A 576,716-nucleotide genomic window follows, 5' to 3' on the forward strand; every position below is an offset into this window, starting at 1 on the left:
TTCAGATAGCAGACAGTTTCAGAACCCCAGCATGACTCAATCTGAATAAGACATCCCCCAGGCATATCATAATTAACTTCACTAAAGTTAACATGAAGGAGAAAATTCTGAAAGCAGCCAGACATAAGAAATCCATTATCTACAAAGGGAAGAATATTAGAATGACTGCAGATCTCTCTGCTGAAACTTTTCAAGCCAGAAGAGGGTGGTCATCAACTTTTAATCTCCTAAAGCAAAATAACTTTCAACCCCAGATCCTGTATCCAGCTAAACTGAGTTTCATTTATGATGGAGAAATTAAATACTTTAATGACATTCATATGTTGAAGAAATTTGTCATAAACAAACCAGCTCTTCAGGATATTCAGACCTATCCTCCATAATGACTAGCCCAATTCTCTACCACAAGAGTAAACTCACTCAGAAACTTTTGATCAAACTCCAACTTCCACAGTGGTGAAAGGATTAAAAATGTCCACTGGACTTTCGAAAAACTCGCTACCCAAAATTTTACCAGACTTATCAATATCTCCATTAATGTGAATGGCTTAAACTGTCCTCTAAAGAGGCACAGGTTAGCTGACTGGATACAAAAACTCAGGCCAGATATTTGCTGCATACAAGAGTCACATCTTACCTTAAAAGATAAATAAAGACTCAGGATGAAAGGATGGTCATCCATATTTCAGGCAAATGGTAATCAGAAAAAAGCAGGTGTTGCAGTTCTATTTGCAGACACAGTAGGCTTTAAACCGTCAAAAGTAAGTATGGATAAGAATGGTCACTTCATATTTGTTAAGGGTAATACTCAATATGATGAGATTTCAATTATTAATATTCATGCACCCAACCAGAATGCACCGCAATTTATAAGAGAAACTCTAACAGACATGAGCAACTTGATTTCCTCCAGCTCCATAATAGTCGGAGATTTCAACACTCCTTTGGCAGTGTTGGATAGAGCCTCCAATAAGAAGCCGAGCAAAGAAATTTTAGATTTAAACCTAACCATCCAACATTTGGATTTCGCAGACATTTACAGAACATTTCATCCCCAAAAAACTGAATACACATACTTCTCATCAGCCCATGGAACATACTCCAAAATCGATCACATCTTAGGTCACAAGTCTAACCTCAGTAAATTTAAAGGAATAGAAATTATTCCTTGCGTCTTCTCGGACCACCATGGAATAAAAGTTGAACTCAGTAACAACAGAAATCTGCATACTCATACAAAAACATGGAAATTAAATAACCTTATGCTGAATGATAGCTGGGTCAGAGATGAGATTAAGAAGGAAACTGCCAAATTTTTGGAACAAAACAACAAAGAAGACACGAATTATCAGAAACTCTGGGATACCGCAAAAGCAGTCCGAAGAGGGAAATTTATAGCACTGCAAGCCTTCCTCAAGAGAACGGAAAGAGAGGAACTTAACAACTTAAAAAATGGGACATCTCAAGCAACTGGAAAAGGAAGAACATTCCAACCCCAAACCCAGTAGAAGAAAAGAAATAACCAAAATTAGAGCAGAATTAAATGAAATTGAAAACAAACAAACAGATCAATAAATCAAAAATTTGGTTTTTTGAAAAGGTCAATAAAATATATAAACCTTTGGCTAACCTAACCAGGAAAAAAAGAGTAAAATCTCTAATCTCATCAATCAGAAATGACAAAGACGAAATAACAACAGACTCCTCAGAAATTCAAAAAATCCTTAATGAATATTACAAGAAACTTTATTCTCAGAAATATGAAAATCTGAAGGAAATTGACCAATAGTTGGAAGCACATCACCTTCCAAGACTTAGCCAGAATCAAGTGGAAATGTTGAACAGGCCAATATCAAGTTCTGAAATAGCATCAACCATACAAAACCTCCCTAAAAAGAAAAGCCCAGGACCAGATGGCTTCACGTTAGAATTCTACCAAACCTTTAAAGAGGAACTAGTACCTATATTACTCAACCTGTTCCAAAATGTAGAAAAAAAATAAAAAATAAAAAAATAAAGGGGCGGCGCCTGTGGCTCAAGGAGTAGGGCGCTGGTCCCATATGCAGAAGGTGGTGGATTCAAACCTAGCCCCGGCCAAAATAAAAAAAAATAGTATTTGACTTGCTGATTCTAAAACAAAAACGAGAAATTAAAAAGATCTAGTTTTAGAAGGAAATTAACTTACAAGTACACATTTTTGTTAGAAAGGTGTAGGATATAACTAAATATCTTGACTTTTGTGCGCATGTAGTAGAATCATTTTGCCACTTATTAATAGGACACTTTGGAGAAGAAAACACTAAGGACACAGATGGGTATAGCACAACTTAACCATTTCAACACGGATAATCAAGTATTTCCAGTCCTTCCCACAGCTGACAGACTGACAATTGGATTTGTGGAGCAGTGACCTAATTCAGTCACTCAGAGAGTTAAAAAGCACAAACATGTCACAACGTAGACAAAAATAGGAAAATGGCAGAATGTAAAATACAATCATGAGAAAAGGAAGGGGAACAGAGGGACCCCAAGTCTAGCACCTCAATTTTATAGGTAGGAAATGGAGGTGTGAAGAAATGGGAGCTTGTCTTTGACCACACAATCACTCAGCTGGAATTCAGACATTTCAGCAAGGAGCCCAGTGGCCCAAGGATCCCTGGGCTCATAATGATGAATTCAGTGTTAACCTGCCCCAAGGACAGAGCCTCTGGGCATCAATCATTACTTCTTCCGGAGCACACCTGGCTGCTCTGTTGACAGGGTGCTGCCTTCAGTAATTATTTTTTTTAATTATACCCATTATTTCTACTAAACTTATAGAAAACTTTTTGCTCTTTTTTTTAAAACAATGTTTTTTAATAGGTTTTCAATTCAAAAGAACATTTAATTATAAATCAACAAATTATAGTTGCTTGTATTTACAGAGTACAAAGTGACTTTATGATATATGTTTATAATATGGGATGATTAAATCAATCTAGTTAAGATCCATCACCTCTAATACTTAACTTTTTGTGTGTGTGTGTGGTGTGTGAACCTTTGAAATTTGCTCTCTGGGCTGGGCACGGTGGCTCTCACCTTTAATCCTAGCACTATGGGAGGCCCAGGTGGGAGGATCTTTTGAGCAAGACCCCATCTCTACTAAAAGTAGAAAAACTATCCAGGTTTGGTGGAGGCCTATGGTTTCTGCTTCTTGGGAGGCTGAGGCAGAAGGATCACTTGAACCCAGGAGTCTGAGGTTGCTATGAGCTATGATGATGCCATGGCCATCTATCCAGGGCAACAGAGTGAGACTATGTCTCAAAAAAAAAAAAAGAAAGAAAGAAAAGGAAAGAAAAGAAAAAGAAAAAATGTGCTCTCTGAACAATTTTGAAATATAAAATACAGTATTATTATCTATTGTCACCATGCTGTACAATGTATCTGTAAAAAACACAAAGAAATGTTCTCTTTGAATAACTTTCTATGATTATGTCTTAAAATAGAACATTGCACACTGTAATGTTAATGTGTTTCTTTGTAACTGGCCTTTTTTTTTTTTTTGAGACAGAGCCTCACTATGTGGCCCTCAATAGAATGCTGTGGCATCACAGCTCACAGCAACCTCGAACTCTTGGGCGTAAGCAATTCTCTTGCCTCAGCCTCCCAAGTAGCTGGAACTACTGGCTCCCACCACAACACCCAGCTATTTTTTTGTTGCTGTTGTCATTGTTGTTTAGCAGACCCGGGCCGGGCTTGAATCTGCTAGCCTGTGTCTATGTGGCCAGTGCCCTACTCACTGAGCTATGGGCACTGCCCTGTAACTGGCTTTTATCAAATACAGGTATTATATCATGAGTGCTCCCAGTGCAGCAGCTTTAATGCCTCACTGTTTTCCAGGATAGAACCTTGTCTATTTCGATCCTTTTTTTTTTTTAACTAGAAAAATGTTTTATTGTACAGTGGCTGACACCTGTAATCCTAGCACTCTGGAAGGTCACGGCATGTGGGTTGCTTGAGCTCAGGAGTTCCAGAACAGCCTGAGCAAGAGTGAGACATCCCATCTCTACTAAAACTAGACAAATTATCTGGCCATTGTGGTGGGTACCTGTAGTCCCAGCTACCTACGAGGCTTAGGCAGGAGGATCACTTGAACCCAGGAGTTTGAGGTTGCTATGAGCTAGGCTGAGGCCATGGCACTTTAGCCTGGACAACAGATTGAGACTCTGTGCCCCCCTAAAAAAATTTAAAAAATTTTTAGACAACCCTAAAATGCTAAAATTGTTCCTCTTTATGTCCTCAGCCTTTAATGCCATGATGGTATACAGTAGGAACTTAATAAAATACGTGTTGATTGAATTAATTAGTAGACTACATCATACTTCAACTTAGCCTTCATTGTGGCACATTGAGATCGATTTTGATTCCAGTTTTTTCACAATTACAAATAATGCTGCAATGAACATTCTGTGATGAATCTTTGTACCTACGCCTTATTGTTGCCTTGTGCTAAATTCCTAGAAGTGGAATTACTACATCAAAGCCTGTGGATACATGTTGCCCTTCAGGAAAATTGTTCAATCCCTCATTCTCTTGCCAACTTTCTTTCTCCCCCCACCCCCACCCTTTTTTTAAACAATGAAGATATTTTTCTCTTGGGAACTGAAGTTAGTGCTGGCAAAACATTTTAAAAGCACTTCCCCCATTCTGACTGAATAAAAACAGCTTTTGAACACTCTACGTCTGTATTATTTTAAATCATACTAGTGATTTATCTAGAGGTGAAAGGTTACTGAAGCCATTGCTAAATCACTTGGACTTGTTCTGCCCTGTAAGTTTAATAAAGGTAAACATGTGATTTCTGCTTGAGAGAGAGCAAGTGAGCCAAGATGAGCTGTCACAGGACCTAGTCAGACCAAGTGACTGGGAGACAAGAAGAAACTGTGGCCTTGGCCTGGCGTGGTGGCTCACACCTGTAATCCTAGCACTCTGGGAGGCAGGTGGATTGCTTGAGCTCACGAGGTGGAGACCAACTGGAGCAAGAGTGAGACCTCATCTCTAAAAATAGCCGGGTGTTATAGCGGGCGCCTGTAGTCCCAGCTACTTGGCAGGCTAAGGCAAGAGGATCATTTGAGCCTAACAGTTTGAGATTGCTGTGAGCTATGATGCCATGGTACTCTGCCCAGGGCAAGAGAGTGAGACTCTGCCTCAAAGAGGAGGAGAGGAGAGGAGGGGAGGGAAGGGGAGGGGAGAGGAGGGGAGAGGAGGGGAGGGGAGAGGAGAGGAGGGGAGGGGAGAGGATGGGAGGGGAGGGGAGGGGAGAGGAGGGGAGGGGAGGGGAGAGGAGAGGAGGGGAGAGGACGGGAGGGGAGGGGAGGGGAGAGGAGGGGAGGGGAGGGGAGAGGAAGGGAAGGGAGGGGAGAGGAGAGGAGAGTTGTGGCCTTGGAGACCTGTAGCCATCAGAAGAAATGGCATAAGTGCTCACCTGAAGAACAATGTGGGAGCATTTTAAAAGCATAGTGCAAGGTGGGGAGGAGGGGAAATACATGTTTGTTTGTTTGTTTGTTTGTTTTGCAGTTTTTTGGCCAGGGCCAGGCTTGAACCCGCCACCCCAGTATATGGGGCTGGTGCCCTACTCCTTGAGCCACAGGTGCCGCCGGGAAATACACATTTTTTCAAACATATGAACAGTAAAATCATGCACATTTAACACACCAGAATGGCTGCCTGTGTGGGAGGAAAGAAGTGATCTGTGGGGATAAATGTGAGAGGGACAGTATCAGGCCAGTGTTGCTGCTAAGGTGACACAAACTAAGGACGATGAGTAACCTGAGTCCGCAAGAAGAGTCACAGACAAGACGGAAGGAAGGGAGGGAGGGAGGAGAGAAGGACAGAAGGAAGGATGGAAGGACAGAAGGAAGGGAGAAAGAGAGAGCAGGTGGAAGGGAGGGAGGGAGGAAGGAAAAGAAAGGCAAAGGAAGGAGAAAAAGACAGGAAGGAAGGAGGGAAGAAAGTGGAGAAGGAAAGAAGGGAGGAGAAAGGAAGGAATGGTGGACAGTGGGACCCCCTGAGCCCTGAAAGCCCTAACTAAGGCCTTGGAGTCCTTCTCCTCTTCTGGGCCTCAGCTGTACCCTGATAGGGGGCGACTAATTTCTAGGGTTCCAGCCATATCATGCTGTGATTCCAAAGCACAAGCAGGGCATGAACACTGTGGCCTAGTCTTAAGTGTAAATATAGGTGTAGTGTTTCTCCGGTACACCCTGACAAATACTCCCCCCCAGAAAATACTGATTTTTAAAATAAACCGTGTGCTTTATGTAAGAAGTCCTTTCCGCATAGACTTTCATAATATTATAAGCAGATGTGCGTCATTTATTAAATTTACAAACAGCAAAGTCTCATAATGATGGACCTCCCCATGACAGCCGGCTATTCTTTGGCAGAATTCCAGCAGGAAATTTTCTGGTGTTCACTATTCTTCTTTCCTTTTGGAACCACATGGTATCAGACAATGTTTGAATTTATTTAAATACGCCCCCATGTCTTCAGTTCATTGTCTTATTTCAAAGGACTGTGCTCCTATAAATCATATGTAATGCCTGAGATCCTGACCAAAAAATTCAAGAAAAAAAAAAAATCAGGCACAGATACTTCTGGCTATCAAAGGAAAGCAGACAGCAGAAAGGAAATGATACCGTGTAATGAAAGTTAAGCGTTCATCATTTGAAAGGTTTATCTTAACACGAGGGGCTACAATGTAGTCAGTCGGTTTTAAAGTGTGTAAGTTTTAATTCTGAATGAATCTATTAAACATGATACCCCTCTCTCACAAGAGCAACACCAAGGTCAAGGTGGTAGAACGTGCAGAGAGCTAGGGGCTGCCTAAAAGCAGTCTCCCCCTTCATTACAGACGAGAACAGCAAGCTTTACCGAAACCGTGACACCGACTATGCTGATGGATCCCAGACCACCACTGCGTCATCAGTTTTATCCTGGTTTTCATTTGAAGGAGGCAGCAGTTCACTCTGGCTTTAGAAGAGCAAGAAGACTGGCCAACTTTTAAATAGTCCGGTGGTCTTAGTTGAGTTTTGTAGGACCCAGTCCCTCCGCCTGGCTGCTGCCAGGATTAGATAGACACGCGAGGAGAGAAGAGCAGAACAAGACACAAGCGGGTCTTAGCGGTGGAGAATGTTTCCTCCGTTCTTGGCTTTGAGAGGGAGACGTGGACTCCGGGAGAAACGCTGTCAGCGTCAGCGTTTGTGGGGACAAGCAGCAGGTCTTCTCCCGAGTGGGCTTCTGCCTCCCCTGCTGCAGCCCCTGGTGACCTTACTTCATTTCTGCCCACCTCGCGTGGGATGGGTGGGCACCTGGGAAGGGACGGGAAGGGGGGAGGGATAGGACCCTGACATGTGCGTGCCGGGGGTTGACCGGGGAATGCTTCCAGGAGCACGCCTGTGAGGGCGTATGGAGAGCAGGTAACAGAGGAAAAGGCTGGATGGCCGGCCTGTCACAGAAGGACCTCAGCCCATCCATCCTAAAGAAAGCTCTGATACAAGGTGGGTCTTCAGAGCCCTCCCGGTCCCCCCCCCCATCCAACGTCAACCAGGTAGTCATTGGATGCTGGCTGTCACCACCACACACACATCCCTCCCTGGGAAAGGGGTGGAGAGGGGCTCAGGTAAGAGCCCTCAAGGAGAGGAGTGGGGGGCGCTCCACGCTTCACTACAGAGTGAAAGATGCGTTTCAGCCCTGAAGTGGCTTATCCTCCAGTTGCTCCAGGAAACAAGATCCGTGCACTGAGTACAGTACAAGGCAGTCCATCCTAGTGTCAGATGGCACCGCTTCTGTGTTCTATAGCTATGGAGACAAATGACAGACGTAGCAGCGGAATTATGAATTACTGGACCCAACCTGCTCAATGTACAAATGAAAATGTTCTGATGTTAAAAGTGAAAGGACACGTTCAAGGTCACATATCTACTATGGAGCCACTAGTAAAACCTAGGTTTCCCAATTCCCAATTCCATGTTCAGTGTCCTTGTTAGTCCCCTGGCCCCATGGGCAGTGATTACTTTTGGCAGGACTGATCTTGAATAGAACCAGGTAAAGTAGAAAGCAGACCACCTCCCCCACACAAATCCTCAATTGTGGAGGAATTAAATTCAAGCCAATAGGTTTGGTTTTAATCTTAAAAATGGGCAAAGTCAAGACACAGGACTAGAAAGATTGCTCCTGTAAGTAATTGTCTGTCTGTGGGAATGTGGGAGGCTGCCATCTCTTCTGAAGGAATGGGCAGTTCCAACTACACTCATTTTGCAGAAATGAGAAATGAATCTGTTCCCCAAAAAATACCAGCAAATACTTGGGTAAGAAACCACCAGACCACACTGGTGGCATCCAGCCTGGCAGGGTTATCTGGTAAACCATACAGTTGTCTCCATGAATGCTCACCTTCTTCCAAATGACTGCATGACTGGTAAGGGGTCTGCTTTTCTTCTAGAACCTTCTGGCTCATTTTCCCCCATTCATATGACTTCTTCAAACATACGGGGGAAAAATCTGGTGCATTAGGGGGGCACAGAAAGGGCAGCTTAAACGGCACTGAATGGAGTCAATATGAGAGGTTGAGTCCCAGTTATTCCTTGTCCATTCCTTCAGTCATTTGTGCAACAGATATTTGCTCATCACCTTCTTTGTAACAGGCACTCTTGTAAGAACTGAGGGCCTGAAGATGAGTTAGACGTGGTCTCTCAGGAATCAAGCCGTCAGGAAGCCTGGTCTGGTGGACAAGACTGATATGTGAATATGAGTGAAGTGTAAGTGCTGTGCTTACAAAACATAGCACACACTTCAGATGCAGGACAGCACCAGACATGTCTGGAGTACAAAGAATTAGGACCACTTATTATTATTATTATTATTTTTTGGCATAACAAGTCGTTTGGCTAGAACTCTACCCATCATTTGTTTATTCATCCAAGAAATTTACTGGGAGATTTCCATGTGCCTAGCACCGTGCGAGATAATGGAAACATATTGAATGACTCAGCACTGTTCCCTGAGAAGTCCTTCATATTGAAGAGTTTTAATTAATTACAACATTTATCTGTTTTGTTTTTTGAAGCATACATGGGGCAAGGGCAGCGCCCAGGCACCCCCATCCATCCCACATCATGACTCATCCCAGATCACTCAGGGAGAATGAGAGTTTGGCTTCTTCCTGATCCCAGTCACTGCGTCTCTTGCTCCAACATCCTAGCTTTGTGCTTTGCCTCTTAACTCTGCTGATGCGGGACACCCTCCCAATCCTTTGCTATATAGTGGCATTCTAGTGGTTCTCCTACTCCATTCTCATTCCCCGGGTATCTGAGAACGAACAAACCAAAATATTCCCTCCTGGATGCTTTTTCCCTCCCCCACAGCTCAATGACAAGTTTGGGTCACTCTGGCCCATTCTAGAAGCAGCTGTTGCCCCACGTCCCTTCAGCGTCTCTGCCTGTTTCCTGTTCTCTGCAGGCAGCATGAAGGTAGCATGTGTGCACACAAGCTTATAAACGTCTTTGACACTTTGGAGTTTTTCTCTTCACAAATAGTTCATTTTCCAGCCCCAAGGCCAATACAGGAGTAAGCTCTTTTGTAGGGAAATGTGGGTGGCTGGGGTGAGACTGCCTCACTAACTCGGCATTGAACAAGGGTGTTATCACATTGTCCCTGTGGAGAGAGATGTTCCCAACATGGGACACTGATGATCACCCTCCACTGCTCTTCCAGTCTCCCCTGAAAACGCAGGTTTTCCCTCCTGGTTTCTTGTTGGGCCATTCGGCCCTGCTGCTACATCCCTCAAGGCCCTGCACCTCCAACACATCCTCTTCTGCCAATCCTTAATTGCCCACTGCTCTCCACCGTCCGGGGAGGCCCTGGGCCCTAGACAGCAGGCCTTGTCATCCCGGTGTTGGCTCTGCCTCTGTTCCTCACTGGTAGATCCTGCACTCATGGCATTTCCTATTAGCCATCATTGGTCAAAGCTTTTCCAGGCATAAAAAGAATGGCAGAAAGAGGGGTCCGGTGGAGTATAAAGCAGTGGTGGGAGGACACAACTCAGAATGGCAGGTGGAGAGCAGTTTGGATCAGCCTTTGCTGCAGGACACAGATGATCCTTGTCCAAGAAGGCACCCTCTGGCCAAGCATGGTACTCGCCTTATGAGCACTGAGAAATGCAGACATTGTCACAGAGCAGTGCAATGGACTATGTTCTGTAATTCTTAAGGTAACATTTCAGAGACAGTGTTATAAGCAATGCTCAGTGGGCCTAGGTATGAGGCCCAGAACCCTCAGTGCTGGTCTCTAGACCAGCAGCATCACTAACACCTGGGTGCTTTTAAAGGCGGAGACTTAGTAAACCTGGATCTTGTGGAGCAGGGACAAGCAATTGAATGAGAAGCCTAGTGAGCCTAGATCCGAAAGCCTCCACTCAGTGAGACACACCTCTCTTTCCTAAAGTAATGTCCAATGCTTAGATTATTAGAAAGAGCCCTATTTTTCCATAGTCACCTTGTGGTTCTGAGCTACATATGAATATATTTTAAAAGATTAAACAAAAAAAACCCTTCAATTTCATAGAAAACCAAAACATTTTTGCAAATAATCTTTCTAAAGTTAGGACAGATGAAATCTGTTTTCCCATTATTTCTGTTTTATCTTTGGGTAGAAACATATTAAACTAATTGAGTTGGTGCTGGAGGTTTTTGTTTTCTTTTCATCTTATTTCAGATTGCATTGGGGAAACATTTATTTATTTATTTTTTGAGACAGCCTCACTCTATTGCCCTGGGTAGAGAGCTATGGTGTCTTAGTTACAGCAACCTCAAACTTTTGGGCTCAAGAGACCCTCTTTTTTTTTTTTTTTTTTTTTAGAGACAGAGTCTCACTGTACCGCCCTCGGGTAGAGTGCCATGACGTCACACGGCTCACAGCAACCTCTATCTCTTGGGTTTGCTTATGCAATTCTCTTGCCTCAGCCTCCCAAGCAGCTGGGACTACAGGCGCCCGCCACAACGCCGGCTATTTTTGTTGTTGTTGTTGCAGTTTGGCTGGGGCTGGGTTTGAACCTGCCACCCTCGGCATACGGGGCTGGCGCCCTACTCACTGAGCCACAATCACTGCCCAATAGACCCTCTTGCCTCAACCTTTCAAGTTGTTGGGACTACAGGCATCTGCCACAATGCCTGGCTAGGTTTTGTTTTTTTTTTTTTTTTTTCTATTTTTAGTAGAGATGGGTTCTTGCTCTTACTCAGGATGGTCTCAAACTCCTCAGCTCAAGCAATCCACTGGCCTCAGCCTCCCAAAGTACTAGGATTACAGGCATGAGCCACCATGCTTTACTTGGGAAAACATTCAAAGAATAATGTTAAGAGCTGCTGCATTAAAAATCACCTCAATGGATTTTCCTTTTTCTTTTCTCCTTAGCTTCCTGCCAACTTACCTTTTGTACATGGCTCTGTGGCATGTAGTGTTAACAGCCTTTGCAAAGGTGGCTTTCAGTAATACTGAAAATAATACTGAGTTTATAAAAATAAAGATAGAATAATGTGAAAATGCCAAAGTCTGCCATATCTCAATGGAATCACCTTTTCAGGCAAATTGAATAAAATCAAAACTTCGTGAACTAAGGGAACTCCAGGAGATGGATCTGATAGGAGTAAAACTATATTTGAAATAATGAGACAAATAATGTACAGGCCAGTTCATCAGAGCGCCTGCTCTGCTACTCATCTTAAAGGGTCCAGGCCATTCTAAGACTGCTCTCAGCAACGGAAGACAGGACGACAGGCCCATATTTATTCTTCTGTGTTTACTGCTGGTTTCAGGAAAAAATGTCTTCTTTTGAAGTTTTCTAAACCCCTGGAGCTTGTAAGTCTGAGTGAAGTGATAAGATGAAAGGAGACCTTTAAAGACCTTTTATCCACAGAATCAATTTGAATATCTGGTGTGGCTTCTCTGGTCTTAAAAGACAGAGGTTGTATTTTATGCAGGATTCTGCCACAACTAAGAGAGAGAGTATCTTGTTCATCATGGGTCCTGGCACCAATTCAGTAAATATTTATTAAATTGATTTTAAAAAATAGGCAGGTGGGCCGGGTGGGTGGGCGCAGTGGCTCATGCCTGTAATCCCAGCACTCTGGGAGGCCAATGTGGGTGGACTACCTGAGCTCAGGAGTTCAAGACCAGCCTGAGCAAGAGCAAGACCCTAATAAAAGGAGAAAAATGAGCCACGCATTTGTGGCAGGTGCTTATAGTTCCAGCTATTCAGGAGGCTGAAGTAAGAGAATGGCTTGAGCCCAGGAGTTTGAGGTTGCTTGTGAGCTATGATGCTACGGCACTGTATGTAGGGCAACAAAGTGAGACTATGTCTCAAAGAAAAAAAAAAAAAGGCAGGTAACAACGTTATGTGCTGGACATAATGTCTTTTGTCTTAGATGTAAACCCATAGCCAACAGTTACCTCCCTAAAGTTATATTAAAAATATCTAAATAATTTACTATATTCAGTTGAACACTTTTAATTATATTAATTAAAACAATTAATGACTTTGACATGATCTAATCATCCTATTTTGTTTAGAATAAATCCATTCCATTTGAGGTAGACCTAGAACAATAATAAATACATTATTTTGAAATCAAAGTTGCTCCACTCCCTAAACAAAATGTTTTAAAAGAGTTTTGTGATATCTACAAATAAGTTAAAAACCTCCAAAGGCAAAGAGACCAATCTAAGTCAACATATTTTAGTGAGAGAGGGGCAATTATTAGATGCGATCACAGATTTAATTTTTTTTAATTTACAGATCTTTCTACAATACTTTGGTATTTCTAAAATATCTTGGTAGAATACTTCATGAAAACATGTTTATATATAATATTTTTTTAAAATCCCACATGACCAGGCGGCGCCTGTGGCTCAAGGAGTAGGGCGCTGGTCCCATATGCCGGAGGTGGCGGGTTCAAACCCAGCCCCGGGCCAAAAATCACAAAAAAAAAAAAAAAAAAAATCCCACTGACCAAAGACACTTAAAGTCACATATTTAATAAAACAATTTAAAGAGTTTTAACTACCCAATATCCTAGTCCCCAAAATGTTTTCTCAAGTCAGCCAGCAAGTAACCAAAAGACAAACCCTTCACCACTCATATTATTTACTCTATGGTAACCATTTAATTTCGGTTAAAGATAAATTCAATTTGGTGAAATAATTATTGGTATTATATTTTTCTAGATAGTATGTTGCTTCAGAGGCATTTAAAGAATCTTCTATATTGCTTGAGCCCAAGAGTCTGAGATTGCTGTAAGTTATGACACCACAGCACTCTGAGGGCGACAAAGTGAGACTCTGTCTTAAAAACAGAACAAAACAAACAAACAAACATACAAACAAAAAGCCTGGCTGGGCAGGGTGGCTCACGCCTGTAATCCTAGCACTCTCAGAGTCCAAGGCAGGTGGATAGCTTGAGCTCAGGAGTTCCAGATCAGCCTGAGCCAAAGTGAGACCCTGTCTCTAAAAAACTAGCTGGGTATTTTGGCAGGTGTCTGTAGTCGCAGCTACTCAGGAGGCTGAGGCAAGAAGATCACTTTTGCCCAGGAGTTTGAGGTTGCTGTGAGCTATGATGCCAGGACAGGCCTCCAAGGGTGAAAAAGACTCTGTCTCAAAAAAAAAAAAGCTTTGTATAGTGTTGGATACACTATAGGAAAATGAAAATTAATCCTGGGTTGGCCACAATAATAATCACTTCCTGAATTTATGTGAACAATTTCCCCTTAAAGAAAAGGACGTTTAAATCTCCATTCTGAGTAGTCAGGAATGAAACGAGACCCCAAGCTTAGAGATAGCTGAAAAGCTAAAATATATCAATTCTTTAAAAATATCAAATATTTGCCTCTCAAATGAAATAAAAAAACTTATGAACTATGTGCTATACTGCAACTCAGATGATATTATTTCTTATAATTATTAGGTAATATTTTTACTTAGAATTTATAATTAGATAAGAGATGGAGAGATTTCTATAAACCCGAAGATAGCAACTGTGAATAGAAGCCTGAATATCCTGTGTTCAGTTCCGGTTCTGAGTGATAGGTAATTTTTAGAAAATGTGGTTCCCACCTCCACCTTGTTCCCAGGAAAGGATACAAACATTTTTGAAAGGGAGAAAAGTCATAAAGTGTTGGTGTACTGTATATTTTAATATGGCACAAAATATTCTCTTATAAATAAAAGTGGAACAAAGTATTTGGTAAAATTTCATTTTGCTCTTCAACATGGAAACACAGTTGGGTTTTCTCAGATGGGAAAATGGAGCAAAGGTGACCAGAGATATACCTGTAACTCTGCAGACAGGCATTTGGGATGCACTTGGGGCAACAGGAGGAGGGGGAGCGATCTCTCAGCGTCTAGCTCTTTAATACCAAGCAACATCTAATTTGGTAATTAGATCTGACTTGTGGAGAAAATGGGGTTTTGTTCCATATGTAGTTAATTCAAGCAAAGTGGACGCTCTCTCTTTGATTTACCTGTTCAAATGTTTCACTCTTGGTTCATAAAAAAGGTATTTATTTTCAGTTATGATCTCCTAGGCAGGAAGTGTGAAATTGCTTAGATGGATGAGTTTTATATCACGTCCTATATACTATAGGATAAACTACCACCACCTTTTCCTCTCCTGGGTAGAGAAAAAGCCCCCAAATGCAATCTTATGATCAGTGTGATTAATACTCTAAATTTAGAGTATTAATGATTTAGAAATAATGATCTCTTCAGGTATAGGGGAAGAGTCTCAATTTCAGAGATGTTACTAAAGGTTACTGGTAAAACCAATTTGACTTCTATTGGGGAAATTTTTGAAAAATACATTGTGAGGAAATAGCAAGGTTAGTTGGTTTTTCTAAAGGAGCAGCAAGTGGCTTTCAAATCATGAGTGGTTAGAGAAACTGGGACACTGTAAAATGAAGTGTCCAAAGTCTATTGGTTTGAAGCCAGGACTAAGGAAAAGAATTCTAGGATTGATGTTCTTTCGCACTGGGGAAAAGGGCTTAATTGATCTCAGACAACCACAGAACAGTGCTAATTGGATTAGCAATGCACAGATATTCAGACACCCGCAACTCACTGCTCTGAATGCCTTAGGATTTAGCTGCTATTTTGAAGATATTAGGTTATTAAGTATGAATGTGAGTTCCATTGTGGAACCAATGCAGCACAGACAGCTTGAAATATCAATGAAATATTTGGGAAGGATGTGGCTAATGAACACACAGTATGTGGATGGTTTGAGAAGTTCCATTCTGGTGATTTTAATCTTGACAATGAGCCACATGGCAACCTGAGACCAAGGTGGATACTGATGAGCTGAAAGCTGCAGTGGAAGCAAATCCATTCCAACCTACTTGTGAATTAGGAGCAAGGTTTGATATTACTATTCCAACAATATTAGACCATTTGAAACAAACCAACAAGGCAAAGAAACTGGGTAGATTAAACAAGCGTCTGAAGAAGAACTGTCTTGACGCTTTTCTTTGCAGCCACGACACAAAAGCAAACCATTTCTACCTTGTATTGTAGAAAAAATGGCTTCTTTTTGACAATTGCAAGTGTTCAGCACTATGGTTGGATAACGATGAAGTGCCAAAACAGAGCCCCCAAATGAATATTCATCAAAAAAAGCTAATGGTGTCTGGTGGTGCAGAGCCGGTGTCATCCACTACAGCTTCATGGAACCTGGTTAATCCATTACAGCAGATGTCTAATGCAACTGATTGGATGACATGATGAGGATGCTTGTGACTAAGCAGCCGAGATTGGTCAATAGACAGGCCAATCCTCTTCCAAGACAACACTGGACCGCATGTCACACAAACAACTTTACTCAAAACTACAAGAAGCTGGACTTGGAAACTCTCTGTCATCCACTGTATTCACCAGACCTTCACCAACTGACTACCATGTCTTCCAGGCTTTGGATCATTTCTTGCAAGGAAAAATGTTTGATTCTCAACAGTTGTTGAAACTCTCTCTAGGCTTCTTCGCTGCTGGTGTACATAGTGCTACTGTTAAGATGACAAAACCGTTGGTAGTTTAGGTGCATACTTTAAGTGTACTACTTCTTGTTTGCGATATAATAAACTTACACTTTTACTGAATTAAACCAATGCTCTAATGCTAGGAGATCATAGCATCCTAAGATTATGCTGCCGCTGTAATAAGAGAGAGAACTTTTTTTTTTGCAGTTTTTGGCTGAGGCCGGGTTTGAACCCGCCACCTCTGGTATATGGGGCTGGCGCCCTATTCCTTTTGAGCCACAGGCGAGAGGGTTAGAGATAACTTTTTTAATATTTCAAGAACTAGCAAAACAGGAGTGAATAAATATGCTATTTTAATGAACAGTTATTTGCTGAGCACTCATGGATGCCAGACTCTCTTTCAGGCACAGGGCCCATGCAGATAAGATTCTTGGCCAGGGGCAGTGGCTCATGCCTGTAATCCTAGCACTCTGAGAGGCTGAGGAGGGCAGATTACTTGAGTTCAGGAGTTTGAGACCTGCTGGAGCAAAATGGAGACCCTGTCCCTACTAAAATAGAAAAACTAGCTGGGCGTGGTGGGAGGTACCTGTAGTCACAGCGACTAGGGAGGCTGAGGTAAGAGGATCACTTGAACATCATTCTCTAACAGTTTGAGGTTGACTCTACCCAGGGGGAGGGAGTGAGACTGTCTCAAAAAACAAAACAAAACAAATCCTTGCTGTTATGGAGCTTACCTTCTAACATTGAATAGCATTTCACTGATAGGTAGGGGAAAAGTGTGGAGATACATTGAGTACGAAAATATCATGAAATCCAGGCTAGAGAGAAAAAAAAACCAATGCTTTTAAGATGCTTGATGGGAGGCAATCCAGCCCTGTGAACTGAGGACTAAGTAAAGAGAAAAAATGACCTTTGTTGCAACCAGTTTTTCCTCTCCCTCTTATAGCATTTGGGCTATAAAAATATGGTTGTTTGGTCAGTCAGTAAACCAGGAACAATTTAGGTGGCATTAATTTAATGAGTTTATTACCAAGCTGTTACAGAAATCAATAAACGTTTACTTTCTATCCCCTGAGGTGGCTTACTGCCACCATTAGTTATTCTGTTGGCTGGGAAAATGTTAAAAAGGTGTGGTGAACAGAAACATTTTATCTGTGCAATTAGAAATAGTTTGTACCCTGGAACTTTTAGGACTTGCTAAAGTTGTGAAGTATTTGGTTCTCTTTGCTTTTTGTTTTGTAGTTTTGTCTTTGTGTTAAATTACTAAGTTGTACTCTATGGGTATAAAGACCTCTGCTGTCACAATACAATTAGGCTTATCACCCTGGATAAGGACATGCCATTGTTCTTACAGAATGTCCGGCCTTCTCCAACGTCCCAGTGGACTATTCCAAATAGTTTCACTTTACAAAACAGACTCAACTCTCCTGTTTATGGTGGAAGCTGTTTCATGCTGAGAAACACTAAAACGTTGTAGTGGCTTTTTGAGCATCTGAAGAGATGTGCTCCTCTTGGAGAGAGGAGTCTATCCTGGTCATTCTGTTAGGAAGGAAAAAATGCCAAGTTTTCTTTTCTTTCTTTCTTTTTTTTTTTTAATTACAAAAGTAATGTGTCCTTTACAGAAAAATCAAATAAAATTAAGCAGAAAAAAAATCACCCATAATTCCACCAATCACTTAAAGATTTGAAAAATCAACCTCCTGGTGTTTATTGGTCCAGTCTTGGGACCATACGGTACATAGTTTTGTGATTTGTCTCTTTGCTCCCTTAAGAACCTCTGCCTTGTTGCATGTCATCCTACAGCATTTATTAACAACTGTGTAAATGTAAGAGGTATATAACTGACTTTATTCAAGAGCATGGTAGTCAGGAGAAAATTTTTATTTTTTTTTATTAATATGATTGGGCGCCCGCTCACCCCTTCAGTCATTCTCTAAATCTCTAAGTGACCTCTGACCAACAGGATTCGGTATCTGCGCGCTGCTCGGGGTAGGATCGCCCGGGCTTCCTGCCGCCCGCATCGCAGAAGGACCTCATTGCCCGCCACGGTCCCGTGTCGGAACCACACCTGGGTTTCCCCCGGGAAGACAATCTGCAGACCCAGAGGCCAAAATCCACGTCCTCCCCTACACTCCCTTTATACAGCAGAGCCTGAGTTCTGGGGAGCCGGGGTCACCTTGCGCCCCTTCTTTCCCCAGCATTTGGGCCGCCGCTTCGCCTTCCCTGGCGGGCCCTCTCCGCATTCCACCGCGGGGCAGAGACCCGCGATGTTCCCAGGAGCGAAGGTGTCGGCCCAGCCCGGTGCTGCGCGCCGCGGAGCCGCGCGGAGCCGCGCGGAGCCGCGCCGTCCCCGAGTGATGACGCGCTTCCTGCCCTCCCGGCGCTCGCGGGCCGTGCGCTCGCGCTCGCCCTCGGCTCTTGTTCCGCGCCCGGAGCCAGCGGCGGCGGCAGCGGCTGTGGCGGCTGCAGGAGCGGAGCGGGCGCCCGGCGCGCGGGGGGAAGCCGGCTACACTCCCGGCAGGCGCTCTGCAATGAGACAGTAAATGCATCCCCCGGTAAGGCGCACGGCTCACTCGGGTTTTTCTCCTCCTCCAGCTGCATGCACGTTGCATGAATTTCTCGTGTCTTTTCCCTCCCTTCTCCAGAAGGAAAATGTGGGTGGTTTTTTCCTCCCTTTTGCTTCTTGCGAGTGATGCCAATGCAGAAAAAACCCGCAAAGCTCCCAGATTTGATGGTCTAGAAGGGCTTTTTGCAGGAAAATAAAGATAAAATGAAATTAATGCACCTGTCTATTGCACATGTATGTTTCACTGCGCTGGACCCGGGCGCTGCGGTTGCAAACAGCCGGTTTGCAAACAGCCTCACAGCCGGCGCCCAAGAGCAGATTCCCGGCCGTGGGCAGCCGGTCCCCTCGGGGGCTCCTGGTGGGTTTCCGGTAACTGGGCTTTGAAAAGCGGCCCCGCCTGCATGGAATGTCCCCTCGACCCTGGCAGGGCCCCCGTGCCAAGAGAGTTGGCGCGGGCGGAGCGGCTTCATTCCAGCACTGGCCGCCCGGACTCCAGCGCCACTTTGCAAAGAAGTCTCCCGCCGAGGCTCGGGGCAAAGACAGCCCGTTGGTGCGGAGTCCCTTCTCCAGTGCCGGACTCTCAGACCTGCCGATCCCACGACTCCCTTGTACTTGGCAATCTCGCCACTGCAAACTGCTGCTGGCTGAGAGATGGGGCCAGCGCCTGGCCAAGAGCGAAGGCAGGATTTGGAGTCAGTGCGGCTGGCTTCCCACTGACCGAGAGGCTCTCTCTCCAAACCCGGCCCTACGCGCTGAAATTTCGCGCCCACTGGGAGCTGGAGAGACCTGGATACTGGCATTTCGGGATCCCTGAGGGGACTGAGGAACGACTTTCGAGGGCGCCATATTTTCACTGGGTCTAGGCTGAGGAGGGGAGGGGGCGAGCAGTGTCTGGGCCCCGGGGCTAGCGCTGCGCCCGGCCAGGGGGGCAAGAGCTGCTGTCGCTGAGAAAGTTTGCGCGCCGAGGTAGAAGCTGAGGCGGCCGCGCAAGGCGCGCAAGGCAGCTGTACTCGCAAGGACGCACTGGCTGCAGCGCGTCGCCAGGCGGGCCCGGCGGGGCGTGGGGCCGAGAGCCGCGGTCCAGGACAACGTGCTCGGCTTGCCGCCTTTCCCTGTCCCGCGGAGACGCAGCGATCAGGCTCTGAGGCACAGGGAACACGCCCCTCTTCCCCGCAGCTACGGCTGTTCAGGCACTCCGCCGGGGCTGTGCGCTTGGCGGCGTCCCGGAGCTGGGCGCCGGGCGTAGAGCGTTTTCCTGGCGCCAGGGCTCGCGTGAGAGCTCTGCGGGGCGCGGGTGCTCACTCTCTGGGGGGAGAGGAGGCCCCCTCGTACCAGTATCGGGGCAACGGCCTGGTTTATGGTCGCCCCGAGGCCGCCTACCAACGTGAGCCTCCAGTCGCCTCCTTGGCTTTGGTGGCGACAGCAGTAGCGCCCGCGGCTGGGTGCTTGGCTCTCGCCCTAATTCCAGCTTGTGGAGACTGGGGAAGGCAGGCGTTTCCAGAAGTTGAGGCTTCAGTGACGGGTGGGGAAACTTAAGATTTTTGCTGCCCGTGAAGAACCAGGATGAATTGGGTGAGCGTCCCAGCGTCTTCTGGTGAAAACCAACCTCGGGTTATTTCCAGAAGATGAGAGAGCAATGAGCTGACTTGTTGGCTTAGTCAAAGACACAATTAAAAGACAGGAGGGTAGGGCTGCTATCCTGTAGAAATGGACCCAGAAATACACGTAAATTGTTCTGGTACTGTAAGTACTACTTACTTTTGCTTAGTATTACCTGGATGTGTTGAATTGTGGCATTCGTCAGGTTGCACACTATCCTCCCTTTTCCAGATCTTGGAGGTGGCGATTTCTCAGAAATTGGGTGGTGAGGATTCTTTGTTTTGAAATGGATTGTGACTCTGCTTTGTGAAGGGGCAGGGAACTTAGTCAGCTGAGTGCAGCAGGAACGTGCCAGGATTTCTCCTTGGTGTGTTACTGAAATGATGTCACAGTATTGAGGCTATGTCAGCACTTCCGGTCTTCACCATTGATTGGAGAGGCTGGAGAAGACCCACAAAACCCAGAAACTCCTTGATGGGGGAAAGAGGGGAAAGGCTCACCTCTCAGAAATGTACCCTGTGAAGTATTAGGCTGCTCATTGCTGCATTCACTTCATTAAGTATCTCCAAAATTGCCTCCTAGGTGGATGTCAGCCATCAGTTTTCAAGGTTCTGTCTTCCTTGAAGGCTTATTTGGGACTCCTATGTAAAAACCAAGGTGGGTGTGACAAATGGCCTAAGATAATGGCAGGAATGCAAAGTTGTTTTTTTTTTTTTTTCTATTGAGCATTAGAATCATGGAAAACATCCAGAACCCAAGATACATTTCTCCAAAATTAGCATAGGTGATGTAGAAAAGAAATCACTTGCAGAAAGGCTCCATCTGGTTTGTAAAGTTTCCAGTCTTGGAGGTGGTATATTAATCACAGAAACATAGGTCACCTCAGATTGGGGAAGCCACTGGCTTCTTTCTGCCTTCGTACTCATTTAAGTTACCAAGGAGATAGCAAAGAGTTACTAGAATCTCTGATTTTGGAATTGATCAAACTACAAAGAGAAAGTGAACTTGAAAAAACTCATCACTCTGGAATGAGTTACTGGGGATTATCTGTACAGGCATAGGCTGTATGTGTGTTTTGAATTTACCTGCAGCTGACTTGTTCAGGACTTTTCAAACACTATTTCCTAGAATATTTTCAAGTTAGGGCTTAGAAGTAGAGATATGTGTGCGTGGGCTATTTTCTAGTCCCAGTTTTTTTTTTTCTTTCTCTAAATTATACAGCTTTCTCCCCTGCTCCCTTACTCTCAGAAATTAGTTCTCAAGAACAGTTAAGTTACAGGTGGTGAACAATGTCAATTTTTGCTGACTATGCTCAGAAAAAACTATACTAATAAAGATGTGTTTATTCATTAGAGTATTATATATCTACACATATGCCACATATATTTTATGTATATGTTAAACATTATATAATAAAAATCAACTTTGAAAAGAGAAGCTTTATTGCAAACCCTCTAATCTTTGTTTCCTAGTTTACTACCTTAATATTTATCTGTGTTTTGCACGTCTCTCAACAAATTGCTTTGTTGCCTCTTGCCTGATTCCTATTATCAATTCATGATCAAAGTTCCTGCATTTTTTTCCTATTAAGATTTTGTAATTTGAAAAGGTTAGAAAACGCCTGTACATTTTGGAAGGGTGCTTATCTGTTTACCAGGCGATGGTGTGTGTTGGTTGTAGTGGTATGTGTGTGGCATGCCCAGACTCTTGGGACCATGACTTGTGATCTCTGAAATTATTGCTCCAGAACTTTTTGAGTCATAAGGTTTTCTTGGAGATGTTGGGTGGTGTTTGGCCAATACAGGAACTACTAAAACAGAGTTAAATAATTCAAAGTTTTTTTTTATTGGGTACAAAAAATTGTAAAGAAGGGAAACCATAATAAGCAGGGCTGGAATTATGGCTTAACATACCCACTGGTGCCTTTTTAATTACAGGACTTTTTCCCCAGAACTTTTTAATCTTATTACTTTTATATTTAATAAGGAGACTAATTAAGGCATAAGCCAAATAGAACTATTACAAATAATGGGGATAAATGGTGGGTATGACCAGATGTTTTGCCTAACGTTCAAAGAGTTAAGGAATCTGAACTGTCAAATTTTCCCCTGCAGACCTTATATTTCCATTTCCAATAAGCAGGAAATTTTGAAAAGGCAAAACAGTTCTGGGCATGGGTGGGTGGGAACAAAAACAGAAACAGACTGCTTAAGGTTGGTCTCTCCAGTGCACTGACCACCCTAACAACTTTGGCTTAGTGGCAGGTGCCACTTGAATGACAGCTGGTGGACAAGGCTGGGTACAGAATGCTTTGGTTGTGAGAATCTATGTGTCACCCAGAGCTATGAATTAGGACTGGGCTCATTTGTCACCTATTTCACAGTGTATTTTCAGAGTCAGTGCCAAGATCATGGTTTTGTTTTTCTCTTAACAATTTCGTTTCAGTTAAACTAATGCTGTTCTGAAAATGTAAAACAAATAATGAACATTTGTATTTCCTTTTTACTCTTTCAGCTACAGTTTCAGCAAACAGAATTCCCCATGTCTGCTTTTCATTTATTTAGCAAATATTTTGAGGATTTAATATGTATTTTATACTAAGAAAATATCCTTTGCCCTTACCCCACACGTTGTTTTCCTAGAAGGTGATATTCTTTTGTACTTTCTGTGTCTACTACAGTGTTCTTCCACCTTTTTTATCTTGCCACACACTTGAACCTATAGTTAAACTTCTGTGGCAGACTTAAATTATGTTGATTCCCCCCCACCAAAAAAAAGAGTAAAAAAAAGAATATACTTACTGGCTTGGTGCCCGTAGCTCAGTGGGTAGGGTGCCAGCCACATGCACCAGAGCTGGTGGGTTCAAACCTGGCCCTGGTCTGCTAACCACAACTACAACAAAAAAAATAGCCAGGTGTTGACAACTACAACAAAAAAAATAGCTGTAAGTCCGAGCTACTCGGGAGGCTGAAGCAAGAGAATCACTTAAGCCCAAGAGTTTGAGGTTGCTGTGAGCTGCAACAGCACAGCACTCTACTGAGGGTGACAAAGTGAGACTGCCTCAAAAAAACAAACAAAAAACAAAGAATACACTTACTGTGTTTTGAACTTCTTTTGAAAATAATTTAATTAATGATCTTTGAAAATTTTCGCGGCACACCTAAGATTCTCTTGTGTGGTACACTGGTTGAAAAAAATCACCAATCTAGTACATGAGGTGGAGTGGGGAATGAGTGTGTGATTGCAACACTACAGAGGTGATGAGGAAAGCTTGTGAACAATCATTTCCCAGAAGAAAAGATGCTAATGGTCAATAAACGGTGAACACTGTTCTTGACCTTGCTAATGGTCAGGGAAATGCAAATTTAAAGAGGTATTAGGGCCAGCATGTTGTGGAGGCTCTTGGTGCCTGTAATCTTAGCACTTTGGGATGCCAAGGTGGGAGGATCCTTTACGCTCAGGAGGTCAAGACCAACCTGAGCAAGAGCAAGACCCCATCTCTACTAAAAATAGAAAAATTAGGTAGACTTTGTGGTGCACACCTCAGCGACTTGGGAGGCTGAAGCAGGAGGATGGCTTGAGCTATGATGATGCCACTGTAGTTTATCCTGGGCAACAGAGCAAGACCCTGTCTCAAAAAACAAAAACCAAAACAAAACCAAAACAAAAAACAAACAACAACAATTAGCTTCTGTTTATACAATTGATACACCTTTGAAAGGTTTATAACATCCTCTGTTAGATGGGGTGGGGGTGAGGGGTGACAGCAACTCTCAGACTGTCTGTAGAAGTGAATTGCTACATCTTTTAGGGAAAGCAGATGGTTTCTGTGAAAGTTTGGAGCATGCACGCCACATGACCCAGCAATCCCACATTTGGAGCCCTGTCTACAGAAATAAAAACATTGGCATGCAAGGATCTGTGTGTGAGGATGTTTATTGTAGGATTTATTGCGGTAAATAAACTAGAAGCAACCTCAATGTCCACTGGAGAAAGACATGGAAGACACACAAAACTTAGATCGTTTCAAATTGGTCCGCAAAGGGGGAGGTCATTAATATTCTCCACATACACCTCTGTTGGTTGTTCACACTCATGGGCTTTTCTATATGAAAACAAATTTTAAAATTATTTGGTTAATGAATCAGAAACTCACCAGAAACCATTTTGGAAACAAAGGCTGGGAAATATGCTTACTGTTTCTGAGGCTTCCTATAGCAGTCTCTTGTCTCCTTGGAAGTTAATTATCTTTACAATCCTGAGATTTCTCAACTTTGAGTAAATACCTTCAGTGTAAAGGATGGCTTCAGGAAAAGGCGTTTACCTCTGCCCCCAGGAGGGTAGTGAAAATGAAAGATCAGGAAAGCACTTACAAGCCCTCTCCTTTGTCCTAACTTTCTCTGATGGAGACCAATGGCTGACCCTGCAGGGGCCGGCTTCTGGCAACTCACCTTCCTGAATATGCAGCAGCATCTCTTTAACTGGGTTTTCTCATTTGAGGTCCGGAGAGGAGCAGGTGTTTGATGGCTGTGGGGCATTTGAACCAGCTCTCTTTCTACTCTTATCTCTGGTTTAGCTGGTTGTTCGACCTGTGCAGTCTTCAACAGCATCTTAAGTGATTTTTGAAATCTCCATAACCTTAAGGAATTCTCATCAATTACAGCTAAAACCAAGCTTTCAAAAGCAATGGAAACTTCTTCCCCCTTTTTGTTATTGTTTTTCACTCCCTTTTGAGACAGGGCCTCACTCTGTTTCCCAGGCTGGAATGCAGTGGCATCATCATAGCTCACTGCAGACTCCTGGGCTCAAGCAATCCTACCACTTCTGCTTTCTGCGTAGCGGGGACTACAGGTGCCCACCACCACCATACCTGGCTACTTTTTACTTTTTGTAGAGATGGGGTCCTGCTATTGCCCCGGGCTGATCTTGAACTCCTCGCCTCAAGCAACTCTCTTGCCTCTTCCTTCTAAAGTGCTAGGATTTTAAGCACAAGTCACCAGGCCTGGCCTCCATCCACATTTTTAAAAGTGTATACTGTGTGACCCTGTGAATCCTGGTGGCAGATCCAGGGACTCTGTAGTAGAAGTCAGGGCTCTGTTACACAATTTGAAAACCATGCTTGAGATTAGATTGGTGGTTCCCAAACTAAAATGCATCAGAATCACTTAGGGGGGCTTGTTAAAACTTAGATTGTAGGGCCTGAGTTTCCAATTCTGTAGATCATGGGTAGCGTCTGATAATTTGCATGTTTTCTTTTTTTTTTTGTAGAGACAGAGTCTCACTGTACCGCCCTCGGGTACAATGCCGTGGCGTCACACGGCTCACAGCAACCTCTAACTCTTGGGCTTACGCGATTCTCTTGCCTCAGCCTCCCGAGCAGCTGGGACTACAGGCGCCCGCCACAACGCCCGGCTATTTTTTTGTTGCCGTTTGGCCGGGGCTGGGTTTGAACCCGCCACCCTCGGCATATAGGGGCCGGTGCCTTACTCACTGAGCTACAGGCGCCGCCCCGATAATTTGCATTTTTAACAAATTCTGGGGAGGGGCTGATCTTGCTGGTCAGGAACCACAGAGGACCCCTGGTTTAGAGGAACTAGCTACCCTTGTTTTGCTGATCTTGTGCTGTTTCCAGCCAGTCCTCCACCCGTTCATGGATGAAAATTAGTCTCAATCAAGGCAAGTTAATTCTACCAGTTTCACCAACCTGTGAAAAATATTCCGGTTACATTAATAATTGTGTGATTCTGTTGTGTTTAGAATGTAATGATTTTTTTTTTTTTTTGAGACAGTCTCATTCCCTCACTCTTGATAGAGTGTCATGGCATCATTATAGCTCACAGCAACCTCCTACTCCTGAGCTCAAGTCATCCTTCTGCCTCAGCCTCCCAGGTAGCTGGGACTACAGGCGCCTGCCAAGACACCTGGCTAGTTTTTCTATTTTTAGTAGAGACAGGGTCTTGCTCTTGTTTAGGCTGGTCTTGAATTCTTGATGTCAAGAGTTAGGATTACAAGGGCTGCACCTGTGGCTCAGTCGGTAGGGCGCCGGCCCCATGTGCCGAGGGTGGTGGGTTCAAACCCAGCCCCGGCCAAACTGCAACCAAAAAATAGCCGGGCGTTGTGGCGGGCACCTGTAGTCCCAGCTATTCGGAAGGCTGAGGCAAGAGAATCGCTTAAGCCCAGGAGTTGGAGGTTGCTGTGAGCTGTGTGAGGCCACGGCACTCTACCGAGGGCCATAAAGTGAGACTCTGTCTCTACAAAAAAAAAAAAAAAAAAAAGAGTTAGGATTACAAGCATGAGTCTCTATGCCTGGCCAATTTAGTGATATATTATAGATCGATGTGTTTCATCAGCAGTGAAAGTCAGAGTTCATCGGTCTTATTCTAAATATTCTATAATGGATTCTCCTTGGAAAGAGATTGATTTCTGTTTTTTTTTTTTCATTGTGCATGCATATTCAAGATTGATGTCATTGATTTCTTTTAATAAAACATTGGCTACATGTGTGGGGTAGTGAGAGTAATATGGTGACCAGATGATATATGTGACTTAAATTGTGTTGTAATCTGATCATGGAGGCATATTATTTTTTAGAGGAAATTAAGTACAATAGCAATTTCACCAAATGTTTATTGCAGTGTCACCAAAGGGGTCAGGTTTCAAATGATAACTTATCAGTGACAGATAGTGCCTGGCTGTCCTGTGGGACCCTCGCACACCTGGATGTCCTTGAGAGGTTTAGATGAACCAGTGCTCAAGAAGGCTCCCCAACAGTCTTCCCTCCTTATTGGTCCCCTAATTCTAAAATTCTTTGGCAGACACTTACTCTGTGCTAGCCACTTAGTTTTAGAGCCTTTTATTTTCTAGTGGTTTCACGTGTCAGTTATAAGCAATGCAGAATTGGTAGTCCTAGTGGGGTTCAGGAAAGAAAGGAAACTGTGAGGGAGATTTTCATTAGGAGATCATGTTTAAGTGAGGCTTTGTAGGACAGGCTGGTCTGCAGTGTTCTCTGACCTGATGGCATGTTGGAGTCACCTGGGGATCCCTCTGTCCTTGGTTTGGGATGGGTTTGGTGGGCGGGTTTTTCAGGTGATTCTAATGTGCAGCTGGCATAGAGGACCACTCCCGTATACTCCTCTGGGTCACCTTGCCTTTAAAGATTTTAGCATCTGGCCCACAGTCCCTCCGCCACCGACCTTTCTGGTGATTCGAACAGCTGCATAGGCTGTTTATCCAACTCCCAACCTCTCCGTGCCCTGACCAGCTCTCTATTAGTTATTTTTTCCTCTGCCCTGCTTCGGCCATCCCTCCCACAGTTGTCTCTAGCCCACTGGTTCTCAGTGGTTTTGTCACTAGGAGAATGAGTGGCAATGTCTAGAGACACTCTTAACTGTCACCACTTGGGGGACAAAGGGGTGCTGTGGCATCTAGTGAGGCCAGGGCTGCTGCTGAATGTCCTACACAACAATGAATTCTGTGGAAACCAAAATGTCACTTGTTCCAAGGTCAAGAACCCTTGCCCTGGCATCTTTGACATTTTTATTTTTAAATTCCCAAGCCACAGGAGAAACATATATCTTTTAATGACCCAAAACAAACACCACTGAAGCAAAAATTTCATAAGACAGTAGCTTCTCTTCCTAGGTGTTATGTATTCTCATGCTTTTTATTCTGTTTGGTTATAAAAAGGTGCTGGTCCTGACCCTCTAAATTGATGTCACTACCCACTAAACTTGAAACCCATCATTTGAAAGACAAGGACCTTGTCTTCCCCAGTAACCGTACCTCCACCAGAATCCAGACAAGGCTTCCAGTCTGAGCCTCTTCTGTTTCTTCTCGTTCCCTCTAGTACCCACTTCCACCTGGCCTTGCCCTTAGGGCCCTTTCTTTGTCACTGTCCACCCCTCTGTTGTCCTCCTCACTCTGTACCTGGCTCAGCTTCTTACATCCTCAGGAAAATCCCACCCGTGGTCAAACCCACCCTCTGCTCACCCTGCTCCAGCTCCAGGCTGATGAACCTTGGCGGGAGCAAACAGCCATCTGCATCACTTCACTTTGATTTGTGACCACAGACCCCAAGGGGACTCGTGACACTTCTGGTCTGTTGTGCTTCTGGACCCACATCACTCTCAGCTGAAGGCCTTGCTTATTTCACTGTGAAGGAAGCAATTAGAAACTGGTTTCCTCATCGTCCAGTGACCCGCTGGCCAGCGCCCTATAACCACCTGTGCGTCGTGACTGTGTGCGTTGGGTGCTGTCTTGGCTGTCATGCAGGTGTCTCCTTCCTACGTCGTCATTTGCACCACTCTGATGGATAATTGTCAGAAACCCACGGTAGTCCCTTCCTTATCTTGAAAAAAGCTGCTGCAGCAGGAAAACACTCTTGACCCTGTGTGCTAGTCAGCTGTTCTCCCATTTCTCTATGCTCCCTTCATAGTGAACATATTTGAAAGAATTATACTCTGACACCACTTCCTCCCCATCCTTCTTTCTTGAACATGCTGTAGTCTTCTTTTTTGCCCCATTCCTTCATTGAAACCAAGTTTCTTAAGGTACCAGCAGTATCCAGGTGCCTAGTCCAGTGGCTGATTCTTTTTTTTTTTTTTTTTTGTGGTTTTTGGCCGGGGCTGGGTTTGAACCCACCACCTCCGGCATATGGGACCGGTGCCCTACTCCTTGAGCCACAGGCGCCACCCCAGTGGCTGATTCTTAGTTGTCATCTTCTGCAGTCCGTCCTACTCCCCCCCCCCCGCCCCATCAGGCATTTCAGTCAGCTCGCTGCTCTCTCTGGGACACTTTCTTCACCTGGCTTCCGTGTCACAACCCTCACCTGGTTCTGCTATTCTCTGGCCTCTCTAGCTTTCCTGATGGATCTTATTTTCCTGGCTTCTGAAAGTTGGAGGGAATTTCTCACCTTTCATTTAGGAATCTGCTCCGTTATCAACCCTTGACAGGTCCCACTGGCATCCCCTGACCCCTGCTTTTAAGCTTCTTCTTGGTTTTCACATCATTTATTATTCCTTGATATTATATACATGACTTAATTGTCTATCTCATGGTATGTAGAATATAAGCTCTAGAAGAAGAAACGATCTCAGCCACTATATCCACCAAGTGCCTAGAACAGTGTCTGGCACATAGTAGGTACTTAACAAAATTCTTTTTCTTTTTTTTGAGACAGGGTGTCACTCTGTCACCTTGGATAAAGTGCCATGGCATTATAACTCATAGCAATGTCAAACGCTTGGGCTCAGGTGATCCTCCTGCCTCAGCCTCTGTAGTAGCTGGGATTACAGGCTCTTGCCCACTACACCAGGCTAGTTTTTCCTATTTTTAGTAGAGATGGATCTTGCACTTGCTCAGGTTGGTCTTGAACTCCTGAGCTCAGGCGATCCCACCTGCTTGGCCTCCCACAGTGCTAGGATTATTGGTGTGAGCCTGGCATCTTTTTTTTTTTTTTTCTTTTTGAGATAGTCTCACTCTGTTGCCCTAGCTAGAGTGCCATGGTGTCAGCCTAGCTCACGGCAAACTCAAACTCCTGGGTTCACATGATTCTCCTGCCTTAACCTCCTGAATAACTGGAACTGTAGGTGCCTGATGTAATACTCAGGTAATTTTTTCTATTTTTAGTAGAGACAGGCTGGTCTTCAACTCCTGAGCTCAAGGGATCCTCCTGTCCCTTCCCACAGTGCTGGGATTACAGGAGTGAGCCTCTGTGCCGGCCCCTCAACAAAATTCTTCATAATTGATGAAAGCAACTTACTGGTTAGAGATTAACCTTGGATGAGGAAAAAGAAATCCGTTTTAGATTTGAGCTGTAGAAGAGCCTAATGTTGAGATGGAAAGGCAGCAGCTCATGGTGCCTTCTTAGATCACGTGCTGAGAGTTAGGGGTTCAAGTGCTGAATGGAGGAGGCACATCCTCGTCACGCACTTGTTGAGTGATAGAAGACACCCGAGGAGGACAGCGGGCCAGGCGAATGGTTGCAACTCCCTCTCTCTGAAGCAGGCACTTAAGCAGTCTACGTGGTAACTTTTGTTGCTGGGTTGGATTGACTTGTGTGAAGTGTTTATCTTTGACCTTCTTGTTCTGGTGACTTGTTTTGGTGAATCACTCATCCCGGAGAGCACTTGATCACCGGGAGAGATGGCTCCCTCTTCTTATAGGAGTTAGAGCTCAGGGAGGGGCCGATTCCTGCAGATGGGTGGAGGCGTTCTGCGCTTCTGTGCGGCTCTCTCAAGCACCCAAGTTAAAGAGCCCTGAGCTTTGCATGTTTAAATTAAAGCTCCTCTCTTTGTGTTTGCATTGCTTCCAGACAGACTGTTTAATTACTTGGCACCTGCATCTAGGCCCTAGTTTGATGTGAGGCTACTTCACAAGTGTGGCCCGAGGTCACGCATGGCAAATCTTTGAAGGGAGCTTGGATTATTCCTGGGTTTGAGAGATTACATTGAGAGCACCCTAAGAGGCTTAATTTTCTCCTTGAAGGGCTCTCTTCTGGGCGCAGCACCTGTCACTCCTGGGCCCTCCCCACCGGGTTAAAAGAGCTCACCCTGTGGGGAGGATGTCAGCTAGCCCAAGATAGTCTGAGGTACAGCCTCAGAGAAGATGGGTTTCATACACCCACCAAGAAAGGGCAGATGTCTTTGTGGGACATCTTAGTGATGGGAGGGAAGTTTATTTTTATCAGTATTTCTTTTTCTAACAAAAGGTGCTCTGAATGGTTCTAGGTTGGCCTCTCCCTTTGACCAGGAGGGAACTGGGGCCAAGAAGGGTGTGACACTTGGCAGAGGTGGCACTGGAACCCACTTTCCTACCCGATCAGGCACCTTTTTCTTTCCGTGGTACATGCTCTTGAACCTTGTCTTTCATTCAGAGTGGTGGTTCCTGGCCCTGGACATGCATTAGAATTGCTTGGGAAGCTTGTAAAAAATGCTGATTCCTAAACTCCACTAACTACCTGTCTGGAACCTTTGAGAAAGGGCTCAGCAGCACAGTGAGGTTTCCAGGAGGGGTTGACCAGAAGGGGGCTGGGGACAGACACCCCGCTGACGCCTGGGCTTGGCGCACCACACAGATGGGACTGCTCTCCAACTCAGGACATCTCACCTGGGTCACAGTTGACTCTTCACTCTCCAACTTGCCCTCCAGTCACTACGATAGACCCTGTAGGGTTCCATTTTAAATGTGTATAGAAAGGGCTTTTTATTTTCTTTGGACAAATTTGATTTTCTGATATTTCCCCAATGTGTTTTGTCCTACTTATGTGAGGATGAAAGCTGCCTTTAGTTTGAGAAAATCACCTCCCTGAGGCCTTTTATGAATCCCTTTGATTAGGGTCTCTAGGTGAGCACTGAGGTGGCTCCAGGGCAGGGTTAGGATTTAACCTGCTCTTAGACAAGCTGGTGGGGAACCACAGTTGCCCTGAGTGCTGCTCTGTTGGTAGGTGACAGGGTGTGAGCTGGCTATGCAGGGATGGACTGTGACAGTTGTCAAGGATGGCAAATCATTTGCTAGTTCTTGGTGATGAACTTGGCTGCTCTGATCTCGTGACAGGTGCTCCATGCTTGACACCACCCCCCGCCCCTCACTTTGCTCTCTGATGAACCTCATAGGAGCTTTTGAATGCACCTGGGGAAGATACTAGAACAAGCCCTGGGGACTCTGAGGAGCACTAGGTGGCCAAGTGTCCCTTACCACAGCGATAGGAGAAGGGCATTTACCTCTTGAGTTGGAAGGTAACAGATTGTATTAGTTTGCTAGGTTGTTGTAATAAATTAGTACCACAGACTGGGTTCTTAAAGAACAAAAATGCATTTTCTCAGTTCTGGAAGAACTGATGTTCAAAAGCAAGGGTTGGTTCCTTCTGAGGACTGTGAAGGGGAGTCTGCTCCTTTCTGCTTTTCTTGTAGATAGCCATCTTCTCCCTGTTTCCGTGTCCAAATTTCCCCTTCTTATAAGGACACTGGTCATACTGGATTAAGGGCCACCCTGATGACCTCATTTCAAATCGATTATCTCCGTAAATAAGTCATGCTCTAGGGGACTAGGAGATAAAACTTCAGCATATCATTTTTCAGGGAGACACAATTCAACCCATATCACAGATTGCCAAACTGACTTTTTCTCAGAATCTGAAGTTGGATGCTTATTAGTGAAGTCACCCTTGTTAGTGAAGTCCCCAGGGACCCTAATCCTTAATTGTGGAATTCTGCACCTGCTGGTTTTATTGATCTGTACTTGGCACTTTACATTTTACTAAGGCCTTGTACATTCATTACCTTCATAACCCTGTGAATTATTTGGCAGGTATTATTTGAGGAAGTTGAGATATAGTAAGGGTTTGGATTCAGAGGTGTCCAACTTGTAACCCCCGGGCTACATGCAGATTATTTGAGGACTGTTTTGCTTAGCTTTGGTGTTGGATATCCTGAAAAGTATGCAGGAACCTTTTCTTTTGCTTATCGGCTTTCATTAGTGTTTGCATATTCAATGTGTGGCCCAAGGCAACTCTTTTTCTTCCAATGTGTGGCAGAAAAGAAAAAAGATTGGACACCCCTAGTGGATACTAGCTAAGGGACCAAGTCCAGATCTTCTACTCCATAACATAGGTTTTACCCTTAACACTAGTAAGTCTCAAACCTTGATAGGCATAAAAGTTTCCTGGGCAACTCATCGAACATACAGATTTTGGAGCAGCGGTTCTCAACCTGTGGTCGCAACCCCCTTTCACAATGAAAATACAGGGTGGCATTTGAAATACATTTCACAATGAAAATGCATTCTCAACCTTAGGACCGTTGAGAACCACTGTTTTGGAGGCTCTGTGGAATACTTCTGAATCAGAAGCTGATGTCGGAATCATCGACTCTATAGTTGTATTGTTTCCCCTGGAGGTTTTGTTGCACTTTGTAAAGTGAGAACCAATGTGCCCTATCATGGACATAATATTTTAGAGGGAAAATGCCACTCCTCCCACCAAGTTCTCATTTGATTTTTTGTCAGCTGGCTTGCATGAGTGACCAGGAGCATCAAAGAAAGGAGCTCACTGGGTTTTTGGGGGGAGAGGGAAGGGATTACAAACCTTAGAGCCAAAGGCCATTGGCTTCTTGTATAGTCCCGTACTGCCATACTGAGGAGCAGGGTCTGAGCTCTTTGGCTGCCCACGTCGTGCTGATCGTCCCTCAGCCACTGGAAAAATAAATCTGGCTTGAACTTCCTGTGCTACACAGATGCACCTTGCACCCCCCTGGGGTGGTGGGGGGGAAATCAATTGAGAGGGTCTGGCAACAAACAAGTCACTTTGTGCTTGATCAAGGCAAAAATAAAACTAGCAAGAGGATAAAGCATTAACAAAATTGTGGTTATTAAGAGTAGTTATTGTTATAAAATGTGTTCATGTTAACTAAACAGTGTTGGAGCACGCACAGTAAAGAAAAATCCCTGGGAGAAATTTTAACACATGGATTCCTGAGCCGCACCCCGTGGATTTTCTTAGCAGGTCCAAAGTGGGACCCAGAAATAGAGCTGCTGGTCAGGGGACCACATTTAGAGAAGGCAACCCAATTTAGTGAGACATTGTGTCACTGTGTCGTTCCTGTGATGACATTACAATGACAGTCTCTTTGAATAAGGAAACTATTTCTTTTTTTTTTTTCTTCAGTTTTTGGCCAGGGCTGGGTTTGAACCCACCACCTCCAGCATATGGGGCCGGTGCCCTGCTCTGTTGAGCCACAGGTGCTGCCCAAGGAAACTATTTCTAAGCCTTGGCCATTATTAGCCTATGGATTATAACCCATACTCAGGACCTATATCTAGGTTATTTCACCGTCTTCACTTTATTCTAGTGATCATATAACAAAATACATATTCTTTTCACTAGGGGTATGTTTCTTAGAATGTGGCCTTTGGATCACCACCGTTGGAATTATCTGGAATTAAGGTTAAGCACGGTAGTCGCCCAGTCCCCAGAGATTCTAATTTGGTAGGCTGTGCGTGGCCCAAGAACTTGTAGTTTTCGTAATTAGAAAATTCTTGGGTACACATATTCTGAAGTTTGAGTGTCACTGAACTAGGTCTTGGAAATCAGTTCTGCTTTATACTAGAAGCCAGTCTGCTTCCCATTTCTGTCTTGTGGTGCTTTTGACCCTCATTCTGCAGCAGAGATGAAATTTTAATAGATAGATTTCTATTTGAATAATCACTCTCCCTCTCATTTTTATATAAGCTCATATAATTCATTTTAAGATCATCTTAAAACAAAAAAAGTTATGTTTTTGCCGAGGCAAATTCCTTTGGTGTATTGATAGTATGTAAAATGTATTAGAGATTTTTGGAGGTAATTCAAGGAGGCTTTGTGGTTTTAAACTGTTCAGGTACTTAAGAATGACCATAGCAGAAATATGTTTATATTCTTGGACTCTGTGTGCATATTTAGAAAATGGGTAAATGCTTTCAGATGGGAAGGGGAGGGTGGGGAGAAGGTACTCTCTCTCTCTCACTAGCAAAGAAGACTCAGTTGTATTGACCAGTACAATAGAGCTTGTATTCTATGCTCCTTATTTTGCAGATGTTTCTGAAGATTGATTATTTCCCCCCCCGGAGAAAAGATGTTTGGTTCTATATTCTTCCTTCTGGCAGAATGGGGACCTTTACTTTTAGAAAGGGGAAGTAAAATTGATTTTGTGTCATTGGGTCACATATGCCCACGTCAGTTTATATAATGCATTCTTGAAAAATTAGAGATAAATAAACGACTTTAAAAATTGCAGCACGATCTGCATGCTTTTGCCAACGTTTATTGAACTGAATACCTAAAAAGGGTAAATTATACTGTACATGATAATACTTTTAAAAAGCTGATTAAGGGTGGCACCTGTGGCTCAGTGAGTAGGGCTCCGGCCCCATAATAGCAAGGGTGGCGGGTTCAAACCTGGCCCCTGCCAAACTTCAATGAAAACTAGCCGGGCGTTGTGGCAGGTGCCTGTGGTCCCAGCTACTTGGGAGGCTGAGGCAAGAGAATCGCCTAAGCCCAAGAGCTGGAGGTTGCTTTGAGCTGTGATGCCACAGCCCTCGACCTGGGGTGACAAAGTGAGGCTCTGTCTCTAAAAAAAAAAAAAAAGAAAAGAAAAAAACCTGATTAAAAACATGTATCAGGGGAACTTGTCACTTTAGCCACATTTTTAAAAAATATTAGTTTGCAAGTAAAGATTGTCCTCCCTGGGATCTTCTGTGTTTCAGACTTGTTTGAAAACTGTCCTGTGATCCCATCCTCATCGCCAAAAAACAAACAAAAAACCCCCAAACTGTCCTGTGTGCATTCTCTCAGTTAGTGCTTAGTGAGGTGGGCCGAGCAGAAGAGCTTCAGGGCTGCTAAGGGTAGACTTGGCTTATCATCCGTAACTCTTAATCATTTCCTTCTCAGAACCACATCTAGGACATGGCAGCTGGTCACAAAAGTCTGGGAGATGTGCTGAGCGTGGCGGGTTCAAACCCAGCCCTGGCCAAACCGTAACAAAAAAATAACCGGGCTTTGTGGTGGCCGCCTGTATTCCCAGCTGCTCGGGAGGCTGAGGCAAGAGAATCCCTAAGCCCGGGAGTTGGAAGTTGCTGTGAGCTGTGATGCCATGGCACTCTACCGAGGGTGACAAAGTGAGACTCTGTCTCTACAAAAAAAAAAAAAGTCTGGGAGATGAATTAAACCATCATACTGATGAAAAAACTGAGGTATAGAGAAACTCAGGGGCTTGTTCAAAAGTGGCAGTAAGGTGGCAGAAGTGGGAGAAGAGGCCTTTCAAATCTTCTGCTTTACAGGTGCCCAGTGCCCATTCACTGTATTCTCTAACTTATGTCTTTTAAGTTTGTGCTTCTTAAGTTGAGGACCTTTTAAACCAGGGTGCACCTGTATGCTTGCTGTCGCTTTGGAAGAAGCCTGTTCTTGTGGAGGAGCCCTGGCTTTGGAGTCATTTATCAACTTGGCAAATATTTGCCTACTGAATACATGGTGGGTATATCCTGGAACAAACCAGACCTGAGCCCTGTCCTCGTGGATAGCACAGCCTGGAAGGATATTTGTGGTAAGAAGCATTAACACAAATCAGAAGAAGGATGAGTGTTGCAAAAGCTCACAGGTATGTTGATGTGGAGCCCACTACACTATGGCCATCATTTCTAGTGTTACTGTGGGCCAGTTACCTGATCTCTGTAAGCCTCAGTGTTCTCATCAGTAGAATGAGTACATCATGCCTGAGTTAGGGAGCCATTGCAAGGATTCAGTAGATGAGGGATGTAAAGCAGACTGTGTGTGTCTCTGGGTACATGGTAGTTAAGTGTAGTTCCTTCTTAGAAAGGGTGAGAATATAGATGTCAATGTTTTTTGTCCTGGTGTTGTATTGGGCCTTGTAGACAACTGCAGGACAGTAGTTTTTTTTTTATTTTCTGTTTTGAGTTTTTTTTTTTTTTTAGACAGTCTTACTCTGTTGCTCAGGCTAGAGTGCTGTGGTGTCAGCCTGGCTCACAGTGACCTCAAACTCTTGGTTTCCAGTGATCCTTCTGCCTCAGCCTCCCAAGTAGCTGGGACCGTAGATGCCCACCACAGTGCCTGGCTAATTTTTTCTATTTTTAGTAGAGACGAGGTCTTGTGCTTATTCAGGCTGGCATCGGACTCTTGAGATGAAGAGATCCTCCAGCCTCCGCCTCCCAGAGTGCTAGGAGGACAGGTCTGAGCTTCCATGTCTGGCCTTTTTGGGGTCATCTTAAGAGCAACGGGGAGATACATTAGAGCAGTAGTTCTCAACTTTCTTAATGCCTCCTAATGCCATGACCCTTTAATACAGCTCCTCATGTTGTGGTGACCTCCAACCATAAAATTATTTTCATTGCTACTTCCTAACTGTAATTTTGCTACAGTTATGAATCATAATGTAAATATCTGATATGCAGGATGTATTTTCTTTGTTACAAAGGGGTCACGACCCATAGGCTGAGAACCACTGTATCAGAGGGTTCTCCTGGTTGGTTTTGCTCGTTGACTAATGAGGTTGAGATTGGAGCAGAGCTTTCTAGTCAGAGATGAGTTATGATTACAGGTGAGCTGGGAGAGTGAGTGATGCCTGTCGTCCTTCCTCAGTCTCTCTAGGGCTGCCAGGACTCAGGCCCTACAGATATAATCATTTTCTAAAAGTGCCAGGACTTAGAAAAGTTTGGGAGATTGTTCCCTTCCTTAAATGTGCTCAGGGTACCTCTCGGATGTGTGGGAGAGGGATGTGGATGAGCTAGTGTTCAGGGTTTCCCACACTTCTCTGAATATAAGACTCACCCGAGTGCTTGTTAAAGTTTTAGCCAGGTGTGCTCTGTTGTATTTAACAGTTAACCTGATGTGAGTCATACTGGGGACCTTTGGGTAACGCTGGCTTAGATGAGAAATCCCTCTGGTCTTGCTATTTAAAGTTCATCTATGGATGAGCAATGATAGTAGCATCACCTGGGAATTTGTTGGCAATGCAGAGTCTTAGGTTTCACCTAGACGTACTAACTCCGAATCTGCAATTTAATGAGATCCTGAGATGAACGTGATTGCATACCAAATTTGGGTAAGAGCTTTTGTAGAGGGCGGGGACACCTGTTGACATTTTAAAGCAGGAATGTGATGGTAAAAAAAAAAAAAAAAGTCTGATAACGTCTGGCTCAAACTGAGAGCTGTGCTTATATCCTTTGACTCTGTGGGTCTCACTGACCCTTAGACTCTACCTGTCCTCCTGTTAATGTTGTGTCTGGAAGAGCGATGTCTGGGCCCAGGAGGGCGTGTTGCCTGGCATGGCTGGGACCACCCAAGTGCATCATAATTCTTGGCGTTCATTAACTCTGTGAGGACATCTTCCTCTTGTCCCTGGGAGAAGACTTAGATACAAATGTCAAAGTCAGCAGCTTTGAGTTTTTGAAGACTTGGGGGTGGGGGTGGGGGTTGGATCATACCCGTGCTGGGTCCCTAAAAAGTTGTTTTATTTCTGTCCAAGGACTGAATCAGATGGAGTACAAGTTTCCTAATGCTCCCCTGCTCTCTTAAATCCTCTTTCTCCAAGCACAATGTCAGAGAAAATGCTCTGCAAGGCACTTGCCAAATGGCTTGAAATAAGCGTCCATGCACATTTCCGAAAAGACAATTAGAAGCTTATTTGAGGAACTAAAGGCCTGCTGTGCTAGACATTAGTCGGAGAGAGCTCATTGCCAATTGGGAAACTCTCCTGGGGACCACTTCTCATCACAGTCCCTGCTTGGAGAAGCTGAGCTAGGAAAGTGGAGAGCCCGCCAGGCTTGGGAGAGCGGAGGAGAGGGAGAAGGGAGTGAGGCGCCTCAGAGAGAAGTGAACAATGCCCATGTCTCCTCCAAGGAGAATCGAAATCTTTGCAGATAAAATCAAGCGGAAAAAGGAAGTCATTATAAATTCATCAACACTTGAATCATATTACTAGTTAGCACTGGTGGCTTAGCCTGGAAGGCTCTTTATAAAACTGAGCTCTAGCAAGGTTAGGGCTCTGCCCAAGGTCACACAGCATATTAGCAGGAGAGCCTGCTCACAATCCAGGGATCTTAGTCTTGTGCACTGCCTCCTGTGCTCTCCTGCTATCTGGACAGAAGATGCTAAGAATGTAAAATTACAGTGATTGGATCCAGATGTGCTGGCCCTAGTCCCACTTTTGAACTAACATAGCGGGTTTTATTTTTTATTTTTTAAAATGAAACAGTATTTTAATCTGATGGATTTATTTGCTATTCCACCTTATGGGTACAAGGGATAAAGGTCAGGAAAGAAAAATCGCAAGCTGGTAAGTATCCTCCTCGTTGGGGAGGCTGCACCAGGCTGTGTTTCTCTTGGCTTCAGGTACCACAGAGAGTGACCTACAGGATGGGAAATCTCTGCACTGTAAGTGGCAGGATGTTTGTGTTCAAAGTTGGAGCATGATTTATATGCTCTGCAGGGACAGATGCATGTTCTTAAAATTAGCTGGATGCAGCGGCCCACACCTGTAAGCTGGCACTTTAAGAGGCTGAGGCAGGTGGATTGGTTGAGGCCAGGAGTTTGAGACCAGCCTGAGCAACATAATGAACCCTCTCTCCCACCCCAATCACGGCAAAAAGTAGAATAATTAACCTGATGTCATGGCACATGTTACAGCCACCATGGAGCAGGGGTCCTAGCTACTCTGGAGGCTGAGATGGGAGGATTGCTTGAGCCCAGGAGCTTGAGGTTATAGTGAACTATGATTGCACCACTGCACTCCAGCCTGGGCAACAGAGCAAGACCTAAAAAAAAGAGAGAGAAAGAATTTTTAAAAATCAAACTATAGGAAGGCTGAAATTTTATAGTGATTTTTTTAGCTTGAGTAGGGGATTGGAAAGGCCTCCAGTGCAGGGGCATGGGGAAGATGTTACCATTTCTGTGATGAAATGCCGGATTGCTTATGTGCAAAATCTGAAGGCTGTGATGTTTCTGTTGCACAGTTTAGCAATATTACACAGTATCTTGGTTAAAAATATTTCAATGTGTATGTCCACTTTATTTTATTTTATTTTTATTTATTTATTTTTTGCAGTTTTTGGCCGGGGCTGGGTTTGAACCCATCATCTCCAGCATATGGGGCCGGCGCCCTACCCCTTTGAGCTACAGGCACCACCCTGTCCACTTTATTTTTATCTCCTAGATTTGAGTTTTGAAGGCAGGAACCAAGCCCTTCATTTCTCTGGCAGTCCAAGGGCATGTTAAATGATTAGAACGTCAGGCCGAAGTGGTCAAGGAAGATTTTGCCTTGGGAAGTTGAACTTGAGCTACACTGAATCTTGGTGTCCTTCTGTGCAGTGTTGGCTATCACCGCCAGGCTGTGACAACTTCTTAATCATATGTCATATTGGTTGAACTCAATGAACTATTGAGTTAAAAATGCATGATTTTAAAAAATATATATAATTTGTTGAGAAATGAAATCCTTTTACATTGTAGGAGAAGCAAGTCAGTGGTGCCTTAGGGTTTGTTTTAAAAAGGGAGGGTGTGATTCCGTGCGTTGATTTCAGTGATGGGACACCAGTGTTCTAGGGGAACTGACTGAGAACCACTAAGTCAGTCCAGGGAGAAGCTAGTCTCCTTCCTTCAGTTAGAGGATGATGTGCTATGTTCAAGTGTGGCCCCGGGACCAGCAGCAGCAGCATCACCCGGGAATTTACTGCACAGATGCTCCAGCGTCACCCTCAACCTACTGAATTGTAATCTCTGGGCTGGGGCTGGGAACCTGTGTTTCAACAGGTTCTCTGGGGTATGGTGATGTTTGAGACTTGTTCTTGTACGGTACTAAGCAGCAAAAGTTGTTTGAGGGCACAGTCTGGTGGGTTGGTTCTCAAAGCATTTCGTGTTGGGTTGGTTTTCGTTCTGATAACACAGGCCAGGTGATGGGGTAAATAAAGTTAAATCTCCATTAGTGCTCAGTAATAATTACTGACAGCCAAGGTCTTGATAGATAGAATTGTCGACCCCACCTCCCAATTTAGCTCAGTCCAAAGCAGACTCTGGTTGTGACCTAAGAAAGAGCATGTTTAAGAACTTTTCCTCTCAAGATGCCTTTGACAGCCACATTTCCATTAGGAATAGACAGAGATGGATGGAGCTTAGGGAGGGAAAGGTGCCTACACTGACTCAGGGCCTTGCAGGGAAACACGTTTCTGCTGAGGAAATACAGCAGGGGTGGGGAGGATGCTGGGATGGGAATGTGTTTTACCTGTGATTCTGCTGGTTGCGTGATAGCAAAAACGTTTGATGAACTTTCTGCTCCTGAAAGGACTTTTTCATTGTAGCAGTTGAACCAGAGTTCTCTGTTGAAGAACCATTTCCTGGCGGAACAAATGTTTTGCAGCTCAAACAAGCTAAATGTTGAGATAGGATTTACTTTTGAGTTTGAGGGGAAAGAGGACGGTTGAAAGTAGTTCATTCAGTTCTTGCTCTGTTCTGGGGAAAGACACCAGCAGAGTGAGACAGGATTCCTGCCTTGATAGGTGGGACCCACAGTCAGGAGCTGGCTACCAGGCTTCCCTGCCACAGTATGTACAAAGGGTGAGCCTGGGGGGCCCTGTGACCACAGGGAGTTAGTTGTTCTTTCCTGAAATTTGTGGTCTGTGCAGTGTGAAGCTGAGAGACTGCCGTAAGCTGTGTTCTGAGATCCAAGTGCCAGCCTTTCTCTGAGAAGTGAGGGTGCCCCTCTGCGTCCAGTATGATAACTCACATAATAAATATACCCTGTTTTAGTTGAAGATGTAATTGGCTTTAAAGTAACTTCAGGGAGGTCAGGTCTGGATGGAGGGTTGGGGCGATTCTAGGAAGAGTGTTTGTGGAAGTATAAACTAAAACCAAAATCTCCTTTCAACTCAGAAAACCTCTCCACAAAGGGAGGAAAGAGAGAACACAATATTATTATTGAGAAAAGCATTAAACCAGGGTGTGATATGTACTGCAGGCAACCTGCTGAAGGGATTGCAGAGAGGGAAAAGAAAGCTTGCTCTTTGAGATCGCCAAGCAGATACAACCCATTATAGTCATGTTTTTTTTTTTTTCTGTAGAGACAGAGTCTCACTTTATGGCCCTCGGTAGAGTGCCGTGGACTCACACAGCTCACAGCAACCTCCAACTCCTGGGCTTAAGCGATTCTCTTGCCTCAGCCTCCTGAGTAGCTGGGACTACAGGCGCCCGCCACAACACCCAGCTATTTTTTGGTTGCAGTTCAGCCGGGGCCGGGTTTGAACCTGCCACCCTCGGTATATGGGGCCGGCGCCTTACTGACTGAGCCACAGGCGCGCCCTATAGTCATGTTTTCAAGATTCAATTGCTTACATGTATGAGATCTTTAAAACCAGAGGTAGGTTTGCCATTTAGAGTCAGGGGACAGTTGAAGGTAGGCCCATCTCCTCCCTGGAATGGAGTGTTATCTTCTGTGATGTTACATTTCAAAGAGGTGGCTCTCAGGTCCTTGTGAAAGAGGCTTATTTAGAATTTGACCTGATACCAGCAGCCCTGTCCCTTTGTTTCCATTGAGGGTGTCTTGCCTATCCGGGAATTCAGGTGGGTGCTTACAGTAAATAATTATCTCCCTTTGCTGGCCTCAGGAGCATCCTTTGAAGAAAGAGGAGTTGGACTAAAGTGATCCCAGGACATGGCAGTTCTATTCCCCTCCCCTTGTCTCCAGCCTGCCACGTCTCTCCCCATGCCCAGAACACCCTGGCCAACCATTGTTGCTGCCTGACTCAGATGTCTTAACAGATCTTCACTGCAGTTAATCAGGTTATAAACCAGCTTTTGGAGCTGCAGTTTTGGAGTGCCTTGGAGATGGCGTTCGGTGTTGGGGCACCCTTTGGTGCTCTCCTAAGGCAGGAAGGCCTCCAGGATAATTCTACATCTGATAGTTCTCTAGTCCTTGCTCCTCCTGTCTGGCTCATTGTGCCTCTGTAAGTTAATTAAATCAATTCATTTGTCTTCCTTCCCAACTTGTTTGCTTCAACACCTTTGTTTCCTCTTTCCCCTCCAGTCAGAATCAGAAGGTGTCTTTATGGTTTTTTATCAGCTTAGGACATGGTAAAGCTTCAGATGCCTCTTAGACCTTTTTGATCATCTTCTGTTTCCATACCCAAAGCAGCTCAGAAAAGTCTTTCACCTTGTCCTTGTTAAGGACTCTCCAAGAAACTTTAAATGACAGTGTTCGTATATAGAAATGTCTTCTGAAGTGTTGCTTCAATTACTTCGTCGCCCTTCAATTGCTGAATCAGAACCTGGTTTTCCCTGCCAGATTCAGCCTTCCTGTGGGAACGTAAGGCTTGGCATCTGGGTTCTGGAAGAACTGAATGGAATTCGTAAGGATGCTTGTCAGTGTAGAGCCAAGAACAGCTCCCAAGAGTGCGTACCCAGGTTGGAGAGATTAAGTACGTTATTTGACTCTGGGCCATGACAGTGCCAGTGGACCAGGAGGTGTGGAAGTGGAACCACTGGAGAAATAATGTGTTCAGTGGGATAAACATGTAAAAACTAGGCCTGTCAGACCTTGCCCTCTCTTTCACCCTTCCCATCCCAACTTTCATATTCAGTCCAGCTATGGTTGTGTAAGCGTTTTGGTTCCGTCCTCTCTGGTTCCCTGCCTCCTGGCCTGTCGTGCATTCTGCCCAGAATTTAAGGGAGAGAGGACACAATATGACTTTTCTTTTCCTTACCCCAGATCCTAATGTGCGTTGGTGAGGAAGCAAGGGTCTCCCTGGGAAATAACCACGGGAGTGTCTAATCTCAAATTCGTTACCTGCTAAATCCACTTTGTGCTACGCCTCCTAGAAGATGGTGGGGACTGAGTGGGAAAGTGGCCTTTGTATCCTGGGTGCAGTGCTTGGCCCACAGTAGGGGCTCTGGGCATCTGTCTCCACTCCCGTTCTCCTGGGGAGTCCTCCACTGTCCTGGTCGTATCTGGCCAACTCTAGCTCGTCCTCAAGACACTATGGTTTGGTATAAAATCTAGAATCAAGCAGGACCACCACCAATCCCTCATGCTTTCGTCCTTTGAGTTGCCCTCATAACTCTGATGATTAGGATAAGAAAGCATTTGATATGGAGCAATTTGGAAAGAAGGAACCTTAGGCCGTCTGATAATGGTCTTCACTGGCCAGAGTGGCTGGTGGAACTGAGGAACTGAATTTCTGATTTTATTTCATTTAAATTTAAAACCAGTGATGGGAAAAGGTCTAAATATGTTTGGCTTGGGTATGTGAATCAGGTTTCTCAGTTATAAATGTGAAACTGAAATCTAGATCAAGCATTTCCGATTGATTGAGGCTGAGATGTGTGCTCTAAATGTAAAATACATACCAGATTCCAAAGCTTTGGCAGTAAAAAAATGTAAATATCTCATTAATTTTTAAAAATATTTTACATGTTGATAATATTTTGGATATATGGAGTTAAATAAAATATATTAGTAAAAGTAGGTAAACTTTGTTTTAAAAGGTAGCTACTAGAAAATTTCAGATCTCACACTTGGCTCCCATTTTTCTATTGGACAGTGTTGCCTTAGACCTTGTCAGTTCTGCAGTTGGCGTGAAGCCCATAAGGAAGCTGCTGGTGCCCTGAGTTCCTGGAGAGACTGATGCTTTCTGGGGTCTTCCTCATTGGTCTGCCTACATTGTGGAGCCCAGCTGGCCACTTACAATACCAAACTGTTGGAGCGTCCTCCGGATCGCATTATAGTACCTGCTGGTGGCAGGTTGGAGAGAGCACCTTTTCCCAGGAAGGCTGCCCTGTGCTAGGAAGAGGTCTGTGTTCTTTATTTCCTGACAACCCCAGGGACTGCCACCAAACTCAAGGCCTTAATTGGCTCTGTGCTTCCATTTGGTAACAGTCTCTCTTTGGAAGGCTGACCTTGCTATAGATTGTAACTAGACATAACCTCAGTAGCAAAATGAGTGTAAGCACAGCCTTAGAGCCCTGACACCTGGGTTTGAATCCTGGTTCTAAAACTGACTCGCTGGGAGACGCTGGATAACTTCCTCACCTGTGACACGGGGATAATGATAGGAACTACCTCAGTGGGTTGTGGTGAGATTACTAAGATGTTGCATTTAGACACATAGCAGCGGGCCTGGCATACAGTAAGTGCTCACTGACTACTGTCCATCAGTCCAAAGATGGCAGTGACTGGGATGGTTGTGGGGAGGCCTACATGCCCCACCTGAGGGCTGCGGATGAAGCTTTTCTTAAGGGAGGCAGCTGGCTTTGGGGGTGGCTGTAGAAAGGAGAGAGGAATGAGAGGCTGAATGGAGACGTCCTCAGGCAGGCTCGGTCCTGCTGTCCTTAAGCCACGTCTGTAGGGAGCCATGAGAGGGTGGACTCTGGGGCAGCAAACTGGAAGAGCCCTTGTCCTCCACCAGTGTGGTCAGCCACTGGGTGTCCTGCAGCAGCACAACTGGCTTCCTGGGAGGAGCCCAGTGTTCTGTGTTTTGACTGCCCATTAGGCCCACCTGGGAGCTTTTAGCCCACACTAGCACCCCAGCTCCACCACAGAGCAGTTGAATCTGAAGTGCCAGGCTGTGGCCCAGGCATCCTGTTTTAAAAGCTCCTCAGGTGATTCAAATGTGCCCCACGGGGATGAGCACCCGCGGGGCGGGCCCACTACAGTGCTGTGAGTGCTTGCCTTGGGTCTTTAATTTCATCTTGCACTCGTGGTGAGTGGTGTCGACTCCTGTGGGAGCCTGTGGAGACAAAGCCTTCTTAGCATGGCGGAGGCTGTGTGGATTTTCATAGGAGAGCGTTAGATTTCACCAGAGATGTTTCCCAAGAGGACTGGAAGAGACTAGTTCAGTTGCCTCAACCTGTTAGTACCATGGCGTGGGGAGTGAATCTTTCTGGTTTGGTGTCTGTCTCTTTCTGTGCATAGGATATCATTATCATGTTCTGTTGTACAAGTGGTGTGAAAACGTTCGCCTAGGATATGTCCCTCTTGCGTTTACTTGCACGTCTCACAAGAGCTGCTGTGCCTGCCTGCCTTCTGCAGGACTCGCTGGAGATGCAGTGCAGCCATCATTGTTCTCGGGGAGTTGCTCAGTTAATGCCCTTGTCATGTGAGGGAAGAACCTACAGTTGCCCCGTGTAATAAGCTATTGTTCATACAGAGCCTTTAGCCTAGATTGTGGTAGAGCTGCAGGGGGGCATCAAAACCACCATCCTTTTATTCTTGGTTTTCATTTTCTCTCTAATATCTCTTGACCTGTTAACCACCTGAACTGGCTGAGAGTGGGGAGAGTTGGCTGTGGGAATTACCTTTCTCTACTGCCTGGAAAGCCTCTACTAAGATATGGCCCATGTATATCTTGCATTTCTGCCTTAAGACCCTGCCTGGGGAAGGAGAAGCTGGTGGCAGGTGTCCTTGAAGTGACTGCTGCTGTCACTCACTCCTTGCGTCCTTTGTGCGAGGCTGATCAGTGCCTGTATCAAGGTTAAAGTAGGGGGAGTACAGCCTGAGATAGTTCCCCATTTCAGCAAATGTTTATTAGGCTCTGCCTCATGTACCTTGGGAGGTACAAGGAACAAAGCCTCCAAGCAGGCCAGATGCCTGCTGCGTGCTGTGACCGGCAGGACTTGGGGTTGGGGTGAGTAGAGGGAATGTGGACAAGAGCTGGTGAGTTCTTACTGATAGTGGGGGCTGAGCCTCACCTGTGGAAATGTGCCTAAATTAACTCCTAGCCAGGGGCCCCGGGGCCATGTGTGCTGGGAGTAGGCTGCTCATTCAGCTCTGCCTTTGTGCTATGGTTTCTGTTTGGTCTCTAGCTTCATGGTATTTTCTTCATCCCTTCAGCAAACAATTTTTTTGGGGGGAGGCCCTGCCTTGTGGAGAGTGCCGGGGACAGAGCAGACCTCAGTGGTGCTCTCTAGGGACTGAGATTGCAGAGCCTGCTGGGCCAAGTGTGATCTGGAAGGCTCTGGGTCAGAATCACTTTCTGTGCTTAAAGGTGGCAGATTCTTTGTCCCCTCCCACCCCACCCCCCCACCGCTCCAGCTACTAAATCTGCATTGTCAACAAACCACGCAGACCTCCCATCTCCATTTATAGCTTCCTGCAAACATTGGAGAAGCTTTAGTTCTGGAGGTGTTGCCATCACCTGAGTGAGAAATAATGGGACTAAGGGTGACAACAAGGCTAGAGGAAGGAGAGGGGACTGGTCCCGGTGAGGCTGGGCCAGCAGAGCTTTTGAGAGTGATAGGAGGAGCCAGGAGGTCCCCCGAGGTCATTGGCTGGTTATCAGAGAGAGGACGGCTTGTGCATGTTGATTTTCAGGTCTTTGCATGACATCCCCTTAGAATTTGTGTTCTTGTCCACAGGCATTAAGAATTAGGGGTCTGAAGGGGAAGGCTGGGATACTGTGTCCCAGGACCTGTGGAAGTTAACAGGTGGGGCCAGCCCAGATGTATGGCCAGGGACATAAAGTTCTGTCTACTTGGGGTTTTCTTACTTTCATCCTCCTTGGCCAAGCATCTAATCCCTTTTGCCTTGTTCTAGTTCTTGTTCTGGGTTAACCTCTGCTTCCTGAGTGACTTACGGTGAGCCCCCAGGTGGGACTTGAAGGTGGCAGGGAGGGGGCAGCAGAGGGGAAAATTGGGGTGAGAGATGGACAGAGCGTGGCCGTGTTCAACTCTGCCAGGCTGGGGGAGGGTGAGAGCCCTGGTGCTCTTGCCCCTCCCCTCCTGCAGCCTCCCAGCCCTGCACGTCCGGAAGTACCTGCTTTGTGGCTGACGTGGAGCCAGCTGCCACTGGTGATTTCAGTTTTATGCGTTCACTTAAGCTTTCTCATCCTTGGCACAATTGACATTTTGAGCTAGATAATTCTTTGGAGGGTGGGGGTGTCATCCTGCGCACTGTAGGATGCTTAGCCAGTCCCTGGCCTCTAGCCACTAGATGCCAGCAGCACCCTCCCTTCTCCAGACCTCACGGAATGTCCCCTGGGAGGCTAATTCCCATTTGGGAACCACTGATCTAAACAATATTGAGTCCTTTCTTAAAATTGTGGGCATGAGGGAGGGGAAGAGCAGTGAATAAACCCCGCCCACTTCCTAGTTGAAACTGAAGTCTGGAGGGAGATGGTCAGGGGAGCGATGGCTGGGAGTGTTGGTGTAATAGGGTGGGTCTGTCTGTCCAGGTGTTCCCTCTGCTGCCTTCTCCAGCCTGGAATCAGATCCAGGTGTTGCTGCTCTGCTGTTCAGGGGCAGCTATTCTGCCTAGCTGTTGCTGTGCTGCCTGTGCTAACTTTTCAAAGAGCAACCTTCCTGCTGCACTCAAACCCGTCTTGGCTCTTTTCCTCATTTCCAAGTCCTACTTCCGATTTCTTCTCCCTCTCTCTCTGCTTTATTTTTTTCCTTTATTAAATCAAAACTGTACATAAATGTGTGTATGGGGTACAATGTGCTGATTTGACATACAGTGTGGAATGCTTACATGTAACTGATTAACATAACCATCTCCTCACTTATTGTGGTAAGACATTTATACTCTGTTCCTAATAGTTTTGACACGTATCATTGCATTATGTACAAATTGAAGTCTGCACAAGCCTTTGGTGCAGTTTCCAAGCATAAATCTGCCCTCCATGCCCCTCAGAAAAGAGTGTCTCCACCAGCAAATCTGGTTGGACCATCCCTTCTGGATCACTACCCTCTTTTGCCCTCCAGCTGATGCCCATGGGATCTGGGTCCCTGGGGACCCCTGCCCTGCCTCACCACTCATGCCCTACAGCTTTCTTTCCCTGGCCATGCCACCTGGCGAGTAAAAGGCAAATTGGATCTTGGCTTTAGGGCCATAGATATCCTATTCCCTCTCTCTGGAATATGAGCTTGCTTCTCAGAAGGTAGGATCCAAATGGTCTGTGTGTGGGGACACAGACATCAGAACCCTCAGCCTCCTGTTCTTAAACATTCATAACTGTCCCCTTCCCTCTCCCCCAGTCCCATCCTAGTGGTCTCAGCTTTCATAGTCCTCTTCCCAAGAAAGGGGAGGGGATTCATTATCTGTTGGAAGGCAAATAAGGTTTAACAGTTCATAAATGTTACCTTTCCTAGGTAGGTTTGCATTTTTTATAGGGAATTTCAGACATTAGGTGGAAGAGTGATGGGAAGAGGGTTGGAGTCATGTGTCACTGTGTGGCTTTAGCTCCAGTGGCAACTAACTGGCAGCTTGAGTCTAGTTAATGTAAACAGTAAAGGTTTACAACTAGAAGCTGCTCTCGTCTGTCTTTATGGATAGGCAGACGTTTCCTTTATTGGTTTCTGTGGTCTGTGTTTAGTGTAGACATAATATTTGTGCCTCTAGAATTTATTTTAAGAACACCAGAGTAGAAGCAGGTTGGTTCTTCCTTAAACCGAGTTCAAGGAAGAAGGCGCATGTGTACAGCCTGACTTGACTGGTTGGCCGTTTTAAAGCCAGTGTCACTCCTTGCCTGGTGTAGGTGGTTGATTTAAGTTTAGCTTTCCATATTCACTGGACAATCTCTTTACATGCTTTCCCACAACTGACTGTGGGGAATGCTTTTAAGAAGAGAACTCTTGTTTCTAAGACTCACTTGCGTCTATTCGTAGATGGCATGCGAAACCTGACAGGTACCTCTGGGAGGGGTGGTTGTGCATTGATGAATGTGCTTCGTGTCCAGTGTTGTGTATTAAGTTAAAAGTGTGAGAATTCTGAGAGTGCCACTATTGTTTCCAGTAGGTAAGATGATGTTGTGTCCTTTGAGTTACTAGTAATATGAATTTAGTGTGTGTTGACTTCTGATCCTAGCTGATCTTCAAGGTTAGAGCCTGTAGGTAGAGCTTTGAAAATGCATGTTTCTGAATGTCGCCCAGACTCACTGAATCAGAGGCACTTGGGGATGGCACATGGAGCCCTATTGAAAGCTTCCCCAGGGAGACTGCTGCTGCAGCCTGCTGGGCTTCTGTCTGAAGACCATCACTGGAACCGTGTGCCAGTTTTGACAGGTCACCACGCTACTTAACACTTGTTGCTCTGGCTTGGAGGTCAGGGTGAGTCCTGGACAGCCTCTCTGGGGATGCCGTGATCTTGTAGTGGCACTATTTTGGGAATGGGTTGGAGAAGATGGCCTGGAAACAGCAAACTGAGGGAGTGATGGTCCTGCCTAAAATATCTGGATGTGCCACACTGGGAAGCCAAGAACATGAACTGATTAACTGGTTTGTGAACCCTCTTGAACCCACCCCTTTAGGTGCTTTGAAAATCTAAAGATGTGTGGTTTATAAGAGGCATGTGTGTTATGGTCTTGGCTAGCCAGCTGTGCGTGCGGTTTTGGGAGAGTGTGGCTTCATTAATAGTATCTCTCCACCTTGCGTGAGACCAATCTTGACTGCCCAGGCTTTAGCTACCTTTTAATTTTTTGGCATGCCAAGTTCATAGGTTAGCAGAGGACATCACTCCATTCAGAGCATCTGATTACCAGTGATTTTTTCAGAGACAGTAGAACAGGTGTCAAACTGCAGCCCGCGGGCCACATGAAGCGGTGTGAATTGTATTTGTTCCCATTTTGTTTTTTACTTCAAAATAAGATATGTGCAGTATGCATAGGAATTTGTTCATAGTTTTTTTTGTTTAAACTATAGTCCGGCCCTCCAACGGTCTGAGGAACAGTGAATTGGCCTCCTGTTTAAAAGGTTTGAGGACGCCTGCCCTAGAGGATAGTATGAAAGTTTTCTTGAGACAACTTGAGATAATCCATTTGGGTTAGTTTTGAGGGTGGAAGCTGGAAGATGCTCTGACTCTCTCTCCTAGTCAAAGGTATCTAGTGTGGTTTGGTCATTTTTATTGTGAATTCCTAAAAATCAGGGACACCAGTATCAGAGATATCAGAAACTTACAGAAGCACACATCACTACATTCTGGAGTAGTTGCACCTGTGTTCAGTTTTTTTGGCAAAGATCATTCATTTAGTCCCATAATTCTGCTGTTTTCCTGAGAAGTATTGTGTCATTTTAGCCCACAAACGACTTACCCAAGGTTACTGGTTGAGATTATGTAATTGATATGGCTATAGAGATTTTCCGAGACCTGGCCCCAATGGATACAAAGGTTTGGATCATATAACTCTAATTCAGTAATAGTCTAAAAAGCTAAGTTACTCTAGTTTTCTTTTGAGCTTTCTGGAATATCTATAAGTATACACTTTCTTCTTATTTTAAAAAATTTCAGATTATTAGGTGGTACACGTTTTGTTTACATATTTTGTTTTTGTGCAGAGTGAGTCAAAGTTATGTGTGCCTTTCACCCAGATAGTGTGCACTATACCTGATAGGTGTGAATCTACCCATCCCCTCCACCCACAGCCTGATTTTTTTTTTTTTCATTGAGAATTACTTCTGTAAATGCAGTTAAACATTGATTGATTCGTGCCAATTTGGTATTGAGAACATGTGTTTGTTCTTCCAGTTTTGTGATGTTTCACTTAGGAGAATGGTCTTTAGTTCTCTCCAGGTTGTCCCAAAAGATGGAGAATGGTCTTCAGTTCTCTCCAGGTCGTCCCAAAAGATACTAGATTGCCGTTTCTTTTTATGGCCGAGCAGTTCTCTGTGGTATGCATAGACCACATTTTATTAATCCCTTCATGTATTGGTGGGCACTTGAGTTGTTTCCATGCCTTTGCAATTGTAAATTGTGCTGCTATAAACACTTGAGTGTCTTTTTTATAAAATTACCTTTTTTCCTTTGGGTATATATCCAGCAGTGGGATTGCGGGATCAGATGGTGGGTCTACTTTTAAGCCCTTCGAGGTATCTTCTTACAACTTTCCATAGGGGTTGTACTAGTTTGCAGTCTCACCAAGAATGAATATGTAAGTATACAAGTTTTAAAAAGGAAAAACTAGGTCTTTGAGTCTGCGTTTCCCTATTCTGAACACTTACTGGACTCCTATTTATTGTAAGCTGGGATTTACTCAAAGGGACAAAATTCCATTCGTTTAATTGACTTTGGAGAACATACCATTGTCTAGAAAGTTAAACCGTCGTTATCTCTTAAGTGAAAGGCTAATTTGTGTGAGTTTGGAAATAGTATGTCTGTTTTATTGGGTCATCTCTGGTCAAATTTAAAACACAGAAAAATTCTAATCAAAACAACTGTAAACGATCATTTCCTGTCCAAATGCTCCCTGCTTAGAGGAATATTGGCCCCAATTAGAACTTTAGCTTTTATTTTCTTTCCTAGGCATTTTTCTTCTCAATTACATTTGATCTGAATTACTTGGGGGTGGCAATTTGTGTCAGGGGGAGATAGCAGTTTTTTGAGTAAATGATTTCCACCACATCATGGGGCATGGTGGCAGCAGGTCTGCAGGAGTTCAGGTGTACTTTGGACAGATCCCATCTCTTCTGTTTGAGACCTAGTCAAATGAATGCCTATTGGCATTTATTGACGCACTGCATTGTACATAAACCTCATGTTGATTATGAGTGAACTATGAATCATGGCTCAATACTTATAGTGGAGCAGTAAGATTGTTAGCGGTAACATTTTCAAGGTAATACAGAGGCTTGAGTAATACATGGTAAATTGCTCAGGACAGTTACTGAGTGAGTGATACTTTAGCTATTGGAGAGATCAGTTTGGTCTGGAAGTCTCAGAGACTTTCTGGAGGAGGTGGGAAAGGTTATAAAGCAGGAAAAGCAAAAACTCTTTCCATCAAGGTGGTGTTAATTTATATTGTCAAACATGAGGGAAGATCCCTTGCTCTGGATTCTCATTGAGGACTAATGACGTTGAGCTGATTTTTGAGTCCCAGGCCCACTGAGTGGGACCGGAGGAGAAATAGCCAGGTAGACATCTTTGCAGGGCTCCCAGAGTTTAAGCAGAAGAATGCACTTGCCAGAGTATCCCTTAGCCTTGGCCTGTTGGGACATAGGCACAGTGTGTGTACATCCTCCTTGGAGAAGGGAGAAACATTTATCTATGTGTAGGTGCATAGGTTAAAGTGAATACTGAAAAAGATCTAGTTCAATAACATTAGGTCAGCCCTAGGGATAAAGACCTAATTAAGGCCCACCATTCTCCTCTACACATTTGTGGAATATAATTTGCACACTGACATATTAAACATGAAACTAGATAATTACATAATTAGGCAATTAAAACATGCCATATCCCCAGGACACCAGAGCAGGTAACTAGAGTGCTTGTGTTTGTTTTCTCAGGGTTCGTGCCTTCAATGACCACATGCAGTCTGACTGTAGGATTTTGAAACCAAATATTGACAAGTAGCTTGTTTGAGTTTGGTGGTTTAAGTTTAGATGTTTAAGGAACCGTTAGAGCGCAGCAAACTTAGATTTGTGCAAGTGCTTTCCATTTGCAAAAATGTTCAGGAGGAAGAAAGGGAAAATTGTATCAGATGTTCCTCAAATACGTAAATACAAATAAATTTCTAAAAAAGGAATACCAGCAACTCATGCATATTTGCTTCTATGCTCCTATTCGCTTTTGGCGTTAATGTTTTCTGGATTTCTTCTGTACTGAATGAAATGTCAGGGACAGGAGTACAGAAGGGGTAAACTTCTCCAGGCCGCAGCCCTGGGCAGGGTCCCAGGCCCATCTCTTGTTGTGGGTCAGTGGGACTTATGGAACATTCCACCAAAGGACGTATTTCCCTTGTAGCTTTGGAATGCAGGTGACAAATTCACTTGTGACATAGAATCATAGCGGGCCTCATCTTGGTATAATGGCAGCTGGGCTATGTTCCCTGTGTTTACCTTTTTTTTTTTTTTTTATTGATTAGATTTTTCATTATAGTCTCTGAATGAACAGGATTACAATCAACAGTAGGAAAATCCTCCATTTGAATGATTGTCTAGGTCTGTCTCTGCGCTGTTATAACAGATTACCTGAGATTGGTAATTTATAAAGAACAGAGACTTACATCTCATAGTTCTGGAGTCTAGAAAGTCTAAAATCAGAGGGCCCGGCATCAGGTGAGAGCCGTGTTGGTGGGTGGGTCCTCATGTGGCAGAAGGGCAAGAGAGCTAACCCACTCCTGCAAGGCCTTTCACAGAGCAGCATTAACCAAGTCGTGAGGTTGGAGCCTTCTTGACCTGAATGCCTCTCACCACTGCTGCATTGGGATTAAGCTTCCAACATGTGAGTTTTGGGGAACATATTCAGGCAAATGTCAATGACTTAGTGTGACAGTGGGAAAAATAACCCTGAGTTAGAAGTTTCTAAGAGTCTAAAGTAGTATTTCTGAACTATAAAAGGCTAAGATTGATTGAATTTTGTAACTTACCCATTGTGCATGAAAAATGGGAAGTTGCCTATCTCTGTCTTATACTTCCAGAAAACTTACATTTTTCACAAGATAAACTCATTTATTCATTTACCTAGCATTTATTGAGGAGTAACCATGACTGTGTTCTAGGTGCCATGCTTTGGTTCCGCTTGTGTAGGGCTGGAAGTACCTGGGGTGCCATATCAAGATGATGGGGTCAAAGAACTTTGCAAACAAGCAGAGACATGCTAATGTGTGTCATGTGATTTTACTTTTAAACATTTTGAGGTTTAGGTTCTCAGAGTTCAAGAACCTGTAGGAGGTGTTCCATTGAGCTTAACAATGTTCTTTGCGGTCTAATAGACATTTAGCTCATTTAAATACTTGTGTTTATAACTAGTACTTGGCCATGACTTATTTAAGGTCCTTTGGTTTGTGCCCTAGAATGCATATTTATGGAATTTTTGTGCTGCTTGTGAAACAGCTGATTCCAGAAGGCCCCTGCACATCCCTGGCCAAGGGGAGAGAAGTGTCTGTGCTCTGTTTTCCTAAGAGCCAGGGAAGGGGAAGCCCTCACCAGGCAGGCTGTAGGGGAGCATTCGCCCAGATGTGTTTGACATCGTTTCTGAAATAGAGCACAGTGTTTATGCCACTTGGTTTCTATTTTCAGATAGTTATGCTGATAGAAGCGTTGGGCTCCAAGTGGAGGGGAGATGTGGTGAGATGTGTCCTCCTAAGGTGAAGGACTGGGTGTTTCCACCTGGTAATGTGAGTTTCAGCTTTAAGGATGACTGAAGTGCTGTTTTCTGGGAAGACGACTACAGCCCTGACAAGGCTCTGGCCTGCACACTTTATTCAGACAGTTCATTAGAGTTGTCACATACATCCTTTGGCCACAGGGACCCAAGGGGACGACCTGAGACAGCAGCCTAAGGCATTTTGCTTTGTAATTTCATGTTACATCTTTATTAAATCAGCTCTGAGGCTTGGTACCCCTCTGGACTGGTCTGTTCCAGCCCTTTAGGAGACTTGATTTCTCTGAAGTTTTTTTTTTTAGTTTATTTTGGATTAACATAAGGGCACATGCCATTAGGCTACATTGTCCATGTTTGTAAGGCATAGTCCCAGTCAGAGTTTGAGCCCCTTACCTGGGAGATATACCCTATACTCCTATGTGGTACCTGATGGGTGGGAACCCATTAAACCCCTCCCCATCCCCTTCCCGAATTTAATTGTGTTTTTCTCTTATGTGGGGCTGTAGTTGTTTGTCTGTCAGTTTCATATTACTATTGAGTACATGAGATGCTTGCTTTTCCATTCTTGAGATACTTTACTAAGGAGAATGTTCTTCAGCTCCATCCATGTTAATACAAAAGACAAAAATCTCCATCTTTCTTTATGGCTGAATAGTATTGCTTGGTACACATATGCCATAGTTTATTAATCCATTCATGGGTTGATGGGCACTTGGGTTGTTTCCACATCTCTGCAGTTGTGAATTGAGCTGCTGTCTGCATTCAAGGGCAAATGTCCTTGTAACAAAATATTTTTTTTCTTCTGGATAGATACCTAGTAATGGGATTACAGGATCAAATGATTCCCTGCAGTTGTAAAGCTTGATAGGTCCTCCTGAGAACCAGAAGACAAATCCCTGTACCAGGCAACTGTCACCAAGGTAGATCTCTGGGGTTTGACCTCTATCTCTAATCTTGGTGTTAGCAAATCTCAGGTATTTGAATTTTATGTTTACTCCTTTTGACCATGGACTGTGTTTGGGTCTGCTTTGGGTCTACTCACAGTTGTGTTTTCTGCTTTTGAGTCAAGGTTGTCACCCACTACCTTTTCCCCTAATTGGCCTTTGTACATAGGGCTCCTGTTCCGGTATAAGGGATTCTTTCTTACCATACCTGCCTTGGTTCCAGCTCTGGTTATTTAAAGCTTGAGTGGCTCAGTCTTCTATCTAGATTCTCTCCTCTCCTGAGTAATTTCAATCTATCCTTCCTCTCTCTCTTTTATATTTTAATTTTCAAAAAGATAAATTTCACATGTAAACATGTGGAAGGGTATGCAGGGAAAAGTGAGTTTCCTCCACCGCCTTCAACTAGAAGCCAAAAGCAACCAATAGGAGGTATTTTGTGTCTATCAAGACGTCTCTGTGTGTGTACATCCACATTCTGACTCCTTTCTCTTTGCCTCCTCTTCCTGCTCCTCACATGAGTAGTGTACTCTCTGTAGTCTATAGCAGGAACTGAGTTCATCAAAGACAATTTGTCTGTAGACTGGGGTGGTGGGAGGATGGTTTTGATCTGCATCTGCAAGCAATCGATTTATTATGATCTCTGTGTAGTCAAACCTCTCTGCTAATGATAACCTGTCTTTGCAGCTGCTCTCCAGAACTAGCCTTCCTGCCTCAGCTCCACCTTAGATCCCTGGGCATTAGATTCTCATAGGAACCACGCAGTCTAGATCCCTCGCACGCACAGTTTACAGCAGGGTTCAAGCTCCTGTGAGAATCTGATGCCGGGAGAAGGGGGAAGAATTCAAGCTCCTGTGAGAATCTGCTGACAGGAGAAGTGGGGAGTAGCTATAAATATAGATGATGCTTCACTTGCCCCCAGGTGGCTCGCCTGCTGTGCAGCTTGGTTGCTAAATGGGCCACAGACTGGTACCTGTCTTCGACCCAGGGGTTGGAGACCACAGCTCCATAGTACATCGTGTGCATACATTTACATACCTTTAAAAAAACCTTAACCATCGTACATTATTTCACATTGGATCTGGCGGTTCAGCCTCCTTCTTTTTTAACAGCAGTATTACATTCCATTGCAGCTCTTAAATGGTTCCATAATGATATTCAGGTCCTTTCTAGACTTTTTACTGCTTTATGCACTGCTGGCGGTGTGTGTTTGTGCATGCCTGCGCTCTTCCCCGTGCAAGTATGAATACATCTGCGGGCGAAATTCCTAAAATGCTTGAGTCACAGCACGTTCATCTTTAATATTGCTAAAAATTGTCCTGCAAAAAAGTTGTATGCATGTTAATTGTCTCACAAACAATGTATGTGAGTACCTGTTCCCCCGAACCCTTACCAACACAGTATTATATTTTCCCAATCTGGTAGGTGAAAATGGGATAGCACTCAGTGTGCATGAGCTCGAGCATCTTGTATATGCTTAAATCATTTGCATTTTTCTGTTCACTCTTTGTGTTCTTTGCTCCTGTATCTGTTGTGGTGTTGCATCTCATTTATTTGCTTTTATGTAGTAGTATGGAAATTCGTGTCTGTCACATGCTGTAAATACGTTCTCCTGTTTAGTCTTTGTTACTAGTTTTTCCACTGCAGGACATTTAATTTTTTTTGTGTAGTCAAGTTTATTAATCTTTTATGAATTTTGGATGTTGTATCATGCTTCAGGATGCCTTTTTTTTGAGATAGAGTCTTACTATGTCGCCCTTGGTAGAGTGCAGCTCACAGCAAATTCTAACTCTTGGGCTTAAGCGATCCTCTTGCCTTAGCCTCTCAGCTGGGACTACAGGCACCCTCCACAATGCCCGGCTATTTTTTTGATTGGACTTGTCATTGTTGTTTGGCAGGCCCAGCTCAGGTTTGAACCCACCAGCTCTGGTGTATGAGCTACAGGCGCCGAGCCCAGGGTGCTGTTTTTGTCTACCTTCTCCACTCTATCAGGATTATGCCTTATTGTTGACACTGATGTCACAGACACATCTTTCTCCTGACTTCCATTGCCGTCTGCATCACAGAGCTCCTGCTAAACTCCTGTTTGACTTATAGTTCTAATGTAGTTGTCTGCCCTGTTTATTCACTCATCCTTTGATCTGTTAGTTCACTGGTTCAGTATTCCTTGTAAGTTACATTGTTAATGGTGGGCAGAGTGGGCATCTGCCCGGATCTCATGGAACCCATTGACAGTGTAGCCAGGCTTCTACTTAGATGGAATTCACTCCAACAGGCATTGACTGTGGGTGACCTGGAGTCCTGCCCTGGTCAGGGAAGGTTCCCTCGAGGGAACCGTGTCTCAGCCTGTAGCCTGGGTGGGAGTTAGCCAGGCTTTTTGAGTGGGTCACAGGGTGTCTGTGGAGAGGGAGGAGGGTGCATTCCATGTTGAGGAATCTGCCTGGGGAAGGGCCTGCAACAGGCAGGAGCTGCTTGTGTTTGAGATACCAGTGAAAGCCGGTGTGGCTGGAGCAAGCCTGTGAGAGGAGCCTCGAGGGGCCTGCAGGAATCAGGTGTTTGGGGGAGTGTCTTCAAGGCCGCGTATGGATTTGGTTGTTTGCTCTGTGATTCTTTGATTCTGTGGTTTTTCTTTTATGTGCATCCTCTAACATGTCAATAGAATCTTTAGCATGTTTGTTTAGCGGACTTTTATCACTTTGGCTTTTTGTTATTTGCACAGTTCTGTTTCATCTCATATTGATTATGAACTGCTTTAGGAAAAATACCATCAAGGTTTTTAAAAGAGCATCTCCCATGATGGCGTACAGACTGCCTAGGGTCTAGGAAGACTGATTCATCCCTGGCAGCAGCAGGAGTTAGGCAGGGGCACAAATGGGTTTCACGTTCAGTCATACCTCCTGGTGCTTGGTTTTGATTGGTAGTGGCTGCTCGGAGCTTTGAGGGGAGAGATCAGGAGGCCAGGTTAGTGTCCGTAGTTCAGAGCACGGCGATGGATCAGAACAGCTGCCATACCACCGAGGTGGGCATTACTGCCATCTTGCCTCCTGTTTGCCATTTGTGACCTTGAACATTAATGAGACAAGAAAGGTGCTCTTTGATCCTGTCCCTAGGTGTCTGTTGGTAGAACGAAACTTGGGCAAAGGTCGTAGGCATAGGACTGTGGCTTTGGGGATACCTGGAGCTATCTTACTGACACGAGCTAATCCTAGCCCCTGCCTAAGGGTACATGTGCCTTTATGTTTTCCCCTGTAAAACCATACTTTCAAAAAGCACCATGATTTGTGCGTTTTTATGTGTCTACCAACTTGGTGCCGTGGCCCCTGCATCCTACTCTATAATTTCCCCCTAAAATCATCAGGGTTAATGCATCTGCAAAAATGTATTGATTACTACAGTTATGAATCATTTATGCTACCACTGGCAGTGCAGCGAATTGATGTACAGGCTTTGGAGTGTCGGAGGAGCACCAGACATTGGTAGACCATCCCCTTTCCCACCCCTGCCTCTGGTGGGAGCTGATGCACCCTGGGCCCCAGCAGCTCAGCGGGGAAGGTAGACATTACAGGGGATGGAGTGGGATGAGCTCAGGGCCAGAAAGCATTCAGAGAATCATGACAGGCCAGCCTGTCAGGTAGTCAAACTTAGTTTCAGGATATCTGGTGGTGAGCTGTTGTTTGCTGCTCCCAAAAGCATGGCATGATCTAAACCAGTAACGGTTACTTCAGAGAAAGCAGAGGGGCACAGGAGTGGCCAGACCACCTCCTTTTTGCACATTTGGAAGGATAAACAGAGGCTATTACACTTTCCTTGTGGAAATATATCCTGTCCTTGTAAGTTGAAGACAACCTTGTCTTACCTGCAAGGTCCTTTCCTAGTCACATTCCATTCAGCCTCATTCCCCTCTGTAAATGGACGCTCAGCTTCACATGCTAAGTTTTTGTTCTTAACATACATCAACGTTTTAACTATTAAGGAGCTGGGGGTCTCCTTGCCTGTGGGCACTTGAAGTATTTCTGATTTGTCTCCTACAGTTGGCACATGTTGTTTACCATGGAGTGGGTGGGAGACGGAAGTTGGGAGTTAGGTGGGGCCAGCATTCAGCATCTTTAGGACCAAGCCTGGGAATAAGGATGATTAGGCTACTGAGCCCGCACAAATCCACTCAACAGTGCTGTAACCAGTAAATGGCACTCTGCGGGATCAGTCCCCCTTGCCCTGCCAAATTCTCTCATGTGTGATGTGCCCAAGCTAGGGCACAGGCACAGGGGATCCTGAGGACCTGGGGAGAGAGGGGTCCCCTGGCTGGCCCTGCACAGTTGGATCCTTCTAGCCACAGCTGTGCCAGCGCTTACTGGACTCACACTTCCTACTCTCTCTTTTCTTTTTCTTTTGTACTTCGGACTTAATAACATAGTTGTGATTAAGATATAGCTGCTTGTAATGTGGTTTTTCTTTATTTTGTACAAACTAATCCAGGCAAAAGACATGGTCTGTACTTGGTTATAAATATGTTTATGCATATGTAATGTAACTGTACAACATAATTTAGGACCCAGGACAGTGAGTGCGTGGCCCAGGTGCAGTCACGTTCTGTCTCGCTACCAGGACAGACACTGCTAGAAGATCATGACGCTTCTCTGCCTTGGAGATTCAGCCCCTGCCGATTGATTAGAATTGCCATGTGTGATGAAACCTGTTAGTCATCCTGGACCCAGATTAATCCACAGACACTGAACATTTGCCCTCTCTTATCTAGTTGTTGTGGGTTGGGTCCATATGCCACTAGCCTCTGGAATCCCCAGAGAGAGAATGAACGTTTATTTCTGGTGAGTGGCCAAAGTCAAAGACTCTGTGATGACAAAGCTTCTGGCTAGGGTTGGACTTCTTCCCTGTGGGTAGGCGTTGTCCTCTGGGAACATTGAGATTTTGGCTTTGGTTCCAGTGAACTGATGATTTTGAAAGTTGGTTTAGGATAAAGTCAGGGGCCATTAGTGAGGGGGTAAGAAGGTATTTGGTGTCTGTCTCTTTCAGCTGTCTCTGAGTTACCCAGGGTTAAAGTTATTCTAGGAACAGAAACTCTGTGCTGGGACAGGAGTTCCCGGTGCAGAGACTGGAGTTTTGACACGGGCGGGATAACCTGGATGGTCTGTTCATTCGCTTATTAGACATGTTTGTGTTTACTCATTCACGGGATGTTCACAGAGAACCCGCGGTGTGCGGGACACTGCGCTGTCTGTTCCCAGTTCAGTCTTAACCTTTATGCCTTTGTGCACCTTTCCCACAGTCTCGTGTATCTTCCTGTCTTTCTCAGCTTGGGCCTCTTGCAAACTTGATTCTTCCCACCCCTCTGAGGGAGTAACTTACATTTTAGCATCCAGTTAGAGTCGAAACATTATTTATGGTGTGATGTGCCTTTTTAAACTCTTCGCATTTAAATTTGAGACAGAGGCCAGACTGTCCTTACCTGTTACGTGACTTTTCCCTCTGCTTGCTGACGTGTGTGGCACAGGTTTCACTCACCGGGGTGAGGCACATCAGGAACGTGGCCAGAGCATGGTCCCGTCTGCAGGTCAGTAAGTACATCCTAGGGCCTGAGCATTTTTCCTGTAACAGACTCCAACCTGAAGGGTAGGGTGGTGTTTGTGCCCAAGGCCAGGGGAGGACAGTGCTGGGTGTCCGCCTCGGCTCTGTCGTTTCCATGGTAACCTCTTTCTTCTCTCTCGACCTTCCATCCCTGTCTTGGCTTTGGCTTCCTCGTCACCACAGCAGGAATTATTGATCCTTTTGCTTTCCCTTATGATTGATCTCTCTTCTGAAATGGCGCTGTCATGCAAAGCAGCATATGCTACAGGTGTCGCATCGTTCATCCCTTCAGAAATTTAGCTCTTTGAGGCTAATTTCAACCATTTTTGTCCCCTCCCTGTGTGTGGCTCAGCAAATATTGAGAGCATGATGAATGATTATTATGGCAAAGACTGTTCCAAAGGATACATTCTATGCAGTGGTTCTCACCCTTCCTAATGCCGCGACCCTTTAATACAGTTCCTCATGTTGTGGTGACCCCCAACCATCAAATTATTTTCATTGCTACTTCATAACTATAATTTTGCTACTGTTATGAATCGTAATGTAAATATCTGATATGCAGGATATGTTTTCTGATGGTCCAGAGGGGTCGCGATCCACAGGTTGAGAACCACTGTGATAAAATAAGCCTATTTCTGTCTTTTAGAAAATTGCCTGTGGAGACCAAGCCAGGTTCTGGGTGTAGGCACGCTGGTGTATAATAGATGGCTTGTCCAATGAGTGCTTTCTCTAGCTCCTGCCCCTTTGAGTTCTTCCCCTGGGATGGCATTTGGTGATGTGTGTGCCGGCGCTGTGTTGCACTGGTGATGGGTCAGATGTTGATGAGTGGACAAGCGTTCCAGTGCAGGTGTGGATGAATTTGCCACAACGCCATGATGTTTCAGCATCAGACCCCTCACGAAGGGAAGCCCTTCCAAAGCCCTGTGCTGATTTGTATTCTTGGAGGGCTTTCTACCGTGTGTGAGCTTCAGGTGGACTCTGCCCTGAATACAAGTAAAAACTCACTATGTTTCTCTTGTGCTCTACTTTCCCCTGGTCACTCAGCACTGCTGACACCAGTTGTTGGAGGGGTCCTCACCCCCAAAGCAATTCTCTGGCAGTCAGTCCTCTCACTCAGTTTTCACTGCATCTTCCTGGAAATAGGATCAGATTCCACAGACTGAGGGTTCAGGCCCTCAGAACTGCCCCCATGTTAGATACCATTCATGGCTGCTGGGGAAGGGAGAGGAGCCAAAGGTTAAATCGATCGCCAGTAACCAGTGCTGTAATCAGTCATGCCTATGTGATGTGCTGTCCATAAAAACACAGGATGGGGTTCATATGAGCTTCCAGACAGCTGAAAAAGTGGGGTGCCTGGAGAGGCCTTGGAAGCTCTATGCTCCTGCCCCCGCACCCCACCTGCACATCTCTTCCATCTGGTGCTTCATCTTTATGCTAAATGGGTAGACGTAAGTGTAGTGTAGTATTTCCCTGGGTTCTGTGAGCTGCTCTAGAAAATTAATTGAACCCAAGGAGGGGTCATGGGGACCCCAATTCATAGCCCATTGGTCAGGAGCGAGCAGGCCTAGGACTTGTGACTGGCATCTGAAGTTGGGGGGCGGGGGGGTGCAGGCTTGTGGGACTGAACCTTCATTCTATGGAATGTGACACTATTTCCAGGTGGATGGTGTCAGGATTGAATTGAATTAGAGCACACCCAGCTGATGTTTGCAGGAGAATCAACTGCAGAATTGCTTGGTTGGTGTGTGCAGAGAAATCCCCACGTTGTGGGGACCAGAGTGTAGTACTGAGTGAAGAGAATAAGAAAAACACTTTATTCCTGGCGCCCCCCCCCATATCTTAGTACCCAGACTCAAAAATCAAATCAAAACAAAAACATTAACAGATTCCTGCAAATTTAGTAGCTTAAAGCAACACAGATTTACTTTTACAGTCTGGAGTTCAGAAGTCAAGGGGTCAGGAGGGCTGTGTTCTTTTTGGAGGCTCAGAGGGGAGAATCCGTTCCCTTGCTTTTCCAGCTTCTGGAGGCCTCCTGCATTCCTTGGTTTGTGGTTTCATCTTCTGTCTTCAGAGCCAGTTCTTGTCGCGTCTTCCTAGTTCCCTCTCTGAACTCTGCTTCCATTGTCACATCTAATTCTCACACTGGCCCTTTTTAAGGACTTTGTGATTACATGGGCACACCTGGCTAATCCAGGTTACTCTCCCTATCTCACTCTCCTTCCCTTGATCTCCTCTCCCTTTGCCATGTAAAGCAACACATTCACAGGTTCTGAGGTATGGACATCAATGGGAGTGTCGTTATTCAGATTACCATAGTTAATCATTTTAATAATTTGTATTCTTTGAAAATCTAATTGAATGAATGCCTTCTGTTACTACTTCTGATAACAGTGTGTGGTTTTCGTCCAGGCCCTTCCTGCATCCTTCCTTAACTTGTTCTAACATAAAACTGAAGCTCTAAAAAAATCCCTATTAACACATTTCTAGTGGACAGGGACTTGTATTGGTAACAGTTCTCCACCTTTGTTATAGTGTTAAAACTCGGGCAATAGGAAACTGTTGTACAGTGAATGAGCTCTTTATTAAAGCTGTAAAGGAGGATTTCTTTTCCTGTTCATTAATTTTTATTCCCTTCCACCTCAAAAGAGACCTATAACTACTGAAATTCCTAAACCCAAAACAAAAAGATTAAGGAGCCCTGGGAAGAGATGAGAGTAGGGTGGGAACGGACCTTCCCCATTCTTCCTGATTTCATCTGCCGATTAGAGAGCAGTTTTCAACCTTTTTTTTTTTTTTTTTTTTTTTTAATCTCATGGCACACTTGAACCTATAGTTAAGCTTCTGTGGCATACTTAAATTATGTTGATTAAAAAAAAAAAGAGTAGGGTAGGCACCTTAGCTCAGTGGTTGGGGTGTTGGCCACATGCACTGAGGCTGGTGGGTTTGAACCCCGCCTGGGCCTGCTAAACAACAATAACAAAAAAAAGCCAGGTGTTGTGGTGGGTACCTATAATCCCAGCTACTTGGAAGGCTGAGGCAAGAGAATCGCTTAAGCCCTGGAGTTTGAGGTTGCTGTGACACCACGGCACTCTACCGAGGGCGACATAGTGACACTCTGTCTCAAAACAAAACAAAAAGTCAAGAAAAAGAACATGCTTTGCTTTGAACTCCTTCAAAAATAATGTAATCAATGATCTTTTAAAATTTTTCGTGGCACAACCGAGATCCTCTCACGGCACACCAGTGTGCTGTGGCACATGAGTTGAAAATCACGTGTCTGTTCAGTACCCATAAAATGGGAATCTGGTTTCTATTAATAGCAGTTGACAGATATTAACAGAACTCACCATCCAGTCAAGAAAACTTTATTGAGCACCTGCTGTTGTGAGCCTTGGAAGGATGTTCACAGTTAGTGGTGTTGGGGAGCGGTTTGAACCTGCAGAGGACTCTGAAAAGGCATGGCCAGAGAGGAGGAAGAAAAGCCAGGGACATGTTGGAGGAAGGTGAAGTTAAAATTCTAGATGCTGCTGGGAGGACAGAGAGGAGGGCTGCGGAATGGTCTCTAATGATGGGAGGTCATTGGTCTCCACAGAGTTGTCGGTTCTGTGGATGGCATGTTCTACTATACTAAGAAATAATTTCCATAAAGAAGCATAACCTTCATCTTGGAGCTCTTGTGAATCCCCAAATGTGTGAATACTCTCATAGTAAACATGTATGATTTACCCCGTAACGTTCAATATGTAGACTTTGAAGATTTTTAATTGGTGAAGATTTTTGAATGGGTCAATATTTCTACTTTTCTAAAGAACCTCTTTGTTTTTACTTAATTTTTATTAAATAATTATACATTTATTAGGTACAATATGATTTGATGATTTGATATACAATGTGGCATGCTTAAATCAAACTAATTAACAGAACCCTCACCTCACTTATTTTTGTGGTAAGACATTTTATAATATACTCTTAGTAGTTTTGAAATGCGCCCTTGCGTTGTTGTGCATTACGTGAGATCCCTCCAAATACCCTCCCTCCATGGGCCCTCCCCCCTCACTTACACATTCATATGAATGATAAAACACAAAGATAGTCCAGAAGCTCTCGACTTTTGTCTCCAGCTCCAACACTACCTGGAGGTTATTAGTAACTAGTTAAGCCAACAGTTCTTACTAGCAGTGTCCTGACTCATAACCTGTCATAACCAATTGTGAGACGTCTTAAAGTAACTTGCTGCTAATTGCTGGTGAAGACGCTAAGCGTTGTGGATGACTTACCTGGAGAAGAGGCAGCAAGGAGCTCTTGGAGTCAGACTGATTCTGCCTTCCCTGCATCCCAGTGTGCTTTACCGAGTGGGGCGGAAGGGGCAGAAACAGCCACCGCTGCTTGGAGGCTCATGCTGGGTGCTGGCAGTGGGGTCCTGTGGCGTGGCCTGTCATCTTCAGCGTTGGCGCATGTGCGTTCGTGGGCTGATGGAGAACGGGTGGGCCTTAGTGATGAACTAAAAGCTCAAAGAACCACTATTTGTGCTTTAATGAAATTGTAATTACTATGTATCATGACCAGAGTTACCAGGAGAGTGCTCAGTATCAGCCGTCCAGGTCAATTTCTGGGTGGGAGAGAATTTTCCAGGGATCAGGGAGGCCTTGCCGCAGGAATTGACCTTCAGGAGTAGAGCTGGTTCTTTTGAAATGCTCAGCAGCACTGCAAGTGAGACTTAGCTTACCCCAGGCCCCAGAGCAGTTCTCCCTACCTGTGGATCTCAATCACCTGTGGGCCTTTAAAGGAGCAGAGACCTACACTTCCACCTTCCAAGGGCTTGATTCTGCATTAGCATGTAACACCCCACCTGCCTCGAAGAAGCCATGCTGTATATGCTGAAGTTGATCCAGAGATCACAATTTTATTACCGGACTCCTTTAGGAGCAGACAGTGATTCACACATGTGATATGTATGTGTGCACACTCTTAAGTGGCCTCAAATAAATGTAGCTCTCTAAGAAGTAAATGCTGAAACTATTAACGTGATGTTCCAGTAAACAGTCAAGCGTCGTATGCACTTGTAAAAACTACAAAACTACAAGTCTTTTCTTGATACTTTTTTTTTGTGTGTGTGTGTGGTTTTTGGCCGGGGCTGGGTTTGAACCTGCCACCTCTGGCATATGGGACCAGCGCCCTACTCCTTGAGCCACAGGCGCCGCCCTCTTGATACTTTTAATATTGAGCTTTGAAGCTTTAAAATCCTAACAAGCAATCTGTAATCTTCTAAGAGTGCTTAACTCCTGTTTAGCTGAGCTTTGGTATTTCTCATCTTTTTGCATTCAGTTCTTTGTACTTGGTATGCCTGTGTCGTGATGTCTATGGTATTCAAATTGCTGGAATGCCCTGTATTCCTTTACCTGTTGGAAAAGCAAGTGGAGCCTGGAATGGTAGAGCTTACTTATATTGCAGAAGGAATACTAGCTAGAGAGTCAGAGGACTTGGGTTCCTATCAGGGTTCTATTATTGTTTGGATTATCCATCTTACATCTACAGGCTTCAGTTTTCTTACATAAAAAAAATGAATGGGAGGGCAGAACCTGTGGCTCAAGGAGTAGGGCACTGGCCCCATATACTGGAGGTGGCGGGTTCAAACCCAACCCTGGCCAAAAAACTGCAAGAAAAAAAAAAAAAAAAGAATGGAAACTTACTTGATCTCTAAGTTTCTTATTTATATCCTAAAACAGATCTTTGGCATTTACCATCATTTTTAACACTTTCAAATTAAATAATTTCTTGAATTTCTGTATGAGGGCTAGACTAAGAGCTGTAGGGAGTTCAAAGACAGGTAAGATGTGCTTAAGGTTATATGTAACTTCACACATCTAAATAGCCTAAGATTAAGTAACGGTTTGGGTCAGACATGGCATAGTTAGCTGGTGGATAAATGGAATAGAATGGCATCTCCCACCTCTTCCCATGCATCATCAACTCTGCAAGAAGGTAATAAGGGTTTCCTTACTAAATGGGTTTCTAGATCAGTTGAGTTTAGAAAATGCTAGGTCAAACAAAATTAAACAGTTTAATCTCCATAATTGTGTGCATAGCTACATAATCTCAGTTCTCCCAGACTTTGTTGTTCAAGTAGTCTTTAATTTTGTTTTTAAACAAGCATGGGCTATTAGCATGCGAGTTGGGAACTTGGTATGAACAATACGTGTTTTAGGAGTTTAAGGTGGGAGAGGCAGCTTCAACCTGGATGGCCAAGGAAGGTTTCACAGGGGGGTGGGGTTCCCTCAGAGTCTGAATTTGCACAGGTGCAGGTGGTGAGGGAGCCTAGGTAAACGGCCGGTGACTGAGTTATCAGGACAGGTGAATAGAGTGGAATGTACAACCCCTGATGCCTCAGAAACTCAGGCTCAGTCTGCTTCCCAGAGATGCTCCTTGAACAGGTTAATCTTTCTCAAGAGTTCTCAATCCCCTGAGGATACAGAGGAGACCAACTCCCACCGTCCCTCCCTCATGGGCCTTTTCATTTTTGCTCTTGTCGTGTCCACTCACAGCAGTGGTTTCTAGACTTAGGCTGCCTGACATGCTAGTCTGAGGGGCTCATAGCGCCAAAATAGAATTTGGCTACTCTGAGTGGGCCAGAACATGGTTTCTAAAGGCTGGCCCTAGAGCTAGCTGCCCTGAAGCAGACTCTTCCAGGTTGAAGTCTGGGGATCTGCAGATTCAGCAAGCCCCAAGACCAAGTTCCTGTTCCCTAGGACAGGAACTTCGAGCAGAGCCAGCCTGCTTGGTTGGGTCCAGTGATCCCACTTTTTGTTAGGTTGTCCAGGCACGGGCGATCTGTGTGCTACAGACTCTAGCACTGAAGAGTGACGGTTCCCAGTTGGGAGGACCTAATTCCATGTAGCTTCCCTCAAACAAGTACATCCCAACGCTTTATAGAATTAGGTAGTGGTTATTGAATTGACTCTCTCATTTGCAAATGTAGTTATAGAAATGCATGATCACATTAGAGTGATCAGGGAGGAAAGAATTAGGCTTGCACTAGGCAAGCTGAATGAGCTCTGCCTAGGTATTCATTCCTTCTGTGTGTTTACTCCCTCCCCCCTGCATCCCCAGTGTCCCCCCAGAGTCCCCTCAATCATGTCTTTCTTTTCCCAAATCCATGTGGAATTACTCATTACAGAGAGATGCCAGGTTGATAGCTTTTGATTAGGGCTAGAATTCCATGGTCAGGGGAGACATTTATGAGTCCTGGTGCAGCTTATTTTTAATCAGAGAGAAATGTTGAGGTTAGTTTGTTTTGAACTGAGAAAGTATTAGAAATAAGCTTTGGTTTTGAGGATAAAATTCAGGGAGAGGGTCTCTAGATTGACCCCTCTATTATCCCAAATCTGAAGCAAGAAATCACTTTTCAAGCCCAAATCAGAACCCAGGTACAGACCTAGTTTAAAATGTTAAAATGCACTAAAGGGGAGAGAGTTAGACGTGAACTGAAACCCAAGATGTGAGAAAGGAATACTTGTCGTTAGTGGCAGGCAGGGCCAGAACACACACTTCTGATGCAGCAATGAAGGTACTGGGAGATCTGTACGGAGGACATTGGGACATCCTAGGAGCTGGGAAATGGGAGTCAGAAAGGGACTTCTGTCCTCCTAAGAGGAGGACAAAAACAGTGGAAACCTGGCAAGTGGTTGCATGTGTTTGATCGACCTAATCCCGTTGGCAGCCGTAAGTACAAGCAGCAGTGAGATTGCAAACTGGAAAGGCCTTACCTGTGAACTGTTTCAGTGTTTTTGGACTTGACACTCAGTTGAACTGCCTTGGGGAGAGCTTGAGCAGGAGTATGAAGAACTTTGGGCATTGTTTAGGGCCCCAGACTGAGCCGCTGAGCCGGACAGAGCTAATAGTGTTTGGCTGTGGGCCGCAGGGAGCCATTGTGAGAGAACTACCCCAGCAAGCTCTGCCCTCAGGGTCGGAGAGTACGGATGGGACGGAAGCTAGTAACCTAGTGACTGAGCAGCCTAAAGGCAGGGACTGAGCTGCCTTACAGCCTTAACCCTCAGGGGCAGAGTGAGACTGGTTTTGGCACACTGGAGCCTCGGGCTGTTGCCCTGGGTAGAGTGTCGTGGCATCACAGCTCATAGCAACTTCAAACTCCTGGGCTTGGTGCTGCCCGGACCTCCATAAGAGCTGTGCTGTGACCCCTGACCCACGACCCGTGCCCTCCAGGCCTCTGCAAGACCTGACCAGGAACTTCGGGAGCCGCACAACCCTGCGTCCTCCCTCTCATACCCTCCCTGCCTCCACACTGGCCCTCTCATCTGGCCAGGGACTCTGGTAGCCGCGTGCTCTCCAGAGCCCTCCCTGACTCTGCGCAGAGCGCTGGAGCCTTGGGCTCTCTGTGCCAAAGATACTGGGCTCCAGGAACTCCCAGAACCATGTGCACCACCTCCCGCCCTGTTGCTGGATTCGGTGTGTCACACGCCGGAGCTGCTTCCACAGCCAGAACTCCCCAGCTGGGGCAGCCCCAGAGGAACTACACAGGGTCGCTCCCTACAAAGATGCCGCTGGGGTATAATCTTGGAGAGACACCGCCCCAACTCTGAGGACAGCCAGAGGCAATGGTGAAAAACAATCATGAGGCGAAATCAACAGAAAAACTCTGGCAATATGAATAATCAGAGTAGATCAATTCCCCCAAGGATCAATGGGGCAGACACAGCACAAGATCCCATGCACAAACAAATAGCTGAGATGTCAGAAATCGAATTCAGAATCTGGATAGCAAATAAGATCGAATTAGAATTCCAAGCAGTAACCCAAAAGATATTTCAAGAATTCAACAAATTCAAAGACCAAATGAACAAAGATTTTGACACATTGAAACAAGAAGTTGTAGCCCTCAAAGATCTGAGAAACACAGTAGAATCCCTCAGTAACAGAATGGAGCAAGCAGAAGAAAGGATTTCTGACATTGAAGACAAAGCTTTCAAATGCTCCCAAACTCTCAAAGAGGAAGAGAAATGGAGGGCAAAAACAGATCACTCTCTCAGAGCTCTGGAATAATTAGAAGAAAACCAATATTCGTCTTATGAGGATCCCCAAAAGCTACAAAATGGCTTCATAAGGCACAGAGTCTTTTCTCCAAGAGATTATGAAGGAGAACTTTCCAGATATGCCAAGAGATTCTGAAATTCAGATAGCCAACAGTTTCAGAACTCCAACACGACTCAACCCAAATAAGACATCCCCCAGACACATCATAATCAATTTCACTAAAGTTAATATGAAGGAGAAAATTCTGAAAGCAGCCACACAAAAGAAAACCATCACCTACAAGGACAAGAATATTACAATAACTGCAGATCTCTCTGCTGAAACCTTTCAAGCTAGAAGAGGATGGTCATCGACTTTTAATCCCCTAAAACAAAATAACTTCCAACCCAGGATCCTGTACCCAGCTAAACTGAGTTTTATTTATGATGGAGAAATTAAATGCTTGAATGACATTCACATGTTGAAGAAATTTGCCATAACTAAACCAGCTCTCCAGGATATTCTCAGACCTATCCTCCAAAAAGACCAGCGTAATCCTCCACCACAAAAGTAAATCCACCCAGAAAATTTTGATCAAATTCCAACTTCCACAGTCACAAAAGGATTAAAAATGTCCACCGGACTCTAGAAAGGCTTATCAATCTTCTCAATTAATGTGAATGATTTAAATTGTCCTCTAAAGAGGCACAGGTTGGCTGACTGGATACGAAAACTCAAGCCACATATCTGCTGCATACAAGAATCGCATCTTACATTAAAAGACAAATATAGACTCAAGGTGAAGGGATGGTCCTCTATACTCCAGGCAAATGGAAAGCAAAGAAAAGCAGGCATTGCCATCCTATTTGCAGACACAATAGGCTTTAAACCAACCAAAATAAGGAAGGATAAGGATGGACACTTCATATTTGTTAAAGGTAATACTCAATATGATGAGATTTCAATTATTAATATTTATGCATCCAACCAGAAAGCACCTCAATTTATAAGAGAATCTCTAACAGACATGAGCAACTTGATTTCCTCCAGTTCCATAATAGTTGGAGATTTTAATACCCCTTTAGCAGTGCTGGATAGATCCTCCAAAAAGAAGCTAAGCAAAGAAATTTTAGATTTAAACTCAACCATTCAACATCTGGACTTAACAGACATCTACAGAACATTTCATCCCAACAAAACTGAATACACAGTCTTCTCATCAGCCCACGGAACATTCTACAAAATCGACCACATCCTAGGCCACAAATCTAACCTCAGCAAATTTAGAAAAATAGAAATTATTCCTTGCATCTTCTCAGACCATCATGGAATAAAAGTTGGACTCGATAACAATAGGAACCTGCACACCCAAACAAAAACATGGAAGCTAAACAACCTTATGCTGAAGGATAGATGGGTTATAGATGAGATTAAGAACGAAATCACCAAATTTTTGGAACAAACCAACAATCAAGACATGAATTACCAGAACCTCTGGGATACTGGCAGTCCTAAGAGGGAAATTTATAGCACTGCAAGCCCTCCTCAAGAAAACGGAAAGAGAGGAAGTTAATAACTTAATGGGACATCTCCAGCAACTGGGGAAGGAAGCACACTCCAACCCCAAACCCAGCAGAAGAAAAGAAATAACCAAAATCAGAGCAGAATTAAATGAAATTGAAAACAAAAGAATTATGCAACAGATCAATAAATCCAAAAGTTGGTTTTTTGAAAAGATCAATAAAATAGATAAACCTTTGGCCAACCTAACCAGGAAAAAAAGAGTAAAATCTCTAATCTCATCAGAAATGACAAAGACGAAATAACAACAGACCCCTCAAAAAATCCTTAACGAACACTACGAGAAACTCTACTGACAGAAATATGAAAATCTGAAAGAAATCGACCAATACCTGTAAGTACGCCACCTACCAAGACTTAGCCAGAATGAAGTGGAAATGTTGAACAGGCCTATATCAAGTTCTGAAATGGCATCAACTATACAAAATCTCCCTAAAAAGAGAAGCCCAGGACCAAATGGCTTTATTTCAGAATGCTACCAAACCTTTAAAGAACTAGTACCTATATTACTAAACCTCTTCCAAAATATAGAAAAAGAAGGAATATTACCCGACACATTCTATGAAGGAAACATCACCTTGATCCCCAAACCAGGGAAAGACCCAACAAGAAAAGAAAATTATAGAACAATATCACTGATGAAGATTAATGCTAAAATACTCAATAAGATCCTAACAGAATCCAGCAACACATCAAAAAAATTATACATCATGACCAAGTGGGATTTATCCCAGGGTCTCAAGGCTGGTTCAATATACAGAAATCTATAAATGTAATTCAGCACATAAACAAAAAATAAGGACCATATGATTCTTTCAATTGATGCAGAAAAAGCTTTTGATAATATCCAGCGTCCCTTCATGATCAGAATACTTTAGAAAATTGGTATAGAAGGGACATTTCTTAAACTGATAGAGGCTATCTACAGTAAACCCACAGCCAATATCATATTGAATGGAGTTAAATTGAAATCATTTCCACTTAGATCAGGAACCAAGCAAGGTTGCACATTGTCTCCATTGCTCTTTAACATTGTAATGGAAGTTTTAGCCATTGCAATTAGGGAAGGAAAGGCGATCAAGGGTATCCACATAGGGTCAGAAGAGATCAAACTTTCACTCTTCGCAGATGATATGATTGTACATCTGGAAAACACTAGGGACTCTACTACAAAGCTTTTAGAAGTGATCAAGGAATACAGCAATGTCTCAGGCTACAGAATCAACACCCACAAATCTGTAGTCTTTATATATACCAACAATAACCAAGCCAAAAAAACAGTCAAGGACTCTATTCTTTTCACAGTAGTGTTAAAGAAGATGAAATAGTTGGGAGTATACCTAACAAAGGACGTGAGAGATCTCTACAAGGAGAACTATGAAACTTTAAGAAAAGAAATAGCTGAAGATGTTAACAAATGGAAAAACATACCATGCTTATTGCTGGGAAGAATCAACATTGTTAAAATGTCTATACTACCCAAAGCAATATATAATTTTAATGCAATTTCTATCAAAGCTCCATTGTCGTTTTTTAAAGATCTTGAGAAAATAATGCTTCGTTTTATATGGAATCAGAAAAATCCTCCAATAGTCAAAACATTACTCAGCAATAAACACACAGCAGGAGGAATCACGCTACCAGACCTGAGACTGTGCTATAAATCAATAGTGATCAAAACAGCATGGTACTGGCAAAAAGTAGATGTCTGGAACACAATAGAGAACCAAGAGATGAATCCAGCTACTTACCGTTATTTGATCTTTGACAAGCCAATTAAAAACATTCAGTGGGGAAAAGATTCCCCAAAGATTACCATATTTAACAAATGGTGCTGGGTGAACTGGCTGGCGATCTGTAAGACTGAAACTGGATTCACACCTTTCACCATTAACTAAGATAGACTCTCACTGGATAAAAGATTTAAACTCAAGACATGAAACTATAAAAATACTTGAAGAAAGTGCAGGGAAAACTCTTGAAGTAATCGGCCTGGGTGAATATTTTATGAGGAGGACTCCCCGGGCAATTGAAGCAGAATCAAAAATACACTACTGGGACCTGATCAAACTAAAAAGCTTCTGCACAGCCAAGAACATAGTAAGTAAAGCAAGCAGACAGCCATTAGAATGGGAGAAAATATTTGCAGGTTATGTCTCTGACAAAGGTTTAATAACCAGAATCCACAGAGAACTCAAACGTATTAGCAAGAAAAGAACAAGTGATCCCATCTCAGGCTGGGCCAGGGACTTGAAGAGAAACTTCTCTAAAGAAGACAGATGCACGATCTACAAACGCATGAAAAAAAGCTCATCATCCTTAATCATCAGAGAAATGCAAATCAAAACTACTTTGAGATGTCACCTAACCCCAGTAAGAGTAGCCCACATAACAAAATCCCAAAACCAGAGATGTTGGCGTGGATGTGGAGAAAAGGGCACAATTCTACACTGCTGGTGGGAATGCAAAATAATACATTCCTTCTGGAAGGATGTTTGGAGAATACTTAGAGACCTAAAAATAGATCTGCCATTCGATCCTATAATTCCTTTACTAGGTTTATACCCAGAAGACCAAAAATCACAATATAACAAAGACATCTGTACCAGAATGTTTATTGCAGCCCAATTCATAATTGCTAAGTCATGGAAGAAGCCCAAGTGCCCATTGACCCACGAATGGACTAGCAAATTGTGGTACATGTATACCATGGAATATTATGCAGCCTTAAAGAAAGATGGAGGCTTTACCTCTTTCATGTTTATATGGATGGAGCTGGAACATATTCTTCTTAGCAAAGTATCTCATGAATGGAAGAAAAAGTATCCAATGTACTCAGCCCTACTATGAAGCTAAATTATAGCTTTCACATGAAGGCTGTAACCCAACTATAGCACAAGACTATGGGGAAAGGGCCAAGGAAGGGGAAGGGAGGGAGGAGGTTAGGGTGGAGGGAGAGTAATGGGTGGGGCCACACCTACGGTGCATCTTAGAATGGGTACAGGTGAAACTTACTAAAGGCAGAATACAAATGTCTACATACAATAACTAAGAAAATGCCATGAAGGCTACATTGAACAGTTTGATAAGAATATTTTAGATTGTATATGAAACCAGCACATTGCACTAATGTACACAGCTCTGATTTAACAATAAAAAAAAATAAATAAAAAATGTTAAAATGCAACTTATTATATTAGCGGACAGCTTTTCTCGTTTTTTCCTTCATTTCTCTAGGGGGCTGCTTTTTCGTTCGGGGGGCAATATTTGCATAATTTTGCAGGGCAACCGACTTCTTATCCCTTTGGCATTCCTTCGTGGTGTCTCAGCTTTGCAGCTTTAGGGGAAAATGAACTTTTGATGTGTAGTAAAAATGATAACTGATTTTAATATAAAATAGTGAATGCTGGTGCATCCTCTTGGCAGCATGAAAAATAACGTGTCAGAGAGCATTCATTTTCAAGACCTGAAATGAAGTGGCTTAAGTGATCAACGGAAGCCTTGACAATATAGCAAGTCTTAAGGGGGGGGGCATATGGAGTGGGGAGTAGTGCCTGGAGGGCCGCTAGCATTGAAGAGTCTCCATGAGCTGCGTTAATGCATAACTCAATCTCTTGTTTCTGGGGGAAGGTGTTAGTCAGAGTTTGGTCCTCACGCTGGAGTGCTATCTTCCTGTTCCTCCTTTCTCTGTTAGGAGCTATGGGACTGGAGTCTGGCTATGCTCGATAGCCCAGAAAGAAGGTGAGCTGGCGGGAGAGCCAAAAGCTTAGAATCCCTGTGTAGCTATCAGCACCACTTGGGTATTAAGAGCCACTGTCCCCTGAGTGCCAAACTCCCCTTTAAAAATAAACAACAGGACCTTGACCAAAATGATGCATAGGAAGAATAAGAGAAAGCTGGGAAGTAGTTACATTCCTAGGCTTAGTTTTTACAATCAAAAATACACAGTTTCATGAATTTCTGTCTTTATTTTTTTGAGATAGAGTCTCACTTTATTGCCCTCGGTAGAGTCCTGTGGCATCACAGCTCACAGCAACCTCAAACTCTTGGGCTTCAGTGATTCTCTTGCCTCCGCCTCCCAAGTAGCTGGGACTACAGGCGCCCACCACAACGCCTGGCTATTTTTTTGTTGTCGTCATTGTTTAGCAGGCCTGTGCCGGGTTTGAACTCACCAGCCTTGGTGTATGTGGCCGGTGCCCTAACCAGCACCGAGCCAATTTCTGTCTTTATTATTTCAAATCACTACTCTCCTCTTGCTTTCTTCTTACAGTTTCTTCCCTGTCCTGGTGGCAAAAGGATTTGGGTTCCTGGTGGAGTCACTGTCACATAGTTAAATTGTGTCTTGCCACTGTCACCCTTTTGCTTTGCAAACCTTCGGTGGCTCCTTCCCAGTTGCCCTTGTACCTGGACCCCCAGCTTACCTTTTTTTTTGGTTTTTGGCCGGGGCTGGGTTTGAACCCGCCACCTCCGGCACATGGGACTGGCGCCCTACTCCTTGAGCCACAGGCACTGCCCCCAGCTTACCTTTTTAACGTCATTTTGTTACTGTTGCCTGCAGAATCTCTGTTGTGGTCAGCCAGCCTCCAGGCTGACCTCTCAGTGGGTCCTTGGAGTCCTCACCTTTGTGTTATTCTCAGAAAAGATCCTTTATCTGAAATGCTCTTCTCCCTACCAACCAGCTGTTAGAAGGCGAGGAGCTGGTGTCTGTCCTGCAGTGGAGCGTGACACGTGAAGCTGAGTGAGGAGGCAAATCCAGAGCTGATGGTGGGTCCAAACCCATGTTCATAGCAGCTTCATTCTTTGGTTAACTTGTGTACAAGTTTAATCTGCATATAAATGCATATTCACCATAGATAATCCCCTATATAGGATATATGGTTGGGTTGGGGATTCACTTTTTTTCACCTAACATTTGTGAATATTCCTCTAAATCATTTGTTATTAAATATCTTCTTTTTTTTTTTAAAGCTCAAATCTGTCCCCCCACCCCCCCTTTTTGAATGTGTGATCTGAGGATCCCTGCCTTCAGAATTCCTTGGAGTTCTTGCTTGAAGATTCCTGAGCCCCACATAGACCCAGGGCAGATTCCAGGAGGGGATTGGGACTGGGATTCTGAGGCCCAGGTGCATCATTTTCCCCACTGGCCCCAGGAGTCCAGTGCGAGGGGCTGGCTGTAGCAATTTAGTAGTCTGGCCAGGTTAGGGCAGGGGTAGACTTGGAAGGACTACTGAGGAGAATCTGGATTCTTAAGAGGAGTTGTCTACACAGCCCTGATTACCATGCTAGGAGCTGAACAGGAGGCATCCTTTCCTGCTACCCTCAACCAGTGAATTGGACCCTTTCCGAGGTTCAAGAAAGAATGCTTTCTAGCCCTTGAGTATGCGTTTTATTTTGTGACTGTGTATGTCAGAGCCATGGCTGATGTTCCCCAAGTCTTATTTTGTGTCACTTTCTAAGGCCTGACCTGCAACTTTAGATCGTGTGTTTATTTGATATGACCCAGAGTGGTGTGTGTAAGTGAGGGGGAGAGGGATTCTTGGGAGAAGGGAGTTGTTCCAGCTGCCGAGATCACCCTGTGGGGCCTTCCTGAGGAGCCTCAGCCTCCCCCAGCCTGCAGACCTCCCTGTGCCCGAGACCATTAGCTTCCTTGCCTCTCAAGTTCTGTTCCTGGAAGGTTTCGAGAGCCTGTTGAGACCTGAGCATGGGATGATGGCAACACGCTTAGGAGAGCTTTCACCGGGGAGAAAGAACAGCGGGTGTGAGAATGCTTCTGCAGGACCCTCCGAGGCCTGCATAGATGAGAACCAGGTGGGTGCACAGAAAGTCCTCCCGAGCCACAAACCCGCTCCTCCCTCTGTCCTGGTCTTCCTTGCGTTGCGTGCGTACCTTGCTGATCTGTTCCTTATAAATTGTGTACCATTCTTAGCAGCAGATACCTAGTCCATGAAGTAAGAGATGAATTAGACACAGGAGAGGGAAAGATCCAGCTGAACTGGAATTGAGAAGGAAATTGGCTGGTTTAAAAAAAGTGGTAAAATATACATAACATACACAGTTCCTTGGCATTAAGTACATTCACAGTGTGCATGTGTCAGCACTGTCCATTTCCAGAACTCTTATCATCTTGCAAACTGAAGCTCTGCACCCATTGCGTGTAACTCCCCATTCTCCCCAGCCCCTGGCAGGCGCCTTTGACTTTGTCTCTATGATTTTGACTACTGAGCTGCCTCAGCTAATTGAAATCATACAGTATTTGTTCTTTTGTGTCTGGCTTATGTTTTAAAGTTTCTATTTGTCTATTTTGATCTCTTTAAGCTCAATAGGTAGAAGACATGGACTTTTATCTCCCATGAGGCAGTCATCCTTCTCTCTCCTGCCCCTCTTCGTCATTGCCCAGAGTGACAGGGCTGGTGTCCTGCTGTAGCTAATCCTCTGTTTGGGGTGAGGTGGCAGCTGGGGGCTCCTGAAGTTCGTTGCTTCCAGCTGTTCTCAGGCCTCAGCTATTTCTCTGGAATGATAGCGAACTAGAGTTGCCAGATAAAATATAGGCTGCCCAGTTGAATTTACAATCTCAGATGAAACAATTTTTTATTTTTTTTGAGACAGTGTCATTTGGTCACCCTTGGTAGGGTGCTGTGGTGTCACAGCTCACAGCAACCTCAAATTCTTGGGCTTAAGTGATTCTCTTGCCTCAGCCTCCCAGTAGCTGGGACTATAGGCGTCCGCCACAATGCCCAGCTGTTTTTTGTCATTGTTGTCATTGTTGTTTAGCAGGCCCTGGCTAGGTTCAAACACACCAGCTCCGGTGCATATGGCCAGTACTCTAACTGCTGAGCTACGGGTGCTGAGCCGATGAATAATATTTTTAGTATAAGTATGTTTCAAAGATGGTATGGAAAGAACTTAACACTGAAGAAATGTTGATGGCATATATCTCAAATTCAAATTTAACTGGATATCTTGTATTTTTTAGTCGTTAAATCTGGGCAGTCCAATGGTGAACACAAAAAAGTAGCTTACCTGTTGGAGACTGTGTAGTTGGCTAGAAAGGTCTTTGGAGTATGGGTGGATTTGATGGTATCTGTGTTGGGGGGGGGGAGGTGTGTGGAGAGAGTGATTTGGGTAGAATTTTAAAAACTTTGGTTAGTCCTAAAAGCGGGGTTGGAAGGTAACTGCGTAAACGCCTGCTGATTGCGTCTCCGTGTAGAATGTACCTGCTGATCTGAATGTGACCTGCACACGGCAGGCGCCAAACGTACATGCTGTTTATTCCAGGGTAGGGGCTGGGATGTACCACTGAGTGCTAGCAGGGGTCCCAGGAGGCCGTGTCTGAGGCAGTCCCCAGAGCCAGCTGCGTGTCCTTCCCTGGCCACGGTTTATGCTGCTGACAGACTGAGCCAGCTGCTGGGAGGTGGTTTTATGTAGTGTGAAGAATTGAAACTTGACACCAAGCTTCCCTCTTGTTCCTTCCCATTAAACTGAAAGTCCATTGTCCTCGAATTTATTCTTTTTGGTGTACTTTGAAGCAGCATTCCAAGTGAGAAATCAACAAAAATTCAGCTGGTGCTGAGCGCCTGCCCTGAGTAAGCCAGGCCAGCAGCGTTGAATCCCTTTTTTCTGTTTTTGTGTGACGGTTGCTTTCCCCCTTCCTCCTTGGATGTAGGTTCCTGTGTCTGGTTTGCTTTCTCCCCAGTGTTTTGGAGGATCGAAAATGATGGTATTCAGATTTTGCAAGCGTTGCAAACCCTTCCTGAAGCTGCTGGTGGGTAGGTGGAAGAAACAGTGTCTGGCGCTGTGCTCCACGGGGCGGGCCCACGCCCAGGTGCCCTGGCCCAGCCTGGCTGCTGTGAGTGCTGCCTGCTGAGAGGGCCTGTGTGGCTCCAAGGAGGAGGGTGCCCACGAAGCTCCCCTTAGAGCAGAGGAAGACATGCTCTATTTGGGGTTTTGAAGCCCTAGTAATTTGTGGCTGAGTTTGGCCTTTTTCTTGCCCTAAGGGACTGTGTGATATTTAATGACTCAACCCTGATTGTACTCCGGATGTTCCCTTTCCACTGATCTCAGTTTAGAGAGTAGTCCTCAAGCAAATGTTTGTGTGGGAAGGGAAAGAGGCAGAAAAGGAAGGAAAAGGGGGGCCTTTGGGACCCCTAGAGTGGGCATCAACTGCTTCCTTCGCGTACCAGCAAAGCCAAGCCCTGACCTTCAGTGCCAAGGGCCTTTAGCTTCCGGGATCCCTGGCAAGGCGTGGCTGGTGATGAGTGGTGCCTGGACTCTGTCTCCTACAGGGCTGCGGGTCCTCTGCTGGATTCTCAGCACTTTGGGGAACCAGGTGGGGGCACCCTTATAGGATATGGGACCATGGGATAAAGGCTCAAGTGCCTTTGAGCAAATGCTTCAAGAAGTTGGATGTGTTAGAACTGGCTCCTGTGCCTGCATCACCCTCACAGGTCTCCCTCCAGCTCATCTCCATAGGACTTTACCTTGACACTGGGGTGTGGCAGGAGGGAGGGCTTTGTTTTAGACACTGGAAAGCTGGTTTCTTCGATTCAGCCCTTTAGAGAAGTGGTTTCTTGGGATAAAGGTCCTAGGAGACAGCTTCCAGGGCATTCTTCCCAAAGCCCTGACTTCCTCTGACGGTGGTGGGGGGAAGAGTGGGAAAAAAAGAGATAGACACCAGGCTTGGCACCCGTAGCCCAGTGGTTAGGGCACCAGCCACATACACCGAAGCTGGTGGGTTCGAGCCCGGCCTGGGCCTGCTGAACAATGACAACGGCAACCAAAACATAGCCGGTGTGGTGGGTGCCTATAGTCCCAGCTACTAGGGAGGCTGAGGTAAGAGAATGGCTGAAGCCAAAGAGTTTGAGGTTGCTGTGAGCTGTGATGCCACAGCTCTCTACTGAGGGTGACATAGTGAGACTCCCCCCCACCCCCCAAATAAAAGTAGACACCAGCATCTCCCACTGCCCAGGTCCCTTAACACAGGTTCATTCTTCACGTCTGCTGGGGAGGGGGCAGTGGCTGACAGAATAAAACTTGAGAAATACTTGACATAGGGGTTGTAATGGGGAGTGCAACTGTGTCTGTTGCTAAGCCCAAGAAATTTTAGCAAAGAAGAGAGAAAAATAACTATTTTTAAAGAAAACCATCTTACTCCATTTACTGCTCTTTTTGGAGAGTCTGTCATAGGCAAAGGATTGTGGCACCTGCTGAGAGAAATACTGAAGCAGTGACACCGGGCTCTGCCTGTGGGAGTGTGTGATCAGGTTGGGGGGATGTCACAGGGACCGCAGTGACTCTGGGCTCTGCCTGTGGGAGTGTGTGATCAGGTTGGGGGGATGTCACAGGGACCGCAGTGACTCTGGGCTCTGCCTGTGGGAGTCTGTGATCAGGTTGGAGGGATGTCACAGGGACCGCAGTGACTCTGGGCTGCAAGTGGGAGTGTGTGATCAGGTGGGGAGGGATGTCACAGGGACCGCAGTGACTCCGGGCTCTGCCTGTGGGAGTGTGTGATCAGGTGGGGAGGGATGTCACAGGGACCGCAGTGACTCCGGGCCTCTGTCTGTGGGAGTGTGTGATCAGGTTGAGGGGATGTTACAGGGACAGCAGTGACTCTGGGCTGCCTGTGGGAGTGTGTGATCAGGTTGGGGGGATGTCACAGGGACCTCGGTGACTCCGGGCTCTGCCTGTGGAAGTGTGTGATCAGGTGGGGAGGGATGTCACAGGGACCGCAGTGACTCCGGGCTCTGCCTGTGGGAGTGTGTGATCAGGTGGGGACGGATGTCACAGGGACCGCAGTGACTCCGGGCTCTGCCTGTGGGAGTGTGTGATCAGGTTGGGGGGATGTCACAGGGACCACAGTGACTCTGGGCTGCCTGTGGGAGTGTGTGATCAGGTTGGGGGGATGTCACAGGGACCGCGGTGACTCTGGGCTGCCTGTGGGAGTGTGTGATCAGGTTGGGCGGATGTCACAGGGACCGCAGTGACTCTGGGCTCTGCCTGTGGGAGTGTGTGATCAGGTGGGGAGGGATGTCACAGGGACCGCAGTGACTCCGGGCTCTGCCTGTGGGAGTGTGTGATCAGGTTGGGGGGATGTCACAGGGACCGCAGTGACTCTGGGCTGCCTGTGGGAGTGTGTGATCAGGTGGGGAGGGATGTCACAGGGACCGCAGTGTCTCTGGGCTCTGCCTGTGGGAGTGTGTGATCAGGTGGGGTGGGATGTCACAGGGACCGCAGTGACTCTGGGCTGCCTGTGGGAGTGTGTGATCAGGTTGGGGGGATGTCACAGGGACCGCAGTGACTCTGGGCTGCCTGTGGGAGTGTGTGATCAGGTTGGGCGGATGTCACAGGGACCGCAGTGACTCCGGGCTCTGCCTGTGGGAGTGTGTGATCAGGTTGGGGGGATGTCACAGGGACCGCAGTGACTCTGGGCTGCCTGTGGGAGTGTGTGATCAGGTGGGGAGGGATGTCTCAGGGACAGCAGTGACTCTGGGCTCTGCCTGTGGGAGTGTGTGATCAGGTGGGGAGGGATGTCACAGGGACCGCAGTGACTCTGGGTTGCCTGTGGGAGTGTGTGATCAGGTTGGGGGGATGTCACAGGGACCGCAGTGACTCTGGGCTGCCTGTGGGAGTGTGTGATCAGGTTGGGGGGATGTCACAGGGACCGCAGTGACTCTGGGCTGCCTGTGGGAGTGTGTGATCAGGTTGGGGGGATGTCACAGGGACCGCAGTGACTCTGGGCTGCCTGTGGGAGTGTGTGATCAGGTGGGGAGGGATGTCACAGGGACCGCAGTGACTCCGGGCTCTGCCTGTGGGAGTGTGTGATCAGGTTGGGGGGATGTCACAGGGACCGCAGTGACTCTGGGCTGCCTGTGGGAGTGTGTGATCAGGTTGGGGGGATGTCACAGGGACCGCGGTGACTCTGGGCTGCCTGTGGGAGTGTGTGATCAGGTTGGGGGGATGTCACAGGGACCGCAGTGACTCTGGGCTCTGCCTGTGGGAGTGTGTGATCAGGTGGGGAGGGATGTCACAGGGACCGCAGTGACTCCGGGCTCTGCCTGTGGGAGTGTGTGATCAGGTTGGGGGGATGTCACAGGGACCGCAGTGACTCTGGGCTGCCTGTGGGAGTGTGTGATCAGGTGGGGAGGGATGTCACAGGGACCGCAGTGTCTCTGGGCTCTGCCTGTGGGAGTGTGTGATCAGGTGGGGTGGGATGTCACAGGGACCGCAGTGACTCTGGGCTGCCTGTGGGAGTGTGTGATCAGGTTGGGGGGATGTCACAGGGACCGCAGTGACTCTGGGCTGCCTGTGGGAGTGTGTGATCAGGTTGGGCGGATGTCACAGGGACCGCAGTGACTCCGGGCTCTGCCTGTGGGAGTGTGTGATCAGGTTGGGGGGATGTCACAGGGACCGCAGTGACTCTGGGCTGCCTGTGGGAGTGTGTGATCAGGTGGGGAGGGATGTCTCAGGGACAGCAGTGACTCTGGGCTCTGCCTGTGGGAGTGTGTGATCAGGTGGGGAGGGATGTCACAGGGACCGCAGTGACTCTGGGTTGCCTGTGGGAGTGTGTGATCAGGTTGGGGGGATGTCACAGGGACCGCAGTGACTCTGGGCTGCCTGTGGGAGTGTGTGATCAGGTTGGGGGGATGTCACAGGGACCGCAGTGACTCTGGGCTGCCTGTGGGAGTGTGTGATCAGGTTGGGGGGATGTCACAGGGACCGCAGTGACTCTGGGCTGCCTGTGGGAGTGTGTGATCAGGTGGGGAGGGATGTCACAGGGACCGCAGTGACTCCGGGCTCTGCCTGTGGGAGTGTGTGATCAGGTTGGGGGGATGTCACAGGGACCGCAGTGACTCTGGGCTGCCTGTGGGAGTGTGTGATCAGGTGGGGAGGGATGTCACAGGGACCGCAGTGTCTCTGGGCTCTGCCTGTGGGAGTGTGTGATCAGGTGGGGTGGGATGTCACAGGGACCGCAGTGACTCTGGGCTGGCTGTGGGAGTGTGTGATCAGGTTGGGGGGATGTCACAGGGACCGCAGTGACTCTGGGCTGCCTGTGGGAGTGTGTGATCAGGTGGGGAGGGATGTCTCAGGGACAGCAGTGACTCTGGGCTCTGCCTGTGGGAGTGTGTGATCAGGTGGGGAGGGATGTCACAGGGACCGCAGTGACTCTGGGTTGCCTGTGGGAGTGTGTGATCAGGTTGGGGGGATGTCACAGGGACCGCAGTGACTCTGGGCTGCCTGTGGGAGTGTGTGATCAGGTTGGGGGGATGTCACAGGGACCGCAGTGACTCTGGGCTGCCTGTGGGAGTGTGTGATCAGGTTGGGGGGATGTCACAGGGACCGCAGTGACTCTGGGCTGCCTGTGGGAGTGTGTGATCAGGTGGGGAGGGATGTCACAGGGACCGCAGTGACTCTGGGCTCTGCCTGTGGGAGTGTGTGATCAGGTGGGGAGGGATGTCACAGGGACCGCAGTGATTCCGGGCTGCCTGTGGGAGTGTGTGATCGGGTTGGAGGGATGTCACAGGGACCGCAGTGACTCTGGGATGCCTTTGGGAGTGTGTGATCAGGTGGGGAGGGATGTCACAGGGACCGCAGTGACTCTGGGCTCTGCTTGTGGGAGTGTGTGATCAGGTGGGGAGGGATGTCACAGGGACTGCAGTGACTCTGGGCTGCCTGTGGGAGTGTGTGATCGGGTTGGAGAGATGTCACAGGGACCGCAGTGACTCTGGGCTGCCTGTGGGAGTGTGTGATCAGGTTGGGGGGATGTCACAGGGACCGCAGTGACTCTGGGCTCTGCCTGTGGGAGTGTGTGATCAGGTGGGGAGGGATGTCACAGGACCGCAGTGACTCTGGGCTCTGCCTGTGGGAGTGTGTGATCAGGTGGGGAGGGATGTCAAGGGACCGCAGTGACTCCGGGCTCTGCCTGTGGGAGTGTGTGATCAGGTGGGGATGTCACAGGGACCGCAGTGACTCCGGGCTCTGCCTGTGGGAGTGTGTGATCAGGTGGGGAGGGATGTCACAGGGACCGCAGTGACTCCAGGCTCTGCCTGTGGGAGTGTGTGATCAGGTTGGGGGGATGTCAGAGGGACCGCAGTGACTCTGGGCTGCCTGTGGGAGTGTGTGATCAGGTGGGGAGGGATGTCACAGGGACCGCAGTGACTCTGGGCTGCCTGTGGGAGTGTGTGATCAGGTGGGGAGGGATGTCACAGGGACCGCAGTGACTCTGGGCTGCCTGTGGGAGTGTGTGATCAGGTTGGGGGGATGTCACAGGGACCGCAGTGACTCTGGGCTCTGCCTGTGGGAGTGTGTGATCAGGTGGGGAGGGATGTCACAGGACCGCAGTGACTCTGGGCTCTGCCTGTGGGAGTGTGTGATCAGGTGGGGAGGGATGTCAAGGGACCGCAGTGACTCCGGGCTCTGCCTGTGGGAGTGTGTGATCAGGTGGGGATGTCACAGGGACCGCAGTGACTCCGGGCTCTGCCTGTGGGAGTGTGTGATCAGGTGGGGAGGGATGTCACAGGGACCGCAGTGACTCCAGGCTCTGCCTGTGGGAGTGTGTGATCAGGTTGGGGGGATGTCAGAGGGACCGCAGTGACTCTGGGCTGCCTGTGGGAGTGTGTGATCAGGTGGGGAGGGATGTCACAGGGACCGCAGTGACTCTGGGCTGCCTGTGGGAGTGTGTGATCAGGTGGGGAGGGATGTCACAGGGACCGCAGTGACTCTGGGCTGCCTGTGGGAGTGTGTGATCAGGTTGGGGGGATGTCACAGGGACCGCAGTGACTCTGGGCTCTGCCTGTGGGAGTGTGTGATCAGCTGGGGAGGGATGTCACAGGGACCGCAGTGACTCTGGGCTGCCTGTGGGAGTGTGTGATCAGGTAGGGGATGTCACAGGGACCGCAGTGACTCCGGGCTCTGCCTGTGGGAGTGTGTGATCAGGTTGGGGGATGTCACAGGGACCGCAGTGACTCTGGGCTGCCTGTGGGAGTGTGTGATCAGGTGGGGAGGCATGTCACAGGGACCGCAGTGACTCTGGGCTCTGCCTGTGGGAGTGTGTGATCAGGTTGAGGGGATGTCACAGGGACCGCAGTGACTCTGGGCTCTGCCTGTGGGAGTGTGTGATCAGGTGGGGAGGGATGTCACAGGGACCGCAGTGACTCTGGGCTCTGCCTGTGGGAGTGTGTGATCAGGTGGGGAGGGATGTCACAAGCACCTAGGGGAGGCTTTCCTGGAGCTGCACGTCTGCCGCACCTTGTGGGTCTGTAAGATGTTGGAAAGCCAATGGGAGAGATGGAATGAACAAAGAGAAGGTGGGAAGGGTTAGGCCCAGGGAAGAAAATCAGGACTGTGGCTCTGCACTGGATGGGGAGTGGTTTCTTTTTTTTCTTTTAAAATAACTGGCCTCGTGTCACTTGTGAAGTGTCCACTGACAAACTTTTAAAAAGAGTAACCTCTGCCTCTTGTCCCTGCTCTGGACTTCTGCAGTTACCCCGCGCCGGAGCACCATTCTGGAAGGCTTCCAACAACTCTTCAGTGGCCAAATCTCTGGGCTCGTTCCCAGGATCCCTGCTTCTGGCTGCCCTTCATGGTTCACTGTTCAGCATCCCCAGTGCCCTCTCTCCTTCCTGCTTCTGAGACTCTGGGTGCCTTGACGTCCTCTTCCAGGATTTCCCCTCTGCCATCCCTCCTGACTTCTGCACGCACCTGCCTTCCTGTTCCAGTCTTGGAGCCAGCACCCCTCCTCATGCCCTGTCACCTGTTCCTGTGCCAGGGTTTGACCTTTGACCCTGGCAAGGAATATCCAGCTGATACCGTGCTTTTCCAGACCAGTGTAGTTGGCACCACTCCTGGGGGGTAGGATTTTGTGTGGTGAGCCCTAGAAACAGAACTGAGATTAGTTCTACAAACACCTATGGACCTTGTGGACACAACCCCCTTGGGAAGAAAAATAGCCGCCCCAGATCATCCAGGGAGTACCTGCTTCCTCTCTAGCCTCCCATTTCCAAGGGCTTCATCTCTTGAAAGCTGTGAGTCAGATCTTAAATATCTAAGAAGGCTAAAACCCTTTTTGTCCTTTTTTATAGTCTTGAACTTCTTATATCCCTTGTCTCTTCCTAGCAATTTGACAAAAAGTGAAAAGCATTTCTCTGGCTTTTCTGAGCCGCAGCCCCAGCCGCAGAGGAGGTGAGGGTGCTCTGGAGCAGTTCCTCCCCACAGTTTAAAATGCAGAGCTGGGCCCCAGGGATTTGTGTGTTCTCTGGGTCTATGTCTGTGCAGGCGACTTTGAATTTGACACCCCTGTCACATAGCCAGTGCCTGGAAACCCTGAAATGATTCCTGGTATTCATAATTCACATCGGGTAGGCTTAGGTGGTATTTATAGCACTCCGAGGACAAGTTATTGCCAGAGGAGGTAGTGACACTTATCAGGGCCCATGGAGGAGACACAGGGCTGAGCAGACTCTTTCTGTGGCTAATTTTAGATTACCAGTGTTGGGGTTGGAATGAGGGCTTATCATATAGTCAGTATACTTTCAGAGGCTCTGATCTTCCTGGGAGACTGCAAGTACAAATGTTTTGTGGCCATTTCTGTACCCTGGGACTTGCAGTCCTGCCCAATGTCTGACTGCCCAGATTCTCCCTGGTCCTGTCCTCTCCTGCTGCCCTCTGGCAGGGAAAAGGGAGTGTAGCGCTCCCGGCTATCCTGACATCGGGTCACAAGCTGTGGGTTTGGGACCCCATGACTCCTCATGCTAATTTTTACAACCTGTGCTAGCTTGGCACACTGTTTAGCTTGCCCATGGCATTGTCTGCTCTTGGGAAAGGGGAATCTCCTTGGGGTATGTGTTACTTTGGGCTGCCATAAGAAAATACAGTGGACTAGGTGGTTTATACAACAGACTTTAATTTTCTTACAGTTCCGGTGGCTGGATGTCTGCTGTCACAGTGCTGGGGTGGCTGAGTTCTGCCCGGGGCTCTCTTCCTGGCCCTCACACAGCTGCTGCTTGCTGTGTCCTCATGTGACAGGCAGAGTGTGCGTGCGCGGCACAGGCAAGCTCTCTGAGGTCTCTTCCTACCCAGGCACTAATGCCATCATGAGGGATCTACTCAGTGATCTAATTATCTCCCAAGGGCCCCCATCTCCAAGGCCATCACATTGGGGTAGGGTCGCAACATATGCATTTTTTTGTGGGGGACAAGTCAGTCCACAGTAGGGTTTCCTGGAGAGTCTTGAGCTGCAGATTCTTTTTTTTTTTTTTTTTTTTTGTGGTTTTTGGCCGGGGCTGGGTTTGAACCTGCCACGTCCGGCATATGGGACCGGCGCCCCACTCCTTGAGCCACAGGCGCCACCTGAGCTGCAGATTCTTTAAGCAGAGGCTGATGACTGCACTGAGGGAGTTGGGCCCCATCTTGCTCTGGGGTCAGGCCTCTGCTGCAGTGAACCAGAGGTATGGGAAATGGAGGGGCAGCGAGTGGCTGGGGTGTGCTAAGTTTTCCACCACTTCCGGGTTCCGCAGCCATGACAGTCTGAGGGACTTGACAAAGGGGAGGAGAGCAGGAATGGGTGTGGGTAGACACATGCCTATGGCTGCATGGGGGCCCACTGGCTGGGGAAGGGGTGCTGGGGGCCAGGTGGAGGGCAAAGCTCCACTCTGCTGGTTGGTATCAGGCATTCCTCTCTTGGGCATCCCACATCCCTCCACTTTGAGCACCTAGAACAAATACTGTGTTTCTTGCGTGTGGGTTGTCATAACTCTAATTACCTTGTATAATCAGCCATGTTTGGAAGATTTGAGATGTTTGGAAGGAACTCTGCCAGAAACGTGGAAAAAGTCCTCCAGTGATAGGGATGTGACAGGTCTGACTGACAATCCCTCACCAACGGTTGTCAGGCCTTGGTGTTGTCCCTTCACTGGGACTTGGAAATTTTCACAAGTTAGCAAGGGAGGCTTTGTTGGCTGGCAGCTCCTGGAGTGGGTCCTCTGTGGCTGTGCACTGGCGTCACTGGTCACAGTGAGTGCTGGCCTGGCGAGCGGGGACAAAGCTTGGTCTTGCGCTGGGCCTTCTTCCAGTTTCTCAGTATGGAGGGGTGGGCCGGGTCACCCTGCCTCTCTCCTGATTCCTTGGAATGGGTTTCAGAAATAGTGTGTTGGAGATCTTTCTAACACTAGGGGCCTGGCTCCCATTCGTCTTTCTGAGCTGGGCCTGGGGAAACATAGACACATTGATTCATCGTCAATAAAGAGATGTATCTGGTTGGTTGCACCTTTGCTAGAACCATTCCTCCTTGCCTACGAGGAAGAGGGGTTCTACTTGAAGATACTCAGTGAGAAACTTGAGGATGATGCAGGGTTCGAGTGGGACTGTGTCATCCACGTGCCCCAACCTACCCAACCAGTGTTTCCTCCCTTCTGCACCCCTCTTCTCCTCTGCCCCCTTCTCTCTGGCGACTAGAAGACCTAAGGTGGGGAGGCCGTAGTGGTTAAACCATTGTCGCAGGGCTCTGAGGTTTACGTGGTGCCAGCTATATTTGGAAAGCAACGGATTCTGAATTAAGTAAAATGGAATTCCATGTATCTGACCTTTCCACCTCACGGGGCACCAATATACATGGGATGACAAAACATGAATGCACTTTGAAAAGGGTGATATATTTTATAAATCAGTAACTCTATGCCTTTCTACTGTTCCTCAAGCCCTGAATATTCTATGACATCAGTTTATAATGGAGAAAAGTTGACTAGAGTTTGAGGTGGGAACATGGGTGTGTGTGTGAATGTGGGTAAACAGACATGCACAGGTGTGCGGGCAGGGCGGGTCTGAAGGTCTGTGTTTTGGGTTGACAGACGGTCATGCAGCCGGCACTCGTCGTCTGGGCCCTAGAGTGCTAAAGAACATGCCAAGGTGTGTTAACTCTGGGCTAGGGCTTTATGGATATCCTGGGGCAGGCTAGGGTTTATTTAATATTATTATTTTTCGTAGACACAGAGACTCACTTTATGGCCCTCGGTAGAGTGCCGTGGCCTCACACAGCTCACAGCAACCTCCAACTCCTGGGCTTAAGCAATTCTCTTGCCTCAGCCTCCCGAGCAGCTGGGACTACAGGCGCCGCCACAACACCTGGCTATTTTTGGTTGCAGTTTGGCCGAGGCCGGGTTTGAACCCGCCACCCTCGGTATATAGGGCCTGCGCCTTAGCGACTGAGCCACAGGCGCCGCCCCTATTATTATTTTTTTTAATCTCTCCTTTCTGTGATTTTGTTTTAGGGGCTTGTTCTTCTGGTCATAGTTGGTTTGGGGCCATTTAGCTGTCCCAAGTTTTAAGTCCTGGACTGAGCCAAGAAGCCATTGCTTTGTTACTTGAGTGTGTGTGTGTGTGTGTGTGTGCACGCGTGCATATGTGCTTGGGTGTCTTTTTCTCCCCCTGCCTCAGAGGACTTTCCCCTGTATGATCAATTTTCACGAAACAATTTAAAAAGAGGAAAATACTAGAAAGAAGCAGCAAATGACCCAGGTTGTTATTTTCTCCCTCTGCCGTGACCCAGGACTCAGGACCTCAGCTCAGTTGTCACTTCAGATGCCTGCCCAGGTGCTGTGCTGGCTTCAGGCGGTTACTTTCCTACCACCTGTTTTCATTTAAAGTTACTAATAATAATCAGGACCCAGGCTTGTCTTTCTGGGATGGCAAAGCAGAAGAGGACAGCAGCAGACAGCTATGTGTCCTGGCAGGTTTCGCCTTTGGGAAGCATTTGATGTGTTCAAACCCCACCTGAGTAACTAGCTACACAGCCCAGCCGGCCAGGTGCAAAGATCAAGTGTTGCATAGCACTCACGCAGGGGCATGCTCAATGTCCCATTCTAGTCCTGTGACAGAAGAGTCTTTATAGCCGGCTCTTTTAAGAAAAAAAAAAAAAAAAAGGATTTTATGTTTCAGACAGTGTTTAATTTGAAAAAAAGTTTTGTTGAAATAGAACAGAGAAAAATACACAAGTAGTAAATGACAACTTGATGAATTTTCACAAACTGGACACGCCTGGCAACCCGCACCTAGCTCAAGAGAGAGAACATGACCAGGACTTCAGAAGTGTCCTGATGACCCTGTGACTGCATCCCCTCCCCTTGGTTAGGATCCTGACTGACGTTTGCCTGTTTTCAAACTTTATATAAACAGACTTAGGAAGTATGTCCTTGTTTCTGGTTGTTTTGGTTCAGCATGTTCAGTAGCTCTGTCTGCACTGTTGTCTGAGTTGTAGGTCTGTCATTCTCCACGTCGTCTGATACTCATTCATATTACCTATATTCTTCCGTATGTGGGTACGCGGCTCTAGATGAGGCTGATGGGAGTACCATCAGCCTTTTAGCTGGGTTTCTACCTAGCCGTAGTGTTTAGGTATGTTTGCTTTGCTCTTCCTGGTGCATTCATTCATTGAGTAAATAGTTTCTGAGTGTCTGATGTGGGCAGAACTCTGTCTCAGGCCCAGTGGTGACAGTAGGACAGGACAAGCAAGGCCCATCGGGGGAGAGGGGCACCGTTTTGTGTGGGTCTCTGAGACTTGAGGAAGAGAGCCCGCCAGCCAGGTAGAAGGCACCCTCCTGCAGGGGAAGTGCGTGTGCAGGAGCGCTGATGGAAACTGCTGCTGGCTCCAGTGGCCTCATCAGCACAGCGAGGTCTGAGTGTTGGCTAGACCCTATCCAAGCTGATGAGGTAATGGCCTGAGACATTTAACATTTCTTTGTAGGAGTCGAGAGGAAGGGCTTTATCTTTTTATGCTTTTTAAACAAACTAAACGATAGAAGAAGGGGCAGCACAGTGGGTTGTTGCACAATGGATTGAACCCCCCAGGAGAGGACCAGATGCTATGCCCCAAGGACTGTGCTCTGTGCTGTCCACAGCTGGCCTCTGGCCTGGGTCTACTGAAAGGCTTGTGGGCTGTCCACTTGAGGGAGTTGGCTGACATGTTGTTAGGGCCATCTGTTTTGGAAACTCCTTGGGTTCCTGGTTTTTAGCCAGTGACTCATCTTCCCTGGACCCTGAGGGTCCAGGTTCTCAGGCTGGGAGTGTGGGAGGCATGTTAGAGCCTCAGGGGTGGAGGGAAGGCTGCTTAGCCTGGGATCCCTGCTTTAGGAGAAGAGTGGAGTGGTGCTGCCCAAAGAATGAGGAGGGATCTTAGAGGAGGAAACGGCTTGGAGGCTATGGGTGTGGCTCTTGCCAGCCAGTCCAGGCCTCCCTTCCAGAACTATCAGATGGAAAGCCAGCTCAGAGTGAGGCTCTGATGGGAATGGAAACCACGTGTGGGCTGCACAGCATCCTCTGATTTCTCCTTTCCCTCTTGCATTGCCTGGTGTCTCATCTTTAATTAAAATGCCCTTGTTAGGAAATTTTCTAGCTCTGGTGCAAATCTGTCCTGACCACAGAGCTGCCACCCCCATGAGGAGGAGGATGTGGAAGGAGACACTAAAACAACTGCAGACTCCCTAGAAGTGGCTGTTGGTCCTGCAGGCTGGCTGAGGGCTGGCTGGAGTACTTACCTTCAGGATGGGCGTGCCTCTAGCCTCTCCTCCAGCCCCATGTCTCTGGCAGCCCTTTTCTGAACTTCAATTGATGTTTTTCTAGTGTTATCTTTTCACCCTCCAATTTTATTAGTAAGAAGATAAAAGCTTCTTCTGTCTTTAATAAACGTCTTGAAACGATCCCTGTCAGGGAGCAAGGCTGCAGCCACCTACTGACTTCCCCTCGCTCTGCCCCCTGCCTCTGATAGCCGAGGAGGAATCGTGTGGTGGACTCCAGTGTTCTTCCATCCACCCTTCAAAAGTCAGACTGCAGTGCCGTTGTTAAATGTATAAGTCTTTATTTCCTCATTTCTTTTTTTCTTTTTGAGACGGTTCACTCTGTTGCCCTGGGTACAGTGCCATGGTATCCTAATAGCTCACAGTAACCTCAGTCTCCTGGGCTCAAGAGATCCTCTTGTCTCAGCCTCCCTAATGGCTGGGACTACAGTCAGCCACCACAATGCTTGGTTAGTTTTTCTATTTTTAGAAGAGATGGAGTTTCACTCTTGCTTAGGCTGGGCTTGAACTTGTGAGCGCAAGCAATCCACCTGCTTCAGCCTCCCAGATGATTTATTTCTTTATTTCACTTCACTTTCCATATTAATTCACACATACAAGCTAAGTTTGATTCTAGGGGGAGTCTAGTTACCAGGAAGGTACCTTTTTTTCCCTTGTCACGTTTTGTTAATGTGACTTGACTATATTCTAAGAGTTAATCTGGCACCTGATATGTAAGATGCAATTAGTTAAAAGTGTTCTTCAGTTTGCTAGGCTACCCAGATACTTTTGTTGCAATTAAATAATTAAAACTTTGGTGTTGTGGGAGGGGGGACTTTTATTCGTGTTCATGTTAGCAGCCAACCATTCCATGGAGCATTCTTGCAATGCTCATTTTAAATGCAAATTCTTTGCACAGTTAGGAGGAAAATGAAATGGTTCTGGCTGCCAGCACTCACTCTGCATTTTTGCCATTCCTCCCGATGGCCAAGGGGAGGGCTCATGACTAAATCCCTCAGCATCTTTATTATGATTTGGGATTTGTACTTGCTGAGTGGAAGCCTTGGCCCCAGGCTGTTAACCCGCTGTTGCCCACTGTCAGCACGTGGGTGCCTGTGTGATTACTTGGAGATTTTCCACTAGTCATTTTAGCCTTTCCTCAAATAGTCTTTGGATATCTTTTCTCATTTGCTTTTTGGATGATGCATGTATTGGGAAACTTGTGGTGTGAGGTTTTTGGTTTTGTTTTGTTTTTTAAGGCAAATGAAACGTACTAAGCCCTTTAACTCTTCTACTTAGCAGCAACATTATGTGCTGTTTCCTTTTAGCCTTGGAAGGTTCCTCTGCTTCCCTCTTCTCTGGGAGAGTCCTCTCACCTTCCCCTCAGCTTTGCGCCCTGTCCCAGCCGCCTGGAGAATCCTTGGCCTCATGCACAAGATAACAGAGACCTGTATGGAGTGGCTGGGGAAGTGGCCTAGTCTCTTCAGCTCTTTCAGAGAGAGGGAATGTGATGATGAGCTTACAGAAGCAGCTGGAAACACATTAATGCCCTCCCCAAGTCAGGCCAGTATACATTCCTTTTCCGGGAAGTGAGAATTTTACTTGTAAAACAGCTCCTGTCATCTGAGGCTGCACGTAGAGGGCTTAGCTCAGCTAAGTTGCTGTCTTCTGTAGAGCTGTGCATGTAGCTGGAGCCAGTAGCGGGCTAGCTAGGTTCTGGGAATGGCAAGGTGGTAGCATATTTTCTCTATCCACAAAACAATGGCTTAATGCTAAGTCTGTCCTCTAAAGCTGGAGTGGTGGCCTGATTTTATGGTTGCTAAGTATTATGAAAACACAAAATCCTTATACATACATTGAATGCAGTTGCAGCCCTGCTGTTTTCTTTTCTTTTTATTTTTTTTTTGTAAATTTGGGTTGTTTTCTTTTCTGGTTGTGCATTTTTGCAAAGAGCATAGAATTGGAAATGAAGTTTCCGTGTTTGTCCGTTAGTTTGTTGCTGGAACAGAACCGTAGGGTTTTAGAGTAGAAAGGAGATCATGGCGTCTAGGAGCTCTCTGCATCTTGTTTCTGTGAACTGGGAGGGCCCTGGAGATGGGCTTGGTGGGTGGTGATATGGAGAAACAAGCTGCTTTCAGCATCACTCCCCTTTCTGGTGGAAATGTGGTAGGACTTGGAGAGAACTGGTGGGTAGTGCCCTATAGTATCAGGGGCATTAATGATGAGAGGCAGTTGATTAAGGGGCAGAGAGCCCCGTTAATGGGAGCAGCCATACCTTTTTAAGCCTTTGAGAGTTGAGGGTTGAACTTAGTTTAGGGCAGTGTTTTTCACCCTTTTTTATCTCACGCACATTTGAGCTATAGTTAAATTTCTGTGGCATACTGATTTTGCTCAAAAAAAAAAGTTAAAAAAAAAAAGGAGATACTTATATTGTGCTTTGAACTTCTTCCAAAAATAATTAATGATCTTTAAAAATTTTCATGGCACACCCTAGGATCCTCTCATGGCATACAGATTGCAAAACCTTTGGAATAGGCCAATGTCTTTGGTGCCTGACAGTGAGCCAGAGACCCAGGAAAGTATCAGAGTATGTCCAGTCCAAGCTGCCTTCAGGGGACTCATAATTTTGCTGTAATCTTCTTTTTGTGAGAGTCTTACTTGGTCACTCTCGGTAGAGTGCTGTGAAATCTTAGCTCACAGCAACTTCAAACTCTTGGGTTCAAGCAAGTCTTTGCCTCAGCCTCCCAAGTAGCTGGGACTATAGGCACCCACCACAACTCCTGGCTATTTTTTTTTTTTTTTTTTTTGAGAATGGGGGGTTTTCTCTGGCTCAGGCTGGTCTCTAACTCATGGGCTCAGGAGATCCACCTGCTTCGGCCTCCCAAGTGCTGAGATTATAGGTGTGAGCCACCTCACCCGGCCTGCTGTAATCTTCTTTCTGGTTCCTGTATTTTAGGGTTTCTCAACCATCAGCTGTATTGGCAATTCGAGCTGGGTGATCCTTTGTGGGAAGGGGCCATCCTGTGTACCATAGAGTGATTAGTGGCATCCCTGGCCCTACGCACTCGATGCCGGTAGCCCACCTGTCCTCTACCCCCTTTCAGGTGTGACAGCCAAAGACGTCTGCAGACACTGCCAAATGTTCCTGAGGGGAATGTTGCTCTTTGTTGAGAACTGTTGCTTTAGATGTGTAATGCCCCTTGGAATTTGTAAAGACAACTTTTATGTTAGCATGGCCCCTTTCCTTTAGTTAAAACATAAAATGCACAGATATAATATTTCGTATTTACCACAACTCTTACAACATAACACTGGCTCAAAGGCCATTTCTAGAAAAGTGGTCAGCACAGCTCTAACTCAACTATGTTGTGTTTCGGATGACAGTTTTCCCTTGAATAGGGTTGATTTTTGGTTCCACTTTTGGTCTTTAATATTTTATTTTAAAACTTTATTTACTTATTTTTTGCGGTTTTTGGCTGGGGCTGGGTTTGAACCCTGCCACCTCCAGCATATGGGGCCAGCGCCCTACTCCAGTGAGCCACAGGCACTGCCCATTTATTTATTTTTTTAGAGACAAAACCTTGCTCCATTATCCAGGCTGGAGTACAGTGGTGTGTTCATAGCTCACTGCAACCTCTAACTCCTGGGCTTGAGCTGGGACTACAGGAGTGCAGCAATGGAACTGGCTTTTTAATTTTTACTTTTGTTTTGGTAGAGACAGGGTCTTGCTATGTTGCCCAGGCTGATCTCAGGCTCCTGCCCTCCAGTGGTCCTCCTGCCTTGGCTTCTCAAAGTGCTGGGATTATGGATGTGAGCCACTGCACCTGGCCAAATTTTCGGTTTTAAATGCTGATGGTACTGGCTCCTTTGACTTGTCTCCATTAATTAACTTGTCTCCAGCTTGTACTTTTAATTTTCGCAAATAGGTATGAAAGGGGACAAAGTGCCCAGTGGGTGGGGAAGAAGTAAATATATTCCCAAGGCCAAGGAGGTTTTGGCACTCTGAAAACTAGTGAAGAATCAGGCCTGAATTTTGTGACGCCTGCATCAAGCTTACAGGATGCCACTCACTAACTAGAACCTAGCTGAATAGAGAGTAGACGTGTAGGCAGATTTTGATGTGGGCTGATGAGTTAAGGGCTGGCTGTGTGTGGGGCCCTGTGAACTAGATGGACGTGAAGGGGCAGAGAGCTCCAGACTAAGATTTGGGAGACCCAGGTTCTATACCCAGGCCTGCTTTTAAGTCTCTTGGTCAAGTCAGTGAACATATTTGGACAATAGGTTACTTGTCTGTAGGAAGAAGAACAGAGACAAAATTCCTGCTTCTCAGACAGCAGTGAAGTGCTGAATGGTGAGTCTGGATGTCTGAAACCAGGAGAAATCTTAGGCATCTTATTGGAGCCTTAATTTTACTCAGGCAATTTGGAAGACAAAAAACAATATTTTAGTATGACAGTGAGCACGTGCGTAGTAATTGCAAAATTTGCATGATGGGAATGTAAGCTAGAACACAGAACTTCTTAAATTAAATGCAAGAAGCTTCAAGCTTGCTGTGAATGGCTTGACCAACCTGGTCAGTACTCAGTGACTTCTGGCCAGAGAGTTGATTGTCCTGAGCTGCCAGATTTCCAAAGTTCCCGCTGCATCCAGACTTTCTGGTTGGAGCAGAAAATACATCTTTGTTGTAGAATTTTTAGTAAATCCACACATCTATCACCAGGGCCTTAGAAAGAATGAACCACAATAATACTAGCCTTTAAAAATCCAGGCACTTTAAGTTTTCCTTCCCTCCTATTGGTGTAAATTGGATAGTTTTTGGCTTCTGTTCTGGAATGTGAGGCCGTAACTGAAGCTGAAAAGAAGACAGGCCTGGTGTTGGTGTGGCACCCTCAGGGTTTAAGCATTGCTATCTGTGAGTTCCCCTAATCTAGGAAACGTGTCAGAAGATGTGGATTTAAACTTCCCTGAAATGCCTGTAACAGAATGATCACCAGGGGTTTTGCACGCAGGGTCCATGTGAAAGTTAAACCACTGACAGCCCCTAACAGCTGGGATTTACTTATCTCCAGAGAGTTAGGATGTTAAGCTACCACTCTATCCAATTTTCTGAAACTTTTTAACATTACAAAGGAGTTCACATTCTTCATGATTCTTTAGAAAATAATGTCAAAGCCTTCAGACAAGGAGACTTACTCCATGCTGCCTGTATTCTTAAGAGAAATAAGGCTGGGGCCTGGCAGGCAAGCAAAAGAACACCAATGAATAAAGAAATTGTCCAGAAAATGGCTGCTGTAACCATTTGTCAACAATTTACCTCCTACAAGACAACCTTGCTATGTGACGTAATAAAGATAATTTATAATGTTTTCATGAAGGCAGGAGTAGGTGGTAGTGGGGTTTTTGTCTTTTCTTGGCATGTAATTGAAACAGCTTGGACTAAATGAAAAACATTTGTGCATTGGAAAAAATATCCCAGAGACTCCTTGACTGGGGTCAAATATTGCTTCCTTATTTAAAGCATGTAAGCAGACTTCTCATCTGAGATTGTTGCCATTTCTGAATGTTCATAAGCACATGCCTTTTCTGACTTAGGGAACAGCCTAAATTCTAGACCATGTAACACAATCAGAAGAGAAAGTATGTGAGTTGATCGTCTCGAAAGAAATAGGGTAGACTTATAAATTCAATTCCTTTTACAGTACTACTTACCCAGAAGCTGTAAAAAAGAGTGTGTCTGTGTGTTTTGAGGTCACAAGTTTTTTTAATTGGCCCCAGAAGAACCCTGGAGTTTGCAGAGAAAGTCTAGTTCTTTAGGAAATAGAGCTTGAATGGATGGACTAATGTGGTTGAATACTTCGTGTTGGTGGGCAAAGAAGAGCTCTCTCTTTGTTCAGGCTGTTCGGGCTGATGGTTTTACTCTAGACCTGGTTCTCTGAGAGCCACCCACAGCATCCTTGAAGTACTAAGGAACAGTACTGAGGTCGTGCCTAATGAAGGAAATACTTCAGGACAGCGTTTTTCAACCTTTTTTATCTCCTGGCACCCTTGAACCTAGAGTTAAACTTCCACAACACACATTGTGTTGATGAGGAAAAAAAAAAGGAAAAAGAAGAACATACTTGTGCTTTGAATCGTTTTTGAAAATAATTTAATTAATGATCTTCAAAAATTTTCTCAGTGCACTTAAGATCCTGTCACGGCACACCACTGTGCTGTGGTGTGCTGGTTGAAAATGACTGGCTTAGACTCTTATCTTTTTATTTGAGGCGGTCTCACTCTGTTGCCCAGCCTAGAGTACTGTGGTGTCATCATAGCCCACAGCAACTTCGTACTCTTTAGGATCAAGTGACCCTCTCGCCTCAACCTCCTGAATAGTTGAGATGACAGATGCCTGCCATGATGCCTGGCTGATTTTTTTCTATTTTTAGTAGGGATGGGGTCTAGTCTTGAACTCCAGAGTTCAAGGGCTCTACTTGCCCCTGGCCTCCTGGAGTGCTAGGATTACAGGCGTAAGCTACCATGCCCTGGCCTAGACTCTTTCATCTCTTGCTGGGAGTTTCCTCTTTTAGCTAAAGTCTGCAGTTTAAAAAGCGAATGCCACATTAGGAGTACAGAACCTGCTCCTCAGTCTGTCACCTTCAAAACTAAAACATCTCACTGGAGAAAGCCTGCCATCTTTCCAGACAAGACTGGCACTGCTCTTGCGTGTGTGTGTTCAAGCACACAAGGCACTTGGAAGGCCCGCATTCTTCTTGATTGACTCAAAACAATAGCTTTACAGGGAAACCACTGCTAGGAGCTCAGGAAAAGTAAAGGCCTGCCAATTTCAGAAGGACAAAGGGCTTCAGCAGCTAACATGGGAACTCAGTGATCTCATGCCCCTTTCCCACTGCGAATGTGTGTAAGTGGGGTCCTTCTCAAATTCTGAGAACTAGGGCTGACACAGTGTTTCCACCCTACGGGACCCATGCCTGAGGATGGCCAAGCCAGGAAACAGATTCCAGAGGTAGCTCTTTGATGTTTAACCCAGACAAGCTGCTGACCCCAGCTCCTCAGCCAGGGAGAGGCTGAAGCTCTCAGTGAGGAGAGAGACCCTGCCTTGTTCTCAGGCATTAGTCACGACATCCAAGGGTTACTTCCTTTCCATTAAGGGCCAGGACTGAAAGTGGAGGCTCGGATAACAGCCCTAGGGACTCACTCCAGGCCCTTCTTGCACCTCCCCTCACAGGGAGGAATATCTCACACACTCTAGACCTCGGGATGCCCCTGCCTCCAGCTGGTGCTGGGTCAGTGGGAACAGCGTGCCCCTCTGAAGGGGTGGGAGGGGTGCAGGAGCGCTGGGCTGCAGTCCACTTCCTTTGTTTATTACACACCTCAGCACCAGGCACTGTACTGAGGTGCTGGAGAGAAAGCAGGGGGTTCCTTTAATGGTCTAAAAGTTGTGGGGACATCTCGCACACATTGTGCTTTTGATATCCTTGGAGAGAAGCTATAGCAAAACGAAATAAGTATTTCCTTAGTCCTAGGAGCCCCTTTATACGCTAAAAGGTGGCAACAAGTAATTCTGGGACAGGACTGTAGGTAGTCCTTGACACATGGGGCTGAAGGATCCTCTAAGTGACCAACACACAAAAGATGACTCTATTTTGCCTGACTGGTGCAGCATTGGGCTCACAGAACAAACACAACATCTTTGCCACACTTACAGGCTGTGCTGTTTGAAAGAAGCTTCAGGTCACATGTTAAGCTGGGCTGTTTTTGAGATAAGCTGTAACCTACATTACTTCCTGCGGTGGGGTGGCCTGGCCCCAGCCCGTGCCCCATATGCTGCTCCGTTTGCAGGGAAGCCCCTTTCATTGTGTTCTAGAATTGCCTGTTCTCTTGTCTCTCTCAACCCAGAGCTGTTGAGGACAAGGACTGGCCTTTCCTGCTAGAGGCCTGGTCCCCAGGAGTTTTATCGTAAGAGAAGGGTGAGGAGGGGGAAAACAGTCTTTTCAGAGGACCTGGCAGGTAACAGAAGTGAACATTTAACATTTTAGAAGGCAGGAGGGAGAGATTGGACCTTTTCCCCAAGAGCCCAGCATATGATTCAGTGATTGCACATTTCAGGTTTGAAAACTCAGGACTGTGATAATGAACACAAGAAAAAAATGGAGTCTTGCCCAGACCAGGTGCATAGCTGGCTTCCTCCATCAATGTCCAACAGTGGCAGAAAGGGGCGACCAGAGCGGGAGGGGCTCCTTTTCTTCCTTCTCCTGCCTTTCTGCCCTGCTCCCTTCCTTCTCCCTCATGCTTGATTTCCCTGCTGTGTGCAGAATGAGGCTCTGGCTGCTCACCGGACGTGAGGCCTCCATACTTAGCCTCTCTCCTGGTTTCCCTAGACTCAGCTCTCATCCCTGCCTTCCCCCCACACCGACCTTACATCATTCAGTCCCAAGGCCTTGAGTCTGGGATTCTCCTCACCCATGTTGGGGACTTTGTCCTAGTCATGCCCTCCCCATGCCATCTGTCTGGCATAAATCTTCCTTTGCCCCACACCAGATCACATCCCCACTAGCCTCCAAGATGATTTCTTGAGTCCTTCCGATCTTCGTCCCACTCATACCAGAGGGTTCTGCCCTGTGTGCCTATCACCCTCCCTAGCATGAGTTCCTGACAGGAGGGAATGTCACCACGTTTACTTTTGCATCCCAGATAGCATCTGACGACACTGCTGCTGGGTGTGAGGTGCACACTCTCCAAAACTAATGGGCTGAAATGTTGTGTGATGACATGGTGTCAAGTTTCGGCTATTGTAACTTAAACAGAAGACAGCTTTATGTGCTAGTGAGATTATGAAAAAATGTCTTTTTTGGATGACATGCTTGTGCTGAAATTATTAAGAAAGGAGTGTGCTTCCCTTATTTGGTCAAGATAATGATGGTGAACATGGGAAGGGCTAGGGATTGAGACACCCTGACCATGTCTCCAGCCTCTGCCTGTTTTTCTGGCCACTGGATGACTTTACTATTCATTGACGAGCTGAATTCTCCTGAGGGACAGTGGAGTAAGGGTGAGGTACCCGGAGGAGAGGTAAGGAGCCCAGGCCTCTGTGTCCAGCTGAGGAAGAGGGTGGCCCGGTGCTGCTCCTAACTGGGCAGCAGTGCCTGGCTCTTTGCTCCTTTCTCAGCTGCAGGGGAGGTCTTAATGAGACTGTTCCTGATAACAGAACATGCCACGGGAAACAGGCCTGCAGGGAGTGCAGGACCAGTGGGTGTGCAGAAACCCGACACTGGCTGTTCCCAGACTGACTGGCAGCATCGAAGGTCAGCATGGCATGAGCCCAGGGTGCTGGACTGTCCCAGGGCGTGGACTTTTTTAAAAAGGAAAATATATTTATAGATGGTCTCCCTGGGGCTAAAACTTCCAACTATTCCTTGTCAGGCCTCACCCCTTGACATATACTGGGCTCACTTCATAGTATCTGAAATCGAGGCTGTCACTACTCTGAGGATAACTCTTAGGGGGTCCCTGTTACTGACACGATCTTCTTTGTTGTTGTTGTGAATGCTCAATTGTGATATACGTAGAGTATGTGATATGTAGGGATAAAGAGTACAGTGAATACCTGTGGGACAACCACCAGATTAAAATACCTTCCCATCTGGGCAGAGGTGACAAGCATCTCAACTTTGTTTTAACTAATCTTTGCTTTTTAAAATTTGCCTACCTATGTATATGTTCCTGAACAACAAGCACTTTTATCATCACCATTATTTTAGCTTTGAAAAGTTGAGTTCCAAGCACAAACCTAGCTTGAAGTGGAGGGAGCCTATTGAAGTGATGAAGTGAAGGATCCTAGTGGAAGCAAATAGTCCTGAGTGTTGCTAGGTGAAGAGTCGTACTTTTCCCCCATAGGTGTGACAAGAAACCAGTTTCCTCACTGGTCCCTGCCCTCCTTTGTGCCTTAGTAAATGGGAGTTGCCATTCACAAAGGCATTTACAAAGGGGTTGTAGAAAGTTAAGGACTCTGTGTCAAATTAAGCAAAGGTCCTTAAAGTGATATATGTGTACAAAGAGGAATTTCAGGGGGCCGGTGGACCCTCTGATGAAACTGAGTGCATAGTTTTCTCCATGTTCTCCTGTTGGGTGAAAGGGTCTATCATATTCTCAGAGGTGTTTCTGACCCCCTCTGCTCCTTTTTTCCTTCAGGAATAAGGAATAATGTGGACATTGTGGCAGGGTGTTTTAAGTGGACCCTGAGACTGTTGAATATTCTTTGAAATATGTTCAGTTTGGGTCTGAGTCTTCATCGCCTGCTTATGGTCGAGAAGGCCTGACTGTCCTGACTGTTGGAAGGGAAATGAGCAGTGTAAGTTACACCGTGGGCTGTCCAGGGTGGACTCCTGGACATGCTGTGGGTGGTCTAGTAGCCTTTGCATTTTCTCTGAACTCTACATCTCCCTCTCTTGACCAAGAGTAATTAGAATGTAAAATTAGAAAAAAAAATTGGAATGGTTGCTCTAGTTTCAAACAAATGACCTCACTAAATTCTACTCTATACAAAAGAAACCCCAACTTTTGCCCTATAAATGATAATGGACCTTTGGGGAAACAGATCCAAATACGCACTTAGTGAGGGTGGGGGCAGATTTGTTAACTGCCTGCTGAAGCTAACTCCCTAGAAATAGAATACAACCATTGTGACACCAACTTAGTAATTATTTCCTAAGAGATAGGGTATTATAATTTAAATTTATAATGACTGACATTGACTTTTTCAAAGTTGACAAGTAAATTTGGCATAAACCTACTTAATGTGAAGTATTTTCAGTACTGTTCCAAAAGTGTTAGGGAATTTTAGAATTTTCACAAGCTGAAGGACACCTGAGGTTTATTGTCACATTTTCCAGGTGAGTTGACTAAAGGTCTGCAAAGTTGTCATCTGAGGTGGCATTGATGTGTCAGGACCAACAGGGACTAGGGGGAAGGGGCAGCTATTTAGAAGATTATGCTTGAATATATTGTATAATTAGATGAAGATTTAATTTTTTTAAAACCTCTGTAATCAGAAGCCTTGTTTCCTAGAGAGTTAGGATTTTGGTCATCCATTTCATGTTCTGAAATGAAACCTTGACAGTAGTTTTAGCCTCACTAACCTTTGAAATGTACTGATTTCTCTGGTCTCTGAGCATTTTCTGATCTCCAGGGTGTGTAAACCTGATGTACGGAAAAGGAACTTTCTTGCTGTTCTTTAGATCTTATAAATTCAGATTTTTTTTCTTTTTTTTTGGTCTTGAGGGTTCCCCTCAAAAATTTTAGATTTTATTCTCCTGCTCAAATATGAGTAGTTCAGAGTTTTCTTAAATTTTGCTTTTAAAGAAAACCAGGAGTTTCCATTTGGCTGGTGCAAGTCTTTCGGGATTAAAGAGATAGAACTAGAGGAAGGGCTAAGATTTCGGAACCACAGGCTGCTTTTGTCTCTTCTCAGGGAAGAGCCAGACAGGATAAGAATAACATTTGTTTAGAAACTGAGTTTTATTAGAAAAGTAATTTATGGGTAAAATTTAAGCTTTATAGACTTGATTCTTTTTGTGGCTCGCCATCACCCGCTGCTGATTTTAGGCAAGGCCTTGTCTTCTGAGTCTTTGCTCTCCTCATCTGTAACAACAGGGGCTTAAGACCTAAGACGAAGGGCCCTTTGCGGCCATGTGCCTGGGCTCTGTGTGGGGAATTTGCAGAGGGGCTGCTGCTGCCGGTGGCCTGGAGACCTTTCCCAACATTGCAGGCAGAGTGCTTGCCAGCTGTGTAGCTGACAGTACCCTGAGACCATTTCCTTTTGTGTAGCATTGTCTTCTCTGCCCTCTTTGTCCTCTGAACCCCATCAGTGTTGTCCAGCCTTGGGAGCCTGTTGCTCGCCTGCTAATGTGGCTGCCTGCACTGACACATGTCATTTGGTCTTCTCTGCCAGTGCACTGCTGCAGGGTAACATCTGGATGAGGCTCCTGGCCCCTCGGATGCTCGGCTGCCCGCAAGTTCCTGGATCCACTTACTGAAAACTGTGAGTAATCTCCAAGTTTCTACTTTGCAAGTAGCTCATGGCATCTTGGGGTTGGAGAGGCTGTGGCCAGCAGTTATGGAGTCCGGCCAGGTCTGGCTGGTGACTCCGTCCCTTTGCAGCCAGCATCCCTCACGCCCAGCTCCAAGAGCCTGGGGGGTGGCAGCTGGGACTCTGGGCAGGGTCCTTCTATCGCCTCCATTGTCAAAGTGTTTGTGGGGCTTCTGACTCTGTTTCCTTGGAGCTGCTTTCTTCCACCACCAGGGCCAAATCTATGAGTCCTGACTCTGTGCTGGTGTCTTGTTTGCTCCCTCTTTTTGACAGTGCGCCAGCCACTCTGGCCTGTAGAGAAGCACCCTCTTTTATGGTGCCAGACGCAGGCGCCATTTCCTTAGCTCCACATCCTCTTCCCTGGTACATAATGCCCTTTAGAGAGGCTGATCTGACTACCTTTTAAAAATTAGTCTCTCCCACCCCTAAGTAGTCATTCATTCTCTCTCTCTCATCCTTGCTGTGTCTTTCTCTGTACTTACAGCAGGGTAGATCTCCTCAGTTGGTGGACTTTCCATTCATTCATCCATCCATCCATTTGACAAATATTTGTTGTGTATATTTTACTATATGTGCCAGCAGCTAAAAGAGTCAGAGTCTGTGCTGTCAAAGAACTTTCAATCTGCAAAGAAGGAAGAGATGTGGCCACACCTGTAATCCTAGCACTCTGGCAGGCTGAGGCAGGTGAATTGCCTGAGCTCAGGAGTTGGAGACCAGGAACCCTGAGCCAGAGTGAGACTCCATCTCCTCAGATAACCGGGCATGTGGGTAGAGTGTTTTGTTTGAAATACTTCTAGAGAGTGTCACCTGGGCATCTTATTAAAAGCCACAGATCCTGATTCAGTAGGTCTTGGTGAGCCTGAGATTCTGCACTTCTCACAAGATCAGGTGATGTGGCTGCTTCACCTGCTTGGAGGAGCCGGGCTCTGAGGTCCTCAGTGCAAATCAGACTAATCCTGGTGTGTGGCCAGGTGAACTGCCTGAGCGGGGTATCTAAGGCCACAGACACCTGCCGCGTTTCGTCAGCCTTGTGGTCTCCTCCAGCTGCGTGAGACTGAATGGGCTGAGGTGTGAGCCCAGCTGGAAAGTGTGGGAACCGATTACCATTACCTGTATCTGTGGGCTTAACCTCGGCAAGATTGTTGCAGGTTGAGGTTTTACCCGCTGAGTCTTCCCTTAAAGCTGCTTTTCAGATTCATGGAGTGAAATCTTATGGGTCCTCTCTGCAGTGTGCATTCTGTGTAGGTCAGCATTTCAGAAAATAGTGTGGGGGAGAGTTTATTTTGAAGAGCAGATTGAATCAGCCGGGCTCACAGGGCACTTGTAGTGGAGTGTTGAACAAAGACCACATTGGAAGCTGTGGGCTGACTTCAGACACCTTAGCAGGTAGAGAGAGGGTCTGGGGGGAGCAGCAGGAGCGGTCCAGGGCACTGATGTCAAGCAGTGAACCAGCCCCGGGGTTGTGCTTTTGAGACAGGCTCAGCGCTGTTGAGCGGCTGCAGTAGACCCACTCAGAAATGTTTAGTTTTCACGAGCAGCTACATTGATTCTTCACCTGAATAGTTAACAGTTCTAACAGTCCTTGAGGGAGTACTTACAGTGTCCTAGGTGTTGGGAAAAATTCGAGGCATATGTCCTTGTAACTTAACCTTCCCAGAAGCCCAGGAGGCAGGTGCAGCTGCTAATTTACAGAGGAAGAGACAGAGGCCGCCACGTCACACAGCAGGAGTGTGTCAGAGTTGGGGTCCAGCCTGGCCAGTTGACCCTCATGGGCCTTGCCTTTTACCTCCTGCATCATGACTAGAAATGGGATTTTACTGCCAGTGGCAAGGTTGAGTTGCTGATTATTTGCAACTCAGGCTGTTTGTTATTTTTTTTTCCTTTTGACCTACCCCTAGCCTAACCCCCAGATACTGCCCTTCCCTGTATGGCAACTTGAAAAAGTTACTTCTGCGGCACTTAGGCCTGTGAGTAGGGGGAGGGAGTTGGACAGTGTGCAGAAACAACAGGGAAGAGAAAAGGTATGTTCATTTGGAGGCAGACCTCTCTCTCAGGATGGTGAGTATGGTGGCAGATCCCATGCTGGGACGCAGTCCTTGGTGGCTACAGTTAGAAGGTAGCAGTCGAGGGGTCAGGGGCTGCTCTGGTGTGTTCCAAAGACCATTTTCTGGCCACTCCGGGATTTCTGCATTAAAGACAATCTCCCCATGACCTCACTCTGTTTGGGGTTATTTGGTCTATTCTGTATCAGATATGTAGTCTAGTTCCTTAAAGTTTTTTTTCCTCCTTTGTTAGGTTCCTCATTTGTTAGTTTCCTGTATATGAGTAGTTCTGGGCTAGGACACACCACTCACCAAATGCAGAATTAGGTTGAACCCACTTTACCAGGCTTTTGTGGCAACACTTGCATTACAATTCTTAGGTTTTAAGCAGTGGCAGACAGGAACCCTGCTATTACTCTTGGGTTAGAAACTGTTACTAACTCCTTGCCTATACCGCCCTTCTGCCATGTGGGGCACCCATCCAGCGGGATGGAATTGGATCTTAAAAGCAGCTCCTATTGCTGCTTTGGACTTGGAGTGTTGAGCTTGCTTTCCCATGCAATCGAGGCTCTGCAGCTGGTGGGAGCTGGATTCAGTCCCAGATCTGTGGTGTGGAAGCCTTATTTGTGCCTGTAGGCATTTGCCTGTGCCTCAGTTTCTCAGCAGACACCAGTGACTAGGACCCTCTGTTCTCTGGGCCTCTTTCCTCAATTGTAAGAAGAGGGAGAGGGTTTTTACTTTGCCGGGTCGTTTTACATCTATGCTCTTAGACTACTGTGTACTTATCCTGGTCACTCATCCTTTGAAGACTAAGGTGTCCCCTCCAGGCTGGGCATGGTGGCTCTTGCTTGTAATCCTAGCACTTGGGGAGGCCAAGGCAGAAGAATCTCTTGAGGCCAGGAGTTCAGGACTAGTGTGGGCAACATAGCAAGACGCCATCTCAAAAAAAAAACAAAACAAAGCAAAAAAAAAACAGGCATGGTTGTAGGCACCTATAGTCCCAGCTACTCAGGAGGCTGAGGCAGGAGGATTATTTGAGTCCAGGAGTTCTAGACTGGAGTGAGCTATGAAAGCACTACTGTACTCTAGCCCAGGCAATTGATCGGGACACTGTTTGTTTGTTTACTTATTTTTTTGAGACAGTCTTACTGTGTCCCTCTTAGTAGAGTGCTGTGGTGTCACAGCTAACTCACAGCAACCTCAGACTCTTGGGTTTAAGCAATTCTCTTGCCTCAGCCTCCCAAGTAGCTGGGACTACAGGTGCCTGCCACCACGGCCGGCTATTTTTTTATTGCAGTTGTCATTGTTGTTTAGCTGGCCCAGGCTGGGTTCAGACCCACCAGCCTCAGTGTATGTAGCTGGCGCCGTAACCACTGTGCTATAGGCGCCAAGCTTATTCATTTATTTTTTTAAATTCTCCTTCCACTTGTGTCTGGCAGATTCTAACTGAGCCGTTTCTCCTCGTCTGAGCAAACTTCTTTGTCTTTAGACAATGAGTCCCTTGAGGACAGGGTTTATGTTTTATGCTTATGTCCCAGGACCTAGCATTGGACTTTGAGCTCAATAAACATTCCTTAAATCAACCCCACAAAGTTATTTTCTTCTTCCATTTGCTCATCTAAAGCCAGCCTGTGTGAGGAATGATGAGCAGCAGGTGCCGCTGAGGAGCACTTGAGCAAACCCAGGCATGGTAGTGGCAGTCCCATTGGTCTCCTGTAAATTCAAGCTTACCAATGAAAACGCTTGGTAGCTGCTTTTCTGCCTTTTGTGGACTTCAGGACTGAAGACTTCTCTGGGGTCTTCAGTTATCTGGGGCCATGGGAGAGAGCAAGTGGAGTGGAAGATACTGGCTAAGTATCTAAAAAGAGTGTGTTCTTTCCTTTAACACAGGTTTTGTTATTTTTTTAAAAAGTCGTCTTTACAGAATTACAAAAATAATTTTATAACCTGTTATCTTTATTTTAAAGAAAGAGAAGGAAAAGGTTATAAAAAGGGATGAAGCTTCTTCACACTGCTGACCCCTGCAGTGTTTCCAGTCTTTGGGGCTCTGTTGCTCGCATGCCTGCAGGTTGCCAGACCTGGGACTACCAGAATCCTGTCATTGTGCCAAGATGCACCTTTTTTTTTTTTTTTTAAATCACAATGTAATGTAAATTTTAGCCTGTTGGGGACAGAGACACAAGCATTGCCCCTTTCTTGTACAGTGGTAAATAGTGTTCAGGCACTTAACTGTTAGCTTCTTCCTGGCTCTGCCTCAAAGCGGGACTCTCAGTCTTTTCCCCTAGTTCAAAGGTCCCAACCCCAGAGCCAGCATTGCTCACAGGGCAACTGGGGTGGGAGGCACAGAGGATTTTGCCTGCAGCTTATGGCTAAATACCCATAAGTAACCCTCATTCCAGCAAACCTGGGAGTTCTAATCCATTTTATTATTTTATTGCCTTGTCTGAAATTGAGTCTATGATGATATCCAATTATAGTTATTTTCCTCATTGGAGACCCTAAGATGTTTTTCTTCATTAAAAACAAACAAACAAACAAAAAAAAATGAAAAAGCGTAATTTCTAATGAAAGGAATGACTTAACTGAGAACTTACAAGGTTTTCTTTTTTCTCTTCCAGGGACCGTCTTCCTTGAGCTTAAAAACTATATGGTTCCCTGAGCATGAAATTATATGGCTAATCCCATATACTTTTTGTGAGAAGGAAAAATGTTTTCAATGTGGTGCCAAGACTTTGTTACATAAAATCCTTATGACCCTTGATGTGTGAGAAAGTTTTTTTTTTTTTTTTTTTTTTTTTTTTTTTGAGACTGAGTCTCACTGTGGCATCACAGTTCACAGAAACCTTAACCTCTTGGGCTTAAGTGATTCTCTTGCCTCAGCCTCCCAAGTAGCTGGGACTACAGGTGCCCTCCACAATGCCCAGCTATTTTTTAGTTGCAGGTGTCATTGTTGTTTAGCTGGCCCGGGGCCCGTTCGAACCTACAGCCTTAGTGTATGTGCCTAGCACTCTACCCACTGAGCTATGGGCTCCACCAATTTCTTACCTATTTTTTACATGAAGAGTTATGTAACCATTTATTCCTCTGTTCCTAGATATCCCCAGGTTTTATTTATTTATTTTTTTAATTACTGCATTGACCATTTTGTAATGCTTTTTTTATTTTATTTTTTTTTTTTGGCCGGGGCTGGGCCTGAACCCACCACCTCCGGCATATGGGACCGGTGCCCTACTCCTTGAGCCACAGGCACCGCCCGTTGTAATGCTTTTTTTAGACAATTGTGGATAGGTCTATAGAATTTCAAGGTCAAAGGATATGCTGCTTTCAAAATTTACCCTTCAAAAGATGATGTATTAACAGTGTACATCATCAACAACCGTGAGGGCCCTTACTAGCACAGAATATTATTAATCTTTAAAATTTTTTGCCATTTTGAAAGCAAAATAAATACGAAAAGTCTTAAATGGTTGTGTCAGATTTGGGAATTCATTGGGTTTCCAACAAAGTCCTTTAATTAGCAGACTCAGAGGCTGCCAGGATGCCCTTCCTGCTCTTGCGGTTGGTTCAGCCTTAGAGGCCTCCTGGGGCACCTCCCTGGAGGCCCCTCCTTTCTGTACCCTCCTGCTTTTGTTATGCCCCCAGGGTGCTTAGTGCTGATAAGTGCTCAGGAGTGACCCTTTCTTGTTCAGGTATGTATGAGGGGGTGAGGCAAGGGTCCAGCAGAGGCTGCTGCTTATCTGGGACATGGCAGCCTCAGCCTGCCTCTTGCCCACTAAGTCACTGGCTAACCCCAGTGGCCCAGGGGTTCTTGCTCAGAGGGACACTCCTTTGCATGCTTGCTGTGGCCCTTCTGGTCCTCTGCAGCCAGCCGGGGCCTCCCAGGTGCACAAACTTACTCTTTGATGTTTATTGGAAGCACATTTCTCCAAGGTAGAGTCACAGCCCTTCTTTGTCATTCATCAGGCATCCATATCAGATCTTGTATTGGGAACGGGTGATGACAGGATGATAAAGCTGATAAAATTCCCTGTGGGTTAATCTTTGCTGACCTGCCCATTCCCACCAGGCCTCTTCCTTCTTTCTGTGTTGTAGCCACTGCCTTGCCTGGTTCATTCCTATACCAAGGAACAGATTCTATTTTGGGCCAGAACCATTGGTAGGGTGAGTTCTTAGTTTATATGGGTTTTTTTCCTTTAAAAGTGATGTTCCCTATCTCTGCATACATGTCCTGGGCAGCCTGCCTGGTGCGGGCCTCACTTTTAAGTAGGTGGAATGCAAATTAACAAAAGCAGTCGCCGTTCTTTTCTTCTGGGTCTGCCTTGGGCAGCCTTGACCTCCTTCCTTGGAGCTGCTCTTGCAGAGGGCACACACTCTCCAGCTGATGGTAGGACAAAAAAGTGGGGGCTCCAAATAGGTTCCTCTCTGAAATAAACCATCTTGACAAAAGCTGCAAGGCTCGGTATGGGCCTTATTAGTGAGACAGCATAGTTGTCGGGACAGTAGCTGTCTCTTCCAGATGGTTTGTTCAATGGAAATATTTCAATGATAAAAATACCCTCAAACTCCCTTCTGTGAGAACAGGGGCAGTCAGTTAAGTAGCTCCCTGCTGTGTAGTAAGAGCAAGTCACCACACCCCTGGTTTACATTTGGCAGTGTGTTCTTCAGCCAGCTGCATGGCTCCCAGGAGGCGAAAGGGCAGTTGTGGGGAGAAGATGTGAGTAGAAATAGTGGGGAGGTGACCCTTGGACAACAGCTGAATTCCCAGGGCTGGGTTTGAGCCTTGCTGCTGTTGCTGCTGCTTGGGCCTGGAATGGTGAGGATGACTCAGATCTGGAAGGTGGCTGTGGTGATCGGCAGGGTCAGAGGAAGGACGGAAGCCTGTCCAAGGTGGGTGTGGTGGCTGTGGAAAGTTTACTGACAAAAAGGATGCAGCCTAGAGAGCCAAACACCAGTGTCTGGGGCCACTGGGCTCTGCCAATGACTTAGTAACTCTGGCAAATTTTATTTTTGTTACTAAAAAAAGCAATGTTATAGCTCTGGTGACAAGATATCATACAAAACAAGGGCAGATGGTACTAAATAGATTCAGCTGACTTGGAAGTCATTCATTTTGGGAATTAATTATCTTTAGAGACCCTCTGGTCCTGGGGCCATGGTTTTTCCAGTAGTGCCCCAGGAGTTTCTGGAAGGTCAAGAGGGGGAACTCTAGGCTCCACTAACCCCACTTCTCAAAAAAGATGTAAACCTACTCACTTCCGATGGACTAGGGCCTGTGTTAGTAACTCAGTGACTTAACACAGTATGTTATGTTACAATTCTGTAGATTAGAAGTCCAATGTGGGTCTCACTGGGCTGGGATCAAAATGTGAGGAGGACTGCGTTTCTTCTGGAGGCTCCAAGGGAAAAATCCATGTCTTTGCCTTTTCTGGCTTCTAGAGGCTACCTACGTTCCTCAGCTGGTGACTCCATTCCTCCATCTTCACATGCAGCTTTGTGGTGTCTCCCTTTGACCCTTCTTTCATCTTCACATCACGCTTTGACCACCCTGGGGGAGAGCTCTGGGACTACCTTGGGCCCACCTGCATGGCCTCACAGTTCTTAACTGGAGCACGTCTACAAAGTGCATTTTGCCATGTACTGTACCCCATCCACAGGTTCTGGAGCTCAGGACATGGGCATCTTCAAGGAACGTTATTCTGCCTACTGCAGAGTCAGACAAGTGTGGTTTACCAGGCTTGCTGGGGGGTGAGTGGCTGAAGCAGGTCCAAGGATCCAGGTCTGCTGCGGGGTCAGGACCTTGGTCCTTTCTGCTGTTTGCTGCACCCCGTGCTGCCTGGGGGAGTGGTCTGTGTCTCAGGCTGCACGCTTCACTGCAGCCACTTTGTCCCTGGATAAGAGGCTGGTGGGTGGAGTGGGAAGAGGAGACATCACTTCCCACAGGAGGCGGGTATGGGGTCGGAGTGAGTGGCTGTGCTGTAAGAGGTCCACCTTGCTGTGGAATCGTCTATGGTGACATTGTCAAGCCGGACTAAGTGAAGTAGGTGGGGACCTTCCGTCTCCTCCCAGAAGCAGCCCTTGGACCTTTCTCTTTGTACCACCTCTCCCTTATTGAAACCAAGCAAGGTCCTTGGCCTGCACTTGGTTTGGCAACCCCACACCTGAAACTCCTGTTCTGCTGTGCTCCTCGCTGTCTCGCTCAGTGTGTTTTAGGTTCCAATTCTTAGGAGATGAGTTTGGGCCCGGTGTCCATTAGTCTTAGGGTAGAAGAGAGGCATAGTCACCTGCTCAGTAGGTCGGAGGATGGTGACAGGTGAGGTTAATGTAAGCAGCCTGGCCATATTCAATAGATGTTACTGTGGAAACGCTTTGTGCTGATTGAATCTGTGTTTTAAAAGACTTCATTGTGAAATAATTTCAAATTTACAGAAAAATTGCAGTGAGAACTATACAGTGTCACCCAAATCCATCAATTATAAATCCTTTACCACGTTTGCTTTATCTTTCTCCATATCATATAGTCTCTTCGGACATATTCGAAAGCTATATACATTGTGCCCCTTTGCCACTAAGTACTTCAGAATGTCCTTTTGAATAAAGGACACTCCTTTCTCTCTCTCTCTCTTTTTTTTTTTTTTTTTTTTTGAGGCAGAGTCTCAAGTTGTTGCGCTGGGTAGAGTGCCCTGGCATCATAGCTCTCACAGCAACCTCCAGCTCTTGGGCTCAAGCTGTCCTCTTGCATCAGTTTCTTGGGTGTCTCGCTTTTGCTCAGGCTGTTCTCAAACTGGTGAGCTCAAGCAATCCACCTGCCTCGGCCTCCCAGAGTGCTAGGATTCAGGTGTGAGCCACCGTGCCCAGCCTGGGCATTCTTTTTTCATAACCACACTCCAATGAGTAAAAACAGGATATATTATGAATGCTATTGTACGGTATATAGTTCATATCCCAATTTTGCCACTTCATACAATAACTTCCTTTACAGCAGTATGCCTGCTGCTCCAGGATTCCTTGCAGGATTATGCAAATTGTGTACTCAGTTATCTGTTTAGTTTCTTTAATCAAGAACAGTCTCTCTGGCTCAGCGCCTGTAGCTCAGTGAGTAGGGCGCTGGCCACATACACCAAAGCTGGTGGGTTCGAGCCTGGCCCGGGGCCTGCTAAACAACAATGACAACTGCAACCGAAAAATAGCCGGGCATTGTGGTGGGCCCCTGTAGTCCCAGCGACTTGGGAGGCTGAGGCAAGAGAATCGCTTAAGCCCAAGAGTTGGAGGTTGCTGTGAGGCCACGACACTCTACTGAGGGCGAGATAGTCTCAAAAAAAAAAAAGAAAAGTTTCTCTGCTTTTCTTTGATGCTCATGACATTGATATTTTGGTAGCAATTTGGGTTTGTGTGATATTTCCTCACTGTTAGATGCCTCACAATGACTTCTATTTTTGTCAGGAATGCTGCATAAGTGAAGTTTTGTATCCTCAGTACATCAGGAGGCATGTGATATCATTTTGCCCCATTATTAGTGACGTTAGTTTCAGTCCCTTGGTTAATATAGTATTGAATTTGCATAATTTAATCTATCTCTTTTAGAGGAGTTGAGCATTTGAAATCAGGCATTCTCCTCCTGTAAAGTTGTATTTGGTTTGCAAGTGCTTTTTGGATATTGGGTTTCCCTAATGTGGGCATCCCGGCTCTCCGCAGGATGTACCCTTCGGTACAGGTAGAAAGGCTAACGTACTCAGCCTATTGTAAGGAATAAATTGCCTGAGATTTGAACAGGACGTTGTCTCTGCCCTTGTGGCAAAGGTGAGATTCATCCCGGAGGTAGAAGCACAGATGCAGTATTCACCGTGCATTCCTTCTGACTGTTTCTGACTATCCTGGCTGCCTAGGGATTCCTAGGACTGGAAAAGATAGATTAGGACGTGGAGAAGTCTCTTCCTAGCATAAATTTGACAGCTCAGGAACTGCTAATGGAGATGGTCCAGGCTAACGGAGATAGTCCAAGAAAATATCACTGCATTTTCTTCCTTGTAGATCTCTTCTGACATTGGCTTGTGGGGCTAATTCATTTGGTTAGCTCGTGTCATGTGTGCATACCAGGCTAGCCAGGCCCACCGTGACTGCTCATTCACCGACTGTGACTCTCAGGACTCAGGATGCTGCCACGTGGGAAGGCTGGGCTGCATAGAGCTCTGGAAGTTTTCAGTGTGATCACAGCCATATCCTAGATCGGTTCCTCTCAAGCTTCTTGTAGTTCAGTGGCTCTCAACCTTCCTAATGCCGTGAACCTTTAATACAGTCCAAAGGGGTCGCGACCCACAGGTTGAGAACTGCTGTTCATTTTATGAACTGTTTTTGTATGGGGCATTTGATGGTGCTGACCTCTGTACCTGCTGTTCCCACTTGTCATTACAAAAGCAAACACAGTGACCACATGTAGTTTCCTCTAGGATTAATAGACACATTTGTACTTTGTAAAAGGAAATAGAATACGTGATCACAAAAAATGTGCACGGTGGACAACTGTAGATCTTGATGATGCATTCCAAAGCTTGGGGATAGTTAGAGCAGTATGACACAGTACCTGGGTTATTGAAGGAGCATAGTTCCTTGTGGGAGTGAATTGGGAACACCTTTTAGGCTAGAAAGGTCAGCAAAGTCTTAACCATGAAGTGGGACTGAGCTGAGCCAGGGAGAGTCGGGTGAGGATGGGATATGTTGGTTCAGCAAGGGGCAGTGGTTGTAGGCTCACGTGTGGTAACAAAAGCTCATCCTTGCAGACCCTCGGCAGGATCCAGTGGGAGTAGCCTGCGAGTGTCACTGCAAAATGGCCAGAATTTGTGAGAACATCTGAGTAATTATTGAATGATTCCCCAGCATTCCCAATTAAAACGTGTATGAAACCAGTCTTCCAAAGTCTGTCTGATGAAACATAAATGGAAAAGTCTTTATAATGTAACATTACTGCTTGAGTGATTATTTTCAGAACACAGTGATCAGCCAAATGGCTTCTAATTGATCTCAAAATATTTACTAAGCCTCTCAGTGTGATAGTCTCTACTGCACTGCTGATTTATCCCCGAAAGACAGTAAGAATATTAATGTTCCAAGGCTAATAAGACCCATGTGCTATGAATGGTTAAAGATATAAACACAAAGTGTGCAACTCCATGATGGACATAATAATGTCCACAGGCCTCCTCACGTCTCTTCTTCACTTGAAGATGCCAAAGGACTATTGTAGTGAGTCTGTGAAGAACCAAATGGGTCCCACATCATGGTCAGGTGCAACTTCTCAAACCTGGTACAAGCATATTGAGTTCCGGTTAATTAAACGATTTATCTCGGAGGCACGCTTCAAAATAACACGGTGTGAGTCTTCAGTCCTTAGAAATATTTCCTGAAACTTTTTACATAGCCATTAGTAACTGAGAACTTATAATTCCTGGGTCCTGACTTTATTTTTTGACACGCTCCTCCTTCCCACCACCCTGCCCCCAGGGCACCAAATACCTTGCTGTGGTACTTTTGAAATATGTCTACAAATCTTTGATTCTCTTTGCTATAAGGAACAGAACCTAAGGAAGGCTCTTCTCCTTGCATGTGGGCTGGACTCAGCAGTGAGTCACTCATGTATAGAATAGAGAGGAAGTGATGGCGTGTGAATACAGAGACAAGTTGTAAAGGTGCTGCGGCTGTCTCCCAAGTTGTGAGGACGCTCAGGCCGCCAGTGGAGAGTGGAGAGTCCTAACCTGTCATTAGCAGCTGTGTGAGTATACAGTCTCAGAAGTGGATCTTCCAGGCTTGGTGAAACCTTCAGATGACCATAGCCCTGCCAGCGACATTCTGGGTGCAGCTAAATGAGAGAGAACCACCTCACTAAGCTGCTCTCAAATTCCTGACTCGCGGAATCTGAGATAATGTTTGTTTTAAGTCACTACATTACGGAGTAATTTGTTGTGCAGCGCCTACAGTAAATAATAGACCTTAGATCGTTAGCAATGATTTTGGCATACTTATAGTCAGACTCATGAGTGTTGGGTCATAATCCATGGGGACGTTACTATTATAAGCATTATTTTGTGGCTTAACTTTTTATAGCAATTGCTAAAGTGATGTATTAACCACCAGCCCCCCTGGTGTTTATTTTAAAGGGACTGTTACTAAGATTAAATTGATTCATGGATTCATTTGTTTTTCATATGTTTTTAAATTTGTTCCGGGCCTTTGTTGATGCTTAGACTTATTTGGGGGGTGGGTTATCTCTGCATGACTTGGGACACATTTGTCCATGTACTCAGAGGAATCGGCAGTGACAACAGACCTTCAGCACATCCCAAAGACAGCTGGAAAAATAAATATGTTTGGGCATATATTCCCAGAGGTGTGGGGCCTGTCCCTGAATTGCAGTAAAAATTATAGGCAGCCTTAGGAAAACTGTATTTGGAGACACTCCGACTTCCCCAAAGAGATGTTCATAATTTAATTCATTATCCTGCATGTTTGGTATTAGCGGAAGCCTCTTGGGATTGTGTGTGTTCTTAATTGTTAAAGATGCCGCTTTCCGGCCCACCCATAGAATTTCTGCACAAGAAAGTTGCTTTGGCCAGGTATACATTAACCACCACCACCACCACCCCCTTTAAAAAACAAACAAAAAAAATTGAGCCCTTTGTGCTTAACATAGAAATAACTTACATGATCTTGCTCGGTCATTACCACCTTAGACTCTTAATAATCTGGCACTTGGAGGCCAGTACCTCAATACCTGTTTTTTGCTAGAGAGGGGAGTCTCTGTCCCTCAGTGGAGAGTGTTTCCTGGGTTCCTTTCCTTGTGAAGGACATTTATTATATAAGTAATACAAGATTACTTATATAATATTTATATAACTCTTCTTTGATTACAAAAATTCTACCATAACAGAATCCACAGAATTCCACAGCAGAAGAATCTTTGTAAAATCTCACATCTCTACTGGTCCTTGGAAGATCGGTCGAGATGGTGGTTTGGAAAGAGTAAAATAGCCTAGGACGAAGATCTGGTCACTCCGAGTTGGTAACATTTCTTGTTTAAGGGGTTGAAGTATTGGGAGGATTGAAAATCCAGAAAAAACGAACTGCATTTTACGCGTGTTCCCTCCCACTGCCTTCGGGGTGCTATGTAGGACATTCGTAGTTGGAGAGCCAGATAATGGGCAATAAATCACGATCTGGGAAGTTGGGTCTCTGAACAGCTGTCAGCCAGCTGCTGTGCTGGAAACTAGGCAAATAGTGGGTGAGTTTTTATCTGATCATCTGAGATTGTGTCTCATCTGTTGAGAATACAGCAGAGCCATATTCTTAGATGATTGTTACACAGGCCTGAGTTCAAATCCTACCTCTTCCCCATGAATGGCTCTGTGACTGTGGGCAGGTTAGGAAGCTTCTGGGTTTCCTCATGTGTTAAATGCTGATGATGTACTCATGCTGAGGATTGTTACAAGGAAGCCCTTAATGGGACCATGCAGCCAGCACATGCCTGGCTCTTGATAGTCACTCAGCGAGTTCCTATCCTCTGCCCCTCTGCCCGCTGTTACGTTGTTATAGTTGCCTATAGTGAGGTTATTATTGGGATATGTCTCCTCTAAGTTTACATTACATAAAGGTCCCCCAAGTCTACACAGCCACTGTCCTTTCACACTTCTCCACCAGAAGCTTGTGGAGCATAGGAAGCTGGTAGGTTAAATCTAATGTCAATAACACTGAATCCCTTTGTCTAAAAGGAGGGAGGATATTGATGATGGGTTTTGGTTTTTTGGTTTTTTAGATCTGTCAAAATTAGGGATGTAGTCTCCCTTTGGGTAGTACTGGGATTATTTTATTCCCAGAAAGACATCTGGGCAGAGGCCAAACAGGAGACAGACCAGTAATCTTCAGATGAACTTTTATCCTCCGGGCTTTCAGTGTCTTCCATTATCTAAATTGTCCTGAGGCCCCTGAGACTGTTTTCCCTCAGAGTTTGGGTGAGCACAGCTGAAGGGGGTGGGGAATTCCCGACAGCCTTCACTCAGGGATGACTTTCCCCAGGCTGAGGCATGGACCCTTGGCAAAATTTAATTACCATCTCTGCTTATGGCTGGACCTCAGCTGGCATGGTCTCTGAGGTTTTAAACAAAAGCGCACACCTCCCCAGCAGTAGATTAGGGAGATGACGATTCAAGCAGGGGATTTGGACATGTTAATTCTCCTTGGAGCAGAGAGCAGATATCTGCCCGGGAAAGGGCTATGCAACCTTATTTAGAAAAATGGCTACACTTTGTTAACCTTTATTCCCTTAAGAAGGAAAAATCGTTACATGGCAGAGGTTCAGGCCCCATGGGGGATTTTCTGGGATCATTCTTCGTTTTAAGTGTCATGTTTCCCCAGATGTGATAAAATTATCAGTAACTTCTAACTTCTCCCTCCCCCACTCTTTTCAGTGGGAAAATGAAATCTTTATCCTTTATTTCTTACATGTCCTAGTGTTACAAGTCAAAGATAAAAGATTTTTTTTTTCTTTTAAATGGATGAGGGAAAAGGCATTCATTTGAAAAGACACTGCTGTGTGCACGCCACTCCCACCATGCCTCAGTTCAGTCCTGGAACGCTGGTTTGCTGATTCAGCTGAGTAGGGACTGGCCAGTTGCATTCAGCCTACTCAGAGCCTCCAAGACTGACTCAGCCATGGAACACTGTTTGCTTCTGTTACTGAGAACTGAATTTTGGGTGAGGGGACCACACCGATGTGGCACTGGAAGATCCAGGGCCAAAGGCAGGTTTTACCTCTGCCAGCTGCATGACTGGGCTCTCTGGACCCTGCGTGTCTTTCCCTGTACTTGAGGTGACACTGTGCAGAGTCTTGCAGGCTCCTGGCTGGGAAACTGATGGACAGGATGTTGTTCATCCTGTTATTTCCAGTCATTTATCTAGTCGTTCATTTCTTTATACAATTACCCTTCTAGGACCCAAGCATAGAGAGATGAACGTGATACATGGTGGCACATGGTAGGAATGGTAAACTGCTGCTTGCCTTTTTTTTTTTTTTTTTCCTTTTTTCCTTAAGTGAGTCCTATATGGTTGAGAAAGCTTTGGCTCTTTCTCCCCAGAGCCTGTCACTAGAGAGGAGGAGCAGAACATGGCCCTGTCTGCTGACCCTGCCTGCGACACTGTGAAACCAATCTTAGGAAAGCCTCTCATGGGAATGGCATTTCCAAGATTAGAGGTCAAGTGAGACTCCTCTGTTGAAAAGTTTTCCTGCCCTCTGTCAGAGCTTACAACTTGGAATGAGAGGGGTAGAAATTGGGAGCAAGAGGAAAGCGGAACAGAATTTGAAGTGTCTTGTTGATTTAAAGAGGGATGTAGGAAAATTTGAAATACTGGTATTTCAACTGGGCCCTGATGTATCACCTATTCCTCCTGGGATAGGTGGAGTAGGTGATAGGGGAAGAGAAGATTAGTACTACTTCCCAGGAGTAATTTCGTGTATAAAAGCCCTGAAGGACCACATTCCACTGATCCCTTTTATTAACAAAATTGTACTTTGCAGCCAGGTGGGGTGTGGCCTTGGAGCCCTTCAGAGGCAGCGCCTGTGGGTAGGGAGCTGCTTAATTGCATGTTGCCTTTCGGCTTCTTTCCAGTCTTTCATTATGGATGACCCCTTATCTGTAATTTCTAGGCCCCCAATTTTTTGTTTCTGTTTTTCTCTTTGCTTTTTATGAAGCTAAACAGATTGTGATTGTGACTGTGATCTAAGTAAGCACTGGCTTTGGAAGGCAATTATAGTGGATGGAAAGGGTCACAGATCCCAGCTTGCTGGCTGTGGCCCCAGGCATCACCGCGGCCAACTTGACCCATCTGGCTAGCTTAGCTGGGCCTCTTCTTCCTGACTGCCTCCCCTCATGCATCTCTGGAAGTGGCTTATCTGTCTTCCTAGGGTGAAGTGTGCCCAGAGAAGACTTACTTGTCTGGAGTTTACAACCCTGGTTACAGTCAGAATCACCTGTACCTTTTAATAAGCAAGTACAAGGAACCCCTTCTCCTACAGATTCAGAGAAGGATTAAAATTCGTGTTGTAAAATTAAAATTTGTAAGAGCCCTGTGTGTGACTAGAATGGCCAGTCAGGAGGGGGGGCTCTAGGGCCTCCTGTCCCTCCTCACCCTTGCTACTCAGTGTGGGCCGTGCCCAGCACTTCTGCATCTCCCGGGACCTGAGCAGGAATGCAGGCTCGCAGGCTCCTGCCCAGCTTCCTGCCCTGGAGGCCCATCGTGTGCCCATTAAGGATGGAGAGGCCCTCCCTGAATATGATCAGTGCTTGACTGTTCCTGGAAATGGAGTATTGACCCTGTCCATTGACACGTTTGGCTTACCAATACCTTTCCTTCTAAGAATCGGGCCAAAATTTGTGTAGATGCAATTTTTTAGGAATTACATTGTGAATCATCTCTTTTGTGGATTGTGACCAATTTTTACTGCTGAGTTGCTTTGCTTTCTGTTGTCCACTACAGGCACAACAATGTGGCTTGTTTAAACAAGCTGGTGACACGAGCCGTGTGCTGTAGGCAAGTCCTAGGATTTGTGTTCCTTGGTTGTAAACATTCTCCTTGCCTCTGTTCCCTGTGTTGGGAGGTGGTGTCTGGTTGTGCCTCCCTCTCCGCAGAGGGAAGCAGTTTCCTCCTCTTAGTGATTGCCCCTTCTATACACGATTGCCAGTGCATTTGCCCCCACGTGTTGGGGTTTTTGTGTTGACATTTCTGACACCCATGGAATGAGGCCTGTTTTTATTCATAGCTGCACTCCTGCACCCCTTAGGGTATACCTAAGATTTAGTAGGGATTCAGTGAACGTTCACTGAGGGAGTGAGTGAACGGGTGTGAGGTGGTGGTGATTGAGAACTCCCAGTGTCCTCTGACTATGGACCAGTCTTTCTCCTTTTCTCCTCATAATACCTGGAGTGGAGGGGGAAAGTCACTTCATTTTCTGTTTGGAACTGTGGTACTTGAATTAAGAAATGTAAGTCTATGAAGGTGAAACACAATCAGGCTAAATGCAGCCAGAGCCCCTTGATTAGATTGTTAGGGTGGCCGTTTAGGTTTGTATTGATTTTTATCGGTACTGCCCTCTGCTCTTCCTGGAACTCCAGCTGTTGCCGCCCCATGGATGCAGGACTCCTGTTTCCATGAAGTGGGAAAAATCCTGTGTCCAGGTCCAGCACTAATTTTGGTTGGTATTTCTTTTTGTGTGTTTGTATTTTTTGAGACAGTCTTGCTCTATTGCTCAGGTTGGAGTACAGTGTTGAACTCCTGGGCTCAAGTGATCCTCCTGAGTAGCTGCCACTACAGGGGTGCACCACCATGCCCAGCTAGCTTTTAAAACATTTTTTGTAGAGATGGGGTCTCTCTGTGTTGCCCAGCCTGACCTCAAACTCCTGGGCTCACTGGGTCCTCCTGCCTTAGCCTCCCAAAGTGCTGGGATTACAGGCATGAGCCACTGTTCTGAAATGGCTTCTCACCCTTCTTCACTAAAGTCATAACCACCTGGCACTGAATTAGCTACACCTTGCCCAGTGATAGAGCCTCATTGCAATATGATTCTTTTTTTCTTGAGGACTTTATGTTGAGAGGCTCTACAGTCAATTTAATATAACTTTAAGGAATTCCTACTTGAGAAGATAAATTTATAGTTGAAACTGTTCAAGAGGAATGATCTGCAGCGCTTGTCTTAAGTTCTTTTTTCTGTGGTGGGGGTTGTAGGTACTTTCCTGTTAAACAGCATCCGGCCTTTCTCTGCTGTTGACCGACCCTGGCCAGTTTTTCATTTGCTATTCTTAAAACTGAGCAAAGGCCGGAGCTTCCTGTCTTAATTGAGAAATATCAAGGATGGAGTTTTATACCTATAAAATATAAGTAAGAATTAGATTTTTTATTTTGACATAAATGTCCTGGTTCTCTACTTGATCAGAACTTGCTTTCTAGGTGTGTTTTGTGTAGGGTTCTTTAGGATTCTGAGAACGGCCCCAAACATTTTGTATAGATTTAGTGCTCAGTACTCTGGAGTTTTACAGCGTTGTTGGCCTCGTGGTGAGCACTCAGTTCCCCTACACTGAACCTACCTGTTTCTCGCCTTCTTCGTCTGCTTGTGATCTAGCTGACGTGCTGGGATCATGCATATGGCCGATAATCAGAGTTCTGAGTCCAGGCAAAAGGACCTGGCTTTCTTAAGGGAGTGTAGTGCTATTGGGACAATCTCTTCCTTTGCCAAAGGATACTTTTTAAAAATATGCTTTGAGGTTGGTTGCTCTGTTCTGGAGAGCAGGGACTACCACGTCTGACCTGGGTCCGAGGATTGATCTCAGGAGTGTGAGGTATATCCAGGTGTCAACTGGTGGGATTTTAGTCCACAAAATTTTTGCTGCTAGGAGATTTTTTTTCCCCCCCTACAGGTTAATTATATCGATGGATAACTAGTTAATCATCATCAATCTGTTAGATTTTTGGGATAGGAGGATCTGTGGAGGATGTGAAAAATTATTAAAGAAGATGTGGTAGAACTATTAAAGAAATTGCCGCCTTCTGAAGGGAGCTGTGTGAGGGTGATTGTTCTTGTTGAAAAGTCACAGTCAGTTGGTAGAATGTGGCAGAGTCTCAGTCATTGATGATTTAAGCGACCAGATGGAGAAGATTGATCCTCGCCATTATACTTACTATGACAGAATTAGATTTGCCATGTGGACTTATAGAAATTTATAGGAATAAATGTGATGACGGGGAAATGTATTTTTTCTAAGGCTGTGTTTATATTTTTAGTCTGTTCTTTCTGCTCCTTGGGATATTACTTATTACAAAACATGGAATAGAGAAATAGCCTGCCTATGGCTTGAAACCAGGCTTCCTAATAAGCAAATGTATTTTGAAATCGTGGAGAGAGGAAGCAGAGCGAACTTGCCACCCAATAAGTGTAGTTTGCCACTCCTTAAATGGTAAAATTTCCTCAAAAATTACAATTCTGATCAGAGTAGGAGGAGTGAATGTCCCAGATGGACGGTGGCCATTGGTGTTTTTTTCCTGTTGAACGTGAATGCAGCAGGGATGTCCTGTCCAGAATAGCTCCGTGGAACTTTAATGGCTGGGGAACAAATATTCATTGTCCCCAACGTGCTCAGTGTATAGGGAGGCATTTTGGCTGGATTCCTTACCGCAAAACAAAAGGACACCTTTGCTGTGGATTGAAAAGTTTAAACTGGGTTCCAGATGGGTCAGGGGGAGTCTGGCCTGCCTTTGGGCTGGTGGTATCCACTCAGAGCTAGGTTTATTGTAGGTTAATCTGAATCCAGGCAAGGGAAGAAAGATTTTGTAAACTACAATTCCTTTAGAAGTGACTGAGAAAGACCCGGATATGTGTTGTGTGAATCTGAAGCCACATCAGTGCCCTCTTGGGTTTGGGCACGATGTGAAATTCCTTCTTGAGGGAGCTCTGTTGGGAAAGGAATTTTTGCCTCAATTGAGTAACTTTTCCCAGCTATTTAATATGCATACTCTTCGGGAGCATTTAAAGATGCAGAAGAATGATCGCATTGTTCAAAGACAATCCACCCAGGCTGCGCTTGGCCTCTCTTCTGAGTGTGCCATAGTCCATATGTCAGCACAGTTCTGTTTGTTTAGAATTTGGTAACCTGAGGAGGCTTGTGGTCTTGCCAGAGCACTTCTGTTCCTCACAAACAGTGCCACTGAAAAACGCATCTTGTGCAAGTTTGGGAGTTTAGAAATACTCTGCTTAAAAATGCAGTGTGCTATGGGGCATGCTATAGACCATCCAGTGAGGACAGGACAAATGGCCTTTCTCAGAAGGCTCAAAGGAACTTGGGACAGGTAAGCCTCCCTCTGTTCATTGTTTAAGAAAAGGAGGGACTTTCATCTCTACCCCTTGCTTCCACTTGGCAGAAGGAAGTGGGTTGGGCCATCTGTTGGCATACTCAAGGCCATACAAGTCCCTTTTGTTCCCCTTCTTCTGGAGCAAGTCACATGTGTCTCTTTGCCTGAATTTCTCAAATGAGCCTCCAGCTGAGGCCAAGGGTAGGACTGGGTGGGTGCCCATGACTGGCCATTGAGGAACCCCCATCCATTTCATCCCTGCTAGATTTGCCACCAAAGGCAGGACCCTCCTGTGGGTTTGCTTGATATCGTTTGTTTTGATTGGCCTTCCACCAATGAAGCCTGCAGTCATCATAAACCAAGGATTAAGGTTTTCCCAAGGCAGAGTTTTTCATTATTCTATCTCTCCCTAAATAGTAAGACCACTTGCTGTGGGGCAGCACATCTGAATTTCAGAAATGACTGACCATCCACACCGAACTTTTGGAAGTTTTTTTTCCAAATTAGGTAGGGTTATACCAGCAGGAATGTAGGGTAGGAGATGATTTCATGCTATGACTAATGACAGCTCACCAATCTTTTCATTTTTTTTTTTTTTATTGTTAAATCATAGCTGTGCACATTAGTGCAGTCAAGGGGTACAATGTGCTGGTTTTATATACAATCTGAAATATTCTCATCAAACTGTTCAACATATCCTTCATGGCATTTTCTTAGTTATTGTATGAAGACATTTGTATTCTGCCTTTAGTAAGTTTCGCCTGTACCCATTCTAAGATGCACCGTAGGTGTGGCCCCACCAATCACCCTCTCTCCCCCTCCCTCTTCCCCTTCCCTCCCCCCTATACTTAGGTTATAACTGGGTTATAGCTTTCATGTGAAAGTCATAAATTAGTTTCATAGTAGGGCTGAGTACATTGGATACTTTTTCTTCCATTCCTGAGATACTTTGCTAAGAATATGTTCCAGCTCCATCCATGTAAACATGAAAGAGGTAAAGTCTCCATCTTTCTTTAAGGCTGCAGAATATTCCATGGTATACATGTACCACAATTTGCTAGTCCATTTGTGGGTTCATGGGCACTTGGGCTCATTTTTTTTTTTTAATGTAATTTTTAAGGATGCAGAAGAATAGAATAAGCTTTGTGACTGACTTTTGAGATGATTATTTCCAAGGTAGAGAACAAATGGCATTATTTCCATGGAGGTCAAATACTAATGCACTGGTTGAAAACCATTTAGGGTGCACTCGGGTGGACACCCCAGTGTCAGTGGTTGGTAGGGAGCACGGCCTGTGCAAAGGCTTCCTGACCTTTTTCTCTTTGTCCTAAGCCTGTGCTGGCCCCAGGGGAGAAAGGGTCACAGGTGGTTTTGCCCTCAAGAATATGCTGTTTTAATGTATGGAATGAAAAGGACTGCTGTAAATTTCCTTACCTGAAAGAAGCTTTACAGAATTTGGGGATTTAATCCCCATGACAAACCTGTCACTTCCTTTGCATTTTCTTTTTAAAACAAAATATGCACTTTTTTTCCCCCCTGGGGAAAGGCACGGAAGCTTGAACTTCACTTGACAGCTTTTCTCAAATGCCTTCAAAACAGGGAGTTGCCAAAAAGCAAAGGCTTGAACTGCTGACTTTCCTTTGAGAGGACATGAGTTTAATTTTTTGGTTTTTAAATTTCCAAGGAGGAAGGATGTTTTTAGGGGACAGCACTAGGCACAGCATCAGCCAGGAGGGTCAGGCTGTGCTACCTGTTGCCCGGTGCCTGGTCCTGGGATAAGTCGCTCTAGGCTCTGGGTGTTGGGTGTACTGTCAGAGCTACGACTGGTGATAAGTGGAGTCGCCTTAAATCACAGATTTCTAGGCAAAAATCAACTGTACTCTTGACTCCAAAGCTGGTTATCACAATTGTATTGATCCATAAAGACTCATGATGTGTTATCTGTTGCTTGGCTATCTGTGGCTCTGGATCCAGGTTTTCAGATGGAATTTGGAAACAGGAACACACAGGCAGGCTGTGAGAACAGGCACTTATGAAAATGCAAGAGAACTTGCATTGTAAAGTTCCCGTGCTAGACGGTCTTGGACCTTGGTTTTCATGTCCTCTCCATCTGCCTCCCTTGTTCTTACAGGTTTAGTAACAACTTTGAGGCTCATCTTTTTCATTTTAGCTGTCACGGAGCCCAGAGACAGGTTGGGGGATAACAATTTTGTGATGCCCAGGAAGTTTGACTTCACAACTCTGTTGGCTGCATTTTCAATCACTACTTTATTAGCTGTCCTCTCTTCTAAGGCCAGGTGTGCTGTACTTCATGGCCTGGCCACTCTGATCCATATCGCCTGGGTTTATGTGGCCTGGTTTTGAATTCTGTTCCTACAGAGTTAAGACTCCCTCTATGGCCATCATTTCTTTTTATAAATTATAAAAGTAATGTGTTCACTGTAGATAACCTTTAAGATGTAGAGAAATAAAAGAGAATAAAAATCACCTACTCAGTGAAACAAATGAACTAACCCTCTTAGGAGCTGGCCCTTAATCCTGTGTCACCGGCAACTAAGATCTGAACTACCTGTCTGTGGACAGCCGGGATCAGCAGTACTTACCTACATCTTTGCGTGTGGTTTGTAATTATTCTGCCCTACACTTGAATCCTCCACTTATTGGAACTTTTAGCACCGACTTCTCTGCTTAACCTAAATGTGCTTTATGTAATACATGGAGAGACTTCTTAAATGATTAGTGACTCACTGCTGCAGTCTCTTAAAGCTTCTTAGGAAAGTGATGCTTTTTTGAGTGGAAAGAAAATCCCAGTGCCTTCCCTGCTTTCCAGCCTGTCCCTTCTGGAAAGTTCCCAGGCATCTTGGTGGCCACGGGTGTACCCTGGGTGTGCCCTTGGCTATGCTCTTTAGCCCTTGAATGGTATGCCTGCCCCATTTTCGCCTCTTCTCCAGCTGTGGCCTTTCTAGAAGGGTTTTTTTCCCCCTTGCTCTGAATTGTTCATCATCTTTTGTTGCTGTTTTCTTTTTCCTCTCTGTGAACCTGTCCGATGTCCTGGAACCTCACTTAGCTTCTGGCAGCAGGTCCTGTAGCTGGGCTCACACGGCTTCTCCGGTTCTTCTCTCCTGAAAGCTCCCTTTGATTCTTAGTTTTTGGTGAGCTGTACAGTATCAAAGATCCAGGCATCTGAGTTAGGGAAAAGATTACCTAGGTTTGGGCTCTGCTTCTTCCCTGCTGCTTGATCTGTGCTTTTTGAGCCTTTATTTTTTCTATCAAGAGAAATCAGTTGCATGTAAGACTTATGAAAGAACTGTGTCAAATTGTAAATTATTTTGCAGATCTGCTGTTTTTCCAGCTGTTCTTCCCTTCTTAACATATAAGGTAGTAGCTCTAGATTTTGTTATTGTTCTTGTTTAATTCTGATAGATCCCTTAAATAAATGGAAAGAGATACCGTGTTTATGGATTGTAAGACTTAATATTGCTCAGATGTCACCTCCCAGAATTGATCTATAGATTAAATACAATCTCATTTAAAATCCCAGAAGGGAAGTATCTGTGTTTTAAGAAATCAATAAGCTGGTTCTAAAATGTGCATGGAAATACAAAGGGCTTACAAGAGCTAAAATGATTTTGGAGAAGAACATAGTTGGAGGGCTTATACTACCTGATTTCAGGCTTTACTATAAGTTACAGAAATCAGGATAGTGTGTTATTGGTATAAGGATAGTCACTTGAGTCCAGAAATAGTGCCACACATACGATCAAGAGGTTTTCATCAAAGGGGGCAAGGTGAGCCAATAAAAATGAGATGAGCTTTTCAACAAGTGATGCTAGAACAGTTAGGTGTCCATGTGGGAAAAAGTGAATCTTGATCCTTACATATACCATATTAAAAATTATTTTGAAATGGATCATAGACTTAAAGTAAAAACTCTGGTGGTTCCAGTAGGCTATTTATTTATTGTAGTCAGCATGAGGGAGGAGCTAGAATGCTAAGAGCTCACAGGGTAACAGGAAGTAGCTGAAGAGTGGGGCTGTGTGAGTGGGAGATGGACACTGCTCTGCTGCTGTCTTTTTTTGAGTAGTAACATTAAAACAAAACACAAAACATGTTCCTTGCTGGCACCTTCAGAACATAGTTTTTGGTTCTCCCATCTTGTTCTCCTTTTCCTTTTATTAGCAACTCTATAGCTCATGCACTAACTCTGGTCTGCATTAATTAAAACCTATTTTGAAATTTACTAGGAAGGGCGGTGCCTGTGGCTCAAGGAGTAGGGTGCTGGCTCCATATACCAGGAGGTGGCAGGTTCAAGCCCGGCCCTGGCCAAAACTGCAAAACAAACAACAACAACAAAAATAAATAAAATTTACTAGGAAATCCTGGGTGTCAAGTTAGTGAGCAAGGAATCCTCCCATTTAGCCAGCATTCTTCCTGTCCTTAGTGTCAGCCCCCTGGAGCCCACCTGCCCTCTAATTGGGGTCGGAGGGTGGGGCCCACAGCTGGTGGGGACAGCCTCACACAGCTCTGTAATTTATCTGGTGGCCCTGGGCTACTTTCAGGACTTCTCAGGACAGTGTAGGCTGTGTGTCCTTTTATGCACAGCACGTTTTATGCACAAGCGTGGGGTAGGTGAGTCTTCAGCCTCCCTCTTCCCCGTGCTCTTGTTAAGGATTGATTTGTGACATCTGTAGGGAGCAAATTAAAGACTTCACAGCTGATATGCAAGGAAGGGTGAAAGAATTCTACCTGAATTTCACCTGCCTCTGGGTGTTGCGGGGGGGTTGTGTGTGTGTGTGTGTGGGGAGAGGAGGGTCCGCCTTTGTGGGTAGCCTGAGCTTGGTTATTGAGGCTAATTACATGATGGCTAAGCCAGTGCCAGGCCTAGGATCATCCCTTCCTTTATTCTATTTATAGAACAGATATCAAGACAACATTTGCTTTTTGGCAGGCATTGCTATAGATGTGGTGAAAACAACTTTGAACAAGGCCTATAAAGATCTCGCCCTCATGGAGTCTACATTCCGGGAGTAAGGGTTTCCTGGGACTTGGCCTCTTGTGTTTTTATCTAAAGCTCAGCCAACTGTGATATCTCCAAGAGGAAAGGACCTCTTTGCCCTCTGAAATCAATTTTGTGTCGCAGGTTCTCAGAGTATGGCAGCGGTTAGAGCATATCATCTGGCGACTGTTTTTGTTAGGGTTTGGGCTACCCTGGGGGAGACTAGACTGTGCCAGAGCAGTTCTGGGTGTGGTGAGGATACTGCCATGGTGCCTTCCAAATGGGAAGTGTCCAGCAAATATTTATTGAGCAAATGGATATCTGCATGAGGTAATCACAGGGTGGTACCACAAACACCGGACTGGATTCCAGCTTTTCAGACTAACATTTTGAATTCCTAGGAACTGCACTGAACCCAGGAGAGATGAGAGCCCTCCTGCTGGGAGACCCTCTGGTTTGTTTCTGGAGCAGTCCTAAATAAAAGCCCTCCCATTGAGGTTGGGAGAGTTTTAACTTGCCAGCGTGTGTGTTTGAAACAAGGGGTATTGTCTTGTGACCTTTCCCTGGGGTCTTGCATACTTTGATATGGCAGAAGCAGGCATTGCTCTGAAGTTATAAATAACTGCGCAGCTTGGGAGTTACACCCTAGGGCCCCCAGTTAGAACAGCTGATTCCACTCTTGTCGTAGAGCAGAAAAACATCTCTTCAAAATCATGTGTGAGCAGAATGGCATTCAAACAGGATATTAATCTTCCCCGAAATTATACCAAGGAAGCGGGTATAATTTACCTTACTCCTCTCCTTTTACTTATTTATTTTTTGCCTAATACTGTATATTTGTTATTTTAGCATATGTAAAATGAATGACAAGATTTTTTTTTGTATTTACTGGTGACAGGCAATTAAATGTCTTCATTTTTTTTTTTTTTAACGTGCAAACACTTGCCGGACTGCAGTTAACTGGTTTAAGATTTAGAAAGGACCTTAAAACCATTTAATATAGTTTTGCCCAAAGATAGGAAGTCGAAAGAAGAAAAATAGGAACAGTATTTTGAAGATCAATTTATTCAGAAAATTGCTTTGTATTAAAAGATTTTGTCTTCTACTTTTTAGGTGTTAAAAAGGTCTGTTTTTAGGGAAATGATGATCTGATGTAGTTTTCTCAAGTACCTTCAAGACAAAGTTGTTTTTTTTTTTTTTTTTTATTGTTGGGGATTCATGGAGGGTACAATAAGCCAGGTTACACTGATTGCAATTGTTAGGTAAAGTCCCTCTTGCTCAAGACAAAGTTTAATCAGCCCAGTTGAAACTCTCAGGGTGGCTCGGTGCCTGTGGCTCAAGCGGCTAAGACGCCAGCCACAAACACCTGAGCTGGCAGGTTCGAGTCCAGCCCGGCCCGCCAAACAACAATGACGGCTGCAACCAAAAAAAAAAAAAAAAGCCGGGCATTGTAGCAAGCTCCTGTAGTCCCAGCTACTTGGGAGGCAGAGGCAGGAGACTCACTTGAGCCCAGGAGTGGGAGGTTGTTGTGAGCTGTGATGCCATGGCACTCTACCCAGGGCGACAGCTTGAGGCTCTGTCTCAAAAAAAAAAAGAAAGAAACTCTCAGGGTGATGCTTGAGTTGCCCTTCTCCCATTTCGGAGTCCCCATCAGGTAATGGTGTTTGCCCTGGGACTGCCCTGTCCCAAGGCTGGTCCTTCTCTGAACAGCTTTGTGTCTGAGGTTGGAGAAGAATTGGTGTTCTGTGGAACTTTCATACTCATAACCGGGCAAGTGCTTGGGAGGCAGAGCATAGGCAGGTGGGGGTAAAACAGGGGTGGGCTTTGGGTCAGCGCTTTGATTTCCGTGGCCAAAGCAGAAATGCCCATGAGCTGGTGTTGGTGCCAAGAGTTAATTACATGGTAATTAAATGCTAAGATGATTGATCAGAGGAATTACATAATTGAAGCATAATAAAATGTGACATGCTTAGTAAGCAATTGAGTTGTCTTCCCAAGGATGTTGGCAGTTCTAGGCAGGAGAAGCTCAGATGTCTTTAGCAAGCTGCTCTTTGCATAGTTTTGCCCTTTTGTCTTCTAAGGAAGATGTATGCGGTGCTAACTTGAAAATAGTCCCACACATTGTACCTGAGAATCATATTCATAGTTGTACATGAAATAGTCTTCATTTTGTAGTACTTTGCATAGTTTTTTTTTGCATCCGGGACATTTACTTCTGTCACTAGTAAAATTTCAAGATGTTCTTTGGTCAAAGATTTTTGGTCTTTTCTATGTGTTAATATATTATTGAGTGGGAAACTGTCTAAGAAGATTAAATTTCCCATAGTAGCTCTCTAAATAAGCTTTAATTGGTATATTTGGTAGAACATACTATTTAATCATGGTGGTAAGTTTAAATATATATTTCCTTGTATGTAAATGAATATTTAAGCCCTATATATCTGTAGTACCCAACCCCTGGGCTGCGGACCAGACTGCTCACCACCACCACCACCACCTGCGCTCTACCTCCTGCTCCCAACCTCCCAGGAAACTGGGTGCCTGGTGCCAAAAAGGTTGTAGGTCTGTGGCCTGGTCTAGGCACTGGGTCATACATTAGGAGGTGAGCAGCAGCTGAGGGAGTGATGCTTCCTTTGTATTTGCAGCTGCTGTTCACTCTCATTGGCATCACCACCTGAGCTCTGCCTCCTGTCCCAGCCTCCCCCGTCTGTGGGAAAATTATCTTCCGTGGAATCAGTCTGTGGGTGCTAAGAAGGCCGGGGGCTGCTGTTATACGTGATTACTGAAGCAAATGTTCTTTTAAAAATAAATGGGAAAGGGCGGCGCCTGTGGCTCAGTCCGTAGGGCGCCGGCCCCATATGCCGAGGGTGGCGGGTTCAAACCCGGCCCCGGCCAAACTGCAACCAAAAAATAGCTGGGCGTTGTGGCGGGCGCCTGTAGTCCCAGCTACTCGGGAGGCTGAGGCAAGAGAATTAATTGCTTAAGCCCAGGAGTTGGAGGTTGCTGTGAGCTGTGTGATGTCATGGGACTCTACCCAGGGCCATAAAGTAAGACTCTGTCTCTACAAAAAAATAAATAAATAAATAAATAAATGGGAAAATTTGAAATAAAGATGACCAAATTTGTTATTAATTGGAGATGAACAGGGAAATAGAATTTATTGATTAAATAAAAGACAATGACTTTGAATAAATGATAAAATGAAGTTTTCATAACTTAGGTGACTATCTCAAATTGATCCTTGAAAATCTGGGTTCCAACTTTGAGCATGAATCTTTAGATAGTACAGTAGACTCCTGTTTCCTTGTTTAGATTTTTCTTCTGTTATACTTTTAGAGCAGTGAAGGTCTGTATGTAGCCGTCGTTTATCCTTTCTGTGAATAGAATATTAATTACTTGTAATTAGTGTTTTTAATTGGGTGTGCTTGTGTGCACATAGGAGGGCAAAAGTGACTTTTTTAGCTTCCTAACACTGTCCAAGGTGGGTCCTATTCTCCACCCCATGTCACAAAGAGACTAAACTACAGGAAACTTAAGTAAACTGCTTAGGATCCTGTCAGCCAGGATTGGGACCAACTCGGTCAGGCTCTAGGATCTGTGATGTTAACTATTATCCTTTATGTCCTATCTGCATATACCAGTCATTCTGACAGTTACAGAGTGAAGTGGTTCGGGATTTTGGCATAGCTCCTTAATAAAAATAGATTGGCTTATTTTCTGTAAAAACGTGGATGGTTTTGGAAAGTGACCCTGTGTCAGTTACAGGTAACAGCATTTGCTACAAGCTATTCCATTGATTGAGCTCTCTTTCTCCTATTTATTTTACAAGTATTTATCCGGTGATAGTAATAAAAACATACCTTGTTGTGCCTTTATTTCCAATACATTTTTACAAAATTTTATTGAATACTTATAAAATATTCTGTACATGTTGGCCACCTGTTTGTAAAATTTTGTAATTAATATTTTGGAAATGCACAGTTAGCTACAATTTCTCATCCCCCCTCCCCCCATGTATGGCAACTTTAGGGGCAACTTTAGGGATACCCTGTACAATGATCAGGGTAGCAGTACTTGGTGTTAATGACATATGAACATGGAAAATACAAGCTTCTGAGGAGTTTGTTAGTCTTTCATGTTTTAAGATATTTCCAAGGTAAGAAGGGCTGATAAGAATATAAGAATTATCCCATTGCATCAAAAATCCAGGGCCTACCCCCAAAAGAATTGGGCCTAGGTCCAAATTGCCAACTATAGGCTTGCGAAAATTTCTTTGAACTCTGCCATATTTTTTTCTTACAAATACTTGGATTTTAGATTCTGCCCATTCTCTAGTGAATTTTATTTAATCTTAAAGTGATAATTTTTCTTCCCGAATGTTAGAGGACAGTTGATTTTCCTGGAAGAGATGACACAAGCATCCCGCAGTCCCCCAACTGCTGCAGACCCTGGGTTAAGGGGGGAGTCCCCTCTTCCCATTCCATTCTACCCCCAGGGAGAGAAGGAGTCCTTTCTGCCCTGACAGAGGGATGTGTGTCTATGGGGGTGTATAGCCATGCTCCTTGGAGCTAACCTCTGAATATTAAGGATTAACCCCACTTTCCTTAATCATTATGGAATTTCTAGAGATTAATATGTCTAACTCAGGATGGAACCATGTGTGTTTAAACCATTCTTTTGAACCAAGGTGGAAAGAGCAAACCTATTTTCTTGGATTTCCTGTCTTAAGTTAAAACAAAAAATAGATCTTTAACGTGCCTTCAGATGGTCTCTTTGGGATGTGTTTCTGAGAAGTTGGTCTCATAACCAAGAGTAGCCCTGGTTGGAATTGCACCTCTTTGGAGAGGGAGGGGACACTGCCTGAAGTGCTTCCTTGTGGGTCCCTGGGTTTCAGTGTTGAATCCTGGTCAGTGCCCTCAGGAATAAGGACCACTCTGCATTGCCCATCTCACCACTGTCCTGGGTGGGGATTAGGAATGGAAAAATCTAAGGTTAGTATAGTTTGGATGACTTTGGGGGGGGGGGCATTTGCCACATGTCAGTTTTTATAGCCCCTCAGTATCTTTCTGAATGGTTTGGATCTCTCATGGCAAGGAAGAATTTTAGTCTTTTATTATTATTATTTTTTTTTTTTTTTGGCTGGGGCTGGGTTTGAAGCTGCCACCTCTGGTATATGGGGTGGCCGCCCTAACTCCTTTGAGCCACAGGTGCTGCCCTAGTCTTTTTTAATTTTTTTCTTTTGAGACATATAGCCCCTCAGTATCTTTCTGTATAGTTTGGGTCTTTCACGGCAATGAAGAATTTTAGTCTTTTATTTTTTTCTTTCGAGACAGTCTTAGTTTGTCAACCTCAAACTCCTGGGCTCAAGCAATTAACTTGCCTTCTGAGTAGCTGGGACTACAGGTGCTCACCACAACGCCCAGCTATTTCTAGAGATGGGATCTTGTTCTTGGTCAGGGTGATTTCGAACTCCTGAGCTCAAGGAATCCACCCACCTTGGCCTCCCAGAATGCTAGGTTTACAAGTGTGAGCCATTATGCCTGGCCCTAAGAATTTTAGTTTTTTAAAAAATTTATTTTTATTTTCTTAGAGACAGGGTCTCACTGTGTGTCGCCCAGGTTGGGATGTAGTGGTGTGATCATAGCTCACTGCAGCATCTGACTCCAGGCTTATGTGATCCTCTTGCCGTCACCTCCCGAGTAGTTGGGACTACAGGTGTATACCACTGCACCTGGCTAAGTTTTTTCTATTTTTAAGAGATGAGATCTTGGCCTCAAGTGATTCTCCAGCCTTGGCCTCCCAAAATGCTGGAATTAGGGATGTGAGCATGTAAAATTCCTAGCCGAATTTCAGTCTTCTAATGGTGAAATGACTGCATTTCACTGAAAGGATGTCATTTCTCAAGCTCTCAAAGTTTGTTGTCTATTCTCTTCGAGGGGCTTATTGTAGGGCCTCTCTTGGTTCAGAAATGTCTCTTAGTGGAAATTTTTTCCCCTTTTGTTTCCTATGCTCCTTTTTCTTCTGTATATTATGTTGATCCTAAGTAGCATGGTAAACTCTAAGAAGGCACTCGAAGTCCTGTAGAAACAAATCATCAGAGTCTTTTCACAAAAAATAGAACACTCTGTCTTGCCCTTTAAGATACTTATGGTACACCTAAAAAAATTTAGATAGTAATTGCTGAAAGACATGATTTTCCCTTCCAGAATGTGTATTTTCTTTCTTTTAACAGGTGGCATTTGAAATTCTGTAATGGTACTGGTTTGGCTGACAAAGCCAATTGTTAAAAATTCTTGGGTTCCCTTTACATTGAACAAAAGCAGAAAAATTAGGGGATATTTGTCTAGATGTAATTGTCCATAGTATGTCTCAGTTTCTTAGAAGGAGAAGCCAGCCCACAAAAGTTCCCCGTGCTGCCCTGCTGGTTTGGGTTGAGGATGTTCCGGACAGCTTGGGGCGTCTCTCTCTGTTGGGTTTGGTAATGTCTGTTTCCCGTTCACCTGCCCTGCAGAACTGAACGCTAGTTAAATCCTGGTTTCTTAAATCCTCCTCTTCCAGCCTGTGTTTCCTCAGTCACAGCGTCACTTCCAGCCTACTTTTCTGACACCCTCATTTGTAGATGGCTTTGGCCGGTGCCCCGGCCTCTAATCTCTCTTCTCCTTCCACGCGTCCAGCCTGGCTCTGCTACGCTACAGTTCCCAAGGCCTGCACCTTGTTCCAGCTGTGCTTCCTACTTCAAAACCCTCCAGGATGCAGCCTTAAAGAAAGATGGAGACTTTACCTCTTTCATGTTTACATGGATGGAGCTGGAACATATTCTTCTTAGTAAAGTGTCTCAAGAATGGAAGAAAAAGTACCCAATGTACTCACCCTTATTATGAAACTAATGTAGGACCTTCCCATGAAAGCTATAACCCAGTTACAACCTAAGAATAGGGAGAAAGAGGAAAGGGAGGGGAGGGAGGGGGATTAATGGGATTACACCTGCAGTGCATCTTACAAGGGTATATGTGAATCCTAGTAAATGTGGAATGTAAAGGTCTTAGCAAAATAACTAAGAAAATGTTACAAAAGCTATGTTAACTAATGTGATGAAAATGTGTCAAACGATCTATGAACCAAGTGTATGGTGCCCCACGATCATACTAATGTACACAGCTATGGTTTAATAAAAATAAATAAAAAAATAATAAAAAAATAAAATATGGCAACCCCAATTGAGATGTGCTATCAGTGAAAAAGATGCTGGATTTCAGAGACTTCGTACAAAACAAAAGTGGATTAATAAGATATCTAAGAAATATTTTTATATTGATTATATGTTGAAATATTATTTTAGATCTATTGAATTAAATTAAAGGTATTAAAATTAAAAAAACAAAAAAACCCTCCAGGATGCTTCATTCCTGAAGGGATGAAATACAAATCTAGCAGGTCATCCTGACTCCTCCTCACGAGGGCGACCCGAGGCCTGCTGTCCTGTCCCCGTCCTCCCCCTGGTAGTCCAGCCAGCGGCCTCAGGCCTGCACCGTGGTTTTGCTTTGCTCCCTGTGCTGTCCCTGTGTTGCCAGCCTCCCAGAGCCTGCCCCAGTGACTCCTCCCTTGTGGACCCTCTGCTGCCTGCTGGGCTGCTTCATGGGAGGTTCTGTCTCACAGGAGCCCCTGGGACGTTGTTTGCAGAGCACTCCTGTCCTTCACTTTGTGTTAGCATGTCCTGCTCTGTGGCTGGTGTTAGGCGTCCTCCCCTTGGGGCAGGGAAGTATAGCTGTGGACTTGAGTTTATTGTGTGCCCTTGGGCAAGTCACTTAATGGCCAGTTAGCCCATCTGTGAAATGGCCCGTCATTCTTCCCCCTAGGGTGATTATGCGAATGAAAATGGAGATGTCACACTGAGGGGCTGAGCAGGGTGTCTGGTGTATTTGCAGCACTCTGTAAATGCTAGTTCCTTTCCAGTCTCGGGTCCAAGCATGGTGTGAAAGAAGCTCTGTGTGAAATTGGTGTTCAGTACATGTTGATGGACGTGCAAACCCTCCCAGGACCTGGAGGCGTTTTGCAGCTACACATTAAGTTGGTGTAAAAGCCTATAACCCTGTCTGTTGGAACTATGAATCTGGCTGTTACACTGATTTCTATCTTTACTAGGAACAGAGAATGTTCCAGATCTCCTCTCTCCACTAACCAAAGCAAAAGAGAGAAAGACAGCACCTTATTAGGGAGTGGCAGACACCCAATATAACCTTTGCTATTCTTGGAAGACTTACCTGTCCACTTTCTTTCTTAATAATGCACGCGGAACTCACTGTACCCTGCCCTTGTCACCGGTCCCTTGGAGCCTACTATTCTAGTGTGCACACACCTCCAGCTTGTTCGTCAGCTTGCGCAATAACTCATTTCCAGAGGGTTGTTACTTGAACAAAACTTTTGAATAGACTGTGAAAGAGATTTTACCTGATTTCGTTATCTCACTAGTATTGTGAAAGCAGTGAAATAGAATTCTGTTAGAAAGGTCAAACATCTGATGCTCTTGAGAAAAATCCTGAATCTCCCTTTAAAAGTATGTACGAGGTGTTTGGAACAAAGTTTGAATGTGGCTTTTTTCTCTCTCAAAGGTCTTTTGTAACTTATATTAGGCAAATGAGCTTGTTTAATTAAGTGTGGTAATTAATTCAGAGAAGTCATTAGCAGGTAAACATAATCTGACCTTCAAGTACTGCAGGAGATATTTTAGCAGTTCCTGGGCCTTGACTTTTCACAGGGGGAAGAAAACAGAAATGTGTCAGTCATTGTGGTGAATTAGTTCAAAACGTGGAAATTAATTTTGTGTCAGGGTGTGATTATAACTGAAGTGTCACAGATTTTGCGAGTCAGAGTTGTGTGTAATCTCTCAGCAGTCCTCACACAAGTATTTGATAGATACCTCTCTAAATAATTGGTTAAATCAGCTCCTGTCTTCATCTCGGAGTGCGGAGTTAAGAAACTGGGGGAAATGAAAACTTCCCTCAAAGAGAGTAAGTATGCAAGAGGCCATTTTTCTCATATGCTTCACCTCCCTCAGGCAGGGTAGAAATGTTAAGTTTGGGACATTTTGTGGAGAGGAGCAGGTGTGGTGCGAAGGCGCAGACCTGGGCTTTAAGAGCACATGAGATTTCAAACTCCCTGTCCAGCTGTTTCTTTATCTGGCTGGAGAAGCTCCAAAAGCTGCTGGAGAAGGTCTAAGGCCCATTCTGATGCTAAGATGATACTTCTGTTTCTCTGATTTTTGTCCTCTTCTGTTTAAATCTCTGTGGTCGATGGCGGTCCTCCGTCATCCCCCAGTATAATTTTAGTCCTCCCCCAAAGCAAATGTTTCATATCTGTTAGCTCAGCCTTATGCTGGTGAGATTCATCCTTGCTGTTTTTGTCACCTGTGTGTTCAGTTGTATTGCTGTACCATAATTCTTTGTGTGAATATACTACACTTCATCCGTTTTATTAACAATGGACATCTGTGTAGTTTCCAGATTTTGCAAAGAGCCAGTGACTTGTGGTCTTGTTTTTTGGCGCGTCTGTGCACAGAATTAAAAACTTTTCCCCCCTTTTCTTCCAGATAACGACAGCAGAGCCAATTATTATTATTATTATTTTTTATTTTGGCCAGGGCTAGGTTTGAACCCACCACCTCTGGCATATGGGACCGGTGCCCTACTCCTTGAGCCACAGGCGCCGCCCCAGAGCCAATTATTTTTCAAGTTCAGGCAAGTCAGTGATGAGTGTTGTCCCTTATGAGGGGGCATTCTGCAGGGTCTGAAGCATTGCTATACAGATATAAGAGATTATTCTTGGGCTCACCCGGGTGGACATGCTACTAATGACTGAGGGATCTGTGTTATAGGGAATACACAAGTGTGGGTTTTGGGTTTTAATTTTATCATTATTTTAAGTGCCCTCTGCTCATGATGGTTTTGTTTTTCAAACATGGGCTTTTTTTTTTCCCCCTTTGCTGTATATGTTTTATACCAGCTGCGCTTGCTGACATGGCTCCTGTATGGAACACGTGCCTCACTGCCAATTAATTCCCCACTCAGCAAGACCCTGGGTAGGGAAGGGCAGCTCCAGCACAACTTCAAGAGAGCTAATCGGGTGCACTGACGAATCCCCGAAACTGAAGATTATTTGACAGCAGGATTGTACTGTGTGGATCATCCATCCAGGCCAACCGTCTCTTTTTGCAGAGGGAGACGTGGGTTTAGAGAGGTCAAGTAACTTGTCGTCTTCTGCCATTGTGCTGCGGCTCCTCTGACAGTGTTTATTGATTGATGGTAAGGCAGTGTGGAAAGAGAGCTTGATGTGCTTGCAACTTATTATTAGCTCTTGGCAATGGGAGCTTTTAAATTCGGTCCAGAATAACATGTGAATTTCTGTTTTTTTTTCCTTTTTCTTTTTTGTAAATGACATTCAGCACCCTTTCTTCCTTGGTTTATGTTCTCAGTGTTTTTATGGGAGTTGTGGGTTTTCTTTGGCCCGAATGACATCACACTGACATCTAGTTAGGAGTTTGTTGCTCTGCCTAAAGAATTCCAAGTGCCACTTGGTTTCTTCTAACCACAAATAAGACTGGATGGTGCTGATAGTGACCTCTAATTATCTCAAGTCTTTTGATTTCCACCTTGGGTGCATGCTTGTTTCCAGACAGCTGCAGCCACTTCTCTTTCCCCCTCCGCTCCTGTCTCTTTCCTTCCCGTGGCTGAAGGCCTCGGTGTCCTTCCGCCTTTGGTACTGTCAGTCTCTGCTCACACAGCTTACTCGCATGGGAGCTCTGGGAGGCAAGTGACCCATCAGACCACCACTCACTTGCCTCATGCTATGTTGTCATTCTTGGTATCTGAGCCTTGCATCATTTTGATGGCAGTAAGGTTTTTGGAGCTGTTTGTGTAAAATTTCAGGTAGGGGTGAGGTAAGTAATTGCACCATAAAGGGGCAGAATTGGTCGTGAGTTGTGTGGCAGAGGTGTAGGTTGGATAGAGAGGCAGGGAACATGGGTTTTCTTGGACCATCTGTGTTGCTCTGGGATGCTATAGATCGGAAGATTCCTATAGATTGGAAGATTCTGCTGATGTGCCTACACCCCCGCCCCAGTCACCACGTGGGCCCTTCCTCGCTATTGTGATTCTGTTGAGGACCAGTGAAAACAGACGAATGTGCTAATAAGACTTCAGTGGAGGGTGGATGTTCTGAAGTCCAGGACAGTGAGAGGGGGCTGCTGATGCAGACACGCCGAGCCCTCTCGCCTTCCCTCCTCCCATCGTGTGCCTCTGCAGTGCCTGCGTTCTGCACCAGGTGGTCCGTTCCTGGCTGGCCATCTTTACTGCTCCTTAGGCTCACCTGTCTCCCTTTGTTCTCATCCTTTTTCTACATACCCTGATCTACTGTTTATAAAAAATTGCAGTAAAGGGTGAGGTATTTGAACGGTGGCTCACGCCTGTAATCCTAACACTGCGAGGCTGAGGTGGGTGGATTCTTTGAGCTCAGGAGTTCAAGACCAGCTTGAGCAAGAGTGAGACTCCCATCTCTACTAAAAAAAAAAAAAAAAAAAAATAGAAAAACTAGCTAGGTGGGCATTGTGGCGGGTGCCTGTAGTCTCAGCTACTCGGGAGGCTGAGGCAAGAGGATTGCTTGAGCCCAGGAGTGGGAGGTCGCTGTGAGCTGTGATGCCACAGCACTCCACCAAGGGTGACAAAGTGAGACTGTCTCAACAACAACAACAAAAAGGTTGGGATATTCCTTCTGTTTGCAATAAAATTGGTGTGTGTGTATATATATATATATATTTTTTTTTTTTTTTTTTTAATGACTGAGTTAAAGTCTTATAGAAACATATAAAAACACCCTAAGCAAAATTGTTTCTGCTTGCTTTCAAATGTGCTGGATGCTGTGCTTGTCTACCCCCACCTCCTTTTGTTGAGCCTGGGGAAAAATGAGGTGACTGCTGTTTTGTAGTAAATCCGAATAACTGTCCCCCCCCCACACACCTTTTAGTTTTGTGCTCTTTTTAAGCAGAAAATAACTTTGTCCTGGAAATTGAGGATTCCACTTACAAGTTGTTTTGTAAAACTCAAAACATACTGTTAATACTATAAGAGAATTGGCTTACCACACTATCCGCTCAGAAAATCAGACTTCCACATTATCTCTTGTAAGGAACGTATTGATTTGATGATACAAAAGTTTACCAGAACCTGTTAGGCAAATCTGTCTCTTTGTTTTCTTTTCTTTTTAATGGAACAATTAGGAGAGACTCTATAGCAGGCTTTTTAAACAGGGGGCCAATTCACTCTCCCTCAGACCGCTGGAGGGCCGGACTATAGTTTAAAAAAAAAAACAAACAAAAAACTATGAACAAATTCCTAGTTTGCACATATCTTATTTTGAAGTAAAAAACAAAACGGGAACAAATACAATTCACACCGCTTCATGTGGCCCGTGGGCCACAGTTTGAGGACCCCTGCTCTACAGCCTTGTCCTAGCTCTGCTATTTACTTAAATGTCCTAGACATATAACTTGAACTTTTTCAGCCTCAGTTTTCTCATCTGAAAAATGGGAGATTGCTATGTGGAATGAGAGTGTATTCAAAGCTTGCACGTACATGAGACCTGACATGTAGTGAACGCTTGTGAAATGTTGGCTGAGAGCCCTCCCTTTTAGTTATTTCTTTTATTTCTTTCTGAGGCAGGAAGGAGCACAGCCTTGGGGGGTAGGTGGGTGGAATGTAGTTTTCAAAGACAGACAGACTTGGGTTTGGATTTTTGGTCACTAGCATGTTAGGTAGATTTTTAACTTTTCTGAGCCCCAGGTTCTTTATTCCACTGAAAATTAAATTCCTATCTGCCTTATCAGAATGTTCTGAAAACTAAATAGGGTAATATTTGCAAAAGTACGGTGTACAGTAGAGAGCCAGTAGCTATTAGTATTGCTTTTGTTTTTAATGTGGAATAGGAATATAATGCTAAAAGACTAGGTGATGATAATCTTTAAGATCCATTGAGTAGTTATACGTGCTACACAGAGTTCTAAGCCTGGCTAGAGATACTAGCTTGTTTACACTTCACAATAATCCTAAGAGGTAGTTACTACTAGAATTCCCATTTTATAGATGTTGAAACTGAGGTACTAAGTGGTTAAGGACCTTGGCCAGAGGGCTGTAAATGGCAGAGTTGGGTGAATTTGGGTCTGTGAGTGGCACCCACGGTAGTGACCAGAGAGCTGGGGCTTTTAAATCAGATTCTTTCTTCCTGATGCTTATTTTTATAGAAAAGGAAGACAGTACCCCAACAGTCATAGTTGGCTGGCTCAGTTGGGTGGGGGTGGTTAAGTATCTCTCATTTACACTGGTAAATGCCTCATAAATATTAATGGGAACCTGGGCCATGTTGATTTTTCTGTTAGCGTTCACACCCTTATTTTAAGCTGTGTCCCTGGTGGCTCATAAATGAGACACTGAGGGAATTCATTTCCTATGCCTTTTCAATTTAAATCATTAGCCGGAGATGATGATAGCATATTAAATGGGCTTACCCTTGGAAGTTTGGTGAACTCTTTGCGAAACGGAGAATTGTGAGCTGCAGACTGTAGTGTTCTCCTATCTTCACAGGCTGATGTGGGTATGCCAGCTGCTAGAATTAGGCCAGAAAGCAAAAGCGATGGTTAAAGGAAAGTGGGTCTCATCAGTTGCACAGGAGGAGGAGTATAATTTGTAGCAGCTAATTTCTGTTGGGTGGCTGAAGACTGTAAAATTGGCTACACAATGGTTAGCGAAGCACATTCTCTGGAAGCGTGTGTGTAATATGCATGTAAAACTGAAGTTGTGTTTCTAGGAAGATACTCCTGAAGCTTTTCAAAAGTCTTTTAGTTAGTGTCTTAAAAAACGTTTGCGCCGAGAGCTGCAGAATGTGTGCCATCTTTCTTTGGGGGTTTGAAGTCTTATCGTTAGTCTTATCCTGTGTGCCCTCCCGATGCTGTGTTCGTTAATTGTCCCCTCTGAAGGGAAATGGCACACGTCCATCTCCTCTGCTGCTTTGAAGAACAAAAAGTTATGCCTTAGGTTTGCAGAAGGCACAGAGCTGAGTGATGCTTACGTGTGTGCTTACCGACTGTGAATACACACAGGCTTACCAACTTCCTTTAAAGGAGCTAAGGGGATAACGCTCATAGTTTCTATCTGTAATGCATAGGGAATATAGAATTATGATTAAGTCTTGTTATTTCTAATCCGTTGGCAATGGGACACTAAGGCAACCTTTTCTTCTCTCTTTTTTTAAATAGCATATCACTCTGTTACCAGTAGAGTGCTGTGGCATCCTAACTCATAGAAACCTCAAACTCTTGGGCTCAAGTGATCCTCTTGCCTCAGCCCACTGAGTTACAGGCACTCACCACACAGCATGGCTATTTTTTGTTCTTTTTTTAGTAGAGGTGGGGGGTCTCATCTCACTCTTGCGCAGGCTGATCTTGAACTCCTGAGCTCAAGCGATCCCCTCGCCTCAGCCTCTCAGGTTGTAAGCCACCTCGCCTGGCTTTTTTTTCTTTTTTTGAAACAGGAAATATAGTTACATTTACATTGGTAAATGCCTCTTAAATACTAATGGTAATCAAGTCAAGTCTTGGCCTGGGCCATGTTGATTTTTCTGTTAGTGTTTACACACTTAGAGATGAAGGAGACGGTTGGAAAGGTGACCACATATGTATTGTTAAGTGGGAAAAAGGCATCAAATTGGAGATTTAGAAGATCAGGTACTGTTGAATTAGTAATTGTGTGCCTGTGTGTCTGTGTCCGTGTGGGAAATTCTGCCTGCAGAGGGAGATTGACTTAAAAAGTAATCTTTGATGGCTATCTTCTCACTCGCACTCAGTTGTTTTCTTAGGGACTTTTAAATTTTTATGTACTTGTTAAATGTTTGAAAATACTGTGTGTGTGTTCAAGTCTTTACATTTTTGGGTGGCGCCTGTGGCTCAAAGGGATAGGGCACCAGTCCCATATGCTGGAGGTGGTGGGTTCAAACCTAGCCTCGGCCAAAAACCACACACACACACACACACACACAAAAAAAAAAGTCTTTACATTTTTGTCCTTGGCTAGTGTGAATGGTTACATGCCCTGATGGCTTGGATGGAAGGAAGGAGAAAGTATTCCATTTTAAGCTTTTACATTATATTTATATATTTTTTTCTTACACCGTCTTTCCTTTGTCCTTCACGTAGATTGACAGGGAAGTGTGTCTGGTGCTTTGACTTCGCGGTTAGAGCTGCTTAAACTGTAAACCTGAAGCATGAAAGGAAAGGTGATTGTCAGAATAGATTTTGGGTGAATTGTAGATTACACGCCACACTTCTCTTTCTTTCCTGTAGCTGAGTTTCTCAAATCTGTGCAGTGGTTTTGAGGAAAACAAAGAATGGTTGATGTGGGAGCCCCGGAGTTGGTTTTGAGCCATTTGGCTCTTTGACACATGGTGGTGGGACCCTCAGGGATCAAAGAAAGCAGAACAGGTTGGGACTGAAATTAGAGGGAAGATACCAAGAAATAAAATAGAGAATCCATGTGAATAAATCCTGTGAATTTTTTTTTTATTTTGGATTTGACAAACTGTACAGTTAGTTGGTTTCTACATTGCATCAGGGGTTGGCTTCTGAAAAAGGTTATAGGCTGTTGGGGTCATTGGTCAAGTTCTCATGAATGAAAGGCAGGTCCTCTTGCCAAGGCACTGGCACAACCACCTTGGGTAGACCTGGATCCTGGCAGCTGGAACGAGTAACGTCCTGCACATCCTGTGGGCTTTCTGAAGTTAACTATTTCTGATGAATTTAGAGGTGAAAAGCTTGTCACGGAGGTTGCTTTTCAGCAGGGGCGGGTATTTCCCTGTGCTTTTTTTTTTTTTTTTTTAAGTAAATTTATGACTTGCCAACCCCTGAGACTTTCTAAGAATGTTCTTCTGTTTGGCAGGTTTCTTTCTGGCTTTTCTGCCTTTCCTGTTGTATTTTTCTTCCCTTGCAGCTGACATTTTGAGGACCGAACAACTCCCAGGTGTCAATTTCAGAGTTCAAAAGCCAGAGAAGAAAATTGCATCTTCTTCTTCTGATGTACAATTAACTTTGACTTTGACAGAGATTCACTCACCAGCTGGGATGTTGAGAGAATGTTATAGGGGATTTGGAAGTTGCCAACAAAGTGGATGGTCTGCCCTGAGCTTGCTTCCACACACGGGCTCCCCCTCCCAACCCCCACAGTTCCATGGCTCTGAGGGCTGAGATAAGTCCTCAAAGGTTATCTACAGTTTAGATGCTAACTCTGGTCCTGCTTTAAATACGTGGTTTTCTCAGACCTGAAGTTTATAAAGTACATCATGGTGTAGCTGTTTCAACAGACCCCTGAAGCTAGAAACAAGGGGAAATAAATTCCAAGGAGAAGGTGCTAAATTGGGCAATTATACTGGGGAAGATCAAGTTTGTGGCTGACATGTGCCTTAACGTCCTCAGTGACGTCTGGACATGTGGTGGTTGTACTTCTCTGCCCATAAAGCCTTGATATAAACACTGTCCACAAATCTGTGCCCCTCACCCAACCTGCGCCAGATTCACAGAAGAGGTTAGAGGAGGGCTTTAATTCCACACCGGTGAATAGCTGCGCGACCTTAGGTAAGCTGTGAGCCATTTTATTAGCAGCTAGCATCTTTAGAGGTGAGCACTATGCTAAGTATAGTACATGTACCTTCACATTTAATCCTCACAAGAACCCTATGAGGTTCAAAGTATGTCTTCTTTCTATGGATGAGAGAAGTGAGGCTGAAGAGTAGGTTGTACTGTTGGGATTCACCCAGGTCTGTACAGCTCCAAAGCTGCTGCTGAAATGAATGATCTGCCTGAAGCTACGTTGTAAATTTGTAATATATAATAATGTGAACTTGTTTGCCCTTAATAATATAGCCTTTTCCATCCTGAAAAGAACGAGACCCCCATCTCTACCAAAAAATAGAAAAATTATGTACACATGGCGGCTTTATTCAGTAGTCCCAGCTTCTCAGGAGGCTGAGGCAGGAGGATCTCTGGAGTCCAGGAGTTCAAGGTTGCAATGAGCTGTGATGACACCACTGTACTCTAGCCCAGGCAACAGAGCAAGACCCTGACTCTCCAAAAAAAAAAAAAAAAATAGATTTATATATATCTTACACAAACATGCGCACATAAATATAGTTTTATATGCATATGTATGCATATATAAGGAAATAAAATTTAGCTGAATCTCTAAGGGAAAAGTTGACAAATCCATTGGCAAAGGGAGAGAATTTAAGGTACAGAATAACTGAGTTGATCTAGTGCACGTGCCTAGAACCACAGCTCCCCTAACTTGGAGAGTACATTCTTTTTTTTTTTTTTTTTTTTTTAATTCTTGCAGTTTTTGGCCCCGACTGGGTTTGAACCCACCACCTCCAGTATATGGGGCCAGGGCCCTACTCCTTGAGCCACAGGTGCCGCCCTGGAGAGCACATTCTTAATCACACATGGCACACTTACGAAAAGTGACATGCATACGCCACAATACTTTTAAAGAGTTTGTCTTACATGGGCCACTCTAACAAAATCGAAACCAATTAAGTAAGAAGTTAAGGACCAAAGGCAAACAAGTTGCACAGTGCTACGGTAGGAGTATGAGGTGTTAATTTCCTTTCTTGTACTTTCTCATAGTGACCCCAGCTGGGAGGAGCTCAGTCTTGGGAGCTGACCTGAAGCAGAGTGGTCTGAGCAAAGTCGCCACCCCAGGGTCACTAGGGTTAGATGCTGCTCCTGTTTCCTTCTGAGGGTCTTGGGGTGGAAAGTGGTTTGACATGGGAACCTCTCTCCCCCTCTTAGGTATTTTGTAAACATCAATCTCAGCCCTTCTACTCCTGTAGACAGAAGAGCCCTGAAAGCCACCTGGGACTCCTGGTGTATGGGAATTCTGCACTGTTCCAGCATTCCTGTGCTCCAATAATGTAGCGTTTTTCAGTGCTGGGAAATAAAAATGTCTTATTGCACCATAAATTAAAATCACTGGCTTCTGCGAAGCTGTGAATAGGAGGAGCTTTGTAAGGGGCGGATTTTATACTCTGTGTTTCTCTGTTAATGTGATTGTTTCCATTCTTAGCGGGTGTTGCGTGTACACGCACGTGCATGTGGAAGCAGTTTGGGCATGGACCTGCCTCATCTGTGGTGCTGGGGCAGTGTGATGTAGAACGAGAAGACCCAGGCTCGGAAGCAAGGAGACCGTGCTCCTGGGACGGAAGCCCATTGTTTCCCCTCCCTGAGCCTCAGACCCCTTCCTTGAAGCAGCCTCAACAGGAATAGATGAAACCGTGTATGTTAAACAGCTATGTGCTTGGCAAATAAGTATCTAATAAATGATACTTGTTGAAATTACCATCACCTACAATTCCATTAATTTGGATTCATAGCTTCAGAGTTCAGAATCAGTTTGGTTGCATTTGTACATGTCATTATATTGCTTGCTTTTATTCATTCATTCTTATAGATGTCTGAGAAACTGCAGTAGGATCTGCAAGTTTAAGTTGGTATCTGCTGTGCGTGAGTCTCCCAAGCGAATGAACAGAGATGAGCTTAGATTCAAAAGATTTGTAAGAACTTTCCTCTTTTCATTTTGCACTCGAGAGGGAAAAGGTCCACAGAATGGAAGTGATTTACCTTAAGTCACAGTTAGTGAAGGACGTGAATAACGTGGTGGTGGTCATCCTCACAGTCGTCATGACAGCTTCTGTGCGCGTGAATTTGTTTTCTGCCGTCATTTTGAGACCAATGATGGAAGCTTAGCGAATGTAGGGCACTTGTCCAAGGTCACGTGGCTCTCTTGCTGTTCCGTCTGGCTGCAGAGCTTACTCCTCCTGTCCAGAGCTCTTTGAGCACTGCCTCTTAGATACATTTAATGTGATTAAAGTTAATTTGCTAAAGCCATCAATGTGTCCTTAGACAAGGTGTTATCTACAAAATGAAGATAATACAAAAATATTCTCAGCTCTCCCTGAAATGTATGTACCAGTGTCTTAAAGATGATTTCAAACCAGCAGGGGATTATCTTGCGCATACAGATTTATGCAACTTGTTTCTACTAGGTCTTACTGAGTATGTTCCCCTGTTTGTTTTTGGAAAAGGGTCATTCATTAGGCCCCTGGGGACGCCCCACCCTGCCTTCTCTAGTCGTATTTTCTCAGGCCATTGGCAGAACTGTCCTTGAGGTCAGTATAATGCCTTTTCTGTGGCAATGTTAGAATTTAGTTTGATCTTTCCCTTGGGTATTAGGAATTAGCGAAAACTTTCTGGTCACCCTTTTCTCATCAATTTTGTTTTCTACACACTGTTCTCTTATATTACCTCTTCAGTGACAAAGTGCCAGATACCTTGCAGAAGATATTTGCTTAGACTTGTGGGCCGTTTTGTCTAGAAGGACCCTCAGGGACCAGGAGAGTTGGTCTCAGGGAGGTGACGTTCCCCCATGTGCTCTTGCTTAGCAGTGCAGGGGAGGCCAGCCAGTGCTGCTGTCATCCCAAACCTCCACACCGCGGCCCTGCCCCTGGTTCAGGCCTCCTTGTCAGCATGCCTCCTCATCAGCATGGCTCCTCACAACCCTGCTGAGGGATTCTGGTGGTCCATTTGTCAGAACCCTTGGCAGGGTGGTGTTGGATCGATACCTGGTGGTGCCAGGGAAATGGCAGCAAGAGAAGCTTTAGTTAGTGGCAGAGGTGGGGCAGGAAGGGATGGTTAGGAGTGGCCAATGATGTGGTTGTTAGATTGCACATTTGTTGTTGTTTTTTTTTGAGACACAGTCTTACTATGTCGCCTTTGGTAGAGTGCTGTGGTGTCACAGCTCACAGCAACCTCAAACTCTTGTGCTCAAGCGATTCTCTTGCCTCAGCCTCCCAAGTAGCTGGGAATACAGGCTCCCACCACAATGCCCAGCTATTTTTTGTTGCAGTTGTCACTGTTGTTTAGAGGCCAAGGCTGGGTTCGAACCTGCCAGTCTCGGTGTATGTGGCTGGTGCTGTAAATGAGCCCTTTTTTTTTAATGTAAGCCATATACTCAGTGAACAAACCCAATAAGCAAAATATTTAATGTAAAAACTTTTACCTCTTTTCTTTCTACTGATGAAAACATGTGAAACATGTATCCATCATCCTTATGCACTCTGACTCATGGCGGGCATCCCTGGGGCCTCCCCTCTGTGTCTCCTCACAGTCCCCTCTGAGGTCCAGTGCAGCCCGTACCAGAATCCAGCCTGGACCTGTGGTTTGGAGTGGCCTGGCCAGTCACAATGGTCTCAGGGACCCTTCTCGGTGGGTCCAGAATTCTCCTCTGACAGGAAGGATCCCTTGGAGGTCTCAGAGGTGTTCCCCTTTCAAACAGAAGCAAGAATTTTATATTCCATGCCTTTTTCAGCTTAAAATGTTGGCTCCCAGATCTCTCCCGGGCCCTGTCCCAAGTGATCTTTATTTCTGTTTAAAAAGTTTGGAAATGATCTGTTTCTATGTAGAGAGAGTTAACGTAAGGGTTACAGGTCCCTGTCCTCAGGAGACTTATCCTGTGTATGTACAGACAGGCCATGAATGACTGCAAATGAAGCCATGGTGCTCTCATAACTGAAGGCTATGTGGGTCTGATAGTAGGTGTGTGCATATTCCAATCCTCAGTCTGTTTTTAGAGTCTGTACACATATGTATTTATTGTGTACACACGAACGTGCATGTGTATCAGAGAGACACAGAATGATGAGCTTCCCTTTCATGCTTGGGAAGGTTGCCTTGAGTAAATTTTTGAGATATAGGCCCTTAGGGTGGGTTGGATCTGGAAATTATAGGAGTAATTCCAGGAGGAGTGTATGGTACTTATAGCTGTGGAGTTGGGGAAACTGTGCCTGTGTTTTGTGCCTGAATCTGAAGTTTTCTTTGGACTCTGCAGAGATGGTTTTAAGTGATGGTCCCGAGTGAGGGTTGGCCTTTGGCAAGATGTACTCTGGTTCCTTGTGCCTTCCCTCGAAGCGTCCTGCCTGTTTGAGTTGGGAACCATATCCTTGTGTTGCTGGGGTTGAGGATGAAATTCCCACTGCCTCTCCACCAGGAACCCAAGGACCTGTGTTGTGATGCTAAAGCAAGCTGTGTTTAATGAAAAGCCCACTGGGCTGACCACCTGCTGTGGGTGGAGGTGTTTGACCAGGGCGTGGGGGTCATTGACCTCTCCTGTTGGTGGCAGTGCCTTATCTCTCATGGGGAAAAATTACCTCATAGTCTCAGGGAAAATAGTGGTAAGTCATTTGCAAAGATGGACACTGCCTCAGGAATTTATACAAAACGTCTGTCACTTCATCCTGAAGCCCAGAAGGTAGACTCACTCTGACATGTTTTATTTTAATGTGGAAGGCATGGAGACTTAATGGCCAAATGATAGTAGGGCTTTAAATTTCAATTTCAGGGTTAGGTTTTTAGCTGGTAGCTCTTATCCACTGCCAGCCTCTTTTTCTCAAGGGGAAAAATGATTTTGGGATTGTAAAAGTATGAGATGATTGTTACTGAAAGTGCTATAAAAGTGGAGGAAAAAAAAGTATTTCTTTGACTCCTATCTCCAGGGGTTATTGTTTTGATAGATTTCCTGCTAGTCTTTCTCTGTGTACTTGAAAGTGTATAATTTTTCCAGGTTATAAAAATAACACATGTGGAAAACATAAAAAATATTTTCAAAATCACTCAATTGTATTACTTTGGGGATAACCACTGTTAACATTGTAGTGCATTTCCTTGAATTTTTTTAATGGATGGATATGTGTATATATTTTCCATTTGGTAAGGTTAGGTTGTTTTTATATCATTTTTATTATGTTCAGCTTTATATTTTCATTTTTCGTATTGAGGATGCTTATGTTACTGAGACTGAAATGTAATTTAAATTGATATTTAATTTGTCAAATGGAGGTATTAAAATTTACGTAACCATTCCCTATATTAGTCATGGTAGGAAATTACCTTAATGTGTTGGTAGCCTCCAAGGACACTATGCTGGAAGTCACGAACAGACAGGCTCACAGACGAAATTAAGATGATTGAACCATTCAATTTTTTTAAGTGGATTGAAGTACAGGATGGGAAACAAAAGGAAAGGAGACAGGGTAGGTTAAAACACTTATGTCCATCAGGGCAGATGGCCCACATTGCTTATATTCCAGCGTGGGTGAGATTCCTATCCTGTCTGTCTGCTGCACACCCTCACCCACGATGAGGCCATGGGGACCTCTGAGAATGAGGAAGGCCACTTGGGAGACCAGAGTGGGGGGAGGGAGGGCACGTGTCTGGCCACAGGTGTGCTTATCCACAGCTCCTTTTGAGGGCCCACAGCTTTGCCTGGTCTGTCTCAGGCAGACAAGTTGGGCTGGAGTGTGGGGTGTCAACAGTGGGCAGCCAGTTGGCAGCCACCACTCACTTCTCCTCCCTACCTGTGTTCAGACACCTGCTCTTCTTCCTTTAGCTACAGCTGGCCGGTCTCCGAGGCTGCTTGCTTGTTTACTTGTACTTGACACATCTTAGGCGCGGTCTGCCCTTTGGTTTTGTCCCCTTGTGTTCTGTAGCAGAACTGAGCATTCTTAAAGCACACATTTCCCTGGTTGTTTCCAACTTTTCACTAATATAGGTAATGCTTTGAGGGACGTCTTAGTACATAAAGCTCCTTCAGTAATTCAAGTTGGATTACCGGAAGAGAAATTACTAGGGCTAAAGTAACATTGTTAAGGCTTTTATCATACACTGTAAAATTACCATTGAAGAGAGATGGGAGAACTCTCACTGCAGCCTTGGACTTGAGAAGTCAGTCTGTCCGGCACCGTCCTGTCTCCAGTCTCTGCCCCCCCTGCTTCTCTTGTTTTTTACTAAGATTTATTTATTTATTTATTTGAATAGGAGGTTGTGGATACGGAGGATGGCAGATATGTGGTGAAAGTAATTATTTCTCTTACCTTCATCTCCCAGGCTCCGGTTTCCTTCCTCACAGGGAACCTTCTTGTGTATGTGTGCGTTTTTAACCACAGATGATAGCACACCACACTTACTCTTCAGCATTTTGCTCTACTTATTGGAGAACTTTGCATATAAAGAAATAAAGAACTGGTTTGGGAGCTTTTGTAATGTGGATACATTACAACTGACTTGCCCAGTCTGTATTGTTGGGTATTTTTTGGTCTCTGATACTTTGTTGTTCATAACGAACATCCATGAACAATTAACATTTTTCATACATGTGAATTTATCAGATAAATTCCTAAAAGATTAGGATCAGTTTTTGGCCAGGGCCAGGTTTGAACCCGCCACCTCTGGCATATGAGGTGCCCGTGCCCTACTACTCCTTTGAGCCATAGGCGTCGCCCTAGACTGTTAAACTTCTTGATCGTTGTGATTCTGACAAATGAAAAAGAGTATCGTATGCGGTTTATTTTGCATTTCTCTTACAAATGGAGTTGAGCATCTTTTCACTTGCTGGTTGATTTGTTGGCTTTTCTAACAATTGTTATACTTTTGCTGGTCTATTTCTTACTTATTTGATGGAGCTCTTAATAGAGTAAGAAAGTTTGTTTTGGTTATGAGTTATTTTTCCTAGTTTATCATTTGTCTTTGGACTTTGTTTATAACATGTATTGCCATCCAGATTTAATAAAAATTAGATCCAGTGATCCCACTTCTGAGTATACCCAAAAGGTTTGAAATTAATACGTCTCAGAGAGGTGTGTCTTCCCATAGTCATGGAGCATTAGTCCCAACAGAGAAGTTATAACATCAAGCAGTGTATCAATCAACAGGAATACAGAAAATGTGGTCTAGAGGTGATGAATATGTTGGATGGTTTAATTAGTCTACATTATATTCATAAATCATAACATCAGTTTTTACCATATAAATATATGTAATTATAATCTGTCAATCTATAATTAAAAATAAAAATCAGTTACAAATTAGATTTAGTTGCCTTTTTTTTTTTTTTTTTTTTTTTGGAGACAGGTCTTGCTCTGTTGTCCAGACTAGAGTGCAGTGGTGTCAGCCTTGCTTATAGCAATCTCAGTCTCCTGGGCTCAGGCCATCCTCCTGCCTCAGTCTCCCAAGAAGCCACCACTGTGCCTGGCTAATTCTTTTTATTTTCAGTAGAGATGAAAGTCTCATGTTTCTTCAGGCTGATCTTAAACTCCTGACTTCAAGCAGTTCTTCCAATTCGGCCTCCCAGAGTGCTAGGGTAACAGACATGAGCTATTTACTGCACCTGGCTGATTTAGATGAATTTATCCAGCTTGTCTTACTTGGCTTCTAATTTTTGTATTGTACTGGGGCCTTCCCTGCTAAACATGAAACATGGGGGATTTCCCCCTCCTCTCCAACACCATTACATATTTAGTTTTCATCCCAGAATCATTTCTCAGGAGTTTGTTTTTAGGTGAAGCCTCAGGCAAGTTTCCTGAAGCCGGTCTATTGGGAACCCCGGCCTTAGAGGAACTGTGGCTGTCCCCCATGGGGTGAGGGATGCAGGTTAACAGCATAGGAAGAAGAGTCTAAGTTACTTCAGATATCATTCACTGGGAATAACGTGAACTTCCTGGAAGCCAAATGAATGTTTATCAGGCCATCAGCTTGTATTTGGCACCTGGACCCTGCCACTGGGCAGCTGCTCTCCAGAGCCTTATAAGACACACTGCATGCCGTCTCTGCTGGCAATCATGGTCCTGTCCTGTGAAGTGGGACCAAGAACAGTCCCTAAAATACAAGACACACTAAATATTTTTTTCTTAGAAAAGTGTTGCTCTGGCTTCATCAGGCAAAATGTGATTTGGTAACAAAAATACACTTGTCTGTTTTCTGTGAATTTGCTGCTGTGGTTGAGTTGAAAGGACCTCAAATGTGTGGGGTTTTATAGCCAGGGTTGCATACCTGCTGTGTGACCTTGGGCAAGGCGCTCAACTTCCCTGATCAGTTCTTCCTCAGAAAAGTGGGAATCACAGCACCTCATGGTTGTCAAGATTAAGTAACGAGTCTGATGATTCTCATGTACCTGTGTCCCTAGGTCAGATGGCCTCAAATGTTGATGTGTGCAATGTTTATGTGTGCAAGAATCCGTGGGGAAAGAGTTGCTAAACATGTGCATTCTTGCATCCGAGAATGTGCGTTTTCGATGTTCTCTGGCCCGTGATCCACCCTTTGAGAACCTTATGTCAGTAGGGTTAGGGAAGGCTGCTGAGGAAGTCTCTTCTGGCTGCCCCATGCCCTGACCCCCTCCCTCAACAGTGATTCATTTGGCCCCAGGGTACATTTAGTTGTAAGAACCCTAATCCAGGATTTAGACCCTCAGGACTGTTGTGGATGTAGGGGCAGGTGGCTCGCTAGTTAGAGACAGACCCCGAGATGATTAGCTCCTTTTTGTTCCAGGAGGAGGAGGAGTATTCTTTCTACCTCATTGGTTACGTAAAGAATTTTACCCCTTGGCTATAAAAAATTGCCAGGAGGGTTACAGTTGTGAAGGTATGTTTTTAGATGTCTTTATGGGGGTTTGCAGACATTAGCACCAGACCTACAGGCTTCCCTGGCACCTTGCCAAAGGCGAGAACTTGATCCTTCTGTCTCGCAGCCTGTGGGCAGCTGTTTAGAAAGGCCCCCTGCAGCCCTGTGAATGGTCATAGTGAGATTGTGGTGTGACTCACACCCCATGTCTGTGGCTTCAAGGCTCAGGTGTCTGGCTGCTGTTTGCTTGTGGTGTGAATCATGGATGTTTGCTGATTATCTTAACGAGAGGTGGTCATTTCGCTCTGGGATGGTATGAACTCCCGGGCTTCCCACATGTTAATGTGGATATTAGTCAGTAGGGATTAAAATACAGATTCTCATTCGGCAGATCCAGAGAGGTCTGCATTTCCAGAAAGCTCCCACGTGGGGACCTTGAGTAGCAAAGGATGAGGCATTTCATTCCATGCTACCTTGTATGACTTTGCTTCCTCAAGTTACCTTGCTTGAGGCTCTTTTTTTCTTTGTATGATAGGGACAGTATGATTGAGTGAGATAATATATATACAGCACTTAGCTGGACAGATGTTAGCCCTCTTCCAACTAGACAACAGTTTATAAGATTAGGAAGAAGTAGAGAACACTAAGATTTGGCTCATTACTAAAATCTGTCGGAGCAGTCCTTTCTGAACAAATCAGGAGGCTTACCAACTGAATAGATTTTTGAAAGTACCAAAGAAAACATTTCAGTATTAAATAAAGCCTATGGTCAAGATGGTTTTCCTGGTAACATGTTTGTTGTTCATCCTGTTCTGAGATCTGCGAGAAGTAGTTACCTACATAAAAACACCGTTGGCTAACAAAATAGCAACGTTCATTTGGTGAGGGAATGGAGGTTTGTGGGAATTGGATTTTCTGATTCCTTGGTTTCATAGTTTGATATGTAGAAGCTGACTTCTAATTTCTTTTTTGGTAACCTCTTTTTTAGGAATAACATTGGTGATTTTGATGGAGGCATGTAAGGATACAGGAAAAAACAAATTCAGTTTCTCCTAATATCCTTCTACAACACACAACATAAAATACTTCTGTGACCTCTGGTCATCAAAATGTGTGGGGACTTTGCCTACTTACCCACAGAGCAATCCTCCTGGAGAGTCTCCAGCAGATACCAGTTGGGTGTCCTCTAATTCAATTAGATTCTGACACTTTCTACCTAGGGATAGCGTAACATCCCACAGGTTGAGGGCTTGGTCCCAGAAGACGGCCCTCCTCCCCCATTTCAGACGCCAGGTGCAAGCATAGGTTATGGCCTGAGCTGCTGGCTGACCAGCTGTAAATCAAGGGTTCCCATGACCCTTTCCTTAGATGGTCCCTTCCAGGGAAAAACTTATGCATGAAAATGATACTCTGGGCAAGGTATAGGGAAAGAGGCGAGGAGCTTCCATCCCCTCCCCAGATTTGCCACCCTCCAGGAAATTCCAGGGGTTCAGCGATCTAAAAGGTCCTAAACATAGTCCTCTTGGGGTTTTATGGAAGCTTTATTATATAGGGGTCGATTGACTAAGTCATTGGCCATTGGTGATCAACTCAAATGATCATCAGTCCCTGAAAGTCCCAACCTTCTCATTAGGGATTGGTCATCTCATCAGCATACAAAAGACATTTATCACTCCCGAATTTTCCAGGGCTTTAAGAGTTACATGTCAGGCCACAGGGAAGATCAAATATATGTATTTGGCAGTATCTAAGTCCATTGCTCATATTCTTTCTATTGCTCTACAAGGAAGGAGATGTGGGTTCTATACCACATCTGTATCTGCCTGTGCCACTTGTGTGCCTGTGACCCTAGGCGAGTCCCACAGCTCCGGACCTCTGCTCTGTGAGGGCTGTGAGGCCAGAGACTCTGCTGCCTCATGGCCGGCTGGGTGTAACTCACAGAGTTGGTGCTACATTGCATCTGTTACGTGGACGAGGGATTGATCAAAGCCCAGGCCTCTTAAATGATAATGTGTATTTGAACCACTCAGGGATCCTGTGAAGACCGATTCTGACCCAGTAGGTCTGAGGTGAGGCCTGAGATTCTGCATTTTTAACCAGTTCTCAGGTGACATCGATGCCTTTCACGTGCCACACTTTGAACACTAAGTGTATGGATGAGATAACCTGTGATTTGTAGAAGTCCTCCTCATTTCTTTTTCAAAGTCAGTTTCGAAATATTAACTCATTCATTAGAACTGGCCAGTAGTCTCGGCTCTGGCCATCTTGACCAAAGGACTGAATGATTCAACTTAGCCACCGGTTTTTATGTTTCTGGCCATTTATTTAGTTCCAGTTTCTTTTTTTTTTTCCTCATTAAAATATTTGGACAAAAAAAACTTTTTTTATTTGGAAATTTTAAGTTTAGTTCCAATTTCTTTAGAACACTGGTCCTTCAGGAGCAGCACCAGCAACATGAGGAGTTGTTAGAAATGCAGATTCTGGGGGACCTGGCCTCCTAAATTGGACACTCCAGGGCAAGGTCTGTAATCTGTGTTATAACTCCAGGGGGTTCTGGTATTTGAGAACCAGGGCTCTGCTTTCAAAGTCATCAGCAGGTTTTGAGGCAATATTACTAGTGGTTATCAAGGTGCCTCTCATACTTGGTTTATAGATTGCCAATATTATGAAGCCAAATGGGAGTCGATAGGAAATAATAAAGATGCTTGGAAACTTGGGTAGATTTTAGTGAACTGGGTGAGTGGAAGGTAGGGGTAGATGTGATTTTACTGTTTGGGGAGCCACATTCACTTGTATAAGTATGTGCTAAGCTCACTTTTGCTGGCTTTCTTCCTATTATTCTATAGGGAATTAGATGTGGCTGCCCACTGGAGCACCAGGAGCGCTTTTAAAATTACTGATGCTCAAACCCCCTAAGATTCTGATGTAGTTGATCTGGGGTGCAGCCTCTGCATCAGGATTTTTAAAAGCTCCCTCAGTGATTCTAGTCTTTCAGCCAAGATTGCGAATTCCTGTATTAAATGAACAGATGGCTTAATTTTTTTCTACGGATGTTTTAAATTTGTTTGGAATTTTTATACAGTAACCTTTGGTGTGTATCTTAACAGTTCTGTGAGTTTCGACAAGTGCACAGGGTCTCATAGCATCAGTTTTCACAATCATACTTTAGGGGTTTGCTCCTTAAAATGACAAACTGAAACATACCCTTCCTTTGATATTTATTATTATCCATTACTGTTATTGTTTGCGTTGTTATTGCCATTTCTGTCTGAAATCTAATATCGTAAAGTAAGTGTAAATTTCCGAACTGTTTCCTGGTCCTTATTTGCTGTGTAGCTTGAAGACCCGCGTCATCAGGGCTGGCTGCACCATAGCGTCACCGGGAAAGTTGTACAACACCCATAAAAGCTGAGGTCTTGGTATTTGTAAAGCTGCCGAGGGATTGGTAAGGGACAGCCAGACCTAAGAACAATTCTCTAAGATTCACCCATAAAACACCTCCAGGTCAAAGGCCAGAGTTTTTGTCAAGTCCCACTTCCCCTCTGGCAGCCATGGGCACTTTTGATATCTTATATTTTCTTCTGTGGCTCCAATGTGGGTGGATTTTTGACAAGCAGGAATTCAAGACAGGAATTACTGGGCGGCGCCTGTGGCTCAGTGAGTAGGGCGCCGGCCCCATATGCCGAGGGTGGCGGGTTCAAACCCAGCCCTGGCCAAACTGCAACAAAAAAATAGCCGGGGGTTGTGGTGGGCGCCTGTAGTCCCAGCTACTCGGGAGGCTGAGGCAAGAGAATCGCTTAAGCCCAAGAGCTGGAGGTTGCTGTGAGCCGTGTGACGCCATGGCACTCTACCCGAGGGCAGTACAGTGAGACTCTGTCTCTACAAAAAAAAAAAAAAAAAAAAAGAAAGGAATTACTAGTGCATGTTTGATTATTGAGGATGGTTAAGGACTGTGAATGCATTTTTGTGTTTTGCCTACCTGCGATGGAATCCTGCCGATCTCCACCCGCGTCTGCTGTCTTTCCTCTGTGGGCTGTTTCAGCAGCACCGCAGCAGTGCAGGTGGTAGTTGTGCTGTCCCTGCGGTGTAACACTGTTTTGGTGATGTCATGGCTTTTGTTGCAGCTTTTTGTGGGGGTGCTGGAAGAGAGGGATGTTCTCTGGTTGGGCTTTGTGAAGTCAGGGGAACACTTTTCTGACTTAACTGTTTCTAAAAATAGATACTGTCATTGAAGTCTTTTAAATTAAAAAAAAATTTTAATTGACTGCCAGGCATGGTGGCCCACGCCTGTAATCCTAGCACTCTGGGAGGCCAAGGCTGGTGGATTGCCTGAGTTCATAAGTTTGAGACCAGCCTGAGCAAGAGCGAGACCTCATCTCTAAAAGTAGGTGGGTATTGTGGCAGGTGCCTGTAGTGTCAGCTCCTTGGGAGGCTGAGGCAAGAGGATCACTTGAGCCCAAGAATTTGATGTTGTTGGGGCGGCACCTGTGGCCCAAAGGAGTAGGGCTCCGGCCCTATATACTGGAGGTGGCAGGTTCAAACCCAGCCCTGGCCAAAAACTGCCCCCCCACCAAAAGAAAAGAATTTGATGTCGCGGTGAGCTATAATGCCACTGCGCTTAACCGAGGGGGACAAAGTGAGACTCTGTTTAAAAAAAATTTTTTTTAGTTGATGCATAAGTATACATAGTTATGGGATACAGAGAGGTGCTTTAGTATGTGTATACGATGTATAATGATCAAATCAGAGTAGTTAACATCTCTCTCACCTCAAACATTTATCCATTTATCGTTTCTGTTGTGAACATTCAAAATGATCTCTTCTAGCTTTTTGAGAATATACAGTAAATTATAGTGAACCAGCTTCACCCTCCAGTGCTGCAGGGGACCAGAGCTCATTCTGTAATTGTAGGTTTTGGGTTTGTTTGTGTTTTTGTAGAGACAGAATCTCATTGTTGCCCAGGCTGTCACTGGTCTCAAACTCTTGCCCTCAAGTGATCCCTTCTTCGGCTTCCCAAAGTGCTTGGATTGGATGTGTGAGCCACCACACGCAGCTTATAATTGTAGTTTTTCAAAGGTATTTTCTAAACAAGTGGTAATCAGGGACCACTTGCACCTCTAGAACTGAAATCTCCTTGATATTCAGGGGTCGGAGTCTGAAGTGTGACTGTCCTCCCTGGAGGGCTCAGCTCCTGGAAGGTGAGGTGATGCTGTGCTTCACAGAGAGTTTCTAAAGTGCTGTAAAGATGATGTTCTTATTCGATGCTCAAAACAAACATTTTATGGATGAGGAACCTGAACTTCAAGGGAAGAAGTTGACTGACTTGCAGGGTCCGCTGGATTGGGCCCCGTCTTCGCATGTTCACTCTGTGGGTAGGTTCATTTAAGAAGCTAGAGGATGGATGAGAAAGTTATGGATAGTTTTAAGGGGGACAGTCTTGCCAACTTCAAATCTGACTAATTGCCTGCTTCTCTACTCTGGGGAATTTTTCAGTCTTAGGAGCCCAGTTGACACATCTAAACAGGGCATCCTTTGCTTGTCATGGTGTTAAGGAATCTCTCAAGTGTCTGGCCCACTTCGTCTGTCACCACGACAATCCTGCTCCTGGGCTCTCCTGAGAGTACCAGCCTTTTGCTTTTAACCATTGTAATGCTACTTTCATTCTTTTAAGAATTTAAGAGTAGCCAGGTGCCTGTAATCCCAGCATTTTGGGAAGCTGAGGCAAGAAAATGCTTGAGGCCAGGAGATTAAGACTAGGCTGGGCTACATAGTGAGACGCTGTCTCTGAAATAAAACAAAACCACTGAGCACAGTGGCATGCTTCTGTGGTCCTAGCTACCCAGGAGGCTCAGGTGGAAGGATCACTCGAGCCCAGGAGTTTGAGGTTATAGTGAGCTAAATAGTGCCTCTGTACTCTAGTCTGTGTGTGACAGAGCAGGGCCCCATCTCAAAAACAAACAACAAAGAGTTTGAGAATAATGTAGTAATGACATTGGATATTAAGCCCCTGTGAGTGCTTCTGTATTCTCGCAGGACTACTGCAAAATATCATCAGTGCTCTGCGGGAGATGCAACATGACTTGTCCACAGGCCTCAGAGCTCCAACTGTTGGATTGGAACTCAGCTTGTCAGATGATTAAATTATTTCTGAGTTACACAGTAGAACCATCATTTTGGGGACATTGACTTAAAGAAGCAAATTTCATCCCTGGCATGTGAGCTTGAGGGGCTCTTTCAAACGTCCTTCCTTCTTGGTTTTAGATTTGGGGTGTTCATTTGATTTCTTCATCTACAGGGTTCAGAAGGTACTTTGTAGGAGGCAAAAAAGAGGTTGATTCTACCTGTAAATTAGAATATTAAATCTTCTTCTCTCACTCTTTTTATATGAGGAAATATATATTTACTTGATGGTCTCACGCTATTTGTGAATCAACCCAGGACTGTTATTCTGAAAAATAATTACAACTTCTAAGAACAAATGGAATGCTTTAAGAAAATCGGGGGGCGGGAGGAATGCATCCCCTTTTGATTTACTCTGGAGAGAGGGTGAGTGTTTTATAACCTGATTACCATAGTAAAATATCTTTATTCTTCAAAGGAACATAAAATGACAACAAATCTTACAGCATAGTAGCCTTACTTCTGGTAGGGACTTTGGGTGTTTCAATGATAATTCGCAAAGATAGAATGCCAGTGGAATCTAAATTGTAGGGCCATCCTCCAAGTAGAAAACCATCGCTTACCTACAGGCAAAGACTTGACAGCTCTCTTGGCCTGTCCCTCTCCAAACTTACTCAGATTATAAGCAGAAGATTTAGGGAGCTTAATGAAATTCCAAGGCAGTGCTGATGGAGTGAGGCATACTTTCTTGTATGCATTTTTGTTTTTATACGTATAAGTTGTGGGAGAGGGAGAGGGTTGTCTTGTTGAATGATACCTGTGTTAAGGTGGAGTGGTGGGTGGGACTGGTGCCTCAACCCACTGGGCTTTGAATGGTCCTTGTGGTGGCAATGGTGACATTTCTAACAAATTTATAACCAAGGGTGACTATGTCCAAAAAAGGATAGCCTCTGTGATCAGGTGGGGGGAAGGTGCACCTTCAGTGGGAGAAGGACTGCTTGAGAGATTTGGGTCTGCAGTCAGAGTCAGACAAAGGCCTGATGGAAGATGTGATGAAAGTCAGCATCACCTCCAAGGGTGTTTGCAGGCGTGTGTAGCTAGTCTGTCAAAGGCCTGAGGCCTGGCATTTGTGGACCTCTGTGTGACTGGAAGGAGGCAGTTGCAGCAGGGAGCGAGGGGTGATGGAGTAACCTAGGGGCTTATTATTTTGGCCAAATGAGTTGGACAATAGCATCTACCTGGCATGGAGCACTTGTTGGGAGAGATTTTAAACATTTAAGGACTACTTCCTGCTATCTCTGCTCTCACTCCACCTTTTCTTTTGCTCGTTTTATTTAGTAAACATTAACTGAAGACCTACCATGTGCTAGGCCCTTTTTAGGTGCTGGACATTTAAGAAACAAGTACAAGTGTATTTTAACTTTAACTGTTTATTTTGCAGATCAGTATAAATACTCTACCATAAACTCAACAAATTCAATGAGCTTACCATTATGTCCCAGGTTTCCATTAAACATAAAATTTAAAGCCAGGTGCTATGTTGCCTACGTATAGTCCCAGTCACTTGGGAGGCTGAGGGGGGAGGATGGCTTGAGCCTAGGAGTTAGAATCCAGCCTGGGTAACATAGCAAGACCCCATCTCTAAAAAAAAGAAAAAAAAGGGCGGCGCCTGTGGCTCAGTCAGTAAGGCCCTGGCCCCGTATACTGAGGGTGACGGGTTCAAGCCCGGCCCCGGCCAAACTGCAACCAAAAAATAGCCGGGCGTTGTGGCGGGCGCCTGTAGTCCCAGCTACTTGGGAGGCTGAGGCAAGAGAATCGCTTAAGCCCAGGAGTTGGAGGTTGCTGTGAGCTGTGTGAGGCCACGGCACTCTACCGAGGGCCATAAAGTGAGACCCTGTCTCTACAAACAAACAAAAAAAAAAAAAGAAAAAAAATTAAAAAATGTTTTTTCTTTTTAAAGACAGAGTCTCATTTTGTTGCCCTTGGTGGAGTGCCATGGTGTCCTAGCTCACAGCAGCCTCAAACTCTCAGGCTCAAGCAGTCCTCTTGCTTCAGCCTCCCAAGTGGATGGGACTACAGGTACCTGCCACAATGCCTGGCTAGTTTTTATGTTTTTAGGAGAGACAGGGGTCTTGCTTTTACTCAGGGTGGTCTCTCAACTCCTGAGCTCAGGCAGTTCACCCACCTTGGCCTCCCAGAGTACTAGGATTATAGGTGTCGCCACCGCACCCAGCCTGAAATTAAAAAATGTTTAAAATGAATAAACATCCCGGCCCTCAAGCACTGCTCCATAAAGTTGTAGGCTGAAGAATCGGTCACAGTAAACTAATGTGGTAGGTGCGCAGATGGAGAGATGTGCCAGGCATTAAGTGAATGCAGCGAGGTGGCACCCCGCAGGCCTGGCTGTGGGACAGGTTATGGCAGGAAGCTTTCTGAAGGAGCCCTAGGCTGGCTGGCTGGGAACTGTGGTGGTTGGTGTTGAAGAGGGAAGACATTCAGACAAAAGGACAGGAGATGAGGAAATGCTTGCAGAAGACCAGGAGCTGGAGTTTGGAACTCCAAGATGTCCAGCATTGTTGGGGTTTTAGACTTGAAAGATATGTGAGTGCCGGAACGTGGCGGCCCTTTTCACCTGGGGTGGCAGTCTGGATTTGATCCTGAAGAACTTTAGGCAGGTAACTCACAGGGTTGGGAATGCATGACCTAGATAGAAAGACGCAGTTCATACACTCAAGGAGAAGGCAAATCACCAAGGAGTTTAGGTGGTAACAGAGCCGAGATCCCGCAGTGTGTCCCGGGGGATTGATTGGGGGTGGGGGTGGGATCTGGAAATGTCATCCTCACTGTTTGGATGTGGCAGCTCAACTCCGCTCTCCCCCCCCCCCCCCCGTGTTTGCAGCAGTCGTTGTTGGTGACAGATCAAAAAGGTGGACTCTGTTCCTACCCAGTTTATGGAAGACTCATGTGCTTCAGGAACCAAGCCATAAATTTGTAAAGTCGAAATTAAGAAGCTAACTCAAATTTTCGCCCAGGCTTGCTGAGATGACTTACATCTGGGGCTGGGGTTGAGGGGCAGTGGTGAGAAATGGGTAGGGCGAGTATAGATTATTCAGCAGTCACCCTGAGCAGATGAGTTTGGGACCTGTGTTATGGTATGTGGTTTCATCGAACTGTTCTCTCTACTTTTGTGCATGTTTAAAATTTTCTGTAATGAAAAACGAGGAAGATAATCAGCTTTGCAAGGTTTTTTGAGACATGAACGAGATGACACAAGTCACAGGAATGTATGGACTGTTCCAAGACAGTGGCCGTGACTGACAGCAACAGTTTTTCAGTTCAGTTTTTTTTTTCAGTTTTCCTTCTCCACTCTGTTATTTCTTGCTTTTGACTTTCTTGGCCCTTTCTCCTATTTCTGCCTTGGAATTTGCCCTGTGGATTTTGGACAGTCTGGCTTTTCTGGTTTTGACCTTGGATCGTGGGCCGAAGGACATACCTGCATCTCTTCTCTGGCTCATATTGTGCAGGGAGCACCATCACCAGTTCCCCCAGCCCAGTGGCCTACCCCGGGGCCAGCCGCACCCGACTGAACCTTATTTGCCCAGGCACATATGTGTGTATGTGCGTGCATGTGTATTAGTTGGTGGGAGTCGGGATGAAACGAGAATGGATCAAAGACAGCACAACTGATTATACCCCTTTAATAAAATAGATGTCTTCTGGAAGTATTTTGTGACAATTAGATTTTTGCTGCATCTTGTTTTTATTTATGGGTGTGCATATGTACCGTAGTAAAGCCTGTGACTCTATGAGCCTGTAGACATTATTTAAAGACATTTATTACAGCTTCAAGGATATCTGTTTCCATTTTAGACTAAGCCTCAATTATCCATGACTGTCAAACCATTTTGCCCGTTGACTTCTGGCTGCTCTGGCTACTTTGCTGTGTTGTGGATTATTTGGAAATGAAATTTAGTAGATGAAAAGATTATTTAAAGGAAACTTGTGGTGAATCCTTTCATAAGAAGCAAAGAAAATATTTATTTAGGACTTGTTAAGTACCAGACATTATGTTTGGCCCTTTCTTGTTCCTCATTAATCTGTAAGAAATCTCTTTGAAGTAAATGTTTTCTCCTTTTTTACTTTTTCAAGGTCACACTCTCCCCTTATCCGACAGGGATATGTTCCAGAACCCACGGCGGATGTCTGAAACTGAGGACAGCTCCAAACCCAGTTGCCACCGGCCAGAACATGCTTCTTTTCGTGTTTTCCACCTGCCTATTTAATGTGTTACCATCTTCCCTAAGCACTTTCCATGCACTGGGGCTGTAACTTTTGCAGTCTGAGATGCAGTAGTAAAACTAGTAGGAATTTCTTTTTTCTTTTTCACAATTTCATGGGTAAAAGATTTATTCTCACCATAGATCTTAGCAACTTTGGTGTGTGATTTTTTTTTCTCTTATTAAGTCAAGAACTTTCATTTAAAGGAAACACTTGATGGCTTCCTCGATGGCTGGCACTTGATTGCCAGCATCAGTACCCTTGTGCACTGGGGCCATTATTAAGTAAAATATGGGTTACTTGAGTCCAGGCACTGTGATACCCAAAGAGTCGATCTGATAACTGAGCCTGCTACCAAGTGACTCACGGGCATGTGGCATCTACACTGTGAATCTGTAGGAGTGATGATTCACATCCCAGGTGTGGGGCAAAGCTGGACAGTGTAAGATTTCCTCATGCTACTCAGAATGCTGTGCAATTGAAAACCTGGGATTTTTGGATTGCCATTCCCTGCAGGCAACTGAAGCCATGGGTGGGGGGAGATGCTGCATGCACTAGAATCCTGTGGGTTTTAAGTAAAAGAAGACCTATCCCAGACTGATCTAAATAGGAGAGAACTTGGTAGGTCTAGTGACTGTGAAGCCCAGTGCTTTAGGTGTGGTTTGATCCCAAGATTTGTGGTGATATTAGGGGTCTGGTCCCATATCCTAGGACTGCCTCTGCTCTGCCTTTCTCTGTATGTAGGTCTCACCCTCAAGCTATCTTCACTCCTGGTGTCAAAACCAGCCTCAGCAGTTTCAGTTCTTACAAATGAGCAACACATCAACCATGGAAAAGCCAGCAGCATTGAGCCAGCATCACAAGAGGGGTCTTCAAATTTGCTGAGAGTGGACTGGTTCAAGTCACGTGTTTGCCTTAAACCAGTCACGGGGGCTGGAGGAGCAGCCGACTGTACTGCGTGGCTCTACCTGGGATGTGACCTGTAGCTGAGTGGTAAAGTCAGCTTCAGAAGTATACATGGCACAGACTGTTGGCTGGATGCTTGAGGGGCCGTCCACAGGCGGCCACTGCAGGGACAGGGCTAGGATATGAGTGTAGTATTCTCTGTAAAAGCGTCTTTTCCTAAAGCAGGACTGAATACTTTCACTGTTGGTGCTGCTCTCAGGGTGCCTTGGGTCTTAGTTTTTTGCATGTCATTGCTCACATCTGATTGTTCAGAAACTCAGTTTTGTCAACTCTAAGGTAAGGGGGTTGGACTCTATTTATTCAGCATATATTTACTGAGTACCTACTATGCCAGGCTCTAGGTTTGGGCTGGAGATACCACTGGGGGTTTATGAACTAGTAGAAGAGATAGGACTCAATTAAATGAGAGACAGATGTAAGATGGAGCTCCAATATGGTCCTGGCCCTGAGTAGGGCCTCGGCAAATAGTTATTGAATTAGTGAAATAATCACAAGTGTGCAGTTTTAAACTGTGTTTATGCTACAGTAGGGAGCCATAGGATCATCTACAGGGAGGGCTATAATGAGTGCGACAAGAGCCCGGGGCAGGGCCTTGGGGAGCGTCCATGTCAGGGACTAGAGCTGGTGTGGAGGGCACTGTGGTCTTTGAGGTCCCTCCTAGCCCTAACAGACTCTGATGTCCTCCTGGCCCCATGATTCCCAGAGTTAATGAGGGGTCCTGCTCTCTCAGAAAGCCCTGAGAGACGTCCCCGTTGTGTTTTGTAAATCATTTAGGTTCTTAGAGTTGGTTGATCTCTACTTGACCAGATTTCAGATCCCTTAAAAATGATGTTCCTTAGAAAAATACTGTGGATGGTTCTTCCCTATAAACGGGTGGGTACCAGATAGTCCAAGGGCAGCGCAGTGCCTCTTCCCTGGTGCCCCTCTCTCCCCGAGCCTGTGATGCTCCTTCCAGCAGACTCCCCTGCATTTGTGGTCTCTGCCTCCCCCAGTGTGTCTGTGTCCTTGACCATCGTTCATGGGTCTTTTTCCAAAAGATTATAAGCAATGGTAACTGGAAAGGAAGGAATGGGGTTGTCTGTGGATTCCTAGAAGGGCTTGCCATCACAGATATACCCAAAAAAACCTGCACAGCATGGACAAGGAAGGATCATAGTTTGCTGAAAAGAACAGACGCTAATTCCATAGCCTTGCAAAGGTTCTGAGTTCAGAAGTGCTTTAAACATTTTTCACATCCTGGAGCATCCATTCCTAGCTTATCTACCTCAGGGCCGTTTTGCATATTCTCTTCTGTTTCTCTTCTGTCTGGTCATCTACCCTTTTTAGGGAAAAACCTTTTAACAGCTAGCTGGAATAGAAAAATGTATTAAAAAAAAATTTCCCTAGCAAGATGCAATGGATGTAAGAAATGGTGTCAGGGTAAGTTCACTTTGTTCTGGTTTTCCTCATTTCTTATCAATGCTAGTGGCCAACAGTGATGGCAGCAATCGCCCTGGACCAGTGCTAAGTTGTGGAGATTTGAGGATGATCCCAGGGGAGGTTGACTTGCATGTTTTGGTCTTTTTTTTAATTGACTTTTGTGTATAGGAAACAGTATATTTCTTTGCTCTTTCTTTCATAAACTTCTTATTTGTAATAATGATTAAGGTACTGAAATAAAAAACATCCACATCTTCTGTGGAAGAGGCTAAAAGGAAAGAGTGAATGGCAGGGAGAGTTAAGTTAAACAGGATAGGAAATATTTCCAGCAAGGCAACATCTTTCTAACCTTCAATTTGTATGGTGTCCCTTACCCAACTCTGATCCTGAGTTTTGTGGCAGGGTTCCAGGGATAGCAGAGCTGCACATCTTTTGCAAATTTGCATATCACTTTTATGCTCAAGAGAATCAATAATGAACAATTGTTCCCTGTTGTTGGACAGAGTCCTGAAATCCATGTTGCTGTGGTGTGCACTGGAGAAACTCCATCATCTCAGAACCGTGTGCGAGCTCACCCTCGCTGGAGCCTTGTTCTGTCAGGGCCTTCAATCACTATTTGTTCAATGGATGCCCAGAATACCAACGCGAAGTTGGGTCAGTGTATGTCCTCTCCTGTCCTCTCATTTATTTCAGTGAGCTTGGAAAGAGGGTCAGGGGTGAACTTGGCTATGTTATGTCTGTGCCTCTCAGCTCTTTGGATTTTGTTTCCTTTCTATACTCGGCTGTTTCTATGAACCACTAGAGCCAGACAGGACATAGGTGGGGCTGCAACATTCTGGAAAACTGGAAACTTGATGAGGTGGGAACAGCTATTTCTGCTTCTTGGGGGAAGAGCAAGTCCTTTGCCTTGACATGGTAAGGTTGGCCTGCCTGGCAAGAGTGTGGGAAGGGTGGTGGACCCTGGTTTCAGTCTTTACTGCTTCTGAAGGAGGGTAGTTCCTGACCTGCTGGTGACAAAAGAAGTTGCTGCAAACCAAGTGCCTTTATGGAAATAGATTTTTGCTGGGGAGTCTTCTTTAAGAAGACGCCAGACGGGTAAGCTGGAGTATGGCTGATCTGCCTCTGTGTCGGGTTCTTGGAGTGGATTGAAAAAAGAGATGGAGATTTTTGTGGTTGCTTGATATGCTTTTTCTCAGACTAAGCAGCAGCTGTTTGGATTCAGCCCTCTGATTTTGCCATATTAATTTCGTATTTCATTTCTCGCCCCATAGTTTTGAACTAATATGTTTTTGAGAGGAGTAGCAGAAAGGGAGGCGGTTCTTAACTGGCTTCTCAGGAGACAGACCGTTTTGTCTGAAGGTTTGTTCTTTCTGTCCAGTTACAAGGACAGGATAGAGGGCCCCTCCTTGTGTGGAGCCAGTGAGAGTTGGAGGTATTTGTGAAGCCGTCTTGGCACAGTGGCCAGTGCAGGCCGAAAGGCAAAACCAGTTTGATCACTGGCCACAGTCTTTTAGAGCACAGAGAGCTTTGAGAACCATCTCCAACAGCCAGATGGCTAGCAACTTTGAGAGCATTTAAAGATGAGAGCCAAGAGGAGAACTAATGTCCCAGTAATGTGACATGCAGCGACCGTGAGAAGGTACGCAATATTTCGCTTGCCAGGCCCTTGATCTGTAATGCTGCAGCTTGTTTTCAAGCCCCTGAAGAAAGTCTGTCACCCTCTTCAAAACCTATTTAGGACCCAGGAAAAGGACAATGTTGATCAGAGAATAAAGAACATAAGGAAGCCGTACTGAAAGACCCAATCCAGACATTTAGTGAAGAAGCTCCTGTTCCTGATGTGGGGAGGCTTAACTGTTGATAAGCTCTCAATCATTATAGGTGTGTATGTCTTAGCAAGGTATTGCTTTATATTCTAGGTCATTCATAATGGTATTTTAAATTTTGTCAGGTTTCATTTCTCTGATTTGTCGAAAAACACATCCAGATGCTATTAATACAGACCCTAAGTGGGTATAAAAATCCTTGTACAGGCAGGGAATTTGTCATGCCACACACACAAAAGGATTAGACCTTGAGTGGCCAGGATGATACCAGTCCTGTGGCTTTACTTGCATCTTTGCTGCTGGTGTGCACAAACTCTCCCACGCGTACATCCCCTTTTCCCTGCTCTTTCCATCTCCAGTGGAAGATGTATGTTCTCATATGACTTATCAATGTGCTCATTATCTCCTGACCATCTCGGTGATGGGCATAGATGCCAACCTCTGTTTATTTCATGTCCCTCATTGAAATCTCATACCCCTGGAGCGCTCTAGAAGGACCTGGAATTACAGCTAAGAAACGGACACGAAAGACTTTGAAGGTTGGAACCTACTGTTCCATGGATGCCTTGGGCTGTGTTTTTCCATGTCTTTCATTCTGGTGTTGTCCCCTGGATGATTTTATGTGATGTTGGGAAGGTCTGGCAGCTTTACTTTCTTAGAACATACTGAGTTAGTCTTCTTCTTCTTTGGAAGGACTTCAGCAGTCTGCAGGTGGGAAAGCAGCCGGCAGAATTTCTGATCCTCACCCAGCTGTTACTGCCAATCTGGTTGTGAAATGTAACAGGACCATGGCCAGCTGTGCAATGTTGAAATATGTGGTATCTGAAACTGCTTTTTGTCTTCTTCATTGCTATGTAAATTAAGAGGAAAGACTGGCAGTGATCAGGAAGTCTAAATCCCATTTTGAATTTGCCTAAATAGGATTTATTGGTTTTCTGTTAATCACAAGACATTCTTCAAGGAGCCATTTACAAACACGTGGAGCTTGCATTCCAGCTTGAGACTGCGCTTGGAAAGGATAACTGAAAGTATGAGATAGGATAGGACATAGACAACAACTAGTATCGATGATCTTCCTCTAGGCTGGAGCTCCGATGAGATAAGAAAGTTTTGTCCTGGATGCCTGCCCTCAGAGGGATTAGGAGTCCAGCCTGAGTGTAGAAGACAAGGCAGGATTTGAATAGTAGAGAGAACAAGGGAAGAACATTGTAGGTGGGGGATGACACATGTGCGTGTGGGAATGGAGGAGGTAAGTTGGGCGGGTATGCAGATTCTTGGAAGAGGTAAGTAAACCCTCTTCCTCATCCTCTGCTTTAGCTCCTTACTGGAACTGAGCATACTCAATTAAGCTGACTTTTACAGAGCAGTGGTTCTCAACCTTCCTAATACTGCGACCCCCAACCATAAAATTCTTTTCATTGCTACTTCATAACTATAATTTTGCTACCATTATGAATTTTAATGTAAATATCTGATATTCAGGATGGTCTTAGGTGACTCCTGTGAAAGGGTTGTTCAACCCCCAAAGGGGTCATGGCCCCCCACAGGTTGAAACCCGTTGATCTAGAGTCTCACTCAAGCCCCAGGCTAGAGTGCTATGGCTTCAGTTTAGTTCACAGCAACCTCAAATTCCTAGGTTCAAGCCATCCTCCTGCCTCAGCCTCTGAATTAGGTAGGACTATAGGCACCTGGCATAATGCCTGGCTCATTTTTCTTTTTCTTTTCTTTTTTTTTTTTTGTAGAGACAGAGTCTCACTTTATGGCCCTCAGTAGAGTGCCATGGCATCACACAGCTCACAGCAACCTCCAACTCCTGGGCTTAAGCTATTCTCTTGCCTCAGCCTCCCGAGTAGCTGGGACTACAGGCGCCTGCCACAACGCCCAGCTATTTTTTGGTTGCAGTTTGGCTGGGGCCGGGTTTGAACCCGCCACCCTCGGTATATGGGGCTGGCACCTTACCGACTGAGCCACAGGCGCCACCCTTCTTTTTCTTTTTCTTTTTTGATACAGAGACTCACTTAATGGCCATGGCATTCTAATAGCTGGTTAATTTTTCTATTTTTAGTAGAGACAGGAATCTCACTCTTGCTCAAGCTGGTCTCAAACTCCTGAGCTCAAGCAAATCCTCCCACCTCTGGGAGTGCTGAGATTATTGGCATGAGCCACTGGGCTGAACCTGAGGTGATATTTAAAATGTGCTTGGTGAAGAGGGTTGGGCAATGGGCAGGTGTTAGAGCAGAGGGAAATGTGATAAATGAATCAAGGTACAGTTATGTTATTTCCAGGAAGCCACAGGTGTTTTTTTATGGCTGCGGCTACAGTTCTTAAGTAACTGGGAGATGGAACGAAAATAAAGATCCCCCATCAGTTCCTGGTCAGTGGATTTGGAATGCGGGATTGCAAGTTCATGTTCACCTCCCTGGCTGTTTCTGATGATGGTGCTTGGAAGAGTGCTGGCCTGGGGAGCAGAGTGTGGGTGTGGGCCTGGGAGGGTGGAGGGAAAGGGCTGTAAGTGTAGGCTGGGTAAGGAAGGAGCAGGATTTGGGGGAGAGGGGCCACAGAGGTTAAGAAAGAATGGAGGGAAGTTTCCAGGTGTGAGTGGTGACCAGGACCCTGCCGGAAGTGAAAGGCATTAGCCAGCAGAGCATGTAATCTCCAACAGAGTATTCTTAAAACAGGAAATAATCTTTGAGGCTTTTTTTTTTTTTAATGTGTTTGAGCCCAATACTCGAAATAATGACCTGACTTTATACACATGCAGGTGAGAATTCAGGTTTCCAGCTCTAAGTGCAATTCTTAGTTTAGTCTGCCTCCCACCTGGGAGTTATTTACCTTGTTTTATTAGCTCAGTGAGTTTGGAATATCCTCAAGTAATTTTGGAGGCTAGTGTACAAATTGTTTGATTCATTATTTAAAAATATGATCAATTCAAGATTGAATAAATGTCTAATACTGAATCCACATGGGTGGGACATTGAAGGTATGTAGAATCTATATAGTTAAGGCTATCTGGGGGGAGCCACTTATATTGGGCCTTTTTTCATAGAATGATTAAGACTTAGCATGATACTTTAATTTTCTTCCTCAAGTAACCGTAAGAACCTTCTCAAAGTGTTCTTGACTTAACTCTGCAAACTGCTGGGTTCTCCAGCTCATAGATGGTCTACTACAGACTACACTTTTTACTTCCTGTGTGTTGATGATTTTTATTTACCTATTGTTAAAACACGAACTAGATTTCAGACTGGCTGCACGCTTGACGTTATTTTGGAGTTACCCGGTCCCTGTAACAAGCTCAGTGGAAATGACTGGAAAAGCCACACTTTTCATTATAGCTCTTCATATCTTCAATTGCATTTCATTCCATTATTCATCAGGTAAGTTTGAAAATAAAGGGCTACAAACAGCGGAGTGTGAGAGCGGCTTCATTCTTGACATTTAAAATTATTTATTGTTTTAGGCATCAGAGTGTGGGTTGATTGAAGGTACAGGAAGGTACACTTTAAGAAAATATTGACATTAGTAGGTCAGGTAGTACCGGATTTCTCAATCTTGCTACTGTTGACTTTTGGAACTAGGTGATTCTTTTGTTGTTGGGAGCTGTCCTGGATACTTTGCAGCATCCTGGTCTCTACCTACTAGACCTAGTTTTAACGATCAACAAATGTCTCCAGATATTACCAAGTGTCCCCTGGGGAACCAAATAGCCCGTGGTTGCCAACCACAGAGAGATAAGGAAGCTTTTTAAGGGTTATATGTCTGTTCTGTTGTTAATCTACTCTTTTGTAACTTTAACTCTTAATATATACAAGTCGATGCCCATTGTTCAAAGAGTCCATATTTGTGCATTTGCCTACTTGGTGAAGTTTGTTTCAAATCATTACTTTGGCTGTCATTTTGGACATGCAGTGAAAAATTTGAATTGATGAATGTGTGCATGCCCAGCTAAGGTAAAACAAGGAAATATCCTGCACTCTTATGCGGAGCTGTAAACAAGCTTTTGCAGTATTTTTAATGCCTTGTTTTTTACATTTTTGTACTTTTTATTGGTGATTTTTTTTTAATTTAAAATGACCCCCAGGTGCAGGGTTGAAGTGTTGACTGCTCTAAGGCTATGATGTGCCATAAGGAGCAAACACAGGTGGTAGATAAGCTTTGTTCGGGCATGAAATATAGTGCTACTGGCCCTGAGTTCAATATTAATGAATTGACAGTGTGTTAACTAAGGTGTCCTTAAACAGAAACACATATAAAACAAGATTATGTATTGATTGGTTGACGAAATATAGTGGCCACAGGCTCACAGGAGCCTAATCCTATTTTTTCCTTAGGAGCAGTGGGTCAGGTTTGCTAATTCAGTGCTCATAGACACTTTATAGAACATAACTAATGCAAATAGTTAGAATTGACTGTACATTTGTTTTTCTAGCCTAAATTTGAAAAGCCTAAACTTTAAAGAGCTCATCTGATATGTGATTACATTAAATTGCTTTTCTTTATAAACAGTAACATATACTATAAAAACTTGTAGAATAAATAATTGCTGAGTCAAAGACATGTCTTTAAAGCTCTTATGTACCTTGTGAAAAGGGTTGTACTGACTTACAGTTCCAGCTTCATTGCGCATTTTCCAGCATTATTTTACATTTTTTCATATTTTTAAAATAATGACAGTTTTGAGACATATGTCTTAGAATTCAGATCACACAGGTAATGTTTAAAATACAACTTAAAAAGTATTTCTCCTTTTAACCTTTTCCCATTTCCTTAAGAGCATTAAGAATTCAGTATATGTCATTTCAAGCTTTTTTAGAAAATGCATATTAACATAAATGTACTTATGCCTGTAATTTAATTAAAAAGAGATTGAATGTTTGCCTAGTATGTATCCTTTGTATTATGCTTTGTTACTACATATAATTTAGGTGGAAAGATACTTCTTTACTTGTAAAATACTTATTAAAATATTTGTCAAGAGAAGTTGCGTAAATGATGTCCTTGTTTATAGTGATTGTTGAATTTTTATGCTGTGTAGTTAACTTATGCTCATCTTTTCATCTAATCTCTTTTTTTGTCTATAGCTAAAGCTACAGAACATAAGTCAAATTCGGTCTCACAATTTTATTATTTTCTATGATGAGGCTTGACAGAGTATTTCAAGAATTCAGTTTGCTGGCGGCGCCCGTAGCTCAGTGGGTAGGGTGCTGGCCACATACATGGAGGCTGGCAGGTTCCTAGCCTGGGCCAGCTAAACAACAATGACAACTGCAACAAAAAATAGCCAGGTGTTGTGGTGGATGTATGTGGTCCCAGCTACTTCGGAGGCTGAGGCAAGAAAATTGCTTAAGCCCAAGAGTTTGAGGTTGCTGTGAGCTGTGACTTTATAGCACTCTACAGAGGGTGACATAGTGAGACTCTGTCTCAAAAAAAAAAAAAAAAGAAAAGAAAAGAATTCAGTTTGCTGATAGAAAAGCAGTTAATGACTAGATGCAATCAGGTAAATGTTATCCAGGATCAGTCAAGATGCTTAATCTAAATGAGTACAACAGATGTTTCTGGAAAGATTATAATGTGAGAGAAACACTTCACTGTCTATGTAACTCTCTGACTGTTGTTCCCTCACTGTGGCAGAAGGAAAGAAGACATTGAGGGTTGGTTTGTGCTCACTCAGATGTGTTTCAGGCAACCGAGGGACCAGTTGGTATGAATAGAATTCCTGTGATCAGATTCCCTTGGTGTACAGTGTGAGGAAGTGAGACCTTATACCAGATGTTGATAGCAGATGTAGAATTTTGATTGAGTTTTAAGGCCTACTTATGTCAGAAAGCTACAGTTTTAAGATGACTTAGACAATAAAAATGCTACTGGGAGAGACTGAAATTGAGAGAGACCAAAATACTAGTTGTATTAGTAGTATACAACTAGGGATGGCCAAACTCAGGAGAATTGCAGATCTTTGAAATAAATGGGGTAAGTTGTTTCTAGGATGATGTGGCAGAGAACTTATAAAGGTTTAGGGTTACTTGTTTACTACTTAGAAGAAAAACATGAAAATTACGACTTTACCAAGGCCAGGAAGATGATTTTCTGGAAAAGAATGGGGAGCCACTGGGTAATGCTGCTGATTGAGCTAAGGGGACAAGCTGCCCAGTGGTCAGGCTTCAATTTCACCTAGTGAGGAGACAGGCCTGGAGCATTGTTAAGGCACACAGGATTCTATTTTCCAGTAGAAAGTATCACTCACACGATAACTTTGCTCCTCACACCCAAATTCAGCGCTCTAGCAAGATTCCAGTAGTTCTTGTAGGTGTGAAGAAAATATAAGGGTTTGGCAGAGATGTGGGTTTTAAAAAGTCTTTTGTGCTGCATTTGCTCTGAAAAATTCACAGAATTTTTGAAGTTTCTAAACTATGCAATTTAGAAAACAAAAACAAAAACAAAAACACCCTTGTTGGTTAGGAATCAGGAAATCTCTTCCCCTGGAGAGTCTGGGTTATTCTTGGGATGACTTTTTTGTTGACTAGTGTAGGCTCTCAGATAATCATCTAGGTCCTAGGGGCACACTCTTTGAAGTGCGCTGTCCTCTTCCAGGAGATCTATGGGAGAGGCACTGAGGAGACTGATTAAAGGAAAATATTTCAGATAGTTGTCTATGTCCCTCTCTTCATTTTATTCCTGAAAAATAGCAAGCAAACATTGTTTTACTCCAATAATTTTTAATTCGAACGTGTTTATGAAAGTGGTTAATTGAAGTGCTCCTTTATAGTAACTTTTTTTTTTTTTTTTTGTGGTTTTTGGCCGGGGCTGGGTTTGAACCCGCCACCTCCGGCATATGGGACTGGCGCACTACTCCTTGAGCCACAGGCGCCGCCCTATAGTAACTTTTTTGAGAAAATATTTTTTGAATATAGCAATAGTATTTGAAGTCTTCACTTGTTATGACAGACTTGAACATTATAGAAAGCTTTAGTACAGGCAATAGATCAGGTTAATCCTGTTCCCCCTCAAGACATTCTTTGTGCATAAGGTCACTTTGGTGCCATCTTTGAACTTTGTTTATAAAATAGAGAAGATGTGTTTGCCACGTATATTAATTTTTATCGTTTGGGTTTTAGAAACATAAACTATATTCTTCGTACTTTTTCTGGTAGTTTTATTATTTTCTAACATTTACGTCTCCTATCCATCTAGAATTTGGTTTTGTATATGGCAGTACTAGAGCTGTAACTTAATTTCTAAATGGATATTTCCTGTCCCAAATATGCTATGACAAATGGTTTGTTCTTTTTGGACTAATTTTAAATGATACCTTTATTATACTACCTGTGTATTTACTTTCTGTACTCTCTAGTCTGTTCTCGTGATAATAGAATGTCCATTTCTTTTTTTTTTTTTTGTAGAGACAGAGTTTCACTTTATGGCCCTCGGTAGAGTGCCGTGGCCTCACACAGCTCACAGCAACCTCCAACTCCTGGGCTTAAGCGATTCTCCTGCCTCAGCCTCCCGAGTAGCTGGGACTACAGGTGCCCACCACAACGCCCGGCTATTTTTTGGTTGCAGTTTGGCCGGGGCCGGGTTTGAACCCACCACCCTCGGTATATGGGGCCGGCACCTTACCGACTGAGCCACAGGCGCCGCCCTAGAATGTCCATTTCTATAAAGATACCACGCTGCTTTTGTTACTGTAGCTTTATAGAATGTTTAGTTTTGTCAAGATATTTCCTTTCATTATTTTTTTATTAAAAAAAAAACATTTTTTTGGACATCCTCAAGTTTTTTTCTCTTCCAGTTCAGCTTTAGGATTAACTTTGTAAGTTGATGTTAGCTTGATTACATTGACTTTATACACTGATTAAGGAATATGGTGTCTTCCTATCTGGGAAATGGTAGTTGTCTTCATTATTTATATCTTTAAACAAGACTGGTTTAGCGTATTTATGGGGAGCTTTATTTCTAGGAGGGTTTTTTTCTTTTCCTCCCCTCCTTCCTTCTGCCTCTCTTGATATTATGAATGAAATTTTTAAAATGCCATTTTCTGAATGGTTACTGCATCTGACCACTTGATTCGAGGCAGATAGGCATTTCATTTACAAATACTCAAGATTTTTACTGCCTCCTTCCTAGTATTTTATTTAATTTTTCTGTCTCGGTCAGAGGGTTAAGTAAAATGTTAACCTGAGTAGCAATAGCAGGCATCCTTGTCTTCTTGTTTTTAATGGGGTACTAGTAATTTATGCTTTGTTTGCTCATTTCCATACGTTACTGATTTACTTTAAAAGGAAATATGTTATTTATTAAGAAGGTATCAAATTACCTATAATCAGGGGAAATATTTCAGTATGTTTTGTTTCCTAAATGATTTGGCAGTGATGTGAGATATGCCAAGGTAAAAAGTTTGTAAATCATTAAGATTCTCGCGCTTGCCTCTTCCCTAAGGAATTCCCAACGTATAGGAGCATGTTGAGGCATCTAAGGACCTCCTGGGCCACAGAACCTCTGAAGAAACCTTAGGAACACCCTTTGAGCAAAGTTGACTAGATGAACTGACTGCTTTGCCTGTCTTTTCTGAAGGAGGGGATGAGTGGAATAGGAGGGTCCAGCCAGTGGCTGTGCCTAGGCGTCTTTACATGCAGAAGTCATGAGTTCTGGAGGCAGATGGAGCCACATTCTCAGTACCCCCTGATAAGAATAAACCGGTAGGGTTGAAATTCAGAAAATCCTTACTAATTGTCAGATCCTAAGGGACTTGGAGGGCTGTGAGGACAGAGTGAATTTAGAGATGTAAAGTACCAGATGCTTAAGGGGAAGAGAATGACGTGCAACGTGTATGAGGTGCTAGCCAGGACTCTGTCACTTGTGTGTGTCTGGGGTCTGTGCCTGTGTTGCTGAAGAGCAGGGCGATAGCCAAAGGCTTGGAATGTAACCTCAAGCCTTATAAATACAGGCAGTCAGGTCGGCACCCGTAGCACAGTGGTTACGGCACTAGCCATGTACACCAAGGGTGGCGGGTTCAAACCCCACCTGGGCCAGCTAAACAACTGCAACCAAAAAAATAGCCGGGCTTTGTGGTGGGCGCCTGTAGTCCCATCTACTTGGGAGGCTGAGGCAAGAGAATCGCTTGAGCCCAAGAGTTTGAGGTTGCTGTGAGCTGTGACGCCACGGCATTGTACTGAGGGCAACATAGTGAGAATTTGTCTCAAAATACATACATACATACATACATACATACATACATACATACATGCAGTCCTGGGTTACAAATGAGATAGGTTCTGTAGGTTTGTTCTTAAGTTGCATTTGTATGTAAGTTGGAACAGGTACATTTACCTGTTACCTGTAACAGCCTTTGTTTGTCAGTGTGAAATGTACACCATTCAGATGTCTGTCACTCAGGGATTTGCTGTAATAGTTTTCATTCACAAGTGCGAGTTGTACCTAAGTCAGATGTTTGTATTTAAGGACTGCCTGTAATCGTTTTTTTTTTTTTTTTTTTTTTTTTTTGCCAGTGATTCTGTTACCTGGGGACACTCTCATTAGGTAAATTCCAGATTACTGTGTGTGACTGAGAGCTGTCAGCCCTAATCCCTTCCAGTGAAGGGTTTTGCAGTGGTGATTCCTGGAGCCCTGTGTGTTCTGCGGAGACATCACAGGGACCTGCAGAGTTGTAGGGCTCTCAGTCTCACTCCCCTGTCTCAACTAGAGCCAGGGGGATTCTGAGGAATATTACATTTGAAGAAAAGACTTTGCTGCTAAAAAGTTTGCAAGCTATCACTGTAATTGATTTACTGATTCACATTGGTGTGGGTAATACCGATCTCACCTAACTGTGGGCATTTTGTTTTCTAACTCAACTGTATTTCTCAAGGAAAACCTTTTTGCAGGCAGGCTTTAAAAACGATTTCCTCATGTTTCTAATGCATTTGGAGTGTGCAAGCGTGTGACCGGGTCCGTTGTGTGCGTGTCGCACTCTGATAAGTGGTGAGCTCCTTAAAGACTGGCTTGTGTCTTGTTTAGTTTTCCATCCCTGCTCCCACCCTTACTCTTGAACACCTATCACTTCTGTTCAGGATATACTTCCTGCGAGGGAAGAAAAATAATGTTTTTCTTCACCCCTCATAGATTGTTCGCTGTGGAACAGACTCTTAAAAAGAGAGGTTAACAGGAGAAAACAAATTTATTAACACATATATTTCATATGTACGTGGTAGATACCCAGGGAATGGGTAGTTTTCACAGAGGCAGCTTTGAGTTCCAGCGTATATAGCATCTGCAACAAAGAACCGTAAATTTTTAGAGAAGTGACAAGACAAAGGGAAAGGCTTTTGAGTCTCTGGATGTGGCAACTTGGGGGAAGGCAGGTGACTGGCAGGAAACTGCGTAGGAAACTATGCTGGGTAGGAAACTATGCTGGGTAGGAAACTCACGTCGATCCCTCTGGTACCATCTCCGGGACCAGAAGCGTCTACCGTTGTCTGTGCTGGTTAATCTTTGCCATCCCTGGTAGAAAAAGGGGCAGGATACTTTTAGTCTTGAAAACACATGTCCTTTTAGGCAAATAAAGGACAGAGCTGTCCTGTATCGATTTTAATTACCCTCAGCACAATAATCCTTCGTATTTGGGGGTAGCTATTCTGGTCTCCTGCATTCCTGATTCACACGCCTGTGAATGAACATCACCTTCTCTTTGTTCATGATGTCCCTGAGAAGACAGGACAGGAGAAGTTGAGAGGGAAGAGTCAGCAGCCCGACTTCCCTGTTGACTTTGAGTGTGCAGGCGAGCCTCTTCTGAGGATTGCTACATTTTACTAGGATCACCAAAAATTGAGGCAAGAGAGCTTGCCAACAAAGCCTCTCCCTGTTCTGCGTGGGCTACAGTCTAAGTAACTGAGGCCAGCGGATGTGGGCCGAGCCCAGAGGAATTGTGGTGAGGAGGGGCCGGGTTTCACTGTGGGATCATCCAGATCATCCTCACCCTTCCTATTCTTCATGGCCAATTTGGGAACCTATTTCTTCTGGCAAATCTGGCCCACAGTGAGCTGTACTCGCTCTTCTTTCGCCAGACCATGTGTATTCTATCACTAGTACTTTCTTAGGCTCATGCTGCCATATTCTGCAACTATCCAGTAAGGGGCTTTGTCTTTCACACTAGCTCTGAGACAGCACTGTTGTCATAGCGCCAAACATATATTGAGTGCTTAAGGCTCTTTGGTGTTACAAACACATTCATATCAGTTTGATAAACGGGAGTTTTCTATCTATCTTTGGAAACAAAGGGTCTTGGAGATCAAAGGAACTGGGCTGAGACATTCAATGTGTTCTTCTGGGCTCCCGTATCTCTTGTCCCTGTTTTGGGGTGTGCTTTATCCTCTTGTTACGCAGATGAACTTACAAGATCATCGTTACTTACCAGTTTGCTCTAGCCCTCTGAGGCTGTCCTAGTATTTGTGACTTCCTAATTGTCCAACCACTCAGCTAGAGTTCCACCAAGTAGACTGGCTCAGTTAGTAGGGAGAATCCCACCAGCCAAAATTGGTTTGTTTGAGTCAGACGACACTGTTATTAAGTCTGGCCTGGGAATGGATTAACTGCCACAGGGTTAGGCTCCAACCTTGCTCAGATGGCCTTTGTAGGGCTAGAAAGGTAGGGCACCCACGGAAGCTCCTTTGGCCTGGGCAGACCACACAACACATCCTACATTGTTCGTATATTTGCAAGATAAAGTGCTCCGTCCTATTTTTCAATTCTAATACTCAAGTATTTCAAAGTGAAATTTTCCTGCGCCCCCTATCTTTGGTTGTAAGAATTACCATCCATTCTGGAGGTGTGTTTTCCAGCTGTCTGAATGACCAGAGCTGCCCTGCTGCTCAGCTGTTCTTTGGGAGTTGGACCCCCACTGAATTGCATAATGAAAGGAGCCAGATAGCATGCCAGGTCAGCACTGCCAGCTGGCAGAGAAGAGAGCAGGTCTGCAGGTGATGGGACTTGGGCACGCCTGCACCCCTTCCTGCTAGCTGAGTGTGCAGAGGTGGCATCAAGGGGCTGCAGTCACAGCCTGGGGAGTGGTCCCTGGTTTGCATGGCTCTTCCCAAAGAGTGAAAACAATTTTCCTTTCCATTGGTACAGAATGTCCCTGCTTCCTGCTCTTCCACTACAAAGGAAGGAAGGGGAAAGAAATCATCATTCTAAAATGAGAAAGAAAGAGAACTAGCCTCATCTAGGGAAGTCAGGGTTCTGGCTGGCCATGCGTTGCAACTTCATCAGACCCACGTGTCATTTCTGAGTGGAGGGAGTAATAGGGTTTACACCTAATCAAGGAAAGGAATTCCAAACAAAAGCTTGGGTGGGGTTTCCTGGGCAGGAGTGTGATATTGTAATAAATGGGAAGCAGAGTTCTGTAGTCCAATCTCTGGTCTGATTACACAAATTATAGCACAGGCCCTGTTTTCAAAGGAATGTAACACACCCCACCTCTGCCCCTCCTGGCCCCTCCTCCGTGGTTGTGTCCGCATTTCCTTGAGCCCTCTACTTAGCAGTTTCATGCTTTTGCCAGAGGAGCTAAGGACCCTATGCGGAATAATTAGGATGCCTTCATTAGGGGCGCTGCCTTGGGGCCATTTACAGGTGAGTTTACTTTATGGTTAAGGTCTTTCAGGGACTCTTCTGCTAAATTCTCCAGCTTCTCCTCTATTAGTAAACAGAAAGTGAATGCAGGAGTCCGACATTCTGGTCACAATTGCAAACATTTCTAAGCACTAATGGGCCAGGTGCTTTCCGTGGGGAAAAGAAAACATTTACATGAAAAATCCCTTTTCTTCCAAAAGGGGTATCATTCTCTGCACTGGTGCCTGGTGGCTGCTGCCGGCCTGAGTGTGCAGACGACTGCTGGCCTCCTTCCCTCCCCGATTCCCTGGGCTCATTTAGCCCACGGAGCCACCCGTGGTTTCTCTGAAGGTTCCCACCCTCTCTGGAGCTCTCTCCTTGCCACTCCCTCTTGTAGTGTCCTTATCCTCTTGTCTCTCCTTTCTTCCCTATCTTCAAATCTCAACATCCTCTGCCTGAGAAGGCTGCCCCTCCTGGGCTGCCCCCAGTGGCTCTGAGCTCCCTCAGAGTGCTCTCTGTGTTCACTTCCTGAGCTCTTTATCTCAGGCAGTGTTAAATGATGCCTTTATTTGTCCTTCCTTTTAAATGGACAAGCTCCTTGGAGCCAGGGACTATCCATCTTCAAATTCCCAATTCCGGCTGTGTAATAGTTACACTCGAATCGTTTGGGGGATATTGTCTCTTTTCTTAAATTATGCATTCTCTTTTTTATTTTTTACTAGAGCCAGTTTATGCCCCTTATCAGATGTACTTCTATCATAGTTTTATTTCGGATCTTAATTTTTTTTTCACTCATGTCATTTTGGTCTGTTCTTACAAACCAAAGAGATGCACATCGAAGCTGCTAATTTGTGCGTGTCTGGTTGCTGGAGATTTGGTTTGTTTTATGTCTTGCTGCCTTGTCTCTGTTTGACTGCAAACTGCGAAGAGTCCAGCGACTGTGCAGCAAGGCATCAGGGACAGTTGCCTGACACCTGCTGTCGGGGGCTGGGTGGCCCTCACTTTCCACTGGGGCTCTGGTATGGTTGGTTACAGTAGAACCATAACGGGTGGCGCCTGTGGCTCAAGGAGTAGGGCGCCGGTCCCATATGCCGGAGGTGGCAGGTTCAAACCTAGCCCCGGCCAAAAACCACACACACACACACACACACACACACACACAGACACACACAGACACATACACACAGAGACACACACACACACACACACACACACACACACAAAAAGAACCATAAGGACAAGATGCAATCACACAGGTGGTGCCTGCCTCTGTGATGCAGGCTCCCACTGCCTTCCTGGCTTTGCCCCTTCCGGCCTTCCTGAGCTGCTCCTATTCTTATTACTTTTCACTCTGCTTTTTGCACCTGCTGGGCCTTATGCCTGGATTGCTGCCCCTCTCCCATTAGGCACAGCATGCAACCTGTCACCCCACCAGAGTCAGCTTCACAGGGCTGAGAAGCCTTCTATGATTCCTTCAGCTTCCCCCACAATTGTCCTTGGTGACAAGGCTTATTTCAGTATGCAAACTGGGACAGTTTTAGAGATGAATGAGAAAGGGGAGATGGAGTTCTGTGAGCACTAGAAAAGGTTGTGTTGGGTTTGCCCTACTCCTACATAGGTATACCATATAATTTTCTCACAGATTTTACTTTTGTATTGTTTTTCCTGCTCACGTTAGTTTTCCTAGGCTTTTCTTTTTTTCTTTTTTTGTGGTTTTTTTTTTTTTGGCCGGGGCTGGGTTTGAACCCGCCACCTCCGGCATATGGGACCGGCGCCCTACTCACTGAGCCACAGGCACCACCCAGTTTTCCTAGGCTTCTGCACTGTCCCCTACCCCTTGACACACATGTACTCAGAAATGCTTATAAATATCCCATTGTTGCCTATGTAATTAGCCCCAAGGAGGAGAGAGATGCATGTCGAAGCTGCTAATTTGTGCGTGTCTGGTTGCTGGAGATTTCACCAGCAGCAAACCCAGACAAGCTGTTAATAAGTGTTAAACACCATGGGGTCTGCATGCTGGGTGACATCCCAGCTAACACGCAGGGGACAAAAATGTTTCCCTTGACATGGCCTTTCTTGATTGCCAAGGGTGAGTAAAGTTCATAAATACCATTTTGAGAAGTGTTTGCAATAGCTTCTTGGTACAGTAAAATTTCACTAGTTTGGGATAATGGAACGTCACCTAATTTAGGGGATTATAGAGAAATTTAAAAACATTAAAGTAATACCTAATAAATTGCACTGAACTGAAAGACGATAGGCCTAAAAGAGTTTTTTGAAATATGATCTGTGACACAAATTTAAGATACCATTGCCCAGTGGAGGGTTTTAGGGGATCTATGCTAATGGATATTTAAGAGCAGCAATTAACATACCACTTCATAATTAAGTACTTCTGGGTTGCTTAAGGGGCATGCTCTGGCAACAGTTGGACCCTTAAATTCCTTACATACCCCAGTGTTAATTTGAAGGAATTTATAACTATTTTGATTACCCTATTTTGTTAGGCAGACCCTTCAACTTCCAACTGTGTAGGTCTAGGATTACCTCCTACTAGGAATTAGCATGGGCCCCATTAAGGGCATCCATCCTTCTGTGTTTCAGATTAGCTAGTATTTCAATGTCTGCTATGTGCAGCAGTGTTCCATCAGCTCTCAAATAGTAATAAAATGTTTTTCCTGCCCTCAAGAAGTTTCCAATCTACTGTGTAAGATAGAGAAACTGTCTTTTGGCCCTGGCAATAGCATTGTCAAAAGCTGGGCTTTGGAGTCAGACAGCTCTGCTGTTTTACTAGTTGTGTGAGTATCATCTTTCACCTCTTAAGCCTCAGTTTCTTCATCTGTGAAATGGGGGGAATGATACCTCTTAGGGTTGTTAGGAAGAAAAGTGAGGAAATGCTCAGATGTCAGTGTTCATTGTTCATCTGGTGTGGCTGCCGCTAATAGGGTAAGGGAATAACCAAGATATAGCTTGACAGGTGTTCCGTTAGGCAGGGGATGTTTTGTATTCCGTGAGAACACCAGTATGAACAGATAACTCCGGGGGGCCATTCAGGACAGAGAGAAGTTGGTGTGTGGGGAAACACTGGAGAGGAGGCTGCATGCGAGCAAGACATTAGTGCTTTTCTATTCATTGATTCCACAAACACTTTTTGAGCATTTATCATATGTCAGAGACTGCCAGGCACTGGGGTCACAGGAATGATGCTAAAAAGACAGAAACCCATGCCCTCTTGGAGCTTGTGTTCAGTGGAAGAGAGGAGTGCATACTCGTGTGTGAAAACACTGAAGTGGAGGGTGTAGGCACAGTCTGCGAAAATGCAGTGATTGAATGAGACCAGAAGTTAGAGTGGTGTGCGGAGTGTAGGTGAAGTGAGTGAGGGGCTGAGGAGGGAAGCTGAAACTCTGGCAATAGTCAGTAGCCATGGAGGCCTCAAATTTTTTTTTTTTTGAGACAGTGTCCTACATCGTGTCCTTGGTAGGGTGCCATGGTGTGATAGCTCACAGCAACCTCAAACTTTCGGACTCAAGCGATCCTCTTGTCTCAGCCTTCTAAGTAGCTAGGACTACAGGCTCCCACCATAGTGCCCAGCTATTTTTAGAGACGGGGTCTCATTCCAGCTCAGGCTGGTCTCACACTCCTGAGCTCGGGCAATCCGCCTCAGCTAGGATTATAGGCGTCAGCCACTGTGCCTGGCTGAGATTATTTAAAAAAATTTTTTTTTCTCTCTTTTAGTTCTAATTGCCTATTAACTATAGACAACATTTAACAAATTAAAAAATGAAAGAAATACAAGTCCCACCACTCAGGAAAAATAACCATTTTGATTCATTTACTTTCAGTATTCCTACCCCTTGGCGTTGGTCAGTTGATTCCTTCAGTTGATATGGTTGTGATCATACTCTAAGTACAATTTTTCCCCCCACTTTCTAGAGAGTAAGCATTTTTTCAAGTTCTCATAAACAGTATTTTTCTGGGCAAGGTAATATCCAATCAAGAGACGGAAACATGACTCGCTTAACCAATCCTTTCAGATCATTGTCTCCAAGTCCTTATTAGCATAAAGAACGGTTAGCATCTTTATATATCAAAGCATGTCTGCTTCCAGGATCATTTCCTGATGTTAAATCTGCAACACTGTGATTACCAGTTCAAGGAATGGATGTTCTCAAAGATGTTTGAAACACATTGTCAGTGTACTTCCTTAAAAGATCTCTGTGTGTTATATATGGGCCATTATGAAAGTTTTGAAATACACAAAAATCAAGAAATGTAAAATCTGTACAGACAGAAAGAAACAAAGCTCTCCTACAATACTGATAAGCCAAGCAAGTTGAAATGATGGACCATGACGCAGCCTGTCTCAAGACGTTCATAGTGGACTAAAGACACTTGGAAGTGTGGTAGGGAGTGGATGTGAGCAGGCTGAGGTTGGAGGGAGTCAGAGCAGTTAGGAGACAGGGTCTCCCCGAGTCCAGTGGCATTTCTGAGAACAAATGATAGGACTTTGCTTGAAGGTGAGGTAGGCAGATTTATGGCCCATGGTGAACTCTGGCTGGGCAAGGAAGAGAAGTCACTTTTAAGGTGCAGATGACTTTGATTTTAGAGCCTCCAAATTCCCTCCTTCCTGTTCCCCCTGTAGTTCCTATATTGTAACTCTGTAACTGCTTAAATGTCACTGACCACTATTGAATGAAATTCTCTGAACCCACGATCCACAACATTAGCCATTTTTATGTACCCAGTTGTTTAATTGAAGTCCATAAAATGTGGGGGTGTTAGGAGAGGAGGCTGGACAGGGTGTGTGGCCCAAGCCAGGAACGTGGCCTTTGCCGTAGTAGGGGGCTGGGGCTGGGGCTGGCTGGGGCTTTTGGGACTGGGTGGCAGAAGGGCAGGGGACAGACAGATCCGCTTCCCCTCCCAGCCTGGGTGAGGCCTAGGCAAGGCAGAGTGCTTCATTTATCTTAGGATCCATGCCAACAGTGGCGGTCTCTTTTTAAATGTAACATGAAACAATTATTTTTAGGTCTAATGAAAGAGGTAGCAATTTAAAGGAAAGGCAGTGAGTGATGAAATCTGCCCTTAGGAGTACTGGAAGCACAGTGTGTGGCCCATAGGAAGTGACCAGTAAATATCAGCCACTGAGGCTGATGATAACATCCTGTCATCTGAGATGTGGAGGTGTTGAAGTGGCCTTTCTCCCTGACCATTTGGGAGGGAGTTGTTTCTCTGGCTTGGGTTCTGCTCCATGACAGATAGGAACACTTTCTCTATTGACCACGCCCCAGAGTTTGTCCATTGGAAAACATCCTGGGCCTGGGCCTGGGCCTGGGCTTTCAGGCCTGGTGGCCTATCTTCCAGCCCTACCTTCCTGAGCTTTCCATGGCTGCTAGAGAAATCACCCAGAGGACACAAAGCTGTATCCTGAACCGGCCATTCTAGAATCCTGTGTCTGGACAACCCTAGCATTAGACCATGCGTTAACTTTCTGGAGCTGCCTTGAGAAATGACCACAACTGATGGCTCACAACAACAGGAATATATTTTCTGTAGTTATGGAGGCCAGAAGTCTAAAGTCACGGTGTTAGCTGGGCCGTGTACTCTCAACAGGCTCTAGGGCAGAGGCCTGCCTTGGCTTTCCAGCTTCTGGTGGCTCCAGATCTTCCCTGCCTTGTGACTACTTCATCCTGCACCCTGCCTCTGTCTCGGTGCGGTCTTCACCCACTCTCTATGTCTCATCTTTTGTTTCTTATGAGGACACTTCTCATGGGATTCAGGGCCCACCTGTGCAATCCAGGATGCTCCCTTCTCAATATCCTTGATTACATCTGCATAGCCCCTTTCTCTAGGCAGGTCACTGTCACAGGTTCCAGGAGTTAAGATTTGGGAATATCGTTGGGAGGCCACTGTTCAACTCTCAGGCCAGAGGTGGGTATGTGCCCTCATGTGAGGACCAAAGTCGATCCCCTCTGATGTCCCTTCATGCCCCAAAGTCACGGACACTTGGCCTGGCCTTCTGGCTCTAGTTCCTCACTTGCCTTTTAGGAGAAACTGGGAGATTAGAAAGCTCCTGCTGGGAGGCAAGTGTTCCTCCAGCACTGGGTGCCCAGCATTGCCTGGACGTCAGGATCACCTTCTTCCGCATGCCCTGGCACCCAGACTTTCTAGAAGAATGATGACCTGACGCTCCCATGGGAGGTTGGTGCAGTCTGAAGTCAGACATCTCTTTGCTTCTTGTGTAAGAAGGTGGACTTAGTCATGGCATTTTGTGACTAAAATTCCATTGTGATGGAATTTTTGTGGTAAACGGGGAGATGGCCTTGAAAACCAGAAGCTTGGTGGCATGTGAGAAATATTGTGACTGTGCCGGGTAGGTGCAGCTGAATCAGTTACCAAAATTGTGTAAACTCTCCCATACCTGAGTGCAAACAGTGTCATTCAAGTGAGAAGCCATGACTGGTCATTGTCAGCTAAAAGGCCATCTCCCCTGCCTTTAAAACAGCGGTTCTCAACCTACGGGTCATGACCCCTTTGGGGGTCGAGCAACCCTTTCACAGGGGTCGCCTAAGACCATCCTGCATATCAGATATTTATATTACAATTCATAGCAAAATTATAGTTATGAAGTTGCAACGAAAATAAATTTATGGTTGGAGGTCACCACTACACGAGGAACTGTGTTAAAGGGTCACGGCATTAGTAAGGCTGAGAACCACAACTACAGTCGATGGAGCAATAACCATGCATGAGTTTCCCCTCGCTGCCTCATTCTGGTCAAAGCTCTGATCAGTTATTTGGGGTAAATGTTCTCTCTCTCCTTCCTTCTCCACTTCCCTGTCCCTTTGTTTTCTTTATGTCAATGCTTTTTTTTCCCCTGCTTTTAGAACTCTCTAGTGTGTTGAAAACATTCACAGGATTGCCCTGTTGATAGGAATGTGTTTCAAAGTGGCTCCATTAAAAAGCTTAGGTGGCCGGGTGCAGTGGCTCACGCCTGTAATCCTGGGACTTGGGAGACTGCGGTGGGTGGATCGCCTGAGCTCACGAGTTTGAGACCCATTTGAGCAAGAGTGAGACCCCATTTCTACGAAATAGCCAGGCATTGTGGCGAGTGCTTGTAGTCCCAGGTACCCAGGAGGCTGAGGTAAGAGAATCACTTGAATCCAAGTTTGAGGTTGCTGTGAGCTAAGATGCTGCAGCACTCAAGGGTGACCAAGTGAGACTGTCTTAAAAAAAAAAAAAAAGCTTAGGCAGTGTTTAGGGCCCGACCTTTTTGGACCACATTCTCCCTTCACCACCCGTGGGGACGGGTGCCAGGCTGCTCCTCGGCTCTGTTCCAAGTGTGTCAACAGCCTGTTGCTCTCTAGTTCACCAAGAGCAGAATAATCTTGGGTAAACATGGCCGTTGGGAAAAAGCAAATATTTGTCTTGGCAGTTGTCTCTCCAGTGTCTGCTCCCTCTTGTGTTACTGGACAGACTAGGAGCTATACCAGAGGGCACGGCGTCAGTCACCCCATCTGGTTAAGAAGTGTTGGTAGGAATAGTGAATACGAGATGTCGAAATGGACGTGTGTCTCTGTCTCTCTCTCCTCGCTGTCTCTCCCTTCCCCACCTTTCCCCTCCTCTGCACAAGTCTGAATATCCCCTTGTTCCTAATTTTAGTCACTTAAGCTAGGCTTCTCAACTTTAGCCTGTTGACATTTTGTGCCAACTTTCTGTCATATAGGGCTGTTCTGGGTGCTGGAGGATGTTTAGCGGAGTCCTTGGCTTCTACCCATAAGACTCCAGCGGCCTCCCTCCCAGTTGCGGCTGTCAGAAATGTCTCCAGACAATGCCAGGTGTTCCCGGGGCAGAGGGGAGGGATCACTCTTGGGCTAAGCTGCTCCTCCCTGGGGTGGAAAGTGCACTGCTGACGGCATGGCTGGAGAAGCTGGCACAGATGTGTGTATATGCACACGCGTGTGTTCCAGGAGCAGCAGTGGGATCTGTTAACCTTAACTCTTATTTCTTAAGTGTCACCTTCCAAGCCAGCCATGGTAAACATGGCCGTGATACGGGTCTCACAGCTGTGAGGGCAGGTGGTGCTGCTCAAATGAATAGTCCTGGCTGCTACCTTTTAGAGCCAGTGTTAGCTGTCTTCTCAGGCTCATTGCCATTCCTCCAGTGGCTTTAAAATGGGCATGCCAGTCACACCGAGGATGCTTGGGAGATGAGTGTGACACCTGGCACCTCGCAGTTGCTTTCTTCCTCAGCCAGCCAGCAAAGCATGACAGAAGTCCCTTGCCCATCATCCCTGTGAGTCTGTCAAACTCACTGCATGTCACCTGGGGGAAGGCGCCGAACTTCGATGTCAAGGTGACAGGCTGTTTGGGTGTATGTAGTTCCTGGACCTTCTCAAGCGTGACTGCACTTTTTTACAGCCAGCTCTTCTTGCTGCTTTTGAAAACTTAAGATTCTGTCCCTGCGGGAACTGTGGATCTACCTTTAAAGCTTGAAGCATTTTTAGCATTTTTTAAAAAAACACTTCCAGAGTTTTCGGTTTGTTGTTATGGTGTCCTGCTTCCACAATTAGGTCAAAACCAAGTACTTTGCCTTTGTGTGTTGCCTTGTATTTGTTCTGTTTTTTCATTTTTTACTGGGAATTGCAAACATCCTCAGAAGTTGAAAGAACAGCGTAGTGAGCCCCATGCACCTCCCAGCTTCAGTGATTATCAATACACAACTCATCTTGTTTTATCTGGAATCCCCATTGCCTGCTCATTGGATTATTTTGAAGTAGGTCCTCGACATCACACCCTTTTGTCTGTATATGTTTCATATTGAGCAACTCTAAAGGGACTCTTGTCTCAAACCATTATTATCCCTACAAAATGAGCCACCACTACACCTGCAGATTCCTTAGTTTTAAGGATCTGTTGCATTTGATTGGGGATGTCTCTTTCATCTGGGGTAGTCTATTCTGAACTATTCCTCATTCAGTCAAAATGTTCAAGGGCAGGACAGGTCCTGGAAATATACTTGATGTCTTTGTGTCTGTTGTGCTGGTATGTGGTGGTGCTGAGCCCTGTGCCCTGACCTGGCAGGGGCCCCATAGATACCTGCTTTTGCCCTGACACTGTGTGCTTTGTTCCTTTTCCAGGTTCTATGCTTGATTCACAGGGCACAGCTTTTTCTCCAGGAAAATGCTCAGCCTTGAATCACCTGACAGCTGTTCCCCACATGTTCTTGGGTGGGCTACTGTCAGCCTCCCTACCCCCTGCTTAGATGAAGCCTTTTAAATCTGCTCTCTGCCAAACTTTTCTATACCAGTATTTGTGGTACCAGCCAGTGATCTGGACATACATGAAAATATGGTACTGATGCTGTAAGCCAGTGTTTTTCAAACTTTATCTCACGGCACGCTGGAACCTATATAGTTAAACTTTCGTAGCACACTTAAATTAGTTGATCAAAAAAAGAATACATTTACTGTGCTGTGAACTTCTTTCAAAAATAAATGAATGCTCTTTAAAATTGTTCGTGGCACACTGGTTGAAAATCACTGCTCTAAGCATTATAGAGCCCAGGCTGAGCTCAGATGGCTGCCTCCAGATGCTGCTATTGCAATCTGCCCTCCTGGTCCCTGCTGTTCCTGTCTGTGGGCCTGGGTAGGCTGTGATCCTCTCATACCCCCACAGGCCCTGGGGTACTGACTTTGTGTCTGATGTGCTGCTGTGTGGGGGGTGCTGAGCCCCGAGCCCTCTTGGGTGCTAGTTCAGTGATGCTAATCTGTGTGCTGGCCCATCACCACCTCCTCCTGCAGGCCCCAGCGTCTGGGCCTGAGAGGGTCCTCTCCATCCTGTGCAGCCTTCCTCTGGCTGTGCCTAGTGTTAACAGTGTTGCTGACCCCAACCATGGGCCTTCCCAGGTCCCAGTTCCCCTCGCATAGCTGGCAGCTGAGGTGTTCTGCGGTCAACCCTTCAATGACTCTGCTGTGCATTGACCATCAACATTGTGAAAGCCTTCCCTTCCAGCCAGAAGCCAGTTTTCTTAACTGCACCTGAGCCAGGCGTGTTTTCCCTAGAAATAGTGCCCCCTTGGGATTTTCTACCCACCCCGATATCCGGCCCCTTACACATATACGTATAACTGCACTTTGACCTCACTGAAACCTCCCTGTCGGGACTTCTCGTCCTGCCCTGGTGGGCACTTCTGCCTTCACCTCCTCCTTTACTCAGCCACCTCTGAGCGGCCGGGCTCCCGGATGCCCTCGCCCGGAGTCTGGAGATTGCAGGTGCAGGGCCGCCTCCACTCTGGGGCTAACCCACCCAGCCTTGGGTACATTATTAGGTTAGTGCTAGCTCACATGATGACCCACTACCTCTGCTTTGCCCATGTGACATCATTTTAGGGGCCCTGGTGTGTACGTACTTGTGTTCCTCTGGTGACATGCAGCCCTTACTCCCTCCTTCTCAGAGCCCGCCTATCAAGTGGATGATAGGCGTTCCTGGGTGCCACCTGCCCTGTTTCCCTCTACTTTCCTCGACTGTGTTCCATTCTGAGGGAAGGGACCTTGGGATGGGAGTATCTGTCCCTTTCCCATCTGCTCCAGAGTCTCCTTTCCCAGGTTTCCTCTTTCTCCTCTGCCCTCTTTTATCCCCTTTCCTTTTAGTCTACAAGTATCCAAATTCCTAAATCTCTGTTTGTCTGTTCTTTTTTTTTTTCACCCTGGGTAGAATGGCATGGCATCATCATAGCTCACAGCAACCTCAAACTTTTGGGCTCAAGAGATCCTCCTATCTCCCCTTCCCAAGTAGTGGGACTACAGGCACCTGCCACAACAGCCTGCTAGTTTCTCTGTTTGGAATAGAGACAGGGATCTCACTCTTGTTTAGGCTGGTCTCGAAATCCAAACTCCTGGGCTCAAGGGATCCACCTGCCTCGGCCTCTCAGAGTGCGACCCACCTTAAGGGCCTTAAAATTCCTAAATCTTTTAACAACCAAGGAACTCTTCCTGGAACCCTGAAGGATATGCATTATTATTCTTTTTTACAGATAGGGGTGCAGAACTTAGAGGGGGATTAGTGCCCAAGCTCTCATACCAGCTGGTTAAAGTTGGAGGCAGGATGGGAGCTCAGCCCTCTGGTCTAAGGCAGAGGAAAAGACACAGCCCTTCAGAGGAGCCCCATCCTAGGCACAGGGTTAGGAGATAGCTTTGAGATTGAACATAGAGCTGAAATGATGGCCAGTGCCAGTCCTTGGAGGCTTTAGGCTGCTTTTAACTCTCAACTTCTTGATATATTAAGTACCATCTGTCTTCCCATCTTGATTTGAATTCTTCAAGGACCGTCACTTCATTTTATTTATTTTTTGTCTCTTAGAACACTTTGTACATAGTTGGTGCTTAATAATAGATTCCTTATCTAGAAATTTTTAGGCTTTAACTTCAACCTGGAAGTCCTTTAAAACACACGATTAATTTCTGTGTGTGTACAATGGACACTTGGCATTTTTTCTTGGTTGAAGTGTAACTGTTCCAAAGGAGGTTTAGTTTGTATGTATTTTTATATTTCTGAAATCAGGACTCCTCAATAATGTTATGTCACAGTGAAGATTGTATGACATGGCATTTTGTAATTGAAGAAATTGACACTGTAGTCATAGATGTAAAAATTTAAGTGTTACAGAACCTAATCCCAGCTTTTTTCCTCCTTAAAATATAGTCTCAGTTCCCCTTCTCCGTTTATCTTGCCACTTGCTATCATTTGTAGAATGTAGAAGGAGATTCTCCAAAAGTGATGAATCTGGAGAGTTGGTCTCACTCAGTACTTCTGAAATCATCTTAAAGTTTAGTATCTTGTTTCAGACTAGAAGGCTTTTGTAAAACTCGATAAAGATCAAATATTTGAAAAAATCATAAGATTCAAGCACATTTAAAAAATCGTTAGAGTCACTCAACATGAATTATGTTATCAAATTGCTATGGAAGTTTCTTTGGAAACTTCTCAGTTGTACTTGTATTGTTGTGGACCAGTTGCAGACTGGTGCACGCAGACCGCCCTTTGGTAGCACTGGGCTAAATAGTGAGTCCATGGAAATTGATGAGCTGTTTTTCTCCCCCCAAAACCCAATTAGTTGGGCTTCTGATCCCTGCTGACTATAAGGAAAACACAGCTGGGAAACATCTCTAAATCCACTAACCTGCAGAGATCAGTCAGTGAAGTCTGTGTGACTCACTTTAGTGTTCAAGTTATGGTTTAATCAGATGTCTATTATTTTACTCATTGAAAACCAATAGAAGGCAGGTGAGTGGCTATTCTCCTGGTTTATAGAGATTGTTCAGCTCTCCCCCTCTTGCCATAGAACTGTAGATTTAAATATTTTCTCATCTGCATAGAGTGAAGTCTCAGTAACCCATGTCATAACAAACTTAATTTTAGCATGTTCTGATTATTTGTGAGATTAAAAATACTGATTAGGAATTGCCTTTTGAATAAGAGTTAAGAATTTTGATTCTCTGTCTAGAGGGCTCTATCTGGTGTTAATGTCAGGTATTTTATGCTCAAAAATAGCTGTGATTATCTTACCAGAACACTTAAATATTTAAATTCTAATTTGAGTTGACAAGAACACTTCAGGGAAGTATACAAAAGAATTTAAAAAAAGTCCAATTGAACTAATTTTCACTTTAGTGTTGTGTTCAAATTATACTGTTAATGGTGAGTTGACATGAGACATGTTTATGCTTTTGTGAAAAGGGATTATACTCAGGAGGAGAATTCTCTCAGAAATATAATACCAAACACATGTAATATTAAATTCTTTATAGCTACGTGCAAAAGGCACATTACTTTATTAAATTGTACTTAACCCAATACATCAAATTACATTTCAAAATATAATTAATATACAAATTAGAAATGAAGTATTTCACATTCTCTTTGGTATTAAGTCTTTGAGAACTGCAACCATATTTTGCCCTAATATATACTGTGCATCCCCATTTTTAGACCAAACTTCTGGTTAAAAGTTTGTGTTAATTTTTTAATTCAAATTCTTGTAATATTTGTGTACTTGGTTTTGGTATTATAAAGAATTTTTAGCATTTTAAAACATTATGTTATGTAATAAAATAATTGCAAAACACAAAAACAAATACAAGGTATAAGAAAGGTTATGTACCTTTTACAGTATTTAGCATCATACAAGGCTGAGAGCTTTGTGTCACTGTCAACATCAGAAGTGTTGACTTTGTCAATTTCTGCATTACCAGTGTCTTCTGAAGAGAATCACAGAAAATTGGGTTTTCAAGTTTGTTGCAAAACAATTGCTTTTGCACTTTTTGGAACAGAGGCTTTCATTGTAAGTTTGTCATAAGGTCAACAAAACAATTACCATATTCCAGGCTATTACTTTGTATATGGATTTTTTATTGCTTTCTAGAGTTATACTTTAATGCATAAGCATAAATAAATGCATTAAAAACATTTATATAGATATGGAATTAGTACCACCCATGTATAATGTGCATTCCTAAAGTATTTATAAAGCTTTTCCAGATAACTAATCAAATAAGTTAGAACAATGTGACAACACTGGCAATTTGATTTATTAGATGCATCCCTTCTAATGTTGCCGTGAGAGAATGTTACTGATGATTCAGGGCTATTTCTGAAGTCTGTATGTTGCTGCTGTCCCCAGTGATGGTGGGACTTATCTTTGACTTATCTGATTACAAATTATGTGGAGGAGGGGGAATAAAGATTTAATATTTCTTTAGATAAAAAAAAAGAATTTGGTTTTGCTCGTTTAAGAGCAATGAAAAAAACGATGGAATGTTGACTGTGTTTGGTGCACAGGACACGGACCTTCATGGAAGCCCTCAGTCTGCATAGCGTCCATCAGCTTTTCACCTTCATTCTTGTTCGTCACTTCTGCTGCTGAGCCTCGCTGTACAAACTTGCACTTTCATTTGCTAATATAAATTTTGTTTTATTTTACCATTTTAGAGACTACTAATGATTAAATGTAGAAGAGGGAACACATGTTTTTATGTGGAGTGTTTAAAAAGATAAATTTATACCATTATCATGTGTTGGTTTTATTAAAAGAGGGATTGGGTAATCTATTAGATTGAATGAGAAACTGTTCACCTGTTGAACTATTTTTTTTTTAAATCCCGACATAGGGTCTTTAATAACAGCTTGTAATTTGTTAAAACGTGAGTTTGGGCTGTTTCTCTATCTCGTTGTCCATGTACACAGTCATTATATTAAAAAAAGAATCTGTTCAAAAAAAATTGGGACAAAAAGGCACAGATTATATATGACAAAATACGATGTACATTATACTCTCTGCGTGTCTTAATTCATGTTGTGTCATTTCACTTGCTTGGTAGCCACATGGGGCTGAGTGGGTCTCATATTGGGCAGCATAAAACCAGAAAGTCACTGCCCAGTTTGAGGTAGATAATTTGCATACTGCTCAAGTTGTTGTTTATTTGAATTATGATTTGGTCTAAAATAATCTTTAAATGATTTTCTGGTTACCTCTGGGGGGTACAGCAGTGAATCTGAAGTCTGGGTAATTGCCCCGTCCCCAAATGCCTCTGGCCAGCTGCATAGGTGATTTTTTAGCAGGGGGGTCCTGCAGGTGGGCTCGTTGTCTCATCCGAGGGGCCGGGAGGGAACACAAGAATTGGTTTTACTTGTTCTGTAGCAACTAAAGAGACCCAAACAGGTCTCTGCAGGCCACTGCTCCATATTTTTTGTTTTTCATTTTAAGGGATTGAAGGGAGAAAAAATTTGAAATTTTTCCAAATAAAAGGGTAACATGGAGGAGACCTGTTCCTGGAGAAGACATTGCTATTGGACTGTAGGTTCAGTAGAACCTTCCATAGTTGACCCTCCCTACATCGACCACCTCCTTACTAATTTTTGTAGACCAGACACGTACCATGTGTACTTGTTAGTACAATAGGCCTAGTTCCTCATGTTGACTACCTCCATATGTTGGCCAATTTGTTATAGTCCCTTGGGTGGTTAACTTATAGAGGTTCTACTGTATTTTACATTTCACCAAGGGTAAGGTGGGACCAAATTATTCTGAGTAGAGATGCTGGTACTGGAATGGCAGATTGAGAACATAAAGGGGAAGTAGAAAGTCCTGTAGGAACCTGAACAGGTGAGCAGGAGTATCAGAGCCCTGTGTCCTGGTTTCTGCCCCTGGGAGCGAGGTCTGGTGGGGAAGTGCTCTGCCTGTTATCATCCAGCCCACTGTGTGCCTCCAGGAATCGTAACTCAGGCCACCTGGGTCTTTCCTGGGTCACCTGTGCCTTACTGTGTGCAACAGGGAACAGAGAGCAACGCAGCTGTGTGTTTATTTGATGAGTATAGGATTGTTTTTCTTTATACGTGAACACAGCTTTATTATGCTTTTGGTAATTAAAAATATTAGTTTCATAAAATATTTATGTTTAAATCATATGATATGTGCATCATGATATACTGTGGTCTATCTTTAGAGAGGAGTGGAGTGAGGTGCAGAGGACTCAGCATGTTAGAGAACAAGGATGTCCCTGACGTTGGGTGAGCTGGTGCCTGGCTCAGTGCTGAGTCCCTGAGTATACCATACCTGTGTAATCTTACAAGCCTGTATGTGGAACAGGTGTTAGAAAGAATACACTGTACTAGCTGCCAAATTATGTAGAGAAACTTACAAAACCCATGAAAATTCCAAGAACTGCAAAAATAGGGGGAACCACAGGGGAAAGAAAGCTTCTTGGCAAAGGGGGAGGGGTTGGGATGACAGCTCAGGGACAGGAAGGAAGTGATGTAAGGCTAAGGAGAATTCATTTTCACAGGACACTGAAAGGAGGAGGAGGTTTCAATGACAAAAGTGCGGTGTGTTGGAATGTGTTTGGTTTTGAATGAAATGTACCACGAAAAACATGCAAAGAATCATTGCCCATGTGAGGAAAGAGGAGATGGATTTAGCGTTTTAAATAAAAGTATCAGTTGGCAACATAGGAAGACCTGATTTCACTTGTTAAGAGACAGTAGGGCAGCAAAATTTGCTTTTGAAAGATGAATTTTGAGAGTTACAGTAGCTGCTAATCGGGGCCAAGTGGTGACAGGTTCATAGTTATTGAAAATGAGCGTCTCTGATTTCCGCATTATGTATACCTGAGCATCTCATTTGGTCTTGATTAGCCAGATCAGCCGCTTGAACGACCCTGTGTCCTTGTTCGCGATATTTTTCTCAGGTTGCCAGGGGCTGGTGGAGATTGCACACTGCACTTCGGTGGTTTTTCTGTCGCTTTTATGTTGCGACATGTTGGCTCCCAGCACCCAGGCAACTGGCCGTGAGGGCTGGAAGGATGTTGCCAGTGTGGGTGTTCATAGGAGCATGTGCTCTAAATAGGATGCCCCTACTTCTCCGGGCTGTTGACTGGGGTGTTCCGTCAGAGACGGCAAGGTTTCCATTGGGAGCAAAAGCAGATGATTCACCAGCAGAAGCCACCTTCTCTGTTCACAACCTTCAGGAGGATCGTATCACGGGAGCAGCAATTCTGGGTTACTGGTACCAAGGAGTAGCCCTCAAGCTAGTGGTCAAGGTGGCCATGAGAATAAAAGTGGGGGAGGATGCACTTGCTGGAGCCTTCCTGTGCAGCCCGTTTAACCCGAGTGCTCTGACATAGGCAGGTAGTCTCTGTGTGGCCAGGAGCACCCAGGATCCTCATTGCAGCTTCCCAGAGTGGAGCCAGCTCTGCTCTTCAGTGGTGGGGTCCCCACGGGGAGTTCCCTGACTTCGCTGCCTGGATGGTATTGACAGTACCTGTCTCCGCTTTTTAAATATTTATTTTTAATGGACTTTATTTTTTTGTACAGCAGTTTTACATTCACAGCAAAGTTGAGTGGAAATGACAGAGAGCCTCCTGCGTAGCTGCTGTCCCCAAACCTGGTTCCCCCAGAATCCCACACCAGAACAGGGCATTTGTTACAGTTGATGAGCCTGTATGGGCGTGTCATTGCCATCTGAAGTCTGTGGTTTACCTGAGGGTCTGTTGTTGGCAGTGCACATTGATGGGTTTTGACAAACGCATGGTGGCATGCAGCCACTGTCACAGTGTCACACAGGGCAGTTTCACCGCCCTAAGCTTCCTCTGTGCTACCTGTTCATCCATTCCTCCCCTGCACCCCGGCAACCACTCATCATCTCGCTGTCTCCGTAGTTGTGCCTTTTCTAGAATGTCACATTGTTGGAATCATGGAGTGTGCAGCCTTTTGGGGTTGGCCTCTTTCAGTGATTTGTTTAATTTTTCCCGTGTCTTCTCATTTCTTTCTAGCCCCGAACAGTGTGTCCCACGGTCTGCGTGTGCCTGCGTGTGCCTGTTTGGCTTCCCCAAGAGAAACGCACAAACTGTTTGGCTTCCCCAAGAGAAACGCACAAACAGTTGACAAAGAACACCTATTGTGTGCATCAGCTCCCGCTGTCTACTCTCTGTGACTTAGTGTTTCCCAGAGGGTCCCACTTGGAATGACGGAGAATAACAGACAGATGTCCTTAGGGGTAGGGAGTGGAGGAGTAATTTACAGAGGGAGTCTATGTTCTATTCTCCAGTTGTGACGCCTCTGAAAGCCTTTGCTGTGGACATGGGAATGAAGGCATAACAGGAAGTGATGTATTTCCCTAATTGCCAATAGGGAGCTTATTGAAAGTCAGCAGGTTTGTGGTGAAAGAGTGAATGATGGTTTAATCCCTGGGACCAAGAGAGGAAAAGGAGGGCTTTAGCGGGGCCCTTGAGGCACCAAGGAAGATGATCAGACAGTCCAATCTCTTTAGCACATGCATGCCCGTGTGTGTGTGTAACACAGTGCACACACACACCGCACCTGGCCCCAGCCTGACCCTGCTGCTGAACCCCAGCCTCTTGAGGCCCCATAGGCTGGCCCTTGTTTCTTGGAGTTATTAATCATACAAGATATATTCGTAAGTTTCTGACATTAAGCACTTAATGTATATAAGGAATCATTGTCTGAGCTGAGGATAGAAATAGGGCAGAAGCCATAGTTCTTGCCCTCTGAAAGCTAGCAGAGTAGTGGGGAATACAGACACTTAAATAGTTTAATTATTATAAATATTATTTCAACATAGTGTTGTAAATAGAGAAATTAAGATGTGTTTGATGAAGTCTCCTTAGAGCAGGTGGAACTTGACAGGCAGGTGGGTGAGGTGTGGAGAGGCCATTTTAGGCATGGAAGAGCAGGCATCAAGGGCCCCTTGGGGGAGTCAGCTCAAGAGGGTGCAGCATGAGGGGCGTCCACACTCAGTGGTGCTGGAGCACAGACTTCTGGGGCAGGTTCAGTGAGAGGTGAGGAAGTGGGCATTGGAGTTCCTGAGAACTTGGCCTTGAATTTATAGAGGCTAAAGACCCAACCCAAATGACTGTCCTGGCTGGTTTATCCTGGAGGGGAATTGGTGAGTAGGTGGGACTGGAGCAGGCTGCTGCAATGGATTGGGATTTAGCCCAACCAGAATTGGGGATTGCCAGATGGGAACACCTGGGCCATTAATTGCTTTGTATGAGGAACGGGGGTGGGGAAGGGTTTAAATAATTTAATTTTCTGGCTTTTATTGTTTTGGTTTGGTTTTGGAGACAGAGTCTTGCTCTGTCACCCTGCCCAGAGTGTAATGGCATTATTATAGCTCCCTGCAACCTTGAACTCATGGGTTCAAGCGATCCAACTGCCTCAGCCTTCTGGGCAGCTGGGACTATGGGTGTCCCATAGCTACAATGCCTGGGTAAGTTTTCTACTTTTTGTGGCGACAGGGTCTTATTCTTTCTCATGCTAGTCTCAAATGCCTGAGCTCAAAGGACCCCCCTACCTTGGCCTCCCAGAGTGCTAGGATTACAGGTGCAAGCCTCTTCATGGGCCTACTTTAATTTTCTGAATATCCAAAGAGGAGTTAGAAACTATTTCCCTGTTCTTTCCTCTCCTGTCTCCTTTAAAAAAAAAAAGAAAAGAAAGAAAAAAAAAACTGCAAAGTTTTTCTACAGTGCATTACCAGATTTTTGTCATAGTGACTTGAGTTTAGCAAAAACATTTAAGTTTGTGTTTATTCATTGGAAGATATCAAAGGTATCAGGGTTATTTCAAACACGTTTAGCATATTTTATTTTATAGAGTTACCTCTTTCTAAAAGATGAATGTGTTTCTTTTTCTTCTCCCAAAGGAGACCTAGGGTATAGCACTGACTAATTGAAATTCCTAGTCATTTGAGTGTTAGTTAATTAGACTTCTGTTGAAAACAATTGGCAGTAATAACGTACTGAATATGGTAGTTGGTCTAGAAACAAAAAGTTTCTTCTTTTATATAAGGAAAAACACTCCCCCGGATGGGAGACTATGGTGGGAATAAAATGGGAAAAAACAAAACTTGGAGAAAAGAGAAAAACCAGGAATTATTTTAGAGTGAGTATTTCGAAGTCAATTTAAAACTTAAGAATGAATACTTTGTCCAGTTTCTAAAACAATGAATTAATGGTACATTTAAGAACAGCTTACTTACAAGAACAGCTCATTCTTACACAGTCCAGTGTTTATGGAGCATCTCATACCCAGCACTGTTTGAGGTTTGGGGACACAGCTTGTGCCAAGTGGAGTCCTGGATCTCATGAAGTCTCCATTATGTGATCCACACACGGTATTGACTAATTGATTTTCATTATAGGTGTTTTTAAAGGTTTTGGAGAAGATGATGAGTTACAGAACAATAAGGAATTTGTGGCATCTCTCAGTTTTTTGGTCATGAGAAGCTTATAAAGATGCAGTGAAGTAAAGTGGCATAATTAGAACACGTCTCTTGCCCTCCTTAGTAAACACATATTTCACATGACTTTGGATTAACATTAATTGCACCATTAACTGATCATTTATTCACATTGTGCTTAGTCATTTAATTGTGAGTGCAGTGGTGCAAAGGGAGCCTTCAACAATTGTTTGCATAAAAACTAATTATAACCTTATTCTCCAAGGTGTCTTGGAGGACACCTGTCCCAAGATGTAGAGCACAAAAAGTAAAGAAATCTGTGCATACAAGAGATGGGAGCTACTTACTCATCATGACCTTGAGCATGTTAAAGCATCAAAATGTTCTGCATGAGAGAAACTTCTCAATTTTGTTTAAACCAATTTTGTTTGTCCCCACATTGATACTGAGAATCTCTTTTGCCAATTAGTATCTCTTTCTTCCTAGTTTGCCGGGATGCTGTGTTGAGAGGCGTATAAAGGGATTTCTGTAGCTTTTCTGCTGGGGTTCACTCTTCTCCCTGCACTGCATATTATTTCTCACCTCCCAAGGCCTTGCAGGTAGATGCTGCCTGCTTGTTCTCTGTCGAGTTTCCCCTGTCCCTGACCCAGCACCCTGCTGCTAGCCGGCAAGTTGGTGGGGAGAAGCCGTGACGAGAAAATTGGGCATCTGCCCCTGGAGACAGATACCACCTGGCGTAGCAGAGCTGGACTTTACTCATTGGGCTACACTTAGAATAAAAATGTTCTCAACGTTTTGGCAAAAACAGATAGCACAAATCCTTGGCAAGTGGTAGAAATTTGAATTTTGTTTGCAAAATTTCTCCCTTTTCTCTGGCTTTTCTCATCTTTGTAGGGTCCCCAAAGAACTGTTTGGTTTGTTTATTTGCTTTTTGAGTTTTGTGATTTTGAATAATTAGTAATGCGTGTGTTAGACATTAGTGATAACTTCAAGCCAAGAGGATACTCTGCTTATCCTCAGCTAAATCTAGTGGATTTTCTCTGCTTTGCTTGGTCTTATGTTACAAAAGCACTTTTGTTAACTTTGGGCAGCAAAAACACTTGGGATGGTGCCCACGTGGGCCCGTACTCTGGTCTTTATGCTCATGCAGATGGTATTAGGAGAGAGCCTGAGTGTGATGTTACCCTGGTCCCTGCCTTTTAATGAAATCTTATGACAAATGTGTTCTCAGCCACGTGGGATCTGTAGCACATCTTGAAGTTTCAGCCACATGCATTGTGCAGACTCCTCAGATCCCCTTCAGCTTGCACCCACATGCCCGTGGGGATTATGCCAAGTGGTACATGGAAAACGAGAGCCCATAAAACCCTCACAGTGAAAAACTGCCTGGCCTGGTCTCAGTCAGATCACTTAATGTGTGTCTTGTTTCTTTAATGCTGTTGAGATGATATTATTAGTTGTACTGTTTACTGAACACTTACTGGGTTCCAGAAACCGTGCTAAAATGTTACCAGATACTCTCTCATTTCATCCTCTTAACATCCCGAATAGCTAAGTATTACCCATCTCTGCTCTGATGATGAGCAACCTTGGACTTGACAAGCTTCCCTGAAGCGAGCAGGGAGCAGCCTGGGAAACAGAAGCAGGTAAGTCTACCCTGTTGTCCTGAGGTTGGTGATGGCATTTCAGGAAGTAGCTTTTGCTGACTTCTGTTCATGTACCTGTGCTCAAAATACTCCAGGAAAGGTACGAGGTGGGATCTGCCAAGTGATCTCTCCTAGGATGCTCTGGAGAAGGTTGCTTTCACTGAAGGCAAGGTTCCTTATCATACAAACTCCTGGAACCCTAGAACTAAGTTTCTATTTACTTGAATGGATCTCATCCATGTTAAAAACAAACACTGTAAGTAGGTAGGTGTGCCTACCTGGAGACACATTCCATCTCAGCATTCTCCAAGGATCTTGTTATGATCAAATGAAGAATAGTGCGTTTCTACCATTGCTCCTACCAAGCTCAAACAGGCTATAGAGCATTGCTGATTGCATCAAGTATACTGTCTCCTTTAATCTTCACAATAGCCCTTTGGATGGGCTTTATTACAGAGCAAGAATCTATGGGACAGAGAAGTTAAGGCACGCCAAGGCCAAAGACTAAATGATCCAACACTTTAACCACTACGCTGTTGCCTTCCTTGATTGCAGTGTTTTGTCATAAATCCTAATGCAGCTCAGCCTCCATTGTGGACTTTCTTGGTACTGGAGAGGGTTCTGAATAGAGAGGCCAGCAGCTGACCCTGAGTGGCCTCTCTGGGTTGTGTTCTAGAGTCACCAGTACTTACTTTAAGTCTCACAGTTGCTCCTCTCTGAAATTGGATAGTGGTTCTTGTCCTTTGTCTACCTTCTAAGCAAATTTTCTAGGGGAGAGGAAACCACCAGCAGATGAAGGGTGTTAATTAAATTTGTACTTAGCTGGGCACAGTGGCTCTCGTCTGTAATCCTAGCACTCTGGGAGGCTGAGGTGGGTGGATTGCTTGAGCTCAGGAGTTAGAGACCAGCCTGAGCAAGAGCGAGACCCGTCTCTACTAAAAATAGAAAAAAAACACTAGCCAGGTGTTGTGGTGGGTGCCTGTAGTTCCAGCTACTTGGGAGGCTGAGACAAGAGGATTGCTCAAGCCCAAGAATTTGAGGTTGCTATGAGATAGGATGCCATGGCACTGTACCCAGGGCGACAGAGTGAGACTGTCGCAAAAACAAACAAAAAATTAGACTTGTACTTTATATCCAGTGCTCCTTGTATAGCTGCAAGGACTTATGGCTTTTCAGCAAAGTTTGTAATTATGGTATTCTCAGGATGCATGCGTTATGTGGTATTCCTGAACCTTTAAAAATAAGGCAAGGAGAAGAATAAATTTGTTTGCTGGAGATAAAATGAACATAATGGGCTCATTATGGGGATAACATTTCTATATTTTATAATCTCAATAGAAAAGAATCTTTTTATGTATAAATATAACACAATAAAAATAAATCTGTAAGGAGGTTAAACACATTACAGTGGAAAATATTTTAGCCCCAGGAAATGGCCCATCTGTACAGTTATGTCTCCTTTGTTTTTATTCCTCGTCTCCAAATCACCTTTTCGTCGATTCCCTTGTTAAGAGTGAATCTACCTGTCTCTTGAAATAGTTGTTTGCCTTTTTTTTTTCCCCCAATACTAGCCTTGAGCTTCTTGCTTCCATTACTTTAGGGCACATAAACGTTAGTTGAAATTGTGTGTGATAAATCTTCATGTGACTACAAGATTTATTACTTTATTTTCAAATAGCATGGGGTGATTGAGAAGATAGCAGATAACAAGAAGCATTGTGTTAGGTGGGATTCCTTGGGTTAAAGTAGCAAACTTTAGCTAGCTTAAGTAAAATAGGAGATTTATAATAAGGATCTAGGAGTGTCTGAGGATCCCCAAGGCAAGGATGGAAGTGGCCCTCAAGTGTGAGCTGGAGATTGGGAAGGTAACTTCTTACCTGGTACTCACCAGGAGCACACGTGCACAGATGTTGGCAAAATAAGGAGGAAAGTTGATGGAAGGCAAGTAGGAATTTATGTAGCTTAATCACTTAACACTTGAGCAGGTGTGAAAAGTTAACTCCATGGCATTCTTTGGGAAAATAATTCATGTTCATTTTCTGAAATTCAAACAGCGTTTAAGAGGTAAAAATCATTTGAAATTTATTAGCTATTTTGGTAAACATCCTTCAAGACATCTCTCTGGACATCCTGGCACACACACACATACACACACAGGCAAAAGGAAATCAATAATGTGTGTGGTCATTTGCCTCTAAAACGCCCAGTGGGCCAGGTGCAGTGGCTCACACCTGTAATCCTAGCACTCTGGGAAGCCAGAATAGGAGGATCACTTGAGGCCAGAGTTTGAGACCAGTCTAACAAGAGTGAAAGCCCTGCCTCTACTAAAAATAGAAAAATTGGCTAGGCGTGGATGTGTGCCTGTTAGTCCCAGATGCCTGGGAAATTGAGACAGGAGAATTGCTAGAGCCCAGGAGTTTGAGGTCTCATTGAGCTCTGATGACGTCACTGGCAACAGAGTGAGACCCTGTCTCAAAAAAAAAAAAAAATCATGTATAAATATTTTTCCTATGATATTTTTTAACAGTGTATTGTCGGTTGAAAAAAATTGTTTTTTTTCAGGGTTGGAAAGGTTTTGTTAGCAGAGAAAGAAGAGAAAAAGACCAGACTGGAGTCTGACCAGGAGCCAGCTGAGCTCTCCCATAGTTTCAAGCGGCTTTTATTATCCCTCATTGGTAGGGTTGAATGTGGGGGGTGGTTCTCAGAGGGGTCCTCCCTTCTGGAGAGGGACTAATTTTTGCACTCAAGGCAGATCTAGGAGTTACTCTCTTAATTGGCCCACCAGCTGGCCAGAGAAAAAGTTACCGTTCTGTTGATTCCCAGGAACACTGGTCTTGAGCATGGGCTGCAGGGAAGGGGTTGCTACGATCATGCAGTTTAGTCTCTGGCCTGCTCTTTCCCACCAGCATGGCTGCACTCTGTCAGGGTTGTGAGGATATCTTCCCCTGCAGCTCCCCGCTTTTTATTTTAAGGGCTAGGGATGAAGCACTCTTTCAGAACTGCTTCCTGCTGCACAGGGGGGAAGACTCCTTTAGGGGTACACAGTGGAGTTATTGGGATTATGGATGCTTCGGTGTTGGTCTGACTGAGCTTCTCATAGGAGAATTTGAGGAATGTGTTGCTGAGTTAAGCTACGGACTGAATTTTGTTTTTTTTTTTTTTTTTTTTTTAGACAGAGTCTCAAGCTGTTGACCTGGGTAGAGTGCCATGCCGTGGCTTCACAGCTCACAGTAACCTCCAACTCCTGGGCTCAAGTGATTCTCCTGCCTCTGCCTCCCAAGTAGCTGGGACTACAGGCGCCCGCCACAATACCCGGCTATTTTTTGGTTGTAGCTGTCATTGTTGTTTGGCGGTTCCGGGCTGGATTCGAACCCGCCAGCTCAGGTGTATGTGGCTGGCGCCTTCACTGCTTGAGCCACAGGCACCGAGCCTACGGACTGTATTTTGAATAAACTGGGTTCTTGTTTAGGTGGCTTAGTTACTGGAATGTAAAACTTTGGGTGGAGTGTTTAAGAACATTTGAATCAGTTCTTTGGTGAAATTTTTTGTTTTATTTTTACCATTCATGTATTTTAGAGTTTTAAAAAATGTACTAGCCAACCATCTCAGTCCTTTATGGTTGTATTATTTTAGTGTTATTCTTAAAACGGCTTTTCTTATCACTATGTTATAAAACATTTCCTTTTTCAATTTTTTTAGTTTAATGTGAGTATAAACAACCAGGTCAAAAGATTTGAATTTGTTAGGTGGAGTTCCTCTTCTCTTGTAGTTATGACTGTCACTCAAAAGGTGTGCCATACATCCCCACACTGTGCCCATTCAGTGGGAACACCCCAGCCCCATCCCCTTCCCCTTTCCTTTATACACCCTCCCCCCAGCTGCAATTGAAATGAGCTTTTCTCCTGTGTGGGCATATATTAGATCATCTACTGGCTTCATATTAGTACTGAGTACATTGGATAATTGTTTTTCCATTCTTGTGATACTTTACTCGGAAGAATGTGTTTCAACACCATCCAGGTTAATACAAAAGATGTGAAGTCACCATTTTTTTTTTATGGCTGAACAGTATTCCATATATAGACCACAGTGTGTTAATCCATTCCTGAGTTGATGGGCATTTAGGTTGTTTCCATGTCTTGGCAATTATAAATTGAGCTGCAATAAACAATCTAGTGCAAATGTCCTTATGATAAAAGGATTTTTTTTCTTCTGGGAAGATGCCTAGTAGTGGGGTCAAATGGGAGATATCATTTGAGTTCTTTGAGGATTCTCCATACTTCTTTCCAAAGAAGCTGTATGAGTTTGCAGTTCCACCAATAGTGTAAAAGCATTCCCCTCTCCCCACTATGAATCTATCCCTATGCATAGTCCTCTAGAACTCATTTGATTCTACTTTGGGTTTTATTCATAACTAGGGAGGGAGAGATCTAGATTTTTCTTTTCTCTCTGAGTAGACAGCTAACACAATTAACCAACTAGTCTTTCATCCTGACCCAGATTTGATCACATGAACATGGGTCTGTGTCATATGAATACTTGGTTCGTCCAGATGTTTAGTCTGTTTTGGGATACATACGTATGTTCTCACTCAGACTCCCGCTTTGTTAACTGTGGCTGGACAATTTTGTTGATTCCTACAATTGATTATGATGCTTCTCTGCTTCACATTGGGTTTCCATGAAACAAGTTCCCAATACCTCATAAAACTCAGTGCCCCGAGGGAACAGTAGTGAAGCAAGAAGCCACCACCTCACAGACGTGTTAGAGGAACTGAGCAGAGAAAGCCGCAGATGAGACAAGAGCGGTTCCGTAAACTAATTTAAAAAAGAATCCATGTGCAGTGCCTGTGATGTCTGTTTTAGACATTTAGGGGAGGGGCCAGAGAGGGGGGTGGATGTCTTTGTTTTTTTTTTTTTAAATTCAAAGCCATTAAAGCATTCCTATCACAGGGAAGAAAAGAATGTGTTTTGTCTCTTTGCCAACAGTAACATAATTTTGGTCTTCAAAATAAGTGTCTTGGGACCTCAATTCCCTGTCGGTAAAGAGAATTCCCAGCCCATGTGTTGTGGTGGAAATTCATTGTTTCCTGAGTTGTTTCCTTTCTTGCTTAGTGTGAGGGAAATGAAAAAATAGAGACCTTGAGATTCCCCCCCCCCGTATTACTTGATTCTGACGATTTTTATTATCGTTTTAGGTATTGCTGCTGGAGGTTCTCGTATACTTCAGGATATCTTCAGGGAAATTGACTGTTTACATAAAGTGTAAGGTGAGTCTTTTAAAAGAGATATTTTATTTTTATCAATTTGCTGCCCTCCAACCCCCCATTGGTGTAGTTTCATAACATGTTAAAACATTGTCCCTTATACCATCTCATTTGATCTTCATTGTGGTTCTGCGAGGCAAGTGTATTTGGTACCCAGTCCTAGTATTCCTGTTGCTGTCTGATTTTCTTTTCCCCCTCCACCTGGTAGTTTGGTGGGGTGATGCTAGGGGCCTAGAAAAGGGCAAAGAATAGCTGGCTCTTGATCTGACTGGACCCTCTCATTATAAATCTTTTGGGGAATTTAAGGGCTAAGCACCAGGTAAGGAATTACTACAGAAATTTCCAGTAGTCTTTGAACTGAAACTGGGTGGTGATTTCTGGAGCCCTCCAGGGTTGTGAGACAATTGCTCTAGCATGAGGTACGGTTAACTTTGGTTACAGATGGAATTCCCCCTTTGGTTGTCCTGGATGGGACTGTGTATGAAGTTTCTTGGGCAGAAATGCAGGGCTTTCCTGCAGCTCTGGAATATGCTTAGATTGAAGTCTGACAAGGTTAAAACAATTGGTTTATATTCTTAATTTTCAAAGTGGCATCATGGCACACACATCAGTTCTGTTCCTGACCTGCTACACAACTGAGGACAGGTTAATTAATCTCTTATCTCCTTAGTTTCATCCGTAGAATTTGTGGTTTGGCCTGGTGTAGTCCTTTTGTGGAATAGGAAAAACAATTATAGGACCAATTAAAAATTTTTTTTTTTTTTGCTAAACAAAGTTGATTATTAAAACTGGATAGGATAGATGACTGTGGGGTTCACTGTGTGTTTTATACAGTTATTTGTATTTTGCATTTGGAATTTTAAATATTATAAAGGACTTATTTTCAAAGAATAACTACCATCTACTAAAATAATTTCATTAGAGAAGAAATGTTTTAATACTAAGAGAATAGGAATGTCATAAATTTCTCTTCATATAGCACATATTTAATATTATCAATATGCCCTTCATTTCCCATGTCTTCCTCAGAGCACTGATTGTTAGCCATAGGCTAACCAGAATTGGTCCAATAACTAGTGTTTGGGAAAGACTGTGGCACGTGACTGCCAAGGGCTCTTCTGCCCCTAAAACTGTATCATCCCTCTGAAGCAGGGAAAGAACAGAACTTTACTTATATGCCATTTATTTATAGAAAATGTGATAGACAGCTAGCATGGTTGAGCTAGAGAGGTCAGAGGTCAAACAGAAAGGACGGAACTGTTGTGTTGGCAACCCCAAGTAAAAATGGCCCATTTATGTGAACATTAAATTTAACTGTGAGTCACTCTCTGGTCAAGGTGGAAATGAAAACTTGGCAGTGTTTTAAGTAGCATGAGAGAAGGGTACAGATTCGTCCCCTCTCACCTCGTGGGGGCAGCCTCTGGCCAGGTGGTATGTGACAGGGAAGTACCTGCCTTGAGTGTGGACATGCTGGAGCCAGCGGTGAGGCTCAGCAGAGCAGGCTGGAGCGAGGCCAGCCTGAACCCCAAGAGTGAGGGGCTGGAGGCCAGTGGAGGGTGCAGCACTAAGGATCAGTTCCCCAGCGTAGGGAAGAGCCATAATGCCTGGAGGATCACCTGGGGCACCTTGGGTGGGTGTTGTCCTTTGGGGACCCACAGAGGGTGCTAGGTGATCTGGTCCAGCTGAAGAGCCCAGGGCACCAGTGGACAGGAAACACGTCAGATCTATGCCTTGCCCAAGATTTCAGATGTGAAAAGAGTGTTCCAGGTGGATTTTTGTGCTATCATCTTTCAAGAATGGAAAACTCTGCTTCCTGTTTAATTCTCCTTGGGCTGTGGGGATGTATGTGAGCAGTAGAGCAGGTGGAGGACAAGGGGAAGAATGGACTGAATTACTGGCACAGTAAAATAACATGAGGAAGGAGCAGCAGCACCAGCTTTTCCAAGGAGCCTGCGCAGTCCTGGCTGCTGCTGGGAGTCCTAACAAGTCATGTGTACTCTGCATTGATTGGAACACGTGGTTCAGCCCTTCGGAATTCCTCCCTCAGTGATTTCTGGATTTCATTTAACATTCTTATTTCCTGGGAAACATAAATGAAATCTGACAGACTTACTTGGTTGTTTTCTGTTCTGTCAACCCAACGCTTGGTGTACTGCCAGGTTGTGTGCTTCAACTGGATTGTCTCTACCCTGCAGATATTTATTCTCTGCCCTTTTTAGGAACAGGGTGGATCAAACAACCACCACAGTGGAAACATTTGTATTAATGTACAGGAATGTGAATGATTACCTGAAATTGCTGAAAGTATATAAAGTCACCAGTAAATGCTACCAGGAGCTTCTGTTTTTGACATAAACCAGAGGAAGGAGAATTGTTTTAAGGGATCTGGACAAGTCCAAGTCTGAATGAAATTTAATGAATAAAAAAAAAAAAGAAATTTAATGAATGAACAATGTGTCCAATCAGTCATGTTCTGGAGCCTTTCAAAAGGCCAGGGCATTCTGGATGAGATCTCATAGGGATGAGCAGTTGAGAATTTGAGACAGCCATGCTTTGCAGGCATAAATGTGATGCTTTAAAGAGTTACATGCGTGCGTGTATGTGGGTGTCTGTGTGTGAGAAAACGAGAGATTGATAGATGGGGTGGGAGAAGGAGAAATGATTTGTTTAGCATTTTACATAATGACTGGATTTGACAATTAGTGTCTGAACTTATCTCCTTATTCCCCGAAGGCCAGTGAGAAAAGTATTTTGAAATCTGTCTTCAATGAAAAACATTGGTTTTGGCTCTCTGAGAATTTTTAGTTCTCACTGCTATTTAGGCAGCATATTGAATCTGTAAAATTCAAAGCAAGATCTCTAGAGCTGTTTGTCATTCTGTACCAATCACTTAAGGGCTATGATGTCAGTGAAGATAAGTCATTCCTGTGCTTCCTTTGCTTCATTAAATATGAAATCTCTGATGCACTTTTGTCTTCCTGCCATCCTCTATAAGCTGATTGCTTTGGATTCTGCTTCTTGATGACTTCAGACACCATCACTCGGCTCCCACCTGCAGGCTCTCCAGTGACTGAGAGCCCTAATTAGCATCATCTTGACCAGGGTTTCTGGGCTTGTGCTCAGGTCCTTACTTTACCGTTGGAGCTTGTAAATGTTGCAGAACAACAACAGTGACAATTTCCAGGCTGTTTTTCATAATTAAATGTACTAATCCATGGGATATTAGGATGTGCTGTTTCCTTGAGTTTTTTTTTTTTTTTTGCTAATTATGTTCGTCATTTAATTTCTTTCCAAGTTAGAAAGCCCTCCTGGAGAACTCTAGATTTGAGCTTTTTCAAAGAATTGATTGGATTTTGTGGATTCAATGACTGTAGAGTCTGTTTGCCTGCATTCAAGTATTCTCCTGTAAGAGGCTGAACCTTTAAAAATAATCGGTCTTCTTTTTTAGTTGTGAAATCCCATATTCTGAAGATCTAAAATGGTTATCAAAGCCATTCTATTCTGTTTACAACAAATCAGAGTCAGACAGCTTTCCAAATTTATAAAATAACTAGTGCATTCAGTGTTTAAACATAACTTTATTAAGATTAAAATGAATACATTATATGATACCAGCTCATATATGCAAGTGGCATATAAAATAGGAAAACAGGAAAAAATGTTTTCTAAAAATAGGAAACATTGGTAAGGAATCACAAAAGACTGAATAGCGAAAGCAATCTTGAGGAAAAAGAACAAAGCTGGAAGTATCACACTATCTGGATTCAAAATATACTGCAAAGTTATAGTAATCAAATCAGCACAGTAACAGCATAAAATCAGATACATAGAATAGTGCACAGAAATAAATCCAAACTGTCAATTGATTTTTGACAAAGATGCCAAGAATGCACAATGAGGAAAAGACGGGTTCTTTAATAAATGGGTCTGGGACAACTGGATATCCCACAAAGAAACTGGAAACTGGACTCTTATCTAACCCTATATATAAATATCAAAATTGATTAAACACTTAAATATGAGATCTAAAACTATAAAACTACTAAAATAAAAAAAAAAATAGGACAAAAGCACCATGAGATTGTCCAGGCAATGGTTTTGAGGATGTGACCCCCAAATCACAGGCACCAAAAGCCAGAACAGACACATAGGATGACATCAAATAAGAAGCTTCTGCACAGCGCAGGAGACAGTCAGCAGAGTGAAGATGGAACCTACAGAATGGAAGAAAATATTTGCAGAACATATCTTTGAACATGTTAAATATATAAGGAATTCCAACTATGATAAATAGTGAGACAACCTGATTTAAAAATGAGCAAGGACCCGAATGGATATTTCTCAAAAGAAGACATACAAGTGGCTAATAGGTATATAAAAAAATGCCCCTAATCACTTCACTAATTGGAGAAGTGAAAATTAAAACCACAATGAGATAGCACCTCATACCTGTTAGAATGGGTATGATAAAAAAGACAAAAAGATATCAAGTATTGGAAAGGATGTGGAGAAAAGAGAACCCTTGCATACTACTGGAGGGCAAGGTAAATTAGTATAGCCATTATGGACAACAGGATGGAGATTCCTCAAAAAATTAAAAATAGAAATACCGGGCCAGGCGCGGTGGCTTACACCTGTAATCCTAGCACTCTGGGAGACTGAGGCAGGTGGATTACTTGAGCTTAGAAGTTTTGAGACCAGCCTGAGGAAGTGTGAGACCTCATCTCTACCTAAAATAGAAAAAAGTAGCTGGGTGTTGTGGCAGATGCCCTAGTTACTCAGGGGGCTGAGGTGAGGGGAATCACTTGAGCCCAAGAGTTTGAGGTTGCTGTGAACTATGTCACTAGGGCACAGAGTGAGACTCTGTCTCAGAAAAAAAACAAAAACAAAAAAAAACACTACCATATGACCCAGAAATACCAACCCTGGGTATATATAATCCAAAGGAAACATCAAAGAGATACCTGCACGCCTGTGTTCACTGAAGCACTATTTGCAGTAGCCAAAATATGGAGTCAACTTGGGTATCCATGAATGGATGGACTATTTACAGTGGTTCTCAACCTTCCTGATGCCACAACTCTTTAATGCAGTTCCTCATGTTGTGATGACCCCAACCATAAAATTATTTTCGTTGCTACTTCATAACTGTAATTTTGCTCCTGTTATGAATCATAATGTAAATATCTGATATGCAGGATGTATTTTCATTGTTACACAGGGGTCGCGACCCATGGGTTGAGAACCTCTAATTTAAAAGGATGTGGTATATATACATCATGGAATACTATTCTGCCTTAAAGAAGGAAAGCCTAACATTTGCAACAACATGGATTACTCGGGAGAACATGATTAGTTGAAATAAACCAGGCACAGAAAGATAGTGTACATTCTAAATTATAGATGGAATCTGAAAAAGTTGAACTCCTGAAAGTAGAGAGGAGAATGCTGCTTACCAGGGGCTGGGGTGTGTGTGTCGGTATTTTAGTCAAAGGGCACAAAATTTCAGTTGATAGGAGGAATATGTTCAAGAGATCTTATCATATAGCATGATGACTATAATGAATAATTATGTCTTCCTGAAAATTACTAAGAATACATTTAAGTGTTCTCACTGCAAAAAAAAAAAAAAGCATGTGAGGTAATACATGTTAATAGCTCAGTTTAGCTATTGCATAATATATGCATATTTTAACCCCCCACTTTTCTTCTGTAAATCATTTTTGCGTCTTTTGTGGTGATTTTCACGTGTATGAGTACTATACTTGCAGCCCCGTTTTTCACTTAGTTGGAAAGGCTGTTTTGTGGTGTGTGGTTGTGGTCTCTGATCTCACTGTGACCACCCCCACTCTCCTAAGTTGACCCATGCTCTCAGGACTGCTCTCCTCAGCACCCTCAGACGATACGTGCAGCCTCTGTGTCTTGATCTGTCTCTAAACACACTTTTTCTTGTGTACTACATACTCTTCCAATCTAGCCTCTCAATTTCAGGCAGCTGTACCTTTCAATTGCATGTGGTCAGGGTCGATCATACCTGTATTCTGTTGTTTAATCTCAGCAAAGACTTTCATGACTTACCTGTAGAGTCTGAACATTAAAAACCAATAAGCCTACAGCTAAGGAGACAACAACCAAAGCAAATAGACAACCTATACAATGGGAAAGGATATTTGCATATTTTGAATCAGACCAAAGCTTGGTAACTAGGATCTACAAAGAACTCAAATTAATCCACATGAAAAAAGCCAACAATCCCATATATCCATGAAGAAGACAGACAATGGCTAACAAACATGAAAAAAATGTTCACCATCCCTAATTATCAGAGAAATGCAAATCACAACCACCCTGAGATATGATCTAACCCCAGTGAGAAGGGCCCACATCACAAAATCTCAAAACTGCAGATGCTGGCGTGGGTGTGGAGAGAAGGGAACACTTTTACACTGCTGGTGGGACTGCAAACTAATACCACCTGTTTGGAAGGAAGTATGGAGAACCCTCAAAGAACTCAAACTAGACCTGCCATTTGATCCTGCAATCCGATTACTGGGCATCTACCCAGAAGAAAAAAATTCCTTTTACCATAAGGACACTTGCACTCGACTGTTTCTCGCAGGTCAGTTTACAATGGCCACAATGTGGAAACAGCCTACATGCCCACCAAGCCAGGAATGGATTAACAAGCTGTAGTATATGTACACCATGGAATACTATTCAGCTATTAAAAAAATGGAGACTTTACATCTTTTGTAGTAACATGGATGGAAGTGGAACACATTATTCTTAGTAAAGCATCACAAGAATAGAGAAGCAAGAATCCTATGTACTCAATTCTGATATGAGAACAATTAATGACCTAGTACCTGGTGGGGGAGGGAGGGAAGGGGAGAGCAGAGAGAGAGGGAGAAGGAGGGAGGGGTAGGGAGTCACAGGATGTGACACACATTTTGGGGGTGGGACACAATTATAAGAGGGACTTTACCTAACAAATGCAATCAGTGTAATCTTGTTCTTTGTACTCTCAATAAATCCCCAACAATAAAAAAAAAGAAAAGGAACCACATAGAAAATATTTGAAATAAAAAAAAAAACATAATAAAACAATAAGCCGCATTTACTGTATCTCGATTAAGGAGTGCTCTTCCCACTGGGGCCTAGCCACGTGGCGGAATTCTGCTCCTTCCTCTATGAGCCTGATGTCCTCACACGCTCACCCCTCGGTGGAGTATGTTTAAATAGATTCTCCCTTTCCCACTGCACCAGCGCTCTTGAAGCCAGTGTTAAGGTTTTCTAGGTTCTCAGTCATTGTGTTTCCTCTTCCAGGAGTGTACTTTGACTTTGTCTCTGGAGGTCTCACTCCCACAGCCCGCCATGGTTAGGACAGTTTGATCCTTCGCCGTGCTGCCAAGCAAGCACTGGTGGTCCAGAGTGGTCCTCGGCTGGGGAAACAGCTCAGGCTTTGGTGTCTTTGAAGACACAGTAGCCTGATCTTTAAACTTTGCCGTTATTATTGAGGACCTGAGGTGTTAGACTAGACACTTAGATACTTGAGTGCTGTTGTCTGTCTCATCTCTCTGTCTCTCTGATCTTTTAAAGAGATGGGGTCTTGCTCTGTTGCCCAGGCTGGAGTGTGGTGGCATGATCATAGCTCTTGGGCTCAAGTGGTCTTCCTGCCTCAGCCTCCTAAGTAGCTGGGATTATAGGTGTGAGCTTCCCTGCCTGCCGAAGTCTGCTGTCTCTGGAAATACATCAGCCCTGCAGAATAGATAACTTCACACTTAAAAAAGTTAAGCCTCTAAGTAGGTGGCTTCTGGACCCCAGGGTGGGCCGGGGCCGTGGTGGCCCCCTGTATTTCACAGGTGTCTGGTGTGTCTTGAGTATTTGTCCCCAGCAGACCTCTCTCTTCACTGCAGAAAATCACTGCTGTTCTACGAAAGAATCAGTTCCGCTAACCTTTCAGCCTCATCCTTGTGGGTGTGCTGTGTGGCCAGGAGCTCATTATAAAGAATTCTGTGCTTGGGAATATCCTTCCGTACTTAATGCTCCCTTGGTGAATTTGAAGTGGGAAGTAGGGTCTCTTACACAGCCGTGCTGGTAAGTGGGAAAAGGTGCTTTATTGATGGTTGTTACTGTGGTTGGTGTTTTCTCATAGCCTGAAGTATATGTTTGCGAGTCAAGTACATTTGATTCTTTAAATACATGGGGGGTTATTTTGGAAGAAAGGTGATCACGTTTTAATTTTATCACTTCTCATTTCTCTCATGAATGCGGTGGTCTGAATACATCCTTTTATAAGCTGTACTTGGTGAATTACTTACTGTGATAGCGACCAGATGTATGGGGCAAGTGTCCTGGAGGACTGGGTCATGCAGTGATGGTGACTTTCCCTCTGCTCCCTCCAGGTAGTCTACCCTCCTCACCGTGCAGATCCCAGGTTGAAGCTGTGACAGTGGACCCAGGAGTCTCTGCACAAATGTTACCAGTGAATCGCTCCCAGTTTTCTACTTAAATAGCACGTTGGGGAGGGGATAGCTGTGAATGGAGTTCATCCTTGTTACGTGACTCTCTCTTAGGCGCAAGGTGGCCGTATTAACATATGCTGTCAGTCCAGACATGTTTAACATATTATGTTTATGCTCCCAATAGGTATCAAATACAAGGAAAATCTTTAAAGCTGGGTCCCCTTTACTTATGAAGGAGATACTTTAGTGACGTCAAGTCTTGAGGAATAGATAGAAGTTGGTATTTACCTTACTGCAACGATGACCAAGGGTGATGTTCCACATTTAAATTAGATAGTGATGTGTAGTCCCAGGTTACCCTGTTATCAACTTACAGTGATCAAATTCTGACTTGCAATTTCCTATTTTTATTGTGATTGATTTGTGCTAAGCAAATACAGTTGTAATCTGTATGAGGCACTTTGGGCTCCCTACACAAAGATCAATAATCTTCAGTGTTCCAAGGCCAATGAAACTTGGGTAAAAGCTATTGAGGGGGACAAATCTATTTGGAAAATTTTAAGCCTGGGACAGATCCCAACCCTTCATTATGTAAAGGAAATAAATGAAGTTTAAAAAGTCTTTTTATTACCTGATTTTACACATTCCCCAAGTATATTATATATTCTTCAGTTTATTTACCTCTAAAGGTTGAAGAACGACCGAGTCTTCTCTGAGGATGGACTTTTGGCTCTAGGTACCAGGTTGTCCAGGATGGGGCCGTCCTTTTGGAAAGGTTGATGCAGGTGCAGAGGGTAAGCTTTGAACATGTGGTGGTAAGGCCCTGGTTCTCTGTGGGCCTCTCTTCTCAGAAGTTAGGATTTAGAGGAAGTGGATTCAGTACCCTGAACTCGGAAGGAAATTGAAATTGGCAGTGCAGGATACAACTGTGTGGCTTTGTTCTGTTCTGTTTATGTATTTCCAGAAACACAGAGCAGCACAGAGGGACCTGTGCTGAGTGACGGATGAGCAGAAGGAAGGTTCAGAGGAGGGAGGGGATACTTCTAGTAGGGTAGAATAGGTTTCCAAGAGAAAGTAGAATTTCCTTCTTGGTTATTGGTGTGCATTTTTGCTGAAAAGACTGGCAACCACAGTGGGTTAAACGAGGTAGAAGCTTCTGTTTCTCTCTGTTAGGATGAGGGCCTGAGCTGGGCTGTTGAGGAATGGTGGGGCAGCTCACAAAGGGGCCGAGGACCTGGGCTCCTTCCAGGATGAGGAAACGTTTCGGTGTGGTGTGGTCAAATCCTTCTTGGGGTGAACTAAATTCAGCACACAAGGCAACAATTCCTTCTAGATAAAATTGGTCTTAAACACCTCTTAGGAAAGTGCCACGTTAGAGGCCAGTATTCTGTGTCTTCCTGCTGTAAACAGTAGACTCACTCTCAACATCAAGATGGGATCTCAAACGACGCTGAGAAACTGAGCAAGCCCAGGGAATGATAGATTCTTTTTTTTTTTTTTTTTTTTTTTTTTGAGACAAAGTCTCACTATGTCGCCCTTGGTAGAGTACCGTGGAGTCACAGCTCATGCAACCTCCAACGCTTGGGCTCAAGCCATTCTCTTGCCTCAGTCTCCCAAGTAGCTGGGACTACAGGCACCCGGCACAATGCCCGGCTATTGTTTTGTTGCAGTTGTCATTGTTGTCTAGCTGGCCGGGCCAGGTTCAAACCCGCCAACCTCGGTGTACATGGCTGGCACCATAACCACTGTGCTATGGGCACCGAGCCAAATTACGGATTCTTTTATTCCCCCCATGGTCACTCTGGGCTCATGTGCTCACCAAAGGGAAGGAGAATGGGACTGCCTGCCAGATTTACTTATTCATACTTTTTAAATAGAAACTTTCAAACATATTCAAAAGTGAAGAGAGTTATACATACCCAGATTCAAGGATGACTAATTCTTAGCCAGTTTTGTTTTTTCTACACCTTCCTTCTTCTTACCCATTATTTTGAAGCACATCTTTCTTGTCTTACATTATTTCCTGTCTCAATTTTAGTCTAGAAGGTATTATCTACAATACCTTATTGCATCAAAACATAAACATTACTGATACTTTCTTGATACCCTCTAATATAAAGTTAATGTTATAATTTTCTCAATTGTCTTATACATGTACCTTTTCTCCCGGTTTCTTGAACCAGGATCCGAGTAAGATTTACTCATTGCCGTTTGTTGGTATGTCTCTAATTCCCACTTAAGCTATAGTTTTCCCCTCCGTCTTCCTCCTCCTTTGTGATTTGTTTGTTGAAGAATGTTGTTTATTTTATTTTTATTTATTTATTTTTTTTTGCTGGGGCTGGGTTTGAACCCACCACCTCCGGCATATGGGGCCGGCGCCCTACCCCTTTGAGCCACAGGCACCACCGAATGTTGTTTATTTTTTATAGCAGAGATTTTTTTTTTTTTTTTTCCGAGACAGAGTCTTACTATGTCGCCCTCAGTAGAGTGCTGTGGCGTCACAGCTCACAGCAACCTCCAACTCTTGGGCTTAAGCTATTCTCTTGCCTCAGCCTCCCAAGTAGTAGGGACTACAGGCACCTGCCACAGTGCCTGGCTATTTTTTGTTGTAGTTGTCATTGTTGTTTAGCTGGCCGGTGCTGGGTTCGAACCCGCCACCCTTGGGATATGTGGCTGGCGGCATAACCACTGTACTACAGGCGCTGAGCCAAGAGCAGAGTTCTTAAACAGGGATAATGCCCCTTCCTCATCTCGGGGCATTTGACAATGTCTGGAGATAGTTTTGGTTGTCACAATTGGGGGTGCTGGTGGCATCTGGTGGGTAGAGGCCACCGATGGTGTTGAACATTGTGTAATACAGCAAAAGATTGTCCCCAAAAGTCAGTAGGGCCAAAGTGGAGAAAGCTTGCTGCAGTCTGAATTTTGGTGATCATGTTCCCCATTGTACCATGTAACTTGCCCCTTTGTTCTTTGTATTTTCTGTGATTTGTTAGTTAAATCTCAAGGTCTAGTTAGCTTTAGAGCTGGTGGGGTGTATTTTGGATTGTTTGTGGTTTTTTTTTCTGGCAAGAATTCATCATGGGCTGTGTATTTTCATTAAGGGGGGGAATACATAGTGACTGCTTAGTCTCTCTCTTTGTTATATTATTGGCCATTGATGGTCACTGATTATGTCCTTTAATTCATTAGTGATAGCAAAATAATGATGATCTAATTCTGTCAGCCCTTCCTTATTTGTATACTGGAATACTTACATAAAGAGAACCTTACTTTTACCAATTATTTATTTATACAGTTAGTTCCCTAATGGCACCCTCCAAAAGTTATAACTGAGATTTTTATTTTTTTCGTTTCTATTATAGAGGTAATTGATGTGTTGCAGGGTTTTTTTTTGTTTGTTTGTTTTTGAGATAGGATCTCACTTTGTCGCCCCTGGTAGAGTGCTCTGGTGTCATAGCTCACAGCAACCTCTAACTCTTGGGCTCAAGCAGTTCTCTTGCCTCGGCTTCCCGAGTAGCTGCAACTACAGGTGCCTGCCACAACGCTTGGCTATTTTTTTAGAGATGGGGTGTCATTCCATCTCAGGCAGGTCTTGAACTCATGAGCTCAGCTGATCTGCCCACCTCGGCCTCCCAAAGTGTTGAGATTACAGGCGTGAGTCACCGCACCCAGCCAGATGTGATGCAGTTTAATATTCTTAGTGATGCTCAAATTATCCCATGTTTGGCTAGTGGAAATAAATTTAAATGGGCTCCTCAGTCCTTTCGACAGTGACTCCTGTGTTTTCTGTGCCTTCTGGTGTGATAAATGCCACAATGTTACCTATTTCTTGCCCCAGATTTGGATCCGCCATCACTTGTCCAAGGACCCCTGGTTCCTTTGCTTATTCAGAAGGTACTATGTAGATCGCAGGCATGGTTTATTGCTTCAGAATTCATCATTGTTTCCTGATCTATTTGTCAGATAAAACTAGAGGGTATGTGTGTATGTAGATGAAGCAGATTATTAGTTTAGGTACACAGGATTTCTAGTTAGCCTCATCAATTGTATATCTGTGTTCTTTCATCTGTACCCCAAATCCAGTTCTCAGGGAGGCTATCATATTTTTTTTTTATCTGCTTCCTCTCATGCTGCATACACGGCAGCCTGTGTCTGAAAGGTATTTGGAATAGGTCATCTCTGTGTGATGGTGGATACATAATTAGGTTCATTGATTTTATGTTCTGGTTTTTTTAACTTACATTTTAAATAATTATGTGCAGTATTGCTTGGTTTCCAAAGTCTCATGTATAAACTGTAGCTTTCAGAGGCGTCTTAGTCCCTTTTGGCTGCTGTGACAGAAATGCTGTAGACTGGCTGGCTTTGAACAACAAACAGGTTTATTTCTCTCAGCTCTGAAGGCTGGAAGGGCCAAGGTCAGGGTGCCGGCAGAGACTGACTGGTGATGGTGCATTTCCTTTCCGGATCTTCACTTGGCTAGAGGGGTGCTAATCCTGTGAGGGTAGAGTCCTCTTGACCTAATCACTTCCTAAAGCTCCTCCCCCGCCCCATACCACCCTGGGGATGAAGTTTTAGCATATGAATGGGGGCTGGGGAGGGGCTTGCTGTTACCCCAGTCCTGTTTCCTCCTGTTCCATAGGTAGCAATTGAAAAAAATTAAGGTTTACCCTTGTAGTGTTTCTTGCTTCCCCCTCCCCCAAGCCAAACTGTATCCAGCTTTATTATCAGAAAAGTAAACAATCACGGTATTCATAAACAATCACGGTATTTCAGGCAAGACATGGGCAGAGGACCCTTAACAGTATACGGCAACTTTCAAACTCCCCTCTTCAATTATGGGGGGTCAGGTCCCAAGAGGTGACTGGGTTTAAGGGAGTTAAGACTATGCTGAAGGCAGAGGGAGAACAGGACATAAAAACAAACTAGTTTTCCAAACCACAAGGCATGTGTGTCAAGGTGGCTGTGTTGACATCAGGGAATCCCTTCTCTCGGGAGCCAAGAGGAAGTCTCTCAAAACTAGAGGGAAAAGACATTTCCCTTCATATCAACCTAGCTTTGGAGACGTGCTATTGTGACCTATGCCCCTTCCTCAAAAAATAGTGATGTGTTCTGTGTGCTAACAACATAGCTTAAAAATAAAAAGCAAGACAAAATTCTGCGTTTTTCTAAAACTTGTTAAGAAATAGTATTTGAAACTGTACAGTCACCAGCGGTACACAATTATCAAAAATACACACACTTCACTTGGCGTCTCCAGCACCTGCAGCTTTCTGTGCCTGGTCTGTGTTGGCATCTCTGTTTTCTGCAGGATATTCCCCTCCTTGTCGGCGTCAGCTTTTCCCTGTTTCCCGGTGGTCATCTTCTCTCCCCTCTGGCTTTGGAGGAGCAGGATTAGCAGACACCCTTGCAGATCTCTGTGGTTCATCCTGCGCCTGGGCTTCATCTTCTTTAGCTTCTCCTCCAGCCTTTTTCTTGGGCATGGTGGCAATGGCGGCGGGTCGTGAGTGCTGGATGCGGGGATGCGGGGATGCAGCAACGCACAGGCTTGGCTCCGTCTGGGGGTTGTTCTCGCCGCCTCCTCTTCACACTGCTACTCTTATCATGTTTCTTTTCGTACGAGTGTATACATATGGCTGTGCCCCTGTGCAGCAAGCTTTCGTATTTGCTTTTCCCTCTCTTCTCAGTTAAACCGTAGCATGTTGTACACACGTCTCCACTTTGCCTTTTTCACTTAGTCTCTCCCACTTCTCATTTCTCAGTGGCGCACAGAGCGTCCTCACTACCTGCAGCTGCTGCGTCCTCTGCTGCCTGGATTTGTTCTACCTTATTCAGTCTGTGCCCTGTAGATGGACACATGGGTAGTTTCTGTCTTCTGCTCTCTCGTTCTGTGGAGATTAGCCGCGGCACTCTTAAAGATCATTTTTCTTTTTTAACTTCGTGGCAGTTAAGTGTATATTTGGTGTGACGCCTTTTATGAAGACAAAGAAGGATGGCTACAGAGACGGTTGGGATTGAACCAGAGCCTCAGAGCAAGAAAGGGGAAGGGAATAATATTTGGGAGAGATGGAGAAGGGTGTTTCCGTGGAGCAGAAGTTGTATTGTCTAGTTGAAGTTAAGTGAGCCTTACAGGAAGATCGATTACATTTGAATTTCAAAGGTCTGTATTGCCAGGCCAAAAGCTATGGATTTTATACCGCAAACCAGGAGTTGGCATTCTTTTTCCTATAAAGGACTAGATTGTAAATATTTTAGGATACTGTCTATGTTACAGCTACTCTACTGTTGGAACACAAAAAAGCAGCTGCAGATAGTTCAGAAGTGTATGTGCCTGTGTTCCAAGAAAATTCGATTTATGGGCACATGAATTTGAATGTCATGTAATTTTTATGTATTATGCAGTGTAATTTTGGTTTTTTCCCCCTCCTAGCCATTTAAAAATGTAAAAAACCTCATTCTTAGCTTGTGGGCCATGGCTTGCCAACTTCTGCTGTAGGCATTGGGGAGCCATAGACCATTTTTGAACATGGGAGAGTCCTGCTCAAAAGGGTTGTCGTCAACTGAAGAGGGAAGGGGCCCAAGTTCAGGAGATGATCAGTGGTTGCAAGGTGGGTGTAGTTGGAAGTGGGAGTGGAAGGTGGACTTTTCTTTTTCTTTCTTTTATTATGTAAGACTAGAGAACTATTGGGTAGCATGGAGCTTATTATATTTTTTTAATATGGGATTTATATTTACATGTAGAAACTATATGTTGTAGCTTTCCACAGATTATATACGGGGAGAGCTAAACCCACCATTCACATTGTGGGGACTTAGACCAAAATTCTCCCATTCTTTATCTTCTTTCTTCTCTCCTCACTATTATAAAACCTAATATGGAGCCCCTTCAAAGGTTAATAGCTGTCTATCTTGTTTCTTATTACCTTTGCAGGCAAACTGTTGAGAAAATAGTATTTTGTTTGTGGGAGGAAAATCAAAGATGGGGTAAATGAAAAGTACATTTTCATATAATGGAAATTATTAGAGCACCTTTTAAAATGTCACTGCAGATTAATGCAGACGAGAAGGAGCTGCATATATTTGAAAGTAGGTCAAGTTCGCTCATGTTTATGAACGAGGTGAATTACAGTGTGGGTTTAGGTTTATAAAATCAGGTGATACTGTAGTTTATATGAATTATCCTAGCCCAAATGGTATTATACAAAAATATAATTAAAATAAATCGAATTTGTTTTTTTTTTTTTTAGTCCTTTGTGACTGAGTATTTTATCCCTAATATTCCACAAATTTAATAAACTAGTAAAAGCAATGAGCTGCTTGTTATTGTTCACATTTCCTGTATTGGACATAGAATCTACTCTAGGGAATTAAAGCTGAAGTAGATTTAATGTAGGGGGGCAAGAGCTTCTAGAATTCTTAGAAGTTTTGGAGGAAAAGGCTTTAGGCTAAGCTTCGAGGATACTCCCCCCTCCCAGAACCAGTTTTTCCTACCAGAATCAGGAAAGTTGCTGTGGCAACTGCCCTGGGAAGCTGTTGAATTGGGAACCTGGTAGTTGAGCTTCTAGCTCAGACACTGCCTCCTGCGTAGAGAGATGTGGCTTCTCAGCCAGGCCCCTGACTTCTGCCTTTCTTCCCTGTGACTCAGTTCCAAATCAGAGTCACCTATGGGCTCATCCTATTGGTATGTCTTGTGTCATGTTGGACACCACAGCAGTAAAGGGGTCTGGGCAACATGTCATGTTCAGGTCTGCGGCCTTTCCATGCTGCAAGTGAACCAATCTGTGGTGTTTGCCATTTTTTCCAACTTTATGCAATGCCTCTTCACATGCGCATGATACCACAGGCATTGCAGGGCAGCGAATCAGAATTTCTCCTCCTTAGATACGTGCAGTGCATTCTGATAGACCTATCCAGAGGTAATGGTAACTGGTGTTCCTCCTGTACAGCAGTGTCACTAGTTGCCTAATTACTAATGCTACTGATGACAGAGAGAACCTAGTAAGGCAATGTTTGCTGTTTCAAAAAGATCTCTTTAAGGTTGAAATTGTTGTGAATAATACTAGGAAGGGAATACCTGTGGTTTAATAGTAAAAAGTCGGCGATGGTGGAGTTGAGACGTCAAAGACAGTATTTAATTTTCCCCTTGTAAGATGGCATGTGAAAATACTGTCCTGGTCACCTCACGTAAGCATTGATGTTGCTAACCTACGTGTGCTGTACTGACGCAGCGTTTGCTCACAGTGTTGCTGGCTAACTTCCTGACTTCCAGGCACAGCTTTTTTGTTCTTCTGAGTAGGAACAGTCACAAGTGAGTACGTAGAAAGTGTATTTCAAGTAGAGGGTCACTGATTTTGAAATTGGGCAGATCTGGATTCAAGTCGTAACACCGCCACTTAATAGATTTATAAATTTTAGTCAAGCGTGGACCTTTCTGTGCCTGTCTCAGGGCATGTTGTAAAGTGATGCTCAGCGCAGGTCTGGTGTCGAGGTGGCTGCTGCTGTGGGTGTGGCAGCAACACCTCCACCACCATGGTCGTCTTCATTACCATCATCACCATTGGTGCCTGAGACTCTTCTGCCCTTTGGTCATCTCCTGATGGATTTTCTACGTGGTTTGGCTCCTTGTGTCTCTCTGCAGCAATACTTTTCTTGCCTGTAACACACAGGTCCCTTGGATGTTGATTCCTTTTTTTGCCTGTGGGATATTTTCCTGCTCTTCAAGTACCCTTGGATTTCTATTAGACTTTCTCTTTCCTCCAGGGAAAAGATCTCTGCGAAAGCTTAGTCAGCATCCGAGCAGTCATGGTGTCTTTCTGCTGTCCTGCAGACATTGAGACCTACTCCTGAGGCTCAAGAGGAGGATGGCAGCCCACCCGCACTACCCCACCTTAACAAGATTACTGTTTCCATTTCCATGATGATTTCAAAATGAAATGGCCTTAATTCTGTTGCCTTTGCATTTTTCTGTCTTGATTCCATCTCTCCTTTGTCTTCTAGTGATTTGTAAAGTAGGGTGGGCGACAGTCGCTGGGAGCATGTTGGGCTTACTTAGCAAAGCCTCCAGAATGGCTGGATCTCACGCAGCTTTAGAGAAAATATAAGGAGTAATAAATAAAAGGTTCAGTGTGATCCTCCACACTGGTGAGTGCCCAGTGAGTTTCTGTAGAAGGTTCCCATTTGGTTTTTAGCTATGTTTTGTTCTTCAATCCTTAGGGTTTATTGGACTCCTGTGTGGAATAGGCTTGGCTCCCACACTTTCCTGCTTGTGTGTGTGTGTATCTGGGTGTGCCCGGGTTTTCTGTCTCCTTCTTCTTGAGTGTGCTATTACACAGCACGGGCAATGTGCCCCATACAGTTAAGTGTAGTGGGTTTGGGTTCTGCGATGGCTTGTGACAGCCAGCTGTAACTACTGCCTGCTTGGCAGTGAGCATGTGTTTCCCTCTCTCTCTTAATGTTTAACCTCAAGGACCTTGAACATGAGCTGCTAATTATTTTGTGCAAACTCTTTCTGACGTTTTTGTTACCTTGGCTAAAAAATTGAGTTGTGTTTAATACTTTGCTATATCTGAAGACTTGAGTTTGAGTGAAATGTTCAGTTAGCCTATCATCTACCCCATCAAATAGATTTATTCATTCATTCAACAAGCATTTATTGAGCATCTACAAAGCCCTAGGCATTTTGCTGGATATTGGCAACATTACTGACAAAGGAAAATATTTGTATATAGTCGGTACAGAGAATTTAGGACAGAGTTGGAGTTGATAAGTAGGTCTTGTAATACTTAGTAGGGAGGGTGTTTAGACTTTTCCCTAAGAACAGTGGGCACCCAGTAAGGGGTTTACACTGAGTGAGCTGTGGGCAGAAATGCAGTAAGAATGCAAGTGAGGAGCCCAGCTGGGACGGCATTGTAGTAATTTGTGCAGGAGGTGATGGGATGACAGTGTTCTGGAGCGAGAGAAGAGTACAGATTTGAGAGCTGTTTAGGAAATAAAATGGTCAGGGCTTGGATGATAGATGTGGGAGTGAAGGAGAAGGTGGTATCAAAGATGATGCTCCCACCTCTGGCTGTGGCAGTTGGATGGCTCTGGGAGCCACTGAGGTCAGAGACACAGGAGGGGAGCACCTTGGGAAGGGGTGCAGGGGAGAGGTGCTCAGTTCATTTTTTGATGGGATAAATTTGAGGCTGGGTGTGGTGGCTCACATCTATAATCCTAGCATTCTGGGAGGCCTGGGGGTGGGGGGAGGATCACTTGAGCTCAGGAGCTCGAGACCAGCTTAAGTAAGAGCAAGACCCCCATCTCTACCAAAAGTAGAAGAAAATAGCTGAACCTCGTGGCAGACACCTATAGTCCCAAATACTTACGAGACTAAGGCAGTAGGATTGATCTCTTGGGCCCAGAGCTTGAGGTTGTTGTGAGCTATGATGCCATGGTGCTCTAGCCTGGGTAGCAGAGTGAGACTGTGTCTCAAAAAATAAGGATGAATTTGATTTGCTTGTTAAAGACCTTGTGGAGATAGAAAGTAGACTTGGATAAGGAGTGTAAGGGAGAATTGTGGCCTCTATCTGCGGGTCTGGTGGGTGCAAGTCCTGAGGTCATGTGAAGTTGACCAGGCAGGGGTTAGAGTAAGAGGAGAGGAGGAACTAGGAGAGGGTTCAGTGATGTTCAAGCAAACAAGACCTTGTGGGAGTTGGTGGCGCTGAAAAGGGATGGGTTTGAAGGATGCAGGGAGCCCTCTAGAGTAGCTGCTGTTGCCCAGTGCTGTCCAGACAGGTGAAGACTAGAAATGGATGAACTTGGCTATCACAGGCTCTGGTGTAGGCTGAGCAGAAGTCATAGGAGGAATAAGATGTGTAATTGGAGACCTGTGTGGAGAGCTCTCACAGACACCCTAGCTGCACGGGAGGGCAGAGCAGGGCGGGAGCCTGGGGAGTTTGTGGGCTTGTGGTGGCAGTGCGTAGGTGAAGGGTAAAAGGCACATGTGCCTCCTGCCTTCCTCCCTTGTCCCACTGACTATTCTAGGTGATCCATCCTTAGAAAAAATAATTTAGGGGCGGTGCCTGTGGCTCAAAGGAGTAGGGCGCTGGCCCCATATGCCAGAGGTGGTGGTTCCAAATCCAGCCCTGGCCAAAAACTGCAAACAAAACAAAACAAAAAAAACTTTAGAAAGACTTTGCAATGATCACACACAGAGAAGACAAAAGTACAGCACAAAGCATAATTCCCTTAAAGAATAATTCCCTGAACCATTTGATTGTAAGTTGCTGACCTAATGCACAATCACTCAAGATTACTTTTATTTTAGCAGGTATTCTTTACAAAAGGACATTCTTGAACATAACCACAGTACAATCATCACAATTGCTGTCATTTAACCCTCAGACGCCATTCGAGTTTCATCAAATGTCCCAGTCACATCCTTTACAACAGGACGATCAGGGTCAGAGTCATAGGTTGCGTGTACTTGTCACGTGTCCTCAGACTCCTTCCATCTGGAACAGTTCCGAGTCTTTCCTTGCCTTTCATGATTGTGAACCTCTTGAAGATGAAGGCCAGTTATTTTGCAGAGTACCCCTCAGTTTGGGTTTGTGCCTTTCTTCATTATTAAATTCAGCTCATGCACCTTTGTCAGGAGTATGGCAGAAATGATGCTGTGTTCTTTTTGTACCCTATCTCATGATGCACAGTCTCCACTTGTCCTTTACTGACCATGGTCACCTCATCACTTGATTGAGGTAATCTCTATAAAGATTACTCTTTTTCCTGTTCTACTGAATGAGCATTTGGGGGGGAGGTACTTTGGGTACGTTACTATCCCCATTACTCGTCAGGAGTTCATTTTATTTGTTCATTTGATCAGTATTGTTTCGTCTTTCATCTTGAGCTCAATAAGCCATAATCTACTATCATTATGTTGAAATTGTTCTCAATTTGGCCAGTGGGTGCTCTTTCAAACTACCCTGTTTCCTCGAAAATAAGACAGTGTCTTATTTTAAGGTGTGCTCCCAAAGATGTGCTAGGTCTTATTTTCAGGGGACGTCTTAGCTTTCCTGTAAGTAGGTCTTATTTTTGGAGGATGTCTTATTTTTGGAGAAACAGGGTATGTGCTTTTGATGTGTCTCCATCATGCTTTAAATACATTTTTACTTTCTGGCAGGGTCATTTTGTGCTCTCTCTTCTCCAGCCCTAGAATCTTTTTTGTTTATTTGTTTGTTTGTTTTCTCCCCACAGAGCTGTGGTTTGTTTATGACTGAGGAAAGGTAATTAGAAGCCAAGATCTGAGCATCAAGTGTGCTCTTTGCTATTGGGTATCCTTTCTCCCAGACCTCAGCGGACAGAGCTGAGGAATTCAGTTGTTTCTTTTCTTTTTTTTTGAGAGAGTCTCACTTTGTCACCTCTCATAGAGTGCTGTGGCGTTATAGCTCACAGCAACCTCAAACTCTTGGGCACGAATAATTCTTTTGCCTAAGCCTCCCAACTAACTGGGACTACAGACACCACCCTAGTGCCTGACTATTTTATTTTTTTCCATTTTTAGTAGAGTTGGCATCTGATCTTGAACTCTTGGGCTCAAGTGATCCTCCTGCCTCAGTCTCCCAGAGTGCTAGGATTATAAGTGTGTGCCACCATGCCAGGCCCAGTTGGTTCTGTTTGTTTACAGTGCTTATGGTGTATAAAGCTGCTTAAAACACTGAATTAGTGAATACTGAACCCTTGCTCCTATGGGTTAGGTTCCTGCAGGCTTCTGGTCACAACATTTTTTCAGCTAATCAGTACCTAACCCTGCTTGATGCATGTTTTTATTTAAAGACACCTTACTTAATATATATTGTTAATTTCTTAACATGGAACTCATGGCCAAGAACATTATAATAATTCATGTCTGAATGAAGCTTATCTGACACATGTATTTGCTCACTTTAGGATTCCTCTAAGTTTTCCCCTTTTCTGGGCCACCTTGGAACCGCCTCCCACACCTGCTGGCATCACCACACCCTTTCCCATGTGATGGCTTCAGGGCTGAATTTCAGCACAGGGGCAAGAAGGGGAGGGGTCTTATGATCACATTTCTTTTCTGATTCTGTATTGTACCAATTTAAGATAGGATGACATTAACGTATTTATAAATCCTCTTTTTATTCTCATAAGTTAAAACAATGTAATTATTATGAACTTTAAGAAAAAAAATTTTCAAAGCTGGTGAGGCCTAAGACTTGAAAACTGAATTGATGTTATTGACTTTTATGGCAGTACTGTGCCATATGGAAACAGGCTTAGGGATAGATTGTGGGAGATCATAAGTGTGCCAGAGCTTTAGGAGAATGTTCCCGGTCGGGAGACCCACTCTTCCTGGGGGTATTGGCCTCTCTTTGTAGACAGGAAGTCTCTGGAGGGTAGGGACTGTATCTGATTTACAGATTACTATGTCCCCAGAGTCTGGCATGTGAAGTAACTGGTGACCATTTATGGGCTTCATTCATTCATTATTTTTTTTGAGACAAGATCTTGCTCTGCCCAGGCGTGAGTGCAATGGCATCATCATAGCTCACAGCAACCTCAAACTTCTGGAGTTCAAGCGATCTTCCTGCCTCAGCCTCCCGAATAGCTGAAACTCCAGGTGCAGGCCACCAGGCCCAGCTAATTTGTCTATTTTTTTGTACATACGGAGTTGGGGTCTTGGTGTGTTGCCCAGGCTGGTCTCAAACTCCTAGCTTCAAGTGATCCTCCTGCCTTGGCCTCTAAAGTGCTAGGATTACAGATGTGAACACTGTATGTGGCTGTGGACTTTATTTGACCATGTTCTACCAAATGGTTGCCCAGCTTTCTGTCCAAAATCCTTTCCTTCTTCTATAATGCTCTTGGCTCTTTCTTTTCAGTTTCCCTAGAAGCGTGGAGGAAATCTTACAGGCCCTCTCTGCCCAGAGGGGTCATTCTCTCATGAGTTTCTGAAGACTTGGAGAGTTTTTGTTTTGCTCTGTTTTTAAAGAGACTTGGTGTTGCATCTTACCTGTGCTCAAGTGATCCTCCTACCTCAGCCTCCCAAGTAGCTAGGACTATAATTGTATACCACTGACCGAGCAGGCATTTTGGCAAGTTTTTATAACCTTGTAGCTAAGACCATCAGCTTTGCAGTTGAACAGAGTCACGTTGGGGATTCTACCACTTACTAGTTGTATCAGAGGTAAGTCATGGAACTTTGGCCAATTCGTTTAATAATCTGTAAAATGGAAATAAGAGCAGTGCCTACCTCACACGATTTTTCTGAGTATTCAATGAGACAGCATTGTGGAGGGAAAGGCAGTCCCTGGGTTTACGAACAAGACAGGTTCTATAGGTTTGTTCTTAAGTTGAATTCATATGTTCGTCGGAATAAGTACATTCATCTATTGCCTCTGTAAGTGTAAGTCGTACATCAGTCGGATGTTTGTAACTCAGGAACTTTACTATAATAGCTTCTGTTCATAGTGTGAGTTGCACGTAAGTTAGACATTTATAACATGGGGACTACCTGTACTTAGCAAGAGGCTGTACTTTGTGAAAATGTCAGTGCTGACTAACTACATGGAGCCTCTGTAAGTTCACCACCCAAGGGACTGTAATAAACTGGTCAACGGAAGCTGTCAACATAAGGAACTAGGCCTACTGTACTGTTACATACATGTGGTGCATGTCTGGTTTTTGAAAATTAAGTCGACTTAAGGAGGTAGTCACTGTAGGACGGTGGTCAACTATGGAGGTTCTACTGTATTTATAGGGGACCGAGCATGTTATGATTTTTTTCTGAAGAATAGGCCCTTTCCCTAACTTCAGAATAAACTCCAATTTGGGAGTAGAGATCTTGTTTCCTACTTCTTGCTTGTGTCTAAGCACCCTTCTCCCCACCTGCCCACCCCTAGCCTGGTGCTGTGCTTCGCAGATCGGAGGTATTAAGTATATATGTTCATTTGTCATTCAGCAATCTGCCTTCACTCTAAGATCTCTTTGCCTAGACATGATCTTGCTAATCGAGCAATTTCCTTCCCTTTTGTCAGAGTGCTGGGGAGATGCTGATTATTTTTCCAGGCTTTCTTCTTTTTTGATTATAAATCGATACTCTGTGTAACACGGTCAATATCACAGTCTATGTCTGCTAGGAAGTGGTGTTCTCCTTGCTTTCTCCTTAATGCAAGCCCTATCCTCGGTCTTAGCTACTCGTAGGCTCTCTTCAGACAAAGAAGTAGCTGCACAATTACCCTCTGTTTTTACCCTTTTAGAACTCTGGCAACAAATGCTAGGGTGTTTTTTGTTTTTTGCTTTTTTTTTAACATTGTTTTTGTTATTCCCTTTATTTATTTATTTTTGCAGTTTTTGGCAGGGGCTGGGTTTGAACCCACCACCTCCCGCATATGGGGCTGGCACCGTACTCCTTTGAGCCACAGGAGCCGCCCTGGGGTGTTTTTAAAACACAACACGTTGCTGACCTGGTTATCTTCCAGCCCTGGGTCTTTGTGGTAAGGCCCTTTAGTAACTGGACTGTATTTTGAAAAACCACAACAGTCTGAGATACAGTGGATAATGAGTCTGCCTGCTCATGAGATTTTTTTTTTTTTTTCTCCTTCATGCCAGAAAAGCAGTCTGTTAAAAAATAAGCCATGTTCTTTGAAATAATGTCTTTTTACTTCTTAGGACTGACTTTTGCACTTAATAGGTGACATCCGCTGGATTGAATTAATCAACATCCATTCTGTTATTACTCTGATGATTTTATATTACGTACAAATGCTCGTCTTATAAGGATTCAGCATTTGCTGTGATTCTTTAGGTCAAAATGATATCCCAGGGCTTATTAAATGAACTCGTTTAAAGGTTTGAAATCACTTACCTCTGAAGTAGAACCAGAAAGAAATGCTAGGGATAGTTCTTAGGGATATTTCCTGTAAGATAAAAGACCAGCATTTGGGAATGTGTAGCTGGTAGCTGAGGGTATAGTTAAGAGCATGGTGCCCAGACTCATGAATTCAAATCCTGGTTCTGCTACTTCCAGGTTAGCTTGGTGACCATGGGTAATTTATTCTCAGTTTTCTTATAAAATGGGATTGATGGCTTAATTTTAGTACCTACTCCGTATAGGTTTGTTTTGGGGTATTTACTAGATGGAGTACACAGAAGCAGGCACATGATAAACAATAAATGTATGCTTTTGTCCTTTTTGATATATTTCCCTGTCTTTCATTATACTTTGTCCTGCAGGGAGAGGGTAGAAATTTAAAATGCACCTTTGTAGTTATATTTAGAAGGATCACCTTATGCCCCAGTTCTATAAAGTAGGCAGATTCTGAGTTTAGCATATGTTAAGTAGACAAAAGATCCTGTGTCCAGCAAAACATACACATAGCTCGGTTCCCTGGAGCAAATGGAATTCATATGCACACTGCTTGTGGGAATGGAAAAACGGTACAAGTTATTTGGAAAAGTTTGGCGGTTTCTTCAAAATTAAACATGTATATTATTATGTGTCCTGGTTATTCTACTGTTTGACATTTACTCAGGAGAAACATATGTAAGAATCCATGTCCTTACAAAGACTTGGATGTGAATGTCAAAGGCAGGCCATTGGACACGTCGACTTGCACTGTGAACTTTATTTGTAATAGCTCCAAATTGCAAACTCTCCAAATGTTCATCTGTATATGGAAGGACCTCTATTAACTGTGTTACATCCATTTAACCAAGAAAGACCAAGCAATAAAAACAAATGGTCTATTAGTATATGCAACAAGGATTAGTCTTGAAATAGTTATGCTGAGTGAACAAAGCCAAACCAAAAAAAAAGTATATGCTATTTGATTCCTTTTCTATAAAATTCTGGACAAATGCAAACTAATGGATAGTGACAGGAAGTAGATGTTGTCTGAGTATAGTGGGAAGTGAGAGTTGTGGAGGGTGAAGTTACCAAAGGCATAGGGAAACTTTTGGGCCTAATGGCTGTATCATGATCTTCGTTGTCAAGACAGTTTCATAGGTGTATATAGATATAAAAACTTACTTAAGGCTCAGCACCCATAGCACAGTGATTACAACACCAGCCACATACACTGAGGGTGGGGGGTTCGAACCCGGCCTGGGCCAGCTAAACAACAATGACAATTACAACAACAGAAATGGCTGGGTGTTGTGGTGGGCACCTGTAGTTCTAGCTACCTGGGAGGCTGAGGCAAGAGAATCGCTAAAGCCGGTGTTCGAGGTTGCTGTGAGCTGTGATGCCACGGTACTCTACCGAGGGTGACCTAGTAAGACTCTCTCAAAATAAATAAATAAATAAATACTTAAATATGTGTAGTTCATTGCATGTCAGTTATATCTCAATAAAATAAATGGTTTTTAAAATCAGGCCTACTATAACAAAAAACAAAACTAGTTTGCTCTGTTGATACAGCATCAAATTTAGCAGCTAACTTCAGCAAATACTTACTAAATCGTTTATTAGCTATTTTGTGTTCTTTGGCAATTTGTAGTTCTCTATTAGGATTTATTGGGGAATAATAAGTTCAAGAGAATTTGGATTACTGACTTTCTGTCTTTTAATCAAGCTGTCTGTGGCAGGTAAAAGCCTCTGTAATTACTGCATTGACCTTATAATTAGCCATTGCAGTATCTAAATATTCTAAACGTGTTTGCAGACTTTCAGTTTTCCTGCTTGGAAATCTAAATACCTTTGTTAGGGGGTGGGGAGGGGAGTTTCTGGCTCTCTCATTCTTTCCAGCTTTCTCCTTCTTCCAGTCCCACCAACTCTTTGCTCAAAGAAAATTTCCTTCCTTCTCCATTACAAAAGGAATGCAAAGGAAACTGCCTTATTTGACATGACCTGACTTACAGTGATTATCAAAATAATTGTAATTTGTTAGAAAAAGTTTTGCAAGTGAGAACTATGGAGTTTTAGCCTGAAATATACACATTTACATTTTGACCTAAAAAATACATGTCTTCAAACAGGCTTGTCTGAATGCCTTTTGTAACATCTTTTCATCCTAAATCACTCCAAGGTGGTGGAGTTTACAATCCCTAATCCTTTAAACTGGAGTGTGAATTTAAAAGATATTTCAGAAGTAATCTGACTGTGTACTTCTTCTGTATTGAAAAAAATCTCCTAAAACCTTTACAGATGTCTGACAGTAATGTCCTTTTTCAGTGACTCACAAAAGCATCCTACTGAGTTTTCATACAAACAGCAACCCTTTCTTCTTGTACCTATATTTCTTTGGCCCATGCTATATTTAAATATATAATTGCAGAATGAATATAACGAGCTTGAACAGGTTTAAGAACAGACTCCAGCAGGCTTCCCATTGAATGGTGACTGCAGCCCACCCACCAAAAGGAGGTAGCCTTTCATTTGGCAAGTCCTTTAAGAAGAGGTTGACCATCTACTGTCTGTGTACACTGTCGGAAATTGAAACATGGCAAACTATAAATCACTTATAAAGCCACAATTTAAAGGTAATAAAATTTACTATTAACATTTAAGTGGATTTTCTTCTACTCTTTTATGCCCATACGCATGTATGTATGTGTATAAAGTGAGTTTATATTATTTCGAATCCTGCTTATGAACAAAAAGCAATGATGAATATCTTGAGCCATAAATACTTATGTTTATCTTTAATTATTCATTTTAGTAAACTCCTAAAAATGAAATTATCAGTCCATAGAGTGTGGTCATATTTATGACCCTCAAATAATATTAACATATTGATTGCCAAAAAGATTATACTTGCTCTGGAGGGGAGTATGTGTTTCTTCCTAATTCTTGCCAACATGTTGAGTATCCGGATCCTTGCGAGCATGAGAGAGAATATCTTTTTTGGAATTTGTATTTTGAAAGTCTGTTGTATTTGTATTTGTATTTGTATTTGTATTTTGAGGGTGAACTTTATTTCTGTTTATTTCCTTGCCATTTGCATTTATTCCTTAATGGAAAATGTGTTACTTTTCTCTAACCATTTTGTGTCAGTGTATTTGTTTTATATTCTTTTTTTTTTTTTTTGAGACAGAGCCTCAAGCTGTCCCCCTTGGTAGAGTGCTGTGGCGTCACAGCTCACAGCAACCTCCAACTCCTGGGCTCAAGCGATTCTTCTGCCTCAGCCTCCCAAGTAGCTGGGACTACAGGCACCTGCCACAACACCTGGCTATTTTTTGGTTGCAGCCGTCCTTGTTGTTTGGCGGGCCTGGGCTGGATTCGAACCCGCCAGCTCAGGTGTGTGTGGCTGGCACCTTAGCCGCTTGAGCCACAGGCACTGAGCCTGTTTTATAATCTTATTGAGCTTTTTAGTTCTAGATGGTATCTCTCTAGTAAATGTTAATAGTAACCTTTTGACATGTTATGTAAAATAAAACCTCCTCAGTAGCTAGGACTACAGGCACGCACCACCATGCACCAGCTAATTTTATCTTCTTTCTTTCTTTTTTTTTTTTTTTTTTGCAGTTTTGGCTGGGGCTGGGCTTGAACCTGCCACTCCTGGTATATGGGGCTGACGCCCTACTCCTTGAGCCACAGGCGCCACCCTATCGTCTTTCTTTTTTAGAGACAGGGTCTTGCTATGTTGCAGGGCTGGTCTTGAATTCCTGGACTCAAGTGGTCCTCCCGCCTTGGCTTCCCAAAGCCCTGAGATTACACTTATGAGCCACTGTGTCCAGTCTACAAAAATTTTTCAAAGTTCATTATTTCTGCCATTATTTTACAATGTTTTTACTTTTACATTGTGAAATCTCTTTGTGATTTCTTCCCCTGCCTTGTTTTTATTCAGAAAGAATTCTTCCAGTGTGACCCGGGTAATTGAGTCATATGAATGCACATGGGAACATTGTATATGCACTAAGCTTCCTGTCTTATTTATCTGTCCTGTACCAGCATGAGGATGCAGTTATTTTAAGTTTGTAAGTTGGTTTTACGGTCTGGCAAGCAAGTTTCCATTTTTTCAACATTTTCTTTACTACTCTCAATGTATTTTCTTCCGCCATCAATATTTCTAGATAGGATATACCCTGCTTCCTAGTGGTGTACAAGTTTCTCCCCAGATCTCACATTCTGTGGGCCATTTCACTGGGAATCTCATGAAGTTAGAGAGCATCTGCACTTTCATCTGAACATTTGATTCTTAATATCACTGTCTTCAACCTTTATGAAAAAAAAAAAATAGTTTGGCGCCTATGGCTCAAAGAAGTAGGGCGCCAGCCCCGTATACTGGAGGTGGTGGGTTCAAACCCAGCCCCGGCCAAAACTGCAAAAAAAAAAAAAAAAAAAAAATAGTTCTATTGCTTTTTCATCTAGTCTTGAGTTGTCTTGTTAGTCTCTTCTTAGAAAGCCCTTGATAACTAATAATTACTTTTGTAAAAGAGCAGTGCAGAGCTTACATGTTCTTATGACCAGTGTGATCCTTGCCGTCTGGATCGGCTCTGGCAGTGGAGAAGATGTTGCCTGTGTGTGCACATCTTCTGGAAGGATTTTCCAACAGCTTAGATAAAGAGATACGGGCAAGCAATGCTGCGTGTCTTTAAAACATCCCAGTTGGGGTTTGGAGTTGAATGCAAGGCTTCTCAGAGCTCAGATTGTTTGGACTGGCCGTTAAAAATCGCAGTGCACACATTATCAGGAGTGGGCTCTGCTGCTTGAGTTTTGTCCTGTCAGCTTTATGCATTTGGAGAAAATCGTACAGCAGCTGAAATACATTCACAAAGAAGGCAGAAGTTCGCCAGGCCATGTTCATTTTGCCACCTGTGTTTAATGGATGACTGCAGAGGGTCTTCCTGAAGCTGACCACAATGACTTTGACATGGACTGCCCCTTGGACGACACCCCTTGGTGATCACCTTTTGGTTTTGGTGTCTCAGGCTGGCTAAGGACGGTTTTCCTTCCTAATCTGATAGACGGAGGCACTTACCTGTCATTGATGACTCATTTATAAAGAGCTGTTAGCAGACTTAAGATAGAAGAAACACAACCGGAACAGAAGCAGGGGGACACCCGGGCTGTCTCGCCCCTTTGTCATGCCTCTGCACGCATCACCATATTGGCTGTCACATCTGGAGCAGAGAGGGCATCTCATACAAACCGGCCCAGCTGCCGCCCTGCACCCCCCTCCACTGAATCAGGCGACGGTGACTGCTGCCTGCCTGTTACACTGAATGTCTCTGCATTGGGGTTTCTGTCCTTTTTGGTTTTCTTGAACCAAATGCATTTCTCTAAATCAAATGCATATAGGAGAAAGATTTTAGTCCTAAAGAAGTAAAGGAAGGAATTTACACTTTCTCATAGTTAGGAGAAACAGACCCTGTAGCTTATAAAGTGTGAGACCAGGAACAGAGTTTGTCATCTTCAAGAGGAAAAATCATTTCTGAAAACAAAGGGGAGAATCTTGAAGGTCAGGCCATCCTGGCTGATTGATCTGTCAGGGAATTCTTTCCATAAGCTTTTGGCTTCTTCAGTAACAGCCTGGAGGATCTTAGTGGCCCAAAACACTGGGAAATATTTTTTTTTAGTGTACTTCTAGTTTGAAAAATTTTCCTCTTCATTTTTATTTAGGTGTTCTGACAGAACTATGTCCAATTTCACTGTTTTCTAGTACAGGATTTGAAATGTCGTTTTTAACTTAATTCTTTTCTTCCCTACCCCTCCCCACCCCTCCGCACTCCTCCCCACCCCTCCACACTCCTCCCCACTGCCCAGTGGACACACAGCTCCTGTCATGGGACTGAAACCGTGGACCCCTGGTATTTACATGTGACACGATAGAAACTCCCGGTTAGAGGGCTTGGATGTGATCATTGTGAGTTGGTTTATGTTAAAAAGCCTTCTGTGTGCATTTGGGGACTCTGATTTCCCCTGAAGCCCCAGGCACTGGCTGCAGACTGCTTGTCATGACTGATACATTTTCGGGGCCCTGTGTCTGCATCCATCCAGTGTTCAGGAGCAGCAGAGTAGAGGGAGATGAGTGTCAGACTGTCAGCTGTTTCCTTCTTGGAGATACTTTTATTATGAGGGTGGTTGATGCCTCCAACCTAGAGAATCTGCAGATGTGCAAGGGTTTTCTGAAGCGTTACAGTTTGTTTCTCCTAATGTGTTAGTTTTTAGAGTGCAAGGTTGTACTGAAGACTTGACAACCTTTCCTAGCTTCATGCTTACGGGAGAAAGGTTCGGTGAGAAAGCGCGTGTTGTTAAAGTGGCCTTCCTCTTCCTCTACACGTTAAACTCATGCCATAGAAACTAGTTTATAGGCTTGAATAGTTGTGCTTTTAATTCTTGTAGAATAACTTGGAGACGCAAGTGCCCTGCTTTCTGTTCTCAGTTTGGATTAACTTACGTTTTCAAATTTTTCATTACCTAGAAGCGGAAATGTTTGATTTTTTTTAACTGATCATAGCAAAGAAAGTAGGCTTCAAAAGCAGTCTGACAGCTACAAATCTTTTTGGGTTGGAAGTGCAAGGTGGGAGGCGGTAGTGTGTGCTTTTCCTGAGTAACGTCAGCTACTTACCATGTTTTCTTCGGATGACACAGCTCTCTGCCCCCTTAGAGAAGAGTGACGCGTTGGAGGAACAGTTGGTGTGGGATAGTCATTGCCACGGCTTCTCCTACCTCCCCGGCAGTTCACCTCCCGGTAGGAGAGAAGCGTTATCTCCTTATACGTGTGTTGCTCTCATACTCCACTCTCGGGTCTCAGTGATGGCTGTGGAAATGGTATTCTGCCTTTTCAGAATTCTACACGAAGTATTCTTTTTCTATCAAGGTAATTCTTGCCACCAGACTTTTTACTAACAATGTAGGAGGTTGTATATTCCGCATTTTCAGAATTCATAGAAAGAATTATTTTTATATCACAGTAATTTTTGCCATGAGAGTTTCATTTGACATTTCACTAACAGTGTAGGAGGTTGCATCATGTCTCCCCACTCCCAATTCATGTCTATCCCAGACCTCAGAATGTGGCCTTATTTGGAAACAGTGTCTGCAGCTGCGACTAGGTAAGGCTGGCGATGAGATCATACTGGATGAGGGTAGGGTGTCTCTAACAAGAGGAGGGGGTGCAGGGACACACAGAGGAGAGTGACGTGTAGAAGACTGAGCCCGAGAAAGCTGAACGGAAAAGGGGTAGTGTGGTCCCACCAGCACCTGGATTTCATGCTTCTGGCTTCATTTGCTATGAGAAAATAAATTCCTATTGTTTTAAGACACCAGGTTCATGGTAATTTTTTATGGCTGCCAGCTTTAGGTGTTCTGACCGTATCTAGGTTTTAAACCGCTGTGTTTGCAATCAGTGCAGTAAAATTGCCCATACTTAAAATGTTCTTTCGGCAGGTCCCGAGTGCACCTGCCATTTTAATTTGGTCAATATATAGTAAAAGCACATTTACCAGAATCCTGAATCAGGGGAAGACTTTTCCATGGTCTTTAATCGTAACCTTTGGAAATGGCCTGATGGGACAGATGCATGTTGCCTTTGTTGTTCTGTCACAGTGAATTTTCAAATTCCTTAAACATGCTCCATTTAGTCCCTTGGAACTTGAAGAATACACGGTGTCTCTGAAGTATTTATTTGTTCACTGTTACTAGTACTCAAGGATTCAGGTTAAAGCATCAGTGAAGTTGAAGCCCTGCAGAGGGTGTGGGATAATGCTGTGCAGCTGTGTCCTTTGAAAAGTATTGTGGGGAACACAGCATTTGGGGTCCAGTATGCTAGATCATGCCGTACGGTGAGGGAAAATAAAAGTCAGTACACAGAGAGAAAGCAAGAAAAACAGCGTCTATTAAAGGGGAAATGACTCTTTGGGTCAATAGAGATAAATACACAGTATTTAGTGGTATTGATCCAGCACCCCTACTCCGTGTGCCCCCAGCCCCACATTCTTCAATGTGTATTTGATGCTTAAATTCAGATAGCTCCGGGCCTCATACTGTGAAACTCAATTATGCAGCATTGATATGTTCCCGTGAAGTGGCGATGAGGCACTTACATGGTTGAGAAGTGTGCCCGAGCCCCTGCAGTCTTGCACTTGAACATGATGTTAGTTGGCTAGATTTCTTGGAATAGGGATTCTCTCATTTGTCGTGAAAAGCTCCCTGACCACTGAATTGGCCCAATATAAATAGAACCGCATGTCTCCAACATAGCTCCTGGGAGCACTAACATTAGCAGGTACTGAAAAGGAATGGCAAAATCTGGAGATTTTTCTCCACACAGAATTTGTAGCTAATTCTACTGAGGAAACCAACCTCCCAACAGAGGTGGGCTTGGAACCTAAACCAAATTGGGAGTGGAGAATTACTCTGCTAGTTTAGGTATAATTTGCACACATTTAGGGAACCTTTGCTGGTATCCAGTAGAGAACATGTGCTTCACCATGCTTCCCAGGTGGTACCATGCATGAACCAGGCTCTTCTTGGTCTGAAGGACACCGTGCTGGGTTTGGGTGGCACAAAGGGAACGGTGGTAACATTCTTTAAAGTGTGAACTCACCAGGTGTGACTTACTCAGTTCAGCCTTGAGGGTAATCCTATGCTCTGTAGGCCTTGACATTACTAATGTGGAAATGATTATTAATCTTAACCGAAGATCAGAAACTTAAAATGACTCACTCCAGGTCGTATAATGTAATGATTAGTAGGAACTTCTTTGGAGGTACAGAAAGAAAGGAATTAGGAAAGGTGTAAGTGTATGCAACTATCTGTAAATGTCAGAGAATTATTTTTTATTGTTTCTGATTTCAGCCATTGAATTTCCTCTTCTGATCTGGAAGAGAGAGACAGACCCAGCATCCAGCCCTGGTCCAGTCTACAGGGCTCAGCTGAAATGGTGACCTGTCTTAGCAGTTAGGCACTTGCCCCTTGATGTTCACAGAGGGGGTGGAGAGACAGCCATGGCTCTTTCTGCCCCTAAACAAAATGGTTAATATACAGGGGCTGCCCCGCAAGGTGTATTAATACTGTATTAAAATTATAATACTCAAGTCCTGTTTGGCTTCTGCAGTTACAAGAGATACAAGATAACAAACGTTACGACCTTAATATAGTTTTTTCCTTTCTTAAAGTGCGTATGCATTTGTTGGTACCCTCTATGGATTAAATAACATCTAATTAAATAATTTTTACTTGTATCTACTGAAGAATTTTATATATCCTTAACATAAAATGCAGGCAAATGGTGTTCCATGATCTGTCTTACACACATACATTTACTGACCTAAGTTGCCTTTTTTTAATTTAATGTATACATTGATTTTTCTTTTTGCCTATGTCAGTGATAAAAGAGATAAAAGCTTCCTTGGTCCTGCACTGTATCATGGGCAATCCAACTTTATCTTAATAAAAGAAGATGGAATTTGGGCTTCTCTTGGGCCTGTTCTGTAGCCTTAATAATACTATAAGCTGTCCACACAGCATCCATCACTGCCCAGACCAATTGCTCGGAGGCCGGCGATGTTGCCCATTGTCTCTGTCTGTGTACCCGGCACAGCTGGCCCCGAGCGCCAGCCAGTCTTTCTTACTCCATTTGACAGGGCTAATCAGGATGATCAATATGGCCTCTGCTCCTCGTGGCACAGTCACTAAGTGGATTTACTTTACTTAATATCCATATGGAGTAACTCTTTGAATGGGCAGTGGAGAGTTTAAGCCCTCTCCTCATTAACCTGTGCTGGAGTGGGAAAGAATGAACCATAAAAACAAAAGCACTTGGAGACAGGCTATCCCAAACCAGATGTGTGTATGTAAATAACATAACACCTTAGAATTATTTTCCAGGTGGTTTGCTGTGACTAAGCATGAAGGACACTTTTGGTTTAAACACATGTAGAAAAGTCATTGTCTTAGTTTCACTGAAAATCTTGTAGCTTCTAAGTCAAAGGGAAAGGAGCATCTCTTATACAGCCTAGCCAGTGACCTAATGATGGCTTCATTTACCAAAATGAAGTGTATATTTGTGAGTGTGCTTTCCCTCTGTTGCTAAGATAGTGGTTGTAAACTTAGAACTTTATGGAATGTGAATGCATCATTGTACTTCAACTGAAGTTGAAATCCTAGCTAATCTGTGTTCATAACAACTGAGATCACCATTTGATATAGATAGTTTACTCTGGGGTTTCCGTTAACCTTATTTGGCCAAAGATTAAGGATATACATTTTCTTTTAATCCTCTGCTAGCGAGTTGAGTGTCATCAGGCAGCTTTCCATTTGGTGCAGAATCTTTTTCCCTTAAGTTTTGGTATTCTTTTAGGTTTCTGTGTTTCATTTGGAGGTGAGAATGAAGTCTGGCAGGATGGTAGACTATGAGAGAAGGGAACGTGGATTCCCTGTTTTGGAGGATCAGTTGATTTGTCTTCCACTGAAGAGTGGCCCATTAAACTCACCACTGATGGCGGATATGCCCTTGAGATATTCTTTGCTTGAGATATTACTGTAATTTTTCCTTTGCTGTCAATGGAGGCTCCAAGACTTTCCCTGTATTGTTAACTACAGAGGAGTGTGAGGGATCAGGAACCGTCTCCAAGTGGTTTTATAATAGAGTTGTGTGACTTTTGTATTTTACTCAGAAGTGACATACTGGTGTTGGTTTAAAATGTCCAATTTAACCTTCATCAGATCCAGCAAGATCCATCCATGCAGTTTGACTCGTAACTTCTTATCCTCTTTGCATATGATCGTATATTTCCACATTTGTTCCAAGTTTGAGAAAACTGGTCTTAGCCAGCTTGCAATATTATTTTTCTTAAGCGTTTAAAAGCTGTAGCACTGCAGGAAGCTCCTTTTTACCTGATATATTATGCCACCTCCGCCCTTTGGAACAAACCTCCCTGGAGTGTTCTGTCTCAAGAAGGCCTTGAAGTGTCAAGATCTCAAATGTGGCAGGACGTGTGAATGTGCTGTTTCGTAGCTTTGTCTCAGAGGCTACATCATTTATCTTGGACGTTGAAAGGCCTGAGATTTTTTCTGTTGGGGGCAGAAAGGAAAAAAATTCACTGGTGAGAGGGAAGAACAGAGAAGGCGGAAATGGGATAAGCTTTGACAGTTTTCTTCTGCTTTTTGTCAGGTTGTCTTAACACACTTTGCTGGAAGCACTGGAGCCCTGACGCGATTCTTCAGCAGTCCAGTGTGTGATGTCAGAAGGTGCCAGTGGGGTGTGCAGTTGTGTACATAAGCATGTGAGTGCAGGCAAAGAGAACCTTTATTTTTAAAAAAGTATTTTTAAAGACCTAAAATGCCACATTAGTGTGACATCTACTGAACAAATAAGAAAAATAATGCAGCTAAGAAAACTCAAGCCTGCCTTAATCAGAGCATGGTGACCTGAAAGCTGCTTGCACCGGTAACACCTTAGATTGCTTTTTCTTTTCTTTCTGTTTTCATGGCTTTTCGAGGAGAGTATTATTGGGCTTTCAGGATAATGGAAGATACAGGGAGGTGTGCACCGTCATTCTGCTGGAAATATCAGTCAGGGGGGAGGGCAGCAGCGAGAGGTCCCATCTGCAAATGTGGCTTGGATCTTGCAAACCATGCAGAACTGTGGGGCTTAGCTTTCCACTAGCAGATGTGTGTATTGGGCTTCAGACTGTGACTCAGGCCCCTGACCTAATTTTCTGGTTACTCAAGCTTCAATGAACCTGTTAGAGAGCTCTTCCAAGTTGGCATCATCCTGATCACCCCTGGAACCTTTCAAAGCCCTGGCCTATGGTGGAGCCCCCATACTAGGGTATGGACCAGTATGGTGGTTGCAGTGTAAGAGGAGGAATTTGCAGTATCAGAGACTTAATTCATTTTTATAATCGAGTTAAAAGTCAGAAGGCGAAGACTGGGGTGAGGACAAGACACACAAGGAGGGGCCTTTTGCCATGAGATGGTCTTACAGGTTTTGGCATTCCTCCTGTGGGAACCAGAGCACCAAAAGGAAAGCAGCAGCTGCTAGGAGCAGCCGGGCTCCAGCACCCTGGCAAAACCAGAGAGAGGACAGGAACTCCCACAGCATATGTGTTGGGGGCGTGAAGGGAAACATGGGCTGAGACTGATGGGCAGGGAGGAATTTTAAATGGAGCCACCTGTCATTTTAAAGAATAAAACTTTTTAAAATTCAGCCAGTTCTGGGCTTCCTTGTTGCCTGCCTGGCTTTCAGACTGTGCTCTGGTGATGTCATTTTGCTGGAGATTGCAGAGATCTGAGTAGGCAGATTGGAATGGATGCTGGAGGAAGGATTGTAGGCCCACTTATAAGTAAAGGCGCAATGGAAAGAGGCAGGGGACATTAAGACTATAGATGGGGTAGGGCTTGAATTCCCCATGAAATCTGTCTCCGAACAGTGAGTAGATGCCACATTTCCCCCTGCAGCAGAGAACATTAGCACATGTAAGTACATATAAGACATTTTTATCAGGAACTGGTCTTGCATTTGAAGCTTTGAAAATTATTGACTCAAGTTATTTTAGAGATCAACAGTTCTGTCTTGTGTTTGCTGGAGTTTTGTTCTCTGTGGCTTAGGAAATACAAGATAGAATTATTGTTTTCATCCAGTTGAATAAGCAAAGTACAAAAACAAAAGTGTAGGTACTTAAGGTTTGCTTTGCCTGGGATAATTGCATAAATAGTTTGCTGATATCTACCAAGATGTGGTGTCTCACCCCGTGGAAGATCACGGTCAAACTCTTAGGCCAAGGCACTGTTGACTTGAATGTGGGAAATGAATGAATGTGCTCACTACCGGCTCACCCTGGGTAGAGTGCCCCGGGGTGACAGCTCACAGCAACCTCCCACTCTTGGGCTTGAGTGATTCTCTTGCCTCAGCTTCCCAAGTAGCTGGGAACGCCACAACACCCAGCTATTTTTGGTTATAGTTGTCATTGTTTGGCAGGCCCGGGCTGGATTCAAAGGTGTGAGCTCTGGTGTATGTGGCTGGTGCCTTAGCCACCTGAGCTACAGGTGTGGAGCCTGTTATTTTCTTTCCTAAGTATCTTCTTAATCCCTGCACAATTGAATACAAGAAACTAAGACTGAAGTTAGCTTTCTCCCTGTTGCGGGTAAGCTGACAGTGAAGGTATACATTTGGTAGACATGAAGGCTATGGATGCTGGAAAGCCCGGCTGAGGTCACCTGGTTGGCTGTGCTGAAGTCCTCACTCGTTACTTTACAGAGGAGGAAAGTAAGATTCAGAGATGATAAATGCAAGGGCACATAGCTCTTAGCGGCCCACTTACTGCTACATGGGAACTTACAAAAAGGAGCTTTTAGTTGAATCAGGTATCTGTGGCTTCCGGTGTGACGTTGACATGTAGATCAGACTAAAGGTGGTCTAAATTGTGTTTGCTAAATGGCAGGCATAGAGGAAAAAAACTTGAGTATAGGATTAGAGTTGTAAAACAAGGATGGATGCAGATGTGTTTTCTGTTCCATAGGTGTTCAGTGACATTAACGTAAGTATTTTAAACTCTGCCACTGTAGTAAGATTGTGGACATATTTAGGGGGCTGCAAGAAAGGACTAAAGTAAGTGCTGGTGGTGAAAGAATCAAGCATCTTGCTTTTTGCTTGCTTGTGCTAGCCACGCCTTTATTACACACGCCTTTTAAAATTTCATTATCACTGAAGGCTAATGCAGCTCTAGTAGTTAGACCATTTTGTTTCTTGGCAAAAGAGAATTCTTAAGGGGATGATGCATCCTTTTAGCTGTGCAGGAAGGAAGGTCAGATATTAAATTTTCCATATCGTGCTGCCTTTGGTAGGGTGGGGTTATACCCAAATATCTGAGTTGCTTTCATCATGGCAGAATTATAGGTAGCATTCCATTTCTGTCTTGCTGTTCCTCTGTCCCTCCTGATGGAGGGAGTTGGTGGATTTGGGGAGCTAGCCAAAGAGGGGATTAGGTAAGCAAAATATTAATTTCTGTTTCTACCTTATATTCACAGAGTAGTCATATTTAACTGTTGTAATTGTCCTTGAGATGAGTAAAGTGATTTGCCATGTACAGAATCATATTGTGACATGTTGATTTGTGTTTTCTAGAGGCTAACACAGAACTCAAACTGCTGTGTGTGAGATTCTTTCTTTTAACAATAGAAAGAGCCACACTACATGCATGCTAAGGGCTTTGTCTCAGCTTTATCAGAATTGCCTGTACTGATTTGAGTTTTAAAAATCCGTTATGATGTAGTTACATTATCAGTGCCTGGGACATTGATTTTCTTTGCCTTTTCTAATTTCCTCAGCTCCCCCCCCCCCCTTTCAGAAAGCATTTTGTTAAAACTTCCAGAATGAATTATTTTTATTAGGCAGTTTTCAGCTTGCTGGTCTTCCCCTTTCTTAATTCTTTGTGAGTAGAGATTGTGTTATGTTTCCTAGGCCTATGGAGTTTTGATGTGTTTAACCTTGTAATTTAAGCCAATACGATTCTAATCGTGCTATGACTTTAATTTTCAATAGAGAAAATTACAAAAAGGGTGAAATTGCATATGGACTGTCAACGTGGAAGGCAACTGGTCTCCTTTTCCATAGTCCATATATGGGAATCAATATTACATAATTGTATTGGCATACTTAGATTCTATGACTGAGAAATCTGAGATTAATAGTGATGCTAATAGTTTTTGCTCTATTTAAATCTCTTGCTATAGTTAAGTCTTGTTAACAAGATGAAGACTGTAATTTCCTTTCTCTTTTACTAATAACTTATTGGTTAGATGAAAATGATTGTAGTTTTGAAGCTATTCTTGTACCCATAAGGATTTTCTCGGCCTCTTACAGCAACAGATTCAGATTTTCCTGCATAGGCATTCCGAGGTTGGCAAAATTCCAATTAGATAATGCCATTAAAACAGAAGCAAAAGTTGAAATAATGCTTAGAACATCATGTATAGTAGAACTTCAGTAAGTTTTGGGGGGTTAAGTGGGATTATATTGTAAGCATTATGAATTAAAGTAAAGACTATATGCTTTCTGTAATCTTATGCTAAAATGAAAGCATTTTTCAAAGATAGATCTAGATATTAAATAAAGTCTTGATGATTTACTCTCATAATTTAAGATCTAGGAATAGAGGAAGGAATAGGCATTCCCGTGTGCCAAATATGTTCAACGGCCAATATAAATGTGATACTGCATCTCAAGTCCGTAAAAGCTTGTTTGTGGTGTTTAAGCAACAGAGGGTCTGCTATTTCAATGAGAATTCATGAGAGGAATTTCTATCTGGAAGTCCCTTGGAAAGACAGCCTATTCATGGGACCAAACACTATAGCAGAAGATTGCCAATTGCTTGTAGAATCAGAGCAGAGAGTCCTTGGTGACATGACAGGAATCAGTCATGATTTCATAACAGTATTCTATGGCACCTTCGTCCACCCCAGCAATTCCCTGCCCTGGTAACTTGAAAAATTTCCCAAATAGTCGGGAGACTTACCTGTTCAATGGTGCGATTCTCAGTTTTCCATTTTTTATATCAGAAATTTTGGTGATGGACCTTATCTAGGCCCTGCCTCTTCCTGGGTGTCATTGGCTTTATGTGGTCTTGACTGGGGTAAATGGGATAGACATCATGTGCCTGGCACATAATAGGTGATTAGTACATGGTATTCCCATTTTGCCATTAGATGGTGTTTCCATGTCAGCCACCTGTGACAGTCCCCTGGATTATACTGGTTCCAAGGTAATTTTTCTCTGAAGAGAAGAGTATTGAGCTTAAGGAGGTATCTTGGTGTTACCAGTTACAAACTTTGCTTTTAGAGCTTGTTAGTTTTGACCTGCCCTCCTATGTTGATGTCTGTTAGTTTTTAACACAAATGTGAGGCATTTTCCAAAGTTGTACTGACATTCTGAGGTAGGTCCACATGAGGCTAAGTCATGAACTCTCTTGGGGTGAAAGTTTTATTTTGTTTGCTGGCTCAAAGCAGATACTAGGGTAAGGTTGTTCCTTTTTGAATAATGGCTATACTGGCCGGGTGCTGTAGGTAGCTCACGCCTATAATCATAGCACTCCAGAGGCCAAGGCAGCTGAATTGCTTGAGCTCAGGAGTTCGAGACCAGCCTGAGCAAGAGCAAGACCCCCGTCTTTACTAAAAATAAAAAACTGAGGCAAGAAGATCACTTGAGCCCAATTGTTTGAGCTTGCTATGAGCTATGATACTGCAGCACTCCACCCAGGGCAACAAAGTGAGACTCTGCCCAAAAGAAAAAAAAAAAAAATGAAGAAGAAGAATGGCTATACTGATTTTTGCCTATTTTCTGTTCATCTTCCTAAATACATATTGTTGAATATATTTTGTTTTTCTTCATTTTTATAGTGCTTTTTAAGGATCCAATTAAAGACAAATGTTAAATTATTTCAAAGTAGTTAACATGGAGCCCCAAGCAGTAGTTATAATTGAGAGTTTTAATCTGTTTAAGCTTTGGAAAAATTCCTTAGGAAATACATATGCTAAAGGTAATTGAGGATGCATAGATCATTTTAACACTCTCTTCCCATGTCTTTATGTCTTTAAAGTCAAGAACTGTTGTTTTTTATTTGGTGAGGTGATGATTCATTGCATAGCATACATAACAGAAATCGCCAGAATAATCATTAGCAACACTGTAAAATCACACCTACTGCCACAAGTAGCCTTGTTCAGAACTATTGGAAAAACTATGGCAATATGGCACCAACTGATCACAATTCTCCTGTATAAGCTGTACAGGTACAGTCAGACTTTTGGTGCCATCAGAGAGATCTAGAAAACATAATTGGGTTTTAGATACTTATCTTTGTTGGAGGGTGTCAGGTCTCACACATGGCAAGAAAGTTGAGGAGGGCCACACGAACATTTTTAGCACCAAATGAGGACTTGACCTGCTGGGACATTTGCTTTTGTGAATCCATTCCACAATGTTTCCCTTCTTCCCACTGGCCCTACACTCAGACTGGTGGGGCTTAATCCCCAGAGTGCACATCGCATGGGGGGGATCCCCAGACTTGGATCATAGAAGGCGGTCCTTGAGCTAGCCATTCTCCAATGGTGCAAGGCTGGGTTTGTTTTGACATGGATTTCTTATTTCTGTTACTGCTCTCTGGGGATATATCTCTCTCTCAGAGAGACTTAATGAATTTATTTTTGGTCTGCTTTTATGTGATGCATGACCTGGTGACTTGAGCTCCACTGATAACTTTTTTTTCTTGCTGATTATGTACCACATAACTAAATCAATAAAGTAGAGAACGGAGAAATGGCTCTGTTTAACATTTCAGGGATGATGGAGTGATGCTGTCTATAAATATTTATATTTCCCCCAGAAGATGTCTTTTTCTTTTTTGACATTCCAACTAGTTTACCCAGAGATTCATCACTGCAGGGAGAGGGGGGTGTGAGGAGAGAATGAAAAGACATCTTTTTCTCAGTAATTTTCTGGATGTCTTTGAAAAGACAAATACAAAGGAAGAAAACTCCAAAGAAAACAGTTTTTCATTTTAATAAGTAGTTTTTTTCCCCGGGGCATTGAAATACTTAGCCAATCTTTTGCCACCAAGGATGGTAACAGTCAGAGAAACTAGTGGAATACTCTCAAAAAGCCAAGCAGACTTAGTTGGCTTACTGCTTCTTTTTTTTTTTTTTTTTTTTGGTTTTTGGCCGGGGCTGGGTTTGAACCCACCACCTCTGGCATATGGGGTCGGTGCCCTATTCCTTGAGCCACAGGTGCCGCCCCGGCTTACTGCTTCTTATGAATTCTGCACCTTCTCATCTTCACGTGTCCTCTCTTTCAGTCCTGATCTCAGCCCTGGCTTCCAAAGTCATTGCCTCCCATGCTCCTGCTTTGACAGCCATGATACTGGGCAGAGACCCTGGGTGTGACCCAGATCCCTGCCACAGAGGGCTCACCTGTCTTTCTTGAGAGCAGGGGCCAGGGCGAAGAGTGGAAGTTGTTGCCATCAGAGTTCTCAGTTAAGGTGTTTGAGGATAGGATGGCAGTATACAGCAAAGAAGTGGTTCTTTGCTTGGAGGTCCGTGAATGTGCTCTCTGGATTTTAGAAATCTGGAAGGTATTCCATCGAAAGGAGGGCTCTGCTCTTTTCACCTGGTTTGAGTTATAGCAGCACATTGTAGGGACAATGGTCATGCCTGCTGATCAGGGATGGGTCTTTGGTGCCTAGAAAATGGAAAGTGGATTATTGTAAAAGTGTGCAGTTTAGGGGTAAATAAAATCCTTTTGAAATATGGGGGCCGGGGGGCAGGGGGGAGACAAAATGGCTGACTGAAGCCAGCTTTGCACAGAGACTTCTATCCAGAAGAAGAGTTAAAGGACAGAAATTTATCAAGTAACCTGGTGGATTAGAGCTGCACCAAGAGAGAAGGTTGAAGAACGCACATAAACCTCGTTGAGGTGAGCTGCGACCCCAAGGATACAAACAAAAGGTACAAGATCCATCACCAAGCGGACAGGAGGACCCTCCCCCCTTAGAACGGCTCAGAGTGCCCCACAAACAAATGAGCAGAGTTCAAAGGTCCTCCCACTACAATCCATGGGAGAGACCCTCTAAAAACTGGACCTACCTCCCCTACCAGGGTGCCATGGCATTCTCCTGCCAGGCATAAAACTGTATAAACTGTATATATTCTCTACCTGCAATTCTGAGCTCCTAGCACTCCCCTCCACTCTCACTCTGAGGTCTGGAGGCCTGTCCCCCAGGAGTCCAGATTCTTGGGTGATTTCTCGAGAGGTGTGGACAGGCCTAGACTGCAGCTGGTCAGTACTGATTCTGCAGCATGGGATTCCGGAGAGGATGGTCGACTGAGAGGGAACCACACCAGAGCAGCCGTGCCCTGAGGCGCAGAGCAGCAGCCATCTTTTGGCAACAATAGGGCTCACTCCCGAATATTTCGAAGCCACACCCCATGTCTCCCAGGGCAACCAGAGGAGGCTGGGCATCTTCACAGGTGGTAACCACCGCAGAACAGATCTGGGACAGAAACGCAGGCCCCATGAGTAAAGGATTTGCTTGAGGTGGTACCAGCCTGGGTGGAGCGCGGTGACTAGAAAACGCACGCGCAGAGCCGGGAAATTCCCAGGGTGGGGCTGACCCAGAGAACACACTGAGACTAAGACGCACTGGCCCTTAGGGGATCATCTGCCTATAGACAAAGGAAGGCAGGAGGCTAGAACTGACAGGTAACCGAATACAAACCTGCAGGAGCAAAGACAGGGCCTGAGGCACAGGCTCTGGGAACTCAAAACAGCTTCTCTTCTGCAGGGGAATTTAGCAGGGACAGAAACAAATTCCTGCAAAGTTGTTCTGTTCTGTTCTGTCAGTAACATCAATCAGGGGCAGGGCTGGAACTGAGTGAACACCCCCTAGCCTCCATCAAGCGCCCGAGGTTGTCAGGGCTCACCTCCCCCTGCTGGATAGGGGCAGAGAGCAGCAGCCTGGCTGAGCAGAAATAGATTTCCTTGTGATTCAGGCAGGTGCAAACCCGTGGAGTATCTGTTCACTAGAGGCCACTGGGTCACAGCCCTGCAAGGCTATCAGTGACTGGGTGTGACAGAGGTACAAGGTGGGGAAGGAGGCATCAACCTTCCCAGACTAATCTATTTTCTGGGTGGGTCCTCCAGACTTCATGGAGCACGGGAGCAAGTCATATCTGAGTTGTCACCAGACCTCTGCGATCCAGTTGCCAGAGACCTTTTAAACTCTCCCACCTGAGATAGGTGATGACTGACACAATTGATTTGCACCTTTTGAACTGAGCCGATCGCCCAAGGACTATTCAAGAGGTGCCCTGGGTGTGTGGTTGTAGGAAGGTTTGAATTTCCTTTTCCAATTGTTGCCTGTGGGGCCACGCTGACTTAATTGCTGGTATTTCTCCACAGCTGAGACTTCAACCCACAGTAACTGTTTCACTAGGGTCAGGACAGAGACCAGCTGAAAACAAGACAGAACCACTTAGCCCCACAACACCAAACAGGTCCCCAGTTTCTCAGGCCATAGCACTGTATGGGTCCTCAAAAAAGCTCCAGGGGAAAAATCAAACAGTGTAAAATAATCGTGGGGCGAAATCAGCAGAAAAACTCTGGTAACATGAATAACCAGAATAGATCAACCCCCCCCAAAGAAAGATATGGCAGATGTAACTGAAGATCCCATTCATAAACAGCTGGTTGAGATGTCAGAAATCGAATTCAGAATTTAGATTGCAAACGATTAATAGAATGGAGGAAAATTTGGGATTAGAAATTTAAGGAGCAATTCAAAAGTCAGAATTAGAAATTCGAGGAGAAATTCAAAAGTTGTCTCAAGAATTTAACGAATTTAAAGACAAACCCACCAAAAATTTTGACACACTGAAGCAAGACTTTGCAGCCCTCAATGATCTGAAAAATACAGTAGAAACCCCCAGTAACAGAGTGGAGCAAGCAGAAGAAAGGCTTTCAGACACTGAAGATAAAGCCTTTGAACGCTCCCAAACTCTCACAGAGGAAGAGAAATGGAGAGCAAAAACGGATCATTCTCTCAGAGAGCTCAGGGATAATTCGAGGGAGGCTAATATCCGCCTCAGGGGAATCCCTGAAACTGATGAAGTTTCATAATTTCATGGAGAAATTTCCAGGAAATTATGAAAGAGAATTTTCCAGACATGCCAAGAGATTCTGAAATTCAGATAGCAGACAGTTTCAGAACCCCAGCACGACTCAATCCAAATAAGACATCCCCAGGAATATCATAATTAACTTCACTAAATTTAATATGAAGGAGAAAATTCTGAAAGTAGACAGATATAAGAAATACATTACCTACAAAGGGAAGAATATTAGAATGACTGCTAATCTCTCTGCTGAAACTTTTCAAGCCACAACAGGGTGGTCATCGACTTTTAATCTCCTTAAGCAAAATAACTTTCAACTCTGGATCTTGTATCCAGCTAAACTGAGTTTCATTTATGATGGAGAAATTAAATACTTTAATGACATTCATATGTTGAAGAAATTTATAACCAAAGCAGCTGTTCAGGATATTCTCAGACCTAGCCTCCATAATGACTAGCCCAATCCTCTACCACAAAAGTAAACTCGCTCAGAAACTATTGATCAAACTCCAACTTCCACAATGGCAAAAGGATTAAAAATGTCCACTGGACTTTCGAAAAACTCGACACCCAAAATTTTACCAGACTTATCAATATTCTCCATTAATGTGAATGGTTTAAACTGTCCTCTAAAGAGGCACAGGTTAGCTGACTGGATACAAAAACTCAGGCCAGATACTTGTTGCATACAAGAATCACATCTTACCTTAAAAGATAAATATAGACTCAGGGTGAAAGGATGCTCGTCCATATTTCAGGCAAATGGTAATCAGAAAAAAGCAGGTGTTGCAATTCTATTTGCAGATACAATAGGCTGTAAACCAACAAAAGTAAGGATGGATGAGAATGGTCACTTTATATTTATTAAGGGTAATACTCAATATGATGAGATTTTAATTATTAATATTTATGCGCCCAACCAGAATGCGCCTCAGTTTATAAGAGAAACTCTAACAGACTTGAGCAACTTGATTTCCTCCAGCTCCATAATAGTCGGAGATTTCAACACTCCTTTGGCAGTGTTGGATAGATCCTCCAGTAAGAAGCTGAGCAAAGAAATTTTAGATTTAAACCTAACCATCTAACATTTGGATTTAGCAGACATTTACAGAACATTTCATTCCAACAAAACTGAATACACATACTTCTCATCAGCCCACGGAACATACTCCAAAATCAATCACATCTTAGGTCACAAGTCTAACCTCAGTAAATTTAAAGGAATAGAAATTATTCCTTGTATCTTTTCGCACCACCATGGAATAAAAGTTGAACTCAGTAACAATAGGTATCTGCATACTCATACAAAAACATGGAATTAAGTAACCTTATACTGAATGATACCTGGGTCAGAAATGAGATTAAGAAGGAAATTGCCAAATTTTTGGAACAAAACAACAATGAAGACACGAATTATCAGAACCTGCAAAGGCAGTCCTAAGAGGGAAATTTATAGCACTGCAAGCCTTCCTCAAGAGAACGGAAAGAAAGGTACTTAACAACTTAATGGAAAATCTTAAGCGACTGGAAAAGGAAGAACATTCCAACCCCAAACCCAGTAGAAGAAAAGAAATAACCAAAATTAGAACAGAATTAAATGAAATTGAAAACAAAAGAATTATGCAACAGATCAATAAATCAAAAAGCTGGGTTTTTGAAAAGGCCAATAAAATAGATAAACGTTTGGCTAACCTAACCAGGAAAAAAAAAATAATATCTCTAATCTCATCAATCAGAAACGACAAAGATGAAACAACAATAGACTCCTCAGAAATTCAAAAAATCCTTAATGAATTTTACAAGAAAATTTATTCTCAGAAACATGAAAATGTGAAGGAAATGGACCAATACTTAGAAGCACTTCACCTTCCAAGACTTAGCCAGTATCAAGTGGAAATGTTGAACAGGCCAATATCAAGTTCTGAAATAGCATCAACCATACAAAATTTCCCTAAAAAGAAAAGCCCGGGACCAGATGGCTTCACGTCAGAATTCTACCAACCCTTTATAGAGGAACTAGTACCTATATTACTCAACCTGTTCCAAAATGTAGAAAAAGAAGGAAGACTGCCCAACACATTCTGTGAAGCAAACATCACCCTGATCCCCAAACCAGGAAAAGACCCAACAAAAAAATAAAATTATAGACCAATATCACTAATGAATATAGATGCAAAACTATTCAACAAGATCCTAACAAGCAGAATCCAGCAACACATCAATCAAATTATACATCATGATCAAGTCGGTTTTATCCCAGGGTCTCAAGGCTGGTTCAATATACATAAATCTGTAAGTATAATTCACATAAACAAATTAAAAAACAAAGACCATATAATTCTCTCAATTGGTGCAGAAAACGCTTTTGATAATGTCCAGCATCCCTTCATGATCAGAACACTTAAGAAAATTGGTATAGAAGGGACATTTCTTAAACTGATAGAGGCCATCTACAGCAAACCCACAGCCAATATCGTATTGAATGGAGTTAAATGAAATAATTTCCACTCAGATCAGGAACCAGACAAGGCTGCCCATTGTCTCCATTGCTTTTTAACATTATAGTGGAAGTTTTAGCCATCGCAATTAGGGAAGAAAAGGCGATCAAGGGTATCCATATAGGGTCATAAGAGATCAAACTTTTGCTCTTCACAGATGATATGATTGTATATCTGGAAAACACCAGGGATTCTACTACAAAACTCTTAGAAGTGATCAAGGAATACAGCAGCATCTCAGGTTACAAAATCAACATTCATAAATCAGTAGCTTTTACATATACCAACCATAGTCAAGCCGAAAAAACAGTTAAGGACTCTATTCCATTCACAGTAGTGCCAAAGAAGACGAAATGTTTGCGAGTTTATCTAACAAAGGACGTGGAAAATCTCTATAAGGAGAACTATGAAACTAAGAAAAGAAATAGCTGAAAATGTTAACAAATGGAAAAACATACCATGCTTATGGCGGGGAAGAATCAACATTGTTAAAATGTCCATACTACTCAAAGCAATATACAATTTTTATGCAATCGCTATTAAAGCTCCACTGTCCTACTTTAAAGATCTTGAAAAAATAATGCTTCATTTTACATGGAATCAGAAAAAAAACTCGAATAGCTAAGTCATTACTCAGAAATAAAAATAAAGCAGGAGGAATCACACTACCAGTCCTCAGACTATACTATAAATCAATAGTGATCAAAACAGCATGGTACTGGCACAAAAACAAAGAAGTAGATGTCTAGAACAGAATAGAGAGCCAAGAGATGAATCCAGCTACTTACCGTTATTTAATCTTTGACAAGCCAATTAAAAACATTCAGTGGGGAAAAGATTCCCTATTTAACAAATGGTGCTGGGTGAACTGGCTGGCAACCTGTAGAAGACTAAAACTGGACCCACACTTTTCACCATTAACTAAGATAGACTCTCACTGGATTAAAAATTTAAAGTTAAGACATGAAACCATAAAAATACTAGAAGAGAGTGTAGGGAAAACCCTTGAAGAAATCGGTCTGGGCCAGTATTTTATGAGGAGGACCTCCCCTGGGCAATTGAAGCTGCTTGAAAAATGCACTACTGGGACATGATCAAACTAAAAAGCTTCTGCACAGCCAAGAACACAGTAAGTAAAGCAAGCAGACAGCCCTCAGAATGGGAGAAGATATTTGCAGGTTATGTCTCCAACTAAGGTTTAATAACCAGAATCCACAGAGAACTCAAACATATAAGAGAGAAAAGAACAAGTGATCCCATTGCAGGCTGGGCAAGGGACTTGAAGAGAAACTTCTCTGAAGAAGACAGGTGCACGGCCTACAGACCTATGAAAAAGTGCTCATCATCTTTAATCATCAGAAAAATGCAAATCAAAACTACTTTGAGATATCATCTAACTCCAATGAGACTAGCCCATATCACAAAATCCCAACACCAGAGATGTTGGCGCGGATGTGGAGAAAAGGGAACACTTCTATGCTGCTGGTGGGAATGCAAATTAATACATTCCTTTTAGAAAGATGTTTGGAGAACACTTAGAGATCTAAAAATAGACCTGCCATTCAATCCTATAATTCCTCTTCTAGGTATATACCCAGAAGACCAAAAATCACATCATAACAAAGATATTTGTACCAGAACGTTTATTGCAGCCCAATTCATAATTGCTAAGTCATGGAAAAAGCCCAAGTGCCCATCGATCCATGAATGGATTAATAAATTGTGGTACATGTACACCATGGAATATTATGCAGCCTTAAAGATGGAGACTTTACCTCTTTCATGTTTACATGGATGGAGCTAGAACATATTCTTCTTAGTAAAGTATCTTAAGAATAGAAGAAATAGTATCCAATGTACTCAGCCCTACTATGAAATTCATTTATGGCTTTCATATGAAAGCTATAACCCAGTTATAACCTAAGAATATGGGGAGAGGGGGAGAGGGAGGCATGGGCGATGGGAGGGTGATTGGTGGGATTACACCTGCGGTGCATCTTACAATGGTACATGTGAAAGTTAGTAAATGTAGAATATAAATGTCTTAATACAGTAACTAAGAAAATGCCAGGAAGGCTATGTTAACCAGTGTGATGAAAATGTGTCAAACGGTCTATAAACCAGTGTATGGTGCCCCATGATCGCATTAATGGACACAGCCATGATTTAATAATAAAAAAAAAGAAAGAAAGCAATATGAGGGCCATGAAATTTAAAATATCAGAGCCAAGCCTGAAAAAGTTGAGATCCACAGAAATAATGGAGGAGACTGATCACGGTGTGTATTTGGACACTTGTGGCCTTCTTTGTGGTAGACCCACAGTTAAATGCAGCTGTTCTGTGAGGACCTGGTTAACAGTGGGCTCACATGTGAATTCCTAAGACAGTCCAGTGGGTGTCTTAGTCTGTTTTGTGCTGCTAGAACAAAATACCTGAGATTTGGGCAATTTGTAAAAACACTAGACATTCATTTCTCGTAGCTCTGGTGGCTGGGGATTGCAGGAGTAAGAAGCCAACAGCTCCAGTGTCTGCAGAGTGCTACTGCATGCTTTCCAGAGGGCACCTTACTGCTGTGTCCTCACACGGAGGTAGGAACAGAGGGCCAAACTTGCCCTCAGTCCTTTTTTAAACCCATTCACGCAGATGGGGCACTCACAGACTACTGAACTAAAGGCCCTACTTCTTAATGCTGTGGCCTGGGAGATTAAATTTCAGCTGAAATTGTGGGGGAGGCGCAAACACTCAAACTGTAGCATTTCCCTCTAGTCTCCCCCAATTCACGTTCTTCTGACATAATAAAAATATTCATTCCCTCCTAGTAGCCCCTAAGGTTGCAGCATCAACTCAGAATCCAACGTCTCATGTGAATGTGATCAAAGCCAGATATGGGTGCGGTATGATTCATTGTGACACAAATTCCCCTCCAGCTTTGAGTCTGTGAAATCACGTAAGTTATTTGCTTCCAAAATACAGTCGTGGGACAGGTATAAGGTAGTCATTCCTATTCCAAAAGTGAAAAATGGGTAAGAATAAGGGGGCAACAAGCTCAAGTCCAAAACTGAACCAGGCAAACAACATTAAATTTTGAGGCTTGTGAATCATCTTCTTTGAGTCACTAGGGCACAGGTCTGGCTCCCAGGGCTTCAGGCAGCCCTACCCCCATGGCTTTGCTGGGCATATCCAGGCAGCAGCTCTGAGGGCTTGGAGTTGGGTGTCTGCAGCTTGCCCAAGCTGGCATTGTATGCTGGTGACTCTGTGCTAAGCACTGGGGACTCTGGTAGCCCAGGTCTCATGGCTCTGCCTGCATTGCTCTAGTGAGGATTCCCTTCCGCACCTCACCCTGTAGCTCCATTAGGCGTTGCCCTGCGGGGGGCTATCTGTAATGGCAATGCTCCTATGGCTGTTGTGTGTGGGCTCAGAGATGCTCCAGGGCACTCCTTAAAATCTAGGTGATCACAGGCACTTGTGAACCACATGTGTGTGCCTGGAGAGTTAGCACCATGTGGACACTGCCCAGGCTGACTGCCTGTACTCCACAGAGAAGCTGCCCAGGCCACACGTGGGGTGGCCCAGGAGCACTGCACTTGAATGTGAGGAGCAGAGACTTGAGGTCTCATGGGTGCTCTGGTCTCCTCCTCAAAAATCCTTCCGTCCTGAAGGGCCTGGCACTGTGGCTGCCATGGGTGTGTGGCAGTGTGATGATCCCTGAAATGTCTTCAGGGTCCTTCTTTCATTGCCTTGATTCCTAGTTTCTGCCTGCCTTCTTTTATTTTTTTATTTTTTTTCCTTCCTTCAATTCAGTCCTCTTATCAAATGGTAGCTTGGCCACACCCTTGGTATTCCCTCCCAAACCTGCTTTTTTATTGTTCACAATCTAGCCAGGTTGAAAATGTCCAAATCTTAAATTTTACTTTCCTTTTAATTGTAAATTCTGTCTTTGTGTCTCTCTACTCTGAGTGGCCGGGAAAAACTGTGCAGCTCCTTCACCACTGTGCATGGTTATTCCTTCTTCCAAATACCCAAGTTCATTGCTTGCAAGTTCTGCTTTCTACAGAGCATCAGGACAGAGATGCAAATCCACCAAGCTTTTTGCCACTTCATAACAAGGATGGTTTTTCCTCCAGTTTCCAACACCTTGTTCCTCATTTTCACCTAAGTCCTTTTCAGAATTATGAGTCCTATTTCTGCCAGCGTTCTAAACAAGACCACTTAGGTGATTCCTAAGGTGATTTTGGCTCTCCCTACACCTCTTTTGAGCCCTCATCATCACAGTTGCCCTGAACGCTCAATTTGTGCTAATGTTCTTTTTCTAGCCTGCTCCATCAAACCTGTCCAGCCTCTGCTTGTTACCCCGTCCAAATCCACGTCCATGGTTGAGGCATTTGTAATAGCAGCATGCTCCTTCTTGGTACCAATTCTTATCTTAGTTCATTGGTACCACTGAACAAAATTCCTGAGATTAGGTAACTTATAGACAATAGAAATTTATTCTGGAGTCTGAGAAGTCCAAGATCAAGGGACCCATGTCTGGTGGGGGCTGCTCCCTCTTTACAAGATGGCACCTTGGTGCTGCATCCCCCATAGGGGATTAACAGTGTGTCATCATAGGGCGCAATGGACAGAGGTGCAGACTTACGCCCTTACGGTGCTGATCAATTCGTAAGGGCAGAGCCCTCAAAGCCTAATCACTTTCTGAAGACCCACATCTTAATGTGTTGTACTGGGGACTGAGTTTCAACAAGAATTTTTCAAACCATACCAGAGAACCAGACACGGTTACTCATGCCTGTAATCCCAGCACTGTGGGAGGCCAACGTGGGTAGATTGCCTAAGCTCACGAGTTTGACACCAGCCTGCGCAACAGCAAGACCCCACCTCTAAAAAAGAAAATAGCTGGGAGTTATGGTGGGTGCCTATGGTCCCAGCTACTCAGGAGACTGAGACAAGAGAATCGCTTGAGCCCAAGAGCTGGAGGTTGCTGTCAGCTATGATGCCAGGGCATTCTATTGAGGGTGACAAAGTGAGACCGTCTCAAAACAAAAAAAAAAAAAAAAAATGAAAAACAAACCATAGCAAGGAGCTTGCTTGGTGAATTCTTAAATTGCCTTGTGTAGCAAAAGTAAGCCTCCGTCTATTATTTTTTTTCAAGCTTGATAGTTTTGTAGTGAGGTATTTTTTAAGTCTGTTCTTTATATATGATGGTAACAGTGATGCAATCTACCAACTCCAGTTTGCTGAGAGAGCCCACAGGGGTAACAGAGGGTGCAGCCACTGGACCACAAGGAAGAGAGTAGCCACAGTGTCTCTGCGAGTGCCGGTCAGAAATTATTTGTGCTCTGGCCTCTGTCTTGCATGCACATTTATCATCACAGCTTTCTAGACAGCCCCTGCGGCTGTTTTTTATTGCCTTAATTATTATAAACAAATAATTAACAGAGAACATAGCCTCATGCTGGGGACTTGTGCCACCATGTGGGAGCCATGGTGTGGGAGAACAGCTCTTGCTTGTGCTGGAGGCTGTTCCTGTTTTGACTAAATCTTGCATGCTTAGGTCTTGCCTGGGAAGGTCCAGAAGGACCTGGAATAATCTTGGCACCTCAAGGACACCCAGCTACCTGAACTTCAGTGCTGTGACTTCACTTAGAGTCACTTAGATGTTAGAAGGACTTTCATGATCAGAGTGACTTTTCCAGGCTTCTCACCCCGTATTGCTTGTGGGAGTCTGTGGGAGCCCCTGGAAGGTGTGGCAGGCTCCTCTCTGTGCAAGCAGCATCTCATCTGGTAATTGGCACTCACTGCATCGTGTGGGCCGTGTGAGGGCTCTGAGGGTTCAAGCTGCTGGTGTGCAAGACCAGCCTTAGGCCACCCGGTTTACTCCCCGAAACAACTCAGTGCAGTACCCTGCGCATCGTTAGTGATGGCAAAAGAGAAGTTGATCTGCCATTTGTCCTTCTCTCTTTCTGTTCTGTCACTGTGGGCCTGTAATCTGAATCTTCTGTGTCCACAAGATACTCTGTTATAGATACTTATGTCCTCAATTTAAGGCAATTGTGCTGCATATGGAGGGAGAGTCCACAGAGCAGCTTCCTGGCCCTTAGTGCGTATGGACCGCGTCTTACGTGGAGTAAAGCTGCCCAGTCTCAGCAGTGTCAGAGTAACTGAAGGTGGGTTTGTGGTGCAGCTGACTTTAATTCCTGGAGGAAAAAAGCATATACTGTAACAGAAGCTAAAATAAGTCAAACCAAAAAAATACTGTAGTTCTACCACGAAAGTGAAGTCCTTACATGGCCTCCTCTATGTTTGCCTGTAAACACTCTGAGTTCAATCCCACGATCCCATTATCACAGGCATTTTTCATGTTTCAGCGTAGCTCTGTGAGGTGGTAGGAGATGGCAGTATTGTAGCAAGGCATGGGCTGTGGAGGCAGATATGCCCAGGTTGGAGTCCCACCCACTGACTGTTGTGACTTTGGGCACAGTGTCTGCTCACACATGTGCCTGTACCACCTCTTGCATCCAAGCGCGTATTTACAGGTCCACGTGTGTCTTGTGATTCCACTGATTGCCACGTACTTTGTACTGTCAGCTTGTGTGAAAAGAACTGCATTTAAACTTATGGTACTCATTAAAATCCTAATGGGGCCGTAATCAGCCTGACTTTAGTGTGTTAGTTTATTAGCACCACCAAGACGTTGTCCCACTAACGTGAGTGGCTTAAACAGAAGCTTCCCGTCTCACTGTTCTGTAGGCAGGAAGTGCAAGATCGTAGTGTCAGGAGGGTTGATCCCCCCCCCCCCCCCGCAGGCTGTAAGGGAAAGGTCTGCTGCAGACCACTTTGTTGGCTTGTAGTTGGCCCTCTTCCTCCTTGGGTCTTTACATCATCCGTCCTGTGTGTTTCTGTCCAAATGTCTCCCTCTTATAAGAGCACCAGGCATTTTGGGGTATGGCCTACCTTAAGGACTGTATTTTAACCTGACTACCTCTGCGAAGATACCACCTTCAAATAAGGTCGCAGTCTGAGGTGCTGGAGGTTAGGACTTCAGCATATGAAATTTGGAAGGACACAGCTCAGCCCGTAACACTGCTAGGAGTTCTGCTGAAGGACAGGATGCATAACAGCTTTATGGACTGATACTAACAGATGACAAAAGGCTGTAGCATAATTGCTGCTGATGAGGCCCCTTCCGAGTCAGGGAATTCTTGAGGCCTGCCATCTCTTTAGGGATCATTTTTTTTGTCCCTTTCCCTAGTGATTGGGTGTCTGCATGTCCTCTGCTGTTTTTCCAGCTTTGTCTTCTTAAAATTTATATTTATTTTTGAAATTATTTTCCAAAAAGAAGTCCAGGTTGCGGGGACAAAACAAATGTGACACTATCCTAAAATAATCCTTTAAAACACTGAAGTCTCCCCAGCTACACTGTTGAGAATTCATCATTTCATGTCATCTCCCACCAGGATGTGTTTACTTCTTCCCTGTGCTTTTGATGAAGTAATATTTATGTATATAGACTTAAATTTGATTTATTTTTGTTATTGGGAAATGTAAATCTTATCCATAACTCATGAAATTGGTAAGACTTTTGATCTGGCTTTATTTTATTAAGTATAGGAAAATGATACTCCATCAGAATACTTGAATTTAGTTCAGATCCTTTTTGTAATTCTGGTTTGATCTGCTAAGCAGTTTAGAAACAGACCATTGCTGCTTACCCTGCATGTCAACGCTATTTTCTATAGTGAAGTCTAGTCCAATCCTTTCTTCTTCTCTGTCATTTCCACCGTTTGCGATATATTTTAAAATTTATGGTAAGCATCTATCTTTTTTCTACCTCTTTTCTGTAAATCTGGTTTATGGCCCATGCCAGATGTTTTTTCCCCTCAATCACTTCTTTGTTAGTTCTGTCTTGTGATCTGGTCCCTTGCAGCCTGAGTCCTGGATGGCAGGATGATTCTGTGGCATAGATTGAACTATAAAACCGGGATTGATTATTGGCCTTCTTAGTTGTTGATGCATGTTCATTTAGCTAACCTGAAAATCAAACTGCTGCTACTGTACATTCGAATTTCATTATTTCTCATTGTCTTGGTGTCATCTGCCTTGCCCTATAAAAATATTGTGATTTATTTAATGAAAGAAGAAATTTGGCTTAAGAAAATCTGAAATAAAAAATAAAAAGAAGAGGTTTCAAACAGAAAAAATCCTATTGCGGCCTTATTTACAATATTGAAAACTTAAAAATATCTGGAATATCTGGCGTACACAAAAATAAAGATATAGCTCAATTATAGGGCTGTGCATTGCAATATTATTAAATATTATCTTTGTTAAAAAACAGTGTTTCTAAAGAGTTTACCATACTATGGGAGATGATTATTATGTAATTAGAGTGGGGGGGAAACTTAGGATGTAGAATCCTTGGGCATATCCCAAAATACCCTGAACACTGGAAGGAGGAGAGTCAACATGTTAGCTGCGTTTGTCTCTGGGTATGCTGGGTCTGGACTGGGAAGTCTGGATTCAGAGAGACCTGGCCTGAAACCTTCCTTTTCTCTGGATTTGCCTGTTATTTATAAGACAGAAACCTCTATTAGGCCTAATTTCTCCCACCAAGTTATTAGGTAAAGTACTTAGTTCACGGTGTGACATAATAATGCAACCAGTGAAAGTTCAATTATTATTGAAAACAACATGATTAATAACTACTTCTCCCATTTTAATGCTCTCTTGACGTAAGCGCTGTACTGATTTCCCCATGTTTCCTCCTGTTTTAAATAGCACACAGCCCTGTGGCCGCTGTCAAGTCACATAACTGCTGCGTTCTGGTTGCCCTGATTGGGTGAAGTCTCAGCTCCTTAGCACAGGGTTATGTTGAAATTTCAGTGTCTTGACCTATAAAATTAAGACAGTACCAGGCACATAATCACTTAACATGTTATCTGCTATTTATTTTAACGTTTTAAAAAATATATGTATTTATTAGTATCTCTTCTTGCATTCAGAAGAATGGGAAAATTATAGCTACTAGTCCCATAGAGAAGTCGACTTAATGACTTCTAAGTTAGATCAGGGTCACTCCAAGCCATATACAATTAAACTGAAACATTCCAATGTTTAGGTATAAAATGGGGGTGATGTGGGAATCAGTAGTTGTAGAAAATGAGGATCCTCCAGAAAATGTGGTCCAGTCTGGGAATGCTGGGTTGGGAATGTGATGATAGGCTGATGAGCTTGAGTCTGCAGAAATGGAAAATTCAGTCAGGTTCCTTGGTTTGTTTCAGTTCTCCAAACACATGCTGGCTTTTTAGGTCTAGTCTCTATCAGAAATGCCCTTTCATTTTATGGCTAATAGATTAACATAGATAAGTGGCTAAAATACATTTTTAATTTTCTTTTCTTTTCCCTTCAAAATTCCTCCTTGCCAAAACCGCATGCTGTTGCCCTTTTGAGTGCTGTGTGGGTGCACAATGTCTCCTCACTGCCCTTGCAGTGGGGAGATGGAGCTAGGAAGTAAAAGAGTCATCACTTTCTTTTTTTTTTCTTTCTTTCTTTTTTTTTTTTGGAGACCAGAGCCTCAAGCTGATGCCCTGGGTAGAGTGCCATGGCATCACAGCTTACAGCAACCTCCAATTCTTGGGCTTAAGCAATTCTCTTGCCTCAGCCTCCTCAGTAGCTGGGACTACAGGTGCCCACCACAATGCCTGGCTATTTTTTTTTATTGTAATTGTTATTGTTTGGCAGGCCTGGGCCGGATTTGAACCTACCAGCTCTGTGTATGTGGCTGGCACCTTAGCTGCTTGAGCTGCAGATGCCACCAGAGTCTTCAGTTTCTTAAGAGAAACCCAACGTAATACTGTAGGTTTGCACAGTTGCTTTGCCTAATCTGTGCCACCTTCAGCAAGGCCACCCCACTTCAGCCTGAAATCAAGCTCCGTGTGAGGATGGTCACCTGAGAAGGGAGTTGTGTACAATTCTTTTTGCACACTCTTTCAGGATCTCTCTGGGGGAAACACTGAAATCTGCTCCCACCCAAGATCATTGTACAACAAAGCTGTTTGTTCCAAGTGAAAGCTATGTATCTCTGTTTGTCAGAACGGTGTATGCCTTAATGACAAAACTTGTGCTGATTAGCCTCAGTAAGTAGCCTAGAGAATCTGCTTTCCTGAGATTTTAGAGCCTTGTCACCAGGGGTCAGAAAAAAACAAATAATGGGAGGAGTTATTCCCAGTTATCCAGACAAACAAATAATTCACAGTTCTCCTGCTCTTGCCCTTCACTTTTATTTTTCTTCTTGGACTTGACCTTTTACTTTTTTTTATATCCTATTTTTGTAAATAGCCTATTTTTAACCATTTGAATTAATGAAGACCTAAAAGAATTCAAAATCAAAGAGTTCACTGTAGAGCCATCTTTTTTCTTCAGCTTGCAACAACAGGTAGAATATTGCAGTATAGGAAAGTAGACTCGGTTCTGTGCCCACAGCACAGTGGTTACGGCGCTGGCCACGTACACCGAGGCTGGTGGGTTCGAACCTGACCTGGGCCAGCTAAACAGCAATGACAACTGCAACAAAAAAAATAGCTGGGTGTTATGGCGGGCGCCTGTAATCCCAGCTACTTGGGAGGCTGAGGCAAGAGAATCACTTAAGCCCAAGAGTTGGAGGTTGCTGTGAGCTGTGATGCTGTGGCACTCTACCGAGGGTGACATAGTGAGACTCTGTCTCAAAAAAAAAAGGATAAGTAGACACCAGGAACCCTGAGATGTGTGGATGATGTGCTCACTTTTGGCAGCCATAGGTGAGCAGTGAGATCGCTGGAGAAACAGCCAACATAGCCTTCTTAGTGGTTGGATGGAAAATGATAGTATTTTTCACACATAGGGCAGGAATTCACTCATCTTCCCAGATCTGCTTTTGTGGGAAGGAGAATACAGCCCCCCCCACCCCCCATCTGTTTTACTTTCTAGCTTGTGGAGCACATCCAGTGGCAAGTCATACAGGGAGGTATAATGGAACCTTTCAGGGCCAAGTGATGGCAGGTGATGGCATCTCCTGCTGTCTCAGTGGTGACCCAGGCCAGGAGCTGGTGCAGGCTGCAGCGAGGTGGGTAGAGGAGAGGGTCCTTGTTGACTGGGGGGTCTGAAAGACTAGTTTATAGAAGTGATGCTGGCCTAAGAGGGATGAGTAACAGAGCAGTTGAGCGGAGGGTGATAATGTTTCAGAGACATGGGCTAAATTAATTGAATATTTTTTTTTGGTGGGGGGGATTGGAAAGTCATCCAGTGTCATCAGTATGGAGAGTTCTAGTGGGTGTGAGCAGGAGACAGGAAGCGGGAGGTAAGGCTAGGTGGTGGGTGGGGGCCTTAACCCTCTGGTTAGGCACTTCATTGAAGATCAGCTCCGAGCACAGTCACAAAGCTGAGAGAACAGGGGGTCTGCTCCCCTCCCTTTCCGTGTTTCTTCCTTCTGGGCCTCCCTGCTCACTGCCCTTTCTCAGATGGGCCGCGGCTCTGGGTGACACTGCAGCATACCAGCCCTCCCTTGGCAGAATGTCTTCTCCATTAAGCATCATCTTTTTTTTTTTTTTTTTAGCAAAATTATTTCCTTTTATGCTGTGGAACATCACTAAATAGAAATGTGCATGATTTATGTTAATTTATACATGATGATGGAAATAAAGGGTGAAGAAAGGCTTCTGGAGAAACTCCCACTATTTCAGAAGATCTTCAGGGAAGGCATCATCTTTAATAAAGAACAGTTCCGCTAATTTGCCTGGAAGGTTCTGAAACTCACCATTCTAAGACAGAGATGGGTGGCAGACACACATAGCCACTTTCATAGCAGAGGTGAACTGGGAACAAATCTTTGTGACCAACGATACACTTAATGATGGAATTTCAGGTGCCAGAGCCAGGAGCTGCCTGGCAATGGGGCAGGTACGTTGGAGGGATCCCTGAAGAGCTCTTATCACACCACTTGGGTTCCCTCTTTGTTCAGTGTGGCAGTGTGAGGAAGTCTGGTTGTAGTCTTCTAGCAGTGTGACCTTGGGAAGGACTCTTGATCTCAAGATTATAGTTTCTTCCTCTGTTGATGGAAAACAGTATCCACGGTATCAGCAGTCTGTGCTCCATGTTACAGGCATCCTCTGGCTTTCTTAGTAGAGGTAGAAATGCTGGCTTACCCCGTCATTCATTCATCAAATAAATGTTTGCTGTCTATCAAGCCCTTCTCTGTGGCCAGTACTTTATTGTGAGGGATATGCGTGAGCCTTGCCCTTGATGAGCTTCTGGTTATTCCGGACTGATGTGCCTTTGGCTCGTTACTGAATTTTTCATTCGCTAAGATGGAGAGCTTCATCATGAGGTTAAGGTTCTGTGCTCCTTGGAGCAGGTTTATTGGTAAGTAGATGGAGTTTGTTCTGCTGGACGTCGGCCTCTGCTCCTCCTCTAGTCAGGATATTAGTGGGGATACTTCCTAATGACTAATTTAGAAAAACATTTGGTTAAATCTTTCCATGGAGTATGTATTAATCCCACAAGTATTTATTGGGCACCTACTGTTATAATGATGCAGTTGTTGCTCTGAGGCCAGTAGGGGAAATGGACTTCCTTACCCCCCCCACCCCCCAGTTTTTTATTTTTTTAAGGGCATTTTAAAAAATTAATTTTCTTTATTTTTTTTTTTTTAGATTTCAGATTAACGGGAGGGTAGAGAAGGAGAAAAATAAATAAATAAAATTTCAGATTAATTACATTGTTTGCATTTGTAAGGTAAAGTCCAAGTTCTAGTTGTTTTCTTCACCCGCGTACCCATGTGCCACATACCAGTGCATTATTCCCTTTGGATGGGAACTTGCCGAACCCTCACTCCCTCTCCCTTCTCTCCTCCTTCCCCCCTTGCTCCCTTTACCCCTTACTCCCTCTCCCCCTTTTTCTCCTCATCCCCTCCTTCCAATCCCCTATCCCCAATCCCTCTCCTCCTCTTCCTCTCCCCACTTCTTAAATTTGAGTTTTTCTCTCAAGTGAGCACATACTTGCTAATCTACTAGTGTCAATTTAGTAGTGAGCACATATGATGCGCTCTTTTCCCATACTTGTGAGACTTGACTTAGGAGAGTGTTCTGTGAATCCATCCAGGTTGTTAGAAGAGATACGAAAATCTCTATCTTTTATGGCGGAACAGTATTCTGTGATATCCATAAACCACAGTTAATTAATCCATTCATGTACTGAAGGACATTTGGGTTGTTGCCACATCTTTGTGGTTGTGAATTGTGCTTCTGTAAACATTTGAGTGCAAATGTCCTTATGGTAAAATGACTTTTTTCTTTTAGGTAGATACCTAGTAATGGGATTGCAGGATCAAATGGGAGGTCTACTTTTATTTCTTTGAGGACTCTATTCTTTCCATAAAGACTGTACTAATCTGAAGCCCCACCAATAGTACAGGAGTGTTCGTTCTGTCCACGTGCAAACTACCATCCATTGCTTTCGGACCTTGTAGTGTGGGACATTCACTGATAGGGGAGATGGACTTATAATGACAAATTCATTGCTGATGCTAGGTATTGGGGGGAAAGGGGGTTGGTGCAGCCATCCATAACTGGGTGCAGCAGGTATGAGTAGCTGTGTTTTACTTAGGGGTATATGGGGGTTGCATAGAATCCCCAAGTACCAGTCACTTGGCTGGGCTTTTGATTGACCCACTTGGCCTACTGCTGAGGCCACACCTGTGTGGGCGGTTAATCATTTTCCCTGTATTTCTTCACACTTGACCTTTAATGACGGTTCTTTCTTTCTTTCTTTTTTTTTATTTTTGGGGATTCATTGAGGGTACAATAAGCCAGGTTACACTGATTGCATTTGTTAGGTAAAGTCCCTCTTGCAATCATGTCTTGCCCCAAAAAGGTGAGGCACACACCAAGGCCCCAATCCCTCCCTCCTTCCCTCTCTCTGCTCTTCCTTTCCCCACCCCTCCATCCTTCTTTCTCTCTCTGCTCTCCCCTTCCCTCATCCCCACCATGACCTTAATTGTCATTAATTGTCCTCTTATCAAAATTGAGTACATAGGATTCATGCTTCTCCATTCTTGTGATGCTTTACTAAGAATAATGTCTTCCACTTCCATCCAGGTTAATACGAAGGATGTAAAGTCTCCATTTTTTTTAATTGGCTGAATAGTATTCCATGGTATACATATACCACAGCTTGTTAATCCATTCCTGGGTTGGTGGGCATTTAGGCTGTTTCCACATTTTGGCGATTGTAAATTGAGCTGCAATAAACAGTCTAGTACAAGTGTCCTTATGATAAAAGGATTTTTTTCCTTCTGGGTAGATGCCCAGTAATGGGATTGCAGGATCAAATAGGAGGTCTAGCTTGAGTGCTTTGAGGTTTCTCCATACTTCCTTCCAGAAAGGTTGTACTAGTTTGCAGTCCCACCAACAATGTAAAAGTGTTCCCTTCTCTCCACATTCATGCCAGCATCTGCAGTTTTGCGATTTTGTGATGTGGGCCATTCTTGCTGGGGTTAGATGGTATCTCAGGGTGGTTTTGATTTGCATTTCTCTAATATATAGGGATGATGAACATTTTTTCGTAAGTTTGTTAGCCATTTATCTGTCTTCTTTAGAGAAGGCTCTATTCATGTCTCTTGCCCATTGATATATGGGATTGTTGGCTTTTTTCATGTGGATTAATTTGCATTCTCTATAGATCCTAGTTATCAAGCTTTTGTCTGATTCAAAATACGCAAATATCCTTTCCCATTGTCTAGGTTATCTATTTGCTTTGGTTGTTGTCTCCTTAGCTGTACAGAAGCTTTTCAGTTTAATGAAGTCCCATTTGTTTATTTTTGTTGTTGTTGCAATTGCCATGGCGGTCTTCTTCATGAAGTCTTTCCCCAGGTCAATATCTTCCAGTGTTTTTCCTATGCTTTCTTGGAGGATTTTTATTGTTTCATGCCTTAAATTTAAGTCCTTTATCCATCTTGAATCAATTTTTGTGAGTGGGGAAAGGTGTGGGTCCAGTTTCAGTCTTTTACATGTAGACATCCAGTTCTCCCAATACCATTTATTTAATAGGGAGTCTTTCCCCCAAGGTATGTTCTTGTTGGTTTATCAAAGATTAGGTGGTTGTAAGATGTCAGTTTCATTTCCTGGTTTTCTATTCGATTCCAAATGTCTATGTCTCTATTTTTATGCCAGTACCATGCTGTCTTGACCACTGTGGCTTTGTAGTACAGCCTAAAATCTGGTATGGTGATGCCCCCAGATTTATTTTTATTACTAAGAACTGCCTTAGCTATACAGGGCTTTTTCTGGTTCCATACAAAAATGAAGAATCATTTTTTCCAAATCTTGAAAGTACGATGTTGGCATTTTAATTGGAATGGCATTGAATAGGTAGATTGCTTTGGGAAGTATAGACATTTTAACAATGTTGATTCTTCCCATCCATGAGCATGGTATGTTCTTCCATTTGTTAATATCCTCTGCTAGTTCCTTTCTGAGGATTTCATAATTTTCTTTATAGAGGTCCTTCACCTCCTTGTTAGGTATATTCCTAGGTATTTCATTTTCCTTGAAACTATGGTAAGGGAGTTGTGTCCTTAATTAGCTTCTCATCTTGACTGTTATTGGCGTATACAAAGGCTACTGACTCGTGGACATTGATTTTATATCCTGAAACATTACTGTATTTTTTGATGACTTCTAGGAGTCTTGTGGTTGAGTCTTTGGGGTTCTCTAAGTATAAGATCATGTCGTCAGCAAAGAGGGAGAGTTTGACCTCCTCTGCTCCCATTTGGATTCCCTTGATTTCCTTGTCTTGCCTAATTGTATTGGCTAGAACTTCCAGCACTATGTTGAATAGTAAAGGTGACAGAGGACAACCTTGTCTGGTTCCAGTTCTAAGAGGAAAAGCTTTCAGTTTTAATCCATTCAGTAAAATATTAGCTGTGGGTTTGTCATAGATAGCTTCAATCAGTTTTAGAAATGTGCCACCTATGCCTATACTCTTCAGTGTTCTAATTAGAAAAGGATGCTGGATTTTATCAAATGCTTTTTCTGCATCTATTGAGAGGATCATATGATCTTTATTTTTGACTCTGTTAATACGGTGGATAACGTTTATGGACTTGCGTATGTTAAACCAGCCTTGCATCCCTGGGATGAAACCTACTTGATCATGATGTATGACTTTTTTAATCATAAGCTGTAATCTATTGGCTAGGATTTTGTTGAGAATTTTTGCATCTATATTCATGAGTGAAATTGGTCTGAAATTCTCCTTTTTCTTTGGGTCTTTTCCTGGTTTTGGTATCAGGGTGATGTTTGCTTCATAGAATGTGTTGGGGAAGATTCCTTCCTCCTCAATTTTTTTGGAATAATTTCTGCAGTACAGGAATAAGCTCTTCCTTGAAGGTTTGATAGAATTCTGGTGTGAAGCCATCTGGCCCAGGGCATTTTTTGGTTGGAAGCTTTTTTTATTGTTTCTTTAATCTTAGTGCTTGAAATTGGTCTGTTCAGGAGCTCTATTTTTTCCTGGCTGAGTCTAGGGAGAGGGTGTGATTCCAAATATTGATCCATGTCCTTCACATTGTCAAATTTCTGGGCATAGAGTTTCTGGTAGTATTCAGAGATGATCTCTTGTATCTCTGTGGGATCAATTGTTATTTCCTCTGTATCATTTCTGAGGTTACTAGAGATTTTACTTTTCTATTTCTAGTTAGTCTGTCCAGTGGTTTATGTATTTTATTATTTTTTCAAAAAAACAACTTCTTATTTCATTAATTTTCTGCATAATTCTTTTGTTTTCAATTTCATTGATCTCTGATTTGATTTTGAAGATTTCTTTTCTTCTATTGAGTTTAGGCTTAGATTGTTCTTCTTTTTCCAATTCCATAAGATGGCTTGTGAGTTTGTTGATGCGCTCTCTCTCTCTCTCTCTGTTTTTCGAATGTAGGCATCTAAAGCGATAAATTTTCCTCTCAAAACTGCTTTTGCAGTATTCCACAGGTTTTGGTAGCTTGTGTATTCATTGTTGTTATGCTCAAGGAAGTAAATGATTTCCTATTTTATTTCTTCCTACGCCCATCTGTCATTCAACAGAAGTTTGTTTAACTTCCATGCCTTTATGTGGGGCCTTTGTTAGACTTGAGTTCCACCTTTAGTGCCTTATGGTCTGAGAAGATACAAGGTAAAATTTCAGTTCTTTTGATTCTGTTGATATTTGTTTTGTGTCCCAGGATATGATCAATTTTGGAGAATGTTCCATGGGGTGATGAGAAGAATGTTTATTCTTTATCTTTGGGATGGAGTGTTCTATATCCGTCTATCAAGCACAGTTGTTCAAGGGTCTCATTTAAATCTCTTACATCTTTGTTTACTTTCTGTTTAGAGGATCTGTCCAGCTTTGTAAGAGTAGTGTTAAAGTCCCTGTTATTATGATATTATCAGATATCATATTGCTCAGACTGAGTAAGGTCTGTTTCAAGAATCTGGGAGTATTTAAATTGGGTGCATAAATATTTAGAATTAAAAAGGAAAGAAAGAAAAGAAAATAGAAAAAGGAGAGGGGGTGGGTAAAAGGGAATATTGACAAAAGGAAGAGAGGCAAGGAAAGAGGGAGACAGAGCAATGTAGGTGTTCAGTAGGGTACTTTGACACAACCTTAAAAAAAAACCCAACCTGTGGGTGCCCTGTTGGTTGGTTCCCTTGAGATCAGCAGCTCTTTGCTAACCTGATCAGACACAGTACCCCACCTCCACCAAGTAGAGAGGAAAGACAAAAATGCTATAAATCGGGTGGCGCCTGTGGCTCAGTGAGTAGGGCGCCGGCCCCATATGCCGAGGGTGGCGGGTTCAAGCCCAGCCCCGGCTAAACTGCAACAAAAAATAGCCGGGCGTTGTGGCGGGCGCCTGTAGTCCCAGTTACTCGGGAGGCTGAGGCAAGAGAATCGCGTAAGCCCAAGAGTTAGAGGTTGCTGTGAGCCGTGTGACGCCACGGCACTCTACCTGAGGGCGGTACAGTGAGACTCTGTCTCCACACACAAAAAAAAAAAAATGCTATAAATCGGGCGGTGCCTGTGGCTCAAGGAGTAGGGCGCCGGTCCCATATGCCAGAGGTGGCAGGTTCAAACCTAGCCCTGGCCAAAAAAAAAAAAAAAATGCTATAAATCAAACCAAAACAAGCAAACAGAAACCTTGATGGGATAAAATTGGGTGAAAAACCAAATAATAGGGGTAGAAACACTAGTGAAAAATGAAGCTTTCATTCTTGAAAAAGGCAGCAATGGGAAATTGTATTTAAACTAGAGAAATGGAAAAAGAAAAAAAAGAAAAGAAAAAATCTTTATGGAAAATGTTGAAATTAAAAAACGACAACAACAAAATAAAAAACAAACAAAAACAAAGCAGTATATATATCTTGTTGAATATTGTCTGGGCAACAGGTGGTCTGGCAACAGGGGTATGAGGTGTTAATCACAATGGTGATACGACTTGAGGCCTCCGCTGATTTCTCAAACCCCCCAGGGTGGAGACCCTAAATCTCTTCAGCCCTCTTAAAAGGCACTTTAAGCTTCTAAACTTGGCTAAGGAGAACCTTTCCCAGGAAAGTGCTTGTTGCTGGGATCGCTGCTGAAGTGGCTATTCACTTACCCAGCGTGCCAAAACCGGTCTCACGCTGCCCCTGAGCGTTAAGGCTGTAAGGTGGCTCAATCCCCACCTTTAGGCTGCTCAGTCACTAGATTATGAATTCCAGCCCAATCCTTGCTCTGCGACCCTGAGGGCGGTGCTTGCTGGGGGCAGTTCTCTCACAATGCTCCCTGCAGCCCATGGCCCAACACTATTAGCTCCGTCAGGCTCAGCGGCTCAGTCTGGGGCCCTAGACAACGCCCAAAGTTCTCTTCACTCTTGCTCAAGCTCTCCCCAAGGCAGTTCAACTGAGTGCCAAGTCCAAAAACAACAAAAAAAGTTCACAGGTAAGGCCTTTCCAGTTTGCAGTCTCGCTGGTGCTATACTTACACCTGCTGGCGGGAATAGACCTATTGAACACACGCAACCACTTGCCAGTTTTCCACTGTTTTTGTCCTCCTCTTGGGGTCCAGATGTCTCTTCCTGACTCCCTGTATCCTCAAAGGGATGATTATAGGCAGATCCCACCAGCCAGAGATGCCTGGGATCTTATCTCCCCAGACTCACTGTGCCTAGTTGCAGGGAAGCTGTTACTCGGCTGCCATCTTTCTCTAACTCCTAATGATGGTTATTTCTAATTGAAGTATTCAGAGTCAATACCTGGCTCTTGCCTGTATGAAAGAACTACATTGGGATTCTTATGTAAGTGTTTCCTCTGCTTTTCTGGTCTCCACATTTTGGCTTCAGTGGGGAGTATGGTCATCCTGGCGCTTTCCTACGTGGCTGTTAGCCACATGGAAAAATCACATCAGATGAGTTCATCAGTGTTTTCCCTGAGCTTGCTGTTAGATGTTGTTCTCCCAGGCATTGGATGTGGAGAGTGGGGGAGCCTCTCCACTTGGGTTCTGCTCCCTGGATTCTCACCAGTTGGGATGAGAGATGAGGGACTCAGTGGGGGACCAGATTGCTAAGGAGGGCCTGGTAACTTACAGAAAACATGGTCTTTCATAAAGCTGGGCTTGGATGTGAGACCAAATGCAGGCCCCTACTTCCCTTCCTCCTTGCCAATGCTTGAATCAAAGATAGCTGGGTCCCCAGGAAGGGTTGACTTGACTTACCTTCCAAGATGGTGATAGGGAGGCACCTGTCTGTGCCTGGTGTGCTCAGTGCATGGAGCCTGAATGTTCAAGGAGAGCCCAGTGTGCTGGGCACAGACTGCCCTGGAGACCAAGATGGAGGGAATAACCCTGGCTTTGGCTTTTGTGGCACTCTGGGTGGCTCTGAGCCTGCACATATTAGGTTCTGACCTGCCAGAGGGGCTGCTTCTGTTCTTGCCTTGTAGAGGAGCAGGTAAGGAGTAGAGAGAGAGACGTTCTTTCCCTGTCATTTCTTTAAAAGAGCAGAATTGTTTACAGGAGATTGAGATGTAAATACAGATGAAGGATAGCTTTGGAAAGGCTCACATTTTATGCTACCATTTGGTTATGTGGTACATGCTGTTATTAAACAGGGCTATATATCACCTGTGGAGAAGGGAACAGACGTAAAGAAAGGTGGCAGGTATTGCTATTCATAATTGAGTGCGGCAGCCTTACTGTGAATCATAGTGGAGAGTCAGCAGCTGGAGGTTGAGAGAGTATGGGGATGGTGGCCAGCTCTTGCTCTCCTGGAGATCCAGGGCCTCACTGAGCCAGGGAGGCCTGATCGTATGGTTCTGCCAGATGGGAACAACACTTCTGCTTTTCAGGGGAGTGTGCAGACCCCTTGTAATGCCTCCTATAAGTTGCTCCTGAGCAGAGGTCATACCCCAGGGCAGCAATTGACAGCAATGCCAGCCTTGCCCCATAGAGTATGGGGTTTTTTCTCTTGAACTCCTGGATTGGAGGAATCTGAGTGACTGCCAAGAGAACAGCCTAGCAGCTAGGAGTGAGCCTCTCTGCACACACATTCAGCTTTATAACTCATTCTCAGTTAGATTTATGTCTAGAAAAAGCATATGTGTGACCTGAACACGGGAGCTGCATAGTGAATAAAGGGTTGACTAGAAGGTGAGCTCCATATAGATAGGAAACTTGTCTGTCTTCACTCACTTATCGTGGCCAGTAGATAACAGATGCAGAATGAACAATCAAATGAACTTTGCAACTCTGATATAGGTCAGTACAGTACACTTCTCCAACCCCTGTGGTTAATATCAGCAAACCCTTACCCAGCACTATGTCTGTGGCTTTGACATGTATTAACTCATTTAATTCTCCAGCAACTTTACAGGGAGATCTGTTGTCATCTTCCATTTGCAGAGGAGAAGACTGAGGCAGATAGCAGCTAAGCAACCAGCTCAGGGATGTACAGCTGGAAGGACTGGGGCACCTCCTAGCCCTCTACCGTCAGGCAGAGACCCAAGGGGAGGGTCCTTATTTTGACCATTGATGGACATTTATTTCAAAGAGGTGGCGACCTTGGCCAGAGCTGGGCTTGTTTGTCCCTGGGTGGAGCAGGCTGCACCTGGGCAGCCTGTGCTGTTGCCACCATCCTGGGCTGTTTACAGCTCCCTGGCTCTGAAAAGTGTTTATTTTAAAAGGAGAATGTCTAGGCTTCACCACTGGTTCCATTGGCTCATCTTCCACAATGGGCTAGCCACAGAAGGGTTCTTGTGTTGGACCCAATGACCTTCATACCTGTATTGAGGGCAAAAATGGTCAGTGAGAAGAGATTATGAGAAAACCAATGCAAGTTTGATGAATTTATACCCTGTCTTTGAGCAAAAAAAAAAAACAACCAATAAGATGGCAGCTATTCAAATTGGGTTAAAAGAAAAAACAAACAAGGATAGAGTCATAAAATAGAGATAGGGACTGGATTATAACAACCCTGCAAGAAACTGTCTACATATTTGGCTTTGAGCTTTCCTGCTGCAAAACCAGAAAGGGAATCCTGATCAGTTGTCCTGTCTTCTGAGTCTGTACCAATACAAGCCTGGAGAGGAGTTTGGGTCTAGAAAAGTAGAGGTCAGGGTCAGTTGCAGGCTGTACCAAATGCTGTGCTGTCCTGAAAACATCACAGCAGACAAGGGCTGTAAGTCTTTATCCAGACATGTCGTCTGCGTGGTGTCATTTCCCAGGACTTTAGTGGCTGTGTAGTGAGATTTCTCACCAATGTTGGGAATACACACTCATCTCTAGTTGACAGTTCTAGGTCACTGTGTGCTTTAATCCTGCTTCATTTTTGCCATGGGGTAAGTCATGGTACTTATTTCCAGCAATTGTTGGTTTTACCAGTCTCTCTTCTATTGTGAGCAGTGCTAGCAACAGCTCGTTGCTGTGGTTCTTGTGGGATGGTGATTAAATCATCATGCACTTTGATTTCAGACCCATGTAGGTTTCCTTACATGAGGGATCATTTTGTACAATGATAACAAGGATACCTCGTCTTTGTATGTAATGTTAGACATTACAAAGCTTTTTTACCTATGCAGTTTATTTACATTTTAAAAACATTCCTGTGAAGTAAATTGTTGGTCTTGTCTCCTGCTGGGGAAAACCCTAATCAAAATAAAACAGGGAGTAAGGAGATGGCCCTAGAGCCTTTTTAGTCTTGGACTATGTGCTGTGCTCTTTGAGAATGACTGCTTTGGTTTTTTTTAAGTAATGTGTTCCTAGGATGGCACCTGAGGCTCAAAGGGGTAGGGCGCCAGCCCCATATGCCAGAGGTGGCAGGTTCAAACCCAGCCCCCGCCAAAAACCGCACCAAAAAAAAAAAAAAAAAAAGTGTTCCTGCATAGTGCTTACTGATACTTTTTTGAGTATTTGAGTAGTTGTTTCTGAATGATAGAAAAGTTGAGAACCCAAGTCCCATGTCTGTGAGTCTGTCTGGTGTTCCTCATCTGTTCAACATCTACCCTGAACTAAGGTGGTCCCTGCATTCCATGGTCCTCCTTGTGAGACATTAGGGGTGAGGAGATAGGATCTGATGGAAATAGTTGGCCGAGCATTGACTATCAGGCAGGAAGGTTCTGTAGGAGCTGGTTACCTCTTGCTCTCTGAAGGCAACAGAGAGGAAGCGAAGGGCCCAGAGCTGTGTCCAGCTCTCCCGTGTGCCTCCCACTTCTTCCTGAGCTCTGGTATCAGGTCTTGGTGCTACATTCAGCTCTCGGGCTTCTGTCCTGGCTCTGTCTTGACCTTCCATGGAATCTGTCTCTGCACACTTCTAGGGACCATTCATTTGCTCTTTAGAAAGGCCAGTTTTTAACCTGGGAAGGGTGGCCTTCATGCAGAGACATTTACGGTGCCTCCTTTTTCCTGGCATCAGAGGGGATTAGCATCCCTTCCTGTCCAGAGCCTCCCTCAAACAGCATTCATAACAGAATAGAGCTCCATGGCCTTCTGCACTGACTGAGCACCAGCCGTGCTCCTGGATCTCAACCTTCCCATTGTCACCAGCTGCAGGGACAGACTAACCATGGAGTAATCTACATCATAGCAAATTAGTCCACTTATCTCTGGAGTTTAACTTTTGTGTCCCCAAATTGGGACATTTCTTGGCTAAATATGCCTATAAAAAGAGGAATGGGGGTAGCTCTTGCATATGGTTTCAAAAGTCCTTGATGTTACAGATGGAAAATTGCTGGATATGTTGAATTCCTCTGCCTTGTCAGCAGTCCCATCGCTGCCCAGGCTGTAGTAAATATATTCAGTTTTGGGCAGATTCCCTGTAAACACTGCTGTTGTTTGTTAAGGAGTGCATCTTGACATTTCTCAAATAGGAAATATTTCTACATTTTCACAGACAAAATTCATTCAGAATGTAAGCAGGGGTCAGAATGACTTTACAGTCGGGTGGCCTGAAAGGTTGCTTCCTGAGACTATGGATAAACCCTGCCCTCGGATACCAGAGCATCTGTTGGAACATTTACTCGGTACCCAAGTGACCTAGGCACCTGCTGCCAGGAAGCCGGCAATGGAGCATGCAGGGAAACCACAGCCTGGGGGCCCCTCTCCACCATCTGAGCCCAGGCAACCTGTTGTCCCCTTGGCTTTTCGGCCACCTCCTTGCTTCCTGGCACCTGCCACCTTTGGTGGGAAGGGAGTACAGAGAAGGCCAGGGCCCAGGCTCACTGTAGACTCTCTACTGTAGACTCTCTAACTGTAGACTCTCTACTAAAAGACAAGGGATAAGTGTGAAGGCCATGGATTTACATTATCTGTGCTGCTCTAAGATCCTTTCTGGTCCTAACTCTGAAGGGCCTTGTTTTGTTTGCTGAGATGGTACTCAGCCAGTTATGTTGGTTCTTCGGGCACACGGGGAAAAAGCATTTGTGATATAGGTTTCTTTCTTTCTCCTCCTTATGCCCAAGGTGGCCTGTGTGTGATAGAGATTGGCTTGGGTTTGGGGAGCAGGGGCTGTAGACTAGACCAGGTACTAGAAATGGACCCTAAGCCCCCACTCCAAGGAAATGCACTACACTGTTGGGTTTATATTTTTTAAAGAAAGTATTTATGAAATACCTTAAACTCACCCTAAAGCCATATATTTTCCCAAACCATTGATCTGGACAAAAAGCAATACATCCCACTAATTTGTCTGAAATGAAAATCAGAACTGGGTTAGGTGGTATATTCACTTTGCGTCCCCCACCAAAATATAAAGCTGTCTGGCAGGCTTCGTGTTTCAGATCAGCTGGTCTGGCCTCATTAGTGGTAGCTGGGCATTGGCTTACATCGCTTTCCCCCCAGGATTCTATTCTGTGAACCATGCAGAGCTAATATCATTCTAGACACTTTATTTGTAAAGAAATCAAGGCACAGAGTGGCCAGCATGACTTACAGATTGACACGGGCTCTTAGTGATAGAGCTGGGCCCAGAAGTCTGTCTTCTGTAGGTGTGGGGGGGGAGTGCTTTGGTCGTGTGCACCATGTGAGAAAACATCCCTGATTCTCTCCCGGCCCCAGGAGCTGGTGGGGAGGAAATGGGAAGTGGTGCTGCTAACAGGTGTCTTCAGGAGACAGCCATGGGCACCCAGGGCTCTCTACTTCTCACCTTGAGGACATGACATGGGGAAATTCTGCTCCTGAGGACCCCTTCAGGGAACCCCAAGTCAAGTAGACTGTTGAGAGGGAGGCTGGGTGAACATCTGTTGTTCCTGCCTCCCAAGGGGTTCTCCTCGTCACCTGGGGTAATGGCCCTTAGACCGCTCTTTAAATTTTCAAAACTGATTTTTAAACTTTATTTTGTAGCTGAAGTGTTCCCTTTAAGTGTTTTATTCTCCTGGTTTTTAAATTTGGTTTGAGAGTCCAGCGTTTCATTTTTCATCCAGACGAATGATTATCATGGACATCGGTTTGTCTCTTTGTATTTTTCAGGCATTCTAAGTGAGACTTTGCAAATCATCTAGGAAAATGGTGGCCCTGTCCTTGAAGATTTGTGTCCGCCACTGCAATGTGGTGAAGACCATGCAGTTTGAACCGTCTACGGCAGTGTACGATGCATGCCGAGTCATTCGGGAACGGGTACCGGAGGCTCAGACTGGGCAAGGTAAGTCACCGCTGCTTACTGGCTTCTTTTTTTTTTGGAGAGACAGAGTCTCACTTTACTGCCCTCGGTAGAGGGACTACAGGCGCCTGCCACAATGCCCGGCTATTTTTTTTGTTGTTGTTGTTGCAGTTTGGCCCGGGCCGGGTTTGTTTGTTTGTTTGTTTGTTTGTTTGTGGTTTTCGGCCAGGGCTGGGCTTGAACCCGCCACCTCCGGCATATGGGACTGGCGCCCTACCCCTTTGAGCCACAGGCGCCACCCTCGGGGCCGGGTTTGAACCCACCAGCCTCGGTATATAGGGCCAGGTTTGAACCCGCCACCCTCGGTATATGGGGCCAGCGCCCTACTCAGTGAGCCACAGGCGCCACCCTGCTTACTGGCTTCTTAAGACATATGTGTGTGTGTGTTGTTGTTTTTTTTTTTTCACTTTGCAGCTAGAGAAAGGGAGTCCCCGGTGGTGCACAGCCCCCAAGCATGTGTGTTACAAGTGAAATGTCTTCTCAGACCAGATGGTGTCCACTTCCTGCATAAGACTTGTGATGACAGTGACCACATCTGCTGCCGAGTCTTTGTCATCACCACGCCCAGCATTTTGACTCTCAGGGACATCAAAACTGTGCTGCCTAGTATACAAGTCACTTTGGGACAAATGAAGCTGCTCTAACACTTACGGGTTGTGTATATCCGAAGCCCCATCTTCTAGGCGTGAACACTCTCCACTGCCATCAGGACCCAGAGCAGGTCTTACAAGTTCTTTGAAGGGGCTTTATAAATTTTATCTTAAACCTTAAAAGACGTGTGTGATATATGTTTTGCTTGATTTGGTTAAACCACTGACCCGTTAGTCTGAGTTTAAACAAAAACCATTCACAGAATTTATTTTTATTCTATTTATTTATTTTTTGAGGCAGATTCTCACTCTACCAAGCACCCTTGGTAGAGTGCTGTGGCATCACAGCTCACAGCAACCTCAAACTCTTGGGCTCAAGCGATTCTCTTGCCTTAGCCTCCCAAGTAGCTGTGACTACAGGCTGCAACTTTTAGAGATGGAGTCTCGCTCTTGCTTAGACTGGTCTCAAATTCCTGAGCTCAGGCAGTCCACGCACGTCGGCCTCACAGAATGCTAGGATTACTGGCGTGAGCCGCCGTGCCTGGCGTCCGTTCATACAATTTAATTTTCCTTTCCCTTTGTCTTCTCTCTGTGTACCCTTCCCTTACTTAGTGTTTGACTGACAGTTGAGAAATTGGATCACTCACATGGAAAAGCCTTTAGTGTGAAAGTGGATAAAACTTACCTTAAAAATTGGAAGAGTAAAAATCAAACATCACATCAAGGGTAATATAAGTAAGAATGGATCTTCTTACATAGATGTACTTTTCACAAAACTCTCCTGGTCTTTTGGTCTAAAAGCATCATTTGCGTTATTCAGAATGCTGTATTGTTTCTTGATTACCCAGAAATAAACGTAAAGTTTGCTTCTATCCCCAGCCTTACTCCATGATTGGGTGGTCAGTCATTTATTGTGTCTTTACTTTTCTGTTCCTTTTATTTTTCTTTTTGTTTGAATGTTTTACAGTTTGCTTTTATTTATTTCGAAATACTGAGGGAGCATAGGTGTTTGTGTTACATGGATACCTTGCTATTCCTTTTTTATTGTTGGTTTTTTTCCTCTCAGATTTTTCTCTATTTCTTTGGTCTGTATTGTTATATAGCTTTTGGAAAGGTAAAAACCGTTCAAGGTCTGCAGAAGCTCTGGGCCCCCGCTGGGTCTCTGAGCAGAAAGGGAGAAGTCTTTGGACAGAAAATGGTACTGCTTCCCACACCCCCTTTATCTCCTAGGCCAGATTCAGAGTTTCCAATGGAGAGTACCAAGCTTAATTTTCTAGTGTTTTCATAACCTGATGCTATGGTGGGGCAGAGGCTTCATTTCAAGAAGAAATCCTACCTCCCCTTTACAATGCTGGCTGGGATGATGGGGGACCATTTGAGATGTAAAGGCTCCATCTGAACCCCATTGCCTGAGTGGCCTCAGACTTAGAAGGTCACTTCCCTAGTGTCTCTGTGACTGTCTTCTATTTTCCATGGGTTCTTAGCCTGCTTTTCATGGCAAGGGCTAAGGAACAAACTCACATTCAGTTAGAAACAAATTTGGACTGCTTTGTTCTTGATGTTTCCCTAAATTTTAGTCACAGCTACAGCCCACTGGTGTTAGGAAACACGAGCCTTATTTGTGGGCGTTGCTTCTGCGAATCAACTCTTCCTCCTCCAGGTCTGCGTTGGCCCAGCGTCTGCCTGTGTTGTCAAAACGAAATGGTTCTCCCTGCCGAAGGAGAGCACCCACATCCTTGCCAAGTCAGCAGGCTCAGGGCCTGGGAGTCAGCGATGGCTTCATCACCGCTCTGTCTTCTACTTGCCTTTCTGTTTGTGTTCCAGCTTCGGACTATGGGCTGTTTCTTTCGGATGAAGACCCCAGGAAAGGGATTTGGCTGGAGGCAGGCAGAACACTGGATTACTACATGTTACGAAATGGGGTATGCTGCTCGTCCCATTATTATGGTTTTTCCCCACTTTGTCCCTGGACCTTCCATAGAAACCACTGTTGTTCTGCCATTTTGACTCACGGGCATCTTATAATAGTTCTGATGTCATTAACTTTGTAAGGGCTGTCCAGGTGGTGATAGAAAATGCCAGCAACCCAAGCAGTTTTGGTTTAGTGTCTGAATTGGTTTCTACGTGGCCATTGTCGGACTTGGTAGGTGTGGAGAGGCAATTCTGCATCTTGCTGTTAGTGTGTAGGGCATCCCTCTGCCTGGGGACAGGGAGTGAGGACTGATGAGGGGGGAAAGGAAATGGGGATCTAAGGGTAGTTGGAGACTGAATATTAATCAGTGTTTAGGTTTTAAAAAAGAAACTTCAAATTAGAGATGTGAGCTTAATAATCATCAGTAATAATAGCACGACAACAACAAAAGTGGTTGTATTATGGAAATAAGGAGAAGTAATGAGAAAAAATGGGTTAAACATCTGTTCAGCTAAACCTCCAGGATACTCGGTGTTTTGGTATATTGGCTGGAGTGGACCTGTCAGATTGATCAGTATTCCATAAAGGGAGACTGGGGTATGTGAGGCCACTTGATCTTCTCTCCATAGTTTTATTTTTAGGAAGTATAGTAAGCAAGAAGTCTCTTATTTAAAAAATGTTGGGTTTTTTTTGCATTTTTTGGCCAGGGCTGGGTTTGAACCCACCACTTCCGGTATATGGGGCCAGTGCCCTACTCCTTTGAGCCACAGGTGCCGCCGCCTTATTTAAAAAAAGACTCCCCAACTTTTTACCCCTGTTTGGTCTTGCCATTATTTTTTCACTGCACTCTGGTGAATAAATACTGCTACTACAGAGACATGCCACTACTGTAAAGAATTATGGGGGTATTGTGTATGTATTTCATTATATATAACACCGTAAAATTTTAAAAGTAAATTTTCATTTTATAGTTATAAACGGTAAAAATTGCTTATGACAATGTAAAAAATAATTGGAGACACATGCTCAATGTCTTTTAAAAAGGCAAGTAGTCATTTCCCTCTACTAATTCTCATTTGAGCAGTTCATTCCCAGCCTTTCAGGAGAACATACATTACCTTCATTTCACAGAAGGTGGTTTTCGGTAATTGTGAGCTATAAATATTTCTTCTTGGGGTGGAATTTTACTATCAGATTTTAAAGAAATCTTTATGAAAGTAATTATTTAGCATTGGCGAGTCTTGTGTTATGGTCGTGGCAACAACTCTATGAACACTTAGGAAGGTTTTTTGGAAGAAAGGAAATCCCAGTCTACTGGGGGGAAAGTCATTTTTTTTAAAGAAAAGTGTCCGAGTTTGTTACCTGTTTTCTCACTCTGTGTGACGTGTGTGTGGTTTATGCTCTAGGATATTTTGGAATATAAAAAGAAACAGAGACCTCAGAAAATTCGGATGCTGGATGGATCTGTGAAAACGGTGATGGTGGATGATTCCAAGACAGTGGGGGAGCTCCTGGTTACTATCTGCAGCAGGATAGGTGAGCGTTCCTGTGCCCTGGTTACATTTTTTTTGTTTTGCTTTTCATTGCATGCCTCTGTTCCACCCCCATTTTGGTGTCTAGTCTATTTTAAATTTGTCTTAACAAACTAAGTCCTGCCAATCACAAAAGAGTCTGTGCATTCTCTACATTAGCCAGTCCACTCACCACTTGGATTTCTCACAGAGTCACAAGAAAGAGCTTTCATTTCCCTTTCTAAAACAAAGGGATTTTCACGTTCAAAGTAATGTTTTTGAAATTGTGCGATTGGTCTCCTGACCATTGTTGCATTTTATGCAACCATCACTGATATGCCCTATCTCCCTAACTACTCTTGGTGACAGCCTAGATGATTGAGGATTAGACACCTTTTCCTCTTGAGGCTTCTATTAGTCTCCCCAGAGAACAAGTGTGCCTTCTCTCTACATGTCCTTCGAATATTGGAAGAAAGTAGACTTGCCTGTTTAGTTATCTCTTCAAGTGAAGGAAGCCCAGTTCCTTCACACACTTCTTGGTTGACATTTTCTTGCCTTCTTCTGAATGATCTCTACTTTGTAGTTTCTCAAAAAGTAGAGGAGGGAATTGAACATGGCCTTTGGAATGTGACTCAACTAGCTGAAGATCCTTCATTTCATTGGTTGTGGCTGCCCTCACGTTACTCAGGCCTCCTTTTGTTCTTTGCCATCATCAACGCCTTGGACTATCCAGTGTCTAAGGCTGGAAGGGGCCAACAGCCATATCATTTAGAATGATAACCTAATTTCTATTGCTAGGAATAACGAATTATGAAGAATACTCTTTAATCCAAGAAACTATTGAAGAAAAGAAAGAGGAAGGGACGGGTACACTCAAAAAAGACAGGACACTGTTACGAGATGAGAGGAAAATGGAGAAGTTGAAGGCCAAGCTTCACACAGACGATGACCGTGAGTGTCTGAGAAGGAAGTGAGATGTGGGCACATGGGCTTTGCCAAGCCTCACTTTCCTCTGTAAATGAAATTAACTGTAATGCCATTCATGTCCAAAGACATCATCTTTAATATCAAATACATAAATGACGTTCACAGTTCCTTCACTGTCTCCAAAAATGTTTTAATAGTTTGAACTGGGATTCAAATAAGGCTGGATAATATGTCACTTAACTCTTTTAAGTGACATATCTTTTAAGAGGCAGTCTATTAATATTAAGTATTAATAGATTGCCTCTCCATCTTTTCTTAATGGACCAATAATAATATATTCATGGGGTACAATGTGATGTTTTAATGTGTGTAGAAAGATTCAGTCAAGCTAATTAACATATCTGTCACTTCACTGCCTTATTTTTTTGTGGTGAAAATGTTAAAAATGTATTCTTTCAGCAATTTTGAAATATACAATATATTATTATTAACTGTTCACCATGCAGTACAATAGTCTATCTCTTTTCTTTCTTTTTTTTTTTTTTTTTTGCCTTGCGATTTTTTTGTGTGTGAAAAAGAAACCAGATTGGGCTCGGTGCCTGTAGCTCAGCAACTAGGGCGCCAGCCACATACACTGGAGCTGGTGGGTTCGAACCCACCTGGGCCTGCAAACAACAGTGACAACTACAACAACAACAACAAAAATAGCCAGGCATTGTGGCAGGTGGCTGTAGTCCCAACTACATGGGAGACTGAGGCAAGAAAATCACTTAAGCCTAAGAGATTGAGGTTGCTGTGAGCTGTGACGCCACGGCATTCTACCCAGGGCGACATAGTGAGACTCTGTCTAAAAAAAAAAAAAAAAAAAATAGCAGAAACCAGACTGTTAGTTGTATAGCATCTCCTACATTCTGGATTTTTGTTATCAATACCTGTGATGTCATTTAATATATTTATTTGTCCTTTTAAATTCCTTACATCTGAAGGCTTGATTAGATGTGTGTGTGTGAGAGAGAGAGAGAGTTTTGATGATGATTCCTTCTCTAGTGGGGATGTGTACTTTATCAGAGAGTTGTTTCTCATTGTCTTCTTTGGGGGGATGTTACATCCATAGATGACCATTTCCTAGACCCATTATTTCCTTAGGGGTTAAAATAGTAACATAAATCTGTTATGGGAAAGTCACATTCTGCAGCTGCACGGTTACTATTTGGAGAATCCAGCACACGATCTCACGTGGCTCTAAGGCCCGTGCCCTGTGCACCTTGCTGCCTGACCCTCCACTGGGAGGATCTTAATTGATCGCACTGCACATTTAGACTCCCAGCCTCTTCCTTTCTCTGCGTTGTTCTTGCTGCTGCATTGGGATGACATCCCCATTGTCATTGTGTTGGTAGGTCTTTGCTAGGGCTATCATTTCCTCTGAACCTCTCTGTTTGTTTTTTGTTTTTTTTTTTTCCTTCTACCTTATTTGATTTCCAGTTACATACTTCTTTCCAAGAGACTTTGGTAGACAAATCCCAAGGATGTACGATTATACACCTGATAATGTACTCAAGTTGCTTCTAATTGAATGAGGCTGGTAATGAGATTATTTACCTACAACATGTATATTAAGCCCAGAGGGTAGGAGTGAGAGCCGTGGGCAGTGTAGAGGGGAATGATCGATTCCCGCATACCTGGACCTGAGGACAGGGTTCTCCTATGCCATAGATTCGAGCTGGGCTATGGGCAGTGTTCTGTCACTGCTATCTTTGGTGTTCTAGCTGTCCCGTTCCCTCCATGGTTTCACGTTCTTCCTCTTTCTACTGGAGTTCTATTATGCTCAGTCTCAAAATTACTTCACTTGCTGAGACTGAAGTATCTGCTCTTGATTCAAAAGGAAATTGTAACTTGGTTTCTTAGCACAAACACTGATTTCCTTATTTCTTTCCCCCATGGACAGGGATATACAGGATGGCCATAAAGTTCATGTGCAGTTTTAAATAGTGTAGAATTTTAAATTGCACCTGAACTTTGTGGCCACTCTGCATAATAAATTCATTATAGTGCTTTAGCTAACTTAGGAATGGCTGGGCATTTCTTCCTCATTTCTGTTTTTGTCAGTCATATAGTAGATGTGAAATTGTTTTGCAAAGTTAAAAAACACCGTTCTAATATAAGGAGTAAGTGAATCAAATATCAGAGGGACAGAAATCTGCATCACACGCTGTTTTGGTAAGTCGTAATTAAGAGGAAAGATGAACAGTTCTTTCATTTGTCTGTTGTTGTGTTGCAGTAAATTGGCTGGATCACAGCCGAACGTTCAGAGAACAAGGAGTGGATGAGAATGAGACGCTGCTGCTTAGACGGAAGTTCTTTTACTCTGATCAGAATGTAGACTCCAGAGACCCAGTGCAGCTGAACTTGCTTTACGTTCAGGTACAGTATGGGCTGCCCAGACGCTGAGCTTGCGAGATTTCCGGAAGCTCCCAGCTGTGTCTTGAGGACAGGAACGTGGCGCTGGCTTCTATCCCATTTCTAGGCCCTGTACGCGGACTCCCCACATGTGTGCTCTGGTTGGTACTTACCGTGCGCCAATAACCGTCCAGCATAAGGCCTCTCTGTGGCTACCCAGATTGGGACCTAGTCGCCGGCTCTGTCCCTCTCTGCCTGGCTTTGAGTGAGAATTGTATTTCATTTAACCTGCTCGCCATTTCAGATACACTAGCTTTCTTAGCATCTTAGAATATAAGAATATTGGTCAGAAAATCAGTACTTCTCATTAACTGAAAGATAGCTTGTCAATAACCTTTTTGTCTTTACCATTAGCTAATTGTTCAGAATCAGAAGATGTTTCACCTACTTAAGTTGTAGTTCCCCAGTAGGGAAGATGTGAGCTTTGCACCGGGTTGTCCCAGAAGTTTCTTTTGGCTCAATGAAAACATTGTCAGTCTTTTTCCTGCTTTCAGCACCGCCCCCCAAATTTCCTTTCATCTTTTTTTCCCTCCCTTTCCTTCTTCCCCACTTCCCTTCTTCCCTTCTTTTCTTCCCTTCCTTTTCCTCTCCTTCCACTTGTTTGTCAATCTATCTATCTGCCATAAAAGTAATGTGGGGATTGACAAACTTTAGCCATGCCCTCTTCCTGTATTCAAAAATAAAGTTTTATTGGGTTGCAACTCACTCATTTACGTATAACACTGATAAATCCCTTTATGTGTTATGTAACTGTGTGTGTATTTTCTGTAACTGCTCTCACTGTCCAGTGGCAGAGTTCAGTAGTTATGATAGAAGCTGCATGGCCCACAAGGCCTGAAATGTTTACTATTTGGCCTTTTAGAGGAAGAGTTCTCTGTTGACCCTTGAGTTAGTGGATGGAGGCAGGGCTGAGAGGAAAGGCTGCGAGGCCAGAAAAAGGGAGATAGAAGGGCAATGAGAAGATGCTTGTTAGTTTAAGGCTCAGAGCCCCCCATCTTAGTCTCTGAGGGGTCATTGAACTAGAGAAAGGGAAGCGGAAAGAAGAGGGAAAAGAACCAAGAGCCGTGGCAGGGGATCAAGACCCACCAGGACCTCAGACACCATCGAGCTCCCTGCTCTAGGGCCATGCTTTTGCTTGTCATTTCCCCTAAATGTCTTGAGCCTTGAATTCTTGTCTGTGTATGTGTGTGTATCCACCTTTCTCTCTCCTGATACTACATATTACATTGATCTTGCTGTCACGGTGAAGTTTGGGTTGATTTCACTTCTAGGCATTCCTTCTGCTAGCTTTATGATTCATGGTTGTAAAAAGTAAATTGTATTTCTCATTCAGCCTCTCTGAATCTGATCATTTCATAAGATTTTTCCTTTGCCACTTCATTTTTCGTAATCACTTCTGCCTTCCCGGATTATCCTCAGGCTATGCTTTTGATGTAACAGACACCTCTGATGCTTTCCATCTACAGGGCATTTGGGGCAAAGACTTGTTTTCCTTTCTTAATTCTGCTGTGCTCAGTCACCTGCAGCATTGCGCCTGTGTCACTGTGGGCTGGCTGGCAATGTCCCCTGCTTCACGAGAGTGTGTGCTCGGGTGTGGGAAGGTGTCAGTGGAGAGAAGGTGTCATTAGTCCAAGCCTCATGCGGTAACTTCTGCTTGTGTTTCAGGCTCGGGATGACATCCTGAATGGCTCTCACCCTGTCTCCTTCGAGAAAGCTTGTGAATTTGGTGGATTTCAAGCCCAGATACAATTTGGACCTCATGTGGAACATAAACACAAACCTGGATTCTTAGAGTAAATGACCTTTTGTTGCTCATTTTCTCTCCTCTTCTCCTCATCTTCTTTCTCTTCCACATGTTTATTCGAGCAAGGTACCCACAATACACACCCTAATTTCAATCACTGATGAGAATGTTAGCTTTTATTCAGTTGAGTCTATGACCGAAAATTTGTGGACCTTGAAAAAAGCAAGAGAAAGTCTGAAATTTCTTTGATTGAATAGAAATTCATTGTTGAGGTGACTGTAAGGGTCATCCATTCCAAGCTCAGATAATGTATGATTTTCTCTGTACCTGAGAGTCTGTTGCACCCTCCAGCTGTTGTCTGGCCTGTCCTAGGATGTCTGTAGAGTTGAGGAACTCCTGTCCTCCATCTTCTTTAACCTCTGCCCTTTAGAACATTCCTTCTTTGCATTAGACCATTTTTTTAAATCTTTAATTTCTCCATATCCCTGTCTTAGAACAGCAGCGTATAAGATTCACAGTCTTGCCGGGCATGGTGGCTCACGCCTATAATCCCAGCACTCTGGGAGGCCAAGGCAGGTGGATTGCTTGAGCTCATGAGGTCAAGATCTGCCTGAACAAGAGCAAGACCCCGTCTCTACTAAAAATAGAAAAACTGAGGCAAGAGGATTACTTGAGCCCAAGAGTTGGAGGTTGCTGTGAGCTATGATGCGACAGCTCAGGGTGATAGCTTGAGACTCTGTCTTAAAAAAAAAAAAATAAAAAAAATTCACAGTCTTTATTACAATCTCAAGAATTCTTCATTGCTTTAAAAATGTGATGTGCAAGCTCGGTGCCTGTGCTCAGTGAGTTGGACACCGGCCACCTATACCGAAGCTGGCAGATTCGAGCCCGGCCAGGGCCTGCTAAACAACAGTGACAAACAAAAACTATCCAGATGTTGTAGCGGGCACCTATAGTCCCAGCTACTTGGGGGGCTGAGGCAAGAGAATCGTTTAAGCCCAAGAGTTTGAGGTTGCTGTGGCAGTCTATCAAGGGCAACATAGTGAGACTCTGTCTCAAAAAAAAAAAAAAAAAATGTGATATGCGTGTGAAATACTTGTTCTATTTTTCCACCCATTCAGTCTTCGGTTCTCTTTTACAAAGTGATGATGTTTTTTCTGGCTCCAGACTTCAAGATTCGAGAGTAAGCTGACCCTGTGGGTTCATCTTGACCCCACAGAATGTAGACTTTAGGTTGGGTTCCCTGGGAATGCCCAGCAGGTCAATTGCAGCCATCCATAGGCTGTTGTTTGCCTAAGGATGTTCTCCCCATTGTTTCGATCTGGATTTTTCCAAGGGCTTTGTCTTTTTCTTCCTTTAATAATTGTCCTTTTCTTTATCTGCGCTCTCTACCCCTCCACTCTTTTATTTATTTTTTCCTTTCTACTTCCTCTTAGTGCAGATGAAACATTGGCATAAACCATAAAAATCACTCCAGAGAGTCTCCGGGGGTCGATGTCATGGTGTCATCTAGAGTCCAGTTTGTATAGGGTTTGGAAGTTGGGTCATGGTGTGAGGGCCAACTTGGAAGTGAAAGGACGTGAGCTTTTCTGGAGTATGTGACAGCCAGCAGCATGGGGTGTATTGAGGATGTCGTTCATTGTACTGTGTCCATGTGTATCGAGGGAGGAGGATGCAAGGGCTTACTTGGCCCTTGGCCCTTGACCCCACTCTCACCATGCTGGAAAGTAATCAGGACCTGCACATGGCCCTGAGTAAGAAGAAGACCCAACTTTTCTTCTGGTGGCAGAGAATGCCTGGCCAATATGTTGTTTGTTCTAAATTGAGTTGTTACAAAAAAAATCCCCAAAGAACTTATACCCTTGAGTTGGTTAATCCCTGGGAGCCCAAGGTAGTGCTTTGCTTTGCTCTACAATATGCCATATGGTGACCTTGAGTCTGAGAACAGCTCTGAACAGCTCCTGTCACTGACTTTGTTCTGTGTTCTCCCAATGAGTCATGGGGTCAAGTGTTCCTCAGGGCCCATTTCTGCCTGGCTGTTCTGGCTTCCTTCCTCTGCAGAGCCTTGGGAAGCTTGCCTCTCCATTCAGATGCTTTTCCAAAGTGCATATGCTCTTTTAGTAGTTTCCACATTCCCACATTCTAGCCTTATAGCTGGTCCTTCAGATACATTTGATGTCATAAACCTGAGGATTATGGCCACGGATATTGATCTAATTAGGCCTTGGAGGAAATGACATTGGTATTTCTAGAGTAGAGAAAATAGAAGGAAGGTTGAGGATCCAAAAACTTGAAATGTTTGTGGTTAGGCTTTCATAGCTGTAAAGTGTGACTCCGGTGGGGAGGAGATCTGGATGGAGCTGTGCATCGGGGCCTCCACGGGGACGGTGCTACCCTGGCCATGCCGTTATTGCTTTTCTCCAGAGCTCAGGGGAAACGAATTCTCAGGGCCCCCTCGTGAATTGAGAAAGTGGTATTTTATGTGACGTGGAGGAAGCAGCACAGAGAGGAGAAGTGGCTTGTTCACAGTTCCTCAAAGAGTTTTCTGTAAATAGCTCCTGACTTCTAACCCTGGGCTCTCATTTTCAGAGATACTCCTACTTTTAGAGAAAGGCAAAATGGCCCTTTTCACTGGTCTCCGAGTATGCAGCAAAATGAGGGAGGTGCTGAAACATGTGATTACCGAGGTCCTTTGTTCTCTCTCCTAGTTATTGGTTATATTAACCAAATCCTGGTGAATGTTAAGACAGGCTGACTGCTTGTGTTGAGATTACAAACTGATAGCAGAGAATAGTATCCGTCTTAACAGTGTGCACTGCAAGCTATGGTTCTGTCAAATGCTGCATGCTCACACTCCAGTGAAAATGTTTTTCTCTTAATAATCTGATATAGTAAAAGTTAACGAGTCAATTTTCTTTTTCTAATAGCAAGCTCATGCCTCTAGTGGTATGTGTACCCTTACTTAGGTTCTGAATTAAAAGAAGTTTATTTTGCCTGGTGGCAATTATTTTTTCCCATGAATTTGATTTATTTTTAATTAGCCTAGATCTAGTTTAGGTATTAAGGTATTTTCACTTGGTGTAGACATTTAGTTGCGTACAGTAAAACTTTCTGAGGATGTAAGTTCCCTCTTAATTGAAACAAAACAGCAAAGCCACATTCCCCGATTTGTAAGTTGGATATTGGGTCCTGTTCTCTCCTGGACTGTCCCTGGGGGCTGGCAGGGCTCCGTTTTGCAGCCTTTATGTCTTTCCCCATCTAGCTGGCATGTGTGCTATCTGCTTGAATAATGCATGGGTTAAAAAAAAAAAGTGAGAAGATTGGACTTTTGACAGAGACAGGTTGAAGATACAGCCACCAGAAATTTCAGTTACTCGGTTTCTGAATCAGGTATGTGGGGATGTGTTTAACAGGTGCAAAGCTTTTGATTTTTGGAAGCTCGCTTACCATTTTTGCTCAAAGTTAGCATAATACAGACATTTTTTATGAGATTATTTTTGAGCTTTCTTCAGACTCTCCGTAATTTCTGGATTCAGTACCACTTTAGTGAAGGTCCTCATTTAGAATGATGAAAAATCAGAGACTATTTAATATATCCCATCTATTCTTTTAATGGAAAAAATAGGTACTAGAGAGAGACAGGAAAAGCACAGAACCGCAAAGAGCTAGAAGCCAGAAGAAAGTCAGGTCTTCCAAACTCAGTCTACTACATTTTTACTCACATGATGGTTTTCCTTGGGTCATCTTCAAAAGTCTCAGAAAGGGACATTTTGTTGGTGCATGAAGTAAAAATGACATAGGACCTAGGAATCAATTATTTGCTTTATGTTCTTTTGTGTTTCAAAAATGCTTGCAGAAAACATAATGTATGCTGTTAACTCATTGAGGACTTAGTATGTGTTCCATTGTGTCGGGTATAGAGAAGATACAAGAGAAATATTATATACCAATTATTTGCTGTTTTGGAGTCTACTACTGCATATATGGTAAATAAATAAACATAGAAATGGTACTATTGGGAGTCAGAACTTTGCTCTTAAGTCCAACCTCTTAATTGTGCTTTAAATGCAGCATGTCAAGTTCATGAAGTCAGGTTGCCTTGCAGGCTCTGGGGCCTAGTATAAATGGTTACCAGAAGTTTGAAAAGAGTATCGTATGTAAAGCAATGTTGATCAAAGAAATTGACAAAATAGAAGGTAAATCTAAAGCATTCACTCTTAAGACAGCAACAACAAAATAAATTACAATAGTGACTGATTTCAAGACCTTTAAAAATATCTTGGAAAACTTTAGAAAGTAATCAGAGTGAAAGCTTTCTGTGGACTGCATCAGAGAGAATTACAGTTGCTGATAAACTTAGACCTCCAATTAGATACATGTGGCAAAATTGAAGGTAACTCTTAGAAAAATTATTGGGGGGAAAATTGAAGGTAGCCTAAGAGAATAGAAATAGAATATATTTGGGAACAATGAAAGAAACCAGACTTATAAGTTCTTTAACACAGTTTTAATTCCTGGTCAAAACAAAAAGAAATAGACTGTGTAATTTCTAAACCAATCAGTGTGGTAGAGGCAGGGCAGAAATGTGGGCAGTTGACCATTACAATAGGAATTGTGCAGGGTGGGTTATGGAAACAAAGCGAAAAAAGTGTGGTAAATAGAATGCACAAAATAAGATACAATAAATCTTCTAAATATATTAGGCATCATACCAAATACAAATAAATAAAACTTAGTGGTTAATAAAGAGGTTCTCACATCTGATAGAAGTTTTTAAACATACAGATCTGTGCTGTTTCTAAAAGACACATTGAAAATGTAAGGACAGAGAAAAGTGGAAGTAAATGCATGGAAAATGCATTAGTTAAAGCTAGAGAAATTATATTTAATGTCATGCAAAGTAGAGTTTAAGGCAAACAAAACATAAACAGAGGTAAAGAAGATTGTTATAAAGATAGAAGGACAAATTCTCCAGGATATTAAATAAGTGTGAAACTGCGTTTGCACCTAACATTGCCTTAAATGTATATAAAGGGGAAATAAACAGTATTATAAAAATATCAGATATATAATTTCAGTGGAGTAATTTCATATACCTCCCTCAATGAATGATTTAACATACCTCTCTCAGTAGAACAAGATCAAATAGGAGAAAGAAAATATTTAAGAGAAAGTAAAAAAGGAAACTGCAGGGAATCACTAAAACCCAAAGCTGGTTCTTTGAAAAAAATAAAGTTAGGTAAGCCTGGGGAGATTTGATTAAGAAAAACCAAAGAAGAAAAGGCTAAAATATTAGTAATGAAAATGCAGCAGACCTACAGGTAGAGATTTTAAAAAACGTAACAGAATGTGATGAAAACTTAGAACCAGAAATATTTAGACAAAATGAACAATTAGAAAATCTGAGTAGACCTATCAACTTGAAAGAAATTGACTCATCAGTGTAAAATACATTGATCAGAAAACAAACAACGTAAAAACTAGGCCCAGGTTATTTCGGGAAGCAGTCAAGAAAGTAAAGCTTCTCACCTTACCTATAAATGAGCAGATCTGTAACAGCTAAGTGAATACAGATCACAGAGAGCGGATAAACCACATTTAGAGGTCCTCCCCACAGGAGTTAATAAAATGTTATACTCAGTCCAGCATGACGTGTGCCTTTTTGTTTATAGGTGTAAGTTATTGCTAAATGGAGTTTCTTCTAGCAGTGCAAAATTCATTCATTCAGCAAACAGTTCACTGAGTGCCTTCTCTGTGGTACACGTTGTGCACTGGGGATACAGCAGTGAGAACAGCCAGCATTTCTGCCCTCATGGAACTTACCTTCTAGTTCAGAGAGGCAGGTGAGAAGTAATAACTAAGTTATTATACATAAGTATTAGTAATAACTAAATTATGACACAATATAGTAAATGATGAATGAACACAAAGGTGAAAAATAAAGCAGAAAAGGGGGATAGGGAGTATGTGTATTTTAGAGGGGAGGAATTTGCCATTTAAGGATGAATGGCCAAGGAGCACCCCCCAGAGAAGATAATGTTTGAGCTTGGTGGCTTAACATTAAGAGAGTGTATTTATTTAATCTACCATCTTAGCTTAAAAAAACAAAGAACTATGATTGTCTTCATTACTAGGGAGCATTTGATAAAATGAAACCATCTTGATATTTAAAAAAGAGAGGCTTTGTGGCCTACCAGGAATCCATGGAAACCTTCCTAGTCTCCCAGCAAGTATCTATAATGAATGTCATGATTAATAGTTCGGTAATAGAGGCATTCTCTTTAGCATCAGGAAGGGTGCCTCCTATCTGTGCTGCTTGTCAACATGGTACTGAATATCCTGACAAGTGCAGGAAGGAAAGAAAAGGAGGTAAATGATACCAGGATTGGAAAAACAAAACTTTCCATTTGTTGTAGGTGATATGATTATCTACATAGGTAATCAGTCAATCAACAGGGAAGCTTATTAGAATAAATAAGAGTTTAAGGAAGATCCCTGGAAAAATCAATATATAATAGCAATTAAGCATTCCCATATATAACAAATAGAAAATGTAATTGAAAAAAGGAAATACCTTTCATAATAATAACAAAAAGTATAATTTACCTAGGAAGGAAGCAGTCCAGCGAGTTCTCAGAGCTAACCAATAAAATAAGGAAAGTTTATAAGAGATCATACAAATATGAATAAATGGGATTATTATGTTAATGGATAGGAAGATTTGATATCAGATAAAGCAGTTCTACCAAAATTTATCTGTAGATTTAGCTTGATTCTAATCTAAATCCTACTTATCTAATAATGAGAAACCTATTCTCCATATGGATATCTCAATAAAGCTCTTATAAATTAATATGAACTAGTCAAAGTTCAAGAATGGCCAAGGCTGACTGGAGAGATGTGGTGCATTTACACAGCCATCACAATTTCCTATAAAGATGCAGTAATTAAAACATTGTATTATTGTGATAGGGTGATACGGTAATTAAAAAGACTGATAAATCTACATTTATTAAAATTAAAATACTTTGGGCGGCGCCTGTGGCTCAGTCGGTAGGGCGCCGGCCCCATATACCGAGGGTGGCGGGTTCAAACCCGGCCCCGGCTGAACTGCAAACCAAAAAATAGCTGGGCGTTGTGGCGGGCGCCTGTAGTCCCAGCTACTCGGGAGGCCGAGGCAGGAGAATCACTTAAGCCCAGGAGTTGGAGGTTGCTGTGAGCTGCATGATGCCATGGCACTCTACCGAGGGTGATAAAGTGAGACTCTGTCTCTACAAAAAAAAAAAAAAAATTAAAATACTTTATTAGGCAAAAATCATCAAGTTCAGAGTAAAGCTTCAATTGGATGAAGAAATTTGCATATTTGTAATGTACTGTAAGAACAAATTAATATCCAGGACATATTAAAAATGAAAGAAATCATCTAAGAAAAAGATCACCAGGATATCGATAACACTTTAAAGAGGAAGAAACTCAATTGGCTTATAAAAATACAGAAAGTTGTTCAACCTGATAAGTAATCCAAAAAAATGCAAAATCAAAAATATAGCATTTCATGTCCATCAACTGGGCATCAATTTAAATATATGAATACACCAGCATACTTTAGAGAGGAAACAAGATGTTTCAGAATATGTATCTTTGCATTTAAAAATACGCACACAGGCTGGGCACGGTGGCTCACACCTGTAATCGACCACTCTGGGAGGCTGAGGTGAGTGGATTGCTTGAGCTCAGAAGTTCGAGACCAGTCTGAGCAAGAGTGAGACCTCATCTCTACTAAAAATAGAAAAAAAAATAGCCAGGCATTGTGGTTGGTGCCTGTTGTCCCAGCTACTCGGGAGGCTGAGGCAAGAGGATTGCTCAAGCCCAAGAGTTTGAGGTTGCTGTGAGCTACGATGACGCCACGGCACGCTACCCATTGCAACAGAGTGAGACTCTGTCTCAAAAAACAAACAAAAAAACCCCATACAAATCAAAACAGGATATATTATCGTTTGTAGATACAAGGAGATACAGGAACATTAAAATAGCCATGGAAACTATTTTTGATAAAGTAGCTACCATTAGATAAATCTGGGATTTGGGACTTCAGATAATTATATAATATCTATTTCTTTCATGACAGCTTAACAATCATAAAGCAAATATGGTAACATGTTAACATATATTTCTCCTTGGTGATAGGTACATAAGTTACAAAGTCTGTAATTTGAAAACTCCTACAATTAACATTTATTTTAAAAAGATAGTTTCAATACTCAGGGTTTGAATTGATAAAAGCTTGTATTTGCTGAAGCTGGATATATAACATGTGGCCAAAACAAAATTAATAGGCATTGGAAGCCAGATGAAAAGGTTCCATTACTCTGTGTATTATGGGAAGAAATGGTCCAATAGTTGGGTTATAGGCAGGCAGGTCACAGGCTGAGAAATCTTTCTCATCCTTGGTTACCACAGCCCCCTTGTCCTGTTTGGGAATTCCTCAGAAGCATTTTAATGAGAAAATAAAGCAACCTAGGGTGTAAATCTTTGTTGAAAAAGAATTGAGTAGACTTGGGAATTTCCCCCCACAAACTCAGTGATAATTCTGTCAACAAGCAAAGCTTTCCATACAGAAGGACTTCTTAAGTCAGTTTTTTACCTGGCATTTGTCCAAACACATATTCCTTCTTTGGAGCTGGTCACATGTGTGCCTTTGTCAGAATAATTTGGCTATTGGTTCTGTTTCCAAACTAGCTATAAAGCAGGTATTTCAATGTTTCCTATCAGCTGTGTCTTCCCTTCTAGACCTCCCATTATTTAAAAGTAAAAGACAACAAAAGGCCATTTGCATACTTTTCTGTAGTATCATTTCTGAGGGCCCCTATCATGTGTTAACTCACAGCCCAGAGTTCCTTGTCTTCTCAGTTTGGGAAGGTGGGACCTTTTGATGGCACCTGTGTTGTTTCTTCCTGGCACAGCCTCCTTAGGTTGGTACCTGCCTTCCTCACTACTTGCAAACTCAAGAGCTTTCCAACCAAAGACCTCTAACTGGGCAAACACAGGCGCTATCTTCACTCTCCACTTCTTTTTTTTAACTAGCCTAACCCTTTCCCAACTCAGTCAATCTTCCTCCCTTCTGCTCACACCTTCACCTCACTTAACCAGACCTTAATCAGTACTCTTTGAGTCTGGACTCAAATCTAAAATCTCAGTGTGTCTAACTCCAGAATTTGAGCTTTCAGTCCACTGTGCCTCCAACCTCAATCTGCATCAGAATCTTCTAGAGTAGTGGTTCCCAACCATTTTTGGCACCAGAGACTGGTTTCATGGAGGACAGTGTTTCCATGGCCCGGGGGTGGAGGGTGGGGTGGGGGTGGGCAGGATATGATGTCAGGATGATTCCAGAGCATTACCTTTCCACCTCAGATCAACAGGGTTATAGCATCATAAGGAACACCCAACCTTGGTCCCTTTCATGCACAGATTACAGTAGAGTTCAGGCTCCTGTGAGAATCTGACGCTGCTGTGGATCTGATAGGAGGTGGAGCTCACACGGTGACGCAAGTGATGGAGGAGCAGCTATAAATACTAATGAAGCTCCACTTACTCTGTGCTGCTCACCGCCTACTGTGTGACCCGGCTCCTAGCAGGCCACGGACTGGGTAGTGATCCACAGCCCAAAGTTTGGGGACTGCAAGTCTGGAGAGCTTGGTAAAACAGTGATTGCTGGGCTTCAACTCCAGAGCCTCTTATTCAGCAGGTTTGGGGTGAAGCCTGAAAATTGGCATTTCTTTTTTGTTTGGGGTTTTTTTTGTTTGTTTGTTTAGAGACAGAATCTCCCTCTGTTGCCTGGGCTGGATGGCCATGGTGTGGTCATAGCTCACTGCATCCTTGAACTCCAGGCTCAAGTGAAGCAATATTTCTGCCTCAGCCTCCCAAGCAGCTGTCACTACAGATGTGTACCGCCACACCTGACTTTTTTTTTTTTTTTTTTTAATTTTGTTGTAGAGACTGGTCTCACTCTGTTACCTAGGCTAGTTTCAAACTTCTGCCCTCAAACAATCCTGCCTCTTTGGCCTCCCAGAGTACTGAGATTGTAGGCATGAGCCAGTGTATCAGGCCCAAACTTGGCTATCCTAACATAGGCCTAGGTGCTGCTGCTCCTGGGAACACATTTTGAGACCTTTATGTGATCCCAAATTTGAGGTGGTGTTATTAATCATTTGAAAATTGAACATAGAGGTTGGAGTCAGGACCCCGGATTTTCCAGTGTCTTTGGGTGACGCTGCCCCTATTGGGATCTCTCTATCTTCTTGTTCTCGTCCCTCCAGCCTCCGCTGGGTGGATACTTCATCGCTTGGTTTATATGTTCCCATCAATGCCCTCAGCTCTCACAAATGAGGGGACATCCTTGGGACTTTTTTTTTTGGAATTAGATGTAGAGGCAGCTTAAATTGTACATAAGAACATGAGGTTTTATTATGTATGCAATGGAATATTATTTAGCCTTTAAAAAGGAAATACTGCTATTTGTAGTAACATGGGTGAGCCCAGAGGACATTCTGTCCTTAAACCATACACCCAAATAATCCTGAATGATTTCACTTACAGGTGCAATCTTAAAAACCTCAAATACATAGAAACAGGTTAGAAAGGTGGTTATTGGGGGGCGGAGCAAGATGGCAACCAAGTAACAGCTTCCTTGCATCTGGGCACCGTGAGTCTGGGGATATAGGACTCCAGGCATCTCTGGCTGGTGGGATCTGCCTATCATCACCCCTGAGAGGATACAGGGAGTCAGCGAGAGACTTCTGGACCCCAAGAGGAGGACTAAAACAGTGGAAAACCGGCAAGTGGTCGCGTGTGTTCAATCCGTCTAAACCCGCCCGCAACTGTAAGTTCAGTAGCAGCGAGACCGCAAACCAGAAAGGCCTTACCTTTGAACTGTTTTGGTGTCTTTGGACTTGGCACTCAGCTGAACTGCCTTGGGGAGAGCCTCAGCGGGAGTGCGGAAAACTTTGGCCTTTGTCTAGGGCCCCAGTCTGAGCCGCTGAGCCACACGGAGCTAATAGTGTTTGGCTCTGGGTCACAGGCAGACATTGTGAGTGATCTGCCCCAGCAAGCTCCGCCCTCAGGGTCGCAGAGCTGGAATTGAGTGGGAGCTGGTAACCCAGCGACCAAGTAGCCTAAGGGTGGGGTCTGAGCCGCTTTGCAGCCCTAACCCTCGGGGGCAGAGGGAGACCAGTTTTGACACACAGGGTAAGTGGATAGCCACTTCAGCAGTGATTCCAGTGACAAGCACTTCCCTGAGAAAGCTTCTGCTCAGTAAGTGAACAAGTTCAAAGTGCCTTTTAAATGGGCTGAAGAGAGATCTAGGGTGTCTACCTGCTGGGGTTTGAGAAACTAGCAGCCTCCAGTCATATCAGAACTGTGATTAACATCTCATACCCCAGAAGACCACGTGTTGCCCAGATTCAATAACATATACATACTGCTTTGTTTTTGGTTGTGTTTTTCTTTTTCTTTTTTTTTTTTTTTTTTGGTTTGGTTGGGTTTTTTTGTTTATTTTGATGTTGTGGATTGTTGTTTTGTTTTTTAAGTTCAACCTTTTCCATACAGATCCTTTTTCTTTCTCAATTTTTCTAGTTTAATTATAATTTCCAATTGCTGCCTATTTCAATAATTAGAACTTCATTTTTGTTAGTGTCTCTACCGCTATTATTTGGTTTTTCCAGCCAATTTTATCCCGTAAAGTTTTCTGTTTGCTTGTTTTGGTTTGATTTATAGCATTTTTGTCTTTTCTCTACTTGGTGGAGGTGGGGTACTGTGTCTGATCAGGTTAGCAAAGAGCTGCTGACCTCAAGGGAACCACCCAACTGGGCACCCCCAGAAGGTGGTTTTTTTTTTTATAAGGTTGTATCAAAGTACCCTACTGTACACCTATATTGCTCTGTCTCCCTCTTTCTGTGCCTCTCTTCTTTTTGTCAATATTCCTTTTACCCACCCCCTCTCCTTTCTCTATTTTTCTTTTTTTTTCCTTACCACTCGGTCCTCCTTTCTTTCATCCCTTTTTTGCTCTTAAACCTTCTCACCCGTCAGGTCCTGTAACCCTTAGTCCACAGGCACGAGAACTTAAAGAGCAAGAGGAAGTGAAAGGAAAATGAGGGCAAGGAAACAGATAAAAGAAATCACCCATGAGGAAGAATCAGCAGAAAACTCCAGGCAACATGAAGAACCAGTCCAGAACAACCCCACTAAAGGACCATGAGGTAGCTACTACAGAGGATTCCACCTATACAGAAATGTTAGGAATGACAGAAAGGGAATTTAGAATACACATGTTGAAAATAATGAAAGAAATGGTGGAAACAATGAAGGAAACTGCTAATAAAGTGGAAAATAACCAAAATGAAATCCAAAAACAGAATCAAATCAGAGATGAACGATATGAAGAATATAAAAAGGATATAGCAGAGCTGAAGGAAATGAAACAGTCAATCAGGGAACTTAAAATGCAATGGAAAGTATCAGCAACAGGTTAGACCATGCAGAAGAAAGAATTTCAGAGGTAGAAGACAAAGTTTTTGAGATAACTCAGATAGTAAAAGAGGCAGAAAAGAAGAGAGAGAAAGCAAAACGTTCACTGTCAGAACTATGGGACTTTATGAAGCATTCCAACATACGAGTTATAGGAATTCCAGAAGGGGAAGAAGAATGCCCCAGAAGTATGGAAGCCATACTAGAGAATATTATAAAAGAAAATTTCCAAAATATCACCAAAGATTCTGACACACTGCTTTCAGAGGGCTATTGGACCCCAGGTCGCCTCAACTCTAACCGAGCTTCTCCAAGACACATTGTGATGAACCTGTTCAAAGTCAAGACAAAAGAAAAGATTCTGCAAGCTGCCAGGAGTAAGCGCCAGTTGACCTACAGGGGCAAATCCATCAGAGTGACCGCACACTTCTCTAATGAAACTTTCCATGCAAGAAGACAATGGTCATCTACGTTTAATCTACTTAAACAGAACAATTTTCAGCCCAGAATTCTGTACCCTGCTAAGCTAAGCTTCAAAATTGACGGAGAAATCAAATCATTTACAGATATACAAACATTGAGGAAATTCGCCACAACAAGACCAGCTCTACAGGAAATACTTCAACCTGCTCTGCACACTGACCACCACAATGGATCAGCAGCAAAGTAAGAACTCAGAGATTAAAGGACAGAACCAAACCTCCACACTGATGCAAAAGATAAAACTAAGCAATGGACTCTCACAAAATAAGACGAATAGAATACTACCACACTTATCAATTCTCTCAATAAATGTTAATGGCTTGAATTCCCCACTGAAGAGACATAGATTGGTTGACTGGATTAAAAAACACAAGCCATCCATCTGCTGTCTGCAAGAAACACACCTGGCTTCAAAAGACAAATTAAAGCTCCGAGTCAAGGGTTGGAAGACAATTTTTCAGGCAAATGGAATTCAGAAGAAAAGAGGAGTTGCAATCTTATTTTCAGATACATGTGGATTTAAAGCAACTAAAGTCAAAAAAGACAAAGATGGTCACTTTATATTGGTCAAGGGAAAAATACAACAAGAAGACATTTCAATTCTAAATATCTATGCACCCAATTTAAATGCTCCCAGATTCTTGAAACGGACCTTCCTCAGTCTGAGCAATATGATATCTGATAATACCATAATAACAGGGGACCTTAACACTTCTCTTACAGAGCTGGACAGATCCTCTAAACAGAAATTAAACAAGGATATAAGAAATTTAAATGAGACCCTAGAACAGCTGTGCTTGACAGACGCATACAGAACACTCCACCCCAAAGATAAAGAATATACATTCTTCTCGTCACCCCATGGAACATTCTCCAAAATTGATCATATCCTGGGACACAAAACAAATATCAACAGAATCAAAAGAATTGAAAATTTACCTTGTATCTTCTCAGACCATAAGGCACTAAAGGTGGAACTCAATTCTAACAAAAATGCTCGACCCCACGCAAAGGCATGGAAACTAAATAATCTTCTGTTGAATAACAGATGGGTGCAGGAAGAAATAAAACAGGAAATCATTAACTTCCTTGAGCATAACAACAATGAAGACACAAGCTACCAAAACCTGTGGGATACTGCAAAAGCAGTTTTGAGAGGAAAATTCATCGCTTTAGATGCCTACATTCGAAAAACAGAAAGAGAGCACATCAACAATCTCACAAGAGATCTTATAGAATTGGAAAAAGAAGAACAATTTAAGCCTAAACTCAGTAGAAGAAAAGAAATATCCAAAATCAAATCAGAGATCAATGAAATTGAAAACAATAGAATCATTCAGAAAATTAATGAAACAAGGAGTTGGTTTTTTGAAAAAATAAATAAAATAGATAAACCGTTGGCCAGACTAATGAGGAATAGAAAAGTAAAATCTCTAGTAACCTCAATCAGAAATGATAACGGGGAAATAACAACTGATCCCACAGATACAAGAGAGCATCTCTGAATACTACCAGAAACTCTATGCCCAGAAATTTGACAATGTGAAGGAAATGGATCAATATTTGGAATCACACCCTCTCCCTAGACTTAGCCAGGAAGAAATAGAGCTCCTGAACAGACCAATTTCAAACACTGAGATCAAAGAAACTATAAAAAATCTTCCAACCAAAAAATGCCCTGGTCCAGATGGCTTCACTCCAGAATTCTATCAAACCTTCAAGGAAGAGCTTATTCCTGTACTGCAGAAATTATTCCAAAAAATTGAGGAAGAAGGAATCTTCCCCAACACATTCTATGACGCAAACATCACCCTGATACCAAAACCAGGAAAAGACCCAAACAAAAAGGAGAATTTCAGACCAATCTCACTCATGAACATAGACACAAAAATTCTCAACAGAATCCTAGCCAATAGATTACAGCTTATCATCAAAAAAGTCATTCATCATGATCAAGTCGGCTTCATCCCAGGGATGCAAGGCTGGTTTAAGATACGCAAGTCCATAAACGTTATCCACCATATTAACAGAAGCAAAAATAAAGATCACATGATCCTCTCAATAGATGCAGAAAAAGCATTTGATAAAATCCCGCATCCTTTTCTAATTAGAACACTGAAGAGTATAGGCATAGGTGGCACATTTCTAAAACTGATTGAAGCTATCTATGACAAACCCACAGCCAATATTTTACTGAATGGAGTAAAACTGAAAGCTTTTCCTCTTAGAACTGGAACCAGACATGGTTGTCCTCTGTCACCTTTACTATTCAATGTAGTGCTGGAAGTTCTAGCCAATACAATTAGACAAGACAAGGAAATCAAGGGAATCCAAATGGGAGCAGAGGAGGTCAGACTCTCCCTCTTTGCTGACGACATGATCTTATACTTAGAGAACCCCAAAGACTCAACCACAAGACTCCTAGAAGTCATCAAAAAATACAGTAATGTTTCAGGATATAAAATCAATGTCCACAAGTCAGTAGCCTTTGTGTACACCAATAACAGTCAAGATGAGAAGCTAATTAAGGACACAACTCCCTTCACCATAGTCTCAAAGAAAATGAAATACCTAGGAATATACCTAACGAAGGAGGTGAAGGACCTCTATAAAGAAAACTATGAAATCTCAAGAAAGGAAATAGCAGAGGATATTAACAAATGGAAGAACATACCATGCTCATGGATGGGAAGAATAAACATTGTTAAAATGTCTATACTTCCCAAAGCAATCTACCTATTCAATGCCATTCCTATCAAACTACCAACATCGTACTTTCAAGATTTGGAAAAAATGATTCTGCGTTTTGTATGGAACTGGAAAAAACCCCGTATAGCTAAGGCAGTTCTCTGTAACAAAAATAAAGCTGGAGGCATCAGCATACCAGATTTTAGTCTGTACTACAAAGCCATAGTGCTCAAGACAGCATGGTACTGGCACAAAAACAGAGACATAGACACTTGGAATCGAATTGAAAACCAAGAAATGAAACTAACATTTTACAACCACCTAATCTTTGATAAACCAAACAAGAACATACCTTGGGGGAAAGACTCCCTATTCAATAAATGGTGTTGGGAGAACTGGATGTCTACATGTAAAAGACTGAAACTGGACCCACACCTTTCCCCACTCACAAAAATTGATTCCAGATGGATAAAGGACTTAAACTTAAGGCATGAAGCAATAAAAATCCTCCAAGAAAGCATAGGAAAAAACTGGAAGAGATTGGCCTGGGGAAAGACTTCATGAAGAAGACCGCCATGGCAATTGCAACAACAACAAAAATAAACAAATGGGACTTCATTAAACTGAAAAGCTTCTGTACAGCTAAGGAGACAATAACCAAAGCAAAGAGACAACCTACACAATGGGAAAGGATATTTGCATATTTTCAATCAGACAAAAGCTTGATAACTAGGATCTATAGAGAACTCAAATTAATTCACATGAAAAAAACTAACAATCCCATATATCAATGGGCAAGAGACATGAATAGAACTTTCTCTAAAGACGACAGACGAATGGCTAACAAACACATGAAAAAATGTTCATCATCTCTATATATTAGAGAAATGCAAGTCAAAACAACCCTGAGATATCATCTAACCCCAGTGAGAATGGCCCACATCACAAAATCTCAAAACTGCAGATGCTGGCGTGGATGTGGAGAGAAGGGAACACTTTTACACTGCTGGTGGGACTGCAAACTAGTACAACCTTTCTGGAAGGAAGTATGGAGAAACCGCAAAGCACTCAACCTAGACCTCCCATTTGATCCTGCAATCCCATTACTGGGCATCTACCCAGAAGGAAAGAAATCCTTTTATCATAAGGACACTTGTACTAGACTGTTTATTGCAGCTCAATTTACAATCGCCAAAATGTGGAAACAGCCTAAATGCCCAGCAACCCAGGAATGGATTAACAAGCTGTGGCATATGTATACCATGGAATACTATTCAGCCATTAAAAAAAATGGAGACTTTACATCCTTCGTATTAACCTGGATGGAAGTGGAAGACATTATTCTTAGTAAAGCATCACAAGAATGGAGAAGCATGAATCCTATGTACTCAATTTTGAAATGAGGACAATTAATGACAATTATGGTTATGGGGGGGAAACAGAGGGAAGGAGGGAGGTGGGTGGGGCCTTGGTGTGTGTCACACTTCATGGGGGCAAGACATGATTGCAAGAGGGACTTTACCTAACAATTGCAATCAGTGTAACCTGGCTTATTGTACCCTCAATGAATCCCCAACAATAAAAAAAAAAGAAAGGTGGTTATCAGGAATAGGAGGGTGGGGGAAACAGGGCTTGGTGGTCAGAGGGTGCAGAGTTTCAGTTATGCAGGATAAATGTGTCTGAGCACAGATGTATGTCATAGACAGCATGAGAACTGTGATTAATAATACTGTATTGTACGCTAGAAATTTTGCTAGAGATTTTAGGTACTTTTTACCATAACAGTAACTCAGAGAGAGAATAGATATGTTAATTGTTTTAACTGTAGTACTCATTTTATCATATGTCTACCAAAACATGTTGTATACCTTGAATATATATAACTAAAAAATTGCAACTTATCCTTGAAAGAATATGAGATTTCAGTGAAAATCTGAGTTTGAATCCAGATCCTGTTCCCCCAATGTGTTAATTATTAAACTCCCCTTTCCTGATTCTAGTGGTTTCTGGGCATTTCTAAAAGTTTGAGCGCTACCACGTGGTCCTTAATTACCATAATCTGATGGGCTGTTTTTTTATTCCAAAGGGGCTGAAATACTGATTCCATGTGATGCCATTTGACTAGGGAGTAACTTGGGCTAGGGTGTCAGTGGCCAACAGCCTGGTCCTCGGCGCTTACAGATGAGATTTGAGCTGTGGGCTATGACTGTGGGCATCTGACATAGCATGTCTGAGCCTCAGAGCTCATGCATCTGTACAGTGGAATTATTTCCCCCTGGGGCTTTCGTCAGAATTTAATCAACTTATGCATGTAAAGCGTCTGAAACAGTGTTTGACCTTCAATAAATGGCAGGTGTTGTTAATAGTAAACATCCTCACTCTGTGTGGTTTAGGCCATTAGTTGCATAATCCAAAAGATTATTGCAAATATAAAGCCCTAACAAGTGATGTCTACCTCTCAGAAAGCCCGTACCTGTTATCTGTAGCAGTCATTGCCAGTCTTTTGATGTACAGCCAAGGCTTTTTCTGTGTGAAGTCCCTGACTGGGTTTCTGGACTGCTTCCTTATGTGAACCATGCCTAAGAAATCATCTATGAGGGAATCTTAACTCATGGAGTAATCTACAAACACAGTATTTTTGGATTTTTTTGTTTTATTTGGGGTATGAGTGCCGTTTTGGCCCATGTATACAGGCAGTCCCCAAGTTAGAAACATCTGGCATATATGCAGTTTATATTTACAGAGGCTATTGCAGTAAGTCTCTGAGTTACAAACATCTGACTGACATGACTCTGTTCTCCTCCATTGATGTAGAGTACTTTTTAAAATTTTTTATGTTTTCTTGTCAGTATTTTACAGTCGTCTCATATCTAACAACGTTTTGCAGATGTTTACTTTTCGGAAGCGTTCAGTAGCTCAGTTTGTGTACTATGTTAGCAGTTGATGGGCCGTGTCAGTACGTGACCGTGTCATACACCGCCAGCCGCAGCAGCTTGGAGAACAGGGACAGTGGACTCGGCCCAGCACCAGCCGGGTTCTGAGAGGAGAGTCTGGTGGCTGCAAACCTTCAGCATCCCATGGATCTTAGAGAGGAATAAGATTGATTAGTGATCCTCTCCTGAAGGAGAGGATCTAAGGTTGTTAATGTGTTCAGAAAGGGGAGTATTTAAAAGGCTGGCAGGAAGATTTAGAGCAGCGGTTCTCAACCGGTGGAACCGTAGTAAAGGGTCACGGCATTAGGAAGGTTGAGCACCAGTGGTTTAGAAGAAGAGTGAATCTAACTGTATGACTTTTAGGTGGCTTCACTTTTAAGGTGGGAATATTTAAGGAGGCAGAGGGAGAGGCTTTTCTTGGCCACAACTTGTTTAATCAGAACAATTTACAATCAGGTTTCAAAGTGTTATCTGTTTGCTCAGAGAGTGCTGACAGATTTCACTTGAATACATGCCCCAGATGTGAGGAACCATCCAAACTCAGGTTTGATCATCAGAACAGCTGAGCAAGAGCTGCTATAGGGCTGGGTGGCAGGCGTGGATGACACCCGTGCCCATGGCTAATTTCCTGGGGGAATAAACACGCCATGTACACACACTCTCTCTCTCCCCCACCCTTCTCTGTCTCTCTCTCTCCCCTCCTATCCTAAAATACTTTACATTCCCTCCAAATCTACTCTTTGGACATCGAGGTAACGCTCTCACACACCCTCTGAAGTTGGTTTTAGTACCTCCCAAAGAATGGATGGGACGCAGGTGCGGGTGGGTGCTTTCCTGAGTTTGGATCAGAGAAGTTTGTTGCAGTACGGGACTTTTCTTGCCATGGACACCCTGCCTGTCCTACCTCGCTGGAGTAGGATCCTGTACTACTTACAGAAGAAATGAGCGTGGACCGCTGGATACCACCATCTGGCATTCTAGGAACAATCATTGCCCTGAGGGGGCTTGGCATGGGGAGCTACTGTCCAGGGGTCACAGCAGTGATCATGATGATGCTTATCATTTCTGTCGGGGAAAGCCTGAAGCAGCTGTGTGTTCAGGGGACCCCTCTCAGTCTGGGAGGTCAGAGGTGCTCTGCTTCTTCCTGATGCGTATGAGCCCAGCTAAGTCTTCACTGCCCTGAGACTCCGTTTCCTCATTGACATGTTGGCACCTTCCAGTTCTTTCTCTGAATCATTCATTTTTGCCGTGAAGTTACATAATAATAAACATAGCATCTAAGCGATTCCTGATTAGACGCTTCTTAGATCCTTCCTGTCGACTGACTTGGGCTCTCCTGATGAGGTCAGAGTGTTCTACTCATGCTCAGATCCAGATGTCTGAAACTCCAGGAAATGTACTGAACAACTTACCCCATAGCAGTTTGCAGACTGACCAGACGCCATCATTCAAGTCTTCCTGCGTGCCCCCTCCCCCCTTATTTTGCTGTGGTATTTTTGAAGATTTTTTTTTTTTTTTATTTTGGCTAGTGCTGGGTTTGAACCCACCTCCGGCCTATGGGGCTCGTACCCTACTCCTTTGAGCCACAGGTGCTGCCCTTTGCTGTGGTATTTTAAAGCAAATCCCAGGCATTATATCATTTCATCTGTAAGTACTTCGGTGTTTGTCTGACAATAGAAAATTATTTTAATAATAAAAATTATTTTAAAAACAAGACACAGAAAATCCACCTTAACACCTAATGAAATCAGCAATAATTGCTTAGGCTATGTTAAATTTTCCTTCATTGCTCAAAAGGGTCATCTTGTACTTGTTTTCTATCAGGATCTATACAAGGATATATATCAGGATCTGTAAACTATATTTCATGTTTTGTAAAACAGCCACATTGAGATATAGTTTACATACAGTCTGCCCATTTTCAGTGTACAGGGTAGCATTTTTAGCATATTCACAGGATTATACAATCATCATAATAATGTAATTATAGAACTTTTTTCTTTTTTGAGACAGATTCTCACTATGTCACCCTGGGTAGAGTGCCGTAGCATCACAGCTCACAGCAACCTCAAACTCTTGGGCTTAAAGCAGTTCTCTTGCCTCAGCCTCCCAAGTAGCTGGGACTACAGGCACCCACCAGAACACCCAGCTTTTTTTTTTGTTGTTGTTGTAATTATCATTTTAGCTGGTCCAGGCCAGGTTCGAACCTGCCAGCCTCAGTGTCTGTGGCCGGCGCCCTACCCACTGAGCTACAGGTGCTGCCCTATAGAACACTTTTGTTCTAAAAAAAAACTCTATGCCTATTAACAGTCACTCCTCACTTTGCTGATTCCCTCTCCAGCCTTGGCAACCACTCATCCTTTCTGGCAACCACTCATCCTTTCTGTCTCCCTGGGTTTGCTTGTTCTGGACATCTCTTATCAGTGAACCATACAACTTCTCTTTCCTGACTGGCTTCCTTCACTTGGCACAATGTTTCCATGTCATAGTACGTATCACTCCTTCCTGGAGACTGCTGGATAATTTTCTGTTGTACAGATAAAGCACATCTTATTTGTTCATCAGCTGATGGACTTTGAGTTCTTTCCACCTTTGGACTATTATGAGTAATGCTGCTGTCAACGTTTTTGGACAAGCTTTTGTATAAAGGTGCTTTAATATTTTTCTGGGTAGATACCAAGTCATAGAATTGCTGTTTAATATTTCAAGAAACTACCAACTGTTTTCGCAGCAGCTGTACCATTTTCCATCCCCGCCAGCACACGTGAGGGTTCCAGTTTGTCCGTGACCTTGCCAGCACTCACAGTTGCCTGTCTTTTTGATTGTAGCCGTCCTAGTGAGTGTGCAGTAGCATCATTACATTGTGATTTTTCTTTACATTTCCCTGTTGGCTGATGAGGTTGGATGGATTTTCACAAGCTTGTTGGCCATTTGTGTGTTTTCTTTAGGGAAATATTCAGATCCTCTGCTTGATTTTTCTTCGGTTAGGTGATTAGTCTTTTTATTCAGCTGCAAGGGTTTATATATGCTGGATGTAATTCCTTTCCCATATGTATAACTTGCAAATAGTTACCCCCATTCTGAGGACTTCATTTTTACTTTCTTGGTTGTATCATTAGAAGTTCAGAAGTTAATTTTGATGTGTTCCACTTGATCTACTTTTTTTTCTTTTACCACATTTGCTTTTGGTATTCTATCTAAAAATGCTTTGCTTGAACCAAGGTCATAAAGAATTACTCCTGTATTTTCTTCTGAGAGTTATTTTTTTATTTTTTATTTTTTATTTTTTGAGTCAGAGTCTCTCTATGTCCCCCTTGGTAGAGTGCTGTGGTGTCACAGCTCACAGCAACCTCCAACTCTTGGGCTTAAGCGATTCTCTTGCCTCAGCCTCCCAAGTAACTGGGACACAATGCCTGGCTATTTTATTGTTGTTTGGCAGGCCTGGGCTGGGTTCCAACGCGCCAGCCCTGGTATATGTGGCTGGTGCCCCAGCCGCTGAGTTACAGGTGCCAAGCCTCTTCTGAGAGTTTTGTAGATAAAGCTTTTGCATTTAGGTCTGTCATCATTTCGAGTTAATTTTAAAGTATAAGGTGAGGAAAAGAGTCCAACTTCTTTCTTTTCCATGCAGATGTCCAATTGTTTCTCCTCCATTTGTTTATTTAAAAAAAAAAACAAAACAACTTCTTTTCCCATCAAATTGTCATGGAACCCTTGTTGAAAAGCAGTTGACTGTAAATGTGAGGGTTAATTTCTAAACTCTCAATTCTATGTCCGTCCTTATATTAATACTGTACTATCTTTGTTACTGTAGCTTACTTATAAGCATGTTCCTTAAATTTATTTTTACCTAATACTATGTCCTTTTCACATACACCCACCCCCCCCCCAACAATTTATTTGTGCAGAACCTGGGTTATTTTTACAGAATTTCTCATGTTTGGGTTTGGCTGATGATATCATTAACCATGGTTCTATCGCCTTTTTGTAGACTAGTATTTAGATCCAGGGGCTTATTTAAATTCACATTCAATTATGTATTTCCTTGTAGTTCCTTTATTGCCAAGAACACTTCCTGAGTGGTGCAGCACACTTCCTTTTGCGTCAGTCAGACGACATTTATTGTCTGGTTATCCTACTTTCATTAATATGAAAATCGATCAGTGGGTTTACCTGTTATCCCACTGATCCATCTATTAACAAGTTCCCCATTAACTTGTCCTTTACTGGTTTTTGTAGTTATTGAAGTTCGCTTTGATTTATCCATTATTTTATTAAAAGTTGTAAAATGATGATTTTGGGCTTCCTTCTACACTTCTTACCTGTGATTGTCAATAGTAGAAACGGTAACTTTGTAAGATGATCACCCAAGGGACTGTGACAAACTGGTCAACAGACAGAGTTGGTCAACACAAGGAACTGGGCCTGCTGTACTGATTAGGTACATGTGGTGCGTGTCTGGTCTGTGAAATCAGGTCAACGTAAAGAGGTGGTCGGTCGCCTACTGTACATACTTCTTTTCCTTCGTTTATCAATTTTCGGTATAAGTTTGGTGCCCTAGCAGCTTCTGAGGTGACTCGTGATTTTTCTGTATCTGTGTTTTAACCTCTGGCACTCATCCTTTTTCAGAGGTGCAAATTGTCCCATGAAATGAACTATATGATGTCTGAGATTTGCTTCAGGATCATCCAGGAGGAGGACTTGTACGTGTGGAAGTATATGGGTCACAACTGGCCACAAGTTGATAATTGCCATCAAAGCTCGATGATGGGTTCATGATATTGCTTTCTTTTGTTTTATATATCGTTTTAGAAATCATCCCATGTAGGGCAGGTGGGAATCCATTGATAATGGCTCTAGTACCATCTTGGTTGCCTTCTTGATTCAAGGACCAAGAAGTCCTAGGAACATTTCCTACATTTCCTTCTCCAGACCTAGAATCAGTTACTTCTCTAAGACTCCCAGGTTTCTTTTTGTGAAAATGCCATTTAGAAGACCACTGGTGGGCGGCACCAGTAACTCAGTGGGTAGGGCGCCGGCCACATACACTGAGGCTGGCAGGATCAAACCCAGCCTGGGCCAGCTAAAACAACAATGACAACTGCAACAACAACAAAAAATAGCCGGGGTTGTGGTGGGCACCTGTTGTCCCAGCTACTTGGGAGGCTGAGGCAAGAGAATCGCTTAAGCCCAAGAGTTGGAGGTTGCTGTGAACTGTGACGCCACGGCACTCTATTTAGGCCAACAGCTTGAGACTCTGTCTCAAAAAAAAAAAAAAAAAAAAAAAAGACCACCTGGTGTGGGCACTGGGAATGCTGTTGCCACCAGGCTGGATACTTACTCCTGGCCTCTTCAGAGTGGAGAGTATTTTTTAGAAAAATAAAAATAAATCAGGCCCACAGGCCAGTATTTCTAATTTATATAAAATTGCAAGATTTTTAGTCAAGTCTTTCTGCTCTTTATTTATTTATAACTATTTTATGCTGAAAATCTTAAACATAATTCCTCATTTACTTGATCATAATTGTATAACATCTTATATAATGTAATTTCTTAGTTTTATTGGGTTTATTTGGAGGGGAGGATGTCAGTTTTAAAATGCTGATATCAGTAGTTTTAGTGACCAGTCTGTGGTTCCTTTTGTCCTTCAGAAATGTCCCACTAGGGGTATATAGTCAAAAGACCGTTTTTAAAAGTTACTTGAAATAATTATTCTCCCTATCGTTATGCTGTCAACTTGATGCACTGTGAAGTTCATTGGTTTCAGCTTGCTTTCGATTTTTGAGTGTTGCTTTTTTGTGATTTCATGTGATCCAAAACGAAACCTGTAATACAAGGAACATTCAGAGAAGTTCAGTTTCCATCCTTATTCCCTTCTCTTTGTTCATCGCCTCTTCCCATGGGGAACCATTTTTATTAGTACTAGGCTTATCCTATTATTTTAAAAAAAATAGAGACAATAGAAAATAATGTTTTTAGATTAAAAAATATTTTTCTTTCTTAATAGAGGGTTGCACAGTACCACTCTTGTGCTCTCTGGGTATTTTTTTTTTTCACTTATAATGTATCGTGGAATTCTTTCTTCTCTAAATACGTTAGCTTGACCTTTTTTGTGAGGCTGATTTTATGTCCATGTCCTTATTTAAGTGCCTTGGTGGATGTAGCAGACTGTTATTAATTACTCCATAAAATATTGGGTTAGTGACTTACCTGTGAGTTGTATTAAAAGTCTTTGCTTTGCCATTCATCGTAGAACACGATGCATGCCTCACCTTTTAAAAATTTCTCTCTTTCAGTCTAAAGGAATTCCTGCCCAAAGAATACATCAAGCAGAGAGGAGCTGAAAAGAGAATATTTCAGGTACTGGAAATTACAGAAATGTATTATTCTCCTTACTTTCTATCCTCATGTATTAGTGTGAAGGGGCCTCTGCACATGATCGTTTTATACCTCATGGCTGTACTCTTTCATAATAAATGATTAGTGACTCAGAGTAAAGCTGACAATTCTTCTTTGGGCAGATTTATTATCTTAATCCATACTTTTTTTTTTTTATTAAATCATAGCTGTGTACATGAATGCGATCATGGGGCACCATACACTGGTTTTATAGACCATTTGACACATACTTTCTTTCTAAAGGTTACTTAGCCCTTCTGAGAAAAATATGCATATGTTTAATTTTCAAAGGCATTGTCTTGGTAACATTGAAACAAGGTGATAGACCATTAACATGCCCCAATGAAGAAGTGCAAGTAGCTTCTTTGAGATTTGTTTTTGGAAACTAGAATTTGAAAACTAGTGCCTTTTTAAAACCCAAGGTTATTCTAGAAGTCCGAGATTTGTCCATTCTAGGCAACTGGTCAAGAAAAGCCCTATCACTAATTTTGTCGTGAAACAGCCACTGTAGTGAATCCAAGATATGAAAGTCTTCTTTGCTCTTGAAATGTGAATGTAAAGTACATATTTCATGTGTATAAAACATACTTTTTACCCGGGTTTGTTAATGAGTACTGTCATGTACAAGCATGTATTTACCCTGCTTTTTGGAAAAAGATGTATTTGGATGAGTGTTAGAATGCGACCTCTTCTGAGAAGAACAGTTTTCTCTAGCTGTCATTTAAAGGGTTGGCTCTGAACTGTTAGCTTTGAAAATCTGATTACAGTTCCTGCCACACTGCACAGGTGCTTAGTTGTAAAATACGTAGGCTGTTGGGGTTCAAACTCTGGTTTGAAAGCCCAGTGCTGTTGAGAGCTTTCTGTGTGCTCTTCTCCCTGGTCAGCAGCAGTAGCCTGTGTTCTGGGGGGGCCTCAGACACAAACATCACTTACCGAGGTTCATACCCCTGTGTGTACTCCACGGGTTGTAACGACCTCCTACCGTGGCTCCCTGCTGGCAGAGCTGCAGTAATGGTTCCCTCCTACTGTCACTTTTGCAGGAGCATAAGAACTGTGGAGAGATGAGCGAAATAGAAGCCAAAGTCAAGTACGTCAAACTCGCCCGGTCCCTCCGCACATACGGTGTGTCCTTTTTCTTGGTGAAGGTGAGTTGGGCACAGTGGAGAGAGTGTTTACCTCTGCCCTCTCTCTCTTCAGGGAAAGCCCTTGCTGTTAAGCTTGGTTTCTCATATCCAGAGTGTCTGGCCAGCGCCTAAGTCCGCTGTTCATAGCATCAGTTTGCACTTGTTCTCTTGAGTTTTTGTGTGGTGTGAAATTCGTGTCTTACATTCACCTCATCTCCCATGAATCCCATCTAGCTTCACACAGTCTGGTTTCAGGGATGTGCTTAAAAAATAAATGTTGTGCCTCTTGCTGGTAGGTTAGCAAATTTAGGATCATAAATAACACAGAGAACAATATGTAATTAGAAAGGGAGAGAAATTGCACAGCAAATTATAGACAAAAATAAATTTATTCTCCAAGGACAGTTTCAAGTCTAAGAACAACCCGTCAGTTGGTCAGTAGGTTAATTAGAGGTAGAGCTTCTTCTGATGATAGCAGGGTCTTAGATTCAATCAGACAAAATCTCTTATTACAGAATTATTTAAGGCAAAACAAGAAAGTGGTAGAGATTTGTTTTCTTTCCTTCTTCCTGTTGCAGCACTTGCAACTTTTATATACATACCCTGTTTCCCCCAAAATAAGACAGTGTCTGATTTTAAGGTGTGCTCCCAAAGATGCACTAGGTCTTATTTTCAGGGGACGTCTTAGCTTTCCTGTAAGTAGGTCTTATTTTTGGAGGATGTCTTATTTTTGGGGAAACAGGGTATTAGATATTCAGGTTTTCCTTAATTTTATTTTTCTCACTTCATGCAGTATTAATCACACATTTCTTTTTTTGTTTGTTTTTTGGCCAGGGCTAGGTTTGAACCCGCCACCTCCAGCATATGGGACCTACTCCTTGAGCTACAGGCGCCGCCCAATCACACATTTCTTTTATTTTTTGCTCAGTGGTCCTCGTTAGTAAGCCATTTTATAATTGTTTTTTAATAAATAATCTACTGGACTATAGTTTTCCTTATTTTAAAAGTGGTGCAACTGAAAATTTAGGAATGATTCATTATGAATCAATGAACCATATAAATGAGATCAATAGGTTACATACGATGACATACTGTGACATTATATATGAAACCTCTAAGATGTTCAATAAAATTTAACATCTTCATAAAATGTTTTTAAAATGCCGAAATTTAAGTGTACGTGCTCAACATGATAGAGTATTTGTTTCAAACCTCTCATCAGTATTATATTTAACAGAAATGCTGTAAAGAAATCTATAAAAATTGGGATCAGAACAAGCATGCTCCCCATGTCATTACCCTTTAACATTGTTTTGGAAGTTCTGAGAAATGCAGTAAGATATAAAGATGGGGGGAAAAATCATGCTTTAGGAAATGAAGAGATAAAATTACTATTCCTTGTCACTATGATTACCTTGTAACAAAATACACCAAATCATTCTTTGACTTTCTACTTTGAAAAATTATAGACTCCCCGGAAGTTGTAAAAATAATACAGAATCTCAAAAAGTCAGATAATAACAAGTGTTGGTGAGGATATGAAAAATTGGAACCCTCCTGACTTATTGTACCCTCAATGAATCCCAACAATAAAAAAAAATTGAAACCCTCACACGCTGCTGGTGGGAATGTAAAATGATGCAGGTGCTTTGGAAAATCATCAGTTCCTCAGTTGATTAAATAGAGACATGCCATATATACAACACTTCCACTCCTGGGTGTCACACGCCAGAGAGAATTGAAAGTATATGTCCCAACAGGAACTTGAATGTGTATGTGTATAGCAGTGTTTAGCCAAAAAATGGCAACAATACCAATGTTCATCAACTGATGACTAGATCTGCAATGCATAGTATATCCGTACAATGCAATGTTATTCAGCCATAAAAAAAGGAATGAAGTGGACTGGTACATGCCACAACCCGGATGAACATGGTAAACATTATGCTACGTGAAACAGGTCAGTCACAAAACACCATTCATGTGAAATGTCCAGAAGAGGCACATCTTTAGGAGCATGGTATGGGGAGGAATGATGGCTAAAAAAGTGCACAGTTCCTTACTGATATGATGAAAATATTCTCAAATTAACTGTGTTAAAAAAATGCAGACAGGTTTTCTGTACCCTTCATTAAGTATCCTTTAATGGTAACTATAGTAGAGTATCACAACCAGGACAATGACACGGGGACAATCCACAGACCTTCCTCAGAGTTCACTGCTTTTACATGTACTCGTGTGTGTGTTTAATTCTATGCAATTTTATCACATGCGTACCCATGTAACCATCACCATAGCCAAGTTGCTCTAACATCATTTGTTGAAAGGACTATTCTTCCTCCATTGAATTACTTTTGCGCCAGTTTCAAAAGTCAGTTGAATACATCTGTTGGGGTTTATTTTGGATTTTCTGTTCTGTTCTGCTGCTTTATGCATCTATGCTACTAATCATGCTATCTTTTGGGGGGCGGGAGACAGTCTAACTCTGTTGCCCTGGGTAGAGTGCATTGGCATCACCGTAGCTCATTGAAACTTCAAACTCTTGAGCTCAAGTGATCCTCTTGCCTCAGTGTCCAGAACAGCTGGAACTACAGAGACCTGCTATGAGGCCTGGCAAGTTTTTCTATTTTTAGTACAGACGGGGTCTTGGTCAGGCTGGTCTCAAATACCTGAGCTCAAGCAATCCACCTACCCCAGCCTGTGGCTCTCATCCTGGCGTACTGGGATTATAGGTGTGAGCCACGTGCCCACCCTAATCATACTATCTTGATCATGTTAGATATATAGTAAGCTTAACATCTGGTAGTTACTCTTTTCACTTTTTTCTTCTTTTGCAAAATTGTTTTTAGCTATTTTAGGTCTTTTCTTTTCCATATACACTTTAGAACAAACTTACCTGTATCTACAAAAAAAAACCTTTCTGGGATTTTAATAGGAATTGCATTGAATTTATAGATCAATTTGGGAGATGTGACATTTTTACTGTGTTCAGCCTTTCCATCCATGAATATGGTATGAGATCCTCCTTGATTCTGTAATTTTCAGCATATAGATCTTGTAATGTTATAACGATGTGTACAGAATAATTTTAATTTTTAGATTTATTGTTAAGGTTATCAAATTTGCCAAGGAAATAGATAAGACATAGTCAACCACACGAAATAATCCCTTAGCATATATATAAAAATAAAATCATTTGGAGTATGTGATAAAGAGATCACATACAGAACGGCACCAAAAAACCTCCAAAACTGTATGTTCAAAGGATAGTAAATTTTTTAAAGGCTTCAGTAACAGATTTCTCATATCCCAAAGTGAACATTGCATTAAATTGTGAAGGAGAGCCATTAGCATAATTTAAGAAGTAAATGAAAAATGAATAATTTCAGTTTCTCATTCACTACTTTGTAAGCCTCTGTTAGAAACTCCAAATAAATTGGTGAAATTATACTTTAACACTTATGTATCGATATTGAACATACTTAATCATGCCCCACAGCCTTGAGATTAGTCACTGATATTCTTAGAGAGCTAGTTTCATGGTTAGACCCATTTCCATCGTATTTTCTTCCATGTCTATGATCATTTTGTCCTAATAGTATTATACTTTATGTTGTTATGATAGAAAGTATTTCCATGTTGGAGTTAGGAAGGGTGGCCTAAAATTCGGGGTGACAACATATACCTGTGTAAGAAATACCAGAAACGTATGTGACCTTAAGGGACATCCTTCACCTCTCTAGATCTCAGCATCCTCATCTGACCAATGGGATGATGATTCCTTACTGAGATTTCATGAAGATTAAGTGAGCTAATGTTTGTAAATAAGTGGAACGCCTGCAACTGCCTAGAATATAAGGTGTTTGATATATTTTAGATTATCCTTGTCACTTAACCATTCCCACATTGCCCAAATTCTTGGTCCTGAGAGGCCGGATAGTAAACATCTTAGGCCTTACCAGCCGTGCTAGCCAGCTTTGCCCTGGTAGTGTGCGAGCAGCCAGGGATGATATGTGAATGAATGGCTGTGGTTATATTCCTATAAAGCTTCATCTATGGATTCTGAATTTGAATTTCATATAATTTTTACATGTCACGAAATATTCCTTTTTTAAATTAAAAACTGGAAAATTATTAGCTCTCAAAGGATTAAAAAAAATTAGGCAACAAACTAGACTTAGCCTCAGCTGTGGTTTGCCCACCTGGATGTAGAGAATGTCTGTAAGCCGTATAATGAGGCGGCAGGGAGCAGCATTAGACTGCGGTTCCCTCAGCAGCTAAGCAATATGCTTTGACAATAAAGACCTGGGTTTGGATCCTGCCCTTGCTACTTAGTAATCTGACCTTAAATAAGTTACCTTACCTTGTCGTTACCTTCTATTTCTAAACCTCAGTTTGCTCACCTATAAAATTGTGACTTTTTATGAGGTTTAAATTAAGTAATATAGAAAAGGGAGTGGGTTCATACAAAAGCTCAATAACATCTATAGTCTCCATTCTTCTTCTTTCATTGACTTTTTTTGTGTTTTATTGTGATCTGCTGCCTCAAAGCCTTGTAAGCAATGGTAAGGCATTTCCCTTGACCTGCATAGGATCTTGTTTCATTCTAGAAAGTTCTTGTGTAACCCTTCTTCCTTCTAAATTTGCCTTTGAAATGTCCCTATAGTCATAGTCATAGCCAGAGCCTTGAAGTGGGAATGTGACCCTCTTCCTCTATGGAACTGTAAAAATATCACAGAGGACATTGAGAGCATTTCAAAATTGCGAGTTAAGTCAAAGGGATTGCCAGTGGTTTTCAGAGAGAGAAATGCCCAACAAGCGGGGTCTTTAACACCCAGTTTGGGTCCTGAGCAGCCATCCCTTTCTGCCACACATGCCCATAAAAAGAATAATTTTTTTAAAATTATTATTATTAAATCATAGTAAAAAGAATAATTATACGGAATACAAAGCAAAGTACACAAGCCAGCCCTTTGGCTAATCAATGCGTAACTCTAGTGCAGTGATTTTCACTGGTGTGAAAATTTTTAAAGATCATTAATTATTTTTGAAGGAAGTTCTTCAAATCACAGTAAGTATATTCTTTCTTTTACTCGTGTTTTTGATCAGCATACTTTAAGTTTGCTGTGCAAGTTTATAGGTTCAAGTGTGCTATGAGATAAAAAGTCAAAAAACACTGGTCTGGTGGCTCAGCTGGATCACAGGGAGGACACTTTGGGTCTAGGTTCTGTTGAAGTGAGGAGCCAAAACTCAAAAGCTTAGTCCACTTGCACACACACACCGCCTCACCTTTGAATTCTGAATCTCACATGTGAAGCACAGGTGATGTAAGCATCAGCCAATCTCCACACATGTTAGAAGGGCCAGCCAACAACAGGCTGGTTCACACCTGGCCACCAGGGCTCAGCTCACAGAAGGGCTGAGATATTTGAAAGAGGAGGAGCTGGGCTTATTAACAGATAAGCATTCTTGGCAGAATGCTTCCCTTCTCTTGCCTCTGAATGATGCAAGTGATAACCATCTTCAAACAAAATCAGCTTAATCAGGACCACCTCAAGAGAGAAGTTACTAGATAGCTGGCAAAAGTCATAGCTACAGTCTTTTTGAGAGTGTGAGTATATCACAGCCTGCTTTTGTTTACTGGAGATAAAGGGGTGCTGGGCTGTGCAGTTGAAGGATGGAAGTTTGGAAAGGAGTGGTGAGGTGTGGACTGAGATTCCAGGCATAGGAAGGAAAGAGGGAGCCTTATCTTGTGGTCTTCTCCTGACATCTCTGCTACCAAGGACGTCTCTGCCGCAGGGAGGACCTGGCATTACTGTCACAGAGCTGAGCTGTTTGCTCTTTTAACTTTCTCCATCTGCTCTAAGTTTTGTGGGTAGGCACTGAAATAATTTTATCCTTGATGCTGGTCTCTTTTGCCAGTTTCGGTATTTTTTTGAGTTCCCTACCCATCTTTTCCCCAATCGATACTGCTGATGGAATGTCCGCTCTGAGTTTGTTCACTGTGGTTTCTTCTCCCAGTCTGCAATGATGTTGACAAGAATTAGGGCAATCTGTCACAAGAATGTGTTCCTGCACCCCACAGCCCCTTGCAGAGGGGAACAGCTGCAAACCATATTTTATCTCTGATCCCCTTCCTGGATATCAGCTGCAGGGCTTGAGCCAACCCTGTGTGACTAAATTAGGTACCCAGAACCTTTGAACCTAAATCTCCGTGTGGCCCTTGAAGCTGAATTAGATTAACTAGCATTGTCTGCCCTGCATCGATTTCCTCCGTTGTGGAACTGGCCACGTTTTGAAATGAGTTTGACTCTTTGTGTTTTAAGATTTGAGGTTCACAGATTCCTGATCCCACTGTGTTCTCCCGCGAGGAAGCTGGGGGTGTGCGCTGTCTGAGGGTTTATGAAATACCCATGGCTGGTGTGTATGGCCTTTTATCTTTTCATTTCCAACAGAAGACAGTAAACTGTGGTGAACAGTCTGCATTTGGAATCAGATCTTTTTGAGCTACTCAAATATGTGTTCAGATTATGGCTTTACCAGTCCCCACTGTGGGCCTTGCGTGCATCAATGGTCTCTTCATTTGCAAAGTGAAAACTGGTGATGTTACCAATGTTTTGGAGATACTCTGAGGATTAATGGATGCTGTGTATTAAGTATATATTTTAACTTTTTCCAGCCCAGCTGTAAGTGTTACCCTGTGTTGGGTGTGTGTACATACACCCACATATACAGATTATATTCAGGGTGTGTGTATGAGAGAGAGATAGGGAGCAAACATGTATTCCCCTGAGAATAGCAGTTTAGGCCTCCCACCTGTTATTTCCTCATAATGAAAAGATTCTTCGGCAGAGTTTTAGTTAATTTTAAGTTACAGATTAACTCTCCTTTTCTGCTCCCCAGGATTAACTCTCTTCTGCTCACCGAGCTAGCTACAGGGATTGGTAATACTTGGAATTCACTCGAGCTGCTGCTTTTTTCCCTGGGTGTCTTTTCAGTTCTATCTCATTCCTGATTTTGGAGCAACCTCTCCCACACCCTCCACAGTCTCTTTCCAGGAAGCAAACCTTTGTGGATCTTTCCACTCTTCCAATGTCTCTGTTTTAACTCCCATCCCTTTAATTAGAAAACCTTGGTTTTCTAATAGCCCTGCCTGTTTTGAAGCACAGCATATGTAGGTTGAATAAAGATAAAACATTGTAAAGTCCCTGACACCTTAACAGAATCAGATGTTTTCAGAGGAAGAACACTGACCCTTGATATCTTCTGTTTCAGGAAAAGATGAAAGGCAAGAACAAGCTCGTGCCTCGCCTCCTGGGGATCACCAAAGACTCAGTGATGCGGGTGGATGAGAAGACCAAGGAAGTGCTGCAGGAGTGGCCTCTGACCACGGTCAAGCGCTGGGCAGCCTCGCCCAAGAGCTTCACACTGGTAGGAACTGGCAGAGGGCAGTGAGGGGACTAGCATGGCCTTGGCTGATAATGTGGGTCAGGAGAAAGACCAGGTTCTTGCCCACTGGGTTTCTCTGGTCTTTGGGGTCTAGATGGACTGGCATAGATGGTGTGAGTCCTGGGTAGGGAGGGGGACTGGTCCAGCAGTGGGATAGGCCAGCAAGCCTGAGTTTCCATGGCCACCACTTCCTCTATTTATCTAAGGCTGCCTCTAGTTCATCAACTAGGAAATCGCCAGCAGGGCGATTCTCAGTTCTGTGCTCCTGGTGACATCTTTAGCACATCCTGAAAGGAAACTTTCTAACACTCCATTGCCCACACAAGGGCCCCACCTTTATCTTTAGCTGTTTTTAGACATTTCTAAGAACTGTGGCATCTCGCTGAGTAGTGTTTTCCCAGCCCACCTAAAAGGCAGCATAATATATAGGGGAAATAACAGACTTTGGGAAAGTATGAGAAACCCCATTTTGTCATTCCCAGCTCTTGTGACCTCACTCATGTTTTACCTCTCTTCTCTGGGCCTTAATTAACTCAGTTTTAAAATGGTGAGAGTAATACCTCTTCTACAAAATTGCTAGGCTTAAAGGAGATGAAGGTGATAAAAAAAATGGTTAGTATCAAAGTCATGACAAATAGAGAGAGTATGTGTGTGTTCCAAGTCTTTACACCTATGAATTCTTCTCCCTATTTCAGTATTTGTAATATTTTTTTCTTTCCTATTCCTAGGCTTTATTTAGTTCACACATGTGTAAAGGTTTTCCTGTTGGCTTTCTATTATAGGTTTTTAGTGTGATTCCTTTGTGGTCAGAGAACATACTCTATGTGATTTCAATTCTTACAATTTTAAGGTTTGTTTTATATTCTAGGATATTATCATTTTTGGTGAATGTTCTACGAGTACCTGAAAAGAATATAGATTCTACTGTTGTGGGGTAGAGCAGGTCCTGTAAATGCCTGTGAGATCTCCGTGAGTTGATGGTGGTTCCAGTCTTCTGTATCCTTGTTAACGTTCTCTGTAGGGATTCTGTCCATTGCTGAGCGTTCTCAACATTAATTGTAGATTTTTCTATTTCTTCATTCAGCTGTTTTTCCTTCATGTATTTTGAAGCTTTGTTGTTTGATGGCTATACATTTAAGATTCTTGTATCTTCTTACTAAAGATACTGCTTTATCTTTATGTAATGTTGTTTTGTTTTAGTAATTGTTTTTTGTCTCAAGTCTACTTTAGCTGATATTAATATAGCCACCCATGACTTTTTAAAATTAAAGTTGGCATGATATATTTTTTCCCTTTCTTTTACCTTCAACCTACCTTTATCTTATGTTTTAATATTGGAAATGAGTTTCTTGGAGACAGCGTCTCATCCTATCAACCTTAGTCTTTAATTGGTGTAGACTATTTATATTTAAGCTAATTATTGGTATGCTAAGGCCTAAGTCTGTCATTTTTTAATTTCTTTTTCTATTTGTCCCTTCTTTTTTTTGCCCCCCCCTTTTTTTTTCTCCCCTCCTCTGGGTTACTTCAATAATTTTTAGAGCTCTATTTTGATTTGTTATGTTTTGGAATATATCATTTTGTATAGCGTTCTAAATAATTCTACATATTACAATGTACATGTGAAATTAATTACAACCTACTGGTGTTGCTGTTTCACCCCTTAAAGTGAAATTTAGGAACCTTATTTCCATTTAAGTCTCTTTACCCTCCCCATTTTCAAATATAATTTTTAAAATATTTCTTCTGCATACACTAAACATCACATAAGATGGTGTTTTATAACTTTTGTCTCAAACACAAAATATGATTAAAGAAACTATTTTTGGTGAATGGTAGTCTATTATATTTCCACCTATTTCATCTGTTTTTCCCATTGTTGCTCTTTCCTTCTTAAGGGTTCCCAGCCTTCTCCTGTTACGGCTTTGAATTTGGAGAGCTTCCAATAGCCATTCCTAAGGATTTGTCAGCTAGCAACAAATTCTTTTTTTTTTTTTTTTTTTGTAGAGACAGAGTCTCACTTTATGGCCCTCGGTAGAGTGCCGTGGCGTCACACAGCTCACAGCAACCTCCAACTCCTGGGCTTACACGATTCTCCTGCCTCAGCCTCCCGAGTAGCTGGGACTACAGGCGCCCGCCACAACGCCCGGCTATTTTTTTGTTGCAGTTTGGCCGGGGCCGGGTTTGAACCTGCCACCCTCGGCATATGGGGCCGGCGCCCTACTCACTGAGCCACAGGCGCCGCCCAACAAATTCTTTTAGTGCTTCCTTTCCCTGAGAATGTTTCTATTTCCCTCATTCATGAAGGATAATTTTGCTGGCTGTAGCATTTGGGATTGACAGTTCTTTTCGCACATGAAAAATGTCATGCCATTTCTTTTCTCTTCCATTGTTTCAGAAGAGAAATTTGCTGTCATTCAAGTTGGTGTTCATTTATAAGTAATGTGTCATTTTTTCCTCTGGCTGTTTTTAAGATTTATCTCTAGTTTTCAAAATTCTTGATGTGGGTTTCTTAAGGGTTGTTCTATTTGTAGTTTGCTCAGCTTCTTGATTTGTAGGCTTATGTCTTTCATTGATGTTGAGAAATTTTCAGTCATTGTTTTTTCAACTACTTTTTTTTTGGGGGGGGTCCCATACTGTTCCCTCTGTAATTCTGATGATATTAATATTAGATCTTTTGTTCTCATCCCACAGATCTCTGAAGTCTGTTTGTTTTTTAGTCTTATTTTTAGTCTTGTTTTCTCTCTACTGTGACTAAATTTTCTCTCTACTGAGTGACTAAATTCTAGTGATCTGGTTTTAAGTCTGCCGATTCTGTCCCCTGTTATCTCCACGTTGGTCTATCCTATGGGTTTTTTTCATTTTGGTTATTGCATTTTTCATTGGTATAATTTCCATTTGGTTCTTTTTTATGGTTTATGTTGCTTTGTTGAAACTTTTTTATGTGTTTCAGGAGAATTTGATATTGATTAGTTGAAGGATTTTCATGATGGATGCTTTATAATCCTTGCCAGATAATTCTAGTATCTGATTGGTTTTAGTATTGGCTTCAGTTAATTGCCTTTTCTCCTTTTTATTGTGGTTGTTCTGGTTCTTGATATGAATTTTTTTATTATGTCACAGACGTCTTGTATTATGTTAGGATACTCGTGATCTTACTTAAACCTTCTATTTTAGCAGTAGCCACTTGGTTCACATTTAGTGTGTAGTATTCTGCCTTACTTTTGTGGGATTTAGTTGCAATGACAGTTTCATTTTCTGAGCCTTTGCAGTGCTATTCTGGCCTGCTTTGTTCTTTTGCCACTGCTGGGGCTTGTGTGCAAACCCTGTTGGTTCTGGCTGTGAGGGCGGAAGGCACTTCCTTGGGCTGCCTGATATTGCTGGATGACCTTATTGAGAGGAGGCAGAAGCCACTGGGCAGAGGGCAGGGAGACACAGGGCTTCACTTGGCTGCAAAAGGATCAGACCGCCCATCTGCCTGGGCTGTGGAAGAAGGCCTGAGATGGTCTCGTAGGGGTAAAGAACCTATGGCCTTCTGGATTTCTGAGTGTGACCTTTGTACTGAATCTGAATTTTCAGGACAAATCATTTTAATAAAGGGATTTGTTTTATGGAGTTCGGACTCAGTCAAGGGACTGCACTTGGGAATCCAGAGGGCCTCATGTGGCTTTGAGACTGCTACAGGTTCCATACCCCTGGCTGGTGTTTCACTGCTTTGCAGCTGCCTATAAATGCCAACTAAATTGTTGAGCTGGAATTGGGGTTCCCAATTACATCTGCATTGGGCTTCTCCTCTCCTGGTCCTTAGGCCAGAGAGAAGGCTTTTCAGGAGCTGTCTGCCGAAGGTTCTAATGTTCAGGCCTGTATGGGATAGGCAAGAAAAATCAAGAACTCATTTCATGGTGGTTTTTCAAGTCTTAAGACCCCTAGCCAGTTCATTGTTCTGGTTTTAAAGAGCCCTTTTACCATTATAGAATAAATTTTAAGATTTTCAGTTGTATTTAGAGGGGAGGAGCAGGGAAAAATGAATCTATGTTACACTGTTCCTGAACTGAATTTCTCAGGCTTTACAACTTCTGATATATCTGATACAGCTGTATTTCTTCCCATTCTGTTTTTTTTGTTTGTTTGTTTGTTTTGTTTTTTTTTCAGGATTTTGGGGAGTATCAGGAAAGCTACTATTCAGTACAAACCACAGAGGGAGAGCAGATATCCCAGCTTATTGCTGGCTACATTGACATCATCCTCAAAAAGGTATTTTGTGCTGAATGCGAAGTGGAAAAGCGAGACTGCTTTAAAAAAAGGCTTGTTCAGATGATGTGGTCATCTTGAAATAAAAACCCTTACTTGAAATATTTCATTTGCTAATTTAATCTTTGGCATTAGATTGCTTCTCTTTGAGATCTTTGATCTCGGATCCTGTGAGAATTTCTGATGTTGCCGTAGCACACATTTGTATCATTTTACTGGCAGGTAATGAGCAGCAGTGTGTCACTTAGCTAATGAATGGGACAGGCTTATCCCTGAGCACCTTTCTCCCAGGGAGCTGTGTACTGCTCTTCAGATTGAAGGGCTGAAAATGTTCATCATAGTTTCCGTGGGGTTTCCCCCCACCCCCAGCCAAATGTGATGGGGTTATATTCCATAGTGGAGTACAGAAAAACAGATTTCCCAGGGCTTTAAGATACAACTCTTTCAAATAGCCAAGTTCTAATAAGATGTTAATATGTGCATTGATATTTTTACAAGATAAACTTGTCTGTGAAATACATACAGAAGACATATATCCATATATTAAATAATGTATTTCTCTTTATTATGCTTCTGCTTACCCATCACTTATTAAATACCCAAGACAAGAAATTTGGGATGAACCGTAACATTTTTGCTTGTGTTCCTTCAAAATATCTTTTCAAAAGTCCTTGTGTTAAAACCGGCTAATTGTTATTTATTTTTGCATCTTGTTTTTTTTCTTTTCTTTCTTTCTTTTTTTTTTTTTTTTTTTGCATTTTTCCCCCCAGAAACAAAGTAAAGACAGATTTGGACTAGAAGGCGATGAGGAATCAACAATGTTAGAAGAGTCTGTTTCCCCAAAAAAGTAAGTATTGTTGAGAGTGCTGGAGAACTGTCCTGTTAGTAGATGAGCAGGATTCCCCTGCCAGCTCAGGCCTGCTGCTCTGAAGTGCATCAGTCAGAGAATGTGCCAGCAGGTGACGTAGTCCAGTCTTGCCTGTCCAAGTGTGTTCCCCTGGTCAACAGCATCAGTGTCGTGGTATCTTGTGAGGATGTCATTGAATAGGATGTGGTGTTTAACTCCATCTTGAGGGGAAGTGAGTATTCGTGAGTCCTATTCTGTACTTTTGATGTAAATCTCACAAATTGGGTCATTATCAAAAAGCTGGAGAGTGAACTTCAGTTTGATTCTGGCCCTGTTACGGGGAGGCGCTGGGGGTACAGCCAGCGGAGGAGGAATTGTCTGTAAAGAACTTGCCGCATGCCCTTCCTGTCTGACCTGCTGTGAGGCGTGATTAGGGACATGGACTCTGGAGCCAGACTCCTGAACTCAAATCTCAGCTCCATTTAACCTTCAGTTAAATATGGAGCATCATTATTACAGGAAATCTGTTTTCTGTATTATAAGGACAAACTAATGGCATAATACTGTGAACCTATTAAATGGATAAATTGGGAGTCATTATGGGCATTACTGATGGTAACAAGAGGCACCTCAGGGTTCTTCCTCTGAGCATTTTAGTGCTGCGTCTTCATTCCCAATTCTCCATCTGTGTGTGTTGCTTTGAATCGACCTCCACGGCGCAAAGCAGTGAACATATGTGACATCCGTGGTGTCCTGTCATACTCCACGCAGCTGACCTAGCTGCCTCGCCTGCAGGTCCACCATCTTGCAGCAACAGTTCAACCGAACCGGGAAGGCAGAGCATGGCTCAGTGGCGCTGCCGGCCGTGATGCGCTCGGGCTCCAGTGGGCCGGAGACCTTCAACGTTGGCAGCATGCCCTCGCCGCAACAGCAGGTCATGGTTGGGCAGATGCACCGAGGCCACATGCCACCACTGGTGAGGCTCCTGTGTGTGTACCCTGCTCATTAGTGCGCTGCCTGGGGTGTGGGGGGGGGGGCACTTTCTAGCTCTGCTTTGGATCATTGCCTGTCTGGAACCAGAAATATCCTCTGAGGTTGGAGAATTGGGGACCTCTCAATGTGACTTTGATGCAGGGACAGAGCCCTGTTTCCTTGCCCTACCCTGGCAGCATCAAGCAGATCGGTCCAGGTACCCCTTAGAGAATCGGAGAGGTCGGCCAGGTGCACAGTGATCACAACATTTCACTCCAGGGGCCATGATTTTGTTCCCCTGTGCTGTTCTGTCTCAGGGCCTCCCTGAGGCCTGTCTTGGGATATCCCTTGCTATTGGGCAAGAACTTTTTAACACGTAAGAGCCTCCAAGCTCAGAAATAATTTGACTCTGCAAAAAGCAGGTGAACTGTAGGTTTGGGTGGGATCCTTAAATATTTATCAAGGAGTGTTCTCTTTTAACACTCACGTATTTGCTGTGCATGAGATCTTTAGTCCTCAGTACTCAAGGATGGGATCCCCTTAGTTCCCCTGCAAGGACTCTTCTGAGCCTTCGTCACAGCTAATTAAGCTCTCCACGTGCTCATGATTATAATCCCTCTATTGCAATCACCTTCATTTTGTATTCTATTAATATAATGCAATATCTATTTCTGGCCTCCAGGTTGAAGTGAGAGATGGTTCAGGCGCTGATGAAATCAGCCTGGGCTGCTTTGTCTTGAGCTCTTAGTTCTGTTTTTCCCTGTTCTGCACAAAGGGCCCCATTAGCTCTGGGGGTGTGGTCTGACTGCGTTGTGTTCATCTGCCCTTGCAGACCTCAGCCCAGCAGGCCCTTATGGGGACCATCAACACGAGCATGCATGCCGTCCAGCAGGCCCAGGAGGACCTCGGCGAGCTCGACTCACTGCCACCTCTCGGCCAGGATATGGTAAATATTCTTCAGTGGTCTTTGTTCCACAGCTCTGCCCTGGCAAAAAACAGGGCTCTGCACTCTGCATTCAACTAGATGGATCTCTTTCTCCAGCTAGGTGAGGTGGACCCTTTTTTCCCAAGATACTGAGTCTCCCTCAATACACACACACAGGAGAGAATCATAGGGTGCTACAGGCTGCTGGCAGTACCACAGGAGGGCTGAGAACTTGAGCCCTAGACTAATGTGGTCTGGGCTTACATCCCAGCTCCAGTACTCACTGGCTACGTGAATCTGGGCCACTTACCCTTTCTAAGCCTCCACTTTGTCATCTGTCAATAGGCTTGTTGTGAAGACTCAGTGGCTGATCACGTGTAGAGTGCTTAGCACAGTACCTAGTACATAGTGCTCAATAGCATTGTTTTTGTTATTATTACTGCCTGTGGTTCTCAAACTTTACCGTGCATCAGAATCACCTGCAGGGCTTGTTAAAACACACAGCTTGTCCTTCTCCCTGTTTTATCCAACTCAGTATATCCAGGAGAGGCCTGAGAATTTGTATTTCCAAGGTCTCAGGTGATGCTGATGCTGCCTGTGGGCGCCATGCTTTGAGAACCACCGGGTGACTATGATAGAGCTTTTTGGTGGCCAGGGGAATTGGCTTCCATGTAACTCAGTGGTTCTCAACCTTCTTAATACCGCAGTGTATTTTCATTGTTAAAAAGGGGTCGTGACCCATAGGTTGAGAACCGCTGCAGCTGCTGCCTCAGATCACCTAACTCCTTAAGACTTAGATCATGGTCCATGGGCCAGCAGCATTGGCAATACCGGAGATATTGTGAGAGGTGCAAAATCTTAAACCTTGCCCCAACCTACTGACTCAGAATCTGCATTTTAGCGAGGTCCTCAGCAGCTTCGTGTGCACAACACATTTTTGAATTTTTTGCATAACTTTCTGACAAGCTCCCAGCATGTCAGTATCAGCAGCAGTGACTGACTCTGTCTACTACGTGGTAACAGATACGTACCCTCAGGAGACAGACGTGTGTGAAAAATCAGAACTTGGGAATGACCTTGAGCGGTAGGCTATAAATAATTCCCACGTCACTACCATTCCAATAATGGAATGTGGGGCATAAGTTGGGTAACGTTTGAGCTGTGCTGGGTACCTATCTTTCTCAATTTTGCCTTGCACATTAGAGTCACCTGAGGAGCTTCAAAAACAAAGCCTGAGGCCCCAGTTCAGACTAAATAAGTTGATGCCACTATGGGGCTGGCCTTAAGGGTTTTAATTTTTCCAGATGATTCTTAGGGATAGTCAGGGTGGAAAACCACTGCTGTAGGACTGACTGGTATGCCTCATAGGGACCAGAACAACGATACAGCCTGTAGCCTTGTTCAGGGTAACTGCCTTCAAATTCTCCCTGAATCCTGGGTTTTTCCTTGGCATATTTGTGTGCATGGAGTTTGCTGGTCTCCTCAGTGCTGTTTCTACGAAGAGAACCTGAAATCAGTAAACATTTTGCTTTGGGGAACTTCAGGGTAAAACTGTCTGGCAGACTCCCATAGGCAGTACAATTGTGAGGTGGTGTTTTAAAACATTCCTGCCTCACCAGTTTTCAGAGAATTAGAATGCAATAAAATATTATTAGCACTAGACATTCCCCAGTCTAGGTCAATATTTTGAATATGTTTTGGGAAGCAGGTCATCACCTTACTACAAGGTCAACATTATCAACAAAAACGATCATTTGTTAGCCACATCCTGAAATGCCACAACATCAAGATTTGCTTTTTACTATGTATAGGTTGAAATAAACATGAAATATGAGAACTGGAAAGGGTTTTTAAAAAGGTTGAATTCCTATAGTAGAAGAAATTTGAGGTACAGGACTTGGACATAATATGACAAATTGTATCACTTGTGAGCTACGGAAGTGGATCCAGAACAGAAGTCTCAACCCATCCCCAGCCTTGCCAGGAAAGGCAATTCATGTTGTAAACAAGAGACACTTCTGGCATCGACAGAGAACACTTGTGAACTGAAACACCCTAATTCTAACCCTGTTCTCAGGTGAAAAGGGCGGTGCCTTTGGCTCAAGGAGTAGGGCCCTGGTCCCATAGACCGGAGGTGGCGGGTTCAAACCTGGCCCCAGCCAAAACAAAAAAGCAAGGTGAAAATTAGCGACAACTGTTAGTGCTGATCTTCAGTGGAGGCACTGATTCTTCTCATTCTTTTTCAGTTGCATTTAAGTAAATAGGGCCACAGAGAATTTTTCTTCCTAAGTTCTTCAAAGGTAAAAACAGAAACAACATAGGTAGTCTAAGACACAAGGAGGGAGGATTTCCATGCCCTTCAGCATCTCTGAGTTAGCAAGAGGCCTCTAAATGATATTGTTTAAGATGACTTAAGGGCCCTGTGAGAGCCAGCGCAGTAAGAATAGTGTAGCCAGGAGTCAGGTGTGGTGACTCACACCTGTAATTCCAGCACTGTGGGAGGCCCAGGTGGGTGGATGGCTTGAGCTCAGGAGTTGGACCCCAGCCTGAACCAGAGTGAGACCCCCATCTCTAAAAATAGCCAGGCCTGTAGTCCCAGCTACTCAGAAGGCCGAGGCAAGAGAATTGCTTGAACCCACAAGTTTGAGGTTGCGGTGAGCTATGATACCACAGCACTCTACCAAGGATGACAAAGTGAGACTGTCTCCAATAAAAGTACAGCCAAAATACTGCTCTTGCTTTCTATGACAGGGCTTCTCTGGTCTCCTGGGTAACTCTGGGCTGTGATTGTGTCATGCTGTTGTCTGGCTTTGCAGGCGTCCAGGGTGTGGGTTCAGAACAAAGTCGACGAATCTAAACACGAAATCCATTCTCAAGTTGATGCGATCACGGCTGGAACGGCTTCAGTTGTTAACCTCACGGCTGGTAAGTCCCTGAGGGATTTGTGGTATATTGTGGTTTTGTTTAAAAAAAAAAATTACAAACAAATTAAGTTCTTGTTGATTGAAATAATGGATTTTCATCTTAGGAGAGGGGGTAGTCTATTTTTAGGTACTTGGAGTGCTTCAGACATTTCCTCCCCGTGGCCCAGGAGAAATGTAAGGAGCGTAGCGTTCTGTCTTGTCTGTATCGTACATCATCCCTGAGAAACCACTCACTTAGCTCTTCCGTTGTCAGGGTCCTGGACACACTTTGGAGTCTGTTGAGGTTAGCTTCTGCTTCCTGGGAGCTTCCAGTCTGAAAATGGTTTTGCGTGAACAGGCACATGTGCTTGTCCGTCTTGCCCAGCCGTGGCCTCCAGAGTGGTCCCCAGCCTTGCACGATCAGGTGGCAGCTGAGGACTCTCGTGGCTTCCCCCTGTAGCACGTCAGTGTTATAGGAACAGAGTTGATGACTAGCACCCCCCGCTCTCTGCCCCCCACCAGCTGCTGACAGGAGTCTGATGGAAAGGTGCCTGAGATGCCAAGTCTTCCTTTGCAATTTTAAAGGTGATTGTATACAGTGTTTCATTGTATGAGGTGTCCAGGTGACCAAGGAGGCAGGGAGTGGTGAGTCTGACTCCTGCACACGGTGGGCAGTGAACTGTTGCCAATGTAGGATTTTGAAAATTCTTACCAGAACCACTTGCTTTCTGCCAACCCAGGGTCTCCCCAGCATCCCACACCATCCTTTCATGATGACGGTCCTTCTATGTCCTAGGTGACCCTGCAGACACTGATTATACAGCTGTGGGATGTGCAATCACCACTATTTCTTCCAACCTGACTGAGATGTCCAAGGGCGTGAAGCTGTTGGCGGCCCTCATGGACGATGAGGTGGGCAGCGGGGAGGACTTGCTCAGAGCTGCAAGGACCCTTGCTGGGGCAGTGTCAGACTTGCTGAAAGCCGTGCAGCCTACTTCGGGAGAGGTAAGCTCTACAGACGATCAGTCTTTCAGGTTTTGACGAGACAGGTACATGCTTTGGGGGCGGGGGGGGGGGATCACAGGGCTCTTGTTTACTAATCTGTTCCTTCTGAAGTGATGGGCTATATTTGGAGTTGCTGAACCGGCAGAGTCCATTGTTCAACCTCTGGGATTAGTTAAGTTCTTAGTATGAAGGATGCTCCCTCAAGGGTTAGATTAGATCCCATTCCAGGAGCTTAACATTCACAACTGTACACATTTAAAGGGGATACGAGGTTGCTCCCTAATTTCCACGTAGCACACACCCCCTTCTTACTAGCTGAAAGAGACTCACTCATTGGACCTTTCAAATCCGTCTGCCTTTTGCTGGTTTGTGAGGCAGTGAGTATTTCCTTACCCAGATTTCACCAGAACATTACTGTCTCCGCTCTGGCAGACAACCTCAGATTCTCATTGACATAAAGGAGGTATCCCTTGAGATTCCTCTTTCAGCACCACCGTGTCTGATGACACTGGAGGAAACGTGTTTCCTTTCCAGTCAAGATGTGTGCTTTGTTCACAGCCTCGACAGACAGTGTTGACGGCTGCGGGAAGCATCGGACAAGCCAGCGGGGATCTTCTGCGGCAGATCGGAGAGAACGAGACTGATGAACGGTTCCAGGTAAGATCCCTACCGCTTCTGGCTCAGAAAGGGGTCTAAGGGATGGTCTGGACTCGCGCTGAGAGGACATACTGGAAAACACCCCAATCTTCCTCGAGCTATCAGGAATAAGATTGTGGGTAGGTATGTTGAGAGTGAGGTCTTTCTGTGTTAATTAAAATTTTTTTTTTCTTACGGAAAGACTCGTTTTATTTACAGAGCATTTATTTAGCTCTTCTACTTATATATCATCATGCTGGACATTGTGCACAGAAGTGGGGAAAATAGTATCATGAACCCCCTTCCTGGCCAGTCTTATTCTATTTGGGGACAGTTTTGAATGGCATCATTCTTCAGTCCACACATGAGCGTGAAAACGTAGGTACTCCATATACATACACACATTGTGGAGCTTTCTTTTGTTTTCAGAAGTAGGTCTGTTTTCTGTGTCTTATCCAAAACCACAGTAGAGAAGTCTTTTTCTTTTTTTAGTCTCACTCTGTTGCCCAGGCTAGAGTGTGGTGGCATCGACCTGGCTCACAGCAACTTCAAACTCCTGGGTTGAAGTGATCTTCTTAGTTTAGCCTCCCAAGTATCTGGGTCTATAGGTGCCCTCCACAACGCCTGGCTAATTTTTCTATTTTTAGTAGAGATGGGGTCTTGCCCTTGCTCAAGCTGGCCTTAAACCCCTGAAGCAGTCTACCCTCCTTGTCCTCCCAAAGTGCTACCCTGACATCCTCCGAAAATAAGACCTACTTACAGGAAAGATAAGATGTCCCCTGAAAATAAGACCTAGCGTGTCTTTGGGAACACACCTTAAAATAAGACACTGTCTTATTTTCGGGGAAACAGGGTAGGTTACAGGCATGAGCCACCATGCCCAGCCTGAGACCCTTAGGTACCAATACCAGGGACATAGGCTGTTTGTCCTCTTGTGAACAGCTGTTGCCACTGTTAGCAGCTGGCTTGATGCACGCCAACATCACTACATCATGGCTCAGATGAGATTTCCACTTGTCCGTCTCCCAGTCCCCACAGGAGTGGAGGGTAGGGGAGGTTCGGGCCAAGCTGAACTTCCCTGCCCATATACTTGGAGTCTGATGCCCTTTGTCTTTTCTTTTAAGCCTCTAGTAGTAGTCTTTGCAAGTAGTACATGAATACATCTTCATTAAAATGTTGCAGTTCTACCCCAGGTCCCATGGGAGATGCCCTTTTCCAAATCTGTCAAGTTCACTGTTTTAGGAATTGTGCAGAATTTCATTGGCTTTTTAAAAACTTCACTGGTTTAAATTTCCTTTTCAAAATTATCCATTTTTATGTAGTCTACAAATATATGAACTTTTTTTTTTTTAGAAAAAGCACAAATTACAGACATATAAGAACCAATACCGGGCGGCGCCTGTGGCTCAGTGGGTAGGGCGCTGGCCCCCTATACCAAGGGTGGCGGGTTTGAACCTGGCCCCGGCCAAACTGCAACAAAAAATAGCTGGCGTTGTGGTGGGCACCTGTAGTCCCAGCTGTTCAGGAGGCTGAGGCAAGAGAGTCGCCTAAGCCCAGGAGTTGGAGGTTGCTGTGAGCTGTGATGCCACAGCACTCTACTAAAGGTGATAAAGTGAAACTCTGTCTCTAAAAAAAAAGAAAAAAAAAATACTACAAATGTAACCAAACCCACAAAAATAACATCATGTTTCTTATAACTTCCTGATACCCCTAAGTAGTTTTCCCCCCACATTCTTGGCTGTACCCTCTTTGACCACCTCTTCATTTGGCAATGCTTCTGCAATATTTATTAGAACAAAAGAATCACTAAGCCTTCCTCTGGCATTCAGGTTACTTGCTTCCTGGGTAGCCAATTCACCTGCCATTTTATGTAGAACTACCAAACTTCATCAGCACAAGATGCGTCAGATATGCTAAGATGTCACCATCTGTGTTGGGAGACATGAAACTTGCCAACTTCACTCTCCACATAATAGTGCTAGGACCACAGGATTCACCATTTCCTGCAATGCAATTAGGCTTTCATTGAACAAACCTTCATGCTCATAGTGGAGGGTGGATCTCTATCATGGGTGGAGGGAATATTCCTGGAAGCCATTTCTACTCTGAGATGACCAGTAATAATTTCACTAGGAATAGACTTTACCAAAGACCACATAAACACACCCTGCTAAGCCCAAGCTAATTGTGTTTCCATCCTGACTTACCCAAATACTTTTCTCCAAAAATATTACTTTTCCCAAAGTGATAAGGAAGATTAAAGAGAAAGTCTCAATTTTGCCTTAAGGCATCTCCTGCATCTTTATGTGTTTAAAAGATTTATCTTTTTTTTTTATTTTTACATATACATGTGTTTATTAGGTTTCCATTTTTTGCCTTCACAAAGTTAAAAAGGCTTAAAATTTAATAACAATAACAATATTTAAGATAAGGACTAGAAACAAAAACCTCGTAAAGAACAAACATAAATACATTCAGAAAAGAAATCAGACAATTGTTGCATCAAAATATTAAGCAATAATAATAAAAATAATGCAAAGAAAGTAACCTTCACATTGTCAAATAAGAGTATGTCTATTATAGAATGCTTTGACTCTTGAGATTCAGTATGGAGTCATCAGTTAACTTTTTATTTTTTTTTAAGATATTTTTTATTTTTTTAAATTATCTTATTTATAAATATTTATTTTTTGAGACTAAAAAAAAGATTTACCATTTTTCCTATACCAAATTATTTTCATTGCATATATAAGTGCAAACTCTCTTTCCTCACCTGTGTTTCTATTCAGACATCTAGAGAAGCAGGTTCAAGTTCAAGGGAAGAGTCCTGTGGAGTGTTTGTTACCTACCAATCAGGCCTGAGTTGAATGTTTGCGTTTGTGTGGGGGTCTCTGGGTAAAGACCAGGGCAGAAAGGTAATCTTGCAACCTCCTCCAGTTACGGGATAGCTTCTGACTTGCTGACATTGGATTTCTAATTCTGATTTCTGATTCTTAAGATCCTATCACTGAGCTCTTCTTGGGTTCTTAAAGGACTGCGTGTTCCCAGAGTTGACAAAGATTTATTTTCCATGGGCTACATAATAGCAGCCTTGTTGAAAAATTTAACAAAGGCCTTGTCAGCAACTATAGCTGTAGTATCACGTTCTTTTTCTAACTATTTTTTTTGGACAAAATTAATAGGAGCAGGATTCCTTTAAACAATTCCAACAAAGCCCTTTAGAACAATCATGATTCTGTGTGACCACATCCTGGTCCCCATGAGAAAAGATGAATTCATATCAAGTGAAGGAATATACTGACCTACTTTGGGAAGTTATTTTTAAAAATCTTTTAAATAATTTGTGACATTCAAGCTGTGTTTTCACTGAGCATGGAGATAGATATCCAAGAACTGTAGTTGTGCCATTTTAGAATCAGTTCTTATGAGCTGTGTGCCACACAGGTGCCAATTAGATCCCAAAAGTATCTTCAACTTTTAGCACCACAGGCTTTAGGTCTTCCCTTGGATATCCAGAAAACATGACCTAAGAGAAGACTGGGCTACCCTATTCCTTTAAGACAGCTTAGTTTTTGTCCATTTGAAAATGGACTTGCTTGGTGGATTCATGAGTCTCTGGTTTGCCTAGATTAAATATAGGCTTTGCTCTGTGTAAAATCACACAGACTTGAATATTCTTTGCGATATATCTTCTCATAAAATACTTCATTGTAAAGACTCTGTGGGCGCCCTTTGCATTTAGAATCAAAAGTGCTTTTTATTTTCTTATGAATTAATAAAGACTTCTGACCACATTTCCTCTGGGGGAAAAACCTTGACATGTTTGTTCAAAATAAAAATGGCTTATGTGTGTGGGATGACATTTCCAAATCAAATAAACTACTTTTAGTCTTAAAAGCAAAGAAGTGAATTAAATGTAGCAGTGGTTATTCTTCAGGTCAGACAGATGGGTGACAAATCTGGTAGATTGTCTCAAAGCGTTCTTCATTCTGCAGGCAGAATGCCTTTTCTTTGAATTGAAGCATAAGCTGATCTTTAAAGGCTCCGAGTTCCTCATATCTTCAGTCAGACCACCTTGTGGCTAGTTTATTTATGTAGGCTCCCTTTCCGCTTTCCATAATAATTTAATTCTTATCCAGACGGCTATAGGACATTCAGAATAACTCATGCTCGGAGCACTTGGCTCCTGAGCTGGAGGTGTGGGTGCCAGCTGCGTCTGTGCATGTCCAACGTTGCCCTCTGCAGGTGGAGATGTGGCCTAATTTCCGAGGATAACTTTGATCTCTGTGCAAAGTAGAAATCCAAGAGATAAATTTGAGAGTTACAGTGGGGCATGATGTCTTTGAGGCCTTGAATTATAACCTTCCTAGAGCACATGATATTTGTGGCATCTGGGTTCATTTTCAGCTTCTCCTGATCCACCACATCGACCACATATTCAAGAGGCGTCACCACGACTCTGTGTTGGATAAGTGCATGAATGTCAATCAGTGGTTAAAATAAAAACCCTTCCCTCCAACTAAACCATTTTAGATTTAAACCTATGCTACTTAGTGGATGTATTATAGCCTGAGCTATTAGGATGCAAGTCTCCTGCCTTCATTACCTCTGAGGATAAGCTGACTCTTCAAAAAACAAGTGAAAAAAATTCTAAAGTGCTAAAGGAAAAAGATCAAATGGAATGTTAAGAAAATGATTAGGCAGATGTTACATTTGATTGTCAGGCTGTGAAGGGGGATTAGAAGAAGGTAAATGAATAGTCTTTGGTTCATTTTTCCTAGGATGTCTTAATGAGTTTGGCCAAAGCTGTGGCCAATGCTGCTGCCATGTTGGTACTGAAGGCAAAGAATGTGGCCCAAGTGGCCGAAGACACGGTCCTCCAGAACAGGGTGATTGCTGCTGCCACCCAGTGTGCCCTTTCCACTTCCCAGCTGGTGGCGTGTGCTAAGGTAAGCCAGCTGGTGGCCCAGCCCTTTCTGCATGGTGTCCCATGCCCTCATCTGGCCTCCAGGCTTTGGGGAGGAGCAGGGGAGGAGAATTTGTTCAAATTGTCTGAGACTTAAACCTTGCTTCAAGTGTCTTTAGCATAAGCTGTCTAATTCTGCTTTTAAGGTTCGGAGCTCAAGTGCTCAAGCAGCAGGTACTTTTTGCTGATCTATTTCTGTATGTATATTGCTGTCTACTCTTTGGACATCTCAATTAGACTAGAAGACGGTAAATGGTCTTTGGTTCATTTGTTTCCACCTGCACAAAGGGAGGTGTTGCACCGTGTGGTAGGTCATCACAAAGGGGCTCAGAAGTAATCTGCAGAGTTCATGGGCACCCTTGCTATACTGCCACAGTTTCTGAGTGCAACAGCCCTAGTTGTTGCCAGGGCGTACGCATCTGTGTGTCATATATCACCTCATGTAATCTCCCCAGCAATCCTGCAAATGAGGCACTAGTTTACTCGTAAGGAACCTTGGTCCTTCATGTTGTAAGTACCTTAAGGCCACAAATGCAGTAAATGGCAGAATGGGGCTATACCAGGTCTGTTGGTCACCAGATAGCCTTTCCCCTCCATCACATGCGTCTTAGTGACGATACGACAGAAGATGGGAAATGTCCACTTCTGGCCCTGGTGACGTATCCTGCTGTGCAGATCTATGATCTGGCTCAGCCTGGTATTGACATCCCGTGGGTGATTTGCAGCATCAGTTACAGGTGTGCTCAGCGAGGTCCCGTTCCTGCTTTCCTTGTCAACCCTGCAGGACCCACACAGAATCTTCCTGTTCTGTAAGGACCATGAGGCAGAATTCCAGGTGTCTCTGGAAAGAAAAGAAATAATATTTCTTTTAGGTAGTCTACTTATCCTAACTCAGAAGACTCAATTCTGAAGATCCTAAAAGGAAGGAGATTTAATTCATAAATATCAGAAATTTCTCTCAATGGAAGTAGGTCAGTGGTATGAGATTGTCCCTTATCACGAAGACGTAAATTAGCAGGACATCTAAAATCACAAAATGAAGTAGAATGGTGAAGTGTGAGAAACCTCATGATCCTTAAGTTGAATCTCTGGGCTGTGAGTCGGGAACTGAGACCCAGAACAGGAAGGGACTTGTGGGGACCGCGGAGGCTTACTGCGGTACCAGGAGTCATCCATGATGCCCAAGACCTTCTCCTGTCTCACTTCAGGTTGTGAGCCCCACCATCAGCTCCCCCGTGTGCCAGGAGCAGCTGATTGAAGCAGGAAAGCTGGTGGATCGCTCGGTGGAGAACTGCGTCCGTGCCTGCCAGGCGGCCACCGCTGATGCAGAGCTCCTGAAGCAGGTCAGCGCGGCCGCCAGTGTGGTCAGCCAGGCCCTGCACGACCTCCTGCAGCACGTGCGCCAGTTTGCCAGCCGAGGCGAGCCCATCGGCCGCTACGACCAGGCAACTGACACCATCATGTGTGTCACTGAGAGCATCTTCAGCTCCATGGGTGATGCTGGTGAGGCACGGGGCTGTGGGTGTGGGATTCCCTGATGTGACGGTCACTGTTAGGGAGGGTGATGTTTGCCTGCATGCCTGGCCGGGGCATACTCTGGATGGCCTCAGTCACGGCTTCTTTGCTGAGGATCTTTCATAGCCATGCTTAAAGTTAACCAGGTTTTTATGATGATTCACATTCAAGGTCAGTCCTTTTTGCTCAGAGAATGCACATGTTGAATATGGTGTGGTGAAGCTGGAGCAACCGCAGGAGGGAACAGGAATGGGGATTGCAATGAAGTTTATCACACAGGTCCCCTGGAGGGGGTCCCCACAGGCTGTGCATGGTCACAGGGGAACACACCAGGGTAGTCAGGACGCAGAAGCCAGGGGAGGACCCAGACCACAGCCTTTATTGGCACTTCCTTGGGAAATGCAAAGCAGGGCAGAGTGAGTGGTTCGGGATTGGCTAGCTTACAGAATTTTGGCAGACTCTTAAGTTAGAGAGATGGTGGCTCATTGCCTGGTGCTCGAGGCAGAGGAATCTTGCCTCTTGGGTCCCTGGGCCAAACAGAAGGGGGAGGCTCTAGACTGGTTAGTTTGCACATCAAAGGCATTGTCCCTTTGCGGTGTCTAAGAACTGGCTAGCTCCAGAAGGGGCTGGCTCTCCCTAGCAGAAAGGTGTTATAAGATAGCAAGACATCAGACACAATATAAAAATAAATAGCTTTTCAATCCGTTGAAAAGTATGTCTCCTCAGACCTAGCCCACCGCCTGGCCATCAAATCCCAAGAATTGACCGGTTAGCAATTTCTGGTTTTTTCTGTCCAGAATTCTTTGATGTGTCTACCACTGTGTATATGTATGTATGAGAGACAGCCTCTTTTTTAATACATATAAATGGAATTGTATTATATACGATTATATTTTGCAATCTTTTTCATTTAATACATAATGTTAGAGACTTTTTTCATGTTTGCCTATATACTGATCTTTATAATAGCAGCATAATATTCTATTGTTTGGCCATATTATAATTTAACCAGTTATCGGGTGGCGCCTGTGGCTCAAGGAGTAGGGCACCCGTCCCATATGCCGGAGGTGGCAGGTTCATACCCAGCCCCGGCCAAAAACCACAAAAAAAAATAAAAATAAAAATAATTTAAGCAGTTATCTTTTGATGGACGTTTAAGTGATTTCCAAGTTTTTCTGTTTCTTTTACTTTTATAAAAATGAAGTACAATAAGCATTTCCATAAAAATAGTTTAAAGGGGGGGTGTATATAAGATAAATGCCAGTCAGTGGAATTGCTGGGCCAATAAGTTATGTATATTTTTGATTTTAAACTTGTCTGTGAAGTTCCTCTCCACAGAGGGCTCACAATTTGCAAACGTACCAGAAGTTTGGAAAAGGTCTGTTTTCCTAGTTCCTCACAGCATAGAACAATCCCTTGTAACAAGTATTCTGTTTTAGAAAATTACCTTGTGCTTTTTTATATTCTTTCTAAATGATTTAATAAGCTAGGAACAGCTTATTAAGTAAGTTACCCTCATTGGGATTTTTTTGTTCTTTTTGTTGTTGTTGTTGTTAAACAATCCTTTTATTTTGGAATACTTTTAGATATATGCAAAAGGGACTGCGGTGATACAGCCAGTTTCTCAGTTTCCCTCATTTAGATACCTTCCCTGAAGCAGACTTTTCATCCAAATGAGTCACTGGCACCTTGCTGCTAACCAAGCTGCAAATGTTACTTGGATTTCATCAGTTTTTCCCCTCATGTCCTTTCACTGTCCCAGGATCTAGTCCCCAAGATCTCACTGAATTTTGTATATTTTTATTTTTATAAAAGCTTTTTCCTTACCCCTTAGTATCATAGTTCTTTAGCATTCTTCTCAAACAACCTTTGGGAGAGGAAGAAATCCTTTGCATCTGAGTTATTTGTATTGTTAATGGTGATTATCCTCCAAAAGGAACTTGAAATCGATTTCAGGAAAATCATAGGCATAACTAAGACAAAAAAAATAATAATACAAGAAAGTGAGCAGAGAGAAAATTAACAGAGAAAACTCTGAGCCAAGTCACATCTTAGCATTTGAACGTGAAGGTGGGGTCTGAGCTTCCTATTAATGAGGGCCAAATGGCACAGATATAGTGGATTATGTGATATCCTTCATGTGGTATTAAGTAGCATGGAAATTAATCCAAAATTTTAAAAGTAATTTCGTTCTTTGCCCATTCCTTAAAGAGTGGTATATCATAGAGGCATTTGTGTAAGTGATTCTCAAAGTGAGATGAATGATGTTTTCTAAAGAAGAATTGACTGGCTCAGTGCCCGTAGCACAGTGGTGACAGCGCCAGCCACATACACCAAGGGTGGCAGGTTCAAACCTGGCCCAGGCCAACTAAACAACTGCAACAAAAAAAGTAGCCAGGCATTGTGGCGGGCACCTATAGTCCCAGCTACTTGGGAGGCTGAGGCAAGAGAATTGCTTAAGCCCAAGAGTTGGAGGTTGCTGTGAGCTATGACACCATGGCACTCTACTGAGGGTGACATAGTGAAGTTCTGTCTCATACACAGACACACACAAAAGAATTTGCTGAAGGTAAATCCACGTAGTTTTGTTCCCTGCCTTAAAGTCTTTATTATAAAATGCTTCTCTTTGACTGTGTCGTGTTTATCCCTCACAATTAATGGTTGAACTTGGATGTGTTTGGGGTGGACCATCCTGGTAGCCCTAGAAAATATTTTCAGTTCAGGTTCTAATTGGGGTACACTGCTTAGCAGTAGAGATGAGACTTTCTCCATCCAGCCTGCCAGAGGAGTAGAGATGAGACTGTACTGGCTCCCAAGGTTGGATCAACCTTTGGTAAGCAGACAGACCACATTTTCTGTCCCATCCTCTAGGTGAAATGGTGCGCCAGGCCCGGGTCCTGGCCCAGGCCACATCAGACCTTGTCAATGCTATGAGGTCAGATGCCGAAGCTGAAATTGACATGGAGAATTCAAAGAAGCTCCTGGCAGCAGCAAAACTTTTGGCTGACTCAACTGCTCGCATGGTGGAGGCTGCAAAGGTATTACATTGGCTCCGGGGGTTTGAAAAGTGAACATTGTTAACTGTTAGGTTTTGGAAGTTACCTTCACGATGGACAACGGTCAGGGGAATGTGCATTTTTGTTTGTTTAAAACCTACATGGCTTGTACCACTTACCTCATTCAGGTGGCGAAGGAGGTGGTCAATATTGGAATGAAATCCTTCAGGGGAGTGGTGCTGACTCAGCCATAGCAGCAAAGTACTTGGCTTACTTTTTCCCCTGGGTCATCACTGTCGGCTACTTTGAAAGGGGTGATCTATTTAAACTCAATAGTTTCAACAGCACATTCACGTAAACCTGTTTTCTTCCTGTGGACTTAATGGTTTTTGCCTTCCATTTGACTTCTCAGCCAGACTTCTATCAGGATTTTGCACCGTAGATTGTTCCCTACTTTGCTGTTCTTCAGATCCCACTGGCAATTTTTAATGTTACAGAAGAATGAAGAGTTAAGAGTTAGCTTTGTGCTTTTTAATAGCTATGCTGTAGCATAAGCAGGGGTGTCCAACCTGTGGCCCCTGGGCTACATGCTGATTATTTAAGGATTGTTTTGCTTACCTCTGGTGTCTGGTATTGCGAAAGTATGATTGGACCTTTTTTGTTTTGCTCTTCAACTTTTGTTAGTGTTTATGTGATTAATGTGTGGCTCAAGACAACTCTTACTCTAATTTGCTAGAGAAAAGAAAGAAGGTCAAATACCCAGAATAATACTTCTAAAAATAATGATTCTTAATCAGGTTCTGTGGTTCTGTTTTTATTGTTTTGTTTTTTTGAGATAGAGTCTCACTTTGTTGCCCTGGGTAGAGTGCTGTGGCATCAGACCTCACAACAGCCCCAAACTCTTGGGCTTGAGCAATCCTCTTGCCTCAGCCGCCCGAGTAGCTGGGACTGCAGGCAAGTCCCATTATGCCTGCTTCATTTTTCTATTTTTAGTGGAAACCGTGTCTTGCTCTTGCTTGGGCTGGTCTTGAACTCCTGAGCTCAAGCAATCCACCTGCCCTGGCCTGTCAGAGCACTAGGATTACAGGTGTGAGCCACCACACTGGCCAGGTTCTATTTCAGAGCCCACACTGAGCACATTAAAACATGTTTGCCTCTGTTCCACCTCTGAAGCTCCTCATTCAGAGTCATGGGTGGGACTATATATGTGAATATGTATATGTGTTTAACTTCTAGGGCATATTCTGGTACATACCTCTAGATGAGAGATAAGATGGATAAGACTAGTTTTCCTCTGTTTTTTATTATGCATTGAGCATGCATTTATATATATATATAAATATATATATATATATATTTTATATATATATGACAGAATTTCACTCTGTTGCCCTTGGTAGTGTGCTGTAGTGTCATCATAGCTCACAGCAACCTCAAACTCCTGAGCTCAAGTGATCCTCTTGCCTCAGCCTCCTGAGTAGCTGGGACTATAGGTGCCTGCCATAACACATGGCTGGTTGTTCTACTTTTAGTAGCAATGGGGTCTCACTCTTGCTCAGGCTGGTCTTGAACTCCTAAACTCAAGCAGTCCACCCTCCTCGGCTTCCTGAAGTGCTAGGATTACACGCGTGAGCCATTACCTCTGGCCTTAAGCATGAATTTCTTGAGGAATTAATAGAAAATGCAGATAAGTATTAAAAAAGAAAAACATCACCTTCAATTCCTGCTCCCGAGATAGCGTTTCTATGCGTTTGTAAGATTCATTAAACGTCTCCATATCTTCTCCTATTGCCCTGGCCTTCAGCAGTGTAGTAGTATACCTGAGTCAGATGTGTGAATTACTTCGCTTAAAATGTAGTAAGACCTGCAGTGAACCAAGTGCGGGAGCCTTTCTTGTCTGAACTTGCCGGAGGAACTGTAAGTTCTTAGTGATCACTCATGAGCAGGGGTGAAGAGGAGACCCGAGGAGGGAATGGGGTTTGAACTTCCTCCCTTTGTCTCTGTTTTCATCCAAGAGCCAAGCTCTGCTTTTAGCCACCTACCTTTTAGCAAAAATAAATATTAAAGTTTTATATAGCACTTGATTTTTATTTGAAGGTTTTCCTAGTTTTCCCCCCTCCCTCCTAAGTCTATACGTAGCTATTTCAAGCAAAACCCTTGTGGTCACAAAAAATTACTTGTTTGACTAGGAAGAACCATAGGGAAAATCTAGTCAATTCCTTATTTTAGAAATGAAAAGACTTAAAACTCAAAAAGATCCAGCCTAATGTCACATATCCAGGGCTCAGCCAGACCAAGGAACATTTTTTTTTCCTTGATGTGACTGCTCGCCAGGCCAATGCACTTGAATTTACCAAGATACAAAAAAAACTTCTTTCTTTGTGTGGTTTGGGGTTGCTTATATTATGTTGGCCAATGTTAAGTATTTCTGCAGATTCATTCATTTATTTATTTTTTGAGACAGAGTCTTACTTTGTCAATCATGGCAGAGTGCCATGGCCTCACAGCAACCTCAAACTCTTCGGCTCAAGTGATCCTCTCGCCTCAGCCTCCCAAGTAGCTGGGACTACACAGGCCCCACCACAAGTCCCAGGTATTTTTAGAGATGAGGTCTCACTCTAGCTGAGGCTGGTCTTGAACTCCTGAGCTCAAGTATCCCACCTGCCTCGGCCTCCCAGAGTAAATAATCTTTTAACTTTCAGTTAAAAGTTGTCATTTTGTTTGATAGTAATTATTTTAACGTACTGGATTTAGTTGAAAGCTAAAGACCGTGTGATGGTTCTACTTCCAAATAATGTATTTAATGTGCAAAAATATACATATTTCATAAGATTTCAGGCTGAGATTAGTGCCCCACATCTGATATACATTCACTATAAAAAAACAGCTAAGCAAGGATCCACAGTGTCCACGCCCATGTGCCAGGCAGAAGTGTTGGTTTCCAGCTGCTGGAGATTGGAAACATAAAATTAATGCTGACATGCCGCTTGGGGCATCCATGAAGGAGTAGCCTGAAATATACCTGAAGACCAGAAAAAATAAAATGACTTCCATAAACTTGTGAAAGAACAGAGGAGGACCCAAATAATCCCTTTATGCACAATACACAGAAATAACATTTCTTAATTGCTAGAAACGCAAAATCAAGACTAAAAGAGTGGTTAAAGTTTGAAAAAACGGGAGATTCTATTCAAGAGGACTGCTATAACAATTCTGCTACAGATGTTAAAACCATCGCCTCCAGTGTGAATGGCTATAATAAATAGGTTCTCGTAAATAGGTATATTTGGCAAATTGGCCGTTTGGAAAATCTAGACATTCAGAAAATTGATTTTTGATAAATTGGCATGCTGTTGTCTATGCCTTTGAGAGCAAATATTACCACCCTAAAGTGTTCTTAGGAAGAAACTCATTGATCTATACACCATCAAACACACATTACAAAACATCCAGACCCTGTGAGAGAAATCTTGACTGCTGCTTTTATCAGTGGGAGAGGAAGGGAATGTAGGGAGAGGGTACAAATTTAAGTATGTGTTGAACAATTGAGATATGAAATGATATTTTCTGCCTGTATTAGCATCGGCCTTCCCCTAATGGAGAATCCTACCCATCTAAATAAAATCCACTTGGATTGCTAAGACATGTTCAACTAAAGAAACGTAGTAAAGGGCGGCGCCTGTGGCTCAAGGAGTAGGGCGCTGGTCCCATATGCCGGAGGTGGCAGGTTCAAACCTAGCCCCGGCCAAAAAGCACAAAAAAAAAAAAAAGAAACGTAGTCAAAAGCGTGGTAGAGCTGGACAAGGAAAATGTGGTGCTGGGCCCTGCTCCCTGCCACCACCTTTTCCTGCCAGGTCAGAGTGTCGAGTTTCTCTCATTAATTCAGCGCAATCGGATGCCAGCTCTATTTTGCTGTACTTTCCAACTCAGGCTTTCTAGGAACGCCATCATCTCCAGCGTGGTCTGTCTTTAACATCGTTTCCTTACAGTCTTTACAAATAGCACGCCCCCTCTCGCCCCCATGTGTTTATACCAGAGTAATAGCCCTTCACATGTGCCTGGGCCACAGGGCAGAAGAGTGTTTCAGCAATGACATGAGGACATGTATCATTACTGCGTCTGTGGTGCCCGTGAAAATAAAATTCTCCCTGCGAAAGACAGGGAGCGGGGGAGATGGTTCTTAATATCTTTTAAACCGTGGGTTTTTGACCACAAGTCAATTTGTATGGACAACCAGAACTGTGAGCTCAATGTTTAATTATTACCTTGGATTTCTTACTGTTTAGCCATGCAATTTTGAAGCGTCCCCTGGTTGGTATTTTGTATTGCAAGAGGAAACATCTTCATCGTAAAGATATCGCCTGCAGCGCTTGGCTGTTGTTCCAAATTCTTTCTCTTACTAGGAAAAAGTAATTTTGAAGGCATGAATCCAGTAATGGAGCCCCCTGGACCACTTCAAATCTTTATTTTCACCTTTGCAGGGCGCTGCAGCCAACCCAGAAAATGAGGACCAGCAGCAGAGGCTGAGAGAAGCAGCGGAAGGTCTCCGGGTAGCAACGAATGCGGCTGCCCAGAATGCTATTAAGAAGAAAATTGTCAACAGACTGGAGGTCAGGAAAGAGGCTGGCCTTTTGGGTTGCCTATTTCAGATTACAAAGAGTTACCTGAAAAACATGGTTGAATTGATAAGATAATGGCCACATAAACAAAACTAAATCAAGGTCAACAATATCATTGGATGGTTTAGGAACTGCAAAGGCATTGACAATATTGTAGAAATTGCTGCTTCAGTTAGCTAACATTCTTTCTGAGTTTAACATCAGGAATAGAATGCAGGTTTTTTCAGGAGGAACACGGGATTCCCACCCCCCACCCCCCCACCCCGGCTTTAAAGTATCTACACATTCAAGAAGGACCTTTTGCTAAAAATATTTATATTTTGTTGGAGGCAATGCCTTTTTCAGGGCTTCCCAGAAAAAAAATGCCAAGCTGGAGATCAAGCTGAAGGAGTGAGGTTTGAAAGGGAATAAGAAGAAATATTTTGCTATTTGGGGGAACATTTCTTCTGAAACATTTTCTTCTGAAAAAAATAAGTTGAAAATAGTAAGAGGCACTAATTATGCAAGGAAAAAAACTTCTCTCCTTAGCGTGAGAGGCTATAGTACAATTTGGGGGATTGGAAGCCAAGAAGCTGCCTGAGTAATGAGGAGGTCCTCTCTTTGCAGGCTGCTGTATTCTGGAAGGAAGTTAGCTTAGGAGGAGAAGAGAAAGGAAATAGGATTAAGTGCCCTGGTGGGAAATTCTCAGCATTTTTGAACCAAGGCCTCCCAGTGTTGTGTGAGGAAATTCAGGGTCATCAGGGTTTGTTCTTGACACACAAGCCTGTGCTGCTCGTGGGAGATCTTTTTCTGCTAAAACATTTAGGCTTGGTGAGGCTTCTCAGTGCCATAGTCTTGAGTCCCTGGTGTTTTGTAGAAAGATAAAGGAACATCAGGACTGGAACTTTAAAATGTGCCGTCTTTATCACTCATCCCAAGGAACGTCAACCCAAGGAAGATAAAAGGGTGTTGTGAGGTTAGGTTTTGAAAATAAGGCAGGGTCTGCTCTTGGAGTGCCTTAGAGCAGCAGACCTGTGCCCAACCCTTTGGTGGAAGTGACGTGAAGAAAGTGCCCACGTGTCTGTCTGATTCTCCTTGGCAGGTCGCAGCCAAACAGGCTGCAGCAGCCGCCACACAGACCATTGCTGCCTCCCAGAATGCTGCCGTTTCCAACAAGAACCCCGCGGCCCAGCAGCAGCTGGTCCAGAGCTGCAAGGTGAGGGGCTGTGTCTGCTGCAGATGACCCTGATAGCATTAGAATGTCAATTGCCCTGGTAATTCACTTAAGACAGATTTTCCAAGGCCCGTAATCCAGTTTGCTCTGGCTCCCGTGTACCAGGTACACACACGTCTGGTTTTTGTCTGTTAAGTAGATGGCCTGGGTTTGGACGGAGAGTATGGTGTTTTCCTAACATTGTCTTTCCTTTGTCCACATTCATTTCTTTTTGAGAGATTGAATCAAAGAGGATTAGTGCTGAGGCCATTTTAGGGCCGAAATAGTAATGGAGCGTTGAATTTCTAGAATGCCTCTCTTGGAGAGGTGGGCCCTGGCATTCAGTCTTTACTCACTGTAGCTCGGTTAATTTCATGCTTTCTGCTACTCCACCTTGACAATTGCTTTCCCCGTCTGGCCTCTGTGACACTGTGTTAGTGCTTTCTGTTGTTGCCCATTTGGCTCTGTCCTGCTAATAACCGAGCCTTGATGCTAAGTTGGGGTTACTACGAAGGGCACGGTGAACAACCTTATTGCCTTCTTCGGAAGCTGATGCTCCCAGCGTACCTGTCAGTGGTCCGAGACACAAAATCCAGTTGGGGAGCCCCTGCCCACATGTGATGTGTCTGACTGGCGTGTCCCCAAGAGTATTTGCAGCTAGCAGGGGAGCTAGGTGAGAGGCATGTTTGCCAGTGCTCGGCTCATGAGAACTAACTACCCTCTCTCGTCCTCTAATCTCTGTAAAATAACAATTCACATGTGAGGGGTGTCACTGCTTCTCCTTCAGAAATGAGTTTGTTTCTGAGTGAGAACTGCCTGGAGCCCTCTACTCCTGGTTCTGGTCTCCATGGCCAACCCGCTGTGGACTGATGTGCTCTGGTACGAGAAGCCTCAACAGTGCACTAGGCTCCTGGGCCCATGGCCTTGGGTCCTGTGTAGATGGAGATGGTCCTGTGTTTGCTGAGAGGGAGGCCCCTGCTCTGGGAAGTCTGTTTCCTGTTGGGACCCCAGCTTAGCCACCAGTAGGCCCAGAGCCGTGGCCTTTCCCCTCCTCGGGGAGGGGCTAGCATCTGAGGAAATGCCACAGGGTGGGCATCCCCGCCTCGCTCTTTTGCAAAGAGACTGAAGATAATAGGTCTCTGAGTGTCACTGCCAGTTAATAAGAGGGTCACTATTTATCAGGTTGAGGTAGAGAGGAGAAAATGGATTAAGTTATGGGAATCCGTAGTCCTGATTGGGGAAAACTCCATGGCAAATTTTTTTAACCCTTGCTGGAACAAATTCCTGGAAAAGAAACAAAAAAAGTGTCACCAGGCCAGGATGCACCAGGTCCCTTTCATCAGTAATGATGGCACAGTGCCATGACCTCTGGGAGCCTGGCTAATTGAGGGGCTGCAGGCGGAGTACAGAGAAGGCAGAAGGCTCCTCTCCTAAGGCACGGGTACTTCGCAGCAGGCCTGCCTCGCAAAATGCTGCTGCTCCCTCCTTTACTTCCTGCACCCTGGATGTAGGGTTTCCAGGCTGAGTAATGAGAAGTGCTACTGAGGACAGAGAAAGGGCCATAACAGCAGGAAAGCTGATGCAGTTCACAACTGCGAAGTAAGAGGCCTAAGCACTTACGCTGCCTGGCTGAGTATTTAACCTTCTTCTGATCATGGGACCATATGACTTCAGTTTATCCACCTGTGAATTGTGTAGATCATTTGATTCCAACTTTGTAACCCCAATGAGCCATGGTGGTGTGAGTTGCAACCTAGGGAAATTATTTTAGGCCTCATTCTAGAGAATCATCTTCTGTGGAATGCATTGGTACCTTCGGGACTACAGCGTAGAGTGTGTGGGCAGGAGAGTGCCCAGGGAATGGGATTCAGTGTTGGTGAGGACCCAGCTGGCTAAAGTGGCCGTGTCAGCCCCAGACCTGGGACTAGCATCCCCTGGGAGTGGGTATAGCCCATGAAAAGGTCCATCACTTGGGTCACTGTCTAAGCTCTTTTGACAATTCTGCCATCCTAGCTGGGCTCATTTTGTATTTCCTTGTGTCCTGTAGGCAGTGGCCGATCACATCCCTCAGCTGGTGCAGGGGGTGAGGGGGAGCCAAGCTCAAGCAGAAGACCTCAGCGCCCAGCTGGCACTCATCATCTCCAGCCAGAACTTCCTCCAGGTAACCCAGGAGCGGTCGCCCGCGGCTCACCCAAAATCCCCACATGGGCAGCATTGCCCTTTAAGCACAGAAATTAACAAATTCCACAGCCTTAGCTGAGTGTTTGCAGTAAGCAGGACTTGGCCTTTGCATTTCTTGTTTCAGGAGAGGTAGGTGAGCTTGTCAAAGTGAAATGCTAATACACAGGGAAATTGCTCCAGGGAGATGGCTCATGATCCATTTTCTCAGGATTATCATATTTATTTCTCTTCTAAGAGAGAAAACTATGATGAACAGCCTAGGACTGGGTATTGCTGTAAGTTTCCCAGTTTGCAGAGTGCAAACAGAGACTGGGAAAAAGGAAGTGAAAAGCACATCTTCACCCCAGATGTGATCGTTTTTATGGCACTTGGACCGTTACAACTGTCAGTCTTTGTAGGGGTGGGAGTAGATTCATTTTAAGGCAAATTAAATAATGAGAATATTAAGTTGTGGGGAAACTCCCTTTGACCTGCTTCTTAATATTCACATTTCTCTACTTTATCAGTATTTTTTCTCTACTTATATCTCAGAAACGGGTGATATGATTAGGCAATTTAGTTCCTCCTCCCTTTCTAGTTCAAGTGATATATGCAGGACCCAGTGGTACATCTATGTCGTTTATTTTTCAAGTATTATAATTCCAATATGCAGAGAAAAAACATGACAGCTGTGATATATTTCCTCGTATTTCAAATGCACTTAACACACACAGGAATGGATGTGTATGTGTGTATTCTTTTAAATTGGGATTCATTATCTATAGGCCCTTTGTGTTTTTCTTATAACATTATGAACACTTGTTTTAAATAATCTTCTATCATATGGCCATACTCTGTACTTAACTATCCTCCCATCTTCAGACATACGGATTTTTAGGCTTTTTGTTATTATAAATAAACAACGATGTGATAAAAATCTTTGCTCAGATCTTTGTTCCCTTCTTGAAATATTTCCTTGGAGGAAATTCCTAGAAATAGGATCACAAGCAGCTTATTGTTATCTTTGGGACATGGAGAATTGTGACTTGGACTAGACATTTCTCTTTCCATTTGGGTGGGTGGAAAGCCTGGTGCAGGAGGGTTGGGCATCCTGATAGAGCAGTGTGGACAAACTCCTGGCCCCACTACGTCCTTTTTCTTTTGTGCTTTTGACATTACTACTGTAGACACTCAGATCTTTACATGAAAAAAAGGCAAGGTTAAAAATGAATAAAACAGAACTGACAGATCAAAAAATTTGTACATTTTAAACTTCCTACATGTTGTAAAATTGTCCTTCCAGAAGGATGAACAAATCTAAATTTACAACTAGCAGTATACGAAGCACACTTTTTCATCTTTTATGAGATGGGGAATTAAACATTTTAAAAAATACATGTTTTTGCCAATTTGCTTTGTAAAGTTCCTTTTGATTTTACATTTCATGTGTACACGCACATACACATCAATGCATGATGAAATCACCTTGGGTGTGAGATGTAAGGTCATCTTGTTTTATTTGTCTGCCTTCATTTTTCTAAATAGTCTGTTGAGGATATTTGAAACTCAGAATAAAGAGCTATTCCAAGAAACACAAAGAAACCAATTTAATAAAGATTTCCTCTTTGAAATTTGTTTTAAATGGAGACTCTCAAACCACTATCCTAATTTTGGCTCCCCAATCCCCATGAAACATTTTTTTTAGAACATTGCTAGAACATACGACCTCAGAGTATCTGATTTGGAGTGGCAATTATGTGTCTGGGGGCGGACTAGTTTAATATTTCCTTTTTGGGGCAAAATAAGTTCAGGCCAATCAGAAGACATGGCCATTTGGGTCTCTCCTGTCTGCCTCTTGCTGTCCAGGAGGAACTTTCTTTCTTTCTGTTGGTCTCTCTACAGCCTGGAAGCAAGATGGTGTCCTCTGCCAAAGCTGCGGTACCCACCGTGAGTGACCAGGCTGCAGCCATGCAGCTGAGCCAGTGTGCCAAGAACCTGGCTACCAGTTTGGCGGAGCTGCGCACTGCCTCTCAAAAGGCAAGTGGAGCCTTGTCCTGGCGAGTAGCTTGTCAGAAGTGGAGCCTTTTATTCCTTACTGTTAGTGTGGATTGGGTGCTGCCCGAATGCCGCTAGACTTCATTTCCTGCCAGAGTTGTCCATTCCATTTGCATGATCACTGAGGTGCTCCTTGGAATCGGCTGTTACTGCATTTTGCCTCTGTCTCCCGGACTTAGTTACCACCTTCTGGTTCCAGATGACTTTTGTGGAACTATTTTAAGTTGCCTGCTTCCTCCTCCTCTCCCACCTCCTCCTGTATCCTGAGACAAGCATTTGTCCACTTTCCACAGTCTCAGAGGGGATTGGGGCTAGGTGCGGTGGCTCCAGTCGGTAATCCTAGCACTCTGGGAAGCCAAAGCAGGTGGATTGCCTTTGCTCAGGAGTTCGAGACCAGCCTAAGCAAAAAGCAAGACTCTGTCGCTACTAAAAATAGATAAACCATCCGGGCATTGTGGCAGGCACCTGTAGTCCCAGCTACTTTACTTGGGGGATGGCTAAGGCAGGAGGATTGCTTTAGCCCAGGATTTGAGGTTTCTGTAAGCTGTGACACCATGGCACTCTAGCCTAGGCAACAAAGTGAGACTCTGTCTCCAAAAAAAAAAATCACATCTTGTGAACTTAATAACAAATAATTTAGGCATAAAATCGATTTGCAGGAAAGTCATCTATATAGTCTTTTTTGCCCTATAAAGTTTCACATCTTTCATTTAACCACTCACCCTCACCAGGTGCCTAAGAGAACAGAATTTTGGAGTAAATGAATTTCTGTCTCTAGAACTTAGTAATTACCAAAGGCCTTCCTCACTACTCGGTTTGGTGTAGCGTTAGCATGAAGTTCTAGCATGAACTCATTCTTCCTCTTTGTAGTGATTCCTTTATTGGAAACAAGCAGCCTCAGACATTAATCAGGGAAGAAGTAGAACCTGACTGGATTTTTTTTTTTTTGAGACAGAGTCTCTCTGTGTCACTCTGACTGGAGTGTGGTGGGGCCCTCTCACAGCAACCTCAAATTCCTGGGCTCAGCTGATCCTCCTGCCTCAGCCTCCCCGAGTGCTGGGATTACAGGTGTGAGCCACCAGGCTCAGCTGACTTGAATTCCTAATATGAGCAGCATGCTACATTGCCAAATGTCCAGAGTTTTAGACTGTATCTGGTTTAAAAAAAGTGTTTTGAACCGTGTTTCCAAAGAGAAGTCCTGGGACTGTCGCCATGGAATCACCTGGGGTTGCTTATTAGACCACAGGGCCCTGGGCCTTCCCTCTGGGTAGCCAGACAGAATCTCTGTTCACAGAGCCCGGGTGTCTGCATTTTAACAGGTTTTTTTGGTGTACTTGAGACACACACCAACATCAAACAGCTGCTCTGGAACGGTGATTTCCCCAAAGTGGGACTTAAGTAAGATTGTCTACCACATGCAGGAAGATTCCACTGTGAGAGCTTGTATATATATGCATTTTTAATATACTGTAACAGACTATAATCAGACTGTCTCCATTCCATCCCGTCTTGCCATTGATGGATTTTGTGACCTAGGCAAGTTAGTTAACCTTTATGTACCTAAGTTTCCTCTCCAAGTAACACTGGCACATAGAAAATCAATTAATTAGCATTTACTGTTCCTGTCATGATTTTCTAAAAAAGGGAAGAAATTAAGATTTGTCAGTATTTAGTATACTGATTAACAATTATTCGGGTATGTAACTTATTTACATGTGTATATTAGGGCCATGTAATCAATGCATTTGGAGACTAATGTTCTAAATGATCAAGAGGATGCAGTTTTGTTGAAACAAATAACAAAGGAAATAAACTTGTATAATCTCCAGTATGGAAAGAAAACAACATTTGTAAAGAGAATCAGGTTGATATGGACTTGCCCCCGGAAGCCTGCGTGGTTTCTTTGTTCATTCACTGCCCACTTGCAATGCCTGCATACACACATACGGCGCTGGAACCCAGCCACAGTGGAGAAAGGATTCAGTATGTCTAAGGCAAATGCATATCAGATAAAGTAGCTTCAAGACTTTAAAGCTCTCTGAGATACACATGGGTGACCATTTGGGAACTTACAGCATTGAGGTTCTGACTGAGAATGAATTTGTTCTCTTGGGGAAATTACTTTCCTTACCACTTCCTGATAGGTCTGGAGAATCACTGGGTTTGTCCAGGAAGGCATTTCCTAGAGCTGCAAAGTGTCGAGAACACTTGCCCCAAGTAGGAAATATAATTATTATTATAGATAATTCCCAAATTCTCTGTCGACAGGCCCATGAAGCCTGTGGCCCTATGGAGATTGATTCCGCTCTGAACACCGTGCAGACGCTTAAGAACGAACTGCAGGATGCCAAGGTGGCTGCCGCGGAGAGCCAGCTGAAACCACTCCCGGGGGAGACGGTGAGCTGTGAGAGCCGGCCTGGTGCGGGGCCTCCCTGTGATGATGACCTCGAATTGGCGGTTGTGATGATGTCTGTTCTTTGTTGCTAAACTGTTGTTATGATGTTTGTTAAATGTTGAGAGGTTTCTAATCCTGTGGCCTTTTTCTGAAAAGAATGCCTAGTGTGGCTGGAGGAATTGGGTTTGGAGATAGGAGTTCTGTCGTCTAGACCCAGCGGTATCATCAACTAGCTGTGTCTTCACTGCATCCCAAGTGTTTTGTCTATGAAATGGGTGGCCATGAGGGTATAAACATAGAAAAGATTATTAACAATCATGCTTTCTGAAAAACATTTGGTTAACAAAACATGAGGATGAACAATGGCAAAGCACTTTAATACAATAAAGCTGCAATTGGAAATGGCATGATGGCACCTGGGGTCTGCTGTGGTCATATTATGAAGCCTCCTGATGCCAGTGTCAGGGCTGTCTTAGCTAACGTTTTACCAGCCCTGCTAATTAGGATGCATTGGCTTTCCCAGATTATTGGACATTGCTAATAGATGCCACCATTTATTAAGCATCATTTAGGCACTGTGTACAATCTAGTTTATCCTGGTGGTAATCTTAATAAGCAAGTTTTATTAAACCCATTTACAGCTGAGAAAACAGAGGCACAGAGACTGTCAGTATTCTGCCTAGCATTATCTGCCAGTTAGTGGCAGAACCAAGGTTTGAATCTAGATCTGTAGGACTCTAAAATCTGTATTCTTGAGAGTTTCTGCTCTTAACTATAGCTGCTCGCTCTTTGAATGAACTAAAGACTTCTGGAAGGTAAAAGGACTTCAGGAACATCTAATGTACTGTAAATAGAACAATGCCTAGTACCTAGGAAGCACTCAGGAAATTGAAGTCAAGTTACCCCTCATTGCAAAGCTGAGCAAACTCAGAGAGGTTAAGTCACTTAACTGAGGTGACCCAGCTAATGATAGAGTTGAGACTAGCTTGTGGGCCAGCAGCTTTGCAGAGTGGTCCAGGAATCTCTGCAACCTTCTGTGCTCCAGGGAGCCCAGAAGTTGGGATAACACATATTCTACCCTTTCATTTAAGTGGTCAGTTAGATTGCAAGAAATACCATGACATTTTTAAAGAAATTATTTGTCCTAAAGAATGTTATGCTGCCTGTGTTATATTGTTGGCTGTAATGGACCAGGCTCTTTTATTTTTATTTGAAGATTAAAATGCATTTGTGCTCTGATGCCTTTTTGCACTCTCACAGTACACCTGGAAATTCTCTTTCAAAATGTCATCCTCATCTAGTAACCAAATTATCATCCATACCCTAGGCCCTTTCTGACTTTGTTCTCCAAATTCTCTATTCAGTTTACAAAGCAAGGTAACATGCTATTCCTGGTAAACGAGCACTTTGCCTGTTTTCATAATCTTATTTACCACTCCAAACCTCTGTTCCTATTGCATTCCCTTTCAGTTGGAACTCCTCTAAGTGTAATGATCAAATTGAACAATGTTAATGGCCTCGCATGCCAGGAAGGTGGTGCAGCTGGATGTCTGCCCACTTCCTGCCAAGGCATAATTAATTCCTGCTAAGGATTTGTTGCAGACTTTCTAAATTAGCTTCTAAAGTCATGTTACTAATAGCTACCATTTGTTGAGAGCCTACATTAATTTTCTGAAAACCTTGGAGCTAAGTATTATGATCTCTCAGGAAACTGAGGCCTGGAGAGGTTCAGCAACTCCCCCAATCTCAGGCTAGTAATTGTAAGGTGGGAGCCCAGGGCAGGGATTTGCACCCGGGTTTGCTTGTTCTGACACTCAGGCTCCCTCCCGTTATCACTGTGCTGCTCCTTAGTGCCACTGGCGTATTCTGTGGGAAATGGCTGAAGCTCAAGGCTTTATCCGCATTATCTTTCTAAACAATGCTGTGACCTCAGTGGATGTTTTGTTTCTTCTAAATTCTCTTCCTCTTCAAATATTCTTATAGTTGGAAAAATGTGCTCAGGACCTGGGAAGCACGTCTAAGGCTGTGGGCTCCTCCATGGCGCAGCTCCTGACCTGCGCAGCTCAAGGCAATGAGCACTACACAGGTGAGACTCGAGCTTGTCCTGATGCCCTGTGGCCAGCTGCAGGCCCCCGGGTGGGGGTGGGGAGCTCATAGGTCTGACAATGCACCTGCCTTTTTCCCATGAGAACTTCACCATGTATTTTGCAAGCACTTTCCACAGGCTTATTACCGGGCTTGATACTGAGCATAGCAAGACTAACAAAATATGATTCCCCCAGACTCATTTGCCCCTACTAGACGGTGGATAAATAGTAGTTACAGATTTCTAGAACTCTGCCTGGCTTCCTGAAGTCCCACTAAAGTAAAGGAATAAAAAAATAAGAGATGGCAACAAATAAGATGTCAACGAAATTTTTGAAGGTGGAAGGAGAAAAACACTCCTTTGGTAACTGGCAGAGGTGAATGACCTGACAGGTCGGGAAGTCAGGAAGAAGCAAGCTGAAATGTGCTGCAAACCCTGTGTGCAGCGGTCAGGGGAGCATTGAGCATTGGTGATGCCAGGCACCCCCGAAGGCAGGAAACTCCTTCCTCCCACTCCCAACCTCCCTGAGACTCCTTAAACAGGGGTCCGTCTATATAAAGAACAGAATGCATAATTTTCAACTCTAAGAAAAGTGGAAAGTTATACATAAAGGAAATGTTATCATAGTAAGAAGTCTATACATATCTCAGATTTAAAAACCAAGAAGTTTCAGTATAAGCACATTGCTAAAAATAGATGATCTGTTGGAAGAAAGCATGAAGAATCCAGAGGCTGTAACAGTGGGGATCAGGAGGGAAGGAGTGGGTCGGGATTATGGCTTGTTATACAGTAGCAGTGTTTGGCTGTTTTTTGACATATATATTATTATTGAAATATACATACACAAGGCGCATAAATCCAAAGTGGGTACCTTTATGTGTTGCCACAAATGGAGTGCACCCAGGAAGCCACAACCAAGATTGAGAAGTACATACTTTTGGCATCCCAGCTATACCCTTTTGCAATCACTCTATCTCCTCTTTCCTCCAGAGGTGGACACCCCTGACCTTTAACAGCAGAGATGAATTTTGCCTGGTTTTTTAACTATAAAGAAATGGATTAAGTGGCGTTTGCTCAGCACTGTTCATGAGACGTGTGGGGCATGCAGCAGTTCTGTGTCACACCCATTGATTTCTCCAGTATTTCAGTGTCTGAACATACCTGTTATTTATGATGTTGATGAGTGTTTGGGTTGTTTCCCGAAAACACTGCTATGAACATTCTACCTATTAGTGAACGTAACCATTTTCCAGATCTATATCTGGAAGTGGGGTAGCTGGGTCTGAGGCTCTGCATATGGTCAGGATGTCCCTTTCCACAGTGTATGAAAATGCCATTGTCCCACATCCTCGTCACCACTTTGTATTGTCAGTCTTTCGATTTTAGCCCTTGTGGTAAGTGTGTAGTGTCAACATTAAGATTTTAATTTGAATTTCCCTAGTGAATAGTGTATTCCCCTGTGAACAGTCTTTTCATAGGTTTATTGGCCATTTTATGTGTTTATATCTTTTATCCACTTTTTGAAAAGTAGGTTACTTGTTTTTTCTTTGTTTATAGGAAATCTTTATCACTTGTATGTATTTCTTATTATCTTGTGACTTAGCTTTTTATCTCCTAAAGGTGTTTTTGTTGTTGTTGTTGTTGTTTGTTTGTTTTTGCAGTTTTTGGCCGGGTCTGGGTTTGAACCCGCCACCTCCAGCATGTGGGGCCGGCGCCCTACTCCTTTGAGCCACAGGCGCTGCTCTTAAAGGTGTTTTTTAATGAATAAAACTTCTAAAAAATTATGATACAAGAGGGACTCTACCTAACAAATTAAAAAATTATGACCTGGTTCTTTGTACCCTCCCAATAATCTGAAATTTTAAAAATCAGTCAATGAAATGGAACTAAATAATAAAATAATTGTAATACAGTCCAGTTTACAGGGTTTTTCTCTTTTACGATTGATACTTTTTGTGTCCTGTTTTAAAACTTTTGCCTATCCAAGATCATGCAGATACTCTCCTCTGTTAGATTATAAAGCTTTATTGTTTAGCTTTTGATGTTTAGAGCTGTGATCATCTGGAGTTGTTTTATGGGCAGTAGGGTTCCAGTTTAATTGCTTTTTCGCCTGGATATCCATTTGACCCAGCACCACTGATTGAAACACTGTCCTTTCCCCAGGATGGTGCTGGTGATGCATCATTGTAAAATAAGTGAACGTAACATGAGCAAGTCATTTTGTGGCACTTCTGTTCTTTTCCACTGATTTAATTGTTTGTTTTTGTGTTAGTGCCACACTTTCCTAATGACTGTCCTGCAGTTTTATCCTAAATCTTAGTGTCTAGTAATGTGAGTCCTCCAACTTCACTGGTCTTCCTCGAGTTAGTGTTGACTATTCTTTGCCTTTTATGTTTCCACATAAGTTCTAGAATCAGCCTATTTAATATCTGGGTCACCCATGGGTCTGTTTTTATAGTCAGTTTTTTAAATTTCCTTTTGGTTTTAGCCATTGGCCTTGTCCTCTAAGTTTCTGATGTTTTTTCTTTAACACTGGGCATTGGTATTTTATATTGTAGGGATAATCTGAGGCCCTGAATTGTGTTGCTTTCCCTATGTAGGATTCCTCTTTGCTTCTGGCAGGACTGATTACAATAAAAATGTGAAGGCTGAGGCTGGGCACGGTGGCTCACACCTGGAATCCCAGCAGGAGGCCAAGGTGGGTGGCTTGCTGGAGCTCAGGAGTTTGAGACCAGCCTGAGCAAGAGTGAGACCTCATCTCTACTAAAAATAGAAAAACTAGGCATGGTGGTACACGCCTGTGGCTCCAGATACTCAGGAGGCTGAGACAAGAAAGTTGCTCAAGCCCAAGAGTTTGAAGTTGCTGTGAGCTAGATGCCACCGCACTTTACCTAGGGAGACAGAGTGAGACGTTGTCTCAAAAAGAAGAAGAAGTGAGGGCTGAGAGTTGATTAGAAAATGGAAGTTTTATTTCCACCTCTTAGGATGTAGCTCTTTTTGTGTCCCCTCTAAAAGGCTGAGGTGTCTACCAGGCTGTTGCATTTCTCAGGGTCAGAACTACGATTTTATCTTCCTAGCCCATGAGATTTCAGGTGGCTTTTGCCAAGAAGTTCTCTCCTTCCTGGCAATAGGTTACAAATTAAGAAACGCCTTCTGCGAGGAAAAAACCACTAGCGTTGGCCTCTCTGCTCTGCGTCTTCCTTCCTTTCAGGATCTTATGCCTCTTTATCTTGGTGTCTTCAGATACATGTTTTATATATGTTTTCCTGTGTTTGTAGTTGTTTCTTTGTGGGAAGGTTGATTTGCGATAAATTATTCTGCCATTGCTATAAGCAAAATCCTCTGGGATTTGTAAAACTATGTACATTTATTATTTTGAAAATCAAAATTAAAAAGCATAACAAAAATGCAAGAAGTGATGATATAGTATAATGTAGTACCTGTCATAATACAAATGTACAATTTGGTCCTAATGGGAGGGTAGAGAGAAATCTTCAGAACAGCATTCACCCCTGGCCAGGGTTTTGAAGATTATTTAGAACTCCTTTAGCATTTGAGAAACATAGGGTTTTATAAGACATTTATATTTTGAAAATTTCTGTGTAATTGACGAAACGTAAATTTAGAAGAGGGAAGACTGTCTTACAGATTACATCCTTTAATACTGATGATGTATAGAAAGACAGGCTAGAAATAGCACCATTTCGTTTTGACAGGCTTTAAAAGGTGGTTTGGAAGTGGGAGCTGCATGGATAATGTCTGAACGGTGAGAGAAAAGGCTGACTGAAAGAGGTAAGGGTGGCTAAGGTGGTAGGCAGAGAGGAGAGGAGAAAGATCAGGCTGGAAAGGTAGGGCAGGGTCAGATGCTACAGGGCCTCGTAAGCCAATGTGAATCAGTGGGACTTTAACTGAAGAGCACGTGTGACATTTTCCAGCTACGGATATAGTTCAGCTTGCCTTTTGTGTAGGTTGCCCTTTCTCCCATGTGTAGAACAAATAGGACAGAAACAAAGTTGGGGGCAGGAAGAGCAAGCAGGCTGCATTGCATTAATCCAGATAAGAGAGATGGTTGTGTCCTGCAGTGGAGACAAACGGATGGATTAAAGAAGCAAAGACCACTGTTCTCGATGACTAGAGGACAATTAATGACAATTAAGGTTATGGGGGGGGGGAAGCAGAAAGAGGGACGGAGGGAGGGGGGTGGGGCCTTGGTGTATGTCACACTTTATGGGGGCAAGACATGATTGCAAGAGGGACTTTACCTAACAATTGTAATCAGTGTAACCTGGCTTATTGTACCCTCAATGAATCCCCAACAATAAAAAAAAAAAGAAATTAGCAGGGGTGGAGGTAAGGAAGATAACATGGACAAGTGTTTGGCCTGACGGCTGAGTAAAGAATTGTATGAATTACTGTAAGGGGAACACAGGACTATTGTAGAGGGTGAGGGAGCTGAAGTTCAAGGACACAGAGCTGTACTTCAAATGTATTTGGTTTGAAGCCCCTGGAGGATGCAGGAGTAGAGATGTCATTAGGCAGAAAGCTCTTTGGCTCTAGGACTGGGCTGGAAGATGCAAGATTTGAAAAGTGGTGAAATGGTAATGATTGAAACCATGGAAGGGAAAAAGTTCGCCTACAGGAAGTGGTAGAGCAGTGGTTCTCAACCTTCCTAATGCTGCGACCCTTTAATACAGTTCCTCATGTTGTGGTGACCCCCAACCATCAAATTATTTTACTTCATACAGTAGCAACGAACATAATTTTACCTGTATTAAAGGCTCAGGACATTAGGAAGTTTGAGAACCACTGTGGTAGCGTGAGAGAAAGTTTATAACCTAGAACCCTGAAGAACCCAACTAGTTAAGGAAGAAACTGAACAGTGGAAATCTTTGAAAGAAATGAGGGCGTGCAGCTGCTGAGATGAGGGCGGGGAAACCAGCAGAGAATGATCTTCAGAGCCAAACCCATAGTTGCAGCCCAAGAAGTTTTGTGTTTGTGTGTGTGGTGGGAGGAGTGTGGGAGGGAGGGTACATAAGAAGCATCCATTAGCTTTGAGAATAAGGAGTCACTGCTATCCTTGTTGGAGGCCGGTTCAGGAAAGTTGAAGAATGGGTAGAAAGTAAGAAAGGCAAGGCAAGGGTGGGCGAGTTCTTCCTGGTCTCAGTTCCCTGGTCCACAGCTGAGGCGTATGGGATATTCAGCAGTTACATGTTACCTGCCACCAGGCTGTATTCTAACGCACGCGACGTGCAAAATACACTTCTACATAGCTGAATAGTTACACAGACAGAACCTTTCTCTAATACAGTAGAACCTCTGGAAGTTGACCACCCAACGGACTGACTATAACAAACCGGTCAACATACAGAGGTGGTCAACATAAGGCACTCGGCCTACTCTACTGATAGGTACACATAGTGCATGTCCAGTCAATGAAAATTAGGTCAACTTAAGGAGGTGGTCAGTTTAGGGACGTGGTCAATTGTGGATGTTCTCCTGTACTTTGGCACAAATTAATAAAGCTTTGTGTCATACTTGGTTTTTACCTGGTGAGCTTGCTGTGACTTCCAGTACTGTGGATCACACAATCTGCGTGAATTCTGATAAAGAGTTACATCCATGATAGAAAAGACTTCTTAAGACTCTGCTACTGAGTATAACTTAAGGTTCAGATAGCAAGAATACTGTGAAAGCAATCTGTATTTTCAAAAAACTGGTTACTGAAACAGACGTCTGCTTTAGTATTTTTCACTGATGGTCCTGGTGCTGTGATGCTTTCTTGACTTCAGAGGAAGTTGTGTTGTTTGCTTGGAGATGTATGACTCTAGTGAGGACCAATGAAAATGGTGCTGTTTACAGCTTTGGGGTGTTCACTGGGCTGTGTGGCCCTCGCTGGGCTTGTTTTATCCTTTTGATGCTATGGCTTCTTTTCTCTGGGAAACCTAATTCCTTCCAGGAAGATACTCCCTGTACCTTGAGATCTCACAGTGAGTCCTCAGCAGAAAACACATGCAATGGATGAGCTTAGGTTTTTGGAATTTGGCTCTTTAGGTTTCTGCCTTTTTAAAATAGTCTCAGTCTATAAAAGGTTTTTCACTCACTGGTTTTTGCATAAACATGTCTTTTCTAATTGCATGTGATAAATGTTTTATTCTTCCCAATTTCTGTACAACTCAAATAAAAATGGATTCAGGAGTCTGTGTGACAAATGGGGAGACAGGGAGAGGTCTAGAGATCACAGCCTAGAATCTGCGATGGTCGGAGTTAGGATCTCCCCCTCTCCTAAAACCTGGGAGAAACTGTGGACCAGAGGGAAAAGGCAGCAGTCTAGACCACACAGCTGATCAGCAGCAGAGCCAGAACTAGATGTGGTCTCAACCACATCTGGCATTCTTCTGAGCAAATGCATCCTTCAACCCTGTGCCAGAAGCATAAACACGAAATGGAGCGACCATTTGGCTAAGCTGCTTTCTCTCCTTCACCTTAGCTTTATTTACTTTTGTGCTTTCTTTTCTAGGTTTCTCTTCTGCCGTAAAAAGCACTTAGTTTAACATTCTTTCATTCCACAAGCTGCACTCCGAAGTGCCATGTCATAAACGGTAGATTGGCAGCTTTGTAATTCACCTTGATTAGACGGTAGACTTAGATCCCAGCTGTGCAGTTCACTAAATATTTACATATTAGCAAGTCTGCCGCACTGCAAAGCTGTCTTGTTTTGTGGACCTGAGGCCTTTCTCCCCCTGTGTGGTACTGCAGAGCCTTGTCCTCAGAAAGAGGGAGACCACCTGCTGTGTCCGTGCAGACTCAGCTGAAGGTACAGCCAGTAAAGGCCACACTCGCTGGTGCCTGGAAAAGAGTCATTTCCAAGTTTAGGGCGAGAGAGAGACACTGGGTTGTATATTTTCCATGTGCATCTTGTATGTTCCAACCAAAAGCCTGCGTAGTTCTCTCTCCCCAAGAGCCCCATGAAGAGTGTTTACTTGAACGTGAGGAAACCTCAGATCTAGTTCTGGTGTTGTCTCTGAGGGTGTGTGTGGGAGACACTGCCCAGTGCGGGGCCTCCCCTGTGAAGCTGCTCACTCGGGCATCCGCTGTTCTATGCTTCTCGGGGGTTTCGTGACGTGCCCTGGCTTCTCCAGTTTTCATGGTCCTCCTGAGTGTGCTGAGGACGAGGTAGCACGTCGTGAGACACGTTTATTCTGCATGAGGTGGTGCTAGAGGACTAAAGGACTAGTTTATATTCACAGCTTATCACTGTATCCCATCACCTCTTTAGAAGTGAATTTAAAGATAAACAGGAACCTGACAAGAGAGGATGTCTAAATGGCCATTAAGTGTATGCAGAGGCGCTCAACATCATTACCCACTAAGGATATAAAAGCTAAAACCTCATTGAGATACAACACGCATCCACCAGAATGATTAAATTAACATCCGACAGTGCCAAGTCTTAGCTGGGGTATAGAGCAGCTGCAGTCTGAAACATGGCTGTGCTGTTGGAGTGTGTCATGGCAAAACCGTTTTGGAAAACTGTTTCATAATCTCTTCTAAAGCTAACCATACACTTACTCCGTGACCTAGCCATTCAACTCCTATGTTTATATCCAAGAGAAAATTCCCCATGTTCCCCTACATGTATACGTAAGAACTTGGTAGATTGAGTCATAATATTCCTACATGGGAAATAACCCAACGTCCATCGGCAGAAGTGTGGATTAACAAATGTTACTGTGCTCATACCACAGAATACTACACAGCAAGAACAGAGAATGAACTGCTGCACAAAACAATTTGCTTTTATCTCACAGCGTCATGGTCAGAGGAAGAAACCAGATATGAAAGAATACGTACTATGTGGTTCTATTAGCATGAGGTTTAAAAACAGGCAGAAAGAAGTATGTGTGCAAATCATAACTACTTTGAGATACCATCTCACTCCAGTGAGACTAACCTGTATCACAAAATCCCAAGACCAGAGATGTTGGCGCAGATGTGGAGAAAAGGGAACACTTTTGCACTGCTGGTGGGAATGCAAATTAATACATTCCTTTTGGAAAGAGATATGGAGAACACTTACAGATCTAAAAATAGATCTGCCATTCAATCCTGTAATCCCTCTACTGGGCATATACCCAGAAGACCAAAAAGCACATCATAACAAAGATATTTGTACCAGAATGTTTATTGCAGCCCTATTCATAATTGCTAAGTCATGGAAGAAGCCCGAGTGCCCATCGATCCACGAATGGATTAATAAATTGTGGTACATGTATACCATGGAATATTATGCAGCCTTAAAGAAAGATGGAGGCTTTACCGCTTTCATGTTTACATGGATGGAGCTGGAACATATTCTTCTTAGTAAAGTATCTCAAGAATGGAAGAAAAAGTACCCAATGTACTCAGCCCTACTATGAAATTAATTTAGGGTTTTCACATGAAAGCTATAACCCAGTTACAACCTAAGAATAGGGGGAAGGGGGTAAGGGAGGGGAGGGAGGGGGGAGGTGGTAGAAGGAAGGGGATTGGTGGGATTACACCAGCGGTGCATCTTACAAGGGTATACGCTGGTGAATGATGCCCCATGATTATATCAATATACACAGCTTTGATTTAATAAAAAAAAAAATAAAAAATAAAAACAGGCAGAACTAGCCTGAGGTAATGAACATCAGAGCAGTGATTCCTTCTGGCCTGAGGGGTACTGACTAGGGAAGGGCACAGGTGAAGGTAGACGCGTGGATGAATCCGGATGTACAGATTCCCTGTGCTGCACGTGCAGACTGACTTGCTCCCTGGATTGCACATAAGTTATTGTCCCCAAAGAGATGATTGAGAAGCACAGTGAATTCAAACGACCTCCCGTGAACCTATACATGGACACACCCAGGTATGTCCTTCTGTCTGCTTGCTCCCACGAACTTGGTGTTTTCGATCTAGGAACAGGTGAAACCATGGGAGTGAGGGAAGTCAGAGGGAAATAGTCTTTAGCATTGTAGTTGTTACAGCGTCTCTGGGATTGGCCCAGATCCATGAAGGTGGGCTATTTCTTTGAGAAACACAGCAATTCATATTTTATAAAAATTAATCTGGGTTCCCCGTGCTGCTTATTGCCACGGTGTCGCTTTTAGATGGACTGTAATAGAAGGTCTGCTGGGCTTTTGTTCCTAGGAGTGGCTGCTAGAGAGACGGCCCAAGCTCTGAAAACACTGGCCCAGGCTGCCCGTGGAGTGGCTGCTTCTACCAGCGACCCGACGGCTGCCCATGCCATGTTAGATTCTGCTCGGGATGTGATGGAGGGCTCCGCCATGCTCATCCAGGAAGCCAAGCAGGCCCTGATTGCACCTGGAGATGCAGAGAGTCAACAAAGATTAGCTCAGGTGAGGCTCAGAATTGGAAGCAGTGGCCGCCATGCTCATCGTTGATGTGGGCACATTGGCAAGCTGTCCCCTGGGCGCTTCGTGTGGACACTGACTCAGCAGGTGTTTTCAGAACCTTCCAGAGTGTCACCGCGATGCTTCCCATACCTGGTAACTTTTGTAAGTCTTGCCTAGTTAGTATTCCTCCTGTTAATGTGAGATGTGCTCAATTCACAGTCAACAGAAGGTAAGGGGGGGCTTCGAACTCTGTCTTTGGAAGTTTAGGAGACAGGACATAACATGTTGATTGCAGCCTATTTATGATGAACTATTTTCCCCTTCTTAGCCTGGGAGGGGGAGGTAGGTATAGGCTAGCCCAGTGCTTTTTAGCCCTTTTTTAACTCACAACATACCTGAACCTATACTTCTGTGGCACGCTTAAATTATGTTGATCCAAAAAAAAGAGTAAAAAAAGAAAATGCTTACTGGGCTTTGAACTTCTTTCAAAATAATTTAATGATCTTTGAAAATTTTCATGACACACCAAAGTTCCTCTCACAGTACCCCAGTTAAAAATCACCGGACTAGCCACTCAAAATTTTCGCACTCTGTTATTTCTTCAGATGATTCTTTGCCTGATGAAACCAGCTGGCGAGGTACCCTCCACACAAAGTTCTAGACATGGGGCCAGGAGGAAATGGTCTAGGTTAGAAGGAATTGTACAGGCTACCTCCAAAGACCTTATCTTTTAGCTGAAGATTCCAAAGGGTGCAAACGGGGAACCATTTAAACATCCAGGCAGTGCGTCAGCAGCTTCGTGTGGGTCTGAAAGTTCTTAGTAAAGCATCTCACTCGCCCGTAGACAGAGTGGGTTTTGGGGTGATGGCTCCAGAAGGTCACTGAGCAGAAATCAATCCACAGGCCTCACTGTGATCCAAAGAACTCTGGGTCTCCTTCCACTTGGGTGACCTCAACAGGCCTCTCAAGAAGGGAGATATTTGCATTTCTCTTGATATGAGACATCTTTGTTTTAGAACCTGTCTTCATCTTGGAAAGTTCTGTGTTTGAATCACAGAGCTGTGACTTAGGGGAGCTTTGTGATGTGATGTACTATATCACCCTGCTGGACCCTTTGCTAAGGCAGAATGTTAACCCCAGGGAGAGGGAGGATTTTGCTCTTGGGCAAGAGGCCCAACAGTGTCAGGTAGACGCTGGTGGATAATTTCCATCTTTGCTTCAGGTCTATGTATTGTCAGCTACCCATCTCCCAACAAATGTGCAAAAATGTTTATATAAAAGCTGCTTTCCTGTGGTTCTTCTCTCCCTGCATGTATTCAGGTGGCCAAAGCTGTCTCACACTCCTTAAACAACTGTGTGAATTGCCTCCCTGGACAGAAGGATGTGGATGTGGCCTTAAAGAGCATTGGCGAGTCCAGCAAGAAGCTGCTAGTGGATTCGGTGAGAGCAGGACCGGGAAGGGGAACCAGGGGAGCAGGCTCACCTTAGGTCTGGCTGGAGTCTTTTCTCCTCCCTGGGCTCTCTGGGCAGCTGACCTTTGCTTTAGTAATCCTATTTTTCCTTGTTACTTGTCTTTCCCTCATTTTGCTTTCTGATCTCCAAAGTGCCCTGGTGGAACTTTTAAATTAAGTTTACTTTTTCTTTGAGCCCATGATGCTGTTTGCTGTGGGGTCATCCCAGGGAATCAAGAGAGGGGATGTGTAAGCATCTGGCTTCTGACCAGGCCCTGGAGGGGGGCATGTGTCCAGTACTCTCTGAGAGAACAAGGAGTCAGGAGTTTCACCTGGGGCTGGTTCCCTCCCCTGCTTGTCTACGGAAGGAGCATGTGCTGATTCATTTTCGTTTCTTTTCTGCACAGGTACGCAGGCAGAGTACGTGAGGGACTAACAGTCTAGCTTAACTCCCTGGGACTTTTCGCAAAAAGTTATCTTTCTGTGAAATGGCACTTGTGTTCAATAAAAAAGATATTAGGAAAGAACACTCATAAAACAAAAGTGGTGGCTATTAATTTGGAAGAACGTGATTTGAAGTTTGATAGTATCTACCTTTTAGTTCTAGAATGCTAAAACTTTGAGTTTTCATCTTAGCAGGGACAATAGGCTGGGAGTTCAGAGAATGGACTCTGGAGCCTGTCTCTACCACTTAGGAGACCGTGAGCCCTGAAGATAGCTGCCCTTACCATTTTTAGATTCACAGTGTCGAGCATGGAGCAGGTGTTGATACATGTGAATTGAATGAATGAATGTAAACATGTTGAAGGTCAAACTTAACATGGCCTTTTAGTCTAGATGACTCAGAAATGCATCCCTGAAGAGTCTTTCTTTCCTCCGCAATACTTTCCTTTTTCTCTCCAGTGCAAAGTAAAACTTCTCACGGGATGCGCCTTCTGTCCTCTATAGCTACCTCCAAGCACGAAGCCTTTCCAGGAAGCCCAGAGTGAATTGAACCAGGCAGCAGCCGATCTGAACCAGTCTGCCGGGGAGGTTGTCCATGCTACCCGGGGCCAGAGTGGAGAGCTGGCTGCAGCCTCTGGAAAGTTCAGTGACGATTTCGATGAATTCCTCGATGCTGGCATTGAGATGGCTGGCCAAGCTCAGGTGGGTGTGGAGACGGCTCTCTGGAGTTGGCCTTAGCCTCTCTCTTCTCTGATGAACTTTCCACCCTTGAGACCATTTGAACAAATGGAGGTGAGGAACCTGGGAACAGGCAGGCCATGGATGCATTCTTTTTGCTGCGTTGGAAGCTCCATGACCTCACGGGAGGGACATTCGCCAAGATGCTGTCAACTTCCCTGGGAAGTGCTCTTAGTGATGAAGGATGACTCTTCCCACAATCCTCCAGCAGAATCCTTTGTTTTATGTTATTTGGGGGGAAGTCAGGGAAAAGGGAGAATTTTAAGGCAGCTCTTTGACTGTAGGATAATACAGTAAATATATGTATATGTATTTGAGGTTTAGTGGGCTCGTTTGAACGTCCTCTGTCTAATACTGAGTGTCAAGTGATTAAAAATTACCTCCTTTGGATGAACAAATAAACCCCTTGTTTACAACAAGGAAGCATGACTGGTGGAGTGTCAGCTTGCAGAGCTGGTTTATTCCTGAGCTCCTGTAAATTCCCTAAAAGACAGCTCTGGGGTGTTTGTTGTCCATCTCCAGAGGAAAGTTTCTGAGATGGCACCTAGGTGAGAAATGTATCCTTTCCCAGGTCAGGCACTTTGGGGACGCAGTCAGCTCTGAATCCCGAGTCAGTGCTGGCTGTTTGTGCCAGGCTGAGATGCACAGCTACGTAACAACTCCAGCATTGTTGAGCAAGATGCTGGAATTGCTGCCGGTCTGTGCATCGGCTCTGCTCAGCTCTCTCTCCTCCCACCCCACCCCCCTCTTACTGCCTCTACTTGTGAGAAAGCACTGCTCTTGGCTAACCCACTCAGAGATGGATTTCATTCCCTGTTGCACGCATCTTGCTCTGAGCATCTGTTGGAGGAAGAGTAGACACTGGTTAGTGTCTCAATGAGTTAGGCATCTGCAGACTAATAGGACTTGATGTAATCTTTGTAGATAACTTTCCTCCATTTCAGGTTGCTGCTCCTAGTTCTCTGATGCTCGCTTTGAGAATTGGACAGTCCTTAATTTACTCTGGCTCCTTTTGGCCTTCCAGACAAAAGAAGACCAGATTCAAGTGATAGGTAACCTCAAGAATATCTCCATGGCATCCAGCAAGCTGTTGTTAGCTGCCAAATCTCTGTCTGTAGATCCAGGAGCTCCCAATGCGAAAAATCTCTTGGCTGCAGCTGCAAGGTAGGAGTGGGACAAATGTGCTGTCATGTGTGACTAAACGTGTCATCACGGTCTGAGGATGGGCCTGTCATCCTGCCACTATGGCTGAGCAAAGAATGGATGCAGTCCTTAGGTCATGATGGGTGGAGTCAAGTGGCGGAGACTCTGGTATTTTATAAACCTGACTCGTTTCCATGTTCTTTCCCCGCTAAAACTGTCTGTCTTCTCATACACCCTTTTCAGTAGACACTTGCTTAGACACCAGGTCCCTATTGATTTGTAAACATAATGACTTTAAGAGATTTTTTTTAAGTAGTGTTATATATCTTTCAGTTTATGAAAGTAGCATATGCTTATTGAAAAAGAAATCAGAAAGTACTGAAAAGGATAAAGAAGAAACCAGTGTTCATTGAGTCATTTAACAGACACTGAGCGCTTACTAAGTGTCAATGTTGGATTGAATTTAACATGTATCTGTCACATAGGGAAGGATTCCAGCATAATGGGGAGGCAGTGGGAATGAATTGGTTTGGGAAATATGTTAAAACTTCAGTCTGAGTTTTGGAGGTTGATGTTAGCGTCTTTCTTTTCCTGTTGGTTTCACCCAAGGAAGTGGGTAATACAGCCAATTTCTGCTCCAGGGCTGCCCTGGCACTTAGGTTCCGTAACTAGGGATTGAATGCCGGTAGCTGGAGCCCTGCCACGGCAGCCCAGGCAGATGTTATGTTAGCAATCCCACGATCATTTTCCTGAGCCCAGAGCGTGGGGTACGTCACAGTTCTGTGCTAGTGTGGGTGTGTTTTCTTAGCAGTATCTGACGTCATGTTATAATATGGGAAAGCTGACAGTAGAGGGAGATTAAGAGCAGGACTCAGGGAATGTAAAGTAATGTTATACATATGACATTTTCTTTTCTTTTCTTTCTTTTTTTTTTTTAGAGACAGAATCTCAAGCTTTCACCCTGGGTAGCGTGCCATGGCATTGTAGCTCACAGCAACCTCAAACTCTTGGGCCTAAGTGATTCTCTTCCCTCAGCCTCCCACAATGCCTGGCTGTGTGGCATCCACCACAATGCCTGGCTGTTTTTCGTTGTGGTTGTCATTGTTGTTTAGCTGGCCCAGGCTGGGTTTGAACCTGCCACCCTTGCTACGGGTGCCGAGCCACATATGACATTTTTAAATATTCAACATTAGTGATTTTGAAAAGCATAGTTTCAACTCTTCCTTTAAAAAAAAAAACAAAAAACTTGGCTTTATTTGTTTGCTTGCTTTTTCATGTCTTTATGTCTCTGCTGGGAGCTCATTGGCTATTTTAAGTTATCCTAGTCAGGAGACCTGAATTCTAGTCCAAGCTTTAATACCTGAGTAACTCAGTCATGTTGGTCAGGTTGCTCAACTTGTCTAAACTTTTCCCATCTGCAAAATGAGGATCTGAACTATCTCATCCTTCAGGTCTTTTTAGCTCTCCATACGTGAGATTGCCTGGGAGTGATGGTTCAAATCTGTCTCTCATCTCCTCTTAACGTGTAATGGTTTTTGCGGAAGATAAGACACTGTCAGGGCAGTTCCCTTGCAAACTCTTGAGTTTCTTCATTTATTCCCAGATAATATATTTTAGCCACAAACAATTAGCTAGAGCCACTAGAGGAGTGATAAATTTTCTTCATGTCTCCCCACCTCCACCTCATGCTTTGTTTGTGATGATTCCAGTAAATAAGTGGGGGGCAGAGATAAGGGTGATTACCCATTCTGTCGAGCAGCTGTTTCTGATAATAAAACACCTTCTTGACTGATCCTTTTTATTTTTTCCCTATAAGAGCTTTTGGATAACCTGCCATTTCCAGGTATCTGAACTCAGATGTTTTTCATTATCTTCAATTTTTGGCATCATTTTAAAATTACGGTTTCCAATTTGGAATGTGTTGTTTCATTCCCCTAAATTGTGGGAAAAGGGGAATGTCTAAATTAGCATTTGGAAAACCAGATATGGAAGCAAACAGGCCCAGAAGGAATGTCGCTGGTATATGTCTCTGCGGGTCCCTGCAGGCCCCCTGGTGGTGGCATTAAGGCGAGTGGGTATAGAAGCTTTCTTTGCCGCTCTGTCCTGGCTTCTAGCACTTAGAGTTCCCAGTCCCATGGTTTTATAGCCAAGTAAGCGCTTAAAAAATCATCACATGAAAATGATAGTCTCAGAATGGAACTGTTGTAAGAAGATGTTGGCACATTCCCCTTGGTTTCTTGGCACATTTTGGTAATCTGCTGCTTCCTGGCGTGGTTTCTCAGCAGAAACTCCAGCCAGGTCAAGTGGGTCGGGCAAGCTTCCCTTGGGACACAAAGCTTTGCCCCTCCGCCAAGGTTCATTCATTCATTCTTTTGTTCTTTTGTGTGTTCATTACACAGATTTTTATCACAGGCCCGAATGGGGGAGGGTGGTGCTGGGTGCACACTGTGAGAAAGACAAGGAGGCGGCCCCGGTGGAGTTAGGCAGGGACACACACAGCACGCTCCCGTCCCTTCCTCTGGGCACAGGAGGTTGAGCAGCAGGGATCCGAGGACTGTTGTCCTCTGTCTTCAGTTCCCCTGCCCTCCCTGTCCCTGAGACGGCCAGGCCCTGCATGTCCTTCACATGTGTATCCCCAGAAGCCCCAGTGTGGGGACCAAGGCTTGGATTGACCTGTCTGTCCTGCTCCTGTGTCAGCAATCTTATCAACCTTGTCCATTGTGGGCTCTCTGGCCCTTCCTGCTTTCAGAAAAGAGGTTTGCTTCTGAAGAAAAAGTGGAGGATGTCTTTTTCATCTGTTCTGAGTTCTTCCTCTGGGCCCTGGTGTATTCGGAGACTCCAGCCCATTGATTTCAAATGTCTAAGGGGGAGGATGTTGTTTTTTTTTTTGTTTTTTTTAGTGTCCAGCTTGTTCATCTTCTTCCCATGTAACTGATGGTGCTCTGGCTCTTTTCTGACAAACTGGATGGAACCAGAGACCTTTGGTCAACCAGCTCTGATCAGGAGCTGGTCTGATGGTTCTGTGGACTTAGTTATGGAAATGGAAAACCAGCTTGTACTTGCAGAAAAGAGGGAGTGTCCTACCGCTGCTGCTCCGGCCAGTGACCTTAGCCAGGAGCACGCCAGGGCTGAGAAGCCTTCATGCCCACAGCCAGCCACCAGCATCAGACCCAGGCAGGCAACCTCTCAGCGGCCTCCCTAGAAACCTGCAGGTAGCTCCTGGCTCCCCCTTGAGTTTGAGGTTTCTGTTGGGCAGGCTTCCTCCTGGAAAGCCTAGCAGGCAGGACGAGGGAGGGGAATACTTCCACTCTGTAAAATAGAAAATGCAAATGATACCCCTGTTCTCTCCCTTGGTCTTACCTAGAACGTTCTCTTCCCTGTTTCCCTATCAGGGTCTCACTCCGCCCTGACTTGTCTAATTGCTTCAGTCCACACTGAGTCCTCCATTTCATGCAGGAATGTGTGTCCCAGGGTTAAGATTTGAATTCTTTTCCACATCTGCGATTCTCCATGTTGTCTGGCTGCTCCTTCAGCAATCCACTGTGTCCTGTGTGGTGTCATGCCCTGGTCACTGCTTTCTTTGGCCTAAATTCTCATCATCTTCTCTCCAACTAGGTTACAAGTCCCTTGCCATCCTGGAGAGATTTAAGCTATATTATTTTACTTATTTTTTTTTTTTTTTGAGACAGAGTCTCACTTTGTCACTCTCAGTAGAGTGCGGTGGCATCGCAGCTCACAGCAAACTCAAACTCTTGGGTTCCAGTAATCCTCTGGCCTCAGCCTTTTGAGTAGATGGGATTGCTGGTGCCCACCACAATCCCGAGGTCTAGTTCAAGAGATGGGGTCTCACTTTGCTTAGGCTGGTCTCGAATTACTGAGCTCAGGCAATCTACCCACCTCAGCCTCCCAGAGTGCTGGGATTACAGGCCACCGTGAGCCACTGTGCCCAACAAAACTATATTACTTTTTAATTCCCTATGCCTTGTGCATAATATGACCCAGGGAAAGCTGAAGAATGGATTTTGATTTGTTCTTTCCTCCCTTCTCAAATACCTCTTCCCTCAAGGAGGAGAGATGTCTCACGCTGTTGATTCCCCCTCCAAGCTCCTTGTTGGGTGAGTTGTGCTAAACAGATAATTAGAAGCACAAATCAGATGATGTTTTTCTCCCACCCTGTCCCAATTCCATGTCTTTAAAATTTCCAGCCGGAGCTCAAATTTCAGTTGAATCAATTCAGTATCTGTGAACATTAAGTGCTTTTTACTTACTTTAGAAAGTTCTTTTTAACCTCTGAGGTTGTAGATCCCAACTTTTTTTAAAAACTGAGATTAGCTAAATAGTGCCTTGATTAAAAAAATAAAATACCAAAAATAAAGTTATTTCTAGATGAGGGAATCATGGTTATTTAGCTTTTTCATATTTTTAAAGATAAACATATGTCACTTTGGTCATTAAAAAATATTATAGAAAAAATAAAAGTATTGTGGTTCAGACCTATTTGGATTTACATAGAACTAGGACAGAGACTCTGCTACTTTTGGCCATATTTTTCTTGATAAGGTAAACCGATTAATTTCCAATTTGGGGGATAGATGTATTGCAGTTTTTTTCTTTAGCAATAACATTATAAAATCACCATTAACATTTTTATATGTCATTGTGTTATTTTTCTACACATACCTAAGCAATATGGCAGACCCATACTGTTTATACCATTTTGTAAATTTTGTTTTACTTATTCCTGTAACATGAATATTCTTCTATGACATTAGTAAGATGCTACCCACTGTGACTCTGAATGGTTTCCAGAATGCTGGCATGGGCTGTATATTTATTTAACCGATCCTTTTTGGTTGCATGTTTGGGCTGCCTCCAATTCTTTATTTTTATTAATAACTGCTATCATTTGAAACATAAAAATGTTTTTTATTGTCAAGTTCACTCAACCATTTTCTTCTAAACCATTACTTATTTGGCTATGTAATCTAGACTGAAAAAATTAGTTAATGGTACCTAAAGAATGCTCTTAGCCATGGATGGAGATTACTCAAGCAACTCATTTAGACGTGGGATGCTGCCCTGGCTCTTTCATGGATTTTCTAACCAAAGACTCTTGGTTGGTTGGTGTTAATTTTCGCCCAAGTTTTTACTTGAAAAAATTTCACATCTACAAAACAGAAGAGTAGGGAAGATGGCAGCTTTCTCACAGCTGAATATCCTCCAGATTCATCAGCTATAAATACTTCATTTTTAATGGAAAAATTCTTCATATAGAAACTGGGCTTTTCAAGTGTACAGATAAATAGGAAAGATGGAGAATTAAGCTACATGGAAAACTTCTGTGATAGGTAGAGATAGTCTCCAAAGGATCGTGTGGTCACAGCATTCTTCTCCCATTAGTATGTTGACAAATACCAGCCTGTCCACTCAGAATGTGTCTGGAAGGTCACCACGCAGAACACCGTGCTAGGTTCTCTGAAGGACACTTCAAATGCATACGTCACGGACGTCACCGTCCACAGTCCTTGGAACTAGCATTGTGCTGCTATCTCAGTCATTTTGTTTCACACCATGGAGAGCTGACTGTTTCCCAAGACACCTTAATTAAGCACTGTTCTCCAAATAAATGAAATCACCAGAGTGAGTCTCACAAAAACTATTCTGCAATTCTTTCTTGAGCTGGAGATGTTTTTCTTTTTTCCCTCAACCCTAGCTAAATTTAAAATTGAAAGCACTGGGTCCTCATCAAATAATTAAGCTGATTGCTTTTGTACATTGGCAGCATCATTTCCCATCTAATTTGATATGCTGTAGAAACCTGCAAAGCCAATTTCACTAATAAAATGAGGCATCTTTTATATTAGACAGTGTTAGTGATTAACAGCAATATGTGCTCTATTTTGTTTTTGTTTGTTTGAAGTTGCCCTTAAGCTGCAGTGAGTGATTAGAAACTGGGAATGGAATTCTGGGCCCTGCCGAAAGTACAGACCAGTTATAACCCTGCAGAGAAGAGTTGCGGGTCTGGCTTTGGAGACAGATAGGCCTGGATTTAAGTCTTGTGTCTGCTCTTTCTTTGCAGCATCCTCTTTGGGAGTGTATCTCATGTCTCAGGTTTTTCATTTATAAACTGCACAGACATTCAATTTTAAGACTCACTAGAAAGCTACAGCAATAAATATTGTAGTATTGGAAAGAAGTTAGACACATAGATAATGGACCAGAATGGAGTCCAGAAGTAGACCCACATAAATGTGGCCAATTGCAAAAAATAATTGAATGGAGAAAGGATAGTCTTTTCAACGAATGTGGCCAGAACAATTGGACTTACATATGAAAAAATTGTTTGAATTCATGCCTCATAGTCTAGACCTTACTTAAAGAACTTACTCAAAATGGACCATGACTTTCTAAATTATCTGTATCATAACCTAAGACAGGCTAAGCAGGGGCTACTCAGAAGGGGTAGAATCCTTGCCAATGTAGAAAAATATCTGGGCTGTCCCTTATGTTCTAAGATGAACAGAAACACAAGTAAAATCATGGAACAGTTTCTAATTTATTCCTATTAATGTTAAAGAAAATGGCTATTTTGAAGAATAATTGTAGAATAACTTCTAGGAACTAGTCAATCATATAGAACTTAATAGAAAGTAAAGATTTTAACATCACGAGTGCAGTTTATATCTACTGAGTTAAAAAGTTTTTAAAAATCTTCCAAATTGCTCAGATAATCTGACTCCTTGTGAACCCCCATTGAGAATCTTAAAACTGCATTAATAGAATCTTTTTGGTATTTGTACCTTCATTGCAAATACTCTCTTACGAATGTATTAAAAGGTTTTAAGGAGAACTAGAGTTGATCCTTGAACAGTGGAGGGATTAGAGGCACTGACCCCCCCTGCACAATTGAAAATCCACATATAACTTTCACTCCCCCAAAACTTAACTACTCATTGCCTACCGTTGGCCCAGAGCCTTAGTGATAAGTCAAGGAACGCATAGTTTGTGTGTCATATTATTATATACTGAGCTAGAGAAAAGAAAATGTTATTAAGAATATCAAAAGGAAGAGAGATATATATTTACCATTCACTAAGTGGAAGTGGATCGTTATAAAGGTCTTCATGACGAAGGGTTGGTCTTATCATCTCAGATGTGGTGGAGGTGGAAGGTGAGGTAGGAGGGCAGAGCATACTCAGTGTAACTTTATTGAAAAGAAAAATGTCCACACCTGAGTGGACCGGTGCAGTTCAAACCCAGGTTGTTCATGGGACCCCTTATAAGTAAATCAGTCAGTTATCAGAAACCAGGGAAGGAGATTTTCATTATATCTTCCCTGGGTATGGTTTATTTTTGGCTGTGTAGAGCCTCTATGGAAGAGCTTTCATGGGCCCCTAGTCTAAATAGTGAATGGATTGTATTTCTGGTGAACTTGCAAAGTGATGTTAGGGAAATAATTTTGATATATATATATTTTCTTTTAATCTTTTCCTGTTGCAGAGCTGTGACAGAGAGCATCAATCAACTCATCACTCTGTGCACCCAACAGGCTCCTGGCCAGAAAGAGTGTGATAACGCCCTGCGGGAGCTTGAGGTAGGTCTCAGGGGAAGCTACTTGAAGATGGATTGTGTGTGCTTGCCTTTCTGTCCCTTCTTTATAAGGTTTGTTTCCTCTCCTTTAAAACTAAAGGTTTATTGGGTCCAACCAGCCTATATCTACTGAGATTTTGCCATTTCAATATAACTTGTGTTGGTTAGTAATTAACATACAAGTAGGCATGCTGGTTTTATGTGCCCTTACAGGTTCTTTTATCTTTCCTGGGAGACTATTGAGGCCAAAGTTCCCATCCAGATTTCGTGGGATTATCATCCTTGCTTCCCCTCTTCCCACTAGGATGAGATGGATTTTGTTAAAGGATTCTTTTTTCATTTTTTTTGCCAGGGCCGGTTTTGAACCTGCCACCTCCAGTATATGGGCCGGCGTCCTACTCCTTTGAGCCACAGGCACCGCCCTGTTAAAGGATTCTTTATTTCACACACAAAGAGGTTGGTTGGTATTAAACATATAGACATATAGATAATGGAACAGAATGAAGTCCAGAAGTCAATTTCCAGCTAAAAAAAAATTTGGAGAAATTATTCTGGGACAGTTAGGAGACAACAGAGGCAGGGGTAGGGATGCTGTTGAGTAAAAATGATTTCCCCCTGTATTTTATTCTGTAACATGCAGGGGGCACATAATAGGAAATCCAGGACTAACACTTATTACTCACAGTTAAGGTCAGTGTGGGTGCTTTTCTTTTTTTTTTCTTTTTTTTTTTTTTTTTTTTTGTAGAGACAGAGTCTCACTGTACCGCCCTCGGGTAGAGTGCCGTGGCCTCACACGGCTCACAGCAACCTCTAACTCTTGGGCTTACGCGATTCTCTTGCCTCAGCCTCCCGAGCAGCTAGGACTACAGGCGCCGGCCACAACGCCCGGCTATTTTTTTTGTTTGCAGTTTGGCCGGGGCAGGGTTTGAACCCGCCACCCTTGGCATATGGTGCTTTTCAATATTCATACTCATGTTATTTATAAGTGAAAATTTATGAAGTCCCATAGAATATGTGTGGGTAAACATACATTCAGTGTACTTCCTTATAGCCCTAAACAATGCAGGTTATATTGAAGTGGCCAACTCTCAGGAGCTGGTTGTACCCAATGTACCTTTAGTTTTCTGGATGACAAACCTAGGTCTAGCATAGTGGGAATACCCACTGCAACTTCCAAAGGATTTGATTGAGGCCTTAGTGATGGCTTTACCAGGGGTAGCTTACCTGTAGCCTGTGGGCCAAGTGCAGATAATTTGCTTATTTGTGGTGTCAGATATTGTGAAAAGTAATGCATGAACTTTTTTTTGCTCATCAGCTTTCGTTAGCATTTGTGTATTTAATGTACGCCCCAAGACAACTCTTCTTCCAATGTGCAGCAAAAAAGAAAAACGGTTGAATGCCCTTGCCAGCTGGAAGTGGTCCTATGGTTTGTTATCATAGGACCAAAGCATTCTGAAAACGGTTGAGAATGTTCGTTACATTGGCTGAGTGACTACAATATTCTGTTCATATTTGCAAATATGAATATGTGGTCTTTTGCTCTAAACAAGCCCCATTGGCCTGGGTGCTGGTACTCTGTATCCTTGGTTGCCAAAATTATGACTGTTCGAGGATTGCTGTTACTATAATAAAACCATTCTGGTCCAAAGAGTAGGAGGAGGTTCTTCGATGAAATGAGCTCACCCCTTACCCTGCCATCTCTCTCTCCTGTCTTTAAGTGAACAGCTCAGCAGTTCCCAATACTTAACTGTTCCCCAAACTCAAGTGACTTTGTCTTTTTTTGTTGACTGTGCCCCAAAAGGCTGCTGAGCCCTAATGCTCAGTGGGGAGGTTGAATGGGCACATCCCCAGACTTTCCGCCCCTAGAAGAGTGGTGAACACAGATGGTCAAAGGCCATTACAACGTGAAAGATAGTGATGATTAACAGTGGCTTGGAGACAAAGAAAAATAAATGGTCCATATCCACTTGCTTCCTTGATGGGGATCTAAACTAGAGCAAATGCGTTCTGTACCTCTTAAATTAAAAAAAAGATGAACTGCCCCAATGGACATTTTTGGGGAATTGCCTTTCAGACCTTTCTATTAAAAGTTTCCAGAATTAGAAAAACTAAGGGTTCTTAGTAGCCATGAAAAAATGAACGCACAAGTTCTTGAAATTTAAACTCCTTAGAATTATCCAGAATCAGCAGAGAAATTGTGCTAAATGACTATGAATGTGTTGCCTTGCAGTAATATTCAAATTTCTTTTTTGCAATTATTTATTTATTTATTTATTTATTTTTTGAGACAGTCTCAAGCTGTCGTCCTGGGTAGAGTGCTGTGGCATTATTATAGCTCACAGCAACTTCCACCCCTTGGGCTCAAGCGATGCTCTTGCCTCAGTTTTTCTATTATTAGTAAAGACGGGGTCTCGCTCTTGCTCAGGCTGATTGCAAACTCATGTGCTCAGCAGTCCACCCACCTTGACCTCCCAGAGTGCTAGGATTACAGGCCTGAGCCACCACACCTGGCCCAAATTTCTTAAAAAAAAAAAAAAAACTTCTGTGGGTATCACACTTCTCCTTCTGTGCAGTGGAAAACATGAGATTCTCACCTCTGGCGAAGCTAACCTAAGACACCCCCCTCCCCCATCAGTGTTGTGTCTGTGGTCATGATACTGTGGTCTAAATTCTTGTGAAGAATCTGACAAGTGATCCAATGAGTGATTGTGACCAGAGTGTTGTCTGTGGAGGGGAAGCTGATAGTCAGTATTTTGTGTTGAATTTCTCTTGTTCTGTGACACTGGCTTTTTAAGTTGTGTTCTCCTCCTGTAGACTGTCAAGGGGATGCTGGACAACCCTAATGAACCTGTCAGTGACCTCTCTTACTTTGACTGCATTGAGAGTGTGATGGAAAACTCCAAGGTAAGCTGGCGTGTGGTCCCTCAGAGTGGGCAGTGCTCCGTGCAGGGAGGCATGTGCACGCGCTTTCTGAACACCCGCCTGGCTGAGCCCTTTGCTCAGCAGCTTCTCAAACTTGAGGGTTGTTAAGAATCACCTGGAGGTTTATGCAACACGGATTGCTGGGGCCCTCCCCAGGCTTCTGAGTCTGCAGATGAGATGAGGCTGATACTCTGCTTTTCTAATAGGCTCCAGGGCTGGTCCTTATGGCCTGGGAATAACCACTGCTTATGTCGTATCACAGATGGGTCTTAATGTGAATCAATTCACGTATATTCTACATCTGGGGCTGAACTGCTATAGGAAATCCTTCAGTGGCCCTGAATTACATAGGGTCCTCTGCTGGGTGCTTTCTGCCTTCCATCTCTGTCTTCTCAAGGGGAATGGAAATAGTTTCCTTGGGGAGTAAAAGGGGGCAAAGTGAAAAAATCTAAGATAATGTAATAGCTTATTATGCCTTACCTCCCCCATCTTAAATACACTCGACCAAATCTTATTCCTTAGTATTTAATTTGATGGGGGTGACAATGAAAGAAAAAAAGTTTTCTTAAGGGAATAATAATGGGGACAAAAAGCTGTTGAAACTCTGATCTGTGGTGATTGTACCAGTGTCTTATGAGAATGCCTCAGAATCAAAAGGTGAAATTGAGATGTGAGGGCAGTGACCAGGTGCCGAGCTGTTGCAGTCCGGCTCTGTACCTATACAGATTGGCTTTGGGGAAACATCTGTTTTGGGTGATGTCAGAAGGTCTCAGTGCGTGTTGGGCTAAGACTAGAATTTCCTCTGTCCAGCATCATTTATGGAATTACAGATTGTCTAAAGGGAAGGTGTGTACATTTTACATGCTTGGATTAAAGAGGAATGTGGGATTAGGAGAAAGGGGAAAATATTCTGCATAAAAAGTCCTACAGCTTCTTTGCAAGTCCTTCTGTAAACTGGATTATTTTGTATATCTAAGAAATTTGATGTTTTCCCCATCTATGATAACTTAATCAACCAGTGCAGAGCTCTGTGTTGGTTCTAGTCTTGGCAACACTGTAGTCTCTCCACAAAGGATTGAACATCCTTCAGTGCCATCACCTGTGACCCTGGAAGACAAGTCCTTCTGGTACCTGATGTACCTATGAGACAGAGCACCAGATTGGCAGTGGGTACCCTACCTGTGCCCACGTGACCTTCTATTTGACCTTGACCTCTTCAGGTTGAATTCTAAACACTGAAGTCCTTTTCAGCAGTGATTATAAAAATCTCTGAGGAAAGATATACTAGTGATTTTCAAAATAAGGCAAAGTGTTTGTTTAGGAAACATACTTATCAAAGATATGTTTAAATTTATTACCTATAAGTAAACAAATGATACCTGCAAGGGTCCATCACCTCACTTACAGCTCAGTGGATGTGATCTTTATATTCTGAGAACTCTAGTTCTCAGTTTAGACCATCCCCACCCCATGGGATGCCTTAAATATACTCTACTGTCTGTGTGTGTTAACTGTATCACCTTGGGTGCAGATAACTTTGGGGCGAAAGGCTCATACTTTCATTGTTTATTTCTCTTTATGAACATAAATGGTGCAATTTTCTCAAGCCTCTGCTTAATGCAAATAAGGAGAAAATGGCACATAGTATAAATAAGGGGTCTTGAATGTTAAAGTTGGAAGTATAGCCTCCTTTACCCCCTCATTTTGAAGCAATGCTGGATAGAAAATATCGCTGGCTGTGTGTTTGATAGGTTCTGGGTGAGTCGATGGCAGGGATTTCGCAGAACGCCAAGACCGGGGACCTCCCTGCCTTTGGAGAATGTGTGGGAGTTGCATCCAAGGCCCTCTGTGGACTGACGGAGGCTGCAGCTCAGGTAAAAGGCTTGTGCTCTGTGCCAGATCCCTGGGGGAGGCACAGGGGAGCCCCAGATTCACCTCTTTCTCCGAGCACCACTGTAGAAACCGTTGACAAGACAGCGGCTCCTGTGCTGATGCAGGCATTTAGACCCACTATGGGCCAGTTGCCCCCAGGAGAGAGCAGTGGTGGGCCAGGCTAAGGAGGGCAGTGAGACTCACTGCAAACTGCAGACTCAGCAGGCAGGCTCAGAGGCCAACTTTTTTTTTTTTTTTTTTTTGGTGGTGGTGGTGGTTGTTATTATTTTTGAGGTCATTATTATAAGTGAGTTGTTTCAGGTAGAAAAAATAAGCACGAAATCATTTAAATTTTCTGAGGCTTTAGAATTGCAAAAACGTTAGTCACACTCATTTTAGGATCGGAGAAAGATAATATTAGACGCCACCATACAGAGACATGACAGGGCACGTTCCTTGCCCTTCTTTGACTATCCTGTGCGTTTCTAACGCACACATCAGCATTTACCTTGAAGGATTTGTCATTTGATGATTATTTGGAACTTAGAAGGTTTTACTGAACCAAAGAGAAACATTCTTAGTTTGGGGGATGAAATTCTCTTCCTTCACATCTCAGGGGAAATGAATGAACGTTACAATTCCTGCTCATGGGTTTATTTTTTCCCAGTTATTTGGCTGCCACATCCAAAGGGAAGCCAAAGAGAAGACCTTCCCATTAAAGCCTCTTGTCCTCGTGGGGACCAAACACTTTCTTTTCTTTGGTTTTCTGAGCCAAAATTGGTACTGAATTACCAAGTTAAGACTTTTTCTGCTATTGCAAGTACTGCCCTAAATAATAAGGACCCAGTAAGCTCTGAGATGAGAAACTCTCAGGTAGGGCAGGCTCCAGAGCCGGCTGACTCAGCAGGTCCACACCATGAGTTCGCACTCACTGTTATCTGTCCCTTCTGTCTGCCAGCTAAACAGTCAGGCTCATGCTGGGGCTGGACAGCCTCATGGTCATAAGATGGCTGCCAGAGCAATCAGGGCTGTGCCATCCTTGTCTAAGCCCCAGAAAAGTGCTTCTTGAGGCTCTCTTAAGAATAAGGAGACTTTGTTCCCTGGAGCCTGCAGCAAACCCTGCTGGCAGGTCAAGTTGGCACAAGCCTGTCTCCCAGTCATTGGGGAAAGGGATGAGATTACCCCGACCAGATTACACTAAGGAGTGTCTGAACCTAACTGCTGCTTGTACAGTGGTGACTGTCATCCCCCACAGATGGACTGAGCTGTGGCTTTTCTCCTCCTTTCCAGACTGCATACCTGGTCGGCATCTCTGATCCAAACAGCCAGGCAGGCCACCAGGGCCTAGTGGACCCCATCCAGTTTGCCAGGGCTAACCAGGCAATCCAGATGGCATGCCAGAACCTAGTGGACCCTGGCAGCAGCCCATCACAGGTAAGCACGGGGGAGGAGGTGAGGTATGTGAGTCCTTCAGAGCCTCGAGGTCAGTTGTAGGAGAGTGTGAGAAATTAGGAAAGAATCTTCTTCTTTTAGAGCTCGCAAAGCCAGCAAAATGCAGCACTGCAGCTTATGACTGGGTGAGGGTATTGCAAAATAGGGTGAAAATGGACACTTCTAGGTACTTTGAGATGGGGTGCTGAAGGGCAGTAGAAATGAGGTGATCAGTGACATTTATGAGGAATCTTCAATCACTCCAAGGGGTGTACACTGAAGGCTCACTGTGCTTAGCCCTGCGGTGTCAACATGTCTGAGACTGGGTCTGTCACCCCTCTGGCTCTTAGACCGTGGAGCAAAGTTTGGAAAATGCAATCATCAGGGTCTGATGACAATGCCAGGAATATACAAAAGGAGGTGCTATGAATTTTCTTGAGGGGGGTGTCAGGGACTACTTCATAGAGATGACAGCAACTATGCCAGGCCTCAACATTGAACTGGAATCTCCAGCACAGAAAGGAGCCAGAGAGATGTTTGTAGAATGGACAGTACATGTGATGTTCTGTGACACTTCACATACCCGAGTGGCACTGGTCACTTACTACAGCAGTGGGTACTGAAAGGAGGAGAAGGGGCTGACTTGGGGTGGCAGGGGCAGACTTGTAAGTGACACAGTCACTGTGAACCTTGCGTCCTAAAACAGGCCCGAGAGCTGCTGTGTCAGTGTACCTGAGATTCCTGACCTGTCCAGGAAGGCCACAAGGGTGTTCACAGCACCAGCAAATTAGAGCAGAGGGATTCGTGGGGGGGAGGTGGATTAATTGAAGGGGTTGATGGAGCTGGAGATTCCTGAGCCGCACCCTTCAGGAAGGTGCCCACAGCCCCCCTACAGATGAGGACGCAGCTGTCGTGCTCCGATGTTCATTTTACTCACGTAGACCTGGTCTCTCCACTTTGGCAGCCAGCATGTGCCTGTAGCTGCTAAGCATTTGAAATGTAGCTAGTACACATTGTGATGGACTGGATATGTAAAAACCACACTGGATTTCAAAGACTTGGTTTGAAAAAAAGATTGTAGTAATAGTTACTTTTAAATTGATTATATGATGAATTACTTTGGATATACGGAGTCAAACGGAATATGTAATTTCTCTTTTTATCCACTCATTTCGAGGTGACTATAAGAAAACTTACAAGTCTGACCTCCTATGTTGGGGTTCCCAGGGCCAACTGACTGCATCCCCTTGAGGGCTATCGGGGGTGCAGCTCATTCCCACCATTACGTCAGCACCTCCTTTCCCATTCTTTAATTCTCTCTTGCTCAATATTTCTTGCTCTCTCCTTTCTTGGAGTGACTTTGGGGGTGGCATTATATAGGCTGTGGCCATGTGAACTAAAGAGGAATCCAGGGCTGGGGACCAGGGCGGAACCCCTGTGCACTTACCTCCATGCTTTGTAGGTCCTGTCCGCTGCCACCATTGTCGCCAAGCATACCTCGGCCTTGTGCAATGCCTGCCGCATTGCCTCATCCAAGACAGCCAACCCAGTGGCTAAGAGGCACTTTGTCCAGTCTGCCAAAGAAGTCGCCAACAGCACTGCCAACCTGGTGAAGACCATCAAGGTAGGTCGCTGGACTGCAGGCCTTATTAGTCCCTGTAACTCCTGTTGCTCCAAAGAGGGACAGTATTTAAGCTCTGCTGTCCAGGGCTTCTGTCTAGTGAAGTTTAACTTCTACATTTATTGTTATGATTTATGTCATGGAAGGGGAGTCCCTTAATAATAGAAACATTTATCATGAAAAACCCAGCAGTCTTAGTCTGTACTAGCTTTCTAGGTGGTGTGGAGAGGGTCCCCAGATTCTGTCCCAGAGCTTAGGGACAGAAATCTGGTTGGAAGAGATTGGTTATGGGGCCTCTCTTGGCACTTTGCTTGAGTAGCAACCAAACTGTTTTGCTTCAATTGTCTGTTTCCTTGGGGTGGTTCTGAGTGGGCTGGTAGAGAGGGCTTTGCCCTTGTTGGTAGATGTATCTGGACTGAGCAAGTAGACAGAGGGAAGAGGGAATGGGAAATTATAGAAAAATTGCTTTAAAGAAATCACTTTCATGTCTCCTGTGATATTCTGTTTATAGCTGTTTAAAAACTGTAAATAGAATGGAGAGTCAACTTTTAAAAACAGAGCATTCCTTGTTCATTAGAAGTTCATCTTTGTGTTAAAGTCCACGGGCATGGGTGGGGGCAAGGTTCGCTTGCAAGGAAGGAAATGAAGTGGCTGAGCTGTTGCCCTTGGAGGTGAGCGCTGAGGCCACAAACAGTCTGCCCTCAGCGGGGACCCAGCAGGTAACAGGCCGCTGACCTTGTGGGAAAACAGCTTCAGGCTGGACAGCAGACCACAGGCAAAAACCCCAGCATCATCTTCTCCAACATCCAGCCTTCAAAGGAGCGTTGACATGGAGGCAAGGTACCATTCTGGGCAAACGTGCTGAAGGGAAAAGCATTGGCAGCGCTAAGACTTTTGATTTAAGGGTTTTCAGGTTTGTTCTGAAGGTAGCAGGATTTGCTTTGTTGCTGGGACAACTCCTAAAGTAACAGGAGGTTTTCCAGTTTTCTCCAGAGGATAGAACACGAGGCACATCATTGTCCTTGTCACAGCAGCCCGCAGTGGTGAGCCAAGCAGAGGCAGAAGGCAAAAACATGAGCCCAGGAGCAGTTGGGAAGCTGGCTGGAGAGAGCACGGGGCACTTCACCCCAGTCAGCAGTTTCTTAACTGTTTAAACAAAGAATCTTTTAAAAAACGAACAAACAGAAAAGAACCCCACCTATTTGAAGGCAGTAATAAGCTAGGTTGAAAATGAATTCAGTAAATTATAGCCAGTTCCCATATGCCCCGGGATCCTTGTGGCAGCTCACCTCAGTTACCATCAGAGTTCGGGGCATTAGCAATCAACAAAGCCTGCTTTTTTAAATGTTTATTTTTATGCTTTGTGTATCTGACTCACTCAGGCTACATGACCACCCTGTGCTTACCCGCATTTCCCACATGGGAAAATGAGGCACAAAGAAGTGAAGTAACTTTCCCAAGGTGACCCAGTCAGTATATGGTGGGTCAGAATTCAAACCCAGGCCCCAGAGCCCTGCTCCCAGCCCTGGCGTGCTGTTCAGCTCTTTGGGATGCAGAAAGCGATGTAGTTGACAGCACTGACATCATCGGTTGCCACGCAATTAACGTACCTCGGTTAAAGTCAATCTTTTCTGATCATTAGAAAACAGATTATACTTAGAGGGCCCAAAAGCAGAAGCAAAGGAAAGAACTCTTTCTTTATTCTATAGACGTCCCCAGAGCCCTTTCTTTTTCTGCCTCCTCCTTGGTTTTAAATCCTGACCTATCTCTATATAAAGCTTCTCTGTTAAGATCTTGTGTTCTTTTCAGCTCCTCCTCAGTGTCAAACCCCCTTTGCTAGTCTCTGCAGCAAACATAAGCTCCTGTGATGGCCTAAAAGTAGAAACAACAGAGGAGGAATGTGGAGGTGTTGTGATGTGGAGGAGGGAAAGGCCTCTGACTCCAGGGAGCACCCTGGGAACCAGGAGCCATGCAGAGGGAGAGAAGTGGGCATATGATCCCTCAACACTTTGTTTTTCAGTTCCCACTGCATGGTAGAGTTTGCTGGGGAGAGATGAGCTTCGGTTTTTTTAATTTACTAACAGGAAGATGGTAAAGGTGATTTTGCTGTAGCACGTGGTACTAGACGCTGAATAGATTTCCTGTTTGAAGGGATGGTTGAGTATTCTGTCAAACAGCAAAACAAACGAATATTTAATTCCCTAAGTGTTTAAGACAGCTGCCCTCCTAGCGGCCTTTCCCTCTTTTGTGCCTCTTGGTGCTGTTTTTTAACTGTGTTAGGCCAACCCTAACCCAGCTGCTACACCCTTTTAGTGGTGAAGGAGGGAGGGGTGCAGATTACCTCCTGGTGACTTATCAACACTCATGTAGAATGTGTGCACACCGGATCTCAGAGCCCTACTGATGGCATTCTTTAGAATCCCAAAGCCCAGCTCCCCAGAACCCACCTCTGTATCCATACCGCCTGCCAGGCATTGCTGTGAATGCCAGGCGGGGTAGGGGGACACCCACCCCAACCACGGCTGCCAGTACCATCGCTGGCTTTTCTGTCCTCAGGCAGTGCATTACCTAGTCTTGAATCAGATGTGTGGAATGGAATGTTATTTTAAATGTGTAGTCACTCAGGTTTGGGTGCCAAGTAGAAATTATGCAACACCAGCGTTTGTTTGCCTGAGAAGTTGAAGTTTGGCCTTGCCCCTCGCAGCGCAGTTAAAACCCAGGCTTTTGCCTTTGAGTCCTTCCAGTGTGTGCCACAGACACCCGATCCAGCTCTCTTTAATCGAATTTGACTTGGCTGTAAGTATGTTTTCTTGGTCAGCCTTATGTTTGGGTTGGTAAAGTTGGTTTCTTCAGAAGGGAAAGGGGGGAAAAAAAAACCTCTGGCTTTTTGCTCCTTGTTCTTGTTGCCTTTTGTCTAAGGCCAGTAGGGCAGAAGGGAGCCAGGAGTCTTGGGTTCTGGTGCAGTGCGAGGCATGCCAGTAAGTAGCAGGCGACTTGGGCTCCTGTCACTTTCCGAGTGCTTGTTTTTTATCATCTGGAAAATTGGAGGTTTAGGACTGAATTATCTTTAGGGTGCCTTCTAACCCCCAGAGTCCATATTAATCTTTCATTTTGTGCATACAGAGAAGTTGTTTCTCCCAGATCTCTGTTACATTTTGTTAAGGGAGAACACTCAGGGGTTGGGAGTGCCCTGGTCTTTGAGGGGCCTAGACTTGCAGCTAAATAAATTTACCCTTCTATCATTGTGGCTGGTGTCCTGGACCATATGTGGCATGGAAACTCTCATGCCTGCCTGAAATGCCACCCTTGGGCAGCTTTGAGTATTTGGCAGACCTGAGTGGCTCAGCCTTACCCCGTGGAAGCAGAATTCAGAATTGAAGTAGTATCCACACAAACCACACTTTCTGATGTCAAATGCCTTTTTTTTTTTTGGAGGAAATAACTTTTCCTTTTTGAGAGTGAAAAAAAGTGTGATTGATGGAGTTTGACATTCTAGTCTTTGTTATTCAAGGCCCTGTCCTTGAATAGCACTGGGCTCTGTGATATCTCATTTTCAGCCTTATGCTAAAAAAACACAAACAAAACCCTTTCTGTGCCCTAATGGTGCAGTAGTGAAACTGCCATTCCTTGAGATTCACCTTGAGTAGTCATCTTTTCAGCTTGAATAAGTTCAACCGAGGCTGGTGGCTTGGTCAGATACCTATTTCCCTAAAAGCCTGGGTGGTTTGTGGGAGTAGAAAAGGGGAAGGCAAAAATAAGATGTAGGAAGCAGGAAGGGTAAGGAGCAGCCAGAGACAGCTCAGCATCTCCCACTGGGCTGGCAGCTGCGTCTTCCTAGCTGTGGGGGGATGACTACCAGAGGCCACACAGCTGGTGGGGTTGGGGCCAGAATTCCTTTGACTCCAGAGTCCACTCTTGAAATCAGCTTTCTTTGCTTGTTCGCCTGTGCTGAGGCTACTTGTGTCAGGCTCCTGGTAGCTGGTGTTCACCCCACCTCCCACTGATATCCCACTGATAATCCCAGATTACTCTGAAGTCTGGTAGATCCCGACCTCCAGAAGTCTGCAGTGTTAACAGTGCAGCAAGACCAGCATGCCAGCAGTATAAATCAGTGCTGGCCCAGTGCATTAAGGGGCAGTTAGAAATAAGGCCATGTGTGAGAGCAAGAAGTAGCAGGCACTCGGGGTTTCCTTTGAACCTGGAAGAGTATCAGAATGCTGCGGGGAGGGGAGGGTCAGTGCCTGTCTGGTGGGGGAGGGCGTGTGCCGAGGTGAGCCAGGCACCATATCTGCGAGTAAATTAGCTGGGCCCATGGGAATTCCTCTGGAAATATTAGCTTCGTGGACGTGTAATTATTATCCCAAGCTGCCAAGGCTTGATTGGAATGTAGTTGTTATTCAGAAATCGCCTTCATACCGACAATGGTGCCTGCTGCCTCTGGCCTTATTGAAAAACAGAAACACTCCCATCTCGGATCCCATTCATTTTGTAATACCAGGACCCCTAGTTTTCTTCTTAATTGCCTAAATTGGCTTTATATATTGCTCATAAGGGTTAAATTAAAAGTTTAATTGATCATTTAATGAGGAAATTTACATTCTTCTGCAAACATCACTGCCTTCTCAAATGTAGCCTTCCTCCCCCCTCCCCCCAACGTGAGGCAGAAATGCTGTCCCTGGGTCACAGGCTATAGGTTCTTTAGAAGGTGCAGTCCAGGGTTGGGGAACCTCGAATCCCAGTGTTAACCCTTTGTGAGGCAGTCTGGCATGGGTCACAAGCCACATTCCTGGATTCTTAACCATCCAGGCCATTAATCAGCAGTGAGACTGATCACTTAATGCCATTGTATTATTTGCTGCTAATTTTTTTTTTTAATTTGGGAGGGAATAGATGAGGAGCAGTGGTAGGAAGATGGTTCTGGGTGCCAATGACATGCCATTTCTTAATGTGGCTATAGTTACCCAGTCTCACCTGCTCCAGAGAGTGTCCTGGCTTCTGACACCCTAGATCAGTTCCTCTTGGTTTTGTACTTTGCACAAATAGAATTGTACCACAAGTACCCTTTCTTTGGCCTCTTTAATTAAATACCCATTATGTTTGCGAGATTTGTCCGTATGGTGGAGGGAGTTCTAGTGGACTTCCGGGGACTCCATCATGTTCATTTGGAAGTGGAATCATTCCAGCTCTGCCCCCATCAGTCAGAGCTGATTTAGGGACATCCAGGTAAGACTTAGACAAAGTTCAGAGTGCCCCACAATCTTAAAGTATTTTTTTTTGGGGGGGAGGGAACAGATTTAATTCCAATGAAAATGGGGAAGAGGAACCCAAGGATTATACTCTCCAAAGTGGGGAAGCATGGTTTAGCTGCCAGGTTGGGCATTGCAGCCCACAAGGAGTGGGTGAGGGATAGGACAGCGTGTGACCCTGCGTCTCTGCTTTGTGTAAAGCAGGAAGTCAACTAACCATGCGGTCAACTGTCTTGCAAGCTCCATGCTCAGCTTTACTTCTTATGGTTGGTAACTAGGCCCTCTCTCTCCAGTCTTTCCTTTCTTATTGTTTAAGTCACCTGACATTTTCAGCATTCCCATTGAACTCCCTCTTTTCGCCAGCACTCTGAGCACTGTGGTTTGGGAATAGTGTGTGCTGTTCAATCGGGTAACGTCCGTTTTCTCCCGTCAGGCCCTGGATGGGGATTTCTCTGAAGACAACCGCAATAAGTGTCGCATTGCCACCGCGCCCCTGATTGAAGCCGTGGAGAACCTGACAGCATTTGCATCAAACCCTGAGTTTGTCAGCATTCCCGCCCAGATCAGCTCCGAGGTGGGCAGGTTTGCAGCAAAGATAATACTGGGGTCTTTGGCTAATTTTGTGTGGCATTGGAGGAGTGTGAAAAGTTAAATTTCCAAAAGCACTGCCTCTGTCAGTATGTAGGGTACTGTTGCTGTTACCAGTGATGTTACATGCACTGAGTTAATGAAATTCAGTGGCTACACACCTCTTGAAAGATATCTTATATCTGGAAGACAATCTGTCTGCATAGATTTGGGCCTGATTGTTTCATGAGATGCATCACACTCAATAGATGCTATTAAAGGAGCAAACACAGACTCAGTTTCCCACTAGCCCTCTGTCTCCTTCCATAGGGCAGAGGTGGTAACTTCGTAAAGAACAGGACCTTCCAGGGCCCACCTTATTCACTCCCATCTGCACACCCTGACCTTGATCCCTCTGCTGTTTGGTCTCAGGGCTCCCAGGCGCAGGAACCAATCCTGGTCTCAGCCAAGACCATGCTGGAGAGCTCATCATACCTCATTCGCACTGCTCGCTCTCTGGCCATCAACCCTAAAGATCCGCCCACCTGGTCTGTGCTGGCCGGACATTCCCATACTGTGTCTGACTCCATCAAGAGTCTCATCACATCTATCAGGTCAGTTTCCCTTCTGGAGATTGGTACCAGCGTGTATCTGAACAGGGCAGGAGGAGAAAAAGCCCGCTAGGCTTTTTACTTGATAGTGATATTGTTCATCGTTGCCCTCTTTTTGTTTATCTCTTCAGAACCAACATTACCTGTTACAATGACAATAGCCAACATAAACACTTATGGTATACCAGACATTGGTTTTTGTTGTTGTTGTTGTTGTTTTTTTTTTTTTTTTTTTTTTTGAGACAGTCTCACTTTGTCACCCTGGGTAGAGCGCTGTGGCTCTCTACCACAGTTCACAGCAACCTCAAACTCTTGTGGTTAAGTGATTCTCTTGCCTCAGCCTCCCAAGTAGCTGGGACTACAGGCACCCACCACAACGCCCAGCTATTTTCAGAGATGAGGTCTCGCTCTGGCTCAGGCTGGTCTTGAATCTATGAGCTCAGGCAATCCACTGGTCTCCGCCTCCCAGAGTGCTAGGATTATAGGGGTGAGCCACTGTGCCCGGCCCCCAGACGTTGTTCTGAGCACTTTACTTATATACTTTATATGATCATCACAACAGTCTTCTAACGTAGATACTGCCCTTGCTTCCATTGCACTAATGAAAAAATATTGGCAGAAAGGATTTAAGTAACATTTCCAAGGTTACCCCTAGGCACAGTGGCTCTAGTTGCAGTCTTTCTAATTATTGTTCCACATTGAACCTGGGACTTAGGCAAAGAGCACCATTGTCTATTTGACAAGATTTGGCATGACCTTTAGTGTGTTAATAAGACAGACTATTCTAGGCCCGTAGTAACTGGGCAATTCTAACTTCCTTAGTGATATGATCATAGGAGCCTGAAAAAACATCCCTGAGTAGATACAACATTTCTGAAGTTGACCAAAGTTAATATCCCACAATATGAAATGCATCTCTTTCCTTAGTTATATTTTGCCTCCCAGTTGCTCTTGAAGCTCAGAACCGCAGTTAGCTTTCTTTCATAATGCCCTGCAAAGAAAAACCCACTGTATATTCTAATTCCTACTATAGTCCAGGACTTTGTGAGTGGTATACAACATAGAAAACATGGAATGTTTACACTGGAAATAGTTCTGACCATTTTTTTCAAACAAGTCCTATGCTTAAGCCAGAGAATGGAGAACCCAAAGTCCAAATTATTTCCTTTGCAGTCTCCTGGCATTAGCCCACGATGGAAGGGAATGCCATGTCCTTCACCAGAAATAAGAATTCTCTAAAGTATTAAGAGATGCATATTAAGAGTATTCATAAATGCACAGGCTGTGCCTCAAGGCCTTGCCAGCCAAGCATCAGGGATTCCTCCTGAAATGAGGTGATGGAGTGGAGGAGGGGGTAGACAGGGCCTCCTGGCCCACCAAGGCTGGGGCAGCTGGTGGCACCTGAGCCCCATGGATCCTGTGTTTGATGTGCACTGTCCCTTCCAGGGACAAGGCCCCTGGACAGAGGGAATGTGACTACTCCATCGATGGCATCAACAGGTGCATCCGGGACATTGAGCAGGCCTCCCTGGCTGCCGTCAGCCAGAGCCTGGCCACACGGGACGACATCTCAGTGGAGGTAAGCTGGGGCTCGACAGTCTCTGGCAATGTTGAGGGATCCCAGCATCAGGCTTTTCAGGTTGAGAGAGTGGGACCCAAATAGCTCTGATGCTGTTGTGTTACCAATTAGACAACCTGTGCTGTGGAACCAACCTGGGAACTTTTTGAAGAGGGTATAGCGATGCTGAAGAGAAGGATGGCTTGGGGAAGGAATATACATGCTACTGGGGTGGAAAGATCAAATGAACTGGAATGTGGGGAACAATATCAATATCGGGTGATTTAGGGGTAAGATAGGATTATCGTGTTCATTTTTAACACATCAGTAGAGCAGACCTAAGCATGTAAGTTTTGAATGTTTCTCTTTTGTATTTTTATCAATGCAATTTTTGGTGTATGGGCAAATTTAGCAGTAAACTCTAATGCATTTCGTGCATTCAAAGATAAAGGATTCTGTCCTAAGTTATTCACCATCTAGCATTTGAGGAAGCTAGGTTTTCTATTATTAATTTAAAGCCACTTTGCTCTCTCTTGCTGACTTCTTCAGAGTTTAGAATAGAATTTTGTGCTTTTTTCCTTTGGGTGTTTTCTATTACGTGTCCAAAGTCTGTTTCAGACTTCTTCATTGAAAGCAAATGCCTGATGCTCAGAGGTGTGTAAGAAATAGGAGTGGTCTGCTTATTGATGTTTACCTTCCTGCCACTGAATTCATTGACAATGAGCTTCAGGCCCAGAGTTGGTATCCTTCGTTTTTATAAATAGAGCTATCGGTTTCACTCCAGCTTTACCCCCCAATTTTCTCTCTTTTTTTAAAATTTCAGATTAATGGGAGGGTACGGATGATTAGGTTACATTGTTGACATTCATTGATAGAATCCAAGTTGTAGTTGTGCCCCTCCCCCAGGAGGTGTGCCGTAGACCCCTGCCTTGTGCCTGTTAGGTGAGAGCTCAACAATCCCCCTCCCTCTTGCCTCCCTCCCTCCCAACTTGAGTTTAATTGTGTTTTTCTCTTGTGCGGGTGTGTATTTGTTCATCTACTGGTTTCATATTAGTGTTCAGTACATTTCCACCCCCCTCAAATTTCAAAAAAGGAGAGAAGTATATTCTCATCCTGTATAGAATGCTAGAATTATTCTTTGTAACCTGTTATTAAAGTATCTGCATACAGACACGTGCGCAGAGTGTACCTCTTGATGAATTATCACCAGCTGAGCGTGCCGTTAACCAGCTCCCAGATCAAGGGGCAGAGGTGACCAACACCTCCAAAGTGTGACCCTCATGCCCCCCTACTCTTACCATCCCACCCAAAGTATATCCTCCGTGTTCCTCACTAGGAAAAAATTCTTCTCCTTTTACTGCGTGTACTCTTTAGTCATACCATATTTAATTTAATAAACATCCATAATAAATAACATTGCTGGAAGATTACTACCTTCTTGACTATAAGCATATTACAAATGTGAAGATAGTAATTAACCGAATAAAATCCCCTTGGACTTCTTAGAAGTCTCTCTTCACCACTCCCATCTGTCTCTCTTCACCACTCCCACCACTTTTTCCCTTTTTTCCAGGGTTTTGTTTTCAGGTTTGCATGTTAGGCTACTCCTCTCATTGAAGAAAGTGCCCCAAACCTCTAGCCCACATGCACGTTGTTCTGTAGGAAAGTAGGAAAGGCGAGCGTCTGATTTCTGATGAGCAGGACCTCGCCGTGTTGTCAGAGATTGCCTAATTCCGTGCTAGTGAATGTCCAGTGTTCTGATCTGTTAATTCTGAATCTGTCAAGCGAAGCTCCCGTGAATAGTCCCCCAAAGGGATCTGATCTTCCCTGTCACTGGTTAATAATCTCCACCTTTGAATTTCCCAACCCCTCATACTCCTAGAATCATCTAGCTATCTGGCTGTGTCTCCTTACAGCATGATTCAATTCTTCGGGAGTGGAGAGATTAAACCGTCAAACCTGAGAAGAAATGCTTTGAGGGTAGTATTTTTAATATTGCAAGCATACCACAAAATGCAGTGGCCTCGGAGAGTCTGAGCTGGGCTCGGGGCATCGCACTTAGCATTTTCACTAAAATGCATTGTTTGGGAAGCAGCCCTGTTTTCAAAGAGCTTATTTCATTTTTATGTCACTCTCCCTTCTTTAGGAGTTACTAGATCTGAGAACAGGGTGACCCTCATTCTCCTTCCCTATTAGCTGTCTCTCCATTGGGACGAAGTTGCCTTTCCTGCCTGGAAAGTACAGCTGATCAGCATGTCTGGTAATCATGCTGAATGATGGGAAGTTAAGATACTAGTAGCATCCGTTGTCAGAGTTGACACATTGTTAGGAGTGAGGAGCCCGTAGGAAGGGTGTCTCTCAGGCTCACCTCTTTCTCGGGAGCAACTGTAGAGGGGTCCAGCCATGGGGCACCAAGACATCACGGGGAGGGCAGGCAGGGCAGGGAACGGTGGGTTGACGGTGTACACCCCGGCATTTGGATAGACATTTCCTGTGGTCCCCCCTGTCCTTCATATGGACACAGGTGACCTTCATGAATCACTACAGCTCCGCGGGGAACTTTCGTGGTATGAACTTGATAACTCTCTCCTCCTCAGGCCCTCCAGGAGCAGCTGACCTCAGTGGTCCAGGAAATTGGGCACCTTATCGATCCCATTGCCACTGCAGCTCGGGGAGAAGCAGCTCAGCTGGGACATAAGGTAACAGGCGTCAGGAGGATCCTGCTGAGGGCGCGTGTGCGTCCATAAGAGAGAAGATTTGATTGACTTTGTTGGTATCATTCCCTAAAGCCTGTGGGGCCAAGCATTGTGCCCAGGTCCAGTGCTGGTTTCAGTGGCAGGAAATAGCACCGAGCCTCCCTCTGACATCTCCTCCAAAAACGATCACTTCAAAATCTATTTTCACCTAGAATTGAGATGAAAACCACAGTGAAATTTTCCTGGTTGTGGTCAGACTTCAGCTGACTTGGCATTTACAGTCACAAGTTGGTTTTGGCCTTTGCTGAAATAATCCAGAGACTGATACTGACCCTCCTCCCTTGAATTCAGCCACCTTTTCTCCCTGGCTGGCCAGTTGGCCCCTTTCTGGTGTGTTTAAGGACACGTCATTCTTCTGTTATTTTGAAAATAGTGGCTGTTCTGATAAGAGATGAGGCAAAGCAGACCCCACTCTGTACAGCCAAATCCTCCTTAGGCGTCCACTCAGAAGGGCTATTCAGTTGGAGGTTCATAGCTACGTTGTTTGAAGTGTGAATGATGTTTGACCAGAAATTGGGTTTCTAACAACCCTGGGGTTCCTCAGCGTTTTATCAGCATAGCTCTCAGTACTGACGTTCACGTAAAGAAATGCAGTAGCCAAAATCTTCCCTGTTGGTGTCGATTTTAGAAAATCAATATTCTTGCTTTTCCAAATTAAAAAATCGCTTAAGGGCCTCTCCACTGCTGCTAAAGAGGGAAGGGTTTTGAGATTTAAAATAGCCAGTGTCTCTGCCTTTTCAAGTGTACCAAATTTTGTTTTTTATTGAGTTTCTTTATATAGTAATTAGAAAAGGGCTTGCCACCTGAGTGAAGAGGTTTGCGGGAGCAGAGGGTTGGCGTTGGAGGCTAGGGCCACTGCCTATGTGCCCTTTTCAGGGAAACTAAGTTTAGCAGAGAAGCCGAACATTGTTTCTGCAGTTGCTTTTGATGCCATTAGAAATTTTGTAAGAAAATATTTCTGGACATGTTTAGAGGGCAATACTGTCTCTGCAGATATTATGTTAGTGTATAAGACTAATTCCTAAGTGGTTAGCATTAAAAGAAACATAAAACTATATTTATGTCACTTAAAAATGTGCTCTTAGCCCTTAGACTGAAAGAGTCTCTTTCTAAGGGAGAGTTTTGGACACAGGCTACCTGTGGCCTCTGTTCGGAGGGCTGAGTGTTAAAGCCCACCTCATTTCCACGGCTTCCTTATGGTGCTTACAGGGGTGGGGGGTGTCCAAGACAGCACCTGGGAGTGATAAGAGATGCAACTTCTCAGACCCCAACTATGCTGTTTTCTGTGGCTTAAAGCAACAGACATTTATTCTCTCACAGTTTTGGAGCTAGAGTTCAAAAATGAAGGGGCTGGTGGGGGCATGCTCCCTTTGGAGGGTGTGGAGAGGATTCTCTGGAGAATCTGTTCTTTGCCTCTGTGCCCAGCACCCCAGTCTCTGCCTCCGTGATCACATTTTGGGTCTCTTCTTCTGTCTCTGATGTGGGCACTTATCATTGGGCTTAAAGCCCATCCAGATACTCTAGAATGGGGATCTCATTTCAAGATCCTTAACTTAAATACATCTGCAAATACCCTTTTCCCCATGAAGATCACATTCTCAAGTTCAGAGATTCAGCCCACTGTGCCACCCTCGCCCAAGAGAATGACCATCATATGCCAGATACTCAAAATTCTGTACTATTTGAAATTACATGCTAACCCAAGTAAGGATGTTTCCTGTTCTATCACATCTCTCCGTAACAAAAGGTATTAAAGTCCTTGCTAAACTCGCTAAATTCAGGGAGAAGCACAGCCCTCTGAAAACCTGTGCCTATGAGATACAGTAGCAGTAGCTAGCATTTATTGATTGCTAACAATATGGCAGTTATTATGATAAGTTTAATTTTATCCTTCTAACAGTCCTGATGAGCTTGGTGTTATTATTAATCCCCATTTTACAGACGAGGAAACTGAAGTTTAGAATTAGGAAGCAGTTTGCTGAGGACTGAATCGGAGGAGATTCAAACCCACTGGCTCTGAAGCTAGACCTGAATTTCTTCATCACTGAGCCACATGGGCTCCCCGAGGAAGCTGGGCTCTAGTGCAGTTATTACACTTAACTGCTGTCAGCACACAGCAGCCCTTGACGTTTGGCAGTTGCAATGATGAAGTATAAGTTTAAAATGATAACTGTAGTCTAGAAAACTTGTGAGATTCTAATGCACTCAGTATTTCCGCTTCTTCTTTAGTTCATAAAGGTCCCATCCTGTGCCCTGACCCCTGACCGCCCATCAGTGCCCCATTTCATGTGGTGGACACCAATGCCCTTTTGGGGAAAGGGATGAAATCAAAAGAAAATATGTGTGGCTGCTACCTGAGGTCGCCCTGGCTGGGCCTACACAGAGGTGTGTGGCTGAAGCTGAGAGCAGGCTGTGCAGTCCAGGCTATGCTCTTCTCATCAAGGCATGTGCCCTGGTGTTGGGCAAGTGTGCCCAGAGGACCTCTTTAAAATTCACACAAAGGCACCCTAAGGCATGCTCGTGCATTTTGAAACCTATCTGTCCCAGAGGAAAAGTCTGTTTATTGCTGGCTGATAGTCTCATTATTGTCCCTAGCGAAGTTCCCCTGTTTGGACACCCCTTCAGCTTGCCCCAGCCGCCACCACCCTCGTGATCCCCCACCCCTCACTTTGTTTCTGGCCAGGGGCTGCTTTTGGGCAGTGGTCTTCCGCCTACAGCCCCACAGTGCGCACTCTCCTTCCACATGATGGAAAGTTGCTGGCTAAAGGTTTGGACTTAAACACCCTTGATGCGTGTGATCGTGCCACTGTATTTTATATGAATGGGGGTAGATTCTGGTATCTGAAGCAAATACACCAAAATGTTAAAATCTGATATTCTGGGTGCTAGGCATAGGGGAGTTGTATTCTCTTCAGGCTTTAGTTTAAATAGTTTACAATGCAATAAATACCAACCTATAAACTTCTCACGTGCAATGTTGCAACAGCAGCATGACTGGAATCTAGTGAAGAGAACAGAGCGTGGTAGCCGAGAGCCGGCCTGTGGGGCCAGACACATGGTTCCCGTTCCCTCCCAGCCACGTGAGATGGAGCGTGCAGCTCAACCCTTCGGGGCCTCAGTTTCTTCATTTGTATCTGCCTGTTAGAGTTGTTGGGGATGTTAAGTGGGGAATTATAGGTTAAATATTGAGCAGAAAGCCCAGCATATGGGGTGCACCCAATAAATATTTGTGACCTGTGACCCCGCAGTGCCCAGGTGACGAGCTTCAGTGAGCCAGTGTGTGCTCACATGTGCATGGTATTGTCCTTCTGGAAATAGGCCTGTGCTAAGGCAGTGGTTAGCTGCCTTGATAGGCTTTTTGTTCTCCCAGGTTAGACTTACCGTAAACAGAACATCTAGGCTGATGTGAAATCATTTGTGCTTTTATTCCATATTCAAGGCTGGGTCAAAATGCACGGGGCAGAAAGCAAGTGCACTGGCTTCTGAAAAAGATTGTGAAGATTCCTTTCATCTCAGGCTTTTCTCCGTCTTCTCAGCTCCCCTGCTGTCCTCTCCCTCTTTGGCGCCCCCTTCCTTCTGATTGTGTAAAATGTCTTTGGTTCTTTAAAAAGTTCTTTATTTGAGGCTGGGCAAGGTAGTTCACACCTGTAACCATGGCACTCTGGGAGGTGGAGGCAAATGGATTGCCTGAGCGCAGAGGTTGGAGACCAGCCTGAGACAGAGCGAGACCTTGTCTCTAAAAATAGCCAGGCGTTGTGGTGGGCATCTATAGTCCCAGCTACTTGGGAGCTGAGGCAAGAGAATCACTTGAGCCCAAGAGTTTGAAGTTGCTGTGAGCTATGATGCTACAGCACTCTACTGAGGGCAACAAAGTGAGATTCTGTCTCAAAAAAACAAAAACAGTTCTTTATTTGTAAAAGCTGATGATTTGTAAAGTCAAATTCAATTCTGGTATCTAACTCTGGATCTCAGAATGAGTTTCATAGCACTCCTGCCATGTATTTTTTTAATTTTTTATTTTTTTGAGACATAGTCTCATTCTATTTCCCTGGCTAGAGTACCGTGGTGTCATAACTTACAGCAACCTCCACCTCCTGGGCTCAAGTGATCCCCTTGCCTCAGCTGGGACTACAGGCGCCCACTATTATACCAGGCTAGTTTTTTTATTTTTCATAGGGGTGGGATCTCACACTTGCTCAGGCTGGTCTTGAACTCTGAGCTCAAGCAATCCACCTGCCTTAACCTCCCAGAGTGCTAGGATCACAGGTGTGAGCCCCTATACCTGGCCATTTCTGCCACATTTAGAGAAGAGATGAAGAACTCCCCAGAGGAAGTAAGGACCAAGCAAGAGTTCTTTAATCAGCAAGTACTTTGAATAGTAAATTGTAGCAGATCTGCCCAGCCCTGATCCAGCCTTCTCCCCTATCATGGTGCCCCAAAGGAGACACATATATTCACATGATATATCTGTGGCTGTTTTGTTTTGTTTTGTTTTTGGTCTTGAAAGGTGACACAACTGGCAAGCTACTTTGAGCCTTTGATCTTGGCTGCAGTTGGCGTGGCCTCTAAGATTCTTGACCATCAGCAGCAGATGACTGTGCTGGACCAGACCAAGACGCTGGCGGAGTCTGCACTGCAGATGCTGTATGCAGCCAAAGAAGGTGGAGGAAACCCCAAGGTACAGTTCAGGATGTCGGGCACTCAGGACCACTAAGAAGGCCTCACACATTCTTGCTGTATCGTGCCCCTTCAAGAAAGAAAGAACTCCAGTTCTCACTGGTGGCATTTGAGTTCCCACCCTAAGGTGGGAGATAATCTTCTGTCGGGCCTTCCCAGCGATCCTTAGAGTGAAAACCCAAGAAATATATATAATCAAGGCTTATGTGTAAGTTCTTTTTTCCTTGACAGAACGTGTAAAACAATGTTCTTAGGGGAGAAAAACATGTGATATGATTATTCCAAGAATAAAAACTGAAATACTTGCTGAATACCTGCTCAGTGCTGACACCCAGCTTGCACAAAAATTTGTTGTTTTGCAGTGAATGCCATTCTGTTTCTAGTACTTAAGAGACTAGTTTAATATAAAAATCTCCCTTACCAGTTTGCAAGAGGAAGGTGTCTTCAGCCTATAGTGTCACCCATCTGCTTTCAGGGGCCAAAGATGATGATAGCTGTCACAGGTGACCTTGTACCACGTTTTACTTTGAGCCTGAGAACTTAGGAAGAGGGAACAGCATATGCAAAGACTCTGATAGGGTTATAAAACAATTGTGATATCTTCAGATAGTGGTGAATAGTCTGGTGCATCTGGAACATACAGAGGGTAGGGACAGCTGGACAGAAGACTATTGTGACAGGTCTTCTCTTCCATGCTGAGCAGTCTGGTCTTTATTGTAAGTAATGGAGAGCCATTGATGGTCTTGAAACAGGACAATGACACAAGTAATCTCTTATTTTAGAAACATCAAACTGGTCTGTAATGTCTTGGACCTGTATTTTCCTTGCTTAGTTTTTCATTCATGTGTCAGGCCATTATTAAGAGCTTTATTCTGGAGCTGTTAAGAGCCAGGCACTGCCCTCAAGTTGTTCAGAGTCTTTTGGAAAAATAAGTCTGGTTGCTGGAGAGATAAGTTAGAACACAAAGAATGAAGAATGCCATTTTGATTCTGCTAGATTAATAACTGGTGCCCTAGAGTTGGGCCAGTCCCCTTTGCACCCTCTGCAAACAGCAAGAGTCAGAACCCACCTTTCTGGTGGCTACATGTCCTCACTCCTCCTTGAAAGGGTTTCAGTTCCGGTGGAATAATTTGAAGTAGGAGTTTGCCAGACTTTTAAGATGTTAGCATACCTGTTTGGACTGCAAGCTAAGAGTTCCTCGTGGAATTTTATTTTATCCCAAGGAACCTTATGGCTGAGAGCACCCATGGCCAGCACCGTGGGCTTTGTAGTAATAGCTTCTCCTTGGAAATGGTATCTGGAATATTTTCCTATCAGTGTGGAATTGTTTCCCCTGAATGACCAGATACACGGAATTTTGAAGCAAGGCATGATGGTGAAGGCAAGGCCGGTGATTGCCTGTACCCCTCTCCGATCTCAGCCAGCCTGCACTTTGTCTGCAAACCCAACAGGCTTGGGATGCTACAAATGTGCTTATTCAGACCCTTTCCTGGGAGGCCTCGTGCACAGATTTAATCAACCTGCTGTTATTCTTCCAGCAGATACTTACTAGGTTTTATGGGCTGTGTTAGGTTTTACATATCCCTGTTTGCAGAGGAAATAGAGTTAAATGGTTGTGAAATAGTTGTGGGTAGCTTTGATTTGGTGAACAAAATAGCACAAGCTTTGGGGTCAGACATGATTGGATTCAAATCCTAGCTCTGCCTTTTGCTAGCAGATTGCTTCATTTCTTTGTTTCCTTGTCTATATGGTAGGGTTAATTGTGAATCCCTCTACGGTGATTATGGAGACTAAACAAGATAACGTGCCTGATGTAATAAGATATTTAAAAAAAAAAAAGTGGCAGCCCCAGAGCCTGGTGTTAATGAATAATTACATACTTCCCAAGGCATTTGCTATGTAACTTCTCACCCCACTGGCTCCCTTCTAAACTTACCCCAAACCCACCCAATTTCCTTCTCCAGCATCCTTGATGGACCCCTACACCTCTCTGCCTGGGACACTCCAGCAAAAACCCCGCGTTATACACTGTAGGGATGTTCACATTCATTTTTTTCCCCTCCATTAAAGTTCAAATCTCCCTCCGCCCCTGTAGGCTGCTCCCATCTCCCATACCTCGGTGATGTCTGTGCCTGCTCGCCTGGACTTTGTAGTCGAAGCAGTGTAATAAAGAAGCAAGGCTCTCTCTTGGGAGCAGACTTCAGATGTGTGTCCAAAATAGAACAGAGCCTGGGTTTTCTTGTGTGTTGTACTTCATTGTTGGGCCTGCTGACTCCACTTACTAGATTGCTACTGGTTGTTTAAATGTGCCTTAATTGAGGTCCAGCTCTGTGTTTGGGTGTCTAAAACCATAGAACACAGCTAGCAGGCCTGTAGGATTGGAGACAAGGCCGTCTAATAAAGATGAGACTTGCCTTGGGAGTTCAGAGGAAAAGGCCCTAGATGAGGCCTGGAGTAATGGGAGGAGGCTTCATAGAAGACGAGGACCCTGGGCTGACCCTCTGAAGGTCTGTAAACCTAAACTTGAGGAGTTAAAGGAAAGCAGGGGCCTAGAGAATTCATCAGCATGAGCACACAGAAAGGAAAGTTGCTTCTGGGATAGCCAAAAACAAGGGTATATTGTTGCAGGTTTTGTTGACCGGTACAGGACAAGTGTCCTTTAACTTTTTCCCAGGAGTTCAGAGAACAGTGTTGTGGTTTACTGCTGCCACCCCCAAAAGTTGCTTCTGATACCTTCCTAAGCTGGTGGGAGAGAGCAGATCTTTGGCAAGCAGCACTCGCCTCTCCTCCAGATGCGTGCTAAGTTGTAATAGGAATATATAGAATTGCTGGCATTTTTGTGTCTCCAGTGGTCATCTCATCTTAACTGAGACTTAGAGAAATACACACCTGTGTAAATAAGAGTGCAAGGGCTGCTCTTTCTGGAGATACCAGAAAGGAGATACCACCTGTCAGACTTCTCTGGTCAAGGCAGTCTGCACATTTTGAGTTTTCCCCACTCTGTGTCGTGAAATTAGCTCTCAGCCTCAATTACCCGTTTACACTGTTCATCCCGAAGAAGATGAAACGTACACGTAGCTGGGCCTCAAGGGGAACTATCTGTGATCAGAGTAGTTCCCCTTTCATCAGATGCCGTATGTGAGGAACACTTGCGGCTTCCCATGGCCTTTCAATTCAGACAGGGACAAGTCCTATGGCTCTCAGAGCCTCTTCTCGGGATTCTTTTTTATTAGAAAATGACTCTAAAGACTTATTATTTATCATTTCCCATTGGCTCCCTTGCCTTCGTATCTCCCCAGGTGAAGATGCAGCATCATGTTCCTTTTAGCAGGGTTGTAGGTTGTCGTCCCCCGAGGAGGGTCAGGGCAGCGATAGCCATCGTAGGGGTAGACCTGGTGCCTCTGTGCCTGGCTTAATTCTGCCACCAACTACCTGGCATCAGGGTAGGGGCCCAGTCCCCTCCTAGACTGCCCTTGTTATGAATGAGAAGGTGCCTGCACTCATCTCATCAGAGCCTCACTGCATAGTGCTGTTAGGGTTATTCTCCTTTCACTTAGGAGGAAGCGAAGCCCAGGGCTGCTTACCTAGTTAGCGGCTGAGCAGAACCAGAGCCCAGGTTGGTCTGACCCAGCACCTGGCTCTTCCCTTGCATCTTGCTACCACTTGAGCTGTCCTTCAGAGAGCCCAGCACTGCCCCTTGTCCCATCCTTTCATTCATTCATTCACCTAAAGCCTCCTCTGTTTGGCGCACGTCTGAATCCCTGCTCCAAGGTCTGGCCTCGGGGAGGCATGAGTACTTGGGGTTTTGCCTGCAGAGCCTCTGTCCTTGAAGCACCTTATTCACTCCTCCAGCTTCTTGTCATTTGTGACATAGTTCTAAAGGCTGTTAAGCCTTCTACAGATTAATTTCTCTTGTATGCACTAGACATCCCCAGTCCAGTCCTACAGTGTGTTGGGCTATGTGCATGTTTTACCTTTATATCAGTTTTTTTTATTAAATGTGTCAGCTTGTATATTTAGGAACCTGTGGCATTGTCTTTCTCCTAACATAAAAAGATATAAAATTTGTCATACGATGCTGTTTGATAGTGGCGTTTTATTTTTCTTCTTGATTGTAAAACAGGGATCTTTTTACATTTGTCTTTCTGGTTTCTGCTTTGCAAACAAATGGACAAATATGAACAAGGCCAAGGAAGGTGTGGAGTGCATTGCTGAGCTCCATGGTGGGGATATAGGTTCATACTCTGTTTTTTCAGGCTATTCTTAAAAGAAGTGAAATGATCCTTAAAAGACCAAGCATCACTTTCTTCTGCCTAAGGAAACACGCCTCAATTCCTTTCTCAGGCACAGCACACCCACGATGCCATCACTGAGGCTGCCCAGCTGATGAAGGAAGCCGTGGACGACATCATGGTGACGCTGAATGAAGCCGCCAGTGAAGTGGGGCTGGTGGGGGGCATGGTGGACGCCATTGCAGAGGCCATGAGCAAGGTAGGCGTGGGCTCCCTAGCCTTCTCCTCTACTTCATCTCTCTCAGACATGGGCTTCACGTGCTTTTTCTCAAGGAGTCGACCGACAGCCTTTTCTTTTATTGAAGGTTGTTCTGGTTAATGTCCAAATGTCCAATCCTATGCCCAACATACGATTCTTTATTATCAATGCATTATTTTTGTATTAGCCAGGCATACCTTTCCTTCTAATTTTACATGAAGAAAAAGATAGGTTTCCTTATCTTTTAAATGGAAATAATTATTTACCTCTCCAGTGTCTTTCATAGGGTGGTTGTGGGGAACAAAGTCCACAAGGAAATAATGAAATGAGTCCCATGTGCTGGTTCTTGGAATGGCTATTTTGGAATCCCAAGGAGCGTTCCAAGAATGCAGATTCCTGGGCACCATCCCCTGCTAAGCTCAGGTGGAATCTCTACGGGGTAGAACCTAGGAATCACTATTTATACTTTATTTTATTTTTTTCAAGGTTGAGCTTGCTTTATAAAATATGGAACGCTTCACGAATTTGCGTGTCATCCTTGCACAGGGGCCATGCTAATCTTCTCTGTATCGTTCCAATTTTAGTATGTGTGCTGCCGAAGTGAGCACCACTATTTTTACTTTGAAAGTCTTCCTCAGGGTTCTGGTATCTAGCCAAGTGCAGAAATCACGGAAATAGTATGTCTAAAAGCCCTTAGTGAACTCCTGTAGGCTACAGACTTAGACGATAATACAAGTATCATTTTCTCATTTAGTGACCCACCAATTGAGCTGAGTCAGCAGGGAAATATGACTGGAGACAGGCTCACCTCCCTGTCTCCTGCTCTTCTTCCCCTCCCCCCCAGGAATCCTTCACTAGTCATGTCAGTTTGATATTCATTAAAAGGAACAATTGTTCATCAACGTCTAATTGCCACCCTGTGATAGCATAGCCAAGAATTTTCAGCATTGTTGGTGTTTTGAAATGTCCATTGTCAAATTGTGACTACATTAATATGGTTATTCAGCATAATAACCAGTCTTTAATTGCTAATTTAGAGAAGATTGGTTGTTCATATCTCCATAAAGAAATGATACCCTGAAACTATAATTAGAATAATTATGTTTAAACATTATGCAGTCATTGTCAGACTGATAAAGTAACAAGCCCAGGCTGGGATGCCTTAGTCTCCCCTTATAGACTCCAACCTTGAATTTCTCTACCTGTTAATTTTTGCTGTGGGTTTCACATGTATCAAATATGGACAGTTTGGCAGAAAATGAGTGAAATTCCCTCCCCTTTCTCAAGGCTCTTGGATAAGTTTCCGTAGATATGTTTGGTTTTCAGCACATCAGAAACCAGAGTTTTCAATTAAGCTATATGTTACACCTACCAAGGACAGTAAATAATGGAGCCCAAGGTTTCTGGATATAAATTAGAAATTTTAACAATGATCTTTTATTTTTTGGGGGAGAAGGTACTTTTTAGCATAACTGTAATGATAGGGAAACATTCCATGAATTCCTGGAAGATGAAGGTCAGATTCCTAAGTCTTTTTTTGATAGTCCGGAGTCTTAGGCACTGTGACACGGGCTGTGGGTGGAGAAAACGGGCCCTGGACCACCTGTTCTCTCAGCCAAAGACACTCTCGATTTTTCTGGAAGGGCTGGGAGATAAGTCTGCTATTAGCAATAATTAAGAACAGCTGATGACATAATAAGCCACAGAGGCCAGGAACAAAGGTCCCTCATTCCCAGTTTCACCAAGTATACAGTTTAAGTTTCACCGGTTCCCCTAAATCAGCGGTTCTCAGCCTGAGGGTCATGACCCACAGGAACTGTATTAAAGGGCCGCAGCATTAGGAAGGTTGAGAACCACTGCCCTAAACACTTACCTTCCCCATCCTGACATCCAGGGTAACCACACAGCATCTCTTACCCACTCTTCCCCTGCTTAACCTATCACTGGGGACTTAGTTGTAGGTGATATTTCAGGTCCTTTGGGCCCCTACACAGTAAGGCATTAGAAAATTAGCATTTTTCCCTCAGAGTTTTGTTAATTTGGTTAAAACACCTAAGATACTATTAGACTCTTCATCTAAAATTCTCAAAGGTAGTGACTGACTTTGAGTTGATTGAGTATAAGAATTGCTTCCAGGGCGGTGCCTGTGGCTCAAAGAGTAGGGCGCCGGTCCCATATGCTGGAGGTGGCAGGTTCAAACCCAGCCCCGGCCAAAACTGCAAAAAAAAAAAAAAACACAAAAAAAAGAATTGCATACAAGTTGATTATGATTGGATGTAAAGTTTGCATCCAAGTTGATCGCAATTTGATGGAATCCTTGACACTCTGGGGGCTTCTGCTATAAGGTTCTCTTTGCAATTCTTTCTTCACATCAAAGCACTAGCAGTTTGGGAACCTACTGGGTGAGTCTGAAGTAATCAGCTTTCTGGGTGACTTTGCACAAGTCATTTAAGCTCTGTGAACCCGGATTCCTCCGTCAGTGACGTTAGTGGGATCCTGTGGGATATTTATGACATAGTACCTTTTCTTTGTTTTGGGTTTTTGTTTTGTCCAAGACAGAAAATTAAACAAAACAAACAAAATCTCTGCTGTCTAAATCACTGCTGTTTTATACAGGGCGTCCATAAAGTTCGCGTGCGATTTAAAATAGCAACTATGTAAGAAAGGTCATATTAACACAAACAATAGGAAGGCTGTCTTTAATCTCAAAATAAAGTTCTTTCAACTAACTAATGTCAAAATCCTGCAAAACTCACTACTTCGTTCTCTTCCCACAGTCTTCAGACTGGTTCAAGGTTTCTCATGGGTGTTGGTGGTCGTGGGCTAGGAGTTCTGAGCTCTTCTCTAGCCCCAGTGTCCCGGCATGTTGCAGTTACATCACATCTCACATGACCTCTCCCACACACAGCCTGACACAGGTGCTCAGTCATTTCACACCAAGCAAGTGAGCACAAGCTCAGTCTTCATTGACTGGCAGGGCCCCTGTGCTGTGATGGGGATATTTGGCAGTGTCTGTATACCTGCTAAGGAAAGCTAAGATATCTAGCCAGGGGTTTATGTTAATGGTTTGGTGAAAAATACAGCCCAGACTGTGTAGCCACATCACACACAGGCTGTATTCTCTCACAGGGTAACTCACGTCCATCATCACATAAGCTCCTATTGAATACTTCATCCAGCATTTTCCAAATGGACCTCTTAGCCCCAGTCTCTTTCCTGACTCCAAACCGTATGGCACAGAGCTGCCAGGGAGATCGTCAGTATGCCCCTGTTTTCTTCATGATTGCAAGATTCTCATTCCCACCACTCTCACCAACCCCCTGCGGTTCAGGCCAGGCCATCCTCACAAGGCTCACTCTTCCTGCGCTCACTCTGATTCCCCCGTCTCCTCACCTAGTGTATCAGCAGCAGCAACAGTGCTGGTGAAGATGGGTTGCCTTTTTCCTCATCATAAACATAATTGACATGACCATCATCATCTCCATGATCATGGTCATTCTCTCTTCTTCCTTCGTGTAGTTTTGACCAGGTATACTTTTTATTTTTACTCCAACCATGTGATGCTTAGAAGTTACCAGTGTCAGACCTGAGACTCAGAGTCTAACAGCTTGAGGTTCATTCACAAGCCCTGGAACGGGGTCTCCAATACAGGTTTTCTGAACCAAAGTCTCCAACCCTTCAACCCTCTATCCCAACTATTTCTCTGGGCAGTGACCTTGCCCTTCTCTCAATTTCTATTGCTCTTACAGTCAGGTGAGCAACAGCTTATTCCTGGTGCTACCACTTCCTTCCATTCCCTGACCTAGATTGTAAGTAAAGTTTCCCTGTTGTAGATATCCGTGGACTAGACCATTCCTAGAAAGCCACTTCACCAGGTAGACCTGGAGCCTGGCCACATGCTGATTTTATGAGGATTTTTTTTTTTTTTTTTTTTTTTTTGCTTATCTGGGTACACAAGAAGTATACCCGCACTTTTTTTTTTTTTCGCTAATCAGCTTTTGTTAGTGTTTGTGTATTTAACACGTGGCCTGAGACAGCTCTTATTTCTCTAATATGCACCAGAAAAGACAAAAAGGTTGGATACTCCTAGAGTCTGCCTCCTCTCCCACCTTACCTTCCACTACTTTGCTAGAAGCATCAGGCTCACCTCTGCCTCTGTGGGCATGAATGCTGGTCCCTTTCCATGGGATACCTTCTGGAGGGGCAGCCTCCTCATCACCCAGGAAGACTTAGCTAAAACGTCATTCCTCTAGAAGGCCTCCCACTCATCTCAGACGAGCTGAGGGCCTCTCCCTGCCTGTGTGCCCTGAGTGATGTGCACCTCTGTGGAAGTCCTTATTGCACAAGTTGGGTAATTCTGTCGATTCTGGGCCAGAGAATGAATCTCTGAGAGCCTCTCTATTTAACAAAGTTCCTCATTTGAATAAATACAGTCCACACTTCACCAGGCTTCTTGTGACTTTTGGGTTCTTTTCCTCTCCTCTGTAGCTGGATGAAGGCACTCCTCCAGAACCAAAGGGAACATTTGTCGACTATCAGACGACTGTGGTTAAATACTCCAAAGCCATTGCGGTGACGGCTCAGGAAATGGTAAGAGAGAAGGAGCTGCCGTCTCCCCTGTTGGTCGCCCTTTTGTCCGCTGCCACCACCGAGCCTTCAAGTCCAGAATCTGTTGAACAGAGAGCTTAGTCTGTGTCTCCGATCTCTGCAGGGCTCCAACTTCTGTTCTTTCTCTGTGGCCTTTCTGGCTGCCTGTGGTCTGGAAGCTTCAGTCTGCTGGAGCTCATCTCATAGAAAAGCTGCAAGATGACTGAGAGATGGGCATGAGGACAGGGGAGCAAAGGAAGGAGAGAGAAAGAGAAGGAATTTGGAGTTAAGGAGAAGGGGAAAAATCCTGTTTACCTCTCAGAGCACTTGAGGTGTTTTTATAGATTGAAATTATAACACAGAGATAAGATTGCCAGATGAAATCAAATGATACTTGGACAGTAAGATGTTGCCAGTCTTTCAGGCAAAATGAAACAACGTGGTTATATAAAAATGTTTTCCTGGGTGGCACCTGTGGCTCAAAGGGGTAGGGCGCCGGCCCCATATGTTAGAGGTGGCGGGTTCAAACCCAGCCCCGGCCAAAAACTGCAAAAAAAAAAAAAAAAAAAAAATGTTTTCCTGACAGGAGAAGGCATGTAACTTTTGGAGGTATTTTTTTTTCTAAAATGTAGTACAACCAGAATTGTATTTTATAGCTCCTTAGATATAAATGGCATTGAGCAACCTTGAATGCTGTCTCGTTATACTGAAAAGTTGTACAAAACATGACAAATGCTATCTTCAAAGAATTAATAGGAGTATATAGAAACAGTTCCTGTCAACTTTTGGAGGCTTGGATAAGATAAGATTCCAGAAGCTGCCATGCAGGCCTGAGTTGTGAGATCAAGTGGCCCTCCTAGCCACAGGTGGTTCCTGTTCCATCAGGCCCAGGCGCGTCCCTGAATGGTTTTGTCATGTAATCGTGTGTCCACTAGAGGTTGAGCTTGGACCACAAAGGCTTCCCTGGCTGCCGCTGCTCCTTCATGGAAGTGCCATGACTGTGGCAGGCTTGCTGTCGTGTGAAAGTGTCGGGGCTGGGGGAAGAGGCGGGAATCGCACCCATCTCAATGTTTTGTGAAAAACTGGAGTTGAGGACAAACTTGCTCTTCTCAGGGAGCTCAGGGGATGCATCGCAGGTCTGATCCCGCAGCACTTCGGTGTCGATTTCCAATGAGCAGGGAACCCGGCATAGCATCGGTAGGAATGTTTTTGAGGAGCCTGGTAGTGTTTCTGGAATATCTCCTGGGCCAGGTTCTGGACTGGCTTGTCTGACCCTGAGGAGATCAGACTTGGGCCACGTGGACACTCCTGAGGTGACCAGCCTGACACCTTGAATTGGAGTTAGGTTGCTCCAGAATTGTCATGCACCTGTTGACAGGGCATAGATGGAGCAGTGGCGCCTGCTGCCACCTTATTCTCCTGGAGTTCAGGTGCATTCCTTGAAACCCACACCTCAGCCTGAAACCTGTGGCATTTTCTTATAAACATGCCTTACTTAGATGCGAAGGACATTCCCTTTTGGAGTCATTTAAAGGGTTTTTTAAAAATCAAGGTCTTAAAAGGCTGCAGAGAGACACTATTGTTATCCTGAGTGAGAGGGGTGTGGGGCAGAAGGGAAGCCACTTGACAATGGGCAGGGACACCTTTCTGGATGGCAGGCAGGTTCAAACTGCTCTTGTGGGAATTGAGAGGCATGTTTGTCCAGAGGAAGAAGAAAAACCAGAAACTAGCAAGTGAGCTAGATGCGAGAATTGTGGTGCATTCGTCTCTGAGATGGGAAATACTGAGTAGCTTGTGAATGAAAGGTAGACCATGACCATTTGGGCTACAGTATATTCCCAGCTAAATTTGTGTTGAAACTTTGTCATTCTTTGGCACAAATTTTCTACAAAGCTGCATTCTCCTGAGTTTCTTCTTCTAATACTTTGGCTTATCTGTCACTTCTTGTTCACCATTTCCTGGACAGCCCTGTCCTCATGCCCTCTCTTGTCCAGGTGGGACCTGTTTCCAGACAGCCAGAGACCAGAAGCCTGTGCTCCCCGGTGGTCTCTCAGGGATGTTCTCCTGGTGATCTTGGCAGGGGCAGGGCTGGCCAGAAGCTGCCATGCTCACCTGCCAGAGAGTGACCCCTGGGGCCTGGCTCCACGCTGCACGGCCTGAACACTGAGCACGTGTCCATCTGGCCTGGCCACAGTCAGGCCTGAGAGGGGCCGTGTGGGGCCCGTGAGGGCTCTGGGCTGTTGTGTGCGACACAGCATGGGTTTGCTTGAGCTGCCTCTCCCGTGTCCAGCCCCACATGCAAGTCTTGGCCTCACCCTCCTGGGAGCTTAAAAGTGAATGAGACCCTTTGGCTTCCAGTGGTATTAACCCATGGTTCTCATGCTTTTCTCTGTGTGTATGTGTTTGTGTCTTGCTTGTTTTCTTTTTCCAGATGACTAAGTCGGTTACTAACCCGGAGGAGTTGGGAGGACTGGCTTCACAAATGACCAGTGACTATGGGCACTTGGCTCTCCAGGGCCAGATGGCGGCAGCCACAGCGGAGCCAGAGGAGGTCTGCCACCTTAAGACCCCTGTTTTAAGAAGCAAACACACCCTGGTCCCCACCCCCAGGGGTAGCTTTGTAGCTTAGCTCCACTCTAGAAGCTCAGTCGCAGGAGCTGGGTTTAGTTCCTGCTGCTGCACAGCACAGGGCCTGACCTGGTGGCCCCAGGCTGTGCTCAAAGCTCACTGCCTTTTCTGGGGCGGACTGGCGGAGAGCTGGGGTCCTCTGGGGAGAGGGCTTCAGACAGAAAAAAACTGTTTACAGTGTCCTGCCAGGTCCCCTATCTCCCAGCCCGTCACCTGCTGCCTCACTTAGCATGCCTAAGCCTGGGGCTGCCATCTTCTGCCTACTTTTTATACCCTAGTTAGCACAACCCTCTCAGTTACTTTTATGTTTTCCAGAAGTTCACAGATGTGTTGGAAAAACCAAGTATAGGATTTAGTGGCCCCTCTCTTGAGGAAGGGCTGCTGTCATGAAACAGAGTCAGGCCTGAATATTCTTGGTGGGTCTCTAAGAACCGGGCCAGATCCCTGCCCCCAAACCTTTTTGTAGACTCCCCTTTATTGCCTACCTGCCTTCCCTATACTAGCTTTCCACAGTGGCCAATGTAGACATGGCCTCAGGAAGCCCACACCCTTGAGAGTGTTACAGTAGCAAACGTTTGGCTCCAAAGGCCAAGGTCTGATACCTCTGAGAAATGTGGTGGTCCCTAGGGAAGCACTCAGGACAGGTGCAACTCCAAGAGGCTTAAAGCACCTGTACCACCTCCTTCATCACTGTGAGCACACAGAGGGGTGCAAGGCTAGAGGAATTACATGGCTTCCTAGAGAAAGAAAGCTCGGTTTGAAATAAAGAGTAAGGCCATGGATTGCAGGGACCCCAGGAAGATGAAGGTAACTGCATTCTGTGAAATTCAGCAAGCTATTTATTGAGTACAAATCCTGTTTGAGACGTTCCTAAGTGAACTGGGCTGGCAAGGTGAAAGTTTGTACCTGGTCTTCTTCTCTCCTTGCAATGACAGTCACTGTCCCCAGCTTACTCAGTGCTGCTGTCTCTCCTGAGAGTCAGGTCTAAACATAACAGAAACTCCTAGAAATCACTGCAGAAATGAAGGCCCAAGACAGATCACTCTCTAATGTGTGTTATAACAATGCATGTAAAGAGAAGTATCATATATATGTCCTTGTGCACATATATATCGAGCATGGGATTACTTAAGTTTCTAACAGTGTCTGAATTTTGAGATTTCAGAATTATTGAATATTTAGGCTGCAGCATGAATAATTCTGTATATAAGAAGTATGTTAAGTCACTACCAAGAGGGAACAGTTATCAGATGCCCACATCAGGATTCTGCTGATTCTTTATACAGCCCCAACCCTTTTTAAAAAACAGACTCAACTGTTTTAGTAAGATCATCTAAACTTGTAATTCATCTGACTAGCATGTAATTTTGAATTTCATCAACCAGGGTAAGGGAACTTAGGTTACAGTAAGGAAAAGTTTGGTTGGACAAAAATGTTTGGCACTGGGAGTGGGGTAAAAAACAAGACTATGATTGTAAGGGAAGCTTGGCCCTCTGTCCACAGAAACCTTTAAAAATGGAATCTACTACCATCTGCCTTGGTTAGTTTAAATGCTGACCTGCCTGGGTTATCTGTGGGGCCTTTCCAAAGCTGAGTTCTTATGAGCCACCCAGTCCATGTGGGAAACAAGCAGACCTCCTTACTGCAGTGCGGACCACTGAAGCAAATTATAAAATAATGCCAGAGCAGCCAGAAGAGAGAATAAATTGCTAAAAGCAAACCAGCAGGTTACTTTGGTTATCAGCCCTGTGTTTATAGCCACTGACGTTTCCATGAAGGTCTTCCCTTTGCACCATTAACATCTTGAGATGTATTTTACATTCCGGACACGAGAGCAGTGTGACCTGGAGTGAAAAGGGAGAATATAAAATTACCAGTGGCTTGCTAAGGAAAATTCTTTGTGCATATTTGCCAGACAGATACTTGGGGGGAAACTGAGAAGCCTAGGAGATCCCTAAAGCAACGTAGTTTTTTATTCCAAGACTGTAGAATTATTTGTGTGCCCACCAGGGCCCCACATCACAGCATGTGAAAATATTTATATCCAGGGCAAATAAGAAGTCGCTCCCTTGACTGCAGGCCTGCAGTCTGCTGTGTGCGGAGTCAGTGTCTTGGTCTTTTCCAGAATGTGACAATTACAGGAAAAGTCATAGTTCTCTTGAACATCAAGCAGGAGCTTTTAGCTGTTTATTTTTCCATGGAAAGTTCAGATCTTTGTTAACATCACTGTGAAAATTTATTTCTTCAGGAAAGATAAAACCCTCCAGCAGCTTTATAATTTAAGATTACTTTCCCCTAAAAAAAAAAAAAAAAGAAGAAGAACTAGAAACCTTATGGGCCTCAACTCCAAAATGTAAATTCTGGGGGAAAGATTTAGTGACTACAGCGTTGTCTCTGAGGAAAATTTGCTGTAACCACTTGTAATACTGGATGCCTTAAAAGCTGGCAGGATCATTTGTTGAGCGCCCGTGGCGAGAACCACAGTCCCCTTCCTCCAAATGAGATGGATGCCTGCTCTAGAATTCTCTCAGACTTTCCACCACGAGCCTCACTTTCTGGAGTGGAACAGGGATGTCCTGCTGCTACTGGACATGCTCTTTGTCTTTTCCTTTCGTGTTTTCTAACTTCAGATAAGTTCCGTTATTGCCTTTTCAACTTTCACAAGCTCTCCCAGGAAAATTTTATTTGATCTGGTTTCAGAAACAATTAAGGCCTGAGAAAAATGAGTGCGTTTTGTTTAGTTTTAGGCAGTAAGGAAAGAAGATCAGTGTTTGTTAGACCCCTCTCCAGTTGAATCAGATCCAAAACGTCATAAAGACCAGGCCTTTAATTTCCCTCAGGGCACAAAACCAGGAGATGGATTTTCTCCATTTCAATTTGGGCAAGAAAGGAATTGATGGTTTTTTTCTTGAGGCTCATGTAACGCTTTACTAAAGTTGCCAACTGAAAGCCTCAAGTTTTAAGTCTTGGAGCAACATTCCTTTATAATAAACACTGGAAGTTAGCTGGATCACCCTGTGGTCTGGACGTATTTATTGAGAAGTTGAGTGTTGCTTTGAGAAGCTTAGCATTTTTAAATCCCTTATCTGTTTGAATACACTTTTCACCATGCATCCCCTTCCAAGGATCTTCTCAGCTGAACACAGTGTCTGTGAAGTTGCTGGTAGACTGGACTGATTCTGTTGTCCTCTTTCATTTAGGTGACCTGGCTGCCCATATTGCCCTACAAAGCAATAATTCAGAGTTATTATTTATCTGGTCCTTACCGCATGGTAGGTGCTGTGCTAGGTGCCGTCCTGTCTGCCTTCACAACTGTGGTATGGGTGAGACGAGAATCATTTGTTCTTTCCCATTTCACAGATAAGCAAACTGACACTCAGGGAGCTAAAATTGCCCAGTTGTGCACAACTATAGTCATTACTACATAGACACGTTATACAACTTTGGGGATTAAGTGAATGTTTCGAGTGAGTCAGCTAAACATGTGGAACAGCCAGAATTCATACCCAAGTTCATTGGGCATCACCATCCTGGCTCTTTCTCCGCACTGAACTGCCTCTTTTTCTAACAGTAAACATTCATATGGCACTCTGAGTTTTTTGAGATGTTGTCATGTTCATTTGGCCATCTCATCAGCCCTGGGAAGTGTGCGGGGCAGGTTCTGTCCTATCTGGTGGGGAAAAGGGAACAAAGGCCTGAAGGTTGGTGGGCTTACCCAGAGATTCAGGTAGCTGAGAAAGGGAAGAGTGGAAAGCAAGGTACCTGGTCCTCTACTGCCCACATGGGTGACAGGTTGAGAGCAGGGCCGCAGCTGGGCTGAAATCCCAAGATCCCACCCCTTCCTGTTTGATTCAGCCCTGCTAGCCCATGAAGTAATCGAGGGAAGCCTGTCTCAATTTGTCCTTGGTAATAGCATATCTGTCTAAGTGGGATTGTGTGGCCAAGCCTCTATGGCAGTGGTTCTCAACCTTCCAGCCGTGTAGGCTGACTTAAGGTGCTTTGCCCCTCTTTGGGGGCAGCCTTATTGCTGCACCAGTCGAGGCTTGTTTGCAGAGCTGGCCTGTTGTACAGTCCAGAGGTGCTGTTCATGTTTTCTCTATGGAGCTGGTCAGCAAGATAGCCCTGCCTGACCGTGAGGCTTCCCCAGCGCCCAATAGATCATGCAAAAGACACCCACAAGATCAGAAGCTCAACTTTCTGGATCATGAGAATATCAGTGGATTTAAAAGTGCTTTGGGTCGTAAAGGGTTAAGAGGAAGCAGTTTTTTGTCTCAAATAGTGTTTTAATAATAGAAGAACATCAGCAGCACCCCTCATTCTCCAAAGTCCCCTTAGTTACACCCTAACAAGATAACATCAAAAGGTAACATCCAAGTCGCAAAATCTCCCAGGTTTTGTTCATAGTACCTGAGATCTTTTAATAAATACTCTTAATAGACGCTAACAAGGTAAGCTATACCTTCTAGGTTGTATCTATTCTTGAAAATAACACTGATTTGTGCTTGAAGTTTTGGGCTTTTGTTTTTAGTTGCATAGCTGGTTTGGAGGGCAGATTATTGATCAGACCAAAATAAAGATTGATGTGAAACAGGATCAGAGGAGTGCAAACTGTGGGGAGGTTGGAAGTGTTACTATACCTTAACCAGATGGGTGGCAGCTTAGCCTTAGGGGAACTCATTTGGTTTGTCTTAGGCCAAGCACCTTTTATAATCACACATCCCAGGGGTCATTAAAAGAATGTGTGCCCACTGGCTTTTAGCTTTAAAAATGGATTTTTTAAAGCAAATCTCAAACCTTACCTTATAGAAAGAAAGTCTGGGCTCAGAGTGATCACTCACCTGTGGTACAGCTAAGGAACGGGATGCTTTGCTTGGTAAACATCAGTTTTGCAAGAACCTAAATATTTAAAAATATGCTTAATATCCCAACTACATTTTGAACTTTGAATTACCCTCTAGGGCTGTGGTGAGGAATAAGTGAAACTAACCATATTTCCTGCCTTGACAGGGGCTCACTAAATGCTTGTTGAATGAATAACAGAATTATCCACAGAGTTCAGTTCATCTTGTTAGCATACTTACCTAGTGACATGAGAAGCAGATAAGCTATAAACCAGAAAAGGTACCAAATACCAGGAGGGTGGGGTGCCAAGACCTGAGATAGAGGCTTGCTTAGTGGGAACTGTGGGCATTTTATAGTCTCTAAAAAGGGAAGCAAAATCAACCAAATTCCATACTTCACCAAACACAGATTCCCAGCAAGAGTGGAATTTTCCTAGCCAGGCCCCCATAGGACACAGGGGAAATTTTCCACATAGGGAAGATCTCAACGGCAGGGTCCATCACACCTCTCCTCCCCTGCCCTGGGCTTGCCTCTGCAGATCGGCTTCCAGATTCGCACGCGCGTGCAGGACCTGGGCCACGGCTGCATCTTTCTGGTACAGAAGGCCGGAGCCCTCCAGGTGTGCCCCACGGATAGCTACACCAAGAGGGAGCTGATTGAGTGTGCTCGTGCTGTCACAGAGAAGGTAAGGAGCAGCCCTTGGGTCAGAGTAGGCCACAGTAACCCACACAGGTACTCAGTCACCTGCTGTGATCAGGGACAAAGCAGGCAGTTATGCTGAACCCAGCCAACGTAGCCGTTCACCTTCCTCTCCCTCACAACCCAGGCTGTCCAGGGATGGGTGTATCAAGGAGCAATCTCCAGGCACAGAGATTTGGGGGTGTGAGAGCGACTGTCCCACGAAGGTCAGGCCCTGGTATCCCCACCCTTAAAGGGCTCTCCTGTGGACAGACGGGGTCAAAATTTCCATCAGCAGCAGGAGCCGCTCTCTGGAACCCTTTTCACACTACGCATGCTCTGATCTTCCTTCTCAGGGAGGCACCTCGGTGCTCAGGGCTGAGTCAGAAGGACTGGAAATTCCTTTTGGGTCACCTTTGAACTCAGCAGATGGGATGGTGATGTGCGGGAGGGTGGGGGACTTGGGCAGTTGCAGGCCCTTTCGTGAGGAGCAGGAGCTTGTGCTAGGCCTCCTCACTAACGATGTAGCGAACTGGGCTCTAAGATCTGAGCTGGGTCACTTTACCTTTCCACGCCTCAATGAGATAAAAATATATAATACTGACTCACAGGATTGGGAAGATTAAACGTAGTGATATGGGTAAAGCTGCTTGGCTCTGTGTCAGATACGTAGTTAAACATTTAATACCTACTAGCTGCTGTTTTCTATAAACTTTCCTCCCAAACTCTCTTTACCTGGGCAGATTTCCCTGGTTGACAGTTACACTCTGAACACCCCTTCGTTCCCAAGCTGCTCTCTCATTGTCCCCAGCACGAACCTCATGCTTTGCATGAGTCATTTTTCAGCCAGCTCTTCTGCAGGCACAGGATGAAGCTCCTGGGCTCGGGTGGCCCTTCCCTCACCCTTCTCTCGGTTCATAGGACATAGAGCCCTGCACTGTTGAGACACTTGGCAACAGGACTCAAGGGGCGGGCAGGGAAAGCTCCCACCACAGAGGCCACTCTGTCCCTGGCCCCTCACCAAGGTCAAGCTGTGGTGTTCTGGCCTTCTCCTGCAGCCCACAGGGCCATCCAGCCTTCCCAGAGTAAGGAAATAAATCTCTCAGCTGGAGAAAGGCATTTTCCCTCCCTTGAAAGCCCTCCCTTGTTATTGAATTCACTCTTGCCAAGTTCCCCAAAGAAGACCTTGTAGCAGGAGCATGAGGGAAGGGGGGTCCAGGCTGCCTAATATCTGCAGGCGTGGCTGGATAGCATCATCTTCCTGAGCTGGCCTTGACTCTGTTACCTGGCACAGCGGCAAGTCCCTGGTTTAGGCTACCCAGACAAGGATGACCTAAAAGGACCAGAGTGGACGTGGCTGGTTCTTAGCAGCTAAAATTTTCAACTGCTTCTTGCTCTGTGTCCCTGCCCTCTCATGCCCGCCTGTGTGCCTGTGTCTGGCATGTCCTGAGTGTACAGGCACTGCCCCCACACCACTGCAAGCTCCTGACTAGGCTGCCCGTGTCCTCAGCCCCTAGTGACTAGTAGGCACTCAGTGAATGCCCGTCACTTGCACACCTTTCCAGAGGGTGAGACGCTGTTTCCAGACTCTTTTCTTTCACCCTGGCTAGAGAATGTCTTATACTCCCCTCCCCCGACAGTCTTCTCGTTATACTTGTCTTGGGCTTTGTCACCCTTGCTCTGAAGTTCCTTTCCAGAAAGTAGATACTTCATTCCCAGGCCAGCCACGTGCCAGCCAGGCTCATCTTTTCCTGGTGGGACCTAGTAGCATTTATTTATTTTTTTCCTCATTATATATATTTTTATTGAGATGTAATTTGTGTAAAATGTACAGTTTAGATGTATAGTTCTCAGCCCAGGTGACTCCCACCCTAATTAAAACATGAAACATTTTAATTCCATCCACATGAGCAGCCACTGATCTTTTTGAGCTGAGTTTTCCCTGCTCGAGGAACTCACACAGATGGAATCACACAGTGTGTAGCCTCATGAGTCTTTCTATACCACATAATGTTTTTGAACTCCATCTGTGTGGTGTCTGCCTGCCTCCAGGGTTCTCCGGTTGGGAGTCATTGTACATACAGCGTCTCTCCCAACTTTGCAGAAGTGAACAGCCAAACACAGTAGAAGGGAAGTACGGGGCACTGACCTGGGATTCTAAACTGGAATAGAGGCACTAAATGTTGGGGTCTTGGCAGCAGCCCAAGTGGACTAGTCTGTGGCCAAGGAAGACATCTGCAGGGACCTCAACGTTGAGGGCTCAGTTGGAATTAGGGTGCCTGGCGATCTGCATAAACGCAGACTGGGACAGGTGTTGCTGGGGTTCTGGGTTGTATGTCCCTATCTCTCTGGGAGGGACTGTCCTGACCCCACCCTCAGGCACCAGCTGCTGTTGGGCTTGTGGGCTTTGATGAACATCCTTGCATTTTGCTCTCTGGAGTTTCGCTCTGTGGTTCTTGAACCAGACCTGCAGTGCTATTGGAGGTATGTCTGTTTTTGAGGCCATCGCTTTATGAAGGCCTGGGTTTGGGTACTGGTTCTTATTGAGCAAGACACTCAAAGCTTCCAGTTGCTTCTCAATGAACATGGTTGTCTCCTCTGTGTGTGCATCTGGGGCTTGCCTTTCGGAAGCCCCTCTGAGTCCGTGGATCTTCTAATCCAGATGTGCTCCCCTGATCAGGTCTAGTGATGAGTGACACAGTAGCATTTAGAAGAGGGTCAGGCACATGAGGAAGAGAAACAGTGCCTTACGTGCTGGCTTTGTTTTCTTGCTTATGAGGCCAGGAGAGGCTGGAACCCACCACCCCTGGTGTGAAGGGCTGGTGTACCCCTGAACTCCAGCAGCCAGGAGTGTTGCATCCTGGCTTTGGAACGCGATGGGTGCTGAGGAAGCAGTACCGGTGCCCTTCCTGCCAGGCCATGTCCACCTCTGCTAAGATCTGAGAGGCCCAGAAGGCAGAGAGTATCTCAAACTGAGCCTCTGAACCGGTGCTGTAACTCCCCTGTCCTGGCCAGCGTGTTTGGAGAAATATACATAAAAAAACATTTTCAGATTCTTCTTTGGGTCTGCCCTGGTCAGGGACGGTAGCTTTGTGCACACAGATTAATACAGGGCTCTTGGCCTCTAGGAGCCTCCAGCCGCTCGCCTGACACACCTGTTTCTTGGTGCTGTAGGCCATCCTGAGGGCACAGATGATGTTGTAGAATCCTAGGAGGCAGGGCTGTCCCTGAAAGAGGGGGTGGGGAGGTGTCCTGGGGGCCTTTGAACTGCTTCTTGCCTCTTGGTGTCTGGAGAAGTCCAGGGTAGAGGCGTTGTAGCAGAATCCAGACCTGGTGGGTGTGTTTGGGGAGACCAGGAGCTGGCTGTGTGGTTAGGAAGGGAGCTCAGTGCCTTTCGAACAGCAGGAGAGATTTGTAAGCAGGTGTGTGTCCTTGGAAAGCGTCTGTAAAATCAGCGCGGGTGTAACAAAGGGGTTGGTGGGTGGTGGTGGCAGCACAGGGCTCCCAACATGGAAAGCACTGGGGTGAACCCCTTGGCCAACTCACTGGACACTCCAGTCATTGGAATTTGGTGGTAGATGATGGCTCACAGGAGTGTTGCAAGTGGACAGGTCACACAGGTAGATGCCCTCTGGACTCCAGCCCCTCTGCCCTCCACCTTGGAGAATTTCTGATCATGAGGCAGCCAAGTGAAGGAGCAGGGGGTATCAGCCAGTGAGCTGTTCCTACCAAAATCTAATAAGGGGATGGAATGGCCACACCTTTCACAGGACCCTCATCTTTTATCCCTCTTTGTGGTTCCAGAAACATTATAATAATTAAATAATAGCATCTGCCCTCTTCTCACCACTTGCTACATACATTTTTTTTTCCTCCTTAATCTCTCAACAACCCTAATAGGTGAGAAATATTAATAATAGCCCATTTTAAAGATAAAGAAACTGAGGTTTGGAGGGATGAAGCAGCTTCTCTTAGGTCAGGTGGCCTGTAAATGGCAAAGCTCGTATTCAGACCAAGGCTATTAATTCCAAGTGTGTGTGCTTTTAACCCCTCAGCTTCATTGACTCCAAGGAGTGAGAATTCAGTGTTTTTAGAGAAAACACACTTTGGGGTCATCTTTTCTCCATTTCCCAGATCTCCCTTGCATTCCCTTTCTGCCTACAGGTGTCCTTGGTGCTCTCGGCTCTCCAGGCTGGGAATAAGGGAACCCAGGCATGCATCACAGCTGCCACGGCCGTGTCTGGGATCATCGCAGACCTGGACACCACCATCATGTTTGCGACGGCAGGGACACTGAATGCGGAGAACAGCGAGACCTTTGCAGATCACAGGTAGATGGGGGACGGTGGGGTTCAGGCTAACCTCCTGAAACTCACACTCCACTTTGGAGACACTGCCTGGGAGCCAGAAATGTGGTTAAACATTTTGATTTCAACAAGATGCTCAAGTGGAGAAAGGGAACCAAATAAAACGTGACCCTTTTGCCAACTGTAAACATAGGGTTGTGTTTGAACTTTGTCTTTGACAGCCCTGAGGACAGCCTTTTGATCTTTCATTTTCCAAGCTGGAGAGCTGTTCCTCTGACTGTTCACCCACCCCAGCAGGATCGGGAGTGGCAGAGGCAGGCGTGTTCAGATGTTACTGTTTTTTGGGAATTGGGACTGAAAGCCTACTCTCTGCCGGGCTTTCACTGAGAACACAGGCTCTTCAGCTCTTCAGAAAGCGGTATTAGAGATTTCCCATTTGCTGCTGGGGACCCCCAAATCCTCACCATAGGCCCAATACCTTTCTTCTTCTCCATTTGGCGGGCTGGACTGGGGAGGAGATTGCCAGGGCTCTGTCTCTTTCAAGCCCAGCACCTTGGGCTCTGATCCCTGGACTAGGTGCCCCAACCCATATGTCTTCACAGCTCCCTGTGAAGCTGCAAAGTGTTTTAAAGGGTAGTGGAGGCTGCAGCAAATAAGCTGACCTGTCATTTAACTGTAGGCAGGGAAGGGGAGCTAACCTGCTGAGCCTGTCACAGATGTTTTCATATCTCCACCAGCTCTGTGAATGCTGGTTTGCCCAATTTTGCGTACATGGGAGGTGAGAGCCCCCGTGGAAAACACCACCTCTCTTCTTCAAAGCCCTTTAACGGAAGTCCCCTGGGAGGGATTTCTATTCTTCCTAACTGTCTGTAATCACGTTTTGTCCTTTGTCTCTCCCCCCTTCTCAGGGAGAACATTCTGAAGACAGCCAAGGCCTTGGTGGAAGACACGAAGCTGCTCGTGTCTGGGGCCGCATCCACTCCAGACAAGCTGGCCCAGGCGGCCCAGTCCTCGGCAGCCACCATCACCCAGCTGGCCGAGGTGGTCAAGCTGGGAGCAGCCAGCCTGGGCTCCAATGACCCTGAGACCCAGGTACGAGCAGGGCCTGGGGAATGCATCCTCCTCGTCTTCTCACCAGAGCTCTACAGAGGGCCTCAGACGAGGCCTAAGGCAGGGAGGGCAGGAACTCGTGAAGTCCGCTATGCGTGTGTGAGTGCCTCTGGTGTGAGCAGCTGGCAGTTAACCACGCTAGAGAGTGGCCCAGACCGGGGATGAAGCTGACAGACTGGAGAGGAGTGTAGAAGAAAGAGAAAGACTGGAGGCCTTAGACTGGAGGAGGAGTCTAGACGGTCCCACCTGCAGGCCGCAGTGGCCATTGGTGGAGCTTCCTGGAGGGTGGGCGGGCGTGGGTGTGGGGAGGAAGGCGAGTCAGTCGGGGCATGTACCAGAGACACAGGTAGGACTCAAAAATGGACCTGAGCCTGCTCAGGCACAGGGCTGTGGGTTCAGGGACTGTTGCCATAAAGCTAGTGACAGCCACAAGAGAGGAAAAGAGTGGGCTGAGAGAAGAAGGGCCAGGGCAGAACCTGAGGAATCCAGCATCTAGAACAGAGTTACCCAGCAAATAAGAAGTAGCAGCGGCAGGTAGGAGGAGCAGCCAGGGCCTCACGTTAGCAGGATGGAGCGTTCCCACCCATCACACACGGCAAGAGGCAAGAAAAGTGACAGCCTGGGGACTGGCCCTCCCCACCGAGGCAGGGCAGCAGCCAGATGAAGGTGGAGAAATGAACTCTGTGTGTCTGGATGACCGTGTGAGAGGTTTGGCTCTGCAGGGTAAGGAAGGGCTCTGGACCTTTGGATTTAGCCACTCCATTGAAATGACCTGCCTTGCCACCCCTCTCCCCACCCAGACCATAGCGCCTCAGGGACTGTCCCCACAGTTTACTCACCTATGAAACCTGCAGGCTCAGCACAGCCTGGCACATAGTAGACAGTCAACACCTCGGTTCAGCTGTTGCGTCAACAGCCAACCAGGGTCATCAGTGAACAGGTACTGCTCATTCCCAGAGTGCAAAACTCAAAAGCCCCTCAGTTCTGTCTATTCCCAGCACCATCAAATGGAAAAAACATTAGTTTCCACTGCTTTAACCATACTCAGTAAACTAGTCTGTTTGGACAGAGCTGGATAGAAACTCCCTACTATTCCGTGCCCAGGGAGACGGCAGTGACCGCTGGTTAACAGGAGGCCAGCTCTGTTCCTTGGTGGCCTCCCCGAGGAAGCATTCCTTGTGTTCCTGTTTTATCCCTTCTGCTGGATTTCTCTCTGATAGCATCAGAGTTCAGATTGGCCGTCTTTTGGAATTCTAAGCATTCTCAGAAATCCCTGCCTGCAGGATTGTTTTTACCCCCGTGGAGGAAGGAAACACTTGAAAACGTGTCCCTGGAGTTGGAACCGTGGATCAAAAGCACATTCTGCTCACCCTGCTCGACTTCAGGAGAAGCAAATTGGTCAGGGGGGATTTAAATCTTTTAACACAGAGAAATGTATTGAATTGCCCTGTTGAATCTTCTTTTTTAAATGTGATTATTATTATAATTTTTCCTCATGCACAAAAGTAGAGAAAATCACAAAACGAACTCCGGGGTCACTACTGATCAGCTTCAGTGATTGTCCCCATTCGCCTTTCTTTTCCATTCAACCTCTTTCCCCCACTTTTATTTTTATTAGTATTATTATAGTAAAAACTTTTTAACAAGGGATCTACCTTCTTAACCTCCCAAGTGTGCAGTACAGCATTGTGGACTATAGACAGAATGTCCTATAGCAGATCTCTAGAACTTACGCTGCATAGCAAGTTTTTTACTCACTGACGAGTAACTGCTCATCTCGGGTAGCACCGGTCTGCCCTGATGCTGCGAGCTTGACCGTGTCACATGTCTCATACAGTGGAACCAGCCAGTCTTTGTCCCCCTGTGACTGGCTTATTTTACTTACCATAACATCCTCAAGGCTTATTTCACGTTCTTACACATGGCAAGGTTACCTTCTTTTTTAGAAGGACATAAGTGCTCCATTAAATACATTCAGGGAGTAATATTCTGTTGTATTTACCACATTCTCTTTATCTGTCCATCCAGCCATGGCCATTACGTTGTTTCCACTTTTTGGCTATTATGAACAGTGCCGCTGTGAACATGAGTGCTAAAATCTTGAGATCTTGAATTCAGTTTTTTTGAATGAATATCTAGAAGAGGGATTGCTGGATCGTGCGCTAGTTCTATTTTTACTTTTTTTAAGGTCTCCCGTAGCAGCCACGCCATTTTCCATTCCCACTAAGAGCACCAGGGTTTTTCTTTCTCTGCATCCTCACCAACACTTGTCTGTCTTTGATAATGGCCCTTTTAACAGGGGTGACGGGATATCTCATTGTGGTTTTGATTTGCCTTCCCTGCTGACTAGAGTCATGGCGCTTCTTTGAGTATACCTGTTGGCCATTTGTGCGTCCTCTTTGGAGAAGTGTCTATTCGTGTCCTTTACCCGTATTTTAATTAGATTAATTTTTTCTTTTTTGCTATGGCTATAAGATCTTAACTCCCAAATCGTTTAAATATCCTGAAGCAACAACTTCTAATGAGATCTCAATAATAAAAATGTCCCGTGTAGGAAACATGTAGGAAAATGTCCCTACGTGTTGGGGGGTTGTAACGTGATTGGATGGGACAGCGTGTCGGGTTGTTGGAGATGCTGGTGGCAGATCCTCATTCCCTGTGCCTCTGTGTCTTCTTGCTGCCCACCTTCCCCTCTGTGACCTTAGGAATGTCACACCTCATGAGCACCATTATGGTCCCCACCTGTTCTGTGGGTCCAGAGGCTGGCCAGAGCTCCCTGTGCCCTGGGGGTGAGAGGGGGAGAGGGCTAGACACCAGGGCGTGCTGTGCTTGCAGCTGTCTGGGGCTCTTGTGTTTCCACAGCTATCATCTCAGTTCATCCTCCCAGCAGTTCTCGTTCACTGCAGGCAAGGACCCAGAGCCACAGAGTGTACTGTAGCGTACAGGCTGCACAGCCCTTTGGATCTCAGTGACTACCATTTGAATCGCAACTCCCCACTCCAGGCTCTGGGAGTGTGAACGTAAGGATTTTGTAGTTCCCCTCGGACAGGCAGCGGTGAGGATTAGATGAGATGATGTGCGTAGAGTGCTTGCCTCAGTGCCTGGAGCACCGCCCTCAATAAAGGGAAGGTGTTGTAGAGGTAGGAGTTATTGGCCAGGTATGCAGGATCATGCCTGTAATCCTAGCACTCTGGGAGGCCGAGTCAGACCCATCACTTGAGCTCAGGAATTCCAGACCAGCCTGAACAAGATTGAGACCCCCATCTCTACTAAAAATAGAAAAACTTGGCTTGGCACCCATAGCACAGCTCTGGCCATATACACTGAGGCTGGTGGGTTTGAACCCAGCCCAGGCCAGCTAAACAACAATGATAACTGCAACAAAAAATGGCCCAGCGTTGTGGCACCTGAAGTCCCAGCTACTTGGGAGGCTGAGGCAAGAGGATTGCTGGAGCCTAGAAGTTTGAGGTTGCTGTGAGCTAGGCTGACACCATGGCACTCTACCTTAGGGCAACAGGGTGAGAGTCTGTCTTAATAAAAAAAAATAGAAGTAGGAGTTGTCGTTGGGGCTTCTACACTGAGAACACACAAACACAATGCCCAATGGCATGTCATGCCCACCCATGACAGGTGCATCTGATTCTGAGCCCAGCACGCTGAAAAGAGCTTGTGTCTGTGTGAAATCAGGAAAACAAACATTCAGGTTTATGTGGGGACACACCTGTGTCTTCATTCCAAAAGTATTTACTAAGTGTCTGCTGTGTGCCAGTGTGTGTTCTGAGTGTGAAGTAAAACAGACAGACTTCCTGGCTAAGCCTCCCAGAGCTTGCGTGCCAGTTGAGGGAGAACACAGATGAGGTGAATGATGACAAAGTAACTCCACAGACGGAGAAGTGCCATTGATAAAAGAGCAGTCCGACTGCGTTTCTATATTAGGGGTGAGTCTGTATCTGGGAGGGTCAGGAGAGTTCTCTGAAGACAAGCCAGATGAGCTCCAGGTGGAGAGGAGGGCAAGAGCAGAGGCCCAGAACAGGAATGAGTCAGGATTTTCCATGAGGAATGCAGACCCACGTGCCCACAGCACGCTGAGTAGGGCAGAGGCCCTTGCAGGCCGAGAGCAAGCTTGGGGTTCTCACTGTTTGTGGCGCCAGTTTGCGGGTAACTGGCATTGCCTCTCAGGTATCTGCTTGGCTTCCCACACCTGTCGGCAGCAACTCGTCCACCAAGCTGGGGTGAGGAGATTTCAAATGTGCTGTGCATTTAGACTCAAGTTCTCTGTTCCAGCCCAGTGTTAGCCTCCCCTGGGAAGCACTTGAAAGTCCAGCCCCTGGGCCAGGCGCTGTGGCTCACACCTATAATCCTAGCACTCTGGGAGGCTAAGGCTGGTGAATTACTTGAGCTCGGGAGTTCGAGACCAGCCTGAGCAAGAGCGAGACTCCGTCTCTAAAAATAGCCAGTGTTGTGGCAGGCACCTGTAGTTCCAGGTACTCAAGAGGCTGAGGCAAGAGGATAGCTTGAACCCCAGAATTTGAGGTTGCTGTGAGCTACGACGCCATGCCAGGGTGACAGAGTGAGAGTCTGTCTCCAAAAAAAATCCAGACCCTGCATCAGAAATCTCTAAGGGTGGCTTCTTCCATGCTGCAGGCCTTCAAACTGCCAGTGTAGAAACATTTTCTTGTACCAGCCCTCCCCAGCCTGCCCTTGGGCTATGCGTACTTGGTGCAGTCAGTAGGTGACTACTGAGTGCCTGCTCACCTGGGCCCATGTTCTTTCAGGTGGTGTTGATCAATGCCATCAAAGATGTGGCCAAGGCCCTTTCTGATCTCATCGGAGCTACCAAGGGCGCTGCCAGCAAGCCAGCCGATGACCCCTCCATGTACCAGCTCAAGGGGGCTGCCAAGGTAGAGTGCGACTCCAGCTAGGGACGAGTGGACTCAGGAGCACTGGGGGTGGGGGACATCCACCCAGAGCTAAGGGAGCAGGGACTGGACCTCAGACAGATGCACTATTTTCTCTCTTACTGTGCAGGTGATGGTGACCAATGTCACCTCCCTCCTCAAGACGGTAAAGGCGGTGGAAGATGAGGCCACTCGGGGCACCAGGGCACTTGAAGCCACGATTGAATACATAAAGCAGGAGCTCACGGTAAGGAGCCAGAGGCCGCCCCCTCAGGCACCAGTGTTCCACAGCTGACCCACCGCTGGCCCCTCTGGGACTTGTTACACAATGAGGTTTTACCCGGAAGGCCTGCACTAAGGAGGCCCCCTCACCTGCCTGCGGGTAGCTTAGTCTTATTGAGAGCTGTGTCACTGAGTCTGGCTAGGATTGATTTGTAATTGCAATCCAGAAATTAATTGAATATCACTTTGAACTATTCACACTTAATTAATTCCACTAAAAGGATGACACCAAAGCATTACAGAAGATTCCTGGAGAAAGGGAAAGTCAGTATGACTGTTCCCATTTGCTCCAAGTTAGACCCTGTGTACAGTGTACAGCCTCTCTTGATCCACCTTGCTATTGGCAGTGGCTCACACTGCTGTCTGCACATGTGGAATTTGAAGTCTGAGATTCACCATTGGAAAAGTGTGGATGTTCTCAACTGAGACGCTTCCTTCCCTCTGAGATCCAGCCTCCTGTTCAAGTCATCCATCTGAGAGAAATTGCCCTGATTCTTTTTCTGCCTTGTTCCAGCACAGTGGAATGAGGACATCCTATTGTTGCTGTGATATGGGTGTTAGCTTCTGTTCTTGCGAGCCCTACAAATAGAAATATGCTGAAAATTAATGATTTCAAACTGAACTTTCCTTTTAATAGGAATAGGAGATCTGATCAGAGATCCAACTTTCTAGGGGAGGGGGAAGAAGGAAGGAGTTCCTGCCTTTGCTGCCAGGGTCCTGGGCCTTTAAAGGGCCACCTGTGAGGGTGACCTGAGAGCTAGCACCAAAATCAGCAGTAGAGACATCCCCTGGGCTTTGTGACACAGCCTTGGTTCCCTCGTCGTGTCTTTAAAAATGCTGGCCTTGGGTGATATGTACTTAGTTCACACTTTAAAGAAGAAACTAGAAAAATACAGGAGCAAGTGAAAAACTGGTAAAACAACCTGGGAAGTTTCCTACCGAAAGTCTACACCTGGGTTCTGACACGCATGGGCAAGCCTAAGGGTGGCAATGGAAGAGATTTGAAATTCAGAGCTATCCTGGGAAATGACAGAAAAGTCGTATTCTAAGTATACCAGTAATTTAAAATTCACCCAGATTATGGGTTTCAGTGGAGTGCATCTGCCGCAAGGGCCACATTAGTGTGGACTCCACATGAGGCCTCCACTTCACTGTTGCATTGTTGTAGGAAAATGGGAAATTAAAACAGACAATTATACCAACAATACAGAGGAAGGAATGTTTAATTGCCCATGAGAACTCAGGTGTCTCAAGGTGTGAAATGCTGAGCTCTGGGGAACAGTTTTTTCCAAACTTTTTTATACCTTTTTTTTAACCCCTTCAATTCAATGTCAGCTACTCAGTTAGGGCTACAGATGTTAGAAACCAGGGTATTGTGATTAGTTACAGAGTCTTTTTTTTTTTTTTCTTTTTCTTTTCCAGGTTATTTTAGCTCAGTGTAAAGTTTGTTATCTTTGGAGGAGACATTCTTCTGCAGCTGCCTGCTGCTTTCTCAGGATCACTAAGAACTATAAGATTTATTTCTCCTTCCTCATTCCCCCTTTTGAGACCCCATCAATCAAGAATGGGGTCTCATTCATTATTGGTATCCACAGCTACTTGATAATATTGTTGAGCCATGAACACTTTGCCTGCGTTCTCTTTTATCATAATTGCAGAGACTATGCCTTTGAGAAATTGAACAAAGATAGGTAATAAGCCAGGCAAAAGCAAACATTCTCTAATTATGAAAATAAAACCTATAATCATAGTTTTAAATCCTCCTAGTTTAGAAAATCATCTACTGAATAAAGAATCTGGGTTAAATTCATTCCACACTTGTATAGATCCACGAGCTATTTTAGTTATCCGTTTAGTTATATCTTCAATTACTTATCCTTGCTCTTTAATCTGTAAGCAACTGTTAGTTAAATTGAATTTTCCTACACACTCCTCCTTCAGCTGCTAGAAGTAGTCTCAGGCCAATGAGTTATGGTAAATAGCATTTCTGATTTGGGTTTATTTATGGGCTAGTAGGGTTAAGGCTTACTGGTCTCATTTGTCATTATTTCTAAAACTGCTTGTAATTGGATAATCCAATTTAATATATATTGGGGTTCTGTATCCCCATGACTCATTCTCAGCCAGGTGGCTGGACCATAACATCGAATTACTCACTAGGAGGCCATTCATTCATTGTCACTCCAATCTCCTATTATCACATCACGCTTTTTTGTCTTTTCAGTTTAGAAGTATAAACTGGAAAACCTAACAGTTCTCTAGTCTCTAGGGGCAATAGAAAGAAGATTTGATCGTACCTATTATATAGCTCCTGTACCATCTATCAGAAACTTAATGTAGGCCAAGTGTCTGCAGATCCAATGGAGACCTGGTGGAGCTGCCCAGTTGATGCTGATCCCCGGATAGTCCCGAGCAGCTTTGAGCTTTGGGAATCTACTCAGGATTTAGTCCAGATATGTCCTTGCTCCTCTAGGAGCCAATACCTGATATTGGATGTTATTATATATGCAACTTCCTTCAGACTTTCCTGCAGCAGCATTCGAGGGTGGAGCTGGGATTCAAGGTCCTGGGCTATTTAATCACAGCTACCCATTTGCAGGGGCAGCCATGTTTGACACTGGGTGGCCTGCCATGGGGGTGCCAACTGGGTCTTCCCTTCTGCATCAGGGAAACCCTTCCTTCCTGGAATATGGTGGCCCCACCTAGGACAGGGTCCTCAGGTGCCGGGACAGATGCATTTAGTACACAGGGCACCGATCATGCACGTTAGACAAGACAGGTGGGCTTGAGCAGATACAGCTGCTTGACCAACAGGTGGCACTTTAAAGTGAGATATTGATTTACCATGGTTAATTTATTTCAGCTTCTCTAAAGGGAGAGCGGGTTGTTGAATAATTCACAGTGTCACCATGGTGCCTTCGACCTGAACACCTCTGCACAATTATGCAGTTCTATTTGTAAGGCAGGCTAAGAATAGAAGGAAGTGATGCTTCATTTCCCCCAGCCTCACACCCCTTAGAGAGAGAGGTGAGTCCAGAGTAAGATCCAGATCAGTCCTGCCCTGAAACTGGCCCTGGGACTGCAGAATTTCTGGAAACTGCCAAAGCACTAGCAGAGGTAGAGGAAGAGAACTAGGAGGCCCCCCAAACCCTTCCCCGGGGTGGGTAGTGTATAAATATGAGGAGTCAGTTCCTGCAGACCATCACGTTAGCGCCATAGACACCCTCACTATATGGTTCCCGTGAGTGCTGAGTGGAGTCCATGCTGGAGACTTGAAAGCCAGAATGATATTACTGTGCTCAAATTAAATTTCTAATTTCCTCCCGTTTGACATTTTCCTCCAGTTGCTGGCTCAGTTTTCAGACGGTGAGCTACAACCCGGCTGGAGAAGGGTAAATTATTTTTGTCTTTTCCTTTTTGATTTTTTTTACCTCTCTGTTGCTGACTTGTAGGTGTTCCAGTCAAAAGAGGTACCTGAAAAGACATCATCACCTGAAGAATCGATAAGGATGACGAAAGGCATCACCATGGCAACAGCCAAAGCCGTGGCGGCTGGGAACTCGTGTAGACAGGAGGACGTGATTGCCACTGCCAATCTGAGCCGGAAAGCCGTGTCAGATATGTTGACGGCTTGCAAGGTAAAGGCATGGGCGTTTTTTGGATGGATGGATAGTTACCTGTCACGATTGAGGTGTCTGGTGTCGCCTGGAGGAGGGAGGGGCTGGACTGTGTAGCGTGGGCTAGTGTGATACCTTAGACCTTGTAATGAAAATGCCTGCTGAGGACAGCAGAGGCATCAGCCTGTGATGGTTCTCTAAGGCAGTTTTGGGAGGGAGGATGGAGTCAGCACTGCTGCCCTAAGCCTACCCCTAGTTTTCAAGTCTTCCTAAATGGGCAGGAAGCCTTCTTACAGAGAAGTTGGGGCCTCTCAGAGAGCAGTGAACAGGAACTGTAGCACTTTGTTCAAGGTCCCCCAACTGGAAACTCTGTTGCCTTTTTGCCTGGGCCCCCTCATTGTGCACTAGGAAGAATGTCACCATCACTGGTAAGAAAGTGAGTTAGAGGGCCGCTCCTGTGGCTCAAAGGAGTAGGGCGCTGGCCCCATACACCGAATGTGGCGGGTTCAAACCCAGCCCCAGCCAAAACTATAAATAAATAAAATGAAAGAAAGAAAAAAAAAGAGTTAGAGAAACAAAGCAGGACTTGGGGCAATACCATTTGCTGCCCATGCCAGACATCTTGGAGAAACTCTTCCGCTCTTTGGGCAGATAACTGTGGCAGCTGTCCTGCACTTGTGCCCGGTGAGGGACCTGTGGACACCTGAACCCCACGACTTTACTTTCTTTTATCTGTTAAGAAAGTGACTCACAGAGAGCCCCATGTGACACGACATCTCACTGAGCAGCCCCCAGACCACACCCTCTGCCTTGCCCCGGGGTCTCTGGCTTCTACTTGGGGATTGGTTGACGCCTCCAGCCCCTGGTGAGTGCGGGTGGGATTCACCTGGAAGTTGAAGACCAGCTTTTACAGCTTGGGGCCTGAGGGAACAGAGCTACACTTTGCAATGACATAAGTTCTGCTGGGCTGCAGCTGCAACGTCTGACACTTAAGGCTTCTTGGTTCCTCAGAGGCGTAGGGGGTCTGGAGGGAACTGGGAAGGGAGGCACTGGAGGAAGGGCGCATGAGAGGGCCTGGCCATGGGAGCCAGCACCACATTCTAGGGGAGGGGGAGGGTGGGCTGGAAAGACAAGGGTGGGCAGAGGGAGGTCAGACTTCCTCCGGCACTGGAGGAAGGGCGCATGAGAGGGCCTGGCCATGGGAGCCAGCACCACATTCAGGGGAGGGGGAGGGTGGGCTGGAAAGACAAAGGTGGGCAGAGGGAGGTCAGACTTCCTCCTAAGGCCCAAGGATGTGCTATTTTGGTGTGCTCAATGGAATCTACCCATGAAAAATGGTAACTTCCGAGGGGATTATGATCTCCATCAGCGGGTAGCATTTACCTGGCAAGATGTGGCCCGTACGTTCATGCAGCACCTCGGATTTGGAAAGGCCATCACATACCATCATTTGGTCTCAGATGACAAAGGCAACAGGAATTTTTCCAATTTTTCAGGTGATGAAATGAGTTCAGAGGGATGAAGGGGCCTGACCAAGGTCACACCCCATTTACTATCAGAACTAGGAAGAAAACCAGCTTTTCTGATTCCACAGCTGGTCTGCCTGGGCCTCCCAGCCCTGATGCTTAATGCTGCTGTGGCTGATGAGGGACAGATGCTTTTGTTGCCATGTTACAGACATGGAAAGGAAAAATTGAACAGAAGAAAGATGATGATTAAAGGGAATCCAGCTCAGATGTTTAAGTCTCTTTTGATGGGCCCCTATTTTCAGGGGAAGAGACAGAGTAGAGATGTGTGGGTGCTATTTGCCCATCCTCAGCTCATCTGTCCTCGTGCCCTGTAACCATCTTGGCTTCGCAGGACAGAAATAGCAGCCAGATAACCACAAGAAGACTTGAGGGCAGACTACATGCACCACAACAGACTTGAGGGCAGGGCCCTCTGCTATGAGCCCTGAGATTTTTGGTAGAATGGGCTTACCTTCCGAACTTACTGTTATTTACTTACTGACATTTCTTTAGGTCTCCTGTATTCCTCACCCCTTTGCCAAAGGAAATGAAGCAGCCAGCCAGAAAGGGTGTGCATGCAATCAGGCATGTACAGAAAAACAGGGGTACTGGGAGGTGGGTCAAGAAGAAAGCCTTACATGCCAAGAAGAAGGGCTGAGTTTCACTGTTTGAACATGGCCTTTGGGCTGAGCAGGGTAGCTGGGGCGAACCTGAAGGAACAGTACCACACACTGGCCCACCTTACCAGAAAGACTGGATTATGCTAAATCCTTACACAGGAAGAAAGATTTACATAAACCCGAAGTTGATTCTCATGTGTATTTCTTTCTGGATTTACTTTCATGTGCATCTGTTTATGCTAGATACAATTTTATATCTACTATGGTATTATGTGCCCGTTTCTGTTTTGCTATCAGTCATTAGCCCTGACTTTTTTTTTTTTTTTTTTTTGAGACAGAGTCTCACTCTATTGCCCGGGGTAGGGTACCATGGCATCATCATAGGCCACAGAAAGCTCAGTCTTGGGCTTAAGAGATCCTCCTGCCTCAGCATCCTGGGACTATAGGCACCAGCCACAATGCCAGCTAGTTTTTCTATTTTTAGTAGAGACGGGATCTTGTTCTTGCTCAGGCTGGTCTTGAACTCCTGAGCTCAACCAGTCCACTCACCTCAGTCTCCCAGAGTGCTAGGATTATAGCATGAGCCACCTGGCTCACCTAGCACTGACTTTTTTTTTTTTTTTTTCTATTTTTTTCTTGCAGTTTTTGGCCGGGGCTGGGTTTGAACCCGCCACCTCTGGCATATGGGGCCAACGCCCTACTCCTTTGAGCCACAGGTGCCGCCCTAGCACTGACTTTTTAATGACTACAAAATATCGGGAATATTATCTTTCCTCTATTACCAGATATTTAGGTTGTCTGCATTTTTTTTAAATCACAAACTTTACTGCAATACACATCTTTGGATATATCTGGGTTTTTTGTTTGTTTTGTTTTGTTTTTCTGTGCTGTGGCTATTTCCTTAGGCCCCTAGAAATAGAATGAGTGAGTCTAATGAATGGTATTAGGTCAGAGTGCCCTCCTAGAGAGTTCTACCAAATTACAGAGCTGCCAGCAGTGGACAAGAACACCTCAACTTCACCTTTCCCACAACCCCACATGAGGGCCTGCCATAAAACCTACTAGAAGTGCCGTTGACTGTGTCTCCCGCAGTCTTGTCTGGACAGGCAGACGTGGGGCTGTGTGCTCATAGTTGGAGGCACATGGGCACAAGTGTGAATGAAAAGTGATAGTGGTTGGTAACGCGGCTCTCAGCTCCTGGCTCTGAGCTGGTTAGTCCTCAGAGGAGTAAAACTGGGCCTGTAACATCCTCATTAGCCCCACTCCTTCCTGGGTTGGGGCAGGTCGAGGGGGAGCCCACCTGTTCCTTGTGCTCCTAGGGAGGAGGCGAGTGAAAGAGCATGGAGGCTGCTCACTGTCCCCCTTAGGATACAGCCTTGACTTTCCATCCTAATGTGTGATGTGCATTGGTCTTGGCAAGTGACTTCTATGTGGTTCTCTACATTATGTATTCCCATAAACTCCTCAAGTTCTTTTCAGATGAAGCTATAGGAGGAAGAATGGGTAGGGTTGCCAGTTTTAGCAAATCTACTTTTGCTAAATCTTTTTTCATTTGTCAGGCAGTGCCTTGGCTCAGTGAGTAGGGCGCCGGCACCATTTACCAAGGGGTGGCGGGTTCAAACCCGGCCCAGGCCAAACTGCAACAACAACAACAACAAAAAAAAAAAATAGCCAGGCATTGTGGCAGGCGCCTATAGTCCCAGCTACTCGGGAGGTTGAGGCAAGAGAATCACTTAAGTCAAAGAGTTTGAGGTTGCTGGGAGCTGTGACACCACGACACTCTACTGAGGGTGACAAAGTGAGACTGTCTCAAAAAAAAAAAAAAAAAAAAAAAAAAATTTTTTTTTTTTTTTTTTTTTTTCATTGTATCCGAATTTAAATTTAACCGGGTGTATTTTATCTGGCAGCCCTGTGAATGGGTTGCCATCAGAAACAATGTGTCAGGAATGACTCCAGTGGACAGGGCAGGAGTGTGAGAAGAAAAGCACACAATGCCCGGTCAACCACGTGCCCTGGTTTGCTTATCTCCACTGTTGTATGAGGTGAAATGGGCGATGGTGCCTCTGAGAGTCTGGGGGTGGGGGGCTACTCTCTGGAGGTTCCCAGGAGCCCGAGGCCCTTAGCTGTGAAAAGAGAGGGGACTCCAGGACTCCTGATGTTGCTGAAAAGAGGCCGGGCTGACCCTGGGTCAGTGTGTCTCCTGCTGAGTCCTAATCACAAATCATTCCTGGACTTTTTAGTGCATGTGGAATTTTTTGTATTTCAAAAAAATGGTGAGAAAGGAAGGACCAGGGGCCATATTCATCTGGCCCCAGGGCACCCACAGAGTAAACACACATACACACACATACATATGCACAGTGTCAGACAGTCCTGTGGGCAGGTGGGGGAGGGCTGGAGAGCTGGAGAGCAAGGGGGAGACACCGCTTCTGTCCAGGAAGTCAGGGTGGGTTTTCAAGAGGTCACTGGGGCTAAAGTCTCGTGTGTCTGGGTCCAGGGCTGCCCAGCACTGCTAGGTGGCTGGCTCTTCCTATTTAAAGATGTTGACATTCTTCTCTTTCTCCAGCAAGCGTCCTTCCATCCTGATGTCAGTGACGAGGTGCGAACCAGAGCCTTGCGGTTTGGGACAGAGTGCACCCTCGGCTACCTGGACCTTCTGGAGCACGTCTTGGTGGTGAGGAGGCGCGTGGGGCAGGGCGGGGCTGGGGAATAGCCGTGTGTCACTCTCACTGCCCTGGCTAATGTTGACGCAGACCGTCCTTTCCTCAGGAAAACCCCTCTTAGAGCTCTGTCCAGGCACCACTTGTGAGGCTGGGACTGGACTGAGCTGAAGGGCTTCCATAATGCCTGGATCCAGCGCACAGAGCTGAAAGCGCAGTCTGGGGGAGGTTGCACTTAGAATCCAGGAAAGCCTGGTTTTCTCTTGCACCAAAAAGGCAAGACTAGCACGTGAGAAGAGAAGGAGGAACGGGCAGAGTCGGGGGCAAAGCGGGTGTGTGGCCAGCAGCAGCCCTGAGAACGTGTCAGGAGGTCTTGTTATGAAAACTCCAGCTCATCCTTGGAGGCCATGGAAGGCTTCTGACAGAGCCACACCAGCCTCCCTGACAAGTGAGGTGCTACAAGTGACCAACTAACCTCTCACAACTTCCTTTCATCTTTGAATTAATGGCTTAGGCTACACTGAGAATGACTCGCCCAGGCTGGTGTGCCCAGCACGGGGCTGGGTTAAGGAAGCAGAAACGGAGGACACTGGGCAGTGGGTGTGGTGGTGACGACTGGTGGGAGCCTCAGGTTTGTGCAAACTCCTCGTTCCTAGGGTGGCTTTGCTCCCTATAGACCCTAGGGACCAAACCACAGAGGTCCAAGAAGCGTGTACAGTGTGCCTATGTCTCTGCCGAGCCTCAGCCACATTTAGTATCCAGTAAGGTCTGGTGCAGGCCCAGATCTTAGGGCCATCTCCAGAAGAGAGTTAATGGCATCTCTCCTCCATCAAAGCTAAACAAAGATCTGGAAGGCCACCTTCAGGCAATTATGTACCTGGAAGGGGGCTGTCAAGCCTCGCATTTGCTGGGCATTCTGAATTTTTCTTATTTTGTCGTTGTATAACCATGTGAGGGTAGCAGGCCAGAGGAATGGTTAACCCAAGACCCAAGGAAGTTGTCCCTTACCCAGCTGCTCAGCAGTAGACCTAGAACTAAATCATAGTCTTGATGTTTCCAGTTCTGTGCTCATTCTAGAATTTCACTACTCTCTTATCAAAAATAAATTATTTTCTGATCTTAAACACGTTAGATGAGTTAAGGGGTCATATTTTTCTTCTTCATCTAGGTAAGTGTGGCAGATGCTGAGTGTATCTTTTGGCGGAGTCGCCCATCTGGGATTACTAACATCAGGCTCCTTGTGAATGGAGATCAGTGTGTCATACCTGGGCCGGCCAGGGGCCACAGGTGTGAGCCTCTGTGGCCGCACTGGCTAGACTGATTGGCTGGTGTCCAGTCTGAGAGCGTGCCTAGCAGGAATTTGGGTTAAGAAGAATAAAATCAGCAGGGTATCATTTTCTTTATAGTGTATTTAGAGTCACGTGGGACTTTGTTGTAACTGAAAATTGGCCAGGATAATGGAAGTAGTAGGTTTAGAAGCTTTCAGTTCAAATCCTGGTTCTACCACATCCATAGCTAGGTGACCGTTCTCTTACCTGGGCTTTGGTTTCCTCAGGTGTCAGTGAAGTCGTTTATTCACTGATGGATGAAATGAGCATGTCTGGAAACCCAGCGCTGTGTGGCCAGGTTGACACATGCTGGGTCCTTCACTGAAATCCGCTGCCTGGAAGGTGCCGTGTCTGGTTGGAGGCCGGGCCGGGGCTTGTGGCATCACTGCCCTCTCTGCCTCCTCAGTGGGAGCTTCCCCTCATACCCCGTTTCTCCATGTTTTCTCTCTCATGCTCTTGTTTTTGTCATCTTTATTTTAGTGGAGGTGAAGAGATACAGAGATGCTGTTATTTTCGTTCCCTCACTTTTCCCCAGTTCTGTTTCTTGGTTGAACTGTATCTTCTCAGCACCCGTGTCTGTATCTGCACAGCCCTGGATGACTCACGCGGCATCCGTGGGGCCAGGCCCTGCACACCTGAGCCGCAGGTTGGTGACAACCTTTGCTCTTGGTGAGTCATTTAACAAGAGTGCTGCTGTGCGGGTACCCACCTCCAGCTTCATCACTGACATATCCACAGGCCTGGGTGGAAAAGGGGGCAGGCAGCCCCAGTAGATGGCCAGTGGCGTGAAGGCTTTCTGTTCATTCTCCAGCAGAAAGGTTATTCTGCATAAAGAAGGGCAGGTGCCATGTCTTAAGGAGAAGTCTCTCTCATGGGAGAAGGAAACTAGAATCCTGGCAGGGGCCCCACCCCCAACCTCATGCCAACTTTAAACCCTGTCCCAGTATCTAGGAACAAGTTGTTGTATCCACCAAAGTGCTTCCTCTCTTCCTCACCTCTCCTCGCCAGCTTTCCTTGCCATACCCACCTTATTGTGTGTGTGTGTGTGTGTGTGTGTGTGTGTGTGTGTGTTTTAAGACAGAGTCTCACTTTGTTGCCCTCGGTAGAAGGCCATGGCATCACAGCTGCCAGCAACCTCCCAACTCCTGGGCTTAGGCGATTCTCTTGCCTCAGCCTCCTGAGTAGCTGGGACTACAGGCGCCCGCCACAATGCCCGGCTGTTTTTCTGTTGCAGTTTAGCCAGGGCCGGCTTCAAACCCACCACCCTCAGTATATGGGGCTGGCGCCCTACTCACTGAGCCACAGACGCTGCCCCATACCCACCTTATTTTTGTGAGCAAAATAAGACAAGGCATTCTTGTATGTGTGGAGGGCCGCATTCTAAGGGGGGCGGGCTGATGGCTGGCCTCTCCACCTGAGAGGCGGCCCAAGGGGGCCAGGGTCTTTGCAAACACTTACAGGAAGTTTCGGGACAATCCCCGGGCACACATTCAGAGACCCCTGCGTAACAGCCCCTTGATTGCTCTGTCAGGCATCAGCTCTGATGTCAGCAGCAGCTTTTGCCATAGGAAATGTGCATTTGCCATAGGGAAACCGGGTACCCCATGAAATTTAGGAGGTTTCATCTGGGAAATGCTCATAGCAGCTGAAGGTTAAAAGGAAGAAGAGTGACCATGACACTTGTTCCCAGGGCCTGGGTAAGGACGAGTTGCACTTGATGGCCGGATGTGCCCCTCTTGTCACTACTCATATTTTAGTGGATTGGTTTTCTGTTATGGAGTTGTCCTTATGTTTAATACTATAGAAACAGGACTTTTAGGTGTTGCAAACTTGAGTGGTTAATGTTTTTGTTAAAATCCAGCCGCCTGAGTTTCTCTTCATCTTTCTATACAGTTACTGTCATTATAGTCCATCGTTATGGTAGAAATATATAAATGTCCTATTTCTTCAAAGCTGTTTAAAGGTTTATGGTAGCTGGTATTAAAATGAAATCATTAATAGAAAAGCTAAATGACCGTAACAGTAAAAGTACTTTTATAAAGTAAAGAGAATTCATTTTATCTTTTTCATTAAGGTTTCTTTCCCCTTCAGGGTGACAAATGCCAGTGACTTCCAAGGATGTAAATGAAATAGCATTGTGTATTTATTTATTTGTTCATGTATTATTTTTGTTCTCAGATAGACACACTCTTTGAAGGGTATTTTTTTTTTCAAATGGGCACATACTATATGTTTCTATTTATATAGCAAATGATAAAATTATAGAAATGGAGAACAAATCAGTGGCATCAGAGAGAAAGGGGGTCGGGCAGGAGGATGACATATGGGACCTTGTGGTGATGGATCCTGTGAAGAGTATTTTCTGATAAAGAATATATGGGAGGAAAACAAGCCTCTGTTTCGAGGGAATTACCATTAACAAAGGAATGAAAGAGACAAGTTCCTGACTTAAAATTGTAGAATCCCTGTGACAGTATCCTGTCCCCTAAGTTGGGGTGGTATTTGTTGGTGTCTTATGGCTGCTACTAAAAATCAGTTCACATTTCACATCATTAGCCCTAAGTCAATAGTTCTCAACCTGTGGGTCGCGACCCACAGGAACTGTATTAAAGGGCCACAGCATTAGGAAGGTTGAGAACCACTGCCCTAACTCCTTCTCCAAAGCAGACCTTAAAGAAGTCTGGGCTAAAATAACACTAAGAGCAGGGAAGACTGTTCGACTCTGAAAGGCTGGTGAGTCACGAGACAGGCCCGGTCCTGTGTGGAGACCCAGGGAAAAATGAGGAAGATTAGAATGGTCAAACGTGGGAAGCAGTGTTCATTTTCGGAAGGAATTCTAGCAGAAAATACAGCCAAATTGCTAATCTAGAGAAGAGATCAGAATTTTTGTTGACATTCTCTTTAGGGCAGAAGAAAAGAATACAATTGACTCTTAAACAACTCAGGGGTTATGGCTGCTGACCCCTGCATACAGTAAAAAATCTGAATGGGACTTTCAACAACCCCCAAAACTTGACTACTTTTGTAGCCTGCTATTATCCGGAAGACTTACAGGTAACATAAAGTCAGTTAACACATAATTTGCATATTATATGTATTACATACTATATTCCTTCAATAAAGTAAGCTAGAGAAGAGAAAATATTTTTTCAAAAATCAGAAGGAGGAAAAAATATATTTATTCTTCATGAAGTGGAAGTGGATCATGGTAAAGGTCTTTACTGTCATCTTCTCGTTGAGTAGGCTCAGGAGAAGGAGGATAGGTTGGTCTTGCTGTCTCTGGTGAGGTTAAAGGTGGAAGAAAATCCATGTATAAACGGGCCCACACAAGTCAAACCCTTGTTGTTCAGGGGTTAATTATACTAAGATCATCTGTTGGTAGATGATAGATTTCAAAAAGCAGTAAAATAACTAGAGATGTGGACACACATGGACACCCTGTCCCTCACCTCTGGCCTTTCAGATGACCACGGTGTCTCTACTCTTGGTAAAAAACCAACCCAAACCAGAACTGCAACAGGAGATCTTAGGATAGTATTCTTGGAATGCTTGAAAAATTGATCTTCTGTTATTCACAGCTCAAAGAGAATTGGTAGAGATTCCTAAAAGCTAAAGATAGACCAGATAATTTTCCATTTTTTTACAAAAGGAGAAAAAGAAATTTCTAGAAATTAAGATTTAGAGAAAGTATCTAGAAATCTACAGTAGTAAGTGGAGGCCACTTTCAGGTGGTAAAGGAGGGAACAGAGCCCTCTTTAAATTTAGGTATATGAAAATGTCAGTGAGCCTTTAGCCTTACTCGGTTAAAATGCTGTAAGCCAAGGATTCTTACCCTTTTTTGGCTTGCTTATATATTTTAGTTTAATTTTAAAAAGGCTTAAAAATACAGAAAGCAGTATCAACATCCATGTGTTTCCATGTACGAGTGACTAATTTTGTTAACTGACAGTTTGTCCTATTTGCTTCAGATGCTTGTGTTTTAAAGAAACATAACTATAGGGCGGCGCCTGTGGCTGAAGGTTGTAGGGCGCCGGTCCCATATGCCGGAGGTGGCAGGTTCAAACCTAGCCCCGGCCAAAAAAAAAAAAAAAAGAAACATAACTATAATAATTTGGTAGCTCTTCCCAGTCCCATTCATTTTTCCTCTGTGTACACACACATGGCTGTCATGATTTTTGCATTTTTTACCTTTTGGGGATCATGGACGCCTTTAAGCTGAAAGCCCTGTGCCATTTCCTGTCTCCCCCTACCCTCTCCAAAGAAACACCAACACGCAAAACGTTCCTTAGACTCTTAAGAGATCCAAAGCTCAAAAACCTTTGCTATTTAGAGACCCCTGCCTGGGGAAGCATTTTCTTTGGATAATCTATTCCAGTTAGCTCTCAACATGCGGGAATCTAATTTGGACAGAGCCTTCTCCCTGCTGCCCTGAGAGCTCCCATCTGAATGATGTCGGCCTCCTGCGTTTGCTGTTTACTGGTTCAGCATAGAGGATTCATATCACAGGATAAGAAGCAGCTATTTTGCCTCTGCAGCAACCACAGCTCAGTATTTCTACAGAACCACAGTTTGAGGTCTTTGGCAGGGTTAAAATTACCCTTGCTTCCCCTGGCAGAGCTTTAATTTGGATCTGTCTGTTGCCTGCTATTAGAAATCACGTTGACTTAATGGCAGAATAAAAAATAGAACTTCTTTCCTCTCGGCTTATCTACAGCGAGAGTTCTTTAACATAAAGCTGTCGCCTGTGTACACAGAAGTGGTACTTTTCTTTTTCTGCATCAAGGGCTCTTCTTTTTAGAGACAAAGTGTCTAATCATTCTATTTTGATGACTTAAGTAATTCTCCCTACCACACCTCTCACTTTTTCACCAGTGCTATTGAAGCATAACTATTATACATTGTTAAATAGCGCATTTAATGTATAGAATTTGAGTATTGATATATGCATTCATAAAGCATCACCACCAAAATGATGAATGTATCTATGGCTCCTAAAATTCCCTAGCATCTCTAAAATTTAACTCTAAAATTCCCAAGCAACTGCTGATCTGCTTTTTGTTATTATGGATTTGTTTGCATTTTCTAGACTTTTCTATGAGTGGAAAGTAGACAAAAGACTCGTTTTTGTCTACTTTCACTCAGCATCGGTATTTTTTATTGCTTTCTTGTTGTGCGTATCAATAATCTGTCCTCTTTTATTGCTGAGTAGTATTGCATTATATGAATTTGCCTGTTGATAAACATTTATGTTGTTTCCTGATTTTAATTATTAAAAATAAAGCTTCCAAGAACATTCATGTATGTACAAGTCTTTATGGCAATATGTACTCGTTTCTCTTGGGCAGATGCCCAGAAGCAGAATCTTTCCGTCATAGGGTAGATATATATTTAATTTTTTAGGAACCTACCAAACTGTTTTCCAAAGGGGTTGTATTATTATTTTTAGTTTCCATCAGCAATGAGAGTGTTCCAATTGCTCTACCATCATTACTTGCCACCAGTTGGCAAGTCAGTCTTTTTAATTTTAGCCTTTTAGTGTATAGTGATAGTCCATTGTGATTTTAATTTTTGTTGTTGGGGGGTTTTTTTGTTGGATTTTTTTTTTTGTGGGTTTTTTTGTTTTTGTTTTTGTTTTTTTAGATAGAGGCTTACTCTGTCACTGTGGGTAGAGTGCCATGGCATCATTGTAGCTAACAGCAACCTCAAACTCTTGGGCTCAAGGAATCCTCTTGCCTCAGCCTCCCTAGTAGCTGGGACTATAGACGCCTGCCACTACACACTGCTAGTTTTCCTATTTTTTAGTAGAGACGGGATATCAGTCTTGCTCAGGCTGATCTCAATCAATGAGTCAAACAATCCATCTGCATCAGCCTCCCAAGAGTGCTAGGATTACAGGCATGAGCCACACCACCACCCCACCCCACCACCACCTTAATTTCCATTGTCGGGTATTTTTTTTTTAATGTACCTGTTTGCCTTCTGTGTTAGCCACTTTGATGAGATATCTTTTTGATCTTTTGCCTATTTATTGAGTGCTTTGTCTTTTTGAGCTTTTAAAATTTTTTATATTTTTCAGATACAAGTTCTTTGTCAGACTTTGTTCTACAAATAGTTTCTCCCAGGGTGTGGCTTGCCTTTTCTTTCTCATAACAATGTCCTCAAGGGCAAGGGAAGCAAATGTATGTTATTTTAAAAAAATAAATAAATAGCTGACAAGGTCACTCCTGCCTGTACTTCTAGCTCTTTGGGAGGCCAAGGTGAAAGACTTGCTTGAGGTCAAGAGTTTGAAACCATCCTGAGCAACATGGTGAGACCCCATCTCTACAAAAAAACAGAAATAAAAAATCAGCTAAGCATGGTGCAAACCTACATTTCCAGCTGCTCAGGAGGCTAAGGTGGGAGGATGACTTAAGCCCAGGAGTTTGAGGTTGCAGTGAGCTATGATAACACCACTGCACTTTAACCTAGGTAACAGAACAAGCTCTGGGGAGGGGAGGGGAGGGGAGAGGCAGTACTACAAAGATTTGAGGGAGAAAAAAATGTGTGGGTAGAACTTAGATAAAAGGTCTCTCTCACCTTTTCTCCTTCATGAAAGGGATCCACTTCCAAGCCTTTGGAAGGGCTCTAAACTTTCTCTTTGTTCTTCCTAAATAAAATCTATTTGTTCCCTTGGAGGAAAAAAAAACACTTGAATAAATGCTAGTATTCAGTATTTTACTTTAGTAAAACCAAAATACATCTTTTATACCTCAGGTATTAAGTACTTAGGATGAACCGCTATGAAACGTTTAGGGTGAAGTGACTATTTCTGTTTGCAAAGGTCATCCCAGCTTCTGTTCGTCTCTCATTTGAATGCTGTATTATCTTCTCAACACCTCTGTTGAGATATAATTTACATATAACAAAATTTATTCATTTAAAGTTTATGCTTTATTGGTGTGTTTAGTATAACGAGAGTTGTGCAACTATGACACCTGATTTTAATACATATTCTTCACCCCAGAAAGGAAGCTTGCATCCATTAGTGGCCACACCTTACTCTCCCCACCCCCTGCTCCTAGCCCTAGGCTCTGTCTACTTCTTGCCTTTACACATTTGTCTATTCTGGACTTTTCATATAAATGGAATCATACATTATGTGGTCTTTCATTACTGGCGTTTATACTTAGCATAATGGTTTTAAAATCCATTCGTATGGTAGCACATGTTCATTTTTTTTTTTTTTTGGCTGAATTCTATTGTATGGTTAACAGTATTTTGCAAATTAAAAGCTTTTAATTTTTATGAAGTCCAATTTATTGACTTTTTTCTCTGCTGTTGGTGTGCTTTTGGTCATGTATTTAAGAATCTCTGTCACATCCAAGATCACGCAGATTGTTTCCCTGTATTTTCTTCTTTATAAAAGTTTTAATTCTTCTATTTAGGTTTATAATCCATTTCTAGTTAATTTACATGATGTGGTACAGGGAAAAGGGTGAAGGATCATTTTCTTACCTAGGGCTATTCAGATGTTCCAGCACCATTTGTAGAAAAATTATCCTGTCTGCATTGAAATGAAGATGCCTTAGCCCTGTTGTTGAAAATCACGTGACAATATGTGCGAATCTAGTTCTGGGCTCCCTTTTGTGCTCCCCTAATGTGTGTGTCTATATGTTATTGGTCTTGATTATTCATTGTCTCAACTACTACATCTTTATAAGTCTTGAAATCAGGTAGTTTAAGACTTCTAACTTTGGTTGTTTTTCAAAATGCTTTGGCCATTCTAGATCTTTTGCATTTCATATGCATTTTAGGATAATCTTACCATCTTTTGTTTTTTACAAAAACCCGTTGGGAGTTTGCTTGTGATTGTGTTGAACTTACAGATCAAAATGGAGAGAATTGACATCTTAACAATATTGAGTCTTCTGATACACAAACGTAGTATATCTCTCCTTTATTTCTTTTAAAGGTCTTTAATATTCTTGAACAGTGTAGTTTTTAGTGTTCCGGTCTTATGTGTCTGTTGTTAATTTTAACCCTAGGTATTTAATAATTTTTAATGCTATTATAAACGTTATGACTTTTTAAAACACTAGTATATAGAAATGTAATATCATTGATGTATATATGTTGACCTTAAATCCATGACTTGCTAAATTTACTAATTAGTTCTATAAAATTTTTTTTTATAAATTCTTTATGGTTTTCTATCTAGAGATGTCCAACCTGCCCATGGGCCACATACAGATTTTGTGAGGCCTTTTCTTTCTTATCTGTGGTATTAAGTATTATAAAAAGTATGCACCGCAGACTTTTTTTTTTTTTTTTGCTAATCAGTGTTTGTGTATTTACTGTGTGGCCCAAGATAACTCTTATTCTCCCAATGTGTGGCAGAGGAAAAAAGATTGGACACCCCTGAGGATAATTGTGCCACCTATAAACTGTTCCCTTTATATCTATGTGTCATTTATTTATTTTTCTTGTCTTATGGCACTGGCTAGGAATTCTAGTATAATGTTGCTGGAAGTCGTAGAATAAGCATCCTCACCTAATCATTCTGTCTTTTGCCATTAAATGTGAGTGTCCCCACTATACTTTTAACCCTTTATTTATTCACGTTGTGCTGGACACTGTAGAGAAACTACTTAAGAGTGCCCGTGGACTGCTTAGCTGTTCAGACCCTGAGCCATAGTTATTGATAACCTGGTGGCCTTAGCAGGGGTCCTTAAACTTTTTAAACAGGGGGCCAGTTCACTGTCCTTCAGACCGTTGGAGCCCAGACTATAGTTTAAAAAAGAAAAAACTATGAACAAATTCCTATGCACACTGCACGTGTCTTATTTTGAAGTAAAAAAACACAATGGGAACAAATACAATCACACGGCCTCATGTGGCAGTTTGAGGACCCCTGCTTGCAGCATATATTGTTTCAGACAAATATGGTACAAGCCTTTTTATAATTAACTAGTGGCAAATGCCACCATCTGAGTTTAGAGTAGTGGTTCACAACTATGGCTGCATATGAGAATCACCTGAGAACTTCAAAAGATCCTGATGCTTGGGCCATGCACCAGAACACGTTCATCAGCAGCCCTTTATATGTATTAATTTATGTAATCTCACCACAACTGTATAAGGAAAGGACTCTTGTTATGCTCATTTAATAATTACAAAACTGAGGCTTAAAGAAAGGATAGGTACTTACACACAAATACCTTGGCATTGACCCCAGAACCTGCACGTACTAAATTAACTTTCTAAATTAACAGCACAGGCTGTATTAGAAAGTTAAAAGGATTCTCCCCGCCCCCACCACCTCTCTGTGGTTCTAGTGTTCTTTTGGAGCTGGTCTAAGAAGCTGTAGGATTTGTCCTGATACTGCGTTGGTCTGTTTTTCACTCATTCATCCTTTCATTAATTTGTTCACCCATTCATAGGTTTGTAATGAGTTTTCTTTTTATTAATTATTTTTTATTGAGACATAGTCTCACTCTGTCACTAGGCTGAAGTGCAGTGGCCTCATTATAACACTGCAATCTCAAACTCCTGGGCTCAAGCGATCCTCTTGCCTCAGCCTCCCAAGTAGCCGGGATTATAACAGTGGTTCTCCACCTGTGGGTTGCAACCCCTTTGGGGATCAAACAACCCTTTCACAGGGGTCACCTGCATACATCCTGAATATCAGATATTTACATTACGATTCATAACAGTAGCAAAATTACAGTTATGGAGTAGCAACGAAAATAATTTTATGGTTGGGGGTCACCACAACATGAGGAGCTGTATTAAAGAGTCACAGCATTAGGAAGGTTGAGAACCACTAGACTACATGCTCCCACCACCACTCCTGGCTAATTTTTCTATTTTTAGTAGAGATGGGGTCTCACTCTTACTCAGGCTGGTCTAACTCCTGGCCTCAAGGGATCCTCCCACCTCGGCCTCCCAGAGTGCAACGATTATAAGAATGAGCCACGTGCCTGGCCTGTACTGAGTTCTTAATAGCTGCAGAGTGCTATGTTTCTATGCAGGTCATAGGGTGAAAGAATGAGAACAGCAGAGCAGCCAGAATCATGGAACAAAAGCCAACACAGAAATACATTTTTTAACGATTACAGGAGAAGGAAGGATGAGGATAGAGGCATGTGAAGTAATGCTCAAAAATTACTGACTAATCAATTCAGGGTATGGCATAATGTCATCTGGATACTGGTGTGTCTAGCACTGCTCACTATGTAACTCATTAACTCCTCCAATCTGATTTTTTACTCAACGTTTGTGTATGTCATGTGTGGCCCAAGTATATAGCCATGGTGCAGAGGGTGACGCCTGGGATCTTTTCTAAACTCCTGAGAAAGAGGCGTTTCTGGCCAGGTGAAAAAAAGCTATGGGATACCAAGAAGGAAATGAACATTTAATGAAAGCCTGCCACGTTCCAAGCATCATGCAAGATACTTCCCATATGCTATTCCATTTGATTTCTAGGCCCGCCCTGAGGAATAGGCATTATCCAACTTTTATCTCACTCTCACAGACGAGAAAACAGGTTCACAGACCAGCAACATTGGCAAAGCTGGGATTGAGCACAGGTTTGTCCATTTTTAAAGCTAATGCCTTGTCCCCTGTTCAGAGACTCTAAGATTGCGCAGAGACAGACAGCATTTGTATTTTTCTCTTGACTTAATGTTTCTAAATCTGATGATTACCATTGTGAAACATGAGGAAGAGATGGAAAAAAGAGTACTGGAAAAGGAATTTCAAAATTAGAAAGGAAGGCCAGGCCTGGTGGCTCATGCCTATAATAATCTTAGCACTCTGGGAGGCTGAGGCAGAAGGATCCTATGAGCTCAGGAATTTGAGCCTGAGCAAGAGCAAGATCCTGTCTATACTAAAAATAGAAAAACTAGCTAGGTGCAGTGGTGGGTGCCTGTAGTCCCAGCTGCTTGGGAGGCTGAGGCAATAGGATCGCTTGAGCCCAAGAGTTTGAAGTTGCTGTGAGCTATGATGATGCCCTAGCACTCTACCCAGGGCCACAGGGTGAGACTCTATCTCAACAACAACAACAACAAAAAGTAACAGCAACCCCCCCCAAAAAATTAGAAAGGAACAGAATGGTGTACATCAGAATTTAAACCCATGGTGGAAGATGGTGAGGAGCTCTCATCCTATTTTCTTAGCTCCATTCTTGGATGAATTTAAGACAAAATCAGCTGGGCATGTCCTTTAGTTGGATTGATTTTGGCATTTCATAAATTCATGGCTTTTTTTTAATTCATAAAAAAAAAAAAAGCAAGACCCAATTTTAAAAACCTTTGAACTAGTTTAAAAAGAAGGTAAATCCTTAGGAACCGCCTCTTCCCACAGGAGAAATTAAAGTCAAACTCTGGAAATGTATTTTTTTTTTCCAGAAACGACCTTCCTGATCAGTTAGTGTTTGCTCACTTGGGCTTCTTGTCTCCAAGACCTGAGGGGGGCATGTGTTTCCTCTCATGCCCTGGCTGGCTTGAAGCCTGGGCCCTGATTGTCCACCCAGAACGTTCTTGCACTTTTGGGGTAATTTTCATGTGCTGGATGTATTTGTTTTATGTATAAATAAAGGACACACGAAGGTCCGAATGAAGGGCTTCATCTCCTTTACAGTCTGTGGGAGCTGTGTCAGAAGGGACCTCAGAGGTGCGCCTGGTTCCCAACTTGTCATTTCTCACGTGAAATGAGACTGAACCCCAGTGAGTCTTACGTGTTTTTCTCCAAGATTCTGAAATCACTTTGGACAGAGATGCAACTCACAACCAGGATGTCTGACTCCGGAGACGTGTCCCAGGAATAGTGTGCTTCCTGTCACAACAGTTCCACCTTCTTACACGTGTGACTTGTTCTTCACCCATAGGTTCTTCAGAAACCAACCCCGGAACTCAAACATCAGCTGGCTGCTTTCTCCAAGCGAGTGGCCGGCGCAGTGACGGAGCTCATCCAGGCAGCAGAGGCCATGAAGGGTAGGTCAGATTCTCCCCTGTCCTCACATCTTTCCACAAGGCACCCCTCTGAAGCTGGGCTAGTACTGTGAACGGAGCAGAGGAAAATCATGGCCCACGCAAGACCTTTGCTGGCAAATGCAGCCAGACAAAAGAATACAGGGAGGTACTTTCCTAAAGCAAACAGGTATGAGGTTAGATTTTAAAAGTCCCATCCTCCCTGCAGCCAGTCTTTTCTCTAGTCTTCATGTTAAGTACTTGTACTTAAATGGTATAATCCACCTAGAACAACTCACTTCCAGCAAGAGTCTCCCCACCTATTTTCATTCATCAGGGATATTTATTCCCATTCAAATAATACTTTATGAAAGTAGATATGATTTAGGAAACAGTGCTATCTGAGGATGATGTTTGCACATCTCTTCATGCTTTCATAGAAGCAGTCAGCTCATCAGGGAAAGTTTTTCTCACAGGTTTCCTTTCCTTTGAGTTGAGGTGAGTGTCCATCCCTCCAGTGTTCTGGGAGAAAAGAATGGCAAATCCCTGTGTGGTCTACAGACACCTGAGGACACGCATATTCCTGAGCTTTTAAGTTCAAAGTCAGAGTAAGGCTGAAAACTCGGTCTATCAGATCTTCATTTTTGAAGCTGCTGCTGCTGCTCCCGTGGTAGGACTGTATCCACTACTGACTTAGAGAGCAAGGATTAGCTCCCCCAAATTCCTATGTCCAGGGACCTTTGTGAGAGCTAGAGAGAAGGTCTTTTAGGACAGGGCAGGCAGTCGGCTCATGGGGCCCCCAAATGCAGATCCCACATATTGTTTGCTATTAAGGATTAAGCCAGTGCTCTGAGGTCCACAGCTACCGACAGTGATCTTCTTTTGGACCAATTTCAGGAACGGAGTGGGTGGATCCCGAAGACCCAACTGTCATTGCAGAAACAGAATTACTGGGGGCCGCAGCATCCATTGAGGCTGCTGCTAAGAAGTTAGAGCAACTGAAGCCAAGAGCAAAACCAAAAGTGAGTGTTCATCTGTGGCCTACTGTGTCCAACATCAGAAGGTATCTCAGCAGGCGGCTGAGAATGGAGCTGGGTGTTCTGTGCGGAGCCTGTCTCCCTCCCCAGGGTGCCTCGTACACAGAGAACATATTTTACCTGCCCAGCGCCTTTTTACAAAGTATGGGGGGAAAACCAGCGGGAGAGGCTTTCAAGTTAACCACACAGAAAAGTACCTCTGGATGTCCAGAGGAAGAATTGGGGCAATTACAGTCTTGATTTAGTTCTATTATATAAAGCAGGTGTTAGATGCTTCCTGGCAAAAGTTCCTGTTACAGGATGTGAGATTGTTGGCCTCCAATTTTCTGGTTTCCATTATGCTTTTACAGAGAAATAGCAGTGCTGAGAGTCAACAGAGGGCACTGCAATTCTCAGAGGCGCACCCATTTAAAGACTTTTTCAGTGTATGCTGGAGACTGGTTGGCTAGCAGGTTTTTTCCATCTATATTTGTAATCTAGATAAACGTTTAAAACTGAAGATCATGAGTATATGTTAGGAAACATAGCCATTTAGAAGAGAGAGATACTTTTAGATTGGGCAGTAGGGAGGTCACTTTCTAAATAAAAGGATGTCAAGATAGTGCTGTCTCCAGGGCAAAGCCCCTGTCTCCCTTCTTAAGCTGAAACCCCTCACCCCACCTTCCAAGGCTTTATCAGCAGCAGGAAGGTAGTGGAACCAGAGATGTTCCCTTTTTCTTTCTGTTCAAGTAAGTCCCTAGTAGTACCTATAACTCACCACCTTTCCAAAGACCCAAATAAACTCGGAAAGATTTTCTGATCCTTTCCTTAAAAAAAAAAACAAAAGGAATTTCCCCACCCCAGTTAGGGTGCCTAAGTTTCTACCTTTTTTAAAATGTGTGTGTATATATGTATGTGTGTGTGTATAAGAGTAAATATATATACTCTTTGATACGTACATGATCAAAGAGTAGAGTTTGAGCACAGAATATGCCAAATTGCCCAGAGGCATTCCTGGGCCACCATTGTGTGTCAAATATACCCAAGCACAAGCACTCGGGAGTCTATTATGCTTGGGAACAAACCTTCAGGTTTTTAGAACCAGTCTCCTAATGGTCCCTCCAGACTTGGTAAAGACATATCATCAGTTTCTCAAGATATAAGAGTTTTGGCTTCTGGTCTGGGAGTTTACCAGGGTTCTTCCTGCCAGCCTCTAACCAAATATTGTCAGAGTTTTTCTTACAAACTTAGAAGCTAAGTGTGAATGTTGGGACAACTCCATTTTCTGGTTGTGTCGTTTCTTCTTTGTAACTCAAGTTAATTGTGATCGGAAAATGTACGTTAAATGTAGGAATCAACCATTAACTAAGATTTAGAGGTTTGGTGCATAATTTGTTCCTTATCTAATGGCAAAGCCCTGTCAGTTGACGCTTTCCTCCTCCTGGGAAATGAGCCTGGTACTAATTGAGCATTACCATGTCACCATATCCTGAGAGCCCCCCTTCCAACTCCTCCCCTTTGCCTTTGTGCAGAGTCCTTCCAAGCTCTTGTCTGTCTCTGAGTCCTGGCTTCCCGCTATCCGGTCATTTATTTACTCCGTGATTCTTGATCGGAAAAACAAAATTACTAGCGTTCCTGCCCCACAGGATGGTTAGAACGATTGAGACTTTCTAAGAGCACAGTGCCTGACTTGCAGTAAGACTCAGTAAATGAGTCTGTACCACCTTTATGGTTGTCGTCATCACCAAAAACATGCTTTTAGGACTTTTATCCTAGGAGAATGCCTTCAATAAAAGTTACATCATAGTCCCCACAAGAAAAGAAAAGCAAAAAGCTCCCAGTGACGCAATGCCAAGCACATGCCAGGCAGTCGCTCATGTACTTTACCTGGATTAACTCATTTGATTCTTGCGAAAAGTCCTTCAGAATCAGAGTAACCAAAAGGCCGATTACCTTGCCGGGGTCAGGTCACCATGGCTGAGCTGAGAGGGATGCCTGTGAGCTCTGGGTGGCAATCTCAGTTCACACTAGTCCCCTTTTGCCCCCCACTGTCAGAGAAGGCTGGTCTAGTCCCACAAGGGCCATTTGGGATCTGCATGTGCCCGTTGAGTGATTAAGCCCACCTCCGGAAATGTTTCCTGAGGGGGAAATCCAGGCGGGGAAGACAACTGTGTGCACGTGAGAAGCTGGTGTCTTGCAGCCTTGTTGGTAGTATGGAGAAGTTGGATGTTACCCGAGTGTCTCCTTGAAGGAATATCGTGCTGCTGCTGAAAATATGGTTGCTGGGAATCTGTAGCGCAGGGGTTCTCAACCTTCCTAATGCCATGACCCTTTAGTTCCTCATGCTGTGGTGACCCCCAATCATAAAATTATTTTCGCTGCTAGTTCATAACTGTAATTTTGCTACTGCTACAAATCGTAATGTAAATATCTGATATGCAGGATGTATTTTCATTGTTCACAAAGGGGTCGCGAGCCACAGGTTGAGAACCGCTGTAGCATGAAGATGCTCCTGGTGTGATGTGGGGGCGGGGCAGGATGCAGAATTATGAACTCACTGTGCTTACAACTCCGAAAAAATACTTGCATGTGACAGCGATATGTAGGGAAAGCACAAGAATGATGATGGAATTGGAGTGACGGAGGAGTCTGTTTTAAAACTTAGTGACAACTGCTGAAGTGAGCAGTGAGGACTCCCTACACTACTCTAAGGTCATTTACAGTGAGAATGTTTACAGGAAAGCTGACGACTCCTTTAGTAAGGTCAAAGTTAACATAAATGATGACATGAATCCTTTATTTGTGAGTACCTACCTTAGGTCTCTCCCATCATTTCATGAAAGGTCTTGGGTACTTCTGGCATGTTTTATAAATGGCCTGAAGTCTTTCTCTGCCTGATGACCAGAGGTTCCCTCCACAGGGGTATTATCTAAATGTTTTGTTTAAGAAATCATCAACCCCACCATAGCTTTTGTGTCTGTCTAGGGGGGAATCCACTTTGTGATCATTTCTGCATGAAATAAAATATCTTCGTTGCCTTTATAAGGAATTGAATTTCCCCAGTTAAAAAAAACAGCAACAACAGTCTGACACCCAAATCGACCAGTCTTTTGGGGTTAATTGCTTCTCTCTATCCTCCCCCATAACCTTAAAAAAAAAAACAAAAAACCTCAAGATACTATAAATAAACAATTGCTATTACATCCCCAGCCCCTTACAAGCACACGTGCCCTCAGTGTGTAATGAGTATGTCTTCTTTCTGTAACTGGGGAGCATTTACACTGCTTTAAGGAATAGTTTGGGGGAGGGAGGTGATGATTTTGTTTAAATTGCTCTGCTCACCACATTCTCCAGTTGCCTGTTTTAACAGGAGAATGGTCCATGGTTTGTGACGATGATTCTGGTATATTCCCACCTCAGGCCCTTAAAATTTCAGTATCTCTTTTTACCCGGAGTTTCCCAGACAGGCACTACTGAATCCATTGTTCACTTAGGAAAATGGTGTAAGGGCAAAATGAGAATGTCGCTGAGTGCTGGTGCATGTGCTGACAGTATCGCTGGTGGCGCCGTTTTCACACCTGCAGACAGACCTGTGCTCCAAAGACAGGTATCGGAGTTGCTGCAATGGTGACCACCCCCTGCAGCTGTAACCTTCAATACGGTGCCTGTTCTCGAGCTGGGTCAAACTCGGATGCCTTTTCTGCAGGCCTCTGTGTGATATGTTTGATATATTAGGTTGTTATTTAATCCAACTATATATCAAACATATTCCTACAGTGTCTTGCCCTGTCTCCGGGGGTTCCTAACAAAGTTTATAAGGCAACAAGATAGAATATGTTAAAATCACAAGTAGATTTAGAAGACTGGACCACTCATTACAAATCATGATGTTATATTTCATTTCTTCTTGTGGCATTTGAGATCTGTTATCAGTATGACTAGATTAGTTATTATAGAAACAAATTAGGATTATTGATGTTTTGTAAGAGCTGGAGATATTCTTACAGCTCAGTTTTGTGCAGTGAAAGAATATACTGCGTGGAAAAAATGAAAAGTTCTAACCCATGTCTGTGACAAGGGATGAAGGTCAGGATTATAACCTCCAAACACATATAGATTTATATTTTAGCTCCTTTTTACCCTGATCTTCCATGTAAAAGTTATTCATTTTCATGATCAAGGTTTTAGCCAAAATTCAAGGGGCACAAATCAGTTACTCGTAACTTTCCTTACCACTTACAGCCGTACAACTGTATGGACGGTGAGTCACTGGGCTTCCTTCCAACCTTGGTTAAGACTAAATATATCTCTCAAAGATAATGTAATGTGGACCATATTCTGTCTGTTGAATTTCCTGTTATAGGTTAACTTGTCAGCAAAGGCTGATAATATTTAGAATAAACCGACAATCAGAAAGTAATTCCATAGCCTAATTGGAATTACTGAGACAGGAAGTTTGGGGTTATGATATAGAAAATACTTTTCTAGTATATGACAGCCACCTTGGGTTGTTTTGTGTGTGAGTTCATCCTGAGTTCTCTCAACAAAAGACTTTGTGAGCACCGTTTTCTGCAAAGAGAACTCCTGTGCTGGTAACCTAGTCTCCCAGAGGAGAAAAGGAGTACTCTTTTAATGAGCACTCCTGAGTATACTTAATGTATGCATCCCCCCAATGCAGGTTGGGAGCCAATGGTTTAAGCAGGTCAGTGTAGAAGTTTCCTCTGGCTATGTCTAGAATTCATCATCAAGTTGCTGACAGGTGAATGCATGGTGATGGGGTCACAGACAGCAGGAGGGAGACATGTGATGTTGGAGTCCTGGACTCTGGAGTTATAAAGGGGAATTGTCCATGTAAACCTTTTCCACTGAGAGAGGTCTATGTGCGTCTACAGGCACTCTGCGGGCAGGTTAGATGCTGCCCGGATCACTCCCACCTTCACACAGCAAGATACCTTGGTTTGGGTTTTGAGTTCAATTAAAGTTGTTTGACTAAAATGACAACTGGCCAGAAAAGAGATAGCAAGATATTATGAATAAAGAAAAACAGGCTGAGATGGTGACTCACACCTGTAATCCTAGCACTTTGAGAGGCCAAAGCAGGAGGATTGCTTGAGCCCTGGGGTTCAAGACCAGCCTGAGCAACCTAGCAAGACCCTGATTCTATAAAAAACAAGAAAAATTAGCCAGGTGTGGTGGCACATGCTTGTAGTCCCAGCTACTCAGGAGGCTGAGGCAGGAGGATCACTTGAGTCCAGGAGTGTGAGGCTTCAGTGAACTATGATGGCATCACTGCACTTTTGCCAGGGAGACAGAGTGAGATGACGTCTCAAAAAAAAGTTTTGAAAGGGTCTTCAGGTGAAGCCCATTTGTTTAAATTGATGTGATTTTCTTGTTCCTTTCGGTAATTTTGTCCTTGGCCAACTTGCCCTCCATGCTGGTTAATGCTGTGAATGGGAAAAGGCAGGCAGAGGCTCTGAGAGGAGGCAGTGCCGTCAGGGAGCTGTACGACTGGTTCTGGGCTTTGAGCTCTCAGGCCCAGTCCAGGAGATGTGCAGGGTGGATGTGAAAAGCAAACGTGTATGGAGAACTCAGCCAGTGCACATTGCCTGGGCAACCTCCCCCAGTGCAGACTGCAGGTCCTTTTCAGACCCTCCTTAGACATGGAGGAAAGAGCTTAAGTTCCAGCCGACTTACCTGATTAAATCTTTGAAGAGTTCTGTTCTCTTGTCTTTGTACTTCCTATGTACACATCCAGGAGCTCCCTCTTCCTTTTTTTGAGAGCATGACATAATCTGTAGGAATTATTATATCAAAAGAAACAGCAATTAAATGGTCATTTCAGTGGTATTACTTGTCATTTTAACAGCAGGAAACAGAGTAATAAAGCAATAGATAACTGTGGGAAAACTACTCCCAAGATACTGATCGTGCAAGCTTGAACCTTTTCCAGAGGGAGCCACACGCACGTGTGTTTATTCCACATCTGGATGCAGAGGGTGGTCCCTCCCCAGGCCCATGTACAACCCTCAGCTGGCAGTTTCTCTCTCTGTCTCCCACTTTGCCTGTTTCAGACCTCCCAGAGCTTTCCCTGAGACCTGGCGTGCTCGGCAGTTCCCGTTGTTCTAAGACGTTCATCTTTTTGCTAGAACAATTAAGGGTGGTAGTCCTAAAGCCAACCCATCCATTGGTCCTCCAGAAGAGAAGCTCATCTAGCTCTTATCTAGTGTGGTCTTTGGATACAGCCTAAGTCAAGGTGTCTCTCTGTTCAATACCAGAAGCAAGAAAGGGGAGACGTGGCTGGCTGCTCCACTCGGGTTTCCAACTGGCAGGAGAATGCCTCTCTCCTGCAGTTGGCCTTCATTTTTCCCTCAAGGTCATTTAAATTTTATGCAAATTGTTCACACTTCAAAATTTGTTTTAAGTTTCTGATACACTAACAACTTGGTTGTGTTTTTTGTTTGTTTTGTTTTTTTGAGACAGAGCCTCAAGCAGTCGCCCTGGGTAGAGTGCCGTGGCATCACAGCTCACAGCAACCTCAAACTCTTGGGCTTGAGCGATTCTCTTGCCTCAGCCTCCCAAGTAGCTGGGACTCCAGGTGCCCGCCACAACACTGGGCTATTTGTTGTTGCTGCTGTTGTTGCAGTTGTCGTTGTTTTAGCTGCCCTAGGCCAGGTTCAACCCTGTGTTCTGTGGGTCATGCCTGTAATCCTAACTCTTTGGGAGGCTGGGGCAGGTGAATTGCTTGAGGGAGACCAACCTGAGCAAGAGTGAGACCCCCATCTCTACTAAAAGTAGAAAAACTAGTCTGGCGTCATGACAGGCACTTGCAAGGCGAAGGCAAGAGGATATCTTGAGCCCAAGAGACCGAGGTTGGTGTGAGCTATGATGACACCAGGGCGCTCAACCCAGGGCAACAGAATGAGATTCTGTCTCAAAAAAAAGAGCTCCAGCCCCACCCATGGTCCTCTCAGTCTCCCCAAAGCCCCGGGAGATTTTTCTGTTAACAAACATGGCATTTCAGTTGTGACCTTTGTTTAGGAAAGTCCTTGGAAGAGCGAGCCCACCCTCTTTTTTTGCAGTCTGTTCTTCCTTCTCCCCCTCCCCGCCCCCACCCACCCCCAAATACGATTCTGCATGCTGGGTGGGGCACTTGGGCTTGGAGAGGTCCTGTTTTCTCTTAGAAGTTGTCTGATGTGAGGAAAGAAACGTAAAGTATCAGCACTTGCTTTCAGCAGGGGAGCTGGAGTAGGTCCGCAAAGGAAGGGACTCAGCAGACAGAAGGTGGGTCTTACCATGGGACTCTGCGCAGCTGCAGCATCTGAAAATCCACCCTCCGTCCCTGCTACCATCCCAGTCTGCTTTACTAAGGCTTTCTCAGGAAACTCTCTAGTACTTTCTCATCAGCACAAATGTGTCCCAGACATTAGGCTTTCTGCTGTGTCTTTTTTAAAGCATGGAGATATTATGGAGAGAAAAATCAAAAATCATCAAGGAGCACTCCAACAGTTGCCGTTATCAGAAAGACCTGTGGGTATCGAAAGTATTTCCAAATTGAATATCTATTTCAAATAGTTGTCTTATAAACAAATACATAAATAAATAAATACTCCCAGGCAGCAAATGATAGCGAGAGGCCCTTCAAATTAGTTGTAATGAGATGATTCTACCAGATCTATACCAAGGCTGAGTGCTTAATTTTTAAGGAAATTCTGTTGTTGCAAGTCTTAAAAATTGGGGAAATCAGAAATCTGATGGAATACTCCTGAGCAAGAGCTGGTCAGAAAGAAGAAAAAACACATAGGTTCTGCCCCAGAATTTCTGAAATGCTGCCATTGGTCTTCAGATCCACTAGATATGCATCAAAATTCCCTTTTTTATTTTCTTTTTCCTTTTCTTTTTGGAGACAGAGTCTTACTCACAGCAACCTCAAACTCTTGGGCTCTAGCAATCTTCTTGCCTCAGCCTCCCGAGTAGCTGGGACTTTGTAGGCTCTGGCCACCATGCCTGGCTGGTTTTTCTATTTTTCGTAGAGTTAGGGTCTCACTCTTGCTCAGGCGGTCTTGAACTCCTGAGCTCAAGCAATCCACCAGCCTCAGCCTCCCAGAGTGCTAGAATTTTTTGATAATGTAACCATATTATTAAACAATCAGATTGGCATCTCTTCATGGTTCAAGATGTGGCCATTAGGAATAGGGGTCAGGAGAATTGTGTCCATCCTCTCTGTATTGATCCATATTTCATACAAGACCCTTTGCAAGCTGGCTTTGAACCTCTGGCATGAAGTCATTTCTCATTGATGCCCTAAGGGGCGGCCTAGGCTGGTAAAGGTACATCATTCTGGAGTGGAAAAGATTTCCGTTTAGATTCTGCTTTGAATTCTTCACCTTGGGCCCAATATTCCACCTCCTTGAGGCTGAGTTTTCTCACTGTAAAAAGAGGATGAAGACAATTTCAGTATAGGATTTTTCCTGGCTTTGGTGAGCATTAAGTCAGCATATGTAGAAGTCCCTGACAAAGTGTTTGCCACATAGTCAACCCTGTTAAAAATGTATTGCTGTGGCACAATATTGTGAATGTACTTAATGCCGCTGAATTATACACTTAAAATTGGGTAAAAGGGTGAATTGTATGTTATATATATTTTGCCACATATCAGAGAAAAGTATTTCTATACCAGGCTATCATCTCCTAATGCCCGAAAGGTACTAGCCACAGCTTCAACATTCTGTGACCTAAGGGCAGCTTACCCAGCAGCTTATCCAGTTGGCTTAGAATGGAATATTAACGCAGGGGGCCTGGAGATCCCACCTGACTACCCCAAACTGCGATGCTCCATCCCCACCCCCACCCTTCAGCTTGGTCCCACCATCTTCATACTTGCTCCACTTCCTCAGAGCTTTTCTCCACCTTCCTGAATTTTCTTTGGTAACAAGGCATGTGGTGCTGGTGAATTGACATCAGAACCCGAATGGCCTGACATTCATGCAGTTGTGTCCAGTGCTCTTCCCAAGATGAAGCCATGCCTGGGGTGTCCAGGTGACTGAACAAACTCCACCTTGCTGTCATGATGCCTTGATTTCTTTTCCACCTCTGGGTGTTCTGTGGTTGGTATAGAACTTGATCTGTGTTCAGCCTTAGAAATGTCAGAGCTCTTTGGCTTTGATTTTTATTCAAGAACAATAAGACTTTTTTTTTAAAACTAACGGTCGTCTTTCCTTTCCTGTACCCATTTTGAGTCTTAAGCTCTGAAAGTGTGTGCTGCGATCTGTTCTTTTGATTTTGATTATTGATTATTTTGATTTTGGTTATTGATGTCGCTGAAACCATTTGAGTATATTTTATGCACAGTGAATTCATATTCCTTTAAGATCCTATTCTAGAAAAATAGTCTCAGAGTTTCCTTAAAATTTGTGTAGAATGTCAAGATAACAGGTTTTGCCTTGTGGAGTTGGGGGAGGGGGCAAATGGAAAGGCACCCTGACCGCTTAGGCCTGCCCTGGTGTCATTTGTGAGCAAAAGGCCGTAGGCAGATGGAGAGCCAGGTGACCAAGCAGGAAGTAGTCTGGGCCTTGGTGAACATGAATTGAATGTGATACTGTTTTCTTTTGGTTATAGCAAGCAGATGAGACCCTGGATTTTGAGGAACAGATTTTGGAAGCTGCTAAATCCATTGCTGCTGCCACAAGTGCCCTGGTCAAATCAGCCTCAGCAGCCCAGAGGGAGCTGGTAGCCCAAGGAAAGGTGGGTAAAGCCACGAGCCAAGTGGCGAGATGCTGACATAGGGAGAACCTTCGAGGGCCAAGGAAACGTATGCCGTCCCCTCCTCCCTGAGGCTGGCCTTTGCCCTGACCTGAAGACTCTGTTTGCTTAAACTTGCCCAGCAGAATAAAAGGTTTAGCTTCCAGGCCTCTCAGATGTTTCTTGTTAAGGAAAGCCTCCCATTCCAGGCAGTGATCGGGACCTGGATGAGACTTCATATTTCCACTCTACATCAGACTATTTATTAAAAGATGTAAACTGTCTTAGTTTCCCGGTAGATGCTCTTTGAGCGTCACAGTCAGAGGCTTTGTTTGTATTAACACTTTCCAACTCCAAGTGGCTGTTTGTTTTTAGGACTGATGAGCTGAACGCTTTCCAGTTTTGTAGTGAGCACTTTCCTGAACCTGTTGGTCAGAAGGCTGGTATGGTCGTAAATCTGAGATTTCTGTAATCTACTTCATCTCCAGTCACCTCTTCCATCTACGTTAGCATAAAAGCGTAGCTTTTTTAAAATGATTCAGCTGGCTAATAGTACATTACTAATTCTGGGTATGGAACAATCTTCCATCTTAAAATAGTTCTCATGTCCTTTTATTACAAACCATGGTCTGCAGAGAGCCTCTACAGAAACCTGTCCAGTTATGGGTTTGGAAATTTGGCCACCATATTTATCAGTCACTTTTGTTTGATATTAGAAGGTCTTTGATGCTAGTGCACGATAGAGGGACATGATGTGTCTTGGCCTAAGAACTTGTAGTATAGACCGGAAGTTATGCCCGACCAGTGGCTATACATCTTCCTCCTGGAAGTGTCTTGTGAGCATAGCCTTAGGTCACTTCTCTGTCTCATTCCAGTCCATATACTTTGACTCTTCCTTTTAAAGCATCCTATGGTCTCTAACTCCGTACTGCCTTTGTTCATCTCCCCACTCGGCACACGAGCTGACTTTCTATCTTCTCATCTTCATGCTTCTAGATGAGAATAAGAAGGCAGCAGAATGCTGACCTTGTCATGTGTACTCACCAAGTTCTTGTTGACTGATCAGCATACCATGACCACAAATCAATCATGGAACAGAATATCCTACCTAAAATTCCAATTTCAGCAGTTATGAAGGGCAGAGTGTGCATCAGACATGTTGCTAGATTAACTAGAGAATCTGACTTGGAATATGGTAGAGTCCCTGCCTGTCTTCCAAAGAACTTAGATGCTCTAGCAGTCTAAGTAGGTAAAGAGGTTCAGCTGGACTTGGGTGAGTTACAGGATTATATGCAGGACCTTGGGGTTTTATCTGCTGTTCAATAAGCCCTGGTATGGTGCCTGTAATTGTTGACAGATCTTCGATTTCATGTTCAAACTGAGATATTCATCTCTTACCTTGCCAGGCATGTCCCACCAGCATAAAGGTATCTCCTCCTTTCAGATCCGGACAGAAAATGTTTCATTTTTTGCCTTGATTTCTAAGTCGAAACAGAGATCCATTTTACTTCCAGCCTCTTATTTCTCTTCCCACCCCTGACAAAATGGTCTGTATTCCTATAAGACAAGGGTATGTCCTCAATTGCAGGGAGGGAGATGGACCACCCTTTTTTAAACATTCTCTACCAGAGACTCACAGCGTGGCTTTCAGGGTCAATAATCAGGAGTGATTTAAGATTCCCTTGACTCTTGAAGGAGGTGGCCTAGTGGCTCCCATGTTTGAAATGGAGAGAGGTCAGCAGAGGAAGGGGCTTATAAAGACAAGCCCCAAACCATTGTTCCTGAACTGTTTCCCAGAAACACAGCACCTGGCAGCTAAGGGGAGCTGTTCTAAGCATTTCTCATTCTAGCCCAGGTGGACACCAGCCAGGATGTGCTATGCCAAGGTCCTCTGTGAGAAAGGGTTGCTCCATTCTCAGGCCGGTGCTTTTGGAGGAGTCATCACTGTCAGTCTCTATCTAGGGCAAGGCAGAGCTGAGGGGCTGTGGGTCACCTGGGCTGCTGCCCTCATTGCCGACTTCTTGATTCCACTCTCTAGGTGGGCTCCATCCCTGCCAATGCTGCAGATGACGGACAGTGGTCACAGGGGCTGATTTCTGCCGTGAGTCACCTTCTCCTTCCCATTTGCTTTTTCGATCCCCTGTGGGAGGTTTGGGCCTTAGGTCACTTCTCTGTTGACTGTCTCCAGGCCCGGATGGTGGCGGCTGCAACCAGCAGCCTCTGTGAGGCAGCCAATGCCTCCGTTCAGGGACATGCCAGTGAGGAGAAGCTCATCTCATCTGCCAAGCAGGTTGCCGCTTCCACGGCTCAGCTGCTTGTGGCCTGCAAGGTGAAGGCCGACCAGGATTCAGAGGCCATGAGGCGGCTACAGGTAATGGTCACTGATGCTGGTGGGAAAATACTCCTGTTGGAGCGGGTAAGTGTCAGCAAAGGGCACAGCCTCCTTCCTTGGCATGATGCACCAGGCCTTCCATCAGCCACCTCTGTCCTGCATCCCAGCTCATCCTCTACCACGTGTGTCCATGCACCATTCACCTGCTGCCCCACCGAGCTGACATCTGCCGTGTGTACCTCTGGTCTCATGCCTTGAGGTCCCCATTTACCTAGAATGTCCCGGCCCTCTTCCTCCTCACCAGCCCAGCCTGGTAGACTCCCACTTGTCCTTCGTGACTCATCTGCAAAGTCATCCTTTCCGAGAGTCCTCCCTGACTCCAGCCTTGAGCAACCCGTTCCTCCTCAGCCCCACAGCAGTTCCTGACCAGACCACTCTAGGGTTCCCAGCACCTGGAACCACCACGTTTATTTTGATGTCTGCCTGTGGCAAGACTGTGAGCTGCCTAGGTGCAGGTGCCACACTTCATCTGTGTGTCTCTCACACCCACCATGACGCCTCCACCCGTGTTTGCAACAAAGGAAGTGAAAGGACAGAGGGATTTATATGAGACTGTCACCAAGGTATCGCAGAGCCCAAAGGACTTGTTAGGAAGGTGACATCAACCCTTCCAAGTGTATACACATCTTCCTGATTATTTTCATTATAAAACAGTTTTAAACACAATGGAAGAAATGTTTGAATAAATACATCCCATGGCTTAAACATCTTCACCCATCAAGTGCTATCATTGTTATCTGTTCCTGTTTTTATCTATATGCAGCATAATTTTGTCTAGTTGTAACCATAGCAAGATACATTTTTGCTTACTTTTCACTTAATATTTTATCATGCATATTTTTTTCCTTGATGACAAGGTTTCATTAATTTCTCTCTGCAAAGCTAACTGGTCCATTATTCATGAATTTCAGTTTTAATGATTGCATGATATTGTATCAACTGATTATGCCAGAATTTCAGTATACTTTGGACATTTTCCTATTTCTAGATTTTTATTATAAATGTTATAATGCAGATTGCTAAAAATATCTGTTTATATAAGTAATGAAGAAAATTACAAATGGCAGAAATGTTTGGACAGTGCTGCCAAAACTCATGTTTTATTTTGAAAGGCCTAAAGTGTATTTCCATTGTCTGGCCCCCCTGAGTCTCTCTCCCTAACCCACTTTCCTCACCTTCATTTGACCCCTGGGATAAACTCCGGGGAAAATTGAGGAGCTACACATTAGTGAAACTCCTGGATTAGAAGGGACAATTGTGAGGAAAACATCCTGAATTAAGAGAGACCTGGGTTCGTATCCTGTTTTTGCCATGTGTTAGGTACATGACCTTATGTCAATCACTCAAAACTGTGCAGGCTTTAATAGCTTCATCTGTAAAATGGGAATAGAGATACTGTCAGGGGCTCTTATGAGGGTCCAATAAGGTAACAGATGTGGAAGTGCTTTTTTAAGTCGCGCGGGTTTACACAGGTACAACGCAGCATCCCTCTGGTGTCGTCCTTACTGAACACCTGGCTGCTGCGGTGTTACGTCTCAACTCCTTAAAAATCAGATCCCAGCACTGAAACGTACTGGCTAAGGATCATAGGTCCTTAACCTCAGTTTTCACATCAGAAAAGTAGGCTGTTAATTTCTGACCTTATAAGCCCTTAGGCAAATAAGCATGATGACTACATGTAAATACTGATTGGCTTCCCCTTCCCTTTTTTTTTGATACAGAGTTTCTCTCTGTCACCCTTGGTAGACTACTGTGGCATCATCATAGCTTATAACAACCTCAAACACCTGGGCAAAAGTAATCCTTTTGCCTCAGCCTCCTGAGTATCTGGGACTACAGTGTGCCACAATGCCTGGCTAATTTTTCAATTTTTGATAGAAACAAGGTCTTGCTCTTGCTCAGGCTGGTCTCGAACTCCTGAGCTCAGGCAATCCACCTGCTCGGCCTCCCAGCGTGCTAGGGTTAGAGGCATGAGCCCTGGTGCCCGGCCTCCCTTCCCTTCTTGTCCAATCCCTCACAGTCCCCCTTGGTCACTTTAGATAACCAGCAGATAGGCCAGTTAACTTTGGGAAGAACTCTCACCTTTCTGGTGGCTAAACCTCAAGCACAAACCCTGTACTCTGAAAGAGTCTGGACAAGGAACACAAGAGGTTTAATGAAGACTTAACCACCTTTAGAAGAAAATTCTAAACCTCAGCTAGCAGAGAATAAATCCCCAGGGCCACACTTTGTGATAGCCCTCAAATGACAATCTAGACTTCACCTGGAAAGCGTTTCTTTACTGGTCTCTACCATTTGCCCCATCGTGGAGCCTGCAGCCTAAAGCTGCGACTCGAAAAGTACATCTGTGAAGGCCCAGTTACCGTGAAGCTCCCAGCCCTTCCACACGGGGTAGATGTGCTATCCCTTGTGCTCTCATAACCCCTCGTTCCCTCCAAAAGCCTTCAGGGAGCACCAAGTCCAGGCAGCCACTGTGCCAGGCGGGTGCTAGGGGGTACAAAGATTCAGATTCCCACCCTCAGAATGTTCACTGTCCCAGAGGGAGTAAGAGAAGGGTGTGGGAGGGCCCAGGCGGACAGGAGAAAGTAGTGTCTGAGCCAGCCCTCAAGCGTGCGCTAAATTGGATGGGGGCAGAGCGAGGCAGTTTCCTAGGAGGCAACCCTTGAGCCTAGTTCGGGTAGCACACTCACATCGCCGCAGTCATTTACTTACATGACTGTAATTCCCCTCAAAAGCCCGTGTTCCTCAGGGGCCAGGATCTGTGTCTCATTATGAGAATGACCCGTAGTTAGGTAGGTGCCAGTGCTGGTAGAATCAATGGGTGGACAGATGAATGGACAAACAGATGGACACTTGCTGTCATGAGAGAACTTCTGTGTTAGAACTGGATGATCAGTTGACTCCTATACTGCATCTTCATGTCTGTTCTCGCCAGTCCCAACAACTGTTTCTAATGATAGAATGTGTGTTTTGTTCACTCTCCAGGCAGCAGGAAATGCTGTGAAAAGAGCCTCAGACAATCTTGTTCGCGCAGCCCAGAAGGCAGCATTTGGCAAAGCTGATGATGATGATGTCGTAGTGAAAACAAAGTTTGTGGGGGGCATTGCCCAGGTTTGTTATTAAATCCAAAACAGTATTCACTCCCAAGATGGGTACTGTGTTAGAACAGAGACACAAAATGACAGTGACTTAAACAAAATGAACGTTTATATCTCCCTCGTGTAACAGTCTGAGTGAAGGCAGGCTTGGGAGAGTATGGTGTCTCCTTCATGGCTAAGACCCAGGCTCCATCTGCCTTATTATTCCACCATCCCTGAGACATTGCCCTTGGTCACTTGGTCCAAGATGGCTCGGTAACCACCTCAGCTTTCCATCTAGCAGGAAGAGGGAAAAGAAGGGAGGGCCTGACCCTGATGTCCCACACCTCACTTCCTTCACGGCCAACGTAGCTGCACAGGAGGAGTAGCTGCACTCTTCTTGGAGTAGCGTATGCCTCGCTAAAAATCAAAGATTCTATTACGGAAAAAATAGAAGAACAAAAGATGGAGGGTGGCAATATTATAACTTAAATAAAATGATGCATTTGAAGCACCTGCCACTCCAGACATGTGGCCTTGTGGAGAGAATGAACGCCTACCCTCTCCCTGGACTTCTAGAAGAGTAAGGGGAGGGAGGGAGGAGGAACCTCCGGGTAATGGGGCTTGCAATTTTTGATGTGTGTGAGTTTCCTATCCTGGATACATGCTGGTGTCTTATCAGCACCAGGAACATTCCCCAGGCCTTCTTAGCTCTTTCTGACCCCCTCCTGTGTTGGGCTGTACACTGGATGTATTTTCACCAGAATGTGTTCCTTAATACAAAGGGTCTCTGATTAAGTATGGGAAACACTGCACTTAATACCCCCACCTTGATAGCAGTGCTCATTAGCCTAGAAAAAGCTCTGAGAAAGCCCCTGGGAAGGAGTCTAACTTGGAGGGGTCTAACGTGGCTTTCTTGACAGACTTCCCCTTTTCACACAATACCTGTTAGCTAGTATTCCTCAGATCAGGCCTTCAGAGCATGAACTAGATGTAGGCCGTCCCGTGGTTAAGGCACCGGCTTCAGCTTTAAGCACACCTCGGCCAGGTCTCCTTCACTGGCTGGGTGCGAACAAACCCGTTTCTCAGCTTCAGACTCCTTATTGAAAAAGGAGGCCTTTAATAGGGTGTATGTCACAGTGTTGACACGAAGGGGACGGGACAACCCATGTGAAGGGCTACACCAGCGCCTGCTACATAGTGGGAGTGCGGTTGATGTTTGGTGGTAAATCAGTGGCCCAGAGGCAGTTTGTTTTCTTGGGTCAGCTGGGTCATTAGTCTCAAAACCCAAACTATGCCAAGGAGGCTGGTCTCCGGGGCAAGGGTGCTGAATCCGGTACGCTGCTGTGTCACACTGTACCAGAGCTGATGGGGACACATGACACACGCAGGGGGGTTTCCTAGGAAGTTTCAGATCCATCCGGTTTGTTGCTTTCCTTCTAGATCATTGCTGCACAGGAAGAGATGCTAAAGAAGGAACGAGAACTGGAAGAAGCAAGGAAAAAACTGGCTCAGATCCGCCAGCAGCAGTATAAATTCTTACCCACAGAGCTGAGGGAGGATGAGGGCTAAGCCAAGATGGCGAGCCCCAGGGGCCGGCTCTGCCTGAACTGGACAGCAGTGCTCCTGAGAGGCTGGGCACTGGCCCCGGGGGCAAGCCCGGGGCCCCGAGCACCTGTTCTCACATCTCTGTCCCGTGGCTCCAGCTGCATGATGTGATGTTTCACGGTACAGTGTCCCACCCACAGCTCCTCCGCCGCCTCCCCTGATGCCTCACCATGTCTCAGGAGAGAGGGGCACCTGTTTCATGGACTGTTACCAAAAACGAGAAGTCAGTATTACGTCGTTCTCAGACACTTTTGCTTTTGTGTCTAGGCCGTCTCTAGGCCTACTCCTGGGCCACTTTGTGAAATCGTAATAGGTAAAAAATAATGGCTGGAGGAAGTCGTGGATATCATAAATCTTCACAGGTATTCTCTTCCTCTCAGGAGAAGATGGAAGTTGGCGTTGGGCGTGGTTCATAAAAGACAGCAAAACAAGCTGGTGTGGACTCTGGAAGGGTGGCTGAGGCCCTCCTTCCGCATCTGGAGCGCTGGCTCACCCAGGGACTGCAGAATTCCTGCCCCGGTCTGCACGCTTTCTTGCCCCAGTGTGTAAGCTCCTTGTACAATCTAGACCCTTGTATTCTGTGGCCCAGAAAATCAAACAATTATTTTTTTCCTCCGTAATCCAAAGGGCAGAGTTGTGGGAGGCTGTCAGGTGTGGTGAGCGGGGGCTATAATAAAATCTGTGGGCTCCTTATTCTGCAGAAGCTGTTTCAGTTCATAGAGATTCATCCACCCAAAGCCATGTCTCCCAGATGACAGTCAGGGCAACACCCCCCACTCCCCTCTGAAGTGTTCAGGGCGGGGATGCGGCTGGAGTAAAGAACTTCCGCAGTGACTCATCTTCGGGTCCCACATCCATTTCTCTGCTCTCAAAAGGTCAGAATTCAGGATTGGAAGACATCTGTTTAAAAATCGGTCACCCGTCTTCCATCCCAAGATGATTTTTTTCTGTCTTAATAACTCTAAAATCTAGATGCATCCTAAAATCAATGTGGACCTTTAACAAGGTAGTTTTACTTATTATCACGTAAGTGAAGACATTTGCATTTTCAGAGTCGTCCTTCTGGGTGCCACATTTCCAGGGTGTCATGTTTTTTCCCCCTTTCCTTTCAGAGACTTCTTCCTGAAAAGGCCATTTTTAAGACCTTGAATTTACCTTCAATCTGAGCCTTTACCCAAGACAGTACCTGAAAGACGAGTGACTTGTGGGATACTTATTAATGCCAAGGCACAGGAGTCTTTAAAAAAAAAAAAAATACATGAAGGGAAGACAAGAGTTAATGGAGGTACATGGTTTCCAAAACTGCCAAGTGGTCAAGGCCATCATCTTCCACTTCTCTGTAGTGGTCACGATATCCCATCTTGAGTTTCATCCACTATCCCTTCAAAATTCCACCCAGGGGGAAAGGTCGGTGTTGTGGTTCTCAAAAGGCATCACCTTTAGACCTCTGCCTGATGAGTTTGTCTCAGCGGACCCTAGCCCGTGTCATGGTTTTGAAATATATCATTAAACTTTTGGCAGATTCCCACATAATCGTAAGTGCTACACATATGCGATTTGTTTCCAGGGTAAAGTTAGAGAAAATACAGCGTGAATCAAAAGCAAGTGGAGAGAGTGTGTGGGGAGGGAAGATACATGGGTACCAATTCTAAAGCGGAGGGGAGCGGCTGGAGCCCTCCTGGCCTCTCCAGGAAGAACACTCAAACTCTTGGCTCGCCCTCTTGGAGTGGAGCTCATAGAATTCATGCCTGCTATGCGGGACACTGAGGATGGGCCTGGGGTGCTTGCTGAGACTCTTTAAAAAAGAGTCAGACCCAAAGGCTCATTGTCAAGGTGTACCGATGTCTCATATACCAGAACCCTGGACAGCCCTTCTACAGCCCAGCCTACCCCTCTGTTTTTTATGCAGTGCCCAGGGCAGCTGCCCCTGTCCCCTGCTACATCCTGTCCTCCCAGGAGCAAGGCAGGGGCAGGTATTGAGTTCTTCATTCCTGCCTCATAGTCACTTAAAACCTCTACTGCATTTGATAGCAGAAAAACCTCCAGAGACGAACCAAAGGGAAAGGCCTGTCCTTCATGCTTTGAAAAAAACAGGCACAGAAGAAAGTATTTTTGTAGGACCTATATGAAGACCCTCCTGTCTTGAGTTTTCCACTGCTAGGAACTTTGGTGTCTAGGCATCGCCTGGTGTGGTCCTGGTTTTTCACCTGGCCCTTCCATGTCCTGCGTGTGTGCATACCAATAGCTTCGTGGCCAGCCTGGTCTTATTTCATAAAATGGCAAAAGGCAATTCTTTGGGCATTATTTAAATAAGCACAACTGCAGATGTTCCTGGGTGGCATTGAGGGGGGGCTTTCCCTTCTTCAAAGGGAAATAATGTAGGTTCAATTTGAATTTGGGGGTGTGGACTTTAATTTCGAAGGATCTAGTAAGAGGATGGTTGCAGGGGAAAATGGTCCCAGGTCTGGATCATAGAAATGCCTCTCTCTGTGTGTGAAGGGGGAGCAGGTGTGTGGATTTTTGTCCCTTCTCTCCTTCCTCTGCCCCACAAGGACTAACACTGGACTTTGAATCCTTGGGCTGATCTTTCTCCTGAGAAATCACTATTTCTGATAATCAAAAGAAGCGGCTAAACTGGATTTCGGAACTGCCCAGTGTTTGGAGAATTCGGATTTTGCTTCATCCGGCCTTGCAGAAGTCTTTGAATAAGAATGCTAAGGCCGTGTTTGGCTCAGCAAATAGCCCTTGTTTAAACTTTGCTGGTGTCCAGTTGGGTGTGGCCCTGGATGTCTGAGCAGGCATGTTGCTCTCTGGCCAGTTGTCAAGAGCCTCCAGGTTGGCTACAGAGGCAGCTGCCCAGCCTGCAGTCTTACAGAGTGAGCCTCCTATGGCCATCCCCAACCTGTGGCCTTGCCTACATTTACTTGTCTTGTGAAAAACCCCTTTGAGCTTCTCATAGGTCGCTTTTGGGGTGCTTTATCAATCAATGAGTTAAACCTATTCCTCATTTATAGGAAAAAAAATAACGCAGGCCAGACATGGTAACTCTCACCTGTAATCCTGTCACTTTAGGAGGCTGAGATAGAAGGATCTCTTGAGGCCAGTGCTTCAAGACCAGCCTGGGCAACATAACAAGACCTTATCTATAAAAAAATAAAATAGCCAGGCACTGTGGCACATGCATGTAGTTCCAGCTGTTGAGGAGGCTGAGGCAGGAGGATCACTTGAGCCCTGGAGTCTGAGGTTGCTGTGGGCTGTGATGAAGACATTGTACTCACAGCCTGGGGAACAGAGTGAGACCCAGTCTTAAAAACAAACCAAAACAAACCTCACCACCCCCTACAAGATGAACCCCACTTTCAAAGTGATCCCAAGCCCAAAAGCTCATGAAAACATCAGGTACAGGGCAGAGGTGGTGGTTGAGCTGCGATCTCTGCTCTCACAGAGGAGCCTCAGTTTCCTCCTCAGCAGGTGGTCCCCCAAATCTTCTCTTAACTTAGAGATTCTGGCCTTCAGACCCCAGCACAGACTACCAGCATATTTACCCTCAGATTCCTGGAGGAGATGTACCCTCTGTAGGCCAAGGGGGTGGCTGCTTCCAAGAGCCTTACCAGACCCAAGAAATCCAGAGAAAGGATTCACTTAAGGCTGTAAGGCAGTAGTCCCCAGGGTTCAGAAAGCAAAAGGTGTTGACAACTGTGCTTGTGGCTCAAGTCTCACTTCTCCACAGTGCTGGCCTCAAGAGGTGACCTCTGCTGGGAAGAAGGTATCGTTCCCAGAGGGGTCCCCAAGTACCATGTTGAAAATTTCCCAAGATGATTCCATCTTTCTAAACTTGTGCTTGGTATGTGACGTTTCTGTCGTCAGGAATGAGTGTGTGACAGAGCTTCTGTGAATTGATATTTTAAAACAGTACAAAAGAGCTGTTGCTTTTCTGTAAGAAAGAGGTTTGGATTCGGCCTTACTCTGAGCCCACCTCAGCCCCCCATGGAGCATCCGTGTGTGGTGGGAGTGATTTTGTCAGCCTCTCCCCATCCCAAAAAGTTCAAGGCTGGGTTTCCCTCAGCTGCCTCTCCCCAAATGGCAAGATCAGAAGCAAACAGGAAGGTTAAGCTCTGCCCTGTGTTATGATGTCTAATCACATAAATTAATTTAATTGCATAAATTATTTTTTTTTTTATTCACCAGAAATAAACCTTTAAAGGAATGAACCTGTGTGAAGGTCTCGTGGGGCTGGGAGGAAGGTGGAGAGGACAGACGCTGGGTCGTGAGAGTGACCTTGAGGATCAGCTCCATAGCTCCCGGGGGTGTGTTTGGAGAGAGAGAGAGTGAGAGTGAGTGACAGTCGCCAATCCACGGGTGCCACTGAGTTCACACAGCTTGTGACACTTAAATAAGCTCAAAGAAGAAGCAGACTTTGAGCAGACACAAGTATTTTCCTCTGCAAGAAGCCATGGACGGGAAGCCCAGGGCCTTTTTGACCACGCATGTCATGTCACTGAGGTCAGAAGATTGCACAGCTAAATACAGAAGTGCATCTGGGATCCTCTCCAGACTTGACCCAGGATCTGACACAGGAAGGTTAGGTTCACTTCTGACAGCTGAAGCCGAAAACGCTGCCAGGGATTTCCAGCCCCTCTTTCCTGTTGGGGGATGGGAATTGCTTGGCCAGAGTCTCGTTTGGGGGCAGCCAGACTTAGAAAAATGTGAGGCATTTCTAATCTGCAAGAGGGGCCTGTTGGAATCACCATAGCAACCAAAAGTGTCACTGGTATATCCAGGAACGAATAAAGATTCTTTTTTCACTCACAGTGGTGATTTAGGGTCTCTAAGCCAATGGATAATGAAAGTTTTTATATCTTTGACTTAACAAGTATAACAGAAGCGGGGTTGAGACTGAGCGAAGGTGGGAAGCCTGAGGCACAGGCCAGGAAGGGGTGAGGGGAAGTGACATTTACTGACTCTCCTGGGTGTCAGCCTGATGCTACCAGACACTGAACTCATCCCTCAGCAGCCATGGGGAAGATTTGTGGCCATTTTGCAGAGGCGCAAACCAAGACTTAGCAAGGCAGGAGGTGGCAGTGTGGAGTTGGAGGCTGTCTGTAGGAATTCAGGTCCTCTGTGCATATAGCTAACTCAGCTCACTCGCCAGCCAGGCCCTTACCTTATGAGCACCCCTGCCCTGCTGTGAACAGGACACAGGCTGGCCTACATCCTGGAAAAGGTCACAGTCCAGGGAGGGGGAACACTTGACCCAGAGCCTCAGGATAAAAGGGAAGAATCCTGAAACTGGAAAAAGTTTCCAAGAGTGGACATTTGGCTGGTTCCTAATGAATGGGCATTTCCCGGGCAGGGAAGCCAATGGCATTCCAGGCAGCAGGAACAAAAGGCCTGGGTTTATGAAGAGGCAATTGCTTCTAAGAATGAGCAGCAATTCAGTGAGGCCGGCGCTTGGGGTGGGTGACGTGGACAGGAGGGCAGCCAGGAGCATACCATGAGGGCCAGGCCAGGTCACTGCGAATTCAGTTAATCAGATGAGTCACTTGGTGGGGAGATCAGAAGAGAGAGTCTGTCCTGGGACAACTCAACAATGGGAGTGTGGAGATTGGTATCTCAGGGTGAATTAGGTCCCACAATAAAAAAATTGAGAGCCAGGCAAAAGGATGTAAGTTGAGCCATGAGCTCCAGTGGAAGAGGCTGTGTGAGAGGAACTGCTGCCAAAAGAATGGGGGAGATGTTTTATCCCCAGATAGCACTCACTGTACCCCACTTTAATCTTCACAATAACTAAATACAATATGATGCATAAGTGCTCTTACTATCCCCATTTCATGGACAATGAGACTGAGGCGCAGAGAGGTTAGGTCACTTGCCCAAGGCCACACAGGTGAGTTGGGGACCTCCCAATCCCTATATTAAAATCACCCAGCTAGAGAGTGGCAGTGCAGACATGAAACTCCAGTTTGTTTCCAAAGCTTATGTTTTTTTGTTTTGTTTTGTTTTTTTGGGGGGGGTTGTTTTTGTTTATTTTTTTTTTTTTTTGAGACATAGTCTCAAGCTGTCGCCCTGAGTAGAGTGCAGCTCACAGCAACCTCCAACTTTAAGGCTTAAGCGATTCTCTTGCCTCAGCCTCCCAAGTGGCTGGGATTACAGGTGCCCACCACAACACCCAGCTATTTTTTGATTGTAATTGTCGTTGTCTGGTGGGCCCAGAGCTTATGTATTTGAGCCTGGCCAGTGGAATAGAAATTAAGCAAGCAAGCCTGTAATCTTAGCACTCTGAGAGGCTGAAGCAGGAGGATCCCTTGAGCCTAGGAGTTTCAGACTGGCCTGGGCAAAAGCAAGACCCTGTCTCTACTAAAAAAATTTTTTAAATTAGGCATTGTGGCAGATGCCTGTGGTCCCAGCTACTTGGGAGGCTAAGACAGAGGATTACTTAGGCCTAGAAGTTTGAGGTTGCTGTGAGCTAGTCTGATGGCCACAGCACTCTAGCCTGGGCAACAGAGTGAGACTCAGCCCTGAAAAAAAAACCCTGTGTGTGTGTAGCAGAGTCTAGGTGTGGGGGGTTCCTGGGCACTTAGGTACAGAGAGAGGGCTGGTGGGGGCTGCAGGAGAGGCTGAATCTGCATGTGTTTGTGGGAATGAATGCCGTGCTAAAGAGCTTGTTCTGTAATACGCAGCTTGCTGGACTTTAATCCCACCTGGTGTCTCCAAAACCTTGGTTTGCAATCTCTTCCTGATCACAGCTCTATCCTTTCAAAGGTTTAAAACCCAATGCTCAAAGGTAACTATCTGGTCCTGAGAAGGTCTAGTTGGTATTTTTATTTGAACATCCTCCATTCTCCAAGACTCTGCGCCTTATTTTCAGAAGAGAGGTTAATTCTCTTAAGCTCAGAACTGAATGTTGGAGAAATGCCGTCTGGGAATCATCAGAAAGCTATGTCCTACATGTGGCCCAGGTATAGGGGCAGCCAGGCTGAGAAGGGGCCACGAGGGAGGCCCTCAGACACACACAGTGCCATTCTGAGGACAGCAGGAAAGGAGAGGTGCTAAAGCCTCCAGAGAAGGGTCCTCCCAGCTCCCTGGGCTCTGTGGGCAGGAGAGGGGGTGGAAAGAGTGAAAGGCACAGTCCTTCCCTCCAAAGATCCAAGACCCTCCTGGAGAAGCTAGTCTCCTAGGATGGGAATGAGCGTAAAGCAAGTTGCCCGTCCCAGGTGGAGGGCTCGAAGGCCCTAAGGCCTCAGGGAGGGTGGGACTGGGAGGAGGTGGGCCGGACAGAAGCATAAGAAGCAGTTAGCCTGGGACCAGGAGCAGGCAGAACATGTGGGTGTAGGCACACAAACAGGAGGAAGCTGGGGTGAGGGAGGACCACGTGAGGCCTAACACTGAAGGGACAAGTAGGACCGGAGGCTGTCTGCCTGCACCCTGGAATCAGAGCACCATCCCAAAGAAAGGAGGGGACAGGAAAGCTCGGAAAGACACAACCAGGCCTTCAGGCTGGCTGTGCTCTGCTCCAGGGCTACTGTGGTGCATGCTCTGCAGGCTCATCATCGCTCACCTGCGGGGTCCGGCCTGTTGCCTGGCAACCAGGAAGCAACAGGACAGCCCTGTCCTCTGGTCTCAGTCCTAGAGTAGCCATATTTGCTGATGAGATAAATCCTGACAAAGCAGTTTGCCAATCCTGGACTGTCACGGACTACATGGAGCAAAGAAAGCCCTTTGTATCCAAGTTGGCCGTCTTTGTGGCATCTCCCTGGGCGGTTTTGACCACAGGGGGCAGTGTGGTTCCATGGGACATGAACAGATGCCTCCTTGAGAGAAGGAGGCATTCTGTGGGCAAATAAATTTCAGAATCAAGCTATTAAAGTAAAATAGATTAATGACATAAGTCTTATAAGACTTCTCGGGGCCTTTAAGATACTCAAATGCATTGTGTAACTCTAAAAGGAACATACAAAATACAGTATTGTCCCAATTTGGGGGGACTTAGAGCACTTCTTAAAAAAATTCCAGAATATTTTGAGGGACAAATGTTCCAGGGATCGTGCCTTGGGAAACCCTCCTCCCCAATCCTATTGGAATTACAGTCTGTCTCCCCTCCCCACTTGGCAGGCATGACATAACTCTGTCTAGTATTACTAGGTAATATTTCATCTGTGCAGCAGCCTCCTGTAGGTTGCAGGCAGGGATCACATCTTGTCACATGTAGCCTCCTCAGCACCTGTGAGATATTTAATACAGATGGATTGCCTGGGTGGTAACCTTCAGATCACGCAGTTTGTAGGCCGTGTTTATGGCTTGTTGGTGTCAGCTGCTTTGGACTTTGGCTGATTTGAACTTAGTAACCAAAAAAAGTGTGTTCCCAAAAAACCACCACCCACCACAGCTTTCTCCTTCCTTCTCCACCCCCAACCCCCACTCTGTGTGACCCCACTTTGTCACAGGGCAGCATGATTGCCTAAATTAGGTTCTCTGAAAATTGCTTTCCTAGGGTTTCCTTCCTAAAACAGCTGAAAGGAAGCAAGACTTGATCCTAAGTATCCTGAAACCTCCTCGTAAGTCTCCCCATTGTCCAGCAAGATCTGGAAGATGAACTTCAGCCCAAGGGTGGTGGTTACTGAAATGCTGACAGGACCTCAGATGCTGTGAGCTGCTCCTTACAACGTGGTGCCCACAGCCTAAATCTCAGGGGAAAAGAAGGGCAGCAGGGCTGCTTTAATAAACCCAGAGTTTCCTCCTCCTGCAGCTCCCTGCCTCAAAAGGGCACTTAAAATTCAAGTCCCCAATCCTACCTTCCTTCCCTTTTCTCGCCTCATGAGACAACACAATGAAGTGAAAACAGCGCAAGGCTCCGGACTGCAGAGAGACATGCGTGGCTTTGAGCAAGTCATTTAGCTTTCAAGCCTGCTTTGGGACATGATGAACATTGTACCTGTCTCCCCAACACCTGCAGCCCCCTCCCTTATGAAGTGCAGCAATATCTGGGGAGAACTGGCCTCAAGTCAAGGGCAGGGCCTGATTGGTTCAAGGATAGCTCCATTCCCCCTGCTGGTGACTGGCTCTAGAAGGGACATATGACCTGATTCTCCCAAGGAGATGGGAGGAAATGTCTACTGGAGCCTCTTTCTCTCCCATATCTGCATGAATGCAAAAGCCCCTATGACCACAGACAGAAGCAGCCTCAAAATGGAACCCACCCCAAGGATGGCTGAGTCAAGACAATCAAAGCATCTGTGTCTTTGCTGGCATTGTTGATCACCTGTCTAGCCTGAGGCTTCCAGCCTTCCCAATCCCTAAATAAATGGTTTTTTGCCACTTTTAAGCCTGCCTGAGATGGGCTTGCAGCCCTAGCTCTGTAACTTAACCCCAGAACGCAGTCATACAGGGAAAGGCTGGCATTTGACCACACAGCAAGCACTCAGTAAAATTTTGTTTGCCTTTTCTTTCATCCCTACATAAAAGTAATCCTGAAAATGTGACTCAAGCGAGCCTCTTTTCTTCCACTCAGGAGTTAACTCAAGTGCTCAAGAGAGCACTGTGCTCCCACCTGGTTGCAGACTCATGGTAGGTCTTCATAAATGGCTCTTAGCTTTTGATCCCAGTGTTACTGGGTTACGTGTTGGGTGTGGAGGATGACAGCAGACTTATTGCAGACACCAGTGATCGGGTCTTATTTCTAGACTCTGGGACAATCAGCAGGGCACGGGGCTCCCCACCCCCAGTCGCCACCCCTGCTCTCTAGGATCTCTGCTTCTGGGAAGCTGGAGAAGTCTGTGGCTGATCACCTATAAGGCAAACCATCTGAGGAATGTCTGGTATGTGGTGTGGTGTGGTGTGGTTTGTTTTTTCTGTGCATCATCACTTGGGATGGAAATCTTTAACTATTTTGTCTGGAAGCATTAGTGTGGAGCTGAAGACCCCAGGGAGTGGGAGGGGGGAGGAAGTAGAACAGCTGGACCTTTACTCTCTTCCTGGGACTGGACAGTACCATCCCTGACCAGACTGTTTTGCTCAGGCTCTAACTACCCCCACCCCCCAGACAACAGAGTTGAATGAGCAGCAGCAGCAGCAGCAGCAGCGGGAAGACATGTCCTTGGGGAGGGAATCACTGAAGGCGACAGGGAAGCAGCCAGCAGGGAGGAGGCCGGGCCACTTGCAACAACAGGAATACTTGCACTTTGCCTTCAGGTTCCAGCTCATTAGCTCTGCACGGGGACAGACTCTGGGCTGCAGATTCTGAGACCTGAGTTCTATATCTGATGGGAGATCTTGGGCATTTTCCTTGACTTCTCAGAATCTTTTAGTTTCCATGTGTAAACAGGCCTTTTGGCCTACCTCCAGCTGAGTCTGGATGGTGCACATCCTTGATGTTTGACAGCTACCAATTCTTTGAATTAATTATATACTAGGATTGAAACTAGTAGATTAATAACTGTATGCTCACATGAGGAAAAAACTCAGTTAAATTCAGGTCGGGGAGGGAGAGAAGGGGTTGGGTGTATTCCCCATCCAGCAGGTTCACTGCCCAGGTATATGGCACACTTCCTGGATGAAGGACACAACTACAACTTGGACTTTAACCTTACAAAGGCAAACTATGTAACCTAATTTTATATACTCCCTATTAATCTGAAATTGTCTTTTAAAATTATAATACTCTGCAAATTATTATTTATATATGATATATTCCTGGGGTCAGAGGATACACCTTTTTTTTTCTTGTTACAAGAAAAAAGTTTGCTTTTATATATTTTAGGTCAGAGCGAGAAGTGTGCCCTTCACCCTGAAAGTGTGCAATGCGTCTGTAGATTGTGAATTTACCCATTCCCTCCTTCCCCCTCCCACCTACTTGAATTCTGCTGAGTCTTTCTTCCATATGTGCACCCAAGTGTTGATCAACTAGTTCAAATTTGGTACTGAGTACATGTGGTGTTTGTTTTTCCATTCTTTTTTTTTTTTTTTTCAGTTTTTGGCCGGAGCTGGGTTCGAACCCACCACCTCCAGCATATGGGACTGGCGCCCTACTCCTTTGAGCCACAGGCGCTGCCCTGTTTTTCCATTCTTGAAATACTTCACATAGGAGAATGGCCTCCAGTTCCATCCAGATTGTTACGAATTGTTACTAGTAGGTCACCATTTTGTTGTTGTTATTGTTGTTGTTTGAGCAGTAGTCCATGGTGTACGTATACCACCTTGTATTAATCCATGCATGTATTGATGGCCACTTGGGTTGTTTCCACATTTTGCAATTGTGAACTGTGCTGCTATAAACATTTGAGCACAGGTGTCTTTATGATAAAATGACTTTTTTTTTCTTTTGGGTAAATTCCTAGTAGTAGGTCTATTTTTGGTTTTCCATACTACTTTCCATAGAGGTCATACTCTACGGACATGCAGTCCCCCCAACAGCTAAGAGTGTTCCTTTCTCTCCATATCCTCACTAGCGTCTGTTGCTTTTGGACTCTTTGAAATGTATCATCATCACTGGAGTTAGACGATATCTTAGTGTGGTTCTGATTTGCATTTCCCTGATGATTACAGACATTGAACATTTGTTCATGTACTTATCGGCTATTAGTCTAGCTTCATTAGAAAGAAAAGTTTTCCTTTGTGAAGACCAGTAATAAAACTGAAAGAGTTAGGAAACCTTTAAACATATGAGAACATCAAATCATGGTGTACTTTGTATGTAGGGACCTGGTAATCCTTGGAGTCATAGGTGGCAAAATCCTTATATAATGAAGTGTAATTGCATGCTATTTAATGAATCAGACAGTAACCTATTGTACCTGAATAATTTGTATAATGTGAGATGAACCTATTATTTAGCCAACTATTTTCACCACAAACTTGTAAAACTTAAAAGTGCTTGCATGACAAAAAAATATTATGTACTAGGTGCTCTACTAGGCTCTTTATAAGCGTCATTATTTTCCTCATCACAGCTAACATTTATTAAGCACTTACAATATGGCAGTCACAGTACCAAGGGCTTTTTTTTTCTAATATTGACACATATAACCCTGTAAGGAAGGTACTAAGTTCACTTTACAGATGAGAAAATGAAGGCACAATAAGTGAAATGCTTTCTCTAAGTTCATACAATAAAGTGAAATGCTTTCTCTAAGTTCATACAATAAAGTGAAATGCTTTCTCTAAGTTCATAAAGCTTAGAAAACAACAGATCAGAAGCAAACCCAGGCAGCCTGGCCCAGGATCTGTATCCTCAACCGCTGTGCTCTAGTACCATGCATAATTTTATTTTCATGTAACAAGTGAGGGCTTTACCTCCATTTTATGGATGGAGGAAACTGAAACCGATAGAAGTTGTATAAGTCAGCCAAGATTACTCAGCCTTTAAAAGGTGCAGCCAAGACTTAACCTGGCTGCGCTGTCTCAAGGTTTCCACCACCCCAGGCCAGCTCTTGACAGATTAATATACCCAGAGAGAGAAGACTTCAGACTCGCGGGGTGGCCACCCAAGCTTGGTGGATTTGATCTTGGAGGTCTCCAGGGGTAGGCATGATGAGACCGTCAAAGTATAATTTGCAAAAAGTTAAAAACATGACTCTCATAGAAATAAATAGCGAGCATGTGCCCAAGATGTATTTAACTTATTAATGCGGAAACTGGCAGAATGGCAAGATTCCTTTTTTTTTTTAATTGTTTGGAATTCATTGAGGGTACAAAGAATTAGGTTACACTGATGGTATTTGTTAGATAAAGCCCCTCTGATAATTATGTCCTGCCTCCAAGAGGTGTGCCATACACCATGAATCCCCGTTCCCCACCCTCCTCCCATCTCCCCACTTGCTCAGTCCCCTACCCTCTCCCTGAACTAGCTCATCTACTGCCTTCATATTAGAATTCTTGCTTCTCCATTCTTGTGATTTTACTAAGAAGAACATGTTCCACCTCCATCCAGGTTAATACAAGAGATATAAAGTCTCCATTTTTTTTTTTTTTTTTTTTTTTGTAGAGACAGAGTCTCACTTTATGGCCCTCAGTAGAGTGCCGTGGCCTCACACAGCTCACAGCAACCTCCAGCTCCTGAGCTTAAGCGATTCTCTTGCCTCAGCCTCCCGAGCAGCTGGGACTACAGGCGCCCGCCACAACGCCCGCCTATTTTTTGGTTGCAGTTCGGCCGGGGCCGGGTTTGAACTCGCCACCCTCGGCATATGGGGCCAGCGCCTTACCGACTGAGCCACAGGCGCCGCCCAAAAGTCTCCATTTTTTTTAATGGCTGAATAGTATTCCATGGTATACACATACCAAGCTTGTTAATGCATTCCTGGGTTGCTGGGCATTTAGGCTGTTTCTACACTTTGGCGATTGTAAATTGAGCTGCAATAAACAGTCTAGTGCAAATGCCCTTATGATAAAAGGATTTTTTTCTTCTGGGTAGATGCCCAGTAATGGGATTGTAGGATCAAATGGGAGGTCTAATTTGAGTTCTATGAGGATTCTTCATACTTCCTTCCAAAAAGGTCGTATTAGTTTGCAGTCACACCATGGGGTAAAAGTGTTACCTTCTCTCCTCATCCACGCCAACATCTGCAGCTTTGAGACTTTGTGATGTGGGCCATTCTCACTGGGGTTAGGTGATCTCTCAGGATTGTTTTGTTTTGCACTTCTCTGATGATTAGGGACGGTGAGCATTTTTTCATATGTTTGTTAGCCATTCCTCTATCTTCTTTAAACAAAGTTCTATTCATGTCTCTTGCCCAATGATTATATGGGATTATTGAGTCTTTTTTGTTGATTAATTTGAGTTATCCATACATAATTATTAAGCTTTTGTCTGATTCATAATATGCAAATATCTTTTCCCGTTCAAAAGGTTATCTGTTTGCTTTAGTTGTTGTTTCCTTAGCTATAGAGAAGATTTTCAATTTAGTTAAGTTCCATTTGTTTATTTTATTGTTGCTGCAATTGCCACAGAAGTCTTCTTCATAAAATCTTTCCTCAGGCTGATATCTTCAAGTATTTTCCCCACACTTTCTTCAATGATTTTTATTGTTTCACACCTTAGATTTAAATCTTTCATCCATCTTGAATCAATTTTTGAAAATGGTGAGAGGTGTGGGTCCAGTTTCAGTCTTTTACATAGGGTTATCCAGTTCTCCCAACACCATTTAGTGAATAGGGATACTTTTCCCCAGTGTATGTTCTTGTTGGGTTTATCAAAGATCAGATGGCCATAAGATGTTTGTTTCATCTCCTGGTTTTCTATTCAGTTCCAAATGTCAATGCCTCTATTTTTGTGCTAATACCATGCTGTTTGATCACTATGGCCTTGTATTATAGCTGAAAGTCTGGTAGGGAGATACTCCTGGCTTTGTTTTTATTACCAAGAATTGCCTTGGCTATGCAGAGTTTCTTCTGGTTCCATACAAAATGAAGAATTATTTTTTCCAAATCGTGAAAGTATGATGATGGTATTTTAATGGGGATTGAATTAAATTTGTAGATTGCTTTGGGTAGTACAGACATTTTCATAATGTTGAGTCTTTCCAGCCATGAGCATGGTATGTTCTTCATTTGTCAGTATCTTTTGCTATTTCTTTTTTTAGGGTTTTGTAATTTTCTTTGTAGAGATCCTTCACCTCTTTTATTATGTATATTCCTAGGTATTTCATTTCTTTTTTCTTTTCTTTTCTTTCTTCCTTTTTTTTTCAAGCTCCTGTGAAGGGAATTGTGCCCTTGATTAGCTTCTCATCTTGGCTGTTATTGGCATATACAAAGGCTACCGACTTGTGGGCATTGATTTTATATCCTGAGACATTACTATATTTTTTGATCACTTCCAAGAGTCGTGTGGTTGAGTCTTTGGGGTTCTCTAAGTATAAGACCATATTGTCAGCAAAAAGTGAGAGTTTGACCTCCTCTGCCCCCATTTGGATGCCCTTTATTTCCTTCTCTTGCCGATTGTATTGGCTAGAACTTCCAGCACTATGCTGAATAGTAGTGGTGATAGAGGACAACCTTGTCTGGTTCCAGTTCTAAGTGGAAAAGCTTTCACTTTTACTCCATTCAGTATAATATTACCTGTGGGCTTGTCATAGATAGCTTTGATCAGATTAAGAAATGTGCCACCTATACCTAAATTCTTAAGTGTTCTAATTAGAAAAGGATGCTGAATTTTATCAAATACTTTTTCTTCATCTATTTAGAGGATCACGTGGTCTTTGTTTTTGCTTCTATTGATGTGGTGAATTGCATTTATAGACTTGCATAGTTTAAACCAGCCTTGCATCCTTGGGATGAAGCCTATTTGATTGTGATAAATAATTTTTTTAATGGGTAGCTGTAGTCTATTGGCTAGGGTAGGATTTTATTAAGAATTTTTGCATCTATATTCATTAGTGGAATTGGTCTGAAGTTGTCCTTTTTAGTTGGCTCTTTTCCTGGTTTTGGTATCAGGGTGATGTTTGCTTCATAGAATGTGTTGAGGAAGATTCCTTCCTTTTCAATTTTTTGGAGTAATTTCTGCACTATGGGTATAAGCTCTTCTTTGAAGGTTTGTTAGAATTCTGGTGTGAAGCAGTCTGGACAAGGGCTTTTTTTGTTGGGAGATTTTTTTATTGTTTCTTTGATCTAAGTGCTGGAAATTGATCTGTTCAAGAGATCTATTTCATCTTGATTAAGTCTAGGGAGAGGTTGTGATTCCAGGTATTGATCAATTCCCTCCACATTGTCAAATATCTGGGCATAGAGTTTGTCATACTACTCAGAGATGATCTTTTTTTATCTGTGTGGCATCTATTGTTATTTTCCCTTTATCTTTCTGACTGAGGTTATTAGAGATTTCTGTTTCTAATTAATCTGGCCAAAGGTACATCAATTTTATTTATTTTTTCAAAAAAACATTTTGTTTCATTAATTTTCTGAATGATTTTTTTGTTTCCAATTTCATTCATCTCTGATTTAATTTCGTTTTTGTTTTTTTTTTTTCATCTGCTGGGTTTGGGATTACATTGTTCTTTTCCAGTTCCATAAGATGGTTTATGAGTCTGTTGATACGCTCACTTTCTGTTTTTCAAAAGTAGGCCTCTAAGGCAATAAATTTCCCTCCTTAGACTGCTTTTGCTGTATTTCATAAGTTTTGGTAGCTTGTGTCTTCATTGTTGTTATGTTTTTTTTATTAATATTAAATCATAGGTGTGTACATTAATGCGATCATGGGGCACCATACATTGGTTTTATAAACAGTTTGACACATTTTCATCACACTGGTTAATATAGCCTTCCTGGCATTTTCTTAGTTATTGTGCTAAGACAATTATATTCTACATTTACTAAGTTTCACATGTACCCTTGAAAGATGCACCGCAGGTGTAATCCCACCAATCACCCTCCCTCCGCCCATCATTCCTCCTCCCTCCCCTCCCTCTCCCCCTTCCCCCTATTCTTAGGTTATAACTGGGTTATAGCTTTCATGTGACAGCCATAAATTAGTTTCATAGTAGGGCTGAGTACATTGGATACTTTTTCTTCCATTCTTGAGATACTTTACTAAGAAGAATATGTTCCAGCTCCGTCCATGTAAACATGAAAGATGTAAAGTCTCCATCTTTCTTTAAGGCTGCATAATATTCCATGGTGTACATATACCACGGTTTACTAATCCATTCTTGGATGGATGGGCACTTGGGCTTTTTCCATGACTTAGCAATTGTGAATTGGGCTGCAACAAACATTCTGGTGCAGATATCTTTGTTGTACTGTGATTTTTGGTCTTCTGGGTATATACCTAGTAGAGGAATTATAGGATTGAATGGCAGGTCTATTTTTAGATCTCTAAGTGTTCTCCAAACATCTTTCCAAAAGGAATGTATTAATTTGCATTCCCACCAGCAGTGTAGAAGTGTTCCCTTTTCTCCACATCCACGCCAACATCTCTGGTCTTGGGGTTTTGTGATATGGGCTAATCTTATTGGAGTTAGATGGTATCTCAAGGTAGTTTTGATTTGCATTTCTCTGATGATTAAAGATGATAGCATTCTTTCATATGTCTGTAGGCCGTGTGCCTGTCTTGTTCAGAGAAGTTTCTCTTCAAGTCCCTTGCCCAGCCTGTGATGGGATCGCTTGTTCTTCTCTTGCTTATACATTTGAGTTCTCTGTGGATTCTGGTTATCAAACCTTTATCAGAGACATAACCTGCAAATATCTTCTCCCATTCTGAGGGCTGTTTGCTTGCTTTACTTACTGTGTTCTTGTCTGTGCAGAAGCTTTTTAGTTTGATCAGGTCCCAGTAGTGTATATTTGAAGCTGCTTCAATTGCCCGGGGGGTCCTCTTCATAAAATACTCGCCCAGACCGATTTCTTCAAGGGTTTTCCCTGCACTCTCTTCTAGTATTTTTATAGTCTCATGTCTTAAGTTTAAATCTTTAATCCAGTGAGAGTCTATCTTAGTTAATGGTGAAAGGTGTGGGTCCAGTTTCAGTCTTTTACAGGTTGCCAGCCAGTTCACCCAGCACCATTTGTTAAATAGGGAATCTTTTCCCTACTGAATGTTTTTAATTGGCTTGTCAAAGATCAAATAATGGTAAGTAGCTGGATTCATCTCTTGGTTCTCTATTCTGTTCCAGATATCTACTTCTCTGTTTTTGTGCCAGTACCATGCTGTTTTGATCACTATCAATTTATAATGTAGTCTGAGGTTTGGTAGCGTAATTCCTCCTGCTTTGTTTTTATTTCTGAGTAATGTCTTGGCTATTCGAGGTTTTTCTCGATTCCTTATAAAACTAAGTATTATTTTTTTCAACATCTTTAAAGTATGACAGTAGGGCTTTAATAGGGATTGCATTAAAATTGCATATTGCTTTGGGTAGTATGGACATTTTAACAATGTTGATTCTTCCCAGCCATGAGCTTGGTATGTTTTTCCATTTGTTAACATTTTCAGCTATTTCTTTTCTTAGAGTTTCACAGTTCTCTTTATAGAGATCCTTCACGTCTTTTGTTAGATAAACTCCCAAATATTTCATCTTCTTTGGCACTACTGTGAATGGAATAGAGTCCTTAACTGTTTTTTGAGCTTGACTGTTGTTGGTATATGTAAAGGCTACCGATTTATGAATGTTGATTTTGTAACCTGAGACCCTGCTGTATTCCTTGATCACTTCTAAAAGTTTTGTAGCAGAATCCCTGGTGTTTTCCAGATATACAATCATATCATCTGTGAAGAGCGAAAGTTTGATCTCTTCTGACCCTATATGGATACCCTTTTTTTATTAATTCCCTAATTAATACTTAGACTTTTCTTCCCTAATTGCGATGGCTAGAACTTCCATCACAATGTTAAAGAGCAGTGGAGACAATGGGCAGCCTTGTCTGGTTCCTGATCTGAGTGGAAATGATTTCAATTTAACTCCATTCAATATGATATTAGCTGTGGGTTTGCTGTAGATGGACTCTTATCAGTTTAAGAAATGTCCCTTCTATATCAATTTTCTTAAGTGTTCTGATCATAAAGGAATGCTGGATATTATCACAAGCTTTTTCTACATCAATTGAGAGAATCATATGGTCTTTGTTTTTTAATTTGTATGTGCTGAATTATACTTATGGATTTACATATATAAAACCAGCCTTGAGACCCTGGGATAAAACCGACTTGGTCTTGATGTATAATTTGTTTGATGTGTTGCTGGATTCTGTTTGTTAGGATCTTGTTGAATATTTTTGCATCTATATTCATTAGTGATATTGGTCTATAGTTTTCTTTTCTTATTGGGTCTTTTCCTGATTTGGGGATCAGGGTGATGTTTGCTTCGTAGAACGTGTTGGGTAGTCTTCCTTCTTTTTCTACATTTTGGAACAGGTTGAGTAATATAGGTACGAGTTCCTCTTTAAAGGTTAGGTAGAATTCTGATGTGAAGCCATCTGGTCCCAGGCTTTTCTTTTTAGGGAGATCTCGTATGGTTGATGCTATTTCAGAACTTGATATTGGCATGTTCAACATTTCCACTTGATTCTGGCTAAGTCTTAGAAGGTGACGTGCTTCCAAGTATTGGTCAATTTCCTTCAGATTTTCATACTTCTGAGAATAAAGTTTCTTGTAATATTCATTAAGGGTTTGTTGAATTTCTGAGGAGTCTGTTGTTATTTCGTCTTTGTCGTTTCTGATTGATGAAATTAGAGATTTTACTCTTTTTTTCCTGGTTAGGTTAGCCAAAGGTTTTTCTATTTTATTGACCTTTTCAAAAAACCAACTTTTTGATTTATTGATCTGTTGTATAATTCTTTTGTTTTCAATTTCATTTAATTCTGCTCTAATTTTGGTTATTTCTTTTCTTCTACTGGGTTTGGGGTTGGAATGTTCTTCCTTTTCCAGTTGCTTGAGATGTCTCATTAAGTTGTTAACTTCCTCTCTTTCCGTTCTCTTGAGGAAGGCTTGCAGTGCTACAAATTTCCCTCTTGGGATTGCCTTTGCAGTATCCCAGAGGTTCTGATAATTCATGTCTTCATTGTCATTTTGTTCCAAAAATTTGGCGATTTCCTTCCTTAATCTCATCTCTGACCCAGCTATCATTCAGCATGAGGTTATTTAACTTCCATGTTTTTGTATGAGTATGCAGATTCCTGTTGTTACTGAGTTCAACATTTATTCCATGGTGGTCCAAGAAGATGCAAGGAATAATTTCTATTCCTTTAAATTTACTGAGATTAGACTTGTGACCTAACATGTGATCGATTTTGGAGTATGTTCCATGGGCTAATGAGAAGTATGTGTATTCAGTTTTGTTGGGATGAAATGTTCTGTAGATGTCTGCTAATTCCAAATGTTGGATGGTTAGGTTTAAATCTAAAATTTCTTTGCTCAGCTTCTTACTGGAGGATCTATCCAGCACTGCCAAAGGAGTGTTGAAATCTCCAACTATTATGGAGCTGGAGGAAATCAAGTTGCTCAAGTCTGTTAGAGTTTCTCTTATAAATTGAGGCGCTTTCTGGTTGGGTGCATAAATATTCATAATTGAAATCTCATCATATTGAGTATCACCCTTAACAAATATGTAGTGAACATTCTTATCTTTCTTTACTTTTGTTGGTTTAAAGCCTATTGTGTCTGCAAATAGAATTGCAACACCTGATTTTTTCTGATTACCATTTGCCTGAAATATGGATGACCATCCTTTTATCCTGAGTCTATATTTATCTTTTAAGGTAAGATGTGACTCTTGTATGCAGCAAATATCTGGCCTGAGTTTTTGTATCCAGTCAGCTAACTTGTGCCTCTTTAGAGGACAGTTTAAGCCTATTCACATTAATGGAGAATATTAATAGGTCTGGTAAAATTTTGGGTACCGAGTTTTTCAAAAGTCCAGTGGACATTTTTAATCTTTTCGCCATTGTGGAAGTTGGAGTTTGATCAAAAGTTTCTGAGTGAGTTTACTTTTGTGGTAGAGGATTGGGCTGGTCATCATCAAGGATAGGTCTGAGAATATCCTGAAGAGCTGGTTTGGTTATGTCAAATTTCTTCAACATATGAATGTGATTAAAGTATTTAATTTCTCCATCATAAATGAAACTCAGTTTAGCTGGATACAGGATCCGGGGTTGAAAGTTATTTTGCTTTAGGAGATTTAAAGTCAATGACCACCCTCTTCTGGCTTGAACAGTTTCAGCAGAGAGATCTTCAGTCATTCTAATATTCTTCCCTTTGTAGGTAATAGATTTCTAGCATCTAGCAGCTTTCAGAAGTATCTCCTTCATATAGGTAGTGAAGTTAATTATGATATGCCTGGTGGATGTCTTATTCGGACTGAGTCATGCTGGGGTTCTAAAACTGTTTGCTATCTGGATTTCAGAGTCTCTTGGCATATCTGGAAAATTCTCTTTCATAATTTCATGGAGAAGAGCCTCTGTGCCTTGTGAGGCCACTTCATCACTTTCAGGATTCCAATAAGGCAGATATTAGCCTTCTTCAAATTATCCCAGAGCTCTCTGAGAGAATGATCTGTTTTTGCTCTCCATTTCTCTTCTTCTTTGAGAGTTTGGGAGCGTTCAAACGCCTTCTGTTCAATGTCAGAAATCCTTTCTTCTGCCTGCTCCACTCTGTTACTGAGGGATTCTACTGTATTTTTCAGATCTTTGAGGGCTGCAAATTCTTGCTTCAGTGCATCAAAATCTTTGGTGGTTTTGTCTTTAAATTCATTAAATTCCTTTTTTTTTTTGGTAGAGACAGAGTCTCACTTTACTGCCTTCAGTAGAGTGCCATGATGTCACATGACTCACAGCAACCTCTAGCTCCTGGGCTTCCGCGATTCTCCTCCCTCAGCCTCCCGAGCAGCTGGGACTACAGGCGCCCACCACAATGCCCGGCTATTTTTTTGGTTGCAGTTCAGCTGGGGCTGAGGTTTGAACCAGCCACCCTCGGTATATGGGGCCGGCGCCCTACTCACTGAGCCACAGGCACCACCCTAAATTCATTAAATTCTTGAGACAATTTTTGAATTTCTCCTCAAATTTCTAATTCTGACTTTTGAATTGCTCTTCTGATTTCTAATTTCAAGTTTTTCTCCATTCTGTTAATCTTGTTTGCAATCCAAATTCTGAATTTGATTTCTGACATTTTGGCCAGCTGTTTATGAATGGTATCTTCAGTTACATCTGCCATATCTTTTCTTGGGGAGGGGGTTATCTATTCTGGTTATTCATGTTACCAGAGTTTTTCTGCTGATTGCGCCCCATGATTACACCATTCGATTTTTCCCCTGGAGCCTTGTCACCATTCGATTTTTCCCCTGGAGCCTTGTCAAGGACCCGTGCAGTGCTACAGCCTGAGATGTTTGGGACCTATTTGATGTGGTGGGGCTAAGTGGTTCTGTCTTGTTTTCAGATGGTCTCTGTTTGCCCCTAGTAAAACAGTTACTCTGGGTTGAAGTCTCAGCTGTGGAGAAATACCAGCAATTAAGTCACCCCGCCCCCAGCAGGCAACAATTGGAAAAGGAAAATCAAACCTTTCTACAACCACATACCCAGGGCACCACTTGAATAGTCCTCAGACGATTGGCTCAGTTCAAAAGGTCCAAATCAATTGTCTCAGTCAGCACCTGTCTCAAGTGGGAGAGTTTAAAAGGTCTCTGGCAACTGGAACGCAGAGGTCTGGTGACAACTCAAATATGACTTGCTTCAGTGCTCTGTGAAGTCTGAGGACCCACCCAGAAAATAGATTAGTCTGGGAAGGTTGATGCCTCCTTCCCCACCTTGCACCTCTGTCACACCCAGTCACTGCTAGCCCTGCAGGGCTGTGACCCAGTCAGTTGTCTCCAGTGAGCAGATACTCCAGAGGTTTGCACCTGCCTAAATCACAAGGAAGTCTGTATCTGCTCAGCCAGGACACTGCTCTCTGCCTCTATCCAGCAGAGGGTGGTGAGGCCTGTCAACCTCGGGTGCTTGATGGAGGCTGGGGGATGTTCACTCAGTTCCAGCCCCGCCCTTGATTGATGTTACTGGCAAAACAGAACAACCCTGTGGGTGTTTGTTTCTGTCCCTGCTAAATGCCTCTGCAGAAGAGGGGCTGATTTGAGTTCTCAGAACCTGGGCCTCAGGCCCTGTCTTTATTCCTGCACGTTTGTATTCGCAGCACAGTTAGCTGTCAGCTCTAGTCTCCTGTCCTCCTTTGTCTATAGGCTGACAATCCCCTGAGGGCCGGGTGCATCTTAGGCTCAGTAAAGCAGTCCTCTGGGTCAGCCCCACCCTGGGAGTTTCCCGGCTCTGTGCATGCATTTTCTAGTTCCCGCATTCCACCCAGGCCAGTACCGCCTCAGGCACACCTTTTACTCACAGGGCTTGTGTTTCAGTCCCAGATCTGTTCCGCAGTGGTTGCCATCTGAGAAGATGTCCGGCCTCCTCTGGTTACCCAGGGAGACAGGGGGAGTGGCTTCAGGATATCCGGGGGTGGGCCTTGTTATTGCACCTCAGGGCAGTGCCGCTCCGGCGTGATTCCCTCTCAGCCGACCGTCATCTCCTCACTCCCATGCTGCAGAATCAGCACTGTCCAGCTGCAGTCCAGGTCCTGTTTACACCTCTCGAGAAATCACCCAAGAATCTGGACTCCTGGGGGACAGGCCTCCAGACCTTACAGTGAGAGTGGAGGGGAGTGCTGGGAGCTCAGAATTGCAGGTTGTAACAAACACCAAGCTCATCAAGACCAAATGAGCAAATAAACAGATACAAAGGCTACCAGACACACGGGCCCATAGATGCACAAACAGACGGAGACATATAGACATACAGACAACACCCACGACAACAAAAAACAACTACAATGAAAATAGTGATAATCGTGAAATAATTGGAAAAAAAAAGAAAAAAGTGGTGTTCACAAAAAAGTTAAAAAGAAGAAAGGAGAAATTAAAACTAGAAATAAAAAAGATATCTATAAAAATAATAAAAAATTAACAATAGCTCCTCCAAGAAAATGATGAGGAAAAAACAGAACAAAAAAAAAGAGAGAGAAAAGAAAAGAAAGGCACCAACCACAAAAATATTATTCTTGTATATTTGTAGAAACATACATCTATATGTATGATGTAGGGATCAACTTTCGTAGGAATATATTTATAATGCAATATACTTTCTGGACACCAGGTGACGCTGTAAGTGGTTTCCAGGCTTATACCTGATTCACAGTTTATACTGTTACCATGGTAACCACCCTACCAGGCCGATCGCCATTTTGGAGTTTCTGTAAAAGTTTGTGAGCTAACCTTTGTGCAACCTCATCTGCTCTGTTCCAGACGGCACTCCTATCCGACCTCCCCACTCAGTGCAGGAGTCCACACTTCACAAATCTTTCCACTCTGCTCCCACGTTCTCCTGCAGACTGGCGATTGCAATCGGCTGTGGGGGAGGGTGCTGCTGGCGGCTCGCATGGCTGCTGGCGGGTCCTGCTGAAGGGTCCCACGGCTGTAGCCAGTTCCCGTGGCTGGAGTGCTTGGGGACCTTATTCTCAGTTTTGTGGTTCAGAGTTTCCCTTTTGAATCGGGACCCGCCAGTTCACCACGCAGCCTGAACTGCCAGCCCCCTCCAACATTCCCCACCAGGAATGCTGCGGTCTATTTAATCACTCCTGTTGTTCTTGGGGAAGGCCTCCACCATTTTGGATAGTTCAAAATGTCTGTTTCCCAGGCGGGATCCCTTCCCTTCAATTTTCCATCAGGTTGCCCAGCTCTCCCGTGGTTTTTGAGTGGCTCTCCTTTCGGGTGCCACCCTCAGCTCAGGAATAAATTTCGTCAATTGGGTTTTGCCAGTATTTGCAAGCTGCTGTCCTCTGTAAGAGAGGGGCCTGCCGGCCAGCACAGCCAGAGAAAAATCTCTACAACAGAGTCTGTGGTTTTAAATTATTTCTCATATACAGCAATCCGCCAATTCACTGAGCGTCTCCAGCTGTCTGTCCACACCCCATTGTTGTTATGTTTGAGGAATTTAGCAATTTCTTCTTTTATCTCTAACTGAAACCAACTATCATTCAACATAAGGTTGTTTAATTTCCAAGTCTTTTTGTGGGGATGAACCTTTTTTTTGGAGTTGAGTTCCACCTTTATTGCCTTGTGGTCTGAGAAAATACAAGGTATAATATCTATACTTTTAATTTTGCTGAGGTCTGACCTGTATCCTAGGATGTGGTTGATTTTGGAGTATGTACCATGGGCTGATGAGAAAAATGTATGTTCCTTAGCTTTGGGACGGTGTGTTCTGTATATTTTGTTAATCCCATTTGTTCTAGGGTCACATTTAAGTCCTTTGTATCTTTGTTTAGTTTCTATTTAGAGGATCTGTCCCATTCTGTCAGAGGGGTGTTAAAGCCTCTGACTATTATGGTGTTATGGGATATCATATTGCTCAGACCTGTCAAGATCTGTTTCATAAATCTGGGAACATTTATGTTGAGTGCATAAATATTTAAAATTGAAATGTCTTCTTGTTGTATTGTTCCCTTGACCAATATAAAGTGTCCATCTTTGTCTTTCTTAACTTTAGTTGCTTTAAATGTGCTTGTATCTGAAAATAAGATTATAGCCCCTCCTTTCTTCTGCTTTCCATTTGCTTGAAATACTGTTTTTATCCCTTAATCCTGAGTTTTGATTTGTCCGCCAAGGCTAGGCATGTCTTCTGGAGACAGCATATGGATGGTTTGTACTTTTTTATCTAATCATCCAGCCTATGCCTCCTCAGTGGTGAATTCAGTCCATTGACATTTACTGAGAGAATTGATAAGTGTGGTGGGGTTCTAATTATCTTATGTTGTGAAAGTCCATTGTGTAGTTTTATCCTTTGCACCATTATGGAAGCTAAGTTTTGACTTTTAGCTTCCGGGTGTTTCCTTTGATGGTGGTCCATTGTGGTGGTCAGTGTTGAGAATAGGTCTAAGAATTTCCTGTTCTACCACAACAAGCTGGCCTTGTTGTGGCAGATTTCCTCAGTGCTTGTATATCTGCAAAAGATTTGATTTCTCTATCAATTTTGAAGTTTAGTTCAGCAGGATATAGAATTCTGGGCTAAAAATTGTTTTGTTTAAGAATGTTGAAGGTGGATGACTTTGCTCTTCTGGCTTGGCAGGTTTAGATTGAAAAGTCTGCTGTCATCCTAATGGCTCTGCCTCTGTAGGTAAGATAGTACTTTCTCCTGGCTGCTTGCAGAATTTTTTTTCTTTCATCTTGACTTTGGACAGGTTTATTACAATGAGTCTTGGAGAGGTTCTGTTTCAGTTGAGATGACCCAGGGTTCAATATTTGTGTGAAAGGAGTGTGTCAGGGTCTTCAGTAAAACTTGGGAAGTTTTCATTTATGATAATCTCCAGTCAGACTTCCATTTCTTTGGGACAATCTTCTTCCCCTTCAGGAATCCCTATTATTCATATATTTGAATGTTTCATGAAGTCTTGTAGTTCTTTAAGTGCCTATTCTGCTTTCTCTCTCTTCTTTTCTGCCTCTTTAACTACCTGAGTTAACTTGCAAACTTTATCCTCTAGTTCTTTCTTCTCCATGGTCTAACCTATTTTTGATGTTTTTTACTGTATCCTTACATTCCCTGATTGTCTCCTTCATTTCCTTAAGCTCCACCATATCCTTTCTATATTCTATATAGCTCTTGTCTACCTTTTGGTTCTGTGTTTCCATTTTCTTGTCCATTCCTTTTATTGTTTTGTCACCCATATTTTAAATTCCCTTTCTGTCAAGTCCATTAATTCTTTATAGGCGGTGTCTTCTATAGTAGCTGCCTCATGGTCCCTTGGAGGAGTTGCTCTATTTTGGTTTTTCACGTTGCCTGAATTTTTCTGTTGGTTCCTCCTTCTGTGTTCTTTCTTCTTGTTTATCTCCTTATCTTCCTTTTTCCTTCTCATGGCCTCCTTTGTTTCAAACAAAGTCCTTGCTCTTGATGACAGTATGTTGCAATATGTTGCCAGGACACCAGGTGGCGCTGTGGTTTTTTGGCAACAGAGAGCACATCCAGCAACCTATATGGTCCTTATTACCATATGATAACATGGCAAAAAAGAAGAAAAGAGGCAGAAAAAAAGAGAAAGAAAGCAGAACAAGTGCTGAAAGAACTATGAGACTTCATGAAGTGTTCAAACATCAGTGATTACCTGATTATTTCCTGAGCAGTCTGACCCTGCTGGGTTGGGATCATAAAGGTCCCAAGAATCCTTCAGGGGCAGGTCTCACAGTGCCTCTGACACCAGTTCCCATGGGATGCAGGAGTCCCTCAGCCTGTCCCAAGAATGGAGTTATGATACTGGCAGGCAGAATTAAGACAGCTGTGCTTTAGGCCCCTGCTAAGACCTTCTCCCAACCTTCCCACAATGGCCACTCCCTGGCCACCTTGACCTTCTCAGAATGGTTGCCTTGCCAGCCACAAACCTATGGCAAATCCACTCCAACCTGTATTCAAATCTGGTTGCTGTATACTGTTTGAGTCCGCCCACTCTTCCAAGCTTTCCACTCAACACTCAGCTTCCCCCAACAACAGAAAACTCCAGAAAGGCTTCCTCCCATCCTGGACCTCTATGGGGGGCCAGCCAATGCTGGCTGGTCTCAATCACTTGCCTAATTCATCAGATTTCCACTGTTCCAGATCATACACTGTATCCAGCTCACCACCTCTTCGCTGTGCTCCCTGAGCTGACTCTGGGTAAGGTCCCCATGTTGGGTATGGGTAGGTTCTCTTTTTTCCCCTGGTTGTTCTAGGAGAGCTGAGCTGAACGATCCTACTGGTACACCATCTTGCTCCTCAAGATTCATTTTTTAAAATACAGAATATTAATTTCACTGAAAGAAAAAAATGCTGCAATTAAGATTGCTAAATTACTTACAGAAGTGATTGTCCTCTAAGGCAGCAAAGCTACAATCTATGGGTTATAACCTATCCTACCAGAGAAAATCACGGCACTGCTGCACAAGGATTGTTTGCATCCTATGAGTATCCTACAACTTAGTAACCACGTGGAGTAACACGGTGTCCTTATCAGTAGAAAAGATGAGATCTGAACAAAGGATAATATCCCCAGAGGACTTCAGAAGCCTGGAAAAGTCCTCTGGGCCATGTTCCATGTAGTTGTTCTTTAGCCTAACTCTGAGTTTGGGGTGTTTTTTCTGTACACAGGGCCCTGAACTGACCCAGCTGTGGCCATTGTGCCCTGAAGGAGCACAATATTCAGGATGAGAGACTGACCCCCAAGTTCAAATGCGGACCCCTCCCATTTTGTGAGCTTGTGCGAATCCCCTGTACTCTCTGAGCCATATTTTTATCATCTGTAAAGATGATTTTAGGTTTTCTTTTTTAATTGAGATAACAATACCCTCTCTTCAACCTCACAGAATTTTTGCCAGTATTAACTAAGAGCAAATCTAACAGGACGAAGATAGTCATTGCTCTGGCTTCGGATTTAAGGGGCCCAGCCATTGGCTTCATTCCCTTGATGTCAAGAGAGGCCCTTGATGAAAAACTCTTAATGTGGCAGGTGAAAGATGATGAGGCCCTCAGCTTGGCAAGGCTCTGGCAAACAATGATGCCTCCAGATGATCATGTGCCACCTGTGAGCTGAGCTGGCAAATGAGGTGCAAATGCCTTTGAAGACCCAAGTCACATTAATGATCCTGTATTTTTGACAACTAAGCCTCAGAGTGACACAGTGACCCAGTGTCATCTCACCAGCCATCGCATGGTGAGCTCAGAAGGGGACATATGTCACAGTCTTCATCAACAATTGGCAAATTTTCCCTTGAAAGGGCCAGATGGTGAATATTTTAGCCTTGGCAAGCTACAATAGCCTGTTTTTGCATTTTAAAAAATTTTGCATGTTGTTATGTTTTGGGTTTTTTTATTTTTTTTACAACCTTTTAAAAATGTAAAAGCCATTCTTGGCTCCCTGATTGCACAGAAATAAGCAGCAGGCTGGATTTGGCCCATGGGCCACAGACTGCAGCCCCAGGTATCACTGGTGTATTTGTAAACAGTGGAAAGAGCACAGACTTTGTTTTTTTTTTTAATTTTTATTTTTTATTAATATTAAATCATAGCTGTGTACATTAATGTGATCATGGGGCACTATACACTGGTTTTATAAACAGTTTGACACATTTTCATCACACTGGTTAACATAGCCTTCCTGGCATTTTCTTAGTTATTGTGTTAAGACAATTATATTATACATTTACTAAGTTTTACATGTACCCTTGTAAGATGCACCACAGGTGTAATCCCACCAATCACCCTCCCTCTGCCCATCCTCCTCCCTCCCTCCGCTCCCTCTCCCCCTTCCCCCTATTCTTAGGTTATAACTGGGTTATAACTTTCATATGAAAGCCATAAATTAGTTTCATAGTAGGGCTGAGTACATTGGATACTTTTTCTTCCATTCTTGAGATACTTTACTAAGAAGAATATGTTCCAGCTCCATCCATGTAAACATGAACGAGGTAAAGTCTCCATCTTTCTTTAAGGCTGCATAATATTCCATGGTGTACATATACCACAATTTATTAATCCATTCGTGGATCGATGGGCACTTGGGCTTTTTCCACAACTTAGCAATTATAAATTGGGCTGTAATAAGCATCCTGGTACAAATATCTTTGTTATAATGTGATTTTTGGTCTTCTGGACAGACTTTGGAGCCGAGAGCTGACTTTGAATCCTGCTGTCCTCCCCTTCCAGCTGCATGAGCTTGAACAAGCCTGGTCCTCTGAGCCTCAATGTCCTTTCAGTAAAATTCTTGCATGAAATACTCACTGTACATCTACTGTCTTGTCAAACACAAAAGCCAGGCTTATGGGGCTGAAATAAAATGGAAAAGTCCCAGCACATGAAATGAATGGGGCAGAAGGCACGCCAGATATTGCTTGAACCCTAAAGTGGGTTGGGCTGCCCTAGGTAGGAGACCATGAAAGGGGACTTCAGTTCCATCATAGTGGCAACAAGCCAAGTACTCATTAAGTTTGTCAGGGTGAGTCCCAAGCACCTGTATTTTTTAAAGGCTTCCTCCAGGAATCTGACCCGCATCCGAGGTTGAGGAACCCCCAAGAATGTTTCACAGGCCTGCAGGTTTGTGGGGTCAGGGGCACGTGATCCGGGTGGTCTGATCACTGTTGTTCCGCAGACAGCGTGGCATTTTCCTGGTGGCCTCATCCACACGCGTGCCCAGCTAAGCTCGGTGACCTTCAGAGCAAAGCCTTTTCCCCAGTTCACTAAAGGTGAACCTGTGTTTAAGGCACCAACTTGAAAGACTTTCATGTCAAAATGAATGCGTTTTTGTGAGAGCACAAAAATGACAGCAGCAGTCGTGGCCAGATCTCACACTGCAACCATCGTAGGGAAGGAAGCTGGCATTTGGGAGCCAGGACTGCATGGACCAGCTGGCCAGTGCCTGTATCAGTCCCTAGCCCTGTTCAAGATGCTCAGCGACATTACCCACTGGCCCCAGGCTGCAGGGTTAATACATGATTTAGATAGAGAAAGGCAGAGAAGCCCAGTAAGGGTCCAGCAAGAGTGATTTCTCCTATGAATTATGCTCCTGTACAAGTCTTGGACATCATGAATAGATCTTGAAAAGTGACTGTAAGCAAAACATCAGACAGCAGGTTCTAAAACAATGTCATTTCATTCAATGTGGTTTCGTTGTAATGTTGATGAGGAAAAAACTGGGTTTCCTCATACATCATTTTGCTTTAAGTCACTGTTTCCAAGAACCTATCAACTTCCTTACCTGAGGAGGCACTGCAGTTTCACCAGCACTCCCCTTTATGGCATTTTCTCTACGGCCATAAAGTCAGGACAATGGAACATTTATGCTAAGGATTTTCTTTTTTTTTTTTTTTTTATTGTTGGGGATTCATTGAGGGTACAATAAGCCAGGTTACACTGATTGCAATTGTTAGGTAAAGTCCCTCTTGCAATCATGTCTTGCCCCCATAAAGTGTGACACACACCAAGGCCTCACCCCCCTCCCTCCTTCCCTCTTTCTGTTTCCCCCCCATAACCATAATTGTCATTAATTGTCCTCATATCAGAATTGAGTACATAGGATTCATGCTTCTCCATTCTTCTGATGCTTTACTAAGAATAATGTCTTCCACTTATGCTAAGGATTTTCAAAGGGAATTTTTTTTTTAATCTCGAATACTCAAGGTTAACTCATGCAGTTCAAGATGCAAATTCCTCCTCTCACCTGGGACAATTCTGACCCTGGGATGCCCAGGTTGTCAGTAATTCTATGCTTTACCCAGTCAGTGTGTTCCCTGAAAAGACTAACTGAAGAAAATCATGACATGAATTAGCATGATTTGAAGGGGATCTCTGGGTATGTTTTGGAGGGTTTTGTTTGTTTGTTTGGGGCTTTTTTTAAACAGGAGAATTCTTCTGCAAACAGAATGATCTGCCTTTATTTGATTTGCAAATGTGAATTTTGGCACATTGGGTTTTCTTAATTGTGTCTGTAACTTTGGCTACTGTTTCTGTAGTGACAGTGTCCTAGATTCTCACAGATGGAGTTTACACAGTGTGAACAAGGACTCTGCGGTGCCTAAAAGGGGAGCAGAGAGGACTTCGTGTTTCTCCAGGCCCTCTGTGCCGGTCACTGCCCGGGCAGATCGCCTACGCTACTGTGTTCATTACCCACAGACACTCCGCCACACAGGATGTATCGTCCCCATTTTATAGATGAGGAAACTGAGGTGCAAGCTTGTAAATATGTGGAAGGGTAGAAATGGCATTTCAACCCAGCTCAGTCTGACTCCAGAACAAGTTTCCTCATCATTGAAAAATTGAGACTGAGAAACTCCATCCTTCACCCCTCCATTCGCTGCCTTCAATAAATCTATGAATGCCTTCAATAAATCTAAATTCTAGGTTGATGTGAAAACATTGTCTATTAACCCAGCCCCCCTTTTGCACAGAGGGAGATGGAGCTGAGTTGGACTGGCAGTGGCTACAAATGAGATAGCCTCTCCCTAAAGCTGGAACCAGGCTATGCCATTTAGTGCTGTGCCCACGCCCAGGGTGGCCTGCAGGGCAGAGTCGTCCGGGCATCTAAGTCCCCTGCGGAGCTCTGGCACCGCCCTCTGCTCACTGTGCCTCATCTATAGAGTGGACCTGCTGCTACTTCTGCCTGTGTAGCAAGTGGGCAGAAGGGGCAGGGACCACCCTACCCTTACATGGTCCTCGCAGGTGAGGGACCCTCATAATTAGGACTTACCTAATCAGTGGACACCTTCCCAGGCAAACTCTCACTGGACATCTATCCTGCGAGTCCAGAAGTACATTTTTAAATGACAATTTCATTTCTAAGCTTATACCTGAACACACCATTCCTGGGCCCCTGATTCCATAAGGGCCATGGGGAAGGCCGAGGCCATGCAGGGGCAAGTGGGTGGGAGATAACACAGGGGACGCCCTCGGGGGCTCCCTGCTTCCCCAGAGACCTTGCTGCCTACGAGGCTGCTCCCCATTCCCATATCCTCCCCACCCCTCAAAGTGGGTGGTCCAGCCCCTTCTTGGCACAGAGACTCCTGCCCGTCACTGCTGCCCTCAGATACCAGAGGAGTGGAAGAAGCTGGAAGCCATCGCTCTGGGCTTGGCTCCTGCCTCTGACACTGGCAGGCTATTATTAAAAGAGTCTACTCCACGGATCAGTGATTCTCCAAATTTAGTGCTGGTCGGAATCACCTGGAGGGCTTAAGACACAGGTGCTGGGGCCCAGCCCCAGAGAGTCGGAGTCAGGGAGTTCGGGGCAGGGCCCACGAGTTTGCATTCCCATCCCATTCGCAGGTGACGTTGGATCCCTGCTGATCCAGGAGCCACACTTTGAGAGTCATTGCCCCAGATGACAGTTCATGTCTTATCCCTATACTGTCACTGCCGGTGCTCATGTGGCCAGCTGTGGGGTCAGTTCACCACCTTGGTGCAGATGGAAGGCCTCCTGGACCACGGCCCTCCTAGGCCAGGAGACCCGGCTGCTGCTAGAGACGTGGACCTTCTTCCTCCAACGAGTCCTCACATTAAAAAAGAAGGACGCTGGCAGAGGTGCAAAATGGGTGTCGACACTGGCAAAATTTCACCTGCTGATGATCCCCAGAGGAGCTTTAGCAAACATGAATCTGGCTCAGTGGGGTGCCTGACTCAGTGAGACTGACTCAATGGGTGCCTGGGGCAAGGCAGCCACTGCCCATGTTCATAAACACCCAGGTGGCCCCAGAGCAGGTGCATCCTGGAGAAGCCCCGCTCTCTGTCTGCACTCTGGCCCTGGAAGCAAAGGGAGAACAAAGTTCTGTGTCCTCTTGGGCTAAGCCCAGCTGATGCAGAAATCAGCGTCTGAGCCTCCTTAGGTTCTCAGGGAGCAAGGTGGGGACATAAATAGGGAAATAAATGAACAGCTAAATTAGATAGATGATTGGATTTTAGACCTTGAAGAAGAAACCTTCCTTACAATGTTATTGTTCAATATTTCACTTCCAGGTTTTATATTTAGAAATAAAAATTATGTAAATTGTATAAAATAAATAAAATGTATGTAATCACAGCAAATAGACTATTTAATATTCTGCTTTCCTAATGACCAAATTATAGGCATTGCCCAGTTAGTTTGTGTAATTCCTTGATGCCTCCCTCCCTGTTTTCCTCCAGGCCAAGAGCACTCAGTATCTAACAACAGTGGACCTCCCATACGAGGTTGCTGACTGAATGAAGACTCCACACCTATTTTTCATTTTTATGTTTATTTATTTATTTTTGAGACAGAGTCTCATACTGTCGCCCTGGGTAGGGTGCTATGGCATCAGTGCTCACAGCAACCTCCAACTCTTGGACTTAAGCCATCTTCATGCCTCCGTTTTTCTATTTTTAGTAGAGATGGGGTCTTGCTCTTGCTCAGGCTGATCTTGAACTTCTGAGCTCAAGCAATCCACAAGCCTCGGCTTCAGAGTGTTTGGAATACAGGTATAAGCCACCACTGGCCTCCATACTTATTTTATCTTATCCAAAATTTATCTTTCAAACAATGGGCATTTTCTATCATCCAAGGACTGTCTTAGGAACACGTTAATATTCTTAGAAATTCCTTGACACACAGGCAGTTAACTTATCACCAACTTTTTGTTTTTGTAAATTAATGCTTCAAGGCTGCTCCTGAATTTTGGGGGGCAAAAAATTGAGCTCTCACCCCAGCCCCCATTCTTGCCTGAATAGGAGTTGTAATAACAGTTTTGTTCAAAGGAGCTCCTACCCCCTTGGCAACAGAGAGCAAGCTGACAGGAAGCTTTCAAACAGAGAAGCTTTGCCAGATAGCCCTTAGCTATTCCCCCAAATGAGGCACGTCCCCAGAAGTGGGGATGTGGCCATTTCCTTCAGTGAGTGCTTGGTGATGATTTATGGGAAAGAAAAAACAACACAAGGCTTGCCTTTTTCTATATGGGAAGAGCTGGCATTTTCTAGCTACCAGACCACCCCTCTGTGTTTATGTGTGCTGGAAACTGCCCCTAGGAGGCCAAACCCACACAAGCTGTGTGTGGCTAAGAGAGGGGAAGGGAAAGGGACGGTGAGGGCCCCTCAGAATGAGGCAGGAATTAGGGGCATCCAGGAGCCCTAGCAGCTCAAAGTCTTCCCAGGCAGAGCATGTGGCCTAGTCTCCTGTGAGCGGCTGCTCCCTGGAGGCACTGGGGGATTCAGAGGCCATCCAGGGGCCCACACGTGGTGCTCAAAAAGACCCTTGCTTTATTACGAACAGACTTGCCTCCCACTGGCTTGTCCCCCAGACAAGCAGTACAGGACCAATCTTTCAGAGGGTCCACAGCTTCCCAACCCAGGATGCTGTCACCCAGCATATCCTAAAGATTGTCACCAAATGGCTCTGTGATTCCCTTTAGTCGTCCTTTGTCAGAACCATGGGAATCCCCTATCCCTCCAACCTGCCCTCTGTCACATGTCCTGTGTCTCCCAAAGTCCTCCTAAGCTCACAGTTCTTTCTCTTCCTGTTTCTAGCCCCTTACCTGCAGGTGAGGCCTTGTCCTGAGCCTCACTGCCTCTCTAACACTGTGTCCTGGGAGCCAAAACCTCACTGCTCACAGAAGACCACCTATACAGAGCGGCACCTGTGGCTCAGAGGAGTAGGGCGCCGGTCCCATATACCGGAGGTGGTGGGTTCAAACCTGGCCCCGGCCAAAAACTGCAAAAAAAGAAAAAAAAAAAAAGAAGAAGACCACATATATGGTTCAGAAACAGGTGAATCTACAGAGACAGAAAATCAATTGGCAATTATCTGGGAGCTAGAGGAGGAGCTGAAATAAACATAAATGGCACCAGGGGTCTAAGTGAGATGGTGGAGATGTTCTAAACCTGGATTATGGGGATCATGCCTAACCAGGTTAATTTGCTAAACATCATTGAATTTTATACTTAAATTGGGTGAGCTTCTTGGTGTAGAAATTATAAAATAATATATTACTTAGAAATTATTTATTATAGATATTTAAATTATATTATACAATTAAGTTGGGTGAATTTTGTGGTATAGAAATTATAAAATATTACTTATAAATTATTTATTATAGATATTATATAAATTATAAATTATGGTATATAAAATATACTTCAATAAAGTGGTTTATAAAAAATTCTCACCAATGCCCCCTACTTACACAGATCCATTTATTTATTTTTATTTTCTTATTTTATTTTACTTTATTTATTTTTTAGAGATGGAGTCTTGCTTTGTTGCCCAGGCTAGAGGGCAGTGGTATCATCATAGCTCACCGAAGCCTCAAACTCCTGGGCTCCCATGATCCTCCTGTTGCCAGACCAATGAGTCCATCTGCCTATCACCCAAGCCAATCAATGGAGAAGCCAATGAGAGATCAACAATTCTACTTTTATTTACAGAAAAGCCAGCAATTTTGGAGAACAGCAAGGCTATCTCCCCCAAACAGCCGTTCTGCTCTCCTGTTTTTCTTTGTTACTTTTACATTCTCACAATAAAAGCAGCATCAGCGATATTATTAGTCATCATACGGTACATTAAACAGATCCTCATAATAGGTTACCAGGTTACATCATATCCCCCAACCTTAAAGTGGTTTTATCTTTAAAGCATTCCTACTCTAGGCTAAATTTATAGTTAGTGCTTTGGGTCTGGAGTTGGGATGGGGGAGGAAAGGGCCACAGATACCAGTGCTGGTGTTATCAGAGGAGCGGGGTATATTGTTGCTCTACAGAGGCCATGTAGGCTGAGTGCCCTGCAGCTGATTTAAGTCTTAGCAGAACACTCCGTGGTCCTCCCAGAACACGGGAGGTTTGTGAATTGTTGCAGGCCCTGTCCTTAGGCCCCCAGCCTCCTATCCTCCTCGGGGGCTGCCCTGGCACCATGCTCCTTGGAGCATTCAGTCTCTTTATCCATGACAGAAGGCCTTGTATGTGAATAAACAACTCCAGATGGTGGCAGACGAGGTCATCTGGCCCTGCCAGGGCCTGTTTAGCAGCACCCCGTATGCAATAGTTATTTAGGATAACAGTGGCTGCCATCACTCCTACCTCAGCTTCCTAAATAGCTGGGACTACATTCATGCACCACCATGCCTGGCTAATTTTATTTTTTTGAAGAGATGGGTGCCTGGCTATATTGCCCAGGTTGGTCTTGAACTTCTGGCCTGAAGCAATCCTCCAGCTTTGGCCTCCCAAAGTTCTGGGGTTACAGGTGTGAGCCACGTTGCACGACCCTCAGATCCATTTAAATATCAGTTTGGGCTCAGTTAAGCCTCCTGCTTTGAGCCAATTATATGTATTTTATTCACAGAGAAACTGAGGCATTGAGCAATAAGTGACTGCCCATAGTCAATCTTCCAACACTTATTCCTTGAGTGCCCACTCTCGGCCAAATACCACAATAGGCACTTTGCAGGAAGAAGCAGTGTGACAGAGGAGAGGGCGAGAGCTGCCATTTATCCATGTGATCGTGGCCTTGACCCAGTCTCAGAGTCTACTGCACAGTGGGCGGTGCTGTCTGCGGACCTGAGGCCTCAAGAGGGGGAACCCTGCACTGTATGCTGAGACAGACTTTTTTTTCACACTGCCACATCTCTGAAATCAAGACATGTCCTATAATTGATAGCAGGCAGCAGGCAGTCGTGATGTAGCTGGCTCCCCTTCACCCATGCGTCAGATTCACAGAATAATGTCAGCAGATTGGAGGAAAATCTCAGACAATGGCAGAATGCTGTTAATTTTTTAATTATGTTTTTAAAAGGAGAGAACTAGAGCCTATGGCCCAGTTATTCTCTTGACCATGTGCAAGGACTGAATCTCAGTAGAGTGTGTTAAAGAAAGGTGGCATCATTAGCACTCTTGATGTCACCCAGCATCATACTATGCAAAAAACCATAGGCATCAATGACCCTACAGCAGAAAGTCACTCTAAAAAAAAAGTCAAGAAGAGCTTTTCCAGTAGATAGATGGGCCATTACTGCTCCAGTCTTGGGATTAAATTTAGCTCTCAACTGGGTTTTAGGAGCAGCACCATCATGAAGCTGGGGACAGCAGTGATCAGGGTTAATGGGGCACGAGCTCTGTGCTGGGAACCAATCTAGGAATCAGAAAGGCTGTTAGGGTGGAGGAAATGGGCTCAAGACAAGGCAGAATTATGGGGGACTTTCTGAGAAAGTTCATATATTCATTCCGCAAACATTTACTGAACACCTGCTATGTCCTTCAGAAAGTAGGAGTACTGGACAGAACATGGACTCAGGGTCAGGGGCCCTGATTTCATCATCCTCCCCTTGACACCCTTGCTAGGGATCTGTGAATAAGTTGTCTCCCCTCTCAGAGTCTCAGTTTTCTCAGCGTCAAGGGAGGGGGCAGCATTTGGATTGGATTGGCAGTTTTCATACTGAATTTTCTTGGAGTCCAATATTTTTAGGAAGATTCCAGGGCCCTCTTGGGCAGGAGCCTATGAAGGGGAGGACAGAACCCTCCCATACCAGCTTCAACAGAGCTGCTTTTATCTGCTTTTTGTATTGAGGCTCCTTGTCTAATCCCATTTGGAAAAAAGGATACTGCTTAAAAATGCTTAAAAATCAGGCAGTCTTTCAGGAGCCTTCCGGCCCTGCCCATCCAGGACTATCTGCGCCTGGCCCTATGTTCTATGCTGGAGAAGTACAGAGCTGGAGGCAGGAGCAGACACAGAGGTGGGCAGAGCTCCCTGGGCACATGGATGCTCTTCTGTCTGGGGTAGAACCCCTTTGCGACCATATTAGGGGAAGGCATGTCCCCAGGGAAGCCACAGGGTCCAGTGAAAAAGCAGCATGGGCCAGGAGTCAGGAGACCCGACATCTAGTCCTACCTCTGTCCCTTCTCTGTGTGAACTTGGGCAGGTTGTTGAACCCCTGTGAGCCTCAGTTCGCTTGAGTCACAGGCTACTTTTGAGCAGGAAGTGAGATGGTGATCACAGGACTTGACACACCAATGTCAATCTCATTGCAAAAGAAAAATCAAGGCAGAAAAATCCATTTGAAGTTTCCTAACTCCAATCTACCGCTTCTCCACAACCTTCATCTTCTCTCAAGACACTAGAGTAGTGTGGCGGGCATTCCCCAAGAGTTTCCAGGAGAGTTTCTAGCCTCATCACCCAGAACAGACAGAGTAGATAAAAAACAATTGAGACAATTTTTTAAAAATTCCAGGGGCCTTTCACTATGTCAGTCCCTAAAAAGTTGTGCAGTAGACTCAGCTTTAGTTGTTCATTCGTGTAGAGGTGAAGAGCAAGGACTCCATCGGGGAACGCAATGAAAGATACAGCTAAATCTGGATGGAATTAAGGATGGAATCCAGGGATGGAATCCAGGGATAGGGCAGGGGAGTAGGGATTCGAAATAAGGTGCCAGAAGTTCTCAGAGACCAAAGTACGCTGAAAGGGTGCTTGTGTTAGTTGCTAGGACTGCCCTGACAAAGCATCACAGACTGGGGGTTTTAACAGAAACGTATCTGCTCACAGTTCTGGAGGCAAGAAGCCCAAAAATCAAGGTATTGACAGGTGATTCCTTCTGAGGGCTGCGAGGGAAGGATCGGCTCCAGGCCTCTTCTCCGGCTTAGAGATGGGTCTTCTCTTGATGTCTTTTCACATTGCCATCCTAGCTAACCTGGGTCTGAGCCACTCATGGCCACTTACCTGGGAAGAGCTGGTAAGGAAGTCGTTCCCAGCTGGTAACAATAGACAGGAAATGCTCATAAGCTATTGTCAGTATTTCAAAAAGCCTAATGGCCATCCTAGCTTTTCCTCCTAATGGAACGAAATGAAGTACCTGGTCACCAATCTGTGAAAGCACCAAAACATACCGAACCAAGTCTGAAATTCAGAGCCACTGAGCTCCAGCCTCTACCCCCTTAGGTGGTTGGCTAAAAGTAAATGGAATCAACAGCGTTCACTAGAAGACATAAGAAAGGAAAGTCCTTCTTGCTCTGACATAGCTTTCCTGAGGAAGCTATGTGAGGAAGCTGCCCCACTGACAGGGAACACCAGCAGGGACCTGGAGGGCCAGTGGCAGTCAGAGGGACATGGGGAAAAATGAAGGATGCCTGTCATAGTGCCATCCTTGGAATGCCGTTTTTCCAGGTTTTAAATCCTACCTCCCAGGAAGTTATCAGCTCAGAAAATCACAAAAGACACCAGAAAAAGACCACTGAAATTGTAAGGCAGTTTATAAAAAGAGAGAACTTTAAACTGTATAAACAGACTTTGTAATTACCACCGTGTTAATGACTCTGTCCCGGGTGAGTGCGTGAGACTACACCATCCACTTACAAATGACAGAAAAATGTGCCATGAAAGACATTTTCAAACACGTTTGAATGTAGCATCTGGAGAGCATGTAGTAATCCATTATTTTGAGCATAAAGAAAAGTATAATGTTTTATGAAAAGATAAATAGTCTCTCTCCACTCCTACTCTATGTCGACTTGGAAAGCCCTAGCAAGAGTGTACAAAATGGATATTTAGTCTAAAAATGAAAGCCAAAGTATTATAATAAATAAATATTGAGCAAAAGCCAGACTTCATGGTCATGATGCAAAAATCAACCTGAAATTTTGAGAGGAAATATTCAAATATCAGGCATGTATCTGAATGACGCACTGTTCATATTAAACATTATTTCACAGGTTAGCTGGGAGGATGTCCAGCCATGAGAGACACTGTCTGCCAATTCCCTGACCTGAGCAATCAGCCAGACCACAGGGGTCAGAAGCCTGGAAACACTTCCCAAACTCCTGGCCAGCGGGCTTCTGTCAGACTCTACCCATGTGGGGTGTACATTGTTCCAAGGACACAGAGGAGAAGGAGAAGCTGCTGTTTCAGAGGCAGGGCAGCCAGACAGGCAGAAGCTGGGGCAGCCCCTGGGAAGTTTTGTACGTGGTTTGATTCTCCTTGGGACTCAGCCACTACGGTGCAACTAGAAGCAGAGGCCATTCATGGCCACTTCCCTGGGATCTCTGAAAGAGGTCTTTCTGATCCTTCCTTGCCCTGCTCTTGTTAGTTTGTGAATGCCTCTAACTCCTTGCATTCAACCTCTTCCTCCTCTTTATACCTAGAGAGGCTTCTGTTCCTCTGACAAACCCTGACTGATACAGGAGAGTGCAGTCAGTCAAAGCTCATTGGTCCTGCTCAAATTTGGGGATGACACAGTATCTTGATATAGGCATTTGAGTATTTGGCTTTCCAAAGGAGAAGACAAAGCCAAGCAGATCTTGGCTGAAAATCAAGGCCAGAGCCACATTTCTGTGTATCCCGATGGCCACCCAGCCAGGGCAAGCCCACAAGTCTGACTTTACCATTCAGTGAGGCTGTCCAGTCTTCATAAACAGTCCAACCTGTTTGTTTTGGGCCAGGATGAAATCAGCATAGTGAGGTAATACTATTGCTGGCCTGCTGCGTGCCTATGTCCAGGCGTAACAGCGTTAAGCAACATGAGAAATAGGGCATGACCAAGGCATCAGGTCGGATAATTAGGATTTTTCAACAGGCAAAGGTGCAGCAAATGGGAACTGGGAAGAGATAAACAATAAAGAGCCTCCTTTATAGAGCAAAGGATGGGACCCACTGAGTCAAGAAACAAGGACAAAGGGGAAGGAGGCAATGCTCAGAGGCAATGAGACGAAAATCTATTATGCACCTGGGGTTATGCTAGTTCTCAAACTTATTTGGTCTAGGGACCTCTTTTCACTCTTAAAAATTACTGAGGGCCCCGGAGAGCTTTTATTTGTATCTATTGACATTTATCATTTTATATATTGAAACTGGGATAAGTTTTTAAAATAAGAATACACAGCACACATTCTAATAGCTGTCAGACAGAGCCATTAGCCTCTGGAAAACTCCACTGTACTCCCAAGAGAAAATGAGAGAGAAAAAGGCAAATAACATCTTGGCATTTTTCATGAAAATACATTTGACCACGCAGCTACCCTGAAAGGGTGTTGGGGACTCCTGGACCACACTTTGAGAGCCACTGTGCTAGGCTGTTATACATAATTTAGCTCATTTAATTCTCTTAACATCCTGAAATGCGTGTGATTACTGTTCCCATTTTACAGAGAAACTGAAGATCAGAAAGCCCTAGTAACTTGCCCCAGGTCACACAGCACAGAACAGCAGACCTGGACTCAACACTGTGCTTTCTGCCTCTAGCACCTGCACTTGAGCAGAGGACTTGACCATGGTAGGGCCGGGCCCAGGAAGAGAGTAGCTGGAGACTCCTCAGGCTGGAACGAGTGGGAAGAAGGGACATTCCCACCAGGGACCTGACTGGCTGTGAGGAGAAGGGGAGTATCTAGTCAGCAAACATGCAAAGTCGGCACATGCCTAACCCCATGGTCTAGGAGAGGGAGGTGCAGGGTAGCAGAGCAGGCTCCTGACTGCCAGGAGGGGCTTTGCCATCTGCTGATGCTGTGTGCCTGGCTCTGGCACCCCTGAGGAGAGAGGTGCCTTATGTAAAACACCTTCGTTCCCCAGCCCTGAGCCCTCAGTCTTGCATCCAGATTGGGATCTCAGGGTCAGCAGGTTAGCGGAGGTGGGAAGGCAGGGCTCCACAGCCTGAGAAGGAACATAGCTGTCTTCTCGCTAAACCACATGGGCGAATCAGGCCAGAGAATCTGGGGCCTTTTCCAGGACCATAATAGGTGATTTCGCTCCAAAGGCTGCCAGTGGGAGTATCAGTTTAAATCCACTGAGAGCAAGTTTTATATTAGAACAGCATTCCATAGCTACTGCTGGCCTTCTGCTGGGGAGCTCTGTTTCCAATCTCAGAGATGTCAAACAATTTTAAAGGCACAGAAACTCGGTTTTACCCAGCCAGGCCGGCATGGGAGGTGGCATGTGGCCCCAGCATTCCTATGGCAAGTGCTCACGGCGGCTTCGCCCGGCCCCCAGCCCAGACCTGAGCCCAGATTCTTGTCTCTCCTCTGCTTCTTAGCCTCAGGATGGGCTGGAGGGACATCTGGCCCTGGAATGGTGGTGCCTATAGCTACCCACAGACCCTTTCATGGAGCCTGACTGTCCCCGGGGCATGCCTGCATTTGCTTATTGGGACACCTAGCTCTGGGCCATACTGTCTGGAATCACAGGCCACAGGCAGTTCCTCTGTGGTCTATGCTGCCTGCCAGCCAGGTCTACGCTGCATGCTGCTCCTGGGCAGGGATGGACACACTCGGCAGCAAGAGTGACACTAACAATAGCTGCAGCGCACAGATCTCTGCACGCTACCCACCATCTTGCTGGAGCTTCACTGGAACCTCATGAAGTGTTCAAGTGATGGTCCTTGTCCTCCTTACAGATGAGAAAGCTGAGGCTTGGAGAGGGTGGTCTCTGAGTCACTCTATGGGAAAGTTGGCACTAAGTCCCAGGCTCTCTGCTGCGCAGTGTTCCAAGGTAGAGGTGCAGAGAAGAAACACCCAGGGCATTGGAGCCAGGGTCAAGTGCACCCAGGGCCCCTTCCCACCTTTGCCTCCTCTCTGCTGGCCTACCAACCTCGAGTCCTCCAGGAATCATTCTTTGAGCTTAGAAACATACAAATCAGCAGTTTCAATCAGCTGAGCAATCTGCTTAATTTTAACTCTCGCTCCTCAAATGTAATTAAATGTTAAATTTAATTAAACATTAAGTTTGAACTTAAATGGAGAGATTTAAATATAATATTTACATTTCTCTTTCCATTTACGCAACTCTTCTATGCCCAAATATGCCCCCTGGTTTCTGGGGTCAGGAGCCTGTCTTTGGTAACCTCAGGAGTATTGGTGGGGCGCAGGTGCTCTTTGAAATCTTTATTGTGATGTGTCCAGGGCCACTCAGCAGGTTAACAATGGGCCCTGAGGGAAGGAGAGCCCTGCAGCCTTTCAGGCCCTGCACCCTGCACTCCTGCGCTTGGATCATAATGAGAAAAGGGGCTTGCCTCACCTTGGGGATATAAATGAATTGCTTTCCTTGGTGAAGCCACTTCTGGGAAACAGCTATTTGCCCAGACCACGTGGTGAACTTTGGGGTGGCCTTACCAGGCACAGACCTGGGTGACTTCCAGGGGGCCCTTCTGATTTTGCAGTCACAGAAAGTAAGCCTGGGACTATCCCGAACCTTTGCTCTTAACGGGCCTTTTAGCAGTTGTTGGACAAATTGTGACCAGGGCAGGCTGCAGGGGCCGATCAGGTAGCCCAAGGGAGCCACGTGACACTGCAGGAGCAGGGCCCAGCTCTGATCCAGGTGCTGCCACCTCTGACTCCTTCCTTAGAGGAATGATGTGCAAGGGAGGGAGGCTGGCCTGCAGCCTGACTGAGGACATGGGACTCCAGGTGGAGTCGGAGCTGTCGGGGAACCTGACAGTGTGCCATGGAGCAGCAGAGATAACCTGGAACCAAAGTCATTAGCGCACCTCTCTAGGCTCCCTAGCTCTGCCCAGCAGCAGTGGGACCTGAGGCAGACAGTGGGGCGGAGGTGCACTCACGCAGCATGCGGGGCTTCTTGCCTCTGGTAAAATGTAGCTCAGTCCACCCAGCTGCTTTCTGTGTCCCAAGAGGTTCCATACTGGAGGAGGTCCCTGGAGCCGCTGTCTTGTGCTGGACAGAGAGCCGGAGCATGACTCCAGCCTTCCGGGGGAACCCGGCTTCTCCCCGTCCCCTGTTAGGAAAATCCCCTGGGAATTTAAGGAAAGACTCTACGTCTAAAGTTTATGCCAGGAAGGCTATCCTTCCCTTTACAGGGTTCCTCTTATAGACCTATGTCATTCAGGCCTCAGGCCCCCATGGGAGTGGGAGAGGACCACATTTTGTCCTTCACTCTTAGTCATTTTGGTGCTGGGGTCAGGAAGGAATAAACCAGTTCCTGGGTCACCATTCAAGGGCTGGGCACTGACAGCTCACGGCCCGAGGAGAGGGAAAGCTGGTGGGACAACAGGTGGGTGGACAAGCAGCTGCCAGAGAACGTGATTTGGCCTGTGCGGAGGCGAGGACAAGGTGCTGGGAGAGTGGAGGTGGGCATGACTAAGGCCTGTGGGAGCAAAAGAGCTTTGAGGGCATGATGCCACCACAGTCTGCCACAGGTGTTGCCCGATCAGAAGGCTGGCGGCGTGCCCAGGGGAGCCCAGAGAGGCTATTGGGAAGATGGTGACTCAAAGGGTAATCCCAACGTGCTGGTAACTCTTAAGCCCTGGGCACAGGCCTGGGCTCATCCTGCTCCTGAGAGAAGATTCTATTTAGGATAGGGCTGATGGAGGGGTGGGATTGTCAGCATCATTCGATGCAAGCGACAGGAACCAATGGGCCTATTGACGCAGAGAAGAAATCTACAGGGAGGACTTTGGGGTGTTCACAAAATCAGCAGGCCTTTTTGGAGAAATCAGGCTTGGAAAACAGATCACAGCCAAGAGAGGCAGGACAGCAGCCAGCAGACCAAGGGCATGTCACAGAAACACCTACCACTGCCAGGCGCAATCTCTTAACTGTCCCTGCAACCTTGGCATCTTTCCTTCAAGAGTCCTGTCCCTCATCTGGCTGCCAGAGGGCAGGGAGCAGAATCCTCTCCTAGGCTCCTAGGGTCTGTCACAGGACAGACAGTCAGCTTTTTTCCGCGTGTCCTTGTGGCTGGAGAGCTGCCTCCTACAGGGATTGGCAGCAGTTCTCAGGAGGAACCGTCAGTTCTTCCCGGGGCTCCTGTGCCTAAGCTATGGAATGGCTCAGTAACTGCCTGAAGTGAGGAGAATCTCCAGGGGTTAATTTTCCACTTTCTGCCTCTCCTAACATGATGAATTCATCTCTTTCTATGGCTTTTTGAGAAAACATATTGTTACCTATAGCAGAGAGCTCCTCCTGTATACTATACGAGGTTGGGGAAGGGAATACCAAACAGAACGTAAGGAGGGCGCCTGTGAAGGAATTTTCATGATTGAAATGATTAAATAACTTCTGTACGTCAAGCACTAGGTTAAGTACTTTTTTTATGTAGAAGAAGGGAAAATTTATTTAAAAACCTTGCCATACACCCTAAGTAATAATCTCAAACTAGAAACTACCCCAATTTCTGCCAACATTAGAACAAATAAACAGTAGTGTACTTATATATTGGAATACCACTCAGCAGCATTCTCGGGGACCCGTATGGGTTCAGGGAATCTGCAAGGTCAAAACCATTTTCTAGACTGAAGCAGGAGAATCACTTGAGATGAAGAGTCCAAGATGACAGAGAGCTATGATCATGTCCCTGCACTCCAGCCTTGCCCTCTCCCCACTCAAAAACAAAAACAAAAAACTATCTTCACAATAATTCTAAGACTGCAGTCCCCAACCCATGGGCCAACGACCGGTGCCTGTCTGTGGCCTGTTAGGAGATGGGCTGTGCAGTGGCGGGCGAGGGAAGCCTCATCTGGGATTACCCCTGTCCCCAGCGCTGGCATCACCACCAGAGCTCCGCCTCCTGTCAGACATGAAACCGTTCCATGGTGCTGAAAAAGGATGGGGACTGGATGTTCCAGATTTTATAACACTTTCCTGTTCCATGTTGATGATGCAAAAGTAACAGTGGGCAAAGCTTCAAATGACTCAGCACAAATCAAAACAGTGGCACTAACCTCTGCTAGTAGTCATTGTTTTCTTCATTGCCAAACACAGGCAAATTTGCTAATTTCATTTAAAATTGTATCTTTTTTTTCTTTTTGAGACAGAGTCTCACTCCCACCCTGGGTAGAGTGCCTTGGTGTCACATTCACAGCAACCTCAAACTCTTGGGCTCCAGCGATTGTCTTGTCTCAGCCTCCCGAGTAGCTGGGACTGCAGGCGCCCGCCACAACGCCTGGCTAGTTTTTCTGTTTTTAGTAGAGATGGGGTCTCGCTCTTGCTCAGGCTGGTCTCAAACACCTGAGCTCAAGCAATGCCCCTGCCTTGGCCTCCCAGAGTGCTAGGATTAGAGGTGTGAGCCACCACACCTGGCCTTAAGATTGTATCTTGAAGCAATAAAAGTTATTAATTTTAGCAAGTCTCAGCCCTCGAGTGCATGTTTTTTAATATTCTAGGTGAGAGAAGGGGAAATATACGTAAAGCACTTCTCCTGCATACTGAAGCAGAGCTGCTGTCTTGAGGAAAAGCATTTGTGTGATTGTTTGAGTTGCAAACTGAACTAGCCACTTCCTTGTATCTGATTCTTGGTGACATGTGCAGAGACTCCTGAACTAGGAATGGAGTTTCTAGATCATAGGGTATGTGCACGTTCAGCTTTGTGAGAAAATATCAAACTCTTGCCCAAAGTCGTTGTACTAAATTACCTTCCTATAATGAAAGTATATGAATCTTATGAATTCACATTCTCTCTCACACTTGATATACCAAAGACTTTTGCATTTTTCCCCCGAAATGAATGAGTCTAAAATGGTCTTTCATGGCGGTCTTTATTTTTGTTTTCCTAGTCATTAATTAGGGTGAACGTTCATCGCCCACGTATTTTGCCTGCTAATTATGAATCAGCCTAGTCAGCAAACATCACAGAAAACATCACTATGAGCATATGAGCTACTAGCTGGGAATTAAAAAGGTGGTTTACTATGACCATATTTAATATTCTATAAGATCCCATCAGTTATAAGACGTACTATCAATTTAATACAGATTTTTTAAAGAAAGGAAATGTTAATCAAATTATGAAATTTTTTTCGGAGACAGTTTCACTCTCTCCCTGGGTAGAATGTCATGATGTGATAGCTCACCACAACCTCAAACTTGGGCTTGAGCTTTTCTTCTGCTTCAGCCTCTCCAAGTAGCTGGGAATACAGTCACCCACCACCATATCCGGCTAATTTTTCTGTTTTTTGGCAGAGATGGGGTCTCGCTCTTGCTCGGGCTGGTCTTAAACTCCTGAGCTCCAGCAATCCACCCACCTCAGCAAATTATGGCATTTAAAAAAACTAATAACACTGTATGTTTACTTTTATAATCAAATACCATTTCTTCTTTAATATTACCATCTAAAATCAATTCTAAGTTTTGTTTTTATCCCGGGCCTAAGGATTCTTCCCAGGTAAGGCAAATACTATTGAAGAAATGTAGATTTATGAAGTTTATGCTCATGAACTTGACCTGGGTATACTTAATGAAGACTATTAATATGCCAAGTTTTGTGTGCATTTCCTATTTGGTTAAACTGGTGGTTTCATTGTCTCTGCAATTGAATTACATATCATTGGAAATGTGAAAGTCAGCCAGATACTTTTGACAGATGGGTGTCTAGTGTCTAGTGATAATCTTTCACAGGATACAAATTAGCCACAGGAGCCTTTCCCAGTTCTCAGTTCTGCTGTGCATTTGGAAAGATGTAGTTAAGTGTGCACAGTTCAGCAATGACAACCATGTCACATAGGCTTCCTCTGTGTGCTGCTAGTAAATTTCGGCTCACAGCATTGAAAGGTACAACTTCATCTCAGAAGTGTTCACAAGTGAAAGAGTGTGCATCTTATTTTTCCTCCAATTATCTATTAATTAATTTTTTTAATGTTTACTATTTGTTTCAGGTTAATTTGAAGGTACAAAGAATTAGGTTACAATGTTTGCATTTGTTAGGTAGAGTCCCTCTTATGTTTGTGTCTTGCCCCCAGGAGGTGTGCCATATACCCTAAGATTGTGCCCATTAAATGGAAACACACCCGTTCCCCTCCCTCCTCAGTTCTCCCAGCTCCCTCCTCCCCACACCCCCCACCTTGAACTGAGCTTTTCTCCTGTGTGGGCACGTATTAGTCTACTGGCTTCATATTAATATTGAGTACCTTGGATTCTTGAGCCTCCATTCTTGTGATACTTAACTAAGAAGAATGTGTTTCAACTCCATCCAGGTTAATACAAAAGATGTAAAGTCTCCATCTTTTTTCTTTTTTTAAAGTTTATTCTTAAATGTACAATAGGCTCTAAGACAACACTTCATTTCAGCTATAGGTGGCAAAAGATGTTATGTCAGGGAACACAGATGTTTAGATAGGAACCAAGGGTCGTCATCCTCTCAGGCATGAGGAACAGCTTACTTTTTGCCCGATTTCTTCATTCCAGCTGTGGCCAGGGGGCCCTTCCCCGCGGCCTTTGCTTTCAGCTCCTCGGGTTTCTTCGGCTCCTCTTTCTGTTTCTGTTTGCACGCCTTATCTTCCTCATCCAGCTCCTTGGCCTGCTTCTTAAGCTCTTTCAGGGGCTTTTTCTTGCCTCCTTTGCGGCCAGACATGATGCTGCCACCCCTTCACCAGACCCTGCCACCAGAACTTCTCTTTCTGTTTCTTTCAAAACTATTGAGAAAAGAGTATAATTGTCTTACCACCACAAATAAGTAAGCGAGGTGATGGATGTGTCCATCAGCTCGATGTAAGCATTTCACATTGTATATCAGATCAGTACACTGTACCCCATAAATGCATCCATGTACACAGTTATGATTTAATAAAGAGAAAAAATGGAGAGCCTAAGAGAAGTCTCCATCTTTTTTAATGGCTGAATATTAAATATATATATGTGTGTGTGTGTGTGTGTGTAGTTAATACTTATTGAACATCTACAAGGTGCTAAGTTCCATTATTCCAGGTCAAGGACTGTCCATTCATTATCTCAATATGTACAGTAATTTAATGAGGTAGAAAATATCCTCATTTTAAAGGAAATTGAGGTTCAAAGGGGCAAGAGACCTTGACCAAGACTTACAAGGGACAGAATGAGAATTAAAATCCAGGTCTATCTAATGTCAAAGCCCATAAACTTTCTACCATGCCATGAATCTCTTCTTTAGGTCCCAGATTCCACGGGCCACTAGTAAATAAGACCACAGATAAATTATTGCATAGTCCTACCTCTCAGTAGTTGCGTAGTCCTAAGGTTGAATGCCTTCTTTTATGAAGAGGTTACTGGCAGGGACAATGAAGAGGTTTACAAGGGAGTTGAGCTATGTTAAAAATAACAACAAGGTATTTACTCCTAATCCTGTTAAGCACCCCAGAGCTCTGTGCAAGCTGAGCGGTGGGGAGGCATGTTAATTGGCCTGGGTATAGGTGGGGCTGAGGTTGCTGGTTTAATCTTCCACGGCTTCCCACCTCAGCCAGTGCTCGGTATCACCTTTTCCTGAGTTAGTTGGTGCAAAACCCTAACTTTTTTTGTTCTGATGAGCAATTATGATGCATTGTCATCAAAGAGGCTCAGTTTCAGCCCTGTACATGTATTTCTTTTCATTAAAAGTGCCCTAACCTTGGCCAGGTGTGATGGCTCATGCCTCTAATCCTAGCACTTTGGGAGGCCAAGGTGGGAGGATCACTTGAGCTCAGGAGTAAGGAAGAATGAGACCCCATCTCTAAAAATAGAAAAATTAACTGGGTGTCATGACAGGTGCATGTAGTCCCAGCTACTTGGGAGGCTGAGGCAGGAGGATCGAGTAAGCCCAGGAGTTTGAGGTTGCTGTGAACAAGGCTGACCCCACAGCACTCTAGCCTGAGCAAGAGAGTAAGACTCTGTCTCAAAAAAAAAAAGTGCTCTAACCTAAAAGAAGTTGCTCTAAATAGTGCACTAATGCATAATATTGATCAGAACTCAGGGGTTCTACCAGTTTCTGGTTTCCACACAGGTCTGTTTAGAGCTCCTCCAGGCCTCAAGATATCTGGTGGGGAGGGAGGGCTAATCCCCAACATTACATACAACAACTCCTAAGCTACCCTGGGCAAGCAAAAACTTGTTTGGGATTTTTTTTTTTTCAGACCTTCCCAAAGGAAGGTTCCTTCCTTCAAGGCCCTCAAATGCATGGCTTAGTCCGGCCATTCACCAACTTTTCACCACCAAAAACCCTTTCTATAATGTCCCCTCCCCAGCCCCCCATTTCTTATAAAGAACTTTTATCTACCAAGCTGCGTGTTGGCTTTTAAAACTCTATAAATTAGATATAATCAGCAGAAAAGAGAGTTCCAGTTAAAAGGAAAAGTACTCGAAAGTTTATTCAGCCAGCCTGGACAACCTTATCTCAGGTAAAACATGACTTTCTGCAGGCTTTTTCTTAAAGTGTGAAAAATAACTCCATGGTTCCACTCACTACCTTTTCAGATAAATCCCCCGGGTTCTAGTGACCTGGATTTGAAACTGTTGGTCTGATTTATTCAATACAGTACACTTAACTTTGCAGTTGACCTGGGGGCCAATCAATCACACTGACTTTTTGCTCCAACCTTTGGATGAAGGTAATCTATACAGAAAACCAGATACCATAATTCTTTAATTCAGTGATGTCCTATCAATTTTTTTAATTGAGGTATAATTTAAATACAGCCAAATTCATACTTTTGGTGTAAAAATTCTATGAGTTTTGACAAATCTCCACATTTGTGTAATCACCACCACAATCCAGATAGTTCTATTTCCCCCCAAACTTCCCTGTACCACAGTGTTGGTGTCCTTTCCCTCTACCTACAGCCCTCAGCAACCTCTATTCTCTGTCCCTAAAGTTCTTCCTTTTACAGAATGTCATGCAAGTAGAATCATACAGATGGTGGCCTTTGGTGTCTGGCTTCTTTCACTTAGCAAGAGGCATCTGAGATTTTTCTATGTTGATGCATGTATCAGTTTATTTTTCCTTTTTATTGCTGAGAAGTATTCCACTGCCTGAACCTGCTACAGTTCATTTGTTTACCAGTTAATGGACATTCGCATTGTTTAGCATTTGACAATTTTGAATAAAATCACTATAAATATTTGTGTACAAATTTCCGTATGCAGGGTGGCGCCTGTGGCTCAGTGAGCAGGGCACCAGCCCCATATACCGAGGGTGGCAGGTTCGAACCCGGCCCCAGCCAAACTGCAACAAAAAAATAGCCGGGCGGTGTGGTGGGAGCCTGTAGTCCCAGCTACTCAGGAGGCTGAGGCAAGAGAATTGCCTAAGCCCAAGAGCTGGAGGTTGCTGTGAGCTATGATGCCATGGCACTCTACCGAAGGTGACAGCTTGAGATTCTGTCTCTAAAAAAACAAACAAACAAATTTTCGTATGGAAATAAATTTCCATTTTTTCTTAGATAAATACCTGTGACTGGAATTTGTGGGTCATGTGATAAATGCATATATAACTTTCCTTAGAAACTATCAAATTGTATCCAGAATAGTTGTATCATTTTACCTTCCACCAATAATGTATGAAAGTTGTAGTTTCTCCCCATCCTCAGGACTTTATGTTGTCTTTTTTTTTTTTTTCTTTGAGACAGAGTCTCACTCTGGCAACTCGAGTAGAATGCTGTGGCATCAGAGCTCACAGCAACCTCAAACTCTCAGGCTTAAGCAATTCTCTTGCCTCAGCCTCCCAAGTAGCTGGGACTACAGGTGCCGTCACAATGTCCAGCTATTTTTAGAGACAAAGTCTCGCTTGCTCAGTGGTCTCCAGCCTGTGAGCTCAGGCAATCAAGTTGAGAGTTCTTTACATATTCTCAATATAAATCATTTGTCAAATACATGTTTTGTAAGTATGTTCTATTCTGTGGCTTGTCTTTTCATTTTCTAAGCAGTATCATTTGCAGAGCAGGTGGCTTTAATTTTAATAAAGTCAGATTCATCAATTGTTTTATGAATTATGCTTTTGATATTGTCATGTCTAAGAAATCTTTATTTAACTTGAGATCTTTACATAACTCAACTATACATCCCCAAATATTTTTCTCTCATGTTTTATTATAATGGTTTTATAGTTTTTACATTTATAGCCCTGTGATGTATGTTGAGGTCCATGATATATTTTGAGTGAATGTTTGTACACAGTATGAGATATGAGGCAAGGATTTTTTTTTTTTTTTTTTTTGCAGTTTTAGCTGGGGTCAAGCTTGAACCTGCCGCCCCGGTATATGAGGCTAGTGCCCTACTCCTTGAGCCATAGGCGCTGCCCAGTTTTTTATTTTACATATGGATATCCAATTGTTCTAACACAATTTTCTTAAAAAGACATTTTCTTCATGGAATTGATATTCCACCTTCATCAAGGCTCTCTTCCCATTCCATTCCAATACTTTTATGTCTCATTTACTGCAGTACAGGAGATCAGAAAATGCCACCCCAAAATTTGCTCTTTTGGCATAAGGATTACTTGTATTTTGACCTGAAAGCAATTGAGAAAAAACAGATACAAGAAAATCTCTCTGCCCTCCCCCTATTTGCCTAAAAGCAGGACATAAATTTATGAGGCGTCCCTCTTCTCCTCTCTACCAAGAAAGATAAAGGTTGATGGATCACTGAGGACAACTTTAAATCCTCATCAGTCTGGAGATGGTTCAAAAGGAATCTACATAACCTCCCATTCATTTGTCTTACGAGATAGATATTATTAACTTCGTTTTCCGAGTGAGGAAACAAAGACTTAAAGAATTTAAGAAGTTTGTCTAGGATAATACAGCTTATGCTTTCCAGACAGTGAATTTAAATCCATTATTTCTTATCTCCCAATCCCATGTTCTTCCCTCTACCGTATTTATACTGCTTACAATCCAAGTCATTCTCAGCAGCTATCAGTCTTGTCTACAGGTGAGAGACCCTGGGAGAAGCCATTAAAAATTATAGCTACCTGGGTTCCCCCCAGATCAACTGCACCTGAATCTCTGAGACTAAGGCCTGGGTATCTTCTATAAGCTCCCTATCTGATGCTGAGTTACAGAACACTGGACCTGATGCTCCTACAAAGAGGGGTCCTCCTGCTGATCTGAAGTGCCTGTTCCTTGAACTTGGGGGCAATCGATAGTGAATGCTTAGCAGGAGGCAATGGCTACATCTGCTTTAGGCCTGGGAGGCTCAGGGCTATAAAAGGCAAAGCTTTCTCCTTCATTTATTAAGTGCTAATAAATCCAAGGAGTGTGTCATGGTATTTTAGCATCAACTTATCACACATGTTTGTGCTGGCTTATGGATGAAATCCTGATGGAAAACAGGTGGGACTCCTCAAAGCTGCTGCTAAGGACTTAACGGGTTACAAAGGGATGCTAATAAACGAGGTTGATGAGAGGAATGTTGCCTTTTCAGAGGACAGGACTCTTATTCCTTAGACGGATTTGGCCTGCTGGGGCATCTTTCAAAGCAGAAAGCAAAGTTCCCTGTGTCACTGTGGGAGGCAATCGCAGCCTGGAGCAGTCTGGTTACTGAGGCAGGGAGCCTTCTCACTAACAGGGCGACGGAGGTCTGAGCTGGAGTTATTGGCAGGGTAAAATGATTGTGTTTTAGGCTAGTTATTACTGAAGGTTTAGAATGCCTTTAGAAGTTTTCCTATGCCAGATGTGACATCCAGTCTGGGTAATAATACCATCTTTGAAATGTCTCTCTAACACGGACCATATTGTCACTGTAATGATTTTAACATTAGCGTTTCCCATTATAAGGATAAAATGCACATCGTGGAATTTTAGAAAATGCACAACAGTAGCCCAAAGTAAAACTAAGGAAAGTTTTTGCATGACTAGTCCCATGCTAGAACTTTTGTATACATCACCTTGTTTAATCCGTATAAGAACTTGCAGAGGGGAAAAGCATTATTCCTATTTTCAGATGAGGACCTTGAAGCCTGGGGACAGTCCAGTGATTTTTTGGAAACTCCCACAGAGGCAGGTGGTCTGGCCCAAATCTTATTCTCATCCCATTACACCTTACAGCCACACGACAGTTTGGGATAGTCTGCTTCTTTTATTAAGCAAACTTTATTTTTGATGTGGTGTTTGGGTTCCATATTTTTGAACATATAAAAATACCAGTTTTTTTCCATGTGATTTGTGAAAGTTGTCAGAATCAGGATGGAGTCATTTGTCTTAAAAAACAAAAACAAAAACAAAACAAAACTGATAAACAGAGGCAGGGAAGGCCAAGAAGGGAGGGCTCTCATACACAAGTGCCTGATGACAAGAACTATCACAAAAGACTCAGCAAAAATCACAATTTTGCACAAAGGCCATTACAATCTTACATGAAAAGAAATACTTCAGTGAAGACATCTGCCCAGCGACTGTCTGACCAACCTTGCTCGGACTGGGCACCACCCTTGTTACTTATACTTACAGTCAACAATAATTCACTAAAAACAACTGGCCCAGCGAAGTGGCTCACACCTGTAATCCTAACACTCCGTAGGCCAAGGCAAAAGGATCGCTTGAGACCAGAAGTTAGAGACCAGCCTGAGCAAGAGCCAGAGCTCCCTGTCTACTAAAAATATTTGAAATAGGAAAAAAAAAAAAAATTAGCCAGCCACAGTGGCACAAGCCTAGAATCTCAACTACTCAGGAAACTGAGGCAAGAGGATTACTGGAGCCTAGGAGTTGGAGGTTGCAGTGAACTATGATGATGCCACAGAACTCAATCTGGAGCAACAGAGCAAGACCCTGTCTCAAAAACAAACAAATAAACAAAACCAATTATTTGGGCCAGACACAGTGGCTCATGCATGTAATCCTAGCACTCTGGGAGGCTGAGGAGGGCAGATCGCTTGAGCTCAAGAGTTCAAGACCAGCCTGAGCAAGAGTGAGACCCCATCTCTAAAAATAGCTGGGTGTTATACAGGTGCCTGTAGTCCCAGCTACTTGGGAGGCTAAGGCAAGAGAATCACCTGAACACAGCAGTTTGAGGATGCTGTGAGCTATGATACCATATCACTCTACTGAGGGAGACAAAGTGAGTCTGTCTCAAAAAGAAAAAAGAAAAAAAATCCCAATTATTTAATCATCCTCCTTTTTCTTTAAAAACCTTTGTCTTCCTTTACCCCCCTGCCTGCGAACCCTCATTGCAATGCCCATTCCCAAATAAATATCACTTTGTTTTAGACAATCTCTGTTATTTTTACTGACAAAGTTTATAATAGAAACAGTTTTCCAGTTAGTTTTTAACCTTGGAGCATTCATTTGGCAGATGACACACCACCCGAAGACCAGGCTTTAAAGGGTTTTCCTCCCAGGTAAAGAGTTTATCTTGGCAAACTTAGCTGTTGATAAAAGCAAATTACTTTTGTTGAAAGGAATGTAAGAACTGTCTCTTTTCCTGTCACACAGCATGATATCATCCAAATCCTTTTAATTTAATTTAATTTTGTTTTGCTAGTGGATCCATGAATTGTCACATACACCTAGTGGACTCCAACTTCCATGACCACTGTCCTGACGCAAAACGTTTTTCTTTTATTAGCAAACTTTCATCCTGACTATTCATAAGAAGGGAAGCTTTTAAGAAATAAGGATTTTTTTTTTTGGCAGTTGGGTGGGGACAGAATGACATGGGAAATGGAAAAGAATAATCTTTCCACAGTTGTATGTAAACCCAGAGGGAGGCGAGGGTCTGCACCCGGTTGCTGCAAGGAGCTCCTCCTTGGAGACCCCCACCCCTGGCAGGCTGAGTAGGCCGAGACTGTGGGAAGCAGAGCCAACAAACAAGACAGACAGAAACAGGCCCAAGAGAACAATGGCAGGGCTGTGGAGAAGCAAAGCAGGCCTGGGGTTTCTGGTCACAAGGGCAAGAGCCCAGACCGTGTTTATCTTAGAACTCTACACAGCTATGAAAATTCATGATGGTTCCTGAGATAGTAGAAGTTAGCAAATCTCCTTTACAATCTCTGTTTCAGGTTAAAAGAACAAAACCCACTTTTACATCTTTTTCTGGCCAAGGTCTTGCCTTGCTTTCTTTGCTTCACAATAGATCCATTGACCCAAGCTGGAGTCTGTGGGTGGGTGGGTGGAGATTGTAAACATGAACTTCCCACAGCAGAGTAAATATTTCTCTGTGCAAACAGGGATCCTTCTGCTTTCTTTCAACTTAAGAGCTTGCTAATTAACTACCAGGGCTTTCGGGTGGGTGATTAGCTCCAACCCTCCACCAAACGGCCCTGTGTTTACATCTTCTCATATTTTGACCCCGTGCTTTTTGGCTGGAGCATAAAAGAAAAATCTGAAATGTTTTCTCTGATGTTTAAAGTCTCTATTCCTATAGAAGAGCATTTAAAACAAACCCTTGGACTGCAGCAGAGGTGGACAGCAATATCTCTGCTGAGAAGTGCTCAGGTGAAGGACGGAGCCTGCAAGAGAGAATCTGTTTCTCATTAGAATTCTTGGCAAAGCTTTTTGAGGTGCATCTGGAAAAAAAGGGAGCAGGCTGCCATCGAGGTTTGTTTAATAAGCCCCTTCTCCCTCACACGCCTGTTGGCTTTCCCCTGTAAAGGTCACCTGGGACCAGGTTTTCCAATCCCTCTGCATACCCCTCCTGTGCCTGTACATAATCTGGGTATATTGAGTAGAAAGTGGGGAATCCAAATAAGGAAAACCCATTTCGCTCTCATTTTTCTAAATGTCAAATGAAGTTCTCCCTCGGACAATCTCACTTCCACAGCTGCAGTGGATGCCAAGGAGAGGAGTCAAAGAAAAGTCTCTTGTGGTTACTTGTGCAGGGTGACAGTCTCCGAGGTGATACTATTGCTTTTATCGGAACATCACATTTGCCTGAAGGAACAGGCCTTCAGTTTACAGATAGGGAAACAATAACAACAACACCCCCGCTGCCCCAAACCAAATCAAAACCAACACAAAACCCGAGGCCCAGAGAGAGTGGGTGCCTTACACAGCTTCACAGCCAACGGGTGACGGAGCTGGGACTGGAAATCCATCCCCACCCACCACAGCGTATTGTAGATCAGACCACCCCCCAAGGCTCATTATGTCCTCTTTCCTGGCTGTCTCAGGTCTTACTTTATTTTTTATTTTTAAAAAACTTAGGGAATAGGCTCAGTGCCTGTAGCTCAATGAGTAGGGCACCAGCCGCATTCACCAAAAGTGGCAGGTTTGAATCCAGACCAGGCCTACTAAATACCAATAACAACTGCAACCAAAAAATAGCCAGGGGGTTGTGGAGGGCACCTATAGTCCCAGCTACAAAAGAATCGCTTAAGCCCAGGAGTTTGAGGTTGCTGTGATCTGTGACGCCATAGCACTCTACTGAGGGCTCAGAGTGAGACCATGTCTAAAACAAATAAATAAACTTAGGAGATAGAAGTGGTTTTTGCTTTTTTTTTTTTTTTTGTAGAGACAGAGTTTCACCCTATCGCCCTCGGTAGAGTGCCATGGCATCAGACAGCTCACAGCAACCTCCAGCTCCTGGGCTTAAGTGATTCTCCTGCCTCAGCCTCCCGAGCAGCTGGGACTACAGGCGCCCGCCACAACGCCCGGCTATTTTTTGGTTGCAGTTTGGCCGGGGCCGGGTCTGAACCCGCCACCCTCGGCATATGGGGCCGGCGCCCTACCGACTGAGCCACAGGCGCTGGTTTTTGCTGTTCATTACACCACTTCATGACCATATGTATCCCTCGTTTAGCTCCCACTTACAAGGGAGAACATGTGGCATTTGTTTTTTCATTCCTGAGATATTTCACTTTGGACCATATTCTCCAGTTCCATCCAAGTTGCTGCAAAAGACATTATTTCATTCCTTTTTATGGTTGAATAGCCCTCCGTGGTATATATTTTTATATATACCTCATTTTCTCTAGCCAGTCATTAGTTGATGTGCACTTAGGTTGATTCCATATCTTTACAGATGTGAATTGTGTTGTGATAAACGTCCAGGTATAGGTGTCTTTTTTATAAAATGACTTCTTTTCCTTTGAGTAGATACTCGGTAGTGAGATTGCTGGAGGAGGTCTACTCCTCCTGATAGGTCTACTTTAAGTTCTTTGAGGAATCTCCAAGCTGTTTTCCATGTACTACTTTACATCCCACCAACAGTGTATAGCGTTCCCTTTATCCCACACCCACAGTAGCAGCTATTATTTTTTGATTTTTTTTAATAATGGCCATTCTGACAGGGGAAGATTGGTATCTCACTGTGATTTTAATTTTCATATCTCTGATGATTAGTGAAGTTGAGCAATGTTTTCATGTGTTTGTTGGTCATTTGTTTATCTTCTTTTGGAAAAAAAAACTGTTCCTGTCTTCTGTCCACTTTTGTATTTATTTATTGATTTTTTTTTGCTGCTTTGTTTGAGTTCTTTGTAGAATCTGGATATTAGCTCTTTGTTAATGTACAGTTTGCAAATATTTTCTCTCAGTCTGTAGGTTGTCTGTTTACTCTGTTGATTATTCCCTTTGCTATGCAAAACTTCTTTTTTTTAAATTTTTTTTGAGACAAGCCTCAAGCTGTTGTCCTGGGTATAGTGCTGTGGCATCACAGCTCACAGCAACCTCCAACTCTTGAGCTTAAACAATTCTCCTGCCTCAGCCTCCCAAGTATCTGGGACTATAAGTGCCTGCCACAATGCCTGGCTCTTTTTTGGTTTTACTTGTCATTGATGTTTGGCAGGCCCGAGCCGGATTTGAACCTGTCAGCTCTGGTGTGTGTGGCTGGTGCCTTAGCTGCTTGAGCTACAGGTGCCGAGCCAACTATGCAAAACTTTTTAGTCTAAGTCCCATTAATTTATTTTTATTGTTGCTGTATTTGTCCTTGGTGTCTTAGCCATAAATTCTTTGCCTAGGTCAATGTCCAGAAGAATTTTTCCTACAAGTTTTTCTAGAACGTTTATGGTTTCAATTCTTCTGTTTAAGTCTTTAATTTAGGTCTTAGTTGAAATACCAGTTTCTCCCTCTGATCCATGCCCACCCTGTGAGCAGTCTGCATGCATTTTCTTTATGGCACTTCTCCCAAATTTTAACCAGAGGCTTGGGTGATCATTTGCTTAATACCTGCCTCTCCAGAGAGACTGGAAGGCCCTGAGACAGGAATTGCATCCAGTCTTGTTCATTATTGTATCTGTGTGACCCAGAACAGTGCGTAGGACATGATGGTCCCACACACACATTAAAAAAAAAATTTTGTAAAATGAATGAAAGAAATGAATTAAAAATTGCTCACAGTGTGAAGGCTGAACCCAGATCAGCTTACTTACTTCTTTAGTGAACTACCCGAGAAAATGTCTGGAAATTCTGTTGTTTTTCCTTGACATAGTTTGAAAACCTTTTGCTAAAACATTGAGAAACTGCCTAAAAAGTTAGAGGCTGGAAGATTGTGAATTGTGCAGGATTTCTGCTTGTTTCTAGCCCTGAAGAGGTTAGTCCATGCCCATAATTGATATCCAGCTCCCCATCACACCTGTGTGTTCTGGGAGATACATCATTGCTTTCTAGGTGGGTGACCGAGGGGATGATTCAGTCTAAGTGATGACCTAGTTCTCTCTGGTCTTGCAAACAGTCCTGTGGCTTGGGATAGTTCCAGCATTTTCCCAACCAGCATCAAAGGGCGGTCATAGCACACACCATCCAGTTCCCAAGGGGAAACTGAAGCAGGAAGGAGCATTGCTTTGGTAGGGGGAAAGCTGGGACTGGAATCTAGGGCTTTTGCCTCTTTGATATCTCTCCAATTGATCAGAGGGTGTGCTCAGTACAAAGCATGTCTCAAGTGCTATCTGTAATAGATTCTGAAATGGACACAAAAAGTCTTGAAAATTAATTACCAAAAAATAAAGACAGAGCATGACCCCACATTCCAGGAACTTACAATGTCATTGGCGACTGAAATGAAATTCTTGAAATGATGGCAAATGAAATATTGCAAGTGTAGGCCATTAACCCTACATTATGTATAGGACAAGCACCAAGCCCTGAGAATTCTAAGAGGACAGTTGACAACTGCACCCAACTCTACCACTCGACCTTGAGTGCACATATGACAGGGAGAGATTTCTATATGTCAGGAAGTCCTGCAGGGTGCAGTGCAGTGGCAAAGGGCACACAATTTTAGGGGTTAGACCCATAGGCTCTGCCACTTCCTGGCTCTGTGATCTTGGGCAGGTTATTGAGCTTCCCTCAGACTTGATCTTCTGTTCTGTAAAATGGGTTGAGAAGATAATAAAGATACTCAGAGAGCTGTTGTGAGGTTTACATTCATGAAACATTTGTCAAGCATAAGTTGACATGTAATAAATACTAGTAGTTATTATTAATAAAGATAAAGCGATATGGAGGTAGAACAGGTTATCTCAAGAAGGTTATGAATCCTCAGTCACTGATAGTATTGGAACTCCGGCTAGAAATCATAGCAGGAACTCAATTTTATTTATTTATTTATTTTTTTAGAACTCAAGGTTGCTTCTTTAATGTTAATATCATTTGCTGCCAATGATATTTTTATATATGATCGCTAATTTTATTTTTTTATTTTTTTTATTAAATCATAGCTGTGTACATTAATATGATCATGGGGCACCATACACTTGGTTCATAGACCGTTTGACACATTTTCATCACACTAGTTAACATAGGAGGAACTCAATTTTAGAAGGGAGTAGATCATAGAACTTGGTGGTATTTAGGGTCTTTCCCAAAACTGATTCTAAGATGAATTTTCAAAACATTCGCTGGACCCTTGACAATGACTATGTATTGGCCAGGTGGGAAGAGGGCAAAGATCGAGTCCTAGAATACGGGAACAGATGGGCAGAGGTCTGCAGGAGGCCTGGAGCTTAAAGTCATTGTGCTGACATATCCAGGACTTCATCCTACTTGGATTTTCTCAGTAACCCATGGTCCTTTATCTACAGCTTTGCAGAGGTCCAGCCAGGGGTTTGTAGTAACTCTGAGGCCTTCCACTTATGTGTGTCAGAATTTTATGAACTATTGAGGGAAGAAAAGTTTGTGATATAATTTCAGAATGAATACAAATGAGTTCTAACGGTGATGGTTCACTCCTGCTCCTCAGGGCAGTTTTCCAGCAGTCCTACAGAATTTCCTTAGGATCAGTTTCTAAACTCAACTGCAACCACCTTCCTCCACCCCAAACAAACAGACTGATGAGGTCACTTTACCGTATTGCCTTGCCCCATGTGCGGCAGCATTCTCAGAGATGGAGCTAGTGAAGAAAATGCATTTCACCAGGAAGAGCATGCTTTGACGTTCACGTGAGTTTATATGGCATTTTTTCCTTTTTTGAAATAGAGTTTCATTACGTCACCCTCGGTAGAGTGCTATGGTGTCATAGCTCACAGCAACCTCAAACTCTTGGGCTCAAGCGATTCTCTTGCCTCCGCCTCCCAAGTAGCTGGAACTACAGGTGCCCGCCACAATGCCTGGCTATTTTTTGGTTGTAGTTGTCATTGTTGTTTGGCAGGCCTGGGCTGGATTCAAACCTGCCAGCTCTGGTGTATGTGGCCAGTGCCCTAGCCACTGAGTCACAGGCACTGAGCCTATATGGCATTTTTTTTTTTTTTTTGTAGAGACAGAGTCTCACTGTACTGCCCTCGGGTAAAGTGCCGTGGCATCACATGGCTCACAGCAACCTCTAACTCTTGGGCTTACGCGATTCTCTTGCCTCAGCCTCCCAAGCAGCTGGGACTACAGGCGCCCGCCACAACGCCCGGCTATTTTTTTTTGTTGCATCTTTTAAAAGTAGAAATCATCTGGGCTGCACCTGTAGCTCAGTGGGTAGGGCGCCAGCCCCATATACTGAGGGTTTGAAACCAGCCCCAGCCAAACTGCATTTAAAAAAAAAAAATAGCCAGGCGTTGTGGTGGGCGCCTATAGTCCCAGCTACTAGGGAGGCTAAGGCAAGAGAATCATCTAAGCCCAAGAGCTGGAGGTTGCTGTGAGCTGTGATGCCACAGCACTCTACTGAGGGCAACAAAGTAAGACTCTGACTCTAAAAAAAAAAGTAGAAATCGTCAAGGAAAAGTCTGCAGTGTTATTCAGTTACCTTAAGATTTAGCTATGTACAACTCCTATTGGCAAAATTAACATGGGAGGTTAATGGTTTGGAGTGACCCTGAAATGAAGAGTTCTGCATTTCTGCAGAGGGACCAAAGCAAATGTGCTCTGGACATTCATCTCAGAGAAGCTGAGTGATGATCACCTAACGTGTAAAGCTATACTTAGATCTGTAGGGCTGCTTAAAAAACCTACCTGGAAGTAACCTGGGCATTTTATACTCATTCAGTTCAGTTACAATTGACCACTTAGTCTACAGTTCAGAGAGAGTTGGCAGCTGGAAGGGATGTGGCGTGGGGAGCAGCTGCTGAGGTCCTAGTGGACATACACGGCAGCTGTCTCCCAGCTGCAGAAGAGAATGATGTCTGGGATCCCCTCCACGGCCTGCCTTGATGCCTGGGGACCTCCTGAATGGGGAGGCAAGCCCCACACTCCCCTGTGGTATTGTACACCTTTCAGACTTGTGTTTTTAGTAGTTCTCTGCTGTGCTGGGATTTGTCCTGGAAGTCACTGCCAGAGGCAATCAGTTCAGCTGTTACTCCAGAGGGGAAGCCAGATAGAACGTCAGTACCTTCCTTGCTGCTTACCACGGTCCCATTCTCCATAGAAATGTGTGTCCTTCTGCAACAATGGTGGGCCCAACCTTGGCCTTCAGCAATGATTCGTATCTGCCTCATTCATCACGGCGTTCCCAGTACCAAACACGGTCCCAGTCCACAGCAGACACTCAAGAACTAGGAGGGATGTAGATGGATGCCCTGTGTGGTGTATAAGTCAGTTGCATGGCTGCCAAGAAGGAGCAGTGGGTATTTCAGGCCTCTGGGAGCAAGGAGGACTGGTTATGTCCATTTATCCCACAGAGAAGCAGAGAGCCGGGTACAGGAGAAGGTAGAGGTGAAGGCCCTGAGAACCAAGCATATACGCCCACCCATCTTCCTCCTTCATCAGTGAGCAGGACTCAAAGGATGCATTTTCCTGTCATGTCCTCAATCTGGGACTGTATAATTTCCTCACTTGTCTCAAGGGAGCAACAGAACATTCCCTCACTACCCCAAGGGGTGTTAGGGAGACACATGACAAGGACAAGCTGTCACAGACAACTTGGGCTTCCCTCTGATGACAGGACCAGCCCCTCCCAAGAACTAGTGCCCAGAAGCTGCCCAGAATCCTTAGGAAATTTTCTTGGGAAGAGCCAGGAAATGAACTGCTGGCGTATCAGAGAAGGCAATAGCTCCTAGCTCCCACATTTCCACAATGTGCTCAATCTCCTGGACCCTAAGACCAGGCCCACTCAAAGAGGCCTGGATGGAAGCAAGTTGAAGTGTGAGGGCTGCCTTCTACACAGTGGGATTGTTTGATTAGCCCATCATGGAGAGGCGCCCTCATCACCTTCTTCCCTTTTATGGATTAATGCCTATGCCTAAATAAAAGTCAGTCTTGACAACAGAACTTTCTTATTTTCTTTTTCTAAATGAAAATATTAAACAAAAAAATTCTGGAACCAACTTGAATGTATAAACTTTTAATAATATAGATGTAAGAGCCAAATACTTTAATGAAATACTGCTAATGATTTCTTGGCTTCTTTTTTAACAAATTCTGTCAAGTGATCACTTTACTAATCTAAAAATACCTTTGGTTAAGTTCCTTTGAGGGTTTTATATATTTTCTAAACAGGATTTTGTTATTTAAAATACTGGCCAAAGGGGCAGCTCCTGTGGCTCAAAGGGGGAGGGCGCTGGCCCCATATGCTGGAGGAGGCAGGTTCAAACCCAGCCCTGGCCAAAAACCACACAAAAAGTAAATAAATAAATAAATAAATAAAGGCTACATCTATAAAATAAATAAATAAATCAAATACTGGACAAAAAACATCACCCTGTAAATTAGAGTCTGTCTAAGGTTATTGCCTCTTTTCTGAAGAATAATTTTAGAGAAGTAGCATTTCAATGATACCTTTAGGCAAGGTGATATTCTTCAATTATTTAAAGCTTTGCTTCCTTCCCCGCTCCCCACCAAAAAAGACTGATGATGAAATTCCCTAAAAGCTAATAGGGGCTTTCATAGGGCAGCTTCCATCTAACGGCCTAGCTTCTGATATATGTGATGTCACTGCTGAACTTCAGGTTCAGTCTCTACTACCCCACTCAATGGGTAAAGAATGTGTTTATATTTAATAGAGGCAGAGGAGACCAACCCAAGCTAGTGAATTTACCTTTCTGGGATATGATTATGCTGTAAAAAATTATATAAAAATTAATTTTGGAAGTCCTGGGCACAGAGATATAGTTGCTTATGAAGTTTTAACTTAATCCTGGAAAGAAAAACTCTTTTAATTGGAAAGGTACAGAGGTAATAACAACAATTTCCATTTATTAAGTCCTCCTTTTTATTAAATATTTATTGTGTAGCAAGCATTCTATAAAAGACTTTAAATGCATTATCTCATTTCTTTTCTAGTTCTTGGTATTAAACTTATTATTCATTTATTTTTAATCTTGTTTTTCCAGTAATGTATTTTATTTTATTTTTTTTTTTGAGACAGAGTCTCACTCTGTTGCTCCAGGCTAGAGTGCCCTGGCATCAGCCTAGCTCACAGCAACCTCAAACTCCTGGGCTCAAGCAATCCTCTTGCCTCAGCTTCATAAGTAGCTGGAACTACAGGTGCCCTTCACCATGCCTGGCTAGTTTTTTTTGTTTTTTATTTTTGTTTGTTTGTTTGTTTTTAGTAGAGATGGGGTCCTGCTCTTGCTCTGGCTGGCCAGTAACATATTTTAAAGCTATAAATTTACTTCTAGCTACTGCTTTATCTGTACCCCACAAGTTTTGTTATGTAGTTCTTTCATAGTCATTCAGGCCTAAACATTTTGTAACTTTTATTAAGACTTTCTCTCATTTTTTTTGGTTTGTTTTGTTTTTTTGAGAAAGAGCCTCAAGCTGTCGCCCTGGGTAGAGTGCTGTGGCATCACAGCTCACAGCAACCTCCAACTCTTGGGCTTAAGTGGGGGGATTCTCTTGCCTTAGCCTCCCAAGTAGCCGGGACTACAGGTGCCCACCACAACACCTGGCTATTTTTTGGTTGTAGTTGTCATTGTTGTTTGGCAGGCTGGATTCGAACCTGCCAGCTCTGGTGTATGTGGCTGGTGCCTTAGCTGCTTGAGCTACAGGTGCCAAGCCTTAAGCCTTTCTCTTTAAGGCACAATAAACTTAGTCTCAGGGGAAGAACATTTGACTGCATAATAAACATAGGGTACTAATTTAGTAGCATTATACATAGAAAATATGATTTGTATGTTATATTCATACTTATATGCCATATGCATCTTGCTCTTTTTTTTAATTTGCTTGATCCATGTAAAAGTATATTAAAACATTTCCACTGTGAATATGAATTGACTTCGCTACATAATTTAGTCACGTTAAGTGCATACGGTACACTTAAGTACATATATACAATTGTTATATATTCTTGGTGAGATAATGCTTTTATAATTTTGCATTATCCTTGATTATTCTTAACAACGCTTTCATCTTAATTTTTATTTGATCTGATATAAATATTGTTAGACATGTATATTAATTTCCAAGGCTGCCATAAGAAATTATGGTGGTGGCTTAAACCAATAGAAATTTATTTGTTCACAGTTCTGAGTACCAAAAGTCTGAAATCAAAGCCTGAAACTAGCAGAGCCATGTTCCCTCCAATTGCACTAGAATAGGATCCCTCCTTGTGTCTTGCAGCATTGAGCAGCCCTAAGTATTGCATGGCTTGTGGCAACATCACACCAGTCTCCGTCTTTACCATCTCATGGTTGTCTCCCTGTGGGCCTGTGCGTCTCTCAACCTCAAAGGGATACCAGTCCTACTGGCACAGGCAGTCCTTCTGGTAAGGCCTCATCTTGACCGATTACATCTGCAATGACTATGTGACCAAAAAAGTCTCATTGTGAGGTACTTTGACATGGGGACACAATTCAACCCATAAAAGTATGTTTCATTTTGGTTAGCATTGGACTGGTGTATCTTTTATTTTCAATCTTTTTTGTTTCTCAATCTTTCTTTGTGGTTTTGTTTTAGGTATGAGGTTGGACAATTAAGTTTGCAGGCTGGGTGCTGTGGCTCATGCCTATAATCCTAGCACTCTGGGAGGCTGAGGTGGGAGGACCCCTTGAGCTCAGGAGTTCAAGACCAGCCTGAGTGAAGCAAGACCTATCTCCACTAAAAATAGAAAAATTAGCTGGGTGTGGTGCCACACACCCGTAGTTCTAGCTTCTTAGGAGGCCAAGGCAGGAGGATTGCTTGAGCCCAGGAGTCTGAGGTTTCTGTGAGCTAGGCTGAGGCCCCATCTTACTCTAGCCCAGGTGACAGAATGCGACTCTATCTCAAAAGGGCTACATGACTCATTGCTGAGTGTCACTATGGTCATCTTTGAAGTTCTCCCCTTGGGAAGCTATGTACTGACACCAGCACCCAGTCCATCCTTCAAAGCAAGGATTGGAATTTGGAATTTTTTCAGGAACAGCCATCAGAGCTGTCTTCCTACAGTGTCTGACAGTTAAGTTCTTGAACACATCTTAGATAAAGTGCTACGTCCCTCATTACTGAATATCATTACAGTCGCCTTCAAAGTACTCTCTCTGGCCATGTGGTCAGCAGATGGCACTTTTTCTAGGATGAAGTCACAAACTTTTTATTTAATCTTTTTGTTTTGTTTTGTAGAGGCAGTCTCACTTTATCGCCCTTGGTGCTGTGGCGTCACACAGCTCACAGCAACCTCAAACTCCTGGGCTTAGGCGATTCTCTTACCTCAGCCTCCCAGTAGCTGGGACTACAGGCACCTGCCACAATGCCCAGCTATTTTTTTTGTTGCAGTTTGGCTGGGCCTGGGTTGAACCCGCCACCCTTTGCATATGGGGCCGGCACCCTACGCACTGAGCCACAGGCGCCCCCCTGAGTTCGCAAACTTAATTTTCCAACCTCATATGCTTCTTGCAAATTTTGTTCATTTTGTCTAATCTGTGAGTCTTTCTTTAGGAAGGTTTATATGTATTAAAATGATGTGTATTTTCATTTATCTCTGCCACATTTTATTTTCTGCTTACCACTTCTTTGCTTTGCTTTAGTTTTCCCATCTGTCTTGGCCTAGACTCCCCGCTTCCACCTCCCCACTACAAGGGAAAAAAGGCAGACTCAGATAAGGGCTTGTCTGCAGCTTGTTTATTTTAGGAAATAATTCAAGGAACAGGAGTGGAGCAGGGGGGCTGGGAAGAATAAAAAGGGATGAGGGAAAAGCAGATTACTCAATGGCCAAATAGGGGGAGTAATCCCACCAGGGACCCTTGGAGGGGGTATATACAGGGTGTAACAAAAGTTGCCATACAGAGGGAAAATGGGAATTGTAGTTAAATGTTCATTTATAAAATGTTCGTTATGAAATTTTACAAAATATCTTCTACGTGTTGGTCACCTCTTTCTACACACACACACACCCTCCACAAAGTCTTCTTTTCCACTTTCATGGCCATCTAGTTCCAAGATATCTGTTGTTATGAAAGTTTTTAAATTTTTCCTGTGTATGGAGACCTTTGGAACACCCTGTAGAATGTACCTCAGCTCTGTCCTCAGAGATGCTAATGTTGTTCTTTGAGTGTGGCTATGTCATTTTAATGTGCTGTTTCTATTAATATGTCACTGTTTTGTATTTGGACCAGAGGGTATTCCTCCCAGCATGAATTTACACCACTGTCATGCTGTCTGTCATTTAACTTTCATGTAATACTAGGAGGCACTTGATCATCCCCATTTCAGAAATGAAGCAATTCAAGCTGAGAGAGGGGAGATAATTTGCCTGAAGTCACACAGCTAAAAAGTGATGGAGCCAGAGCTCAAACTCTGGTTTATTTGATTCTGTAGTCGTTCGTTCTGACCACCTGTGTGGTGTTGGGTGTGAGTCAGGGCCATTCTACATTTACTTAAGTTATATAGCATTGTTTCTTATCTCAACCTCCTCAGTTCTCAAACAGGGAAGGGTACAACTCTTTCATGAAAAGGAATGATGAAACCAAGCTACCAAATGGTCTCTGTGTGGGATTGAACCCATCTCTGCCTAAACAGGAATATTCTAGAGGCTCTGGAAGTTATAAAAGCCAAGAGATTTCATAACTTCCATTCAAAGACAGGCTTTTTTAAGGCTGGGTGCTGTGGCTCATGCCTGTAATCCTACCACTCTGGAAAGCCGAGGCAGGTGGATCATCTGAGCTCACAAGTTTGCTCTGAGTCAGAGCAAGACCTCATCTCTAAAAAAAAATAGTTGGGTGTTGTGGTGGGTGCTTGTAGTCCCAGCTACTTGGAGGGCTGAGGCAAAAGAATCACTTAAGCTTAAGAGTTTGAGGTTGCTGTGAGCTGTGATGCCACAGCACTCTACCAAGGACTACAAAATGAGACCGTGTCTCAAAAAAACAAAGAAGGGCTTTTTTGTCTGGTTGTTTGGGGTTTTTTGTTGTTGTCGTTTTGGAAAACTCTACTCCCTAAAGAGTATAAATTACTAAGTAAATCAGGTAATTATTAACTAGGTGACTGGCTACTGTGATAGAGAAATTAACCATGTCTGGTTTTCCTCTGTAGGCTCACTGGAAAAAAATGTGTGGTATTTTCCCCTCTTCTTCTCCAGAGCCTCCAGTCTTGGGAACTGGGCTTTTCTTGCCCCAGGGGAAAAAGGTAAAAGCCTTTCTTTGATTTGTAAGGGTCTGGAGACCTAACATTAATTGTTAGAGCTAGAGAGAGCTGGGGAGGGGGCCCAGGGCCTGGCCATCATTTAAAGGGCTAGCAGGACCTTGAATGCTGAGCCTTTTATTCAGCACTCAGAAGGAAAGGGCCTTTGCAGAGAGGCTGGGGGAGCAGTGCTTCTGAGGACTGAACGCTTGCAAGGTGGCCTTGAATTTGGAGAGGCTGTCCTGAGCAGCAGCAACAGCCTTCACTGATCCATCTAGGCTTGGATAATGAGCAACTCCCAGCCACCATCACTGACATGAGGCCCTTCCTCACATTTCCGGTATCCTAAGGCATCGGGGTTCTGCATGGAAGGAGAAGGATGGGGCTTACAAGTGGCTGGAGTTGAGTTCTCTGAGGTCCTGGTAGGTAGGGTCTAAGTATGATTTAATTTGATTTAGAAAATTCATGAAATATATCATTTCTTGCCTCAGGTGTTGTTGAACAATTAACACCAGTTACACTAATACTGATCAAATCCTAAATTAAATTTTCCTAACATATAGGGTAAAAAAAGGCCTTAACATTTGTTTAAACCCTTGAAAATGGTTCATCAATAACTGACACAATGTAACTACTCCAAGCCCTTCTTTTGGTTTAAAAAAAAAAAAAAATCCTCTATTCTGGTGATTTAAATTCCAGATTACCTCCAGATGGAGCTTTTAAAATGCTCCACGATAGAGTCCCCACCAAATGAAGTTTCTGTGGGAAACTTCACTGCCTCCTAGGGCAGCCTGCAGAGCTTTTTAAAGGCTGGGGATCTAGAAATGCAATTTAGGGCCTCAGAACCTTCATCTATATGACTCAGCCTTGAGGCCCGGGGTCCTGGACACTTGCCCAGGGCTGAAGGTCCAGCTGGAAGCGCCTCAGGAGGAGCTTTGGGAAATATCTCTGGACTCGCACAGCCGGGGGAGGAGGGAGCCACTGCAGAAGGCTGTGTGTGTGTGTGTGTGTGTGTGTGTGTGTGTGTGTGTGTGTGTGTGTGTGTGTGTGTGTGTCCTGGGCGCATTTCTGCGTCTCTCTGTGTGTGTGTCTGTGTGTCCTGGGCGCATTTCTGCGTCTCTGCGTGTCCCTGAGCATCTCTATGTACCTGAGTGCCTGCCTGTGTCTCCGTGGATCTGAGTCTCCATGCGTCCCCACAGGTCTGAGCCTCCGCGGCGGGGAGCGGCCTCAGGGATGCATTTGGAGTCTTGCGTGCTAAGGCCGGAGGTTCACAGCAGAGGGGCGCCGACTCCGCGGTCGAGAAGGCCCCTGCGGACCTGCAAGCCGCCTGCAGCCCTGTCCTGTGTGCCTGTGGCCTGAGTGGTGGCAGGAAGAAAGCAAGGGCTGGACGTGAACTTTGGTTAGTCTGAGAGGGGCAGAGAGGAGAGCGTGTGGAGAGCAAGCCTGCACCCTCCTGGAGGGGCCGGAAAAGCCCAGGAGTGGCAGAGGCCAAATTGCGCTTTTTTTTTTTTGAGACAGAGTCTCACTATGTCACCCTCGGTAGAGTGCTGTGGCATCACAGCTCACAGCAACCTCAAACTGTTGGGCTCAAGCCATTCCCTTGCCTCAGCCTCCCAAGTACCTGGTACTACAGGCACCTGCCACAACGCCTGGCTATCAAATTGCGCTTCAAAGCTCTGGACACACAACCTGATGGTTTCCAGGTTTAGCGTTTTAGGACCCGAGACTAACTTACGCATGTGCTGATGCAAAGGCACGCTCCTTCCCAATCTTGCTTTGGGAAACAACCTCCCTCCCGGGGAATGCGGGTTAGGAACACCCTTATTGTCCTGGCGCATGCTTTGGTTAGGCCCTGGTCTGGACATTTCCATTGATCTCACTTAATGTGCTTAACCGTGACTAGGTTATCCCTCTTGTACAGATGAGGAAACTGAGGCTCAGAGAAGGCAAGTAGGGGGCTCAGGGTAAGAAGCTGATGAGTGGCAGAGCTGAGGCAGGACCCAGGAATGCTGAATCCGGAATCGTTGTCTTACCCTATAGTCTTCTACCTCTGGAGTGTCCTCTCTTTATATTTAGGAACACACTTACACACACACTTCTGAGAACCCTTATGGCACACTATAGCTTAGGCAGCAAGGGTGTTCACATTATGTCAGCCTCTGTTTATGACACACACACACACACACACACACACGACACAACTGTAGAACAGAACAGGCATTACACCCCTCTCCTCTTTCCTGGGTGGGAAAAGAATCTCCAATTAGCATAGTGTTAAGAACATGGGTTTTGGGATCAGCCTGGAATTAAAATCTCCATCTATTAGCTCTGAGTCTGAGTAACACTCAGCCTCTGTAAGCCTCAGTTTTCTCATCCATGGAGTAGGATAATAGTCGTTCTTACCTCACTGGCTGTTGTGTAGACCATCTGAGACAGTGCCAAGGGGTGCACAGCATTTGGCACTCAGTAATATCACTCAACAATTGGAAGCTATAGCTATTCATAATAATAATCGTGGTAGCAACAAAACCAGCCCAACTATCTGGATGATCAATTACAAAAAAGGAAGGTGAACTGCGTACTCTGTAGCAACAAGGATGTGACATCTATATTATAAGTCTGGAGGAGTTGCCAGGACCCTAAAAAGAGATGGTGAGTAGCTAGGTGGCTGGCCTGGAAGAGGGAGGAGACAGACGTCAGGGACCCCTAAACTTAAGGTGGAAATTTCTGTGATTGATCCAGATGGCTATCTCTGACCTCCACCTCTTCTTTTCTCCGAGTTTTAAGAGGCCACACCAAGTGCTGGGCACTGACATAGATAGGAAAAGTGACCCCAAATAAGGGCTAGAAGCCAACTGGGGGGTGGGGGAGGCAGACAGAGGGGGCAGCCTGGTACCAGGTGCCGATGAGCGTATCTGCTTTTTGTCCCCACCACCTGTCAGCTGGGAATTCTGCAATGCGATAAACTAGGACGGGCAGTGTGAAAACCTAGTTCCAGACCAGCATGCCCTCTCTCAGCTCCAGTGCATCCAAGGTGAATGCGTTTTCAGTGGTTTGTCTTGATTAACAAAACAGATTCACAAACCCTTTATGAAATATGTATTTATATTAAAACAACTCCAAAAAAGTATGAAAGTAACATAGAATGAATGTGGATCTTTTTCAGGACACACACACACACACGTATATAAACTTTTATTCTGGAAGTTTTTGAACAAACACAAAAGTAGTGAGAATGGCATGGTGAAGCCCCTCCACCTTCACCAACTAGAGTGGGGTGTTCATGTGAGTCCCAGTTAAAGCCATGTGGCTTTTAACAGTCTTCCAAAATGTTCATGAGCTTGAGTGACTCCATAATGCTAATGTATTAAGTCTCTTTATAAGTTTATTCCCCATCTTATTTCCCAACTGCCTGGAGCACCTATCTAAATGAAGTATAATTGGCCCTATCAGGGGTGTCTAATCTGTGGCCAGAGGGCATTATTAGAGGACTATTTTGTTTATCTGTGGCAGATATCAGTGAAAAGTGTGCATGGACCTTTTATTTTTTGCTACTCAGCCTTCATTAGTGTTTGTATATTTAGTATGTAGCCCAAGACAAGTCATCTTCTTCTAATGTGCAATAGAAAAGAAAATAGGTTGGATGCCCCTAGCAGTGGTTCTCAACCTTCCTAATGCTGCAGTGTATTTTCACTGTTATAAAGGGGTCTCGACCCACAGGTTGAGAACCACTGCACAGGAAGCTCAGCGAGTGCCTGAAACACAGGAGGCGTTCCTTGAGAGTTGAGAAATAGTAGCAGCAGAAGAACTAATGATTATTGACCACTTAGTGTGTGCTAGGCACTCTTCTAAGGTCGCTACCTGTATTAGGTCACTGGATTTGCACACCAAGCCTGTGCTGTGTATTCTGTCTCCATCTCTGTTTCATAAAGGAGGATATTGGACACAAACAAGCTAAACTGCTTGCCCACCTCATACAGTTATTTAGAGGCAGAGCAAGGATTTTTTTTATTAAATCATAAACACATAGATAATGTATACATTAACATAATTGTGGGGTACAATGTGCTGATTTCATATAGAATTAGAAACGCTTACATCACACTGGTTAATATATACCTCATCTCGTTTACTTAATTATTATGGTAAGACATTTATACTCCGGGGCAGTGCATGTGGCTCAGTGAGTAGGGCGCTGACCCCATATACCGAGGGTGGCGGGTTCAAACCTGGCCCTGGCCAAACTGCAACAACAAAAAAATAGCTGGGCATTGTGGCAGGTACCTATAGTCCCAGCTACTCGGGAGGCTGAGGTAAGAGAATCGTCTAAGCCCAAGAGCTGGAGGTTGCTGTGAGCTGTGATGGCACAGCACTCTACCGAGGGTGATTAAGTAAGACTCTGTCACAAACAAACAAACAAACGAAAGACATTTATACTCTACCAGGCGTCCTCAAACTGTGACCTGCTGGCCACATGCGGCGGTGTGATTGTATTTGTTCCTGTTTTTTTTTTTTTTTACTTCAAAATAAGACATGTGCAGTGTGCATAGGAATTTGTTCATAGTTTTTTTTTAAAACTATAGTCTGGGCCTCCAACGGTCTGAGGGACAGTGAACTGGCCCCCTGTTTAAAAAGTTTGAGGACCGGGCGGCGCCTGTGGCTCAGTCGGTAAGGCGCCGGCCCCATATACCGAGGGTGGCGGGTTCAAACCCGGCCCCGGCCAAACTGCAACCAAAAAATAGCTGGGCGTTGTGGCGGGCGCCTGTAGTCCCAGCTACTCGGGAGGCTGAGGCAAGAGAATCGCTTAAGCCCAGGAGTTGGAGGTTGCTGTGAGCTGTGTGAGGCCATGGCACTCTACTGAGGGCCATAAAGTGAGACTCTGTCTCTACAAAAAAAAAAAAAAAAAAAAAAAAAAAAGTTTGAGGACCCCTGCTCTATACTAATAGATCCAGCATGTACCCTTGCATTATGCACCATAGATGTGATCCCATCATTCACCCTCCCTCAATCCAACCTCTCCTCCACCCCTCCCATTCCCCCACCCTCCTTCTTTCATCTTGGGCCATAGTTGTGATCTATTCTTCATATGAAGTGTGAGTGATTGTAAACTGGTTTCATAATAGTACTGAGTACATTGGATATTTTTTCTTCCATTTTTGACATACTTTACTAAGTAGGATATGTTCCAGCTCCATCCATGTAAACGTAAAAGAGGTAACGTCTCCATCTTTTTTTTTTTTTTTTTATTGTTGGGGACTCATTGAGGGTACAATAAGCCAGGTTACACTGATTGCAATTGTTAGGTAAAGTCCCTCTTGCAATCATGTCTTGCCTCCATAAAGTGTGACACACACCAAGGCCCCACCCCCCTCCCTCCGTCCCTCTTTCTGCTTTTCCTCCCCCCCCATAACCTTAATTGTCATTAATTGTCCTCATATCAAAATTGGGTCTCCATCTTTTTTTAAGGCTGCATAATATTCCATGGTATACATATACTGCAATGTATTAATCCATTCATGTGTGGATGGGCACTTGGGCTTCTTCCATGACTTGGCTATTATGAATTGAGCTGCAACGAACAATCTGGTGCAAATATCTTTGTTATAAAGTGGTTTTTGGTCTTTTGGATATATACCTAGTAGAGGAATTGCAGGATCAAAAGGCAGGTCTACTTTTAGATCCCTGAGTATTCTCCATACTTCTTTCCAAAAGGGACGTATTAGCTTGCACTCCCACCAGCAATGCAGAAGTGTTCCCTTTTCTTCACTACGAAACTACAGATGTAGTTTTGGGATTTTGTTATGTGAGCCACTCTTACTGAAGTTATATGATATCTCAAAGTGGTTTTGATTTGCATTTCTCTGATGATTAAAGATAATGAGCAGGCAGCACCTGTGGCTCAAAGGAGTAGGGCGCCGACCCCATATGCCAGAGGTGGCAGGTTCAAACCCAGCCCCAGCCAAAAACTGCGAAAAAAAAAAAAAAAAAGATAATGAGCATTTTTTCATGTGTCTGTAGGCCATAAGCCTATCTTCTTCAGAGAAGCTTTTGTTCAAGTCCCTACCTAGCCCACAATGAAATGGGATTGCTTGTTCTTTTCTTATTAATAAGTTTGAGTTCTCTGTGGATTTTGGTTATCAAACCTTTGTCAGAAGCATAACCTGCAAATATTCTCTTCCATTCTGAGGGCTGTCTGCTTGCTTTACTTACTGTGTTCTTGGCTGTGCAGAAGCTTTTTGGTTTGATTAGATCCCAGTAATGTATTTTTGGTGTTGCTTCAATTGCCTGGGGGGATCCTCCTCCTAAAGTATTCTCACTGGCCAATTTCTTCAAGTGAGAGTCAATTTTTGTTAATGGTGAAAGGTGTAGGTCCAGTTTCAGTCTTCTACAAGTTGCCAGCCAGTTCTCCCAGCACCATTTGTTAAATAGTAAATCTTTCCCCCAATTTATATTTTTGATGGGCTTATCAAAGATCAAATGATGATAAGTGTCTGGGTTCATCTCTTGGTTTTTAATTCTGTTCCATACATCTACCTCTCTATTTTTGTGCCAATACCATGCTGTTTTGATCACTGTAGATTTATAGTATAGTTTGATCACTATAGATTTATAGTTTATATATTCTATAGTATAGTTTGTCGTGATTATAGTATAGTTTGTGATTCCTCCTGATTTGTTTTTATTTCTGAGTAATGTCTTGGCTATTCAAGGTTTTTTCTGTTTCCATATAAAATGAAGTACTATTTTTTCCAGATCTTTAAAGTATGACGGTGGTGTTTTTTTGTTTGTTTTTTTTTGACGGTGGTGTTTTGATAGGGATTGCATTAAATTTGTAAATTGCTTTGAGTAATATGGACATTTTAGCAAGTTGATTCTTCGTAGCCATGAGCATGGTATGTTTTTCCATTTGTTAACATCTTCAGCTGTTTCTTTTCTCAGAGTTTCATAATTCTCTTTATAGAGATCTTTCACGTTCTTTGTTAGGTAAAATCCCAAATATTTCATCTTCTTTGGCACAACTGTAAAGGGAATAGAGTCCTTGACTGTTTTTTCAGCTTGACTATTATTGGCAAATATAAAAGCTACTGACTTGTGAGTATTGATTTTGTATCCCGAGATGCTGCTGTGTTCTTTGATCACGTCTAAGAGTTTTCTAGTTGAGGCTCTGGGGTTTTCCAGGTATAAAATCATATCATCTACAAAGAGTGAAAGTTTGATCTCCTCTGACCATATTTGTATACCCTTGATCACCTTTTCTTGCCTCATTGCGATGGCTAAGGCTTACATTACAATGTTAAAAAGCAGTGGAGACAATGGGCAACCTTGCCTGGTTCCTGATCTGAGTGGAAATGTTTTCAGTTTTACTCCATGCAATATGATATTGGCTGTGGGTTTGCTGTAGATGGCCTCTATCAGTTTAAGAAAAGTCCCTTCTATACCTATTTTCTTAAGTGTTCTGATCATGAAAGGATGCTGGATATTGTCAAAAGCTTTTTCTGCATCTATTGAGAGAATCATATGGTTTTTTAGTTTGTTTATGTGATGTAATATATATATAGATTTATATATATTGAACCAACCTTGAGACCCTGGGATAAAACCCACTTGGTCATGCTGTGTGATTCGTTTGATGTATTGCTGGATTCTGTTTGCTAGGGTCTTACTGAATATTTTTGCATCTATGTTTATTAAAAATATTGGTCTATAGTTTTCTTTTCTTGTTGGGTCTTTTTCTGGTTTGGAGATCAGGGTGATATTTACTTCATAGAATGTGTTGGGAAGTAGTCCTTCTTTTTGGATGTTTTGGATAAAGTTAAGTAATATAGGTACTAGTTCCTCTTTAAAGGTTTGGTAGAATTCTGATGTGAAGCCATCTGGTCCCGGACTCTTCTTTTTTGGGAGATTTCATATAGTTGATTCTATTTCAGAACTTGATATAGGTCTGTTCAGCATGTCCAATTCTTTCTGATTAAGTCTAGGAAGTTGATGTGCTTCCAAATATTGGTCAATTCCTTTCAGATTTTCATATTTCTGAGAATAAAGTTTGTTGTAGTATTCATTAAGGATTTTTTGAATTTCTGAGGTGTCTGTTGTTATTTCACCTTTGTCACTTCTGATTGATGATATTAGGGACTTAATTTTCTATTTTTTGTTAAGTGGGCCAAAGATTTATCAATTTTGTTGAATATTTCAAAAAACCAACTTTTTGATTCATTGATCTTTTGAATAATTCTTTTGTTTTCGATTTCATTTAATTCTGTTCTAATTTTAGTTATTTATTTTCTTCTGCTTGGTTTGGGGTTGGAATGGTCTTCCTTTTCCAGTTCTTTAAGATGTCCCATTAAGTTATTGACTTCCTCTTTCTGTTCTCTTGAGGAAGGCTTGCAACACTATAAATTTCCCTCTTAGGACTGCCTTTGCAGTATCCCACAGGTTCTGATAATTTGTGTCTTCATTATTGTTTTGTTCCAAAAATTTGGCAATTTCCTTCTTAATCTCATCTATGACCCAGCTATCATTCAGGATAAGGTTGTTTAGTTTCCATGTCTTTGTATGAGTATGCAGATACCTATTATTGGTGAGTTCAACTTTTATTGCGTGATGATCCAAGAAAATACAAGATAAAATTTCTATACTTCTAAATTTGCTGAGGTTATACTTGTGACCTAAGATGTGATCAGTTTTAGAGGATGTTCCATGGGCTGATGAGAAGAATGTGTATTCAGTTTTGTTAGGATGAAATGTTCCGTAGATGTCTGTTAAATTATATTGTTGTATGGTGAAGTTTAAGTCCAAAATTTCTTTGCTTAGTTTCTTATGTGAGGATCTATCCAACACTGCCAAAGGGGTGTTAAAATCTCCAACGATTATGGTGCTGGAAGATATTAATATCTGTTAGGGTCTCCCTTATAAATTGAGGAGCATTCTGGTTGGGTGCATAAAAGTTAATAATTGACATCTCATCATGTTGAGTGTTTCCCTTAACAAATAAGAAGTGACCATCCTTGTTTTTCCTTTTGTTGGTTTAAAGCCTAGTATATCTGCAAATAAAATTGCCACCCCTGCTTTTTTCTGATTTCTGTTTTCCTGGATTACAGATGTCCAACCCTTACCCTGAGACTATATTTATCCTTTAAGGTGAGATTCTTGTGTGTAACAGATATCTGGCCTAAGTTTTTGTATCCAGTCAGCCAACCTGTGCCTCTTAAGAGGATAGTTTAGGTCATTCATATTAATTGACAGTATTGATAAGCCTGGTAGTATTTTGGGGTGTCAAGTTTTTCGAAAGTCCAGTGAACATTTTGAATCTTTTCGCCACTGTGGAAATTGGGTTTTGGTCAAGAATTTCAGAGTGAGTTTACTTTGCTGGTAGAGCATTGTGCTGGTCATTATGGAGGACGGATCTGAGGATATCCTGAAGAGCTGGTTTGGTTATAGCAAATTTCTTCAACGTGTGTATGTCATTAAAGTATTTAACGTTTCCATCATAAATGAAGCTCAGTTTAGCTGGATACAGGATCCTGGGCTGAAAGTTGTTTTGTTTTAGGAGATTGAAGGTTGATGACCATCCTCTTCTGGCCTGAAAAGTTTCAACAGAAAGATCTGCAGTCATTCTAATATTCTTCCCCTTGTAGGTGATGATTTTTCTTATGTCTGGCTGCTTGCAGGATTTTCTCATTCATATTAACTTTGGTGAAGTTAATTACAATGTGTCCAGAGATGCTTTATTTGGGTTGAGTCGTGCTGGGGTTCTGAAACTGTCTGCATCTGAATTTCAGTATCTCTTGCCATGCTTGGGAAGTTCTCCTCAATTATCTCTTGGAGGAGAGTACCTGTCCCTTTCAGACCATCCTCTTCTCCTTCAGGGATTCCTATGAGGTGAATGTTTGCTCTTTTGGAGTGGTACCACAATTCTCTCAGGGAATGATCCATTTTTGCACTCCACTTATCTTCCTCATTGAGCATTTGGGAGCATTCAGATGTTTTGTCTTTGATGTCAGAGATCCTTGTTTTGCCTCAATGTGTCAAAATCTTTGGTGATTTTGTCTTTGAATTCATTGAATTCTTGAGACAACTTTTAAATTGCTCCTTGAATTTCTATTTCCATCTTTACCTCCATTCTGTTAATCTTATTTGCAATCCAAATTCTGAATTCAATTTCTGACATCTCAGCCATTTGTTTGTGAATGGGATCTTCTGTTGTGTCTCCTTTGTCATTCCTTGGGGGAGTTGATCTACTCTGATTATTCATGTTGCCAGAGTTTTTCCACTGATTCCGCCCCATGATTATTTTTTTCACCATTTGGCTAGAGAAGCTGGCAAGGTGAAATTGAATTAAGGGCTCCTGGAGTTATAATATTAAATCAACTTTTGGCCGAGGCAAGAGACTGCCTGGGCTTGCAGCGGTATCTCTCCATGGAGGGAGTCCCGGCCCTCAGTTGTTATCTCCCCTTTGGTGAAACAAAAGGTCCTCTGTTCTCCACTTGCTTCAAGCTGCTCTCCTGGGGTGGGGGAAAGAAGAAGGATTCCTGTCCTCTTTGGGATGTGTTTTATACCTGAAATTTGTTTCCTCGGAGTACCAGCTTGTCATAGCAGGGGTAATGTGAACCTATTGATCTTCTCTCTCAGCTCATCTCTGAATCTTCTGCTTTATGGGGTTATTTCTGGCCACTATTTCTCCCTCTGGAGAAATATTTCTCTCCTCTGTCCTCTGGACAGGAGCCTCTGCCAAAATCTGGCTTCAATCGACCATCTTGCCTCCCTCCTGCCAGAGCAAGGATTTGAACCCAAACTTCCGGACTCCAGAGCCTATCTTCTTAACCAATCCACTGGGAGTTTTCTGAATCAGGTAACCCCTGAAACAAAGACTGACATGGGAAAAATGATTCCTGCTGGGACAGTTGGAAATGGAGAAGAAAGATGCTTTTATTGAACACTGCAGAGAGATCAGGAACTGGAGAGACCAGGAACTGCACTAATGCAGAACCTATGAAGTCAACTTCACACAAAAGTACTCTTTTGAGGATATCTGCCCAGCAACTGCCTATCCAAGCTCTCACTGGCATCACCCTTGTTATTGATCTTTGTAGCCAAGTATTATAGTAACTTCTGTTTTGAAGTGTCATGTCATAATAACACCCTGCTACAGAGCTATAGAATCTTGCTTGGAGATAGCATCCATCATCCAGATTGGTGGAGGCCCTTCCCAAATGAGGGTCCTAGTTCCTCGGTGCCCAGCCCCAGGTAGGACTCCATGTTCATAGAAAAAAAAATGCCAAATATTAACCCATCCATAGTGGGAGGGGGTTTGAGGTGGTCATAAAAATTTTTGCTTTTTGGGGGGTGGGGTGGGTGCTTATCTCAATAAAAAAAATTTCTACAATGAACATGAATTACTTGTGTTCCAGAGACTAGAGGAAGGAAAGAAGGTAGAAGAGGAAAAGCAGAAGAAGAAAATGCTCTCCAAAGTGTCCCTCAACAGTTTGGGGCTGGGTTGGTGGTGAGGGCAACTCACAGGACTGGGGCAACATGAGCTGGGCAGGGCCTTGCAAAAGGTAGGCCCAGGCTAGTCTTAAAGGTCATGGTGTGTGGGGTTCCCACCCTGTCCTCACAGAACCTATGGCACATGGGGCACAGTACGTCAGCTTGTGTAAAAATACACACTGCCATCCAGCTCTGGCTTCCAGAGGGGCCTGGGGCAATGAGAAACAGCTCATCTGACACCTCCCCCAGTCCACACTGCTCTGGCAAGTCCTCCTAGAGGGCTGTTTGTTCTCAAAGGCTGCATCTTTGGGAATAAAAATAACCCCATGTGCAGCTTGGCTGCTCTCTGTCTGCCCTGGTGACAGAGATGGGGGTGATGCTCCCAGGCCTAGGGTATTTTCAGCCTGGGCTGCATTTTAATCCACAAGATTTTCCCTGCTTAGCTAGCCACCCTCTGTCATGATCCCTTGATAGGAGAAGAGAAAGAAGAGGAGAGAAAGAGGGAGGGGGAGGGAGAGGGAGGAAGGGAAAGGGGAAAGGAAAAGAAAAGGGAAAGGACATTTGCAGTGTGTGGGAAAGTCACAAAACCTCACCAGAATAGCAAGTTGATACCGCTAAAATAGCAACGGGGCAGTCTTGCACTAAAATGATAACCTGTTTATCAGCTATTAAGCACCACACAAATACAAGGTCTGTTACAGCATGAGGTAAGATTTGAAGAGTGCCACAAGCCTGGCTTACCCCCAAATAGCTCCACAAATTAAACAACCCACCATTAGAATTATACCCCTCAGACTAAAAAATTCTCTGTTCAGACCAAGAAGTTCTCTGTTACAATATCTGGAAAAGGTTGGTGTTGGTGGTTGGAAATGAGCCTTTCTTACATCAGCAGAGATCTTTGTATTTTAAAAACCTTATGAATATAGGGCCTCACTTCCATTCTGATCTTTGTTCTTGCAGATGATGATCTACGGATAGTTTTTTTTTTTTAATTCATTTTCTTTCTTTCTTTTTCTTTTCTTTTTTTTTTTTTTCTTTTTTGAGACGTGTCACTCTGTTGCCCAGGCTAGAGTGCCATGACATCAGCCTACCTTACAGCAACCTCAGACTCCTGGGTTCAAGTGATCCTCCTGCCTCAGCCTCCAGAGTAGCTGAGACTACAGGTGCCCACCACAATGCCTGGATGATTTTTTCTGTTTTTAGTAGAGACAGGCATCTTGCTTTTGCTCAGGCTGGTCTTGAGCTCCTCTCTTCAAGCAATCCTTCCCCCTCAGCCTCCCAGAGTGCTAGGAACACAGATAGTTTTAATTAGTGTTTCTCACAGTTGATAAAACAGCCTTGGAGGGAGGAACTGGCAGAGGTGGGGCAGTGATGAGAAGCCCTCACTCTCCCATTACTGCCCCTCAGGGATCAGAGCTTTGCTCCTGGGACTCTGAGGAGGAGAGAGGGGACAGAGGCTGGACAGCTGGCAGAAGAGAACCCACCTCTGGAGATCAATGGTGGGACTGTTGTTCAGAGGCCAAAGACAGCCTCCCCCTTTATGGTTTTACCTGGGGCCTCCTGCCTCACAGACAATGGGGGAAAATGTGCTAGGGCCACACATCCTACATTTGGGGTGGCCAAAGGATTCACCTGGAGTTCTCACTGCTTGTTCTCTTACTGTGCCCAGAGCAATGTGCAGATTGCTGAGCTCTGCCCCTGCCACTGGATTAGGGCATGACCAGACGCGTGGGTCAGATGCTTGCCTTCCCTACCTCATACCACCTGGTACCCATGGCAAGGGTAATGATGGGAGTGGCCAGTGGGGGAAGGGGCCATACAAACCACAAAACCAGACACTCCTTGCTTTGATAGCAAGACAGCTGCTCAGAAAGCCTGCAGGTGATGCAGAACCTGATACCGATTGTGTCCCACCTGGAAGGTGAAGTCACACAGCTTGTCCCATGCCCACTTAGATGCCTGTGAAACAATTGTGGGAATCCTTTAGAAGCGAAGTGTCACATGGATCTTAAAGAAAAGCATGTTGAAGTTTTCAGCCATGTTCCTCTGTGGTCATTGATGTTTTCCAGAGTTAGTGTGGAGAAGGAACAGGGTGTGCTAGATGAGTAGAGGGCGTTGTAAAGATTTAAGTCACAGGAGCCCTTTGGAGCCAGCAGGAGGGCTCCATGTACTTTGAGAGGTGGCTATCATGGGCCCTGAGAGTGCCTGGAAGGCTGGACAAGAAGAGAGGTTACTCTTAGGTGGATGGGACAGCTCCTATGGTCCTCGTATTTGGGTCCAGGGGGCTGAGTAGCAGTGACTGTGGCCTAGCAGCTGCCTCCCCTATATACTAATAACTGTTGATGGTGTGGCCCCAGCTCAGCCTGATTGATTTCCTGCTCTTGGTCTCCAGCAGAGCCCCCTGCAACTCAGTAAGCCTTCCCTGCCGGGCCTGCTGTCCTGCTCAGGCTTATTCCAAACTTTGCCATTTTCAAGCCCCTACGCTCACCCTCTCACCCCATGAATGGATGATCTCAGCTCCTTTGTATTGAAAAGATAAAGGCAGCAACCACTCAGATCTCCTCTTTGCTCCTAAATACGTCTCTCTATTCATCTTCTCTGGAAGGCTTGTCCCTCTTTTCCAATGGAAGCCCCCCACCTGTATCTTCTATCCCATTCACCTTCTGCACCCTCCTGCCCTGAAACTTTCCATCTCTTTCTCTGTCATTGTCCTGCTTCTAAGAGTTCCCCTGACTAGCTATAATAACATCACCTTGCACGTGGGCCCATGAAGCCACCTCCGAACACCTGCCTTCCATTCACTGCCAAACGCAGAGTGTCTCTGGGTGGGGTGTGGGTGAGTTGGATGGTTGATTGATTGATTGCTGCAAAATCTGCCTTTACCTTCCTGCCCCCACCCATCCTTACTCTGCCTTTGAGCCCCAGCACAAAGGATTCCTTATCACTGAGCCCTGGCTGCCTCTGGAGTCTCTTCCCTCCAGCCCACAGATTGCTCACCTGCCTTTCCCCCAAGATTCCCATTCCCTGCGTGACTTCAGACAGAATTCTGAGCACAACTCATTTCAGAACTACAGTGTGCTGGAGTCTGTTGAATCTCAGATCTGTTATTCCAAACTGAGGGATCTCAGGTTATCCTAAGGCTTCTGTTTCCTGTGTCAAGTGGTGTTCATAAAACAGAATTATTGTAAAGACAAAACAGGATAATAAATGTAAAGTGCTTGCATAGCGCTGGATAATATTAAGTACTCGAGAGATAATAGATACAAGGTCAGACAATTAAGTTCACAAACTCATCCTAGAAAAAGTGCTACATACCTCATTGCTGAATATCACTATGGTTACCAGATGGCCAAGGTGAATACTTCAAAGGTGACCATAATGGTATTTAACAATGAGCACTTTTCCTAGAATGAGTGTGAGAACTTAATTGTCTCACTAGGTATTATTAATTATCTGAAAGAGCTAATGCATCCTTCAATGCCTCTTATTATGTGCTACTGCGTATCACATTAGGTAGCCAGTTTGTTGATGGAAATCACTCCAGTTTTTAGCAAATTTTCCCTTATTTAACAAATTCCAACACAGTGCATGCTATGTTCAAGGCACTCTCTTAAGTGCCTTTCCAAACTTTAATTATTTGAATCTTCATGACAACACTATGAGGTTTCCCTATTTTACAGAGGAGGAAATAATGCACAAAGAGATTAAGTAACTTGCTCAAGGTCACAGAGTTAATAAATGGCAGAGCTGGGAATTGAACCCAGGAGGTCTGACCCCAGAATTCTTGCCCAGCTGCCAGTCAGGTTGAGGTTAATTGACAAGACTTAAATTAACTCCTCCTGGGAATGCTCTGAAGTAGCACAGAGCAGTCCCCGCACTGGTTTCACAAGGTCCAGAAGCTGTCTCTTATCTTTGTTTCTTTATTCGTTCACTAGAAAGTTACTCACAGAATAACTGTCAAAGTATCCGCTGGGCAGTATTACGTGCTGGGACGCAGTGGTGACCAAGACAGACGTGGCCCGTGCTCTCACGTTGCTGCCAGCCCTTCACAGCGGCTGACAGCGCCTGGCACACAGTAGGAGCTTCATAGAACTCTGAGGAATACAGTGGGCTCTATCTTCAGCGGAAAAGCCCCCATCCTCGGCGGCCCCCCGCAGTTCCTTCCTCCAGGGGTTTCGGCAGGAACACAAAGTTTCGCTAGAGGGCGCTGCGCAGTAGGGCTGCCTGAGGACGCAGTTAAGTGGAGGAGGGGAGCTCTGGGGGGTCGTGCTAGGGATGTTTAGGGAATCCTATAGAGTTTCGGAACTGGAGAGAATCACTGGAATTTTAGCAGAGAGATTCTTGTCCGGTTCCGCTGAGCAGGCACCACGACTAGGTGCCTTGACTGGGTCAAACACACTAGTGACCATAGCCTACAGCTGGGCGCCCTGGGAGGAACTTCACCGGCAGGCACTGGACTCCAGGCCTGGATTCCCGACCAGCCAGTCCAGTGCTGGCTCCTTCAGCTCTGCACCTGCCCTGAGGGCACCCTCCTTCACCATCCCCTAAGTCTCCCTGGCCAGGGCTGAGAACAAGTCCTAGTGGCAAAGAAACAGTTGGCTTCGGGTTTGGAGTAATTCAGGGTCCACTGGAAAGATGGAGCAATGTCAGCTGGTCTCATTCAGCTAAACCTGGGGGATGCAGTGAGGCGGGAAGCTTGACCTCCAACTGGAGGATGTGTGCTTGCTTGTTCCAGGGATGGAACGTTGTCTTTGCCTCTTTGAAGTTGGACCTGATCCTCCCAGCACCACCTGCAGGGCTCTTCAGGGCCTGACCTCCAATCCTCTGGACCTCATCCGCCACTCTCCTTGCCCACACAGACTCCTCACAGACTCAGGGCATGCCTTCCCCTTCCTGGCCATCCCCTCTGTGAAAAAAGGCTCTCCTCCCAGAAGCTGGGGTGCCTGCTTCCTTCATCACCCAAGTTCATGCTCAGATTTCATTTCCCACCAACAGGTCTTCCCTCAAAACCTTGTCTCAAATACTACCCGCTCCAGCCTCTCTATCCTCATGTCCTGATTTATGTTCTTCAAAGGGCCAAAGCTGAATTTTCAAAAGTTAAAAACATGACTCATATAAAAATAGAAGAAACACATGTGAAAGATTTGCTACCTCATTAATGAAGGAACTAGTGAGCTTACTTAATGCCGATTCCATAGGCATATGGGGAGCTGGATGCTTATGGACATTAAAAGAAAAACATGTTTCTACCTTGGTAGGTTAGATATAAAAATGCTTACTGTCGGGCGGCACCTGTGGCGAGTAGGCCACCCGCCCCATATACTGGGGGTGGCAGGTTCAAGCCCGGCCCCGGCCAAAAATTGCAAAAAAAAAAAAAAATGCTTACTGTCCTACAGGTTAATAAAACTGTAAATTTTTGGATTATCTGTTCTGTGGGTAAGAAAACTCAACCATGTAATGTCCCAATCTCTGGACTCTAATCAAATAGTAAATCGGTAAATCAAATATCCTACAGAAATAATTTTTGGGTGGTCCTGGGAATTAAATAATCTTTGGGTGTCACAAAGCCTTCCTGTGACATTGAAAGGACACACTATACGCTCTCTTGTCATTGTTATTCTGGGTGGTTTTCCTCAACCATAGCATTCGCCACTGTCTGAGATTGTCTTATATATTTTATAGTCAGTATCAAGCCACTGTAATAAAGTCTCCCCAAAGGAACAATCACCGTAGCCCCAGATTCTGCTTCAGTCCCTGGTGCAAAGTAGGCATTCAACAAATATTTTTTTGATAAAAAACATGTAAGATATAATCAAAATTTATATAATCAAAGACAAAAAGTGGAATAGTGGTTACCAGGGCCTGGGAGAGGAGGAAGTGGGGAGTTATTGTTGAGCTGGCACCGAGTTTTAGGTGGGGGTGATGGAAAAGTTCTGGAGATGCGTGATGGTGATGGTTGCATAACAGTGTGAATGTATTTAATGCCGCTGAATTGTATACTCAACAATGGTTAAAATAGTACATTTTATGTTATGTACGTTTTACCACAAAAAAAGTTGTATGATTAGAATAGCAGCCTCTTGTCGAGGATTTGTTCTATGCCAGACCCTCCTGTAAGTACTGTGTGTGTATTAAATCATGTACCCCCATAACAGTTCTATGCAATTGACATTTTTACTATTCTCTTTGATAAGTAGAAGAATGAGATATCGAGAAGTGAAATAACTTGCCAAAAGTCACATACGTAGTGAACAGGAGAGCTGGGATTTGAAGCCAGGCATAGTGTGTTCCTAACCCTGGGAACGTTTATGGTCTGGACCATCCAGATCTGTGTAAGTTTCCAAGAAGAAGCAATCTGCCTTGTCTGGAGAGGGCAAGGCAGGCCTCCTAGAAGGGTTGGAATGTGAGCTGGACATCCTGTAACACAAGGGTGTCACATCCACTGTCCTTTGCTATGGCTGTGGGTGACAGGGGGGATAGGATGATGGCTTCCCTTGCCTTTGGGGTAATAAGTAGACCTCAGGGGCCTGAGTCTTTCCCTGACCTGGAGTGGCCTAGCAACTGTAAGGGAAGGGAGTTTTGCTCGTGGCACCTGTGCTCAAGATGTGGCCACCACTTTCCACTTGACAGGCATCAGCTCTTACCATAGCTGCTGGGCCCCAAGGGGCAGGCCGAACAGGCAGCACTTAAATGCTTTATTAGGCAGACAAAGCACTGCCCCCAGTCCAGCCCAGCCGCCCACCCGGGTACACGTGCTTCCATGATCTGAGCAACAGGTGTGGGCAATTTCACTGCAGATGATTCCAAATTGTAGCTCTCAAAATATTTATTCCAGGAATTCACAGAACTGTCCCCGGACCATTACTCAGGTCCAGCTCGTGCAGAATTTGGGGGACTCTGGGCTCCAGCATGCATTTTAGAACAAAAGGAAAGGAACGCGGGAGTATGGCTTTAATTGCCAAATAGATTGTGTTTCTGTGTGGGAGGAGGGGAGAATGTTTATAGAGTGTCTCCCAATCCTAAAAAGCAAGGCACCAGATGTCTCAGCTGTCCCCAGTGCACAAGCCGCCACCTCCCACTGGGGTCCTTGACCAGCAGAGCTTTCCTGTGGGCTTGGAGGGCTTCTCTGTCTGCCAGGCAGACAAAGGCTCTGCAGCGATGGAGAGAGAAGATCTCCAATGCCCACAAACTCTGAAAGGAGGAGGGTGTTCACAAGAAATTTCCCTGAAGCAGAGTTGGTAGAATGAAATATTTGTGGGTCAAACCCTATTTCCCCATTCTTTAGTACAATGGCTCTTTCTTTAAAGTGAAAATACTGAAACTGGTGGGGACAAAGGTGATTGTCTCTCTCAATTCTGTTTGCTTAAAAGGAAGTACATACCTTTTTAGCAGCTTTTGAAACCTCTTTATGACAATAGCCACAACGATACCTCTATTTATGGGGGCCTGCCATGGCTTCATGCATCCTATGGAAACTTAATCCTTAAGAGAGGTTGCAGGGACTCCCCTTTTACAGGGTCAGGAGCGGAGGATGGCATAGGGCTCCCACAAGGTTGTGTCAATGGCAGGTTGAAGATTGAGCCCTCAATGGTCGTTACAGGGTTAGGCTTCAAATTTTACTTCTCTCTTTCCCTCCTCTAGAGAGGTTAAGACACCCGAGGCCTGACAGTTCAGCAAGACTCAGAGGGAGTGCAAAGTAAGTGTGTCATGCTGTGACACTGAAAACCCAAAGAAGCCACGCTTTCCATTGAATCGGAGCCTGCCTCAACAGCAGAAGGCAGGCCGTGGTGTTCTAAGAAGCACGAACACCCAGGGAACCTGTCCCTGCCTTTCTGACTCTTGCTTCCCTGGGAACCAGCCACTTAAGCTGAGAATGATTCCTTGATTTAATGACTCCGGATACAAGTTAAATGCTCTTACTGGCATCTAAAACTAGCCTTGCATAATATAAAAGACAGTACAATTAATGCTAATCGTTTAAAAGTTTAATTTTTCTTTACTTAGAATGACATTAACTAGCAAATTAAAAACACCATGACAGTTGAGAAAGAGATGCTGGAAGAAAGGAAAGAGCTTTGTGTTTTAGTTAACAGTATTTTCTTCCTGCTTTTTGAATAAAAAATCCTTCATTCTGCATTCCACACAAGGCTTCACTATTTATGTAGCTGGTTCTGAAGGCAATGCTGGGGGTCCCAGTCTTGCTTGGCATTTAAGCAACACGGGGCAATTCTTTTTTTTTTTTTTTTTTTTTAGGTTACAATGTCTGCATTTGTTAGGTAGGGTCTCTCTTGTAGTTGTGTCCTGCACCCAGGAGATGTGCCATACACCCTTACATTGTGCCCATTAAGTGGGAGCAGACCAATCCCTCCCTTATTCCCTTCCCCCTGACTTAAATGGAATTGAGTTTTTCTTGTGTGGGTCTGTATTTGATTGTCTACTGGCTTAATATTAGTATTGAATACATTGGATACTTGCTTTTCCATTCTTGTGATACTTTACTAAGAAGAATGTGTTTCAACTCCATACAGGTTAATACAAAAGATGTAGAGTCTCCATCTTTTTTATGGCTGAATTGCATTCCAGGGTATGTATATATACCACCATTGGTTAATCCGTTGCTGGGTTGATAGACATTTAGGTTGTTCCCACATCTTGGCAATTGTAAATTTGGCTGAGATAAACAATCTAGTGCAAATGTTTTTAGGGTAAACTCTTTTCATCAGTTGGAATCCCAGGGTCCCATGTGGCAAATGTGATGCTACTTCACAGAGTTGGTGAGGGGTGAGTAAGTAGCAGTAAGGGCAGCGAGGCTTTGCTCATTCCTCATCACAGACAAGGCGATGCTTTGCTTCTGATCTCATTTTCTCCTCACAGCACACCTGTGCGGTGGGAATTGCCATTTTCAGCCTCCTGTAGCCTCTGACACCTTCTCCTTGGGCTGCATCCCAACTCTGCTCTGGGGAGCAGTCACTGCCCTGCTGTGCGTAGTCTTGGTAGGTCTGTCTCCCGCCTTCTCTTAGCCAAGGGGTGGCCAGGTAAACCTGAAAGTCCAGTTAGACTCTGTTCTCCCAGGATTTGAATTCTTGAGAAGATCTGATTCATCTTTACCCCTTACCCAGGGCTCCTAGGTGACCTCGGTACAGCCTGACTTCGGGGGGCCCTGGAATAATTCTGTGGCCATTGTTTCTGAGCCCCCTTTCTGCAGCAGTTCCCTTCACTGCGTGAGCTACCTACATCCAGCCCATAAGCCCCTCTTTGTTTAAATGAACCAGCCCATTCCTGATACCTGCAACCAAGAACTCCGCAGTAATCATCCTCAGTTTTCAGATGGGAGGCCAAGCCCAGAGAGGTGAGTAATTTCACAGCAGGTGAGTGGCACAGCCGGCGTGCAAACCCAGGTCATCTGGCCTGTCCCCGGCACAGGTGCCTGATACAATGTCACTCAGAACACATTCGTTCCCTTCTTTTCTATTCCTACCCCCACCACCTTGGCACACTCACTGCCTCCTTGCTCCTCTGCAGGATCCTCCTCTGGTGCCCTCAGATCCCTGTGGGTTCCTAACAGGAAAGTCACACAAAGGGTGGGCAGGGGCTCCAGGGGTGCACTCAGAGCATGGAAGCCAAGTGGAAGGTTTTAGCTAAATGTCTTAAAGTGAAATGGCATAGGATCAGGCCTCTGTTTCAGGCAGCAGGAGTCCCAAAGGAGGACAGAGCCTTCACCCCTCACCCCTCCCACAGCTGGCCTTGTTGGCTGCTTGGGCACCAGGTGGAGGTCAGGCCCCACGTGTCCAAGGAGAGCCAGCCCTGGCAGCTGCCTTGGACAATGAAGGGCACAGTCAACAGGATTACAACACCTGACCTCCAGGCCTTGCTGGCTGGGTGCAGACACTGGGACTCACTCTCCCGGGGTGAATGGGACTGACTTCTGGGCAGGCTGGCCTTACCGCACTCTGGTGTGAGGAAGCCTGCTGGTTCGTCTACATGTCTGCCTTCTCCTCCTCCCCACATATTTACATTGTCTCCTCCTACCCTGCTCGAATCCCTAGGCCCACATGCAGCCAGCCAAATTCTAGTGCAGAGACGCAGCTTTGTACCTGGCAGGAGGTTCCATTTTCTCTGCCAAGCAAAGCTAATGGCTGAGGTGAAGATGGGCATAGAGAGGATAATAATGATGGCAAAATACAGTGGGATGGTCCTCAAACAAGACGTCACTGTTACTGCTAAAGGTTGCAGCATGCGTGTATGTGTGTTTATTTCAAAGAACCCTCTTGTTAGTTGTTTGGTCCTGATAAACACCCTGAAGGTGGAAGAACCAATGACAGTGTCATTGGGAGATGATGCCACTGAGATCCAGAGAGCTAGGGCTGCCTGAGGCCACCCAACTACCACTCAGCAGAATCCAGATGGGAGCCCAGCGCTTGGCTCAGGCTGTGCCACCTCTGCCCACTTCAGGGGCCAGAGCTGCCACTCAGCTCCAGGCCCTGTGGGCACCGTGACTCTTACTCCCCTCCTGCTGGCAGCTGCAGGTGGCACATGTTCCTTATCACACGCCCCTTCCATCAATCAGTGGGACCCTCTCAAGCTTTCTATTTGGGGTGACCTGAGAGCAAACATTTCATTTGGAAAGCAAACACTGGGAACAGATTACAATCTAAGTCATGACTTAATTCTTTCCCAGATGTCAGACAGCAGTTAAAATAAAGCAGTAAAATAAAACCCAACCAACTAGTCCGTGTCAGAAGAACAGAGCCAAGTCAATATGCTTGTTTGGGATTTCAAGGTCCCTTGTGTCCTTGGAAAGAATTCCCATGATAAGAAGCCCTAAGGCTGGCATGTGAGCTCCAGCAGAGCAGGGTCCTCACTGGCCTTGCTCACTGCTTGTTCCCAAGTCTAGAACAGGGTTGGCACACAGTAGGTGCTCTCTACGTATTTGTGGAGTGAATAAATGCTCAACTTCCTCTTCTCGAAAAGATCGCCAAGCTGTCCAGGCAAATGGAGAGGGGCTCTGCACTGAGCCAGCTCCTCCACCACTGGGGGGTCCCACCATCGTGATGTCACTCAGCCTTCACCAGGCCCTGAAAGGCGCATGTGCTGACCTCACCAAACTGTCTCTTGTCTGCAGGGCAGCCGTCTGCTGTGCTGCTCTCTGTGCAGTCTGAGGAGGTCTCTGTGCCCTGTCCCAGGCACCACAGCTGCTGCGGAAAGGCAATGATACAGTCACGGCTCTGGACAGGAGTGAGGATGGGGTGTGTGTGTGTGTGTGTGTGTGTGTGTGCATGCATGAGTGTGTATGTGTGTGTGCATGCATGTGTCTGTGTGCATGCGTGTGTGTGACTGCGTGTGTGTGTGTGCATGGTTTTACATGTCAAGTCTGGATTCCAAAGGCAGATGGAATTGAAGTGTCTCATTAATTTGTTAATTTATGTATATCTAGTCTGGAAGTGTATGCAAAGCCCTTAAAATTCACTAAATTTCAAAAAAGAATCATGTGATATTCATCTTTATCATCTTGGTGGCTAACACAATTCCCAGCACATAGTAGGTTCTTTTTTTTACATAGTAGGTTCTTAATAAACATTAGTTCCATGAATTTATTTGACTTGTTGAATAGTACTAGTGCTCATAAGGAAAAAAGATCCAACGTTGAATATACTGCAAATTAGCAATAATCTTTCATAATGCTATCGCACTTATAGCTTTCAAAGTACCCAAATGTACTTTATCTTACTTATCTTGGCCCCAAGGAGTAGGTACACAGCACTTTCAAATTAACAGACAAAAATGCTGAAGCTGAGAAGTTCTGTGATCTGGCCAAGGGCCGTAAGCTGTTGCTTGCCAGAGGCAGAGACACAACCAGAGGCTGGTGGTGGTATGGGTCCTTCCCTGCAGCCCCCACTCTCCATCTTCTCCATCTGTATTTAGTCCACAGACTTCTGCTCTCTATAATAGAAAATCTTCAAGCAGACCAAAAAGGATAACTCAATCTTGCATTCCTGCACACAACTCCACCTAAATTCCCAACACACTTTTACAGACACTTGGAAGCTGCTTTTACAAAAAGTGCAGAAAAGACAGGCTTCACCTAGGGAAGGATTACAGCCCCAGGGAAATGTTCTTTTCTTTCTTTCTTTTTTTTTTTTTCCTTATTAAAATCAAGAAGCACCAGCCTGAGGAAGAGCGAGACCTCTATTAAAAAAAAAAAAAAGAAAAAAAACTAGCTGCCTATAGTCCCAGCTACTTGGGAGGCTGAGAAAAGAGGTTCACTTGAGCCCAGGAGTTTGAGGTTGTTGTGAGCTATGATGCCACAGCACTTTACCCAGGGTGAGAGAGTGAGAGTCTGTCTCAAACAAACAAACAAATCAAGAAGCAGTATGCTATACTACAAATACACACAGCCTACTGTGCAGTGCTGGAAAAACCTGCTTTCCTCCGAGGCATTCCCAGCCGAGGGTGGCTAGCAGCTCTCAGGAGCTGAGGTGGAGGGAAAACCTGCAGCTGCTAATCTGCTGGTGCCCTGCTAGAATGTGATTTGGCAGCTCCAGAGATCAGGATGAGAACAGCTCTCTCTCAAGTTTACTCCCCAGGCAGTTAATGTTACTCGGAACAACTTCGATTGCCCTTTTGCCTGTGATGGACCAGCCCCCAGTCTCCGTCCCAGGTATGTGTGAGCCACTGTGGAGCAAGCCCGAAGCATCAGTGTTAAATGCCTTTCTAAAATAAGATCACTTGAATTTATGTGCAAAGCAGCTGGGAAGAGCAGGCAGCCCAGCCACCCTCCCTGCATGGAGGCAAAAGGTATCCCCATCAATGGTGTGAAACCCACTCCTAGGAGGAAAAGACCCTTTCTATTATACCTCCCTGGGAAGAAAGGCCCCCAGCTTAGATCTTTGGATGATTATGACCCGTTTTACTCTCCTCACTACCACCCCTTCCTCGCTGCCCTCCAAGGAAAGCCCAGGTTTCAACTATTGCGAGGTTTTTGTAAAATGACCTCATTTTCCTGTGAGTCTGCCAAGTCTTGTGCCTGTCAAAGAATTATGGGGCCAAGAATCATTCTAGAAATGATGATGCTCTGTCAAAAAGTGGAAAATTTTGCCAAAATCCAAGAGGAGGGAGGTGCAAGATGAATGTATAGAGGAGGGGTGAATGAAATAAATCTTGACATTGATCTCCATATGCACACTGCCAGAGATAATGACTTATGTCTCCAGATCCCCCTGACTGCATACGTCAGTCTCAGCCCTTATCCAAGGGTTACTACATGGCTCCACGTCAGCTAATACCGTTCACACGTGCAGTAGTCTAGGTGACTGGAACTTGGAATTGTGGTGTGGACAGTCTACACCCATGCTTGGTGGCTTCAGTCTTATGCCATTGTACCATCCAGCTTGACCCCAACTCCCATCCCCACACTCTACCCAAGACTGTACCATTAAGCACAAGAACTACCCAATAGTCTTACTCATTTTAAAGGTCTGCAGCATGCCAAATGGTGCTTCCCCATAGTAGAGCCTCCCAAAACGTGTGTGGAATGACTTTGAAAGAAGGGTGAAAAATCATGTATGTTCTCTCTTCATGTATTTAGTAAGAATAGGCTCCGTTAAACTGCAGATAAATGACAACTTCTCTTTGAAAAGCTCAACAACATTGACAAAAACCCTAGCTAGAGTGACCAAGAACTAGGGAAGACAAATCACTAAGACCTGGAATACCACTGAACGAGGAAATACCGCTATAGATTCTACAGAAATGGAAAGGATTATAAAGGAATACTGTGAACAGTCTTTTGCCAACAAATTCAATAATCTAAATAAAAAGGAAAATTTTCTAAAAAAAACACAAACTATCTAAACTGACTCAAAAAGAAATTAAAAAGCTGAACAAACATGTAAGAGATTGAATTAGTAATAACAAAAAATTTTCCTGACAAAGAATCCCAGACCTAGACAACCTCGTTGCTGAATTCTACCAAACATTTAAAGAAGAATTAACATCAATCCTTCACAAATTCTTTCACAAAACAGGAGAAGAGGGAAAACTTCCCAACCTCATTCCATGAGTCCAGCATTACCCTGATACTGAAAACATATAAAGACATTCATTACAATATCTCTCACAAACAATACAAACTCCTCAACAAAGTGCACCAAATCTACCAACATATAAAAATGATGATATACTATGATCAAGTAGGAGTTATCCCAGAAAAACAAGTTTGGTTTAACATACAGAAGTAATCATACTAAATAAAGAACGAGATAAAAAGACAAAAACCACGTGATCATCTCAGTAGACACAGAAAAGGCATTTGACAAAATGCAGCACCCTTTCATGATAAAAAACAATCTATAAACCAATCTAAAACCTTGTTTTTCTCTCAAAAACAAGAAAACAAAAAAAAACAAAAAATAAATGTGGAGAAGTTAGAACTGTCTTACACATCTGACTGGTGCAGCTGCTTTGGGAAGTCTGGAATTCCTTAAAAATTTAAACTTGGGGGTGGCACCTGTGGCTCAAAGGAGTAGGGTGCCAGCCGCCTATGCTGGAGGTGACAGGTTCAAACCCAGCCCCAGCCAAAAACTGCAAAAAAAAAAAAAAAATTGAACATGGAGTTACCATACAATCCAGCAATTCCATTCCTAGGTATATTTCTTAGAGAATTTAAGACATATATCTACACAAAAACTAGTTCACAAAAGTTCATTACAGCATTATTCACAATAACCAAAAAGGAGAAGCAACTCAAACATCCATGAACTGATGAACAAACAAAATGTGGTATATTTATACACAGAATATTATTCAGGAGGAAAAAGAATGAAGGATGGAAATATGCTACAATATGGATGAGACTTGAAAAACCAAGAATAGAAGGAAACCATAAAACTCCACCGCTAACATCATGCTCAATGGTAACAGACGGGCTGCTTTCCCCTTAAAACCAATAACAAGGTGAGGATGTCCGTTCTTGCCACTTTCCTTCAGCATTGTACTGGAGGGTCTAGCCAGGGCAATTAGGCAAGAAAAATAAATAAAATTCACCTAGATTGGAAAGGAAGAAGTACAACTAACCCTATTTATAGATAACATAATCTTATAGATAGAAAATGCTAGAAATCCCCTAAAAAACTATTAGAATTATTAAATGGAGAGAAGATGGAAGAGGATAGGTCTGATCCAATGTGAGGGCATATGGCCCACCTCCTGGGGGCGGGTCACAACCACAACAGGGACCTTACCTAACAAATGCAAACATTGTAACCTAATTGTGCCCTCACATTAATCTGAAATTTAAAAAAAGAATTATTAAATGAGTTCAAAGGTTGTAGGATAAAAGACAATATACAAGTACACATTTATATATTATACATTTGTACACTATACAAAAATCAATTGCATTTCTATATACTAACAATAAACAGTATGCAAATGAAACTAAGACTCTGTCTCAAAAAAAAAGGAAAAAGAAAACTAAGAAAAAAGTACAAGACTTATACACTGAAAACTACCGAATATTATTGAAGGATATTACAGAAGATCTACATAAATGGAAAGCTGTCCTATGCTTAATGGATAAAAAGGGTTAACATAAGTAAAATAGCATTACTCTCCAAATGGAGGTAAAGAATCCATGCAATCCCTGTCAAAATCCCAGCTGCCTTTTTTTTTTTTTTGGTAGAAATTGACAAGCTGACCCTGAAATTCATATGGAATGTTAAGGGACTCAGAATAGTCAAAACAATCCCGAAAAAAATCTAACAAAGTTGGAGAACTCACACTTCTCAATTTCAAAACTTACTACACATCTACAGTCACGGAGACCATCGGGTCTTGGCATGAGGTAAGAAATATAGATCAATGGAATAGTCCTGAAAATTGAGAAATAAATACATTTATGGTTAACTGAGTTTGGATAAGAATGTCAAAACACTTTAATGGAGGAAAAAATGAACTTTTAAGCAAATGGAACTTGACAACTGGATATCCATATACCACAGAGTTAAGTTGGAATCCCTGTCTCACACTCCGTACAGAAATTAGCTCAAAATGGATGAGAGACCCAACTGTAAGAGCTAAAACTACAGAAAACATAGAAGTAAATCTTCATTGCCTTAGAACACGCAATACTTTCTTGGATGTGACACCAAAAGCACAAGAACAAAAGGAACAGTAGATTGGACTCCATGAAAATTCAAAACACTGTTCTTCAAAAGACAACACCAGGAAAATGAAAAACAACCAACAGAATGGGAGAAATGATTATAAATCATATATCTGATAAGATATTTATATCCAGAATATATTTAAAAATTCTTACAACTCAACAATAAAAGGACAAATAGCTCAATTAAATATGAGCGAAGGATTTGAATTGGCACTTCCTACAAAGACAATCTTCAAATAGCCAACAAGGAAAAGATCCTCAACGTCATTAGCCATCAGGGAAACAAAAATCAAAACCACAGTGAGATACCACTTCACCCATGAGGATGGCTATAAAAAAAAAGACAGATAACAGATGTTGTGGAGGCTTGGCGCTCAGTGGTGAGGGTGCTGGCCACATACACTTGTAGCTCAGTGGTTAGGGTGCTGGCCACATACACTGAGGCTGGTGGGTTCCACCTGGCCTGGGGCCTGCTAAACAATGACAACTGCAACCAAAAAGTGGCCGGGGTTATTGCGGTGGGCGCCTGTGGTCCCAGCTACTTGGGAGGCTGAAGTAAGAGAATTGCTTAAGCTCAAGAGTTTGAGGTTGCTGTAAGCTGTGATGCCTCAGCTCTCTACTGAGGGCGACATAATGAAACTGTCTCAAAAACAAAAAAACAAAAAAAACAAAAAATAAATGTGGAGAAGTTAGAACTGTCTTACACATCTGACTGGTGCAGCTGCTTTGGGAAGTCTGGAATTCCTTAAAAATTTAAACCTGGGGGTGGCACCTGTGGCTCAAAGGAGTAGGGTGCCAGCCGCCTATGCTGGAGGTGACAGGTTCAAACCCAGCCCCAGCCAAAAACTGCAAAAAAAAAAAAAAAAATTGAACATGGAGTTACCATACAATCCAGCAATTCCATTCCTAGGTATATTTCTTAGAGAATTTAAGACATATATCTACACAAAAACTAGTTCACAAAAGTTCATTACAGCATTATTCACAATAACCAAAAAGGAGAAGCAACTCAAACATCCATGAACTGATGAACAAACAAAATGTGGTATATTTATACACAGAATATTATTCAGGAGGAAAAAGAATGAAGGATGGAAATATGCTACAATATGGATGAGACTTGAAAACATTACACTAAATAAAAAAAGCCAGACCAGGCTCAGCACCTGTGGCTCAAATGGCTAAGGCGCCAGCCACATACACCTGAGCTGGCGGGTTCGAATCCAGCCCGGGCCCACCAAACAACAATGACGGCTACAACCAAAAAATCGCCGGGCGTTGTGGTGGGCGCCTGTAGTCCCAGCTACTTGGGAGGCGGAGGCAGGAGAATCGCTTGAGCCCAGGGGTTGGAGGTTGCTGTGAGCTATGATGCCATGGCACTCTACCCAGGGCAACAGCTTGAGGCTCTGTCTCGAAAAAATAAAAAAGCCAGACCAGACATAACAGACTATATATTAAATGCAATGTTAAGAATAGGCAAATCTGTAGACAGAAAGTGGACTAGTGGTTGCCTAGGGCTGGGAGGAGGTCTGGAAACAATGGGGAGTGATTAGTAATGGGTTTGAGGTTTCTTTTGGGGGTCATGAAAATGTCCTGAAATATAAATAGCAGTGATGATTGTGTGCACCAGTAAATATACTCAAAACCACTTAAATGCATACTTTTTGAAAAGTATGGTGTGTGAGTTATATATCGATAAGCTCTTCTTTAAAAAACTAAACTAAATTTAGTCGAAATATCTTGTGTAAATAAGTATCTCCTATATGAACACTGAATGTTAAAGAAGAAAGAATTTGTTTTGAATATCTATCACCAGATGGATGGTAGGAGGATAGATGCTCAAGTATAACTAACTCCTCTACAGTCAGATAGAAGAAAGGGACTCCAATTAAACTCAACATGTATTTATTGAGCATCGGCCACGTGCTATGCACCATTTCATTTAATCCTCACAACAATACTGTTAGATAGGTTATACCTGATCTGTTTTACTCAGGAGGAAACTGAGGGTCAGAGAGTTGCTCAAGACCTCATAGCTAGTAAAAGGCAGCCCTGGAATTTAGACTGAAGACTGTCTTACTCCTAAACCTTTTGGCAGTAACCACGGTGTAAAGGACAGGTAAGATCTGATGTTAGTAGTAGCAAATGGCCTTCTGGCTTGATCAGGTACCAGAAGCATTTTACAAAATTATTTTGGACTTCAGGGTTGGTACCTGATAAAAATGGGTGAGAAGTCTGGCTCTAGCTATGTCTTGTATGGCCCTGATACATATGCACCTAACTTCCCCGTCTCAGTTAAAAGAGTTCAGTACAGATAAGGAATCACGTTACATCTACTAACTCAAATTTGCTGGCATCTATGTGAGTATTCAGTTTTCCTCCTCCTTATGTGAAAGCCGCTTTTCATATTTTCATACTTATTGAGCAACCTGGATCAGATAAGGACCTCTAAACAAACAAAAGAGATACAGAGACAAATAAAGGCAAAGAAGTAGCAATCTGGTAGATGCCTCGCCATGAAGAATTGACAGGAGTTTGAGGCCATGAATGACCAAGATGATTAACTGACCTCCAGATGGACACTGCCCTGCTTAAGTGAGACATTGTTGCTGGGAAGTCAGGGTCTACCTCTGCATCTTTGTGGAGCATATAATTAGATCTGGACAACGAAATGTAAGCAGAAGTTTGGGCAGGGAATTCTAGGGTTCCAGATACCTTGGGGCATAGTTTAGCCACAAGTACACAGGCTGTAAGCATGCACACCTCCTTGTCCCTGGGACTCTATACCTTTTGGAGAGCAGTGTGGCCAGAGGAGGACTAGAGCAAAACCCTCTAAAGCAAGCAAAACCCTCTAAAGGGGCCCCTAAAGTGGGCCCCACTTGCCCAGGGGTTAGGGAGTACTTGCAATTTCAGGCAAGCATTCATGTTCTCGCCATCAAAAGGGGATAATATGACCTATTTTGTATTGTTACTTTGAGAATCAAATGAAATAATTTATCTAAAAAATTTGGCATACAATAGGTGCACAATCAGTGTTCATTCTTTGCCTCTGATCTTCCCAGTACTTTCCTGTTCTAGTCTCTTTTTCTCCCTTCACAACCCCTCTCACCCTGTACCTCCAGCCCCGTCCCCTCTTTTCTCTAGAGCTCAAGTGGGTAGGGTTTGGCTCATCTAACTACAGGGGCTCTGAAAAAATGTCACTCTCTTCCATCCTCGGCTGCAGGAAAGCTCTTTTTCCATTTAGAAAGTATTCTTGGGTTTTTCTGATTTTAAAAAAGGGAGATACTGTGGTTTACAGAGTGAGTTAGAAACTTCAGATGACTCTCCTGCTTGCTAATGAGAAGTTTGAGAAAGACCTTTGGGTCCTGACCAAAAACTCTTCGCTTTTTTTGGGGGGGTGGGGCAATAATTTGATTTCCTGTCAGATGTCAAAACACACCACCCAGCATAACTCGGGGAGGTTTGTATTTCATTCCGTCTGGTTTTGAAATGAACAAAAGACGACACTTCCTGCGCGTTGCTCTCGACAGAAAGGCCCATACGGGTGTAACCAGCTCTGTCTGCTTGGGACTCAGGGCCCATCGAGAGAGATTCAGATGGCACCAAGTTCAGATCTCCCTTTCAGAGCTCTCTTTGTCTTTCTTTCTTTTTTTTTTTTTTTTTTAGTGTTTTATTATAGAACATTGCAAAAATACACAGTGTAAACAGAATAATGTAATGAGCTCTAAATTCACTGAACTTCAACAGTTAGTGTATTTATTTCTAATTATGAAATTATGAGAGGAGGGAAAATAACTTATTCCACCATTTGTAATTTCTATTGACAATTTGGTATGCTTTTTTTTACCATTTGTAATTTCTATTGACAATTTGGTATGCTTTTTTTCCATAAAAGAAAGTCATGGCATAATATTATTTGGGGCTGTGTGTTTATATAGTCTGTGTTGTAACTATTTTCCTACATCCTGTATGGTCTTTTTAACTGTCATTTTCTTTTTCTTTTTTTTATTTTTATTTTTTATTAAATCATAACTGTATACATTGATATGATCATGGGGTATCATACACTCGCTTCATAAACCATTTGACACATTTTTATCACAGTGGTTAACATAGCCTTTCCGGCGTTATCTCAGTTACTGTGCCAAAACATTTACATTCTACATTTACCAAGTTTCGCAAATACCCCTGTAAATTGCACCACAGGTGTGATCCCACCAATCCCCCTCCCTCTACCCACCCCCCCCTTTCCCACTTCCCCCTATTGTTAAGTTGTAGCTGGGTTATAGCTTTCATGTGAGAGTCCCAAATTAGTTTCATAGTAGGGCTGTGTACACTGGGTACTTTTTCTTCCATTCTTGAGATACTTTACTAAGAAGAATATGTTCCAGCTCCATCCATGTAAACATGAAAGAGGCTGGCTGAACTGGCTGGCAACCTGCAGAAGACTGAAATTGGACCCACACCTTTCACCATTAACTAAGATAGACTCTCATTGGATTAAAGATTTAAACTTAAGACATGAAACTATAAAAATATTAGAGGAGAATGCAGGGAAAACCCTTGAAGAAATTGGTCTGGGTGAGTATTTCATGAGGAGAACCCCCCGGGCAATTGAAGCAGCTTCAAAAATACACTACTGGGACTTGATCAAACTAAAAAGCTTCTGCACAGCTAAGAACACAGTAAGCAAAGCAAACAAACAGCCCTCAGAATGGGAGAAGATATTTGCAGGGTATATCTCTGACAAAGGTTTAATAACCAGAATCCACAGAGAACTCAAATGCATCAGCAAGAAAAAAACAAGGGATCCCATCGCAGGCTGGGCAAGGGATTTGAAGAGAAACTTCTCTGAAGAAGACAGGCGCACGGCCTTCAGACATATGAAAAAATGCTCATCATCTTTAATCATCAGAGAAATGCAAATCAAAACTACTTTGAGATATCATCTAACTCCAATGAGACTAGCCTATATCACAAAATCTCAAGACCAGAGATGTTGGCGTGGATGCGGAGAAAAGGGAACACTTCTGCACTGCTGGTGGGAATGCAAATTAATACATTCCTTTTGGAAAGATATATGGAGAACACTCAGAGATCTAAAAATAGATCTGCCATTCAATCCTGTAATTCCTCTGCTGGGCATATACCCAGAAGACCAAAAATCACAACATAACAAAGATATTTGTACCAGAATGTTTATTGCAGCCCAATTCATAATAGCTAAGTCATGGAAAAAGCCCAAGTGCCCATAGATCCACGAATGGATTAATAAATTGTGGTGTATGTATACCATGGAATACTATGCAGCCTTAAAGAAAGATGGAGACTTTATCTCTTTGTCTTTCAAAAGCTCCTTCGGTAAAGGCCTCAGCATCTCACCTTCATTTCTTGTAACTTACCGTGTCTTTATGAACATCATTGCTGCAGAGGGAGAAGTCCAGGCTTAGTTGCTTGAAATCTAAACCTGCGCCCTAGATGAGGCCTTCCCCCAGGCCGGGTCCACTCCACCCCCAGGTCTCACCTTGAGTCTTTGAGATCTAGATCTCTCAGACAAGTAAACTTATCTTTGGTCTTAAAACTTTTCAAATCATCTTCTCCTGCTGCATCTGGTTATTGAGGAATAAAATTTAATCTCCAGCCCCTGAAACTTGTCCATTCTTTACTTTAATGTTGGTTGAGATCAGGATGAGGCATCCAGGGACTCTGCCTGAGAGGAGTGGCTGAAACATGAATGAAACACTGCAGTTTCTTTCCTTATATGAAATGTTTTCCATGAGTAGAATCAATGTTTTCTTCCAACTTTGACCCAATTCTATATTTACCGTGACTTCCCATCTCAAAAAGGACTTACCAAAATAACCACTATCCTGACTTTTCAAGAGCATAGGATACTTTTGCCTATTTTCATATTTTCTAGAAATAGAAAAAATAAAATATAGTTTGTTTTGTTTTTGCTTTTGGTTGCTTTAGCTAAGCATTATTTTTGTGAGGTTCATTCATATTATTGCATATGGAATCATTCCTAGCTTGCTTTCATTGGGGGGGCAAGTATTACTGAGCACCTACTATGCGTAAGGCACTGGGTTGGGCACTGTGAGAAATGCAAAGATTTGTGAGCCTTAATCTTTACTCGCAAATTTTAAAACAATCTCAGTTTAAGTATTCTATCTATTGAAATGTTTTGCGTCGTTCCCACGTGAGTCTGAGTCAGTGGCTTTTCCTGGAAGTGGAACCAGGAAAGCTCATTGTACATTTAGATAAGCAGTATTCATGTGACAGGTGCTCTGTACACCAGCTCCAAGAATTCAGCACCACAGAGATACAAGCTAAGTTTGAGTCACAAGCCTTTCCTCAATGATTTAGATGAGAAGACAATTATTCAGCAGTGTAAGACAGATACCTTGTGTAAACAAATGCAGGATTTTATGGTCAGGTAATTTGTAAACTCTGATAGACAAAACGTAAATTTGTCAATTACAGTATCTACTAAAGGTGAACACATGCGTTCCCTAAGACTTGACAATTCCCGTCTGAGGCATATACCCAACATAATTGTCGGTGAAGTCATCACAAGACACCTGTAAGAATGTCCGTAGCAGCACTCTTTGTAACAGCACAGTACTGGAAACCACCCCAATGCACATATGATAGAAGGGATAAATAAATTGTGGTATAATCAAACAATGGGACGCTCGACAGCAATGAGAATGAACAGTCTTTCTGGATGTGTAATAAAATGGATGAACCTCACAAAAATAATGCGTAGCTAAAGCAGTCAGAAGCAAAGAAAAAAAACCACTACATTTTATTTTTCTACTTCTAGAAAGTACAAAAATAGGCAAAAGTATCCTATGCTCTTAAAAGTCAAGATAGTGGTTATTTTGGGGGGATAGTGACTGGCAATGAGGCAGGAGAGGACCTCCAGGCCTGGGAATATTCTGCTGTCGTTTGGGGGTGCTAGTCACACTGGTGTGTTCAATTTCGGAAAGTTTTTGTTCACTTTTATATTTAGATATCATACTTTGTTAAGAAGTTTTAAAGATTCACCAATTTAAAATGGTATCAGATGCTGAATCACCAGTCCGGAAGCCTGAATCTTAGAGTTGATTCTGATTTTTCTTTTTTTCTGAGGCAGAGTGTGGCTTTGTCACCCTGCTAGAGTGCTGTGGCCTCATAGCTCACAGCAAGCAACCTCACACTCCTGGGTTCAAGAAATCCTCCTGCTTCAGCCTCCTGAGTAGCTGAGACTTCGGCTATCCACCATAATGCCTAGCAAATTCTTTAGTTTTTAGTAAAGATGAGGTCTCATCTTTGCTCAGGCTGGTCTGGAACTCCTGAACTCGAGTGATCTTTCTGCCTTGGCCCCCCAGAGTGCTAGAATTACAAGTGTGAGCCGCTGCATCTGGCTGATTTTGACTTCTGGTCATGTTTTTGGGCCAACCAGTCCTTACGTGCCTTGGTATTTCCATCAGTGGGGTGGAGATGGGGCTTTCTTCCCTTACCTTTCAGCCAGATGCTTTATTATACACGGGAAACCTGGCACCAAGAGACAGTTGCAGAGCTTCTTTGTGTTAATAATCAGTCAATTTAGGAGCTGTCTCTTCATTTAACTTCATTTCATGACATGTGACTCCTCACTTGGTCTGTGAATCACGCCTTCCTTCCTCTTTATTCTTCTCAGCTCTTCAGCCTCACAGAATGACTCTTCAATTTGGATGTCTTGCCTTATGACATTATGGTATTTGGCCTCAACAAAATCAGACAGAATATGGCATCCTCTGGGTTATGGAAGCTCATTTTGTTGTGTTCTAGAATAACAGACAGATGTGAACGCTAAAGAGGGAATGCCAAATGCAGTGTAACCTGGCTTATTGTACCCTCAATGAATCTCCAACAATAAAAAAAAAAGAAAGAAAGAAAAGAGGGAATGCCAAAAAGCAGCCCTTGCCACTCTGAAGTCCAGTTCTGAGCCTTGTGCCAATAGGAGGGATACACCCTAGTGTTCCGTGGCAGTTCGTGTGACTATAATGAACAACAATTTACTGAATATTTTCAAATACCTAGAAGAGAGGATTGATTTAGAATGTTCTCAACACAAAGAAAATGACAAATGCTCAAGGTGAGATATAAATTATTGTGATTTGGTCATTATACATTTTATACATGATACGGAAATACCATGCTGTACCTTATAAATATGCACAATTAGGTGTCAATTTAAAAAATAATAATAATAAATTGTGTCTTGCTCAAGGCTGGTCTGGCTTCCTTCCACCTCCCTTCCCCTGCAGGGCTTCCAACTCTGTGGAATGGGGTCTGCCCCCTGCCCAGGTCACTCAACAGCAGCTGTGATCCTGGAAGCTCCTGACCTACGTCTCCCCGTCCCCATGTGTTCTCCTCTAACAGCCTCAGCAGAAAAAACACATAGTGCACATCTTTAACTGATCACCCAATGCCCTCAGTGATAATACGCCTCTTCGCCTATAGTGTGAGAACTTCGCCACAGAATGGCTCTGCGCTCTGCTCCCAGCCTGTGCTATTGCTGACATATACACGTCTGCATATTTGGTAAACTCCACACGATGTTGTCTATCTTTGCCCCAAACAGCCAAAAAATTTTTAAAGCAATTCACGTAATTAAAAAGTCTTATTACTTGGTCATGTAGTTAACATTTCTTCTATAGTTCATTTCTTTGTTTAGAACTATATTTCCATTTTGTGTCATTTTCCTTCTGTTCAAAAATATCCTTTAACATTCCTTTATCTTTTCTCTCTTTTTTTTTTTTGAGACAAGAGTCTCACTTTGTCACCCTTGGTAGAGTGCCGTGGTGTCATAGCTCACAGCAACCTCAAACTCTTGGGCTCAAGCGATTCTCTTGCCTCAGCCTCCCAAGTAGCTAGGACTACAGGCGCCTGTCATAACGCCCGACTATTTTTAGAGACGAGGTCTGGCTCTGGCTCAGGCTGGTCTTGAACCTGTGAGCTCAGGCAATCCACCTGCCTCGGCCTCCCAAGTGCTGGAATTACAGGCGTGAGCCACCCTTCCCAGCCATCCTTTAACATTTCTTACACTGCAGTTCTGCTAGTGGGATAAAGTCTGGCAGCTTTTGTGTGTCTGAAAAAGTTTTTATTTCAACTTCAGCTTTAAAAAATACTTTTGCTAGGTATAGAATTCTAGGTCAACAAAGCTCCCCCCGCTTTGTTAAAGATGTTGCTCCTCACTTGCATTGTTTCCCAAAAATAGATAGCTAGATAGATAGATAGATGCTGTCATTTGATCTTTGTTCCTCTGTACGTGATATATCTTCTTTCTGTGGTTGCTTTTAAGAATTTCTTTTCATAACTATTTTTTAGCAATTTTATTATGATATTTCTTAGTGTATCTTTCTTTATATTTCTCAAGATTAGAACGTGTTGGGCTTCTTAGATATATAGATGCATTGTGTTCATATAATTTGAAGCATTTTGGCAATTTATTTTTCAAATAATTTTTTTCCCTTTTCC

General features: G+C 44.0%; 2 protein-coding genes, 1 non-coding gene and 1 pseudogene across 3 annotated transcripts; 1 reads left to right on the forward strand and 3 right to left on the reverse strand.

The window, feature by feature from the left end:
- The first annotated feature begins 18,476 nt into the window (after window positions 1-18,476).
- On the forward strand, window positions 18,477-471,842 carry TLN2 (talin 2). The gene is made up of 59 exons (XM_053594602.1): window positions 18,477-18,607; window positions 104,402-104,491; window positions 208,796-208,867; window positions 281,365-281,536; window positions 283,969-284,066; window positions 285,463-285,592; window positions 286,366-286,518; window positions 288,773-288,915; window positions 290,617-290,744; window positions 315,615-315,678; window positions 316,758-316,862; window positions 324,117-324,272; window positions 328,440-328,541; window positions 329,309-329,385; window positions 330,181-330,361; window positions 331,190-331,303; window positions 334,099-334,207; window positions 334,982-335,190; window positions 335,749-335,847; window positions 340,608-340,775; window positions 342,001-342,295; window positions 345,179-345,345; window positions 349,785-349,913; window positions 351,004-351,117; window positions 353,162-353,275; window positions 355,177-355,311; window positions 357,598-357,726; window positions 359,708-359,810; window positions 368,982-369,190; window positions 370,508-370,627; window positions 371,587-371,784; window positions 372,845-372,984; window positions 380,464-380,557; window positions 383,368-383,457; window positions 385,227-385,349; window positions 386,638-386,781; window positions 388,241-388,402; window positions 394,079-394,219; window positions 394,645-394,826; window positions 396,270-396,402; window positions 398,979-399,080; window positions 403,645-403,815; window positions 408,159-408,305; window positions 412,794-412,895; window positions 415,324-415,443; window positions 420,901-421,047; window positions 425,205-425,371; window positions 426,256-426,439; window positions 431,233-431,358; window positions 431,486-431,602; window positions 435,090-435,275; window positions 439,949-440,056; window positions 453,237-453,342; window positions 454,216-454,340; window positions 463,950-464,075; window positions 466,111-466,173; window positions 466,261-466,443; window positions 469,450-469,575; window positions 470,985-471,842. Exons 4-59 carry the CDS (start codon window positions 281,401-281,403, stop codon window positions 471,111-471,113), a joined length of 7,629 nt encoding a protein of 2,542 aa, XP_053450577.1. The 5' UTR covers window positions 18,477-18,607; window positions 104,402-104,491; window positions 208,796-208,867; window positions 281,365-281,400; the 3' UTR covers window positions 471,114-471,842.
- LOC128588700 (uncharacterized) lies at window positions 19,795-56,737 on the reverse strand (annotated as a pseudogene).
- LOC128589334 (U6 spliceosomal RNA) lies at window positions 408,807-408,913 on the reverse strand. Its single transcript, XR_008380928.1, has one exon. It is a non-coding gene; the product is annotated as a U6 spliceosomal RNA (small nuclear RNA).
- Window positions 471,843-519,021: 47,179 nt separating the features above from the next.
- Window positions 519,022-519,416, reverse strand: LOC128588279 (translation machinery-associated protein 7-like). The gene has a single exon (XM_053595003.1). It carries the CDS (start codon window positions 519,367-519,369, stop codon window positions 519,175-519,177), a length of 195 nt encoding a protein of 64 aa, XP_053450978.1. The 5' UTR covers window positions 519,370-519,416; the 3' UTR covers window positions 519,022-519,174.
- Window positions 519,417-576,716: the final 57,300 nt, after the last annotated feature.

Source organism: Nycticebus coucang, chromosome 6 (assembly GCF_027406575.1).
Source record: "Nycticebus coucang isolate mNycCou1 chromosome 6, mNycCou1.pri, whole genome shotgun sequence".
NCBI classification, from domain to species: domain Eukaryota; kingdom Metazoa; phylum Chordata; class Mammalia; order Primates; family Lorisidae; genus Nycticebus; species Nycticebus coucang.

Bases quoted from the DNA above. Each gene is read 5' to 3' on its own strand.
- TLN2 (XM_053594602.1), top strand. From the start codon at position 281,401: ATGGTGGCCCTGTCCTTGAAGATTTGTGTCCGCCACTGCAATGTGGTG. The intron at 359,811-368,981 runs GTGAGACTCGAG...TTTTGTTCCTAG, and splicing joins AGGCAATGAGCACTACACAG to GAGTGGCTGCTAGAGAGACG. The intron at 408,306-412,793 runs GTAGGCGTGGGC...TCTCCTCTGTAG, and splicing joins TTGCAGAGGCCATGAGCAAG to CTGGATGAAGGCACTCCTCC.
- LOC128588279 (XM_053595003.1), bottom strand. From the start codon at position 519,369: ATGTCTGGCCGCAAAGGAGGCAAGAAAAAGCCCCTGAAAGAGCTTAAG.